General features: G+C 41.7%; 3 protein-coding genes, 1 long non-coding RNA gene and 1 pseudogene across 11 annotated transcripts; 3 read left to right on the top strand and 2 right to left on the bottom strand.

Annotated features, from left to right (window-relative positions):
- Nucleotides 1-8193: 8193 nt before the first annotated feature.
- Nucleotides 8194-43430, top strand: LOC124884726 (scavenger receptor cysteine-rich type 1 protein M130-like). The gene is made up of 6 exons (XM_047392773.1): nucleotides 8194-8266; nucleotides 10823-11032; nucleotides 11380-11682; nucleotides 25112-25411; nucleotides 27536-27541; nucleotides 43090-43430. Exons 1-6 carry the CDS (start codon nucleotides 8194-8196, stop codon nucleotides 43428-43430), a joined length of 1233 nt encoding a protein of 410 aa, XP_047248729.1.
- On the top strand, nucleotides 33532-42607 carry LOC124884201 (zinc finger protein OZF-like). The gene is made up of 2 exons (XM_047391973.1): nucleotides 33532-33749; nucleotides 40557-42607. Exons 1-2 carry the CDS (start codon nucleotides 33659-33661, stop codon nucleotides 41936-41938), a joined length of 1473 nt encoding a protein of 490 aa, XP_047247929.1. The 5' UTR covers nucleotides 33532-33658; the 3' UTR covers nucleotides 41939-42607.
- Nucleotides 43431-46284: 2854 nt separating the features above from the next.
- Nucleotides 46285-433287, bottom strand: si:cabz01090165.1 (uncharacterized protein LOC100333421 homolog). 8 transcript variants are annotated; one of them, XM_047391962.1, is made up of 17 exons: nucleotides 432044-433287; nucleotides 361263-361296; nucleotides 302371-302497; nucleotides 284300-284390; nucleotides 245031-245186; nucleotides 186651-186726; nucleotides 122730-122995; nucleotides 118996-119196; nucleotides 116342-116508; nucleotides 113026-113266; nucleotides 105026-105238; nucleotides 103562-103872; nucleotides 74385-74568; nucleotides 72855-73074; nucleotides 72514-72777; nucleotides 53498-53548; nucleotides 46285-47475 (listed from the first exon to the last, which is right to left on the bottom strand). In XM_047391962.1, exons 7-15 carry the CDS (start codon nucleotides 122979-122981, stop codon nucleotides 72665-72667), a joined length of 1902 nt encoding a protein of 633 aa, XP_047247918.1. In that variant the 5' UTR covers nucleotides 122982-122995; nucleotides 186651-186726; nucleotides 245031-245186; nucleotides 284300-284390; nucleotides 302371-302497; nucleotides 361263-361296; nucleotides 432044-433287; the 3' UTR covers nucleotides 46285-47475; nucleotides 53498-53548; nucleotides 72514-72664. The 8 variants fall into 8 exon arrangements, with proteins under 8 accessions (XP_047247918.1, XP_047247916.1, XP_047247919.1 ...); XM_047391960.1 differs by lacking the exon at nucleotides 284300-284390; XM_047391963.1 differs by lacking the exon at nucleotides 284300-284390 and having other exon boundaries at nucleotides 122730-122991.
- On the top strand, nucleotides 83689-84896 carry LOC124884202 (annotated as a pseudogene).
- Nucleotides 433288-447308: 14021 nt separating the features above from the next.
- LOC124884203 lies at nucleotides 447309-466217 on the bottom strand. The gene is made up of 6 exons (XR_007042396.1): nucleotides 466095-466217; nucleotides 464777-464857; nucleotides 464545-464679; nucleotides 448496-448616; nucleotides 448177-448408; nucleotides 447309-448104 (listed from the first exon to the last, which is right to left on the bottom strand). It is a non-coding gene; the product is annotated as an uncharacterized LOC124884203 (long non-coding RNA).
- Between the last annotated feature and the right edge of the window lie 1872 nt (nucleotides 466218-468089).

Raw genomic sequence — 468089 nt, 5'->3', positions numbered from 1 at the left:
CTGGATGCAATCTGCTGGGTTTCCTTAGATAGAAAAACTTTTTATCCAATTTGAATAAATAACTGAATCTGACTGAACTGTTCAATGGTTAGGATTAATTGGAATGTATGAACCTGACTGTTGTGAAGTGCCTTGAGACGACATATGTTGTGAATTGGCGCTATATAAACAAACTGAATTGAGTTGAATTGACTCTGTTTAAGAACATTAGCTGACAAACTCTTCACTGATGTAAATGTATGTGTGCTGCTCTTTGGGCTGCTTACCTGCTGGATGGTCTGGAGGAGCTGCAGCTTCTTTGTTCATCATTGCTATATCCATCCCCCCCATAAACCAGAAGAAGGGTGCAGACCCCCCGATCATTTTAACCTGGTAGTTTTAAGGGTTACAGCATGAGCCTTCAGTTAATCTCCTCATGAACAAAGTGATAATTGAATTTTAAGTGAAGAAAAAAGAAAGCTGTCACTGACTCAGGGCTGAGAGGACATGAAGCAGACAGAAGCACTGATCCAGGAAACAAAGAACACAGGTATGGTAACAATGGTCCCATTAGTGGTTTCTTTGAGCAGAAAAACAGAGTTAAACAGAGAAACATTGGGCCAGGAGGTCTATGTATGGAAAAAGATAAAAAGAAAATGCATAACTACCATGCAAATTTTCTTTTCTTTTGAGGAAACTGTTCAACAGCATTTTTGGAAATTCTGTCATTATCAAGTATAATTTATTTAAGCAAAAGACAGCAGGGGAGAATACAGCGGATGACAGCAATGCTGTAATCCAAACGGTAATGACTAAATTAAGTCATGACCCATTTATAAATATTTCTTTATTTGAGACTACTCATTATAAATGACAAGAACTAGTTCAAATTGGAGCTGTGAACTTAGTTCAGAATAGTTGAGAAATAGTTCTTCTTACATATGAACTGGCACAATACTGGGTAGGGGGTCCCCTGTTTCAAGATGGTGGTCACATTCATGCATCACTTAGTAGAAAGGAAGGCCACATCTATGTGTTCATGTCTATGTTGGTTTCTGAGGAGAACTTGCATTCAACTCACAGACAGAAAAACGATTTTATACAAATAAGGATAGAAAATATTTATTCTGAGCGTTTATAGGACATTTCATAGTGCTTTACATGACGAACAAGTAAAAATAAAACACCAAAAAGTACACTGCAGTGGCATAATGGCAGGAAAGGAAAGTTGGACTACAGACTGGGATGTTACCAGTCAAAGGCAACTCTGGACCAATGGGTTTTAACACTGATTTAAAAGAACTCAGGGATTCAGCATCTCTGCAGGTTTCTGGAAGTTTGTTCCAGATTCATGGAGCAGGAGAACTGAATGCTGGTTCTCCATGTTTGGTTCTGGTTCTGAGGAAGCAGAGTAAACTGTAACCAGAAGACCTGAGTGGTCTGGAAGGTTGATACAACAGCAATAAATCTTCAACGTATTTAGGTGCTAAACCATTGTAGTGCAATCCCAGTTATTTTATTATGTTTTTAATATTAAAACTAATTGAAAATGAAAATGAATCATTTGTAATTCATAACCAAAACCATCCACAACGTGTAGATATTAGAAGTACACTATGGGATTGTGATTATTTGGTTACTTATTAATAATTATAATTCATTAATTGTGATCCATAATTAATAATTATTAAGTAAAATCACAAGGAATGTTTGTATATTTAAACGTATTGTGGAATTAAGATGATTTAGACACTAGTAACTAGTATGACTGGAAGGAGATCGGTTCTCCTGAGTCTGGTGGAAACTGCCAACAGATCTTTGAGATGCTCTGAATGTGGCCACAGTTTAACAATCGTTCACATGACTGGTCATCCAAGGATGTCTTCAAGCTGTTCACATGATAAGAAATGTTTTCAGGAGAGATGACTGTGGACTCACTGAGGAAATGTGCTAACTGTGGTAAAAGTTTTCCAGAAAAGATTATCTAAATGTCCACATGAAGATCCACACAGGAGACATGGAGTTTGGTTGTGAAATTTAACCGAAAGTCAACTTTAAACGCACACACAGGAGAGAAAACTGATTAGATAAATATAAAACATTATAGTAAATTCATATCTGGGTTCTGATGAGGCCCGTTTATCAGATTAAAATAACCATTTTAAAATAACAACCTTTAAGCAGGTAGTAAACATGCTTTTCATTCAGCCCAGATTTCTGTATGAAAAGGTTTTTATTGGCTGTAGGCAGAAAATCATCATATTAACAGAAATAAAGGCTTAAAAGATCAGTCTGTGTGGAAATAATCTATATAATATATTTCACTTAGCGATGGAGTTACTGGAATAAATGGAAATGACTGTTTCCTGTTGGTTTCTAATGTTTTGGCTCAGACCCGATTTTACTCTGAAAGTAAAATATCTGAATGCTTTCTCCAAAACTAAATAATACACATGTTTTTCTCTAAAAACATCCTATATTTAATTACGTATGAGTGGCTCTGAGAACGGTTTGGGAAGTCTTACATTTTTCAATGGAAGTTCTGATCTTTTCTCACTAGTTGGCACACAGAATGTACTCTGGTCTAACTCTAGCTCTGTGGCAGACCAGCTGCTAGGTTTACTGGTCTCTAAATGAAACTATGTTTAATTAAATTCATTCTAGGATTCAGTTTTCTGTTCGACGGCAGTTTGTCATCTTAGGAAGATAAAACTATGGCGTCTTCAGTCGTCACAGATTCTGAAAATTTCCCTCAAACAGACTGATGTTAGAATGAGGACCCCTGAATGCATCAAACAGACCAGTAGGGGGCGCTAATTGAAGATATTCTCAGAATTGTATTTCTGTTTCACTCCCCCATAATATGAATGAGATGCAAGACTTGAAATTTAACCCACATATGAACATGGTTCTGATCGTGTTGACTGGTTTCTTTGTTCCACTCATGTTGAGAGTTTGGATCATTTATCTGAGCTTCTGAGTTTGTAGGTAGAAAATGTTAAAGTCAGTTTTTTAATCTAAAAGTATTATTTCTATCTTAACAGACAAAAAATGTTTGGCCTGGATTGAGCATTGACATAAACATTGAGAACTTGTGATAAATACATTTATTCTATTTGGAAATCATTTTATCCTGAGATGCCAATTCTCTAAATTAAGCCCCAACTAAACAATGTTATTTAATTGATCACTGACATTTATCAATTAAAGAGGATTTTTACTTTAATGCTCAACATCTAAATTGTTTGGGTTGTTTTAGTAAGGTCCTAAATATCTGCATGTTTCTCTCATTTGTATATTTTTGTTGTTTGTTTTGTTTTTTGCTTATTTTATTTATCACTGTTTGAATCTAGTTAGTTAATTTAGTTTATTTTATGCCGACTGTTGTTTTTATGTTTATGTTGGTATAGTATGAAAAGAAAATGGCTCCAACCTGTTGCTGTGTCCCAGCCTCTATTTCTCATTGGCTGCCAGCAACCTGTTTGCAGTTGGTTCGGTGATCAGACCCGACTGGGTCCAGATCCAGCTAGAACCTTTGCTACTCTTAGAGACTGTTTGCTTATAAATAATTTCTGCCTCAACAAAGAATGATGAACAGCTCTGGGGTTCTACAGTTGGTTCCTTAAATGTTTGTCGGCTCCATGAGGAGGACGGACCTTTTGAATTATTTTACATTTAAGTTTTACTTGCCTGCTTCTGGCCAGAGTTGTTGCTTTACAGCTGCATGATTCATTTACAGAAACTTCTAAACACTGATGAACACAAACTTATTTTTCATTTAATATCCTCCTGCAGGAATGTTTTAGATATTTGTTGTGTGCATCACGATTCATGTTTGTTTTAACACTAGAAATGTAGAGGAACACTTTGGTGTTTAAAGCTCTTTCTGATAAACTGCAGTCAACTAAAGCTAGAATCAGAGCTTTGGGGTATTTAATAATTAGAAATTGGATCCAGAGACGTAAAGTAAAACCGGAACTGTTGATGTCCACCTTCTCCAGTTCCTGTTGTACTGAAGTTTAAAAGGGTAAAGGTGTTAAAACCTGCAGGTCACAGCCTCTTCACCCTTCAAATGGTGCCAGGAAAGCCCCTGCTTCAAAGGTTCGGTAACTGATTTTGTTTCTACAGAAAGTTTGTGTCTCTTCACTGAGTGTTTTTTGTTATGGATGGATGTTGCAGTAGCAATAGGAAGAGGGTGATAATGTTTTTTTTATTTTCTGTTGTGTTTTTATTATATCTCAGCTCTCTGAGATAAGCTGTTTCCAGTTAAAGGTCAGAAGTTTAGATTTGCCAGGATAAGCCAGACTGATAATGTTGCTCAACCAGAAATGCAGATGAGCTTCGCTGAGCATGCTCATGCAAACACTGAGGCTAAAACATGGGTTTTTAGTGCTGTTTAGATGTTTCTCTCTGCCGGTATGACAGCCGTTCTTTCTACTCAGATGAGGAAAAATCAAAAATCAGATCTATAATCAGGAAAAGGTTTAGAAGTTTAGGAGCATTGATGCTGTGATAAAAACCTAGAAACCATTTATCTGATGTGTAAAGCAAGGCTGATGTGTTGTCATGTTAGGCAAGGCAATGTCATAGTGTTAATGGCCGACTTGACCCACATGCAGAAAAACACAACTAAACAGAGAAGCGTTTAGTAAGAAGTTTTATTTGCAGAACCAGGTACTGGAAACCGAGGATGCTGAGCGACTGCAAGAGAAAAGCGAACGCAGGTAAGACACCACCAAAGAAACCTTAACAATGTGCTCTATGTGAGAGCTTACGTCCGGTTGAGTTAGGTCCGCCAGGGAGAGAAGTTATGATCCTGGAGGGGCTGTGAGCAACACTGCAACGTTGGAGCAAGGTAGTCCTGAGAGGTTCGGAGGAGGGTGGACAGGGTTCGCCTGGAGCTATGAAGCAAACGTCTGATCCGGCAGCCAGCGGGTAGAAGAGCGAGAATCCAGAATCCATAAACTATTAGAAGTCTTCCAGAGATCTCTTAGGAACTAGGCTTTGGTATCCTGAGACAGATAAGACCATTAGTCAAGGGAATAAACAGAGTCTTCACAGAAGATCAAAAACTTCACAAAATCATGAAATTGGCCAGGCTGAATACCATGAGGAGGCAAAACACTCAGGTGTCGAAGTACTGGCTCGCCTCCTTCTTATAGTCCTCCAGCTGATGACACTCATGCGATACACCTGACCACCCAGAACTCAGCTCCTAACGCCCCTACTGGTGGAGAAGGGTTAGTAGCAGGCAAAAATAACCAGGATCTGACACCACCTTCCCCTCAAAGACCGCCTCCGGGCGGTCTAGACGAACTGGCCTGGGACGACCAGAAGTCCTGAATCAGTCTAGAGTCCAGGATGAAAGACCGGGGAACCCAGAGGCGATCCTCTGGACCGTAACCCTCCCAATCCACTAAGAACTGCCACCCCCTTCCTTGTCGACGGGAGGCCACGATCCGGCGGACCGAGTAGGCCGGGTGGCCTTGGAACTCCTGGGCGGGTGGAGGGGGCACGGCCGGAGGGCAGAGCATGCTGGACTGGACAGGCTTAATCTGAAACACAAGATGGACCCGGAAACTAGGGGGCAAATGTAGACGTACCGATGAAGGGTTAACCACAGAATCTATAACATATGGACCGATGAACCTGGGAGATAGCTTCCGGGACAGAGACTTGAGCGGAACAGTCCGTGTAGACAGCCACACCTGCTGACCCGGGCGATAGGTAGGAGCGGGGATCCGTTGCCTGTCGGCATAGCGTATGTTGGCTGCAGCGGACCGCTGAAGGGCCTTGGTGGTAGACGTCCAAATCCGTCTGCATCGCCGGGCGTGCTGTCGTACAGAGGTAACAGCGATCTCCTTCTCATCAGCAGGAAACAGGGGTGGTTGATACCCCAGCGAAACTTCAAACGGGGATAAACCGGTGGCAGTGGAGACATGTGAATTGTGTGAGTACTCAATCCAGGGCAGGTAGTCGCTCCAATCAGTAGGGCTGGAGGATGCTACGCAGCGTAGCGTTGCTTCCATCTCCTGATTAAGTCTCTCCACTTGGCCATTGGTATGCGGGTGATGACCGGAAGTTAGAGAGACGGTGGTCCCCAGCACTCCTCCACAAAACTCCTTCCACACCTGGGCGGTGAACTGGGGCCCACGGTCCGACAGCACGTCCTGGGGGATTCCATGCAAACGGAATACGTGCTTGACCATAAGCTTAGCAGTCTGGAAAGCGGAAGGCAGTCTCCTGAGAGGTACAAGATGGCAGGCTTTAGAAAATCTGTCCACAATAGTCATGATAGTAGTCATACCATGAGAGTTTGGAAGGCCAGTGACAAAATCCACGGCGATGTGGGACCAAGGTCGAGGAGGAACGTCCAACGGTTGCAGGAGGCCAGGGGGTGGCCGATTAGATGTCTTGTTACGAGCACAGGTTCTACAGGCTGAGACATAATCCCTAATGTCTCGGTGTAAAGTGGGCCACCAAAAGCGTCTAGACAGGGCAGCAATGGTCCAATTAGCTCCTGGGTGGACGGCGAACCTTGAAGCGTGGAACCAGGTAATGAGCCGGGACCGAACAGCGCTGGGAACATACATCCGGTTAGGTGGTCCAGTTCCTGGCCCCGGGTCAGCGAGGAGGGCCTGCCGCACGCTGTCCTCAATCTCCCAGGTAACGGCTCCAATAGTGCAGCTAGGAGGCAGGATAGGCGCAGCTAGCTTCTCAGTTTCATTAGTGGAGAACTGTCGTGACAGGGCATCTGGCTTTGTGTTTCTGGTGCCGGGTCTGTAAGAGATCAACAAATTAAAGCGAGAAAAGAATAATGACCAACGTGATTGTCTAGGGTTTAACCGTTTTGCTGATTGGATGTAAGACAAATTTCTATGGTCGGTCCAGACCAGCACTGGAAGTTCAGCGCCCTCCAACCAGTGCGCCACTCCTCCAGAGCGAGCTTAATAGCTAGGAGCTCTCTGTCACCCACATCATAGTTCCTTTCTGCCACAGATAAGCGGCGAGAGAAAAAGGCACATGGATGAAGCCTTGAGCCAAGGTCCTGGCGTTGGGAGAGCACCGCTCCCACCCCGGTGTCCAAAGCATCCACCTCCAGAATGAACTGTTTTGCTGAATCAGGGTGAACGAGCATTGGAGCATGGGTGAACTTGTCTTTTAAGGTGCTGAATGCGTTGTCACCTTAGAGGAAGTCAGGGCTGTGAGGGGGCTGGCCTTCTGGTTGTAATTCATAATACATTTTCTATCAAAATTGGCAAAGCCCAGAAACCGTTGTAATTCCTTCCGAGTGGTAGGGATAGGCCAGTCCTCCACCGCCTTGATCTTGCTGGGGTCAGCGCGAACCTGCCCACCCTCGAGGACGAAACCCAGAAAACTGATGGATGACTGGTGGAATTCGCACTTCTCGGCCTTCACAAACAGCTGATTTTCCAGGAGGCGCTGAAGGACTAAACGAACATGCCGGCGATGCTCTATAGGAGTCTTTGAATAAACCAAAATGTCATCAAGATAAACAAAAACGAATAGATTCAGGAAGTCCCTTAATACATCGTTTACAAGAACCTGGAACACGGCGGGTGCATTACATAGTCCAAACGGCATCACCAGGTACTCGTAGTGTCCGAGTGGAGTCTTAAAAGCCGTCTTCCACTCATCTCCCTGGCGGATTCGGACCAAGTGGTATGCGTTCCTAAGATCAAGTTTAGTAAAGATTGTGGCGCCATAAACTGGTTCGAAGGCCGATGAAAGAAGGGGTAAAGGGTACTTGTTCTTTATCGTGATGGCGTTTAATCCCCTATAATCTATACAGGGGCGGAGAGACCCATCTTTCTTGCCGACAAAGAAAAACCCAGCTCCCAATGGGGATGAAGACGGTCGGATTATTCCTGAGGCTAATGATTCGTTTATATAATTCTCCATTACCAACCTCTCCGGTCCAGAGATTTTATATAACCGGCTGGATGGTAATGGAGCTCCTGCCAGAAGGTCAATAGCGCAGTCATAAGGACGGTGCGCCAGGAGGGACAGAGCCCGAGACTTGCTAAACACTGATTTTAGATCATAATACTCACTTGGTACTCGAGTAAGATCGGGAAGTTCGACCTCCCTCTCCTTCTCAGGAGTACTAGTACTAGGGGGAACAGCTGAGTGGAGACAGGATGACAAGCACTGGGTGGACCATGATTCTACCCATAACTCCGCCCTGTTCAGATGCGGGTTGTGAAGCTGCAGCCAAGGAAATCCAAGCACAAGAGAGCTCTGTACTATGGGAAACACAAACAGGGTAATAAGCTCCCTATGGTTACCAGATAAGACTAATTCCAGGGGTAGAGTTCTATGGGTAATACTGTGGAGCGTCCAGCCATCTAAGGCCAAGACTTGACGTGGCACGGTTAATGGTTCAATCTTAATCTGGTGGAGATTTACCAGATCCTGATCGATTAGGCTCAGTTCACAACCCGAATCTAGTAGGGCGGAGAGAGTGAGGCTCTGTTGATTCAATACTAATGTGGCAGGTAATGTGAAACGTGAGGGCATGCTAAAGGGCCTTTGGTCCACCAGTCGCCCCGCTAGAACCGGCGGACCCAACCTTTTGGCCGAATAGGACAAGCCAAAACCAAATGCTCGGGGGATCCGCAGTAAAAACACTGCCCGGCCTCCCGCCGGCGACTCTGCTCATCATCAGACAACCGCGCCCGTCTGAGCTGCATGGGCTCGGACTCTACCTGGCCTGGAGTTTGTACCAGTTGGGTCGGTGTCTGGTGAGTGGTGGAAGACTGTGCTCTAGGCAAAAACCGCTCAGCGCGGGACCGCCTCCTTTCCCTTATACGGTTATCCAAGCGGAGGGCTAAATCAATATATTCATCTAGGTCCTCTGGTTCCTCCAATAGAACTAGTTCATCCTTTAAATTTTCATCCAGAGCCTGAAAAAACATTGATCTCAATGCACCGGAATTCCAGCCAGATGCAACCGCCAAAGTTCGAAAATCTATGGAAAAATCAGTAAGTGGACGGTTGCGCTGCTTAAGCGTGCATAACCTATGAGCCACCTCAGTCTGACCCATCTCTAAATCGAATATGGATCTGAAGTCCTTTAAGAATTCATCATAAGTGCAGCCAAAATGACTATAATTAGTGAATCTTGCCTCTGCCCATCGGAGTGCCCTACCAGATAGTAAACCCAGAATATAAGATAGGCAAAAATAACCAGGATCTGACCGGCAAGTTTATTTGTATAGCACATTTAAGAAAAAGAAAATTCAAAGTGCTTTATATGATGAATACATAAAACATACACTGGTGGCATAAAAAGGACGGCAAAGAAAAGTTGGAAGACAGACTGTGACTAAATGAAGTTTTAGGTCATAGTTTAAATAGAAGAATCTAAGCAACTCTAAACAAATGGGTTTTTAAACTGGATTTAAAACAACTCAGGGATTCAGCATCTCTGCAGTTTTCTGGAAGTTTATTCCAGATTAGTGGAGCAGAAGAACTGAGTGCTGCCTCTCCATGTTTGGTCCTGGTTCTAGGGATGCAAAGTAGACTGGAACCAGAAGACCTGCTTGGTCTGGAAGGTTGATAAAACAGCAATACATCTTTATTGTATTTTGGTGCTAAGCCTTCCAGTGACTTATAAACTAACAGAAGTAATTAAAATTATATTCTCTTAGGTCCAGGGAGCCAGTGGAAGAACTTTAGAACTGGGCTGATTTTCTGTACTTTTTAGGTTCTAGTGAGGACGTGCAGCAGCGTTCTGGATCAGCTGCAGTTGACTGATGGACTTTTTAGGCAGACCTGTGAAGAACCTGCAGTGATCAATCCCACTAAAGATAAACATGGATGAGTTTCTCCAGATCCTGCTGGACATTAGTCAATTAATCCTGGAAATGTTCTTCATGTCATAGAAGGCCGACCTAGTTATTGTGTTTATGTGGTTCTGAGTCCATTACAACACCCTGATCTGTGGTTTCTAGCTGTAGTAACTGAGGCTGTGTGCTGACTCCTGGTTGCTCACCCTTTGGGCCAGAAATAAGGACTTCAGTTTTGTTTTTATTCAGATGAAGAAAATTATGGCTCATCCAAAAATTGATTTGTTCTCTGCATCAAACCAACGCTTGAACAGGTTCATAGTCACCTGGTGACACTGTAATGTAGAGCTGATTGTCATCTGCGTAGTTATGGTAACTCATCTTGTTGTTTGTTATGATTTGAGCGTGGGGGAAGCATGTAGATATTGAATAGAAAAGGTCCCAGGATGGAAAAGTGATTTTTGTCAACTCTGATGTAAAGTTATCTGTTGACACAAAAAAGTCCCTGAACCTCAAGTAAAACTCAAACCAGCAAAGTGCTGTACCAGAAAGACCGATCCAGTTACCCTCCGACCACCATTAGCAGGGAAGGCGGGAGTTCGAACCGGCAAACCACCGGTTACCACCAGGTATTTTGGGTTTTCATGAGCTGTATGCCAAAATCATCCATATTAAGACAATAAAAGACCTGAAATTTTTCAGTTAGTGTGCAATGAATCTAAAATATATGAATGTTAAATTTTCATCATTACATTATAGAAAATAATGAACTTTATCACAATATGCTAATTTTTTGAGAAGGACCTGTATATTTAAATTAGGTACTGGTGCTAGTCAGTACTAAATTAGAAATGTGTAAAATGTTTATAATAACAGGAATAGATTTGATGCATTTATTGTGATAATGTCCTGCCTACCTGTCACATATTAAAAGTATTTGTTAACGTGCAGCCATACTCCATCAAGACCATCATTAATAGTTTAATGTGATGTTTGCTTTTTATAATCCATGTAAACATTATTTGGTCCAGTGCTCTGTGATGAGGTCAGACTGGTAGCAGGAAGTAGTCGCTGTGGAGGCAGACTGGAGGAGAAAGATCTGGGAGTCTGGAAACCTGTGATAGATGAGGAACTGAACTGGAACCTGACGTCAGCAGCTGAAGTGTGCAGACAGCTCCACTGTGGATCTGTGGTGTCGTTACGAAGAGCTGAGACATCCAATGTAGAGATTCTCTGTTCAGGTGATTTCATTAATTGCTTTCTTTGCTGGTTTAGTGAACAGGGAGAATATCCAGTAAACCAACACAAAGCACTTTATAGTAAAACTGAACTTAATCTGAGGGATTTAGGTCCAGAACTGTGGTAAGGTTATGGTTCTGGTTCTCATGTAGGTACAGTGTCAATGAGGTTGCGTCTCAGTTCAATTCATAGAAGCAGTTCACAACGGGTATACTCTTCAGACTCGTTCCTTAATAATTGTTTTAATAACTAGAATGATAATTTAATGCATAAATCATTTTAGAAACTTACAGGTAAATAAACTATGACTTCCCATAAATCAGCTGCATCTTCTCCTCTCTCTGTTCAGACTCTGTCAGACTGGTGAATGGGACCAGTCTGTGCTCAGGCAGACTGGCGGTGAGATCTGACCAGTTTAGCCAGTCGTGGTCCTCAGTGGCTGAAGATGGTTTTGACCTTCAGGATGCAGAGGTGGTCTGCAGGGAGCTTGACTGTGGGCCTCCATTAGTCCTCCAGGGGGCGCTCTTTGGAGAAACAGAGACTCCAACATGGAGCAGAGAGTTCCAGTGTGAAGGTGATGAGGCTGCTCTCTTTGACTGTGGCACCTCAGGTAGAAAATCTTCTGGCAGAGCTGTTGGACTCACCTGTTCAGGTAGAGTGAAATGACTGTAAGGGAGTTCAAAGTTTTATATATATTGAGAAAAACAGTTTTTACTTTAAAAAAAATAATTGATTTAAGTTAGTTTGATAAAAAGCCACTGCTTTTCCTCTGCCCAGAATCCGATGGCATCAGGTTGGTTGGAGGAGGCAGTCGATGTGCTGGCACGTTGCAGATTAAATACCAGGGGGAATGGAAACCAGTACATTGGGGTTATCAGACCCTGGTATTTGCAATGGACTGGTTGTGTAAACAGCTGGACTGTGGTTCTACTGTTTTATCCACAAAAAGAAAGTTGACATCTAAAGCAAACATGTGGAAATTTTTTGATTGTGATGGATCTTCTGCGACAGAATGTGTCCAGTGGATTGCATATTCCCATTACTCCACAGAGATAACCTGCTCAGGTAAAACCATTCATGATAAAATGATTTTCATATCTAATCTGTTTGATTATGTCAACAAACAGAACAAATAACCTCTCCGTTAATTTTTTTTTACAAGTTTTAAATCCATAATTTTCAGACTGTCCTTATTGGTTTAGCCCATTGTCCGTGCTCTCATTGTTGACCTTTAACTTCTGCTTCAGCAGATGAAACTGTGTTGTAAATTGTTTAAACCATTGCTGTGCAAACGTTTGTCATTTTGGTTAAGTTCAGTCATGCCAGCTCTACTCTTGCCCATTTTTGCCAGGTTAACTTTATGCATAACACAGCAAAACTGTGCAAATAGTTAATGGTTCACCCAGAACCAACTGACCTAACCAGAACTCTACCGCTCACCTAAGAACAAAGTCCTGCTCCAGTCTTACAGACAAACCGGAAAACTCACACTCAGGAGGTGACCAAAGGTAGGTCAGACTGGCAGGAGTCAAGTCAAAGTTTATTTATAGAGAAATCTAACAACAACCGAAGCCGACCAAAGTTCTGAACAAGTCAACAATTGAACTTAATTCAGTTCATTTATTTAGCGCCAATTCACAACACATATCGTCTCAAGACACTTCACAAAAAAAGTCAATTCAATCGAATCGTCCAGACAGATTCATAGACAGAGGTACATAGATTCCAACTGATTCTAATTATTAAACAGTGAAGTCAAATTCAGTTTACTATTCAAGCTGGTTAAAAGGTTTTCTAAGGAAACCCAGCAGATTGCATTGAGTCAGTAACTTGCAGTATTCACTCCTCCTGATGAGCATGTAGCAACAGTGGAGAGTCACTGGCATTGACTTTGCAGCAATCCCTCATACCAAGCATGAATGGAGTGACAGTGGAGGGGAAATCTTTAACAGGAAGACACCTTCTGCAGAACCAGAGCCTGGCTCGGTGTGAACAACAATGTAGGGCATGTTACTTTAGAAAAATAATTAGTTATAGTTACTAGTTACTTCTCCCAAAAAGTTACTCAGTTAGTAACTGAGTTACTCCACTATAAAAGTAACTAGTTAAAAGAGAAAGTAACTATTACGTTACATTTTAAAATTTAAATATGTCTACAAATTTAGATTTTATGTTTTAAAGTTTCACAGGCCAGTTGCATGAAGTGGAATTACATATACAAGTACTGACACTGAACTTTTAAGATTTACTTCACATGTCCGTTCTTTCCTTTTACCTCAAGGAGAATAAAGTTGTGTCTGTACTTCCACTTTGAAAACGCAATCTTTCCCTCCAGACCCGTCATTGTTTCAGCTTACATCTCCTAGTTTGCCTGAGCAGGGCTGCCGTGTGTGTTTGCGGTTTGTGTGTAAACTAAAAACTGCCTCTGATTGGCTTGCAATGAAAGGTTACTCTACCTTAGCCAATCATCATTACTTATGCAATTGTCTTGCCCCTCACTCCTCCCTTCACCAAAAAAAAAAAGCTTACCTCCTGTGTCTGTCCTGTAAGCCACGACAGATGACAAGAGCTTCAATGAGTAGCTTTCTTTAGCGTTGTTACGCTGAAAAAAGTAATTCTTTGATTACTCATTACTGAAAAAAGTAAATCCTTTTATTTTAGCGCCTTTATTCCCATGACTGGTGAACAGACATGTGCCACATCTAGCTGGGGGTTTGAGAAGACAATGCATGCAAACAAAAACAGAGATCCAGGAGTACTTTCTATGTGAAAGAGAAGTGAAAGGTTAAAGGCAGTAGTAGCTCCTATATTGGGTTCATCTAGGAGAGAAACACAGCTAAACAGATAAGCTCTGAGCCAGTTTTCAAGTCTAGAGGATGAAAGAGAGCACATACATTTTGCAATTGACAGGGAGAGGGAAATGAAAAGGAAAAAAAAAGAAGCAAGAAGGAGAGAGAGAGGGGGGGGGGGGGGGGGCTAAAAGGAAAAAGGGAAAGAAGGAGAAAAGAATAGAGAAGATAAAGAAGGATGAAGAAAATACAAGATACTGGAAGACTGCTTCTGCACCTGCAGAAACATGGGGGGTGCCTGGGGATGTAAGTGTGAGTGCGCGTGTTCATATAAGGTTTCTCCATTAAAAATATGCAATAGTGAGTGTGAGGAGCCACAGACCTGCCACCCTGGACCTGAGACTGATACGGAGGAGGTCTGAGCCTCAGACATCCAAAGGCCCCTCAGAGCACGGGAACCCTGGGAGGGACACCTCCAAGACCACCACAACCCCCTCAGAGAAGAACAGAGGAGAGTCCCAGGGGAACCACCCAGCAGCACAGTGCAGAAGCCCCAGAGAGCTGCAGTGACGAGCCCACTGGCCCCGCTGACAGCCGTCTATGCCGGAGCAGATCCAGCCATGGACCCAGAAACCCGACACCCCCAAGCAGAGGCCTAACAGAGCCAGGGGCCCAGGCCCCGGCAAGCAGCCACCAGGAATGAGCTGGCACACAACAAAACAACCAGCCTCGGACACAGAGAAACACAAATACACCAGCAGACAGACACCAGCCACTCGCTGAAAGTGTGGAGTGGAGGAAATAGCTGATCCAGGAGAGGGAGCAGCCCAAGACCCAACCTGACACAAAAACAGGCGCACACAGTCACAATCACACATTCCCACCCTCATCCGTACACATAAAAACACTTAGACCCACGCACCAAACGTAAAGACACACAACATTGGACATTGTACACTCCCCATACAGGGAAAATAAAATCAGCATCTCCATTCAGCTTGTCAGCAAAGGGAAGCATGAAGTGCTCTAGAATTTGTTGGTAGATGGTTTCCTTGACTGTGCACTTCAGAAAACCCAGTGGACCAGAACCAACAGATGACATGTAACTCCAAACCATCAACTGTGGAAACTTCACATTGGACTTCAAGCAACATGGATTCTCTGCCTTTCCACTCTTCCTCCAGACTCTGGAACCTTTATTTTCAAATAAAATGTAGAGCTCAGGTAAGATGCTTCTGACATTGTCTCTGGTTCAGGAGTGGCTTGACATGGGGAATGTGGCATTTGTTGCCCATGTCTTGTATTTGTCTTTGTGTGGTGGCTCTTGATGCACTGACTCCAGCCTCAGTCCACTCCTTGTGAAGCTCCCCCAAATCCTTCAATGGAACAACTATCTTCTTCAGCAATTAGCTTTGTTGCTTACCCTCCTTGTGGAGGGTGTCCATGACTGTTTTCTTGACATCTGTCCAGTCAGCAGTCTTCTCCATGATTGTGTAACCTATGACCCAGAGTGAGAGACCGTTTAAAGGCTCAGGAAACCTTTGCAGGTGTTTTGAGTTAATTAGCTGATCAGGGTGTACCACCACGAGTGTCCAATAATGAAAATGTTCATAGTATGCTAATTTTGCGAGACACTGAACTTTTCACAAACATCAAAATTAAAAGAAGCCGAGGCTTGGAATATGTCACTCTATGTGTAATGATTCTATATAATACTGTATATGAGTTCCACTTTGTGAGATGACTGATTAAACTCAGATGTTATTAAAAATGGCGAGACAGAACAGGGTTATGAGGAAATACTGATATTTCTTCATACTTAATGACATATGTTAGCATAAGGTCCTAATATAAGGACAAAAGAGGGTACTGCAGGTCTGCGGATGTTATGAGCAAAGGTATTTGAGTTTAAGATAACATTAAAGGCTACATTTAGGTTATCACTACATTTAGGTTATCACTTAGCATCAATATGATGTTAAAATCCCCCCACTATAATGACCATGTCAGTATTTAACACTAAATCAGATAACTAATCTAAAAATTGAGAATAAAGGCCTGGTGGAAGATACAAAACAACAAACAGAAGTGGTTTTAGTACTTTGCAATTTGGATGAGGAAAACTAAGGATTAAATATTCAAAATAGTTGAAGCTATTTATTGGTCTGGGACTAATTAATAAATCGGACTGAAAGATGGTTGCTACTCCTTTTTGCCCAGTATTCGAGGTATGTAAAAATTTAAATAATTAGGAGATGACTCATTTATAGTAACATAATCCTCTTGCTGCAGCCAGGTTTCTATGAGATAAAATAAATCAATCTGATTGTCACAAATCAGGTCATTAACTAACAAAGTCTTGGAAAAGAGAGATCTCATGTTCAGTAAGCCCCATTTAATTGTTTTAATTTTCTATTCAATCAAAGTTAAAGTTAAACTATGACTCTGTGTCCTGCTCTGGACCCTGGGTTGTCAGAGTTTTGGAGACCTAATAAATTTGGCCAGATTCCTAGAAAGAAGAGCTGTAATTATAATTGCTGTAATTATACAGTAATTATAAACGTAATCATGATGACAGTGTGGGTGGGGGGTGGAGGGTGGAGGGAGCAAATTGAATAATAATAAATATATTGATAAAAAAAATAAAGAACAATAAACAAATAGTCAACTGAATAACAAAAGAGCATAAAGTTTTTCATATTCTCATCAAATGTCAAACCAAGGTTCTTGACACATGAGAGGAAAAATCTGGAGCAAGGGCCCAGAAGCCCAGGGTCATCATAGGTGTAGCTGTGCCCGAACAAAATGATCCATTTTGTTATTATTAAGATGTAAAAACGTACTTGTCATCCAGGATTTAACCTTACTTATACAGTCAAATAGAGACTGATTGTAACCTTTGATGTTTGGTCTAAATGGTAGGTATATCTGGACATCCTCCATGTAGCAATGAGCCATATTATGTTCTTTTAAAAATGAGCCCCAGTGGCATAAATATAATAAAACAGCATTGGACCCAAAAAGGAACCTTGAGACACACCAGAAGAAAAGGGAGCTGTTGCTGAGGAGAAATTGGCTGACTGGACTGAGAAAGTCCGACCGGTTAGATAAGATTCAAACAATAAAAAGGTTTGCATGTGATCCCTACACACTGTTTTTAAACCTGACAGCAGAATCCTATTGTCAGCAGTATCAGACATAGTCTTCAGGTCAAAGAAAACAATAACTACAAATCTGCCAGTCAGCAAAAGATGATTAGCAACCTGCACATGGCCCTAACAGCTCTCTGATACATAGAAAGGCATTCGTGGAGAACTTCTTCAGAGATATGGAGCTTATCTTTTTTCCACTCTATCTTTTTTTTTCTGAAACAAATTTCCTTGACTGTATGTTTGGAATTATTGTCTTGGTGAAATGTTCACCTTTGTTGCATCTTCATCATCTGGGAAGATGGCAACACATTTTTATCAAGAATGTCTCAGTACATTTAACCATTTATTGCCATTCATTGCTTCAATTACATGAAGTCTGCTAGTGCTGTATGCTGAAAACCAGACCTTCACCATGATGTTCCTACCTCTAAATTTTCATCTGAACAGACTATATCCTCCTAGTATTTCACAAGCTTCAAACTATTAAACATGCTTCAACAACCCTTTTCCTTTCCTTTTCCAAACATGCATACAGACCATGACAGAAGTTTTCTATTGTGACAGCTGTATCTGCTAATTCCAGCTTTTTCTGAAGCTCTCCACAAGAGGACAACTCTTTTGATAAATCTTTTCACTCTGTGTTAAATCTTATGGCAGCACCTTTCATGGCAGATTTATGATGTATCGATGTTCTACTCAATTCCAGATTATAGCCTCAACATTGTCCACTTTCAATGAAGCTTCCATGACATTTTGCACCCCCTTTCATCAGGTGTTCAATAATTTCCCTCCTGTTATTTAATTTTATTACGCGTAACGTAATTTATGGACATCTATGGTTTGATTTATTTTTATGTGTGGCCTGGAGGGGTTTCTCCAGATTGTAAAGTGATTCCCTGATGGCTGCCGACACTGGGGAATTTATTATTGTCAAAGAACTTTCAGCAGCCTTTGGCACTGTTCATCACACCATCTTAAGGAAACATTTTTAGAGGGTTCTGATCTTACCTTTTAATACCACATCATGTCAAATTCTATTAATCTAATATATTTATATATATAGTCAGTCAGGCATTTTCTACCACTTATCCATAGTGGGTTGTGGGGAAGCTGGTGCCTATCTCCAGCAGGGGCGGGGTTCACCCTGGACAGGTCGCCAGTCCATCGCAGTGCAACACACAAACAACCATAAACACACTCATCCATACACCAATTTAGAGACATAGTCCCTCCAACTTGTCCTGGGCCGTCCCCTGGGCCTCCTCCCGGTGGGACGTGCCTGGAACACCTCCCGAGGAAGGCGTCCAGGAGGCATCCGGTATTGATGCCCGAGCCACCTCAACTGGCTCCTCTCGATGTGGAGGAGCAGCGGCTCTACTCCGAGCACCTCCCGGATGGCCGAGCTCCTCACCCTATCTCTAAGGGAGTGCCCGGCCACCCTACGGAGGAAGCTCATTTCAGCCGCTTGTATCCGGGATCTCGTTCTTTTGGTCATGACCCAAAGTTCATGGCCATAGGTGAGGGTAGGAACATAGACCGACCGGTAAATTGAGAGCTTTGCTTTTCGGCTCAGCTCTCTCTTCACCACAACGGACCGGCACAGCGCCCCCATTACTGCGGCAGCCGCACCGATCCGTCTGTCGATCTCCCGCTCCATTCTTCCCTCACTCATGAACAAGACCCCGAGATACTTGAACTCCTCCACTTGAGGCAGGAACTCCCCTCCAACCTGAAGAGGACAAGCCACCCTTTACCAGTCGAGAACCATGGCCTCGGACTTGGAGGAGGTGATCTTCATCCCAGCCGCTTCACACTCGGCTGCGAACCGCCATAGCACATGCTGTAGGTCTTGGCTAGAGGGGCCAGCAGGACCATGTCATCTGCAAAAAGAAGAGACGAAATCCACTGGTCCCCCAGGTTGAGGACCAGTGGATATATATATATATATATTTATATATATATATATATATATATATATATATATATATATATATTTATATATATATATATATATATATATATATATATATATATATATATATATATATATTTATATATATATATATATATATATATATATATATATATATCAGTGGTGATTGCTCCAAGACTGCAAGGGAAGCTCAGCTTCCCCTAAAATGTCAAAAAATAAGTGATCAAATATATACTGTTGTGTGTACATGTCATTGACTAAATGCGCTACAACGCACTCAACTTTTGTTCAGAATCAGCTTCTTATCTCTGGTAACGACGCGGCTTTCCTCTCACTCATTCCCGCAGCTTCACAGTGCTTTAAACAGTGAGTTCAATAGCGAAGCAAAAATGCTGGGTTTCGTCCCGCCCATCGGACGCTCAGCGTCTCTGGGGGTCTATGGGGCAGTGGGCTGGCCTCGGCTGGCCCGGACGCTGCAGCTTCTGCATGATGATTGGATGATCTGTCTGAGGCTGAATCCCTTCTTGATTGACAGCAAAAGGATCATTTCTGCAAAAGGATTCCCGACCAAGTATTGAGTGCATAACTGTACATGATTATTTGAAGGTTGACGTTTTTTGTATTAAAAACACTTTTCTTTTATTGGTCGGATGAAATATGCTAATTTTGTGAGATAGGAATTTTGGGTTTTCATGAGCTGTATGCCAAAATCATCCGTATTAAGACAATAAAAGACCTGAAATATTTCAGTTAGTGTGCAATGAATCTAAAATATATGAATGTTAAATTTTCATCATGACATTATGGAAAATAATTAACTTTATCACAATATGCTAATATTTTGAGAAGGACCTGTATATTTATATATATATTTAAATATTCAATAGTTATATATCAGCAGATAATACATTTTTATGTTTTTGATTATCAGCCCCCATCAAGTTTTACGTTTTTAAATGACTTTTTGAGTTGATTTTAAAAAACTGAATCCTGCAGAATATACCAAGATCATCTTTTAGTGATATGAAGACAGCTGAATGGAAAGTTTTAACTGCTCAGATTCTTTGTAAATAGACTATAAGAAGGATTGAATTATGAGCATTAATAAGAGTTAATGTAGCTTTGCTACACAAACTAAAGCCATATTCAGTAAAAATGTCAAATAATCCTCCTGTTCATTCTTTTCAGAGTCCGTCAGGCTGGTTAATGGGTCTAATCATTGCTCAGGCAGACTTGAAGTGAAGTCTAACCAGTCATGGTCCTCAGTGTGTGAAACTGACTTTGACCTGGAGGACGCAGAAGTGGTCTGCAGGGAGATTGGCTGTGGGCCTCCTTTAGTCCTCCAGGGGGCGCTCTGTGGAGTGGCGGAGACTCCAGTGTGGAGCAGAGAGTTTCACTGTGAGGGCAGTGAGTTAGCTCTGCTGGACTGTGGAGGCTCATGGCCAAGAAGAATGACTCACTGCTCACTTGGCAAAGCTGCCAAACTTACCTGTTCAGGTAGAACTGATGTTTTGTTTCACATTTGATATTTTACAGAAATCCTTTATAAATAGACTTCAAACACCTCTGTTTTTGCGCAAACTCTGATGATGTTAGACTGGTTGAAGGAGCCACTGGTTGCAGTGGTAACTTAGAGATTAAACATTATGGCCTCTGGGAACCTGCGATTGACAAAAAAGACTCTGACGGGACCATGTGGAAACCAGATATGATATGCCAAAAGCTGAACTGTGGCTCTCCTGTTTCAAGACAAATCACTTTGCAACAATTCAAAGAAACTGTACCGCTAACAAATATACCCTGCATCAAAAATTCACCTTTGTGGAAATGTTCGACAATGTCTGATCTTTCCATCACTCGGAAAGTGCAAATTACCTGCTCAGGTAACAGTGTTACTGACAGCTTTGTAAGTTTAATCAGAACCATCTGTGATTCGTCATTCTAAGCTTTTGTTTTGACTGTCTCTGTTTTGATGGACAGGTCTTCTCAACAATATGATCTTTTAATTTGTTGGTGGATCAGAATCAGAATCAGAATCAGAAAAGCTTTATTGCCAAGTAGGTTTTTGGACATACAAGGAATTTGTTTTGGCGTAGTCAGTGCAATACAATACAAATTAAACAGTATAAACATATCTACAATATAATATAAATATATGTGCACAGTTTTAAGTGAGTGAGAGTAAATATAGAGCAGTATAAGATGCAAGAGCAATACAACAGTGCAGGTGATCATTGTGCAAGTATGGCAGTGCAAGTAAAGCAGGAGTCCAAGCTGAGCGTTAATGTAACGCATAGAGTTACAAGTTACAAGTGTCCTGTCAGCAAAAAAAGGGGGGGTGTGGGGGAAAGGGAGAGTGTCAGGGTGGTTTCCGGGCTTTGTTAACCAGGCTGGTGGCAGATGGGAAAAAACTGTTCTTGTGGCGTGAGGTTTTGGTCCGGATGGACCGCAGCCTCCTGCCAGAGGGGAGAGTCTCAAAGAGTCTGTGACCGGGGTGGGAGGGATCAGCCAGAATCTTCCCTGCCCGCTTCAGGGTCCTGGAGGTGTACAGTTCCTGGAGCAACAGTAGACTGCAGCCAATCACCTTCTCAGCAGACCGAATGACACGCTGCAGCCTGCCCTTATCCTTGGCTGTAGCAGCGGCGTACCAGATGGTGATGGAGGAGGTGAGGATGGACTCAATGATGGCTGTGTAGAAGTGCACCATCATAGTCTTTGGCAGGTTGAATTTCTTCAGCTGCCGCAGGAAGAACATCCTCTGCTGGGCTGTTTTTATGTTGTGACTATGAGTCTGAATATATTATTTAATATTAATACTTTAATATTTTATCAAATAATATTTCGGTCTGTTAAGGGTTGTCCTGTGAATACCAGCCCAATAAGGTGGTGATAATAGGACAAAATCAAAAGGGTGAGCCAAGCTCTGACATTATTGAACAGCAAAGCTCTGCACACACATGGAATGAATTCACACAATTTCTTAAAATACAAGAATTTATTAACAAAAATAAGTCAACTCAAAGTCAAACATATTTCAATCAACAAACTCTTTACTATGCTAAAACAATCCAACTAAACTACCAAGCAGAATTAAAGGATTTGGGAAGACTAATGGGCAATGTACAATATAAACAAGTTGATTAAAGATGGCTAAGATGGCTGAGTTTTCAACACAAACAAAACCAAACTTCATAAAATTAAAAATGTTTAGATTATTTCATTCTAAATACTTCTATCTCTCTGCCCAAATCCCTAACCTCGTATGTGAACCGTGCTGAGGAGAAGTGTCCGGGTGACAACGAAGTTTGAAGAAACATCCACTTTGAATGAAGGTTAGCTTCAGCTAACCTCCGGAGCTGTTGGGGGTGTGGCTCGCTGTCCGCCGACCAAACTGCAAGTTACTGGTAACCATGGTGATGCGGTCCCGGTTGTCCTCCTTTCAGAAACTGCTTCACTCGGCTTGCTGGGAACTCTATGGAAACAGTTAGCTTCTGCAGATCTCAGAGAGAAAGTCAAGCAACGCTTGTACCTTAATTTACCCCTTTTTATAAATGAATACCCGATACACATACAGCAATTCATTCGTACTTAACTTTGTGCATATGATCGCGTGATCTTATGACACCCTTGGATCCGGTTTGAAGAGTTTATGTCTGTTTGCCTGCAAAGAGACATTAGCGCGCTGTCTCTCCTGCCAGCTCCGCAGCGGGGTCCAGATGGAAGAGATCGGTTCCTTTGGAAGGTGGGGGTTTTATACGGGCAGTGGCATCATGGGAAGTCTGCTGTTACACCCCCTTCCTAAGATGCTGGAAGTAATGCAATTTATTTTGAAAGTTCCAGAAAAGTCCGTACCGCATGTTGTAACCATGGCTGTGGTCCCAACAGTTAGTAATAATAAAGAACAAAACTTACAGCTATGCATGAGGGGATCAGGACACGTAACTGGGAAGGATGAAACAGAAGAAACTAGCCAGGAACAACGGAAACCAGATAGCTTAAATACAGAGGTGTGATTAGTGACATGGAAACAGGTTAGACTAATCGGGGGAATGCTGATCAGTTGAGGGAGGGAAGTCTAACAGGGTGCTCTGCAACATGCGCCTCCAGTGGCCCTCCATTCCTCGACGGGGTAGAGTTGTGTGGCAGTTGTTTGGAATACGTTGGAAAAAATTCAATTTTGAAAGTGTGGAAACTGTTCATTTTGTACATTGTACATTTTGTATGATCCCACTTGGAGTATGCTGTGTGAACCAATAGAACGGGTGAGTAAGCTTGGTGAGTTTTGGAGCATGTTGTTGGGACCTGAGCCATGGGGACAACATGAAGGGCCAGTAACAAAGTTTCTGGAACTTTCAAAATAAATCACATTAACCCACTTCCAGCACACCCAGGAACAGGAAATAACAGCGGACTTCCCGTCACATCACTGTCCGAATAAAAACTCCGCTTTTGCAACAAGCTGACCTCTTCCACGCAGGTCCCCAGCGGAACTGGACGGAGGGACATAGCGCGCTAATGTCTCTTTGCTGGCAAACAGACATAACTGTTCAAACTGGATCCAAGAGTGTCATACGATCATGTGATCATATGCACTATTCATTCATGAACGGAATTATTAAGGTACAAGCGTTGCTTGACTTTTCTCTCTGAGGTCTACAGAAGCAAACTGTGTTCCAGAGAGTTCCCTGCAGAGACCCTGTCTCTACAACGCCAAGTGGAACAGTTTTCCCGGTCTGAAGGAAGGACAACGGGACTGCATCACCGTGGTTGCAGCTGTAACGTGCAATTTGGCCGGCCGACAGAGCGAGCCGCCCCACCTCACAGCTACGGAGGTTAGCTGCAGTTAACCCTTTGTTCACTGTGGATGCTTTCTTCAACTTCGTCGCCCCGGACAAATGTTCCTCAGCACGGTTCACGTAAGAGGTTGTGTTTTGTGCAGAGAGAAGTAGTTTAGAATGAAATAATCTAAACATTTTTCATTTTATGACGTTTGGTTTTGTTTATGTTGAAAACTCAGCCATCTTAGTTCTAGCAGTTTATCTGCTCAGCATACATGCTCAGTTTGTGTTCTGTGTTTGTGTTTTTTTTTAAGTTAAGACAAACTTTATTTAAAGGGTGATTTTAAACACAGAAGATCGGACATAACGAGCCGTACACACTTATGCATTTTAACCCTTTTATTAGTGGTATTTTAAAGGTATGTGTTTGATTCTGATGATAAGAGTTAATAACTCCAATAATATCTCTGTGCTAGTAACAATCAACTTTGCTACATAGGCAACATTTTAGATGTTCTGACTCAGTCTGGTTTCTTCTGTGTAAGCAATAACTTGAGACTTGGTTTAACTTCAGTTAACCTCGCTGTCCAGACATTTGCTGCACATCTGAATCCAGAGACTGTGTTTTGTGTACAACCACAATTTGAAACTAACTTAACTTTGCAGTTAATTTTAGTATCTGACCTGATGTTTGATGCATGTATCCATTCAGGTACTTTAGTTTGTTTTATGTTTTGAAAGAACAGGATTTATTGCCAGATTAAATCCCAAATTTAATCTAATCCTGTGAGATCTCTGCTGGCTGGTTCTGGCACTTCATTGTTCTCAGCTGCAACTCATCCAGCTAATGAGCTCATGGCTTTTTAAGACAGCTGCTGACACAGTCTGTTGCTGGAACATAGTTTCTGTTATGTGGACTTCTGTCAGCCTGCCTGATCGCTTGTTGTCCTGCCTTCCTGTCGATCTGCCCATCTGTCTGCCTGCCTGTCGCCATATGGAACTCTTCTTCAGGAAATCTGCACTGTAAATATTTCCACCGCCAGAACACTCTCTCTCTGCTCGGATCCTTGGGGCTTCCTCATCCTCTGGCTTCTAACAACTCTAATCAAGGTCTACCTAAATTGGAACAATAAAACCTCATTTCAATCTAATTCTGTGCATCGAATCTGTGTCATCTTCTGATTTGGTTATATTTCGACATCCTGAGTAAATTAATGATAAATCCACCCTGCCATACAGGGGTGTGTGTCAAAAGCCAAATTGCAAGTATTACCCTTAGGAGGTGTAGCAATTTTCTTTTTCCCTTGCATTTTAAACATAATCCACCCTGCCATATAGGGGGGTGAAAAATTACTACAATCACAAAATTCCCTTAAAGAAAGGTTAAGAATAGTGTCTATTCTAGATGAGTCTAGATGCTCACATCTAGACTCCATCAGGTTGGTGGGAGAGGCCAGCCGATGTGCCGGGACACTGGAGATGCTAAATCGAGGACAGTGGAGACCAGTGACTGACAGGGATAATAATTGGAACAAGTACTTAGCTGCTAAAGTGTGTGGTGAACTGGACTGTGGTGCTGCTGTTTCAGCAAGAAAGTCAAAAGAACCTTCAGACAAACCATTCTGGTGGATCGTATCTTCCTGTTTGCAGTCAGCACGTGCATTAAGGGGCTGTTTGACTGAATATCATTTTGGGAGCAGTGATTTGAGCATTGAGTTAATCTGCTCAGGTAACACTGAACATTCATATTTAGTTGATTTGAAAAATGTTACTTCCAGAAGGTTTCAAACTCAATTCAATTCACTTCAGTTTATTTATATAGCACCAATTCACAACACAGGTTGTCTCAAAGCACTGTGCAATGTCAGTTCAATCCAATCATACAGATTTCAAGTCAGGTACATACATTCCAACTGACCCTAGTTATCAAACAATTCGGTCAAATTTTGTTTATTATTCAAATTGGTTAAAAGGTTTTCTAAGAAACCCAGCAGATTGCATCAAATCAGTGACTTGCAGCATTCACTCCTCCTGAATGTGCGTGTAGCGACCGTGGACAGTCGCTTTCATTGACTTTGCAGCAATCCCTTATCCCTCAAGCAGAACCAGGGTGAGTGTGAACGGCCATCTGCCACAACCTATTGGGGGTTTGAGAGAACAGAGTGCACACAAGACAGAACACAGAAGCACTGATACAGGAGTACTTTCTATGTGTCTGGGTCAAAATTTTAACACCTTTTACCTCTGTTCCTCCTGAGTGAGCCCAGGCCTCATGGGAGTTTTCTTTTTGCCTAGTGACAACAGATATGACAGGGTACCTGAACACATTTCTAATGCTGTAAACTGTTCTCCCTTGTGCAACGTCAATAAAGCAGATTGAGTCAAAATTATCGATTTCTTCTGTTGTTAAATACACATTTTTCCATTACAATTTGTAAGCAGTGGTGGGATTTCTTCCAAGGACATTGACAAAAGAGGGGTCTGATCAAACTGGGAAGTGCTTCCTTGCCTCAAACCTGATTACAGCTAAAAAGGGAAGGGGGACTTCTGACTCGGTGTTCAGACTCAGCACTGGAATCCTAAAAGAACCAATTTCTTTTTTTAAACCGTGAAATCCTCAGTCAGCATAATTTAATTATTATTATACTAGTTTGCATAACAGCTTGTTAAAATTAACAGAAATTTTTCCAAAGGCCTCAAATCAAAATTATGAAAGTTTAATAGGTTCTGCTAATCAGATTAAAGGCTTAAAATTATAACACAGAGCACAGCAGCACAGAGCACTGAAAGACTTTGATTCTTGGCCTAGACGTGGACAGGTTTTAAAGGTATATTCCATCATTACCCAAATGCGTAATGGGTCAGAATGTTCCCAAGGAGTTGCCTCCTCCCCAGGAAGAAACCTTTAATTTTAGGGTAAGATAATATGGACCAAAAAGCACAGAATGCGTTAATGAATGGGTTAAAATATTATGATTTTCCTGCAAGAGGTTTCTTTAGTCCTCCAATATTACAAGAAAGTTGTTAGGAAAAAGTGTTGGGAAGAAGTATGTGGGAAGACCAAGAAAAGTAAAGTTCGAAGGAAATGAGAGGTATGTGGACCAATGACTGACTGACAATATTTCTGCTTGTGCAAAATCTGAACCACGTACTAAAACTTTTTTTTTGCTGCACACATACACACACACATTAACATACACACTAGGATTTGAGCGCTCCCTCCATGTTTTGAGTCTGGACACCTGCCCTTCCCATGGCTTCACTTCACCAGAGACGCTTCTTCAGCATGGCCTGAAAGGGGAAGGTCCTGCCTGCCAGCTGCAGACGACTGTTTGACAGTTTTCACCAGAACAAAACTCAGAAGAATTCTAGCCAAAAGCCCGAAGCCACAGTTATGGGCAACAATCCATGCTGTTTGTCAGAGCCAGAAGAGCGTTACACTGGACTGATGTTCATAGCACAACTTATGCATGCAGAACATGAACAGGCTGTAGCAGAGTTCGCCCTCCCTCGTGGAGAAGTTAAAGTGGGTCTGCGGGAGAAGGGACCTGGATCTTTGGACTGATAAGCGACTGATCATGACAGTCTGAACCCGGAGCGGTCCAGAAACTGAGGTGGATAGCGTACAAACACACACACATTTGCATATATCATTTCTGTTTTCTGCAATGAAGAAGGCTTATTAACTGTGGCTGATGTGGTATTTCTACATTTTGCAATGAAGAAACATTTGCTTGACTTTGACAGACATAACAGGGGTTTAAATGTTATTCTTGCATTGAAAACATTCTCCTTCAAAAGCGTGATGGTTTAATTGTTTTAAAGAAGCAAGTTCTTGTTCTTGTCATGGTAGATTTGTGGTCAACTATTTTTGTTTTTAAAAGGCAGAGGGAATTTCGACACCTCCAAAACTCAGCGGTAACCATGTTAAGATCTGTGAACTAGTGATTGCCACCCCTAAATCCGATTAAATCTGTCCATTCCAGAAATAATACACTCTTAAGTCTGAATATATTAAGGATTTTTGATCAATTTTTAAATCTCTGCAGAAAGCTTGCATCAGGGTTTGAAGCAGTGGTCCTCAAACTGTGGTTTCTGGAAGCTTTATGCATGTGAGCCATAGATTGTGGCTCGGTAAAGAAAACTGAAATAAATCAAGAAAGGTATACCATTTAATTGAACAAGGATACATTAAAAATGCAAAATAAAATACTACACTTATTCACAGAACAGTCTAAGCCAAAAAAAAAAAAAAAGGGCTCTGGCTTTGAAATGTATAACTTATAAATGACTAATGCTGTGAGTTATAAACTTTAAATTGGGGCAATTTTAAAAATGTTCAAATAAGTATTAGATTTTTTAGTTTTTAAAGTTTAAAAGAATAATAAAAATTTACACTACCTAGGAGTCATAAACATAATTTAAAATTAGTACAAAAGTCGTCGTCTTCTTTCGCTTTATCCTCTCGATGTGGAGGAGCAGCGGCTCTACTCCAAGCTCCTCCCGGATGGCCGAGCTCCTCACCCTATCTCTAAGGGAGTGCCCGGCCACCCTACGGAGGAAGCTCATTTCAGCCGCTTGTATCCGGGATCTCGTTCTTTCGGTCGTGACCCAAATTCATGGCCATAGGTGAGGGTAGGAACGTAGACCGACCGGTAAATTGAGAGCTTCGCTTTTCGGCTCAGCTCTCTCTTCACCATAACGGACCGGCACAGTGCCCTCATTACTGTGGCAGCCGCACCGATCCGTCTGTCGATCTCCCGCTCCATTCTTCCCTCACTTATGAACAAGACCCTGAGATACTTGAACTCCTCCACTTGAGGCAGGAACTCCCCTCCAACCTGAAGAGGACAATCCACCCTTTTCCGGTCGAGAATCATGGCCTCGTACTTGGAAGAGCTGATCTTCATCCCAGCCGCTTCACACTCGGCTGCGAACCGCCCCAGTGCATGCTGTAGGTCTTGGCTAGAGGGGGCCAGCATGACCACGTCATCTGCAAAAAGAAGAGACGATCCCTTTTCGTCCTGTTCATAACTTTTATGGACAGGATTTCTAGGCCAAGGGCCGGAGGGGGTCTGGTTTGGGGACCAGTGGATTTCGACTCTTAGTGCAAAAGATAATTTAAAATTTCTAATATTTAAAATAATGGAACATTTATCGCTATGTAAATTATAAAAGAAGGGTCCTGAGAATAATCGTCTTCCCCAACTCTTAAAAACTTTAATAGCCCTGATTTAAAGTAAATTATGTTTGTTTCCTTTTTAAGCGCTACGCTGGCATAAAATCTAGTTCAAGTTAAGTTTTAACACTGCAGTGTTAGGATTATGAATCTGAGAATATTATTTAATATTTAATATTAATATTTTATCAAATAATATTTGGGTCTGTTAAGGGTTGTCCTGTGAATACCAGCCCAGTAAGGTGATGGTATTAGAACAAAATAGAAAGGTGTGAGACGAGCTCTGACATTATTGAACAGCATAAACTCTGCACATATATGGAATGAATTCACACAATTTCTTAAAATACAAGAATTTATTAACAAAAATAAGTCAACTCAAAGTCAAACATATTTCGATCAACAAACTCTTTACTTTGCTAAAACAATCCAACTAAACTACCAAGCAGAATTAAAGAATAATGAAGATTAATGGGCTATGTACAATATAAACAAGTTGATTAAAGATGGTTGATAATTATGACCAAAAGAGTGATGCAACATTACCATGCAATGTTTATGTTTGAGAACCAAGGATTATCTTGAAGAATCTGGAAATGAAGTTAAGTTAGTTTTGGAACCAACTTAGACAATAATCAGCAAACGTTTAGACAACCATTCACAATGCAAGATGAGATAAAATATTATTTTAATAAAATAATGTTTTAAATAATGATCTGCTGAATAAAACCAACCTTCTGGATGACTAATTCTCAACGGTGTCTCATTAGCTGCCTTTATTTATTAAAATAAAAATAAATATTATTAAGGGAATGGTAAAACATTTAAGGACGTATTTTGGAAAAGAAACAAATCTTTCTGGAGAAATGGGCTTAATGGTGTTTACTTAGTTATCAAATTTAGTAAAATGATGTTAGGGAAATATTATTTACTGGATGGAAAATGAAACTTTCTGGGTAAATATTATTTGGCAGCAAGCACATGTCCTTACTTGTTAGCAGTTAAAGCTAACAAAGAATGCTAATAGCTTAGCACCAGAATCAAACACAAACCTTTAAAATACCGTCAATAAAAGGGTTAAAATGCATAAGTGCGGGCAGCGCGTTATGGCCTTTAAATAAAGTTTGTCTTAACTTTAAAAACACACAAAGAACACAAAACTGAATATGTGTGCTGAGCAGATATTCTGCTAGCACCAAGATAGCTGAGTTCAACACAAACAAAACCAAACTTCATAAAATGAAAAACGTTTAGATCATTTCAATCTAAATCCTTCACTATTACTCTCTGCCCAAAACCTAGCCTCATGAACCATGCTGAGGAGTTGTCCGGGCGACGACGAAGTTTGAAGAAACGTCCACAGTCTTTAAACGGTTAGCTACAGCTAACCTCCTTAGCTGTGGGGGATGGCGACTGTTCTGTCGGCCAGCCAAACTGCACGTTACCGTAACCACGGTGATACGGCTCCTGTTGTCCTTCTCTCAGGCAGGGAAAACCGCTTCACTCGGCTTGTAGAGACAGCTTCTCTACTGGGACTCCTCTGGGACAGTTTGCTTCTGCAGGCCTCAGAGAGAAAGCAAGCAATGCTTATACCTTAATTTACCCCTTTTTATGAATGAATACCGGATTCTTTCAACAGTAATTCATCAGTACATCAGTACTTAACTTGTGCATATGATCGCGGGATCGTATGACACCTTGGATCCAGTTGAAGAGTTTATGTCTGTTTGCCAGCAAAGAGACATTAGTGCGCTGTCTCATTCTATCCCAAAGATTACCGGCGTGGAAGAGAAAGACTTGTGGGAAGGTGGGGGGTTTTATGCAGGCAGTGGCATCATGGGAAGTCCGCTGTTACCCCCAATTCCTAAGTTGTGCCAGACGTAGGTTAATGCAATTTATTTTGAAAGTTCCAGAAAAGTTTGTACCGGAGTTTTAATGTTGAAATCCATGGCTGTGGGTCCCAACAGCAGTTTTTATTTGTTTTAGTGTTTGGTTACGACATAAAAGGTCAACTCTGACTTAAAATAATTGTGTCTCTGTCTGTGATGTTTTGTCTTTGTTTTCTTGGAATGAATAAATGTTTATTCATCTGTTGCTTGACACAATAAATCACGTTTAGAATCATGTTTCCTAAGCTTAAAAAAACCCAGAGTTTTCAGGAGAGTTAAGAAGCAGCATGTTTTTGATGTAAATCGATGTTAACAATTCTGCAGTCTGAGATGCATAAAGATGGGTTGGAAGGAAAGGACCGTAGGATTGCCCACGGCCCACCTATAGACTGCCTATCAGAGATTGGTTCCAGCTGATTCTACCCTATTACCAGATTTGTGCGCGCCTCAACTTCCATAGAGACGCTCAGCTTTACCACCCTTGCCTTTCTAAGTTTAGCACTGTTTGAGATACAAAAGCGAATAAAAAACGGCTTACCATGATTACTGCACTTAATTCATGTTTATATAATAACTGAGTGGGGATAAAACATGAAATTTTGATTTCTGTATTATACCATTTAAGTTAAAACCTGCCTTTTCATTGTTGTACTTTGTATGCTTTGATAAAGATCTCCGACCGAAAGCTCACATTAAAAGGTAAAATCTCGTACAGAATAAGTGTGCGGAAATCCTCTGTTTGCCTTTGGACTATTTTTGGTTTCCAGCACCTTAACCAAAGCATATCCAGGTTGAGCAGTAGTTCTGCTGCAGCACCATTTAAGGTTAATGAAATAGTTTAAACTTCTTCAAATAATTAGTATTGTATAATATAGAATAATTGGAGCCGTATTTAATGGCACTTTATCCCAGTGAAATTAAACTAGCTGGAAGTTCAAAATATGCCAAAATTCAGAAATATTTTTTTATAAAGAACCTGAGTAATGATCTGTAAGTAGCGGGAAATATAATGAGGTTTAATTGTAAGGTTTATGCATTAAAACTGCATGACAAATACATGACTGTATAAAGGTAAGACATAAAAGAATATTTTTCCAGTGGAACCACTTTTGTAACTCTTAGTATGTCTGAGTTTTAGTGGACAATGTGCCAGGCGGAGCTGGCATTTTGGCACAATTTAGCCAAAACTCATAAAATGGAATCTGGTCAAATAAAAATTATGATTTTGTTTTTATATGATATAGCCTTTGGTCAACACATTTACCCTGTGTAGCATCAAAAAGTGTCATTTTGTACAGCATAAAAACAATAGTCTCCTACTGGTGGAATTTTCTTGAAAGAAATCTGTCTGTCTGTCCATCAGTCAGTGTCCGTCCACCCACAACAACACTGTTCTTTGCACCAAGAATTTAGGACTTTTTTCGATGGTACGGGTACTTTTTTGGGCTTCTATATGATTCTAAGAAAGGTGACCCTGATAGGTTGGTTTTTAAAAAGCCATCACAGTATTGCACAAGGCCAGTTTTTTCTAAGGTTATATGGCTACAGCTATGGTTCATTTTTAGTTTCATCAGACCACAGGAAATGCGTCTAAAGATGAAGGTCTTTTTTCCTACCCTGACAATATTCTCTTAGAAAGGCTGAAATATTCTGTAAGGATCAGGGGAACAGTACTAGGCTGGTTTAAATATTATTTGTCTGACAGATTCCAGTTTTTCCAATTTACTTATCCATAAATCCTGATGAGCCCAACCAGTTAGATAGACTACAAGCATGTCTTGAAGACATAAAAACTTGGATGACTTTAAATTTAACTTTAACCCTTGCAAACTGTAGCCTAGGCTTGGATGCTTCTATTGGATTAATAGTATTTTCATCCCTGAGTGATCTTTCAATCTTTTTTAGTACAGGTAGCTATTTGAAAATTGTACCACAGAATGAACTAGACTTCTGGAGATCCACAGTTCTCTTCCTTAGCTTATTTATTTTGGTTTCCCAATGATGTCACACAAAGTAACACAGTTTGTCCGAGGAGTGCCTCCATCTAACTCACATCAGAATCTTAGAAAGCAATGGCATTATTATCTAGCCTTCATCAAATTGTTTAAAGTCATAGTAATCTAAGTGCATGTAAACCTCTGATATTGAAAAGGGTAGTTCTTCTTAGTTCTCTCTTATTTTTTCTTGACATTTAGCATTTAAATTTAAAAACAATTTGAACAGCGAACCATTTAAACCACTGACTTCCCTGAAATTGTATATATATATATATATATATATACACAATTTATATATATATATATATATATATATATATATATATATATACACACAATTTATATATATATATATATATATATATATATACACAATTTATATATATATATATATATATATATATATATATATATATACACACAATTTATATATATATATATATATATATATATACACAATTTATATATATATATATATATATATATATATATACACACAATTTATATATATATATATATATATATATACACACAATTTATATATATATATATATATATATATATATATATATATATATATATGGACGGATGTCCCCTACCAATATGGCGGACGCATTGACTTTTAGCTGATGCCCCTTTGTAGGTGGAACTTCCGGGTCTTTCGGATGCCAGCATAATCCCCAGTGCGCAGACTCATGAATCTGTTCAGTGTAGCAGAGCTAGTGGACGCGTCGTCCTTCGTGTTTTCTTGGGTTTTTGTTGACGGAGCAGCAGCGGGAGAGTTAATAAAGCTGTAAGATAGAAACAGCAGCAGTTGATGAACTCTGGAAAGAAGAGAAACGGTTTGAAGCTCAGCAGGAACTGCTCAGTAACGGTTGAAGGAAAGTTTGGAGAGAGAAAAGCTACCAGAGATGTGGAGACAGCAGGTCAAACAGCGACTGGATGCAGCAGAGGAGCAGAGACACGAAATACTGGATGCTGCTTTCAGCCCCGAAGATTCCGGTTGGTATATTTTCATTTTCCATTATCAGCTGTGGTCTGGGATGGACTGGGAATACTGGTTTGACCTCTTAGAGGATTTCTGGCTCGAAAGGTCGGAGGTGTTGTGTCGAGTCGTGTTCCAGAGCTACTAGCTGCGGACAGGAAAGTAGACGTCGCCTGAGCGTCCGAGCAGCAGGTCAGCGTAGTCGCCATTTTGTGAGTGGCATTTCTGTTTAGACGAGAAAGCAAACGTCGCACTGGCTTCCCCGCCCCGCACTGCATATCAGCAGGCAGTGTTTCAGTTCGCTGGGCGCCTGACCACTGGGGGGTGCTGTTTGCCCGCGGTAATGCTGCCAGGCAGCTTGGCCTCATTGTTTAAACAAAAATAATAACATTTTTGATAACAACAATCAATATATATACAAGAAACTTCCACTAGCCATAGTGGCTGTAAGAAAAGCAAAGTGTTTAGTTTTTGATGTAAGAAAACAGCATTTTCTGGTCATTTTAACTGAAACAATTAACTGATGGTGCTGCATTACTAACAAGTTCTGATCCCTGCTTAATATCAGCAGACGCAAGATGAAAATTTACTGGAGGTGTTTAAAACTGTCTGTGTCGAGTCAAAACTGGCTGAAAATGAATAAATAACTGATAAAAGTTCAACACAATGGCGTCTCTGTGAAACCAGGTTCATCCAGTCTGCAGAAGCTCCTGTGGGTTAAAAATATCAGCGCCTCTAACATCAACACTAATCTATGAGTTAACGAAACACAGCTACAATATGGCTGTAGGGGTAAAAAGACGGTTAGTTGTCATGGTTACTAAATCTCGTGCTCTAGAGGGCGCTGTTGGTGGTGACATTTTCAAAACTGTGGTTAGAGATTAGCTGCATGATCACTAGTTTTAGTATTTTTCACATAAAAACGTAACATTTTTAGTATTTCTGTGTTGCTCTTCGAAGACGTTTACACCGAGTTTTATTCAAACATTTATCACCTTTTAAAAGTATAGAGGAAGAGCTTTAGATAGGATGGCTGGTTTCTTTTAGGCTACAGCGCGTGCTTGCCAAAGATTCAGGGTTAGGGTTGGTTGTCACACGTGACACTACTGAATAATAATGCTATCAGAAGATGCTGCATTAAAATGAGTCAATCAGAGGTTGCTGGTGAGGAAACAAAGCCATCGCTTCTTAAAGAATGTATCAGATATTGTTCTGATTTTAGTGAGGAGTAAAATCTGCTGGCAAGGCAAGTTTATCTGTATAGAACAGTTCAGTAACAAGACCATTCAAAATGCTTTGCAATACTACAACATAAGAAAAGAAAAACACATTGCATTGGCCTAATAAAGGCAGGTAAAGAAAAGTTGGACTGCAGACTATATTTAGTGTTTCGATTAACAGTTTAAATAGAACTACTGCTAGAAACCACAGATCAGAACCGAGGTCTGGCTGTAGTGATGGACCTGAACCTTCAGAGGCACATAAAGACAGTCACTGGGTTGGCCTTCTATCACCAGGAGAACGTTTCCAGGATTAACCCTCTGGGGTCCAGGGTATATATGGTTGTTTTTGATTTTACCTTTTATATTTTCCATTAAAAGCGGTTACTGTTGCCTTATGTGGTATCATTATTTTCAGGACAACCTCAGCTGTGTGAATTTACACCTTTCTTTTGTATTTGGACTTACTGTAATTGCATATTGGACCTTAAGTCACACAGAGATAGAAAATCCGAGTTAGAAGAAAGTTTATTTTTGCAGTGAAATCCACAAACATAAATAACTAATTGTTCTTATAATCTAGAAAATACATTGTAAATTTCTAAAACTCATGTACAAATATAGCAAATAACACAGTTATATAATATCATGTACAGGAAATCAAGGCAGCTTCTTATACATTTGTTTGCAACTATTTAAAACTCCGTACAAAACATCATGGGTCAAAACAAGATTCCAAAAATATACATTTGTACCAAGTAATTAATAGTGCTTGCAATTCCATTTATCATTGTTTGTACAACTATTTAGTTATTTACAAAAGGCTCATCGGGTCACAACAAGACACATTATTTGTGCCACTCTAAAAGACAGTTTCTGTCTATGGCGTGATTTTTGTGCCACCAGTTTGAGCGCGCAGTGACACTGATTTGAGGCACAAATCTAGCTGAAGGAACAATTATTCTAAGCGTGTGCGTATAAATCTCACACACGCTCGCTCATAGGTGCTCGGACACGCGCTCAACTCTGAAAAACTGCGCCCTCGCACGGCTCGTTCTGCTCGCGCTCAGCTCTGTCTCTCTGCTCGTTCGAGGCTCAGTATCTGTCATTTGTATGTAAATGAGCCACGCCACCAGCCAATCACAGACCGGCCCTTTTTTCATCCAATCAAAGCATGTCTTGCAAATAAGAGGCGGAAGTTTCAAAACGTAAAGCGTAATGAAAGACACAAGAGAAGAAGGTACATTTTCTAATTTTATAGCTTAAGAATATTTATTTCAGTATACGAATGTATGTCATTACTGTGATTACTTATTGTCATTTTTATTTTAGGCTATATTTTTACACGATCAACACTGACTTTTTTTTTCTTGTATTTGTGAGGGCAGTTGGCAAACAATTTTAAGGTGCAATACCACCACCTTCTAGATTGGAATATGGATCAGACGCTACAATGCCATTACGTTCTTTTCAAAATACCTATTCTTTTAAAGAAACTAGAAATGTTAACAATAATAATCTAATAATAATCTTAGTATCTAGTTTAACTGTACTTTTAACCTCAGTTTGACCTATTTTCACATTTAAATCCACAATGTTTTGTTTTGGGGGGTTATTTGGCAGCACTTTTAGCAAAACTGTCAATCAAGACTGACTCAACTATTTCAACTATAAGTCGAAACCCACCATCACTCCAGCTATGTCGTCTGCATCACGGGCACATGTACGTATTTTTTACATATATTTTTATAGCTTTTACAAATTAGTTTTTCTCCTCAGGTAATGTATTCTTTACTGAAGGCTGCTATTATTTTCTGGCCTTAAGTTGTTAATGTAACAACAGTTTGTCAAAGATCAATCATATGGAGGGACTTCTTGCAAGACTGCAATCAGCATTACGTCAACAGCCACTTAATTTAGATTATTTGGTATTTAGATTATTCTCCGCCTCTTATTTGAGCTGTGAGATTTATACGCACACGCTTAGAATAATTGTTCCTTCAGCTAGATCTGTGCCCTCAAATCAGTGTCACTGCGCGCTCAACCTGGTGGCACAAAAATCACGCCATATCTGTCCACCACTAAACGGAGGAGGACACCACAGATCTGGCTCTTCCATGGTGTGGGAGACCTTTTCTTCTCCAGGAGGCAGTGGCTGCATTTTAGTGTTTGGTGGCATTCAGAGCGGGATCTGTGGCTGAGGAAACGTGAAGCCCCACCCATTCCTCTGCTTGGATCTTCTCATCTTCCTCTTTATGCCCTCCTCTTTCTCCATTTCTAAAATGAATGATTGATCCACCTTTTTACAGAAATTAAACCAGGGGAAGCTAAAGCTAGGCAACTTCAAGAGTTCTGGATAGAGCATATTTACAGACGAAGAAGGGTTTTCATCTTAAATGCAAAATGTATATATTTTTTGTACAATTTTGGCCTGATTACTGCTCTGAGTGGGTTGTTCTATTAGTAAATGGCATGTTTCAGAGTCTGTTTACTCCAGTTAAGGATTATTCGATTACTAAATTACTTGGTGATTATTTCAGTAATTGTTTAATCTGATTAATTGTTTCAGCCCTAGAATAAAAAAAGTCCATCTCACAACTGCAGCTGAACCAGAACGCTGCTGCACGTCCTCACTAGAACCTAGAGAGTAGAGAACATCAGCCCAGTTCTAAAGTTCTTACACTGGCTCCCTGGACCTCAGAGAATAGACTTTAAATTATTTCTGTTAGTTTGTAAGTCACTGAATGGATTAGCACCAAAATACATTAAAGATCTATTGCTGTTGTATCAACCTTCCAGACCAAGCAGGTCTTCTGGTTCCAGTCTACTCTGCATCCCCAGAACCAAACATGGAGAAGCAGCACTCAGTTCTTCTGCCCACTAATCTGGAACAAACGTCCAGAAAACTGCAGAGAGGCTGAATCCCTGAGTTCTTTAAGGGTGTATTCACACCAGGAAAGTCCTTTGGTCCGCTTGTTTGGTCCGGACCAAAAGCGAACTTTATTTTTTTCATTTGGTGCGGTTTGTTTTCACATTGTACTTTTTGCAAGTGAACTATTACTTGTCAACAAAGCCACGCGGGTGACGATCATTGCTCCCATTGGACAGAAACGACGGGGGCGGGACAGAGTACAGACCCGGAAATGTAGGAAAACAGCTGTAGACGTGCTGCGTTATTAAAGCTGCAATATTATTGTGAGAGTGAAGAGCAGCTCATTCAACACAGACTTTGAGACGTTCTATTTATAATGTTGGAACCCCGTTGGAGAATGCGAGCTGAACGCAGACATTCTCTACGTGCAACAAGCCAGTAGCGTTGCTAAGCAACACACAGCTTATCAGGTATGATTACCTTACAACACACACCTTTGCTACCGGCTATGGTGGCTTTTTATGTCCAAAGAGACGTTCGCTTTTTGTAGTTGGTTCGGATCGGGGCCGGTTTGTATTCAGACCATAAGCGAACCGCACCAGAGTCCGTTTGGAAGCGGACCGAGACCACCTCAAAAAGTGGGTCTCGGTCCGGTTGTTTGGTCCGGACCAGGGTTCGCTTGAGTGTATTCACACCTGCACAAAAGGTCCAAGGGGGGAAACGAACTCTGGTCCGTTTAAAGCGGACCAAAAGTGGCAAGTGAGAATACACCCTAAAATCCAGGTTAAAAACTCATTAGTCTAGAGTTCCTTTGATCGTAACTAAAACTGAGTGTTGACTCTTCATCGCTCCTCCTTTGGTCCAAAAATAATGACTTCAGTTTAGTTTTTATTCATTGAAGAAAATTATGGCTCATCCACACATTGATTTGTTCTCTGCTTCTAGCCAACACTTGAAAAGGTTCAAGCATGTAGATATTGAATAGGAGGGTTCCCAGATTGGAACCTTGAGGAACCCCTCATGTGAACTCTGATGTAAAGTTACCTACTGGTAGAGTTCGTCACTGCCTCAGGTATTTATTTTGGTCGGCCAAATGTTGATCTTCAGACAGAAGATAGTTTTCTCAGTTTTGTGTGTGTAGCCCGCAGGAAGTGGTCATACCAGGAATGCTCACCTGGAAAACCACTTCATACTGGTCAGGAGGTGAGTGACCAGTGAGTAGCCAGCTTCTGTTCTGCTTTATCGTTCCTAATAGAGTTTGCTTTACTGATTGTTTCACTCAATATTCAAGGTTGCTACCTCTATGAGCCCGTTTCAACGTTTCAAAATAAAAGCTTGTTTTAAAACCTTTTCTGAATTATCCTTTTTTTTTTTTTTTGTCAATGAAACATCGGGACCCCATAGTGTCCCTGTTGTCACTGGTGAACCTGTTGTTTGGCAGGCCCGCTGATGTTTCCAGATGTTGGGTCTCTCTCTAACACTTCAGGTTTCTCATGCAGATTAAAGTGGATTAGTTCTCTCCTAAACCATGTAATACAGATGACATATAAATGTAATGTTTATAACAGATAACTCTGGTTTACCATCACATAATGAGCCGACCATGAAAACTGGTTTCATGCTTTAATCTTATTACTGGTCTGTGTTTATTAATCAGAAAATGGTCAGGGTCAGAGGTCATGTCCTTGGTTAATCTCACAGTTATGGTAGGTTTACTGCCTTGTGGGTGACTCTTTATTTTAAACAACATTAAAAGCTGACAGTTTATTAAATTCAAATAAATCCCAATAAACTTTCATTGTTTCTGTATTAAACTGTAATAACTTCTGAACTAACCATATAAATGGATACATTTTAGGTGTTCAACTGTTGTTTACTTGTAAACAATAAGCCAGGATCTTTAAAAAAGTGAAAAAATGCATAGTTCTGTTGGATCGGTGGTTCTGAGAAGCTGAGCTTTCACAGTCAAATTTAAAGAAAAAAAACGTGCAATTGATCAAAATGATTTTATCTTTGATTTTTGTCTCCAGATATTCAGAGGAATAACAATCATCAAATAATGTATTTTTAAATAAATATTAATTCAGCCTTTTCCACTTTGCAGGTATGCTCTTATTTTGTAATGTTTCCTGTCTGAGGTGCACTTTTAAAGGCTGAACCTGCGTGCTTGGGTCGGCCACGTTTCAAAGGTCCAGCTTGAGTAAAAAAAACACTGGAGAGCAGCTCATCCTGGCAGGTTGCTTTGACACAGCCGGTCCGAAGCGCCCGCTGCAGACGGCACCGTTCCTCGCCTGGGAGGAAGAGGCGAGCTGATTGGCTGCAGGCAGGATGTGCGGGGTTTGCCTGTCTGTGGTGTCTGCAGCTCGGGGCAGTGATCTATGAGCAACTAATACAGATTGTGAAAATAATTATTTTACTTTCTTTTAAAACTTTGTTTCCTTTCCTAGTCGGAGTTCAGAGATTAAGTCACTAGTTTGTTTAATTACAGTTAGTTTTATATCCTGCATTTAAATAAATGTTTCATTTTAGCTAAAGGTTCAACAAGAAGGTTGTTTATTTCACAGAAATTCTCTCATCTCTGATGTGCAATAAATACGTTGTTTTTCTAAAGTCAGTAGTTTATTATCCAAGTTATTCAAAATGTTGTGAACTATCCAAGATATGAGAACTTAAACTTTGATAACATGCTTCATTGTTTCCACTAATTCTAAGCTGTACCATCTTCCCTGCAGATGTTCAACTAATGCTGCTGGTTGAAGATGATACTCCTACAGAACAGAGTTCTGATGTGGACCAGCAGGATCCAGAGCTGGTTCTGGTAAAGGAGGAGCGGGGAGATCCCTGGATCAGTCTGGAGGAAGAGACGCTTAATGTGAAGGAGGAGACTGATGATGCGTCATTTCCATTAAATATAGTTATTGTCAAGTGTGAGGATGATGATGATGGTGATGGTGATGAGAAACCTTTGTTCTCACATCTTCATCAAGCAGAAGATGAAGATCTTCCAAGTAGCAGCAGCAGCTCAACTGAGAAGAAGAAAGCGGAAACTGACGAAGATGACTGTGAAGTAGCAGGATCCAGCAGAAGGCTGGATCGAAATGCTCGTGGAGACACTTTGAATTCTTCAGAGACTGAAGAAAGTGAGGATTATCATGAATCGAAGCTTCCTGACTCTGAGTTGAAACCCTTGTCAGATTCTGAGCCTGAAACTAAAGATGTTGACCGTGACTGGGCTCCTGGCTCCGGTGGAAACCTCGTTAAATCTTTCAGCTGCTCTGAGTGCGGCAATCAGTTTGCAAGCAAGCGTTCTCTTCAGAGACACATGACGTGTCATTCAATCATCAGATCCTTGAACTGTTCGGTCAACAATAAGTGTGTTAGGAAGCAGAAGAACGTAACTTCCCCAAGGAAAGACCCGAACACTCTGAAATATTTTAGCTGTGACTGTGGAAAAAGTTTTACCAGAAGAACAGATCTGAAGATTCACATGAGAATCCACACCGGAGAGAAGCCGTTTTGTTGTGACGTTTGTGGTCAAAGGTTCAACCAACAGGCCCATTTGAACCAGCACACCAGAATCCATACAGGAGACAAACCGTTTTGTTGTGATGTTTGTGGGAAAAGATTTAGTCAAAAGGCACATTTAAACCGACACACAACAAGCCACTCAGGAGAGAAACCCTTTGAGTGTAACGTTTGTGGCCAGAGATACAGCCAACAGGCAAATTTAAACAAACACAGGAGGAGCCACACTGGAGAGAAACCCTTCGGATGTGATCTATGTGGACAACGATTTAGCCACAAGGAGTCGCACAAAATCCACATGAGATTGCATTCAGGAGAAAAACCGTTTGGCTGTGAGGTTTGTGGACAAAGGTTTAGCCACAAGGAGTCCCATAAAATCCACATGAGAACACACACAGGAATGAAACCGTTTGCCTGCGAGGTATGTGGACAAAGGTTTGGCTACAAGTCAAATTTAAAAATCCACATGAGACTCCACACTGGAGAGAAACCATTTTCCTGTGATCTTTGTGGACAAAGGTTTATCCAGAAGGCAAATCTGGACAAACACATGAGAGTCCACATGGAAGGGAGAGGTGTTTTACTCTGAACATCAGGATGGCTCTTAAAAGACACAAGAGTTCAGTCTGCAAAGATTTGTTCTGAATTATTAGCATGGCAAGGAGCTATGATAATTCATGTTTAATGTCTGCAGGGTTCAGAGTTCATTTGTTCTTCAAACAATATTGACATGCATTTGTTCCTCTGAATGAAATGCCATAAAATCAATGTTCAGATTTATATTTTAGTTGTTTGTCCACAAATTTGCACCAAATTTAAGAGGTAATTTTCAATGTTTTGAGCACAGAGGTCTAAATTATTATAGCTCTAATAATAACCAGTTGATTTGGCATAAAAACACAGCTTGGTTTTGAAGTCAGTTTGTTCAGAGTAACAAGTTTGATGAATTTCCGGTTCCCTGAACTTCAAGTTTCTGATTTTTGTAAAGGAGATTAAACCAATAAAATGTTAGTTTCCTGTTTAGGGTTCGCAGTGAGAGAGGAGCCAGGTTTTTAGTTGCATTTGATTCTAAACTGGACTTTGTGTGAAAAACACTCAGATGTCTTTAAAGAAGACCAACAGGATGGAGACCGTTGCTGCACAACGTTTAAGGTTGGATGTGAAAGAAAGAATGAATGTAATGACCTCATTCTGTCTGCATAAACCCAAAGATTTCTAAGAAAAAACGAGCAGTTCTAATAAACCATAAATTACTGAACTCTGTTTGATTTTCTTCCTGGTGTTGATGTAGCTCATCTCCGTTGACACATTACAGACATGTTTCAGTCAATATTCTGACGGGTCACGTTTCAGAGATTTGTTTGGTTTTTCTATACAGTCATTTCTCATGTTTTAGTCTGAGGGCAGTAGCTCACTCCTTAATATGAGTCCAAATAAAAACCTTTAAGATTGTAACAGGCTGCATGGAAGGAATGTGGCAAATGAAGGGTTGGCAAGACTTTTCTTTTTATCTTTGTGCATTTGCTGTTAATGTCTTAGTTGCTTTAGCTTTCTTTCCTCTCTTCTTTGAGTCCGAGAGAATGGGTGTTTCCTGCTTGCCGGGGGTGCACACCCATCAGTAGATGCAGTCATGGGTATCTCGTTTGGCATTGTTCACACTGAAATATCTCTGGAGCACAGGATACATTTTTCTTCTTGGCGAGCAGATTTAACCTCACCTGAAGCCTTCAACGCCTTTTGTGGTTGAGCCACACATCTTCCTCTCTTTGTCCACTGACGGGGTCTCCACAGCCAGAAGACAGGGGTCTGAGCTCCCCATAGGCTCAGATTTCAGCATCATCTGCTCCATCAGACCTCAGTATGAAGGTGGTTCCTTCCAGCTCATCTTCAGCACCTCCAACTCAGCTCAGAACCACACCCTCCCAGCTGTTAACTACTCCGCCCTCTTCCTGTTCTCTGATGCTGGCCACGCCCACCGAGGAACCTACAGATGTGTTTACCACGTTTACGTTTTCTCCCATAACTTCTCTATCAGCCAGGTGCTCAGTCTCACTGTCTCAGGTAAACTCATAGAGACATGAGGAGAACGTCTGCTTTAGGTGGAGCAGCAGCTGTGTCTGTTTCTTTTATGGTCAGCAAGGAAATTGATTATATTTATATTAATTATCAGATTTACTGACAGTATAAAGACAAAACAGCAGATTTATGATTATTGTAAACTTCTAGTTTGATTCATCTGATGAAACCTGATCCTGAATCGGTTTCATTCAACTTCAGCTTCTCTGACTGCTTTGATCATCAGACTGGTTGTCTTCCTCTTGGATGTGATGGGATCAGCTTGTATCATGCATGATGTCTTCAGTTAGTAAGGTTCTTGCATCAAACTAAACTGTCATCTGTTTCCAGGCCAGGAGAAGCCACAGGTCAGGCCCAGAGAAAAACCATCATGTTCATGGTTCCAGAGCTGAAGGCCACTCAGTAGAGGGGACTGCAGCCTCCAGGAACCAGTAGAGCAGGATCTTCATTTCACATCTACATGAAGGAACAGAGACATGTTTCAGATGGTTTTAAACATCCACATGGATATCTGAGAGACTCTGATGCTGTTTACACCGAGACAGAAATGTGTTTAGGTGGTTAAAGCTGTAGGGAGGTTCTTATGGTTCACATTGATCATCAGGTCATAGAAAAATGTTCCTCAGTTTCTGATTTTAATGCGTGATTGTGGCCCCGATTGAAGGTTCTGTCTGCGTGATGATTTATAGATCTGTGAGCCAGCTGGACCCAAATTACTAAAGGCAAGCATTATTTAGAGTTAGTTCAAATGAAATATGAGACTTGGTACAGGGTCAGGATCTCTGTTAGAGCTGATTTCACAGACAGAAAATAGAAACACTGATGGTGCTTTAAAACTGGAGAAAATGAGCCTGTTCTCATCCACGCCGGTTTCATGTAAATAGTTTAATATTCATCATTGATGTTTGTGGTAGTTCTTCCAATATGGCGCCTTGGGTGAAGAGCTTGTTCTGTCGCCCGACCAACCAGACAAAGCCCAATCTGCCCCGAAAACATTTACCGTCTAGATGATCAGAAATATTAAGACTTAAAGGAAAACAAGACAACTCTGTTGGCCAACTCAAAGACAAAATCCAGTGTAAGATATGCCGAGGTGATTATTCTGCATTGGTCTGAACCCCTCAGCCACATCATCAGCAAGGGTGGCTACAGACTCTGGTTTCAGAGTGGACACATCATCAGCCACCTCCTCTACATGAAGACATCAAGTTGTGTGCCAAGAAAGAGCAAGAAATTAACTTCCTGATCCACCTAACCTGGATATACAGCAAGGACACCAGGATGTCACTCTGACTGTTTAAGTGGCCGAAAGATGTCCAAGAGAAAAAAGCTGGTCGCAGCTGAAAGGGGCTGAAGAACCAGAAGGGAACATTGTAGGAGTTTAAAACAAGCCTCCAGGAAGTCAGCTATGACCAGGTATCCACAAAGAAGAAGGCAGGTTCTAAATGCTAGCAGAGTGGTAAGAATAAAGTCTAAGGTATGAAATACTCAGATAATTAGTAGATACCAGGCTGCTGTAGTTGCGTAACCAACGGAGAGATAGAAGCGACCGATATCTAAACAGGGAAACTCCTTCACAGAGTATTTAACTCTAAATCCATCACCCTGACACTGCAAGCAAGGCTGACAACAGAGCATCAGAGCCACCATTAAGGATGAAACCACAAAGATCCAGGAGAACGTCAGGAAAGTGGTTCCCAATAATCAATCTATTAGTCAGCAGAAACCTGGAGTGAAGGAGGAAGGAACCATCTTGGAGAAACACGCCTCTGCATAACCAGTGGTTAGAGCACAGTGTGGACAGCATAAAGACATTAACCGTGGAGGCACAGGAACAGGTTCTTAGCACAAGAGCAATGGAGGTCAGGGTCTACCTCATCAGAGAGGCTCCAAGGTGCAGATTGTGCTAAGATGCTCCTGAAACAGTCTGACACATAAGCTGTTCATAAATCACAGTAAAGCTCCTCGTGTCCCACACACAGCTGAGCTTTAAAAGTGGACCAAAGGAGGTCTGGAGTGGAACCCAGAACCGACAGTAGAGCGCTGTGCATAAAACAGGTTTCAGGTGTCTCCTGTTCTGATTGGAGAAACAAACAGCTGGTGTGTGTGATCATGAGTGATTCTGAAGAAGGGCTGCACAGTGATGCAGTGGGTAGCACTGTTGCTTTGCAGCAAGAAGGTCCTGGGTTCAATTCCTGGCTGAGGTTCTTTTTGCATGGACTTTGCATGTTCTCCCCGTGCATACTCAGGTTCTCACTGGGTACTCCGGCTTCCACCCACAGTCCTAAGACATGGACGTTAGGTTAATTGGTCTCTCTTAATTGCTCTTAGGTGTGTGTGTGAATGAGTGTGTGCATGGTTGTTTGTGTGTTGCTCTGCGATGGACTGGTGACCTGTCCAGGGTGAACCCCACCTCCGACCCACTATGGAAGAAGCGGTATAGAAGATGACTGACTGATTCTGAAGAAAATACCTATGGCCGAAGTCCAGAGATTGGTTCTGTCGCGATGTACTTCAGCAGCACCTGTGTGTAAAACATGAAATGATGCACTGCACCACCCTGTCCAGCTGGTCGCATGTTGACCTCTACACCCTTGCTCCCTCGGTTCTTTCAGATAAACACACAGAGATGTCCTGAAGGTATCTGAATCACAGCCTGAAGGTGTGAGGAGGCGATGGTCCATAACGCCTGAATAAAATGCTTTTGACTGAGTACTTACCAGACATCAGGCAGGCAGCTCGACCGCGTGTTTTAAGCTGAAACAGATCACAATCAGCTGATTTATTCAGTAAAAAAAAATGTGTTGATTCTTTAAAAAAAATATATATATATATTTCATGCAAACCATCACAAAAAAATGATTGGAAATGAACTTTTCCAAGAAAAATACCTTTTTATTTTATTAGAAATCCACATATTTGTGTCTATGAAAGCATAAAATTCCCATTTCACATGTTGCTGTGTTTTCTCTCCATGTTGTGGTCGTTTGTTTCCTTATATTCAAAGTAAATTATGGGTATCAAACCATTGAAGACCGTTAGGTGTATGCCACATACAAACACAGACACTGTCAAACAGCAACGGGGGAGGAGGAGGAGGGCAGGGCGTTAGGAAGAGGAGGGGACAACATGAGATTTGCAGCCATCTTTTAAAACCACTCATACACCCAACCCGTCCCCCACCCCCAACTGAAACATCATTGGTCAGGTTCACCAGCATTTCAGGCATGTACAGTTTCACGTGTGCTTTGAGTGTGTCGCTGGTGCTCCTCAGGGCTCCATCTTCGGGACACAAAGTTCTCCATTTTGTTTACTCAAACACTGAGAGAACCAATCCACCATAGATGCAAACATACCAAATATTTCAACATTATCTTCCACATCCAGAAGAGTTTTATCAGTAATACTGTAGGATATTTGATTAGTTTGTTCCTAAAACAGAGGACTTAAAGAGAGGACAGAGAAATGAGATGAAAACATGTTTAAAGTGCCAGAGAAGTTCCTCTTTACTTCCAACTGCGTATTATTCTCGATGATTTGGCGACGAGACATTGACGGTGTGCTTGTTTCTCAGTCCAAGGCCTGACACGTACATTGTAAATACAGTAAGAGGTGTGCTTTAATAAGTCAGAGATTTTTCTTAATAATATCATAATGCATTATTGTAATCCTTTGGCATATGACTGTATAGTGAGGAGAAGAGAAGAGCAGTGCCACCAGCATCTGATGAGAACATCCTGGAAGAAAAAGGTTTTACTGACATCCACTAAAACCTTCCAGGAGCAGAACCTGCAGAGAATCCATTGGTCACATCCAGAGACTGAATCCAGCAGACGTCCTTCAGAGCACTGCCTGGTCAGTACTTCCATCAGAATCTTCTCTGATCCAAAGGACAGAACATTACCAGGATAAGATGCTGACATGTGTCCTACACATCTGTCTCAGCAGCGTCGCTGATTTCTGCACATCAGCAGGTTGGATCAGTTCCCTTCATCTGCCTACAGTGTCTTCACATTTCACCTGGAGGTGATGATGGAATCAGCAGAGCACCTGAAGGAGACAAGAGAAGAAGAAAGGGGTGTAGCTGATTAACTGATCAGTATCATCTGGACCTCTTTGGTCTCCTTATTTAGATGTTTTAAAGTTTTTTCTAAATCAATAAATGAAAATGAAATAAAAGAAAGAAGTTGCTTCAGTTAAAGGACTGATGTGAGTTTGCTCATTTCCTGCGTTCTCCATGAAACCTCCCGAGCTTTGCATAAGTATTCATACCCTTAAATGCCTCCCCATGTTGTCACATTACAAGCTGCAGGTCGTCTGGGGTTTGTCTCCACCAGCTTTTAACATCTACAGACTTTGGGTCTGGACTTTGACTAGGCCATTCTAACACCTGAATCTACAATGATCTAAACCATCCTGTTGTATCTCAGGCTGTATATTTAGGGTGATGGTCCTGCTGTAAGATGATCTAGTCTTTAATGGGTTTTTCTTCCAGGATTGTCCTGGATTGCTCCATTCATCTTCTCATCAACTCTGACCGGAATTCCCCACAGCATGATGCTGCCACTACCATGTCTAACTGTGGGAATAGTGTGTTTCGGGTGGTGTTCAGTGTAAGTCTTCCTTCATACATATTATTTTGCCTAAAGGCCAAATGCTTAATTTTGGTCTCATCAGATCACCTTCTTCCACGCTTGCTCAGCCTCCTACATGGTTTGTGTTGAACTGCAAACAGAACTTCTTCTGCTTTTATTTAGTCCACGACTAGTAGATCTCCTGTAAATAGATTCTCCCTCCTGAGCTGTGGATCTCTGCAGTTCCTCTAGAGTTACCATGTACCTCTTGGATTCTTCTCTGATTAATGCTCTCCTTGCTCAGCCTGTCTGTGTAGGTGGACATTCATGTCCTGGTAGGTCAGCAGCTGGTCCAACCTCTTTCCCTATACAGGTCCTTCTCAAAATATTAGCATATTGTGATAAAGTTCATTATTTTCCATAATGTCATGATGAAAATTTAACATTCATATATTTTAGATTCATTGCACACTAACTGAAATATTTCAGGTCTTTTATTGTCTTAATACGGATGATTTTGGCATACAGCTCATGAAAACCCAAAATTCCTATCTCACAAAATTAGCATATTTCATCCGACCAATAAAAGAAAAGTGTTTTTAATACAAAAAACGTCAACCTTCAAATAATCATGTACAGTTATGCACTCAATACTTGGTCGGGAATCCTTTGGCAGAAATGACTGCTTCAATGCGGCGTGGCATGGAGGCAATCAGCCTGTGGCACTGCTGAGGTCTTATGGAGGCCCAGGATGCTTCGATAGCGGCCTTTAGCTCATCCAGAGTGTTGGGTCTTGAGTCTCTCAACGTTCTCTTCACAATATCCCACAGATTCTCTATGTGGTTCAGGTCAGGAGAGTTGGCAGGCCAATTGAGCACAGTGATACCATGGTCAGTAAACCATTTACCAGTGGTTTTGGCACTGTGAGCAGGTGCCAGGTCGTGCTGAAAAATGAAATCTTCATCTCCATAAAGCTTTTCAGCAGATGGAAGCATGAAGTGCTCCAAAATCTCCTGATAGCTAGCTGCATTGACCCTGCCCTTGATAAAACACAGTGGACCAACACCAGCAGCTGACACGGCACCCCAGACCATCACTGACTGTGGGTACTTGACACTGGACTTCTGGCATTTTGGCATTTCCTTCTCCCCAGTCTTCCTCCAGACTCTGGCACCTTGATTTCCGAATGACATGCAGAATTTGCTTTCATCCGAAAAAAGTACTTTGGACCACTGAGCAACAGTCCAGTGCTGCTTCTCTGTAGCCCAGGTCAGGCGCTTCTGCCGCTGTTTCTGGTTCAAAAGTGGCTTGACCTGGGGAATGCGGCACCTGTAGCCCATTTCCTGCACACGCCTGTGCACGGTGGCTCTGGATGTTTCTACTCCAGACTCAGTCCACTGCTTCTGCAGGTCCCCCAAGGTCTGGAATCGGCCCTTCTCCACAATCTTCCTCAGGGTCCGGTCACCTCTTCTCGTTGTGCAGCGTTTTCTGCCACACTTTTTCCTTCCCACAGACTTCCCACTGAGGTGCCTTGATACAGCACTCTGGGAACAGCCTATTCGTTCAGAAATGTCTTTCTGTGTCTTACCCTCTTGCTTGAGGGTGTCAATAGTGGCCTTCTGGACAGCAGTCAGGTCGGCAGTCTTACCCATGATTGGGGTTTTGAGTAATGAACCAGGCTGGGAGTTTTAAAGGCCTCAGGAATCTTTTGCAGGTGTTTAGAGTTAACTCGTTGATTCAGATGATTAGGTTCATAGCTCGTTTAGAGACCCTTTTAATGATATGCTAATTTTGTGAGATAGGAATTTTCGGTTTTCATGAGCTGTATGCCACAATCATCCGTATTAAGACAATAAAAGACCTGAAATATTTCAGTTAGTGTGCAATAAATCTAAAATATATGAATGTTAAATTTTCATCATTACATTATAGAAAATAATGAACTTTATCACAATATGCTAATATTTTGAGAAGGACCTGTATATATATATCTACGTTGACAGTACCTGGAGATCTGCCTGATGTGTTCTCTGATGAGTCCACCTTTACTGTTTTCCCCACATCCGGGAGAGTTACGGTGTGGAGAAGCCCCAAAGAAGCGTACCACCCAGACTGTTGCATGCCCAGAGTGAAGCATGGGGGTGGATCAGTGATGGTTTGGGCTGCCATATCATGGCATTCCCTTGGCCCAATACTTGTGCTAGATGGGCGCGTCACTGCCAAGGACGACCGAACCATTCTTGAGGACCATGTGCATCCAATGGTTCAAAGTATCCTGAAGGCGGTGCCGTGTATCAGGATAACAATGCACCGATACACACAGCAAGACTGGTGAAAGATTGGTTTGATGAACATGAAAGTGAAGTTGAACATCTCCCATGGCCTGCACAGTCACCAGATCTAAATATTATTGAGCCACTTTGAGGTGTTTCTGAGGAGCGAGTCAGGAAACGTTTTCCTCCACCAGTGTCACGTAGTGACCTGGCCACTATCCTGCAAGAAAAATGGCTTAAAATCCCACTGACCACTGTGAAGGACTTGTATATGTCATTCCCAAGATGAATGGACGCTGTATTGGCCGCAAAAGGAGGCCCTACACCATACTAATAAATTATTGTCGTCTAAAACCAGGTGTTTCAGTTCCATTGTTCAACCCCTGTATATGTAAGTATATATATATATATATATATATATTCAAAAGGATTGAAATCAAATCTTATTGGACTCTTGTTGCATGTTGGGGCAGTTGGCCTCATTTGGAGACCCCTTTATTTGTGATGACATCCTCTCAGAACATCCTGGGTCATGGACAACACGGAGAAGAACAACCCTCAGCACATCCTGCTGTGCTACTGAATACAAATAACAAAAAGGCAAAAGGAGTCAGCGCAGTGCTGATGACTCAGTGGGTGTTCTGCTAGAGATTTCAGCCTTAAAATTTGTTTCATGCCAAAACGTTGCCTTGGAAACCAGCTGCTTGTTTTTCTAGAAACACGGTTCATAAAAAAGCAAAAAACATAGCAACCCTTTTTATGTTCTTCAAACAAAGCAGTCATGCTGCTATGGTGTGGAAGGATGAAGGTTTGCAGATGTTCTCTCTAAGTGCCAGCAGAGGGCGCACTGCAGACTGATTCATTTAAAATGAATTTACTCCAAGAGTAACAAAATCCACTAGAGCAGGTCAAATTCAGGTGAAATTTAAACGACCCAATCAGACCTTTCATATCATTGATGTAGGTTTTAGATCCCACAGTAAAGCATAATCCACTGACAGGCCTCCACCCTTTTTCAGGACGTTTTTAATTCCCATTGTCCAGTCTCTCAATTTTCCCCTTTATAAAATGAAACAGCGCCGCTCTGTGGTGTATCTGGGCTACAACACTTAAACGAGCTGGGTTAAAATTCTGTGAGAACAGGCCGAGTTGGACATAGAAACTGGAGGATTCATGCATCAGATGGGTCTGCTGACTTCACACTGCATGATGTTATTATTTTATCTAATAAATGTATTTATATTTATTTATAAATGTATATTTAAAATAATTTATTAGAGTCCATATACATCACTAAATCACATTAACTGTTAGAAATATGAATCATGAAGGGAAATAATCTGCAAAAACTATTTTACAAAACTAAAACATAATCTTTTAAGGCTGAAAAAAAAAAAAAAATACATCAGACCTAATGAGTGTTCTGCTTGATGTGGACCTATTAACTGAGCCAGAACATACTCTGACTCACTGCATCACTGCAGACTGTAGTAAGACAGATAACTTTATAATTACCACATAAGGCCCATGAAATCTTTTGTTGAAACAGAAATAAGATCTAAAGAAGGTCGAATTAACCAAAGAGAGACAGAGGACCAGTAGGAGAGCGAATCAGTTATTTAAATGAGAGTGATGCAGGAGGGCTGCCTGTTCCACAGAGGACGGACTGATTCAGGATTCTTATTGTCCCGTCTCAGTCAGATCATCCTTCAGTAACATATAAATAATAATTAACTTCATGGACTCTACAAGCTCTGAGGAGAGGCTCTGAAGTTTGGCACAGCTTTCCAAAGAGGTTCGACTTGCCAAGAAACTGGACTTTAAAGACCTCATAGATGATTTTACCACCAGGACGGTTTGGTGCTCAAATCTAATCATGTAACACCAGCAGGAACCTAAATATCAAACAGTCTGGACCAACCAGCATGCAGGATATGGAAGACCAAGAGCGTCGCACACCAAATAATAAGGCCACAAAATCCATCCATCCATCCATGGGTCCAAATAATCCTGTCATAATCTACTTTTACTTGTCACTTTATTTTTCTAAATGATAATATCTAAACATGCAGTAGTGTTTATTTTTTATTGATTTTAATTAATAATAATAATTAATAATAAATTGCACCCCATTAGCTTTATTTAAGGCCTTGCAGTTTATTTGACCTGCCCTGAGTACTGAGCTGAAAACCTAATTTAGGATGTGTTGATTATGCTTAATATGCCTGTTTTTGTTTGAATCTATCGCTGTATGTTGGTGCGGCTGTAAACGTTTACAGACAGAAAATGATCTCCAGAAACAACATCTGTCATTATTCACTCTTCTCAGTTTGACTCTTCTGGTTTATCAGAATTTATTTGTATTTATTCTGGTAAATAAAACAAATTCCCAAAAAATCTCAGAAATTTATGGTCTGAGATTTTCATTGTTTAGAGAAAATTATGTTTAATCACATCAAAAAGCACCACTGGAAGACATTTGAGTATTTTTGTATTAGAAACATGGGGCCTGTTTATTCTTTTAGACCTGAAGCTGAAGGTTGCTGGTCCTCGGAGGATAATGTTGGATGATGGGAGAGGACAAAGTGAAAACGAAAAGGAAGAAATAGATGAAAGATGAGTGGAAAACAAATAAAAAGGTGGAGGGGAGGAGAGAAAGAAGAAATTGTAGAATGGTAAAAGGACAAAGAAAAGGAGAAATGATGATGAGGAAAAACAGAGAACGGAGGGGAACGTACAACGAGACCAGAGGAGATGAAACCACAGCAGGTAGAGAACAGGAAGACCTGAGAGAAGAGAAAAAGAAAGGATTAAAGACAGAGGAGAGAAGTTTGAAGAGGGGAGATGAAGAGAAGGATGAGAAAAAGGATGGAGTCAAAATGTGTAAACAAGAGGAAGTGATGAGGAAGGGGGTGGGGGTGAGAGCAATCTGCATGCTGTGCTGGAACAACCTGTTATACAATGACCCATAAAGAGGAGTAATGCTGTTTACTGAGGCTGAACCATTTCTCCAGGTCCACTAAGAGCAGCTGCTTCTCCTCTCCGGTTCCTCCGTTCAGCCATCCTCCCTGGTAAAGTTCGTCTTCCACTCATTTTCCACCTCAAGATGTTCAGCTTCACTCTGTTGGTCCTTAGGCCCTCACTTGTCTCTGAATGTGTGTATCCAGGTGTGTGTGTGTATCCAGGTGTGTGTGTGTGTGCCCAGGTGTGTGCCTGATCTCTCACCTCTTCCTCCTCCTCTCTCTCCAGCGATGACACGCTGAGTGTGAATTAAATCTGAAAGACACACAAAACCAACAAAGAAGAAATATAAGTTAGGATCAGTTTCTCTCCATCAGTCCAGGAGATGAACGTTTGAACATGGAAGTAAAAATGGTCCATGTAGACGTCTCTCAGGTTTTCGATTGCTTGGATCTTTCTATGGATATTAAATCATCATCAGTGTTCAGCACTAAATGCTGTAACCTGTGACCCAAACATCCAATATGAAGAACATGTAGGACTAGTATGAAACCTCTGGACCTGGTCTTGAGGAAGACTAACCAGAAATTCCAGAGGCTTTATTTAAAATCTGGAAAACATCAGTCAGTCATTTTCTACCACTTCTTCCATAGTGGGTCACAGGGGAGCTGGTGCCTATCTCCAGCAGTCTATGGGCGAGAGGCAGGGTCACCCTGGACAGGTCACCAGTCCATTGCAGGGCAACACACAAACAACCAAGCACACACTCATTCATACACCTAAGGGCAATTTAGAGTGACCAATTAACCTAACAGGCATGTCTTTGGACTGTGGGAGGAAGCTGGAGTACCTGGTGAGAACCCACACATGCACAGTGAGAACATGCAAACTCCATGCAGAAAGTCCCCAGGCCGGGAATCGAACCCAGGATCTTCTTGCCACAAGGCAACAGTGCTACCAACTGTGCCACACACACACTGATCTGAAAAACATATTGAAACAAAAAGTGTGACCATCATAAAGAACCTTCAACAACCTCAGGTCACAGTTAGATCTGCAGTGAATGGGACCTCTTCTCCCAAACGGATTCCAGTTCTAATGTCAAACCAGTGCTTACTTCACAGCAGTTCTGTTCTGCTGAAGCAGTGGGTCTAGTGCTGAAGACATGGTGTCAGATTGGTGTCACTTATTTGCTGGACCAGAACAACAAGCTGCTCCCATCATAATTTGAACATCCTGAGTGAAACCAGTTTGAACCCATCATGTGCTGCAGGCTGGCTACTGAGCTGAACTTACAGTTTACTTCCTGATTTAGCTCAGGGTTTAGAAACCCTGCTGGGTTGGATGTGTGGCTCCTGTTTAGAAATGATGAAGAATGTTCATAAAGAGAAACTGTTTACAAATTACAGTGTCTAAATTGAAGACGTTTGCTTGCAGAGACGATGACAGTGTCACAGTTTATTGTTGTGAAGGACCAAAGTGGCAACAGGACATCGGCAGGCGGCTGGTGGTAAGTTCATTATACTTTCCATGCATTTGGTTTGGCTCGGTCCTTCAAAACTACGAAATCTGACTAAAGAACCAAACCAAAAGAAGGACCGGGCAACTCGTGCGGAGGTCATCACTCTTTGAGTACTTCCGATGCCAGGCGGAGGAAAACATGCTCTGGTCAAAGGACAAGGTGGAGGACTTCATAGCTGCCTATTTCAGGTATGGGAAGTGGCCCGCGACGTTACAGCACCTTTCAGTCACCTCAAAACAGGCCATCATCTTGCCACCAGGGATGCCGAAATGAGAAGTACCGCTTTATGCTTCAGTTCCCAAGGTTTCCAACAAGGGTGTCCAGGTGGATCCGCCTCAGGTTCCTGTTTCTGAGCTCCTCTGTGGGTCCCTAGCTGCAGGGACTGCTGAGTTCATCTCCTCTGCTCAGTGTCCGATGTTCCAGCCTCCAGAACTCTGTGCCTCTGCAGGACGACCTCTGTGTCATCCGCCTGAACTTTGGGTTTGGTTTTGTTGTAATCTCATGATCTGCACTTGTTTGTTTTGTTAATTGCACTCACCTGTTGTTCATGTAGTTCCTTTAACCTCAGTTGTATTTCTGTTTTCTGTCCCTTCATTGCTTTGTTCTTGGTTGCTCTGTCCCTGGTTGCCGTGTTTCCTTCATGTATTCATTTACCACCACGCGCCTGTTGCCCCTTTGGTCAATCGCAACCACAAAATGTGACAGACAGGGAAGTAGCTAAAACTGGGCCGATCCAGTGCAGTAACTCTGTGTAAAACACAGGGAGGCTTGACCTTGTGTGAGGCAATAATGCTGCTGTGTTAAATCTCTGGCGCTGGAGACCAGTTAGAGAGGAGCTCCAGCACCAGGCCTGACCCAACACCTTGATGGTTTTAGAGGAATAATGATCTCTAAACAAGAACTGCTGCTACTTTGGTGCTTTAAAGTCACTTCCTGGACCTTGAGTTAGAGCCCAGAGATGATGTTCTGGTACCAAGTAACTGATCCCTTTGTGTTGTCTGGTTTAGAGAAAACTGCAGGGAAGAATTTCCTGATGTCATCTTCCTGCGCAGCTGGAGGACACCAGAAAGAGGACGAATGAACGATTCAGATCAATTTATTGCAACCATACTTTATTAATCCCAAAGGGAAATTAAAGGTTAAATCTACCAAATTGAACAAGCACATCATTTATCAGTGAAAGATGTGAGTAAACGTGCACACACACGTCTGACTCACAGGACGATACATAAAACTGGGTTTACAATACTTCAGAAACCATTAGGAACATCCAATATTTGTTATTTGTTCCAAACAGCATAAAAAGTTTCATAATCTGAAACTGTGTTTTGGCTTTAAGGGATCTAGATGTGATCAAGTCTTAATAAATATGATATATTTCTTTATTTTAACATCAATTAGAAGCTATGAAGCTGACATATAAGGTGTCTTTAGTAGCTAACAGTTTCAGGGTCTAAATATTTCTTTAATGCTTGTCTTAAACCAGTCCATCAAACAGCCTTTATCAGCCAACCCAAAGCTAATTCCTTTATTACTTCAGAATAAAAGCCTCCAAAGTAGTCACAGGGTGTTGAACTGAAAGTCACAACCAGGACTCCTAATAACAGCTTTCTTCATGAGAGCCAATCAGCTGCTGACAGACTTTGTGAGGCAGATATTCCTCTGGTGTTGTTTTAAGACCTATTCTTCAGTGAAGAGCTGGGTCCTACGCGTCCTCTGAGGCCGGGCTCTTAACAGCTCAATCATCTACCCAGTCTGTCGGCACCTTCTGCAGGAACCTAATGATGAGTCCTTCAGTTAAATCAGGTGTGTTTCAGCTGGAGAACACCTAGAGCGAAAATAAAATCTGTGTAAATTCAAAATTTAACATTAATTCCAGTTAAAGCCAAGGTCATGAGGTGCAGCACTGTTGGGGTCAGAGGTCACCTGTCGATCTGAACACACAGCCTTGGTTGTGAAATGGCTGCTAACAACAATCAGCATGAAAAACATGTTAAACTCGTCTTTAACAAAAGAATGGATAAAGCAATCATCTTCTTATGTTTGACTCTCTCTCTCTTCTCTAAGCTTCAGCTTTTCTATTTGCCATTTTCTCTTCATCCTTCTCCAAATCCTCCTCTTTGTCCCTCCACCTCCTCCACCTCTTCCTGGTTCTGGAGTTAGTATTTTTCTCCTCCTCTGTATATCCCTCCATCTCATCTTGTCAATAACTGTCTCTGGAGCTCAGTGACTCATCTGGAGGTTTGGATGTTTCTTTCCATTTTTCTCTGCTGTTTGTTTTTTCTTCTCTTTTTCTCACAAACTAAATATAGTCCATCAGTAATCCTCCCTTCTGTTACTCTGAATGTTTTTCTCTCTGACTAATGAGAAACTCTCGGTGCGTCTGTCTGTCCATCTTCAGCCATCTTTGTTGTCTCCTTCTCACATTCAACCATGAAAGAGGAGATTAAATTACTATGTTTAACTTTAGTTGTGGCTTTTATAAGGCTTCTGGCAACACAATGGTGCAAGCCATTCCCAGCGGCAAAAAAATGATAGATTTGAGAAAAGAAGAGACCCTGAGCTTGGATTGGGCCGTCCTCCTTTCTGCATGCAGAAGCTGCAGTTAAAGCAAACATGACCAAAGGATTCTCTTCATCTTTTCAGGATTGGTCTCAAACAATCAGAAAAGCTCTAAATTAATCAGCACAAACAGCCTTTTTCACATTTATCTTAAATTGAAAGAAAACTTGATCTATACTGGTTATGCACATGTTTCCAGCAGGTGGCGACCACATTTTGGGGCTGATCTTCAAAAGGTTTGCATGTACAAAAACATGTGCAAACAGGGTTGCGTGTGCAAAGCTGATCTACAGTCCAGGTTCAAATGGAATTGCATGTGTGAAATGGGCGGGACTGCAGGCGCAAACGTTTTAGCGTGTTTGCCTTCATGAAATGCAAAACACAAGATAATGATATGCAAATATAATCCGTTGCCAACCACAACGGGATTTATCCAACCTGAAATGGATTACAGGTGCAGCTTCTGCATCCATATTCAGCACATTTGAAAGGCAGGTGCAAACGAGCACACAAAATTGTCTTGGTCATTATGGCGAGAAGGAGGCGTAGATACAGAGACAGACAACGGAGAGAGAGAACCTTCTGTGCACATGTCACCATATTTTGACTGTCAGAAATAAAAATTTTAGAAATATCATCTAACCAATCAATGCCAAGCAATGCCATTTTGGAGCTGCGGCATTATAGTGCGACACATGCGCATATTATACAGTTTGGCAACAATGAACTTACCTACAAACCTGTTGTGTCACCTCGATGCAAAACCAGCTGCAGCAAACAGAGACACCAGAGCTAGCACTAGGTACAACAGTCCTGGTACAGGTTCAGGGCCTCACTAAGTAAGTACATACATCTGACTGTTCATCTACTGTAAATGTCTGGTAATGATTCACTTGTCTACCAACAGCTATTTGAACAAATGAAATGATTATGTAAAATATGTATTTTTGAGAAGATGTGATCAATGGAGATTGATTAATTACAAATACATAATTAGAACTGTCACAGACCTGAACTACTCAGGCTGGATTGTCCTCCCAGTGGAGTCACTCCAAGCATTCAGCATGTTGAGTTGAGTCAGTCTTCATCAGTGCAAAGAGAGCATCTGCATCAAGTAATCTAGTAATCTAGACATTTGTGTGGTATTTCTGTAATATGTACTGCACAGTATCTGGTACATATGCATCTCTGAGCTGTGAGGCTCATGAGGATTTTTAGACATGTCCAAAATACATTTTCTGGCAGTCTGCCGTAGCTGGAGATCAGATGTATGAAGAGGAACATTCTTCGCATAATGGTGAATCTTCTAAAACCTTTGAAATGAAGGCAGTTAAGTAATATTAACAGGCTTTATTAATTAGAAAAGCTAAGACAAAAACTTTAAACTGATGTTTAATCGACATAATGGTTTAATAATATTGAAAACAAAAACAAAATGAGCTTTTTTTTTTAAATTAGACAAGTATTTCTAGGCAAAAACAGCTTCATGACATCTCCTGGAAGCAGAAACTAGACTACTGCATTCCTCAGGCCCACAAACTCAGGTTTGATTCTGACCCACTGGATTTTAAAGGTTCTGGAGGTATTTTATGTTCCCTGATTATCAGTTATTTCCATAGATTTTCAAATAAATTCAAGTCAGGTCAGTCGTTGGGCCATTCTAGCAGCTCTAACTGGCTTCTCTGAAACCAGCTGTGAGTTTTCATTGGCTCACATTCAGCATCATTTCATCCTGAGATGATTATCAAAAACATTCCTGTTTATTGTTCCTTCAGTCATATGAAGTCTACTAGAACCATATGCTGAAAACGTCCCATACCAAGATGTCCCCACCACCCAAATGGTTGGTTTGGTGTTTTAGGGTGATATTCTGGGCCATCTGGCCTCCAAAAATGACGTTTCTAGTGACGTCCAAATGGTTACATTTTGGTCTCATCAAGAAAACATTTTCCACCTAACAAGATTCTACGTCAGGGGGAACAACCTTAATCATGATGACTTAGTCAGAATCTAAAATAAAATGTGTAAAAAATGAAATGTTTTATTATTATAAGCCCCAAACATGCCTCTCCAGCTCATTCTGGGGGATACCAAGGTTCTTCCCAGGCCAGATGGGTCCCTGAACCATGTTCTGGGTCTCCTCCTAGTGGGACAAAGGGAGGTGCCCAGGGGGCTTCCCGACCCGATAAACCACCTCAGCTGAGTCCTTTCCATGTGGAGGAGCATCAGTTCTGCTCTGAGCTCATCACCAGATCTCTGCCACTCTGAGGAGGAAGCTGATTTCAGCCGCTGGTGAAATCAGAGATCCACATCTCGTGACCACAAGTGAGACTCAGAACATAGAGAGACCAGTAAACCATGGTCAATTTTTTCTTCACCTCAACAGATCAGAGCAACGCCAACATTAGAAAGACCCACTCTTTGTTTCCATCTCCTCTGGTTGAACTGCTCCCCTGAGACTGACCCTGATCCGTAAGGAGCTCTCCATCTTTTTCTGCTTTGGCTTCCCTCCAAATGTAATTTTTAATTATTTGAACTCTGAACTCTTTTCTTGTGCTTTATCTGGGCTATGAATAAAAACGAAACACTGAGATTTTAAACAGACTTTCCTTCTAAAGTAGAGTAGAGTCTTTATTCTTAAAGCAAACTCCTGCTCACTGCAGTCCAAGCAAAGGAATGTTAAATATTTTTATATTTTTAGCTAAAAAAAAGTTCCTCCTCCTCAGAAATCCGAGTTTTATTCTCTTTTCACACCTGTCTTTGTGCTCCGTGTCTCCCACTGTGAATATGAGCGTGTCGGTGCATGAATGTGAGAGACAGCATCCCTTTTCTTCTCCCTGGATACATGAGGATAAAAATAAAAGCTGGTGCACAGTGTCCAACCACCAGGTGTCACTGTGGCCCCATGTGTGGGAACCGCCTGCCCGCTGGGCATAGTGAGGGCCTTCACCAACAGCTCCGTCACCGCGCCGTCACGCTGCTCTGTGCCAGGCTCAGATGAATGATGCCTCGTGGCTTTACTGAGCTCCCTGTGATGATATCTGCCTCCTCAGTCCCCATCAGTAGTACTCTGTGAAGAGGGAGCGTGGACTCTACAGGAGACCAGCTGCTGTGTGGCGACTCAATTTAAGATGAATTATTTAATGTCTGATAAAAACATCAACAGTATGCTGTTTCAACATATATAACCCAAAATATGATGCTCTGAGGATAATTTGTACCAGCTGCTATACCCTCACTTCAATGGGTTTAACTGTAAATCTCCGTTTAAGTGAGTACACGTTTAGCACTCTCATTACGGATTCACTTTCATGCCTGGTGCTGCTTTAAATGATCATCATCAGTGTGAGCACCTGATGGAAAGACATCAGCAATGACCACAGGCCCTTTTTTACATGACATCAATCTATTGAAAACAGGATTGTCTTTCCGTTTCTGTTAAGACATCTACATGACAACGTTCTAATGTGATCTCTGATTGTGAACATTGAGTAAACATTGCCGACGACAATTATGCTATGAGGCTAACGAACTGCTGCTGCCCATCAATCTGCAAAGGGTTAGAAGGTCATTTCCAAATGAATTCAGGAAAAGGTCAGAGCGTGAAGTTTAGAGAAATGACCAAGCACCTAAGAGCTTCATCTCAGAATCTACAGGCCTCAGTTAACAGTTTAAAGGTTAAAGTTCATGACAGGACAGTTAGTAAAACACTGAACCAGTCTGGCAGAGATGGCAGCAGGACTTAGGTTAGCAAAGCTGCATTTGAATGCTGGACAAGACTTCTGGGACGATGACCTCTGGACAGATGAGACCAAAAAAGAGACGTTTGGTCATAATGCACCGAACCATGATGGAGAAAACCAAACAGAAAATTAGCACCGACACCTCGTACCAACTGTCCAGAAGATCTGGCATTTAGCAACAGCTGTTTAGACAGTTTTCTGTCTGAAAAGCAGATTCCTATTTGCACAACCCCAAACAAGGGGACAGCTGTGGTTTATCCTGGGTCCAGGCAAGGCTGTCTGCTGGCGTGTACCAAAGGCAGTAGTTTTGTAGCGAAATCACACAGAAGTGTGTAGTTCTTTAAGCTGACAAAAATAACAGTACAAAACTCTGGGGCTGCATGGTAAAGCACATGGAGAAGTCAGTTTCCCCTGGTGCTCATGATCAGGTGTTCACAGTGTCCTGAGTGAACATCTTGCATCTCCAGCAATACACACCTTCGTTTATAAATGTGGCTAGAAAGCAAAGAAGCCAAAAATGATCGTTAAAACAGCAACTATAAAGAACTAGTAAATCTTCACATGGCAGAAACTCATTGCATTTAAGCATCTAGTGCTTCAAGTACTTCAGAACTTGCTGATCTACTTTGGTGCTTACACAGAACCATGTCTCAGGTTTACAACCAAAAGGTAGAAAAATAAAAAATATTCTGTGAACAACAGCTGAGTTGGGCCAACTGGTTCCAGATGGGTCCAACCAAGGTTAAAAGCTTAACTGGGAACAGATTACATAAACTGCGCTGATGCAGTTTAACTGCGAACTAGGAGGCCATTTACTAATATTTAACTTTTCTTTTGAAATGCATTTTTGACACAGACATTCCAGCAGAATGATTATAAACTAGTCGATGATGAATTAGTTCAGTTTAAATCAGCTGATTCTTGGGGAGGATAACCCTGGACACTGACAGACTTCTTTCAGAAAGCTCAGCTAGGTCTGCCTCCTCTCTGGGCTTAATCCACCAAACAATCAGCAAAACGTCCAACTAGACGGAGTGAATTACAGGCAGAGATTTGTTGCTTTCATCAATGTAAGTAAAGGAAGCCTTCAAGCCCTGCATTGCTGCATTTGTAATGTAGAATGTAACTCTGACCAGCTTCACTGTTCCTAATGAAGAAAACAACCCCACACCATGATGCTGCTACCAACATGCAGTTAGTTACATGCTAGTTAGCATATGAAATGTTCATTTCTCTTTCTTTTAAAATTTGCTCACATCACTTGTAATGCTCCAGCTAAAGAGCCTCAGTCTGTGTTGCCACAGAACATCTCAAATACAAACAGCCTGAGTCCTTTGTGTGAATGCTCAAAATGGTGGGAAAGGACTAAGTGGCGGCTGCAAGGGGTGAAATGGGAGTGAGTCAAAGTGTCACTTTCCACTGATTGATCATTTATTCAGCTGCACACAAGCAACATCTCAAATACGGCAGAGATAAAGAGAAAATAAATTGATGCTGAAGGGCAGAGAATCCTCCGGAGCGCTGAAGGATTTCTTTACGTATATATGCTCCAAACTGCAATCTGGGAGTGACTCTGGAAGCAGAAATACCACCAGATAAAGAGAAAAACTGTAATGAAGAATAACAGACAAACAAAACAACCTTGAGCTTGGAAATCAAAGGAGCAGAGAAGAGAGAGGGAGGAAACAAAAGAGCTAATTAAAATCAAGCAAAGAACGCGAGGAACGGAGGAAAAGACACCCAAAAAGAGATAAAACATGTCTGTGGTGGGATGGCGAGGAAACTGGAGGTTCAGAAAGGAAATAATCAAGTTTAAATATTTGTTTTTCATGTCCAATAAAAGCCAAGCTCAGCTGCATTAAGATGTACTGTTTAAAAGGAAGTAAAACAGTCACCAAGATTAGCAGCAAACACATCTTTTCATGTAATAAAGCCAAAACACCCAAACTGAGAAGATAACTCCCTCAGAACTTCCGACCTGTTCTGGCACTGACATTTCCCGAGTGGGCAGATCTAAGTACACTCAGGAAGGATTGTGAGTGGAATGAGATCTGACCCGGTACTGGTCTTGTTTTGCAGTGTGAAGTTAAATCAGGGTTCAAGCTCGGCCAGAACATCCTGACCTGACATGTAAGCAGGAGTGCTATCTTCTGGATGTCCTCCCAGTTCTTTTTCTGCTGTGGAATACCAGACACCAGTTTGCTGGTGTTTATATTACTTTAACAATAGCCCGACTGGGCTGTGCACGGCCCAGTCGCTGTAGTGGTACAGCGGACGCCTCAAATGTGGAGGATTTATGTCCTCGAAATTGACTCCTGACATCAGGACCTTCACTGCATCTCTTCAGGCCTTCTCTCTCTCTCACCATTTCCTGGTCTGTTTGAAGCTGTGAAGAAGGTCCACCAGTGCCACAGAAGCTTTAAAAATACCCCCTCTACAGAACAAGCAGACCTGCTGATGTTAGAAGACTCAAAGCTGGGAACTGTTATCAATGCTCCAAATATCTCCAAACCAGACATCAAATGGCTGCTTAAGTCTGATCCACGGAGGCTCCGTGTGAGCCTAACAGAACCCAAACAATGCATTACCAAGACCTGTAACAGGATAGCTCTAAACTTTATTTTTCTGCATTTGGAAACATCACAAAAGGGAGCTGCAACAACATGGTGTCTACCATCAGTGGCAGATCCTAACAGTGAGATCTCCACAGGAAGCGCATGAAGACTTCATTAAAATCTACTGAGTCTCCATGAGGACGAAGTTCATCTAAGATCTCTGTTATATGAAGCTTGATGGGTGAATGTTTGCAGATGGTTATAAGCTGAAGCCCAGTAGATACAGTAACTTACAGAAGTATTCATATGACTTCAACTTTTTTTCATTGTAACCACAAACTGATGAAATTTATTGGGATTTTGTTAAATTCTGATCAGTGTGGAGTACCCCCTGAGTCAGAACGCTGTAGAACCACCAGCTACAGGTCCAGCTTCAGGTTTCTGGGGTCTGTCTACCAGGTTTGTATTTGTTAACTTTGTATTTGTTAACTCGAACAGGTTTTTCAAAGGTTTTTATCCATCCAATTGTCAGAAACATTTCAGGATTCCTGCACTTTTTTGTTTTCATTTTATTCTGTTCTCCTTTATGACCTCTAAGGTCAGCAGCTGCTCCTGGCCGTTCCAAACACAAGGTTCTAGCTCAGAGGTGATCGAGCTTTTGTGGTTCCAGCCCCTGAGTTAATGAACGGGTCACCACTATTTGTTAGACAGGCTCCTTCACTGCCTGCTTTTAGAACCTTTGTGAAGACTTTCCTCTTCTTCCTGCCATTGAACACAGCATGAGTTATTGTGCTGCCTGACATTGTTTTCTGTCTGTTTATTTCCTTATTTACTTTTTTTTTACCCTTTCTGTTCATGAACAACACTTTGAAGAACCATGTTTGGTTTTTAAATGTGCTTTAAAAATAAACTGGATTAGTTTGGATTTATCACAGGTGAAGAAAAATGCATTATTGTTCAATAAAAGGCTGCCAATAAGGTTTGTTCAGTATTTTATTTCTCTGAGGACTCTGTCAATATAAACTCCTCTAACAAATATAACATGATGCATTGCTTTTACATGAGCAGCAACACATTATGTGAGTCATTGACTGAAATGAGTCAAACGGTGAAGCATATCGACATCCTGCATTGATTTTAGCTCAGTGTTTACATGAAATCAGCTGGACCCTCGCTACCTTGTTACTGGACTCACAGCAGTTCCAAGTCCTTCTGCTACTGGATCTACGTACAGTCTTCGACACAGTAGATCCAAATTCCTTTAAATTGTTCATGAATTGAACACCTGGTTGGCCTCTCTGGTACCTAACTAGTTCATGTATCCATAAGGTTAACTATGGTGTCCCTCAGGGCTCTATTTTAGGCCCGGTTTTTTGTAATTTGTACATGCTGCCACTTGGTGGGGGCATCAAGAGGCAAAGAATAAGCTTCCACAGCTATGCTGATGACACTAAGCTATACACGTCTGTGTCTCCTGATGCACTTGACTGATGCACTTTTTAACTACATCTGAGATATAAAGACCTGGATGGCACAGAACGTTCTCCAGCTCAACCAGGACAAAGTGAAGTTTTTTTTATCATCATACAAGAGGCTCAGGGAGACAAATCACTTCAAAAATTAAAAACCTAAACTTTCTAAATCCTTCCAGACAAATCAGGAAACTGCAGTTCCTTTTGACTCTGATTTAACTTTTATTCCACGTATCAAATAAAATGTCAAAACAGGATTTTATGATTTAAAAAACATAGCCAGAGTTCACCCTCTTCTCTTTCTGGCCAAGAGTGAGACTCTAACGCATGACTTTATTTCTAGTCATTTAGATTTTTGCAGTGCCCTACTGTGTGGTCTCCCTCAGCTAAATACAGGTCCTTCTCAAAATATTAGCATATTGTGATAAAGTTCATTATTTTCCATAATGTCATGATGAAAATTTAACATTCATATATTTTAGATTCATTGCACACTAACTGAAATATTTCAGGTCTTTTATTGTCTTAATACGGATGATTTTGGCATACAGCTCATGAAAACCCAAAATTTCCTATCTCACAATAATTAGCATATCATTAAAGGGTCTCTAAACGAGCTATGAACCTAATCATCTGAATCAACGAGTTAACTCTAAACACCTGCAAAAGATTCCTGAGGCCTTTAAAACTCCCAGCCTGGTTCATCACTCAAAACCCCAATCATGGGTAAGACTGCCGACCTGACTGCTGTCCAGAAGGCCACTATTGACACCCTCAAGCAAGAGGGTAAGACACAGAAAGAAATTTCTGAACGAATAGGCTGTTCCCAGAGTGCTGTATCAAGGCACCTCAGTGGGAAGTCTGTGGGAAGGAAAAAGTGTGGCAGAAAATGCTGCACAACGAGAAGAGGTGACCGGACCCTGAGGAAGATTCTGGAGAAAGGCCAATTCCAGACCTTGGGGGACCTGCGGAAGCAGTGGACTGAGTCTGGAGTAGAAACATCCAGAGCCACTGTGCACAGGTGTGTGCAGGAAATGGGCTACAGGTGCCGCATTCCCCAGGTCAAGCCACTTTTGAACCAGAAACAGCGGCAGAAGCGCCTGACCTGGGCTACAGAGAAGCAGCACTGGACTGTTGCTCAGTGGTCCAAAGTACTTTTTTCGGATGAAAGCAAATTCTGCATGTCATTCAGAAATCAAGGTGCCAGAGTCTGGAGGAAGACTGGGGAGAAGGAAATGCCAAAATGCCAGAAGTCCAGTGTCAAGTACCCACAGTCAGTGATGGTCTGGGGTGCCGTGTCAGCTGCTGGTGTTGGTCCACTGTGTTTTATCAAGGGCAGGGTCAATGCAGCTAGCTATCAGGAGATTTTGGAGCACTTCATGCTTCCATCTGCTGAAAAGCTTTATGGAGATGAAGATTTCATTTTTCAGCACGACCTGGCACCTGCTCACAGTGCCAAAACCACTGGTAAATGGTTTACTGACCATGGTATCACTGTGCTCAATTGGCCTGCCAACTCTCCTGACCTGAACCCCATAGAGAATCTGTGGGATATTGTGAAGAGAACGTTGAGAGACTCAAGACCCAACACTCTGGATGAGCTAAAGGCCGCTATCGAAGCATCCTGGGCCTCCATAAGACCTCAGCAGTGCCACAGGCTGATTGCCTCCATGCCACGCCGCATTGAAGCAGTCATTTCTGCAAAAGGATTCCCGACCAAGTATTGAGTGCATAACTGTACATGATTATTTGAAGGTTGACGTTTTTTGTATTAAAAACAATTTTCTTTTATTGGTCGGATGAAATATGCTAATTTTGTGAGATAGGAATTTTGGGTTTTCATGAGCTGTATGCCAAAATCATCCGTATTAAGATAATAAAAGACCTGAAATATTTCAGTTAGTGTGCAATGAATCTAAAATATATGAATGTTAAATTTTCATCATGACATTATGGAAAATAATGAACTTTATCACAATATGCTAATATTTTGAGAAGGACCTGTATGTCCAGCCTGCAGCTGCTACAAAACTCTGCTGCTTGTGTGTTGACCAAGAGCTGGAAGCGGATCATATTACGCCTGTTTTAAAATTGCTACATATGTTTCAGGATCCGTTTTAAGATTATTTTAATGGGTTTTAAATGTCTTAATGGTTTTGGGCCTGCTTTTAACTTGTTAATCCCACCAGACCCTAAGGGCCTCCTATGCTCAGTTAATACATTTTACATGTTACAGTGCGCTGTTTTTTAGTATGTAGGATGCTTTATAACATTGAAATTACTGTTCACTGAGGAGGAACCTCTGCAGGTTCTGCAGCATTTTTCTGCAGCGCTCGCTGCAGGAAACAACTGCTCACTGTCTTGCATTTCAAATGGTAATGTGATAAGATGGAACTCAGCCATGGTCTGTTCCTGTCTTTAAAAGTCAGATTGAATATTAGATTTGAATTCATAGTCTAAAATTTGTTGAAGTTTTCAGCATATTGAGGTATTTTTAAGCAAATCCTTAAGGTGTTTTGTGATTGTCTTTCAGTCTTATGTTGATTTTCTATAAACCATGTTACTTTGTCTATGAATGGGGCTGCAGAAATAAACTGGCCTTGACGTTACAGCTATGTTTGCTTGAACCAACAACTTCCTGCAGTGGGAAGAGCAAAAAGTGCTGCAACCACAAGGCATTTTTCATTTTTTATTAATTTCTGAGCAGCGTTTCAGAAACATTAATCAATCAAAAATAAACTAGCGGTGGGATGAACAAAAACGAATGATGTAAAATAATAAGAGCATCTAGATCCAGATGCAGGTTACTGCAGGTAAAACTGTAGCTTTATGAGTCATTCTCTTCTAAATTATTCAACTACGTTGGGAAAAAGATGAAAATTGCTGTATTTTACAGAACCCGTTCTCTGATGTGTAGTTTTAAATGTTAAAGCTTTGCAGTAATAATTATCTAAAGTTTCCTCTTTGTTACAGTTTACTCGTACTTACCAGGACTGTTTAATCATTAAAGATGCTTCAAGATGGCGGCGGTGTGTTTCATTAGGATTTTATTTACAACCAGTTGGAAACGGAACCAAATATTCTGCCTAAGTTAAGTGATTCTGTCAGTCGCGTTGCCAGAAAGTTTTACATTTTACATTTTTGCCATCAGATTTAAAGTCCTAGTCAGAAGGAGCAAAGAACAGGCAATCCTTCACCCTTAGCTGATGCACCTGCTTACCTGCCTCCACCTGGCCGGGCGCACCGTCACAGAAGTTAGGACCAACGTGCTAGTCGCTGGTGAAGCTTAAAGACTGCCTTGTCTTCTCTACAGCAACTGCTCCAAGTGGTTCTAGACCTTTCCATTGCTCCTGGATCCTATCATCTCCTTCCTGGTTCCTGTGGTGGGGTCAGGTGTCTACTGCAACTCGGCATCTTGGGAGTCGGGGAATAGACTTTTTGAACACACGTCCCCTAGCCTGGTTTTCCCAGACAACTTCTCCCCTGGCTGCGGCTCCTGTGAGGACGGCTCTTATCCTTATCAAATCAAACACTCATTGTAAATTATTTCTTCTCTTCCAGTGGATTGGACTTCCTTTCTCCAACGGAGACTTGGTTGAGAGTTGGTGAGTTCTGCGGTTTTTCTGAACTCTTGCCCTCCGACTGCTCATTCTTCAACTCTCTAAGGCAGAGGTAGAGGAGGAGGAATATTTGCTGTTTTTAAGAATCACTTTCACTGCAAAAAACTAAAGGTACCGGTTCCCTCCTCCAGCTTTGAACTACTAAGTTTTAAACTGGGTCATTCCCAACCGGTACGGTGTGTAGTCAAGTCAAGTTTATTTATATAGCGCTTTTCAGCAACAAGGCATCAAGGCGCTGTATACACGGAAAAACATTACAATGATACAGAAAATCAAACAACAGAAGTACTTAAAAAAAATAAAGAGAATAGAATGATGGATAAGAAAACGAAAGGAAAATTGAACTGAAAACTTAACTAATAATGTTTAGATGGCCCAGTCAAAGGCCGCTCTAAACAAATAAGTTTTTAATCTTGATTTAAAGCAACTTAGGGTTTTGGCACTTTTACAGTTTTCTGGGAGTTTATTCCAGATTAGTGGAGCATAAGAACTAAAAGCTGCTTCTCCATGTTTGGTTCTGGTTCTGGTTCTGCAGAGTAGATTTGAGCCAGAAGACCTGAGAGGTCTGGGTGGTTGATACACTGACAACAAGTCTGTAATGTATTTTGGTGCCAAGCCATTCAGTGATTTATAGACTAACAGAAGTATTTTAAACTCTTTGCTCAGGATCTTTTAACTCTTATTCAGTCCTTTAACCTTGTAGTCCATAGCAGGTCCCACATCAGCAGGGCCAAACTCTGGATCTGGTTTTATCAGATGATTTATCTGTTTGTAATTTGGAAACTGGGGCTGCAGTGTTTTCTGATAACAAATTGTTTTTATTGGACATTTCTTTTGTAGGTGAGTTTGAAGGTCGCGTTCCAGCCAGGCATTGTCACATATTAATTTCTTCCACCGCTGCTCTCAGTTCTGCTTCCATAAATAAAATCTTTAGTGGCTCTGGGAACACCTTTGGTCTCACCACAGATAAGCTGATTTTGCAGTTTCAGGAAACCTGTACTGAGACCCTAAACACCGTGGCCCCATTAAAAACCAGGCTTCCCAACGTATTCGTCAGCCCTGGTTAAATGACTCCACCTGAGCAGTCAGTGTAGAAATGCAGAACGAACTTCCATGTTATTTTCTAAATGGGCCCCAGTATAGCATTCTGACTGCCTCTGCTGATATTTCCAATCATTTCCTTTGTCTCTTTGTGTATAAGGTTGAGTCCACCTTCTACACACGACCCGTCCATTTTTAGTCCCTGCTCGGCTGTCTTAAACCAGTTTGAGTCCATTTCATTCATGGGTCTTAAAGAGATGGTTGGTCAAATGAAACCCTAAGGTTCTGCTGCTGATGTCATCCCTGCATTAAACAATAGGGTTCTCCTTCCATTGCAACCACTGTCCTTGCTATTATAAATAGTAGTATTATTTCCAGTGTGGTCCATGATGTCTGTGAACATACTACTGTAATTCAGTTCAATTCAATTCAAAAATACTTTATTAATCCCAAAGGGAAATTAAATGTTGTTATAGCTCATATTATGAAGGTTTCCTCAAAGAGCCGTTGTAGATGCTGATGGCTGTGGGCAGGAAGGATCTCCTGTAGCGCTCCGTCTTACATCACATCTGAAGAAGCCTCTGACTGAAGACACTCTGTTGTTGTAGGACAGTCTCATGAAGAGGATGATCAGGGTTCTCCATAATGTTCTTCATTTTATGAAGAATCCATCTTTCCACAATGATCTCCAGAGTTTCCAGAGGAGTCCCCAGAACAGAACCAGCCTTCTTTATCAGCTTGTTGAGCTTTTTTAAGTCCCTGGTTCTGATGCTGCTTCCCCAGCAGATGATGCCAGAAGATAACACACTTTCCACAACAGACTTATAGAAGATATGCAGCATCTTGCTGCAAACACCAAAGGACCTAAGCTTCCTCAAGAAGTACAGTCTGCTCTGTCCCTTCTTGTAGATGGCTTCACAGTTGGCTCACAAACTGTGGTCTGTTTGTCAGGTAGTTTTTGATCCAGGAGATTGTTGAGGTCTCCACCTGAGTCTTCTGGAGTTTCTGACAAAGCAAATCAGGTTGGATTGTATTAAATGTTCTGGAGAAATCAAAGAACATGATCATCACAGTGCTGCTGGCTTTGTCCAGATGACAGTGGGTTTGTTGAAGAAGGTGTATGATGGCATCTTCAACTCCAACTGCACAGCGATAAGCAAACTGAAGGGGGTCCTGATGGTTTACTGTTTGCTTACTCAGGTGGGCCAACAGGAGTCTCTCTAGGACCTTCATGATGTGTGATGTCAGGGCAACAGGTCTATAGTCATTGAGGACTGATGGGTGAGTTTTCTTTGGTACCGGAACAAGACAGGAGGTCTTCCACAACACTGGAACCTTCTTCTGGGCCACGCTAAGGTTGAAGAGGTGCTGCAGAATCCCACAGAGCTGCTCTGAACAGGCCTTCAGGACTCTAGGGCTGACATGATCTGGACCTGCAGCCCTGTTCTGGTTCAGTCTCTCCAGTTGCATCCTTAAAATACTTTGTTTGGACAATCTGTAAAACCTTTGATAAAAAACTTGACCTTGAGCCGTCAGTTTCATCAAACTTCAGCCCACCCACACTGCTTCAGATGGCATGTATGTTTACATTCTCCCTACAGCATCTACAGGGGTCATACTTGACCGTGTGCAAACACATCCAGCTCGTTGACTCATCTACGGATTAACCAGGAGGTTAGGAGTCAATCCGGAGACAAACTGCTGCCCCCTGGAGGTTCTAAGCAGTAAAATCTTAGTCAGGGGAAAAGTCAGTTTCATCACTAACAGCCTGTTATGTTATGCAGTCAGTCGCAGCAGTTGTCGCTGACACTGAGCCTGGTTCCGTTGGAGGTTTCTTCCTGTTATCAAAGAGCCTATCCTCTCCACTGTCACCACATGCTTGTTCAGTGGAATGGGTTCTGCAAAGTCAATGATTTAATGCAATCCGCTAAATTTGATTGGATTATGTATAACTATGAAGGTGATAAACATAAAAATATAATCTCTAAATATCAGTCAGTGTGCTGAGGATCAGCCAATGACATGGCAGCAACTCATCAGCCAATCACATTGCAGCAACTCATCAGCCAATCACATGGCAGCAACTCAATACATTTAGGCATGTAGCCATAATGAAGACTTCTGCTGATGTTCAAACTGAGCATCACAATGAGAAGGAAACAGTGATTTAAGGGATCTGACATCGTTGCTGGTCCCAGTTCATACTGCAGAAATAACCACAGAGCTGTTGGAGAAGACCTCATGCTGAAGGTAGCCCAAATCCTTTCAAATTCCAACATTTTCCTCTGCATCAGTGGTACCTTCACACTTCTGCAGGTCAGCTGATGTTCAGCAATACCTTTACAGACTGAGTTTCTCTATCCAGTTTCAGGTCACATTCTGGGATTGTTCTCTAACGTTCTGCTGAATCTATGTTTCCAGCCTTGGTTTTTATGCATATTTGAGCCCAAACTCTCATGAACTCTGAAGCAGTTTGGGACAAGAAGATTTCTGATTCATCCTAACATTCTGCTAGAAGTTCCTTTTATATCCAGCTGTGACATCCTCACCTGTCAGCAATGGATCTGCTACCCTGCTGTCATATTTTTACTCCAGAAAACACTTTGGGCGAAGCTTTCCAAGTTTCCTGCCATCAGAAAAAACTGGGTTTCTTTTATTAATTTGATAGCAATACCTTCAAACAAATGACAAGTTTAGCTTTTTATAATATTTTAGAAAACCTCAGGATTTTGGATGTGGGTTTACTGTGTTCATGGATAACTCACCGAAGACAGGAGCTGCTCCTCAGAGGAAAGTCGGGTTTGACTCCAGGCACGAGCAAAAAAATGTAGAAAACACATAAAAATGAAAGAGAAGGAGGGAAGGAGATGGAGTGTTGGTTCTGGAGGTTGGTGGGGTTCGACAGTTTCTTCTGTGTTATTGGGAGATGGCGTCATCATCATGAGTGGGATTTAGGTCCACCACGGTGGTTCCTCTGAGAGAAGCTCCTCCCTCTGCTGATGATGATGGGTGACAGTTTGTATTAGCGCCTGGAAAAAATTAGAATGCACTCAGAAACCAGAAGAACTTCATTCACCATGTTTAATGACACCACAGTTTCAGTTACCTTGCCCCGCTGAGGAGGATGGAGGCAGAGCCAGGATGTTGGCTCCACCTCCTCCTCCACCTCCGTTGGTCTGGGAGCAGACGTTGGCTTGGCGTGCAGCAGCTTTCTGCTTGTAGTGGTTACTGTGGAGCTTGTACTTCATCAGGAGGATAAAGATGAAGACGAGCACAGAGGCCACGATGATCCCGCCGATGATAATGATCATGGTGCCGCCCAAGAACTGGAGGAGGAGTCAGAAAGAGTAGTTAGACCCAAAGGCAAAGGAATGTTGTTGTCTAAAAGCAACATGTGTGTTTTAGTTTAGATCCATGACAACATGAAGCCAAACTGGAAGAATGTTCCTTCATATAGGCATGAACATGTCTAGAAGACCAGGAGGTCTGCAACTAAAAATGCATCAGTGATGGAGAGCAGCTCTTAATACGAGAGGCTAAATTTGAACATCTCTAACGTACAGATTAGCGTATGAGGAGCTTCACAAGAGCACACTTTGAACTCTGAACCTAAGTGCTGCTCACTCTGGTTGGATTTTTAACAGCAGTAACAGCTGAAGCCGCTGCTGAAGACAGAAAACAGATGTGAGGACAGATGTTGTCTTCTGGTTGTCTGCTGTGTGTGGACCTGGTAAGACTCTCACATCTGTTATCGATACAATGCATAAACTAGATGCCATTCTGAGGAGGTAATCCAGCCTTTAATTCAGCTGAGGACCAAGGAACACATCTGCTAAAGAAAATAATCCCTGCCACCACAATGCTTCACTGTGGATGGTGTGTTCAGGGTGATGTGCAGTGTTGGTTTTTCACCACGGACAGCGTTTTGCACAAAGGGCCAGAAAGTTTAGTTTTGGTCTGTCAGTTTCAGTGGACCTCCATGTCTTCGTAGGTGTGCAGGTAGTCCATCCTCTCTCCATGTTCAGATGATGGATTGAACAGAGCTCTGTGAGAAGTTCAAAGTTTGGGATATTGTTGCAGAACCTAACCATGCTTTAAACTGAACCAGAACGTTCTCCCTGACCTGATTGCTGTGTTCCTTGGTCATCATGATGTTCTCTAATGTTCTCCAGAGGACCTCTGAGGCCAGAAACAGAACAGGTGCAGTGGGCCTCAAATTAAATGCAGCTGGATTCTGGCTAATAAACTGGTTGCACTGGATTTTAGAGAAAATGGGACTGAAATCCTATTTTCATCTGTAAAAGACATTTGAAGATGATGTTTTGTTTTCCTTTCACTTCACTATTATTTGTGAAGTAAAGTTGTGAAAGTTAAAATAAATCACTAACGCCGGCATTAGGACAGAGGTGTGAAAACTTACTGAAGGAAAAAAGATAAAAGGGAAAACAGACGAGAGACGTGAAAAATGACTGATCTGAATTATTTAGAGGAAGTTCATTTTTACTGCAGATACAGATAAAAAATGAACAGTTTAACTTGTAAATGTCACATTTGTCTGGAGCAAAGAGTTGATTGATCAAACAGGTTGCTCAATAATCAGGGGTCTGTGGGACCAGTAAAATAAACCCACACTGACCTGGTCCCGTATGGAGTGGCACCGTCCGTACTCCGAATCCGTGCTGAAGGACACACAGCCCACCAGCTTGGTGCCGGTCAGGGTGGTGATGCCGTCATCGTAGACGGCCAGAACGCAAAGCTCGTAGTCCCGCGACGACGCCAGGTCACTGAGCAGGAAGTACTTGTGATTGGCTGGGATCATCCTGAACGACGGGGAGACATAAACAAACATGTCTCAGATGATGTCTCCTTCGTCTGAATCCATCACAGAAAAGTTTAATCTGAACATTTTTCCTGCAGGAAAAAAACATCCTAAATAATAAATTATGTTAACAGTTTAAAGTCTCTTTATTAGGACCTCAAGGTTGAAGCTAAAAAACAATGTTCAAAACTTAATCTTCAGCAAACAAACTAAATAAAAGATTATCTTCTCACATACATTTGTTTTCAGTTTGGTTTGAATATTAAAATAAACGTACTGCTGTAAAATGGTCTAGTCCATCCATCTAATCAGCATTTTTACAGATCTGAGCTGAAACAGCAGCTTTGCTCCTTATGATGACTTCTACTCCATTATTCCAAAACCAGCTGACAATCAGCAGATTCTGACAAGAAGAGTTTTCCGATAATACAGAAGACTGAAGCTAAAGGAGAACATTGGAGCGGAGGGTTTGAACAGGAAGACAAGAAGACAGACAGAGCAAAAAAGGAGGATGTTGATCTCTCTGATGTCAAAGTCTGAGAGATGGAGGACGTAGAGGAGGCGAGCGAAGAGATAAAGAGGAAAACATAAAACCCAGACAAACAGAAGGAGATGTGGGACAGGAAATAATAAACAGAGAAACAATAAGACAAGACAAAGAAGAAGAAGTCAGCTGCTTTAATAAAGGCACATTTTCAGTTTTAATGAAGTGCTGTAACAGTCTGAGTTTGGACATTTTCTTTAGGCTCAGTGGGAACGAGCAGCAGGTTCTGTTTGTTGATGCATCAAACCTTCATTTAAAACCAAAAAACAACCTAAAGCCTGAAGGGTCCACAGAAACTGGACCGAACCAGACCAAGGAAGTGCTGTGAAAAGGTGAACGTTGTTTTTGTTACAACCCGCTGACTTTGGCCTAACATCATCCCTGTTTGAGCCTTTTGTCCGAGATGTTTCACAGAAACCGACAAGATCTCTCCATCTTTGAGGCAGCAGATGTCTTCCTTCTGAAACTGTGCAAAGTTTTGAGGCTGACGGAAACATTTTTTACAAACCTTGTAGCTTCACTGTTGTCTGGATCTTTCTTTCACACGTTTCTGGGGGGACCTGAAGTTCAGTTACAAACATTTAAGAAGTTTTTTATAGAAGACTTTTATAGAGAAAGGCATCATGTTTATGTAAAGCTCCAATAGCTTGTTATCAAGGTTATTATCTGGAGAGGTTCCCAAACCTAACCTCGTATGAACTGTGCTGAGGAAAAGCTGTCCGGGCGACGATGAAGTTTGAAGAGAGCTCTGTGAACAAAGGGTTAGCTTCCAGCTAACCTCCGTAGCTCTGGCTGGAAGACGGCTCGTTCTGTCTGCTGACCTTCTCTGCACGTTAACTGCCGTAATGCGGCTACTCGTTTGTCCTCCTCTCAGACAAGGAAAACCTCTTCACTTGGCTTGTAGAGACAGCGTCTCTGCAGGGACTTCTCTGGGACACCGTTTGCTTCTGCAGGCCTCAGAGAGAAAAAGTCAAGCCAGGCGTGTACCTTAATTTCCGTTTTATGAATGAATACCGGGTACACAAACAGTTATTCACTCATACTTAACTTGTGCATATGATTGCGTGATCTTATGACACTCGGATCCAGTTGAAGAGTTCTGTCTTTTTTGCCAGCAAAGAGACATCAGTGCGCTGGGCCTCCCCTATCCTGGTCCCGCAGAGGAGCAGTGGAAAGAGGTCGACTTGTTGGAGAAGGGTGCTCTTATTCAGACAGTGGCATCATTGGAAGTCTGCTGCTACCCCCCTTTCCTCAGTTGCTGGAAGTCAGTTAAATGCTATTTTTTTTTGAAAGTTCCAGAAAAGTGTGTATCGAAGTTTTAATGTTGTTTCCATGGCTGGGTCCCAACAGGGGAACCACCCAGCAGCCACAGTGCAGAAGCCCCAGGGAGCTACAATGACAAGCCCACAGGCCCCGCCAGCAGCCGTGTATGCCCCAGACCCTGGGGCACATCACCCCTCAAGCAGAGGCCTGACAGAGCCAGGTGGCCCAGGCCCCAGCAAGTAGTCATCAGGAGCGAGGTGGCATACACCAAAGCACCCAGCCCCGGACACAGAGAACAACCAACACACCAGCGGGCAGAGACACCAACCACCGGCAGGGAGTGTGGTGGGGAGAAAATTGGTCCCACATTTGATAGGGGACCTAAACTGATCCAGGAGAGGGAGCAGCCCAAGACCCAACCTGACACAAAAACAGGTGCACACAGTCACAATCACACATTCCCACCCTCATGCGTACACATAAAAACACACACATACACACCCAATGTAAAAACACACAACAATGGACGTCGTACACTCACTCACACTCCTCATACATGCTCTATACTCCCAGGTCCAGGTGCCGATACCCCAGAGGTGTAACCAACCCCCAGGCCCAGGAGCTGGTCCCCTTCATTCCGGAGAAGAGAAAGAGAGACAGCCCCAGCACCAGCCCAAACTAGTGCTGGCGCCACCCGAACCTGAACGGCCCCGGCCCAGGGTTAGACCCATATCCTAACCCACATAGCGACGGCAAGGCCCCCACGCAATGCCACCCCACCCTCCGCCCACAACAGAGCAGACACCACCGAGCACCGTACTTACTGTACAACTGACCCCACACCAAGATGAGACAAACTCAGTCCCCAGCCGGCGGCGCACAGACAGACGGTGTTTGGATCAGCTGATTCACCGCTAGAGGGGCCAGCAGTTAGTGGTTCCTAAAACATAGGGTTCAGAAGGTGAGGAAAGATGGAGGAGCTCAAAGGAACCGAATCCATTTAAGCATCTTGGGTTCCACCAAAAGCAAGACGTTTCATCACAAATAACTGAGCATGACACCATGGGAGTTTTGAACTGATCCATCATCTAACAGACCAAGATAACACATGAAACACACCCAGCTGCAGACAGCAACTGTTTCTGTGCCACAGGCGTAGTTTTACAACCGACCAACAGAGGACAGAAGAATTATTAAAATCTTAGCGTCACACACTGGACAGAACAAGCTTCAGGTTTAGCTCTCTCTCAAATTAATTTCTTTTAAAGATTCTTTTTGCCATTAGTGGGCTTCATTGAATAGTAATTTGACAGGAAAGAGGGCGTCGAGAGAACGGGAAGACATGCAGCAAATGGCCAGAGATCAGGAATTGAATCCAGGACAAACCGCGTCAAGGACTATAGGCTTTGGATAAGCCAGAGAACAATTAGTGTTTCAAGAAATATGGAACGTAGGAAGGGGAAAGGACGCACAAGTGAGGAAAACTGAAGTTACCAAATGGTGAGAAGGAGCATTAGAATTAACTATTGAGTGTTACTGTATGACATTGGGACTAACAGAAACATGTTCATGGTTTTTGTTATTCATATAAACGAAGGCCTCTACCATACATGTTACCTTTATGTTCTATGTTACTGTAATGACAGTCAAGCACTTTGTTCAACAGTTGACCTCTTTATACATTCCTCAGACTACATTAGCATGGAATGTACACTGGAACACTGACTGCACTGTTCAATGGTTAGGATTAATTAGAATGTATGTACCTGACTTTTGTGAAGTGCGTTGAGACGACGTGTTGTGAATTGGTGCTATATAAATAAAACTGAATTGAATTGAATACTTCAATGTGTAGTTTACAAAAGGGGCATTACACCTAAATATTTTATTTTCAACTTAAATACAAGTATTTTCTGTTGAATGTCGCAATAAAATGTTACAAGATGACAAAATCACAATTATTATTGCATACAGTACAATAACACGTCGCATTAAGTAATTTGTGGCAGGTTTGTTATTTTCAATTAAAAAAATGTTTACATATTATAATCTTCATCATTTGGTGAAAAGCATTTTAGCTCATCTATATGAGAGTAACACACATTAACCCACAGAAAACACAATAACTCATAAAACACCCGTTTTCATGTATAATTCAATCATTTTTTACAGTTTTTATTCTTGATTAGTTCAAAAGGCTACAGATGACACCTGATATGGATATGTTCATGTAATTTAGTAGCTAGAAACACTTAGATTAGATGGGTTAAAGTCTGTTCTGTCTCAGTGCTGCGGCTGTAGCATCACTCTGTTCTCAATTTAAAGTTTGATTAAGATAGTGTTAAATGAACATGGAGGACGGCAACTTTAACACAGAGTGACAAAGTAAGAGCATACCACCTTACTTTCAGACTTCTTATACAGAGCTGTGTCTAATCTATAATTCAGGTGTCAGGTGCTGCTGGAGAGTTCCCATTCAAACGGAGGTGAACAGAGACAGGATGGATAATAAAGTCAAACCTCTGGGAAGTGTGGGTCTGAGTGCATGAATGTGTGAGGATAGTAAAAATGGTCAGAGAGTAAAAAGAAACAGGTGGAGGTGTGACTGAGTGACAGCAGGCCAGGTCTCTGAGAGCTGCAGGACTGAAGCAGAGCTGAATGAGCACCTCAGGCTCTTCTCTCAGACAGATGTACAGACACTAATACTGACTCTGTCCTTCATGCTCTTCAGGGCCTCTTTCAGGCTTCAGTCTAGGACTGAGACTGGGTTCCTGCACCCTTATCATTTCCTGAATCACATTTCTGCATGACTTGTTAATCAAACACAATTAAAGTTATTTGCATGATGAATCAAGTTAAACCAGCAGTCGAAATTCACAACTTTATTTCTACTCAAGTTACTTCATGAAATGCTGCGATGCATTTGGACCTTTAAAAAATTTAAGTATTGTTTGGCTTCTTCTGTGGTTTTTAGGCCATTTGAACATCCTAGTAAAAATATTTATAGTAAATATAAAGACCGGACATACTTAGGTCAATATTATTATATATATTATTATAGCTTTATTTGGTGCAAGATGATGATGCTGCTGCAGTAAAACAGGAAATTATTCAAAGTTTTTACATATCTTTGCCAGGGCTGCGAGAGGATGTGCAGAAGTAGGTTTTCAGATACACAATATGGCTCCCTACTCAGAGCACCTTTGACTAGGGGGCGCCACAAGCACTCAGACACTCTGTGAACAAGGTTTCTGTTGTTGCTTACTTGCACGCCGAGTCAGTAGGACTGATAATATCTGCATGTTTGAGTAATATTATAGGCCTATGTTGCCAGAGGTCGGCACAATTCGGCTACAGTTACTGGAATGACTCCAGACTTTGTGATTCGGAAAGCTGAAGGAGGCTGGATTCACGGTTTGCTGCTTTCTGTCTGGGTCTGATGAGCATCAACTTGTTTCTGTCATTTAAGTAGACTAGAGCTCCTGAGTATTTGTGTTCTTAAACCCACAGCTATTCACAGGTTCTGGTTCTGCTCGAGGATTCTTCCTTTGAAAGGGTAGTTTCCCTTTCCACTGTCACCACCTGCTTGCTCAATGGAATCAGCAGGGTTTCCTTAGTAGGAAAGTTTTTTACTGTTTGACATAAAGAAATGGATCTCTCTGTATGATTGGACGGGACAGCCTCAGTTCCTGCAGTGTGAAACATATAAGGACAAGAAACAGATTAGAAGTTTGGTAGAACTGTAAAAAGGTTCTTTCAGAGTTCTTGTGTTGTCTGGAGACAGAGAGCGGATAGGACATCATGTCCAAATGTTTCTATGTTTTGGTCGGTTTGAGGTTTTGTTGACTTCTGAAGATGAAAGGAGAAACAGCTCAGGAATCTAGAAGTGAGAAGTTAAGCTGAATAAATTACATCTCATGCTGGGATAAAATAAGGAACCCAGAGAGAAAAATAGCTTCCAGCCTCTAAAGGTTCTTCTTTATATTAAAGCTTTATGCTTCATATTATTTCCTGAGCCTTTGGCACAGAACAAGTTAGAATCCAGAGTAATAAAATGCATCAAAGACCCAACATAACTGCAGTTAAACATGACAGAAGGACAGTGAGTTTCATTTAAAAGGTTTGAATAATGCAGCAGTCACTTTGTTCAGAGATACGATGGCTGCCCGTCAGAATTTCAAGAGAAAAACGAGCATCTCTGCGTCTTCTCATGGCAGGTTAGTGAATAATGCATCGGCCACAGTCTGAAAGAAATAGAGCCGTGTCGGATTTTTCACTGGGCCTGACACTAAATCTGAGGCATCATGGGAGTAAGATTTTACTCCAACCGCTCCACGTTCATCGCCTGTATGTGTAGGGCCTCCATCCATTTTATATTCCATTATTAATTCACTCAGCAGAGAATCAGAACCAGCCTTTGGACACAGAACTTTATAGGTTTAATTATCTTATGAGGTTCTGCTGCTGCAGGAGCAAAGACTTGACTGTGGCTGTCAGTTGGATCAGGTAGCTCAGCTGTTCCTGAATCAGCCCCAAAACCTCGACTTTCATCCGATTTATTCTGGTGGCTTCTACCAGTCTGACTCTGAGGAAGACCCTAAACAGGAAACGCTGGTTCTGGTTAACATTCCCTGATGTTTGTGGCATCAAAGCTCAAAATCTAACTGTAGCATGCACGTGCAGAAAAACCTTATCATAAAGTTGATTACTTTCAATGTTTTAATTTAAATTCAAACACTATTTTCTTTAACAGATACAAGAATAAATGTTCTGCAGGTTTCTGTGAGAACTTAGTTTGAATCCATCAGAAAATAAAGAAACAACAAAATGATCCTTATCAATGCACCTGGACCTAAGATGCTTAAGAGAACATGCTGTTGGTTCATACGTTTATGGACCGAAAACATTCTAACATCTTAGTTTTGATGTATTTATTGAAGCCTGAAATATTACAATTTTTCATCAGTTGATCACCAATCAGAGCTAAAGAGAGAAAACTGGCAGATCATGATCTTCACTGCATCCCTAGCTGTCCATGAGCAAAACAAGCAACCCCTTTTCTTTCTGCTCTCGGTGGAGGTGGACGCTTTTTCTCTGTCTCCCACCCTCTCCAATATCTGCCCTGCTTCAGCTCTGTGTCTTGTCTTTGGAGCCTCTTTTTGCAAATCTTCCAAATTCTTAGTTATGGATTTGATCAGCTGGTCTCTCAATGCAACTGATCAAATTTTCTCGAGGAGAAGACAGGGTGAAGGAGAGCCCAACTTGTCCGGACTGGAGGTTTTTCTCTGGATACACGATGGACTCCTGGCAGAAGTGGAGGATTGTGTGTCTGTCGATAATGTCAGTCGAGGATGTGGAAGATGTGTATATAATTGGATGTTTGATGTCAGGATTTCTGCTTTTTGGAGTCAGCGGTTACCTGGCACATCGAGAAATTCGGAGAATGTCAGCAGCTGTTCTGGCCATTGTAAGGCTGCCTGGCATGTGTGATGGGATCTTCAGGGTGATCAGCACTCAGACTGAGATGTTACGTGAGCTGAATCGCAGACTGGATGTGATCCTTAGGATCGCAGGCAGGTTGCGGTTCCTGGACTCAGGGGTGAAATGGGATAAATCTTGGAGAAAGCTGTTCGCTCGGATCTGGCGAAAGACCAGGAATTTGGCTGTTTGGATTCGCCTTTGAGAAGCACCAGCGAGACTCTCAAGGCTGACGGAAAATTAAGAATCAACCTAACCCAAATAATTACTGTTTTTTCTGAATCTGGCTTCCCTGCACAGCCTTGATGGCTGGCTATCTTCAACTTCTCCTGGAAGTTATGTAAACATGACGCTCTGCTCCCTCCCTTCCCTGAGGACATCTGTGGACCTGCTCAGAACTTTGTGGCCGGTTGATGAACACTCCAACGAACCATCAAGGACAATGGCCTCTGTGACAGTGCTTCATGACTTACTTGCACACACTCACTTACACACACACACATGCTCAAGATAAACATATGCACCCCTCACACCACCTTCACCGTTCCCAGCATGATGTTGTTTTGTCTACTTGTTGCTTCTTTGTTCTGAGGTTTTTTACAATCTCAAACTGTATCCTGTTAAGGATAAAGTGTGAAATATGATTTTTTTCCCTCTACTTACCTAATGTGGCCTCTTTTCTCATCTAACAAGGGCAGCGCCTGTGAGTGGGCAGCAAAGCCTCGGTGACCCGTCCCCCCTTGTCTTGTGTCATGATGTATGTTTGGATGGGTTGTACTGGAATTCTAATTTCCCCTCGGGGATCAATAAAGTATCTTTGAATTGAATTGAATTGAATTGAATTTACTGAGTGTCATGCTGCACTCCAGTACAGCAGTAACGTTGTTCTGCCAACCAGAGGGAAACAGAACCCAGCTGGTGCTGGAGATGCCAGGTAGAACTGGGGAGAACAAGCAGCAACAATCCAGAGAAAAATCACAGAAAGACCTTCAGAAATCCTGGGAAAATAATCATCAAGAAGTCTGTGTGTTAAAAGGAACATTTAAAGAACTAAAGGATGATCCAAAACCTTTGCACAGAACAATAATAGGAACCGGTGTGAAGGCCTCAAAATACAAAGATTTGGGCTCTTTGGCCAAAATGACCAGAAAGATGTTAGGAGGAGATAGAGTGAGACTTTCAAACCTAAAATCACCCTATCAGCTTTTAAACATGGTTGTGGTAGAATCATGCTCTGGGGATGTTTCACTGCAATTAACACTGCATCGCACAGAGTGGAAGGAATATTTAAGACGTGTAAGAACAGAGAAAGCTTTCTGACAGGACATTTTATACCTCGCTCAGAACTACGGTTCAGAACTCTGAACCACTTGTTGTTTCTCTGACGCCCACAACTGCCAGGTCCGAAAGACCCGAATGACATGATTTTGTTGTTGCATCTCTGAGAGACAGAATACATTTCTCGGATCTTGATAGTATTTACCGGCTTTATCCAACTTCACCTCAAATCAACACCTGGATGACTGAAACCAGGACACAGTTATATGCACCAGCAGGACCATTCTTCCAAACTAGATCCCAAACTGGCTCAGGACTGGATACAGCATGTTAGCATTAAGGTTCTGAGCTCCACCCTGTAGAAAACGAATGACCTGTGCTTAAAAGCCCGGTGCGTTTTAGGAAGCCGACCAGTTTAAATGAACTCAACCAGCTCAGCCAGGAAGAGTGTTCACATATCAGGCAGTGATGCCAGCAGCTTGATGATAGCAACAAACAGCATGATGTTGCTGCAACCTGCTACCAGACATCTCTCTAAATGTTACTGGGGAATCAGCCATGGACCTCGTGCTGAAGGTCGCTGACTATCACGTCCTCACTCCGTACGTATACCCGGAATCATGGCCCGAGGACGGCGCCCTGCGGCAGATCATCAGCCTCTTGGTGGTGACCAACCTCGGCGCTGCTGTCTTGTACCTTGGCCTGGGGGCATTTCCTAGAGAATCAAGTTAGGAGAGAAATTAAATATGCGATGAGCTCCCTGCCCTGGATCAGCATCCCCACAGTGGCCTTGTTTTTCGCTGAAGTCCAAGTATACAGCAAACTGTACGACAACGTCAGCGACTCGCCACTGGGTTGGTCAGGCCTCTTCCTGAGTATGATCTCCTTCCTGTTTTTCACTGATATGTGCATCTATTGGATTCAACGCTTCCTGCACCATAAGCTAATTTACAAGATGTTTCACAAACCACACCACATCTGGAAGATCCCCACCCCATTTGCCAGCCACGCCTTTCATCCAGTTGACGGCTTCCTGCAGGGCCTCCCGTACCACATCTACCCCTTCCTCTTCCCCCTTCACAAGGTCCTTTACTTGGCTCTCTATGTGTTCGTCAACATCTGGACCATCTCCATCCATGACAGCGACTATCGCGTTCCCAGTGGCCTGATTAGTGTCATCAACGGCTCAGCCCACCACACCGACCATCACCTCTTCTTCGACTACAACTACGGCCAGTACTTCACCCTGTGGGCCCAGCTGGGAGGCTCCTACAGGCACCCGTCGGCTCTGATGGGGAAGGGCCCCATGGATCTGATTCGGAAACTTCAAGTAGAGGGAAAGTTAGGAAAAGAGCAAGTGAATAGACATGATCAGAGAAGAGCCACGTGCAAAGAGGAATAACAGATTTCAGGTTAATCACTGGAACTCATCGATGCCTTTAAAGACATGATGTGTTAATCAGCTGCAAAACTGAGGGGAAATATTTTCAGTTCATTTTTGCCAAATCAGTCAATTCTTAGGGGGGAACACAGAGCTCTTTCTTCAGCAGTGGAGATGTGTGCAGTGAATGTTTTTAGACGCCACTGATTTAAAGGCATTATTTGTTGTTTTCATGGGCAGAATACTTGCTATCTCCTGGTCTTTTTAAAACTTTCTGTGAGTGGCCCTTAGCTTCTGGACAGCGTATCTCTATGTTTTTTGGACTCTTGTGAGGAGCGCCTGGTGATGGCTGCTTTATAGACTAATTACTTTCTTTCCACTCAGATTTTGGCTCCAAAGATCCTCAGTGGAACTTTCAGGAGTTTAGAAACACATCTGTAACCAATGTCATTAATTTGTTTGCACCAATAAGGTTCTGATGGTGTTGAGAGCCTTTTGCTGTAACAAACAAAGTGGTCCGTCTTGTTTGACACCTTGGTAATGGGAAACCTTTTTGTAGACCATCAGTTAAAACTAAATCAGACGATATTACTTTGCACTGACAGGAGGCAGGATTGTTTTCTAAATGCTGACGAATTTAAGCTGCTTTCTTGGCTTTCTGCCATTTTGGAGCCTCTCCTCGTGTATTCAAAACATGTTTCTGGTGTCATTCCACTTTATTAAACTAAATTAAATAATTTATGGACAAAAAATAAAGTTACTGGTGTATGTATAATTTTGACCCAGTGTGGGTCAGAGAAAATCCACCCTGAATTCAAATGTGTCTCTAACTGTGTGAAGATGTGACACTGACTGTCCACAGAGGGTGAAGAGGTGGCAGTTAGATGAGTGTTCAGTTCACAGAACCGGGTCAGACTTAAGTCAGTGCTGAATCTGAAGAACCTGAGAATGGACTTCCTCCATCTGAGTCAATGGAAGAAGATAATGGAGCTCACCAATGATCCAGTAATACCTGTTACCCCTGGAAACGTCTGACAATCAATACTGTTTCCCTCTCCTGAAAACCTGATCGTACATGAAGTTCACACATGCAGGATTTCCTACATGTAGGTCACAAGGTCAACGTGAAATCCTCTCTACAGGCCTTTTCCTTCACAGCCTCCCATCATCACAATATTACTGTGAAAAGACAAAACACAGCAAAGGAAAACAGGATCTGAGGTTAAAGAGCAGAGGAATGGAAAGAGGCGATGAGGACAACAAGAAGAGGCGTCCTTTGTTTGGATGAGGCGAGAGATGAGAGAGAAAAGGCCTCAAGCCTGCTCCCACACTCTCAATAAAACAAACAATACATGAGTTTGGTTTTACAGAGGAAACAAGTAAGTAAAAGCACTGAGAGAATAAAACACACATTATAAAAACATGGTGTTTACTCTCACTTCCTGATTATCTTTCAGCAAACAGATAAGAGCCAGAGAGATGGAGGAGCTGAGGTTTAGGGAGAAAACTAGACGGATGGATGAATGGATGGGTTGAAGGAAGGATAGATGGATGGATAAATGGATAGATGAACGGATGGATGGATGAATGGATAGATGGATGGATGGGTTGAAGGAAGGAAGGAAGGATAGATGGATGGATAAATGGATGGATGGATAGATGAATGGATGGATGGATGCAAACCACGATTAGGACTTCTTCTGGCTGTCTTCTTGCCACTCTTTCATTAAGACCAGATTTGTCGTGAGAATAGATTCTGGAAGGGGCGGTTCCTGGGTTCAGCCTGTGAGGCTGGGGTGGCCGTGTGGCTGGGTGGGGGGGCTCGGTACCCTGCAGCTCGCTCTGTGTCGATTGAATCTGGAATAAATTAAGTTAATCACGAAAAAGACACACAGAAGTCGCTAATTAGCTGACCTCTGAATGCAGCTGGTTCCACTAGGTATTATTTAGGGGTATTAAAGTAAATGAGGCTGAATATTCATGCACAATATTCTAGCATTTCTTGCAAAAAATTTAAATGTTTGTATTATTTTCCTTAAGCTTCACAATAATGCATTACTTGGTGTTAATCTTTTAAATAAAATCCTAATAAAACACAGTAAAGTTCTGGGTTTTGATGAGAGATTGGCTAAGAATGCTAATCTTGTCCACCTATCATTTAACCATATTAATCATTTTGATCACTTACAATCAATCATTTCCAATTCTGCGGAAATCACAAGGTCAGATTAGATATTAAATATATCCTAAATATTCTGGGTGTAACGTCCTTATAAGTTATCTGCAAAGATGCACCTTGAGAAGAAGTGCAAGCCATGTCCCCTTGCTGGTTTGAACATGAGGCGGCAGCAGAGCCTCTGCTTTATAAATACCCTGTGGGTTAAGTAAAAGTGCCGAAGGAAGATCTTTAACAAAGTTTGTCTTGGCGCAGAGACAGAAACAGCAACTTAACAAGACATCTGGGCGACCTCCAGCTGCTACTTTACATCAAACACCTGAGGAGTTCAGCTTTGTCTGTTTAGCTGCAAAGTTCACAGGAAGATGAGAATCTACTTAACTCAGCCAGTAAACCCAGTAGTTAATGCTGGATACCTGTTAACCTGCTTGATGTCTGATCCACACTATCTGTTTGTCCAAAGACACAGAGGGGCTGAACATGTGACCACATTAAATAAAATAATACAGTTAGTAAAGCTACACCTCAAATCCTTTAATCTTCATCTGTTCAAAGATGAGAAGTTTGATTCTGGTCCATCTGACAGTGATATTCTCCCAGAAAATAAAAGGTCTTTGAGCATTTAAAGCCAGACATGAAGACAGCTGACAGCCAGGAGTTAAGAGGACAGCCTGGATGGTTTGATCTCAGCCTAAAAGCCAGGCTGTCACCTTTTGTCCTGGATGTCTTCTGACCAGTGGGACAAAGTGACACATGGCTGACGGAAAAAAAAATGATGAGGAAGGATGGAGGACATGAAACCTGAAGAGGTTGAAAATGACATTACAGTGACTTTGTGAAAGCCTGGATGCTGACGGAGAGCTGGATGGGAGGACATGAGTAAAGAGTTGTAGGAGAGGAAAGCTGATGCCATCATCACCTCAGCAGAATATGATCAGCTGTCATTTCCTCTGCTGTTACTCTGTTTTCCTTCACTTCCTCCTATCTGTGTGTCATCTGAGTCAAAGAGCATCTTCTTCACAGCAGTGAAGTTCTGTCCATCTTCCATCACCCACCTTTCCTTCCCTTCTTTAATCTGTCGTCCAGGAGCAGCCAGGAGAGTAATTAGGGAGCTCGTGCAAACACATATATTCATATGAGCCCAGTATTAAAAGACTTTCATGCAGACACACACATCTACTTCTGCTGTGGGACAGAGTAGGAGAAGGAGCAGAAGAGAATATTAAAGGAGGAAGAATCAATAGCTTCATTTCCTGGTGCTGACAGAGGCTGAGCTTGCCCTACACCCATAATCCTGAGAGTGCACAAGTGTTTGTGCAAGAGAGTTGGGGAAAGTGGTAAAAGATAAAGCTGGGCAGGTTATTCTTGGCATGGGGCAGAGCTGGGGAGGAGGGAGAAATGGTAAAACACCGCTTCCTCTCCTTTCTCCCCTCGTAAACAGTCTGACCGACAGAAACAGCCAGAGACAAAGAAACTGAGGACGTCAATTCTCTTGATGCAAGCCCTGCAGGAGAAACTAAAAACCTAAAGAACATGTGAAAATCACCGATGAAATAATCAGGAATCAATCAGTCACTAAAATTTTATTTGTATAGCACTTTACAACAGTCACTACTAAGCCAAAGTGCTTTCCATTAGTGCAAGAATAAAAATACAAACTAAAATAAAGACAAACAAAAACAGGCAATTTACCAGCATTAGTAAATCATGCAAAACATAATAAAAGAAGTGTCAAAGGGCTGTTAGGTGCTAAAAGCAGTTCTAAACAAATGCATTTTTAACTTATTTTTAAACAAATAAATATCATTGATGTTCCGCAATTCAGAAAGTAAGGATTTCCACAGCTTTGGACCAGGTACAGCAAATGAACGGTCACCCCACTGTTTGGACTTTGACCTGAGGAAGACCTCAACTTTTATGTGTTGATTAAGCAACTTCTTTAATAAATTGCTTATGGTGTTCCACACGGTTGTGTGATGGGATCATTTGTTTTTGTCATGTGATTGCTCCTTTTCAGCCATTTAATCAGAAATAATTTCTCGGATCTGTAATAATCCACAGGTGTTGGGATCTCACTTGTTTTTGGTATTTTGTTTTTTTTATTATTGCTATTAAGGTCTTTCCATTAAGGTTAATTTATCCATTCTTTCTTATGTTCTGTGTGTTTTGGTTTAATTTTACTGGTTAGTAGATATTTTTGTCTTCCTTCTGTGGCTATGAGTCATCTCTCCTCAGCTCCAATATTTCTTCTTCTTATGATTATTCATTCATTCATCTTCTATACCACCTATTCCATAGTGGGTCACGGGGGAGCTGGTGCCTATCTCCAGCAGTCTATGGGCTTAATCTTATGATTATTACAAAATGATTATTATTACCTCCAACTCGTTGGCTTTGAACTTCATCTTTCTTATACAGCCACTCTGGTCTCCCAAACTGTCCATGGTGACAGCCAGTAGCAAAATTCATTGCACAGACAATTTTTGTAGATCGGCCACAACACGCCCAATTATTGCATGTGCAATTTTTCTTTTGCAGAAGTAATTCATATTCCATATTAGGAATCTCTGAAGATCAGGCCCTCTGTCTTAAAAACTCACAGCTTCCTTCAGTCTCTCAGCAACCATACTACATGTGCAATTTGGAGGTGTTTGTGCATCTTTCGTGGATTAATATCTTGCCTGAGGACATTTTAACATACTGCACGTTTGATTTTAGTGCCGATAAAGAAGCAATGCTTTAGTAAGTCAGAAACATGTGTTTCAATCAATCTGGCTTGTCTTGCAGTGGATGTTTTCTTTGTGACTGATTAAAATCATCCTAATTCATCTATACATTACAGTTGTGAAGGCCCATGGTCTGTCTGTCAGGAAAGTTGATTTCTCTCAGGAATGATGGTGAGATTTTACCTCCATGATATCAGCAGGATATCTTTATAGTCTGCCTCTCAGGTGCCGTTATACAAACTGTTAGGTCGGATATGACAGCAATGAATGTTTTTCCTTACAGTTTCTCACATGTAGCTGTCATCTTTTAGGTCCAACTACACTGGAGTCAGTATTTCAGTAGGACGCTGTGCTCTTCTGCTTCTGTCACTGAGCGAACTGTCACTTTTAATAGCTCACATCTAAGCAGCTCTGCCGCAAAACAGCAGAAGTGGATGAAAATATCAGCTGAGGGGTTCCAATTATTAAAAAAGTCCACAGAATTTAAGATATGGGAATGCAGAGTGAATGCGGGATAATTTAATCTGGGATGCATAATTTGGTTGCTTGAGCTGAGTGGGAAATAGAGATAAGCACACAGATGTTCAGTGAATTCATAGTTTTTATGCACTCATATGTCCTGCTGTTATAGTTGGCCAGCAGTAGGAGCTTTGGACAGGAACCTTCCCAGTCGGGATAAAAGATGAATAATTCCTGCTTTTGCTCCAAAACTCTTTGCTGTAAAACTTCCACCTGATGTCTGCTGCTCTGTTCACACAGTCGATGCATTTCAGCATTATGGGGCAGCTTCCAAACATGAATGTGGAGCAGGCTGGTGAAGAGCTGCAGGCATGCTCCTGTAACTGTCCTTGGAAATATGAAGGTTAACAAAGGTCTGGGCTCTTCCTGGAGAACTGGCTGCATTCAGATTTAATCAAAGTCTGGGTGAGTTTGAATCAGTGCTGCCAAACTTTGGTGAAGGAAGTGACTGGACCTAAAGCCAAACTCAGTAACTTCTGATGTGCTTTTATTCCCGCTGCAGTGCCTACTTTTTGGTCCACATTAAAACTGATGAAATGTTTCTGCTTAGCTGCCTGCTTTTCACAATAATGCACAGGCTGCTTCTGTATGCCTGTTCATAGATGTCATGAATGACACACAGGAGCCTCCTGAGGACATTACAGCTCTGCAGTCATTTGCTTATGCAAAGAAAATGTTTTTGAGGTGCAGGAAGCCTTGCTTGAGAAGTATTTTTAGGTTGTGTAAATTCAGAAAGTCCAGTCTGCTCTGCTTGCTCTGCTCAAAAATTAGCCAGACCATCTTTTTCGCCACATTTATTATTATTGGTATGTTATGTGTTAGATTTGAAAAAATAAAACATCCTTATCAACAGAGATTGAGTGGGGGGAAAAGTCAAGCTACTAACTACTACCAGAATGTCCTCTTAATTCCTTGGTTGTGTGTGCAATTCAGCACAGCTCATACTTCTGGGTTCATCAAGTTTTATTTTTCTACCAGAAGTGTCCAGGAAGCAGTTCGGTGATGCTAATTATACAAGCCAAGTCTGATTTGGATGAGTTGGATCAGGCTGAACGGAACGAATGAATCAGGCAGGTCATTGGACACAGGCACAGAAATAATCTTGTGGTCAGCATTAGTAAAACCTGAAACCCTGTTGTGTTCCATTGAGATATCACGATCATTACATCGGTGGTTTAAGGCTTGAAATCAACCAGACAGATGATTTTCAAAGAAAAATCCAAAATTTCATCTTTTACTTAAAGCTGTAACACACTTCTAGACACCATTTAAAAAAATGTATAAGGTAATTTTCCTCTTTAAATAATAAATATATAGAAACTCATTAAATACTTTCGAATCTCTTCTTTTTGCCACTGTTGAATCTGTTCTTGCTGAAAACAAGAAGCAGTTCTCTGCTGCATCCTCCTTGGTTCTATGTCCTGCTCTCCCTGTTCCCACCTGCAGGTTCATATTTAAATTTTACAAAGTCACCATGAACTCCAGGTCTTCTAGCTGACATTTGGTCCTGCTAAAATACCCTCCCTGACAGAAGAAACCAGCAGAGAACAAAGAGAACCAAGGAGCTTAAATACTGAGGAGTGAAGTGAGGAGGAGTGAATACACTCCAGGTATGTTTATTTAGAGCAATGCTATACAGCTGAGGGACAGTACAGAGCAGGAAGCAGAGGCAAGCAGACTAATTAACTCCAAGAACACAGAGGAAAATGAACCAAAACACCAAAGGAACCACAAATTGAGGGGAAAAGAACCAACACAAAAATAAACCAAAATACACAGACAACAGAACACAGAAAATAACTCATAAAATCAACACAAAGAAAGACCCTAAAAACAACCCAGAAATGATCTAAATATGGCAAGAGCCTAATGACAGTAATAAACAACCCAGAAATTATCTAAATATGGCAAGAGCCTAATGGCAATAATAAACAACCCAGAAATGATCTAAATATGGCAAGAGCCTAATGGCAATAATAAACAACCCAGAAATTATCTAAATATGGCAAGAGCCTAATGACAGTAATAAACAACCCAGAAATGATCTAAATATGGCAAGAGCCTAATGGCAATAATAAGACTCAAGACAATTGTAATCAAAACATAAACAGCAGTGGATCATGAGACTCAAGACAAAGTTGTCGTATTATATTAGAACTTCATTTCGAAATTGTTAATCATGTGTTCACTATTGTTTAATGTTGTCTGGATCATTTTAAAGCAGATCAATTTGATCTAAATTAAACCTTCTGATAAAAATGCTGGGTTTGTTCTTGAAGAATGCATTCTGGTTCCTGCTCTATGTTTTGCACAGGTTGAACCGTCTTTGCTCCTCTCAGTGATAAAGATTCCAGCCTCGCTTTGTTTTAGGGCTGCTCTCGGGTCTTTTCCAGCTCCACTGGAGGGGGTAAACACTGAGCTCAAGGCAACAACAGCAGCTGGTATAAAAGCAGAGGAGAACTCTGCTGCTTTACTTCAGAAACTTTGCTGAGTCCAGAAATCACAGCTCTGACCTTTAAAGCAGGAGGAGGCTTCACCTCTCTGCCTTCAGGCTCCCACAGAGGAGGGACGGTTCTGCACAGGCAGAACACAGAAAATACAACAAAATACATCTCACCTCTATAGTTTAGCAAAGTGAAACAGGAACATTTTATAAAATAAAGCACGACGACACATAACTAATCTACTACCATCTACATTTTAGGGACGTTTGATGAAATATGATCTACCTCCATATTCTGGTCAACAGATGTGTTTTAATGTGTTGGCTGATCTGTGTCCAACAAAACAGTTTAAATGTTTTAATTGATTAATTTTCTAATTTCATGTTTCTTTCATATTTAAGGTCAGCTCTGTGAGCCAATCAGATTGACTGAAGGGTGTGGTGTTTAAGTCTGGTTGTTCACATGTGGTTAAACAGGATTTTTCATAAACTGTTTACAACAAGACTTCATTACTGAAACCTTCTGGAAAATGCATCCAACATGAAGACTTTTATTATTATTATGCTCCTAAATAATTGTTAAATGAAACCGAAATAATTGCAGGAAGTGCTTAGCCATCAACACCTCTGCTCATCAGCCTCTTCTGGTCATGGTGGAAGTCAACCTGCGGCTAACTCTAAACCTCTAGGTGAGGACGTTGACCTAAAAAGCCAGGTTCACGAGGGTTTGATAGAACACTGAAACCACCATGAAGCTACTTTTGATGTGCATCAGTTCTCAGCATTAACACACATTCTGACCTGAAACTGAATAGATCTCTGGACTTTGTGGAGTAGTGGAGGAGTTGGTGGGTTCATTTCATCAAGAGAATGAACTGCTTGATGTGTGCGGACCATCAGGTCCAGGTGGGGGTTCATCCAGGTGGAAAAGACTAAACGTTTGCTTCTCTGTGTATTAAAACCTGCTCTGCACCATCATTGGCTGGCCAACCTGCCAATCACAATTAACAGCAGCCATTTAAAGCTTCAATATTCTGTGACTGTCCAGAGTTGCAAAACAGAGCAGAACTGAAATTTAGGAGGTCTGTGAGTGAGAGCAGTTGTGATGTTTTAGATGTTTTAAGGTGTTTAAGGAGAGCTTTGTGTGCGTGGAGCTAACTGTAAATACGTAACATTTAAAAGGTTCATATTATTTGTTGGATTTGTTGGAATTAGTAATAACTAAGCTGAGTGGTACTTAGCTGATTTATCATAGGATGTTGCATGTTTGCATGACAAATGTGGAAGGAGGTTAATGGTAATGTGTGCAAACATTTAAAATTTCCTTTATTTAAGATATGGAAGTTATGATTGATGTCTAGGATTTAGCTTACTACTTATTATTGGTGCAAAATAATTGCAATTGCTTCTTTCTAAGTAGATGAATGAAGTTTAATAAGTACTTTTTGCAGGGTTTACGTGACGGATATCCTAATTAGTGAACTTTCTTTAGCTGTGTGCTTTATAGCACCATGCACAAAGGAAAAGTAATGTGGACTAAACTAAGCAGAACTTAGTAAAACAAGTGAAACCTCATCTTTAACCGGATGCCTGCAGCCTCCAGCTAAGACTAACCAGCCTTTAGTGTAAACTATGTGAAGCCCCAGGATTCTACCTAAACTTTATAAAAAACCTGCTTTACCATTTCTCTCACCTGCTCAATCTGACAGGAACTGAGATTATGCCTGAAACATCCTGATTCAGAATCCCATACAGGTGTAGTGATACCACAGTACCAGAAATCCTTGGTGGGTACCTGTCGGGGTTTGACATTTTTGGACTTTGGTTGTGGTTTTGTGTTTTGCTTACTTTCAGCTTGATGTTTGATGTTTCTATTTTGGGTTTTGTAGTCATCTTATTTATATCTTTCTGTTTTCTGATAGTTCTGTTCTCTCTCCTGGCTCCTGATGTTTTGTAGTTCTTTCGCCCTGTGGTGATGTTTTCTTATTTATTACGTAGAATGGTTCTCTCTTTATTATTATTATTATTATTATTGTTGTTATTCTCTAGTTTAGTTCCTCTAGTTAATCTCTATTTCTTCCAGTCCGTCCAGATAGGTTAGCTTTAGTTATTGTTTACATTTGGTTTACAATTATTACAATTATTACCTGCCTTTGTTACCCTCTGTATATAAGTTGGTCTAGTTTCATTGTTCGTTGCAGGTTTGTTGCGTCAACTTCCTTAGTCACCTTCCCTGCGTCAAGTTCCCTTTGTTTTTCGTACTCTGTCAGACCTGGACTCCTGAACTCTCTGTTTCATCCTGCCTGCCTACCTGTGAATTTTGCCTTTGTTTGGATTTAAATAAATCATCGTTCTGCCTCGCCATGCCAACTCCTCGCCTGTCTCTGCACTTTGGTCCGCAACAACAACCCTCACATATGACAGTACAAACCAGCCTCAGAATGTGACAGTAGGAACCAGCCAAGAGGACCAAGCAGACAAATTTAAAGAACTAAAGAAGTGGGTGCAACAACAGGAGGAGGATTTAAGAAGAAGGTACGGAGAGGAAGGGGAGATAGTACCTTCACCGTTGTTGCTCCAAGAATTGGAGGAAGCCAAAGGACGCCGATCGACGCCAGTATCCCTAGACTTTATACCGGGCCAGGTTCGCTCCAGTTTGCCTCCAACTGTCTCAGCCACCTCAGCCACCTCCGCCTCCCCACGCCGTCGCCGTCATCGCCGCAAGCCCTCCTCGTCACCCACAGCCACAGCAGCTTCCCCCGAGCCATTCACACCAGCTGTAGCCTCGGTTGAGCTTCACGCGTCTGCACCGGGTTTGACTGAGTTCTCCGCTGGTTTTGGCTCCCGCCTAGAACAACGCCGTTGCAGAAGGGTAGTCCTTTCCAAGCAGATTTGGATGGGCGCCTCCTACTCCTCTACGGAGGGTCCGTCCGTCATGGCCTGCTTGCGGCTGTCTTCCCTGGAGTTGGTGAACAGTCACCCAGCGCCAGTGTTGCCAGGTGAGAAATGTAGGATTATCGTACTAGAGACATAAAATTATCGTATTTTGATGGAAATTATCGTACACTCGTCATAACCAAAATAACAAGACTGTTGATGTGTTGAATAGCGTCTAATAGGTACTCGCAGCTTTGTGGCGTCAGTACGGAATGGATTTATCAACATCTGCATCCCAACAGTGCCGGGCTCTGCTTCTGCTTCTTCTTCTTTTAATTTTTTCTTTTCCTCAATCATGGGCGGGCACAGTGGACTATTCAGCCAATCGTGGCCGTTGTTCTGAGGCCAATGCATCACGTCACTCGTAGGTCACATTTAGAAAAGCACGATTGGATGGAATTTTCAGCATCTGTTTCCGAATCCGGATACAGATGCCTTCAGGGTTCACAAAAAACCTCTGACAGACTTTGGCGATAGGCTGATGACAATTGATTACAACAACACATTCATGGAATGGTCAAATTATCGTACATTTGGCCTTTTTTAGGAATATTGATTGTACATCGTACAGAAAACAAAATTATCGTATGCATACAATAATTATCGTACACCTGGCAACACTGCCCAGCGCCCTCTGGTGGTCATCTGCCTTTAGTTAGGCCTCCAACTCCAGCATGGGTTCTGACAGGACTGGATATAATGCAGGCTGAGTGCATGAAGTTACGTTGCTGCAAGTTTGTGCTTCATTTAATGGACCACCTCTAATCCAGTTTCCAGAGTTTCCAGAGGGGTTCAAGAATGAACCGCCTCTATTGCCTATTCTAGAGTGGTTCGAGGACAAACCGCATATACTCCCTGTTCCAGAGGGGTTCGAGGACGAAGCGCCTCTACTCCCTATTCCTCAGTGGTCAGAGAGTGGACTGCCTCTGATTCTGGCTCCAGGGCTGACTGACTGCGTTTCTGGCCTAGCTGAATGTGTTTCTGGTCAGACTGATGTTTTGCCTATGGCGCCTGACTCACAGCCAGACTCCACGCCTGACTATGAGGTGCCTGACTCACAGCCAGACTCCGCGCCTGACTCCACACCTGACTCCGCACCTGACTCCAAGCCTCCGAGGTTCCACCGAGGTCGACTTCCAGACCTAGTTTCTGGAGGGTCCTCAATGCTTCTCGGCCCAGCTCCTGCTCCGAGGGTCCTCTACACAGCGCGGCCGACCTCCAGACCGTTGGCTTCTTCGTCGCTGGCTCCTTCTTTCCCTGCACACCTCCTGACCGTCAGCTTCTTCGCTGCTGGCTCCTTCGTTGCCAGCCTCCTGATCATTAGCTCCTTCGCCGCTGGGCCCTTCGTTGCCGGCCTCCTGATTGTCAGCTCCTTCATCAATGGCTTCTTCGTCGCCAGCCTTCGGATCGCCCGCCCTTGCTTTGCGGTTCTTCAAGACTCTGTTTTAGTTTGAGCTTTAAACTATGGACTCTAGTTTTTCCCCCTCATTAGATTAATTTTGTTTTTGGACTGTTTTTGGGTTTTGGACTCTTCTTCCAGTCCCTCCTGATAGGTTAGCTTTAGTTATTGTTTACATTTGGTTTACGATTATTCTAGTTCTTGCGGTCCCTGCTCGCAGTTAGGGTTTCTTTATGGTTTCTTCTGTTAATTCTTAGATTGCCAGTTTCTTAGATCTTAGGTTGTTTCTTCTGTTCTCTCCAGTTTCTCAGTTTCCTTTAGTTCATGGTTATTCCTGATTCTATGCTTCATTTGGTTATTTATCTTTGTCTATAGTTTTGCTTTGGTCTGTTCTCTGTATTTTTTATTAGTCCCTTCTCACATGCTTTAGTCATTGTATTAGTTTCACTTGTTCCTTCAGTCTCCCTGCTTCCATGTCACACCTGTTCCTAGTTCTTTTGATTACCTGCCTTTGTTACCCTCTGTATATAAGTTGGTCTAGTTTCATTGTTCGTTGCTGGTTTGTTGCGTCAACTTCCTTAGTCACCTTCCCTGCGTCAAGTTCCCTTTGTTTTTCGTACTCTGTCAAACTTGGACTCCTGAACTCTGTTTCATCCTGCCTGCCTACCTGTGAGTTTTGCCTTTGTTTGGATTTAAATAAATCATTGTTCTGCCTCGCCATGCCGACTCCTCGCCTGTCTCTGCACTTTGGTCCGCAACGACCCTCACATATGACAGTACCAAGTTCTCCTCATATTAGAACACTCCAATATTTCTTGTCAAAGGCAGGTCTGTTTTGGGACATGCTGTCCAACTGTTGTCAGCATGTGACCTTGTGTCCTGAGAGACAGACGAGCTCCTGACCGTCGTATGTTTTTCTACTGGTAAAAACCTCAACATGCAGACCTGGACTGTTTTATTCTAATCAAACATCGGATTCTCTTCAGTCAGGATCTGATCCAGTACTCACAATGACGGAGAATTTTTTTACCCATGTCAAACTACTTTAATTCAATGGTATAGGAAAACATGACACAATAAGAAACCACTGCTTCCACACCACCTTCCTACACATCTGACACTGCATGCACAAATTGATCACCAGATGACCCATGCTGCCACGGATTTATTTTGGCATGTCATAAAATTCCTCCACCTGAGCGCCGCTGCTCCTCCACGTCATATAAACCACACATTTGTATCACTGCAACAGAATCAATACAACGGTGACACAAATATCACAGCAATGAACCAATGAAGGCAATAGCTAATCTCACACTATATTGTGGAAACGCTGTACACACCTCAGCTTACAGGATGCTTGAACTGACTGCATCTCGCTTACGTTCTGGTTTATTTGGTTAATAATTATATGATCACTTAGGGGCACTTATGGATCACAAAAATTTATATCCAGATTGTCAGTTAAATTTGAGATAACACATTAAATATGATGATGACATTGTGAAAAATTAATGTATCCTGTCCTGACACAGCACAACTTTATGAATTCCACACCCTTGATCCCAACATGCACTATTAAGAGTTGGAAACGCCTATCTAGCAAAATGGGACAGCAGCTTTAGCGTTCTCTGCTATCTTTGTAAAATCTTATCTTATGATCTGGATTTATCAATAAAGCTAAGTTTGTCGGTTTAGAACTGCTGGTTCTGGTGGGAGCCTTTAGTGACTGTCCCACAGAGAAGCTGGATGATGGTTCCTTCTCTCTGATGTGGCAATGCACAGTGTGTTTGTGGTGCATCTGCTGGATCTCCTGCAGATGATCTTAGTGAGGATGAGTGTTTAGGTCATAGCAAAGAAGCTACATTCCTGAGGTCTCCTGGAAATCACACTTGGATTCAAATTTTGGTTGATCAGCTCCAAGAACAAAAATCATATCAAAAATGATTTGTGTAGCTCTTAGTTATGAAGGAGGAATCTACCTGTTCCTGCTCATCGCGGTAATGAGTCTGAACCAACCGGAGACAGCAGAGAGAGTCCGGACTGACACCTGGGTACCAGACTGTACAGGGGACAGAAGTGTGTCTGACTTGGTGAGTTTGGAGGTGGTTCATGTTCTCAGCAGCCTACTGGAAAAGGCCTGATGGTATTTTTTAGACACTGTGTCAGATTCTGGAAGAATCTGTGCTTTAAATCACAGTATGGTCTCCAATAACTGATAGATTACATTAATTAAAACGTAAAACATCCCCAACATGAAGGTGAACGGTCATGTTTATCCATCTGACTTCAGGATGCCGGGCTCAGTGAGTAAAATCCAGGCCGCTCCCCTCCCTCTGCTCATCTGCAACGATCCATTTCAGCTTCCCGAGAGGCCTCTCTTAGTCTGAGGGCTGCAAAGTGGCCACTGGCATTCCATCGGTCTGTGGTTAAAATGTGAAAAACGGCATCTGGACATGTTTCAAACTGTCATCTGTCAGCCCTGAAAATGCTCAGTAATAACACTCCATTATGCATTCTGGGTGTCGTTGCTTGGTGACAGAAGTGCCTAAATGGCTGGTGACACCATCCAATGGTCGCTCACAGACGTTCTGCACTTGAGCCACAAATGTCCCCTGAAAGCCACATCTGGTGGAACTCATCAAGCAGTTGGAAGACGAGGGACAACTCCAGCTGAAATATATATCTGAACTACATAATAGACCATTTTATGAAGTCCTCTCAGTCTTACTTAGATAGGAATATTGTGTAAGATAACCACTCAGATTAATCTTTAATGGAAACGTCAATGAGTGCTGCAGCAATTACACTTCACTCTGAACACTTTGCTTTATAAAAGAAGAGAATTACTGCTTTACATTTATCTTTATGTTCTCTCACCACTCTCATTAAAACTGATTTTATTTCCTTTATCTTCATTACTTCCAGCTCTGCAGTCCTGGTCATGCTCTCAGCAGCAGCTCGCTGACTTTTATAGCTGTTTTATCTGTGTTTGTGTTTTCCTGCTCTGCAGGATTCTCCAGCATCACAGTTAGTCTTCGTCCCACATGGAATAATACCTGCTTCCTGCAGGTATTCAGGGTGCATTTGGGTCCAATAAACAGATTAAACTCTAAATTATTTCTGCAAACTGGTTTCTCTAAATTGCTCTTTGGTGTAAGTGTGTGCATGCTCACCCCCACACCCACAGTGGGTGCAGTGACTCTAACCCTAGGTTTATATAACAGGAAAGTGTTAGTTTGCTTAATTTGCTTGTCCTGCACTTTCTTTAGCTGGTAATGTAACACCATTAGTGTCTTAGCTTAAAGTCAGAAAACTAAATGGACAACTAAAGATGACAGCGCCACAATCATTCACAAAAGCCTGTGATGGCTGTAGGAAGAAGGCGTGCAAAGAGTGCTTCAGCGCCCCCTGAAGGAGCTTTTATAAGCTTATTTAAATTAGGTTCTTTTTGTTGAACATCTATAGATTTTTAAAACATTTGCTCATGCAGTTTTTTTTTTTGCTCTGCTCTTGGTGGAGGATGCACACGTTTTCTCTCCCTCTTTCCTGCTTGTGCATCTGCTTTTGTCTGTGTTTTTCTCAGAGCCTCACTTTACATATCTTCTAAACTTGTAAATTATGGATTTGGTCAGCTGGTCTCTCAAGCTGGATACGGTTCTTCGTAGCCTGATAGCGGCTTTTGGACTCAGAGGTGAAAGCATTTAATCATGGAGAAGGTTGTTCTCAAGGACAATGGTGCTCTATCTGTGTTGATAATCTAATTGTTGCAAACACACTCACAGTTATATATTCGCACCCTCAGGATTCCACTGCACTCTTGCAAAATCTTTTCTTCTCGTGTGTCGCTTAGCCCTGCACCTAATTGCGTGATTTCATTACTTTTTCATAGATTTTTAATTTATCAGAAGGATTATCAGCGAAAACCAAATATTATTAGTAATTGAAAATTTGGACTATAGCTGCTCTTACACCAATGACCCAGCTTTCTTAATTAGACTGTTATTACTTAGTTCAACTTCAGTACCAGTAAAAGCAATATATTATTAGCACCTGAAAATGTGGATTAAAGCTGTTTTTGTACCAGTGACTCAGCTTCACTAGTTAGAATTCAGTGGAATGATGAGACTATCAATATTATCATCTTCTTTTAGCATAAGATGCTTTATTATTAAGAGTGGCTTGAAACCAATTTCTACCAGTAAACCTGGAAGGATTATTAACATTCTTTTATTTTTTTATTTTTTTGTGTGTTTGCTGTGTGATTGTATTGTAATTGTTTCTCCTCATGTACAGCACTTTGAATGTCTTGTTACTGAAAAGCGCTATATAAATAAACTTACCTTACCTTACCTTAACTTAACTTAACTTAACTTAACTTAACTTAACTTAACTTAACTTAACTTAACTTAACTTAACTTAACTTAACTTAACTTAACTTAACTTAACTTAACTTAACTTACCTTACCTTACCTTACCTTACCTTACCTTACCTTACCTTACCTAATGTGATACCAGTTTTGCAGCAGGTTGTCTCTTAAAAGAAAAAATGTAATTACTGTGGAGCAGTAATTTAGACCTATAAGAGTTCAGCTCTGGAACCTGGTATTAATTTTGTGTGAGCTGTACCCAGCCCTGCAGTAGTGAGTGCAGCACCTTCAGGTTGTCTGGAACCAGTATAACCAGGGACTGGTGCAGCTGTTGGCTGTGGGACTAAATGGTTATTGAAAAGTTTTCTGTTGCACAAAAGTCAGCTGTTAACTTAAACATACCTTATGTTCGTGTAGCCCCACTGAACAAACTCCCAGGTTTATATCTTTAAATCAATCTATTCTCATGCATATTTAGCATTTCTTACATATTTGTAAGAAAAATGTAAGAAAACATTTAACATTTAACATTTGCATGCTTCAGTCTCACAGGTTAAATATTCTTCACATCCTTCTGCAACTCGTCTTTAGTCTACCTGAAGTCATACGACCACTCAGAGAGCTTATACTGTTTCACCAAGCTGAACTCAAACGTTCAGACTCTGATGCGTAGGTCAGTAGGCAAATTGCCCAAGGGCTCACGGAGGTGTGGCAGGAATCAAACTAACAACTTTCTGCTTACATGACAGCAACACTTCCAACTGAGCGATGACAGGAAGAGCCTGTTTGGCTCATCCAAACAGGTGTTCTCAGAAAGATTTAATCATTTATGTCCTGATGTTAGGACGGTTGTCCTTATAAGAAACATGTCTGGACAGATTTAGATCAGCAACATGATGAGAGACACAAGCTGAAACAGACACTGATAAACAGTTTAGAAACAGCGGTTGATGCTGCGGTGACCTGCAGATCTCCAACATGGCTGCCATATGTAACACTAAGCACTTTTCTTGCTGCCCTTTCCTGATGAGAGGCAGAGATAAACCCTTAGCAACTAAAATAACCTTCTCAGTGCATCTGTTCACCAGGAAAACTCCTCAAACATACAGAGATGCACTTCTGAGGTGAATTAAATGTTCCATATCTAGAAACAAAGTCAGGTTTTCAGCTCTTTTCAGTCTGAGAAAATCCGGAGTCTTCGTCTGAGGAAGTACAGAAGGTGTTCAGAAATGAAACTCATTTCCATGGAGGGAAGTCAATGGTTCCTTCAAGATGCCACTTAAACAGGGAGTTAGAACGTAGCAGCTAATAGGAAGGTTGAACATGTTATGGTTTCTCTGTTTTCTCATGTGAAAGACTCCAGCATGATTTTCCATTGAAAGTAGTAGATTGGGAAACGCTGGCAGTGTTTTGGAAATCTCCCAGTTAAGGTGAAGGTCTGATGACTGTAAAGGGAGGAAACCAGTTACCATTTAATGTTAGTAATGCTACCAGTGCTGATCGCTAACATAAGAGGCTAAGGACATCTTGCCCAGCCACACTGCTGGGGAAGCTCATTTCAGCCGCTTGTATCTAGGATCTCGTTCTTTTGGTCACGACCCCCAGTTCATGGCCATAGGGGAGGGTAGGAACGTAGACCGCCTTTCGGCTCCGCTCTCTCTGCATCACAACAGACCAGGGCAGCGTTCGCATTACTGCAGCCGCCGCACCGATTTGTCTGTCCATTCTCCCCTCACTCGTGAACAAGACCCTGCGACACTTGAACTCCTCCACTTGAGGCAGGAACTCAGCTCCAACCCAAAGAGGGCAAGCCACCCTATTCCATTTAAGAACCATGGCCTTGGACATAAAGGAGCTGATCCCCATCCCCACCGCTTCGCACTCAGCTGCAAACCACCTCAATGCATGCTGTAGGTCTCAGCTAGAGGGGTCTGCAAGGTCCACACCATCTGCGAAAAGTAGAAGTGAAAACCAGACCCCCTCCAGTCTTTGGTTGCGTCTAGAAATCCTGTCGATGAAGGTTATAAACAAAGGGCAGTCCTGCCAGAGTCGAACAGGCACCGGGAACAGGTCCGAGAACTAAAGAAAGTATTCTTACTTTTTTTAAAAGAATTGGAATTACTTAAAATCAGAATCAGCATGAAGAGCTTTCCATAAATGTTGATGCTAAATGTCCGGTTGGAGCATCTATCCAGGTGAGTTTGAATGCTGAAATAATGGATGAATGAGATGCAAAGCACCAGTGAATAATAACTATGAATCAACCAAAACTCAAAAACTGCTTCAAGATGCTTCACTTTTCTCCTTAACAGCAACTTCAGATTTTTTTCAGATTCTAGTACATTGTGATCAAATCCAGACCATAGGCTTAGAGTAGAGGAAACATCAAGAACGTAATGAACACTCTCCAAAACATTCCTTATGATGCAAAGCTGAAAACAACTCCCCCCCACAGTATTAATACATGCTGTCAGCCTCACCTGTATATCAGGATATCGTCTGTGGAGCTGTTGTATTGGATCTGGTACATGCGAACCCCTGGTATGTGGTTCTGAGGAGGCCACCTGATGACAACAGAGCTGGAGGTCAGATCGGACACGCTGACCCTCTGCTGGTCGAACCTGGGCTGGACTCCACTGACGTTGGATTTGATGGATGTGGGGATGTCTGAGGGCCCTGGGTCGGGGTCCAGTTTGGGGTCAAAGTGTGGAGAAGGGTTGACCACTAATTCAACAGGAGCAGTGGCTTCACCAGCTGCATTTGATGCTATACAGGTAAACTTTCCAGAGTCCTTGAAAACACAGGAAAAAAAGGGAAACAATTAAACCATATCCCTCTCCAAACATACAGTAAACCCGAAGAAGAGCTTTTTCTAATGTGTTGTAATGTTTAAAATAGGTTTATTGCCTCTGATGCTTTTACTGCAACAGATGATGGCAGAAGATATTACACTCTCCACCACAAACTTATAGAAGATATGCAACAGGGGTCCCCAAATCCGGTCCTGGAAAGCTACATTCCTACAGCTTTTAGATGCATCTTTTCTCTTACACCTGAATCTGAGGTGTACAAAGAGAAGAGGAATGGTGAGAGTACAGTCCCCTGTGGTGCTCCTGTGCTGCTGACTACCTGGTTAGACTCACAACCCTTCAGTCTCACAAACTGTGGTCTGTTTGTCAGGTAGTCATTGATCCAGGAGATTGTTGAGGCCTCCACCTGAGTCTTCTGGAGTTTCTGACAAAGCAAATCAGGTTGAATTGTGTTAAATGTTCTGGAGAAATCAAAGAACATGATCCTCACAGTGCTGCTGGCTTTGTCCAGATGACAGTGGGTTTGTTGAAGCAGGTGTTTGATGGCATCTTCAACTCCAACTCCACAGCGATAAACAAACTGAAGGAGGTCCTGATGGTTTATTGTTTGCTTACTCAGGTGGGCCAACAGGAGTCTCTCTAGGACCTTCATGATGTGGAATGTTAACAGGTCTGTAGTCGTTGAGGACTGGTGGGTGAGTTTTCTTTGGTACCGGAACAAGACAGGAGGTCTTTCACAGCACTAGAACCTGGTCTTGGGCCACACTAAGGTATTTTCCTCATTCTTCTTTCTTTTCCATCGTCATGATGTCCCATCAACCCTCTGTGAGCCATTATCACCTGGACCACAGAAATCTAAATCCAGTCAAAGTTCATCCAACTGCCCAGATGTGTTGTTGCCATGCAGAGTGTGAAGGCACTGTGAAGCTGCACTTTTTCACCTTGGATATAATAAGTTCAGGTAAAATTTATTTGATTTAATCAGATCAGAATATTTAACCGTTTATATTCTGAAGAACAGCAACTCTTTGGTTCTGTGTGTGTTTGAATCAGCACAGGACAAAGAAAACCTGCAGAACAATTCAATAAGGCATCATCAAAGCACCGTCTGAGTTCACGCCTTGAAGTGTCTACCTTGACAGAGGCCTTCAGGATGTCGAGCGACCCGTTCTCGTAGCAGATGGTTCTGGAAGTGTTTCCTATCAGTTTTCCATCAGGGCTGACCCAGTGCGTGGACGGCTCGGGATCCCCAATGGATTTACAGCGGAGGCTGACCTCCTGACCCTCCATCACAAACATCTTAGAGGTGTGACGAGTTATCATGGGCGGCTCGCAGACGAACTCTTCCTGTTAGGAGACAAACAGAGAAAGTATTTTTATATGGGAAAACCTGCAGGATGAAGATGCTCGAGATTAAATGATTACATATAAAATAGGGAGGTTACGCTCACCAACGATGCGATTCATTCAACCCTGGGACTCGAATCTCTGTTTTTTACTACTTTGCTTGCTTCTAACCTTCTGCACACTGCATTTTCACCTTTTTCAATTTATTTTCCTTTTAAATTATTTTATGTTTATTACTTCAGATTACAAAAATATGGAAACAGAAAAGAAAGGTTGTTATAAGCATACAGAGCGCTCGCTCGTTGCTCAGTCTGCGTCATGTGACACGGCGGCAGACACCTGTGTGTGGCGCTGTGAGCGACCTGGCTGCAACACAGACACAGGCTGCATCCAGCAGGAGTGAGGAAGAGGATGGTCACGGTGCACTTCCTGCTTCTTAGTTAATATTTCCAGTTAAGTGTTGTTCATCATAGTGTGTCACCTTAATTATCATAATGGTGCAGTTGGTGATTTTTGTTTTTGCCAAACCAACTCAAGTTCACTTTTTTCTCTCCTATTTTGTAATATTTTGCTCTCTATTTTGTTTCTTTATTACAAACAGCACTAAAATGGTGTTAAAGCACACAGCACTTTTAGTAAAGAACTACACGGGGTTTTGATATTTATATTTTGATATTTTATTCTTAATTTTATAAAAATATATCCAAAAAGAAATATTTTTTTGCACGAACATCTTGTGGTTCTATTTTGCACCTTTTAAATAAAACTATTAATGCAGATGATTTTTGTGAATTTCATTCACAGATGACAGGTTTCCCAAAAGTAATATATTTAACACTGTATTAGGGATAAAATGGCTTCTTCTTCCAAATATGTAAATTTTCAAAAACAGTTCTTTTGAATGGTTCTTTGAAGTAAACAGATCCTGAAGATTCGGGTCCCTGCAAAGAGCCATCAGTCACATCACTACAGTTAATCACTACAGCAAATCATGTTTCTGTCAGACAAGACAGAAGTTGTCGTCTGTGGACCGGAGTCTTTAAAAAAGAAACTGCTTAGTCAATCACTTAACCTGGATGGCATTAAATTGACCTCCGATAATAAAGTAAAAAACCTTGTTATTTTTGACCAGGACATGTCATTTAAATCCCATATTAAACAGGTTTCTAGGATTTCCTTCTTTCATCTCCAGAACATTGCCAAAATTAGAAATATCCTGTCCAGGAGTGACGCTGAAAAACTAGTCCATGCATTTGTTACTTCAAGGCTGGACTATTGTAATTCTTTACTATCAGGATGTCCACAAAATGCAGTTAAAAACCTTCAGCTGATTCAAAATGCTGCAGTAAGAGTTCTGATGAAAATTAAAAAGAGAGATCATATTTCTCCTATTTTAGCTTCCCTTCATTGGCTCCCTGTTAAGTCCAGAATAGAATTTAAAATTCTCCTTCTCACATATAAAGCCCTTAATGATCTAGCTCCATCATACATCAGAGATCTGATTGGTCCATATGTTCCTAACAGAGCACTTTGTTCTCAGACTGCAGGTTTACTGGTGGTTCCTAGAGTCTCTAGAAGTAGAATGGGAGGCAGATCCTTTAGTTATCAGGCTCCTCTCCTGTGGAACCAGCTCCCAGTTTTAGTCCATGAGGCAGACACCCTGTCTACTTTTAAGGCTTAAAACTTTCCTTTTTGATAAAGCTTATAGTTAGAGTGGCTTAGGTTATCTTGAGCTATCTCTGTAGTTATGCTGCTATAGGCTTAGGCTGCTGGAGGACATAATGACCACTTTCACCCTCTTTGCTACATTCTCACACTACTCTCCAATTTTGCATTAGTTGCTGTTATTTCAGTTTTTAACTTTATATTCTCTCTCTTTTCTCTTCCTAGAAGCTACACCTGGCCTGACTCTGTGTCTACCTGTGACACCTTTCTGGAGAGGGGAATCGTCCGAGCTTCTGCTGGCAACAACTTAATGTTCACCTTCTACCGATGATCCACATGGCCCTGTCTTTTAGTGTTTAACCCTTTCTCTCTCCTAGACATGGTTACTGACTGAGCTTCTACTGTGACTAACTCTATGTGCTCTCTTTCAGACTCTAACCTTGAAAACTGGATCAAAGTTTATCTGTTCTTTCTTTCTAGGTGAAACGACTAAAGGAGCTACATCCATTAACATTTACTTTTCCTTCCCATAGAAAGTACTCCTGGATCAGTGCTTCTTTGTTCTCTTTGTGTCTCTGCTCTGTTCTCTCAAACCCCCAGTAGGTTGTGGCAGATGGCCGCTCACACTGAGCCTGGTTCTGGTTCTGCTGGAGGTTTCTTCCTGTTAAAAGGGAGTTTTTCCTCTCCACTGTCGCTACATGCATGCTCAGTATGAGGGATTGCTGCAAAGTCAACACCAGTGACTGTCCACTGTCTCTACATGCTCATCCAGGAGGAGTGAATGCTGCAAGTCACTGACTGGATGCAATCTGCTGGGTTTCCTTAGATAGAAAAACTTTTTATCCAATTTGAATAAATAACTGAATCTGACTGAACTGTTCAATGGTTACAATTAATTGGAATGTATGAACCTGACTGTTGTGAAGAACCTTGACACAACATGTGTTGTGAATTGGCGCTATATAAATAAACTGAATTGAATTGAATTAATGTCAGTGATGGTTTCTTCCAACAGGAGGCGCTAAACTGTTCACACTTGAGAATAAAACAATCTTTGACTTTTTCAGGCTTTGCATTATTTAAAACCACCCACTGGTTCTGAAGCCTGATTGAATCCAGCTCAAACTGTGGTGAAGCACCACCAGGAGGTCCAGCAGGGCTCAGCAAGGCTTACTCATCGTTCCTACCACTGAATGTCTCCAGACCTTTCTGCCTCCTTCTTAGATCTTGTTTCCAGCAGAGCTGATAGCTGACCTGGGGACAGTAGCTTGAAATAAATCTCTACTGGCTCTTAGTTGTGTCTTTGATCTTACTCCCAGAGGTCCCTGTGAAGCTCAGGACAAACAGCTGAGACTAGACCCTGAGGAGAGGATTCAGATAAGGAAACGTGGGGAAAACAAATCACTATTTTGTCAGGAAATCAAAGAAACTTTAAGCCAGATCAAATATTCTGAACATCCTCGTGGGACGTTTTAGGTGTTCTTTAAGGAAAAATGACCTTTCACTGATTTCAGAGAAAATAAATTGTCTGGTGGGAGGGCAGAAGAAGTGGGAGCTCACATGACCTCACAGTAGGAAGGTGGTTATTAAATGTGGGTAATAATGAGAACCAACACTTGAACACGTCTGTGGAGCAACCTTTTCAGGGCTAATCCTCTTATTGTACAGCGCCTCTCTGAGGAAGGTCTACATAAATTACCCCGAGTGAAGCTGAGGTTTGCAGTACACCATCTTCTTTAAGATAATACCAGATAATCCCATGTTTATCCCAGAAAGCAGCTCCATGTCTGCCTGTTGATCTCTGACAGCTCAGAGGGGTCAGCTTTGAGAGTCTGCAGATGAAGCAAAGTGCTCTTCACCACCTTCTGCAACAACTCTACCTAGTTGTTATCTCTGTGAGTCTCAGCACAGCTCTGACACAGCACATCAAAGCTAAACCAGCCTGGGGCTTGAATGAGTCCATAAGTGCTTAAGAACCACAGCCTGAAGACATCCCCAGAACTGTGTCGGAACAACATGCTAAACATCTCTCCCAGGAGAGGCTTCCTCACTGTCTGATGGATCCAGGTTCTTCTGGAGGATCAAACCTATGCAGAGTATCTCTGCATAGGTTAAGGATTGGATGCCAAGATTATATTGTTTCTTTAGAGCTATAGAAAAGATGATGTACAAAAATCAGTTACACAGGCCAGATTTAAGGTTCTTAACAAGTTCCTCTGGGTTGTTCATGTTTGAGAGTTCTCAGAGGGGTTTGGAAAACTCACAAAACATCTGCATGTGGTTTATTACCAGGGATCCTGGGTGGCAGCTGACACCATCATGGTGGTAGCGTTCTGCTGGTGCTCTGCTGCCATGGTGTGATGTTTCAGTATCTTCCTGATGCTGACGCATGTGAAGAGTGGTCCAGGTGGTGGCCTGGTTCAGTTATTAGTGCATAAAGTGGGATTTTCATGAGATGTTCCAGCTGACATATAGAGCATGCAAGGGAGGTACGTGGGAGCATCTCTAGAAAATATCTATTTACCACACCAAGGCCTTAAAAGCTTTCACACTGAAGGAGGTTCTGTTGGGTTTGTTGCAGTCCAGCCATCTTCTAACAGGGTTTGGAGAACCTTCATCCTGGAGTGAAAGTGTCTGTCTAAGATCCTGTCCTTCAAGGTACTGGAACAGCTTTGTTAGGAATGCCTAAACAAGGTTTCCCACTGAAGCAGTTCCCGTGCATAACCTTGACTGGTCCAAGAGCCAGCTCTAAACTGGTTCCATTAAGGTTCTGGTTTTTCATAGCCAGCTTGGACCCATGTCCTGAGAACTATACATACCATACCATCTATCTCAGCATATCTGCACACAGACCCTAAGATCCCCAGCATCATTTTTAGTGTCTATTATCTGTGAACGCCTCCCACTCCCAACCAGCAGATCTCTGCTTTCCCAACATGACCTCCAACATTAGGAGCCAGACCTGAGCAGGAAGTAGTCCCCAACACAAGGAAAATATATTTCCATATATATTTTGTGTCAGTATATGAATCTGATATTCCAGTCTTTAAAAGTTTATGCGGAATAATATATCTTTTCAGAATATTACAATAAATTGAATAATACATAAGGAATTTCTGCTTTTCATGTATTGTAAAATATGTGGAAATATATTTCAATATATCTTGTAATTTTATATTCAATGAAACACACTTCATAGTATGTTTTAATTAATGCTGTTATAAATATTATAAATATTCCCATTTAGATTATAACCACCCACTGGTTATCTATATATATATATATATATATATATTTATATAACTAATAATGCTTATTATCCGCATGTTAATCAGTGTGCAGCACTGCAGCTTTCACCACTTATCACAATGATTATCTGATCTGGACTCACGCTCGGTGCTGTCTCTGGTATCTGTGTAGCTGGGGAAGATCCTAAGAAAATGCTTGGACATACAGCAGATGTTTCTAACTTCATGATCTGTGAGTCTTGGTCAGTGAGATTCTGGGAGAGCTTTCTATAACAAACAGTCTAATTTGTCTATGAATAAAACAAGGCAGAAATACAGTACCTACTATGACTGCGGTGCAGTCTTGGCGCGTCGAGTCACTCCACACTTTAATCTGGGTTTATTCTCCTGTGACACCAACCATCTGCCTAACAGATATGTCTTTGCAAAATAAGGATGTATATTTATCCCCAGGGAGCTACAAGATAACTTTTCAGCAAGGCTCATTATGGCACAGAAAACTAGAGGCTGATAGAGACTGTAATTAGTTTTTATTGGGAGCACCTTTAAAGTCTTGGTCAAATGAAAGTACACTCTATTCAAATTATAGAGGCTTACAAATTCGATATGCACTACACTGCAAAAAGTAATGGGTCTCAGCACCAGGTTAATGAATTCTGGTGGTCTAATCACTTCCATGGCTGCAGATGTGGAGAAAGACAGACAAATAATTTTGGCAATATAGTGTATATCGAGTGGTTTTTGGGGTGTGCTTACGTTTTCCAAAAACTTTTCAGTTTTGTCTTTTTTTGTTTGGTAAGTGATGAGATGGTGGGGCTGCACGGTGAGCAGTTGTTAGCCCAGTTGCCCTCCAGCAAGAAGGTCCTGGGTTCAAATCCCGGCCTGGACTCTTTCTGCATACAGTGTGGATGCTCTCCCTGTGCATGCTTGGGATCTCTCAGGGTACTCCAACTTCCTCCCAATGTTTGGTTAATTGGTCTCTCTAAATATCCCTTAGGTATGAGTGTGTGCATGGCTGGTTGCCCTGTGTGTCCTGTGATGGACCGGAGACCCCGCCTCTGCCCAAAGACTGCTGGAGATAGGCACCAGCCCCCCCACGACCCTGCAAGGATGCACGGGTATAGATGATGAATGGATGATATGGTAGAATACACAGGTAAATGTTTGGTGTGCTTACTTTTCTTCTGCCTGATGGTACCACATGTTGGTGTAGCTCATGTTATGATGCACTGCAGAGTACAGGTCCTTCTCAAAATATTAGCATATTTTGATAAAGTTCATTATTTTCCATAATGTCATGATGAAAATTTAACATTCATATATTTTAGATTCATTGCACACTAACTGAAATATTTCAGGTCTTTTATTGTCTTAATACGGATGATTTTGGCATACAGCTCATGAAAACCCAAAATTCCTATCTCACAAAGTTAGCATATCATTAAAAGGGTCTCTAAACGAGCTATGAACCTAATCATCTGAATCAACGAGTTAACTCTAAACACCTGCAAAAGATTCCTGAGGCCTTTAAAACTCCCAGCCTGGTTCATCACTCAAAACCCCAATCATGGGTAAGACTGCCGACCTGACTGCTGTCCAGAAGGCCACTATTGACACCCTCAAGCAAGAGGGTAAGACACAGAAAGACATTTCTGAACGAATAGGCTGTTCCCAGAGTGCTGTATCAAGGCACCTCAGTGGGAAGTCTGTGGGAAGGAAAAAGTGTGGCAGAAAACGCTGCACAACGAGAAGAGGTGACCGGACCCTGAGGAAGATTGTGGAGAAGGGCCGATTCCAGACCTTGGGGGACCTGCAGAAGCAGTGGACTGAGTCTGGAGTAGAAACATCCAGAGCCACCGTGCACAGGCGTGTGCAGGAAATGGGCTAAAGGTGCTGCATTCCCCAGGTCAAGCCACTTTTGAACCAGAAACAGCGGCAGAAGCGCCTGACCTGGGCTACAGAGAAGCAGCACTGGACTGTTGCTCAGTGGTCCAAAGTACTTTTTTCGGATGAAAGCAAATTCTGCATGTCATTCGGAAATCAAGGTGCCAGAGTCTGGAGGAAGACTGGGGAGAAGGAAATGCCAAATGCCAGAAGTCCAGTGTCAAGTACCCACAGTCAGTGATGGTCTGGGGTGCCGTGTCAGCTGCTGGTGTTGGTCCACTGTGTTTTATCAAGGGCAGGGTCAATGCAGCTAGCTATCAGGAGATTTTGGAGCACTTCATGCTTCCATCTGCTGAAAAGCTTTATGGAGATGAAGATTTCATTTTTCAGCACGACCTGGCACCTGCTCACAAGTGCCAAAACCACTGGTAAATGGTTTACTGACCATGGTATCACTGTGCTCAATTGGCCTGCCAACTCTCCTGACCTGAACCCCATAGAGAATCTGTGGGATATTGTGAAGAGAACGTTGAGAGACTCAAGACCCAACACTCTGGATGAGCTAAAGGCCGCTATCGAAGTATCCTGGGCCTCCATAAGACCTCAGCAGTGCCACAGGCTGATTGCCTCCATGCCACGCCGCATTGAAGCAGTCATTTCTGCAAAAGGATTCCCGACCAAGTATTGAGTGCATAACTGTACATGATTATTTGAAGGTTGACGTTTTTTGTATTAAAAACACTTTTCTTTTATTGGTTGGATGAAATATGCTAATTTTGTGAGACAGGAATTTTGGGTTTTCATGAGCTGTATGCCACAATCATCCGTATTAAGACAATAAAAGACCTGAAATATTTCAGTTAGTGTGCAATGAATCTAAAATATATGAATGTTAAATTTCCATCATTACATTATGGAAAATAATGAACTTTATCACAATATGCTAATATTTTGAGAAGGACCTGTATTTTATTTTAAACTTAAACAAACCTCTCGTATGGTCCAAAAGTATTTTCCAGCCAGGTCCTTGGGTGAGGCGCAGGTCTCCAAGTCGTCCTCCCTGGTCACCCTTCGAAGCCACACCAGCTCACAGTTACAGTGGAGAGGGTTCCCCCCGAAACTCAACACCAGCGCTGTGAGAGGAGAACCCTTCATCTTTGCGTACACTGGGATCCGCAGGAACAACGGGTCTGGAGGTATTTTCTTCAGCTTGTTGGACGTCATGTCCAGTCTGATGAAAACAAAAACACAGATATCCTCACTAGCTTCCATATCCATACTGAAAGTAGGAGCCATGAAAACTTAAGAACCGGCTCCCAGAAATGTCCTGTAAGAACAGCCGAGATACCACGGGGGTGTGGTGGCCTAGTGGTTAGATCAGGAGGTTTGTGTTCCAGAGGGGACACAAGAGGCCAGGTTCATATCCCACAGATTACCACTCTGGCTCCCTGAGCAAGACCCTTAGCCCCAGAATGCTCCCCAGGCACCACACAATGGCAGCCCACTGCTCCCTATAAGGGATGGGTTAAATGCAGAGGACAAATTTCATTGTAATGTACATGTGCAATGACCAATAAAGATTATTATTATTATTATGAAACAGGAAAAGTAAAGTTGGGTTCAGAACTCCTAATCTTCAAAGTGGTTTCTGTGTTTTTTTGTCTTTTCTGAGGAAGAAAAAATGTCTTTGAAGTCAGGTTTCAGCGTTTAATTTCTTCAACCATCTCATTCGCCCCGTTTCAGAGAGCTGCTATAAATATGAGCCCAGGGGATGTAATTATTTGAAAAAAAGGAAACATTTCTTTAAAGTCAGTGACTTGGCAGGTCCAGACAGATAAGGTGCAGAAGAGGAAGAAGCAAAGGGTACGGAGGAGGGAAGGAAAGAACTGGTGACTCATTTCTCCCAAATCATATTTATGGTTTTTTGGCGCTGATGTTTTGTGCCGAAGGATGAAGTGGGAGGCGAGAGCAGATGGGTAATCAATCAATCAGGTGGGAGACCGTGTGAGAAGGTAAGAGAGAAGGAGGGAAGCAGAGGAAAGGAGAGGCCAAGGATCAAACGAGATAAAGAGAGGAGTGCAGTAAATGGTTCTCCTCAGTCAGACCTGAGTTCTTTTTATCTGCTCGGCTTTATCAAAACGGAGCTGAAAGAATCAGATTTCTGCTGCTGGCTTATTAATCTGAAATCTGGTTCCATAAATGTCTCTGAATGGAAAATTTCTGTGATGAAAAACCCTCAGTATCCTTTTCTGGCTGCACTTTAACTTCAATTTCAGTCACATGAAGGTGAATTTAGACTCTACAGCCTTTCCTGGACTGGAAAGCAGAAATATTGAGCGCTCATGTGGAGGATTTTTGGACTTCAAAAAATGAAGAAAGGAACAAAACAATTCACATTTAATAAGGTGAAAAATATGCTTGGTAAATAACTTGTTTCTAGCTCCCTTGTGATTAATGTTAAATGGACCTCATTCATCTGTTTCATCATTGTTTTTGGAGAACTTCTCATGCTGACGGGAGGAACATCACTGGTGCTGTTAAAAACAGACACAAAGAACACCTGAGAACTAAACTAGCAACTAAACAACAGCAATGATGAAATGATTCTCTGAAAGGATAGATTTACTGTAAAGCTATGTGTACAATTCAAACAAAATATTACACAATATTATTCACAAAATGATAATAATAATAACTGACCAAACATTTTCTGATTTCATCTACTCTTTGGGAAATCATTGAATGTTATTCAAATTTATTCATCAGACAAATTAAAATTTCAGTTTTATAAATGAACTCAGTCAACATTAGGAGGTCACTTACTAGAAGCATCTCACCAGCCGGAGGTGGGACTGGTCCCTTAGATCAGGACGCCACTCAGATCAATGTGTGTTTAACAAGTTGGTGAACTAATAACTCAGATTTAACTGGATTTGTCCTCGGAGAGAAAATCTGTGTAAACAGACTCTCACACAGAACAGGGTTAACCCTCACCCCCTAACCCTCACACTCACCCTCACCCCAACCCTAACCCTAACCCCTAACCCCTAACCCTAACCCGTTTTCAAATACACCACAGCACTGAAACTGGACTGGTTAAGGTTTTTGATGGCGTATGCCTAAACAGTAATGAATCAAAAGCTTCTCTCTTGGTTCTACTGGAACTAAGTGTAGCATTTGATTGTTTGGTTCTGTGCTAAAGTGGTCCAGATCTTGGGAATGCTTTTGCTTCCTCAGGGCTATATTTTCAGTCACCATTCCACATTCAATATGATCCTTCTAGCTCAGATTATTACTACAACATCTACATGTTTTGATTTCTGTGATAGCACATTCCCCCCCCCCCCCCCTTCAAGCAAGCAATGAGAGCCGAGTGCAGCAGCAACCATTAAATGTTATGTCATCAAACAGAACTGGACAACAGCAGTAAAAGTATTTCTCTCTGCTTTGGAGAGTAGACTTCACAGATGATTGGTACTACAGAGGTCCAACATTTAAAAACTAAAGACAGAAAATATGTGGTGGAATGAGACATCCTATCGAGATAAGAGGAAAACACCTGAAAGTGTGTTAGTGTTGCTATGGTAACATGCTTTCAATCCAGATGTGTGTGTGCCTATTTTAAAGTTAGACAAAAGTGAGTCTGTTGGTCTGTTTGGTAAAGGTTTGAACTAAAATCACAGCATCAATGAATCACTTAATGTTTATATATGTTTTTCATTAAATAAAGTTACATTTCTTTCCTGATCCCTGAGCTGCTAAAAATGTTTTTCATCATATTTTTTAGTTTGGCAGTCAGGAAGAAAACAAAGGTATGTAGAGTGGCCCGATAAAGCAATGTTTTTGAAGAGCATTGTGAAGTTAAAGCTTTGCAGACAGATTTATGACAGTGAGCCATGAAGATGCATCTGTTCAGTCGTTATAAATAAAACACTATGGGAGATACAGTTATTGTACATTTTCCACCGAAGTGCCATTAAATCACAGCAGAAGAAAGAAAAATGATCCAACATTAACAAATATCTTAGAAATGCAGGTCAGTGTAGCTGTTTAGATACATTTGATTTAAAATGATGCAAAAAAGAACCGGAACACCTCCTTTCTAACATCTTTATCTCCCCAACATAGCAAACTCAGTCCCCTGCATCTGAGCTACCTTGACAGACCAAAGTGCCTAACGACTAACGTTAGGTAGGTATCAGTGGACATGATCGTGACCAGAGTTTGTTAAAAGTTTGCATCATGTGACGAAATGAGATTTGATGACATGCAGCTTGCAGCTGAAGCTCTGCAAACTGAGACGTACCTGGCCAGTTTGTGCAGGTCAGAGAAGATTCCCTCAGGGACGCTCTCAATCAGGTTATGGTCCAGGCTCAAGGTATTGACGCTGACCAGTAGAGCGATGGTCTTCCAGGGGATGTCTACCAGGTTATTATAACTCAAATCCAGGTCCTCCAGAGTCTCCAGAAAGTCCTGCAGACAGGGCAGCATAACACACTGTGAACATCATGCACCTTTAACTAACAGAAGATTAACACAGTTTAGAACGTTAAAGAGCAGAGACACTGTATCTGTAGCTTTCCTAACATCAAATAGGTTCCAACAAACTGGACCATTCTAATGATCATGTCAAAATCTACCAAATGATGGTGGTGATGATGGTAATGAAGTTAAAATAAAATCAAAAATAAAAACTTCTCAGATGACTTCCAGGATTCCCAAGATGGTTGCAGAGCCGTTAGAAAGTATCTGCGCCTCGCACCTTTATTCCTGATTTTGCTTCTCAAAACAGGAATAATTTAGTGAGCTAAATGCTTCAGATCATCAAACTAATTTTAATATAGGACAAAGATACCATGACTGAATACAAAAAGCAACTTGAAACGTTTTATGATCCTTTAAAACACAGAAGAGCAAAAAATAACAGGATTAAAAACATAACTGTAATCCATTCCCAGATTCATATCTGATCTGGCATTCACTGGGCAAGCTGAAACCAGTTTCTGTGCAACCCTACTGTAGTTTATAAAAAATATTTTCACCTTTTGGGTTTAGTTGTTGAGGAGGGCTGATGAAACAAATTAAAATCTAATTTAAATTATGCAGGAAAATATGATGAGAAGAAGAAAATGACCCAGAAATAGGGAAAAGGTGAAGAAAAGAGAGGCAACGAGAAACACGCAGAGAAAATTTGTAAAACATAACAGAATTCAGAAGAGAAAAAAAAAACAAAAAACTGACTGAAACACTGAATATTTCTCTTGTGGTAAATGGGCCCATATTCTGGGTTCAGTGGAGAGATAATATGAGGAAAGGAGAAAAATGCTGAGAGCCTAAGAGGTGTTAAATTATCCTGATCAATGGTGTCCAATCAAAGCGCGTTGTTTTCTCTAATCGTCTCCATGTAATTCACATAATCACTGCACAGTAAACATCATGACGGAAAACAGAGGCTGCTTGTTGATCTGCCAACATGGACGTGTCAGGGCTGTAATTATTCTCATAATGCACACAATTAGAACACTCTTAGAATTTTATAATTCCTCCATTTTCATCACAATAACTGCCACTTCCTTGATTTTTGAACGTAATTATGAGCAACAAAAGAAAGTCTAAAAGCTGTGGAAGCGTGAATGAAGAGCAGAAAACAAGTCCTGACTGGCCTGATTTCCACCAGAGGCCTGATCATAAAAAGCCGCTGCTGTTAGAGCTGTTTTAATGATCGGTGTAACAGACAGGCAGCCGGAAGCACAAACAGGGACAGTTTTCCCTGGAATGCTGGCTGGATGGAACAGGATGCTGGATAAGCTGGAAAGAGAACCAGGTTTTACCTCTTAAGCCCCAAGATGTTTCATGAAGTTTGGGCTCGAAATAACATGCCTTTATTTGATTGAGTCAGAAATTAAATTGCTGTCGGTTGAGTAAATCCTGGGTGGATTGTGACAAAACTGGAATCTGTGAGATCTGTGCTTTTAGTAGACATGCTGGTTCTGTGTTTGACCTGTGTGGTGAACAGCAGAGACCCAGTTTTATGGTAAAAACGTGCCTCATTTTGCCATAGAGGTTTATCCTTTGTGCTTCAGGATTACAGTTAGAGACGCCACTAGGAGCCGGAGGTGAAGACCTGTTATCTCTGTGAGCGTCATGGGTGGATGGATGGACGGACAGACAGACAGACGGACGGACGGACGGTTCTGAATAACGACTGAAGGGAAATGACTGTGCAGCTGGTGGCAGATGAAGACTAAAGTTCATGCTTGAGTTTGATGACGTCTCATCATTAATTGAGTTTAGGTTCCTGTTTGTGTGGTGGAGGTCTGAGGGCTGGTCCAGAGGCCAGAACAAGTCCAAAAAGAACAGCTTGTATGAAAGCAGGAGGTGCGGTCTCTGCTTTTTCGGTTATTAAAGAGACATCAAGCTGGGCTGGCCGGTTGTGTTGGAACCAGAAAGCACTTGACCTGCAGCACCACTGCTACTTGGATCCGCTTTTAATGACTTTCAATAACTTGTTGGCAGAGTCTGTCTGACTGTAAAGTTGGAGGATTCATAACACTTGTTGGCAGAACTGAACTTCGGTGAGAATGAGAAAGTTTTGACTTTGTTGAGTGAGAGTTGCAAGTGGAGCTGGCAGCAGCAGCAGCGATTTCTAAGCGTTTTTATTGATAATCCTCACATCTATCTGCTCTTTATTTTTCAGACTGGCAAATCAGTGCTTGAATTGTCCTAACACAGACAATTTAAAGTGAAACATTATAATTTGGAACTAATGAAGGCCTGAGGGTAACTTCACACTTCTATTTATCTCACTTAAATATGCTCCAATTTCTCCATTTCTCATTAGAAAGGGAGAAATTGGACTTTGCTTCCTCACACTGAGCACCATTTGTTCTTGCAATCTGCAGTTCTTAGTATAGTAGGGGGCAGCGGAGGTGCCGGACCTCCTGCTGAGTGTGATTGTACCTGGAACGCCCCGACTGATATACTGTGCAGCTGGTTGTTGGCCAGAATCAGGTGCCTCAGGTTCACCAGGCCCTGGAAGTGCGAGTCGTCCAGGACGGTGAGGCGGTTGGCGTCCAGGTGGAGGGCGTGGAGGTCCTGCAGGTCAGCGAAGGTGTACGGCCTGATCTGACTGATGGTGTTACGGCTCAGGGTCAGGTGGATCTGGACATAAAGAAACACAAGATTTACCCAGAAGATCAATGTTATGCTGGAGATCAACAACATTAAGACTTTAGTTAGAATTCAACAGGAAACTTTATCCATGAAGCAACCCATTCTGGTCTGCAGCCTTCACCAGGTTCTTTAAAAGATGCAGATTTTTATCTGACCTTTAAGGAGAGTTTTTATTTGGGAAAAAAAAGCCAATCAGCAACTTTTGTCTGCTGTTACTAGGCAGAGTTTTTCTGCTTGGGGGTGTTGTGTTTCCTCCTCTGCCTTCCTTCAGCCTCGTCTTCCTTCAGCCTTAAACCGAATAGCAACATAAATTCGGTTTGATCGGCCAATCATCTGCAGTCCATGGGGCTTTGTCCTTACCAGCCCTGGATTCGTCAGCCATTTTCAGCAACTGGAAAGGATGAACTCAGCTCACAGGCTTGGATTCAACTTGGTTCAGGAGGTTCTGGTGCTTGATGATATATATGGACCAAGGAGGCTGCGTGGAACTGGACTGTTTAATTAAAGCTGCACCAAACACTGAAACACAGGAGGACATCTTCAGCTACCGACCACAGCGACACATTTGGACCATATGGAGAGATTATGGACATATTTAGTCAGATGGTACTGTTCAGTGAATTCAGCTTCAGCATTGATGGTGGCAAACAATATTTAATAACTTGACTACAATGTTGAATTTTCTGGTTCTTTTCTACAATTTCTGTACCATGAGCCCATGCAGGTAAGCAGATGGTTTTTAACCAAGAGGAGCAACAGAGGACAGGACAATGTCCCCCTACAAAGGATGAAATAATATTAAATAAATGTGCCTCATGAGGGCAGAAGGTTTGTTGATTAACCATGAAGGAGGTGATTTTACACCATGTTTCAGACCGGTGCTGTTTGGGTCAGCCCTTCACAGACAATAGAGTTCACAGAGAAAACTGTAGAGATAATTCATTTCAGTTCAATTCAGTTTATTTATATAACGACAATCAATGGAGAGGAAAACTCCCTTTTAATAGAAAGAAACCTTCAACAGAACCAGAACCAGGCTCAGTGTGAGCGGCGATTTTCCACGACCGACTGGGGGTTTGAGAGAACAGAGGAGAGACACACCAAGAACACAGAAACACTGATCCAGGAGTACTTTCTATAGGAAAGAAAAGTAAAACATTAAAGGCAGTAGTAAAAATCCAGGATACATATCCAGGTTTATGTTAAAATATCTCTTCCAGAATTACATATCGTTCGGTAAAATCTCTTCCATGCAACACATTTTTTCTATTAAATCGGGTTCATAAGAGTTTTCCTGCTGCTGCTCACGAAACGATTGTGAAGAAGCAGAAACATGTTAACACCAAGGAGAAGGTCAACCAGCTGCCACATGATGGTGGGACACCTGTTACTGCTGAAGATGAAACTAATGTCCCATGATTCCCTGAGAGAGAACAAACATCAGATCTGCTGCTGTGATCCTCCTGCAGAGGAAACATCTGATGGTGAGGAGGATTTTATTTCTGAGCTGAAGTTTCCAGACCTCCATTACTGTGGGCATCATTTGTGAATTCTGGGATCCGGGATCAGAGACCTTCAGTTGAAGGGTGGTCACAGAGATAAGAAGGAAGGATCCAGGTTCACATTATATAAGAAACACTTTTCCTTTGATTTAAGCGGAGACGCTGCAAACATTTTCACATAATCTTCTGAATTTCTGTTTTCTGTCTGTAAAATGATGAGTTAAATAAACAGGCTGTAAAGCTTTAATATGGCTGCATTAATGAAGTCATTTTTAATTTTTAATTTATTTATTTTTATTGGGAGCAACCAGAGCTCAGCAGAGATTTCTCTTTTTGCCCTGAAGTCATCCTTTGAATAAATGCTGATGACCTTCAACTTGACTGCCTGTACTGGATCACTGCAATAAACAGATTTGGTTCGGTCAAAGTGTAGATGTAAATGTAATAGACTGGACTCACAATGAGGTCCACCAGTCTGCTTCTCTTTCCCATAGAAAGTACTCCTGGCTCACTGCTGCTGAATGGTTTCTGTGTCTGTTCTACAGAGCAGTTCCAGTACCTAACCAGAACAGGTGTTAGAACCTCAGAGCCACATCACTGGATCAATATCCCTGTAAACATTTGATCCTCCGGCTGCTTTATTCTGAGGATCACAGTCATGATTTAACGCCATATCCCTGCAAACACAGGTCCTAATATCAACTCTTTCATTTATTAATTTATTAATAACAACGATTTGTTTTTTGAACGCTTTACAATCAGCTGATCTTGGATCTGCACCTGCATCTGCTGAAAAACAGGAGTTAAACATGAGATTTACAGCAGGACTTTTTGATGTTGCCTGACAACATTAAAATAAAAAGTTGTGAGTGGAGCCTAATTAACCTCTGTAACGGGGACATCCCAATAATCCGCAGGAACACAATAATATTTTGTTATTCTGGCAATTTTATTCACGTTGAAGCTCAGTGTTTTAACTTAGACAAATCAAAAACAAAACTAAAACAAAACTGTTTTGAATGGTTGCTGGTCTCCATGGGCCCGGCCCCAGCTTTTGGCTGTACTAAGCCCGGTTATGGTTCTGTTGCAGGTTTCTTTTTGTTAAAATTGTTCCTCTCCACTGTTGCCAGATGCTTACTGGGCATGCAGAAAAGTCAGCGACTCCAGCCAATCGTTAGGCTTAGATACAAAACCTTTTAGCAACTGGCTCTGTAAAACCAATTTGACCACACTGGATAACCAGGATTTAACTGGATCAGAATCATTCTTTATAACGGGATTTTATTAAACTGAATTTAAACCGACTGTGATTTTCCGTGTAAAACTTAAAAGTGTTTGTCTTTAGATGAAATTTGCTGTGGATAATAAGACCTGATTTGAATTATTAGCTTTTTTCAACGATGTGACACAACTGTGGTATCTGGGATTCATTACTGATGATCAATGGTGGATCTTCAGCAGAGGAAGATCTAAACCAAGCTGCGGTTCAACAAGACAGGAAGTCCGAGCTCAGTTTCCTGTGGTGGACTGTCAGTTTAAACTACAGTACTCCACCGCCACCATTTTGGTTTCTATTGAATGCTTAAGGTCACATTACTTATACTATGCCAATCTATAGAGCAGATCAAAAGGAACAAACTGGGTTATGTGTCGGGCCAACAAAAGGTTCTAATGATGGTTCTGGTGCTGTAGTTCTTTTCTATTTTGAACAAAGGCTGCCAATAAACAGTTTATACAGATGGGAGACGAGAACAGACGATTGTAAGTTTCGTCTGTAGCCAAAAGGTCTAATCCAATCACACAGACTGGATTTAAATGTAACTAACCAGGCCAAGCTTGTTAAGGTTCTGGTCAGTGCAGACCTGTGTTCAGCCCCATTTATCCCTGGTTAGCCAAAGGCTTGTTTTCAACCAGCACATAATTACTGACGGCAGAACAGGACAGGAACCAACCCCACAGAACAGTTGGACCAAACTGCTTCCACTGGTGCCTGAATGCAGACGTGTTCACAGAACTCACCAGGCTGGTCATGTTGGCAAAGTCCCGGTGCCTCAGTGTGGTGATGAAGTTGTCCATCAGCCTGAGCTCGGCCGTCTGCCGGTCGATGTTCGGTGGGACGAAGAGCAGGCCCGTCTTGGCGCAGAGCACCGTGTAGGATGGCAGCAGGTTTTGGCAGGTGCAACGCTTTGGACAGAGCATGTCAGAGAGGCAGGGAGGGAGGCAGGACAGGAGGACGAGAAGAGGGCAGAGCAGCGAGGAGAGGACATCCATGGCTGTCCGTCTACCTTTGAACAGAAATAAAGAAAAAAATCAGCAAAGAAATCAACACATGGTCAGAAAACACTAGATCCGGAACCGACCCAAAGTTTGCTTGATGATCAATTACAGTCAGGCTGACCCACACAAACTGTTCTTATACTCTTTAAATATTGTCCTCAAATACATCACTGTATATTTTTCATTATAAGAATGAATTACCAGATTTCATAAAGGGTTGAAAGATACCAATACTAGTTAGCCTGGTAGTTAGCACAGCTATCAGCAATTCCCACTGGTTTTCCAGGGTGGGGGTGGCTGGGGAGCAGTGTTGCCAGAGTGGGTGCATTTCCACCCAGTTGGGCGTTTTTGAACATGGTGGCCTGGAAAATATACCTTTGGGCGTGTTGCTCAACTCTGGGCTGCTTTTCACAGCATTTGGCAGATTCTTAGAAAGTTTTCCTTGAAATATTCTATCAAAATATTTGTCATTGTGTGGCGGAAAAAGAAAAACTCACACATTTCAAAAACATGTTCCCTTGCACTCAGATCATTAGTCCCTTTATTTTAAAATCATTGATCAGTGATTGGTTAATCAAGTGTCACTGTGAAGGCCTTTACTGTTGAGCTTTGACTTGGCGTTGAGAGACAGCGTCATGCTGAAGGGGGAAAATATAAAGAAATATCCAGAAAGGAACGGGATGCTGATCCGGAACTAAAAGCCTGGCTTGCCCCTGTCCCAGAGGATGACTCTAAAGCTTTTTATACAGAAATCTGAGCACAACATCATCATTTAAAAGAACACGGTGGCGTGTTACTGTTTGTTATGTGTGTTACAGTTTTAAGCTTTCACACGAGGCTCAAGTGAGGTTGAGGCTGGTCTTTATTGAGGTGGGCGGGTTTTACGTTGGGTTTGGGCTCCATATAATTAGGAGCTGGGATTTAAGCAGAGACTGCTCTCAAAGCTAGCCCTGCTAACTGGACAAATCATGCTAAGTGCTATTAAACACTGTTGGTGATGGGTTAAACTGAGTCTTTTCTACAGTATGTCTGTTTTTAATTTAACATCCAGTTTTACAGCAGGCTGAGCAGTGACTCCCACACATGGACAGACCTTTGCCCTTACTACCACATTTAGTGATGTTCACACTAACAGCTTTCTGCTGCTTTTCCATCTGTTGTCCAAATATTGGTGCCACCTGAACAATTTCACATTTTGTCACGATCAACAAAGATATTAACTAAATAATGTCTCTTGTCAGTTGCAGCAGATGTTTCTTCAATCATATCCGTTAAGGCCATAGATGCAGAATGATTTGTATAAAACTCAAACTGATTATTACATAAATATAGTATTTATTGATAAACTGAAGTAAAAACACTGGTCTGTAGTTAGAGAAAATACGTTTGTCACCATTTTTATAACACAGCATAACCTTTGCTCCTTTTAGATTTTCAGGAAATCCTCCAGTAGAAAAAAGAAACATGTATGTGAATGACTCAATCACAACATGAATTATAGATTTAACTAATCTCATATCTATGTCTAAAAAATCACTTGATCCCTTGTTTTAACAGGCTTTGACAGCAGACGATATTTCTTCTTTTTCTAATGTGGAAATAAAAGTGCTGTTAACATCCTCATCTTTACTACTTTTATAATCGACCTTTGTTTCAGGGATATTTGCTGCAAGGTTTGGGTCAACATTTACCAAGAACTCACTGAATTTATCTATAATTTGCTTTTTATCTGAACGTTTCAGAAAATAATTTAAAACAGTTACTCCTCCTTTATCATTTCTATCATGCTGTTTTATATTCCCCACTATCCCTTCATTATGTTTCTGTGTTTAGTATACTACAATAGTACTTCTTACATCCATACCTTTTTAAAGATTTTTTGTTTCCTTTATTTTTTTGTTTTTTTCAAAAGTAGGCAGACAGGAAGTGAGGTGAGAGAGGGGGAAGACATGCAGCACCGGCCTCCATGAATGGGTCGCACGCTCGACCAACTTTCATTTTCTTTCTACCTCACAGTTGTGCATCAGTTTGTTTTGATTTGTCACTTTAAATCTCAATGAAACACACAGAACGTATAGTAGTTTTGGGACAATATGAGAAAACGTCTTTACACTGTTAGAAAGTCATGTCACAATCAATTTATCTGTATATGTGGTTTCCTATAGTGTCAATGGTACTGTCACCAATCAACATCCACTAAAACCAATATTAGCAGTTAGTGTTAAGGTGGTGCATGAGTTGATTTCAGCTCATGAATGTATGTATCAGGGTGAAATGAGGACACCAGACCTGAATGATCTGCTTTAGAAATGAGGAGCAGCTTTTCATGCACCGCTGCTGCATTAGATTTCAAGAAGATATTCAGTCCTGCTCCGACTAACACACCTGGAGATATGACGACATTTTAATGCCTCCAGAAACTTTCCTACACCTCATCATTATTTATGATTTTCTATAAGAACTTTGCAGTCAAAAGGTTTCCCATGAAATGCTTCAGTCGACAGGCTGACAAAGAGAAGAAATGTGAGGTGAGGCAGAGTTTGCTGTTATTGTCTGCTGACTCAGACGTCCTACAAGTACCAATAAACAGGACCAATTAAACTTACTGCACTCTAAGGAGAGCACAAATTATGTATGTCGCACTTCATAAATTTCATTGATTTTTCCAGGCCTATAAATGTTGAACTTTCCCTGCAAACACAGTAAAGGAATATGCTGCCACTGATTTCCCTCCATTCGATTTCTGAGTTTGGCTCAGCAGGATCCAGAATAAATTCATACAAGGACAAAAAGAAAGCACACACACACATGAAGGAATGACATGTGCAAAGAAAATCACTCTAACGCTCTCTGAACAGTTCCTCATCGGCAAACGGCGAGCGACTGGAGGCAGGTCGATGGCAAATAACAGCAGGAAGAAACAAGCTCTTATTTACAGCGCTGAAACATTCAAACTGCTGCACAGAATACTGAGCAGGAAGTCAGCATGGATCCAACCAAGTGGCTCAGAAAGGCTCTAAGGCTACATCTGAGAGAGAGATAGAAGAAATGCAGCAGAAGGAGATCGTTTAGGTGGAAATGAGTGTGAGAACCCCCAACCCTGCAGAGAACAAGATGGGCCCGTGAGCATTCAGGAAATAATGAGGGGTGACTGGAATTCACTAAGTTGTCAATAAAACAAAAAAAATTAGACCTTTTTCTGAGGAGTTCAGCCAGAATAATTACTAGGTGGAGCTTGTAGTAAATCTGAAGTGCATTACATTCACATCTCACCCAACCACATTTAAGCCCTGAATGATCATCAGATTAGAACAAAAACAGGAAACTAGATCCTCCCAGCAGCCATGTTGGGGCATGGGTGTATTTTATCCGGATTTTGTTGTAACAAACCAACACAAGGCAGTTGATTGTGAAGTGGAGGAAAAATAACAGCTTGTTTTTAAATTGTTTCAAAACTAAAATACTAAAAAGTCGTTTGGGGTTCGTCTCCACCAGCTTTGAACATTTACAGGCTGAATCTTTGGCCCATCCTCCTTTTTAAAATAACTCAGACTCAGTCAGATTGGATGGAGAACATCTGTGAACATCCATCATGGTGGATGTGTGCAGTGCCAGTTTTGGTCTCCACTGATCAGATCATCTTCCTCCACATATTTGCTGTGTTTCCTTCATTTCTTGTGACAAGCTGCAAACAGGACTTCTTCTGGCTTTCTTCTTGGCACTCTTCCATAAAGGCCAGATTTATTCATGTCCTCCAACCTGAGCTGTGGATCTCTGCAGCTCCTCCAGAGTTACCATCGGCCTCTTGGCTGCTTCTTTGATAAATGCTTACCTTGCCAAGCCTTTCAGTTTAAGTGGACCTCCATGTCTTGGTAGGTCTGCAGTTGCCCCACCTCTCTCCATGTTTAGATGATGGATTGAACGGAACTCTGGGAGATGTTCAGACCTTGAGATATTATTGTAGAAGCGAACCCTGCTTTAACCTGAACCAGAACTTCCTCCCTAACCTGTCTGCTGGGTTAGGATTCCCCAATGGCAGAAAAATTAGAGATAATTTTATTCACATTTTTTAGTAATCGTCGCTGGTGACTTTAACAAAGGTAATCTCACCCACGAACTCCCCAAATACAGACAGTTTATAAAATGTCCGACCAGAGAGGACAACATTCTGGATCACTGTTACACCACCATCAGAGACGCCGTCCCACGTGCTGCACTGGGCCAATCCGACCACATCATGGTCCACCTGATTCCTGCATACAGGCAGAAACTTAAGCTCTGCAAACCTGTTGTGAGGACGTCAAGGAAGTGGAGCAGTGAGGCTGTGGAGAATCTCCAGGCGTGTTTAGGCTGTACAGACTGGGATGTGTTCAGGACTACTACCAACAGTCTGGACGAGTACATAGAGGCTGTGACTTCCTACATCAGCTTCTGTGAGGACAGCTGTGTACCATCATGCACCAGGGTGAGTTACAACAACGACAAACCCTGGTTCACAGCTAAACTCAGAAGGTTAAGACTGGATAAGGAAAAGGCCTTCAGGAGTGGGGACAAAGTGATATACAGAGAGGCTAAGTACAAGTTTGGCAAGGCAGTGAAAGAGGCCAAACGACTGTACTCTGAGAAGCTCCAAAACCAGTTCTCAGCCAACGACTCTGCGTCTGTCTGGAAAGGGCTCAAGCAAATCACCAACTACAAGCCGAAAGCCCCCCACTCCATCAACGACCGACGCCTCGCCAACGACCTGAACGAGTTCTACTGCCGCTTTGAAAGACAAAGGGACAGTCCTGCAACCATCTCCCACGACGCCCCCCAACAGCTGCAGCCACAATCCACCACCCCCACCTCCCCAACCTCAAGAGGGGCCTTGGCACCTCCAACCCCCACCCTGAAGTTCCCCCCCACCAGCCCCCTACCCACGCCGAGGACGGCTCTTTCCATCCAGGAGAGGGACGTCAACAAACTCTTCAGGAGACAGAACCCCCGGAAAGCTGCTGGTCCGGATTCTGTCTCACCAGCCAGCCTGAAGCACTGCGCTGATCAGCTGTCTCCAGTCTTCACAGACATTTTTAACACCTCACTGGAGACATGTCATGTGCCAGCCTGCTTCAAGTCCTCCACCATCGTCCCTGTTCCCAAGAAGCCAAGGACCACAGGGCTTAATGACTTCAGACCCGTCGCCCTGACCTCTGTGGTGATGAAGTCCTTTGAGCGCCTTGTGCTCTCACACCTAAAAGACATCACCAACCCCCTCCTGGACCCCCTGCAGTTTGCCTACAGAACCAACAGGTCTGTAGATGATGCAGTCAACCTAGCCCTTCACTTCATCCTCCAGCACCTGGACTCCACAGGAACCTATGCCAGGATCCTGTTTGTGGATTTCAGCTCTGCCTTCAACACCATCGTCCCAGTTCTGCTACAGGAGAAGCTCTCCCAGCTGAGTGTGCCCGACTCCACCTGCAGGTGGATCACTGACTTCCTGTCTGACAGGAAGCAGCGCGTGAGGCTGGGGAAGCACGTCTCTGACTCCCTGACCATCAGCACCGGTTCCCCCCAAGGCTGTGTTCTCTCTCCTCTGCTCTTCTCCCTGTACACAAACAGCTGCACCTCCAGTCACCAGTCTGTCAAGCTTCTGAAGTTTGCGGACGACACCACCCTGATCGGACTCATCTCTGATGGTGACGAGTCCGCATACAGATGGGAGGTGGACCATCTGTTGGACTGGTGCAGCCAGAACAACCTTGAGCTCAACGCTCTAAAGACAGTGGAGATGGTTGTGAACTTCAGGCAGAACCCAGCCCCACCTGCCCCCATCACCCTCTGTGACTCCACAATTGACACTGTGGAATCTTTCCGCTTCCTGGGAACCATCATCTCCCAGGATCTCAAGTGGGAGCCAAACATCAGCTCCCTCATCAAGAAAGCCCAGCAGAGGATGTTCTTCCTGCGGCAGCTGAAGAAATTCAACCTGCCAAAGACTATGATGGTGCACTTCTACACAGCCATCATTGAGTCCATCCTCACCTCCTCCATCACCATCTGGTACGCCGCTGCTACAGCCAAGGATAAGGGCAGGCTGCAGCGTGTCATTCGGTCTGCTGAGAAGGTGATTGGCTGCAGTCTACTGTCGCTCCAGGAACTGTACACCTCCAGGACCCTGAAGCGGGCCGGGAAGATTCTGGCTGATCCCTCCCACCCCGGTCACAGACTCTTTGAGACTCTCCCCTCTGGCAGGAGGCTGCGGTCCATCCGGACCAAAACCTCACGCCACAAGAACAGTTTTTTCCCATCTGCCACCAGCCTGGTTAACAAAGCCCGGAAACCACCCTGACACTCTCCCTTTCCCCCACACACCCCCTTTTTTTGCTGACAGGACACCTGTAACCTGTAACTCTATGCGTTACATTAACGCTCAGCTTGGACTCCTGCTTTACTTGCACACTGATCACCTGCACTGTTGTATTTCTCTTGCATCTTATACTGCTCTATATTTACTCTCACTCACTTAAAACTGTGCACTTATATTTATATTATATTGTAGATATGTTTATACTGTTTAATTTGTATTGTATTGCACCGACTACGCCAAAACAAATTCCTTGTATGTCCAAAAACGTACTTGGCAATAAAGCTTTTCTGATTCTGATTCTGATTCTGATTACTCTCTCTAACTTTCTAAGTTTACAAACACTAAGATTATTTGACTTTTTAACATTTGGTAAAAACAAATATTTTAAATATGGTTTAAAAGGTAATTCTACTAAATACTGAGAAAATATTTCCAAACCTCTGAGTTTGAAGAGAGTGAAAACAGACAGAAATGATTTTTTGTTTCATTATCCTGGAAGAGAAGCTGAATGAGGAGCGTTTAGTAAACAGAACTGATTTCAGTAATCTAACTGAGCTGAAACAGGGACAGTTTAGACTGATATAATATCAGTCTAAACATAAAATCGGTTCAGTGCGTTGTTGTATTTTGTTGTAAACAGGACAGTTATCCTGTAATTCCTGGTTCTTGGTGACGGTTGGTTTGGATCCATGCCTGGAAAATGTGAGAAATTCCAAGAAAAATGCTAATCAGTCCTCCATCAATTGTTTACAGCGCTATAAGCAAACAGCGTGCATTTCTCTCCATTAACACGCTGATTGCTGAGATGACTTTCTGACGGGTGTAGCTGCTGAATGCAGATGCAGAGAGATGCTGGCTGTCCAAGGAGCGCTGCTACCGCAAGAACAGATTTAATTTGTTCAGTCAGGTCAGCTCAGCATGAGAAAGATGCAAAGCAGCTCCTTCTCCAAGCACTTCTCCATCTCTGTTGCCCTCTCCTTTTTTAATCACTCGCTCCTTAAATAAAAGTGCTTCTCATTTCAATTGCATCACTCCTTTTCTCCATCCCTCCACTTATCTTTCTGCCTGTATCCTCCCATCATCCCTTCACCAACACCATTACTCGTCTCTCCCATCTGAACCTGCTGCCTTCATTCATTCACTTTCTGTTTACCATCTCTATCAGGTCACGTTTTCATCCATCTCTGCAGATCACTTCCATCTCCTTCTTGTTCTCCTCTCTGCTGACTCTCGTGTAAAGCACTTTGAATGGTCAGTATGACTGGAAAGGCGCTATATAAGTTCAGTTCATTAACGGCATGTCTTTACAGACATGCACATGTTTAGTGCATGCTTCCAAATAAACATCAGGGAATTACGGGAGCATCTTTGAATTTATAATATTTGTCCAGGATGTCTAAATGTGTCTAACGAGAAAACAAGGTCAAACAATATTCCTGTGAAGTTATTGTAAGCAGACTGTAATGACAACCAACATTAAAACTGAAGCTTCTCTGTTTTGCACGTTTGAATTATTTTTATGGTAGTTTTCAATCTGCAGAAACAAATTAATAAATTTTTTTGTACATATTCATGGTACACGAAGAAATTTAATGGATCAGGAGTGAGGAAGGTGGCAGTATGAGTCCTTTGTGACAGCAGATTCTAACACAGAGCCCTATGTTGCTACCTGATGAGTCTCATGCTGAGGGATAACCAGATGTAGAAGGTCAGTCAGTCATTTTCTACCACTTTGTGTGTTTTTATGTTTCTATTCTATAAGTATGTAATTGTAATTATGTAGCTGATTGTTTGTTTTATGCATTTATGTCTATAATGTTTTATACCGGGCTGGACGGGTAATCAGACATACCGGAGATTTGGCCTAAAGGTATAGAAATGGACCTGATGCTAATTCATTAAACTACATCATGTAATATAACCAACGGCTGAAATTACCCACATCATGTTCTAACATTACTTTATTCCCATTAGTGTATAAAACATGTCAGTCAGTCATTTTCTACCACTTATTCCATATTGGGTCGCGGGGAAGCTGGTGCCTATCTCCAGCAGTCTATGGGCGAGAGGCAGGGTACACCCTGGACAGGTCGCCAGTCCATCGCAGGGCAAAACACAAACAACCACGCACACACTCATTCATACATCTAAAACGGAGAAGGTGTGTGTCTGAAATGCTTAGAAAAAGGGGCTGTGGTCAGAGGTTCTAGAGGAATCCTATATTCAGCTTAGGATTTCTCCAGATTGATGCACACATCTGTTCTTCTTGACACGGACCTGGTTGATATAAGACCAGAGAAAGCAGAGTCCTTCCTGGACATTCGCACATAGGCAGGTGGTCCTAAATCCCAATAAACAACAGAAAAATTATTGGAGTCTGAAGAGCTGGGGTCTCTTTACAGGCCACCAAACCAAGAACCCTGTCCACTTCCTTGATGCATTTCTGGAGTGGATTATCATCACTGATCCTGGTTGTCCTGTTAATGGACAGGATTTCAAGGTGCAATCATTGACAGGAGGTTAGGCTCTTTGCAGACAATGTCTTCAATCAATGATGATCAGCATGAAGTGGAGCTGATTCCAGCCCAGAGGGAAGCGGCCGGGGGGTCATGGAAAAGTGGAATCAAGCCTTGGTGCCACAAGTGATGGAGAAGTATCTTGAAGAATTAAGCAGCTTCTAACCGGCTTGTCCTTTGATGTTCCAACCTTGAGCTCAGGTAAAAATGCTCATCATTAACCTGAAGTAACTATTATTGACCGATTCATTCATTCATCTTTTATACTGCTTATTCCATAGTGGGTCACAGGGGAGCTGGTGCCTATCTCCAGCAGTCTACAGGCAGGGTACATCCTGGACAGGTCGCCAGGCCAATGCAGGACAACACAGAGACAAACAACCATGCACACACACCTAAGGACAATATAGAGAGACCTATTAACCTAACAGTCATGTTTTTTGGACTGTGGGAGGAAGGCAGAGTACCCAGAAAGAACCCACGCATGCACAGGGAGAACATACAAACTCCATGCAGAAAGACCCCTGGCTGGGAGTCGAACCCAGGACCTTTTTGCTGCAAGGCAACAATGCTACCAACTGCACCACCATGCAGTCCTGTTAAAAATGATTGACCCAATCTCCACGTAATCTGGATGTCTGTGCACTAAAGACTGCTTCAGTACGTTATGGGTGTGACAATCTGCCTCAAACCTTCATGTCTTTCACAGGTGGAGGCAGCTATTACTGTTATGAAGAGGGGTTCTCCTTAGTGAGGACTCCAGGGCCAGGAAAGCACAGAGGGAAACACCATGGTAGAAGGAGGTCCATCCTAGGTTTCTGTAATAGTGGAGACCACCGCCTTCAATTAGAAATGTTTTTTATTTTAATCTGGTTAAATTGTTACATAAATGCTTTATTTACTGTGTGGACCAACACAGCAGACCAACTAGTCTCATCAGAGAAGTTCTGCAGAATAATTGGAGGAGACGAGAAGGTCTGAGCAGAAACATCAAAGAAGAAGAAAGATGAGAAAACATGATATAAGAAGGCCGAGAGGGCTGGTATTATGAGAAGGTTGAGGTTTCCTCCAGCCAGCTGCTGCACACACAGAGACATGGACAGACAGAAAGACAGAGACAAAGGGATGGCCACTGTTGAAACAGAACACAGTGAGAAACCAGCATAAAGGCTGACAAAGGGGTCTGTTGTCCCGGGCCCTGGATGGAGGAGGAGGCCCAGTCTGCAGGAACAGAGCGGCGCTGCCTGAGCTCACCTGAGAGACACAGTCAGGCTATGCAAAAATAGTCAGCCTGTACTCATAAATTAAAATATGTTGCGGTTTTGCATGTTAAATGAATTAAAGTTTAAGTCATTCATTCACAGTGTAAATCATTTAAACCGAACTGGGTTTAACCATGGACTGATTAAACCAAGGTCTTCTAATTCTACACATCGGTGTGATTTCATGGCAGGAATCAGCAGAAAAACTAAAAATAGTTACTATACCTCAAAAGCTCTTTTGTGTAGCACAGACATGATTTCTGTTGTCCAAACCAAGTCATTAGTGATGGTAAATAAACATGATTTCTTTTGGAACAGAGGAGGGAAACTCCCAGTTTTTACTTCGTTCAAAGAATAAAGACTAGGACTAGTTCTACAGACATCATTAAGATTAGTTATATCATGTTTGATCACATCACAGCTCTCAGCCTCTGGTTTTCATCTTATTCTGATTAAAACTCATCTTTCCTCAGTGCTGCAGGAACCTTGGTGCAGAGCTTCATGTGTCAGGGAGGTTTGTGTTCTTCTTGCAGACTGATCCTGATGTGTGTCCCAGCAGGAGCGAGAAGCTGAGCTCCACAGATCTGCTGCTCTCTGCTGCAGCTGCTGTTTGAATGATGTGTTTGAAATCAACAAGAACTGACAACCATGGCACCGAATGAGGATGATGCACAAGTTTAAGATGTCAGAGCTGGATTCATACGCGCTAAAACTCTCCACATGTATGAAAGCTGCTTCTGGTTTGTTCTCCTAAATGTTGTGGTTTCATTTTTTAATTTGGAAAAGCTCCAAAGCATTCAGTTAATCTAAATTAATCAATATTTTTCATAGAGATCTCATCTGAAAGACCTACACACAGTTCTGAAGAGGTTTTTAAATGTTGTACAAGAAAAGGTTTGGCCCGGGTCAGAACTCTGTAGAACTACCTTTGGCTGCAGGTCTTTTAGGGCTTGTCTCCACCAGCTTTGAACATCTACAGACTGAGACTTTGTCCATTCTTCTTTGTAAACCACCCTACCTCAGTCAGCCTGGATGGAGAACACCAGTTTTCAAGTCTTGCTACAGATTCTCAGTTAGAGTTAGGTCTGGACTTTGACTAGGCCATTCTAGCACATGAATCTGCTTTAATCTAAAGCATCCATTGGACTGTAAGCTCTGCTGAATCAAATATTATAATAATTGAAGTGAATATCTTCTTTCTGAAGGTAAATGAGAGCTTGGGTTGTTTGCTGAAAGCAGGACCATGGCCTTAGCTTTAAAATAAGCTTCACACAGAAGAACTTTGACATTATTCGTATTTTACACTCTTCTGCAGGTGTGATCTGAAGCTGTGAGATGATAACAGGCTTACTGCAGCTTTACAACTCCTCCTGTTGTAAAACAGATTCATAAAACTGTGTGCAGCTTTCTGTCTGCATGAATTTCCTCAGTGATGATTTCAAGATGCACATTTATGAAAACTGAACCAGTTTTAGATAAAATCCTCAGCAAACATCAATATTTTCTGCTGGTGTATTAAACCTCTGTGGTGAAAACAACATAAAAGCTGATTTGATCAGACTTTGTTGCGTCAGCTCACAGGTTTAATTTTTACAGTGTAGACAATGAAAAAGTTCTGAAGCAAAGCCTGAAAACCTCCATCAGACAGGATGTTTGTGGTTGGGGATTGGACCTTCTGGTTGTAGAACAATCTGCTGACCGGCCCAAACTACAGAAGGTACTGAGTACTGAAAGCACAAGCTGGGAGACGTTTAATAAGGTGAAGCAGATCTAGACATCGCTGGCAGTACTTCAGAAAACTGGACTCTCTGGTCCTAAAGTAGTTTTTGTTCTTTATTGTACAATATATAATTCATCTTGTACAATAAATCATATCCAGTCCAGACCATGGAGGATGAAGCACACATTAATCTCTGCTGCTGCCAGAACATCTGAGCACCATCGTCAACATGACTCTGAAGGAGATGTTCCTTCCAGCATTTACAGCAGTCCAGTTCATCCTGTAGAATTTAAGGCCTGGTCCAATCTTTCAGACCATCAGCTGCGTTCTGTTTCCCAGTTTCAGAAACAGAAACAGAAGCTGATAAATATTTATAAACAAATAATTGTATAAAACATATTTTGAAAGATGATAGAAACAACTTTAAAAAAGCTTAACATTAATCTTTAAAACTAAATAAAGTCTCAGTGTTTCCTTCCTGTTGACCGGTTGGTTTCTTAATAACTGAATTATTATTATGAGAGACTGCTCATACCTTTAGATTTTAATATTTAGTTTTTTACACAGAGTTTATCTCCAAACTCACTGTTCAATCATATGTTATTATCTTAATGACCTTTAGCCCTCCTGTTCGCTCTTTGCTTTTACATTTTCTGAAGAATTTCTGAAAACCTGTTTTTTTGCTCAACAACTACCAACATTGCATTATTTCTGGGATTATAAAGAGATTTCCTGTCAGAACCACGAGAGACTCTAGAGAAAACTGTGGTCCAACAAGACAATTTTAACTCCAAGTAATGAGACTGAGCCCTGGCAGCTCACAGAAGGAGGAACAATCATCAGCCTGTGCTGCATGATTTCATTTATGTATCTCTGTGAGAAATGTGCAGCTTTTATCATCATCAGTCACTGTCTGCTTTAGCAAAAACTCAATTCTTCTGTTGACTGGATCTGGAGGAAACTATCATTAATATTTAGATGTCGTCCATGTTGTGCTGCTTAGAAGCACACGAAGTCAATAGCTTTAAACGTTAACTGGAATCATCTTCATCCATCTGCAGAGAGAGGAAGGCCTCCATGTTTGAGTACCACTGCCGGTTCATACTGGAGCTGGAAGGCATCACTGCTGGAACGCCTGTCTAACAGGACATCAGGACCAGAATATATCACCATGCACACATCACCATACCACCACTTCCAGACATCTAAATAACTCCTAAAATAAACTGAGGCAATCTCTGAATGTCAATCTGGCTTTTTCTCTCACCATCAAACAGGACTTTATTCTGATCTCCATTCTACCAGTCCAAACCTAAAGTTCAAACTGAAATACCAGTTCCTTCTGTACCACAATGATGAATAAGGAGAAACACCTAAAAGCTCTGCCAGGATCATAGGAAGCTGGTTTAAAGCTCTGCATGTTGCTCCTGTCTCAGCAGGGCGATAATGATTTTATTTGTTAAATACAGAAAATCCTCCTGATTCTAATTTTGCAATTTTGGTAGTACTGTTGCCAGCAAAAAGGTCCTGGGTTCGACTCCCGGCCAGGGGTCTTTCTGCATGGAGTTTATACGTTCTCCCCGTGCATGCGTGGGTTCTCACCAGGTACTCTGGCTTCCTCCCACAGTCCAAAAACATGACTGTTAGGTTAATTGGTCTCTTTATATTGGCCTTAGGTGTATGAATGAGTGTGTGCATGGTTGTTTGTGTGTTGCCCTGCGATGGACTGGCTACCTGTCCAGGGTGTACCCCGCTTCTTGCCCGTAGACTGCTGAAGATAGACATTAGCTTCCCCGTGACCCACTATGGAAGAAGCGGTAGAAAATGACTGACTGACATTGTACTTTAAAAGGATCACAGCTGGTATCTGAGGAGAACCTAGGCCTCTCCATGCATTGATTTGATTCTGCATGAAAGACTAAATGCAGGAGAAAAGATCTATTTAGGTTTCCTTTGCACATTAAGTATTCCGCCCTGATGCTTTTAAGTCGGCATGGCTGTTAGGTACTACAACCACAAGACGGCAGTTCTGTGCTGGTTTTTCTGGGAAAGTTTCAGACAACTGTAAAGATGGTGACGGTGGTAGAAATCTTAACCAAGTTCTTCATCAGAAAGAGACATGAAAAGAGGAAATGCAGTACACCAAGGTGATCCATGAGGTCATTAAATACATCATGGCCATTAGATGGAGAAGTTCCACCATTTATCTCCATTTCTTCTCAAATACACAGGCGCCTCTGAAAATGGCATTAAAATATTACATAAAAATGTTATAAAACATTTCTTTGGCATATGATTCATTGTCCTATAACTCCCCGCTGTCAGTTTTACTGGACAGTAACTCTGTGACTTTTAATTAGTCATTGATCTGGACTTATAATGACAAGTATTTAGTCACCAACAAGGTCAAAATAATTCACTGAATATATCCAACCTACCAATAAATTAAGAAATATAGAAATGACTTGGATGAATCTTCTGCAAACCAGTTCTAGAAACAATTTCACATATTTTTACTATTGTATGCACAGTTATATCAACTATATGATGTCATTAAAATGAAGTTAAAACCTGATGTTATTTTTTTCAATAAAAAAGACTTGCCCAAACTCATTCTTTAATTACAACATTTTGTGATTATTTGTAAAATGTTGATGTCATAAATGCCAGTGGTCTAATTCAAAACACAGCACAGCTCAAGTCAAGGTTGTGCTGAAAGCCAACATGTAAAGTAGTTTTAATACCTTAAAATATCAGATTTGAAATATCTGACAGCCGATTCCTTTATGTTGTACATGTTTTTATCTCTATAGGTTTCTTGTTTGTCATCTTATGTCATACACTTAATAGTATTTTATGTCAATATTGATGAAAAAACCCAAACCATTGCTCGCCTCATCATCTCCTTCTTGCTTCCTTTAGCTGACTGAAGGTGAGCTATGCTGGGCCACACTGCCCCCCACCATTACTGGGTGGTATTGCTGTTGTTGCTGCAATCAGAAGCTCCCTGGTGGACTAAAATACACATGAAATGAATGCAGAAGACAGGTGGAAAGCTTCCTCCATATGCATCCGCTTCCTTAACGTTGAGCATAACTATGCCTTAAAAGGAAGTTCTGGGTCCGCCCCGAGGTAAGCTAACAGGAAGAAGGTAGGAGTCCAGGACGCCTTCTGACATGAAGGCTGAAATACTTTGGTCTTTAGATTACAGAGCACCTAACCTTATGTCTGGTTTATGCCTGATGTTTCTGGCGTCTTGTGACAGAAACAATGTGCTGGACTAGTCAGGTGGGGCCGTGTTCCGTCGTTTCAGCACATCCACAATTTGGTTTCCATCACTCAGCACAGGTGGTCTTCACCAAAGAGGAAGAGTGGCAAAAATGTTACACAAAGTGCCTGAAAGTATGGCTTAGGTTGAAGGTATGAATGCACTTCTTCTACACTCTCCTTTTGCCAACAATTGTTGAATACAGGCAGGTTTCCTCCACAATGAATGAGAACTGCAGTATAAAAGGCAACACACTCATGAAATGACCTAAGCCACGGTATACCTGAGTCTTTAGGCAGAGCCACAGTATCGAAGGACCTCAGTACTATAGCTGAAAGATGGACAACAGATGGACCAGTAGACCAAGAGCTACAGATTTAAGCAGAGCTCTTTTAGAACTGACATTGCCCTGATACGTTCACCCATTTACTGCTTCATCCACTCAGAAACAGGACCCCAAGAGATCTGCACTCCTACACTGGAGACTAAGACTCAGAAACAAATCACCAACACAACCTACACAACCTCTTCACAAAATCCAAACAAGAACTTTAGCTTTCAATCCATTTGCTGTTGAATGATAATATGTCACATTGAGTGACATATCATCATTGAGTGACTCTTTCCAAGGTCCAGGGGGTAACCTTGATACTGGACATTAACATGAATGTAGAGACCCAAATGGTCCCCCTTAAAAACTTAAGAAAGTTTAAAAAACTGAGATATGACTCATTCTTGAAAGCATGTAAAGCCATTAGATGTTTGGACGTTTGTTACACTAAAGATCCACCAGGACGCCTTGTGAGTAGAAAGTTCACACATGGATTACAGTGATGCACGTCTCAGCACTAGAATTCATATTCAAGCCAGAGCAGCCAGGATCAATCACCGTCCAGCTGCTGTGCTCACCGCGAACACAGCTCCTCCTCCCCCTCCTCCTCCTCTTCATCATCTTCAGCTACAGAGATCAAAGTCTAACAGAAACACGCTTCACTTTCATGAAAATTAAATCCAATCAGCCTTTCATCACACATTGCACTTGTCTGAGTCAATGATTCTTGGATTTTTCTTCTGCAGGAAGCTCATCCTGTTTGATCACAGTCAGTCAAACAGAGAGCGAGGAAGGTCCACAGTTTGGTTCAGACCCGGACCGAGCGGCTCCCATTAAAGCTCTACTTATAAATTTCACATTCCCAGGAAGGATGATTGAAGAGACGTTCTGTCACTATCTAACACTTTTACTCTCACAAAGGTAGACAACTCTTCAGGGCTCATCTCGAACCAGTAGAAAGTTTCATTTGCACTGAACAGGTCTGTTTACGTGGTTGCAACATAAAAAATCAGAAACTCTTAATTATTTTGACATCCTTCATTACACCTGATGACAACCAGAAAATCATTAGCAAATATTCATCCTGCCTGTGGCACAAGGTGCTGCAGGAATACCCTGTGGACCCTGAAACACAGCGCCATGATTTCATCTGTGAGCAGACTCACCATGTTGGGATCTCTGCTGTGAATCATTACATCTGAGGTGATTTGGTCACCCCTGATTAATTGATTCACAGTCAATACAACAAAACAAAGGAAACAGGCTCAGTAAATGTAGAAGTGTTGGTCTTTGTCTCCTTGGGTCTGCAACGGAGGGAGAGGAAAAAAGCAGTACACGTCTGTTTGGTCCTTCAAATATGGGCTCAGATCTAGGTGGAACCAGGATAGTTCGGCCCCAAATTATGTCTGCACATCTCAGAAACGACCATTTCAATTATAACACCCATGCTGCTTCCAAATGTTAACCTCTGATTTGTTCACAAGGTGGCAGCAGAGAACCATTCTACTCACAAATAGGATAAACTCGATAAGCTTGTTTAACAGAATTAACACAAATAAATGACTTATTGACAGAAAGAGTATCTTCACTTTTGATACTTGAACTATTCAGTTATGGTTAGCATTAGCATGCTAAGTTTGCAAACGTTTTCTTGATGCTAAAAACATAAAAATAAGACCTCCATTCTCTATATAACATAAACTAAAGGCAATAAAAATAACTGAAGTGTCCATGGGTGAGCATGTGAATAAAGTCAGGGGGTCATGGATAGAGTTGCTAACCGTCCCTTGAAAATCGGAATCGTCCCGTATATAGAATAAAAAGTACGCGTCCCGTATTGAGCTGAAACGGGACGCACGTAGTCCCGTATTATTAGGTGGATCAAAAATCTTCACTAAAATGTCAATAGAATTAATAAATTATGGGGTGCTTTATATTTAACATTACGGTAAATTCATTACCAGCCATATCCTGCTCTGTGACCAATGAGCTGACAGAATATTTCGGATCATCTCATTGGCCAGCAGGTACCGTTGCTAAGGGTAGATACAGGTGTTACGTCGATTCGCGTTTTCCCATCAGATACGGTTTCCCCAGCATCTCCTCCCCGCTTACGCGACAATAAAGGCCCGTGCTTGTTCAGCGCCCGTAAGCAGCGCTCCGTGCTTCCGCCGCAGGAGATCTACGGACACCGTAGATAGATAGATAGATAGATAGATAGATAGATAGATAGATAGATAGATAGATAGATAGATAGATAGATAGATAGATAGATAGATAGATAGATAGATAGATAGATAGATAGATAGATAGATAGATAGATAGATAGATAGATAGATAGATAGATAGATAGATAGATAGATAGATAGATAGATAGATAGATAGATAGATAGATAGATAGATAGATAGATAGATAGATAGATAGATAGATAGATAGATAGATAGATAGATAGATAGATAGATAGATAGATAGATAGATAGATAGGCGAAGTGTCAGTCCAGTGGAACAGCAGAGAGGTGGATGCAAGTTCTTCAGCAGCTGACATCCCCAACATCCAGGCTATTGTACCCTTTGACCTCAGCATCCCTTCTTCTAGTGGGTTTGTGGAAAAATATTTTCTCCATCATGAAAAATATGTGGACTGATTTGAGGACCAAATGTTCTACTGAATTAATGAGTTAAGTGAGCTAATTGTCAGTCTAATTAATGAAATGTCCTGCTCAGAGTTTTCCTCGGTAGTCCTGAAAAGCAAACAACTCCTTGCAGCAGCAAGAGCTCAAATGAAATATAAATGGAAAAAACAGGTTGTTTCTACATAATTCAGCACTGCAGTTTTTAGTTCACTAGTTCAATATTTTTTTTCACCACAACTGTACAGTCATGGCCTTTAAGGCACAAGTGTTTATGTTTACAACTTTTCTACAGACTTTTTGTTTGCACTAAATGCACTATTACAAAAATGTTTTGCATTATACTGTTATGCTTTTTTATATTGTTTTAAGTTAAGCAGGACCGAGGTCTTTTCAATGGTGGTTTATTTATTTTAGAAGGATATTTGCTTTTGTCTAGTAATTTTATTTTGCAAAAAGAATAAATTATTTTATAAATTGCTGAATAATTATTTTTCCATGGATATTTGTATCAGTCAAAAACATGCATCGAATTAAACTTGGGTTCGAGTCCAATGTTTCCAAAGTCATTTCACACAAAGAAAAAGGGTGAAAAAAATCACCAGGCCGCTAGAGGTGCAGACAGTGGGGTTGGACGGCACTACCAGGAGGTGTCCCTTATTTATTTATCAAGGAGTTGGCAACCCTAGTCATGGTGATCCGCAGATCCCTGTGGGCTAACTTCATGCTGCAGCTGCATTCAGCTAGCTCAGAGATGAGCGTATTGATTTCAGATGCTTCACTGTGTAACAGAAAAATCCATGTTATCATGCTGTTCATCTGATTACCTGCCCCAGCCTGTACTGTCAGTATCTTCTCAGTTCATTTTGAGCACATGTCCCTCCATCAACACTGCAGATGGAGTTCATTATGAAAAATAAATAGTTTATTTGTAGACCTGAGGGGAATCCAATAATTATAAATGTAACAGATGTATTTATTGGCTAGTTAGGGAACTTTTAAGTTTCAGCACAGAGAATTCAATCAAATTTCTTGTTCAAACGGTAAAAAATTTTGAGTCAGAACAACAAACTTGAGGAAAGTTCCTCCATTTGTCTCAGCAGAGAGAGGAAAACTAATTGTGCAGGATTTCAAATGATAGTGTGTCTTCTCAGTGGGCTTCAAGACCCCTCTGGTGACATTATCACAGCATTTGCATTTGTGTGCCCCCCTCTCCCCTCCCCCTAGGAACAGCTCATCTACTGAACAAACGGGAACATGATTATCACCGTCAGCCACCAGCTCAATCAGAGCAAGTTAAAGACAGCTAAGGTGATGACAGCTCACTGATGAAAATTAGAGATGACTCCACTGAGCCGCAGCAACTTTAGCTGATGCAGAACAAAATCTACTCACATTAATGGGTTTTCTTTATCTTTGACACATTGTAGGAGTTGGTTCTCTGTCTCAAGCCAGTCTTTAGCTGATGTGACAGTTCTAAACTGATACTCTTATGATTTTCTTCTTTCTTTATTCAGTGTCTAATGATAGCTGGGTAACAGCACTCACTCAGCAGCCCCCCACAGATAAGCAGGTACAGACGATGGATGGATGGAAGACTTAATAATAAAGAGTTCATTCTTGAAGCTAACTGGATCTGCAGCAGCCACCACACTGTGAATGTTGTATGTGGTGTTCAGGCAGTTTTATGCAGCACGATGTGTTTCCACTGAGAAAACGAGTCTTCTTTGCAAGATGAAATAAAACACTGAAATGAAATCTGACACCCAAAAGTCCCTGCAGAGCCACCTGGTGAGTCAGAATCAGATCTGGATGTGCTGGTTCCGATATGTTCTGTCCTATTTGTTGCCTAAACATCTGATGTCATTAAGGTTTCATTAGCTGCACTGGGACCAATAAATCCGTCTCAGTGACCGAACTGAAGGCCACTGAGATAGATTTATTGGTCAGATGAGATTCTGTCTGACCCCATTTATACATCGTTGCAATGCTGGATGTGTGTGTTTGATTATTCAGCCAAGCTGGTTGTTATTAACACGTCTAATTATTTTCCTGAATGTCAGTGATGTGCATAAGCTTGTGAATTAATAATCAGACTCCATCATGCTGTTTGTGAAATGATTTTGCATGTGAAATCAGAGTGCTGCTGCTGCTGTTTCTAGGTGATTGTGTGGAAAACATTATGGATATTTTTATATAAGTCAATCTGGAATAATTTTACATAATTCTTTAAACAACATATGACAACCCAAATGAAGCTGACATTTTAACCTCCAATCAGTTTACTCTGGAGAGCCTGTTTACTGCTGCTTCATGCTAATGTGACTGGATGGAAACAGGTAAGCATACAAAAACATTCAGACTGGTGCACACTGGAAACTGACATGTCACCCTTTTCTCATTAACCTAGAAGTGAAATCATTAAATTTGAAGATAATGAATGATGATGTAATTATCATTTATGGTAGAATATTTCTGCTGTATTTGTAGTTTAACTCTGTGTTTGTATGTGTTTATATCCTTAAATCAACCAGTCTAAAGTGTGACGGGCTTCTTATTTTGGTTGTAGAAAGAATAATTATATGCAAAGTTGTGCACTTGACATAATGAGGTGAAAAGTCCTGTTTTATTGTTAAAGTGTTTAGAGAAAATCAGAGAAAGGAAAAAAGGTCAACAATGTTTGCAATCATTGCAGCCCTGTGATAAATGGCTGATTTCACTGCTTTATTTGCCTCAGCCTCAGTTCTGACTGCCTAAACTGTTTGTTTTCACATCATTATGGTCAGAACAATAAAACTTGTTGAACTGAACAGAAATGTAGCAGATGGGCTTATTGAACTTTGAAACAGGCAAACAGAAGGGAATAACGGGTGAAAAAACCCTAACATGGTTCCACATGCACACCTGACAGAGATAAGCCTGGCTGCTCACGCACAAACACGCCGCTTATTGCTGTTTCCACAAACACAGGCCGCTGTTTGTTGTTGACAAGAGGATTACCATGTCAATAAGAAACAGCAGCGGCAGCAGAAAGGAGGAGAGAGGAGGAGGAGGCGACAGACGGGAGAAAGGGCAGACAAAGAGAAGAAGCAAAGAAAGATGAGGTCTGCTCTGATAACAGAGACAGTGTAGATGTCCAACAGAGTTACTTGGCTACATTGTTTGTTTGAGTCCGTCTGATTGGTTGCTGATGACAGATAAAATGCATCAACATGAACTGGGCTCAGTGTTGGTGGAGCTGCTGGGCTCCACAGACCAGCCTGAACAGCAGCAATGTCCCTCCACACAGCAGAAAGCTTGGAAAAGATGACTGGACTCTCTGCTCCAGCAGCAGGTTGCTCAGTTAAAGCTAAAGTCTAATATTGACTTTATTACTGCTGTGAACAGTGCTTTGGTCCTGTGGGAGTTTGAAGTGCTCAATAAATAAAGTCAGTGTTGTATAATTCAGATTCTTACTGACTATTTATATCCAATGTCTTTAAAATATGAAGTTCCTCTTCCAACAGCAACACCAATCTGGAATATACCTCAGAGCTCTTTAACACCATGGAGTTTTCTGTCTAAACTATAAACATTATTATTTAGTGTTTTTGCAAAGCAGCTGTTAATGTACTGAACCCTCACTGGTGTCAAACGTTTGAAGCAATCCCCCCAATTTCCTTCACCACCAGCAATAATTCCCCCGATTTACTTCACCAGCGACAATCCCCTTGATTTACTTCACCGCAGTAATCCCCCTGATTTACTTCATCAGCAATGGTTCCCCCGATTTACTTCACCAGCGACAATCCCCCTGATTTACTTCACTACAGTAATCCCCCTGATTTACTTCACCAGCAGCAATGCCACCGATTTACTTCACCAGCAGCAATTCCCCCGATTTACTTTACCAGCAGCAATTCCCCCAATTTACTTCACCAGCAGCAATCACCCTGATTTACTTCACCAGCTACAGTCACACTATTTTATTTCTTCAGCAGCAATCCCCCTGATTTATTTACTTAGCAGCAATCCCCCTCCCTGGTTTATTTTACTAGCAACAATCCTCCTGACTTAGTTTACTAGCAGCAGTCCCTCTGATTTATTTTACTAGCAGCAGTCCCTCTGATTTATTTTACTAGCAGTCCCCTGATTTATTTCACCAGCAGCAATCGCCCTCCCTGATTTATTTTACTAGCAGCAATCCCCCTGACTTAGTTTCCTAGCAGCAGTCCCTCTGATTTATTTTACTAGCAGTACCTCTGATTTATTTCACCAGCTACAGTCACGCTATTTTATTTATTCAGCAGCAATCCCCCTGATTTATTTACTTAGCAGCAATCTCCCTCCCTGGTTTATTTTACTAGCAGTACCCCTGATTTATTTCACCAGCAGCAATCTCCCTCCCTGATTTATTTTACGAGCAGCAATCCCCCTGACTTAGTTTACTAGCAGCAGTCCCTCTGATTTATTTTACTAGCAGTACCTCTGATTTATTTCACCAGCAGCAATCACGCTGATTTACTTCACCTGCAGCAGTCACCCTTATTTAAAGTACCAGCAGGAAATCCCCCCAAATTATTTTACAAGCTGCAATCCCCCCATTTACTTTATAGCACAAAGCTGAATATTGGCTTTTTGTGGTTTTACTCTTTAGACTGATCATGTGATAGGTTGGAAGACTGCCAGTATACCCCAATGCAGTACTAACACAAGTTGATTTCATATTATACGAGTTGACAGTAAAAAGGTTTGAAATAATTGTAATTCATATTAGTTCACAGAAGCCTAAACAACAATGTCAATACCGGAAACAAAATGGTTAAAAAGTTCATTCTCATGTTCCATTAATGTTTATTTTATCCAAGTCAATTGTGATCTGTACATCAGTAATCAGCTAGTAAACCTTTTCGGAAATCGATTGGTAGTGGCTCTATCCTCCACTCGGGGGCTTTTGGGCTCTCTTCTTTTTACATTAAACTACTGCATGAAAGAAGCAACTTAAAATTACTCATGATTCTTTCTCCCCTATTCTCAGGTAATGGTGATCAAAATATTATATACTTGTAACCTGTTCATTGTTGAGATGTTTTATATGTAACCTTTCATTGTTGTTGTGAGCTTTAGAGGGATATTACTATAGTTTTATGACATAGTGGTTTTATGTGTCAGTTGTGAACTAGATAATGGGTGTACCTGAAAATCACTATCAGAATCAGAATCAGAATAAGCTTTATTGCCAAGTTTGTACATACAAACAAGGAATTTGACTCCGGTACACTTTGCTCTTTGGTTTTGTTTTTGCATTACAGAATATACATATTTACAGTGTACAATATACACATATATAAGTAAAAAGGTGCATTTGCAACATCTGTATGCTGTTGTTTTGTTCTCTATTGAATGTTCAATAGAGAAACAGCCTGGGGGAAGAAACTGTGGTGGACACAGTGGTGTCATCTGCAAACTTCAGGACTTTCACGGACGAGTCCGCTGAGGTGCAGTCATTTGTGTAGAGGGAGAAGAGGAGTGGGGATAGAACACACCCCTGGGGGGCACCAGTACTTATTGATCTGCTGCGGAAGAAGATGCTCCCCAGTCTCACCTGCTGCTGTCGGTCCGTCAGGAAGCTTTTGATCCACTGACAGGTGGAGGCTGGGACGTTGAGCTGGGTGAGCTTCTGGTGGAGGATGTCTGGTATGATGGTGTTGAAGGCCGAGCTGAAGTCTACAAACAGGATCCTGGCGTACGTCCCTGGATGGTCGAGGTGTTGCAGGTTGAAGTGTAGACCTAAGTTAACAGCATCATGTGCCGACCTGTTTGCTCGGTAAGCAAATTGCAGGAGGTCCAGCAGGGGGCCTGTGATGTCTTTCAGGTGCTTCAACACCAGCCGCTCAAAGGACTTCATGACCACAGATGTCAGGGCTACAGGCCTGTAGTCATTTAATCCTAGGATGGTGGGTTTCTTGGGAACCGGGATGATGGTGGATCGTTTGAGGCAGGAGGGGACCTCACATTTCTCCAATGACTTGTTGAAGATCCTTGTGAAGATCGGAGCGAGTTGATTTGATCAGGCTTTCAGGCATAATGGGGAGACATTATCAGGTCCTCCTGCTTTCTTTGTTTTCATGCGCTGAAAGAGCCTGTTTACATCTTCCTCGCAGATCTTTAGTGCAGGTAGAGGATCTGAAGGTGGGGGGTTGGTTGTTTTACGGGTCAAATTTGTTCCTGAATGGGATGTGGAGGAGATGGTTTGAGGTGTGAATGTCTTCTTGTCATGTCTGCAGTAGAAGCCATTCAGACGGTTGGCCAGGAGACGACTCTGTTCAGGATGGGTGGAGGGGGGGGGGGGGCTCCTATAGGCAGTCAGGTTTCTTTCTCCAGTAATCTCAGGGGAGTAACAATCACACAAACTGGGCTCAGCATTGTGGGTCGAGATAGTTTCGAAGGAGCTGAAACAAGCAGAATTCACCTCACTATGAAGCACATTTTCAAACTAAACCAGGAACAGTTATGTTTCCTGTTATGATCACTGAACGAACAAAGAAAATACTTAATGATGAGTTTGCAAAATAAAACATGGCGTCACAGTTCTGGACATGGAAAGAGGAACCAGGCGTGACCAAACAAAGCTGGCAGGCAGCCTGAAAGGACTACACTACTGAGAAGATTGCATTTAAGTTTTCAGTGTTACAGAACCATATTGTGACGATCTTATGTGAAATACATTTATTGATTTTTATGTTTTAGTCTTTTTGGTGGTTTTAGTGTTTGTTTCCCCACTGTGGGACAATAAGAATATTTCCATTTCGGCCTAGAAACATGTCCCACATGAAGAAATAGTTTCGTTGGGCTCTGGTCAGCCTGTATTTATGAGAAGGCAGTAAGGTTGTGTATTTGTGCTCTGTGGCCGATACGATACGTATCGTGATACTCTGCCAATGATCTGATTTATTTCAGTACGCAGATGGAAAAAACAATATGAAACAATGCAATTCCCTTCTTCATCTTGAATTTTTCTAGAGTAAACAGAGTGATTCAGTTTGAGTCAATGTGACAACACAAATTAAAAAAGGGACACTATTCAGTTAAAAATGCCATAATTATTTATCTGAATTGAACAGCAACCTTTAAGGAACATGTCTAGTTCTACAGTACTTTATAAAACCTGAGCTGCTGATGTGATTAACGCTCAGCAAAGAGCAGGAAGAAGCATTTTCTATATTATGAAAAAAAAAAAAAGTTACTTTAGTTTCTTTATAACTTTGCATCAAATAACATCTTAAACCTTCAATGCTGATTCACACCAACACCAATAACCACTATGAAAGGTGACTGTAATGACAGTGAGGCATCTCAGCCATGCTGAAGCTCAGCTCTTCTTAGACATGGAGGTCATAAAAAACAATAAAATAAAAGTCAGTTAACAGAGGTACTGAAAGCTGCGTCCTCAGTAAGATTGAGGCTGGATCTCCTTAAAGAAGCCTGGAGCATCTTTAATGGCCTTTAAATGAGCACAGCTGTTAGAAAATACAATGAGCCCACTACTTTAGCAGCTTCTGGCCCGAGAAGAGTCTGAACCTGAGCCGGGTCTGTTGCAGGTGGACCTTCACTTTCACAGCATGTTGCTGTTTCAGGTGGGTAATAAGGTTAGGGGTGATATGTTACAGTCAGCTGTTTGTTTGCATGCATCTTGCAGGTGTGTGTCAGCATATCAATGCAAATCAGTTCATCTTAAGATATCTAGATGGCTGCAGGATAAAGTGCACATCTTTTTGTAAAGTTTCCACCTTCCTGAAACACTGGAAACATCTCCATCAACATTAGCCCTTAGCAGCACTCCCAGCTTGAGTGTGTGGGGAGTTTTTATGCAAATGTGACTGTGCACATGCATGTTCATATTTACTCAGATTGATCTCTGGGGTGAGTAGGAGGAAGCAGGGGAGCAACTGGAGAGAAAGGAGACGATGGAAGGAAGGTAGAGGAGATGAGATAAATCATAAAGAGGAGAAGAGGGGTGGAGACAAGAGACAAATATGAAAGGATGAGACTTCAGGGAAAAGAGAAGAAGAAGGCAGGAAGAAAGCTGACACCTTCACATCCTGTTCAGCACCAGATGATGCAGATAAGAAGGATTGGACCAGCCAGAGAACAAACTGTGAGACAAACTAAACATGGAGACATGGAATATCCCAGATAAGTACTGTGTCCCATTCATTTCTGCACTCACTGCCTGCATGTGGAGTCCACAGAAACAAACTGGTTTTATCAGAAAGAACTAAAGAAAACGTCTTTATGGAGCCTACAGGTTGTCCTCTGAAGGGGATTTAATTAATAGAATCAAAGACCTTCTGACCTGCTAACCCAGTGATTTTAATGCTATTTACTGCTGTTTAACAGGAAACAAAAAATAGATATAAAGATATAAAGTGAAACACAAACAGCTGTAACTGTGGAAAATATGGGATCTTCTCAGGATATCTGTCAATCAAAGATATAAACCTGAAACGACATAATCAGGATGTTTGTAATGATCATTAAAGGGTTTGTTCTGCTTATTTAATCTTCATGGTCACCAGAAATAACTCCAAAACAGCAGCTTTGGGAAGGTTTTTCACAGAGAACCCAATGTTCCCCAATTCTGGATCATCAGAAGCTTCCAGGACATATTACTCAGATGTAAATTAATTTCTGCTGCTTATATGGTTTCCTTAAACAGTAAGAAAAATGATGCTCACAGGGAGGTACCACAAGCTCCTGAAGGAGGTTCTACAAGCATCTAAAGAAGGTTCTATGAGGAACTGCTGGAGATTCTACAAGCTGCTAAAGGAGGTTCTAGAATCAGCTGAAGGAGGTTCTACAATCTGCTGAAGGCTGTTCTTTGAGCTGTTGAAGGAGGTTCTAAAAGCTGCTGTTTTATATAAAAGATTTTTGAACCTGATAAAGACCAGATCATTTTGAATCTCTCCTGAGCCATAACATTCTAGAACTGAAAGAGGGTGTACTTTCTTTTTTAATGGAGAGAAAACCAGAAGTAAACAGGAGGACTGCAGTTTCAAAGGCAAGACAAAAGGAGACAATGAGGACGACAGGTGGAGAGACAGGCACGTAGAGACGCTACAACTGCTGTTTTCCCATCATGCCTTGATGAGGAGCAGGAGGTCAGGGCCCGAGAGGATTCTCTTGCTCTTAACGGGCCAAGACTGCCAGGCTTAATCAGCCCAAACAACCGAACCGAGGTTCATGCAGGAGCCAAGGTCAGGACGGCTGCCGAGAAAATGAGCCCTGCAGGGCGACAAAGAGGATGAGCAGAACGCAGGCGGGTCTCAGAACGGGTCAGAGTGCAGCGAGCGCTGATAAATGGCTGTTCCTGCAGAGTGTCGGGATGTCACTCCGACATTGACTAGGACAGAATTCCAATCATTCCCACATTTCTCTCATTAGTTCCTGTTTCAGTTCTGACACTCCGAAGCTTCATCTGCTCATCTTCCTCAGCAGAGTGTTTAGAGACACATCAACATCTCAGGTTCTCTCTCTGGATTCCAGTTCTAATGTTTTCAGTAACAAACTGAAGGTTTAATGTTTTCATATTTTGGGGACACCAGAAATGGGAACAGGCATAAGGCATAACATTATGACCACTGACAGGTGAAATGAAGGACACTGATCGTTTCTTCATCATGCCACCTGTTAGTGGGTGGAACATCTCTGGCATAAAGGAAACAGCTTGTCCTCAGAGTGGATGTGTCAGAAGAAGGAAAGTGAGGATCTGGGGAAGTTTGACCACAAGGACTGAACTGTGATGTCCAGAAGACTTAGTCAGAACATTGTCAGAACAGCCTGTCTGTGGGCAGTTCCCATTCTGCAGGGCTGACTATCTATCATAGTGGTTCAAAACTTTGGCCAATGTGGTCCAATGCAACAGATGAGATACTGCAGCTCAAACTGCTGGTTCTGATAGAAAAGAGTTCATTGTTTGTTGGGTTCCAATGTTAACCCTTGTCCCCACCCACAAGTATCAAAAATGGGCACATGGACATTAGAACTGGACCACAGAGCAACAATCTGATTAATGACATGGATCCATATAATGGGTGTTTCCTGAACAACACATGGTACCTAATCGGTTTAGACTGCATGATGGCTTGGGCCATATTCTGCTGGGAAATCTTAGGTTCTATCTTACAAGTGGATTTTACGTTGAAATGTACCATCTACCCACGTATTTTTGCAGAGCATGTGGATCCTTTCATGGAACCAGGATTCCCTGATGGCTGCAGCCCCTTTCAGCAGTAAAATGCTCACTGCCCCACAGTAGAGCTGGTCCAGGAGTGGTTTAGGAAGCACATCAAACAAGTTTGAGATGTGGACTTGACTTTCATATTCCCCAGATCTCAGTCCAATTGAACCTCTGTGGGATGTGCTGGATAAACAAGTCCGATCCAAGAAAGCCCTGCCTTGCAGCTTCCAAGTCCTGAAGGATCTGCTTCTGACATCTTAGGGCCAAATACCACAGCATACCTTAGGGCTCTGGTGGGGTCCATGCCTCTGTAGGCGAAGATGGTTTTGGAAGCAAAAGGGGAACCATCACACTGTTAGGTAAGGGGTCATAGTGCCATGCTTCCTGTGTGAATGTTTTCATTAAAATTATTTAAAATAAGGACACATCTAAAATTAAAGACTTTTTTCATTGTAAAATTTCTTAGAAGATAAAAACATAAATGAGCAAATCTGAGTTCTGGACCGACTCTCACGCTGCCCACAGTTCTTTACAACTAAAATAAATAAAATGCATGGCAGAGATGCATTGAAATAGAAAACTGATACAATAACACAACAAAAACAACAGCGACTGAGGCTAATAAAATAACATTCAACATGAGCTGAAAGCAAGGCCTGGGATTTAAAATACTCCTTATTTAGAGGCAGACTTTTCCAGAATCTGGGACCAGCCACAGAGAAGGACTTGTCACAACAAGAAGTTTAGACCTTAGATAACATCAGTTCTGAACTGGACCTCATGGTTCATCCAGGAGCATGAATAAAAGGAGCTCAGACAGGTAAGACCGGTCTCTGTTATTTAGTAACTTACAATTAAAAAGTACAATTTTAAATTGGATTCTGAAAGTAACAGGATATCAGTGTAGAGGTCATAAGCTCCTTCTGTTACAGACCGGTTAGCAGACAAGCAGCTGCGTTTTGGACCAACTGGAGACTGATCCAATCCAAAGTACAGAGAGTTGCATTAGTCCAGTCTGCAAATAATTAACAGGACTGGAAGGGATAGCTTTACCAAAGCTGGACTGGACCACTGCACTCACTCACCTGCCTGCACAGTTTAAAGGAACATCTGTCTGACAGTAAGAGGATAAAGGGCCTGGAGCACTGGTGATATCTTTACTAACGAAGCTGCCAAAAATGTCAATTTCTGTTTTGTTTTCATTTAATGTAGAAAAGTAAGAACATCCACTGTTTATGAGTCTGTCCCTGCTTTTAAAGGCAAAAACAAATCAGCAAATCAGCAGTGAGACGAAATGTTACACTATGACTGATGTCTGAGATACCTGCACAGAGATCAGGATGAAATCAGGGGCTTCCTAATCTTTTCATTGTTTTAATCCACACAGAATAAATGCTAGTTTATAGTAGGAGTGTGGATAAAATATCTGCTCTTGTAATTTATTTGATTCAGTCAGATGATTTCTCTGCTGTTCTCATTATGTTTCTGTTTGCTGAGAAGGTTCTGCTGCAGTGGAATCACTCAGCCCAACCCACAGCAGATACCAAGTCCTTAATGGAGAAAACTTTGTTAGGGTTTTAAATTCAGACACGACAAAAGGAAACGCTTAAATAAAGAATCTAAATAAATACTTGAAGCTAACATCAGCTTCTTAGAAGGTTTTTACTGATTTATTATCTGAGCTCCACATGAGGGAGGGTTTCTGCTCAGCACATAGTTCAGAGGAACACGCTGAGAACATTTGTTTGTCCCAACAGAAACATAGACAGAGAGAACTCTTGATTTTAAAGACTTAAAACCTGCTCTGAAATATGTTGCTGCATGAAGATTTTCCACTTTAAACCATGTTCCTGTCAGAACAGGAAGCTGAACTAAAGTAGTCAGAAATAATCTGTTCTAACACGTCTTCCCTGATGGTCACATTTAGTCACGTTTCAGTGAGTCTGAGCTGCAGTTTTATGATGGATCACAGAACACAGGAGGTTGCTGGTACTGACCCAGTGATGGACTATGAACCGAGCTATGAACAGTAATGCTAAACAAAATGTTCTGACAGGAAACAGAGAAAGAAACAAATGATAAATTTTATCTAAATGAGTGGTTTAAACATTAATGTAACGTGAGCTAGCTTTGTTTTATTGAAGTTTCTCCTTCATCTCCTCTCACTGACCCACCCAAAAATGTCTGCAAAATCTTTATAAACCTGCTTGTCTCCCTTATCTCAGCTTATAATGCTAAAGCTCTGCTACTGCTGAGACGATAGCCACCATTAATTGTATAAGTACATTAAGGCCGTGTCCAAATTCAGGGGCTGCATCCTTCCAAAGCTGCATTTGTAGCCGATTACTTCACAGTGAGGCGACGAAGGCTGTTCAAATGCAAAGCCTCCTCTAAATGTGTCCTTCTTTTCCCCAGATTTTAAGGATGGGTTCAATGAACCTCTCATAGCCCACCGTATCCCATGATCCATACTGGTCTTTCGAAGGATGCAGCCCCAGAATTTGGACACAGCCTACGTGTGTGTGTGTGTGTGTTTGTGTGTTTGTGTGTGTGTTGCTGACTTTGTGTGGATTGTATTTTGTGAACATTTTTCCTGGTCAGTACTGGGAGAACTGATCAGCCTGTGGCCTATCAACCAACGATCACATCTGATTGGTTATTCTATCCAGAGCAATAACTTTGGACCAACATGTTGGCAGACAATTAAAGTCCTGATCTGCAGAAGCCTGGGACCATGAAATATATAATTACAGCATTTTTATTAATTGTATATTTTAAGAATTGTTTTTGTTTTTAACTAATTACTGACATACTTTAAATGTTTTTTACTCATGTCACAGTTGTAGCTCCATAGATGCTGAATGAAAATGAGACTTTAGGTAGAGAAGCTGAAGCTCCTGAGCATAAACAGACAGCATGTGGACTGAAGGAAGTCACACTGAACTGGACCTTTACCAGCGTTAAATGTTAAATAAACTGACCCTGGAACCGCAGCTGTACCTGACACCTCCCAGGTGGGTCACGCTGTGAGAGTGTGAAGTGCTGCTTTAAAGCCGGCCGGATGCTATTTTTTTTTTACACAAGCTGAGAAAGAGATTTTGTGGAGAAGAAATTGCGTTATGGCCTTAGAGAATATCACCGTTTGTCTCTCCACAGATTCCAGAGCATTTAAAACATAGAAACTGTGGCTCAAAGAATCTCATTTCTGTTGGTTCCAACCCACAGAGCTCACTGTCACTTTGTCTAAACTCTGTTTTACAGCCTGTACAGCTCACCGAAAAAACACAAATATACACAGCAGTTTATACTGCTACCGTTTATTTAATCCGAACACAAAGTGTCCCTGTGTTCACCAGCTCCTAACTGGTTGTGCGGCCACAAATGAACATCATTCAGAGAGTTTCTGCAAATACACATTCTGCACTAAAGCTCAGTAACAGATGATCTGCAGCATTCTGTGCAAAAATACAACAGAAAAGGCAAAGAAGGGAGATTACTAGTAGGTTCCTGTTTTATTTTGAAAAGCACAAGTTTATCTATCCATCCATCCATCCATCCATCCACAGTCAATAAGTAACATCAAGCTACTTTGAAAATGTTGGGATAAAACTGAGATATCAGAACCAAGAAAACCATGAATGTGAAGATATGTTAGTTACCGTATATTGATAATGTTTTAGTTTGGTTCTCCTACTGATATACACCAGCCTCACACACACACTAATTAAGTATGTTGACTGGAGCTCTAACAAGGAAAAATGGGAAAAAAAACAGCCAGGATAAACAGCTTTTCGTACAACATAAAATATTAATATATATCCATGATCTTTTATTTAACAATTTTTCCATTAGTATAGAGGAGAGGTTGTTGAGGCTGTAGCCAAAAGGTTTAGCTTCTTCTGCTTCATTTCACATGAAAATCTAAGCCCAGAACTTTTCATACCCCTGGTAGATTTAGATTTTAAACTATTTTCAATCAACCAAACAGTTTTTTAAATTAGAAAGGAACCCATCAGAAGATAATATAACTATTTACCAGTTTGGAAAAACAAAATGAATTAAGCCGTCCCCCTCCTTGAACCGCCACCTTAACGTGGTGGAGGGGTTTGAGTGCTCGAATGATCCTAGAGGCTATGTTGTCTGGGGCTTAAGCGCCCCTGGTAGGACATCGGCAGACGGATTGGTGCAGCTGCCACAGTAATGAGGGCACTGTGCCGGTCCGTTGTGGTGAAGAGAGAGCTGAGCTGAAAAGCGAAGCTCTCGATTTACCGGTCGGTCTACCTTCCTACCCTCACCTATGGCCATGAACTTTGGGTCATGACCGAAAGAAAGAGATCCCGGATACAAGCGGCTGAAATGAGCTTCCTCCGTAGGGTGGCCGGGCACTCCCTTAGAGATAGGGTGAGGAGCTTGGCCATCCGGGAGGGGCTCGGAGTAGAGCCGCTGCTCCTCCACATCGAGAGCAGCCAGTTGAGGTGGCTCGGGCATCTATACCGGATGCCTCGTGGAGCCTTCCTCGGGAGGTGTTCCAGGCACGTCCCACCGGGAGGAGGCCCAGGGGACGGCCCAGGACACGCTGGAGGGACTATGTCTCTCGGCTGGCCTAGGAACACCTTGGGCTCCCCCTGGAGGAGCTGGAGGAGGTGTCTGGAGAGAGGGACGTCTGGTTGTCTTTGCTCAACCCGGTCCCGGATGAAGCGGAAGATGACGATTAATTAACTGTTTTCATTTACTGTTAAATTAGAAATGTTAAATATGATTGAATCCTTTCTCAATAATCAATGTAAAACAGCAATCACACCTTTTTACCCTGCTAAATATTTAGTTGGGAGGACGTTTTACACCTGAACTTATTGCACAGGTAGCATCTAATCATGGAACCAGTCTGAATGACTAGCTCCTGAGTTTATACCCCTGTGGACATGGATGGGAACACCTGGTTTCAATGGTTTAGATGGATGACCAAATACTTCTGGCAACATAGTGTGTAGATATCAGGAATCCTGGGTTTGGAGCTTTAATTACAAATACAGATGGTGGGCCTGTTGGAGAGAAAGTCCAGGGCTGTTTTAATCCCAGTCCGTCCCTGGCCCGGGGTATGATTTTTTCTGGACTCAACTGTAGGTAAATCTGGTTTATTCCCTAATTTTGTCTTTTAACCTACTGAGGATAGAAACGAGTCTGTGTGGCTAAATGTGACATGTTTGTGTTATGGAGTGAAGCTGATTAATGTTAACTGTCCCTTTAAAATAAGTCTTCAGCTGGAAATTGGGTTTTTAGAGGTTCACTGTACAGGTATGGTCAAACATCTCAGTGTGACCTTTAAATGGACCTTCCAAGACTTCATGCAACAAGGAAAACTGTTCATTGAAACTTCTAATAAAGCAATATGTTCCTGCAGACCCCTGGCTGCTGTAGGAGGATCTCTTTAAAGATGAGTGTCACGAAGAACAAAGAGACCATCTGAGGACTCATTGTTTTATTGTGAAAGGCTGAATGTGCATGCTACTGATTACTAATGTACAGGGAAATATGTTCCTCTACATCAGTAATTTCAATCTGTAGTCCAATTATTCTTTACTTTTATTTATTCTGCCTCTGCTATGTTCTTTTTTTCTGTTATTTATGTTTCATCATGCGAACCTCTTTGAACTGTCTTGTTGCTGAAATGTTCTATGAGAACCCTGCCTTGCCTTACATACTCACCTAATCTAACAACATTAATGACCACACTACCTTTAAAATCGATCCCATAGAGACATTTTGCACAAATATCTACAACCCTCCAGGTTTTCTGTATTTTTTGGATAAATCTTCTCATCCCACTGAATAACAAGGGCCTGATGCAGTTTAATGGTGTTAAATAAAAGTTTGGAGTCCAGTGAAGCACAGATCTGTCCATCCATTAAACAGTAAATATTATTGTCCTATAAAGCTTTTCCAACATATTTCCAGTCATCCATCCTGCAGCCTGCATGGAACAAGAAGAGGACATATTTAGGGAAGGTAGGGAAAAAGGAAGAAAGAATAAACGAGCTGTTTGTGGATATGAAGGTGGGGATGTTTTGGTTGACCATTCATCAATGGTGTCCACCCTCATTGACCTTCAGCTCTGTTGGTCTCCTGTATTGTCATCATGGCCGCCACCCTGCTTTTTTGAGCGAACGTTTCCGTTCTCTCTGCAAAGGTTCAACCTCTCAGCTGCATTTCTGCTGCCCTCAGAGAACATTCAGGGATCCAACCGGAATTAATTATTTATGAAACATAACAAGAAATTAAAACTGCTGATCATGACCTCCACTGTAGACAACATGTGCACTACACCAGTTTTACTCAGAGAGTGTAAACAGTTAATTTAAAGCTGAAAAGGCTCATTAGAGGTCATACTCTCTGCAGAAGGACACAGTGCACAATAATTAAATTACTGACATTACAGCATGTTGTTCACCCAAAATAATTTAGTGAGATCTCTTTTGTGTTGTGGAATACCATAAGGATTTTCTCAGATTCTGGATGTAATACTAACTCTGAAAGCCTACATGATGGTCCTGGTAGTTTGTTTTCAAATGAACGTGTAAATGGACTGGTCCATGTCAGCAGCATCCAAGCAGAACGTTTCTTATGTGGATTGGTGTTCTGGCAGATGCTATTAGGTCCTGCTGAACATAATGGATGGTGACTGGTGAACGTCGTGTTTTAGTTGCTGCTGTGCTCTTTCTGTACGGTACCGTTCCTGTGACCCATCACAAACATGATGCTAAAACACCCGCGTGTCCACTCTAGAAGAACAGCTCAACTAGTAAAACATGGAGCTTGTAACTTGTTAATGTTTCAGAGCTCAGAGAATTCATTAACACTATCATAGTCCTTCAAGGTCAAAGGTTACAAGATTGATCATTAACATTAATTCCACAAATTTTCACAAAACAATTTCATAGTCAGAAACATGAAATAACAAATAATATTGTAGCGTTTGCCAAGGTGTCGTGTTTTAATCTTCACATGTCTACGTCTGCCTGCATCGCTGTTTATTCCCCCGTTGGTTCAACACTTCCCAATGTTTAAAAAAATAAACCAAAACTACTTCTGTCTGTACACAAGTAGTTACTGAAGTAAAGGTTAGTCCGTGTAAAATCCTCCAGAAATGGCAACAAATTAAAGCATTTAATTATTTAATGTTATTTAAATGCCTTTTCAGCCCAAGCTTCCTCTCTGTGTCTGGGGTTAAAACCTGACCAATTTTAGATCAATTTGTTTGGTGAACAAATTATTGGATATATTTATTGATCTGTTTCTGGCGAGGTTCATTTCAACTCCACCCCATAGTTTTTCTCTTATGTGTTGTGAAGTAGTTAAGCCACATATTTATTTCAGTTTGTCTAATTTCATGTTAATATAAGCATCTGGTCAGATTCCAGAGACACTGCAACCTGACAGACATGAATGAACACAAACTGCAATGCAAGAAGCTAAGAACCAGCTGCTGCACATAGTATCTTTATAAATGGCACAGCAGCTAATGCATTTTGTAGCAATGTTTCCTTGCTGGGGTGTGATTTGATTTGTGTGACTAATGTGTGCATGAATTCCTCCATTCTGCCTCTGAACTGGAGACTGATAGGAAATGTGAGGGAGGTCACGCTGGGAGTAATGATGCAAATCCATTTGAAAAAGCTATAAAGCTAAAGAAGAAGCAGAAACAGACAGAAGCCCTGGCTTGGTGTATGCTGTCATGATCAGGGTTACACACCTAAATGCCAGACCAGCGCCTAAATCCTGGACTAGACTCCTGGACTTCTCCTAATTCTGGAATGTTCTGTTCATTGAATTCATTAAAAGATGTGACTGCATCACTGCGATGTTCAGAGCTTCAAAGAGAAAACTGAAGAGCAGTTGTTCTGTGATTTCAAATTAAAATCAGGTTGGACTGAGGCTGAGGTATCAGTCGAGGTGAAGCTGCCATTCTTGAAACATGTTTCACAGCAGATAATGAGGTGAGCTCCAGTCTGTGAGGGAATTTCCTTAAGATGGGTCTTTAAGGTAATTTGAGTTGAGCAGCGAGACCTGAGAGAATTAGAGACTGAAGGCATCGTTGACATTTTGAAGTCAAAGGTTTGGATCTACTGAGATGGGTTGAAAAGGAGATGCACTGATGAAACCTCAGAAATATTTTATGAATTTAATGCAGAACAGAAAGGCTTAAGTCCTTCCTGAAAGAAGTCTCCACCTAAGACAGAAGATGTCTTAAATGGACGATATAGCCAAAGATAATAGTTGTGATCATTAACAGAATTGTCATATTCAAATAAAATAATGTCAGCTGTGTTTTTCTCTGAAATGAAATTCTTCCTAATGATTCAGATATTATCTAACCTAACATTCCCGGACATCCTGCTGCCTTTGGATCCGTTCCTGCTCCAACACACCTGATTAAGTTGGCTTCATTGCCTCCCAAGCATGACATCAGGTTAACAACATATTACTTTTAATTAATGAAGCAAATACATATCTGAGGTGTACAGGATACTGGCCCTTTAAATAGCATAAAGAGCTGTAGAGCAGTGAAATGAAATCATATGCTTATTAAAACTGGAAGTAAACTATAGGGACCAATGGTGCTTCCCTGAGGAACTTCACAATGATGTGGAGCTGCAGGTGAGGAGGTTTCATTTTTCAGGACTGAATAACTCTGAATAACTTACATCTATAACATTTGACCTAAACCACTTCAGAGATGAAACTTCAACTTGAAGCCACTGCTCAGTTGAAGCAGAATTTCAGGATGAATCCAAACAACTGCTAAGAATTCAAAGGTGTCATTTCAGCTATCATCTAATCATTACTGTCTCTAGGGAATGCATTAAAACAATGCATTAAAACAAGAACCTCGCAAACCTGGACTGGAACGTTAACCTGAGAAGATGTTCCCAGCTGGTTGGCTGAATGTCTGGTTAGTTTGTGACCTTAATAATGTGTTGGTTATTTGGTTAGCTGATTTGTTAGTTTGCACTAATTTAACACTTATTTCTACTGAAAACTGCAAGATTTCAGAGCTGAAACAGCTGTCTTATTTTCTCAGCAAAGTCAGGCCTTCTTTAAAAGGTTGGTTTGGTTCAGCTGACGGTGTTTTATCTCATCATACGAACATTTTCTGTTAATTTTTATTTGCTAAAGTCCAATAAAACAGACAATACACATTTAACATTGGCTTCTTTTTTAACTTGCTGCTATTAACTAGTTAGAACTTCCCAGAACCTGAGAACTTCCCAAAACTGAGAAAAATGCTAACTAACCCTTTAAGTGAGCTCTCATCTGCCTTTGGTAAAACCTGTTCAAGCACAACAGGAGTTTTGCTGGACTGACTGCTGAAGACAAGTCTGAAGAAGTTTGGACAAGAAGGTGGTCTAATTGTGGGTGTTATGTTAACCTGACTTTACATGCCTCTGGTGCTGTCAGCTGTCACCTTGAAGGTTAACAACAAAACTTTCTGTTTCTCTGAAATGTGTAGGTAAATATTCTAATAGACTGCTCAATGATGCAACATTACCCTTAGGTAGAGGAAGGTTTTAACCTTAAATACCAATAATGAGCTGAAAATGTGGCTGATTTTTAAAGAAAGTGTAACTTCATGCATGCTTCTGCAATGAGGGAACAATCTATGTTGTAGAGACAAGAAAATGCATGCAGATAGGTTCCTGTGTGGATCATACCTTGTGACTGTGTCTAGGCGACAGAAAGATTGCCTTTAGCCAAGCGGCTGAAAGCACCCAGACAGTCACATACCCGACAAGTACACTGCGGTCTTCAGGTCAAGACAACAAGGAGTGTGTGAGTGACATACTAAAAGAATCAACAGGACTCTCAGTGGTGTCCGTTTCAGAGACAGCTGAAGGACAGCTCTGGCTGACAAGGACAGGTCACAAGATCTCTTCTCTGTTTCCATCAAAGGTAACCACAAAGTTGTTTTGGTTGGTTCTTGTGTCACTGGCAAGACAAGGCAAGAACACTTCACAGTGCCCCATTAAACATGTGGTACAGAAAAGATTAAGGTACATACCCTGAAGGAACCTCTTCAATGTGAAACTGTTGGTCGGCTAGAACTCACTCAATCAATCAATCAATCAATCAATCAATTAGAAAGTCAGGATGTAATCAATGTTCGAGAAAACGGTTTTAATTATAAACACTTCCTGTTGGAAATGCCACGTGTGTTAATGTCGTTTGCTCTCGCTGCATCGTCCCCTCTGTCCATCTGTCCTTCTTCAACTATATGACTATCAGAGCTCAGCTAAGATCTGGTTTAGATGGTGGTGAGCTGCCTTGGTCTTCAGGATATTCAGAGGAGGCCCTGGGTGCATTCAGAAACAACAAAAACAACAACAACAATAATAATAATAATAATAATACTAATAATAATAATAAACATTAGCTTTTTTTTGCTGCTGTAATTTATGACAATGTGTAGTCTGTCTCTTTGAGCCAAGTTCCCATTCCCCAGACTTAACTCAATCTGGTTTTTGTGGAGACAGTCTGGGTGGTCTGCTTGGTGTTAATGAGCTGTCAGGTTTATCAGTATAGAAACATCAGTAGGAGGGCTTGGTGGTTGTGCGGTCAGTTCACCTCAGATCTGCTACAAACTAAGCGGTTAATGTAAGTTAAAACTGTGCCTATGGTAACCAGCTATAAGATACTTCTGTCAACTAGACATTATGGTTGTTTACCAGTGGTATATGACAGATTAGCATCTCCAGTTTAAAACCCTCTGGATTAAACTACCTTAGTTGATAGCAGCTAAAAGTAGTAGAAGAGTTTTTAGCTTTTGATTGCTAGTTACTGTTTTACGTGCACTAATCATTGAATTCAATTTCAATTCAATTCAATTCAGTTTATTTATATAGCGCCAATTCACAACACATGTTGTCTCAAGGCACTTCACAACAGTCAGGTACATACATTCCAATTAATCCTAATCATTGAACAGTGCAGTTGGAGTTAGCTTTTTATACAAATTGGATAAAAAGTTTTTCTATCTAAGGAAACCCAGCAGATTGCATCCAGTCAGTGACTTGCAACATTCACTCCTCCTGGATGAGCATGTAGAGACAGTGGACAGTCACTGGCGTTGACTTTGCAGCAATTCCTCATACTGAGCATGCATGTAGCGACAGTGGAGAGGAAAAACTCCCTTTTAACAGGAAGAAACCTCCAGCAGAACCAGGCTCAGTGTGAGCGCCATCTGCCACGACCGACTGGGGGTTTGAGAGAAAGAACAGAGACACAAAGAGAACAAAGAAGCACTGATCCAGAAGTACTTTCTATGGGAAGGAAAGTCAATGTTAATGGATGTAGCTCCTTTAGGCATCAACAGCCGTATTCTCACAATGTTAAGCACAAGACTGCATATCGTTAAATGGCTGTAAAACGACAGATTTACTACCCAGGTTAGGTGGTCGCCATGACATTGTCACTGCTTATTGGTTGCACAGCTCTCCAAGCCTGCCTATCATTGGTCCAACCACTTGTTTGGAGGGGTTTTAGATCCTGTAGCCTCATAGAGTAGTCCCCACAGTTAGGGACATTGTGGTAAATTGTTGGTGTAACCAGATGGGGATGGGCAACTTAGTAGTAAAACACCACACAAAACAGATAATATCTTGTGGCTCTAGTTTGTGGTTTTTATGAGGCTTTCCTGCCTCATTTATATCCTTCACAGACTAAACGACTGCAGATAAACACCTGACACAAGCATAAAATTCCTCACTCACACACTTGCAGCCAATCTCTCTGCTTGAAAGCTCTCTCTACTCTTATGGTCTACCATATTTCTCAACCCCCAGTCAGCTTGTTAAGCTGTTATTTTTAACAAGATCTTCTTGCCCTCTCGACCTCACGGGTTGAAGTGGACTCTGATAAGATGTAAAGGTTATTATTCCCAGGTAAAATTCAATTTGTTAGGGTTGAATGAATTCACAAAGGTGTTGGTTTTCCCTGATCACACAGATGCAGGGTGAGCACAGGGTCACAGTTTATCAATTTTATTGAACACCATGTAGAAAATTTATGTAAAACCAGAAAATAACTAACAAGTCTATTCCTGAACTGTAAACAAGAGCTTATCTGAGCTGGATGAAGACCTATTTCTATATGCAGATTAATCTGCCTGAATTTATTTAGCCTTATATGCAGAGAATATGAGCAGTTTTTTTTTTTTACAGTATTTAGTAAAAGGTGCTTTTTGTTCTTTTTAACAGATTCCTGCTGTTTTTTTCCCCTTGGCTTTCATTGTTGAATTTTTTTATTCACACTAAACCCACAGCAAATTTTTTATAGAAGCATCTGAGCATGAGGCAATTAAAACCCGACCAAAACCAGAAACCTTCACAGAAACAAAGGAGCCGACAATATCGTGGAAAATAATCTGAAGACAGAAACAACTACCTTCAAAGTTTAAATGCAGAAAAATAATAAAACATTGCTGAACATGAGTGTTTTGTGTAATAGGAGTGAAAATCCCCTGCCACTGAGTTGATTACAGTCTAGTGAAATGACTCATTAGACAGGAGTGAGGTGCCGCCTTACAATGTGCATTTTGTCAGGCGTGTTGTTTACTGCCATCATAAAGGTCTGATTGGGTTTTACAAAAGGAATGTAATCATATACCTGAGGGTCTGGAATCAAAGCACACCTGGAAGAAAAGGATGCCCCCCTCATACATTATATAAACTCTATTATACTCCATTCATCATTGTCCAGACCCATTGTGCTTTGTGCTGAGTTGTAATTGCTTTGTGCAGCAGGGAAGGAAGGCTTAATGAGGAGCGCAGCTAAAAAACTTTGTGAGGAAATATTGTGTGCTACTGTTGCATCATTGTTCCACAGTTTATGTGAGTAAGTAAGGTTAATTTCTATAGCACCATTTAGAGATAAAAATCACAAAGTGTTCCACAAGTTCTGTATAAATTATAAAACCTTATTAAACATGATTAAAAAGACAAAGGCAAAATTAAATGATGCAAATATTTAAAAACAAACCCAATAATAAGATCTTAAAAAATAATGTTTGAATAAATGCCTTCAGCTGCTTTTTAAAGGAGTTCAGAGTCTGAAGACAACTAGAAACAAAGAAAGCTCATTCCACATTCGAGATCCAATACAGTGGACAGAACCGAACTCTTGCAGACTAATATCTGCACATTGGGACTACCAGTAAATTCTCATTTGAGGACCTGAGGCTCCAGTTGGATTTTCTGGTTTTACCTATTCAGCAATTTGAAAGGGACTGGAGCATGCAGGACCTGACAGTAAAAGTCAGGTTCTAAAAATTTACTCTAAATGAACCAGTAATGAACAGCTAACCAGTAATGAACAGCTCACCAGTAATGAACAACCAACCAGTAATGAACAACCAACCAACCAACCAACCAGTAATGAACTGCTAACCAGTAATGAACAGCTAACCAGTAATGAACAACCAACGAGTAATGAACAGCTAACCAGTAATGAACAACCAACGAGTAATGAACAGCTAACCAGTAATGAACAGCTAACCAGTAATGAACAACCAACCAACCAGTAATGAACTGCTAACCAGTAATGAACAGCTAACCAGTAATGAACAACCAACGAGTAATGAACAGCTAACCAGTAATGAACAACCAACCAACCAACCAACCAACCAACCAACCAACCAACCAACCAACCAGTAATGAACTGCTAACCAGTAATGAACAGTTAACCAGTAATGAACAACCAACGTGTAATGAACTGCTAACCAGTAATGAACAGCTAACCAGTAATGAACAACCAACGAGTAATGAACAGCTAACCAGTAATGAACAACCAACCAGTAATGAACAGGTAATCAGTAATGAACAGCTAATCAGTAAAGAACAGCTAACCAGTAATGAACAACCAAAGAGTAATGAACTGCTAACCAGTAATGAACAGCTAACCAGTAATGAACAACCAACGAGTAATGAACAGCTAACCAGTAATGAACAACTAACGAGTAATGAACAGCTAACCAGTAATGAACAACCAACCAGTAATGAACAGGTAATCAGTAATGAACAGCTAATCAGTAAAGAACAGCTAACCAGTAATGAACAAACAACGAGTAATGAACAGCTAACCAGTAATGAACAACCAACCAGTAATGAACAGGTAATCAGTAATGAACAGCTAACCAGTAAAGAACAGCTAACCAGTAATGAACAGCTAACCAGTAATGAACAGCTAACCAGTAATGAACAACCAACGAGTAATGAACAGCTAACCAGTAATGAACAACCAACCAGTAATGAACAGGTAATCAGTAATGAACAGCTAACCAGTAAAGAACAGCTAACCAGTAATGAACAGCTAACTAGTAATGAACAGCTAACCAGTAATGAACAACCAACCTGTAATGAACAGCTAACCAGAAAAGAACAGCTAACCAGTAATGAACAGCTAACTAGTAATGAACTGGTAATCAGTAATGAACAGCTAACCAGTAATGAACAACCAACCAGTAATGAACAGCTAACCAGTAATGAACAACCAACCAGTAATGAACAGCTAACCAGTAATGAACAGCTAATCAGTAGTGAACAGGTAATCAGTGTTAAACAGGTAACCAGGAATGAACAGGTCATCAGTGTTAAACAGGTAACCAGGAAGGAACAGCTAACCAGTAATAAACAACCAACCAGTAATGAACAGCTAACCAGTAATGAACTGCTAACCAAGTCAAGTCAAGTCAAGTTTATTTATTTAGCACTTTTCAGCAACAAGGCACTCAAAGCGCTGTACATAAGGAAAAACATTACAATGATATAGAAAAAAACAAATCAGATAACACTAATAATCCTTGGGATTTTACTGGTAAGAGCTGGTTCTAATCCAGTCTTTCTAATAGAGGTAATTAGCTCATTAAGTCCTCTGTTGTAGGAATCCATCCTGTGCGAGAAGAAAAATGATAATATTAATCCTTGAGGTCGCTGGTATGAGGCTGTTGTGGTCCCATCATTCAAATAAGCTGGGTCACTGGTATAAAACAGTTTTAGACCAAACTTTTTAGTTACTCATAATGTTTGGCTCTCACTGGTATGATATAGTTGTAATACAATCCTTTTAAGAAATCTAAAATTATCTGGTCATTGGTGTAAAACATCTATAGTCCAAATTTTCAAATACTACTAATAATATTTGGCTTTTGCTGGTAATCCTTCTGAGAAATCTGAAAATCTATGAAAAGTAATGAAATCACACATTTAGGTAGATGAGAAAAGAGCAATAAGAATTAGGTAAGAAGAGGGAAAAAAGTCATATTTCACACTTTATCCTCAGCAGGATACAGTTTGAGATTGCAAAAAAAACCCTCAGCACAAAGAAGCAACATATATACAAAGCAACTTACCGGGAGCGGTGAAGGCGGTGTGAAGGGTGCATATGTTTATCTTGAGCATGTGTGTGTGTGTGCATGTGAGTGTGTGCAAAGTAGGTCTATGAAGCACTGTCAAAGAGGCCATTGTCCTTGATGGTACGATGAGAGGTTCATCAACCGGCCACACAGTTCTGAGCAGGTCCACAGATGTCCTCAGGGAAGGGACGGGGCAGAGGGAGCAGAGCGTCATGTTTACATAACTTCCAGGAGAAGTTGAAGATAGCCAGCCATCAAGGCCTTGCAGGGGAGCCAGATTCAGAAAAACAACAGTTATTTGGGTTAGACTGACTTAATTTTCCGTCAACCTTGAAAGTCTCACTGGTGCTTCTCAATGGCGAATCCAAACAGCCAAATTCCAGGTCTTTTCCGCCAGATCCGAGCGACCAACTTTCTCCAAGATTTATCCCATTTCACCCCTGAGTCCAGGAACCGCAACCTGCCTGCGATCCTGTGTAAGGATCACATCCAGTCTGCAATTCAGCTCACGTAACATCTCAGTCTGAGCGTTGATCGCTTTTCGTTTTTCAAATTTCTCGATATGCCAGGTAGCCGCCAACTCCAGAAAGCAGAAATCCTGTTATCAAACATCCAAATGTGTACACATCTTCGACATCCTCAACTGACAATATCAACAGTGTGTGTCTGTTGATATTGTCCTCCACTTCTGCCAGGAGTCCATTGTGTATCTGGAGAAAAATGTCCCGTCTGGATAAGAGGGTTCCCCTTCACCCTGTCTTCTCGTCGAGAAAATTTGATCAATTGCATTAAGAGACCAGCAGAACAAATTCATAACTCAGAATTTTGAAAGATATGCAAAAAGAGGCTCCAAAAAGAAAGCCAAGATACAGAGCTGAATCAGAGCAGATATGGGAGGGTGCGGGAGACAGAGAAAAGCGTCCTCCTCCGAGAGCAGAAAGAAAGAGTAAATAACCAGTAATGAACAGCTAACCAGTAATGAACAGCTAACTAGTAACGAGCAGCTAACCAGTAATAAACAGGTAATCAGTGATAAACAGGTAATCAGTGATAAATAGGTAACCAGTAATGAACAGGTTACCAGTAATAAACAGGTAACGAGTAATGAACACCTAACTAGTAACGAGCAGCTAACCAGTAATAAACAGGTAATCAGTGATAAACTGGTAACCAGTAATGAACAGCTAACCAGTAGCGAACAGCTAACCAGTGATGTACTGGCTAGTTAACTCTTTATTTCGTCGATTTTCATGACAACTAATGAGTTTCAGACTACAGAAACCATTTAGGTTGATATAGGGCCTGTTGAGTTTTAAGTGAGGTTACAACTTCTGTCTTTATGTACATGTTCTGAGTGGTCTATTGGGTCTTCATTAAACAAGCGTTTAGTCACAGAACAGAGCAGGGTGGAAAATTATGTGCTCTAATTGGGTCACTTATTGAATGTAAACCGAGAATACCTCAAACACCAGGGAAACGTACCAGGTGATGGGGATGAAGATGAAGATAGGATTTAAGCTCAGAGATGTTTAAAGTATCTGCATGTTTGTGTGTTTTATGAAGCCTGATAATTATCCAGTTCTTTAACTTTCTTAAGCACACACACCGCGTCGTCATTGTGTTTTCTGAGCTTTATTCAACCACTTTGTTCCAAAAGCAGCTCTAATGAGGCTTTAGGGATAAAAACTGGGTCAGTCAGTGGTAGCTGGTGAGCAGGCGGGTGAAAGAGAGGCCATGACAGGACCCAGTACTTTATGCCTTTTACTGCCTCAGCATAAACAGAGTTAACATTGAAGAGTTCAACAGTTTGATTCAAAGGAAGTAAACTCTGAAACATTTATCAGCCAAGCAGGCGGTCACTGTCACACATTAAGCTGCAGGCAACAGTATAGGAACCACCTGCTTCTATCAATGAACAAACAAAACTAACATCAACCTTTAAAAAGGCCAAATTAAACTCTTTGAGTTTACCTCCACAGGTAAAGCATCATGTGCAAAATAAGAGCAGCTGTGTATTTTTCGCCTCACAGGTTCTTTAGAGAACATTAGAGAACAACCAGCATCATGAAGAACAAGGAACCCAGCAGACAAGTCAGGGAGAGAGTTCTGGAGAGGTTTAAATCAGGCTGACCTCTAGGCTCAGACTGAACATCAGACAAGAAACAGACGGTGTGCAGACAAGGTGGGACAAACATTCACCCGCATTTAAAGTATGTACACACAGGGACTTTCAGGCTGAAGAGATGTACAAACGCAAGGATCTTAATCAGAATAGAACACACATTGGAGCTTTTAATAAGGTATGGATGAAGTAATTCATCAAACATATGAGCACACTGAGGCCTGTTATTACCACAGAAAGACTGCTGAGTCTGCAGCAGAGTAAACAGGAACACGTCAACGGTGTCAACATGCTCAGTAAGACGTTGAATCTCAGTCTGATCTCTGTGTTGTCTTTTCAACAACATATAAAAGCTAATGGTTAGATTTAAAACAAAGGCTGTAGGTCACATATGGGACTGGGTCACTGTATGTGGATGGTTCTGATCTGCATTCAGAAGATATGCATTAATTAGATTTGATTCAGGATTTGTCAGAATCTCCAGTCAGCTTTGCACCAAAAACAGATCGATCAGATTATTCGTTTTTATCAGCAGCAACTAAAGTGATTCTGAGGTGTTCTGATCCAATCCAAAGTGATAACTGAGGTAATATTTGAATGATCGGTATCAGAGTAGCTGATCAGACTCCTGATACCTGCTGTTGCTCTGCTCTCCAGCCACGCTGCTGGAACCTGTTGCTAACTTGTCTGCAGCCTGAGGTGATTTAAGAACAGGAAACAAAAGCAGTTCAGAGGCCAGCTGCACACTTCAGCACTTCCAGAAAACATACGTTCCTAACGGACAACAAAAAGAATAACAGGTGACCAACCTACTGCTCTGGATGTCCAGGCCTGTTGGAGCTGCTAGAGCCATGGTAATTCCCCATCAACACCACCCAGTAAATAAAAAGGTCCACCATTACCTTTCAGGTAAATTTTTTCCACTGCTTATGGCTAAGCTACAGATTGCTGGAGCTCAGATGTTTGCTTGATCTCATTGCTTAGCCTCACACTAGAGTCATCACTGATCAAGCAATTGCTGGGTGCAGTCCCAGATGTTTCCTTGATCTCCTACTGCTAAACTGACAACATTTGTGGACACAGTCTGAGATTAGGGAATACTGACTGCGTCCGCATATCCCTGATGCTACAGTCGAGCTAGCAGGCTGCACCATTTACCGCCACAACTGAACTGAATCCTCTGGTAACAGCATAGAATGAGGAATCTGTGTCTATGTGCCTGAGGACTGGTGCTTGGACAGCAGAGTAATAGACATCTACTGCTCACCGGACCTAGAGGCCATGACTGTCCAGTGCCGACCCTTCTACCTGTCAAGGGGGCTAACGGTAGCCACTGTGACCGCTGTTTACATACCTCTCGGTGCTAACGTTAGCACGGCCCCTGGCCAGCTCTAGCTCATGGCATCAAAACAACAGAGGGCTAATCCAGGCGGTGTGCACATCATCGCTGGGGACTTTAATATTGCACAACTCAAGACTGTTCTCCCAAATTCCACCGTCACGTCAAATGTTCAACCAGGGGACTTAAAACATGCACTTGTCTCCCCCACTTTGGACAATCAGATCATCTCTCTGCTCCACTTCCTAGAAGAGGACACACATGAAGGGAAACAAGACCAACCAGAAGTACCATCAAAGCCTGGCCTGAAGAAGGTTTTCTGTCGAGCTGAGCTCAGGAAACAACCTGACCCTGAATGTCCACAAAATTAAAGAACTGATCATGGACTTCAGGAAGATCAGACAGGGCCACGCCCCGACCTCATAAAGGAAGAACAGGTGGAAACTGTCACCACCTTCAGGTTTCTGGGTCATCTCCTTAAACTACTCCTGGACCAACAATATCAGAGTCAGGTAACGAAGGCGCAACAGCAGCTCCACTTCCTGTGTTCACTTTGAAACTGTTATTTATTATTACCTTCTCTGATAGCCTTGTAACATATGTACATATTTATATATATACCTCCTTGCACAAATTCACTCTTTTTTATATTTTATAGTATATTATATTATATTTATAGCATATTATATAGTATATATCTTCAGTTGTAAATATCATGCCTTCTACAGTGGATATTACACTTCATCTATCATATCTCTATTTTAAGAGAAAACCTTCTCAAATGCCTTGTCATTTTTTGTGATGTATGGTAGCCCAGTGCGCGTACCCTCAATTTCATTGTACCCCCAGTACAATGACAATAAAAACTATTCTATTCTATTCTATTCTATTCATTTTACCGTCTAGTTATGCTTCTGTATGAACAACATATTCCTTTGATTGTTTATATTGTTGTGTGGCTGAATGAATTCTCTCAGTAGTGACACCTGTTTTGGAGGGGGGGATTGCAGTGAATGCAGCAGGTCACAGATTATTATACACAGGTCAGATCTTCAAACAACTGCTGCAGACAGTCAGACAGTCATGCTGATGAACTGGGAAAGAACATTTCTTTCATATAAAGATGCATGATGCATCTTGTTAATGTGCACAGATCCAAAAAGTTCACGGTTCATTTTTTCCAAGTCAACATTAAAGATTAAAGTCAAGTCTCGAATGACAAAAATAATGAGAAATAATCATTTTATAATGAAATCTCAACATCTAGGTCACCTCTAACCCTGCATGGCTGTAGGTTAGGAATCCAAACCTGTTCTGTTTGTCCTCAGGCCTGAAATATTACATGAATTTTTAATCATTATCTTTTATTTTTTAAATGCTTAATCTTTCAATGATTTAACATTGAAATCACCATACAGAAAAATGCTAAATACTGCTTTATATTTTGAACACTGATCAAATGTAATATTTACCCTTTAGAAATATATAAAGACATTAATGCTCTATGAAATATAATAGTCACTCATCATTACAGAAGATAAAAACTGGTACTAAGACTCGAGTCTCAGTCCACAAGTCCATGTCAAATCTCCGACACACACAAAGACTCAAACCTGCACAGATCAAGAAATCCCATCAGTGCGACTGTGAGTCTGATGTTTCAGCAGGAACATAAAACCTTTAGCTCCTCTATGTGTTTTAGTGGTGCACCTGTATGTTTCAGAACTCCTTGAGGAAGCTCTTTGTTTAAGAATCTATTCATCTAGTGGGCCCAGAGGATAAGGAAATAAAAGGACAAACATTAGGTCAACAGCAGAAAACAAACCGAATAAGAGATTCCATATAAACCAGGTCCAAACTATGTGTTTGGGTCTATTTGAGGAATTGGGCTGAACTATGTGCAAAAAGTTAATTAACAACAGAAGGTCTGTTCCTGCTGTAACTGGTAAAACAAGATAGTTTTAACAGAGAAAGCAGGTGGCACAGAATCACAGTCTGTAAATATCAGTTGATACCCTTTTACAGACAAACCAGAACCATCAGAACTACAGGAGTGAGTGAGTTTCTGTGTAGTCCTGTGATGGACCTGTCCAGTACCCCGCCTCTCATTTTACTTCTTATTTATGTCAAATTGATTTAAACTGTAAAGAATTCAAAACTGTAAATAGGTGATTTAGCTTTAAACTTCTCTGGTCTGTTTTTAAAGCAGAATATTTTTGTTTTATTCATCTGAATTAATTCAATAACATTTCTGTTTATTTACTTTAATTGTTCTGTTTTAATTTATAGACTAAATGAAAATTACTTATATAATATTAAATATAAAAATGTAAGAAATAATCATATAACATCCGATAAAAACTTTTTAAAAGTATAAACACATAGAAGAGCAGGTCTTGTGTATATGACACCATGAAATAAACCTTTTAATCATAATGAATTAAAGGAGGACCTTAGCTACTTACAGGCTGCAGCTAAAACAAAAAGGAGGGAATATGAGGAGATGATTATTATATTTAGTATGTAAGCAGCAGGTTCAGTATTTGAGGGACAACCTTTTAACAAATTAGGCCAAATGTTACATTTGCTCCAACTATGACATTAAATCTCATTATGGCTTCATGTTGTTTTCCCAAAATAGATCTTCAGACCTTCTTGTGATTGAAGCTGCCATTGTTTGCTTACCTGCCAGTCCATCTGTCCACCTGAGGAAGTGCATCTTTATGCCACGCAGCAGGAGCAGAACCACTGAGTAAAGGTCAGCCTGGCTGGGAGCTGGGATGTCAGCCGGTGGCTGACAGGTGTCAGCAGCACGGAGACAAACAACCTTGTTTTGTTCTCAGCTCCAGAGAATTACAGATCCGGACTGTCCAACACAAAGGCCAAAGCAGCACAACGGATGAAAAAAAACCACTGAACCGCAATTTCTTTTGGATTTCTGAAACAAACACCTGCACAGGTCCGATTCTGTAAATGGGTCTAGAGTCAACAGACTGTTTGCCTTCCAAACAGGAAAACTGCTTCAGGACACCAATACCCCTTTACTACCAGCCCGGTTTGGAGCCTGTTCTGGTTCCCGAACGTGATTATGATCCAGTTTTTCCACTGAAAAAAAGAGCTCCCGGGGTAAGAGCTATGGTTCAACTCGGGCACCGCAGATTACTTGGTTTTTGTGCATGAACCACGAAGTCCGCCGTGGGTGGGTCAAAACTGGAGCCGATAGAAAGAAAAAGCATGGCAGCGTATTATCCTTTTCTCTATTAGTGTTTGGATGCTCTCTTTAGGATTAAAAGGAACATCTGTGAACACAGAAGAAACGCTTGCAGATCATCAAGCTCATCATCAAGGAAAGCGCATGCTGTTGATGAGGCATGCTTGGTTCCCAAAACTGGTGGAAACACGCATTGTTTCTCAACGATACACCAAAGTTCAAAGGCACCTGAACCAAACCGGTTCAAGAACGAGTTCTTTTGGTGCCTTGAGCACAACAGAGCTGCATGTGAAACCATTACGTTCAGGTGGGAACGTCCAGGTGGACGACAAACTGACAGCAAGCTGCCTGAAAACAGAAACTCCACAACACAAGAACCAGGAGAAGAAATCAGCAAACTAGAACAAGAACCATCAATAATACTGGTTCCCTGGACATATTTTATAATTTTATTTTTGCATAAATATGGCTGTGTTGATGCAAATGTCTTAACATTTGGCTGGTTATTTTTTTCTGGGGGTGAAATTATGTTTTATTAGGAGCACGTGGAGCAATCTGCCTCCATCCGGCATGTTTGTGCTACTTACTCATTTAAAAAGCAGTTTTCAAATAGAAATATAGATTATTATGGCAATATTTCAAAAGTAGTTTTTGTGTTTGAAGGACCAGGTGTAGCACAAAACGAAAGGCACACCAAAGACCTAACACCAAAACAGAAGGAAACAAGGCTCTAGTGGTCTGAAGAGAAGCACTATCATGCTGCAGAGGACTGGATGGGATTCAGGGTGAACCAGTGGCCAAGGAGAAAATGGAACATCTGAAGCACATTTCCACAGACAGTGATCTGAGGGTGAAACAGGTTCTTCCTGATGATGAAGCTATTTTTCAAGATGGTGGTGCATCTATTCACTAAGCGTTCAACCCAGAGACAAGCCCAGAGACATGAGCAGAAACCATTCCAGATCTCTTATAGTGGGAACTGGAAGGACTGGTGCATGACCAGCCTTTGTCCTGCAGAGATGATCTGTCTGTTGGAACATGACTGATGAAGTTTGTTGTCCTCTAATAATTCATGCTGTTATATATTTCAGGCCAAATTGTTCAGCTGGTCGTGTCATATCTGTAATGGTTCTATTTATCTGAAGATTGAACGTCCTCCTTCTCTGCTGATTTCTGATTTGTTGTAAAGACATGACAAAAGGAGGAAATCCTGAACTACCTGGAAAGAAGCAGCTGGAGAAGAGAAAACTGGCAGAAGGGGCTAAAGTCAAAAGGTCAGATTCAAACATTTTTGAATGTTGCAGGAGCCGTTTTATATTTAATACATTTTTTTATTAGATTCCCATTGATTCCCTCAGCACCACATTTCATCCCTGGACTGTTTGAAAACATGCTGGAGAGGATGTTCATGTGTGTTTGATTAATGAGCGTCCTTCAACAGAACCTGGGCCTTCAGGGATCCGTATGCAGCTAATTAACAAGCTGAACGATCATATTTACACAGAGCCAAAGAACAGCAGGACTCTACTGTGATTAAAACAGAATTTAACTAAATCTTGCAAACACAAGAGTCAACTTAATCTGATGAATGCAGCGAACATGGACTCGGTTCTGCTGTTTGCTGGGTTTAAGGAGGGCGGGCTCAGAATTTACCAGGAAGAGAGAAGTCTGTGATGAGCCTTGAACATCAAAGAGGTGGAATTACACAAGAGAGGCATTTAAAGCATGTTTCTGATTGAAAACTGAAGCAGAGCTGAGTTTTAATCAGAGACTAAAGGACTGATGGTGGAGCAGCAGCAGAGGATCCGGATCTGACAAATGATTTTTAGTGAGTGAATGAAAAGAAAAGGAGCAGATCGGCATATATTGACAAAAAGGAATATAAAGTAGAATAAAAAAAAAAAAAAAAAGAATTTTAAGTATTTATGTAGAACTAAAACAAACAGAACATTCAGCTCAAAAGAACCAGATTTTAGTGTGTTGACAAACAGCGTGATGATTTTACTGATTACAAAAAGCAGATTTAGACGACTGACGGATGGACGGGTCTTACAGAACAACCACAACAATCCGCTGCCTAAGAGCACATTAGTTTATCGGATTATTTATGTAACGGATTTCTTTTAAGAAGAAATGTATTTTCAGTGATGAAGACCTGCTTCAAATGGAAGTCCAAGTCACAGACAGATACGAATCAGTCATTTGTTACTGGTTGCTGAACTCAGCCTCTTAGATAAAAACACAGGACACTTTTCACCTCGAAATATTTAAACTTTTTGTTCTATCGCACCATGGTGCACCTCATAAAAAAGACTAACTGGGATAAATAACTGTCAGAAATGTATATTTGTTGGTTTTATTAGCACAGATTTATTTTAATCCATTTTTCAGTTTGCCGTTATTGTTAAAGCAAAGGCCTTTTTCTGTTTGTTGGTCGTTCTGTGTCATGATTGAGAAACAACAGATTGTCATTTTACAGAGGTCTCACTGACACATCAAACTGGCGCTGGTCTTTAAGACGTTCTCCAAACATCTTTGTTTAAGCTCATAGAGTGCTGCCGTAACAAAACAGGATTAAACAGCAATAATAATTGAGAAGCGGAAGAGACATAAGTAGAGGCGGTGCTCAGTGAGCTGTGGAAATGTGGACAGTTCAGCTGGATGCATCAGTCTAGGTGCTGATTCTGGCCTCCAGCAGCCAGCCTCTGACTCACTGAGTGAGAGTGGTTCTACTGACTGGGAGGAAAAGTTCCCTGTTAACCTGGGAGGAAGCCCAGAGGCAGGACAACTTGTTCTGATTCTGATTTACAAACACAGCAAACATGCATCATTCATGACCAAACCACCACAACCTCCAGGTTTCCTTCACCTCCTGCTTATCATCAACGAGAGGACGCTGGGAACAGAACCAAAGAACCAAATAAATAATCCAATAAAGAACTTAACAAAGAACCAAACAGAGAACCAAATTGTTGTGCAGTATGATAATTTAGTATTTAACCAAACAACTTTAGGTCTGTCTAGTATTGTGCTGGGAATACCAGCCCAATATGGCAGTGGTATTAGAACAATAGATGAAAGAGTGATTCGATCACTGGCATTACTGAACAGCAAAACTCTGCACACATATGGAATAAATTCACAACAACAGAGACAATTCAACTGCAAGTTAAACATGTTTGCATCAAAAACTCTTCACTAGGCTAAAATAATTCAACTAAAACTACAGAGCAAAATGAAAGAATAAAGTACACTAATGAACTATATACCAATAAATGAACAAGGGAACCAATAAAATGATGCAGTGATATGACAGTTCAATGTGTCTTTGGAATCTGTAAACGAGGTCAAAAAGTTTAAAACTAATTAGGGCAAATTATTGGTGTGTCTTGACTTATAAGGGAAGAGGAGAAAAATGGATGGAGGGAAGAATAAAGAGGAGGAAAAGAGCAGAAGAGTGCTGGGAAGATAGAGGAAGAGAGGAAAGAAGACAGATAATTCTTTATGACTTGATGGCTCTTTGAAAGAAGAGGAAGTGCCATTTCTTTGAGACATTACAAGCAGCATTTCCATTTCTACGTCCTTGTCAGCCAGACCAAGATGGCACAATGGTGCACTGTACCCTTTGCAAATCACCATTTTCTACTGGCAGTGGTGGGAGATTTACTGAGGTTGCGCATCCGCAAACGAAGAAACACAAAGAGTCTTTAACTGCCAGACTTAGTGTTCCCTCTGTCACAACATCCTTCAAAAAGGTAGAGCCTTCTCAAAGAGACTGCACAGCACCACTGACAAGGAAGCTTCCTGAGCCAAAGTTTTTATGTGCCAGGACCAAAGTAACATTTTGGCACCATGGCTTAATGTTTTTTAATCGTTTCTGCTGTTACACTAGATTTATATTGTTTAAATATGAATAAATATGTAAACTGTGACTGCCACTGAGTCTTCATTTCATTTTGATTAATGTAATTCTTCTGTTTCTCCAAGGTAGAAAATGCCCCAGATTTCATTTCAGAAATCTGGTCCCTTAAGTTACACATGTGCTTGAAATACAATTAATACAAATATTAAGGTGCATATAGGCACCAGCAGCGCATCTTCTGTGTTTAAACCACTCATTAAAATCAAGTTTGTCATATCTTTAAAATACAACACAGAAAAAAAGGTAAGACTCAAGGCTTAGGGGCCTGTTAGCATTAGCTTCACCAGGTGGCTGTTTTACCACCACAAAAAAAGCAAAATATGAAATGAACAACATCAAGATTGTTTCATCCTAAACTAATTTTCTGTGCCCAAACATCACCTCATACATGAACCATTCTGAAGATCAGGAGGCCCAAAGGGTGCTGAGTTGAGCATATAGGTGATTAGAGAACTGTTGCTGCTGCTCTCAGCAACTGCTGGGAGGTTGCTCCTGCTACCTGGACAAGAAGGTGTGGGTTTCTATGTTGTTCTCAGGCAGGGAGAGGAAATCGCTTCACTCGACGTGTTTAGGGACGACGTCTCATCTGGGATGATCTCTGGCTCAGATTCCTTTTCTGCAGAAGCTCAGAAAGAAAGATTTAAGACAGATTGTCTTAATGACCTTTTTTGCATGAGCGCTGTATTCAAGAACAGCAGGTCATTACTGAATTTTGTTGTCCTCCATTGGGGGGTACTCAATCGTAGTAAGCTTTGGATTCGAGTGTTCTTCAAAGTAGCTGAGTCAGATACCCGTCTGCGAATTTTAAAGACCTAGAACCCCCCAATGTGACAGTTGAAAATGAGGACGAGGCGTGGGTGGAGAGCTGTTTAGTTCTCCACCCACCAGGAGTCATTACTGGGAGTCCAGCTGTGACTCCTCTTTCCTGGGCTGGACTAAAAGCAGGTTAATGGGTTGAATTTAGAATTTCAGAGTTTTTAGCAGTCTCATTGTGTTCAGTTTACATCTCATCCCATGGCTGGAGCACAACACAAATAAAGAACCAATATAGGACCTGATATAGAAATAAATAAAGAACCAAAATATGAAACCAAATAAAGAACCACGTTAAGAACCTGATAAAGAACCAAGAAACGATATGTTCAAGTCAAAGTGCATAAGAAATATTCCACCCCCGCCAGTGAGAAAAGTAAAATAATAAATCTGTCCCCTTGCAATGAAGGAGCTGGATCATCTAGAAGCAGAACATCTGTACGTTACAGGCAGCCGCTGCAGCATCCAGCAGTGAGACTGAAGGTTAAACCCAGGAGATGGCAGTATATGACTTTTGTCAGAGTTTGATGATGCAGTGGTTCTGACCCAGAACATAATGGTGAAACTGGTGGTTGGGTTTTCAAGCATCACAACATCAGTGAAAGCAGGCAACATGGAGAGCATCACCATCCAGCAGGTTGTTTTCAGCTCTCCATAAGCACCGTCTAACATTTAGCATCAACATAATATCTCTGTCATTTCTGGGGCGGACCCCATGTGTGCTAATCGGTGACCCCTAGTGGAACCCCAACCCCAGCTTTGGTAACATCAGTGACTGAGGGTCTAACATTCAGTGTGAGAGATGTTCTTTAAATTCATGCTAAAGCTTTGACCAACCGAAACAGAGATGTTCTGATTCCACTGCATCTTATTTGGATTTTAAGGGTCAGAACATCACTGTGAAGAGGAAGGAAAATAAAACTTGGTTCTCAACAGCAAAGAGGAACAATAAAACAACAACCTCAGATGTTCTGCATGTTTTCTTTGAGCTGGAAACTTTAAAATCTGACTGCATCCTGTAAACAGCTTAAGTCATTCTTAGGCACATTTAAAGCCATCCAGAACTGAACTGAGCCCAGAAAGGGTGTTCTGTTGTGTAAAACAGAAACAGGAAAACAGACAGCAGCAATGAAAGAACAGAGCTGCTGTTACTGTGCTGCTTTGGACAACTTCAATCAACCTGAAGAAGAGAAGGAGATGCTGTGCTGAAGAGTCTGCCGGCTGGATGCAGTGTTTAACTGAGTGGTACTGAAGGTTTGGTCTGGTTTCAGAGCAGAAATATGAGAAACAGGTCCAGAAGAAGTCTTTGGGTTTCAATCTGACTTTTACCACTGATAAAAATCAGGACTGACTTCAGGCCTTCGCCTGTATCCATATGTTCACATGAAGGAGTGGAAATATCTCAGGGGTCTTAGAGAAATCTGGGCTGGGTCGGGCTGGGCCGGGAATGGGTCAAACTTCAAACAAAACGATATGAAAAAAATTAAGTATTTTCTCTTATAACTTTTGACATGAAATCTTAGTGTGGTTTATTGCATTCTTTTCAAGCATAAAACACATCTTCATGAAATTATAAAGTCTGCTGCAGGCGAGGTGACAACAGATACTTTAAATACATCCATCAATCAGGTAGATTTTATTATGCTGCAGCAGAATGTAAGCACCACTTCAGCTCTGGGGAGAATGACGATCAGGGTGTCTTTTTCCAACTAGCTCCACTAAACCACTCCTGCTCTAGATGAGCAGCACCAGAACGTGACAAGTTGCTGCTGAAAATCAAGCGCAACTTTAAGGGACTGCAGACCAGCTTAAAGCTAAACTGCACAGAGTGATGTTCCATCACAAACACACAGCATGAACTGAAAGCTTCACAGCTCCAGCTCGGTTCTGAAACTCTTGATGAATAAACTTTGTTCTGTGAAGACAGAGAAGCTCCTGGAAAAGCCGAGGTGTTGGTTCATGACTGTCCAGTGTCTGAATCTGATCAAGCTGAAGCTACCGAGCAACTTCCTCCACCTCCTGTGGTCCAGCTGAAGCTAACCTGACCCAGAAACAGTCACACAATCAGCAGAAAAGCTTTGTGTGACTCATTGGTTTCAGTTTTCATTGCTTTTAGCTGCTAACATCTGCTAGCATCTAACACTGCTACTTTATGAACACAGATTTAAACACATAGATGTTGCCTTCATTGCTCAGGTTATTGAAACAATGCATTAATGTAGCTGCCATCTTGGTAGGGGTGACCCCACACCCAAAGCATGGCAGTCTGTTTGTAGCTGAGGACTAGATAAATTCACATACAACCGTTCCACTGGACTTTCTGTCAGGCCGGAGAGTTCTGCTGCTGATTCCTCCAACCACTGACACCCAGGAGCTTCTATCTGAGCCATCAGTGATTCTTAAGGGGTTCAGGTGCACAGTTTAACCACAACAAAGCTGTTCTAAGCCTCCTGTCAGCTGTTTATCTCCTAGATATCACTTTGGTAAAGACAGAAACAGAAAAGCAACAAATTCTTTCTGTAAAAAAACGTTCTCAAATCTTAAATTCTGTTTGCTTTTTTCCCTTTTTTGCTCTAAAAGTGCAGCAGTGTTTCCTGATCAGAATGATGAACTGAAACTCTCCTTATGTTGAAGTTTGAATCTTTAATTTCACTGAAATATACTCTCCTGTATGAATATCAATGGCATATCATTACCATGGATACCACATATGCAGAGAAAAGGTTCTGATGCGATGCGAAGTTTCTGCACTTGGATCAGATCTGCTGAGGAACTTTGCCTCAGAGCCTGCAGGTATTTCAAAGTGCATCTTTATGAGTGATTCACTTTGAAGACACAGTGCTGAAGACCTTGATTTAGTTCAGAGCCAAGCCCAGCATACTGCAGGTCTGCTGTGAGCAGGGTCAGAACAAAGATAATTGAATTACTCGACTGGGCGGAACAATGGATCAATGAATAAATAGATAGATTTCAATGTTTTACGACAAAAAAATATGTCATGACTTCACCCCAACACAAACACGTAAAACGTTTGATGACAACAAACTAAATGTTTGCATCTTAATGTGACAAAAATCATAAATCACTGAGAACCACACAGAATTAGCACATGGATGTATTCATACATGTTCACATAACATACATGTAGAGAGCTTCGCAAAAGAATTCACACCCCTTTACCTGTAACACATTTTGTCCCATTCAACCACAAACAGAAGCGAGGCTATGTTGATTCTGGAGGAGCTGCCAAGACCCGCAGCTCAGGTGAAAGGATCTGTTCAAAAGTCAACTCTTAGTTGTGCACTCCACAAAACTGGTCTTTATGGAACAGTGGCGAAAAGAAAGAAGTCTACAACTGAACTTGCTCTAGATGCAAAACCTCATAAGTGGAGGAAAATTACCACCACACAGCATCCCTATGATGAAACACAGTGTGCTTTCTTCAGCAGGGACAGGGACGTCGGTCAGAGTTGATGGGAAGATGAAAGGAGCTAAATCCAGAACAATCCTGGAAGAAAACCTGTTCGACGCTAAGGAAGCCCTGAGACTGGGGTAGGGGTTCACCTTCCAGCAGGACAACCACCTTGAACATCCAGCCAGAGATACATTGGATGTTTTACATCAAAGCATTTTCATGGGTAGGAATGGCCTACTCAAAGTCCAGACTTAAATTCATCTGAGAATCTGTGGCAAGACTTGAAAACTGATGTTCTTCAACCAGTCTGACTGAACTTGAGATTTTCTTACAAAGAATAGCAGACAGAACCTTCGGTCAGTAGATATTCTAAGCTGGTCAAGACAAATCCCAAAAGACCTGCAGCCAAAGGTGGTTCTGCAGAAATGGGGGGCTTAATAGAGATGCACACCACACTGATCAGATTTTTAATTGTAAAACATTTTGAAAAACATGGATTATTTTCCACTTCACAGTGATGCATCACTTTGTGTTGGTCTGTCACATAAAATCCCCCCACAATACATTCAAGTATAAAAATTATTGCAAAGCTCTGCGGCCATTGTGACAATGAGAGGAAACCCCTCTCTAGCCAGCGCTGCACAGAATGAAACTGATTTTTAAATAGTATTTCTGCTTGACTTTCCCATCTATTTTCAGGTATTTTTCACTTCCTTCAAACTTTATTCCAGTCAGATTCTAGGTTTCCTCCTAACCAGCAAACATGCAGCACAGACATCCATACAAGCAACCCTCATCCATAATAAGGAAACATCATCTCCTGCAAACCAAAGATTCAGACTCAGCCTAGACCCAACTACAGAATATTTCCACAGCTCCTGAAACATAACCAGTTTCCACCTCATATAACAGGAAGTAGATGAATGGCAATGAACATAAAATAATCTTTTTCTCCTATCTTTTAAACTCCACATTTAATGATTACTCTGCATTTTTACAATCATGTTTGATTGCTGGTATAAAGTCAGTCTATAATGTCAGCGTTGAAGCAGTGAGACGATGTTGACTGATGTGCAAATAACCAGTGTTCCCTCATATCTTTATGTAGACAGAGGAGTCTTTGAGCAAACCTATCTCTATAATAGTCTCAGTGTTTTATTGTTCATCTAAGAGCACTGAAATCAGAATAAAGAATACGAGCTCTAAGAGTTTACACAAATTTATTGTCTCTACTGCATTTATTAAAACCTCCTTCATTCTCCTCCCACTCCTCTCTGTCTCTTTCATTTGTCCGTCCCCTGTGGTTTCTCCTCTGAGCTTCGGATCTTTGAGCGCCGGTTCCTGTTAGCAGCAAGCTAAAATCTGTCACCGACTGAGACGCTTTTGTTCAGCAACTCCTGCTCATCACTATTGTTCCTTATCTGCAACCAAAACCATGAAAAGCCCCAAAGCACAGAGGCCTCTTTAATGGGCTATGTGAAGTTGAGAATGGATTCAAAGTGATGAGGAGCTAATGACCAAATATGTGTCCCAGACAGAAAACTGAGACAAAAGGATTTATTCCTGGAGGGAACCTGTTTCTGTTCTCAGTCTGAGAGGCTAAAATGACAGAATGAAAAAAAAAAAACTGAATATAGGAGAATAAAATGTTTTTTCTCCAAAGTTAAATGCTGAAACTTTTCCAAACACATGAGCTCAGCGAATAAAATCACAAGAAAAAACTTTTTTCTGGCCTGTTAGCAGCTTTTAAACTAACCCAGGATTTTACGTTGTCTGATTAATCTGTAAACTGGCTTCCATTTTATGGCACATAATGCAGATATTATGATTAAAATTTCTTTAGTAGATTTAAATTGTGCCATCATTGTTTGCTTATGAACATGCACAGCAGACACTGCACATCTTATCCCTGAAGTTTGAACGGACGGATCACATCTTTGCATTATTCGTGTCTGGAAAGTTTTTTGTATAAATGGTATTTTTCTTCCACAAATGTCTTCATCCACACAAAACAAAGAAAATGACCCAAAACCCTGGGCAGTGCGGTGGCGCTGCAGAGCTGCGACAGGGGTGCAGCAGTGGTAGAACATGAGACCCATGTACGGAGGCTGCAGTCCTCAAAGCAGCTGTCACAGGTTCCAGTTCTGGCCCGTTGACCTTTGCTGCATGTCTTCCCCTCTCTCTCCATCCCATTTCTTGTTGGGCAACTAACACAAAGACGTGAAACCCTGCAGTAGCTATGTCAGGCCAGTGTGTGGCGCTGTAACACTGCATAAACACACCAAATTGAGAGAAGGACAGGAAGCTGTACTCATGTTGCTCCATCTCATGTAGCTAAGGTGAAGGGTTGGGTTTGCGACGGGTTTATTGCTGTTTATCCACATGCAAACTCAAGATTTTTCCCTCTGGAACCATTCTTCTAAAAATATCCCAACGAAACCTTTTTCAGACGGCTTCAGAAACCACATTTTCCTTGTAACTGATCCTTCCTTTGGTCAAATGTGTCAAAAGGAAATCAAATTGAACATGAAGTGTGAGATTACGCTGCTGCAATATAAGAAACATTTACTTGTTTTTACCGGGTGTGAAAATAAAAATGTCTACATACACACCTCAGCTTCTTACATGACCAACCAGATGCATCAAGATGAAGAAATGCGACCGCTTGATGTGGATCTGTTACACTTATTGCCAACTGGCCAACATTAACATTGGCCAGTGCTGCTTCAGGCCCAGACTTCAAGAAACCACGCTGGTGCTGTTTGTCAAGAACATCTCACACAGGGAGGCTACTCCAGGAACTTTCTTTAACTCTGCTGAAAGCCATTCAGTCAGCATTGAGGAAATTCAGATGTGCAGCTGACTGCACATTTGGAAACACTGACTAAATGTACTGCTTCCTCCTGAGGAGCAAAATCAGAACTTCTGCTGAAAGAAACACAAAATTGTTCACTAAGGCCCTGATCTTCAATAGGTGTGCAAAAAAATACGTGCAAACTGGTGCAAACTTTTTAGCATCTTTGCCTTCATTAATATGCAAAACATATGATAATGACCCAGATGTGCAATACATGGGAGGAGTATATGTAATGCAATTGATCAAACCTGAAACGGTTTGCGGGTTCAGTTTCTCCATCTATATTTAGCACGCTTGAAAGGCAGGTGCTAACTGGCTCCCAGAATCTTGTTCCATGTTATTTAACCAACAACACTGAACATGAACAGCCAACAGAGACCAAAAAACCATCATGGAGCCAAAAGGACAAATAATAAAAAATATCCTGTCCTCCCTGAGGAAGACTGATTATTTAATTATTTTTCTCCCTCTGTTTCTTTACGGGTCTGTACGAAGCACATTCCTGTTGTGTTGAATTATTAGTCATATCTCTTAATTCAAATCACTTCACAGAGAGAAGCTCTTCCACACCCTCTGTCTTTACAGAGGCGGGGATAAATACAGATGTTGTTTAGAGCTGTATTTAGATGTAAGTCTGCCAGTGTCTGTCAGCTTTTCTAGGTTTAATAACTGATGTTTCATGGTTTAAATGGAGCTTTTAGTAATTTAATGTTTGAAAATGTTTTGGCTGTTGTTTTGAAGCATTATGAGATATATTATTATTACTTATATTATTATAATTGTATTATTAAATTTTTTTGTATTATAATTATTACCTCCAACTCCAACTTCTGCTTCGATCTTCATCTTTCTTTTACAGCTGCTCTGCTCTCAAACACTCTACAGTGACGTTCATCTCCAAAGCAGCTGCTGAAATCAACTGCCCTCATGACTAGGAGGAAGCACCAGTTTTCTTGGTCTGCTTATATTGAGCTGGCAGACAGCTGGTCCTTGATTTACAGGAGTGGACCATCACACATCAGGTCCATAGAAGACACAAAGCCTCCAACAGGCAGGTAGGAGGACATCCACAGATCAGCGTTCATCAAGAACCTTGAATGTGTCCAGAGCCAAACAAATAGCTCCAGCGAAGCTTCATCCTTCAGATCCTGCAGGTTAAGTCCCACTTTAAGCCCATCCTGCATCAGTTCACCGCAGCTGGAGTTAAAAGGAACAACATGCCATTTATCCTTAACATCTGCTCCAACATCTTCCAGCTGTTTGAACATCCTGACACTGCATGTCTCTGATATACAGGGTTAATCTGCACATAATGCTGCACATGAAGGAAGAGCCAATATTTGTCTGGACAACAGGTCCATAGGCTCATATCAGCTCATTTGTTCATCTTGTCCCCAACAACAGGAAGCCACTGGAGCATCACCTGACCCAACATGCTCTGAACAACCTTCACCAAATATTAGTAGCATATTTCAGCACATAGACATCTTTCTAATGTGCTGACTGGTAGTAATAAACAGTTGGACTGTTTGCCAACAGGGCAACATATCCTGTTTATCCAGAAATTTTGCATTTATTTTTATTCCTCAGGGAAGTCAGCAAAGAGCAACAAATATTTAGGAGCCAAACAGATATGTTTATTGGTGCAGAAATCTAGAAATTAGCAGAGGTCTGTAAATAATATGGTCAACAACAGCATTAAAAGGCTCACTGAAACCCTACATATGATTAATATCCCTCTCTATTATTCTATATAGTTCTGTGTGACCTGCAATGTATGGGAGAACCGTTCATTTGATGCATATATAGAACAGACTGGATGCTCACACTGAAGCACCCATCAACTGCAGATCAGCATCTCCAATAAACATCTGCTCGACTGCAGAGATGCCAATACTCACGTTTAGGGATGCCACACTCGACCTGGTTTTTGTCTGTGAGCAGAAGCAACACAAAGTTCATCTCTGCTGGGTTTGATTTAGACAGACAACAGGTGGATGTCAGTGTAAGAACGTGTGGGTGTGTTAGACCTGTTAAAGATCCAGTTCAGTTCTGGAAGACTCCGTATTGCTCTCATGGAGCAAAAGCTGTTTGACTGCTGCTCATGAAATGAATGCTGAGGAGAAAACCTGAGCAGATCTGTGCAGCCCACGGCCAGCGTGGGCTGATTAATCCCACACCTTGGAAAGTTTCCTCAAGAGCAGCGTTTAAACAGCGCTGCAGCAAATATGCACAGAATACAAGGTCGTCAGTGGGAGACAAGAGCTGCGAAGAAGTCATCTTACCTGAAGGAAGTGTTCAGTATTTCTGCTTTAAGAAGAGCCAATCAGGAACGGCTGTGAAGTGGTGAATGGATGCAACCTGCAGACAGAGAGATGTTCTGGTCAGTGATCCTCTTACAAAAGAATCAGAAGAACTTGCAGTGATGACAAACACAAACTGCAGATGATTAAAAGCTCAAGGGGGTTCAGTCCAACATCTACATCCTCCAGACACCCGAACAGCACCAGAGTTCATTTTGTAACATCCAGCCATCAATTAGGTCCATTAACTCACAGCTGATATGATTCAGTCACACATTTAACACCTGGAGTCAGTGGACAGAATAAAGCTTAGAATCAAACATCTCTGAAAACCTTTCTCACAGTTTTTCAGAGGTTTTTCAGCAACACATCATATAAATGTATTTATGATGCAAGATGCCTAAATAATGTACCCTCAAACAAAACATGGTGTCATAAACTCAGTTTTAACCACGTTCCTCCACGTGCAAAGGTCCTGGGTTTGAATCCCAGCTGGGGGTCTCTCTGCATTGTGTTTACTGGTTCTAGCCATGCATGGGAGAGTTACTGCAGTCCAAACCATGAAGATGTCAATGAATTACTAGAACATATCAACAGGAGGCAGTAGAGGCTGTTAAACACAACAATTAAAAACTTTTAGGAAGAGACCAAACAAATAAAAATCACACAGGAAATGATGTCAACAGGAAGTCCTGGTGGAAGTATTGACAGTGAGGCCAGATGGGAGTAGCCATCCTCAACCCACCCCAGGATGACTGAAGCTGCAGCAGGAAGTTTATTTTGCTCTGTTGTTTCCATCAATCTTTTCTACTCCACAACTCAGGCTGCAACGACTAGCAGGTGTTACTGGTGACGCTGTTGATCTCATCAGTGTTGTTTTATACCGGCAGTACACTACAGGAAGCTGTGGGGGCAGTAATCATCTCTACTGTCTGCTCTGCTGCAGTATAAACATTAAATGTCTCATTGAGGTAAACATAATGGGAGCATCTCTGCATGGTCCATAGCCGTACACATCCTAACTCATCTCTAATGATAACAGAGCAGATATAGAAGGTCCAGCTGTGAGTGGGCTGGTTTTATCTTCAGAATCAGTGATGCTGGTGAAAGAAGGTTGAGCTCAGGGTCTTGGAGGGGTGGAGGACAGTTACACACCTCCAGTATGACTTATTATAATATAAATGAGACATGTCATACATTAACACTGTCTCCTCTAAAACCGCTCTAAGGTTAAACTTATAAACTCACAAGCTTCACAAAGAGTCTGTAAACAAACTCAAAGGCAGTTTGATTTGATTTAGTATTAAATACTAATTTCATCCATTTTTCTGCTGTAATCAGCAGCGTGCAGGAAATACGATGAAACATTTCACAATTGAGACTGCACTGATTTTAATCTAAAGTGATGTAAACATGGAGCAGTTCAGGTTGTGCTGCGACAGCAAGGCGCCTCCTGGATATCATCAGAGACCAGGTTCAGTCCTGACCAGAACGGTACGCACAGAACCACAGTGAGAAGGGCACACAGATGGTCTCTGATGGGCAACAGTTTCATTTCTATTTACAAAATTTACAAAATTAATGTTTCTACAACAATAATAAAACCCTGAACTATCACATATCCATGATTTTTTTTAGATAATTATACTAAAATAATGAACTAATCTGAAGTCTTTGTCCTTAGAAACAGATCAGAGAGCAGAGAGGTGGAGAGTTCAATCCTGCCTGCTCTAATTCAGGTCTACGTTTCCATTCCTGATAAACATTTGAAACAAATTCTAGATCTCAAAGATCTACCAAATCTAGGCCAAATGTCTATGAACCATTTTGATGTTTATTTGGGTGTATTATAGAAATGTTCTGGAAAGAATCTTTAATCACAGGAACCAGCGATAGATTTAAAGAGGCCATATGATGTTTTTAAATCCTGCCTTTTCACCCTTTAATCATCTAGTTGTGGTCTATATAAAGTGGAACCGCAATGTTTTGCTCTGAACTCCTTGTTCTGTGGCTCCACAGGCTCCTCTTTTACCTGCTCTGAGGTGCGTCTGAGAGCAACATGAATAATGCCATCTCTTTAAATGCTGCTGAGGAACTTCACACCCCGCCCCCCTCCAGGTCCAAGAGCGTTCCATGTCGACCTGTTCGGCCATTTTTGGAATTTGATAATTATCAAGTAGTGCAGAAACAAGACAAGCAAAAACAATGTTTATGTCATAATAATATTAAATCATGCAGTACGGTTCTGTCTTCCAGGAGCTAAAATCAGCACACAGCACTAACATCAGCAGAAGACCCGGTGCTACTGCTATCAGAACAAAAGACGTCATTTCAACACAGTAAATTCATGTCTAACATAAAGTTTGTTGTCATTTTAGCGTTATTTGCCGCTTACTTTGCTGCGTCTGTTGTTTCCATAGACAGAATGAACTGATCCCTAATCAGATGAAGTCCTTGTGGGAGAAACAGGAATTTCTCCACTGATGTGGGAACATTTCCATGAAAAATAGCATGTAACCAGACACTTTGAAGAGGTGCTGATGCTGGGGGACGGTGTCATGAATTGCGTGGGTTAATATACCCAACAACCGAACCAAACTTATCCTCTTTCAGCGTAGGCATACTGGAGCTGGACTACAAAACTGCAGCGAGAAATAACAGGGGCGGACGCGTGAAATTGATCAGTCGGAAGTCCATGACCACATTTAGCTGTTCTGCAGCAAATACTATGACTAACAGTTGGAAAAACGTAACAGATGATAGAAAAAACTGAACGGACTGAAAAATATACAAACCAAACAGAATATAAAGATTTCTACGCAGCACCTGGAGAGACTAAATTCAACTGTTCTGCATTCCAGACTCCAAGTACACAACAACATGTATTTAAGGGCTAAAAAATGGATGTAGCATATGTCCCTTTTAAATAATTATTAACTAATAAGAAAAATTATATTTATAATCACTCATTCATACACCTAAGTGAATGAGTGTGTGCATGGTTGTTTGTGTGTTGCCCTGTGATGGACTGGCGACCTGTCCAGGGTGTACCCCGCCTCTCGCCCATAGACTGCTGGAGATAGACACCAGCTCCCCCGTGACCCACTATGGAATAAGTGGTAGAAAATGACTGACTGATATTTATAATCAATTGGAAGATATCGGAAGCTCAAATATAACTTGATAATTAAAACGTTCACATTAGATCAGAAATAATAAAACTAAGATAAAAACATATTTACCCTGATCTGATTTCAGATGATAAAATAAAAAACATTCCAGTTTCATTATTGATGAATTTCTCATTAGTAAAACAAAAATGTCAGAGATGAAAATAGATATGAATACACCTTAAATATAAATAATACACAAGGCAGTTTATATAGAAATCATAAGTCAGATGCAGACTCATCATGAAGGGGGTTTAATGTATTGACTGCGTGTTATAGCACTTTAATAAAGGAAATATGTTGCATATTGAAGATTTAAGAAACTGTGTCAGTGTTCTGAACTCTGACATTTAGTTGAAACTGGGTTCTGCAGTGACACAAACTGAGATGGCAGTTCAATTCCCTTCAGGGCTGTCCATGACTCAAACGTAGGTCAGAGTTTAACAGAGGCAAGCTGACGTTGTGTGAATTCAACATGCACAAGGCTTGGTGCTGTCATTCAGACCGGTTCTAGAAAACAACCTGATATTACTGATGTCGCGAGACACGCTGAACAGGAACACACCAGAGAGGAGAACCTGACTGGTTTACAGCATCGACCCAACACCCCACTGCTGCCAGTCTGAATCAGAGCCAGTATGCACTGGTACATCAAAGCTTATGATCTAGTAAGATATGCCTGTTCAGGTTCTTTCCTAGTTACTGGGATCGAGTTAAAAAGGTTATGAAGCCACACACACCGGGTTTTGGGATGGTTCTGAGCTCTGCTCCAGTTTCTGCTACTGAGGTTATGTTAGAACATCTTCTGCATGGACTGGCTCATTTCCCTCCAAGCGGTTCTGTCGTCTCGGTCCCTGTTTGCACTGAAGTGGAAATATCTTCTGCATGATAAGGAATCAGGAGAGCTCCTCCTCCCACAGTGCTGCTTATTCACCTCCACGGCTGTACACAGAAACCAAATCAGCAACGTGAGCAGTCCAGCCTGGTGAGGACCTTTGGACCACAGAGGCCCATACGTCTGGGTAATGAGGCAGAGGTTCTGAGGCAGGCAGTGCGGCTCAGTGGGAAGGATGCTGCACCAGTCCTAACAAGATGAGAGATAAATGGAGGAGAAGGATGATCCGGGTCTCCTCTGTCACTTCATCTGAACATCTGAGGAGGAGCAAAGCTTTACTCCTTCATCCTGCTGCTGCTAACTGATGTTCAGAAGTTCTGGGTTTCAGTCTGTATGAAGATAGATCTCAGTTCCAGCGCAGGTGAACTTTAGCATATTTTAAAGAACTGAACACAGCAGATCCACCGATCCATTTATTATTCTGTTGAAACATGGAATTACTAAAGGAAATATTGATAAAATCCTATAAAGCAGTTTCTTTGAAGCTTTTATGACCTTTTATGACCTTCTCAGGTTGTCCATCCTTTTAATGATACCTTGACCAACAAAGGTCAGAACAAGGCGATCCACAAACCCTGATTGGGTTTTCTTACAGCAGCATCGTCTCACAATGAATCCTTCAGAAAACTAGAACTTCAGTTAACATCATTCTAGGAGATGATGTGTTCTGAGAGAAGGTTATAATCCAGGTCAGAGGTCTGCTTTTTCCTATCTTTCCAGCAGTCAGGATCAGTGGAAATCAATTTAAATCCATTCCAGCTACACATCTTCCCACAGCATAAAGCACCAGTACTCCCAGTCTGAGATTATTGCTGTATTGCTCTGATCTAACTGTTGTCAATCACATTCTGGACTCCGCTGTTGAGATCTCTGTTACCAGATTGCAGCTTCAGTCACCAGGAGTGGTGAAGTTCTGGTGAAACAAATGTTCAGGAACCTATACTGGGAATGGACCTTTACTGGCACTCCTCACATTTCCAAAAAAATGAATCTAACAAGAGTGTAACGGGTACTTTTAATTAGTAACCAATGATTTCCTACCTACATCTTTACCTTTTCTTTCACGTAGAAAGTACTCCTGGATCAGTGCTTCTTTGTTCTCTTTGTGTCTCTGCTCTGTTCTCTCAAACCCCCAGTCGGTCGTGGCAGATGGCCGCTCACACTGAGCCTGGTTCTGGTTCTGCTGGAGGTTTCTTCCTGTTAAAAGGGAGTTTTTCCTCTCCACTGTCGCTACATGCATGCTCAGTATGAGGGATTGCTGCAAAGTCAACGCCAGTGACTGTCCACTGTCTCTACATGCTCATCCAGGAGGAGTGAATGCTGCAAGTCACTGACTGGATGCAATCTGCTGGGTTTCCTTAGATAGAAAAACTTTTTATACAATTTGAATAAATAACTGAAACTGACAGCATTATTAGATGATTTGGATGTTCTCCCTGTGGTAAAAACTCAATGTGCTGTACTGAACTAAAACAGGTTAAATAATTATACTAATGAAATATAACAAAACCCAATAAAAGCAGAAAGAACCGGACCGTTTGTTTTCATGTTTATTTAGGGTCTATTTATGTTGCTTTCACATGATTTTTGTTGGGAATTGGTGGTAAATAATGCAGTGAAATGAACCAAGGTGTTTGTTTGACATTAATAAGCAACAACACAACCATTATGTGGAAGCCAGAAATAAACCAAGAGGCTAAAACACTGATCAGTTATCAGAGGAGGGATCATTGGAGCTGATGGTCTGTAGATCCAAGCGTGGAATGAAGGTTGATGCTTCCTTGAGGGGTTTGGCAGATTGGATAAATGGATGGTGAGACTGACAGATGAACACATAAAGCATGAATATAGTGACTGAATATTGGCAGATGATGGATAGACTGAAATAAAGAAAAAAGATATGCAGTCAATGTGATGAACGGATGAATAAATAATGGATGGATGAGAAATGCAGCTGATGATGTAAGACAGAAAAACAGGATCAAGAGATGGATGGAAATATACATTAAAATGATGGATATAAACTGAAAAAAGTAAACAGTGATGAGTGGATGAAGATGGATGATGGACCATCAGATGGAGAGATGGTGCAATAAAATTAATAAATAAAAAAATGGATGGGTAGAATCTGAAAGGGGAATGATGGATTAATGGATTATTGCATCCATTGGCAGAAACACTGATAGACAGACTGATAAATGAACGGATGGAGGAGGGATTAGATGGCTGGAGTAACACGGATGATAAATGACTGGAGAAACCTGTCTGATGCATTGAAGAGCTTCAGGGATTAATTAATGGGTGGAAATGATTGATGAGTAAACAGATCTAGTCAGTCTTTGGTTTAATTCTCCATGTTTAAAAAAATATCTCCTCCTGATGGTGGATTCAACTGCGTCTAATTAATAACCACCATCTATCAGCTTGATTAGGTCAGTAATCCTCCATGTTGTCAGCTGCACTGATTAACGCAGGACCACCCAACACAGCAGCAGCTGCAGCAGCTTCAACAGATTCACATGTGCTCTTCGCTGGAAGATGAAACCCAACACTTGATCTGCAGTTCTGAGGTGTACTAGGCAGACAGTGAGCACATGCCCCAGAATCAATGCAAGCTTTATTTGTTTCACAGAGTTAACCCCGTAGCCTCTAACATGACACCGAGTTGAAATAATCCAAGCTGGACTCCTTGATGCTATGATGCTGTGGGCTTTGGACCACATCCTGATGAATGAAGAAGGACTCTGTTTGTGTGGACGAGAAGAAGTTCTTTCAGACCTCAGCTGTTCAGCAGGAATCTAAACCAGAGTTTAAGACAGGTTTGGGTACCGGTTATCATGTGATTGTGACAGGTGACCCCAGTCTAACCCAAGTCCAAACAGTTCTGGCACTAAGATGTGCCCGTTTCTGAGCTGCCTCTGGCTGATCATAAACCACAAATGAAGCATTACAGGACTAATAAGCAGGTGTGACGTGAGGCTCCGTACCTGATCAGTACGGAGCAGCAAACCTATGATGAGTGTCGTGGACCTCCCACTCCAAGGAATGAAAAACATCTGCAGCATGTGACGCCTTACCAGGTTTACTTTCTACCAAAACCACTACGCAAGAAACTACCCTAGGCTGAAATGTGCTGGTCTGCTCCATCTCATACCTCAGCGCAACTAGTACACGTGTGTCAATGGCAAGCAATGGCTAGCAATGACATCATGACATATGATGAACAATTGTTATTGACTTCAAAGGCATTCTATAATGTTGACCATAATATTTTAATTATGTCTTTCAGATATTGGGTTTTCTCAGCAAGCAGTTAGTTGGTTTGCAAATTATCTTACCAACAGAACCCATTCTGTCCAGATAGAATGTTCTTTCTCTGATTTTTTACAGGTTTTAAAGGGTATCCCTCAAGGTTCGGTATTGGGTCCTTTGTTATTCACTGTTACATTCTCAGACAGGATTTTCCAAATTCAGTTTTTCATTTCTGTGCAGATGACGGCGTCGTATGCTGCACAGCACCCACTCCTACTAAAGCCTTCCAGTATCTGCAATCTGCCTTTGATTAAATACAGGAACAACTTTGTATTTGCAGCTTGTCATACATGCTCATACACTAAACGTATGATATGCTACTTAATAATTAATGGTTTTCACCACTTCAAGATCTGCTACATCAACACTTTCTGAAAAAGTTTTAACAAGAAATGGTGAAAAAATTTAGTTTATTTCTAGTTTTAAATAAGTAGGATTTTTAATCCTACTTGACTTTTCAGTATATTTGAACAAAACTGAAAGTTTTATTGGGATTTTAATACATTAACAAGTCTTGCTGTTCTTTTATTGTAAAACGGAAATCGGTGAAAATTACTTAGTGACTATGGCGATGTGCACTATATAAATGCGTCCGTTCACTGTCTGTAAATGCTCTATGGTGTGTATTAGAGATACATTACTAACTCCGCCCCCTCTATGATAAGTTAACTGGATGTCGCTGTGAGCCCGTTGTCTCAGTCATTTGAATTTATTTGTTTAGAAAACCATTTTAGGCATCACCCCATCATAGCGGTCTTGTCGTTTAACACTGAAAATTGTTGTTCTACATTTTGTTGTTCCAAAGGTTTGAACTAAAGTGAGAAAGAAATCATTGCGGTTTTCAGATCCCAATACCCGGAACCAACTACAAACTGATCCTTAACACAAAGCTCTAGTGACACTGAATGAGTTTAAAGCTCTCGTGGATGGATGGATGGATGGATGGATGGATGGATGTTGTATATTTATCATATCTTGCACTCTTTGGTCAAAATGGATGAGAAGGAGACTCTAAAAACATTATTTCCAGATCTTGCCTTTTTCTCCCAACTCTGTGCTTCCCCTCAGGCCCAGAGTCTGATCGTCATCCTCAACATCACACGTTCCTTCACGCCCCACATCAATGATGTCACTTGATCTGACTGTTTTCACCTTCATCTCCCCCTATTCCACTACCATCCTTGCTTACAGTCTGGTCACATCATGGATTGACTGTCATTCTCTTCTCCTTGGTTTCCCCAATAAGTTCCTTCACAGGCTACAGATTCAGACCTTGGCCGCTTGTCTCATCACCCAAACCCCTTCTTACAACCACATCACTCCTGTTCTGCTGCAGCTTCACTTGCTCCCAGTTAAATCTAACATCATCTTTAAAATGCGTCTACTCACTTTTAAAGACAATTATGATCTCACCCCTTCATATTTATCTGACCATCTACATGTCTACTTCCCCACCCGCTCCCTCGGATCAGCCTCCTCTTTTCTCCTCTCTGTCCCATTAGCCCGCCTCAACACCATGGGCTGCAGGGCCTTCAGTCGCTCTGCTCCTCAACTCTGGGACTCTCGGAAACATCACCTCTCTCTGTTCAAAACTGGTCTGAAATCTCTTTAGATTAGTCCATCGTTTCTAACTGATCCTGGTTTCTCTCTATCTCTAACGTATTGTTCTTCTATCTGAATGTTTCACTTTATTGCTTCTAAATAAAGTGCATTATTATTATTTAAAACATGAAATTTCAGTCTTAAATCTACGCAGCATGTCATCAGTTACCAAATTTACTTCCTAAAACTAAAATGTCGTATATAGTAATATATAGGGAAAAAAACAATAAATATCTGATACTCGACGACCCACCATCCTTCAGTTCATCATCTGCTCAAAGAGCTTTCACAGTCTTGGAGGACCAATGTCCTACCTACTTTAGATGTTTCCTGCTTTATCGCACCTGATTTAATTGAATGGTTCAGGCCTCTGCGGATCTTGATGACACACTGAGGAGGTACCTGACCCATTGCAGACAGGTGGAGGAAACTTTTAAAACTGGACTGGAACTGGACAGAATGTCTTTTACCATGTTGGTGCTAAAATCCCATTTTTTTCTGTCAACAACTAGTCTGTCGAGTGGTCTACCCTCATAGATGCAGGAAGCTAAAGAAGAGAGAACTTTGAAACACCTACCAGCATCCATATGAGTTCCTGAATAAAGAGCAAGGAAACTCAGGGAAATGGGAACGCTGAGAGGAGTGTTTACTTTTACAGAGGGTCAAAGTTCAGCAGTAAAATAATGAAGCTGAGATCTGAACTGATCTTCATGTTTTGATGAAAAGGGTGTTTCATGCAAATTTGTGTAAATTTCACTGAGTGTTTGTGTTGGCAGAGTCTGGAGGCTGGCAGATGGTCGGAGCTGCATTTCTCTCCCCTGTTGCTCCTTTATCTCCTCCTCCATCCTTCTCTTCCCCCACCCTCCTGCTCCACCTCTCAGGGCTCTCTGTCAGCATTAAGCCTGAGCAGAACATCTCCAGGCTGGGCACAGACCTTCACAACCTCTTCTCTGCCTGCAGCTGAACTCTCAGTGTGTTTTTGGATAAAAATCTGACACTTTGCTGGTATTTTCCCCTTCACTGGCTTTGTACATGGGTTGGAGGCTAATGGTGTCTTTTAAATAGTGAATATGCTTCAGAGCTCCGGCAGACGGCAACGTTTTCTAATATGCATGAGCTTCAGTTTCAAAAGGAATGATTTCTCACAGATTCCTGGTAGATTTGGGAGCAGGGCTATATCTACATGTTAGCTGAGGGGAGCTCAAGTGTTCCATTCAGTGGCATTCAGCTGTCTATAATAATGCTTTACTGATTAATGTTTATATCTCACCATCCAATTATTAAAAATAATTATAGATTTTACAGTTTCCAGCTGTTTTATTGTATGCAGACATTCAGCCATTTAGCTTTACGTGCACTAGAATGAGGTACATTGATTCTGACATGGGGACTGTGGGCATGGGATGAGGTTGCTCCTTCTGTAGGGAGTTATGGCCCGGGTGCAGAAACCAGGTGTGTCTCCTGAGAAGGAACCCTTTCATGTTGCACACTCGTCAGCAACCAGTTGGAACCTGGGGGTGAAACTGGTCCTACTGTGGCTCTGCAGCAGGATGGGGGTGAACGTGTGGTTTTGATGGTAATTTACTGGCTGAATGACTGATGATTCGCTCTGGGCCCTGAGGTGATAGACAGAACCATCTCCAGTTTGCAGGCTGCATGTCAAAGAGGCTTTTCTCATTAATATCAGGTTTCTGCTGTTCCTAGGTTTCAGATGGCTTCAGCCACTCTGTCTGTCTCTGTCCTTCATGTTTGTCTGTTTATTGGCTCCATTTCTTCAGCTGAACTTGGCATAAACGTTTAAAGACAAGTTTCTCACTTTATTGCTTCCTACTCTTCATATTCATATTTTCACCTGGTGTTATTTATCTTGTTTTAAAGTCCGAAAAAATTCATCAAATTCAGTTCTAGTCTAAAAAGAAGTTAAACATTAATGAGCAAAATGTAAATGGGGAGTCTGAGTGAAATAATTAGGCTATGTGACAAAGGGAGCACAGGAAAAGAAGCCGTGGAGCCGTCAGCCTCCATCAAACAAAGACACAACAAGAACAAGATGTCTCAGGGACAAGGACACTGAAGATGTCTTCCTCTCCTCAACTATAAATCTGAGGTCCACAGCGCAGGTCTACAGGTCAGGAAGTGAGAAGGAGGACAGAGAAAATATGACCATGAATCTCGGAAGAATATGTGGCTGTAAATCAGACAGTTCAACTCTGACCGGACGGGAAGAGGACGGTTCTGGAGTGGCAGCAATGGGTTTATGAAATAAATAAATTACTCTGTTACAAAACAGCTGATTTATTTTTACAGACAGGATTTAAAAAATAAAACATCATAACCAAACAGACACATCAAGTTGTCACTGTGGTTCCTTTTAAGCATGAGTATAAATGAAGGCAGAACCACTAATAAAAAGTTAATTATACTTTATACATCATATATAAATAATTTGTGTTTGAAGAAAGAATTCAGTTTCCATCATTGTTCTAGTAACTAAAAACTCTACTTTAAAAATCAGTTTATTTAATTCTGTCTTATAACAAACTTTGAGCCATAAAATAAAAAATATATTGTGTTTGATGACCAGCTTTTTATTTGTGGGTTTGATTCCAGCTTCTCCCTACCACATGTCGATGTGCCCCTGGGCAAGGCACTTAACCCTCAAGTTGCCAACTGATCGATGTATGAATGTGTGTGTTTGTTAGAGCAACTGTGTGAATGTGGGTCAAGCTTAAAGTGCTTTGTGGCTGCAGATGTTTTCTGACTTTCAGTGTCCAAAACATAAAGAACAATTAGATCATCATTGCTAATGATGAACAGAGCGGGTTGTTAGCTCCAGCAGTTCCAGACATGCAGTAACACCAGAGCAGCTTATGAAACCTGGTCCAGCAACCAAGGTCTGGCAGCCGGAACAAGTTTTAGCAAACTGAAGGTTAAGAATTCACCTACCAGCAAAAAAACACATAATGGAAATGTAGCAGAACCTTCTGCAGTACGGGTGCGATGGTACATTAAAATCCTGGTTCTGTTCGTTCAAATATGTGATTTTCTTCAAAGAGTGGCTAATGAAGAACTGACTGGAGATGTGGTTTGATTATTTTCAGTTAATTAAAGACTGTCAGGTGATTATAAAACACTGAAACCACCTGAAAATGGTCAAGGTCGTTGTTTAGGAAATTTCTGATATTTGAGAATAAATAATGTTTACATCAATTTGAAGTTGTTTTCATATACAGACAATCCAGTGTACGAGTTGTCCCTGAATGCACCTTAAAAGCTCAGGATGTCCCCTCTCCTCACAGGGAATCCAGCCCACATATCTGCAACATTTTAGGCTGTTTGAATGCTGCTACTGGCAGCAGGATTCGGATCTTAGCTCCTTCTTCTCAGCTACATGTTGTGTTTATTTTGGTTTGAAGTTGTGTCTGGTGAGTAATTAAGGTAAGTGTTGAGAAGTGCTGGTTCAGTCCTTCTTTCTGTCTCTATCGTCAATGTAGCTGAAGGAGAAACCGTAACTTTCTCTAAGTAACCAATTTTGCCGATGGCTGGGAGTCCACACTGTTTGTTTCAATATCGCATGTTAAAGTTACACAGCAGACCATATTTCAGTGAACTTACTTCTGCACAGAGACACTATGCATGTTTTCTGCTTTAAAACGCTGAATTCATTCGGTATGCCTGCATACCGAGCCAAAAGAGCTGTACCAAAGAGTTCTGGTGCGTATGCATGTACCGTTCCACCCCTGCTCTCCAAACTTTCATCATTACAGACTGGATCAATGCAAGAACGTCCATGAATATCAACATGCAACCCAGTTGGACCAGTTCAATTGGAGTACCACCATCACATGGTGCTCTGAAGACTGTGAATACCAACAAGAAATTCAATAATAGCAGGAACAGCTAGTTTGGTGTCAGAGACAAAATCGTTAAAAGGCTGTACCAAGAAAGCCAGAGTTGCACCTTTTAAGGAATTCAACATCAGTCCTGTTGTATGAACACCAGCACTATACCCCCCAGATTTTTATCAGGAGATGGCATCACTTCATCCTCCACATCCTGTTGCCCTGAAATATCTCCAACACAGACTCATGGACAAAAAGCAACTGGAAGCCAATCAACCTGGATGTGAAAAGTAAAACAGGGCTGGATGGACAAACCTTTTACCTGACAGTTTCTTAAGACAACCACAGAATCCACAGAAGATAAACCATCAGGAGGCGAAAGGTGATCTGGAAAATATTAGCGGAGATAGGAAGTCGAACTGACACAGGTGAAGAGGGAGTCCCAGAACCAAGTCCATTAGCAGTGTTTAGAGCTGACTGAGCAGCCTGCAGGTACAGCTACAACTATAGCAGAGATATTCCTCAATGAGTTTGATCTTATCAGCTTCAGTTTTATTTAAACTAACCTATTAAACCAAACAAGGTAAAACTCCTTTTTCCTAAATGAAAATGATCCCCCTCAATGCAACAACTCCTGCAGAACAGGCTTTCATTTTATACATAGAAGCCAAGAAATCAGTTCTGAGCTTGTTGGGCTGCTCCGTCTCAGGAGATGAGCATGTTGTAATAAATAGCGAGGACTGTGACAAACACCCCCACATTATTTGCATTGACTGCATTGCCGAAGGAGAAACATTATTAATAATTCCTGAAATAATAATAATAATCACAATAGCCACACTGTTTGTTTACTGCAGGCCTGTTGTGAATTACCAAGTTGTGTTATCAGCAGAAACTGATGAATATGAATGTGCTGGCCGGCTGTGTGGACAAAATGTGCTCTTCTAACTCATCTGCAATGTGCTTCAAATCAACACAGTACTTTAGTTTGCTCTGTTATTAGTATTATCTGGTTCGTTTACAGCCAAACGGCCCATGGTTCTTCTAGTTTTTCTAAAGAACAAGCCTTTTAAAGCAGGACGGTATGGTTGCAGATTGTCTGAAGGAGAAGGTTTGAACCTTTCTGGGTGGAGGAGCTGAGGGTGATTTCTTTAAGGTATCACAACATAACATAATGTTTCTCTTTCCTCTCCTGTTCAGTTTCAACGAGGTTGGAAAATATTGACCATTTCTGTTAATTATTCTTTTGCAGCTGGTTCTGGTTGATGTCAGACGTATCCATTGGTTCTGAACATCGGGCCACTCTGACATGTGGTATGATGAACTGGCTTCATGCAAAAGAACCTTAATCAAACTCTCCTAAGGGCTGGTAATGATGTGTAAGCTGTCTATGAGACCTTTTCTGCTCATCGAGACATTCACTCACAGTTTGGACTGACAGAAGCTCCAGAAACTCCCTCCATCACCTTTACTCCATCATTACACCAATTACACCTTCAGTGCAGACATTAGAGATGCACTGGAAACATTTAAGGTGAATCTGAAGGTTTTTATTCATTAGACGAGCATTGATTGGTTGTTTTCTGATCAGTGAATTCACCATTCCTTACTGTTAACAGTTCGCACTAACCACAACACTCTTTAGTGTGAATGTTGTTACTGAGAGAAGAGCGATTTGCAGTGTTGGGACCCACAGCCATGAGTTACAACAGGAAATGCGGTACTGACTTTTCTGGAACTTTCAAAATAAATTGCATTAACCTACTTCCGCCACAACTTAGGAATTGGGGGTAGCAGCGGACTTCCCATGATGCCACTGGCTGTATAAAAGCACCCCCCTTTCCAATGGTCCGATCTCTACCACCTGGGACTCCGCTGAGAGACTGGCCGGAGAGGAACAGCACGCTAAAGTCTCTTTGCTGGCAAAAAGACATAAACTCTTCAAACTGGATCCAAGGGTGTCATAAGATCATTGATCATATGCACTAAGATAAGTACAAACGAATCACTGTCTGTGTATCCGGTAGATTCATTCATGAAAGGGAATTAAGGTACACGCCTGACTTGACTTTCTCTCTGAGGCCTGCAGAAGCAAACTGTCCCAGAGGAGTCCCAGTAGAGAAGCTGTCTCTACAAGCGGTTTCCCCTGCCTGAGAAAAGGACAACAGGAGCCTCTTCACCGTGGTTACGGTAACGTGCAGTTTGGCAGGTCGACAGAACAGTCGCCATCCCCCACAGCTAAGGAGGTTAGCTGTAGCTAAATGTTTAAAGACTGTGGACGTCTCTTCAAACTTCGTCGTCGCCCGGACAACTCCTCAGCATGGTTCATGAGGTTAGGTTTTGGGCAGAGAGTAATAGTGAAGGATTTAGAATGAAATAATCTAAACGTTTTTCATTTTATGAAGTTTGGTTTTGTTTGGGTTGAACTTAGCTATCTTGGTGCTAGCAGAATATCTGCTCAGCACGTGCTCAGGTTGTGTTCTTTGTTTGTATGTTTTTAAAGTTAAGACAAACTTTACTTGAAGTGTGATTTTAAACAGAAGATTGATCATAACGCGCCATCCGCGCTTCTGGATTTTAACCCTTTTATTGACGGTATTTTTAAAGGTGTGTGTTTGATTCTGGTGCTAAGCTATCAGCCTCCTTTGTTAGCTTCAACTGCTAACAGGTAAGGACATGTGCTTGCTGCCAAATAATATTTACCCAGAAAGATTTGGCTCTTTTCCAAAATACGTCCCTTCCTTTAATAATATTTCTTTAAATATTATTTTAATAAATAAAGGCAGCTAATGAGACACCGTTGAGAATTAGTCATCCAGAAGGTTGGTTTTATTCAGCAGATCATTATTTAAAACATTATTTTATTAAAATAATATTTTATCTGATCTTGCATTGTGAATGGTTGTCTAAACGTTTGCTGATTATTGTCTAAGTTGGTTCCAAGACTAACTTAACTTCATTTCCAGATTCTTCAAGATAATCCTTGGTTCTCAAACATAAACATTGCATGGTAATGTTGCATCACTCTTTTGGTCATAATTATCAATCATCTTTAATCAACTTGTTTATATTGTACATAGTCCATTAGTCTTCATTATTCTTTAATTCTGTTTGGTAGTTTAGTTGGATTGTTTTAGCAAAGTAAAGAGTTTGTTTATTGAAATATGTTTGACTTTGAGTTGACTTATTTTTGTTAATAAATTCTTGTATTTTAAGAAATTGTGTGAATTCATTCCATATATGTGCAGAATTTATGCTGTTCAATAATGTCAGAGCTCATCTCCCACCTTTCTATTTTGTCCTAATACCATCGCCTTACTGGGCTGGTATTCACAAGACAACCCTTAACAGACCGAAATATTATTTGATAAAATATTAAAATATTAATATTAAATATTAAATAATATTATGAGATTCATAATCATAACAGCAGTATTAGTGAGGAGTAACTGGACGCGGTTGTGGCGTAGCGGGAGAGTATATGTCCCGTATATAGAGGCTTTAGCCCTCAATATAGCTGTCCCTGGCTTGAGGCCCAACCCCAGCGACCTGTGCTGCATTTCTTCCCCCTCTCTTCACCCCACTTCCTGTCTGCCAACTTTCAAATAACGAAATATAAAGACCATAAGTTACACAAACACAATCTCCAGTCACAACTGTTATTTGCCGGTAAGAGCTTTCTAAAATGGAACATTAGAAAATAGCCACGACATCTCTGATAGGTGCCTGCTAGCTCCTTGCAAATTAAACCAGTTCCACCACTGGACCAATCAGTGAGCGTATCTCTGGATTAGACTGAAGTGTTTTATACGGCAAGTACTATAATGGTTTAATTTTAAATAATAATTACAGATACAATAGAGGGTTAAAAATATGGTGCATTTAATCACACTGTGGACATTTGGAATACAACTGCATCATGATCTGGATGGTTGGATGAGCCAAATCATTCCAGTTTCCACTAAATCAAGGTAGAAATTGCTCTTCATCATCATAATTTAGAAATCAAAGAAACATCTGTTTGATTTGAAACACTTGCTTATTGTGTGAAATTTTGCCTTTTAATAAGAATACATTTTTTATTTTTTATTGCATTTATTATTTTGAATCCCTGCTGTAGAAATGTAACTTATTTGGGTTTGTGGAGGCTTTATATTTTAGAAAATATCCCCACAGTTGCTAGTCTCTGCCTTCAGTGAACTTGTACATCTCACAGAGTACCCATCAGACAGCTGCAGACACATCTGAACTCCATTTGTTACAGTTAAGTGGAAGGAGCTTCATTAGGAGCCTCTAGAGACGAGCTGAGTAGATTAGTTGGTAAGTCGTCCCTGTATTGATCCTGAAGAAGAGGTTGAAAAGATCTGCTGGAACACCTTTCTCTGGGAAAACTACAAGTTCCAGCAGTCATGTGACTTCCTGTTTAGACCTACAGCTAATGTTGGCATTTGGATGAAATCTGGACTATTTTGTACCTTGTTTGGATGTTTTAGAGATTAATTATTCAATTCAATTCAGTTTTATTCATATAGCACCAGTTCACAACACTCCTCCCCCTCATCATCTCCCTCCACATTCACCTCCTCTTCCTTATACCCCCCCCCCCCCATCACCTTCTTCCACCTACACCTCCTCCTCTACTCGTCATCTCCACCTCCACCTTCATCTCCTCATTATCCTCCACTGCCTAATGGGGTGAAACTTTTAAACATGTCCAAACTACCTGATGCAGACTGGCTGAGTGCCGGGGTTAGAAACTGTGTTGTGGTTGGATCAGAATCTGCTACAGCTGGACCTCAGAAGCTCACCAGAAACATCTGTTTGACCAAAGCACCAGAACCAGAAGAACCTTCATGGTGGCAATTTGTTTTAACATGTAATAAGCTTTATAAGAAGGGTCTTCTGTAGTCATTTAGTAAAATGGAGACCATTGAATCCCTGAACAGAACCAGCAGGATTCCGTTTAGGAAGATGATGAGGGGGAGGAGGAGGTGAAGGTGGAGGAAGACGATGAGAGGTAGGTGGAGGATGATAAGGAGGAGGAGGACAGAGTTCTGGCACTAACTTCCAGGGTTCAGGAAGTAGAAGGAACCTTTACAACAACAAAAACAAACTTTTAGGCAGGTTTTCTGTGGAATTTTTGAAATGTTTTAAAATAACAGCTGAGTTGTGAAAACAGGTAAAAAATGATTGTCAGCTTTTTAAATGAATGGTACTGAATGAGAACAAAATGATGAACAACGTTCTCATTTCTTCTCCATCTGCTGTTAACCAGGTTTGTTTAACCAGATGAAGCATCTGTAGTTTCTCTCTGTGGTGAAACCCAACGTCTACAAGCAATCAGCTGGTTTAAACAGACATGGAGAACACTGAGCTGGTGAAGGACCTAGAGAGATTCTTCTTCTGCTCCACTACTGATGACCTGAAAGCTGTGGATGCTCAGAAAAAGCCTCCTTAGAATAAATTAGGAGTCTCGGCACTGGTGGGAGCACACAGCAACTGAAAGTAATGTGAAAAATAAATTAGCCCTGAGAGGAGAGGTTAGAGGTGTACTAACATCCTCATCAATATTCATACAACATGGTGCACTTATTAATTCACTGGACTAACACAGCTTAACTGTTACTAAAGAGGAGCCTCAGGTTTTGACTGGTTCTTCCTCAGTGTGTGTGTGTGTGTGTGTGTGTGTTCTTGCAGCTGAGTGGGAACCAGTGTGGCCATTTTCCTGGTCCTCACTTTCCAAATTCTGTTCTTGGAACAGGGGTTATTTTCAGGACTAGGGTATGCACTGAGTTAAATTTAGGGTTAGGCACTATAAAGGATGAAATGAAGGAACTGAAAAGTCCTCATAAAGTTAGTAAAACACAGATGTGCGTGTGTGTGTTTGCAGTGTGAGTCTTCCATGAAAGCAAGGAGCAATAAAATAAAATCAAATAAAATAAAATGGACCAGACCGAGCTTCAGGCTTACAGTCACATCAGAACCTTTCTGATGTGACTGTAAAGTATTGTTTCTGTGTTTTAAAGCATTTCTACAGTAAATAAATAAAATTGTAGTATTTATGAGCCCTGCGTTGTCCCTGCGTTGTCAAAGTGTTCTCATATAAATATGTCATAGAGAGCTAATAAATATAAAATAACCACTAATATAATAACCAAATTTAAAATCACATAGTTTTGAATGTATGACTTTAAATAATAATAATAATTTTAAATTACTGAAACAGAGTCATCATCAACAAAAATTAATACATTTTTCTGAGGAGTTTTCCTGCTGTTTTGTTTATATTTTAGACAGAACATCTAAGCTTTGCTTCAACCCGGTGGACACCTGGCTGCTGCTTCCAGCACCGGAGCAAAGCCCCAGCTTCCCAGCATGCCGAGGGGAATGGAAGCAGGATGGCTGTACTTTGTTTTTGCAGTTCTCTTTGCTGCATGAGCCCAGATGGAAGCGAAGCCTAAATCAAATACCCACAATCCCCTGGGTGAGTGGCAGGGTCTGGCTCTGCTAGATTAAATGTGGTTGTGTTGTTAATCCAGCACTAACATCGGTGGAACGCAGGAAAAGAGTCCAATAACAATGGTTAAAGTAAAAAATTTGATATTTTTCTTCAATTTAACTGCATGCATAGAAAACAAAAAGATGAACCTAAAACCCCAAATTCCAACCCACAGACACACACATTGGTAGGTTCAAAGTAACAAAGACTTAAAACACATGCCGCAGCAGCAGGCAAAGCCACAACGTATACTTTAGATAAACACGTTTTCACAAAGACTTGGCCAGAGGAGCTGAGAATGAGAGAGGGTAGATAAAGGGAATGAGATGGAGAAAAATCGAAACAGTGCAACAAATTCAGATAAAGGCACACCAGAGGGGTTTGGAGACGGAGAAACAGAAAGAAAAGAAAGGAGAGCTAAACCAAGGCCGAAGAAAGCTGCTTTCACTGTATGAGAGAGGAAGAAGAGGACAAAGAGGAGGAGGGGAAGGAAAACTGAAGGTGTTCATTTCAGAAACAGAAAGAGAAACAAGGTGACAAAGAGAGAAGAGATATAGAAAGAATCGCCAGACAAAAGAACAAGGTCCTTTATTTTTTATCTGCTTTCCACTCCTGCAGCTGCTGAACCTTTCCTTCATTTATTCACCTTTTAATATATTTTCCTCATTTACTGCATCTTAAAATGAAGCCTTAAAACAGGAAACAACAACATGTTTTTCTGATCCAGTTTGCCAACAAGTATGGATGATTGATATCCAGCAACAGTAATGAACTGTCCCCTCTGGAACATTGCCAAAATTAGAAATATCCTGTCCAGGAGTGACGCTGAAAAACTATGTTCCTAACAGAGCACTTCGTTCTCAGACTGCAGGTTTACTGGTGGTTCCTAGAGTCTCTAGAAGTAGAATGGGAGGCAGATCCTTTAGTTATCAGGCTCCTCTCCTGTGGAACCAGCTCCCAGTTTTAGTCCGTGAGGCAGACACCCTGTCTACTTTTAAGGCTAGACTTAAAACTTTCCTTTTTGATAAAGCTTATAGTTAGAGTGGCTTAGGTTATCTCTGTAGTTATGCTGCTATAGGTTTAGGCTGCTGGAGGACATAATGATCACTTTCACTCTCTCTGCTACATTCTCATACTACTCTCCAATGTTGTCTTTCCTGTTATTGCTGCCTTTAACTTTGTGTTGTCGTTCTATAGATGATAAAGCTGACCCTGTCTTTCTCTGTTCTTTTGTGTCCCTGTTCTGTTGAGAACCAGGCTCACACTAAGCCAGGTTCTGGTTTTGCTGGAGATTTCTTCTTGTTAAAAGGGAGTTTTCCTCTCCACTGTCTCTACATGCTCATCCAGGAGGAGTGAAGGCATCAAGTCACTGACTCTATGCAATCTGCTGGGTTTCCTTAGATAGAAAAACTTTTAAACAATTTGAATAATAAACTGAATCTGACTGCACTGTTTGATAACCAGGATCAATTGGGATTGATGTAACTGACCTGGAATCTGTCAGTATGACTGAATTTCTGCAGATAAACAGAATAAGATTTTTTGTAACGTGCTTTGAGACAACATCTATTAGTGTTCTATAGATAAAACTGCATTGGAATTTAATTGAAACTTAGCAACAACCAAGTATAATCAGAGCATATCTACACATCATGGTTGCTGCTAAATCTGAACATTCATGTTGGACCTAACATGTTCATCATATACCCCTCAAAGTAGAACAAGCTCAATCAACTGGAGTTACAATGTAATTATAGCCTAGAAATGAGACCAGCTCAGTCTAGCCAGAATCCAACAGAAACAAGAAAGGCAGCACAGCACCGAAAGCATACTGAGACTGAGAGGCAATCAGGATGGATGTTGGTGAAATGGATGACAGTGTGTCATGGTCTTTTAAGTAAATGGAGATTTTCTTTGGCTGATAATTGTTCTTATTTTGTGAATATAAAAACTGAAAACCAATCAGAGGCTTTTAATAGAAAAGATGAGGATCGGTGTAGCTTTCCAGCATCAGTGACAGTTCAGTATAAGACTGGAGTTCTGAGTTCTGCTTCCAAGCAGACAGAGCTTTTCTAGGTGTTTAGGTTGTCTTGATCAAAAGTCCTCCAGACCTTCTGAATGTTTATTAAACCTCTATTCTCGGAATGCTTAAAGCAGAAAAAAGCTCCAGAACTCAAAGTAAGAACCCATGTCGGGTTGACGCATAACAGACGAGTTAGTAAAGAACTAAACCTGTTTTAAATTGGATCTACACTCACTGGCGACTTTATTAGGTATGACGAAGGCTGTCCCAATTCATGAATCCTCCCGAGACTCCTTCAAATACGGCCGACAAATGTGTCCTTCTTTTGCCCGATTTGAAGGATGGGTCGTGAGTATCCTTCGCAGTCCATCATTTCCCATGACTTTTTGCAGGTCGAAGCGGATTGGTCAAGCAGGGGCAGCCATGGCGGACAACAGCGGCAAAAGCTGTGATTAAATTGTGAATTCGTAGGATGCAGCCCCTGAATTGGGACATACCCATAGTCATGTTCAAGAAACCAGTGTGAGATGATTTGTGCTTTATGACATGGCGCGTTATCCTGCTGGAAGTAACCATCGGAAGATGGGTATGACTGTGGTCATAAAGGGATGGACTTGGTCAGCAACAATACTCAGGTAGGCTGTGGCGTTGACACGATGCTCAATTGGTACTAAGGGGCCCAAAGTGTGCCAAGAAAATATCCCCCACACCATTACACCACCACCACCAGCCTGGACCGTTGATACAAGGCAGGATGGATCCATGCTTTCATGTTATTGACGCCATATTCTGACCCTACCATTCGAATGTCGCAGCAGAAATTGAGACTCATCAGACCAGGCAACGTTTTTCCAATCTTCTATTGTCCAATTTTGGTGAGCCCGTGCAAATTGCAGCCTCAGTTTCCTGTTCTTAGCTGACAGGAGTGGCACCTGGTGTGGTCTTCTGCTGCTGTAGCCCATCCGCCTCAAGAGTTGATGTGTTGTGCGTTCAGAGATGCTCTTCTGTGTGCCTTGGTTGTAACGAGTGGTTATTTGAGTTACCGTTAACCTCTTTATTACCAGCAACTAGACACAAAGACTCTATTTATTCCCATCTGTTTAGCTGAATCCTGAAAAATCCCAAAGATACACGTTTAAAAGAAGGTTGTAGCTCCAACAAAGAGGTTCCATGGAGCTGTTAGCTGAACACAGTGCATGGTCAGTTGAAGAATGATGCATCTCCATGACCTTTGTTATGACATTTGGATATTGTTTATCTGCTGAAACCAGTTATTTTAATCCCAACTCTTCTTCTTTCTCCCTTATTATTCCCAGTTTTGACTCTTTACCAGCTGATCCAAGAATGAAGGCTATATGTGAAATGGGTGGGGTTGCTACATTACTTTTCTAGTGATTGTTGAATAATATTTATGTATAAATATTTTCAGCTTCATCATCCAGCTCTAATGACTGCTTCAACAAAGACTTATTCGCACCACCAACCTAACAGTGCCTCCTACTGACACAAGAATGATCTTTGCACCGAGGCAAAGAATTTAGTGTCAAAAAGAAAAAGCCAAGAAAAAATCACTTGATATTTATCGCCAAGTTTGGTTTAATTTGTTTCAAAAAAGCCCTTTAGACCAAATAACTTTATTCTTAATTAATTATTAAAATGTCTTTCTCACATCTGTCGTAAACTTAAAGGATCATTTACTGCTGATCATGTTTGATGATTTTATACCAATAATAAAATGTAGCTGCACCCAGAAAGTTCTGATAATATGAGCTGAAACAGTCCAGATTAGGTCCCTCTGCTGTGTATGTGTAATGTTTTTTCTGTCTGGTCCTATTTATTATTTCAAGCCAGTGAAAGAAAGGAAGAAACTGTTAAAATAATTACTAACATAATCCTGCAACCGAGCCCATAATTAACCCTGTCAGGTGCAGAAAGTCCCAATTCATGTGTGCAGGTAGTTTCATCGTGGGTCCATCCAATCCAATTAACCTTTATGCACCTGAACTGCATTATTGATTGGAGGGAGAATAATTAAGAAATAACTGAACGGTTACACTGAGTCTGACCTGAAGCTACAGTCCAAGTCAGAGATTATTAGCAGCCAGACTGCAAATGGGCCACCTGAATCCAAAACACCATCAAATAAACAGAACTCTGCAAACGGGCAACCAAGAACCTAAGTGTCACCCGTTTTTAAGGGTTAACCAACATTGTGTGTTACTGGACGGTGGGTGGAAGCTGGAGAACCTGAGAGAACCCACAAGAACATGGAAAGAACCTGAAAACTCTATGCAGAAAGGTCCTGGATGGGATCCAAATGCAGAACCTTCTCTCCTCAAGGCAACAGTGCTAATAACAGCGCCACCATGCTGCTTCCTTAGAATCTCACCCTTCAATTGAGATCTAATTACTACCATTTTCTTTCTGCTCTCATGTGTGGAAATGATCAACATTTGGTTAAGAATGTTAATTAATAGCCCTGCGATGGACTGGCGACCTGTCCAAGGTGTACCCCGGCTCTCGCCCATAGACTGCTGGAGATAGGCACCAGCTCCCCCGCGACCCACTATGAAATAAGCGGTAGAAAATGACTGACTGACTGACTGACTGTTAATTAATACTAATAATTAAGCCTTATGGGCTTGATTTAACTCATTTACAAAGTAAAAAAAAAAAAGTATGATAACGGAGACAAAAAAGGTCCAATAGAAATGAGAGGAAATGTGAAGGATTCCAGCCTCAGAAAATATTGTTCAGGTTTGACGTTGCTTCTTGATGGTATCTGTTGGTAAATGTTTGGCACATTTAGTCCAATCTGACGTTTGGAAACCAGAAGTTCTAGAGAAGACAGTGTACAATCATGTGATCCCTGCAGGTCCAGGAATCTGCTGAAGACATTCCTGAATTATTTCCAATTTTGGACATGAAGTCAACCAACAAAAGGAACCAGAGCAAAATGAAACAAAGCATTTCCATGTTGCTAATGAAAGCTACATAAATCACATCTCGCATGACAGTCTGCTGATGATGCGGTTGTTTTTATCTCAAATAGTTCAGTGGAGCTGCAGGATCGAAGGAAGAGAAACTCATGAAAGACGGAGACAAGAGATCAATAAGCTAACTGGATGGATTTCCAGCAGGATTGATGATGAGAAAAAGAAAAGGAGATGATAGCTGAAGAGTCAAAAATGGCAAAAACAGAAGGGAAAGCAGGAGAGGGATTGTGGTCTTCTCCACTCAGTATTTCAACAGATGGCCCCCTCTTACACCCACACCAACATTTTCTGTCTCACACACACGTACACACTCATGCTGTGCTTCCCAAATACAACAAACAGACATGTATGGGCTGGAAGTGGAGATAGATGGTCCCAGAGACGGTGTGTCTCAGTCAGTTTGAGTGGATTCATACTTTAATGTTCATGAAATTATCGTTGCATTTTATTTGCTTTCAAGTTTCATGAAAGTTAAAAACATTTTGATTAAATATATATACTTTTTGATCAGTCTGATTTATTGATCCAGTCAGGATGTGTCCAACTGTAAACCATTTCAGTGTCTGACCTTTCACCTGTTGTGGTTTAGATTTGTGTTAATTTCTCAGAGCAAAACAAAGGATTTGTGTATGTGTTGGCATATGGGCTATCAGCGGGGTCATATATAGAACATGGCTGACTGAACATGACAACATAAACATCCACTATCTGAGCACACATGGTTCTCTGGTACCAACAACACAAACCAGCCAGTCAGAAGCTCCTCTCGCTGAACACCTCAATTGCAGGTCTGAGACATATAAATGACCCCGGCGCTAAAGGTGGTCCCCTCCAAAACACACTGGAGGTAACACAGAAAGTGTTAATTGAATGTATGTACCTGACTTTTGTGAAATGCCTTGAGACAACATGTGTTGTGAATTGGCACTATATAAATAAACTGAATTGAATTGAATTGAAGTTATTACAGAGCCCAAATGGCTGGTCCATGTAGGGGCCCCTGACACTGGTTAGAGACTAAAAAGGTCCAGAACCTGGACGGGCCTTGCAGGGACCAGACGAGATAAAGAACGTAGTGGGCTCCTCAATAGGCATGACAGAACATGAAGGTTTTGAGCATAAATGAAAATGTACATCTCATAGAAGATATCCATGGTGGTAATGTTGTCAATGTTAAAATATCACACCAATATTTCATGTCAAAGTAATGTGGCTTCACCCAAATCCTGCCATGCTGTAGGTAATGTAGATCATTTGTTAATTCTTTAACAGAAAAGCTGCTCATTCGGAACTTATTTTGATAGGTTTAGATGAGCGCTACGGACAGAAGGTAAAATGTTGTACTTAAAACCAGACAAATATTGAAAAATGAGAGTTTATTGAGAAAAATGAGCCAATGAGTGGTGAAGAAGATGAGTTGGAACCGACGGAGGGACACTTGGCAGGTGGAGTAAAACACTTTGACACCTCATCACACATGGCCTCGAGTCTCTGGCTGCAGCTCCAGTATGTCTGAGGCTCAGTGATTCAACAGCTGTGTGCTTGTGTATGGAAATGTGCACCAGTGTGAGAGAGAACATGCATATATTTTTGCATGCATGTGTTCAAAGATGTGTTCCTGCAGGGAGAACAAACAGAATCAGATTTGACCATATTTTCCATCCTTAACTAACAGAAGACACAACTGAACCCTTTCCGTTGGATTTGATGGCGTTAACTACCTCCTACTACCGGCTGTAGATGTCCCAACCTTAGCCACTGACTACTAGAAATTAGCATTTTAAGAAAAAAATATTAATGTTAAGTCAAATTATTTCTAAATATTCCGCCTTCGTAGACGTCCACATCATGTGCAGACACTTTTCATCCAGCTGTAAGAAGACAATGTTAGCGTGGAAGATACTTAAACATTTAACATTACATCCTAAAAGGGGATATTTCATCATATTTTGGTGCCATAAACCAAATGTTAATGGTAAAAACAGAACTAAACCACACATGGCCTTTATACAACTTTTTACACCATACTAGTAATTTTTCATTGATGCGCTGAGATCCTCTGTATTCTTGCCTGTATATGGGACAAAATCTGCATGACAATAAGCAGGAGTCATTCTCAAACAGTGGGGTGCGCCCCCTGGGGGGTTGATGATGACATGCCGTGGGGGGGGGGGGACTCTGTCTCATTGGGGGGTGACACAATAAACAAAAGGGAAACGCAAACAGATCCAGGGAGGCTGTGCTGTCTGTAGAATGGACATATATATTACAGGAGCGAAGCTAGGCAGCATGTCTACCAGAAGAAAGACAGATGAGAACAAAGGCTGAGGAGACTTATGCTGGGTGTAGAGAGCGTTAAAGCTCTAGTTTGCCATTACTCTCAGGTAAATGAAATAAACAGGAGGGTATGAAATAATCCCAGGACATGTTCATTAGGGGTTTGAACAAACTCTCACGTCTGATTGATGGGTAAAGGAGAGCTACACATTTTTAACTCCAGAGAAACTTCTCCAGCTTCAGTTTTCCATTCGGTTCTTTTCCTCCACCAGTTTTTTCTTCACAGCTTCCACCTCCTCAGCCATAGGAGGTAGACCAGTTTCAAAGTGATACAGTGCTGTTCCATTAGGTCTCAAAGCTACTTCCTGTAAGAATTATGATTATTGATTAATTAATATTTGTCAAGAATTATAATTTAAAATCATAATTTGAAAAAAAATAAATACTTAACCAAAAAATCATTACTTACGAATTGAAATCAGAGATGTCCTCTGGTGTTGTAATTATGGCTCAAGGCCATTGATAATTACAATTATTAAATTCTCAGTAATAATTGATAACTATTACTAGATGTCACATTTTAATCAACCGCTTCACTGAAGGTGTGGGAACTTATTTTATTGACCTTATTTTGACAGACAAATCACTTTTGCTCAAAATAAACACAAACGCTTTCTCTTTATCTAGGTGAATATTTATTAAATCAACAGCACTGATACACCTTGCTATTCCGATTCAATAATCTTCACCTAATCAAACATGCAAAAGCTCTACACAAAAGGGGTAAAATAATTAACTAAACAAGATAAAACAGCATTGAGTGTGCATGAAAGTCAAACCAGCAGTTATGGCAAAAACAAGAGTAAATATGGTGCTGAACGGAGCTTTGGGAGTGGCCTCCACCAGGCTGCAGTCATAAAACCCCAAAAGTTGGAACTCAGTGAAACACAAAGGGTCATAAAACGTTTCGGCAGCAGCCAGTGGAAAAACACTAAGAGTGAAGACAATGGAATAGTGAGTATTCCACCATGAGGTTCTAGCAGTCCAACTTTAAGTCCACCTGAGTCTGTGCTCAGGTGTTCAAACACAGTGAGACACACAGCTTCAAAGCGCGGCAGCTTTCAGAGTTCAAAATAAACAGCAATCAAAGTTTCAATAAAACACGGCATGCACATACAACTTAGAACACATTGGACTGTAAATCCTACTCTATCCTGCCCAAGCTATTTCTAATAGAAATAAAAACAAAACGGGATTACTTGGTGTCGTCTTCTCTGGAGCAGGGGAAGAGGCGGGGAGTTTGTTACAAACTCAAACACGGCCGGCCTTCCTCATTTGGCTAAAGGGGAAAAATATGATGGACCGTCAGCAGTCGAGTGGAACAAAAACAAAGAGGAAAATTTTGTCTCCTTGGAAAACCTCTCTGGGTTTTTCTTGGGTTACGTGTTAAATCCACGGCTTCGATCGGTAAAGTAAAGTCTACTGGGCTTCTTATCTCAGAAAACGTTTCTCATGAGTTTTGGCCAGTGGGGAGGATTAATGAAAACCCACGTGTGAGTTTCTTCTCCAGAATGATGCGTGCCTCTGTTGCGTGGTAATTGCGTCTCGGTTTCCAGCGGAAAAAAAGCAAAGGTGGGTGTCTCCCGTGTCCTTATATAGCCCACTGTGACATCGGTGCTGCAACGCCACTTCCTATCAGCTGCAATTCCTGCTGGGAGTTGTGGTTGCAGACCATCCTGGGGTATATAGTAGCAGATGACACTGGGAGGTATGGTCCAACATTTCTCTCTGACATTAGTCCTAACTTCCTTCTCCTCCTCAGTCCTATCAGACTGATTTCCTCTCATCTGTTCAACATTTCTGTCATAATCTTGGTTTGTGGTCCTGTTTCTGTTCCTGTGTGAGCGTTCTTTTGGAACAGAAGATCTCTGCTGGGCACATGGTTGGTCTGTGGCAGAAAACACACCTTTTCTGAATCAACAGAACCTAAAACTGTATAAAACAGCCTGGTAATAAATTCATGAAACAATCAAAAAATCACTCAGAAGGAGGTAAAAAACATTTCAGATGGTGTCAAAGGTCATGGAGAAGACCATCACATCAGGATTTTCCTCATTGAACTTTAAAAAGTTCTCAGCCACCCAAACATGAAAACAGAGGGCTCAGAGAGTCCTTTCTCTTTAGCAGAACATATATCTGGTGATCAACTGTGTAACAATGAAAGGATATCCCATATTTTCTAAAAATAGAGCCAAGTGGAAGCAGGTATAAACAGGTATAGTATGAAGCGGAGGGGGCCTAAAACTGAACCCTGCAGGACCCCAAAGAAGACAGGAGCAGAGGAGGACATGGTCGCCAAGGCAGACACAGAACGTATGCTTGGCTAAGTAGGACCTAAACTGGTCTAGAGCTGTACCACCGATGCCACCCAAAGCTCCAAATGAGAAAGGAAGATTGAATGATCCACTGTGTGAAAAGCAGCTGATGAATCTAAAGGCATGAGGACAACACAGTCACCAGAGTCAGTTGGTAAAAATATATCGTCTAAACTTTATAAACGTTGATTCTGTACTATGTAAAGATTTAAAACCAGACTGTAAAACCTCTAAAATGGGTCAAGAGTGGGTCCTTAATGCTGGACAGCTGCATGTTTTAAATGTTCAGAGACCAATGCAGGAAGACAGAGAGAATGAGCAGAGAGGCTGGAATGATGAATGCTGAGTGACAGGAATCTGAATCGGAGCGAAGTTGGCTCCATCTCCTCCTCAGATCTAAAGCTGCTGCTGCTTTCTTAACAAATGAACACAGAGAGGGAGCTACAGCCGGGGAGACGTGGATAAAGTGATGAATTGTGACTGACAGAAGTGGTGGGGAGGGCATCAACAACACCACCGCTTCATGTTGCATCTTCACCTGCGGTAAACAAGGGAGAGCAGGGTGGAAACAGATGGCAGGCAGATAGATGAGGTGGGGGGTAGAGATGGACCGTAATCAGCGTCTCAACATATCAAGTCCTGCAGAGGATGCTCCTCTAGTGTCACAATAACAGCAGATGCTGAAATATACCACATGATAATATGATGACACAATGGCTGCCAGCTTCACTTATTTATGGCCAAAGGTGGGAAAATCTTCCTGTTAAAACAAAATATGTAATATTTGTTCAGTGAAATCAGGTTGTTCATCATAATCATTTCTGTCTAATTGTTTTGAATAGTTTTTGTTTTTTAACCATACATTTAATACCTTTTCATTTAAAACTGTTGTAAAATTGTTTAATCCAAGCAGGTCCTAAAGGCTCTCTCAAACTGTTTATTACCCTGTATTTATGGAGTCTATGAAGTATGTGTGCAGCTTCTGGTGCACCCTTGTTTTAAATAGTGTATGTATGTTGGGATAAACGGTGTAAAATCCAGTGTTCTGATGTCAGGACGGGCCATGTTTCTGTTGCTGTTTCATCACCAAGTTGTTTCAGTTCATTAATATGGAGATACAAGTCCAACAACCTGAACACACAATTATCAGCTGAACCGATCAGAATATGGGTCAGAGTGTGTCCAATGGAGCCAGACAGCATCCTGAGGCGACTGTATATTCAACAGTGCAGACAGAGCTTCTGCATAGTGTAACATAAGGTTCAGTTTGGTTACTATTGGGTCAAGACTGCAACATTTCAGTAGCACTTGTGTAGATTCTGTAGCAGTGGCGCATACATGCAGTTTATATGGCACTGAGCTGCACAATATAACAAATCACAAAATTGTCATTGCAGTATCAGTGTGTCTGATATATATTAATCACACAGCACTGCTTGCTTGCAATGTTTAGTTGGAAACTATATCCACATATGTGACCCATCGGATGGACTCTAACTCCCCTTAACGCCTACATCAGCTGTATATTCTAGTGGCTGAGATGGTACAACTCAGTGAGTGGTGGGGACATTGTACTGCTAGGCAAAGAAAGAAAAGTCAGCGATGTGTGCTTTAATTGTATCATTAGCAATAGTAGTGCAATGATATATTTTCCTGATATCATGCAGCCCTGATAAGGCATCTCAGAGCTGTATGTAAGGTTTTCAACATGTCCGTGTTGTACTGCGTGCGCTGCAGTGTCACATCTGGAGAAGGTCAATAATACAGCTTCATTTTCTTTAACATGCGTATCTTCCTAAACCATGACATGCAAAATAACCAAGTCTTCCAGCAGGACGCTTCATTCCCTAAGAAGCATGAAAAATCAAAACTACATCTTACAATGGCTAAAGCAGGCTAACATTAAGCTACTGGAAATGGTGTCCTAAAGCCTCAACCTTAACTCTATTAAAAATGTGTGAAATATGTTTATTTAAGTGTCTCTGGCAGGAAACCAACCAGTTTAACTGATCTTTAAAGCTCAATGACTATTAAAGCAAGGTGCTGTGTACGGAAAGCCAAGCAGGTCAGAAGGAAGGGAGAGTGGCCAAATAGTCTCAGCTGGATGAACCTGAAGGTCAGAGTTCATGTTCTGTCATTAAGCTGTAATTATTTGACCTTTTGTCAAATTCACTCATGTCTTCTCAGCTGTTCATGTCACCCACACATCTCACTGGTAACTGGGACATCTCTGGAAATGATGCTGATTATTTTCCAGCTGGTGATCACAGAATCAGAATCAGCTTTATTGCCAAGTTTGTACATACAAACAAGTAATTTTACTCCGGTACACTTTGCTCTTTTGTTCTGTTTTTGCATTACAGAATATACATATTTACAATGTACAATATACACATATCTAATAAAAAAGGTGCATTTGCAACATCTGTATGCTGTTGATTTGTACTCTATTGAATGTTCATCAGAGAAACAGCCTGGGGGAAGAAACTGTCTTTGTGGCGGCTGGTTTTAGTAAACAGTGCTCTGTAGCGCCACCTGAAGGTAAAGCTCTGAACAGTTTGTGTGCAGGGTGTGTGGGGTCTGCAGAGATTTTAGCAGCTCTTTTCCTGACCCTTGACCTGTATAAGTCCTGGATGGAGGGAAGGTCAGCCCTGATTATTCTCTCTGCAGTCCTGATTATTCGTTGCAGTCTGGACCTGTCCTGTTTTGAGGATGAGCCGAACCACACTGAGATGGATGAAGACAGGACAGACTGAATGATGGCAGTGTAGAAGATGACCAGGAGCTCCTGTGGAAGGTTGAACTTCTTGAGTTGCCTCAGGAAGTAGAGTCTCTGCTGGGCCTTCTTCTGAACAGTGTCTATGTGTGAAGACCATCTCAGGTCCTCAGAGATGGTGGTTCCTAAGAACCTGAAGTGGTCAACGGCCGATACAGTGTTGTTGAGGATGGTGAGGGGGGTGTATGGGGGTGGTGTTCTCCGAAAGTCCACCACCATTTCCACAGTCTTGAGTGGGTTGAGATCAAGGTAGTTCTGACTGCACCAGTGTACCAGCCGATCCACCTGCTGTCTGTATGCAGACTCATCACCGTCCTGGATCAGTCCAATCACAGTGGTGTCATCTGCAAACTTAAGGACATTCATGGACGAGTCCGATGAGGTGCAGTCATTTGTGTACAGAGAGAAGAGGAGTGGGGATAGAACACACCCCTGGGGGCCACCAGTACTTATTGATCTGGATCGGGAGAAGATGCTCCCCAGTCTCACCTGCTGCTGTCGGTCTGTCAGGAAGCTGTTGATCCACTGACAGGTGGAGGCTGGGACGTTGAGCTGGGTGAGCTTCTGGTGGAGGATGTCTGGTATGATGGTGTTGAAGGCCGAGCTGAAGTCTACAAACAGGATCCTGGTGTACGTCCCAGGGTGGTCGAGGTGTTGCAGGATGTAGTGGAGACCTAAGTTAACAGCATCATGTGCCAACCTGTTTGCTCGGTAAGCAAACTGCAGGGGGTCCAGCAGGGGGCCTGTGATGTCTTTCAGGTGCTTCAACACCAGCCGCTCAAAGGATTTCATGACCACAGACGTCAGGGCTACAGGCCTGTAGTCATTTAATCCTACGATGGTGGGTTTCTTGGGAACCGAGATGATGGTGGATCATTTGAGGCAGGAAGGGACCTCACATTTCTCCAGTGATTTGTTGAAGATCCTTGTGAAGATCGGAGCAAGTTGATTTTCACAGGCTTTCAGGCTTGATGGGGAGACGTTATCAGGTCCTCCAGCTTTCTTTGTTTTCATGCGCTGAAAGAGCTTATTTACATCTTCCTCGGAGATCTTTAGTGCAGGCAAAGGATCTGAAGGTAGGGGGTTGGTAGCTTTGTGGGAAGAACTTGTTCCTGAATGGGATGTGGAGGAGATGATTTGAGGCGTGAACGGCTTCTTGTCATGTCTGCAGTAGAAGCCATTCAGACGGTTGGCCAGGAGACGACTCTGTTCAGGAAGGGTGGGGGGGGGGGGGCTCCTATAGGCAGTCAGGTTTCTCAGACCAGTCCATTCAGCTGAAGTGTCACCAGTGGAAAGGATGTTCTTCAGCTTCTCACTGTAGCTTCTCTTAGCTGCTTTGATCTCTTTTGTAAGTTTGTTCCTGGCCTGCTTGTACCGTGCTCGATCTCCACTGCTGTGAGCTTCTTCCTTTTCCCTGCGCAGATTCCTGAGGTGTGGAGTAAACCATGGCTTGTTGTTCCCACAGGTGCAGAAGGTCTTGGTCTGCACACACATGTCCTCACAGAAACTGATGTATGATGTCACCACATCAGTTAGTTGGTTTAAGTCAGTGGCTGAAGTTTCAAAAACAGTCCAGTCTGTGCATTCAAAGCAGGCCTGTAGCGTCTGCTTTGATTCCTCAGTCCACTTCTTAACAGTGTGAACCTTGGGTTTGGAAGCTCTTAGTCTCTGTCTGTAGGTTGGGATGAGGTGGATTAGATAATGATCTGAAAAACCCAGAGCAGCCCTGGTAACAGCATGATATGAGTCCTTTAAAGCTGTGTAACAATGGTCCAGTGTGTTTTTGTCAAAACACACAAAATACAAAAACAAAGAGAGAGTGAAGCTCCGAGGCTGCCATTGTTGGCGCCTCCAGAGAGGAGGAGTTCATGCTAACGTCTGGCATGAAACTTTTTTTCATAAAAAATAACTGTTTCATGCAAAGGATTATGGTGTAACTATGTCTCATGAAGCAGTTCGTGTTGCTCATCTGTAATGCATGTGCACTGATAAAAATGGCCCATCAATGTCAACTTAATTTAAATAGCACTAACAGAAACACAGGTTGCTCCAACATGTTGCAAAACAGTAATTAAACAAACAAGAGCAATAAAATAATACTTTATACATAAAGTCGTTAAATACCTTAAAATGTTTTCGTTTACTGCTCAAGCGAAGCTCATCTAACAATGTCACAGTTGTTAGATGGAAATAAATAATTCAGTTTATTTTTGTTGCATTTAGGCAAAAATGATACTGAGTTTCAGAAAACATGCATGAACTATTGATCATTTTAAAATTCATGGTAACTTTAAGTCCAAACATAGGAGAAAACTGCGGTCAATGGGAAAAGATGTGATAACTGCAGAACCGCTTCTGTGTTGTGTTCAATGCCAACATGAACAACAGCTGTGGTTCAAACAAAGGAGCACCAGATAAATGACATGTTCACGTTCACCGATGACCTCCAACTAAACCAAACCAATCCTCACAGAGTGGTTTAACAACTGCAAGAACCTAATTTCTTCAGTCAGAAACACATATTTAACTGAGTCAACCACAGCTTCACAGAAATCCATCGATCCTTGAACCTCCCGCTCAGCAGGACAAGATAACCTGCTGCAAATACGACAGAAGGACTGAAGAACAGAAAATATCCCTTAGTTTATTCCTGCTGTGGGGTTTCCATGCAGATATTAAGATAGAAGCACAGCTCAACTGATCCTTTCCTCAGTGCCTGCATACATAACATCATTGCTCATTTTTATGCCATTTTTAATCATAGTTATTATTATTCCTCTTTGAATTACCTGTTAGTCCGATCTCTCTAATTTGGACATTTCTTCTTGACTCTCCAGACTGGGATCACTCTGACTGCTGTTTAGATACTGACTGCTCAGAACTTCCCTACATAGACGTTTCCTGGTGAGCACTCGCGTGTTGGTCAGAAAGTTGGTGGTTTAGTCATCTATTTTCCCTCAGGTCAAGGTTTTTACACCTAAAGGTTGTGTGTGTTTCTGTTTGTGGGCTGTAGAATAAAAACGGACAGATTATTTACGCACAGTTGATCATTTCCAGCTCTGGTATGACGTCCTATTGATGGAGGAAGTGAAGCCTGTGCAGTGAAGGCCCATTTGGGCATGCAGAGGAGCTTCAGGCAGAGACGTCATGTTTCACGCTGATGCTTTTCCATAACGTACTCTGACAGTGATGGACGCAGAATTAGTCTGAGCTACAGGTGCAGTCTGCTGTAGTCACTTTATCCAACAATCACACAAAGCAGAGGCAGGCTTTTACTTTTTTCTGCTCCTCTGATCAATCTGATAGATTGTTTGATTACATAATACAGTAAACATGGTTCTGTTTGGACCCGAACAGCTGAAATCTGTCAAGATTTTAGTGAAATTGCTCCTGTGGATTAAAGCCCAATATCAGGTTTATGGAGAACGCTGCATTTTCTTCGTCACATATCAGAATGAACCCATGATGAACATCAACATGAATGTGACTGATGACTCAATAACTGAGAGCCGGAGCTTTCACAGGTTTAATGTTTTAGTCCTAATGCTTGATTAGGGACTTCCTTCCATTTTATCTAGCTGGCTTTTTCCTAACTACAGCTCCTCTTTCTCCTCAGCCTTCCTTTGGATTTATCTCCTGCAGTAATGAAGTGAAAGCTGCTGTAGCAAGAGCAGTGTGAGGAATATCTGTCTGCAGCTCCTGGAGATGTGACACACCTGCACCCACACTCTTCACTTCCACCAATTTCTCACCATAGGAGAAAATGAGATCCAAGCAGACAGCCCAAAGTACATCAGTACATTCAGCCCAGTTCTGCGCAGACAGGGCTGAGCTCTGATTGGCCCCTGAGGAGTACACGCTGCCAAGGTTTGCCCAATTGCAGCAAGCTTTTACTTAGCTGGAGAAAACCCACATAGAACAGATCTGAGAAAAGCAAATCTGTATTTAATGATCATCAGAGACCATGTGCTTTTTATTTGTGATTCCTTCTGAGATGATAAGCTGTAATAAATCTGGCACTCCACTGGTTTCCTGCTCATGTGACATATTCAGGTTTTGAGATTCTCCACCAGCAGCTATGGACCAATTCTGAGAAAGTTGTTCAAGTCTGTGATGATTTACATGTTTAATAACATCCCCTCTGTGCCGACCTGCTGCTTCTGTTCAGCTCCACAGCACAGAGGACGGAGCAGAAGAAACTACTAAATTAAATTACTGTTAATGTTCTTTAAGTGATTTCCACACAGTCAGGTAAAACCTCCCATGTCACATAAATACGCTCACACTTGCTTTCTGTCTTTAATCTGTTTTAAACAGTGGAAACATAGTCACTAAAGCAGATAATTAGGAACAGTAAAAATAAAACTGATGGCCAACATGCTTCATTTCATTGATGCTGTAGTTGTATGTTTCACTCTTCTCCACATAATCTGCCCATGTTTGACCACACAGAGTTTAACTCAGGTGATGCTGCTCAGAAAACATTCTGAGGATGCCATCTGCTCGTACCTACAGCTACTTATCGGTAAAAAACAACAATTGTGTGCTCGTAAAGAGCAGCTGCAGTTGCCTCGGTGGTCTGGCTGTTGACTTGGCTGTTGTGTTCTCATTATCAGGTTTCAGTTGTTGCTTTCATTAAGTCCTAGATAGTCCTGTTTATGTCGTAGGAGAAGATATCTGTCCTACCTGAGTTTACTTCCAAGAAGTTCACCCACATTTCCTGCATAGATGATCTTTGTAGCAGGAGTGCTCACTCCTTCCTTCTTCAGTGTCACTAATACACACAGACACATCCGCTGGACATATTCCAGTTTAAATGTATTTCTGGTCAAGAAAACAGGTTTATAGATCTATATACTTATTATAGATTTATAATGAGCTATTTCTAGAAACTAATTAGATAGCAAGCGGTGAATTTGAAACTTCTGGTATTGTCTGCATTGAATAAATAATGCATGTCTGTGTGTCTGAATACATTTATATATTAAAGCCGCACTCTAGGTTTGAATGATGTGACCCTCTATTACTGTCTCACACAAGGAGACTGATGGAGCACACACTGCCTCGATTACACACAACCAAGAAGGATGAGAACAACAAGCAGCGGTCTGCAGTTGGCTGTAATTATTTGGACTGAGAAATAAAAACTGCTGCAAAATTTTCCTGATAGATTATAGTTCTGGACAGATAATGTTTTTATTGACCAATCACAGCGCTCCTGTCCCGTCGAAGCGTGTGATTAGTACAATAAAAACACGACCCAGGCTCTGAAACAAACATCAGCCTACAGAGGCTCAATGTCTCATTTTCCCTCAATATCTTCTGTTATGATGAGCTGTTCACTGAATAATCATTTATGTTTAAATACAAGTAGAAAAAAACAGGTAGTACATTTAAAAATATTTTTTAGATTATTATTCATAGCAGATTTTTAAGGTTTAAAGTTTGATGGTCAGTCAGTAGTGTCAGTAAGCTTTATGTTTTCTCATGGCGACACATAACACTAAGGTAATGTGTCAACAACTCATTGTTTTATTGTCTGCAGTTCATGTTGAACTTTAATGCAGCTGTTCTGTTCTGAATGGACCATCTTCATCTCCACTGTAAGTGCAGAACATCCAGGCTGCTTTATTTGCTATTACTGTGTACTAAAAGGTTGTTTATATTTTCAACATTGTAATTGTGTAAAAACTAAATACGTTCAGTGGTTCATGCATGCTCAGTATGAGGGATTGCTGCAAAGTCAACACCAGTGACTGTCCACTGTCTCTACATGCTCATCCAGGAGGAGTGAATGCTGCAAGTCACTGACTGGATGCAATCTGCTGGGTTTCCTTAGATAGAAAAACTTTTTATCCAATTTGAATAAAAAGCTAAATCCGACTGCACTGTTCAATTGTTAGGATTAATAGGAATGTATGAACCTGACTGTTGTGAAGTGCTTTGAGACAACATGTGTTGTGAATTGGCACTATATAAATAAAACTGAATTGAATTGAATTGAATTGGTCTAGCTCTCTAACTGACATCCTTTGCTTATATGCAGGTTTGAATATTTCAATACGTCCCTATGTTGAAAGGAGTCCTGCAGACAGAAATTCTGATCAAAATAAAATATTTAATACACATATGCATCATGCCGTGTTCTATGTTATAGTTTCTCTAGATTTGATTCAACAGTATGTCACAATATTCACTATGTTGTGGGGCATCATAGCACATTGAACTGTGTAAGCTGGGAGATATTCTTGCTGATATTTGCCCTAGAATCCAGTTATATGAGCACCTGCCTGTTTAGTGGTCTCTGCACGGTCCTGCACCGGGCCCATTATGGCACTGGACTCCGGTGATTAATGAAGATTTATCTGAGGGCTCAGATTTCTTTCCAATCAATCATAAAAAAGCAGCATTAGACACAGCCTCTCTAACGCTCACAGATACAGGCCCAATCATGGTGTCATTTCAACTACATTGCAGTAAAGGAGCAGCCTGACATAATGGTACTCAGCAAATACTCTCGTTCTTCAGTGTCTGTTTGGCAGCTGGCCTGTTGAGCTTTAATGAGATCTGAATACATGGAAGTCCATGAGATGTTGGCACAAAGAGAACAAGCTGAAAGCAAACTTCCTTTTTTGTTGACTGACCCAGGTTTCCAGTGGCGAGCCAGTAAGCCTCTGCCCAGCCAACGCAGTGTGAAATCCAGACGGTCTCTCTGTGCTGCTGCAGCACCAAATATCAATGTCTGCCTCTGTGCCAAAACTGTGGCTCAGACAGGCTCAGACTCACACCGACTCCCACAGTGATGGATGAATAACCAGAGAGAGGCTCTCTTAAAGGGCCACACCAACACCAGCTCTGCATCAACTGAACAGAACAAGTCAAAATGAAATGCACGACCCGCTAACTGAGATGATGTTAGTGTGTCTCAGTTAGGGGGGGATTTAACAGCTTCATCCATCCAAGCATCCATAGCTTCATTTTAACTGCTCATTTTCAGGATGCGTTGGTTAAAAAATAAAACGTCATCACATATCCACCACTGTTCCATCTTTATGAAATTTGACATTGCAAAATAAGCTTCTGAACTGTCTGACTAACTTGAATATATTTTCTCATACTTACAGTCGACACATTGCATAAATGCCCCAAATATTTGAGTTTTTTTATCCTGGTTGCCTCTGCTGGATAACCACATCCGAACATTGTTTGTATTGATGATGAAGGCAGAGGCAGAGTATGTAGGGCTGCTTAGTCCTTCAGATGGGAGATCTTCCTGGACCAGATGAAGAAATAGGAGTTGTAACTGCAGATCAACTCACAAATGTAATTTCTTTGTTTAAAATGTTTAAAATTAAAACATTGTAAAACGATGTTTTCCTTTTTGCATCAGTCAGTTCTCCTTATCAATAACACAGAAATAATGGACAGTTGAAACAGCCTCAACAATCCTGAAGATGTCTGATGTATTCCAGGGTTCTGCTCATGAGATGAGATGATCGCACGATGCTGGTTTATGGAAACATGATGAGATTGCCCAGGGCTGTTTTCATTCAGTCAAGCTTTCATTGGTCCATGGTTCATGCTTTATGCTGGGTGATTGAATCTCAAACTATATTCAGTGTCCAATCATCCAGCTCAGCTTTGATCAGATGAAACATTTATATCTATATATCGAGATGATCGAATCTTGTTCAGACTCATTCAATTTGGGAAATTTTTCTTTAGTTTAGCACCAACAGGGAAGTGTAAAGCAGATGCTAACTGTAGCAGTGGCTAACAGTTAGCCAGCTGTCAGTGCTTATAATTAGCTCCTATCATGTTACTGCAGCCATGGTTTGATTTACTGCATCCCAGCATTCAGGGATAAAATCATGGTTTCCATGGCTACAGGTCGATTAGCTGTATATCGCATGTAGCCGTTAGCATTTTGTCCAGATCTACTTTCAATGTGATACATGGAAAAATGCTCAGATGCTTTTTAGAAATTAGATTTATTTTATAATATTATTCTATTGTTATTTAAGGGAATTTTGTTTTAAAACCTATTTTCACTGATTGTGGTTTTTTGTCTAACTGTTAAAATGCAAGTTTATTACACTTGGAATATATTAGCCAATGGTTGTTGCGCTCCAAACAGCTTTTTACAATATTATTACACACACCCTGATATTGCGATGATGATAAATTTGTGACGTATCGTACAGCCTAATTCTGACCGCCAATTAGACCAGTTGATTTTGATTAAAACTGACAGAATATTAACCCTGATCAAACCAAAACCACTCAAAAAAGCATAATCCCCTGCTGCTGGCGGACATCAGCTTCATCAGAGACATCATTTCCTTTCAGCACAAATATAGAACATTTATCAGAGCATGTATGAATCGACCCAAAGGTACGAAACGACTTTATGGGGATAAAAAGTCCTGAAGCAACAAAACAAAACTGCAAATTTATGAAGACCAAGTTTATTTTCATTTTCTTGGAGATCGGGTCTGCATCGGTTCCAGGATCTAAATGTGTATTTCACCTTCATTCTACTTCCTGCACTGTTTAAAGGTGAATGATTAACGAGGTTCTGATACGTTTGGTAACAGAACTTGGAAACAGACACTTTATCCGGTCAAGTTTAGGGCGGCAGATGTTCAGGTCAAAGGTTGTGTTTCATAGACATCCCAAACTGAGAGTAAAATGCAAGGAAACGATGTATTTCCCAGAGAAGTGTTGGCCAGGTTCTACTATGTGCTTACACTAATAGAACCAGCCAGTAAAAACAGGATTCAGCATGAAACATTAAGGATTTTGCCTACGGGTCGATGAGGTGAGAACTGCAACTCTAACAAATTACCCATCAGTTTGTGTCCACCGTAGCATAATGTCCCAGAGCCCTGAAGACCCGCTGAGACACAACACAGAGCTGAGTGTGCATCCTCAGTTGTGGCTGAATACAGCAGCTCAGTGTTTCAGAGTCAGCAGCCCAGAGATTTCTTTCCCCTCAATACGCTCAGATCCAAATTGAAACATATAAACCCCAAATACCAGATCAAATCTTCATGAAAAAACTGTCCTGCCCCTGATCTGTCCTATCTCCAGTTCTGGTCAGAAGTCTTCATCCATCCTTATCATCATCAGAACTTTTATGGATTTATTTCAACAGCCGCTAATGCGCCGCTAACAGTCATGACAAACAACTTCAGGTTATTTTAAAAATAGGAAGTTTCCTCATCCAGGCATCCAGGTCAGAACTACATCCAGGCTCAAATATATGCATACAGCCCAGTGATATTCAGTTAAATGTCCTGTAGCCAGGTTCATGTTGACTACATGTCTTTGTAGCCCTCAATAAGCTTCTGGATCATTCCCGCTGGATATCTGAGCGCTCCATCTCACATAAATAGTTTACTGAAGCTGGTTGGATGAGGTCAGAGGTCAGACGCCCAAGGTTAGCCTAATTCATCCTTTTCATCGTGGTCCTCCTGGAACACCTGGTCTTTCAACTACCTGGTAGATCATCCCAGCTGAAGTTGAAGACCTTGAGTATAATTGATTTGCTGTGTTCAATGGCCCAGTACCACCAACAGTGGAACAGCCACATAGCATGATGCTGCCTCCACCATGCCTGACAGTTGGTGCAGTGTTCTCAGTTGTGAAAGCTTAACCTTGACTCCTCCAAACATTCATCTTGTCAACAAGCTCAACCTTTCTCCTGTCTGATGATACAAAGTTTCTCCTGAAAACAATCAGCTTGTCACTGTGGGCAGCTGCAGGTTTACGTTGAGTTTTAGGCATTAGTTTTGAAGCAGCAGCATTTTTATCTGGCTGCAGTCTCTACTTGCTGATACGTGATACTGTGTTCCAGTATCTTCTACTTTAGAACCTTTTTGGTTCTTCAGTTGTTCCTGAACATCCTGGCCAATCCCCATCTATCTAAGTGTCACAGTTTGGCTCAAACTTGGGCACTATTGGGTGTTGCAACAGCAACATGATCCCAAACATATTAGAAAGGCTTACATGAAGCTTTCACCAAAGCCTCAGTCTCAATACTATTATAAACCCTAAAAAGCAGGTCTTTGGGAGGAGACATACCGGTTGTGTCCAGTAGGTTGGTGAAATATTCTGGTAGAATGATGCTAGAAGGAAATCCACAGTAAACTTTAATTAAATTAAAATTCATTGCTGTTGTTGGTTATATAATCATCCCACCCTGGAGAAACAGCAGCTCAAACTAATCATCATTAGGAGCCAAAGTGAATGAGACCTTTCAGGACCTATTGCAGGATGTAGGACAATGTCACACCTCTAGTAGCTCTACTGCACATGCTCAGTAGGGTGTTCGCCTTTGCTTTAATAGAACGTACAGTCATACTTAGTGAATCAGAATCTGGGTTCTGATGAGGCCTGTTTATCAGATTAAGAGAACCTTTACAAAATAACAACCTTTAAGCAGGTTTTAAACATCCTTTTCATTCAGCCCACGTTTTTGTATGAAAATAATTTTTATTGGTGTGATTAATTAGGACTGAAACAATTATTCGGATTAATCGTGATTAATCTATTATTGAAATAATCGTCAACTAACTCAGTAATCGAATAACCATTAACTGGAGCATACAGACTCTAAAACATGCCATTTGCTGTAAGAACAACCCACTCAGAGCAGTAATTAGGCTAAAACTGTGCAAAAAATATATACATTTTGCATTTAAGTTGTAAAACCTTCTTTGTCTGTAAATATGCTCTATCCAGAACTCCTGAAGTGGCCTAGCTTTAGCTTCACCTGGTTGAAATTATGTAAAAAATGTCCTATTAAGCACCTCTTCCTATCCAATTATTAATCAATTAATCAAAAAATAGTCGACAGAAGAATCAATTAGCAAATTAATCGTCAGTTGCAGACCTAGATTTAACATTCTAATCTTAAATGCCACGTTTTCATTGGCAGAAAATCATCATAATTAATAGAAACAACGGCTTGAAAACATCAGTCTGTGTGGAATTAATCTATATAATGTGTTTCACTCAGTGATGGAGTTACTGGAATAAATGAACTTTTCAATAATATTCTCAATTATTAATTAGGTCTATCTGTCCTTATCAAGGAGACTTACAGTATCTCATCTCCTTGTTGCATCGGGTATCGTGTTCCTATACCACGTTTACAACAGCTGTCATTCACATCACGCCTCTAAGAGAAGATAATTTTCTTCATTTCTCTGAATAAAATCAAGAAGACTTTATTCCGAAGCACACATTTCATTTCTTTCCTGTTTTCATGCTGATGAATGTCTGAAACAAGGAACTAAAGGAGAAAATAAGATGCTTTTAGGAAGCAGGCCCTGCAGCATCATCAGGCTACAGAATCACTGAGCTCCAAGTCTGTTGAACACAAAACGCTAACATCACAAAGTTCTGCACTAAGATACCAAAATACAGTGGCTCTGCTAGCTGTAAATATTCATCTCTGCAAGGATAAACTCTGCAGTGTAAAAGTACACATTATGCAAAAATAAAGATAAAACCTTTGATTCTCCATGCACGCTTACTCTGTTCACATTCACAGAGAACTACAGACAGCAGCCACTGGTAAGAAATCATAGCTAACAAAGAGCTAACACAGCCCAAAGGGACACCAGGTTAAAACTTCAGCAAAGCAGAAATCATCGGCCAAACTCTATGTTCTGAGGCTCATCTGAGAAGGTGGAACCTTCTACAGATCATCACCAACCAGCATCAGTCGACATCCCTCCATGTTAGGTGCTCCATGATGCAGCACCTTGTTGCACCACACTAATAGTGCAACATTATGAGGACATCCACATCCACTGTACGTCCAGAAAGACACCTGCAGGCGTTCCTCAGAGGGACAAAAGCAACAGTTCAGGCTTGGTTTGCTGCTGCACAGTCAGGCCTCAGGACATATTTTCAGTGGGGATGAAGAGTGAAACACGGCACTGACATTCGAACGCTCAGAGGAGAACCAGAGGACAGGGTGGAGATTTTTCCCCATCACTGGTTATCTTCTGTAATTTGGAAGATTAAAGCTGAAATCCCACATTACAGCTAATTTCTCTGAGGCTTGCTCTCTGCACACAGATACACTGATGCTTAGTTGATTAAAACTTTGTGTTTGGGGAGTAAATTAGCTGAAGAGGTGGACACAAATCCAGCTTGAGCTGGTTTTGGTGGGAAAGACGATCTGCACTTTTAATCAGGTTGCTGCTTCGGAAGATCAACAGGCTGCAGAGACGACTACTGAGAAGAAAAACTGAAAGTATAAATACTGTCAATGTTAGGATTTGCGAAATAGGACCCCAGAATGCAGACGAGCAGGCAACGTGAAGGTAAGTGCAAAACGCTTTGATAAAAAACAAAAACTCACTCTCAGAAGAGGCAGGAACAAAACAATAAACGGACAGGCTTGACATGATCCACAAAACAAGACGTGAGCATGATTTGGCAACAAGACATGATTTGAGAAATGTTTCCGCAAAGAATAAACAGGACAGGTGTGTATATATGGAGTGTGACCAGGTGAAACAAGAAGACAGATTAACTAGGTGCAGGTGAACCGGATAACTTTAATTGACAGAAGAACAAAACGTGGCTGGAGCAAAACAGAGACTCTTGAACACAAACTAACAAAAACATGAAACAAAAGCAGATCCTAAAACCAAACTTGACAAAACACGAACAAGACGACAAAACTAAAGCATGACCAGAAAAACAAACAGAAACATGATTCAAAACTTCAATAGTGAAATAAAACCAACAAAACCCCAAAACACCCACAAATCATAACAGTCAATGACCTGAGCTCTATGATTGTTATAGAAGGTGATCTTTGACTGGTCAGGTAGCCTAAACTGGGAGCAGTATCCCCTCCATTCATTAAACCTGTTTCCATGGTGACAAGACATCCCTTGGTAGAGGTGACTCAACCATAATCTTTTCAGAAAAGATTGAAGATTATTTCAGAGGAGCAGATGGAGAACATCTCATATATTTGTTTGCCATCTGCGTTTGGCTCCTGATTCTATTTCCTACTGCTTCATGCTTCCAAAGTAAACAGGTACATCTCAAAAAATTATTATGTAGATTTATCACACATAGAGTGAAATATTTCAAGCCTTTATTTCATGTAATTGTGATGATTCTGCCTTCCCGGGAATGAAAACACAAAATTAAGTGCCTCAGAAAATTAAGTTTTGTGAAAGAAGTTAAATATTGGAGTCTCCTGGTGTCCCACCCTCATCAGCTCATTAACTCCAAACACACCTGCTGACTGCTGACTGGACAGATGTCCAGAAGACAGTCATGGACACCCTCCACAAGGAGGGAAGCCAGGAGGGAAGCCAAAAAAGGTAATTGCTAAAGAACCTGGTTGTTCACAGAGTGCTGCATCCATATATACCCATTGAAAGTTGAGTGAAAGGAAAAGGTGTGGTAGGAAAAGGAACACCAGCAACAGGGAAAGCTGCTGCTGCATTAATGTATTAATTCATGTAAAAGGAGCACCAACCATGTGATGAGTGCATAAAAATGAACATTTCAGAAGCCTGACGTTTCTGTTTAAAATATCCTTTTCATTGAGCTTTTGTCATATTGTAATTATCTGAGACCCAGAATTTTGTTAGTCCAAACACATGTATGCTAAATGATGAATCTACAATCAGTCTCAAAGACAGTGTAGATGGTCTACCTCCTCTGGCCCGGTCCAGACCTGGTATTAACATCAGTCCTGACTGGTCCAGATAAATGAAGAGGTTTCTGAAACCCGGCGGTTCACACATACCGTTAAAATCTGTACTGTTAAAGACCTACTGATGTTTCTGTAACATCACAGATTCATTGTTTGTCCTTATGTCATTATGTCCTTTTCTCCAACACATTTAGAATATGTTCTGGATTATATGTCCGGAATAAATTACTGAACACACAAACGCTTCCACCTTTCAGGCTGCTTTTATGAGCAGAGAGGAAACTGATTTACAGATTGTTGTTTGAAGTTCAGAGAAATATATATTTGGTTCAGGATCTCAGTGAGGTTTGCCGCACTGCGACCAGAAAACAGAGGCACAGAGAGTTTTAGTTTCAGCTGTCCAGTACATCATACAAACTGGTGGCAAGTTAAGCAGAAAAACCAGTGCAAGTGCAAACATCCAGCTTAATGTTCACCTAGCATTAGCATTAGTCACTCGGCAGCTAGTAGCTGGTGCAGGAGAGGACTGTAGCTTCTCTCTGCTTGTAGTATGGACAGACAAACGCCTCCTTGTGCAGTTTTAGTCCCGAGTAGAACTGCATTAAACTCTTGGTGCTTCATGGAAGTTAAATTATCTTCTGCTGTAGCTTCGCTGCCTGCAGCAACAATGCGTTCAATGAACAGTTTAAAAAGTCAGAGATTTTAACAGCAAGGTAACTCCAGATGGCTTCTGTGGCCAAAACTAACTATAGGCTACTAATAGTTTAATACTGTTATGCTATTCATTTAAACCAAGAGGAATTTCTTCTAGATGAGACGGGAAGAAACATGCTGCACATCCCCTGATCCTTAGTGTAATGTATGGGAAAACGCATTTCACAACGTTGCCAGGCACCTGAATAGTTCTAAAAGTTTTATTAACAAACAGGAAGCAGGATCTGGACACACATGTCAAGGGAATCCGGAGCTCTAAGCACAAGAGGATTAGGTGAGTGGCTGGATTGAACTGAGGAGCAGAATTAACTTTGAATGAAGCCACCAATCTTTTCAGAGAGCGATTGGTCCGGAATGAACTCCTGAATGAGGTGGACAGCCTAGGATGAAGTCCGACGTTACTTCTGAGTTTACGGAGTTTACTCCGGAGAGACTTGGAGGTTCAGGGAAAATCCGTGGTCTGGGCAGGGGTCATACACAAAAGATCAGAAAGCGTAACCAGGTTTGGAGGAGCAGACTTAACTCGTGGTCGGGGAGAGCAGGCGAAAGTCGAGATCTGTGAGTCAGATGACTGAACAAATCCATAGAGGGCGAGGACAGGAGACGTGAATCCAAAATCCAGAAGGGGGGACAAAATCCATGAGGCAGATGACTGAACAAGTCCAACAGGGGCTGAGGCAGGAGACGTGAGAACAAAAACCAGAAGCAGGATCGTAACGAGGCAGGCAAGAAGAGACATGAATGCTGGACAACTACTTGGCAAAAACCGTTCATAAATCTGGCACTGAAGCTGTGGGAGAGTGGACCTTAAGTACTGAAGAGAACAGGTGAGTGGCATGATGCTGATTAATGTTTTCTGGGACAGGCGGGGAGAAACAATGAGGAGATGATAAACTGTGACATGACTTAACTGGGGCAGGGATCAGATGTGATTCATGACAGTACCCCCCTCTTAAGGTCCGGCTCCAGACGGACCTCCAGGTAGAGTGGGGTGATCTCTATGGAACTTGGCAATTAAACCTTTGTCCAAAACATGACAGGCACCGGGTCAACCACCTTGGAGATGGGAAAGGGGCCGATGAACCGAGATGCCAGCTTTCTGCAGTCTACACGCAGAGTGAGATCCTTGGTGGACAGCCAAACTTTTTGTCCCTCCTGGTAGTTGGGTGCAAGGATCCTGTGACGGTTGGCTGCCTGGGTGTAGACTGCTGAGGACTTAAGGAGTTGGGCACGGGCCCTGTTCCAGACTCTATGGCTTGGTATGCTGATGGGACGATGGCAGCCTGATCTTGGGTGGCAAACACCGGTGGCTGGAATCCATACAGTACATAGAAGGGGGACAGACCAGTGGCATTGGAGGCGATGGAGCATGTTTAACTATGGGAAGGTGTTCTGCCCATTTCGTGCCGTCCTCTCCACACAGGATGCGCAGACGGGTCTCCATCTCCTGGTTGGCACGCTCCGTCTGTCAATCAGTCTGGGGGTGGAACCCTGAAGACAGACTCAGTTCAATGCCCAGGGTTTTTCAAAATTCGGCCAAAAACTTGGAGATGAACTGAGGACCACGGTCGGACACAATGTTTTTAGGTATCCCATGAAGCCTGAACACCTCTTGTAACATGATTGTGCTTAGTTCTTTAGCTGAGGGTAGCTTCTCCAAGGCTACTAAGTGAACCATTTTAGAAAATCTGTCTACTATGGTAAGAATGACAGACTTACCCCCAGACTGTGGCAGACCAGTGATGAAGTCCATAGCAATGTGGGACCAGGGATGTGAAAGTATGGGGAGCGGCCTCAGAAGACCTGCTTGCGGTCGGCGAGAGGGTTTGGCCAGAGAGCATTGGGTGCAGGACCCAACGAACTCTCTAATGTCCTTTTGCAAGGAACCACACCAGAAATGAGACTTAACTATTTCTGTAGTCTTTCCTATGCCCAGATGGCAAAACAGTGGAGACGCGTGGCAAAAGGAGAGTACCTTAGACACTAGATGATCAAGTACAAAGAGTCGGCCATCCGGGCATTAACTTGGTGGTGGATGATTCTGGTGGGCCTCTCTGACCTCCCTCTCGACCTGCGTGATGGCTAGACGAACCTTCTCCGGGAGGATGAATCCATCAGAACCACTAGTCTGTACCTTCTCGAAGATCTGGGAGAGAGAGTCCGGCTTGACATTCTTGGTCCCGGGTCTGTATGACAGGGAAAATTTGAAATGGCCTAAAAACAGAGCCCACCTGGCCTGACGAGGATTGAGTCTCTTAGCTGACCGTAGGTACTCCAAGTTCTTGTGGTCAGTCAGGACAATGAAAGGATGATTGGCCTCCTCCAAACAATGGCGCCACTCCTCCAGAGCCATCTTAACTGCTAGTAGCTCACGGTCTCCTACATCATAGTTGCGTTCTGCTGGGGAGAGAGACTTGGAATAAAAGGCACATGGGTGAACCTTGTTATCGTTAGCACGTTGACTGAGTACGGCGTAGGATGGCGTGAACATATTAAATGTGAGAGTCCAAGTCTTTTGAAAAAATGAGAATGTCATCAAGGTAAACAAATGCGTGAATGTTGATGAAATCTCTAAGGACATCATTGACCAGTGCCTGGAAGACTGCCGGGGCATTAGTCAGACCAAAGGGCATCACTAGGTACTCGTAGTGACCAGAAGAGACATGGCTCCTAGGATGAGGCTGCTGCTCTTAGCCTATGGGTTCTAATGTCAGAAGGTTTGGCCTTTACAGGGCAGGTAAAAACTTGGCCAGAAGCTCCACAATAAAAACAGAGACCCTCTTGACTCCTCCTCAGCCTCTCCTGTTGCGACAACCTGGATCTTCCAATCTGCATGGGTTCCTCCGTGGACATAGGGCTTGAAGGATATGGACTTTGTACAAGACCAGGAGACAGTTCTCTGGAAGGAAGACAAGTGGACAAGGTAGTAGTGTTCTGTCTCACCTCTCTTTGACGTTTGTGTAACCGTAAATTGATCCTAGTTGCTAGGTCCTCCAGCTCTCTGAGAGATGATGGAGGTTCTCAGGTTGCCAGTTCATCCTTTATATTCTCACTCAGTGCTTGCCAAAAGATATCTTGCAATGCCTCCTCATTCCACTTGCTATCTGCTGCCAGGGTGTGGAAATCAATAATCAGGTCTGTGACTTTGCGGTTGCTTTGTTTTAGTTTCAGAAGTCCTCGGGTTGCCTCTTTCTATGGGAGGAGAGGACTAAAAACTCGCATTAGTTCATGAGCAAAATACACATATTTATAACAAAAAAGGAGTGGCTGGATTGAACTGAGGAGCAGAATTAACTTTGAATGAAGCCACTAACCTTTTCAGAGAGCGCTTGGTCCGGAACGAACTCCTGAATGAGGTGGACAGCCTAGGATGAAGTCCGACGTAAACTTCCATGTTTACGGAGTTTACTCCAGAGAGACTTGGAGGTTCGGGGAAAATCCGTGGTCTGGGCAGGGGTCAGAAAGCGTAACCAGGTTAGGAGGAGCAGACTTAACTCGTGGTCGTGGAGAGCAGGCGAAGGTCGAGATCCGTGAGTCAGATGACTGAACGAATCCAAAATCCAGAGGGGGGGTCAACATCTGTGAGGCAGATGACTGAACAAGTCCAACAGGAGCTGCGGCAGGAGACGTGAGAACAAAAACCAGAAGCAGGATCGTAACGAGGCAGACAAGAAGAGACATGAATGTTGGACAACTACTTCGCAAAAAACGTTCATAAATCTGGCACTGAAGCTGTGGGAGAGTGGACCTTAAGTACTGAAGAGAACAGGTGAGTGGCATGACGCTGATAATGTTTTCTGGGACGGCCGGGGAGAAACAATGAGGAGATGATAAACTGTGACATGACTTGACTGGGGCAGGGATCAGACGTGATTCATGACATTTAGAAACACTTTATAGATGCATATATTTTATCCTAGAGATTTGGAGGTCATAACTTGGCTACCTAAGGGGAGTCGTGCCCAGTCCAGTGGGCCTCAGGACAAGTTCAGTTCAGACTTACAAACTAACATTAATGAAAGTGCCCATCAACAGCTTCGATGGTGGTCTCAGAGAAACCTTCCTAATCATCTTCTCTGTGTGTTCACACCTGGATTTAGCACTGGGCTTAAGGGCTTAGGAGGCTCGGGACAGATGTTAGCACCAGCTGTGAGCACTGTCTCTATGGTGTTGAGGAAACGGACTGGTTTTAATTGTTTTTATTCTTTTGCTTAGATCAGTCAGGGTGTCTCCACATTTTGCTTCTTCCGTGTTTCTGATTATTGGACCTTTTACCTTTCTCACATGTGTCTGACCTCGGAAGTTCATCGTCTCTTTATGTTTGTTCCCTGCATTGAATTGACAGCTTTAAGGTTGGGATATGGGGCGGTAATCTGCTGCACAACTACAGGGGTTGGACAATGAAACTGAAACACCTGGTTTTAGACCACAATAATTTATTAGTATGGTGTAGGGCCTCCTTTTGCGGCCAATACAGCATCAATTCATCTTGGGAATGACATATACAAGTCCTGCACAGTGGTCAGAGGGACTTTAAGCCATTCTTCTTGCAGGATAGAGGCCAGGTCACTACGTGATACTGGTGGAGGAAAACGTTACCTGACTCGCTCCTCCAAAACACCCCAAAGTGGCTCAATAATATTTAGATCTGGTGACTGTGCAGGCCATGGGAGATGTTCAACTTCACTTTCATGTTCATCAAACCAATCTTTCACCAGTTTTGCTGTGTGTGTTGGTACATTGTCATCCTGATACACGGCACCGCCTTCAGGATACAATGTTTGAACCATTGGATGCACATGGTCCTCAAGAATGGTTCGGTAGTCCTTTGCAGTGACGTGCCCATCTAGCACAAGTATTGGGCCAAGGGAATGCCATGATATGGCAGCCCAAACCATCACTCTGGGCATGCAACAGTCCGGGTGGTACGCTTCTATGGGGCTTCTCCACACCGTAACTCCCGGATGTGGGGAAAACAGTAAAGGTGGACTCATCAGAGAACAATACATGTTTCACATTGTCCACAGCACAAGATTAGCGACTCCTTGCACCATTGAAACTGACATTTGGCATTGGCATGAGTGACCAAAGGTTTGGCTATAGCAGCCCGGCCATGTATATCGACCCTGTGGAGCTCCCGACGGACAGTTCTGGTGGAAACAGGAGAGTTGAGGTGCATATTTAATTCTGCCATGATTTGGGCAGCCGTGGTTTTATGTTTTTTGGATACAATCCGGGTTAGAACCCGAACATCCCTTTCAGAGAGCTTCCTCTTGCGTCCACAGTTAATCCTGTTGGATGTGGTTCGTCCTTCTTGGTGGTATGCTGACATTACCCTGGATACCGTGGCTCTTGATACATCACAAAGACTTGCTGTCTTGGTCACAGATGCGCCAGCAAGACGTGCACCAACAATTTGTCCTCTTATGAACTCTGGTATGTCACCCATAATGTTGTGTGCATTTCAATATTTTGAGCAAAACTGTGCTCTTACCCTGCTAATTGAACCTTCACACTCTGCTCTTACTGGTGCAATGTGCAATCAATGAAGACTGGCCACCAGGCTGGTCCAATTTAGCCATGAAATCTCCCACACTAAAATGACAGGTGTTTCAGTTTCATTGTCCAACCCCTGTACAACACAGTTAAAATGAAGTTGGGACAGAAAACAATGATTTGTAAATTCTGTTCAACCTTCATAAAAATTAATCTTCAACAAAGACAAGCATCTAACTACAACGTTGCAAGGATCAAAAGAAAAATGAGTGAATATTGGCACAAAAAAAAACCCAATAAGGTTAATCAGTTTGAACATTAACATCCTGTCTTTGTATGCTGAACAGGATTAGCAGATTGTTGTTTTCTGATTTTCACACATTCATTTGTATTGGGGTTGTGTGACCTGGTGACCATAGTTTGGAACATGTCCAGCTCATAAATAAACTGGTTAGAGTGAACATATTTGCTCAGTGTGGTATTTAGCCTATAAATAAACCTTATTACAGCAGGAAGTGCAGCCATTCAGCAGATTAAAAGCAGCTATAGTGACGTTTTTATTAAATCACTTATCTCTCTTACACACAATCATCCACCCTGGAACCACATAACAAACTCATTCAGACTTCTTTGTTGCACTGCTGCCAATTCAATGATTAACGTCCAAAAAAATGCATTTGGCATGAGGACCGCTTTTTCCTTCTCTCACTGAAACACTGAGACATACAACATTAACACTCAGGAATCTCACCACGGCTGCTGTCAATTAATATTCTAAAAAGATCATTTTTAATAAAATGTTTGTAAAACTCTGAGTGGCAAGTTATTCAACAATTAAATCTGAAATAAAACCAACAAACAACGGAGCTAGCAACAAACAGCAACTAAATCTGCTGCTTTTAGCTACTGGGCCATCCTGGCAGGACAACCCAGAAAGCTCATATCTAATTAGAGAAGCCTGGTGCTTTATGAGATCGATGCTGCAGAAGGACAAAAAAAAAAAAGTTGGACAGAAATGAAGTAGAGATCTGATGGATTTCACAAACAGCCCATTTAGGCATCTAAAGACAACCAGCAGTAAGAAGAGAAGAGAGGAAAGAAGCAACTATCAGAGTAAGTTATCTGAGTCATATGTTTACAACTACCTACAAGTCGATAACGACGGAAACCTGCCGCCAGGGAGACTTAGTGCTTTCACCAGGGAGTGTTAATCCATCCTAGGATAGAAGAAGAACACCAACAGAGCTACACAAACTAGATCTGATCCTCAAAGGGCCCACAGCACAACAAAGCGCCTTATTCTGTCTCACATATTAGCAGCCTCTGTCTGTGAGCAAGGTTTGTGCAACACAGAAACCCTGATTAAGTGGACAGAGCATGCAAACTGCTGGTAGGCTTCACTGAATGCTGAGTTTCTGATAATTACAAGGTTTACACTCATTAATCACACTCAGACAGGATTGATGAATCAGGAACATCAGGAAGACAAGTGTTACCAATCCCTGCAGCCATGTTTCCAACCAGAGATCCCAGCTACAGTACTGATCTCACTACCTGCCACAGCTCACAACTCTAAACAGGTATTTTATCATAGCTCCTTGTGACAATTTATTCTACAAATCATGTTAGAAACACTGACCTCATTAGAAACAAGGCCTTTAGCTGATAAGTTAAAACCAAATCTATCCTCTGCACCGCAACCAGCAACCTGCACCCTTTCATCCTCTACACAGCAACCTGCAGCCTGTCTACCTCTGCAAATAGGAAGCTACTTTAATAGGCAGGAATGGGTGTAATTATCAGTGGCGGAGCTTAGTTGGTGTTTGCTGAAGAAGCACTATTAAAATTGACAAACTGTGGCTTTATTTCACAGCATAGGTTATAGATGAGGTATTCATATTATGCTCAGTCAGCAGAAAATGGGGTGAAGCTGTCGGATAATGACAAGTTCAAATGCAGCCAGGAACTTTAATTAATCCAATATTTCACCTGAAATGTGGTTTCATCTGGCCACAAAACATGTGTCCATTGTGTCCATGTAAAATGGAGTTATGTCTACAGACCCCTGTGCCTGTGCAGGTTACATAGATACCTGAAACTGTGAAACTGGTTCTCTACTGGAAACTAGAGTCCAACTGAGATAGACGACTGTTTTCCCGAATTCTGCTGAGTCAGGTGGTAATCTTTAGAGGCACCAATCAGGCTTTATCTAGCTGATAGGTCTGACCTGCTGGTTCTGATAGTGCACAAATCCAATTTTCTTATAAAAAGAGCCTGTGCTGCAGGTTCTTTGACAGAGGCAGTAGAGTTGAGTCCAACAGAAAATTAGACATTAAAAGAGAGCATAAAAGAGCAAGCTGCCAGGTGAAGTGTAATGGGAGTTCTTAGTTTTGATGCATTTAATGAATTGTGAATGAATAATGAATGGTGTTTGACCTGCAGATTTAGATTTCTGCAAATTGATTGAGTGATGCATCTCTTCTATGACATGATGCTTCTAATACACACCTGCCTGAGGGATCAAAGGTCAATCATTAGTTATTTCTGGTCAGATTTCCAGTTGAATTTCCTCCAACTCGAAATCTGACTACAACATTATTTTCTGTAGAAGCTTAAAGGTTTCAATTATTTTCTATCTTTGAGATACATTTTGTTTCAACCTTTCTGAACTGATGAAGCTTGGGACAAGGTGTTGAGCCACAGGCTTGAAAATAATGGTTTCTTAGTTAAAATCTGTTTCTACCATCACCTTTCAATAAAATGCTGTTCTTGTAGATTCTGCAAACTTTTCTGTATTTTGACATTTAATATTATTTCAGTTTTCTGCATGCCGTTGAATTTGGCTTCTTGAAAGCAAAAACAGAAGTAAGTGGGTGGTTATGTCATGCATTCACACTGCTGGTCCAGACCAGGGATCGGTCCAGGCATCAGTCCAGGGATCCTCCAGGGATCGGTCTAGGGATCATCCAGGGATCAGTCCAGCGATCGTCCAGGGATTGGTCCATGGATCATCCAGAAATCAGACCAGGGATCAGCCCAGGGAACAGTCCAGGGATCGGTCCAGGGATCGGTAAAAGTGAGAACACTCATACCTTCAGTTGGATTGGTTTGCTTCCGCACATAGATTTTTTAAGACCAAACAAAATTACGCAGTTCCAACGGACTGTTGCAGGGGCAGTGCTGCATTGATCGAAAGGAAAAAATGCACGAAAAGGATAATCCGTCTCATCGAGGTTCTGTTGCTACTTTGGTGTTCAAATGTAGTTGTCCGCCTGGACCCCTTCATTACTCCACCTAAACCCACGACTCATATTCAAACTCTTTTGTCTGTGGATTAGGTAAATTTGTTTTGCAGTCGTTCTAAACATTAATATAAACATCTCAACGCAACGAGAACCATTTGAAAAAATATAACAGTCTCATAAAGTGCTCCGAGCTCCACAAATCAAATCAAAGGAGGACACAGAAGAGGAGAGCAATATTTTAAAATAGGATCAATATGCAAGAAATGCAATCTTTATAAAAGCAATGGGTAAAACCTATAAAACCAATATAATGTAGACTTAATAAAACCCATAAAAAAAAACAAACACCATAACTAAACAATTTCAGGTTGTTTTTCTCGGTAGAAATAAAAGCAAAGCCGTGACCAGAAGATGAAACCTCTGAAGCGTTCTTCTCCCTGTGCCTCTCACTGCTGAATGACCATAAAAGAAACACAGCGCTAAACAAGGTGAACTCTAATAGGTCTGCGTGGTCCACTGCTCTGTTCTGCTCGGATCAATAGTTTTATAAGGCTACGCTGAGAGGGCAGCTGTGAGGCCGAGCAGCCTGTCAGCAGCCGGACGTGTCCTTATTCCGCCGGTTCAGTCCAGTGCTTCCAGTCAGCGCCGTCATGCATTTCCTGACCTTGAGTTTGCACTAAAAGGCCCAGAGAGGAACTCGGAACTTGAGCTGCACCACTGAACATCTCCAACAGATGCACCATGTTTGCTTTCAGAGGTGTTTTAGGCTGAAAGTCAGAAACTGCTGTTAGAGTCCGACCATGGCTAACATTTACAGTCCTGAGCAAGAGATCAGAAGCTGAGTTGGAGCTGCTTGGGAAGATGCTGTCATCGTTGAAAGACAACAGAAACATTTAAAAAGGGGTTCCTCTCAACTGTTGCCACATGCTTGCTGAGGAACATGGATTACTGCTAAATCAATGACTCAAAGCAACCACTAACTGACTGCTTTCCTTAGTTTGTAATGTTTGTAACTGGTTCTCCATGATTGATTGCACAGGAACCAGTTGGACTGATTTGAATTGGCGTGAATTAATACAGATTATAAATTCTAAACTGGACTGAATTCTGGTTCTTCTGCTTGTTAAACAGTTGGAAGCTCTGAGTTCAAAGTTTATCCCATCAACCTTATTTCTAAAGCACATTTAAGGTTGCTGTAAACAGATGATGCTGAGGCTTCGGACACAAACATTTAAAGTGACAGTACTGGTACAAGAACAAGCATCTGACATCTAGTGTCTATACATCTAGATATAGACACAAACATTTCATCATTCGACAAATAATGTATGATGAGCTCATGAGGTGGAAACACAACTGAAATTTACAAAGCTCTCACCTCTAGGATTAGAAACCTTTCATTGGTTCTAGAACCCTGTAGTTAATACCAGATACCTGCAGCTGGTACCAGATACCTGCAGCTAGGACCAGATACCTGCCTCTAGAGCCTCTAGAGAAATATGACCTTCCCGAACCCCCATCCATCTGCGCCACAGTCAGACACAACAACCCTCCCACCAGACCCCCTGACTGATCCCCACCCTTCACCCCATAGCATCCAAGTACCCCACAAAAATGCCAGAAAGAGGTGCACCACCCTCCCGTCACCAAGACCACCCAATCCCTCAACTGCAGTCTACCTGGTTTGTAATGGAAGAAAACAAGTTTACTACGAGTGTCTGTAGTGTCTGTAGTAAAACACTGTGATCACATATGAAGCAGCTTTCTGAGTTGGTGTTCTGCAGGAATCAACCAGGATGCATCGATGGTTGACCACATTAGTGTAAAATCAGGAGGCAGATTTCATGTAATAAGATTTGAATGTTAATCAAAGCAAAGAAGCAAACATGTAAAACCTTCTTTCTCTTGTTCATTGGAGTAGCCTCCACCCCGCAGCTGCTGCACCAGAAGCTTCTCTTGCTGTAACTCCACCCTCTGCCTGATTCATGTCCCAGCCTTCGCCCTCATTATTGGCGCTCTCATTCTGTGTCTGTACTTCTTATTAAATTGCTTGTGACCATTAGGCTCGCTCATCTCATTACTGGAATTGTGATTCAGACCTGGGCCTGCCATCTCTGGGAGCACTCTGTCTCATTAGGGCGCTGCTTCGACCGCAGCAGCACTAAATTAGTCGCAATAGAAAAACCTTCCATGACATGGAGCGATGAAAAATATACGGCTGTTTCCTGAGCATGCAGAAGGAGAGTGTGTAAAACTGATGAGAAGAGCACAGGCTGCTGGTGTGTGAGCTGTTTTCCCTCATGCAGGAGAAAGTAGTGAACAGGTGCATGCAGGTAGAGCTTGGCCTGTGTTAGTGAGTGTGTTATGAGATCTATAGCTACCTAATGAGCCTATTTGCTTATCGGAGTTTCTTCCAACAGTTCAGCTGCAGCAACAAACTGATGTGGCCATTAGGGCTACATTAGTTTCAGTCTGTGTCTCAAATATACACAGTAATTGCAAGCTAGTTTAGATGTTGTGAGTTTGTACAGGAGCGTATTGTTGATGAGGTCATTTTCAGGCCGTTGAAGCGCGTCTCAGACCTACAGTCTCAACAGTATTATATATTTTAAATCATGTTGATGCTCCTGGTTTCTCTTCCAATACTTTTTCCCAGGACAGAGCTTTACCTCTGCCATGGTTTGTTGAAAAAAAAACACGTTATTTTCACTTATTTCTCTGGATGCTTTAACCTTTAACTGCTCCACTTTGGCTGCATTCAAACCTGAGGTGGTTTGAGGCAAATCGACAACAATATCTAGAAGAGGTTAAACAAAGTTCAGATGGTTTGAAAGTGTGAGACGTCCAAACCTCTGAAAACAGCTCCAAACCCTCCACACAGGACCATGTCCTTTCTTCACTTTCATGGTTAATTACTGTGCTTCAGATTATTTGCTGAGTCATGATGTTGTACAGTAGCATGTCAGTAAAGTCTGGTTTTACATCAGAAGTGTGTGGGGCTGTCAGAGCCTTAAAAACGCACTAATACTACTGGAATATTTTCATATTTTTGTCTTATTTCAACCACAGACTTCTCTGTGTTTTTTTAGGATTTTGTCTGACGCACCAACACAAAGTGGTGCATAAATCTGATCTGCAAGTAAAATGAAACATGGTTTATCAAAACCTATGGGAAGCACTGAGACATCAGGTCTTACCCCTAACATAGTGCAGGTTTTCTGGTTTGGTACATCTAAAGGACCAACAGAATGACTTAAACAAGCCTAAAACGTGAAACCAAACAAAACAATGAGAAACTGTATCTGTAAAATATCTAGGTCTGGCTTCACCACAAGCTCAGATGTTCCAGACCAGGACACACAAAGATTGGTCCTACAGCTAATCGGTCACATATTTCATCCAAAACTCAGCCAGCGGAGTTGCTGATTGGACATTGCCTACCTTCAAGTCCTCTCACAGGTGACAGGTTTACGTGGATGTGTCTGTGGAGAACACAGCCCCGTAGTTTAGATCGGGGGACCCAGCAGATGCTGGATTAAAAGTCCTCAGAGTCCTCCATCTGAACAGTCAGCTGTCCAGCAAAGTCTTTCTTGTTCCCTGCAGAGAAATGGACAGAAGCACATTTGTTTAGAAGGAAAGGTTGCCTGGAATAAAATCACACACTTTCATGTGATGTGGGATGTGTCCAACATGATGCTCACCAGACCAACTTAAATGATAAATAAATGACATTGAGTCCATCATGATGGACAAGAGGGGCGGCAGGAGAACAGTCACACCACTTAATTTGGATAAAAGGGTAGATTTATATACAGTATGTATATATATATATATATATATATATACTGTATATAAACATAGGGCTTAGATGTGGTGAACAAACCTAACCCTAGCGCTCCACGGTCACGCCAGTGATAACACTTCTGAGTGTGAATGCTGTTACTGAGTGAAGAAGAAGCTGTTGTCGATATCAGTGAGGGGCTTACAAGTCAGAAAACACGTGGAGCGATAACAGGTCCAATATGCTGAGGTTGGCAGTTTATGCAGGCTGGGAGAGAACCAGACTTTCAGCAGATAACAGGAAGGTTCACAGAGATACAGCAACAATGTTTAACCCTTTTAACCATTTAACATCTCTGTGTGAGGGAATCCGCTGAATTTGGAAGTGTGGGGAACATTTTGGTGGTCTCTACAGAAGATAGACAGAGACAGTTTTATGACGCTAGCAGCGATAATCATGCTAATCCCTTATTTAATATGCTAAAGTCAGTTTAAAATGTTATGTCTTTAATTGGTGGAAATCAGTATCAGCAGGTCAAAGCTTTACAAAACGCAGACTGGAAATATGCCACAACATTATGATCTGTAATATTATTAAATGTTGTCATATTTGCAGCTGTCAGAACCAAGCACCCTGATTAATAATACATTTACATATTTCATACACACACCAATCCCATTAAATTCTATTAGACAGGCTCCTATCTCAGGCACCCTGATAAAAATCATCACACTGTAGAAAAAACTCGTGATGAGCTCATTCTGTTGTTTTACAGTCTAACTACCACCAGGCGGCACTCCTGTTGCAGCTACATGAAGGAACAGACAAAGGCAAACAATCGCAGTTATCTGGGTGGTTTATACTTTCAATTAATGACTGATTATAAAGACAACAACACAGAGAAGAAGTAGCTTTTATTAGTCAGAGTCCTGCAACTACACCCAGAGAGAGAAACAGTCTGGGGAAATAATGAAACTTCAGAGATTCAGAGAAAATGTATTATAGGACCAAATTCACAGAACGTTTTAGCTGAAAATCAAATATTTATGATACCGCTTCTATATAAAACTGTGGTTTTTAGGCATTAAAAGGAACATTTGTTACAGAGAAACCGGTTTTACCTTGGATTATAATGTCAATATAATATAATATAAAATATGTAAAGTTGTTTTCCTTCGGTTTCAGGATGTTTTCATGGGGCACCAGGAGAGAAGGAAACATTCCTACACATCTGCAGTCCTTTACAGAACGTTCTGTTTTGGACCTTTGATACCAGTTCCACTTTTATGTCAGGCAGAAAGATTTAGACATTAGCAAATAAGTAAAAATCAACTCACTCTTCATTTTTATGGAAACTGTTTCATTTCATCCAATAAGCTGCTAATGGTTCTCTATAATTAGCCATTTATCTTCCACTATCTTTAACTGCAACAGTGAGCAGAATGAGCATTTCCTGATTTCAGAGGCCAATGTTTCGCCCTCTAGTGGCATCTGATGCAGTTGTCATTAAGCTTAAAATCAGTTTGTTTTCGCAAGACTTCATGTCTAAATATTTTGAAACGTGTCTGATGGTGAAGGACTGAAGAACAAAGAGTTCTATCCTGGAAAACTCAAGGAACGAACTCTGTTTTCTCCTGGATCCTTCATTCAATTAGCCTCCATCTCTCTGTCAAAGTTCATCAGTCTTTTAATTACATCTCTCCTCTGTTGCCTCTTCTTTCTCTCAGTAAGGGTTTCCAGTGATCTTCATCCTCCGTTCTTCATCCCTAAAGAAAACCTCGCCATCCGTCTCCTCCAGACATGTCCAGCAGATGACTTTGGCCCACTTCCTAAAGTACGCTGCTTCAGTTAGAATCTATTGAGATGAAGTGAGGAGACTAAATAGGTGACTGCAGAAAAATGTCAGAGCTTCTAAGAAGGTTTTCTGCTTGGGGAATGTCAGCACTTCTGTACGAAATGATGCTGGCAGTTCTCTCCTCTCCTTAAATCAGCCCATCCTTACACCCACTCTGCCTCAGTCACTGTCCTCCTTTTACTCTTTTCCAAAGATGTTCTGGTTATTAAAGAGGGTTAAAGTGGGCCAGGAATCCGTCTGGGTACATTAACTTTGTACAAAGCATTGCAAAGGTAGTCATATCCATAGACTCTTCACATTTAAACATGTTATCACCACAAACTTTAGCGTATTTTATTAGGATTTAATGTGACAAACCAACACAAAGAACATAATTGTAAAGTGGAGGAAAATAATACCTGTTTTCATAATTTTTTACAAAGTAAAAATGTTACTGTAGATTTGTAACGGGCACTCTAAGTCAGTACTCTGTAGAACCACTTCAGGAGGATGAGAAGGGTCATGTGATCAGGACTAAAAGCAGAAACTGGTATGTGAGAGGTCAGCTGAAGCAAAAACTGACAAGATGGCCTCAAACGTTCTACCCAGCCATCTTTTAGTTAAACATTTCACCTTTTTCTCTGCAGAACAGCCCGCTTCCTAAGCCAACAACACATCAGAACCTTCTGTCAGAGCTTTAATCCAAACACATCTGAGAAATGAGCAGACCCAAGCTCTCCATTCCATCCTTTCTGTGGTTAAAAAGTTTGGAGATAAAAGAAAGAAGCACAGAATATCAACATGGACGTCATTCTTTAGTAAATTTAAAGGGATAAATTACAAACTTAATGACTGACTAAATCTCCTCCTGATTCTCCAGCAGAAACCAGCAAATTTTCAATTACTCAGAGCAAATCATGAAGCTTAGAGGCAGAGCTTCATTACTGACAAAGCAAACTCATTTCATTCTCAAAGCTGGAACCATTAAAGGGATAATAATGATCTCTTTGTTTAAGGAGGTGGAGCTGAGGGCGAAGAAACATTTTACAGGAAGCCTCAAGGTGAAAGGCAGCATGCAGAGGATCTGCAAGGAAACATCTTGGATTCAGGGAGGTGGGAAATTGAAGCAGAGCAAAACCACAACAGATCCAGTTAGAACAGATTTATTTTAGAGGTCTGAGTGAACTTTTAATTTGAAACCCATTTTTATGATAAAAAATGTTTTTCACAGTTCAGGTATGAGATTATCAGAAACACCGTGCTGTGTTTAGTTCCAGTCTTCATTTAGTTGATGTGAAGATACCTCTGACTGAGGTCTCAGCGTTAGGAAGCAGCTCCATCAGCTCTGAGACAGGTGAGAGGTCAACACTGCATGATCACAGCTCAGAGATAAACAGGTGAGTAATCTCCATCATCTCCTGCTGATCAGACACATCAGGCGTGTTGTACAGCTTCAAACATCCTCACCTGCATTTCCTGCAGGTAAATCCTCTGACCTTGACCTCTCCAGCAGATGTAATCGCTCCAAACAGGCAGTCCTGTCAGAGCAGAGAGCTTCAAACAAGCTGCAAAGCTACTCAGTTAAATCCAACCAACATGACCATGAAGGCCCTTCACTCCCAGCCTTTAATGACATTCTTTCAGGCTGATTAAAAGACTGATTTAAAATGACACTGAGAACCTCAGCTGCATGTTCTGCACACAGCTGAGGAACTTCGGCTGCTCCTGCCTTCAGTTAAATCTGATCACACAGCTCTCTCCACCTATGATGAAGTACCAACTACTCCAACCTCCGCCCTGCACCAACCTGATCCACTTCACTTCTCAACAGCTTCACATGAGATTCTCTCCAAATCCTCCCACCTCCTCTGATTAAACATCCCTCCAGCGGGGCAGATCTGCAGAGCTCGATGCAACCTGGCAGCCGCAGCAGGTGCAGCGTTCAACATCCTCGCCACCCTCTTCTCTCTGTATCACTGAAGCTTTGTGTCAGCCTCTTTAGCTACATGCAGGTAATCCATCTGATGTGTGGAAACAAGCCCTCACCAGTCTTTGAGAAGGAGATGTTTCATGGAACATGCTGGTATTTAAAGGTTAGAACCAAAAGGTTTAGTTTAGAGTAAATATAATATAAAATGATCCCCTTATGCATTCAGAAGAGATGATTTTATCGCAACAACTTAATGCTCACCCTCTACCAATGATCCGCAGCAAGAGTTCTGATGAAAATTAAAAAGAGAGATCATATTTCTCCTATTTTAGCTTCCCTTCATTGGCTCCCTGTTAAATCCAGAATATAATTTAAATTCTCCTCCTCACATATAAAGCCCTTAATGATCTAGCTCCATCATACATCAGAGATCTGATGGTTCCATATGTTCCTAACAGAGCACTTCGTTCTCAGACTGCAGGTTTACTGGTGGTTCCTAGAGTCTCTAGAAGTAGAATGGGAGGCAGATCCTTTAGTTATCAGGCTCCTCTCCTGTGGAACCAGCTCCCAGTTTTAGTCCGTGAGGCAGACACCCTGTCTACTTTTAAGACTAGGCTTAAAACTTTCCTTTTTGATAAAACTTATAGTTAGAGTGACTTAGTTTATCAGGGAGGGTGCCTTCCTCCCTCCCTGTTGGTTGGAGTAAGGGGGAGTCAGGTTTAGCCTAAACCGGCTCAGTTATGGTTGAGGTGCAAACACACCCTCCATTTCTGCTACCTGTATGACCTCCTTCTCTTTTCCAATGGTTATAATCAGTCTGAAAGAGAGAGGTATCTCAATCCTTGTGGTTTTTAGTATAACAATGACCATCAATGGGACCCTTTGTGGGGTGCCTTGAGACGACATTGTTGTAAATACACCACTTTCACCCTCTTCGCTACATTCTCAGACTACTCTCCAATTTTGCATTGTTTGCTGTTATTTCAGCTTTTAACTTTGTTCTCTCTTTTCTCTTCCTAGAAGCTACACCTGGCCTGACTCTGTGTCTACCTGTGACACCTTTCTGGAGAGGGGAATCGTCCGAGCTTCTGCTGGTAACAACTTATTGCTCACCCTCTACCGATGATCCACATGGCCCTGTCTTTTAGTGTTTAACCCTTTCTCTCTCCTAGACATGGCCATTGACTGAGCTTTTACTGTAACTAACTCTATGTGCTCTCTTTCAGACTCTAACCTTGAAAACTGGCTCAGAGTTTATCTATTCTTTCTTTCTAGGTGAAACGACTAAAGGAGCTACATCCATTAACATTTACTTTTCCTTCCCATAGAAAGTACTCCTGGATCAGTGCTTCTGTGTCTTTTTGTGTCTCTGCTCTGTTCTCTCAAACCCCCAGTCGGTCGTGGCAGATGGCCTCTCACACTGAGCCTGGTTCTGGTTCTGCTGGAGGTTTCTTCCTGTTAAAAGGGAGTTTTTCCTCTCCACTGTCGCTACATGCATGCTCAGTATGAGGGATTGCTGCAAAGTCAACGCCAGTGACTGTCCACTGTCTCTACATGCTCATCCAGGAGGAGTGAATGCTGCAAGTCACCGACTGGATGCAATCTGCTGGGTTTCCTTAGATAGAAAAACTTTTTATCCAATTTGAATAAATAACTGAATCTGACTGAACTGTTCAATGGTTACGATTAATTGGAATGTATGAACGTGACTGTTGTGAAGAACCTTGAGACGACATGTGTTGTGAATTGGCGCTATATAAATAAAACTGAATTGAATTGAATCTCTGCTGACAGTAAATGTTGGCTTAAAATTAATAAATCTGTTAGAGTTGAGCATGTTTAAATGATAAAAACAACAGTTTCAGCTGGATCAGTCTGAAACTGAAGAGTTAAAGACATATTTAGTGATGATGGTGATGATAGGACCCTTAATGGAAGAAAGAATATAGTGACTGGGACCTCATCAACCTCAGATGTCCACAGAGGAAGGTTTTGGTGGATAAAAGCTACATGTCAGACTCTGAAGGCAGCAGTCCTGTTTCTGATTTATGGGCTTTTCAGGTCCATGACCGTAGGATAAATTGAATTACTTCAGAACCACAGGAGAGCTTGGTGGTCTGCTTAGCTCTGGAAGCTGCTGACATATGACCTCTAATTCCCCGATCAGCTGAGCTGTCCATGTTTACAAGGAAACAGAGGAGTGGCTGAAACTCAAAGATCTGTGATAACCTTCTGTTGATCTGGTGAACGGAGTCCAGCAGCAGGTGCCCAGGAATCCTTCCAGATTCATTTCTGAAGGGAAGACCCAAAGTTCTGGTCGGACTGACCAAATTACTCCACGACGGAGCTCTTATTGAATGCAATATGCAGGTTACTGCTGAGCATTAACATAAAATATTTCTTTACTAAAAATATGTCTAATGATTTTTTTGACACGTCATTTTTTTTTACCCAACTTGATGATTTATTCTGCGTTGCAAAATGTTTGAACGCCTCTGGAGAACAAACACACTTCAACCAAAGTTCAAAAGATGTGTCTCCATGATGTTCTGGGAATGTTCTGGGACTAGTTTGGACTTTCCAGCCAGTGTCAGTCTGGGTCGGAGGTTAAAAGGTTTGGGAACACCTGTTCTGAGGCACTGATTGGACAGTTCTTCACGGAGGTATAAACATCCTGTTTGTCTCTTACAGTCTGAGCCCAACACATCAGAAACATCACTCAGACCTAAAATCTGTGGAAAAGATTTTTTAGCACACTCCCTGCTCAGACAAACACAGAAATCCAAAATCTTTTATGTGATCTGTTGCTTGCTTTGACACTTTGTCACTCCAGCTACACAGATGTAAAGATCAATAAACACTGAAAGGATATGAAGGATAGAAAGCCCATGCTGAGGGACTGGCAGCAGCTTCCCTTTGCTTGTTTTCCAGATTATCTAGGAGAACATACGTTTGTGTGCTTTTCCTGAACGTGTTCTGGTACACAGCTGATCCAAACCACTCACCACTTTGATTACAACCCATAATAAGCATTTGGCTACAGTTTTTGCTAATGGAATAACCCTTGGCAACATTACTGTTTGCTTGTGTCCATTCAGGAGGGCGTTTGTTTCTGTGTTTGTGACCTCATCATCTCACGGCCGCACCTTCATCCTGAAGCCTCTCCAACCTTTTCTCTCTCTGTCACCAATCAATTTTCACTGCTTTGGCCAGTGTGGAATCCATTTAGAGTCGCCTCGTCACACACACACTGCAGATGCTCTTACACATGTGTGTGTGTGTGTGTGTGTCCAAGCTTTTATGGTGACCTTGAACAAGAACCAGGAAGTCACGCTGCTGCTAACAGGCTGCAGCCGCTGCTAAAATGGGACACAGAAGGAATCAAGAATCTGTAAAACTAAGGATGCAGCTGATTGGTGTTTATTCTGCAAAAGGAGTCAATAATTTCCAGGGTGAAGTTAACTTTGGGAAGCAACTATTGGACCACACTCAAGGTGCAACAGCTTCCAAGATCTGCATCTTTGTCCTCATCTCTGAAACCTCAACACATTTAAAGATCATCATAGCTGATCTAATTTGAGGATACGATGACATATAAAATAAAAATAGGAGTCTAGCATAATCTCAGTGATGAACAGGGTTAGAGCTTCTATGAAATCAGCCAAACGTGCGCATGCTTCCATGTACTACAAGCTGCAGACATGTGTTTTCACAGGCCTTTATTTCTGCTGCTCTGTAGGTAAAATAGGAGGAGAAACCAGTTCCTTCTACATTTACTCAGCAGCTGCTTCACAATGTATCAAACAAAGCTGTTAACAAATCTACCTCAGCCTAACGAGATACAGAAGAAACATGTAGCACAAAAATCAAAGAACCACAATCCAAAAGACATTTGTGGACCCTTACACATTTCATAAATGCAACACTTTTTTCTTTTAGTTTCTGGATTGTATAAGGAGCTGCAAGAACAGATGCAGAGCTAAAATGCATGAATAGCATATGCACAAAATGTTTATTATTTATTAGTACTAGTATTAGGTTATATTAGACTATTGCTTAGTCCGCACCTTAATCTGGACGGCATTAAATTGGTAACAAAGTAAATAACTTTGGACTAGGACATTAAAATTCCATATTAAACATGTTTCTAGGATTCCAGTAATGGTGCTGAAAAACTAGTAAATGCATTTGTTACTTCAAGGCAGGACTATTGTAATTCCTATACTATTATAATACTATCAGGACCAAAATGCTGCAGCAAGAGTTCTGATGAAAATTAGAAAGAGAAATCATATTTCTCCTATTTTAGCTGCCCTTCATTGGCTCCTTGTTGAATCCAGAATAGAATTTAAAATTCTCCTCCTCACATATAAAGCCCTTAATGATCTAGCTCCTGTCATCATAGTTTGGTTTCTTGTTGGACCAATATGAGGGGACCTGAAGCTTCAGGTTTGAAGGTAAGATGAGCTCTTATTTTCCATGGCAGGACACAGACAGGGTAGCAAGCACGCAGCAGGAAACACACATACACATAACATAAGGAACCAGTGGGGAACAAAGGAAACAAACGGGCTTAAATAGAAAAACTGGACAGCAGGGGGAACCAATGACAAACATGGCAAGACAATCAGGGGAAAACACAGAACAGGTGTGGGTTTGGGGTCCAGGGAGACGAAAAAAAGAGACTAGACCAGGTAATATAACAAAACAACAAGCAGGTATAACAGCTCCATCATACATCAGAAATCTGATTGGTCCATATGTTCCTAACAGAGTGCTTTGTTCTGTTCTGACTGAACAGGTTCACTGGTGGTTCCTTGAGTCTAGAATCGGAGGCAGAACTTTTAGTTGTCAGGCTCCTCCTGGAGTCCGACTGAAGTCACAAAATGAAAAGACTTGAGAGTGGACTTAGACCTGTGCCCAAAAGACTTGAGACTTGACTTGGATTCATGGTCTGAGAGTCAAGTCATAGTACCAGTTTTTATCTCAGGTTATGAAGAGTGAAAGAAAGCTGGTAGGTGAGCTCCAGACTACAGCTACTGCATGTTTTACTGTGAAAGGATGAGCTTAGTATGAGGGACTTGACACGAGACAGTCTCTGATAAACAGGGCTACCATTCCCATCTTGGAGGATAAAGTTCAGTCCCTTAGAGTGGAGATATGGGATTACTGCTGATCTCCATAACGCTACACTGAGATTGCTGCCAATGAAGACAAGCCTTGCTTTTCCAGTGAGACAGAGGCAGCCCCACAGCATCACACTGCCTCTACCAAAAGCTGTCTGGCATTGGCAGGAAGAACCTGGCAGGTTTTTCATTAGAAGAACCTTAAACTCAACTCTGCTGCTGACATTCAAAGGGAAATAGACATTCCAACAGGATCAGATTAATGTCAAACTATTGTTACAATAAGGAATAAATTGTCTTTCTTTTCAAGCTAAGTTTAGTAAAAGCAACAAGTGGGCACAGCGCTGGTGGTGTAGGGGTTAGGGCGCAACCACATATAGAGGCTATTGTCCTCAAAGTGGCCCTCCCAGGTTCGAGTCCCGGACCCGGCGACCTTTGCCAAATGTCTCCCCCTCTCTTTGCTCCTCCTTCCTGTCTGCCTACTATCAAAAATAAAGGCCTCTAGTGCTGAAAAAATCCCTAAAAAAAAAAAAAAAGAAGCTACATATTCATTCAGCATGATAGTGGTTTTCAAATGTGATTAAAACTAAAATGAATAGAATAGTCTTTATTGTCCCTCATTTGGGAAATTCAGCTGCACCAGCAGCAAAGTGAAAGGTTTTGGGAAGCGTACGGATTTATAATAAGGTCAAAATATAATGCCAGAAAGTAAGGCTAAGAGACATTCAGTCAGTTATTAAAAATCCTCCCTGGATTAAATGAAAAGTGCAGCTGAGTAGAGGTAAAGGTAAAGAATCACTGGATGAATGAATGGGAGTAAAAGTGAATGAAAGAAAACGTAGCTGTGACACGATGTTAGGAAGAAAGGCTCTTCAGTTAAACATAATTAATGTGAGGATGATGAAGACGAGGATAATGATGAGGCTGCAGCTCCTCTCATGCCTTCTACCTCTTATCTCGTACACCCCCACCTCTCTTTCATCAGAGGGAAAACGGGTTTCTTCTCTACTTCCTTCTGGTTTCTCTCCATCATCACACAGGAACGTTACTCAGTCTCATCTCCATCTGCTGCTGTAGTTCTTCTTCTAGCTGTCCAGGCGACCAGTTTTAATGTCACACATTCAGTTTCAGCAGCTCATTCTGTTCTTTCAGACTTCTTCCGCTTTCTGTATGATTTATGTCTTTCTGAAGTTGCACAGCAAACATCCCAGTAATTCATGACAATTCCAGGAGTTGGGGAAAGGGACAGCCTGATCCGCCCCTGGACTGCGGTGTTCACCTACTAAGAACCGTGTTCAGGAAGCAGAGACCAGTGGAAACCAGCTGCAGCTGAACTTCAGGGTTATTGTCGCAGAGGTCACCAGTCAACTCATAACAACACAGATTTTAACTGATTCATAACTGCTGCACTGTGATGGACTAGTGACTGGTCCAGGGTGCATCTCGTCTCTCACCCAGTGACCACTGGAGAAAGGTATCACCTGCACCACTGTCACCAGTTTACCACTGTTCCTTTCCTGGACCACTTATATTAGATACCAATTTATTGGCAACTGGCACCCCACCAGCAGTTTTAGAAATTTTTCGACCCTGTCTTCTAGTCTTCACAGTTTGGTCCTAATTAAATCTCCTCAGATTCTGAAGCTATCCCATTTTCCTCCCTCTAATATATCAACTTTCAGGACAAATTGTTGCCTGACATATTACACTCACTGCCAAATGCCATGAGGAAGAGATAATCAGTGTTATTTAGTGGTCACAATGATGTGCCTGGTTAAGAAGAATAAAAAATATGTGAAGATTTGAACGTTTCCCTTGAATCAGGGCATGCTAAAACCCAAACCAGATGTTCTTCTTTGAGAGGAAATCTGCTGATAAACGTCTATGAAGGGTTTGGATCAACTCGTCCTCTGTTGTCGATAAAAATCTGTCTCTTCATTTATTCAGTACAACCACTTTGAGTAACTTCAGAAACAGTCATTTAAAGCCTCGTTGTTCTGTCTGCTGCTAAGCGAAATCAGAGCCGGCAGAGTTGTCTCCCTGGGAAGCAGGACACACAGGAAGCCATCTTAGAGTCACCAGACTGTCTGGCTGCTGGTCTCCCATGGCTTTGATTCCCAGTCAGAGGCACAAACCTTTTCCTTGCTTCAGTCACAAAATTGAATTTAACCATAATTCTCTTTCCATTCATCTGCAAACCTAATTTGATCTATTTGGTATGAAATATTAAATTGTAATCAGAGTGTATTTATTCCAAAACAACATGCAACTCACTGGGAAAGAAAATTAAAGCTGTTCAGGTTACGCTGCTAATCAGTTTAATCAGAAAATGTGTTTTCCAATCTGCAGAAGGTTGATATTAAACACACCATTAGCTTGTTTCCAGATCCCATTTGTTTCACTAGCTTTACAATGTTGCAATGATCCAGCTGTTCAATATCTGCATGTTCAGCAAAAGCTTGGTTAGAAAGGCAAACCTGCAGAAGAACAGACACTGAGGTAAACCCAGTTGGGTTGTATGATGAAAACAAACAGAACAAATGAGGTCAGGGATCAATTTTAACCTCAACCAATTTTGTATTGAGTGTATTAGTATGAAAGCTGCTGATGGCTTTTCATTTATAAAAGATGGTGTGTCCCTTTAAGGCTTCTGTCTGCTTATTGGACAGAGATGTGGTCAGTTTGAGTCCATGAGGAAGGCAACCCAATCACTTATTGATTTACTCATTCAAATAATTGGAAGTCAGAAGCAGTCCCTCACTAAATGATCATTAAGTGACAATGATAATTAACTCAGCCATCGCCATAGTTACATCCATTAATGTCTCTGTATCAGAGTGAGATTACAGAGAAATGAAGTGATGAAGGCAGAAAACAACAAAACATGCAGAATGGAAAAAAAGCGAGTGAAGAGAGCGACGGATGAAGAGAAGGAGGGAATATAGCTGCTGGTTGGATAATGACACCAGAAGAGCTCTCTGCAGGATGAGAGGCAGCAGGTCGAGGCACAAACACCTTCTGCTCAGAACTGTGAAGGACTTCCATTTATAGTCAAGTAGACCTCTCTCTTCCTCTTCCTCCATGGTTTCTTTCTACACTCTGATTTCCTCCATATTAAACCAGATTTCAGAGAAACTGGACGTGCTCAGTTTGCAATAAAACTGTTGTTCCACAGAACAAGTTGACTCATTTTATCATGCAACTTTATATCTGAGCCTTCTTCTCATCTTTTATATAGAAAATATCAAATATTGTACAGAAACAGCCTAATACCATACATAGAGCAGAAATATGAATTATCTGAAGGCTGTTGATAGAGATTACCAACAATCCAACCAAGAGGTAACAAATGCACAGACTGGGCCCTCGTTTAACCTCCAGCCACCCTGAAACCTAAACAATTTATCAGTAATCCAACTCATTCAATCAACAGCAACATGGGAAGTGTTGTGCACCAACATGTTAAAACAGATGGTGTGAACTTTCTGCTCAAGTTCACAAGCGTTGCTGTATTAAACATGATAAACTAAGCACCACTTTTCCTGATGTTGTTAGACTAAGCTGAATTTGGACTTAAATAAATCTGTGAGTAGAACTGTTAGCCTTTGGTGCTCGGAGGATTTCTTCTCTGTTCTACGAATTCAACAGAGTAACACATATTTCTGCTGCAAGTAGAGGAACTATCACTGATAATAACTTCACTGAGCATCCCTTTAAAATATTCTCAACTGTCCCTTTAATGCATCGTGCCCAGATTTATATTTAACAAGTTTTTTTGTGAACTGTTTCAACATAATCAGGGTTTTCTTAAAGAGGAGCTCAAACCATTAAAAGCTTGGTCTGAAGGCTTTGTGAACATAGGTGATTTGGACCGAGCCAACATGAATGGGACTGTATTAATTTTGTTCAAAGCTTAGCAGAACCACAGTGTTTTATTTCCAGGTTTTACTAAAGCCTCATAGGGGCAAAATGTGCTGGATAATACACTGTCTCCAAATTAAAAGAAGCAGAAAGTGATTTCTCACTAAGAAACTGCTGTGTGGGACAGAAGATAGTCCCACACTGAGGTTCTTCACAGTGTTGTCTTCTTCTGCTCATGGTATGACCGATCATTTTCCTTGTCATCTGTGTGTTTGGTGCCACCCTTTGAATGAGTGTTTCTGTCACTTTTAGGACACAGTCTTTGCAGTCACAAGAATCTGTGCTAAAAGCCTGGACACCTACGGAGAGTTCTAGTGGTCCCCACTGGGCTGGTACTGATGATGATATTCATGTCACACAGGCCTTGTAGGGAGCAGATTGAGAGGTACGAATCAGGCCTTAGTGGGTAAATTTGCTATACATATTTCACATCTATTTTTCTTCCTCACACCAAAACCAGAAAATGTGGGAATGGGAGCAGCTTCCTTGGAAATGAGGTCAAATTCAGTCATTCAGCTCTGCAGAGGTCTGGTAACGACTCAGGTGTGTTGGAGGACAGTCGCTCTGGAGGACGAGTTGGATCTCCTTTGGTTACACAATGATCATAAATATTAAAACATGGCAACATGATCTAAATGTTTTGAAAGACTGTTTCTTTTAAAAATGATTAATGAACAGAACTAGTTCATACAGCAATACTTCAGAGTTCACAATGGTTTTATGGTGAACTATGAACATGTATGAGTTATGTTTTAACCCGTAAGAACTGAACCTACTATAGAACTTGTAGAACCCTGAGAGGTGAGAAACAAGAACGTCTTACACTGTGATTAAGACTCTGAGAGAACATGTCTGATTGTTGTTTGTTGTGAACATGACAGCAACCAGGTGAAGATGCTGGTCCTGCAGCTCTTATCAGACATGAAACTACATCTCCACCGGTCGGGGGAGAAGATGACTCCTCTTAGTTTGCCAGGGTCTCAAATTTTCTCTGATATGTTGAGAAAGATGTATTTTATAGGCACACACTTCAGATTTCAACATTGTGTGAAAACTAAAAAACATAATTTGAGCCAACCGTGTATAAATGTTGAATTCATTCCACAAAGCAGAGTTAATACATTTACGGTGATTCAAAGCTTAAGTGTGCGGTTAAATGGAAATACTGTTCAGACGGTGATACTTTCTGCTTAACAAGTCACAAAACGAGGTCATTAGGCTCTTTTCAATGCATTTATTTTTTATTTTTCACTCCAACATGATGAATCCACTCCAGTGATTCAGGTGACAGCTGGGTAACGTGACATGGAGGTCTTACAGAGCAAAGAAAAATGAATGTTGTCCGTCATCGTATGTGTACGGTATGTGTGTGTGTGTATGTCAGCTCCTCAGAAACAGCAGTACAGTAATTACTTCTGGGAATGTGAAGGTCAGAAATGGTGCAACGTGTTGAAATTGATTTTTTTCATTATCACACTTCTAAAGATTAATTATGGAGGGAGACCACTGTTGTGTTTGAATGAAAACTTAACTCTGAGTGACTCTTAACTTCACAGAGGAACCCAGTATAAGCATGAATAAACTGAAACTGCTCTGTATTTATTTCACAAAGACAGGTACGATTTTCCTTCATGATAAAACTAAAGCACAACAGTTATTCATACTGATGTAGCTAAAATCATGTAAACAAATTTTTTAGTACAGGTATATCTAAAAAAAACTAGTAGAGTGGGAAAAGTTATACTTTCTGTCCCACATTTTCAGAAATATACAGATTCATCACACAGAGAGAAATATTTCAAGCCTTTATTTCTTGAAATGTTGTTGATTCTGGATGGCCGAGAATAAAAACCCCAAATTAAGTGTCTCAGAACATCAGAATATTATACCAGATCAAGTGATGATGATATTTGTTTATTTCTGTGCATTCAGTACTTGGTCTGGGCTCCTTTGTCATGAATTACTGCATCAGTGCAGTGTGGCAAGGAGGAGATCAGCATGTGGTTCTGCTGAAGTGTTCAGGAAGTCTAGGTTGTTTTGATAGCAGCCTTCAGGTCATCTTCATTGTTGGTTCTGGGGTCTCTCATCTTCCTCAGAAGAACTCCATAGATTCTCTATGGGGTTCTGGTCAGAGTAGTTTGCTGGCCAACCAGGCATAGTAACACCATGCTCATTTGACCAGTTTTTGGTACCTCTGACAGTGTGGGCCAGTACCAAGTACTGCCCGAAAATGAAATCAGCAACTCCATAAAGTGTGTCAGCAGAAGGAAGCATAAAGTGCTCTACAATGTCCTGGTAGATGGCTGTGTTGACTTCAGAATACCCAGTGGACCAGAACCAGTAGATGACATGGCAACCCAAATCATCACTGACTGTGGAAACTTCACTGGACTTCAATCAACATGGATTCTGATCCTCTCCACTTTTCCTCCAGACTCCAGGACCTTGATTTCAAAATTCAATGCAAACTTAACTTTGATCTGAAAATAGGACTTTGGACCACTGACCAACACTCGGGTTGGTCAGTATTTGCCCATGTCTAGTATTTGTCTGTATGTAGTGAATCTTGATGCTCTGACTCCTTGTGAAGCTCCTCAAAATACCTGAATGGATTTTGCTTGACAATCCTCTCAAGGCTGCAATTATCCCTACTGTTGGTGCATGTTTTTCTACCACACTTTTTTTCCTTTCACCCAATTTTCTATTAATCTACTTAGATACAGTACTCTGTGAACAACCATCTTCTTTAACAATGACCTTCTGTGGCTTCCCCTCCTTGATAAAACTTATAGTTAGAGTGGCTTGGTTTATCAGGGAGGGTGCCTTCCTCCCTCCCTGTTGGTTGGAGTAAGGGGGAGTCAGGTTTAGCCTAAACCGGCTCAGTTATGGTTGAGGTGCAAACACACCCTCCATTTCTGCTACCTGTATGACCCCTTCTCTTTCCCACTGTCGCTACATGCATGCTCAGTATGAGGGATTGCTGCAAAGTCAATGCCAGTGACTGTCCACTGTCTCTACATGCTCATCCAGGAGGAGTGAATGCTGCAAGTCTTTGACTTGATGCAATCTGCTGGGTTTCCAATTTGAATAAAAAGCTAACTCCAACTGCACTGTTCAATGATTAGGATTAATTGGAATGTATGTACCTGACTGTTGTGAAGTGCCTTGAGACAACATGTGTTGTGAATTGGCGCTATATAAATAAAACTGAATTGAATTGGATTGGATTGAATTGGAAGGTGTCCATAACTATCTTCTAGACATCTGTCCAGACAGCAGTCTCCCCCATGATTGTGTCTCCTACTGACCCAGACTCAGACCATCTAGAGGCTCAGGAAACCTTTGGAGGTGTTTGGAGTTAGGGTGGGGCACCATGAGTCTCCAATATTTAACTTTTTCATAATGTTCTAGTTTTCTATGATGCTGAGTTTTGGGTTTTCATTCTCTAGAAGCCAGAATCATCAGAATTCACAAATAAAGCCTTGAAATATTGACTCTATGTATGATGAATCTATATAATATATAAGTTTCACTTTCTGAAATGAGGGACTGAAAAAATTGAACTCTATCATAATATTCATTTTTTTTAGATGGACCTGTGTGAAATGAGTGTTGGACAGGAATTACTGTTGGTGGGCAGTGCTTCTGGTGTTGCTGCACCATGACCGGATGGCATTTCCAAATTCATTTTTCTTGGATGTGTGGGAAAAAATAAGAGCCTTCCTGGTGTGACTGTGGCTCAATATGAAGGGTAATGATTGGAAAGTTATACGTTCAATTCCAGCTTTCTCTCTTGCCACATGTCGATGTGCCCTTGAACAGTAACGGTGTATTAATGTGTGCATGTTTGTAGGAAAGGCTGGGTGAATATGGCTCCAGTAAAAAATACTTTGATTGGTCAGTATGAATAAAATAACTATATAAATGCAGTCTATTTACCTTTTGTTTTAGCCAGTTTATTGGCAGTGTGCAGCATGGGGTAAAGGAGAGTGAGAACAAGTTAATCTATGCTTTGTAAAGCATATTGTAACTGGTAATCCTTGCATCGTCTTCAACTGCTTGTTCTTGCAGGACGGAAGGGAGGCTGGTGCTCCTGCAGTCATTGGGTGAGAGGCGTGGTACTTTTAACGGGTCTCCAGTCCATCACATGGCAACACAGGACAAACACCCATGCACATACACATTCAAACCTAAAGACAACATTGAGAGACCAATTAACCTAACAGTCATGTTTTTTAGACTGTGATAGGAAGTTGGAGTACCTGGAGAGGACTGACACGTGCCCATGGAAAACACGCCGAGATTTAAACCCAGGACAGTGAGAAATTTCTGTTCTTGCAGATTAGACTTGTTGCCAGTTTGTTGTTTTTCATCTCCAGTCTGCATGATGAGCTTCGCTAATGAAAATATGAGTTCAGGCTAGCAGGAAGATTCCTAAATGCCCTGAATCCAACCTAACTGATCTCACCTTATGAAACTGATGGTGCAGTGTTCTGTATTGATCTGGTTTATTGATCCAACATCCTGTGAGAGGAACACATTTACATCAAAGCCTGGTTACTTTACAGACCCGTGTATCCACTGGTCAAAATGTCATTTATCTTGGAAATGTAACATAAGCTCCAGTGCTTCATTGCCTCTGTTTGATGGCTTCATACTTTATGCTGCAGAGGTTTACCGAGTAGAAAAACGATTTATCCATTGTGACTTTTTTTTCTGCTGAATGCACTCACCATGATGATGCAGGAGTAAAAGAATTAGACGTGGAAGCATCAGCAGTCCTCTGAGGATGGATGAGGCAGCAGGTGTGCCATTGTGTCAGTGGACAGCAGAGTGGACAGCAGAGTGCCTATACTTTACATTTGGAGTTCATTAAAAATGAATTGAGTAGGCCAACCCTCAGCACTTCTCCATGATTATATTGATTTCCAGAGTAGCTGCTTGAACTAACAACTGATGGCATTAACACTTATTAAATATTTATAACAACAATCACTTTACAAATTCTATAAGGTTCTTGGATGCCTATCAATGGACTCTTCATGTTTTACACATAAACTTACTGCACATAAATGGCATTTAGAGCATTTTTTTTCACAGTGAAACTGCATAAGACAGTGAAGACTTTGCTAAATTTTATAGAAACTAAAAGATCATATATTTACAACTATAAAGGATATAAATATGCAATTTAGAATTCTGTGAAATGTAACCAAGGTGTTATGGGCAGGAAAGCTCTTCAGTCATTAAAGAAGACATGTTTTCTTTAGTGACATCCAGTGTGTGGTCAAGCCCTTCATGGAGCCCCTACAATAAAATAATGACTGGGCCAAAAGGTAGCAGGAAATGTAAATGAATGCACCACTGAATCCAACAAAAACAATAAAAACATTAGATCATTAGATCAGATATAAATATATATATATTTTTTTAATCAACTATTTTTATTTAAACCCCCACCTAACCTAACTAGCCATCACATGGAGTACAACAATAGATCACAATATAAAATGTAATTTACAGCAACAAATAAGAAATCTAAAGTCAAGGTAAATTAATTCAAATGAAATACCATTATCATGCTAAATTAAAAGCGCAATTTAATCTACCTCACAGCGGCCATTTTGGAAATCGTCTCGTGAAATATTTGCTACAATCATGCATCATCATGTTGGTTAATATATTAAAATATAGGTATACTTTACTTTTACTCATCTGTTTATTTATGTATTTATATATGACTTTATCTTATTAAAAGAGCAATGAAAAATAAAAATATATATTTTTTATAATTTGTGCTTTTAGTTTAAGTCACATGAGCCAATCAACAGCTAAAGCAACAAACGGAAGCAGAAAATTCCTTGAAAAAAACAATTTGAAATCACCCAACTTTTAATAATTACCACAAAAATATGAAATAAATGACACAGATATCCATTCTAAAAACAATATTATGTTGTATGTGTTAACTAATTTAACTCTTACATGGCAACTCTACAGGGCTACGATGCGCTGTGTACGTCTCCTCCTCCTTGGCAGAATCTAGTTAAGGTGCTGCTCTCTGGCTTGTGAGAGCCTCACCATTTATTCAGGTGCCTACATGGAGTAGTGGACTACAAAAATGGTGGAGAGGAACATCTATTGACTCTCACCAGATGGCAACAAGCTGGATGTAAATTTGTGAGCTTCTTGGTGCTAGCATTAGCAGTTAGCAGTTTTAGCCAGCAAAGGAAAGCTTGTGGCCCTTTTAAGTCATACGTCCCGTTAGCTACCATTAATATAACTATTAATGTGCTATGAGCGCTGACAATGCTTTATGGCTGATCTGTGTTTAAACCAGTTATTGAAATAAAGTTTGTCATAACTTTAAAACACAACAGAGAACAAATAGACTAGCCTCAAGGCTTAGAGGCCTGTTAGCATTACAATCGAATGGTTTAGCTTTTAGCACTGCAAACAAAGAAAAACACCATGATATTAACAATTTTTATGTTGTTTTATCCTGCACTTATTTTCCCTGCCCAGACACTACATCTTACGTTAGGGCGAAAAGATGTCCCAGATTTTCAGGGACAGACCCTATTTCAGACGTCCCCAGCTAAAGCTGACCCCAGACATGTCCCCAATTTCAGCGTTTTGTGAATAATTGCGTGCAGACTGTTATTACGGTAACCGGAGGTAGAAAGAGCATGTAAGGATGTTGCGCACAACAACAGCTGTTACAGTAGCTGGTCACGCTACGTTACAGACAGATTAGAAGAAGAAGCACGCTGCCTTGAATTGGGCTGATCCTGGTCGTAATGAAGGTTTGGTTTGGAAACATTACTAGTGTTGTCAACGTTTGCTGTGGCCAGGTAAAAAAAATAAGGCTTGGATGCGTTTTGTTTTATTAAAGTTGAGGACCGAGATGCAAATAAACTAAGCTTTTATAAAGGAAAAGAACAACAAAAAGAGAGCGCAGGGAGTAGCTGCAACTGAGTGAAGGAGAGAGGGAGAAATCACTTTTTAAGCGCTGCCTGAATTAAGAAAGTGAAGCTACAGTATCAACAAGGATTCTTCCAAAGTCAGATGTTTTAGAGTTGATTGGCGACCTTTTGTTTATATTGTGTTATTAGTAGTTTTGTCAATTTATTATTGTGATATATGAACACAGACTTTCAGGCTGAGGGGTGTTTGTCCACTCAGTTTGGACATATGCAAGTTCTTCATAAAAAAACTGAAGCAGTCCGTAACTGGGAAACTGAATGAGGCAAGAACTGCATGAACTGAGAATGATGAGGAGGGAGAGAATTGCCTGGTTAAATATGCAATTCTTTTGTTGTATGAGCTTGTAGCTCCAAGTAAAAATAGTTGTGTTTCTTTTCTAAATATGACAATTTTGGCATTTCATCAACTGATAAACTGGTAAAGTATTTAAAGAGACGTTAATATTTATAAGATTATATAAGGATTACCCTAGCTTCTCATCTATAAGTAACCAACTTCGTGTGGATATACACTTTCCTGCTATAGGGTATATGCATGCATTTTTTCTCTTTTACCTAAGGGGGTCGCAGTGTTTCTGGTTAGATTAGCTGGTGGCACTACTGAACTACTTTTGGGGGGAACATGTAATTTATTGCTTATTTATGTATTTGTTAACATTATTCAATAACACTGGGAGATACAAGGACACTAAAATTACTAAAAGATTATACAGCAGCTTGTAGAAAGTGTTGTGAAAGGCTGAATGCAAAGTGTAGCCAACATCGTAAACAAATGTGTCATTGGACTAAGTCGATCTACAGCTGTAAACCTAATTGTAAAGGTAACTGTGTTCACACAGAAAATGCATGTAAATAAACGGTATTTATATAATTATAATAGTAACCACCCAATACTTGTCAGCATGCTGTGCTAATGCTACTACTGCTTCTTGTTTAGGCAGTATCTTATTGAAAAAAAAAAAACAAGTTAAACTATTATACCATTTAAAATTATCTTGTGTGAAATCTAATATTCTCATCGATGGATGCAAATCACTCAAAACCAACCTTGCAGCTGATTGTCATGTCCTCTATTTCCATACAGAGCTTTGCATTCTCAGCCAGGGGGTCTTCTACTTCACTCAGTGACAGGTCGAGTGCAGCAGGCTCCGCAGCGGAGCAGTAGTTGTGGTCCAAATATTCAATGTCCATGGTTAGGTCACTGTCATCAGGAGGGGGTTCTGGTCCATCTGTCCGGTCCCAAACACTGGAGCATGTGGTAGGTAGAGATAAGCTGTACCACCCGAACAGAACAAGCATGGCTCCTTTCTGAAAAAGTCTGCGTGAGCTTGGAGTTGAAGGCTCCTCTAGGTCTGCAGACGTGAAATGTCGGCTATACACTCGTGTAGCATCTGTAACTATAAAGCGGTCCCTCGTATACTCGTATCCATATACTCGTCATACTCTCCCCAGACACCTCCTCCAGCTGCTCCGGGGGGAGCCCAAGGCATTCCCAGGCCAGCCGAGAGACATAGTCCCTCCAGCGTGTCCTGGGCCATCCCATGGGCCTCCTTCCGGTGGGACGTGCCTGGAACACCTCCCGTGGAAGGCGTGCAGGAGGCATCAGGTATAGATGCCCGAGCCACCTCAACTAGCTCCTCATGATGTGGAGGAGCAACAGCTCTACTCCGAGCTCCTTCCGGATGGCCAAGCTCCTCACCCTATCTCTAAGGGAGTGCCCAGCCACCCTACGGAGGAAGCTCATTTCAGCTGCTTGTATCCGGGATTTCGTTATTTCAATTCAATTCAATTCAATTCAATTCAGTTTATTTATATAGCGCCAATTCACAACACATGTTGTCTCAAGGCACTTCACAACAGTCAGGTTCATACATTCCAATTAATCCTAACAATTGAACAGTGCAGTCGGAGTTAGCTTTTTATTCAAATTGGATAAAAAGTTTTTCTATCTAACGAAACCCAGCAGATTGCATTCAGTCAGTGACTTGCAGCATTCCCTCCTCCTGGATGAGCATGTAGAGACAGTGGACAGTCACTTGCGTTGACTTTGCAGCAATCCCTCATACTGAGCATTTCAGTCATGACTCACAGTTCATGACCATAGGTGAGGCTACGAACGTAGACCGATTGGTAAAACGAGAGCTCTGCTTTTCAGCTCAGCTCTCTCTTGACCACAACAGACCGGCACAGTGTCCCCATTACTGTGGTAGCCGCACCAATCTGTCTGTCGATCTCCCTCTGCATTCTCCCCTCACTCATAAACAATATACTTGAACTCTTCCACTTGAGGAAGGAACTTTTCTAGGCTTAAGGTTAGGCTTAAAACTTTCCTTAGGTTATCAGCTTCCCTTCATTGGCTCCCTGTTAAATCCAGAATAGAATTTAAAATTCTCCTCCTCACATATAAAGCCCTTAATGATCTAGCTCCATCATACATCAGAGATCTGATTGTTCCATATGTTCCTAACAGAGCACTTCGTTCTCAGACTGCAGGTTTATTGGTGGTTCCTAGAGTCTCTAGAAGTAGAATGGGAGGCAGATCCTTTAGTTATCCGGCTCCTCTCCTGTGGAACCAGCTCCAAGTTTTAGTACGTGAGGCAGACACCCTGTCTACTTTTAAGGCTAGGCTTAAAACTTTCCTTTTTGATAAAGCTTATAGTTAGAGTGGCTTAGTTTATCAGGGAGGGAGAATTCTTCCCTCCCTGTTGGTTGGAGTAAGGGGGAGTCAGGTTTAGCCTAAACCGGCTCAGTTATGGTTGAGGTGCAAACACACCCTCCATTTCTGCTACCTGTATGACCCCTTCTCTTTTCCAATGGTTATAATCAGTCTGACAGAGGGAGGTATACTAATCCTTGTGGGTTTTAGTATAACAATGACCATCAGTGGGACCCTTTGTGGGGTGCCTTGAGACAACATTGTTGTAAATAAGCGCCGTTTAACTAAATAATCTGAACTGAAACTATCTGTGTAGTTATGCTGCTATAGACTTAGGCTGCTGGAGGACATAACGACCACGTTCACCCTCTTCGCTACATTCTCACACTACTCTCCAATTTTGCATTATTTGCTGTTATTTCAGCTTTTAACTTTGTTCTCTCTTTTCTCTTCCTAGAAGCTACACCTGGCCTGGCTTTGTCTACCTGTGACACCTTTCTGGAGAGGGGAATCGTCGGAGCTTCAGCTGGCAACAACTTAATGCTCACCCTCTACTGATGATCCACATGGCCCTGTCTTTTAGTGTTTAACCCTTTCTCACTCCTAGAATTGACTGAGCTTAACTGTAACTAATTCTATGTGCTCTCTTTCAGACTCTAACCTTGAAAACTGGCTCAGAGTTTATCTGTTCTTTCTTTCTAGGTGAAACGACTAAAGGAGCTACATCCATTAACATTTACTTTTCCTTCCCATAGAAAGTACTCCTGGATCAGTGCTTCTTTGTTCTCTTTGTGTCTCTGCTCTGTTCTCTCAAACCTCCAGTCAGTCGTGGCAGATGGCCGCTCACACTGAGCCTGGTTCTGGTTGTGCTGGAGGTTTCTTCCTGTTAAAAGGGAGTTTTTCCTCTCCACTGTCGCTACATGCATGCTCAGTATGAGGGATTGCTGCAAAGTCAACGCCAGTGACTGTCCACTGTCTCTACATGCTCATCCAGGAGGAGTGAATGCTGCAAGTCACTGATTGGATGCAATCTGCTGGGTTTCCTTAGACAGAAAAAACTTTTTATCCAATTTGAATAAAAAGCTAACTCCGACTGCACTGTTCAATGGTTAGGATTAATTGGAATGTATGTACCTGACTGTTGTGAAGTGCCTTGAGACAACATGTGTTGTGAATTGGCGCTATATAAATAAAACTGAATTGAATTGAATTGAACTCCCCTCCAACCTGAAGAGGACAAGCCACCCTTTTCCAGTTGAGAACCATGGCCTCGGACTTGGAGGAGCTGATCTTCATTCCAGCTGCTTCAGACTAGGCTGCGAACCGCCACAGCGCATGCTGTAGGTCTTGGCTAGAGGGGGCCAGCAGGACCACGTCATCTGCAAAAAGAAGAGACGAAATTCCACTGGTCCCCAAACCAGACCCACTCCGGCTCTTGGCTGCACCTAGTGTTGGAATTATGATTATTGATTAATTAATATTTATCAAGAATTATAATTAAAAATCATAATTTGAGAAAATTAATTTCTTAACCAAAAATCCTCATTTATGAATGGAAATCAGAGATGTCCTCTGGTGTTGTAATTGTGGCTCAAAGCCCTTGATAATTACAATTATTAAATTCTCAGTAATAGTTGATAACTATTATTAGATGTCACTGTTTAATCAACCGTTTTTGCCAAAACGTGGGGAACTTTAACCCTATTTTGACTGACAAATCACTCTTGCACAAAATAAACACAAACGCCTTCTATTTATCTACGTGAATATTTATTAAATCAACTTTTGGCGGCAACTAATAAGCAGTGAAGTTGAAGACAAAGAAAATGGTGAATTTCACCATGAGGTTATTATAGCAGTTCAGTTTTACCGCACCTGAGCTTGATCTCAGGCGTTACAACAACACAGCAAAACACACACAGCTGGGAAGCACAGTGGTTTTCAGAAATCCAACAGCAGTGAAAGTTTCAATAAAATGTTGCATGCACATACAGTTTAGAACACATTTGACTATAAGTGGTGACTCTAAATTGCACTAAAACCTACTCTATCCTGCCCACGCTATTTCTAATAAAGAAATAAAAATTAAAGGATTAATTTCATTTGATGTTGTCTCTGAGCAGAGGGAGAGAGAAGGAGGGTGGGAAGAGTTCCACGCGTCCGTGGATACTCAGCAAAGCAGTCCGTTTTTCGTCCTTTGTGGCCTCCTTGGCAGAAAGGTGAAAAAATATGACGGACCGTCACTAGTCGACTTGAACAAAAAAAACAAGGAGGAATAATTGCATCTCCTTGAAAACTTTTTTTTTGGGTAGGTGTTAAACCCATGTCTTCGATCGGTAAAGTTGAAAACTTACAAGCCTTCTTATTCCTGTAAGCTTAATTTGTTTAGTTTTCTCATTGGCCAATGGGGAGAATGAATGAAAGTCTACGTGGGATTTATTCTCCAGAATGATGCTTCAGTTGCATGATAACCACGTCTCGGTTTCAGCTAAAAGCACCTCCTTGAAGGGGCCACCTTCCTATATAGTCTCCTGTGACGTCAGACTTGGGACGCCCCGTCATATCAGCCGCAGTCCCTGCTGGGATTTGTAGTAGTGGACTATACTGGGATACAAAATGGCCAAAAACGCCGGAAGGCCTGGTGGCATCCAGCAATGTGCAAATGGTCCAATATTCAACAAAACATGGTCCAACACTAGAAATCCTGTCCATAAAAGTTATTAACAGGACCGGTGACAAAAGGCAGCCCCGCCGGAGTTCAACATGCACTGGAAACGGGTCCGACTTGCCGGCAATGCAAAGCACCATGAGGGCGCAGACGAATGCCTTCTCCAGGTCCACAAAACACATGTGGACCGATTGGGCAAACTCCCATGAACCATCGAGTACCCTGCAGAGGGTGTAGAGCTGGTCCAGTATTCCACGGCCAGGATGAAAACCACACTGCTCCTCCTGAAGACGAGGTTCAACTATGGGCCGGACTCTCCTCTCCAATACCCTGGCGTAGGCCTTACCAGGGAGGCTGAGGATTGTGATCCACCTATAGTTGGAACACACCCAGACTTGAGGTACTCAGGGCTGATCTCATCCACCCCCAAAGCCCTGCCATTGTGGAGCTTTTTAACCACCTCAGTGAACCTCGGTTCAAGACACCCTCATGAGGACTACACAATCGAGGCACGTGATGTCGTCTGGTATGGCGCAGCTACCCTGGAGAAGGCCTGGGGTGCGGACTCGCCGGAGAGCGCCTGGTCGGGTTGCTGCTCGTGGGACATAGCCTGGCCGAGCCCGAACAAGAGATGCAAGGCCATCCCCAAGTGGGCCCACCCCCTGCAGGCAGAAGCCCTCTGAGCTTTAACCGGAAATACGTCACGCTGCTCCGTGCATAGAGCCTATTACACTTGATTTTTATTGTTTAATTAGGAATAAATATTGTAAAATAAATAAAAACATAACTGTACCAACGTTTTTATTATTTCTTGATAGCATTTTAATCTCTGAGCTAGAAATGTCCCCGGATTTGGTTTCAGAAATATGGTCACCTTATCTTGCGTGAACAGTCCTAATGAACAGGAGTGAAGAAGGTCTGAAAAGTGTTCAGTTGTGTGGCAAAGGCAAACAATGAAGAAGGCTCTCGGTAGCAGTTTAGGGGTATCTTATGCTCCCTGGACCAGCATGCAGAACATTGTGTGATGCTGCAGTTTCTATGCTGTCTCCTTTCAGGCAGGGAGGGGCAAAGCCGATTCACTCAATGTGACTAGAGACACCATCTCTTCTAGGAAATCCTCTGGGGTACCTCTGGTTTCCTTTTCTGCAAGAAAAGTTTAATGCAAGCTTGTCTTAAATACCCCCGTAATTTGCTGGGTACTTCAACATTATACAAATTTAACATTTGACCATTATTCGTTAGACGGGTAGACCAACATCAGATCGTAGCCAACTTTGGATCCAATGATTCTTTGAAGTAGAGTCTTACTCGCCAGTGAGTATAAAGCTGTGTATCATCAGCACACAAATGGTAGGAGAAGCTGAAGAACTCTATAATCTAAACTAAGAGGATTAGCAAATGACACAAAGTAATCCCTGTCCCAGTAATCCCAGTTTAGCACAAAACCAGACAATCCTGCCGATTTTTCTACCCAATCGGTTTGTCCTGATCAGCTGTGTCAAACGCAGCACTGAGATCCAGTAACACCAAGACAGAAGTTCTAGACCTATCACTGTTAAAATGTATTTTGTTCAGAACCTTCACCAATGCGGTCTCAGTGCTGTGGTCTAAAGCCTGACTGGAAACACATGTACGTTTTGCTTTTAATCATAAATGGGAGAATTTGTTCATAAACAGTTTTCAGGTTTTGTGGAAAATGACCTGATTGAAGGAAAATATTTACGATCTGCAATATCTCAGGAGCAACCCTGATAAAAACCTGGTGGGCAACAAATCAAGGAACCAAGTTGAGGAAGTTGAGTTTTAGGTGTGCACATCTGCAGCTAAGTCTGGTTCTGGTTCTGCTGGAGGTTGCTTCCTGATAGAATCAGAATCAGATTCAGAATAAGGGGGAGTTTTCCTCTCCACTGTCATTACATGCATGCTCAGTATGAGGGATTGCTGCAAAGTCAACGCCAGTGACTGTCCACTGTCTCTACATGCTCATCCAGGAGGAGTGAATGCTGCAAGTCACTGACTGGATGCAATCTGCTGGGTTTCCTTAGATAGAAAAACTTTTTAAACCAATTTCAACATTAACTGAACCTGGCTGCACTGTTTGATAACTAGGATCAACTGAATGATTGTACCTGAATGATTGGATTGAATTGATTTTTTTTTTCATTGTAAGGTTCCCTAAGATGACGTGTGTTGTAACTTGACGCTATAGAAATAAAATAAAGCGGGCTTAAACTGAACTGAATAGAGCATGAGGTACGAGCAGCACCAATAAAGGCCAGGAAAGAAGTGAAGGGCTGAAACAACAACGTTCAATAGAAAAGGCCAAAACATTTATTCACAGTCATTAAAAGGGACACATTTCATGCTTCATTAAAATTATGAAAGGCCATTTTGCTGGGAAACAATTTGGATGTGGTGCGCCTGAAGTGTCTCTGTGTCGTATTTTCATTTCTTTTGCTGCTGTTGATCCAAAGGCTGCACCCCCACACTGTTTCTTTTTTATGAAAACCCCCGGGCCTCGGCAGCAGAACATTCTTTATTTTTTGATGCGAAACCACAGAAAGGGGGAACTGAGTTCTTTATGCCCATTGGAAAAAACTGCAGAATCACACAACTGTTTGACTTATTCTGGCTGATTACACATCTGCTCAGGCTGAAGGCCGACTGCAGATTATGCATGCTCCCCAAACTCTGCCTCCTCTCATTTCCAGCTCTCCTTCAAGCCTCTTCCTCCTGTTTGGCTCCTCACAGTGATTAAGTATTTATTTCAGACTAAAACAAACTAAAAAATTCACCAAAACAAATTAAAATAAGAGAAAAAAACAAACCATTAATTTGCCTTAAGATAAATATTCCAAAGAAACAGGGAGAGGGAAAATTAACTGCCTGCAATCCTTCTTCGTGAAAGAAATCCAATTAAACAAAGATGGACAAAATGAGACATGAGCTAAACTATCTGCTTCTCCCCAATTTAACACTTTTTCACTTATAAAAATATACCCTAACTTCCTGTCTATTACTGCCCCACAGAAGCTCTAAAAGGCCCTGACCTCATACAACCAAGATGGCGGCAACGATGGCAGCCTCGGAGCTTCACCCTCTCTTTGTTTTTGTAGTTTGTGTGTTTTTATGTTTTTATGTTTTTCGAGCCACAATCCTGTGGTCTCATTCAGTAGAGAGGATCTTCTCAACATCAGAGAGTCCTCTCTTGGGATTTTTTCACCATCTTTCATCGATCCGAAGTTCACTGAGCTCCTGGCGAGTGGAGCTGCAGCACTCTACGGGATACTTCGCTGAAAGCGTCGGAGGGGAGACTGTGCTGGCGCGCTGGTAAAGCTCCGCAAAAGAGGACTACGAACACCACTGCCTTCAATCCATCTGGCAAATGTCCGCTCTCTAAACAACAAGATGGACGAGCTGCTTCTCCTCACCGGTAAAAACACGGACCTCCGCGAATCAGCGGTTCTCTGCTTCACCGAGACATGGCTGAGTGGAAACATCCCGGACCGCGCATTGCTGATGCCGGACTTCCAGCTGCTCAGAGCGGATCGCAGCGCGGAGCTATCGGGGAAGAGGCGAGGAGGCTGAATCTGCTTTTATATAAATGAAGGTTGGTGCAGAGACATAAAAGTGCTGGAGAAAACATGTAGTCCTGATCTGGAGTCATTTTCTATAATCTGTAAACCGTTTTATTCATCGAGAGTTTTCCTCGTTTATAATAATGGGATGTGGAGGAGATGATTTGAGGTGTGAATGGCTTCTTGTCATATCTGCAATAGAAGCCATTCAGACGGTTGGCCAGGAGACGACTCTGTTCAGGATGGGTGGAGGGGCTCTTGTAGGCTCATATTTTCCACCGCATGGCTGCACTTCTGCCGCGGAAAAACATCTTGCTGAGCTGATTACAGACGTGGAGAAAAAACACATGGACTCTTTCATCATAATACTGGGAGATTTTAACAGAGCAAACCTCTCCAATGAACTCCCCAAATACAGACAGCATATTAATTGTCCCACCAGAGACAAAAACACACTGGACCATTGTTACACAGCTTTAAAGGACTCATATCATGCTGGTACCAGGGCTGCTCTGGGTTTTTCGGATCATTATCTAATCCACCTCATCCCAACCTACAGACAGAGACTAAGAGCTTCCAAACCCAAGGTTCACACTGTTAAGAAGTGGACTGAGGAATCAAAGCAGATGCTACAGGTCTGCTTTGAATGAACAGACTGGACTGTTTTTGAAACTTCAGGCACTGACTTAAACCAACTAACTGATGTGGTGACATCATACATTAGTTTCTGTGAGGACATGTGTGTGCAGACCAAGACCTTCTGCACCTTTGGGAACAACAAGCCATGGTTTACTCCACACCTCAGGAATCTGCGCAGGGAAAAGGAAGAAGCTCACAGCAGTGGAGATTGGGCGCGGCACAGGCAGGCCAGGAACAGACTAACAAAGGAGATCAAAGCAGCCAAGAGAAGCTACAGTGAGAAGCTGAAGAACATCATTTCTACTGGTGACACTTCAGCTGTATGGACTGGTCTGAGAAACCTGACTGCCTATAGGAGCCCCTCCACCCATCCTGAACAGAGTCGTCTCCTGGCCAACCGTCTGAATGGCTTCTACTGCAGACATGACAAGAAGACATTCACACCTCAAATCATCTCCTCTACATCCCATCCAGGAACAAATTCCTCCCATAAAGCAACCAACCCCCCACCATCAGATCCTCTGCCTGCACTAAAGATCTCCGAGGAAGATGTAAATAAGCTCTTTCAGCGCATGAAAACAAAGAAAGCAGGAGGACCTGATAACGTCTCCCCATCATGCCTGAAAGCCTGTGCAAATCAACTTGCTCCGATCTTCACAAGGATCTTCAACAAATCACTGGAGAAATGTGAGGTCCCCTCCTGCCTCAAACGGTCCACCATCATCCCGGTTCCCAAGAAACCCACCATTCTAGGATTAAATGACTACAGGCCTGTAGCCCTGACGTCTCTGGTCATGAAATCCTTTGAGCGGCTGGTGTTGAAGCACCTGAAAGACATCACAGGCCCCCTGCTGGACCTCCTGCAATTTGCTTACCGAGCAAACAGATGTAGGTCTACACTACATCCTGCAACACCTCGACCACCCAGGGACGTACGCCAGGATCCTGTTTGTAGACTTCAGCTCGGCCTTCAACACCATCATACCAGACATCCTCCACCAGAAGCTCACCCAGCTCAACGTCCCAGCCTCCACCTGTCAGTGGATCAACAGCTTCCTGACAGACCGACAGCAGCAGGTGAGACTGTGGAGCATCTTCTCCCGAACCAGATCAATAAGTACTGGTGCCCCCCAGGGGTGTGTTCTATCCCCACTCCTCTTCTCCCTGTACACAAATGACTGCACCTCATCGGACTCGTCCATGAAACTCCTGAAGTTTGCAGACGACACCACTGTCATTGGACTGATCCAGGACGGTGATGAGTCTGCATACAGACAGCAGGTGGATCGGCTGGTACACTGGTGCAGTCAGAACTACCTTGAACTGAACCCACTCAAGACTGTGGAAATGGTGGTGGAATTTCGGAGAACACCACCCCCATACACCCCCCTCACCATCCTCAACAACACTGTATCGGCCGTGGACCACTTCAGGTTCTTAGGAACCACCATCTCTGAGGACCTGAGATGGTCTTCACACATAGACACTGTTCAGAAGAAGGTCCAGCAGAGACTGTACTTCCTGAGGCAACTCAAGAAGTTCAACCTTCCACAGGAGCTGCTGGTCATCTTCTACACTGCCATCATTCAGTCTGTCCTGTCTTCATCCATCTCAGTGTGGTTTGGCTCATCCACAAAACAGGACAGGTCCAGACTGCAACGAATAATCAGGAATGCAGAGAGAATAATCTGGGCTGACCTTCCCTCCATCCAGGACTTATACAGGTCCTTCTCAAAATATTAGCATATTGTGATAAAGTTAATTATTTTCCATGATGTCATGATGAAAATTTAACATTCATATATTTTAGATTCATTGCACACTATTTCATTGCACACTATTTCAGGTCTTTTATTGTCTTAATACGGATGATTTTGGCATACAGCTCATGAAAACCCAAAATTCCTATCTCAAATAATTAGCATATCATTAAAAGGGTCTCTAAACGAGCTATGAACCTAATCATCTGAATCAACGAGTTAACTCTAAACACCTGCAAAAGATTCCTGAGGCCTTTAAAACTCCCAGCCTGGTTCATCACTCAAAACCCCAATCATGGGTAAGACTGCCGACCTGACTGCTGTCCAGAAGGCCACTATTGACACCCTCAAGCAAGAGGGTAAGACACAGAAAGACATTTCTGAACGAATAGGCTGTTCCCAGAGTGCTGTATCAAGGCACCTCAGTGGGAAGTCTGTGGGAAGGAAAAAGTGTGGCAGAAAACGCTGCACAACGAGAAGAGGTGACCGGACCCTGAGGAAGATTGTGGAGAAGGGCCGATTCCAGACCTTGGGGTACCTGCGGAAGCAGTGGACTGAGTCTGGAGTAGAAACATCCAGAGCCACCGTGCACAGGCGTGTGCAGGAAATGGGCTACAGGTGCCGCATTCCCCAGGTCAAGCCACTTTTGAACCAGAAAAAGCGGCAGAAGCGCCTGACCTGGGCTACAGAGAAGCATCACTGGACTGTTGCTCAGTGGTCCAAAGTACTTTTTTCGGATGAAAGCAAATTCTGCATGTCATTCGGAAATCAAGGTGCCAGAGTCTGGAGGAAGACTGGGGAGAAGGAAATGCCAAAATGCCAGAAGTCCAGTGTCAAGTACCCACAGTCAGTGATGGTCTAGGGTGCCGTGTCAGCTGCTGGTGTTGGTCCACTGTGTTTTATCAAGGGCAGGGTCAATGCAGCTAGCTATCAGGAGATGTTGGAGCACTTCATGCTTCCATCTGCTGAAAAGCTTTATGGAGATGAAGATTTCATTTTTCAGCATGACTTGGCACCTGCTCACAGTGCCAAAACCACTGGTAAATGGTTTACTGACCATGGTATCACTGTGCTCAATTGGCCTGCCAACTCTCCTGACCTGAACCCCATAGAGAATCTGTGGGATATTGTGAAGAGAACGTTGAGAGACTCAAGACCCAACACTCTGGATGAGCTAAAGGCCACTATCGAAGCATCCTGGGTCTCCATAAGACCTCAGCAGTGCCACAGGCTGATTGCCTCCATGCCACGCCGCATTGAAGCAGTCATTTCTGCAAAAGGATTCCCGACCAAGTATTGAGTGCATAACTTTACATGATTATTTGAAGGTTGACGTTTTTTGTATTAAAAACACTTTTCTTTTATTGGTCGGATGAAATATGCTAATTTTGTGAGATAGGAATTTTGGGTTTTCATGAGCTGTATGCCACAATCATCCGTATTAAGACAATAAAATACCTGAAATATTTCAGTTAGTGTGCAATGAATCTAAAATATATGAATGTTACATTTTCATCATTACATTATAGAAAATAATTAACTTTATCACAATATGCTAATATTTTGAGAAGGACCTGTATATGTGTATATTGTACATTGTAAATATGTATATTCTGTAATACAAAAACAAAACAAAAGAGCAAAGTGTACAGGAGTAAAATTCCTTGTTTGTATGTACGAACTTGGCAATAAAGCTGATTCTGATTCCATGAACGTTTTAAGCTAAACCTCTATAGAGTACAGCATTGAAATATCCAAATTTAGTTGAAAACAGATTACTCATGAGGTCAGGGGCTCATTTATGTTGAAAAAGCCTCAATGAGGATTAATGTTTCAGTAAATCTATGGAAACAGAAAACATATGAAACATTCAGTAGATTTAAATATACAGTATGTTATAATTTCATAGAAATCTATATGCGGGTGAAGAATGAAGTCTTGGGTCAGAGATGAATGGTTTTATTGATTTAATGGTTTTTGAAGCTGCTTCGTTTGTTATTGTATTTTTTCTCATGAAATGTTCACATGTTTTGATTTAAGTGTAGATTTTTAGAAGCTGTTGCTTCTGTCTTCATCCTATTCAGACGGTCTCAAATGTATCTAATGAGTCCTTTAATGGACCGGTACCCCTGGTGTTCCCCACCTCTCATCCAATGACTGATGGAGGTAGGAACTGTTACCGCTCTTAGATCTTTTTCTCGTTTTAGGACTTCAGATTTATTTCAGCTCCAAAATAAATACATAAATATTTGTATGAATTGAATAATTTTGTTGCATGTTTGTGTTTTATCTGGTTTTATTTGCATGCTTTTCATTTGAAATGCAAGTCTTTCTCCTTTTACTTTACCCTGTTGGTTGTCCATGACTGACAAACACCTGGTGGCTTCAGTAACCAATGGGAGGTCAGCAGATTGGCATAAACCAATGGATGGTGGCAAGGAAAGACACTTAAGAAGTAAAAGAAAGACAAAAACTTACTGAAAAACAAAGAAAAATATATATTAACAAAACAAAAGCTGCTGCATAATATCGTCCCAGGATCACTGTTAGAAACCAGAGCTCCACTTCCTGCTTACCATTAGCCCTGCAGCCTAGCTAGCCGCTGTAAAAGTCTCGTTTAGGATGGCGAGTGAAAAATAAACAAGTGTCTGCATGAAACAAAGACTCATGTTTTTATCATGTTTGGCTCTGTGGCAGCCATTAGGCCGGTAATGACTACATAAAGTTTGTTTTCACTAATGCCTTCAGACATCGAGGTGGTAAATAATTTTTTCTGAACTCTTCAGCTGTTTTTGACCTGAGGAACTTGAACTCAGCACGCCTCATTGTGAACCCATTAAACAGCGTTCAGCTCCTTCCTGCAGAAAAGAGTCACACAGTGTTTCTTGACCAGGACACAATGTGGTCCTGGTCAAGCTCTTACACGCGTGTCACATGTTCAGCTGTACTTTATTCACATGCTTTCTCTAATCAGAGCACATATAAGTATAACAACTTTCTCCCATGTAGTCTTGAAGGCCACCTTCACCTCAGATTGAAACCAAAGACATCAGAACTCAGAACATGAAGAGATTTATCAGGATCTTGGTGAGATCTTCTGCAGCATAGTGCAGCGTGATGGAGTGTTGTCACTATGAGGTGCTCACAGAACCTGACATGATGTTTAAGGTTAGTCCAGTAAGAGCCTCGTCTGCTCTGGTGCTGAAATTTAGACGTTATTATTTTTAATTAATGATCGTTAGGGTGAGCAGGCTGGCTGCTCTCTGACAGATCGCTGCTGATGCTCTTGTTTATGGAAATTATCTGGAATATGACGTTGTAAAAGTAACAAAGTACATTTAGAGGAATAACTTTTTATGTTTACTGGAGTTAATTTCCAAAGAGACAGTTTTACTTGTCGTACAACAACCCATACCTAACACTAAATCAAATCTACATCTTGCCTTTCCTAAGCTGTTCCTGCAGGACCCACCAGGTTCATCCAGAGAGAAAACCAGTACACCAAAGTCCACTGGGATTAAATGTTAACGATGCTTCTCAATTATTTTTCTGCTAATGAGTTTTGTTTTTGTTTGATGAAGTCCAAAGGCAGCGCAGCCAGTTGCTGAAGTTAAACTTTTCATTTCCAAACACATTTGGCTCTGCTGATGTTAATTGATAATTGTACAGCTAATTAGGAGCTGCTGATGTTTACTTGTTAATTTTAAAAGTAATTTCATAACGTGGCTTTCAGCTGTTTATCCTAAAGGAAATGTTGGGCTGCTGATTGGCTTAGAAGAACAGACAAAGGTCAAAGTGTGATAAGAGAATAAAACACAGAGTGGGAACAAGAAACATGAGCACCAATAATGATAACCCACACAGCTGCATAGAAAGCCATCAACAGCTGCCTAAATCTGATGTATTATTAGAAATACCTCCTTTTAGCTGTGCTTGCATCTAAAATGCTTCTGATTTTAACATAATATGACTAACAGTACAAATGTTTTGGGTTTTAAAGACAGAAACAATGGAAGTATTTGTAGTTTAAAGGCAAATAGAGCATGATAATAATGTGGACAGATCCATCCATCCATCCATCCATCCATCCATCATCCATCCATCCATCCATCCATCCATCCAGATGTTGTTGAATTTAAGCTTCAACAGCTTCATTGGCTTCATTAATTATTCATAGCTCCTGCGTTTGATTTGCACATGTTTTGCATTAACTTTGCAGATACTCCAGCAACACACTTGTTTTTGTGTTTCCTCCATCAGTGTGAAACAGACTGATGAAGGGCTCTGAGGGGCAACAACCCCCAGTAGAAGTGAGGTTCATTTAATGTGCATAAAGGAGAATTATTGTAGTACTAAATACTGTCATTTACATTTAAGAGCAACAGAAGAACGACAAAAATAACCCTGATGCTATCTGTACCTGTAATGGGCTCTGTTGGAAAACAAACCTTATATGAGAAAATGTGAAGCAGTTCAATTTGTTGACCATCAATCACATTTCCCTCCTGGATAAAATTATTCAATTACACATAGAAACCACATGAAAAACATCCCCCACCTCTCTTCTGGGAATAAAAATGATACCTTCCACAAACTATAGAAATATTAAACAAAGAAAGGAAACCAGGTCAGAACCAAGGCTTATGGTCCACAGTCAACCCCAGACGATGTCTCCATAGAGGACAAGCAGTTTGTCCCTTGCTTTCTTCATGTTTAATATGTAGAAGCCTCCCAGACCGCTAATAACTCATCCAGACAGATTTATGACTTGAAGCGACACGAGGAAGCTCAACACACAGAGCTAATCTGATCTTTCCAGGAAAAATTCCTTTTTAACATCAAATATGAAAATATATGAACCCAAAAGCACAAAGAGTCTGAGACGGACATGAAGACCAGACATGCACTCGGGAAAGAGCCACTTCCACTGAAATCATGTAGTAATGTTGCTGTTGGTTGATTAATCATTCAGAACCTGTTTGCATGAAGCCAACACCTAAAGTTAAACTAATGATATAATAATGAATTTAAATATTTTTACATCTTCAAATTATTGAGAGTCGCTGATTTCAAAGTAATATTTTATATTCCACGTAGAGATTGATGTAAAGAAATGTCATTCCAGCAGAAGGTTGTTTGGAGGAATATTGGTTCATATCTGTCACATTTCTAAATTGGAATAAGAGCCAAAATTCATAGAAACGTGGTATAAAACATAGAAAACAATAAACTCTTAACATTAATTTGGGCTCTGTGGATTTTAATGACTAAATCTGAATAATTTGTGAAAATTTTTCACTAAAACTAAAAATAAACAGGCATGAAATGGTTTGAGTGCATAGATCCAAACTGGTTTGGTGTAAAATGGGTGAAGACAACTAAACTAGCTAACCTAACCTTCTTCCACAGAACAACACAAATATTGGCTGTAAATACACACATATATGTACATATTATTCCTTTTGTTTTTCATTTGATTTCCTCTAAACTTTATATATTTATACTAAATGTCTAGAAAGGGAAGTCAGATCCTTTGTGTTTGTGCACAAAATCTTGACCAATGAAGCTGGTTCTGATTCTGGTTCACAGGTTTGCTGTTTCTCCAACCTGACTGCAAACTGGACTTCTTCTGGCTTTCTTTTAACAATTGATTTCTTGAAGCTTCTCTTAAAAAAGGCAAAATGTATGGAGTTCATGGGAAATAGTTGTTCTGTGGACATATTCTCCCACCGGCGCTGTGGATCTCTGCAGCTCCTCCAGAGTTACCATGGTCTTCTAGGCTGCTTCTCTGATTAATGCTGTCCCACCCCAGCCTGTCACTTTAGGAGGACGTCCATGTCTTGGTAGCTCTGCAGTTGCTCCATCCTCTCTCCATGTTCTGATGATGGACTGAGCAGAACTCTAGGAGATGTTCAAAGCTTTGGTTGTTGTTTTAGAACCTAACCCTGCTTTAAACTGAATCAGAACTTTCTCCCTGACCTGTCTGCAATATCCCCTGGTCTTCATGATGCTGGTTGTTCTCTGATGTTCTCTAACAGAAATAGAACATCTGCTGCTAGACTCAGATTAAAGCACACAGCTGAGTGTCTAACTATGGAGGACCAATCCTGCCATAATTAAGAATATATACAGAAATGAATAAATGTTCAATAAATAAATAAGCATACAATTAAATCCACAAAAATGCAGTAAAAAATAAATGTAGGCGGTAATTCAATTATTCAATGAGACATAAATGTGTATATCTATTTTAATTAACTTCTTTATTTATTTACCTTTGTAAAATTACCTTATTTATTTATTATCCATTACAAATGTCAACTTTATTTATTAATGACTTATTTTTAAACTTATTTGCATTTTCTGCCTCATTACGATAATGAGGAGAGGCTGTGTCTTCAGGCGTCAACTTCTGCCTATAGTTGGCTTTAGCCTGCAGAGCTGGAATCTCCATGGCATTTTACCACCAAAAAACATAGTTTAGCAATGGCAAACTCGGCATGCCGACCTCTTACAGCGTTCTAATTCCTCCAGTCTGAACACTGTAGGAGCCTCAGAGAAACCAAACACTGAAGCTAAAGTAAAGACATCAGATTAAAAATAATCTCTCTCATCAAAAGGTTTCTAACCTACACAAATGGAGCCCGGGAAAGAAAAACATTTACTGGCAGACACCAACTCAGCAATGGCGAACTAAGACTGATGGAAAAGACCAAATAAGACCATGTCTGTGAGCCACACCAATGAAGACAAGACGAGATGTGAATAGAAGAGATTCTTCTTCCTGCAGAGCTGCTATTGATTGCTCCTTCTGGCCACATTAGAGGAGAAAACACCAACAACTCTGACCTATTTACAGCTGCTGTAATCACAACCAGACTCAGATCACACAAAGCCAGAATAAAGGTTCTGCATACATGCAGGATAATTAAACCGGAGAACCAAATAGAAGAAGTCCAAACAAACAAAATGCAAATGAGGTACATATTACTCTGCAACAAACAGCAAAAATTCTGCACATCTTTACCCATGCAGCATATTCATCTCATACTGGGCTCCGGTGATTCTGATTGGTTTAAAGTGTTTGTTCACTCCTTCATTAGACCTCACCTTCTTTCAGCTCATTCTTCGGTTGCTTCAGGTTCGATGCCACTGATTGCTTTGCTGCTGTCTGCAGGTACAGACCTCGGACGCACAGTTATCTGATCTTTCTCTCAACAGCAAGTGAAGCAACATTCAACCTCTAATCCTGTGTTGTCACATCGAGTCCTAAATGTCTTTGATTAAAACTGGATTGCATTTAGCCTGAACAGTGAATGTCTTGTTGCACTGAGCATTTTGGGTTGAAAGGGTCTCTGAAAAGCACGTTTCATATCTGAAAGCTGACACTGGACTAAAAGTGAAGGTTTAGTAAATGTCTAAGAACTCGATTTTAACATTTAACATGCAAATTTAGCTAAAATAAGCAAAAATAAAAACAGACTGCTGAATTTTATATTTATAAAACTCCTTAACTGACCACTGTGTTAAAGCAATAAAATATGTTATATATAAATTATTATAAAAAAACAAGTAAAATGAGAAAGTATTACACAGCAGAAACATAAAAACCCAGATAAAAGCAAAATAAATTCAACAAATTCTACCAGAGAAACAAGGACGACAATCTCTGTTTTATGTCTGACTGTTTCTTTTAGCTTAGCTTCCTTCAAGACAGAGGAAAGTCATGTTTATAGAAAAGCTAGTTAACAACCAGAGCACAGTTCTAGGGTCAGTCATTTTTAATGTGATTATAAGCTGAGTCCACATGAAAAACTGTCAGAGAACATACCATTTCTGCACACACGAGCTTCATCTGCCCAGAGCCGTGTGAGCTGATTTACTGGGCGTGTTGGAATGATGTCTACAGACAGACATGGTAGCTAGAACACATGATGGAAGAGAAACAGAAGAAAGCAGATGATACAATAGGAGAGGAGAAGGACTGAGATAAAGGAAACAACAGAGACAGAATCTAAAGATAAAACCCATCCTGTAACCTAATTAAATGAGGCTCAGATCAACAATAAGACAGTTTTATTCTCCATCTTTCCTTTGAGCTACAGAACTAAGCAAGATTAAATCTGACCTTTTGGTCGTAAACGGTGAGTCATTAGTGCAACAGAAAGAAAAGCATGAATCATCTGCTTAGCCACGACTTTCACCTCTACACTTTACTCCAAGAAATGAATCCTGGCTCTCTCTTAACACCAGGAGAAGAGAAGCAGCTAGTGCCACCAACACACCGCCTCTTCTTTAATGAGATGTTCTTCTTTCTAGAAGGAGTTTCAGATAAACAGAACGGTCCACACTAAACATCCAGCAGCTGCAACATGCTGCACATTTTCTTATACATGAAGCTTTTAGTAGAGAGGTCTCAGTGGGGGAAAAGCATCAAAGCAAGAGGAGAAAAACTGACCAACCTGGTCTTTATCACGGCGCACAGTCCGGTTCTGTGTTACCTTAACAAGCCGACTGCACAAACAAACCTCCATAATGAATGATCCATAATCTTTAGATATAATTTTAACACTGCAGCGGTCTCTGATAATCATCTGTCTGTCCCACATCAGAACCTTTACATGTGCAGGGCTGTGGTTAGCTGCACTGTTGGATCCAAAAACACATGATGTGTTCAGCTCTGGAACGGATTCATTTCCAGCACATCTCCACAGTGGCTGCAGTCGTTCCAGAAGGTTGTTATGATGTGGAGGATAACGTCTCAGAGTGGCAGCCTTCCTGAATGAGGACCTGGAGGAGGATCTGTGAACAGTAGCTGAGGTGATGCATCACTTTTACCTGTTTTATTTTCACAAGTGAAGAGCAAGAACAATCTAACATCCAGCTACCTCGAGGTGAAACTTCCTAACCTATCAGTGGGGGTGTCTGTATGTGGATCAGAGGGAATTCACAAAGTGAACCCTTTTTTATAATTAACATAGAAGTTGGTTGTTGTTTAATTATTGAACCCTCTAACAAAAAAAGTTCATATTAATATGACCTTCTGGTTCTCCATGTGATGCTCTTCCACCATGTTTTTTGGAGAGGTTTTCCCTTGTTTTAAGCACTTGGTTCTTGCCCTTTTTAACAGTAGTCTGTAATCAGGTGTAGTTCCTGCTAATTTCTAGAATGCCGTGGTGCAGCCCCTGTTAAAGAAACCTGCCATCGATCTGAATGTGTTTTTTAGGCCCATCACCAAGCTTCTCCCACTATCAAATATCTTGTTTATTCACAGTTAAATCCTTCCATGATGAATAAAACATGCTGGATGTGTTTTAGCATGGTTTTAAAACCCTTCACAACACGTAATCAGCCCTGCTGAGGGTTTATATTCACATTCTCCTGGCATTGGGCTCTGGTGACTCTGAGATCTTGTCCTGCTGGATCTAACCGCTGCTTTGGATACAATCGATCCCAGCATTTTATTGTCACCTTTACAGCATCGAGAAGGCATTGGTGGCACTGCTCTGAAGTGGCTTAGGTCCTATCTGGCAGAAGATTTTGAATCCTCTTTTGCTCCTTTGTCATATGGGGTCCCCCAGAGCTCAAGTTCATGGCCTTTGCTTTTCTCTTTGTTGCTCCTTTCCCTGGGGTCTATGTTCCTTTAAGATGAGGTGATGTCTGGTCCATCAAACCTCTTTTATCCTGTTTTCAGGATATTAAAGCTTGGATGGCCATACATTTCCTTAATTTTTATGAAAAAAGAGGTACTTGTCTTTGGACCTAGTGGACCCCTCCTGTTGATTTACACCCCCTGGCAATGTATGCTAAGTCCACAGGTACGAACCTTGGTTTCAACATGGACATTGAACTTAATAGTCAAACAAGGGCCACAGTTAAGTCTGGTTTTTACCATTTAAGCAAAGGTAAAATCTATTCTTTCAAGGCAACAGTTGGAAACAGTAATCCATGCCTTCATTTCATCGCAACTGGATTAATGTAATTTATTTCAGAGTTAGCCAGTTTTCACTTACATGCCTGCAGCTGGTTCAAAACGTTTAGAGTTATTTCTATTGTTGTGTGTTTAGCTTTGTTATTTTAATTGATGTTTTTTCTCATCCTATTTATCTCCAATCTTCAGCTCTTTGTTTCAGCTGGGGCTGCTGTCAAAGCGCTTTATCATTAAAGTTGATGAAGGCATTCATGACCAGGATGAGTGTGGATGAACTTCTGAACTACATGCTGCGACCTCTGGCTCCAGGTAAATCACACTGCAAACCAGGATTCAAATGTAAAGGTCTTCTTCCAGGTTTTCCCCCCAAGAACAAATAGAAATAAAAACATCTCTAAAATTTGGATTCACATTTTTATCTGGATGGTGGACATGCTTGTTCCTAGCACTGTGGAAAAATATGTTTCTAGAGGACAAACCTAGGTTGCTAGCACAGTGAGACGTAAAGTAAAGTAAAACAAATTTTGAATTTTTGTTTGCTTGACTGTTTATTCAGAAACAATCTGGGATTTTATACTTCCCAGCTTAAAAGACCACTGTGAACACACAGGAACCGTTAAGTTTCTGTCACATCTGCTGCAGCTAACTATTGCCTCCGAAATGGATTCTGGTTTCAACTCAAAGATGTACCAAGAATCTATGTGAAACAGAAAAACAAGGTGGGATTAGGACAAACATTAAGTAAGAAGGAGTGAAGGGCCGAGTGGTACAGAGCCCAGCTAGTAGAAAATAAGCTCTGGTTGCTAAAGGCTGTTATCCAGTACATTTGTTTACAATTACTTCATTCAGTCTTATTAGAAAATAAATGACAAAGGACCATAATCATTCTCAGCCTATTCATGTTAGATGTGTAGTCATAAAGGACAGAGTTTAGGAGCATGCTGCAAGTACCAGTACTGCTCCTGGAGAGCCCATGCTGCATGCATCGTTTAAAAATAATCAATTTAAATAATAATGAGGCCAAAAATGAACTCATATGCTACACAACTACAAAATGCTCATTTGATCTCACAATAATACCAAATATTTTTCAAGGACCCATACCAATCTGGGTCACCAGGCATCGGCTGCTCAGTCAGCTGCTGAGTCAACTGCTGAGTCAGCTTCTCCTACCTGGTTTTGTGTCTGCTGCATGTACCAGTGCAGCCCCTCATGAGTCCAGCAATCATCATTAATATCCTACCAGTCACTTCTGGTCTGCCTACAACATACCCCCCTGGCTGTAGCTCCCCTCAGTTCTGTCTTCAAGGCAGAAAGCCATTGTGCTGCCATGTTTACAACTGGGCTGTGGTCCTCCGGTTACACTGCTCTCTGCCTGCAACCTCAAGCAAGGCTACTTCCTTTTCTGTGTCATAGCTTTATTCTTTTTATTTTCAAAACCAGTGTAGAAACTATTTTACTAAGGTCAAAATCTCATTGTTTCCTCAAACATACTGAAAACATTAAAAGAGGTGCAAAGTGGTGAAATAAGCTGCAAAGCTATAAACTGTCACAAATATCTAATAAAAATTCAACAAAGTGAATACAGGCTGAAGATCTTCAGAGTTGCAATGCTTATGATCATTTACATTCTAAAATTAATTCTACTTGATTAAGCTGACTTACATCTGATGACTACTTCGTGTTTAGCATTTAAAATCTGTCGTCTTCCAAATCAACTGCAGTGCAGCTCATTAGCAGTCAGCACACTGTGGTGTGCAGAGCTGCTGATAATCAGTAATGTGAAAAGTATTATAAAAATAATGTAATGTACTGTAAGAATGAAACCACAAAACCAAAAACAGCACAGATTCCTGTTCTTTACTCTATACCTTCACAGCCAACCAAAACAAATTTGGACAAAATGACACAGTTCTACCAAATCAGCTACAAGAACTTAGAAGAAATTATACATCAACTAAGCTGCTCCTCCTGCTGTCTCCATGTGTTACCCACAGCTTTCTCTAAGAAAGGTTTGCCTGTCTTGGCATCTGATCCCTTCGATTCCATATCTACATGCTTGCCCCAGCTCAGATCATAACAAACTAGACAAGTTGCCATTACTATGCAGATGACACACAGCTCTACATTACAGTGTCATCAGGTGACTATGAACCTGTTCAAGCATTGGTTTGATGCAGAGAACAAATCAATGTTTGGATGAGCCATAATTTTCTTCAGTTGAATAAAAATAAAGCTGAAGTTATTATTTCTGGACTAAAGGAGGAGCGATCAAGAGTGAGCACATCTTCTGTTACAACAGCTAGAAACCACATATCAGGCCCAAAATCTGGGTGTAGTGATGAACTCAGACCAGAACCTTCAGAACCACATAAACACAATCACTAAGTCAGCCTTCTATCACCTGAAGGACTAATGTCCAGCAGGATCTGGAGAAACTCATCCATGCGTTGGTCTTTAGTCGAATTGATCACTGGAGGTTCTTCACAGGTTTGCCTAAAAAGTACATCAGACAGCCGCAGCTGATCCAGAACGCTGCTAGAACTTAGAAAATAGAGAACATCAGCCCAGTTCTAAAGTCCTTCCACTGGCTCCCTGTAGCTCAGAGAATAGACTTTAAATTACTTCTGGTAGTTTATAAATCACTCATTGGCTTAGCACCAAAATACATTAAAGATTTATTGCTGTTGGATCAACTTTCTTCTGGTTCCAGTCTACTCTACATCCCCAGGACCAGAACCAAACATGGAGAAGAAGCATTCAGTTCTTCTGCTTCACTAATCAGGAACAAAATTCCTGAAAACTGCAAAGATGCTGAATCCTTGAGTTCCTTTGATTTTTCTATTTAAACATAATTAATTTCAGTCTGTAGTCAAACTTTTCTTAACTTCCTTTTGCCATGCCATTGCTATGAACTATTTTCATCATGTAAAGCACTTAGTTGTCTTGTTGCTGCCTTATAAATAAACCTCTCAGGCCAAAGCTACCCTCTTCCAGCTGTTTCAGTGTCTGGAGATCTTCCAGAACCAGCCTTTATATGATGAATGTTCCTTTCTAGACTTTACCACTTTCTTTACTGGTAGATTTTAAGGACTCATTGTTTGTTATTCCAAAACCTCCCAAATAAATAGACAGTAGATGTCCATAGCTTTTACTAAATAGACAAGTTTGCCATAAGTAAGAAAACTAGTAAGTGGAAGAAAAAAGTGGAAAAATGGTTGTAATTCAATTCAATTCAATTCAAAGATACTTTATTGATCCTCGAGGGGAAATTAGAATTTCAGTACAACCCATCCAAACATACATCATGACACAGACAAGGGGAGACGGGTCACCGAGGCTTTGCTGCCAACTCACAGGCGCTGCCCTTGTTAGATGAGAAAAGAGGCCATTCATATGCTACATGTAAACCAACACTAACAAGCTATTTAGCCATTAATTGATAAACTGGAGCCTCAGGATGTGGAACTTAACTTTTAACTTATTATATTAATTTATATTTACATATATATTTTACTTGTGCATCTGTAAGGTGACACAGATTGACTATTACTATTCTGTATTTTCTCCACACCCCTTATCACTGGAATCAGACCGTCTATGAACTCGACTACCATTTCAACATTCCTGCATCGCAGCACATTGAGACAAACTCCTCCAGTGTGGAGGCAATTATGATGCTGCCAGGACCAGGCATCACCTTTCATCAGGGTAACAGCAGCACGACAGGATGTATGTTTGGGGAAAGGTCCACGCAAAATCTAAAATTTGTGGGTTTTTGTGATCACAGTTAGCTGGTCCCACTGAAACCCAGAACTGTGAGCTGCTGTTTCTCCATCTCAACGATGATGATGTTGGGAGTTTATCTTGGACAACCTGACAGGTACCTGAAACTTGAATACCTCACAGCTTTCATTGGCCTCCCAGCAAGCAGCACAGCAAAGCCTGGGTGCAACTTCAAGGAGTGGGCTCTTCTTCCCTGTCAAAAAAACGACTCCAGCGAGGTGTCCAGTGAGTACCGATTTCTATGCAGGATGCATGGCATTTATCTGAGTGAACAGATGGACCTGCTTAGTGAGATTCTGGCTAAATCCTGAGCAGCGACCCAATGTGATGCTTATGGAGCTGAGAGCAACATGATAGCTTACTTTGAGTGCTGACAGCTAGAGGTAGGCGTGTCCCTCCATCCGTCCTTTTGTCCATCTACACTCCTTGACATAATTAAATTGTATGCCTATTTGTACTGACGGTGTCTTCAGCTGTATGGATAGTCAGACTGAGAGCCTGATTGGCTCCGTGTTTTTGTGAAACACTTCTGCAGCTCTCTTATCTCTTGAAGCAGTTATTATCGCATAATTATTATTCATTATAGACTCTTTGATCGTGCAACTTGTCATTATCATTCACCCGGCAGAGAGATGGATAACGGAGAAAGAAGGAAGAAAGCAATAAAGGAATAACTTGAAAGATAAGAGATAGTCTGAAAGGATGGATAAACTGAGACTGTGAGGGACAGAAGAAAGAAAAGGCAGAACTTCTGAAACCTTAAAAGAAAGAGTGGTGCTGATAAGGAGGAAAAGAGCTCTGATTGACAGCGACAACATGCTCTGACTGCCTTAAAACAAGAGATAAAAGAGAGTTGTCAGAAAAAAGAAAGGATGAAAGGAAATCCAAGAAGGGAAAGAGAGGAAATACTGGAAAGTAAAGCAATTAGAGAGCTGACTGACTGAACATCTCCTGAGAATAATTCAAAGTACTCAGAGCAAATTAATAACATCCGACCATTTGTGTTTCTGAAAACACAAACATTTCAGCAAACGGCAAACAAATCCAGCAGGATTTACATAAATTTTATCACATCATATTTTTATCCACACAGTCACCAAGACGGCCAGTAACACCTTTGAAAACTACCTAAATTAACCCATGCTTATGGCTAATTGGCGTAGTTGCACCAGAGCTAGAAGCTCATTCTGCTACCGCAGAAATGCTCTATAAAGCAAACATGAGGCTGAAAACCCAAACAGAACCAGTCCAATAACAAGCTGCTTTAAATGCAGCCCAGTGTTGGGATCTGAGAACAGCACAGCCAAAAAAGACCAACTAGAGTTCAGGCAATGATGCTTTAGACAGAGTTTAACATTTTAACAGTCTAAAATATGTGGAACAAAACAAAAACCAGAAAACATTTCCACTAAAAGTCATGTTTCAAATTTAAATATCATGACCTTAAACAAAGGTTTCATAAAGGTCCTACAAATAATTAAAACTAGTCAACTACACCACCAAATTCCACATGTTTTATGTGATGGACCAACAGAAAGTAGTTCTCTTTAACATGCCTTGTCTTGGCATTTCAGGCAAACAATATGGAGGAGCTGGTTGCCTGCATGTGACATCACAATGTATCTCATATTTGTGAAGTGGAAGCTACAGGGTACATGATTTTCAACATATTTTACTAATAAATCTGAAAGTTCTGAAGAACTTTAAAGCAGGGTTAGGTTCTACAACAACACCCACTTCGCAAGGAGACCATTAATCAGAGAAGCAGCCAAGAGGTCCATGGTAACTTTGTAGGAGCTGCAAAGATCCACAGCTCAGGTGGTAGAATATGTCCACAGAACAACAAGTAGTCATGGACTGTACAAATCTGGCCGCTATGGAAGACTGTTGAGAAGAAGAGGAGGAGACACAGCAAAGATTTTGAAGAAGGTAATCTGATCAGAGGAGACTCAAACTGAAGAAGACTTGAGACTAGGGTGGAGGTTCATCTTCCAGCAGGACAATCACCCTAAACATACAGCCAGAGCTATAATGGATGGTTAAGATTAAAGCAGATAAATGTGTGAGAATGAATGGCCTAGTCAAAGTTTAGACCCAAATCCATCTAATAATCTGGGGCAAGAGTTGAAAACTGTTGTTCCCAGATGTTCTCCATTCAGTCTGACTGAGCTGAAAACCATGTCATTTTGAAACAAATGTGTTTTACGCTGTTAAAAAAGGCAAGCCCTGACATTCAACCTGTGGTAATTTTCCAGTTTTGACAGGAAACAAACGGCAGTGATAAAGGAGAAGTAAAAGAAAAGATACACTGAGGACTGGGACTGTGTCCACCGTCAGCTGCTGTAACTTAAAAAAGTGTTTAATCAGCGACATTTGATAAAGCTCACCTGTGGCGTTTGTCCACCACAATATTCTCCATAGGAGGGTTTACTTGCATGCACATGTTCTTTAAAGTTTGGTATAACTGCCGTAAAAATAGTAACGTTGGACCAAACTGCAGCCAAAGAAGCTGCAGACTCAAAGACTGCAAGGAAGTGTCACACACAGAAGGACAAATTAGAAATTCATCGTCCATGTGATTCATGTCTGCAGTCAATAACCAATGCAGGAATATGAATCACAGTAAAGAGACAGTTTTAGGGTTTTAGGACCATGATCTGCTCCCCAGAGAGTGAGTTCTACCCTGTAGGACTCCACAGTCTCCTGGTACAAGAACAATCCATCAGTTGAGGGTCATATATGCAGCCCTCCAAAAGAGTGTTGATGCTCTAAGCTCACAGCTTGAATTATGAGTTTAGATGATGAGTAGCAGCAGAGGATAGGGTTGGACCGTGTCCTACAGAAGACTGTGTGATCTGCAGAGCTACAAGGAGATGATCACAGCTGAATTACGTTTCCAATATAGTTTCATCAAGGCCGAATTAGTCAGATAGTTTTAACAACATTTTCACTTTCTGATGTTAGCTGTTTCTATTGATGCTAAATATGAAAAACATCCAGTTTAATAACTTAAATCAAATAAAATAAAATAAAGGTTCCCCAGGGCAGATGAATAACCAGGGGTCAGCTAAATATTGAATGGGGCCCAAAGCAGAATCTGGGATCCTGTCGTCCACCAATTAAAAAAAGCTCCAGGGATGAAATATTTTAAAGGAAAAAACTTGATTTAAATTATGGAGATATGCAACGTGGGTTATTTCTGTTGCAGTTATATTAATTGTTTCCAGACAGACTGAACAAAGTCAGCAGGTTTACATCAAATATAGAAAAATATGTGTGACTCTTGATGTTTATTTGTAAATAGCTGCACTGTTTATGAAAAGTGATCCCAGGTTAGACACAAGCAAGATAAATTGTGACCCAATCACCACTAAGATCTGATAACAGAAAACTTGTCAGTTGTTCTCAATTTCAAATGAATGTAAATGTATCAATTAATAGAGATGAATTAAGAATTCAGATTTATTTCAAATCTACTATCTGAAAAACAATGCAGTGAATTTTTTAAAGCTTCCTTCTTCAGATAAACCCAGTAAAAAACAATAAAAAGTGTGATATGTCTATTAAATGAAATTCCCACCAGACGTCAGTAATAACCCAATAATTCACATATACAAAAATGGTAAATGGCTTGCACTTGTATAGCGCTTTATCAAGTCCCAAGAGACCCCAAAGTGCTTCACAGTACATTCATTCATCCACCCATCCACACACTGACAGTGGTAAGCTACATTGTAGCCACAGCTGCCCTGGGGCGGACGGACAGAAGTGAAGCTGCCATACACAGGCGACACCGAGCCCTCTGACCACCATCAGCAGGCAAGGCAGGTGAAGTGTCTTGCACAAGGACACAATGCCCCATAGCAGAAGAAGAGTCCGTCATTTCAATAATAAGCACAAAAAAGAAGCTGCATGAAAACAGGAGGCCATGAAACTAGTTTGAATCTGTAATTTTAAAGAAAGCAGTCCTGCACCTTATCAGGTACTATCTGCTTCTTTAGTCCCAACTGATGGCTGAGAAAAAGATTTCTCCTCGCCAAGGTCTCACACAAAAACATCTGATGATGGGTAAAAGAGCTCTATCCAAACCTTCACAGAGATATTGTTGCAGGACTTCCTAATGGCATTGATTTTGGACAATTCCAGACCTTTTGAAGCTTCCAGTGGGCACTGCAGGGGCCATAATCTGGAAATAGATAAAACATCATAAACCAGCCATGACTTGGTTCTCCTCACAAGACTACTGACAGAGGAGTCCAATTAATAATTCAAAGACACATAGCAGTCACAGATAACCTGGAATCACCAGAAACAGTTATATAAACCACTATGACTTCGATTAGAACTTACTGCACAATACTCCACTAATGAAAAAATTGCCTGTTGAAGCTTGTTTGATGTTTGCTGAAGAACATTTGGACAAGTTAGTGAAATGCTGGGATAATGTGGTATGAAAAGCCTAATTCTTCAGATGTCACTGGAAACATCATGTTTGGAGCATGACCTGCACGCCACCTCAAACACTCCACCAACAGTGAAGCTTGGAGATGGAAACATCATGTATGAGACCATCTTTCAGCATATCACTGGCAGACTTCAAATAAATAAAAGAAGAATGAATGGAGGAACATCCTGAGACATTCTCAATGAGAATCTGCTGCCATCTACCTGGACGATGAAGATGAAACAGGGATGGCTTCTAAAACAATGATCCCAAACGCATAACTGAGGAAATTCCCAGCCAGTTCCAGAGAAACAAAATAAAGCTACCACAAAAGCCCAGTGTCGAAAGAACTTGTGTTTAGAAGACCCCCTGCAGAACCTTCAACATCTGAAGATGTGTGGAATGTGAAAAATGGGTCAGGAACCCACCTGAGCAATGCATGCCATTGTTTTCTCCATTCAGGAGACGTCTTGAAGCTGACATCAACAAAAAAATTATTTTCTGGACAACCAAATTAAGCAACATTCAACCAGTGCAGCCATTCCACATGATTTAAAGATTTGTGTGTTTTTATACATTTTTATGTGTGGATTGTTGAGTTGCTACCAGCTGGTGGCAAGACAGCCCAACCATGCTCTTGGGAGCCCTCTGCTGGCCAGTGGGTTCTAAGCAGAATCTTTATTAGCATAAGCCTTGGAACGACTCTGCACCTTATGTTACCTTCTACTGTCTGCTGATGTTAGCTTCCTGATGGGCTTATATGTGTTAACTTCAGATGGACTGAGTGTGAAAATAAATGAACATGCTGACAAAAAGTGCAGAATGAGAGATTCTTTCTTATTTATGCAGCAGGTATCAACCTATGCAGTGCTGCATTACCCCCATCAGCTGGAATGGAGTGCACGTTAGTTATTTAATTATGCATCCACTCATTTACAATTCATGTCAAATTGTTAATAGTCCTGAAATGAAACTGAGCCACCATGTTAAAGTTAAGATAAGTTATTTGACCTTTTCGGGTGGATGAGTCACAGGAAAGTTGAAGCTAAAATTAGACTGAAGAAAATAAATTAAAATCTCTCAGATGTTTTAACTTTGTCCTAAAATGCAGCATCAGCAGAGGTTCCCCCACCTCTTCATCTTCCTCATCCCTCTCTAATCAGATTACAAACATATAAGGAAACACACAACTCCCTGCGGGAGCTGCGACTCACGCTGCTCTACTTTCAGCAGAAATGTTGCACAGTTGGGTCTCCAGCAGCAGTGAGTCTGTGTGTTTGTGCATATTTTCACATGTAATGGGGGTCTGTATGCTTGCTAAGAGAAAGACTGCGGCGATAAAGACGCAGCGGTTAGGTGAAAGATGTGGGGAGTGCAGGATCTCCCATCATCCTTGTGTCTAATCTTCATCCACCCACACAAACACTCCGAATGTTCTCCTTCCTCTTCCTGCATTAAACACATCATAAGCAGCAGAGGCATCAGTTAGGAGACTGAAATAGGGTAAAAGCTAAATATTATGACCACTGATTATTGGTTCTAGTCAGGTATAAAATAAATGATGAGGTAGGACTTTATTTTCTCAGTTTCAGATAACCTGGTTAATTTGTCGTAGACTAAAAGAAGAAAAAGATCAGGTGGTTTGAACTATTGTTCATACATTTCCCCCATTCCTCCTCCTCCTGGGGCTGCAGGTATATTTAGCATCGAACATGCAACCTGAGAGACTCTCATTTTCCTTCAATCTAACAGCAGCCAGCACAGACGGTTGGCACAATATGGAGGTGTTAGCGCAGCACTCAACCTATGATTCTGAAAGACAATTCTCCCAGGAAATGAGTAATGAGTGCAGAGAACTTCCTGACTGAAGTAAGAAACGTGACGGAGCTGCTGGGTGTTGGAGAGAAACCTGGTCTGCCAGGTTTAAAGTGACAGGAACACGGCTGCAGCAGATGTTACTGAATATCTCTAACCCACAGTTTAATAACTAGCTATTTCCTAATAAAAACCTACAACCACAGTGGTGGACCTTGAAGATACCCTAGAAGGTTATTGGGTGTGATGAACACCATTTCAGCTGAAACCTCATTGAGGAAACATGCGTTTGTGTCAGAGCTGTTTAGCTGAAAGTGTGAAGTTTCTGGAAGTCATGAGAGGGACTGGGAAGTTTTGAGAAACCTATTTCTGAGGACCAATCCTATTTCTCCTGATGTCTTCCCTTCCTTTTTTGCCTGGACCCCAACAGATTCTTCTGCAGGGCAGAGAGAGAGAGAGTCTCACGGTGAGCATAATGCAGCACATTCTAACTGATCCCAGCAGGATAGACCTGTAGTATCTTCTAACCACAGAGTGATCCATCAACATTTCAGGCGATGAAGAAGTCTTTGTTTCCTGATTTGATTTTTCTGTTCCAGTGCAAACAACTACAAGAAGATGAGGATGGAGTACTGCTGGCTGAGGGGTCTGCTTCTTGGTGACCTGTTCTTTGATTATCTGCCAATGATCCAATCCATGAAAGCAGCAAATACAGATGAGATTTACAACTAAATGAGAAGAACTTCAACTTACACAACAAAAAGGTACTGTTAGCCTCAGGGCAGCGTGAACATCTGCCATGCAACACATGTGCTCCTCAGCTTTCAGTAACCTGGGAGTTAGCATAAAAATGTATTAATGACCATTGAAACTAGTATATGGAAGCTCTGAAAGGCTAGTGAGAAAAAAATATTTTTGAGAGGCTTATTTTTCTAAGTGTCCTTGTAATACTTTGCTCTGCCACTAGAGGCGCTAGAATAAAACCACCAGCCTTCACTAACAGCTGTGTTGTTCAAATGGATGGTTTCCAAGAAACAATGTCCCATTTTCTAAATGAGATTGTTGTAAAGTGAAAATAAAACACAGTAAAAGCACACAAATAGTGTGTTTGTTGTCCATGCTATGTTGTTATCATCCCAAGCTTGTATATTCATGTGCGATATAGAATTAACCACAGTATTGATCAAGTATATCTGTAGGACAAAGGACAATTGCCCACCATGACTGCCCTTTCTTGGGACCAAGACTATATCTTGCAAATGGGCTTAAAACTCGTTGTCAGTACATGCTTATCAAGCTGTCAAGCTAATAAATATGCTACCTCCTGATGGTAGAGACAGACAGAATCCTTCAAAATAAGCGTTGCAGCACAGGGGCATTTAGGGACATTAGATTATCATACACTACAATTCTTTCCATAAACATATACATCGAATAAGTAGTTTTTATATTCATCTACTATCTAATTATCAATCACAAAGTCTTATATCTCACAAGTACAAACTATAAACATCAAAAAGGTAGCGGTAAAATGACACTGCTTCCTGCTGAGATCCAGCCGTACTTTGCGGGTTGAGTAAGATTCAACTCCTGCTGTAGCCTGCTGACCTTTGTGTCACCAAAAACCACCGTAATGAATCGAAAACCAGGCTCATTTTTAAAGGACTGGTTCCATATATAGCATTGTAAGGTCAAGTTTCTCGCATAAAAACATCCCAAAACATCTTTTAAAGCTAAACCTTTTTTTTTTAAACAAAATATAACATTATGGACTCACCTTCACCCAGTTGGGTGCACCCCCTTTTGTGGCCAAAAGAGGTATTACAAAAATACACACCAACAAAAAAAACAAAAAACAAATGCACTTGCTGTTCAAGGCTTGAGACAAGGGAAAAAAAAGACTTAGAAAATAAATCAAGATTTTTATTCCACTTGTAAAAAAACTGTTAATTTTTTCCAAAGAGTTTTTTATTCAGCTGTTGTCACCAAAATATAAATCCATAAACAAACAAATACATATATAAATCATTAAAGGGTTCATATCTGAATTTTTGTCTGGTAATTTATCATGCACCTTTCAAATTGATTGTGAAGTTCTGATAAGCATGTACTGACAATAAGTTTTAAGGTCATTTGCAAGACACAGTCTTGGTACCAAGAAAGAGCAGTCATGGTGGGCGATTGTCCTTTGTCCTACAGATATACTTGATCAATACTGTGGTTAATTCTATATCGCACATGAATATACAAGCTTGGGATGATAACAACATAGCATGGCCAACAAGCACACTATTTGTGTGCTTTTACTGTGTTTTATTTCACTTTACAACAATCTCATTTAGAAAATGGGACATTGTTTCTTGGAAACCATCCATTTGAACAACACAGCTGTTAGTGAAGGCTGGTGGTTTTATTCTAGCGCCTCTAGTGGCAGAGCAAAGTATTACAAGGACAAACACTTAAAATAAGCCTCTAAAAATATTTTTTCTCACTTGCCTTTCAGGGCTTTGGTGATGAAATAAATTTCTCTCTTTATTTTATTATATTGGCTGCAATTTGCCTAATAGACAGTAGGAGGTGCTAATAATAAAAACAATACTGCTTTACAACAGTAATGGCAGCAGAGCAAGACCCCTACATGAGTTCTTTCACCAACTTCTTTTTTACACCAACGCCTTCATTGAGGTGGAATAAACTGTCTAACATGGATCCGCCCTGTTGGCACCTCAGCATCTCAGATCTCTTAGAATCCACGCCTCATTAGCTGCTTTGATGGAGTGTGAAAACTTAACATTGCATTATATGTGGACAGCATCTGTCTTACATGGAGGTGATGTTTGTCCTAGAAACCATCTGTGGGTCACGTTCCATTTAATTCCCCTTCAGTGTCTGGAAACACGCTCAAATTTCCCATTCACTAAAAGGTTTTCTTGTCAGTAGAAGTCTGTGAGGGGCATCATGAAAACTAAATAACAGGAAGGACGAGTTGTCATGTTTTCTTACTCTTTCAGTTCTTATTTCATGCCCCAACAAGCTACAGGAATCCAGCATAAGATCTCTTTTTATGCACATCTTTATTCCTTCCTCTGTGCGTGCTCCAGCTCTGACCCTTTCAATCTTCTTACAACTTCTTTTCTCCGGCTCTTTTACCCAGGATTCATGCTACTGTGAGGAAGAAGTCATGATAAGTTGACAAAATGACTTGTTTTAAAGATTTAATGAGGACGTTTTACTGTATAAAATGTCTGAACCTTAGTTAGGGATTATCAAGGGTCACTAAAGCCTTGCAAACGGAAAAGAGAAAATTAAACCGTTCCTATCCATCTATGATGTAACAAAGCCTCTTTATGGGTAGAAAAACAAGACCATTGTCACTAAACTAAGAAGATTAAACGTACATGTGTGGACATATCAAGAAGACATTATGTCTTAAACATCATGTAATTAAACATTTACTTAAGAAACCTTCTCTTGATAAAGATAACTTAATAAATTACAGACCTATATCCAATCGTCTGTTCTTGTGTAAATCCTTGAGAAAATAGTTGCTAATCAAATGTGTGAGCATTTACACAGCAATGACCTGTTTTCAGAGTTTCATTCAGGTTTCAGAGCTCATCATAGCACTGAAACAGCTCTGCTGAAAGTCACTAATGATATTCTTATGGCCTCAGATAATGGACTTGTGTCTGTTCTGGTTCTGTTAGATCTCAGTGATGCATTTGATCCAGTCGATCATAATATTCTCTTAAAAAGGCTGGAATATGCTGTAGGGATCAGGGAAACAATGCTAGGCTGGTTTAAATCTTATCTGTCTGACAGATTCCAGTTTGTTCATGTAAATGATAAATCATCTTTAAACTCCAGGGTTAATTGTGGAGTACCACAGGGTTCTGTACTTGGGTCAGTTCTCTTTACTATATATATGCTTCCAATAGGTCAAATGATCAGGCAGCATAGGATAAATTTTCACTGTTACGCTGATGATACTCAGCTTTATTCATCCATAAATCCTGATGAACTCAACCAGTTGGATAGACTACAAGCATGTCTTGAAGACATAAAAACCTGGATGACAAAATTTTTGCGTTCTAAATTCAGACAAGACAGAAGTTGTTGTCTTTACACCAGAACCTCTGAAAATAAACTGGTTAGTCAATTAATTAATGTGGACGGCATTAAATTGACCTCTGGTAATATTGTAAAAAAAAAAAAAAAAAAACTGGTGTTATCCTAGACCAGGACATGTCATTTAAATCCCATATTAAAAGGGTTTTAGGATTGCCTTTCCCCTCCGGAACATTGGCAAAATTAGAAATATCCTATCCAGGAGTGGCCCTGAAAAACTAGTCCATGCATATGATATTTCAAGGTTGGACTATTGTAATTCTTTACTATCAGGATGTCCACAAATGCAGTTAAAAGCATTGAGCTGATCCAAAGTGCAGCAGCAAGAGTTCTGAAGAAATTTTAAAAAATGAGATATTTCTCCTATTTTAGCTTCCCTTCATTGGCTCCCTGTTAAATCCAGAATAGAATTTAAAATTTTCCTTCTCACATATAAAGCCCTTAATGATCCATCATACATCAGAGATCTGAGTGATCCATGTATTTCTAACAGAGCACTCTGCCACTGTCGCTACATGCATGCTCAGTATGAGGGATTGCTGCAAAGTCAACGCCAGTGACTGTCCACTGTCTCTACATGCTCATCCAGGAGGAGTGAATGCTGCAAGTCACTGACTGGATGCAATCTGCTGGGTTTCCTTAGACAGAAAAACCTTTAACCAGTTTGAATAATAAACAGGATTTGACTGCATTGTTTTCTAATTAGGATCAGTTAATTGACTTTGTAAAGTGCCTTGAGATGACGTGTTGTGAATTGGCGCTATATACATAAACTGAATTTAATTGAATGTCCCACCTTAATTGTTTACCCTGTGCTTATTGCGATTAAACATGTGCAGCAGCAGAACATCTCCCCTGTCTAGGAGGTGATTAGAGATCAGAGAAGCTAGGTTTATGAACCTCCACCTCACTCAGGCTGAAACATCTAAAAACCAATCTTCTACTGATGTTTTTATTCAAACTCCATCTGAAAAACTCTGTAACGTCAAGTTTTTAAATTGCCCTGACCCAATGTCGTTTTAAGGTAAATTGGTAAATCTGAAAATATGCATAAAGTCAACTCTAACTTGAGGTGTTAACAATAAATCAGGCTTTCTGTATACAGTTAGAATATAAATGTATTCAGAGAAGTAATTTATATCTCCAAAATTTGTGCTTGGAAGAATTTTTCATCTCCAAGAATAACAGCAATTTAAATAACTTGCTGCCTCCTTCCTTCCCGCAGCTGCAACCCTTTCATTTTTCAGTCCACTTACTAACAGTAAGAAACAGCTGCTGTACATCTAGAGTCACATTCTAAATGAAGCCATAATGACAACAATCATTATTCTGTGTTTATTCACTGAAATAATAACCATTTATTTTATCTTCATAATGGTTGAAAAACAGCGTTAATTTCAATATTTCTATAATTCACTCCATCTTCTAGAGATTCTCCCTGAACCCGTCAGACCCTCAGTGGGGTCCTGACCCACACTCTGCCAACCACAGCTCAGGAGTGTACCACCTTAAACACCAACAGATGAGCGTTTCACCTTTAGGATCAATGCATTAATAGATGCTTCAGGTTCTGCTCCTCGTTCAGAACCCATAAAATCTGGATTCTGACCACAGAGCAGTTCTGCCAGTCACTCATCCGTTTCTCTTTCAGACAGACTCCCATGAGTCCAATGTGAATTATTTGTCTCAGACTCATTCCGTTGCTTCATTCATGCTCTCTGCTTTGGCTTGTTAGATCTACTGTAATTAATTTCCAGGGAGAATAATTGCATTACGATGATGATTAGATCTAACCTACCTGAGGTTATCTGGAAAGCAGGAAGTCAGCAGGAGGAGTCAGTCGGTTTACCATCAATTGAGATTCCTGTCACATCCCCGCTGCAGGGTTACAACAGGATGACGAGCTGACAAGGACACCTTCTCACCTGGGCAACAGAAAGTGGAGGAGGAGAGGAAGGTGTTGGGAAGTGCAGAGATGAGGAGGAGATAAAGAGAAATGTCAACATGTTGCATCATTAATTTATCAGCATTCATTACGAGTCTCTCCTGCTCTCTTTGTCCCTCACTACACCCCTTCTCAGACTTTCTGGGCTGCTCTGTTGAGCTTCACTGTAGATGAAGTTCCTCAACTAGACGAACAGAACACATGAAATCAGAACTAAGCATTTCAGTTTGGATTTCCTTACTTTTCATCTGAGCAGACTTAGTGACAAATGAAGGCAACAGTCAAAAGCACCTAAAACATGTTGCCACATAGAGCCTTAGTAAAGTATTTACACCCTTTCAACTCATTCATATTTGTCACATTTCAACCAGACAATTCTGTGGATTTTAATCGGCGTAATTGTGAAGTGGAGGTAAAAAGATGCATGGTTTGCATTTTATGTAGAGACACATCTGAATGGTGTGGTGTGCATTTGTCTTCAGCCCCCTTTACTCTAACATCCCTCAATAAAATCCCTTAAAAACAATTAATTGCCTTCAGAAGTCCTTTAATAAATAACTAGAGTCCATCTGTGTGTAATGTATTGCGGTTGTTCTGTTTCTGGCCTCAGAGGTTCTTTAGAGAACATTAGAGAACAAACAGCATCATGAAGACCGAGAAACACAGCAGACAGGTCAGGGAGAAGGTTCTGGTTCAGTTTAAAGAAGGCTTAGGTTCTACAACAATTTCCCAAGGTTTTAACATCTCTCAGAGCTCTGGTCAATCCATCATCCATCACAATGGGCACATTATCTAGATAATAGTCAACAGTTGAGCAACATTATTGCAATTGGTATGAAAGAGGTCTCCAGAAACATGTGCAGGTTCTGTTGCTGTTTAATGCAAACCTTGTAATGATGATGTTTAAACAGAGTCCAGCATGAAGAGTTCTAATCAGCCTGAAAACTGCATCAATGACTCAAATGTTCTGGATTTTTACTTATTCTTCAACTCTAATTCTTCCTGAATCTGTGTTTCACTATGACTGCATAATTATGTGATTATTTGAATCTGGACGCTTTATTCTCAGTATTGGAGTGAGTTAGCTTGAATTCATTTTAAATAGATTACACATAAACACATGAAGTTTAGTCTGGTTGAGAGCGTTTAGCTGACTTTTGTTGGGAATCTGAACTATATAAAAAAAACTTAATTATTGAGCTCAATTTCAAATTTGCTCATTTCTAAAATAATAATTGACCAAAAGCAGAGCAGGAAAAAAAAAACATTTTAGACACTGAACGTTCCCTAAACACTATGGTGCATAAATGTGGGCTGCAGCCCAGCAGATCTCACCGATGAGGGCTTCTGAGAAAGTCTTTTCTACAAAATACATAAAGCTATTAACCAAAGTGATACCTTTCCATGTAATTAAATCTTTAATCAAGTAAAATAAAAGTTTAGTTTTGACATTCCACAGTTTCACAGATCATTGTTTTAGTGGGTGGGGCTGAAAGGTCCACATTTTGTCTGCAGTTAAAATAACAACATTTCACCTCAAATATCTATGACACTTCACCAAATAAACAGGCCCCATTTATTTCAATTACAAAGTTGAATTCTGATCCAAATTCAACTCAGTACAGTCCAATTCTGTCCAACAGAACAAAATCTCATTATCTCAGTCCACCTATCTTAGAACAAGTGGTTAAAAAGCTATTTATGGAAGCTGTGTTGATTTTCTGACACTGAAGATGTATTATAACTGTAATTCATGTGTGATTCCAAGCAGGTAGTTTCATTAAATACAGCTAATTAAAATGACATATGTGTTTAAATTTTTTCAGCTTATTACTGAAACACAAACTGGAAATGAGAAACAAAACTGATTTAGCAGCTAATGCTAAATCAAAGCTCAGCTTTGAACAAAGCACCAGTAAAATGTACGATTCATGCCATTATGTCCGACATGAAAAACAGCAAGTTACTGTATTAGGTAGGAACCTGTGAGGTTTTCACTGTGTTACAGAGGAAGCAACAGGAATAGTTTGAGTTACAACCTATCAAGCTGTGTCACTGTTAGCACAAAACGTACAGAGCTGACTGGCTTTTATAAGGAGGGAATTACAGGGTGTGGAAATGGAGCAAATGTAAGGAGTTTGACTGTCAGCTACTCCAAAAATCAAGACCTCTGTGTGAATGTGGAGCTGCTGTGACTGGAGGAAAATGCAGCTTTTTGTGATCATCCTTCCCTCAATCAGAGAAGATTTTACAGTTTATATGCTTTGGCACATGCCTCTTTAATAACCTTTATCTGCACTAACATTTATCCTAATGGGAATCTTAGCTGTGGCCTGGGAGAGAAACCTTCTAATGGCTTCGGATCTCTGAGTAAATGGTTCCCCTATTTCTGATTTCCTAAACAAAGCCTTTAATAACCTGCTGACTCTTCATAATGCAGAAACCTCAGATGTTCCACCTTATAAAGCTCCTCCATGCTCAGCAGCATGAAAATTAACATTTACAGCTACATAATTAAACCTTTGATGGAACCGAGTTGTCAAATGAGAAATAATAAAAAACGTAATTATGATGTTGGATGGAGAGTCTACAGGCGCAAATAAATACGAGTTCACCAGCAGCTCGGATAAACTGTTGTTTCCTCATTATTAGTCTCATGTGATCCAACAAATAAAATCACAGAGATTATTAAAGGTTCTTCTGAAAATAACGCTCTCAGCCCCACCTGTAGTCCCATTAACATTCATATCCTCTCTCTGTTTCCTGTCTACAGAGAAGGTACACCTGGCCTGATGTTTCAGGTTAGAAACCTGACTGCAGGGGCCGATCAGCTGAGCTCTAGCTGCCAATACCTCCTTGTTCTCCTTCTATAAGTGATCCACGGGTCTCTTTCTTTAAGTTCCTCTCACCACACCTTATGTTGGTTTCACTTAGCTTAACGTGATTAAAGGTGAAAAGCTCCAGGGATGTGAATTCAGTCGTCTTCAGCCGACAAATGTGTCCTTCTTTTGCCCGATTTGAAGGATGGGTCATGAGAATCCTTCGCGGCCCATCATTTCTCATGATTCATTGCGGGTCGAAGCGGATGGTCAAGCAGGGGCAGCCATGGTGGACCACAGCGGCAAAAGCTGTGATTAAATTGTGAAAAATTACACTTTCTGTGACACAAATAAACTTCTACAATGTTTTTAGTGTGGGAATATAACTCTGTAGACTTGATATATCTGCTTGATTTATCAAGACATCGCTTAATTTGAAACGGGCTCTGATGTGTTCGGAGTTTTCCCCTCCAGCTGTAGTAACTGCTGGCTTGCCTCGCCAGCCTTCCTGGCGGTGAGGCTAGACTGTCCCAATCCGCAGCTGCTCACTTCTGGCCACCGTGGTTTTAGCGGTCAACGAAGGACCCAGCCCACATTGACTGGGTCTTTCGAAGGATCGAATACTCTCTCACAGTGGTTCTGTATGTAAAGTTCTGGTCAGAACGGAACTTGGTCTCTGATGATCTCCAGGAAGTGCCTTGCTGTCAAAGCACAACCTGAACAGGTTCAAGTTAAACCACATGCCCTGTTTCCACGACAATGGTCAGCTGAAAACGGGATCCTAGTAACATGTCTACATGACAATGTTTTACTTACAATCTCTGTTCACATGGCAACAGCAGAACTGTTAAAATCATGTAATCCCCTTCCATGCCACTAGTTGGCAGTATGTTCTTCGAAACAACAAAATGCGCAAACACTCCTGCTTACAAAACGGGAGAAAATAAGTGTTTTGTTGGAGAACCGTTGTTAGATTCATAAGAGTCAGCAGCAGAAAGTACCCTGCAATCCGCCATTGTTATTATTGAGACTTCTTCTGTGGTTTTAAACTGGTCTGCAGGCATTATATTGTATGCGTGCACATTTATTTCTACTGATTTCAGTCATACCACACATGAGCCAGGGGCTTTCCTGATAAGAAAGATTCATTTTCAAACCATAACACTCTGGATCCCCTTGTCAAACTGTCATTTTCCAAGAAAACATGCAGTGTTGTTGTGTAAAGGAACAGTAAAAACACAACCAAACCAATACGTTTTTACCAGAAAACATTGTCTTATAAACAGGGCCTAAAATGCATGTTTCTTGGACCAGTTTTACAGCAAAGAGTTGTGTTTGGTCCAAACTTAGACTACATATGTAGGTCGAAATTACTGCTATGAATAGATTTATGACTTGTCTCAATTAGGTCCACATAAAGCTTCTACATTGAATTCAGGTTGATTGTTCACTGGGTTTGGGAAGTCTCTGTATTTTGTCTTCTTCGTAGATATAAATCAGGAAAGGCCAGGAATTTGTTGTTGAGCTCTGTCGCATCACAGCAAGAAGGTTTTAAATAAATTAAACAATGAAAGTGAAAGATGGAAGCAAAACAGCTGTTTGCTTGAATCATTTATAAATAAACAGGAAAAGTTGACCATGTCAACTGTCTCCAAAAAACAACTGAGCAGAAGGAGAGAAACTAAATAGCCAAACAACGTGAAGGCTGGCAGTCAGCCTGAAGGTGGGAAACTGGACTCTCTTAGTTCACTATCAGGTTTATTTAAAAAAAAAAAAAAAAAAAGGATCATAAACAGATAAAGTCTTCACACTAAGAAAACTGCAGATTTGCAGAATTCCCAATTGACTGAAAACTATTTCATTCAGTCACCATCTGCGATGGACAGTGCATGCTGGGAAACATGATTAGCTCATAACTGCTTGATTTCCTGTAGATCCTCTTAGGCACACACAGGTGCACTCTGCATACACATGCAAGCACATGTGCACATGGAAGCATCTTCAGAGAGCAGGCACAAACAGTTCTGATCATTGTGGAGTCAGGAAACCCAGGAGTAGACATGATCATAAATTCCACTCTGGCATTTCATCCATCTAGACACATGGACCTTCACGAAGATGCTGCTGCAGAAAGTTCATGGTTTCTGATCTCTAGGGAAGCGGCTCAGATAGCTCAGGGTGCTCAGTCCTCTGCAGCTGCATCAGCTGTAAAAGTGAAATTCTGCAAATATTGAGGCTTAACACTGATCCATGATGGATCTGACATATACAACCAGTGAGCCTGTGTTAATCTGGTGACTAATCGGGTAATCCACTGACCATTTCCACAGGCTAAAGGTTCATTCTCAGTGCTCTGTTGGGTTCTTTGGCTAATGAAAAACTGAGGAGATTAATAAAATTAATCCTGTCACAGTTTGATATGACTCACTGGAATCACAATATGATAGTAGAAGCACAAAAATAAACTCTGCAGACAAAAGATGCTAAAAGAGATTCAATATCTGCTAACAGAAGGAACAAAACAAGACATTCTTCTTCCTTTAGTTGCCCCTTTAAGGGCATCTCTTCTCTGCCATCCTCCTCTGTCACACAAACCCTCTGACATCATATGCTTCCATCTACTTGTCCATTGTATTTAAAATACTCCCAAAGCAATTTCTAATAAAGTTTATATATATATATATATGTGTGTCAAGCGGAGCATTATAGCAAAAGCCATAATGCTCAATATGTTAAAAAACAAATCTGTTGGGCTTCTTCTTGACACTCAGACAACAGATCTGGGTGCTGCTCTACTGGAACAGGACACATTAAAAACAAAAAAACGAACTTCTCAAATACTGTCTGATAGACCTCATTAAGCTGGCTTATAGTAGTTGTAAGTCGTTTTTCATCATTAGAGCCAATCTACAGAGATTTAAGCTCTTGACTGGAGTTTTTCAGCTTCAGGTTCTTTTACAGTAAAATATTTAATAATCACAATCTATGTTAAAGCAATATGTACAGGTCCTTCTCAAAATATTAGCATATTGTGATAAAGTTCATTATTTTCCATAATGTCATGATGAAAATTTAACATTCATATATTTTAGATTCATTGCACACTAACTGAAATATTTCAGGACTTTTATTGTCTTAATACGGATGATTTTGGCATACAGCTCATGAAAACCCAAAATTCCTATCTCACAAAATTAGCATATCATTAAAAGGGTCTCTAAACGAGCTATGAACCTAATCATCTGAATCAACGAGTTAACTCTAAACACCTGCAAAAGATTCCTGAGGCCTTTAAAACTCCCAGCCTGGTTCATCACTCAAAACACCAATCATGGGTAAGACTGCCGACCTGACTGCTGTCCAGAAGGCCACTATTGACACCCTCAAGCAAGAGGGTAAGACACAGAAAGAAATTTCTGAACGAATAGGCTGTTCCCAGAGTGCTGTATCAAGGCACCTCACTGGGAAGTCTGTGGGAAGGAAAAAGTGTGGCAGAAAATGCTGCACAACTAGAAGAGGTGACCGGACCCTGAGGAAGATTGTGGAGAAGGGCCGATTCCAGACCTTGGGGGACCTGCGGAAGCAGTGGACTGAGTCTGGAGTAGAAACATCCAGAGCCACCGTGCACAGGCGTGTGCAGGAAATGGGCTACAGGTGCCGCGTTCCCCAGGTCAAGCCACTCTTGAACCAGAAACAGCGGCAAAAGCGCCTGACCTGGGCCACAGAGAAGCAGCACTGGACTGTTGCTCAGTGGTCCAAAGTACTTTTTTCGGATGAAAGCAAATTCTGCATGTCATTCGGAAATCAAGGTGCCAGAGTCTGGAGGAAGACTGGGGACAAGGAAATGCCAAAATGCCAGAAGTCCAGTGTCAAGTACCCACAGTCAGTGATGGTCTGGGGTGCCGTGTCTGCTGCTGGTGTTGGTCCATTGTGTTTTATCAAGGGCAGGGTCAATGCAGCTAGCTATCAGGAGATTTTGGAGCACTTCATGCTTCCATCTGCTGAAAAGCTTTATGGAGATGAAGATTTCATTTTTCAGCACGACCTGGCACCTGCTCACAGTGCCAAAACCACTGGTAAATGGTTTACTGACCATGGTATCACTGTGCTCAATTGGCCTGCCAACTCTCCTGACCAGAACCCCATAGAGAATCTGTGGGATATTGTGAAGAGAACGTTGAGAGACTCAAGACCCAACACTCTGGATGAGCTAAAGGCCGCTATCGAAGCATCCTGGGCCTCCATAAGACCTCAGCAGTGCCACAGGCTGATTGCCTCCATGCCACGCCGCATTGAAGCAGTCATTTCTGCAAAAGGATTCCCGACCAAGTATTGAGTGCATAACTGTACATGATTATTTGAAGGTTGACGTTTTTTGTCTTAAAAACACTTTTCTTTTATTGGTCGGATGAAATATGCTAATTTTGTGAGATAGGAATTTTGGGTTTTCATGAGCTGTATGCCACAATCATCCGTATTAAGACAATAAAAGACCTGAAATATTTCAGTTAGTGTGCAATGAATCTAAAATATATGAATGTAAAATTTTCATCATGACATTATGGAAAATAATGAACTTTATCACAATATGCTAATATTTTGAGAAGGACCTGTAGTTAACCAGTTGCATTCTGAAATGTAGCCTCTAGATGGCCACAAGCATTCAGAGATGGTACATGCTGCAGTCACAAAACCCGATACTGTGCATACCCCAATATTCATGAGCGCAACAGCGGAATAAATGAAACATTTCTGTGGAAAAATAACTGCAAGTTTTTAGATTTGGAGTACAGGTTAGAAAAAACGGGACCACCGAATGAATTTGACCCAACCAACGTAGTGAAGATGATCATACATATATACTCTTCCCCACATCCGTTCATCCTTCATGACTCTTGTTCCTTTAGCTTTCTCCTGTCCTTGTTTCTCTCTGTAAGCCATAAATCCTTCGTCAGCCTGAAGTCAGCCGTCAGACTTGACTGATGACCAAGCGTTTGATACTGTCAGGGTTTGATTGCTACTGTCTTGTTATCTGTCACACTGTCGAAGAGGAACTCAATCTCAGTTTCAGCTGCAAAACTGTTTCCTACGGCAACGCCCCAAAAAAGCAAACACAGCAATGCCTTTGTTGGCGCACTCAGGTGGAGAAGCTGCTGTTTGTCAGCATCGGCCGGTGTCCAGGAGTGTGTGAGAACATGTCAGTAGGACAGTGTGTGTGTGTGCTGGTTTATATATGTGTTTAACACAGTGTGTCTGTGGAAGCAGCCATGGCATTTATCACCATCTATGACAAGGCGTTTGCTCAGATAAATGTTCCTGTAGATCTGAGGACTATGGTCTATGTACGGCTTCAGGCTGAACCCAGAATTGCTCCTCAAGCTCAAACTCCTCATCAGTCAGTCACCTGTGTCCATGTGTGACAAGTTGAACCCCTCCTGACCAACAACAAGGCTAAACTGGTTCACAGCATGGGGACTAGGACACACCAAAGGGTCATATCAGCCAGAGGAACCATGCCAGGTCCATCCATCCTGGTCCCACCAATCAAATCTAACATGAACCACACGGTTGGTTATCTTTAGAAGATTTTAAACACATTTTTTGACCTTCGGTCCTGAATTCCTCCCATCATTTTGTCAACATTTGTCATTAATATCTATCAGGTTGAAGTTATGATGACATTTTAAAACCAGAGAATCAAAAGGTCAACTTTACTTTCTGGTCATAATTTAACACCATGACTCATTGCAGCATCTCAACACAGACAGAAAACTGCATCATTCAAATGATTTTATACATTTATTTAAAGCTCCAGAACTGCTCCAGAATAAATAAGGAGACATCTGCCCTCAGCAGCATCATCATGTTTTCTGATTATCATCTAGAACTGATTCTTCATGCTTCCTCCTTCCTTTCCTCCACATTTCCTCCCTGATGTACTTTGTTTCTCTCACCTCTTCTGCTTTTCTTCTCTCCACCATCCTCTTTCTTTATCTTTGACCTTCATCTATCTGATCCTTCTTGTTTCCTATCTCCTTATATCTGTATTCTTCACAGATTGTGTCTCCCCTTGGTCTTCTGACCCTCACATCTCCGCCTTCCTCTGTCTGCCCCCTGTGAGTAAGAACAGATAGGTCTGAACCTAGAGGAGACTAGGTTTGATCAGATTGTCACTTATTTCGTAGGTGTTCACACCCTGTGAACTGTATTGAGATTTTAGGGTGTCAAACCAACATGAACAAGTGAATAATTGTAAATTGGAAGTAAAATGATAAATGGGTTCCGACATTTCTTGCAAAGAAAAAAACCTGAAAATGTTTGGTGTGGATTTTTGTGCAACCCTCTTTACTCTGATCCCCTTAAATAAAGTCCAGGGCCACTAAATTCCCTAATCGGTCCAGCTGTGTGTAATGTCATCAGTCTAACTGCCTTATAGGTTCTTTGGAGTACATCAGAGAACAAACAGCATCATGAAGACCAAGAAACACAGCAGACAGCTCAGGGAGAACGACATGAAGATGTTTAAAGCACGTTTAGGTTCTACAACAACACCCCAAGCTTTGGACATCTCCCAGAGCGCTGTTCAATCCATTATCTAAACATGGAGAGAGGATGGAGCAACTGCAGACCTATCAAGACTTGGATGTCCACCTAAGCTGAAGGTAGAGGTTCACCTTCTAGTTGGACAACCACCTTCAACATACAACCAGAGAAAAAATGGATGGTTTAGATTGAAATAGATTCATGTGTTTGTCTAGTCAAAGTCCAGAGCTAAATCTAACCAATTTGTGGCAAGACATTAAAACCGGACTGAGCTCGAAATGTTTTACAAAGAAAGGACAAAACCTTCAGCTTGTAGATGTTCAAAGCTGGTGGAGAGAATCCCCAAAAGACCTGCAGCCAGCGATGGTTCTGCAGAGTTCTGACTCAGGGGAGCTGAATACAGATGCCCAGCACACTTTTCAGATTCTGTTTGTAAAAACGTTACAACCATGAATCCTTTCCTTCTACTTCAGTTATAAAATCTATTAAACCTTGATGTTCATTTAGTGGAACGTTTCTGAAGTTTGTACCAAGTTAAAAATGACTTCATGCTGAAAACGTGAATCAAGAACTTTCTGAAATGTGTCATATAGTAGCAGGAAAATACAATAATGTGTCAGTGTAGGGACCCTGTGTTGACCTACTGAGCATGCCCAGAATACACTTCTCAGTCCTCATATTTAAATGAAGACAACAGGTGCCTGTGGACATGTGTAGACAGCCTATTAGGATGATTTGGTCTGCAAGAAGTCAATGTCATGTTTTCTGAAATAAGGTGCTCCCTTCTCTGTTATACAGATTACCATTTTATATTTACTCCTGTGGAATATCAGACCAATGAGTGTGTGTGCTGCGCTGTAAATAATGGGGGCTTCCAGCAGAAATAGCAGCTGCAGAAACAAAAATAGCTGCAGGTAAAAATAAGAAAACCAGAAGACATAAAGCTCAGTCAACGACGTGGAGACGCTGGGACAGACAGATGGAGGTGGAGGTGTACAGCGAGGTGGCTCCTCTTTATTGTTCTGCTTTGTATTCAAATTGGCGCTGCAGGCTTTTGGAAACATCTGCACAGTGTTCCTGTTAGTGTGGTGCAGCGAGTGCAGTGCCGCGCCACAAACGCCTCATTATATCGGTGATTTGGGGGAAAATTCATGGCTGCTTGAGGCAACTCAGTGCACTGTCAGACCGCAGGCCGAGTCTGACAACTAACCCGGAGGATGTTTGTTAGCTTTGTTCCACCTTCACAGAGAGGAAGAGGAGGACAGCTTCCAGCTCTGGACTCTTACATCAGGCCATTTAACCAAAATACACATTAAAATAACCCAATAAACATGCTTTAAGAAAGTGGTTCTCATCTAGCCCATCCCAGTGTTACAGTTAAACAGCGGGTTCTTCTCCTTCCAGAACAATCTATCAGGATATAAAACACATTATGATGAAAGAACTTCATGACTAGCTCCAGATTGTGGCCACAAGTCTGTAGTGAAGGTCTGCTGGGAATGTCTGGTGGACCCATTGAGCAGGGTCAAATTCAACTCCCACCTCCCGGAAAGCTTTTCCCAGATTCCAAAAGAGGCTGGGGACATGGAATCCGAGTGTGCCGTGTTTTCTGTCTCTATTGTCAATGCGGCCACCTGTAGCTTTGGCCGTAAGGTCTGCAGTGCCTGTTGTAGTATCAGTCCCTGAACAGGATCAAGGTGATTTTGGCAAACCGTCCTTCACCTCAGGAGGTGGAAGCTGTGTTTCGTCAACATCTTTTACAGTGAGGGTGGGGGGTGGCCAACCTTGACGGGGGACATTATCAGATGGTGGAAGGATAACTTTGAGGATCTCCTGAATCCCGCTGTTACGGCTTCTGCAGTTAAAGTAAAGGCTGTGGAACACTGGACTAGCTCTATACCCTCTACAGGGTGCTTGAGGGTTCTTGGGAGTTTGCCCAACCACTCCACTTGTGGATTTCAACGTGTAGCCCTTTGGGCGGTACTCCAGTATTACAGAGTCCGGTGCCCTTTTTTAGGGGCTATCCTTTCTCAGTACAAACAGGGCAGGAGTCTGGTTTAAATTGCTGGCATTAAGTCGGACCTGTTCCCTGTACATGATGGACTCCAGCAGCACTGCCCCAGAAGAGATCACACCCTCCACAACAGACTTCTAGAAGATATGCTGCCCTCAAACCTGATCTCGGATAAGCGGAAGATAACAAGTACCATGAATACGGGTTCTCAGAAGAACAAAGATACAGTGACAGAGAAATAAGGGTTAAATAACACTGTGAGACCCACAAACGGCTGTTAGCCAACCTGTTCCTGAAAACACAAAACAGGAGATTGTTTGTACTTTAACAAACTTAGACAAATACTATGCAAATCAGGACTGAATTATTCTCCAAGTTAAATATGCTTTATAACTCCTTGTGGTTTTTAAAACCTTTATTTGAGAAAACAAAACATGGGGATTCTTAGTCTTCCTTAAAATATAGCTAAGTTCTTGTCTTCTCATGAACCCACAACTGCACTTTGTTACATCTTGAATGAGCTGGTTGCATTGTTACTCTTCAAATGAAAAAAAAAACCTTGAGCAAAACTTGAGATTTGTTGCTGCTCAGCTGAGATCATCTTCATGAAAGACCAAGTCAGGTATGAACAGGTCCAGCTCTGCTGCAGACAAACACATTTTTACTTCAGGTGAGTGACAACAACAGAACCTGCTTCAGTAGCACAATAAACCAGCACAGGTAACCAGTCTATCTGCTTCTGTATAGAAAAAGATAAAGACTTCTCAAAACCCTTGGTGGTTTTCTGTGACCTTTGACACACTTATACTTTTTAGTATTTTTTAGAGTTTAAAGCTTAAATAAAAGAACTATGCAGAAAGTGCCCAGACATTGCAAGAAAGCCTCCAGTCCTTTTCAGAAGGGCTGACTGATTAGGTGCATGTGAAGATAAACTTGTGATTGCCTTCCTGTGTGTGTTGCTTGTCTGTAGCGTGTTTCTGCTGTCAGAGGAAACAGCAACATGTTTAAATGTAGTGACAGAATCCGTGAGATGCTCCGGAAACAAACAGAAGCTACTCCCACTGTACTTGTCTTCATGTTGACGGCTGACTTTCAGCATTCTGATGAGGAAACCTGAACATCTACTACTAACTGCCTTTCCAAATGTCTGGTGAAATAAGAAAGTACAGCAGCCATTAGTCTCCAATTCTCCAGCAACATATTCCTGTCTTCAGCTTTCCTCCTCCTGGAGTTAACCTGTCATGCAGTCAGTCACAGAAGCTCCTAAAATCTTCTCTCTGCAGCTTTATGATCCAGGCTGCTGTGCTCCTGATGCAGTTCTGTGCATGTAGTAGTACTTGTGTTTGTGGGTTTAGGTTTTTTAAAGGTGCTTCTGGTTGTTTCATCTCCCACCTTGTTCTGTTTTGGTTTCATTAAGGAAGATTTCAGTTTGGGGCTGCAGGAAAGTCTAAACATAAAATCTGGGGGGAATATACAGAAGTATTTTTCTTTTTTGGTCCAGGAGGTGAAAAATATGACGATGTGTAAACAGCTTCCATTCATCTCTCCTGGGTTAAAGCAGCACATTCTGTGTTGAGTACATCTATTTTCCTACTGCAAATAAAACCTAGTAAGACCAGGGACGCATTTACATCATAAAACATTAAAAGATCATGACCTTCCATAAGATCAGTTTTGCAGTCTAAAGTCAGTCAGAACCAAACTGGATTTCACCTTAAAACAAAACCCATCAGTAAACAATGTCACTGGGTCATGCAAACAGCACCATGAATATTTCCTGTTTTTATTAAATGAATCCAAACTTTATTTAAAAATCTCATCTCATCTTATGAACTCAATCATTAAGCAATGTTAAAGATTGGAGTTGTTTAAAGATGGCCTATGTTTTTGTTGGACCCGGTCTGAACCGCTGGCTGTTAGCTGGAGAACTAATCTGTGTGAAATTAAAGCCAGGATGTTAACGGACTTATCTACTGCTTCGAAAGGCTGTCTGAATAATCAATATTTCCAAAACACAATACAGAGAAAATGGAATCTTTAAATATCATTTGTGTAAAAATCAGCACCAACCGATCCGTTTCCCAAGCAGATACACAGACTTTCAGTACCTCCCTACAGAGGCTCACCTGAACAATCAAGGCTGAAAACGAAGAACTGCTGCTGGGAGTTTGAAACTCTGCTGACATGGCAAGAACATCCACAGAAGATCCTTCTGGAACATCTTTAGCGGAAAGTGTTGTTTGGAGGCAGATGAACAGGAAACAGAACCAGAGCAGGACTGCTACCAAGTACAATGGTATGAACTACATTCTTTTTTCTACACATTAAAAAATACCTTTAGAATAGAAAATAATTATCCTTCATTTATCACTCAGTGTAGCTGCAGCAAAGAGAGAAGCACACAGAAGATAATAATAGGAAGGTTCATACTGTACTTCCATAAAGACTATTAAGAATTCTTCTAAGTGGGATCTTATCTACTGTTCTGAAGGAAAGAAAAGCGACTTTTAATAATCTAGAGTTGTTTTCTAAATGTGTGCTGAACTACCTTGAGTTACCTTCCACTTATTGGTTTTGTACTAATTAAGACAATAAAAGTATTGTCATACTGTAACTGTTAAAATGTTCAACTCTTTATTAGAGAAATACTTCATCAAAGGCTGCCATGGTGGTAAAAAAAAAGATATCTAGTTTGTAATTTCTATAAAGCCTGTTTGAGCTCTCATATAATCAGTGTCACTGTGTAATCAGTACCACAGAAACAATCAGAAACAGATGTTCCTGTTGCTCCGGTAAAGTTCCTCGAGGCTTACAGTAAATCATCAGTTCAGGCTTGAATCATTGAATCAGTCATCAGTTTAAACAGGAATGAAAAATGGGAATGAAACAGGAAACTGGACACACAAATGGTCCAATGAAGCGTTTGTCTGAATCCATCCTAGGTCCAGTGCCGGTAAGGTCAGCTGATCAGGGAACAAGAGGAGGTCTGGTTTCGATTAGAAAACTCAGACAGTTCTGGTCCATGTGAATACTAACATGAAGAACCGCCACCCTTTTTCAGAATCACAAAGACTGACTGATTTAAGCTCGCAACCAATTGACCCATATTATTGTTTTCCTCATGGGTTCTGGTAGCCTACATGTGTAGAGCTTCCATCGAAAATAAGCACTTGATGGGCAGTGCTGAGAGGGAGGAGGACCGGCCTCAGTGAAAGGAGGAGCACTGTGGTGAATCCTGAACAGGTGAAGAACTGCGAGGGAAGAAATGTTCTGTTTCCAGCCCAAATTCCTGGGCTGAGCCTTGACTTTCCATCCAGACCAAGGTTCCTTGATCTTCATGATGCTGTTTGTTGACCAATGTTCTCTATTAAGCCTCTGAGGCCTTCAACGAGCAGCTCTGTTCTCTACATAAGTGCTGTTTTTTACACAGAACTTTCATGTTGATGAAGATATACGACTTATTCTGTGATGTTCTAGGATCACATTTATTTGTATCTCCAGCTAAACCCGCTTACTGGAGATGTTTTGGCAGAGATGAATAGAAATGCACACCGCACCTTTCAGATCATGTTCATTAAAGATTTTAGAAACACATGTTTCATTTACTTACATAAAGTCCACTGGGTTCTGTGTCTGGAATGAAGTTCAGGAGCTTTAATGCTTTTGTGAAGCTCAGGAGCTCTGAAGGTTTTGCAGATCGATGACCTTCCTCATGCAGCTTCTTTTATTTTTTTGCCAGTGCTTATCCCATGTCCATGTTGTATATGAAAATTAGTTCCCTATCCTCTTACTTGTTGAAATGAAAGTTAAATGTAGTAAAAATGAAAAATCGTCTTCTCTCAAAGCTATCCTGTCATCAACGTGTCTGTTATCATGTCCTCAAGCCAGGCAGCTAATTATGTCAAAGATTGTTAGCCGTCACGCCACTGTGTGTGTGTGTGTGTGTGTGTGTGTGTGTGCGGCGAGTGTGTGTGTGTGTGCAAATGTGTGTGTGTGTGTGACTAATGACTTCTGGATACACTGAGCTGCAGTTATGGAGGTTTCTGGAGGAGTGAAATTACGTGTTTTTTTATTGTATATTTAGTAAAATTGTTGAAACATCTTGGCTGAAGGTGGAAATTCTGGGAATCAAACCTCACATTCAAATTCAATTCAATTCAATTCAATTCAAAAATACTTTATTAATCCCAAAGGGAAATTAAATGTTGTAACTCATATTATGAAGGTTTCCTCAAAGAGCCGTTGTAGATGCTGATGGCTGTGGGCAGGAAGGATCTCCTGTAGTGCTCCGTCTTACAGCAGATCTGAAGAAGCCTCTGACTGAAGACACTCTGTTGTTGTAGGACAGTCTCATGAAGAGGATGCTCAGGGTTCTCCATAATGTTCTTCGTTTTATGAACAATCTGTCTTTCCACAATGATCTCCAGAGGTTCCAGAGGAGTCCCCAGAACAGAACCAGCCTTCTTTATCAGCTTGTTGAGCTTTTTTAAGTCCCTGGTTCTGATGCTGCTTCCCCAGCAGATGATGGCAGAAGAGATCACACTCTCCACAACAGACTTATAGAAGATATGCAGCATCTTGCTGCAAACACCAAAGGACCCAAGCTTCCTCAAGAAGTACAGTCTGCTCTGTCCCTTCTTGTAGATGGCTTCACAGTTGCATCTCCACTCTAGTCTGTTGTCCAGGTGAACACCGAGGTATTTATACTCCTCCACCACCTCTACTTCTTCTCCCATGATAGAAATAGTTTTTGACTTATTCCTGTTTCTCTTAAAATCTACAATCATCTCCTTTGTTTTAGTCACGTTCAAAATGAGATGATTGTTTCCACACCATGCCACAAAGTGGTCCACCACCTTCCTGTACTCAGCTTCTTGTCCATCTCCGATCCACCCCACGACTGCAGAATCATCCGAGTATTTCTGCAGATGACAGGAGTTTGTCTGGTCCTGGAAGTCTGAGGTGTACAGAGTGAAAAGGAATGGTGAGAGTACCGTCCCCTGTGGTGCTCCTGTGCTGCTGACTACCTGGTTAGACTCATAACCCTTCAGTCTCACAAACTGTGGTCTGTTTGTCAGGTAGTCTTTGATCCAGGAGATTGTTGAGGCCTCCATCTGAGTCTTCTGGAGTTTCTGACAAAGCAAATCAGGTTGGATTGTATTAAATGTTCTGGAGAAATCAAAGAACATGATCCTCACAGTGCTGCTTTCTTTGTCCAGATGACAGTGGGTTTGTTGAAGCAGGTGTATGATGGCATCTTCAACTCCACAGAGATAAGCAAACTGAAGGGGCTCCTGATGGTTTACTGTTTGCTTACTCAGGTGGGCCAACAGGAGTCTCTCTAGGACCTTCATGATGTGAGATGTCAGGGCAATAGGTCTATAGTGATTGAGGACTGATGGGTGAGTTTTCTTTGGTACCGGAACAAGACAGGAGGTCTTCCACAGCACCAGAAACTTCTTCTGGGCCAGGCTAAGGTTGAAGAGGTGCTGCAGAATCCCACAGAGCTGCTCTGAACAGGCCTTCAGGACTCTAGGGCTGACATGATCTGGACCTGCAGCCTTGTTCCAATTCACTATTTAACCGTGTATTTCTTTTTTTTGCTCATCACTGCATATATTTTTACTGATTTATTGTTAGACTCAGCTTTGTATGTTATACATAGCTTTCTTTTTACTTAACTATTAGGCTTCTTAACTGGGACCTGAGTCTGAATTTTGTACCTTAACATGTAAATGTGAGCTAGTATCACAATAATAAAAATCCTTGAATCTTTGAATCCTTATTCCGGGTCAGTCTCTCCAGATGCCTGTTCTCCTGACTTCTTGAGACACACAGGTGGAAGGGGGGGAGGCAAATGGAGCATCAGCATCTTCTGATTTGGTTGAAGGCAAACATGTAGAAACAGAAGGGTCTATGGCTGAGATGGAAGATAACACATTTGAGGTGGGGCAGGAAAGCTGCGGGTCAAAGGAGGGTGGGATGTCTGTTTGGCTGTGAGCAGGAGAGGATGCTAAACTGAACCTATTGGAGAATATGTTTAGTTCATTGGTTCTGTCCAGACTTCCATCAGTCTGGTCGTCCTTCTGCTTGAAGCCTGTGATCTTCTTCCTTCCTGACCACACATCTCTGATATTGTTTGCTGGTGCTCATCCAACTTGCTTCCCAATGATCACATATTGCCCATCATAATTGATGATCTTTCTTTGTCTTCTCTTTGCTCCTGCTCTCTATCCACGGTGCCTCTTTTTTAACTCATCAGGGATTTAGGGTTGTAGTTGAAGTATTCTTTGAGCTTTTGAGATGTTAATCAGCTGCTTTTGGTTGTAAAAAACACCTTGGTGATGAATCATAACAAATAAAGAAAAGTAAAAATGTCTCAGCAAAAATCCTTCAAGCTCCACAGCATCCGATACCAGACAGGATAATCATCTAAAAATGATCAATTTGTATCCACTACAAGAGGAATTTGAGTTCTTAAAAAGAATTAATCAGAATGAAAAGAAACAGAACTACTCCAACCTGCTGCCACCTTGAGCTGCGCAATTCTAGAATAAAATAAAGCCAGTCAGATCGAAGCTTTCAACCTCATCTCTGACATTTAATGGACTTATTTAAACCAATTTGCTTGAGTAGTCTTAATGATTTAAAAAATACAATTTGCAGTTAGAGACTGATCTGAATAGTTAACAGAGATGGCAGCAGGTAATGCAGTTAAACAAAATCCCCACAGAGGTTCTAATTAAAAAAGTCCCATTTCTACATGTAGACCGTTAAACTCTGAGATGAAACTGTTTTTTTTTTTTTTCCAATTGATTCCCATTACAAGGTTAGAAGGTGACATTGATCCAATAACCGATGAACCTGTCAACCCGTTCCTCTTTGGTTGGAGCTGCAATCGGACATTGTCTTCACTCCGACTCCGTCTGACTCCTTGATTGATCTTCAAAGGAGTCGGACGCTGATTTTCTCTCTGCAGCCACTAAACCCCGTGTCTGCCTGAAGATTTGGTTAACTCAAGCATCAACTTGTCAACAATCAGAGATTTCCATGACTTTTAAAGAATGCTTGTATATATTCAGAAAATGAATAAGTTAATAAGTAATTTCCAGATGATTTAACTGTAAAATCACAGTAGTACAGAAATCATCTGGTTTTAGAAAGGTCTTTCAAAACAAAACACAGGTTTGAAGCCAAACCTGATTTTGCAGAACTCTCAGGACCTCTGTGGGTCAGCCCCCTCTACAGGAACATGTGTTTATAAGCATTCACCCTGAATGGGTCAGAACAGGCTGGTTTACTCTTCCAGAGTGAAAGCAGCCTCTATGTCTCCACACACAGAGTTGGGTAAATTCAGCCACACTGGACGGGTTTCTGCATGTACGGTCATTCCCCAGCAGCTCAATAGGATTAAAGTTCAGACTTTGACTAGGCCAGTTCAAGACGTTCATTGTTTTGAGCCATTCAGAGGTGGAGACAGGTGGAGACAGGTGAACACATGCGGTAAACATGTCATCCGCACCAATTAACACAAGGCCTTTTCATACTAAACCATGAAGGGCGGAGTTTCATGGATGTCTGCACTTCTTTATCTGATATATGGAAACTCCTAGGACACACTGTATGCTGCCCCCAAGGGTGTTGAAGTAGCTTACCTAAGGCACGGTGGGGTTCTAGCCTATGAGTAGGTCCAACTTGGTCAGCCCTGCTTCAAGTTAATGACAACTACACCACACATGTGTTTGCAGGTTTCCCCCACCCTTCACCCAGGACTCCAACAAAACCATCACCTGCACGTTCATGAATGGTAAAAACCCTTTATGCCTTTCCTACATCACGAGAGACAACGGAGACCCACTGCATTCTGAGGGGGCCTAATGCAATTCTGCTCTACCATTCTCTATTCTTTCTCTTCAGCTGTTTTCTGAATAAACCATCACATTACTGCCCCCTAAATGTTCTTCTGAATACTGCAGATCTCTGAGTGAAACGCTGTAGGTCAACTGAGCTGTAATACTTGTGTGAATACCAGCGTATTGGTCCACAAGGGTCAAGTAGCTCACATTCACAGACACGCAGAGGCCCAAGGCAGGCAGCTGAAAGCCTTGCCTGGGCCCGGACAACTGACCCAGCAGTGCCCCCTGTAAGCCGCCACCTGTCAAGGTCCTACCACATCCTTAAAGCCCTCAACAATGTTCGGCAAAGATCTTCCACAGTCAATCCCCTTTTTACATTGGACCTGGGTATCCTCCTGTGTGTGAAGTCATTTCAGTGCTAAAACGCATTTGAAATTCTGTGATTTCAGAGCAAGAAGACTTTGACAAATAATGAACAATCCTAAGCATCCATGCATCAGCCACAGGAAAGCAGGCGCACATTTCAAACAGGCAAGAGGTGGGAGTAGGGTACTTCCTGGAGAGGTGATCGATCCGTCAGGCTCAGCCAGGACATATATGTCCAAGAAACCTCTAATGCATGTCTTTGGACTCCAAGGAAGCAAATCCTAACTCCATACTGACTGAGCTGAGATGGTGGACATGGTACACTTCACAACACATAAAAGCCATCATTGTGGCACTGTGTTGCCAGGTTCTGCTACTAAGATAAAATACATGAGCTTTAGCCAAAAATAACAGCACCTAAACTTGGCACCAGTCAGGGAGAAAAATCACAACGAAGGCAACGTTTATCAGGACCGTAGATCACAAAGGAAACTGCTGGTCTCACTGTAAATATCTCCTATTAATATCTTAGGAGACAGAGCATTTTTCTCCATACAGCCGAAACTAAATACTAAACCCAGCCAATTAAGAATCTGCTGAACTCAGAGTAAAAAGGTTCTGAATGCATATTGTCTTTCTGCAGCATTAAACAATGTTTGAAGGCCCATTTATTCAAAATGTCACTGATTTTCTAATCAAGAGAGGGTTGTTCTCAGCTGACTTAGCAGGTTTATATGTGTGATGTTTGGAGGTTGGATATAATTCCTGAGCAAAGATAACGTTGTCACATATTTCCCCTTCTTTCCAGTATCGATACATTTAAAGGTTGTTTTTCCAACCTCATTGTTTTTCCTCCATGGAATTGTTTCAGTGTCTTGACCTTGAAATTGACCTTAGAGTATAAACTGAATGTATATTTGTGCAAATATAAACTGTAAAACGTAGCCAACCCGGTGCTGAGACAGGTTGAAGCTCAGTTTCTTGTTTGAAGTCTCTGCTTCAGTGCATATTCAGATCCATGGACATGTTAATTATGTCTCTATTGAATGCTGCTTCATCACATACTGTTTTAATAATGCGTTGTCAGCTGGTTAAATGACTGCGTGAATGGTAGACCTATTCAGGAGGGTCGACCTGTAGCAGAGCGAGGGGTCCCCAAGAGATGAACTCCTTGATTAAATTCAGATTTATTTCTGTGCTGCTGAAAAACTGAATCCAGCCTGAATATCTGCTGCCTCCTTGTTTGTTAGCAGGGCTGCAGAACCTAAAATCATGGCTACGCTGGGAACCCAGGAGGGTTTCACCCAAACTCCAACCCCCTGAGAGAGTACACTAAGAGGAATTATTGTAGAGCGGTGTAGGAAATAAACCATAATAAACCAAACTGAGAACCAGAGGTTTATGCCTTCTCATCACACAGATGATTCATTTATGTTAACCTACCTTAGTACAGGGTCGAACATATTACCAGAACTAGTTCTAAACTCACTTCATCCTGGTTTATATGTTTTGGTCATTAGGGAGTTAACCATCACCATAATCCCCTGTCATAAAATCCACATTAGACTTACCACATTGGCCGACTAAATGTTTTCATCATGTACATTAAAATCATCTCTGTTGTCCTGAGCTGCAGGATGGTCAGAGAGGAGTTGGAAGCTGCAAACATTTCATAAATAGAAACTAAAACACCTAATTCTGGGTTTTCAGAACTCATAAAATAGAATAGGAAATTCATCATTGTAAACATATTTTGCTTTAAACAATATATGCAGAGAGAAGCCAGCATGGTCTCTCCTCTTTTGAGCCCCCTGCGGGTCAGGTGACAACCGGGTCCAGCCGAAGACGTTCTCACACCATGAGGCAACAGCTGAATGTGCTGCAGACTCCCGCAACCTCTGTGTGGAGGCTGCAATGTTCTACTCTGTCTGCTGAGAAGCTTGATTAAAAGATGTACAACAAGAGAAACAGGGCCAATATATTTCTGAATATTTAATAGAAAAACTGACGGAAACTGCACAGCACATTACCTCCACAGTAGTCAGAAAACAAAATGGAAAATAAAATTGGAATAAAGTTCATAGGAAAAATGATGCAGACAAAAAGGCAAAAATATGAAGAAACATTACAGCATAACTGAAGTCCCCAAAATCCTGAAAACTATCCTGATGATGAATATTTTAGTGAGTGGAACTAAACGGGGAAGCAGTGATTGGTGATTGGAGGAGCAGCTGCTGCTGGCCCCCCACAGTTATTAATAATATAACTCAGCAACCTGTTTTATATGTAGATTAAATTAATCAGACTTATGTCTGCATATTTACGAGAAGGAAGCACTGGTGTGAACATTGCCCGTTTTACTTTGGACTCTTTTTACCAGTTTGGTTTCTGATTTAACATTTTTGCAAATTTATAAATTAGTCAGCTGAGACGAAGATTTCCAGAGGATGTAAATAATTTATGACAAATCCTGCCAGGACACACCCTTAGCTACCCTTCCCAGTTTGCACCAGTACGCACTGGTCAGGGACTGCTGGCATGCTGGGTGGGAGAAGTTCTGTTCAGAGTGTGACGCAGGGATTGCAGAACAAAATTAAAACGGGTCGAGCTGAGGTTCCTCGTTGAGATGTATTTCTCCACCAGCTGTGCCTCTACACAACCCTCTATGGCCCATGGAGCCTTCAAGTCATTTACTGACAGAACCCCAAACTGAATCAGTTCTGATTTATATCATTAGATGTTTTATTCAGAACCATCTAAACAACAGCATGGACCTGTTTTCTAATCAATTTCTTTTGTACATTTTTGATTAAATGATCAAATGTTAAGAAATCTCCAGTTACTTTTATATTGGCAACAACGTAATAAAACAAGATCTATGGTCTCCAACATCTCTGTGAGAACTGGACTTTGGTGTTTTATGGACCATCAATAACCTGAACAAGCTCAGAAAGATCAAGGGACGGTGCAGAACAGCTTCATAAGCTTGGTCACTTTCTGGAAGCATATTGCACAGGTCCAGATGATCCTGTAATCCTAGAAGTCTGAGCTGAGCAAAGGCAGATAATCTGCTGCAGCCTTAACAGGATTGTCCAGGTGAAAATTTTTCCAAAAACAACAGAGCGGGTAGGACAACCAGAGGCAGGTGAGGACAAAACAGGAGCAGGAACGCTAAGCATAGCTTGACCAGGAGAGAGGATCCAGTTAGCTGAATCAGCGACTCCCATCACAGAACCACTCACCAGAACCAACTCCAGGAATCTGGAACGGTACAGGAGCAGCAGATAAGGAGCTTCATGTTTACGACTCCACAAAGGTTTCATTGCTGGCTTTTCTCATCTCCACCATCTGAACGATGGGGCGGTTTCTGGTGTGGTCAGCTGACCAAGGCGCCATTTCATGGGCCTGGTGGGAGCGGCTGGATTCTCTCGTCTCCCTTTCTGGACCGCGGATCCATATGATCACCTAACACTATTAGCTCAGTGATTGCTCCAAAACAAAGCACATTTCATTCATTATATTGTGAATATGGCAAATAGTTCCCAGCTTATTTTGTGAAATCACTGAAAAGAGAATAGAAAAATGAATCTGCACACGAAAGAAGGCCTCAGTGGTTTTGACTCATGCTGGGGGGTTGGTGGTGATAAGTTGTTTCTGATTAAACACATGGAAGATGGACAAGACAAGGTGAAAGCCATCAGGTGCCCAGGTTAGTAGGAAGAGACAAGAGAAGGAGAAACGAGCTACAGATGAAGGTATGCAGCAGTGTCAACTCTTGGAGCATGAAATGTGTTATGTAGCTATAGCCTGTTAGATAGGTTCACTATAAATTAGTAACATTAGACACTAACTGTTGTGGAGCTGCTTAGGATGACGTTTTCAGCAGAAATATTACTGATTTGAAGTATGTTTCTGTCCTAGCTGTTAGCTCTTAGCTGGTATGACTTCACGTTACTTGGGAAAGTTATGTACGCCCGCTGCAAATACTCATACTGCATGAGGCTACTTCTTTATAGCCTATTATTAAATAACCAGGGCTACTTTCATTACTGTAACTAAGTACAGTTAAGTACAATATAAGCTGAACATTTACTTTTACTTCAGTATGTTTAACATATTTTACATTTAAAATCTCACCTGTTACTGAGTAAAAATAAAAACTGATTCCTTTGTATCAAGGAAGGAAAGAAGGGTTCATATTTAGGTGGACGTGTTGACTTTAAGCTGTATTTGCCTGTTTGAACATTAATAGTGTTGCTTCACATACATCATACTGCTAAAAGAATTGGGTCACAGCACCAGATCAATGAATTCTGGTGGTCCAATCACTTCCATGGCTGCAGGTGTGGAGAACTTTGATCGGCAGGCCCAGAGTCCTGACCTCAACCTTCCTGAACACCTTTAGGATAAATTAGAGCAGAGGCTGCAGTTCTGATTTTCTCCTCAAACTATGAACACACTCCTGAACCTTGGAAGATTAGTTCAACTTGACCTTCTTCTGACTGTTGAAACTGGGAAATCAGCAGTTAGACAGAGCCTTGTCTGTGGCAGCATCCAGACTGTGGGACAGTCTACCTTTGTCTTTCCTCTCAGTCCTCCAAGTCAGATCAGTTTAGGTCCAAACTGAAAACCATAGCTCTTCTCCCTGGTCTTCAAAACTCGCTGAAATAAGATTAGAATGATGAATTTTATTGATCCTAGAATTGGGAAATTATTTTATTGTAACTGAAATGGATTATATGTTCATTTGTTAAGTTTACTGTTAGTTTTATTGATATTATATTGTTAATTTTAATATTAATTTAATTCTATTTCCTATTTTTATTTTATACCTTTGATTACAGCAACTATTGTGCAACACTTTGTCAGCTGAGGTTGTCTTAAATGTGCTATATAAACTGCTCAACAAAAAAAAAGGCAACACTTGAACAACACAATATAACTTCAAGTGAATCAAACTCCTGTGAAATCAAACTGTCCTCTTAGGAAGCAACACTGATTGACAATTAATTTCACATCTTGTTGTCCAAATGGAAAAGACAACAGGGGGAAATCTTTGGTGATTAGCAAGACACTCAATAAAGGAGTGGTTCTGCAGGTGGGGACCACAGACCACTTCTCAGTATCTATGCTTTCTGGCTGATGTTTTGGTCACTTTTGAATGTTGGTGGTGCTTTCACACTCGTGGTACCATGAGACGGACTCTACAACCCACACAAGTGGCTCAGGTAGTGCAGCTCATCCAGGATGGCACATCAATGCAAGCTGTGGCAAGAAGGTTTGCTGTGTCTGTCAGCGTAGTGTCCAGAACCTGGAGGCTACCAGGAGACAGGCCAGTACACCAGGAGACGTGGAGGAGGCCGTAGGAGGGCAACAACCCAGCAGCAGGACGTCTATCTCCACCTTTGTACAAGGAGGAACAGGAGGAGCACTGCCAGAGTCCTGCAAAATGACCTCCAGCAGACCACAAATGTGCATGTGTCTGAACAAACGGTTAGAAACCGACTCCATGAGGATGGTATGAGGGCCCGACATCCATAAATGAGGGTTGTGCTCACAGCCCAACACCGTGCAGGACGCTTGGCATTTGCCAGAAAACACCAGGATTGGCCAATTTGCCACTGGCAAATTGGCCAATCCTGGCCAATGCTCTTCACAGATGAAAGCAGGTTCACACTGAGCACATGTGACAGACGTGACAGAGTCTGGAGACACCATGGAGAGCAATCTGCTGCCTGCAACATCCTTCAGCATGACCAGTTTGGCAGTGGGTCAATAATGGTGTGGGGTGGCATTTCTTTCCATGTGCTCACCAGAGGTAGCCTGACTGCCATTAGGTACCGAGATGAGATCCTCAGACCCCTTGTGAGACCATATGCTGGTGCGGTTGGCCCTGGGTTCCTCCTGATGCAGGACAATGCTAGACCTCATGTGGCTGGAGTGTGTCAGCAGTTCCTGCAAGATGAAGACATTGAAGCTATGGACTGGCCCGCCCGTTCCCCAGACCTGAATCTGATTGAGCACATCTGGGACATCATGTCTCGCTCCATCCACCAACGTCACGTGGTGGATGCTTTAGTCCAGGTCTGGGAGGAGATCCCTCAGGAGACCATCTGCCGTCTCATCAGGAGCATGTCCAGGCGTTGTAGGGAGGTCATACAGACACGTGGAGGTCACACACAATACTGAGCCTCATTTTGACTTGTTTTAAGGACATTACATCAAAGTTGGATCAGCCTGTAGTGTGTTTTTACACTTTAATTTTGTGTGTGACTCCAAATCCAGGCCTCCATTGGTTAATAAATTTGATTTCCATTGATGATTTTTGTGTGATTTTATTGTCAGCACATTCAACTTTGTACAGAACAAAGTATTCAATGAGAATATTTCATTCATTCAGATCTAGGATGTGTTATTTGAGTGTTCCCTTTATTTATTTGAGCAGTGTAATTTAAATTGATGTACATAGTGGGGGCACTGGAGGGGTTGCTCGACTAGGGCTCCAGACATGATCCATGCCAAGGTTTAGATGGTTCTGTTTAGTCTGAGACAAACGACAGAAGCTGTTAAAGGATGACTCTTACTTTGTCCAGTCACAACAGTTTCTGCAGGGCTCCTGAACATATGTCTGACGATGTAAAACTGTTCTCCCGTGTCAAGGTTATAATAAAGCTGGCTGGGCGAAAATCATTGATCTCTTTCTTTGGTAAATACAAATCTTGCCATAACAATGTTCACCTAAACTGACAGGCTGGGCAAGGAGAGCATTAATCAGAAGCGCTGCAAGAGGCCCGAGGGTAACTCTGGACGAGCTATTTCAGCTATTTCACAAGATCTCCACAAACCTGGTCTTTATTGAACAGTGGAAAGAAGAAACCCAAATGTTTAAAGAAAGCCAGAAGAAGTCCTGTATGACGTTTGTACCAAACCATAAAGAAGACACAGCAAACATGTGGAAGAAGGAGCTCTGATCAGAGGAAACTGAAATTAAACTTTCTGGTCTGCCAAACTCTATGAGTGGAGGAACACTGCACATCACCCTGAACACACGATCCCTACTGTCAAACAAGGTGGTGGCACCATCATGCTGTGGGGATGCTTTTCCTCGTCAGGGATAGGGAAGCTGGTCAGAGTTGATGGGGGCTGCAGAAGAATGGAGACCGGTTGTAGTGTGAAGCGGTCCTCAGAGTTGATGAAGCTCCGTAGAGATCAATTACCATTTAAAGCAAACAGAAACACTGCTGAGGTTTTCAACCACTCCTCATACTGGTGAGATGCCTGACCTACTCATGTTTTGTTTTTTATTCTATTCCTGCTGGAGACCTGGCCTCCTGTGGTGCAGCAGAATGTGCTGTAGTACTATGAGTACTATCCAGCATGTGTGCTGAAGTTCTGTTTCTGTGATTTCCTGCCAGGCTCTTCAGTACGCCTCCAAATGTCCACAACGCCTCCACCGTGTTTATCAGACTCCCGACACCACGTCAGGAGTTCAACGTCTGAAGCTCTGCTCGCCTCCTCTTCTCTCCTCCATCCTGGCGTTTTCCATTTCGTCGTGATGACAACACCAACACAGCAGAGCGTGACATGAAGAGGAAAACCCTTCTAAGCCATTAGAGATAGACGCCGTCAGGATGGAGTGCTTACAGTGAGCTGGCCTCGTTCCGCTCTCCACATTCAGCTGCCTTCCTGTCGTTTTCCCTCTCATCCCTTCGTCCTGTCCAACACTTCATGTTCTTCTCTCCCGGCTCTGCTGTCTGCCTCCGACTGCAATTTACTATTAGTCATCTCAGTCTTCGTTTACATCAGAGCGCTCACTGCTATTGGCCATTTTCCCTGCTCTCTCTTCCAGAAACACGCCCTCCATCAACTGCACTTCAGTGTCAGGTGTTTTCTGTGTCATTGCATCACATTGTGTGAAATATCTCAGAACACCATCTGCTACAGTGGATAATAGGTGTACAATATTGAATAACTACACCTTTTGGACTCGTGTGTGGATAAAAGATTTCACCAACACACGAGGAATGACTTTGGGCTGCATGCTGTTCATTAGTAGATGTTGCTGCATTTAAGGCTTTACGTACAAACTTTATGGCTGCAGCAGTAACATTGCCCCCAGCCTTCTATTAATATTTGGTATTTAATGAATAAACTGGCAGAATTTAAATTGGCTTTTGTTAAAGAGAGGTTGTTCAGTACAGGGAGCAGTTTCAGCTCATTTCCCAGATTTCAGCGTGGCACAAACAAGCTTTTAAAGAAGAAAGTTTTGTAAATTAACAAAAATGTCCCAAAAATTACATTTTATTACAAGTTTAATTTATTTATCCAACATATGTTGGTTTCACCATTTATTAAGACCCTGGAATAAAAAAACAATGTTCACCCTGGCTGGTTTCGAAGGATTTAAAATGGACAGTAGCAGCAGGTGCTGGTAGTGACATGCATTAATTACCTCGTCATCATCGTCACCACCTTTATTAAGCCAGATGTTTGGCAGTGTGCTGATCTGGAGCGTCCAGGTGTGTGTTAACACAATGCCAGGATGGGAAGACAAATGGCAATGACCTCAGAGCAGCAACTGTTGGTGCTCATCAACCTGGGAAGGGTTATCAGGTCATCTCCAAACTATCTAAAGTCCCTCATTCTGCAGAGAGGAAGATTATTCTGAACTGGAAAACATCTCAGGCAGCTGCTAATCTTCCCAGGAGTGAACGTCCCACCAGATTCAGCCCAAGGTCCAGGGTGAAGGTCAGAGAAATGATCTCCATCTCAGACTCTACATTGCTCCGTTAGAAGGTTAAAGGTTACACTACAATGGTTAAAAGTTATCTGATCTTATAGTTAATGTGAGAATGTTAGAAGGAGGCCGGGTCTAAAAGAAAGTCACTCCGGATATTAAGGCAATTCATCACACACACGCCTGCTGCTTTCTGCATGTTGGGCGCAAGCTCTGGGACGTGTTACCTGGACAGGTGTTAACTGTATGGATGCACAAACATGGCTCAAGGCTCAGAGGGAATATCTCTGCATAATGGAGCTCTTACCCAGCCACATGAGCTCATCCTGTCTCCCCGTCCTGCTCGTCTTCTCAGGAGCACAATGATAAAATAACACAGCATGCCATAGGTCAGCACCACCGCTACTGTTAACAGAGCAGAAATAATCGATACAGGTTGTGAATATTTTCCTCTCATCTCAGATGTTGAAACAAACATCGATCTGACCTCAACATCAGGTCTCTGAGCAGGAGGAGCAACAGGAAGGCAGCAGGAAAACACCCAGGAATGCCAACGAGTGGAAGTCCTTTAACACCTGCGGTCCAGCACCACAGTGTGTTGCTCAAATTCAGAGGTTTGAATCTGCTGCATCATTCAGCAGATCATCCATCCATCCATGATGTGAAGAAATGAAATCTCCCGTGTTATGCTGGAGTCTTTTATCTCCATCGTTAGTTTGCATGCTCCTGTTGTTCTGGTTTCTTCATCCCAGCTTTGGTTCCAGTCCAGTATCAGAGATCAGAAAGGGTGGTGGCTCTCTGCAGCGGTCAGTAGGCGTGAGGTGAGGCTGGAACATTTAGATGGTACCTTATCTAAATGTCAGCATTTCCTCAAGACCCCTGATCAGAACCTTGGTGTTTGTTTAATCTGGGTATGGAGGCAGGACTACGCCGTGTTTAAGCATACAGAAGATCAGAGAGGTGTAAAGAACGTCTGTATGGGACATAATGGACCTGCACAAAGTAAAGGTCAGGTTCCACACCTTCATTGCTCCGTGCCCATCCCAGTAATAAGGACAGAAGCCTTTTGACTCTGATAATGACTGAAGTTCACATTCATGCATTAATATGCAGACTTCTGCTGAGAACCACTATGCATTAGAAGATGATCCTGTTCTGGAAAGCAGCAGTTTGGGTTTTATGTCTGCTCACTAACATTTGACTGACCGACATTAAAAGCTGCTGTCATTCCTGACAGAGAGACACAAACAAGTAATGAAAATGGATGATTTCAACTAAATAAAACATATTATGTGGGAATCAGTTCCCATCAAATTTTGAGCTTGGAGCTGAAGCTTGATTTCTCTCTCAGCTCCTGTCTTCTCAAATCAGAACCAGAACGAAAGCAAATAAATTTACAAACAACAAATCCGACCTGAAACTGCAGCATTTTCCTCCAGGATTAGAAATATCGGGATGGTTTGATTTACGCAGAACGTGGAAGATAATTTAGATAATTTAGATTTTCACTTCACAAATGCTGCAGATTTCTTGAAACCACCAAACAGTTTGTGCAATTACAGCAAATCAGCGAATGTCTCCAGGGAGAAGACATTATGCATGCTTCACTGATGAGGTTTAAACAGAGACAGAACTACTGCTCTGGTACAGAGGACAGACATTACTCTGTAGAAACTTTCTAATTATTTAAAACCCCCAGTTTGGTTCACAGTGTCTGCAGCTGATTGATGTGACTCCTCATAACATGAGGTATCAGAACGTCTTCATCCACCTGTTTCAGTTCTGTGCTGCTCTTCCCAGAGACAAAGACCTTATTTTTAGCCGAGCAACAAACAGGCTCACAATCTGCTCAGTCACACTAGATGGTGAGCACACACTCCTTTGCGCAGCTGTATGAACACCAAAGAGAGACAAAGATGTTCCTTTGTGCTTCAGAACGACTTAGACACACGAAGGAGCATGCACGCTGATGTTTGCTACGACACACCGAGGATCTGAATCATTTAACAGACACACTGATGACTGTTGAGCCTCTGCTTCATATTTCAGGCTTTAAAGCAGAAATGATGGTTGAGAAAAATGAAAACATAGCAAACTTTCACAGCGTCCTTTCAGCCAGGGGCCTCCTGTAAAGATTGGCGACTCTTGGACATTAAATGGGGTAGCCAGGAGTATTTATTGGTAGTTAATGTCTCCCTTTGAGCAGACACCATTCAGATCTTTCTTCAGTCTCAGAGAAGTCAGGATGAGAAACCACATTTATTGATAATACGAATTTGCCTCAAGACTAAAACTTCTTCCCACATAAAACATCATAAACCTGAAAAAGGTGATGGCTTTGTTTTTTAATCCACAAACAAATGGATAAAAGCCAATACGTCCATAAATGAAGTTGTGTGTAATAAAATGGGTGGAAAGGGGGGATATGTGCTGAAAATATGAAGATAAGGAGCTGCAGAAAGTAGCTGAAATTCATCAGAAAACAATCCTGGTCTCGATCAGCGCAAATTAATCAGCTCCCCACCAATCTATCACAGCATTTCATCCTTTCTGACGTTATTGCTGTGTTTATCTCCGTGACCTCTTCAGGATCCTTCTAGGTACTCTGATGTACTCCCACTATCCAAAAACCTACAGCTTAGGTCAGCTGGCCACTGTGTGTGTGTACGGTGTTGGTGTGTGATGGACGGGGAACCTGGCCTGGGTGTATCTGCGTATTAACTGCTGGAGAAGAGTCCACACCCCTCCTTGAACCACCACCTTAACGTGGTGGAGGGGTTTGAGTGCTCAAATGATCCTAGAGGCTATGTTGTCTGGGGCCTAAATGCCCCTGGTAGGGTCTCCCATGGCATACAGGCTCTAGGTGACGGGTCAGACAAAGAGTGGTTCAAGAATCCCTCATGAGGACCAAAATATCGAGGCACGTGACGTCGCCCGGTACGGCGGAGCCGGGGTCCCACCCTGGAGCCAGGCCTGGGGTCGGGACTCGTCGGAGAGCGCCTGGTGGCCGGGTTGCTCCTCGCGGGACCCGGCCGGGCCAAGCCCGAACGAGAGATGCGAGACCATCCCCTAGTGGGCCCACCACCTGCAGGGGGAACCGTGAGGGACCGGTGCAAAGAGGATTGGGTGGCGGACAAAGGTGGAGACCTCAGCAGCCCAATCCCCGGATGCTTAGGCTGGCTCTAGGGACGTGGAATGTAACCTCGCTGGGGGGGAAGGAGCCTGAGCTTGTGCGGGAGGTCGAGAGATATCGACTAGAAATAGTCGGGCTCGCCTCCACGCACAGCGTGGGCTCTGGAACCCATCTCCATGAGAGGGGTTGGACTCTCTTCTCCTCTGGAGTGGCCCACGGGGAGAGGCGGCGGGCTGGGGTGGGTTTGCTTGTTGCCCCCCAGCTCAGCCGTCTCGTGTTGGGGTTTACCCCAGTGGATGAGAGGGTTGTATACCTGCGCCTTCGGGTTGGGGAGAGGTCTCTGACTATCATTTCAGCCTACGGGCCGAGTGGTAGTGCAGAGTACCCGGCCTTCTTGGCGTCCCTGTCGGGGTGCTGGATAGTGTCACTCTCGGGGCCTCCATTATTCTGCTGGGGGACTTCAACGCCCACGTGGGGAACGACAGTGACACCTGGAGAGGCGTGATCGGGAGGAATGGCCTCCCCGATCTGAATCCGAGTGGTGTTTTGTTATTGGACTTCTGTGCTTGTCACGGATTGTCCATAATGAACACCATGTTCAAACCCTAGGCAGGAGGTCAATGATCGACTTTGTTGTCGTATCATCAGACCTTCGGCCACATGTTTTGGACACTCGGGTGAAAAGAGGGGCTGAGCTGTCCACTGATCACCAGCTGGTGGTGAGTTGGATCCGCTTGGGGAGGAGAAAGCCGGACAGACTTGGCAGGCCCAAGCGCATATTGAGGGTCTGCTGGGAACGCCTGGCGGAGCCCTCGGCCAGGGATGTATTAAACTCCCACCTCCGGGAGAGCTTCGACCAGATCCCGGGGGATGTTGGAGACATAGAGTCCGAGTGGACCATGTTCTCCGCATCTATTGTCGATGCTGCTGCCCGTAGCTGCGGCCGTAAGGTCTGCGGTGCCTGTCGCGGCGGCAATCCCAGAACCCGGTGGTGGACACCAGCAGTAAGGGATGCTGTCAAGCTGAAGAAGGAGTCCTATCGGCTGTGGTTGGCTTGTGGGACTCCTGAGGCGGCTGACGGGTACCGTGAGGCCCGGGCTGTGGCAAAGGCAAAAACCCGGGCCTGGGAAGAGTTCGGTGAGGCCATGGAGAAGGACTACCGGTTGGCCTCGAAGCGATTCTGGCAAACCGTCCGGTGCCTCAGGAGGGGGAAGCAGTGCTTCGCCAACACTGTTTATAGTGGGGGCAGGAGACTGCTGACCTCGACTGAGGACATTATCGGGCGGTGGAAGGAGTACTTCGAGGATCTCCTCAATCCTGCCATTATGCATTCCGTGGTGGAAACAGAGGCTGGGGACTCGGGGTTGGACTCTTTCATCACCCAAGCTGAAGTCACCAAGGTGGTTAAAAAGCTCCGCGGTGGCAGGGCTTCGGGGTTGGATGAGATCTGCCCTGAGTACCTCAAGTCTCTGGATGTTGTTGGGCTGTCATGGTTGACACACCTCTTCAACATTGCGTGGCGGTTGGGGACAGTGCCTCTGGACTGGCAGACTGGGGTGGTGGTCCCCCTTCATAAGTGTGTTCCAACTACAGGGGGATCACACTCCTCAGCCTCCCTGGTAAGGCCTACACCAGGGTATTGGAGAGGAGAGTCCGACCGATAGTCGAACCTCGGCTTCAGGAGGAGCAGTGTGGTTTGTGTGTCTGGAGCTGAGCCAAAAAGCAAAGCTCTCAATTTACCGGTCGGTTTATGTTCCTACCCTCACCTATGGCCATGAACTTTGGGTCATGACCGAAAGAACGAGATCCCGAATACAAGCGGCTGAAATGAGCTTCCTCCGTAGGGTGGCCGAGCACTCCCTTAGAGATAGGGTGAGGAGTTCGGCCATCCGGGAGGGGCTCGGAGTAGAGCCGCTGCTTCTCCACATCGAGAGGAGCCAGTTGAGGTGGCTCGGGCATCTATACCGGATGCCTCCTGGACGCCTTCCTCGGGAGGTGTTCCAGGCACGTCCCACCGGGAGGAGGCCGAGGGGACGGCCCAGGACACGCTGGAGGGACTATGTCTCTCGGCTGGTCTGGGAACGCCTTGGGCTCCCCCTGGAGGAGCTGGAGGAGGTGTCTGGAGAGAGGGACGTCTGGGCGTCTCTGCTGAGTGTGCTGCCCCTGCGACCTGGTCCCGGATAAGCGGAGGACGACGAGTACGAGTACGACGAGTACGAGAAGAGTCCACATTTAACCCAATTATAATTTGTTCAGTAAAGGAGGTTTAAAATTAGACGTTTGACACTTTCTGACCCAATGTCTGGTTTGAAATTCATTTAAAGTTATGATGAAACATTTCGGGATGGCAGCAAAAACAGCAGAAAACTGACTTTGACCCAAACCTGAAGCTCTAACTGCTGTCAGGTTTAAAAGCTGAATATTCCTGCATTGTTTCAGGTGGACCCCCTCTAACATGACTGTTAAAAGTGATGAAGAACGGGAAAATCAGGGACAGGTGACAATTTACGATTTACGACGTGGGAAAACCAGGCAGGATTATAAATAAAATCTAACCTTCAGGTTTTCTAGCTGAAGAAAAGACAAAACAGCTTCTGGGAGAAGATATAAAAAGTTCAGCAAGAGTTCTGATGCAGGAGATCTGGGAAATGAGCAGCTAAACAAACACATTTTATTTCTAACAATATTCTTGCTCCCTTTTCAGAAAAGTGAAGATAATTTCTTCCCTGTGCAGATTCTGTTTAACCTGAGTGCTCCTGTCTGGTGATCACAGGACATTCAACTAAAGGCAACCACAGTTAGAAGCTCACAGATGACACCATGTCAAAGGGAATAATGATGGAGAGCATGCAGTTTTTATTCCTCCATCTGAGGAGAAGAGAGGCTTTCTCCAAGCCAGGAGCCACAGCTTGGGTTGGCTTCATTAAAAGTCTAATAGCAGCTATCAGCTCCACAGGATCAGGAGTCTTTAACCTTTTCCAAGCTTGGATTTCCCCAAGCTCCATTCAGCTTCATTAAAACACACTAGGTTACTTCTTCACAGCTCAATGCCAACCAAACAAGAAGGTCAAACCACCAACCAGCTCATTAACCAGCTGACATTTGAGAAAAATTTAATATTTCCCCCCTCCAATACAAAGACTCATTAAAACACATCAGTCCAATGGAAGACCAGAACATCTGTAACATCAGTGAAGACATCATTATCCACCTTGGAGAAGTCAATAAACTCATAATTTAGATAACTTCTAAAATTCATTCAAGTCACAGTTTAAATCTGTTCAACTTGAATTTAAAGCAGATGTTCACACTAAATATCACTTTATTGGTATAAAATGTTTGTAAATGTCAACATTTTCTTCTGCTCTGGTAAGAACTTTATTCTCTGTTAGTATTTTCTGTATTTTTTCAGACAAATCCTTTTATTTTTGGAGGAGTGATACATCTCCAGTGCTTTCAGCTGTTTTCCATCACTGATGTTGACCCAGAAGGTCCCATCTGAGGGAACGCTATGATTTGACAGGATGTAAATATAGCATGCATGCATTAGCTGAACTTTCTGCATGTTTAAAGTTATGAATCATTTAAAAAGCTTTTCTAATGTCATCTATTAACCTTTACTGGAGGACAACAAGCGTAGGTTTGGATAGGACGCTTCCATTTGTTGCAGAACTTCAAAGCCCTTTTTAAACCTGCTCATATAAATGGGACATAGGTTTTAACGGATGGCGTACAGCTGAATGCAACCTAGTTGAGTCATGTGACATTAACTTCGATTAATAAATATTCAGGTTCAAACAACTCAAACAAACTACCTGAGTTTAACGTTTGGAGCCTGCTGCCTGATCTCTGAGGAGGAAAACATCTCAGAACATAAACCCCGGGTTCTGCTGGGGGCACTTGATGATTCTGCTTCGTTTCAACTTTAGTTTTTCAACAGATTCAACCTGGTTGAAGGTTTGTTTCTGTGGAAAAAAACCTGCTGATAATTAACATGATTTGGGTTATAATCAATAATAAGAATCTCACAGCCTTTACTAACTTCTTTGAATATTATTCTAGCGTCTATGTGTTGCCCTGTGATGGACTGTGGACCAGGGGACCCATCCAGGGTTCATATAATGCACCCCCCCATCCCACAACCCTGGGGTAGATTTAGACAATGGATGGATAAGTGGTGACATCACTGTCTGTCTGTTATCTATGACTGTTAAATTGAAACAAAAGGTGTATAAAGACATTTCCATGTATCATAGTCCTTAGACAGAATAGGTTGGTACCGGTACCAGATTGCAGAGAAGGCCGGAGATGTGCTTCGACCAGTAGAAGCTCAAGAATTAGTCCCTAAACGGTAAATTTACATCTGTGATGTGTTTCATTCTAATTTTGGACATCATGAAAATAGATAAGTTTAAAAAAAATGTCAATCAGTGCATCGACTTTGCATTGTTTCTGTTTAACTGTATATAAAAGGTCAAAACATCTTATCGTTCTGCTGATCCCTGGGCTGCAGGGACACCAGCGTTAGCTCCAACTAACAGACAGGATCCCTCTGAAGGCGTCTGTCTTGAGGCGTTGCTGTGTATGATAGGTTGGTCTCCTTCAAACTGCTGATGAGGATGCTCCAGGAAGAGGACCCCAGGCCGTGTCTCCTGGAAGTAGACTGACCTCTGTTTTCCATCTGGACATCAACTTCCTGTCTCCTAGTGTGAGCTGAACTCATGATGAACAATATAAGAGATGAAAATATGTCAGTCCATTATTTCTATAACCTGCAGACACCACAGCGTCCTGCCAGTGGGACGAGTCTGAAACATCTCCATTGTCCATAAGGCATCATTACCAGATGATGCCTTTAAATTACACGTTCCAAACCATGTAATTTAGTGTTTACAGCTTCCTGTGAACTGCCCCATGAAATGAGAATGAAATATCAATTATGAATTTAAAACGTTCAGATGTTCGCTGCTGTCTCATTCAGGAAAGATTATTGTATTCATCTCTAAAGCGTCTCCATATAATCTCAATATAACCGTATTACCTGAAGGGCTCTCAGTGCTGTGCTGGTGGTTCTGTTAATAACTCCTGAACTCCATCAGATGCAGTGGAGTTCATCTAATCACAGAACTGCTCAGCTGCTTCGTCCTGCAGCCAAACAGCCAGAACATTTCAATCAGCGGATGTAACATGGTTAAACACAAAAACAAATTAAGAAACAAAAATATTAGAAAGTAAATAGAAATACACAAAGAACCAAGAAGTTAAAGTTAAATATTCTCAACATCTTTATCTAAGGCTGTAAGACTGTTTCATAATTATTTTTATACAGTTTGAGTTTTTTTTTGGTTCTATGTCAAACAGAGAGGACAACTGGCTGTTAGCCTCTACAGATGCTTGTAACTCTGACCCTGAAGAGCTATCATAGTTTTTGAACCAGTCTGAACCACATCTGATTGTCTCTGTTTCTAATGCAGCTAGACAGGAACTTCCTGCATTGTACAGAGAGTCTTTTACCCTCGCTGGAAAACCGATGAAACCTCCGTTCTCTCTGGGAAAACACAGCAATGGGGCATTTTTGGCATTAGGCAAATTTTTTATATAGTGGAAAGAAAACAGGGATTCTCTGTTTTCCCAGAAATATTGATACAATCTGTTCTTGTTCTCATGAACCTGATATTGTGTCTCGTCTCCTGAGCTGGAGGCACAACCACACCACATGATTGACAGTTTTAGAAAGACATTGACAAACCAGAAACAGATCTGAATTTTGCTTTTATTAAATAACTGATGCTGTGATGATTACAAATCTAACAGAACTGTCCAACTGTTAGATGGCTTCTTTTTCCTCTGAAATGGCAGTCCAAGGTCTCCCAGGCTGGATGGGTTCTGGTCCACTGAGACCATCTGTCTTCTGTCACATTGTTACTGGTGGGTCACCTTCCATGCTCAGTAATCAACCCAACAATGGGCTGTGAGACCCGGCATCCACTCAGCTGTGCAGCCGAGACGTCAGTCAATAACGTGATGAATTATTTTTGTCATGCAGTCGTACATCATCTGATTTCTCACTTTGCTGTCTCTATGAGAAGGCCCCTCATTACCACCACTGATGTTTAGAGAAGCAAAAGCAGTTCATACAGCAGGTCCCTCACCTGCTGCCCTGTTCTCCGTCTCACAACGTCAACCAATGAGGTGTGAATGAGAGATGAAGCTGAGCATAGCGGTGAGGCAGACTGACATGGGCCTAAACAAGTTTGAAAGATGCACAATGAATGATGTCCCAGAAAAAACCAGGAAGAGCCAATGATCTGGTTCTGATGCTGAGGAGAAAAGCCCCAGGCATTTATCTGCCACGAGTCTGTCTCTAAATCACAACAAAGTCTCATTCGCTCTCCTTCAAACGATGTCACAACCTCCATCTGAGCCACTTTGCTCTGGTCATCTCTTCTCCTGGCAGAGAGCCGTGACCGTCTGATACCAGGATGTGACTTCTCCCTCTGGGCTGGACTTTGAAGCTCTGCAGAAGTTTTATCAAACACACTCAGGACACTAAATCAACACTGGATCTACAGGTATTCCTCCACCTCAAACCTTTTCCCAAAATGTCTCAGAGATTTAATATATGACAAAGTTCTGTGTGATAGGAGGAAAATTATACAAGATTTAAACACTTCTTCCAAATTTCCAACTGCAGGTCTTTTGGGGTTTGTCTCCACCAGCTTCGAACACCTAATGACAGAAGTTTCTTCTTCATGTTCAATTGGGTGGAGTTATCTGAGAACATCAGTTTTCAAGTTTTTTCACAGATTCTAAGTTCAATTTATGTCTGGACTTTGACTAGACCATTCTAACCTATGAATCTGCTTTGATCTAAACCATCCATTGTATCTCTGGGTGTATGTTCAGGGTGGTTGTCCTTCTGGAAGGTGAACCTTCACCCCAGTCTCAGGTTTAGCAGCATCCATCAGGTTTTCTTCAAGGATTGTCCAGGATTTAGCTTCATCCATCTTCCCATCCACTCTGACTAGCTTACCTGCCCCCATTAAAGAACCCCCCCCCACCACCTCAAATGTGGGAAGGGTGTGTTTGGAGTGGTGTGCAGTGCTAGTTTTCCTCCACACATTATCTGTAATGTCAGTTTAGGTATAGTCACCTCTTAAATTCTTCCGCCTGAGCTGTGGATCTCTGCAGCTCCTCCAGACATACCATGGACCTCTTGGCTGCTTCTCTGATTACTGCTCTCCTTGTCCAGCCTGTCGGTCTAGGTGGACCTCCATGTCTTGGTAGGTTGATATTTGGTCCATTCTCTCTCCAGGTTTGGATGAAGGATTGAACAGAGCTCTGAGAGATCTTCAAAGCTTGGGATGTTGTTGTAGAAGCTAACCCTGATTTAAACCACTACAGAACTTTCTCTCTGACCTGTCTGCTGTGTTCCCTGGTCTTCATGACTCTCGATGTTCTTTAATGTTCTCTGGAGAACCTACAAACAACAGTGAGGCCAGCTAACAGCTACAGTTACACCCAGCTGGACTCTGGTTACTGCCTATGTAGGCAGTTAGCTGAACTGGATTTTTATTTAGAGGTATCAGGCTGGGTCGGGATAATAGAAATGCACAGAAAGACTGTGAAGAAGCTAAAGCGTTGTGAATAATTTTGCAAGGCATTGTAATGAGCTTACGTAGTCTAATTATAATCAATATTCCACCAATAAGCAATAAATTGCTCATTTAGTGAATTTCTTTCCAGATTATAGAATTTCTGTTTTATATCCAAGGAGAAAGAGACAAATGTGGGAACTTCTAGGACGTTCCCTGTTTGAGATCTGCTGTTTCACGTTTCTCTGCATCAATCTGCTCAGGGTGGAACAGCAGCAGCAGTGTCCTTGAGCTGCTTGCACACATGCAGAGTTACAGTCCTGCTGGTGTATGAGCAGACCGCTGTACAATAAAAATAACAACTGAGACACTTCTCACTTTCCCCCTGAGTGACATGAAAATATAACCAAAATCAAGGCACAGATGCAATCTTTACCCTGTTTTATTGCAGCAGGGCAGCAGGTCGTTCAGACAGGGACCGAACACAGATTACATTTCAGGCCCAGTTTCAGCATTTTAAGTCTTTGGTTTCATATAGATTACTGAACAAAGATGTGATGAAAATATTTTTTGTATGACATCTTTGGCAGTTTTAATCAGATTTCTTTTATCGGATTTAACAACATTCCAATGAAAGATGTTGGAAACCATCAACCCTAAAAGGCTGTGTTCACACTGCACGCAAATGTGACCCATATCCGACTTTTTCATGCCAGTCAGAACGGCCCAATTCCAATCATTTCCCATCCAGGAAAAAGATGGGAATTGAGCATAAAGACCTTCAGTGTGAACGTAGCCTTAGATGTGCTGGTGAAAGGAGAAGAATGGTCCATTAGTCTATTTAGTGGATCCAAAGTCTAACTTATGTTCTTGAAAACAGTGAAGCAGGATAACACTGAGCAAAGCAGCATTAGGATCCATTACAGAAAGGAAAGCAACATTCTTTCAGTTCGTTTCCCACAGTGGTATGGCTGAATTTAAACCAGACTAAGCTCTCAGCGTTCTCTGAAATATGCAGCTGACTGACATTTACTGCTAATGTCAGCTCAAGTAAAAAAGTAAAGGAGCTCCCAGAGAAGCAGAGAACTGGATGCTGACTCCGACTCTTCCTCGTTCCTCTCGGCTCCTTTAGCTTTGACTAATTTGGTTGTTAAATATGAAACCAGACAGTTGTTTGTCTATTAGCGCCACTAATCACACAGAACCACCCGTGTCAATAAAACTCATTAAATGAAAAGAGCGCTGCGTTAACGGGGCCCTGCCCTGCTCATCAGCACAGCCAGGTTCAATTCATCACAGCTGCATTCATGATACATCATCATCATTATCTTATTAAAGCAGGACACATGGCTGTATGGAATGATCTCGGTTTCATTTAGCCGTCTAGATAGCCGTCACGTATAATTATTACATTTTACTTATGTTAATGTTACTTACAAAAACTACTTATTTTTATTTTGATCAGAAATCAGAAGCTTACTACAGGAGGTCGAGTTTTTATTGGTGTTCAGCTCCAACAGGGTAAGACAAGAACAACAAGCCAAAATACCAGAAAGGTTCATGTTTTTGCAACCGAAAATACTTCCAAACACAACCCAGGAAAGAGATTGTTAGGGCTCTTTCAGCCAGCTGACTGGTCACATGCAGCAACCACGGTGGGAGGAGCTACTCAGAGGAGATACTGTTCTCTGAGGCACTTTACTAACATCTAACTAAAAGCTCTTTAAACTACAGGAACTGGATGATGGGATGGTGAAGAGGTTTGAAAACCTTCATAGCAGAAAATTGTCACTTTGTCAATCTATAAATTATAAGCAGGTATGAACAGGAGATGCATAAACATCCATAAAAATCACCTGGAAACGCTCACTGTCTTTATCTAAGGACTTTAACAACATTTTATAATAATAAAAGAAATGCTATAACAATCCAGTGTATGAGTTGTACTTGAATGCGCCATAGAAGCTTCTCTCTAGTCAGAAGTTTTCTTCTCCGGCCAGTACCAGGCTGTGATTCCATGTCTGCTGTGAAGAACCTTTCTCCATCATCGCTGTAGCTGAATGTTCCCCAACAGCAGATGTTTCTGGTACCTGTGGGTCCTTTCTGCTTTGTTTTGGTACCACTCTTTGAGGTTGTGATGCAGAACGTAGAACCGTGCACATAAACGTTCAGCATCCATTGCCGCCCCACTCTGCGTCACATTCACCCATTCAATCCAGGTCCAGTTGGCTAGTCCAAGCTCAGTGTGTTCGCCGAGGAGATCTGGGCATGTTCTGGGAGAAGCTGTGACCCAGAGACCAACAGCTAGTTGAGCTCCAGCAGTTGTTATCATAGAGTAGCTGCCAATAGCAGACCTGGAGCTCCGTGCAGCCAGGACCTCCAGATGGTTGGGTTACCCCAGACCTGCTGGGTGACGTCTCCCTCAGATGTTCATCAAAACCTGTCTGTGATTCCAACACATCCCTTAGAAAATAGGGCAGCAGGCAGCTCCATAATTAAAAACGTGGTTGGAGGAAGACCAACGAACAAACAGATGTCAAGATCATTCTGGGGGTGATGAGATCACATCTCACCAAAACCTCCTGGCTGAAGATAACCACTTATTCCAGCTTGAAGCCAGTAAAATCCATGACTCTCACCCTAACCCGGTTCTGACCAGTGGTCCATGGTAAGCTGCTGGAGGTCTACATGGTGTCTGGGCTGTAGAGATCAGGAATGTTTTGGGGCTCTGACCTGGACAGAATGAGGTGAGATTTTAGGACCAGTTTATAATCGGACTGAGTTGAACTTTACATAATCTGAGTTTATCTGAGTTGAATTAATTTGGACCAAATTATGTTTCATGTAACTGGACCAAACAAACTGGACCTTCATGTCGTGTAAAATACCTTCAGAAGTTGTTTGCAGGGACATTGAAACATTGAACAGAATTTTAATTTAAACTAAAGTTTATTGAGAAACCTGGAAGTGAGACAAAGTTGGCGCTGTTTGTTTGAGCTTTTTAAGTCTCCCACGTGTTTGTGATTAATGTTGTTCCTTTGACCTCCTCATTGATTTTCTCTGGATGTGAGTCCTGCTCAAACAAAGTGACTCAGATGGTATTTCTGCAAAGATGTTTCTGACATTTTAAAGACAACTTTAAATTATTGTTCCTATCAAGAACTCTATGGATTTGAAATGCATTTTCATTTTTTTATTCAACACTTTCAAGTAAAGCATGATAATCTGTGCAGATATAACAGAGCAGGATAAAAACAGCTTTGACTGGCTAATTGGACTAATGCAGTATGTGCCAGCTGAACTGTGGTGAGGTGTGTGTGTGTGTGTGTGTTATTGTCAGATATCAGCATGTTGATGCCAGATGTGTCACTTAGTGTTTTAAAGCCTATTAACAGTGTCATATATGATCATGTGCAGCTGAACAGACAGTGAAGCTGACAGCATGGAGCTTCCAGCTGCGGATACTAAGCTGGAGCTTCAGATGTGGCAGAGCTGATCCGTAGAAGGAGGCCGCCTCTTCCTTAGCTTCAGCATTTTCTCTCCAGGTAGTTGCTGAACCATTGGGATCTGACAGGGAAAATGCACTCTGGGGTTCATCAAGAAGAACACTGATTCAGTCGGTTCGTCCAAAACGGCTGAATGGTGAGTTGATTTTTGTAAATGGAAAAAACAGGAAAGTCCTTCCTCCTAGACAGACAGTGAGGGCTTCCTTTTCCTGCAAAGAGTTTTTGATCAGTTTTAAAATGTAACCAAAGAAACATTTAATTTCTCAAAGAAGTCAAATCTGAAAGAACCCAACAACCCAAATTACAATTAATTGTAGATTACATAGAATATTACGGTCGTCTTGTAAGCCTAAGTAAGAGGCTGAAATGACTCTATTTGTAGCCTAAACTATATTTGGTAACAAATGAAATATATCATTTTATCATTACCTCAGTCCTGTGTTTCAGTCACTAATAATGTGGAGATCAATTTAGAAAAAAGCAACTAAATATAATAAAAGTCACCAACTCGAGGTAAAAACGTATCTTCGTTAGCCATATCGTCTATTAAGTAAAAGAACTCACAGAAAATGTCCAGAACAACAAACCTAATTACCAAAATAGGGCTCTCAAAGATATTACATAAACTTTATCCAAACTCAGCTTCTGATGATTCTCACTGCTTAGTTTACATCTGTTCTTAACATTACTCACAAACTGACCATGCCCCTAGAGGCGAGTTCAAAATCCGCATCACCTTCCTGCCTTCAGAACATTATCATACATTCAGTAGCGTAGTCACAAAATCCAAAATAAAGGTAAATAAACCAGATAATGTGTGCCATGGTTACATTCAAAATCATCCAAACACTCTGGGGAGAGGGAGGGTGTTGTCCCAGCGGTGCCACTGATTCTGGACTAAAATGACCTGTTGCTTATGAGTTCACCTGAGCTAAATTTCTAGAAACGGGACTCAGTGCATCATTGTGCTCTACTTTCTATCCCTGGTTGTGGATATCCTGTTCATCCTGGTCATCTGCGTGCAGCTGCTGGTCATCCTTCCCTTCCTGTTGGCAGACAGACACACTACCTCCTCTGAACCTGACTGCTCTTATGTCTAGGCAAAACACTCGGTATGAACAGTTTGTTCCTATAGTTAGAACAGAACCGGGTAAGAGAGCATTAAAAGATGCTGCCCCCACAGCCTGGAAGACTCAGTCCATATTGATGGAGCTAATGACACTTGTTGAGCGGGGTTAGTGATGTTTTACTAATACATTTTATTATTTTCTGCCTTTAAAACTGTATGAATGTGACTGTAGGAATTTCGTTGTTACTTGGTGAGGCTCCCTTGCTGGGTCCCTCTTGGAAAAGACATTTTAAATCTAAATGAGGTTTTATCTGGATAAATAGAGGTTTATTATACCACTATGTCAACCTAAGGTAACTCACTTTATCTGAAATAAATCACTGGTGTCGCTCTATTGGTTCTCTTCTCACCTCTGGAGCATTTTATTGGCTGTTACATTTTAAAGTGGTAGCAAATCAATTGACCCTTTCTTGATTGATACATTTCTCTGGAAAATATGGCTTTAAAGTTTATGTCATCTTCCCTGACTGTTTCCTGGCTCAAATTTCTTCATAAAGGCTTTCTGAGTTGCCAACCTTTCACTACAAATAAACAATGTCCCTCTTACATCACTACGTACTGGGACGCGCATGAAGGCAGCATGATATTAGCATGTCCAGTAAGCTCTGCTCAGTAAAGGAGGAGAACGTGTCCATCAGAGCAAAACAACAAAAAAGGTTTGTTCTTTAATTTATAAGTTCACAATAGAGCTGAGATTAGTGTGTTGCCTTCCTTTCACTGCCTTCTGTTGTGTCTGAGACAAAGAGACACTGCATTTGATGGACAGTTAAAACTCCAACCAGAAACATGTTTACCATCAAAAATGCGCTCTGTTTCATCCTGATTGGAAATACTCCAGTTCTGCTTTCCTGGACTTTTTGGACAAACATTTTTTCACATCCATGAGCTCTAGAAACCACAGTATGTCCTCAGTGTGGATGAACTTTGAGTTCATTTCCAAAGAAACTTTAAAACTAATAAAAAACTAATTTGTAATTTGAAACATTCAGCAATTTGATATTAATCAGGTTCTGGTCATCTGTACGACCGAGTGTGGAAGAAAGTTACGGAGACTGTATTCTGCCACCTCTTTTTCAGCGTTATATCTGCGTGTGTGTGTGTGTGTGTGTGTGTGTGTGTGTGTGTGTGTGTGTGTGTATGTGTGTGTGTGTGTGTGTGTGTGTGTGTGTGTGTGTGTAGGTGAGTATTACAAGGCTGTGTAAATGGCATCAGAGATGAAAATGATGAGAACGACCATCAGCAGCAACAAGAGCAACATTATCACTGAGGTCCAATCTTAACCTCCACTCAGTGTCTGATTAAGTAAAGCTTCAGGTGCATCACCAGCTAGGTGTGCAGATCCTTTCTGGGCAGGATGGCACTGGGTGACGCCTCGGTCATGTGACCGCGGTGGAATATGTAAAAATGCAACGTCTCTGAGAATCTGCAGGAATTCCTCTGCAGATGATCCACAATGAAATGCTTTTACTATCCCTCATCCTGAAGCAGCTGGTCACAGAATATGGACTAATTTAATGATCTGCGTCAGCTTTTACAAATGAAAAGATCCTGCAACAGGTTTTCCTCCTGAATATATGGCAATCATCTTAACAAGAGACAATCAGAGCGAGAAGCCATCCCGGCACGGGCAAACGTTGAATGATTCATCAGGATTAATGGTACAGAACAGTTGCAGAACACTGTGAAAAGTTTAAGTAAGAAAATATCAGATGGTGAAAGCAACAATTAAATGTGACATTTAACAAATGTTAGCAGCTGAGTAAAAGGAAGCATTAGTTCAGTAAAAGCCCAGCACAGACAGTACAGGTGAGGCTAAACTCTAAACTCAAAGTTCATTTTGATCTCACCTACTGGATCTTGTACCGCTGCAGTTCTGCCACACTGACGGTCACTCAGCAGATCCTCAGACTGCTGAAGGACTCAGTAGGTCTCTGCATTAGGACTGGCTAATTATGCTAATCTTTATCTTTATCTGGAAACCAAACATTGGCAAAAGAACTGTGATGTGTGGTGTTAATTTCTGATGATGTTTGCATACTAAAAACACTGACGATGTGGTGAGGACTGTTCCTTCGGTCATTTAAACTATTAGTTCAATGAAAACAACAATAAATATCGAGACTGAAATCAGTTAACTGCTAAAGGGAGGATGGTATAACAGCACAGCTGAATCAATGGGTGCAGTGAAGGAGCCAATTGGATCATGTAACAAACACCAGCTGTGTCTGGTCAGGGGTCGATGCTCTAAGGTATCCAGGGATCCCTTTAAAACCTGTTCTTCTCAGAAACGTCAATGGTGTGTGCTAGGTACATTATTTATGTTTCCCATGCTAGGCTAAACTGTTTACATCAAGACACGCTGCTATGCAACGCACCATCTTCGAGGCTACCTTAATGCTCACCCTCTACCGATGATCCACATAGCCCTGTCTTTTAGTGTTTAACCCTTTCTCTCTCCTAGACATGGCTACTGACTGAGCTTCTACTGTAACTAACTCTATGTGCTCTCTTTCAGACTCTAACCTTGAAAACTGGCTCAGAGTTGATCTGTTCTTTCTTTCTAGGTGAAACGACTAAAGGAGCTACATCCATTAACATTTACTTTTCCTTCCATAGAAAGTACTCCTGGATCAGTGCTTCTTTGTTCTCTTTGTGTCTCTGCTCTGTTCTCTCAAACCCCCAGTCGGTCGTGGCAGATGGTCGCTCACACTGAGCCTGGTTCTGCTAGAGGTTTCTTCCTGTTAAAAGGGAGTTTTTCCTCTCCACTGTCGCTACATGCATGCTCAGTATGAGGGATTGCTGCAAAGTCAACACCAGTCACTGTCCACTGTCTCTACATGCTCATCCAGGAGGAGTGAATGCTGCAAGTCACTGACTGGATGCAATCTGCTGGGTTTCCTTAGATAGAAAAACTTTTTATCCAATTTGAATAAATAACTGAATCTGACTGAACTGTTCAATGGTTACAATTAATAGAAATGTATGAACCTGACTGTTGTGAAGAGCCTTGAGACAACATGTGTTGTGAATTGGCGCTATATAAATAAAACTGAATTGAATTGAATTCATGCGCCACCTCCGATGTACATCGCCGTTTAGTCTTATTTTTTGTGTTTGTGAGGTTCTGACTTTATACAGTGGGATATGTATTCACACTATCTTACCAAAAGTACTGGGTCCCAGCACCAGATCAATGAATTCTGGTGGTCCAATTACTTCCATAGCTGCAGGTTTGGAGAAGAAGGTGTGTTTCCCTTCATTGCAATAAATATCACAAACATTTTAACTCCACACTGCTCAACCCTATTCTGCAGAACCTCATTTTGCTTTAAATTCATTCACAGATAACAGATTAGGAAACCCAGAACACTCATGGAACTGGTGCTGGAACAGACACCAGTGATGTCACTGGTTTGGGATGTGAAAAGATAACAGTTTAGAGGAAAATTGTCAGAGCACACAAAAACTGTCAGTTAAAACACTGACAATTTATTTAAACAAAGCAATGAAACACCCATTCTGATTTCCCTTATTTGTATTTATATTCAAAACACGCATTTTACCTGACTGGTCCAACAAACATAAACTTATTTAAAATCAAAGTTTTCAGCCTGAGTCTCAGATCAGCAGCAACATTAAACAAAAATAAGAAGAACATCTCTTGTTTCTGCGGTGAATTCCTAGAAATGATCATGAAAAACTGCAGCTATTATCCTACTTTAAGAAACTTAAACGTATTTCTGACATTTTTCACACCAGCCTTACTGGAAACTGTCTTCATAGTCTCATCACTTCATTGCAAATCTTTCATTTGTTTCATTGGCATTGGAAAACAGAATGGCAATCACCTTCCTACATGTTAAACACGGCAATAATTTTATCAACAACTAAACTGAGCTGCTATGGACGCTCACGCACCACTGTGCATCACTGCTACAGAACCCACAAATCTGTGACCCAAAACATCTGCAAAATGACAGAAATGAGCCAACAATAACATCACTTAATGTCCCTCTGGTAACATGTTTTGCTGGAGCTGACAGTTCCTGACCTATTATCTGATTAATTTGATGGTGATGTTACAGAAAAAACAAGGTATCCAGTCACGATGCAGCAGAACACTGTGACTTCCACCCACTTACCCTAGTATACATGCACTGTTCAGAATGGGAGCACATCGGAAGACACACAGATACTCTAAAAGATATTACAGATGTTAAAGTTCTACATAATCCTCTTCAATTAATGAGTGTTCTTCTTTATTTAATTACACCAACACGGAAAGACAGGCAGCCTGCTGCTATGGCATGTCTTTACCAGTGACATGCTAATTATAGTGTGAGTTTCTACCAACAACTGAAAATCTATAAATACATTTAAGCACTAACATATGACCTATGTTTTAGAAAATTCTATGTCATAGTATGACATCCTTGGACTTGGTTTGTGTTTTTGTATTAACTGTTCTTAGGTCTATGGTTTCCTTTATTGTTAATTAGTTCCACCTGTCCCTTATGCCTCCATGTCTCCTTGCCACACCTGTTCTTAGTTCCTGTGATTACCTGCCTTTGTTTTCTCCTTGTATATCAGTTGGTCTGTGATCTTTGTTCCCTGCTGGTTCCTCCGTCACTATTCCTCGTTCACTACCCTTGTTTATGCTCAGTTTTGTTACGTTACAGAACTATGTACACATGTAAATTTTTGGCTCGACTCATGTTTGTACTTGTTGGATTATGTTACGTTTTGGAGACCTTTAATTAAAGAAAAGTCTTCCTCTCATCATGCGGCTGCCAAGCTCTTATCTGCACTTTGGTCCGATCCAAACCCAGAACGTGATATTCTATATCATGGCAATTTGTATTGCTGTTTTATATCTCAACCCTTTGAAAATCATATTACCGTCAACAAAGGCAGTATTAGAGCCTTATATTTGGGTCATTTCTAGATGTACTTTCAGGTTTTTCTAACTGTTGAGCTACTCCAGAAGCATTTCATTAACTGATTATTTAACTGTTTAATTTCCACAATAACTTTCAAATATGTTAAATCTATGATCCCTGTGTTATGTATGAGGATCATGGTGAAAGAGGTTCACTTTTTTTCTGTCTCACCTCCACTGCTTCCAGCTTAGTTTTCTATCTTAGGACATTAACTGAGGGCTGAAGCTTCAAGCCCTAAAACTATCAGGTTGCACTGAGGGATTTTTCTTCCTGATTTTGTTTGTTTATGAGCAGGAGATGGAGCAGAGATGTTTGCAGAGAAGCTGCAGCTTCTAACTCCTTTCTGACTATCCTGCAGCTCAGTAACTAAAAGGACAACACAGATGATTTTAATTTGGATGATTAAAACAGAATCGGGATTTTTTTTGGAAAGAGGAACATGGTGAATAATACAACCTGAATTTATTTTGATTTTATGGTTGGAAAAATGTGAAAAGTGCTCACTCAGTTTTTTTCATTCAGGAGGAGTGAATGGTGCAAGTCACTGACTCAATGAAATCTGCTGGGTTTCCTTTGATTGGAAAACTTTGTAACCAGTTTGAATAAACTGAATTTGACTGAATTGTAGGATCAATTGTAATTCATGAGCCCGACTAACTTGTAAAGTGCCTTGAGACGGCCTACATTGTGAATTGGTGATATATAAATAAACTGAATTAAATGTACATTTATTATGATAAATGTATATTATGTATATTATGTATATGTATATTATTATTTAATTATGTGAAATGAATGGTGGTGAACCATAAACTTTGAACATAGTTCAGCCAGGTTAAAGTGAATCTGAGTTTATGTTAAGGATTAACTATGACAACGCTGCTGGTCCCATTCAGTGTCCTTCTTACAGACGTCTCTGCATTCTGAAAAGCTGATACAGTCATTCTTATTCATCAATGCTCTGCTCTGTAAGGCATTACGACTGTAAGCCAAGTGCTAAACAAATTGAACAGATTTATAAGCAGAAATACACACAATTTGCTGCATATTTCCAATAAGTACAAACTTAATAGAGCTTTGCAATTACAACAGCTGCAGACAACCGTCATTACAGCCTTTGTACTGTGGTATTTTTGCACAATGCAAAATAATACCAATGATGAATAAGTTATCTTTGAGCTAAATTTAGGTGTCAGTTTTTATTCATTTTTAATAAACAGCTGTCAAGCAGATTTATCAAAGTTTAAACTGTTGTCTTTGCAGAGAAAAACTGCTCAAACTCTCCACAATCTGCTCGAAGACAGACCCTTTGTGAATCCAGTCCTCCCTGCTGCAACAGTGGCCGCTCGGCCTGTCCCTTTTTGTGTCCAACAATAAATGGCCCAAGCACACCGTTGTCCCGGGTCCCTGCTGTTGCCATGGTAGTTAATAAGACCCATTAAGATCAGAGGCACAAGGGGATTGTTGACTCACCAAGAGAGGTGAGAGGAGCCCAGAGGAATGCAGTTAGAGGCTGAGGAAGGGAACCTCCACATACCTGCTGTTATGCTGCACCACTCCACAGCAGCCTGAGGACCTCTGATCACAGCTGAATTAAAAGGAGAATGTGTTACTTTCGTGTCTGTCTGTGGAACTAAAGTCCAAAATGTTCAGACAAGCCAACGAGCCGCAGTGTTTCTGTTTGGCCTTTTGTGTGGAAGCTGGAGGCAAACGGCGTGCAGGGAGGTGAACTGGGTAATGGGTGTTCACTGAAGGCAAAAAGCTCACCTCTAATGACACAGACGGACATCACAATTACTATAATCACTGGTAGATTCAGTCCAGTATTCATTTTTATACAATGTTTATTATAATTTGCAGAAATGAATTTGAACCACTTTAATTTAATTATATTCAGACTTCAATTATTGGCTTTATGTGCACTTTCTCTAAGGCAGCAGGGTCATCCATTAGACAGCCTGTTTCTTAAGCTTTTTATTTGCTGCTGAAGCCCATTCCCTGAGAGCATGCATAATATTACATCTGCAATAAATTCTTTCAATTATCACATTATAACATATTTCACACAACAAATAAAAAGAAAATAATATGCAGTAAACCAGCCCCTAGAACTCTGCAGGCCAATCACTCACAGCCATAAAAACCCTGTCCTGTTATTTTAAAAATGCATAAAAGAAATATTTTCTGATTTTATTTCAACCATAACATTATACCTTTTAAAAGCATAATCAGATGCTGTCCATAAGGCCACTATTATCACAGGAAAATCTAAAAGCACACATATCTTTCAAAGAGGGGCTTGAAAAGGTTTAGGTTTTGTCAAATTCTGCTTGGAAAAAATCCCAAAGGTTAGTTTGGCTTCCTATGAACCCAGAGACAAGCTATGACCAAGTTTCATTTAATTTTAACATGTCAGTTGGTATCAGAGTAACCCAACCCCATCCAGCGCTCCACCAGGGGGCGATAGTAGGTAAGTTTAGCAATGTTTTACAGGCAGTTACTAGAGCATCCGACAGTCAGTGAAAGTGAAGCTCTCCAGGCTCAGACGACCCCTACTAGATGAATTAGTCAACACTAGGAGGACTAAGTCTGCAGACAGCTGGGTGGTCACATCATGCAGGAACCCAAACAGAGCATGCCGATGAGTGACAATAAAATTCCTCTGATAACTTCAAACCTTACAAGAAAGTAAACTTTATGAAAAGCTTTGGAGCTCCTGGTGGAGATCTAAACTACTGTAGAGAAGGACAAACTTCATAACCACATGGGCCTGCATCCATCATTCGACATTAGTTCTCCGAGCAGCCTAGATAAGGAAATCACTGAATGTACTTGCACAAGTGGAGGTTTTGGGTGCTGACACTGTAACAAACCAGTCTGTGTGTATAACAGCAGATCTATCTGGAAAGGAGACCCGTTTGGTTCCAAGTTTGGATTAAAAAACATTCCTAAGTTTAAAACATAAAAGAGATGCATATAGAAATCAAATATAAGGAAACTGATATGCTAGCTGCATATTTAAGTAAAGTTAATATTTAAATTAACTGAATATTTAAGTAAAATTTTTATTTCGTCTGAACTGGTTCATGTTGGTAAATTTGGGTGAGAATCTCCAAGCCATGTACTCTTTCGGGCTCTTCTGCTCCTACCGACTAATCAGTCTTATTCAGCTGCCCTCACAACCTCCACACCCTAACATACAGGTTGGTAGGCAACATAAGGACACATAAGATGGTGCCCACAACCTTCTGATTAGAAGACACGTCCCACTGGTCCACCAGTCCATTCAGGTCTATTTTAAATGGGTGACCTTTCACGACCCCACAATGATCATGATTATGCTGCATAAATGACTGGAAGTTTGTTAGAATGTAGTAACTGAGTGACTGGTTGTTGAATGCCTACCGTCTGTTGCTGCCTTGTTTTTACAGTAGAGAACTAAGAGGCTGTTTATTTCTGGAGCTCTGCCGAGATTAGCATTAAATATTAAATATGAACTTCTCTGTCTTCTCATCATCCTGATGATTAATGGAGTGCTGCCTAACTGAAGGCATGAATATCACTTCAATCATCTTCTTTGCTGGGTGATGTTAGCATCCTTTCTGTCTCCACCATACTGAGGACCTCAACTCTGCTTTAAAAACATCAGGGATGAAGAACCTTCTCCTGTTGCCTTAGAGGGAATTTAAACTTTGCAAACTGTATCTACTCATCATTTTAATACAAATACATTTCTTGACACAAGGTTGGAGACAAAGACTCGCTAAATAGTTGAAAGTGGAACTAAACTCCATCTAAAAGCCTGACTCCGCCCCCAGACAAACTTTTAAAAATGCTGCCAAAGTGGGCGGTGCCAATAGTCACGGGGGCATGGTCAAGTGTGGGGATGAGCAGAGGGGGTTAAATGGGGGTGTGGTCAGAAGGATGAGGGAACGTGGCAGCCATCTTAAGTTGACATATTGAAACGTGAAGAGTAAGCAGAGCAACGCTGGTAGATTCACCACTGATCTTTAGAGGTGGAGGATTTTTCACGATCCTCATCACCAGAGGTCAAGGGAGGCTTTACGGAGCCCAGCGGGCCTGAGCCTTATCAGGTGGAGCTGCTGGCTCAAGGCGCTGACTCAGCAATGCCCGGGTCTTGGGGTTTAGTTACTCTTTAATGTTACTTTGTCCATTTTTCATTGGATGAAACACTTTGAAACGCTATCTACCATCAAATCACAAATTTCCTGGATGGAAAATCTCTGCATGGAAACACAGGCTTAGAGGCTCATTTCTGATGCTGATGGATTTCTGTTGTTTTCCACCTCTGTTCCTCTTTGTTCTGTTTCCATTTAACTTTTAGCTGAAGAAGTTAATGACTGAAAGCAAAGAAAAAACGAGCTGCAGTCGTTTTAGGAGAATGTCTCACCTACTTGAAATATTTTATTGTTCTTAAAGCCGACATCATTTGCATTATTCAAAATTCCTCATTCTGATGCTCACTTTGAACTTCAGCCTTCATCCTGTTTACTTTCCTAAATGCATTGAGTTGCACACAGACAGTTGAGCCCATGTGATGTGACATGATACACTAAAATATGATCCAGCTGCTGCAGAGCCATCCCAGGAAAATCCTGACCATGTGGGGTTTCGATGCAGCACCACTCCAGGTCTGAACGTGGCCTGGGGCTTGCATATGTCTTACATTATTGACATAAAAACTGTCAAATAAACGGACAACTCAACAGAAAATGCTGTGACAGCTTTGGTTAAACATGGTGAAACTGAAATCAGTGTGAAAGGACCAATGAAACGGAAACAGACAGAACAAAGGTGGAGAGAAGTGGAACAGAGCGGCCAATGGGACTCTGGGATTCTCTGTTGCAAAAGGAAGACTGAAGGAAGCTGTCGAGATAACTGGTAACAGAGTGGAGCTGAAGGGCTTGTCAGTACTTCTCTCAGCCCACTGATGATCTGAGAACATTCACAATTACAGACCTAAAAGCTATGATACAAAGTACTGAGTCAGCTCTGTTACAAGAAGTCCAGACTTTAAAGTGAGCTGCTTGGTGCAGCAGAAGTGCTTCAAATCCCAACACACTTGTCTGTCGCCACTTCGTCCATACTCATCCGAGTTCTGGTTCAGCTGGAAACTTGGGTTAACCATCATAAGAGGCATATTAAGTCCAGATGATGAAGTCAAAAGATACATTTAGTTTTACACTAACCTCAAAAAGAATCATATTTAAAAGCTTTAGTTGCATTCTGATTAAACCAGAGGAAAAAGAAGAAATTTCAACGTCTTAAATATAAAAAGAATGAAATCATCTCATTTGGTTGCTCTTCTCGTGATATCTTGAACATCTGTCCATCATTAGTTATTTTTTCACTTTTTAAAACCAAAAGTTGAATATTCAAAATGGCAGTTTCTCTGTCTAAGATGAAAGCGAGTAGAGTAGATGAATCTGCAGAGCAGCTGGTGTTCCTGAACATGAACTGGTTCAGTTTGAGGAAACATCAAAAGCCACACAACAAACCTGAGAGACAAGCATGATTCCACTGGAGTCCAGAAAAACGAGCAGTTCTGGGACAACTTTCCTGGAACCTTATCAACTTTCTGATGAAGGCAGACAATTTAGGATATAACGTTTTAAGACAAGAATCTATAGGTGGAGATCAGGCTTTCTGATAACGCTGTTGAGGGGACATTTGCCATGTTGTCAGCTCACCAGCATGTCCTCCTACTCTGATAGAAGAAGAAGGATGATCAGAGGTTTCCTGAAATAAATCTGATCTCTCGCCTGGTCAACACTGTGCAGCCTGGTGGTTGGGGACCTCCAGTCAGTCCTCAAATAAAAACTGAAATGTTGGTCGATGATGTTCTGTGAACTAATACAATAGTAAGATGATGGCGTCATCGGGTGGTGTTTCAGTCTGCGTCTCTTTTGGTCCATCTGTTGGTCGATGATGTTCTGTGAACTAATACAATAGTAAGATGATGGCGTCATCAGGTGGTGTTTCAGTCTGCGTCTCTTTTGGTCCATCTGTTGGTCGATGATGTTCTGTGAACTAATACAATAGTAAGATGATGGCGTCATCGGGTGGTGTTTCAGTCTGCGTCTCTTTTGGTCCATCTGTTGGTCGATGATGTTCTGTGAACTAATACAATAGTAAGATGATGGCGTCATCGGGTGGTGTTTCAGTCTGCGTCTCTTTTGGTCCATCTGTTGGTCGATGATGTTCTGTGAACTAATACAATAGTAAGATGATGGCGTCATCAGGTGGTGTTTCAGTCTGCGTCTCTTTTGGTCCATCTGTTGGTCGATGATGTTCTGTGAACTAATACAATAGTAAGATGATGGCGTCATCGGGTGGTGTTTCAGTCTGCGTCTCTTTTGGTCCATCTGTTGGTCGATGATGTTCTGTGAACTAATACAATAGTAAGATGATGGCGTCATCAGGTGGTGTTTCAGTCTGCGTCTCTTTTGGTCCATCTGTTGGTCGAGAACTTTAGATAAAAACTTCGGCGGTCAGCAGTCTGCTTTTATTCACTGCAACATGCAAAGCTACTTTTATTAAACCCTGAGTTCCTGAGACCACTCTGTACTCTTCATTCACTTCTTTCTACTCTGTACTACTGAGAGTGGCTCGAACTAAGCGAATGCATCCAAAGCTCCCTAACAGTGGATTGGTCGGCTTTGTTTTTTGCAGCTTGTGGCTTTAAATCCATTTGGGTTTGGTTTTGGTTCTGGCTCACTGTCTCTGCCCTGCTTAAAGCCTGTTTAAAGCTGTACAACCGTAAAGAGCTGTACAGGGAAATGAACTTGACCCAAATATGCTTCTGGACAGTTTTCACTGATTATTTCCTTTCTTCTTTCCTGAAGACCCTGAGACAGCAGGGGACCTGTCCTCCCTGTCCTCTGCATTTCAGACACTCTGTGCAGCAGAGCTCCAGTGGTTGGTCGAAACATGTTTCATCTTTCAGAGAGTTTGTTTCAGTGAACTTACAGAGACAATAATCAGATGAGACACTGGGTTTCTAACCCAGAGTTCTGATGAATGAAACAATAAAATCATCACATAGTTTCAAGGCACTCACTGAAAGGATGTCCTATTAGAAAATTCAAAAATATATAAAATAACATTCACTAGAGGATCGATATATTTAATATGCAAGAAGAAATCAAGGACAGGCAATAAAACAATATTCTAACATTCTGAGAGCCATTTTAGGTTTTCATTCTTTGTGAGCCATAATCATCAGCATTACCAGATATAAAGCTTGGAACATTTCACTCTGTGTGTGATAGATCTATATAACCAGGGGCCAAAATCCCATTTCATCTGTGATAGTAGTTATACCATTGTTCTTCATTACTCCATATTGCACCTGTTTTCAGGTTTTCTATGTTCAACCAACAAAGTGAACAATGGTGTTAGGTGGAGGGTGGCAGTGGTCCACCTTTATGATGACAACCTGAACATCAGAGTCATGTGATGAATACTAGTCTAGAAATAATTAAAACTCTGACCTCAAACATAAATTAAATATTAATTAGGTTTATATCTGACATTAACTTCCTAATAGACATTTTGGAAGAATCTGTCCTCTTTGTTCCCTCTTCTCCCTCATATTTTCCTCTCAGTCCTCAGTGATCTCTCTTCTTCTCCTCCTCGCTCTCCTCCCTCCACTCTGTCCTCTTCCTCACGTCTTCTTGTGTCCTGCTCTGTCGCCTGTCCCTGCAGCTATACTACATACTGGTTTAATCACCCATCAGAGCCTAGGCTCTCAGCTCAACTGATTTTGGACAAATGTCCGTTTTCATGTTCCAACCTTGTCCTCATTGAACAGCTGCTGTGATAAATGACTTCCTGGCTTTCACACGTTGGAGCAGTTTCCTCATCAGGTCATCAGGTCGCTCCCGAGAGGAGCTGCCGAGCCCCACCCGTCAGAAAACAGCATGACCCCCCCCCCCATCGGCATGATCATGATCTTTCAATAATTAAGAAAGACACATCGCCACACACCTTGGATGTTAGGAAGCTTGCTCCCTGAAACCTGCAGCTGCCCACATGGACTAGCCAAATATCTTCTGAAGAAGAGTTTTATGGTTTATTAAGCTGTAAGGGGGAATACAGGTGAAGACAAATGTTGAGCACGATGGTGGTAGCATCATGCTTTGGGACAGTTTCACTGCCAGTGTATAACACAAATTGACTGAAATAATAAAGAAGGTGGATTCTTGGACTTCACTTCAAATGAACAGTTAGCTGGTTAAAACCTAGAGCTGGTTGGTGTTGGAACATCTCAAACAAGAATCTAATCTGGTTCTGAAGTGAACAAAGCTGGCTGACATTAAGCTTCTGGATTGGTCTCCCAAAGCTCAGAACTCAAGCTTTGTTGAAAACCTGCGTTACTAAATCAGGGTTAAACCAGCAAACCAAGAAATGTAAATGATCTCCAGCAGTTCTGCTTGGACCACAACTAACCGGACGGTCTGGGTCAACAGATTAGAAGAGACCGGTTCCACAGAATCTGTTCAGTAATGAGCTGCATGTAGGAGTGGTGGTCTAAACCCCTCAATGCCTAAATTTAAACTGTTTAACACTTTTTTTTATGAAGATTTTCAAGTTGAATTATATCAAAAGAGACAGAGACAATGCTAATAACCAAACAGTAATAAATGACATGAAATAAAAAATAGAAACAAACAATAGTCACAATAATGACAAAGGCAAATGCAACATGGAATAATTATAATAAATGCATAAGTTAACGAGAGCAGGGGCTAAAGACACATCAGTGTCTTGAGAGTACGTCAGTAAGGTGGTTGAATAAAGACAGCATCATTGGCCATTCATATGTTCCAACACTGGATTCTTGGAAAACGTCAGATTATTACCAGAAAGTTCATATCTTGGCGTTTCCACGTGTAGGATGCTTATGAGTTCCTTCAGCAAGGTCTCAAACCTGGGAGCTAAATCAGACTTCCGGAGTTTTAGGAATCATCTCTTAGTAATCATCACACTAAGTGTTAGAGCTGTGTGTATGCTACCATCCAGGTGTTTAAGCATCCCAACAAAGTAGTTCCAGGATCAGGTGCTACAATGATTTTAAAGACAGATGAGAAATCAAAAGTTATGTAATTTTGGGCCAGAAAAGATGTGCAAGAGTGCCTTCTGCTGCCTTCCATTTATTACACAACAAAGAGAGACAAATTGAATTTTGGAGTAGATAGAAAAACTTTTTATCCAATTTGAATAAAAACCTAACTCTGACTACACTGTTCAATTGTTAGGATTAATAGAAATGTATGAACCTGACTGTTGTGAAGTGCTTTGAGACAACATGTGTTGTGAATTGGCGCTATATAAATAAAACTGAATTGAATTGAATTGAATTACTCTATGAACTACCTTATATTGAATCAACTGAAGCCTAGTGTTGATAGAGCAAGACTTGATGTTCATTCATATTTCATCCCATGTTTCATCCTCAATCTTAGCCTCACCTTCCCAGGCGCGTTTTATTTTATTCCTAGATGAGTCTAGAGCACCTGAAAGGAAGCCGACCAGCATCGAGATCAAATATTTTTCTTCACGGGGACCCAAGAGAGATTTTATTAATGCATTATTTTTAGACAGTAATTTACACGACTTTATAGACTGACAGAAAATTTAAACAGTTCAACATTTCCACAGTAAAGAGCTGAGGCCACCCTCCACTGTAATCAACATCACAGTTTAACCTGCATCACTATTGGTGCAGCTTAGATCCCAGATAAGCCAGAATAAACAGCAGCTTGAGAGACAGGTTTCAGTCTCACCAGATGTTCTGTGGTGGCTCTGATTCACTCTCCGGGTTTATTAGAGAGCAAAGATTGTATTATGCTTTACTCATAACACATATGTCTCCACATGCAGAGCCATCTATGTAGGACCAGTCTATACAGTTCTATACAGTGGTCTCTACTGACCACGTTCAACCAGGCAAAGCTTCAGAACTACATCTCAGTCCTAACATCCAGGAGGTTCTGGTTCTGAGACAGATGGCTGCAAGAAAGCCCAGATTCTTCTGCTAACTAGTTACTGCAGTTAGATTAGTCCATCTCAGATTTCACTTACCTAGTTGTCAGGTGAGATCAGTCCTTCCTGACACCTGCAACCAGAACAGAGTTGAGATTGTGGTTAATTATGTGCAAAAATCATGAGGTAACAGTGTTGTAAGAGCGCTGGAGGTTCCGGTCCAGCTCATTCATCTTCATCTTCACGTCTTACGGATCAAATCCGCACTTTTTTTCTTTTACAGCATGTTTTAAAAAGCGATGAACTGCAGGTTTGACTGGGGCAAATCTGAAAAATCACCAAGAGCAAACCTCAGTCCAAACCTGCACCTGAAAACACCTGAAACCGAGGAGAAAAACTGCAAACGGAAGGAGTTCACAATGTAAATAATCTGATAAAATGTTCCAGTGCTGAACTGAGAGGTGGTCCTGCATGTTGTGAAGAAACAATAAAACCCATCTAGTTTTCCACCTAGAGCCACAGAACCTTCTGTTGTGTTCTGAGGTTCTGTTCATCTGGATTTATCTTCCCATTCATTCAAACAGATGTCTTAATATTCCATCTTGTTATTGTCAGGGTTTGGACATTTTAGTTCTAGTTCTTCCTCCTGTTAACTCAGCTTTAGTTATTATTTACATCTTGGTTGGTATTTAAGTCCTCTCATCCTCTGTTTCATTTCCCTGTTTGGTTCAGTCAGTGTTTGTTTACTTTTCCTTATTGTTTCTATTTTGTTACGTCCTTAGATCTTAGGTTGTTGTGTTCCCTCCAGTTTCTCAGTTTCCTTTAGTTCATGTTTTTCTTGATTCTATGTTTTATTTATCTTGGTCTATTGTTTTGCTTAGGTCTGTGTCTCGTTATTATTTATTAGTCCCTTCGCCCGTGTTTTAGTCTATGCATTAGTTTCACCTGTTCCTTCAGCCTCCCTGCCTCCTTGTCACACCTGTTCCTAGTTCCTTTGATTACCTGCCCTCTGTTACCCTCTGTATATTAGTTAGTCTAGTTTCTTTGTTTTTTGATGGTTTGTCATTTGTCTCTTCGTCTCCCTTGGTGTTACCTTCGCTACGTCTAGCTACTTTGTTTAGTACCTTGTTCTGACCTGGACGCCTAGATGTTTTTGTCGCATCCTGCTTGCCTGCTTTGAGTTTTGCATAAGTCTGGATTGAAATAAATCATCGTTCTGCTCACCATGTCGTCTCCTCGCCTGCATCTGCACTTTGGTCTGCAACAAAAACCTCCACATTTGACAGTTATGATTTGTGGGTGTTTTTGGGTTTTGTTGGTCTGTTTCACAGTTAAGGTTTTCAATCATGTTTCTGTTTATTATTTTCCTGGTCATGCTTTAGTTTTTGTCTTCTAGTCCATGTGTTGTCAAGTTAAGTTTTTGGATCTGGTTATGCTTTCGTTTCATGTTTTTCTAGTTATGTTTCTATTAGTTTGTATTCTTGAATTCCTGTTTTGCTCCAGTCACATTTGTTCTCTCTTGTCAATTAAGTTTATTCGGTTCACCTGCACCTAGTTAATCTGTCTTGCTTCACCTGGTTCAAACTCCATATATACACACCTGTTCTGTTTATTCCTTGCGGAAACATTTTCTAATCATGCTCAAGTCTTGTTTACTGGATCATGCTCAAGTCTAGTTTTTTTTTGGATCATGCCAAGCCTGTCTTGCCTGCCCGTTTATTGTTTTGTTCCTGCCTCTTCTATGAGTGAGTTTTCTGTTAATTATATCCTTTTGCACTTACCGTCATGCTGCCTGCTAGTCTGCATTCTGGGTTCCTCCGTTGCTCAAAGCCTAACACATCTCTAATTTATAATCGGGATAATCCGTCATATTCAACATGAGTTGTGGATTTATCTCATTTTAGAAACACACCTAGAATAAAGTTATGTCTTTAACAGAACAGATAATAGGAATACAAGTAAAGGAAAATAAAAGTTTAATTGTTCCACTCAGACAAATCAAATTGCATATCTCTCCCGAGTCTCTTGAATCGTTTCATTGCAGCAGTTATGCAGAAGCAGGCTAGAGAAGGGCAACAAGATGAAGAAGAAGTCTTGAGTCAGATTTGATGTTGCACGAACATCTCTGAACCCACTGAGTCATCACAACACCAGCGCTCATTTCATCCTTCAGCATTTGTAGCCAAACTGCAATCTCTTCCCCATAAAGAGATGCAGGAACGGAGCGATTCAGAGGCAAATGGATGCATTCGGAAGAGGAAGAGGTGTCTGACAAATGGATGTCAGCCCGGAGAAGGAGTAAACACGGCCTGAAACAGCAGAATAAATTACACAGATGGGTTTTCTTCCATCTGCATGTCTGTTTCTGATAGATGACTAATAAACATGGAGAGGAGGAGGCATGAGAGATGGAGTGTGATTATAAGAGACAGAGGAAGAGGCTGGGAGAAAGAGCAATGCAAATGATGTTCAAAAATAGATCTGCTGCAGAGCTCCTCGTTCTTTCTTCTGTCCACTTTCTCTTGCCATCCTCTCCTACCCTCCTTTCTTCTTTATTTGTCCTCTCTCTCTCTCGCAACTTTCCTTCCAACTCTGTGTCTTTGTCTTCATTTGCTGAACGCATTTCAAAGGAGATCTCATCAGACAGTGGAGATTATCAAAAGCGCTCTCAGGCTGCCTGTCTCTCAGTGAAAATGGTCTACTCCAGCTTTGAAAGCAAGCCAGATACTTTGATCTTAAGATAGCAGCACTAACATCTCAAAGTGTGTGTATGAGAGCTTAACAGTTTGAGTAAAATCCTCACAAGTAACAATGTCAATAAGAGAAGAAGACATCTTGGGATCTGGATTCAAATGAAGTTAAGTGAAGGTAAGAAGGAGATGTTGGCGTGATCAGGCTGGGATAGACATGCTGTGGAGTTAATGGAAATGTTCCTCTGATCTGCAGAACCTGAAGGCTGCAACTGTCTCAGGTCGTTGCAGTAAGTCAACCTTATCTGTAGCCGAGCCCGCAGAACTCCCCGCTGACCCGGGAAAAGCAGTCCAATGTTTCACCGTCACTTTAATCAGTAATGAAGGGAAACACAAGCAGCACTTAATGCTCTAATGACCGTCCTCAGCGCATCTTCATCACCTCATAACAGCACGATTACATTCCATTAACATGGAGCTGCTTCCACAACAACATGGACCTCTAAAGAGTCACAATCTCACCCAAGATTTATTGGGTCCTTCAGTAAAAATCATACAGGAAATGTTAGCGAGATATCCACTAAAAAAAGCCCGGCTCTGTTCTGACATGCTCTGAATAGTTAACTGCTACAGAATCCAGAACCACGAAAGAACCTCAGTTATCTTCATGATCCTTGTGAGATGCACTGAGACAGCGGGGTAAGCTGAGGATGAAGCCTTTCCACTGCAGAGGAACATGCTTCTCCTTCCACTGGAGGAAGGCACAATGCACACACTGTTACTGTAAACTGGGTTCAAGTCGGTTCCTGAAAGACCAGAGGAGCTGCAGCTTGTATCTGCCAGGCTGTCAAGCAGAATCTGGAGCAAACCCATTCCCTGACGGGAAGGAGGAGAAAGGATCTGGGTTCACAACATCTGAGAGGTTCCTGTGGTTCTGCAGCTTCTGCTTCCAGGTGAGGGATGGACACGTCCTGGCCTGGCCTGTCCTGACCTGTCCTGGCCTGGCCAGGACAGGTCAGGACAGGACTTCCTCACTCGTCTCTGTCACCAGACAGGTTCTGTGTACCAACAGGCCATCAAACTGAACCAGTAACTATTAGCCAGTAATATGATGAGAATCAGTTAAATAACATGTGATCCTTGTTCATCACTTCTTAACGAGAAGCTTTGACTTCTTGTTCTAAATCCAGAGGTTGAACAGCTTGAAGCACTGTGTCGATGTACCTCATTACTCACGACTGCTCCTCTGCAGTTCCCTGCAGCTTTGTGAAGGTTGTCAGGTCCGGGTCCGCACATGCAACTTCACAGCACCGCCTGGGTCCCGTTGGGGAGAAGTAACTGGTGATGGCTGTATGAATGGATTCAGACCCTCTGCATGAACACGTTCTGACTGAACACAGACAAAATGAGGCTGCAGAGATGAAGGCAGGAAACAGAGTTTGATGCTAAGAGATCAGCGGTCCAGATGCTGGATGGAGGAGAAGGTTAATGGTCCATTATTGTCCTGATTTCCATTTGATTTTCAAAAAGGTGATATATGAGCTAATGGATGGGGGGGGGGTTATGCTGATGGTTGGATTTTTGTTTCAAGTTTAAGTAAAGAAGCAGATAAGTGCTGATGCATGAATGTATTAAAACTAAAGGACTTTATATATTCTCCACACACACAGACACAGACACACACACACACACACACACACACACACACACAAACACACACACACACAAACACACACATACACACACACACTCAAACACACACTCTTGTTTTGCTATATGTAGTGAGGACCATGTGTTGACTCCCATTGACTTCCATTGATTTTCAGTCATTTTCAACTTTTTCTATGCCCTAACCCTGACAATAACCGTAAACCTAACTATTACCAGTGCATGCCTAACCCTAACCTTAACCTAAAGTCAATTCACACCTTAGTCCTAAACCTAACCGTTAGCAAAATAGGTCGTGAGGATCAGCAAAATGTCCTCACTTTGGTACAAACGGTCCTCAATTTGATGGTGAAATCGGGAAAATGGTTCTCACTGTGATGCCAAGACAGGAACACACACACACACACACACACACACACAAAAAGATTTTTTCCCTTTTAAACTGAATAAATGCCAATCACTGATGGTACCTCACTGATGTAAAATAAAATGAACACCCTTTCAAGACTACCCACATGGTCAGGTGATGGTCATGTGATGGACACAGAGTCAGGTGAGGTGAAACCAGAGTTTGTTGGGTTGTGTTGCTTACACTGAGGCTTGGATTTCCAAAGAGACCAGATTGTCTGGCAGTTCCATCAGTTTTTACCAGATGCCTTTAGAAACACTACAAACATCTGATCTGACTTCCATCCCAGAGCTCAGAGGTGAGAAACAGAGCAGGAAGCTGTCAGAGCTTCTGCAAGAGAAACCTCCACTAAAACCTCCCAAAATCTCCAGAATCCTGAAGAGAAAAAGCCTCAGAAACAAAGAGATTTCCAGCAGACCTCAGAGGGAAGCTTGTGGCCATGAAAGGGAGATTTTGTTAAAGGATTTAGGTTGTTTAAATCTCCCCTCATGAGGTCTGAAACGAACTTCAGCCAGGATTTAACTGGTCAGGAAATCAGATGCTGAATAATGAGCTCACAACCAATCAAAGCTTTGAGAAACAGAAAGAGAAGGATAGAGGTGCGTGAATGCCCTCGTCCTGACACCATCATGCAGATCCATCTCAATTCATCAGGAAACCTTACTGAGGAAAATGTGAGCAAATCTGATTCTTCTGGACCTAAAACAGAAACTGACTGAATAACATCATCTGATACCAGTGACAATGCTGATATATCGTGCATCCCTAGTTGTTGCCGTCTATTTTTGTTTGTTAGTTGTTGCTCTGTCCGGAAGGCTGCAGGAAACAACATGGTAGGCCCGGTTGCCCTGCAGAGTCAGAAAAGATTTGCTCTAAAAGGAGGAAGAATGAATGAGAACGAGAAACCTCCAAACACACTGGATCCATACAACAACATCTCCCTCACCAACCACAGCCATACCAAGGATCCCACCACCATGCCAGGCCGGCAGACCACTCACCATCCCAGTCAACAAATAATAAAGATCAGGCTCATCCAGCAACTAGACAGTGCCAGTGACAAATGGAGAAAAAAATTTGAGTCACTCATTCACTCTGAAACTGTTTTACACACAATAATAAGACATTTTTCTGTAAAAACTGGCAAAAACTTAGTTTCTGATGCTCTACTGAATCTGAGAGAAAAACCGCACTGAAATGTTTTTTTGTCCATACATGTATCCATTCCCTGGATGATGTTGGTTACTACCTGGACAGGACACACAGAGTTTCCACAGAGACACACAGGGCAAACACACACTCACACCTATACACTGGGGCTAGTTTCTGGTCAACGAAACATTCATGCTTCACATGGTAGGAGGGAAATGTGCAACAGAAAGGGTTGAACCCAGGACTTCCCTGCTGTGAGAATCCAGTAAAACATTTCAAAATCAAACTCTAAATCCCAACACTGGACAGAGTGACATGTTGGTTAATGGTCATAAAACCTGGGAACCAATTAACCTCCTGGTGGCTACTCTGTAAGGTCTGCTGAAAACAAGGAAAAGATTCCCACATGAATAAAAATTCTATTTCATCCATTTTCTACAAATGCTGATGAATTTTTAACTGAGCTGAAAGCTTGTGAGTATACATTCATCCCACGCAGGCACACAACACAGCGCTCCCGTTCTCCATCCGTCCTGGCCCTTTTGTCTCTCCCAGCTTATTGCTTCTGCTTATCTGCTCCCTCTCTGCACGTAGCACCCTCCCACTCATTCCCTGTGACACGACAAGTCCACCGCAGGATGTCCTGTCCCAACTCCATGACAGTCCACTGACACACACAAAGAGCTGCAGAACTCCCGAAGCGGACGTCCAGTCTGTTCAACTGAGCATGATGTGTGTGTGTGTGTGTGTGAGTGTGTGTGTGTGTCAGATCATGGTAAGCGGTGTGTGTGGCTGTTGCCCCCTGTGTGTGAGTGTGCTGGTGTGTGTACGGTTCAGGCTAAGTGTGTTTCGGAAGCACTCATGCATTCATGAATCCACATGTGATTGTTTTCTGTGCTGAATGCGGCCATCTCTTCATCATGAATCATTCAGGAGTCTTCTCTTTTTGTCCAGCCACGTCTCCATCCCCTCAGCGCAATCGCTTCTTTCGTCAACATATATATATATCTCACTCATGCACCTGTGTGCCACGGAGCCTCTATTGTTTTAAGCCTGAACATAAAACACACATGCATTGTGTGCAGAACAGATTAGAAAGCGGGAGGAAGTTGGGGCCAGATCAGATGGAGAGCAGAGGGTGGTGATCTGAAGGAGAAGCTCAATTTTAACAACAAACAAACAAACGAAGAAACAAACACAAAGGCTGGCTGAAAAGAGTCAAGCGACATAACGACGACCCTTCTTCGCTCTGTTAGCACGTTTTCATGAGGAAAATATCCTTTTAGAGCCAGAACCCCAAAAGATTTTAAAGTGCGACATGTGATCAAGTCCTAGTCAACATGTCTACGCTCTTCTGAAGCAGAGGAGTAATTTTAAAAAGGTATTTTTTGACACAAATAGAGTCTTTTAGGTTCCCGACCTCCAAAACATAAACCTCTATTGCTCTTCTCCACAGAATCAGAACCTTGATGCAGTGGAGAAGTTTCAGAACCCGTGTAACCCTGGGGGTTTGCTGTTCCTGGCTTCAGCTCGTCGGCGGGCCCACCGCCTGCTGGGAGAGGAGTTGAGTTTGGGTCCAGCATGAGCGGGACTATAGCCAAGGGTATCAAGGCATTCTAATTCTGGCCAGACTTGTGGGTTGTTGTGTCCTTACCGACTTGATATGACTCACCTCCATGCAAGACTGGGACTCTGGAACCCAACTGCAGATGGACTGGACTGTCTCCTACTCTGGATGGACTGTCCTATCAGAAATCAGACTTCTTGACTGAATAAAAAGAAATCCAAATCTACCAGGGGTATGAATACTTTGGGCTTAACTATACATTACTGTAGTGCAGTTAAACCCTGATGAGTGAGGCAGAGACTGATGTGGAGAAAAGAGAGATGTGCAATTACACCATGGCTCTAAAGTATAAGGGATTGTGGTGACACAGCCGATGGGAGAAATGTTCTGGTGCACAACAGTTCAGACCAAAGTAACGTTGCTGGTCAGAAGGGCAGCAGAGCCAGAATGTTTTGTTTTTTTTTAGACTTGAAGGCTGCAGATACCCGGTTCTGTGTTCTGTTTGACCACTCACTGATCTTCAGGAGCTCCTGACTATGTTCTAAGCAACATTATTCACTGTTTTCCTTATGTTTCTTGATTTTTGATGCAGAAATAATTCATGACTATTATGAGTTACAAGCCTGGACACAACTGAAAAAGAAAAGCTGCCCTTTAATATGTCCTCACATTTCTGAAGGTAAAACAAACAGAAAATGCATGAAAAACTGGCCTTTTTTGCTGCTGTTGAATGAAATTTGATAAAAACAAAAATGGAATCAGAAACAATTTAAAAGAGGTCACTGACTCTGTTGACCTGATCTCCCCAGGCAGCTCCCTTCATGGCTTTGGGGCTTTGACTGTCACCACTAGTTTTCAGCTGCACTTTGGGAACAGATAAAGTCTTCTGCCTGAAGAACACATAGCCATGTTCAGGCATGTTCCTGTCAGGTCACATATGCAGCATGGGGGAAAAGGCCACAAGAGGCCTGAAAAGTCAACTGCAGCAACTTAAAAATCAATTGCACTTAAAAGAGAATGACAGTTTGGGTGACAGAAGTTCTGGATTTCTTCACAAAGACTGAACTCTAACAGCAAAAGCAGCTGATCCAAAAGGTTTATATAGAGGAGCTCCTGGTCCACCACAGGTATGGTGTTCTGGCTGGAATCATTGCCTGCTGGAGACCTTGCTTTGCTGCTATAAACTAATGGAGCTTTGCTAGCTGAATGGAAGGTGTGGTTGCAGTGATGTTTGTCGGTTAGCTCTGAGGCATGAATATTTCTAAGTTTCTCTTTTAAGTCTCCAGGTTTAGGGGATTTGGGACAGTTTGGGCTGCATAATTTCCTGCCTGCACTGCTGCTCTGTACCAATGCAGAAGGTCTGTCCTAAATTCCAAGCTGTATTCATCTATGATTGTTAGTAAGGAGGAAGAAGACGCGTTACCCACCAGATTCTTCATCAATGCAAATTTACACTGTCTTATAAAGTAATCACACCCACAGAGCTCAGTGTTTAGAGGGTTTTGCTGATAGGTCAACACAAACTAGTGCATAGTTGTTCAGTAGAAGGAACATTATGCATTATTATTGTTTACACATATGAAATCTGATCAGTGTGATGTGCATATATACAGGTCCTTCTCAAAAAATGAGCATATTGTGATAAAGTTCATTATTTTCCATAATGTCATGATGAAAATTTTACATTCATATATTTTAGATTCATTGCACACTAACTGAAATATTTCAGGTCTTTTATTGTCTTAATACGGATGATTGTGGCATACAGCTCATGAAAACCCAAAATTCCTATCTCACAAAATTAGCATATCATTAAAAGGGTCTCTAAACGAGCTATGAACCTAATCATCTGAATCAACAAGTTAACTCTAAACACCTGCAAAAGATTCCTGAGGCCTTTAAAACTCCCAGCCTGGTTCATCACTCAAAACCCCAATCATGGGTAAGACTGCCGACCTGACTGCTGTCCAGAAGGCCACTATTGACACCCTCAAGCAAGAGGGTAAGACACAGAAATAAATTTCTGAACGAATAGGCTGTTCCCAGAGTGCTGTATCAAGGCACCTCAGTGGGAAGTCTGTGGGAAGGAAAAAGTGTGGCAGAAAACGCTGCACAACGAGAAGAGGTGACCGGACCCTGAGGAAAATTGTGGAGAAGGGCCTATTCCAGACCTTGGGGGACCTGCGGAACCAGTGGACTGAGTCTGGAGTAGAAACATCCAGAGCCACCGTGCACAGGCGTGTGCAGGAAATGGGCTACAGGTGCCGCATTCCCCAGGTCAAGCCACTTTTGAACCAGAAACAGCAGCAGAAGCGCCTGACCTGGGCTACAGAGAAGCAGCACTGGACTGTTGCTCAGTGGTCCAAAGTACTTTTTTCGGATGAAAGCAAATTCTGCATGTCATTCAGAAATCAAGGTGCCAGAGTCTGGAGGAAGACTGGGGAGAAGGAAATGCCAAAATGCCAGAAGTCCAGTGTCAAGTACCCACAGTCAGTGATGGTCTGGGGTGCCGTGTCAGCTGCTGGTGTTGGTCCACTGTGTTTTATCAAGGGCAGGGTCAATGCAGCTAGCTATCAGGAGATTTTGGAGCACTTCATGCTTCCATCTGCTGAAAAGCTTTATGGAGATGAAGATTTCATTTTTCAGCAGGACCTGGCACCTGCTCACAGTGCCAAAACCACTGGTAAATGGTTTACTGACCATGGTATCACTGTGCTCAATTGGCCTGCCAACTCTCCTGACCTGAACCCCATAGAGAATCTGTGGGATATTGTGAAGAGAACGTTGAGAGACTCAAGACCCAACACTCTGGATGAGCTAAAGGCCGCTATCGAAGCATCCTGGGCCTCCATAAGACCTCAGCAGTGCCACAGGCTGATTGCCTCCATGCCACGCCGCATTGAAGCAGTCATTTCTGCCAAAGGATTCCCAACCAAGTATTGAGTGCATAACTGTACATGATTATTTGAAGGTTGACGTTTTTTGTATTAAAAACACTTTTCTTTTATTGGTCGGATGAAATATGCTAATTTTGTGAGATAGGAATTTTGGGTTTTCATGAGCTGTATGCCAAAATCATCCGTATTAAGACAATAAAAGACCTGAAATATTTCAGTTAGTGTGCAATGAATCTAAAATATATGAATGTTAAATTTTCATCATTACATTATAGAAAATAATGAACTTCATCACAATATGCTAATTTTTTGAGAAGGACCTGTATTGAGCCCCACTGAGTCAGAACTCTGTAGAACCACCTCTGGCTGCAAGTCTTTTAGAGTTCATCTCCACCAGCTTTGAACGTCTACAGACTGAAGGTTTTCTCCATTCTTCTTAATAAAGCATCTCAAACTCAGTTAGACTGGATGGAAAACATCTGTGAACATCAGTTTTCAAATGTTGCCAGAAATTCTCAGTTGGATTTAGATATGGACTTTAAATGGGCCATGTATGCTTTGATCTAAACCATCCAGTGTATCTCTGGCCGTATGTTCAGGGTGGTTGTCCTGCTGGAAGGTGAACCTCCACCCCAGTTTCAGGTCTTCTGCAGCATCTAGCACATTTTCTTCCAGGATTGTCCTAGATTTAGCTCCATCCCTCTTCCATCATTTCTGACCAGCTTCCCTGTCCCCACAGCATGATGCTGCCACCACCCTATTTTACTGTGTCGATGGTGTGTTCATGGGGATGTGCAGTGATAGTTTTCCTCCACACACAAAGTTTATAAGATTAGTTTTGGTCTCTTCTGAGCAGAGAACATTCTTCCACATGTTTGCTGCGTTTCCTTTGTGGTTAATATTAATCTTGTGGACAGATTCTACCGCCTGAGCTGTGGATCTTTGCAGCTCCTCCAGAGTTACCATGGTCATCTTGGCAGTTCTCTGATTATTGCTCTCCATGTCCATCCTGTCAGTTTAGGTGGACCTCCATGTCTTGGTAGGTCTGCAGGTGGTCTATTCTCTCTTTATGGTCAGATGATGGATTGAACAGAGCTCTGTGAGATGTTCAAAGTTTGTTGTAGAACCTTTAAACTTCTCGAGACCTTCCTCCTTGACCTGTCTGCTGGTTTCTTTGGTCTCCATGATGCTGGTTGTTCTCTAATGTTCTCTAGAGACCCTCTGAGGCCAGAAACAGAACAGCTGCAGATATATTGACCAGACACGGGCGCCTCAGAGAGGAACCAAAACACCTGGTATTAATAATTAATTAAGAATTCTGTATTGTGTATATGTATTATTTTTATTCTAACTTTTATCACTTTTATTAATGTTCATTCTGGTCATATTTGTGTGCTGAGTATCTAAATACACTGTTGTGTGTTTGTGGTTTCTGTGTGTACTACATTTTTGGGAATTGTCATACATACATATATTTGAGGATTGGCGGCCTGTCCAGGATGTACCCCGCCTCCCGCCCATAGACTGCTGGAGATAGACACCAGCTCCCTGCGACCCACTATGGATGAAGTGGTATAGAAAATGACTGACTGACTGACATATATTTGACCTTGACCTTGCCAGACATTCAGAATGCTTTGTAGCCCATCTTTTAACCTAATGTTGCATACAGTGTTCCACCTCTGCTCTATCCTGATGAGCAGATAAGGCCCAGATAAAGTTTCCTTTTCTACCTGTGAACTAATCAAAGCTTGTACCTCTGCGTCTCTACTGACCCACCTTCTGTCTCTGAGCAGAACAAAGTCCTGAGAGAAGAGAGTTTCTGAACATAAAGTGTTGAAGTGGAGGCAGAAAAATGGATCGCTGCTCTAAGCGAACAGCCACACCACCATCTTCCTCCCGTGAAATTAGTTACAATGACGATGAGATGATTTCACTCTTCTTGCATATTTGCACGAAGCAAACCAAACAGCGAACTAGCTGATTACCAGAAACTAACTAGTCTTTGACCATTCTTCTGCATGTTTTCTCTGTTCTCTACATAGGCATATTTACTTCTGTTTGCAAACATCGTGAATGAAAACATATTTCTAATGAACTGTTTACAGCTGCCTTCCTCCAGCTCCGCGTGGCTAATTACCACAGCTAATAACAAGCATGTGGCTAATTAAAATACCTGTTACACATGGCTGCCATTCTCTGCAGCCTGATGGGAGAACAAGGTCACGACACAGGACTGTTGTCTCCATCAAGGGTTCTGTCTCAGTGGGTCCGTAACTATCAGCCAGTCTGCTGCAAAACGAGGGAATAATTACAAAAAAAATATAATATTAAAGTTTCAGTTTGAACATTAAACATTTTGTCTTTGTAATGGATTCAGTTCATTCATTCTATTCATTTTGGTTGAACAAGACTTTTAAATCTCTGTATTCTGTTTTTATCTACATTTTACACAACGTTCCGACTTCATTGGATCTGATTTTGTACCTGATTCTGGATCATTGGATGGATTTAGTTGGTAGCTGTGTGAAATATATACAGTACCGTAGTCCTTTAGGGTATTTTACAATATAAAACTGGTCGTTCCAGCAGGAAATACTTCAATCTGGCTTTGATTCATATAGCAGAACCCGGCTAGAATCTTGGTGCTGAAGGACTGAAATACAGTTAGTTTAGTGCCTGTGGTTTGTTCCAGACCAGCGTTATATTAAAAGAAGAAGAGCTAATCAGGACTGCAGCTTCTCCTTGTATTAGCTTATCATTGTTTCTTGTGTTTGTCGCTGGCTGGCAGGACGACTGCATTTAAGGCACCCGAGGCCCAACATGACTGACTTGGCCTGAATGCATCTCAGCTGGAGCAACTTAAATCCTCCTGCTTACTGCAGGATCTGGATGCTCTTATTAACACATCCTCTCCCCGCTCCAACCTCACCAGGATCCCTAAGCAACAGCTGCACCCCAACACAGTCGGATCTCCCTATTCTTCCTGCTTCTCTGTGAAAATGATCACATGACACAATGAGCCCGAAGGCAAAAACAATAGAACCAACAGTCTGTTTCTGCGGGCCAAACCTTCCTGGTTGAGATTTTCCTAATTCAGTTCTCTATTGTTCAGATTAAATATGTAAAACTTTGAGTCATCGAGAGACAGAAACAGAAACAATGACAGTGACAGAGACGGAGAGACAAAGACAAAAACAAATATCTCGATTTTATTTTATCACAAAGAATTTAAACTAAGGAGGATTTAAATCCACCTGCTGCTCAAATATCTAAAGATGATTAAATTGGTGAACATGTTTGTTTAAAATGATCCTGACTGGATTCTATCAATGAGGTCAAATCAATAACTGCTGTGATGATGGTGTTAATCCGTTAATACTTCCAATTAGTCTTGAATGATTCATTAAAGGTTCTGATCTAAATTATTTCTTCTGCAGGCTCTGATGACAGCACATGCCATGCAGCACCTAATACAACCTGAACTTAATACAACTGGATACCAGACAAGCGTCATGCTCTGTGGTCTTGTCTCCAGTTCAAAGGTCTCTGCACTGTTCGCACCTTCTCTGACAGCCTGCTTGGACATTGGTTCTGACACTCTGGTTTAAAAAGTGGCCAACTAACCTAACATGCCTGATTTTAAACTGTGGCAGGAAGCTGGAGAACCCAGAGGCAACCTACTCATGCATTAGGAGAACATGCCATCTCCACACAGACTGGCTCCAGCTGGGACTGGAACCCAGGGCCTTCTTGCTCTGAACACCGGCTCTTCAGGACAGATTGGAGAAAATCCACAATATCTCACTTCAAAAAATGCATTTAGCTTATGAGTGTATGAAGACACCTGGCCTGAGCTGTAGCTGTGAAACAAGATCATGACCACCAACCATAAAAACATCAATTTAGCTGCTCTTCTTTCTGCTGGACCTTTTTTCATGTGAACTGAGAAGAACTTCTTCCAGGGAGGAAACCAGCGAACGCCCTGACCGATGGAAACCAAAGCAGCAACGGGCTGACAGCTGGTGTGAAATGTGCTCTTCTGGTTTGCAATATGATACTTTTATCCTCCACAACAGCAGATCTGGTCACAGTTGGAGCGCGTTACAATCATCCACAGCGTGCTGACAGGATTACCATATTCACTGCTCTGCTCTGCCAGTTACGCCACGGCTCTTTGCAGCACTAGACAAGATCAAACTCTGTGGTAATACTAACAGAGGATATCAAACGTGTGATTTGTAGCTGGTGCCAAATGTTCACTTTGATGTGAAGCAGAGCTTGTTTGGATCACAATGGAGCAGAGAGAAGAAGCAGAGAGACTAAAGGAAGGTTTTATGTCAGGTTGCTTAGTATTCATTCTATACTGTGGATCAAGAAAACAGAAAAATTATCAGCAAATCGAAGAGAGCAAGAAAGACGACAGATAACAGAAAGGAGTCCAAGAGAGGAAAACCAACCAACAAAGAGATTATTATATTTTAAAACAGAAACTATTCCTACATTTAATTTTCCACATTTTACCTCATTAAACTTCGATGAATTTTCATAGGATTTTATGTCTGAGTGGAAGGAAACTGATATAATCCCTGTACACTGATACCCCTAAATAAAATCCTGTCCTTGCCTTCTGCAGACCTGGGATCAGTAACCAGAGTCCATCTGTGTGTGATTTAGTCTGAGTCTTACTGTAGCTTTAACAACTCTGGAGGAGCTGCCGAGATCCACAGCCTAGGTGGGAGAATCTGTCCACAGGAAAACGATCAGTCGTGGACTCCACAAATCTGATCTTTATGGAAGAGTGTCAGAAAGAAATCCAGAAACCAAAAACCATGTAGGAGACTCAGCAAACATAGGAGAAGGTGGAGGCAAGAACCGAACGTTTTTTTGCCAACACTATGGAGCAGAATAGAATAGAATAGAATAGAATAGAATAGAATAGAATAGAATAGAATAGAATAGAATAATCCTTTATTGCACCTCAGTCTATAAATCAAAGTGTCTCCACAGCAGAGTAGCAGGCTAACAGAAGAACACATAAACATAATAACTAATAATAAATAATAATAATAGATTGTAGAGAAAGTCCGTGAAACAATGATTCTGAGAGCTAAATATACAGGTCCTTCTCAAAATATTAGCATATTGTGATAAAGTTCATTATTTTCCATAATGTAATGATGAAAATTTAACATTCATATATTTTAGATTCATTGCACACTAACTGAAATATTTCAGTTCTTTTATTGTCTTAATACTGATGATTTTAGCATACAGCTCATGAAAACCCAAAATTCCTATCTCACAAAATTAGCATATTTCATCCGACCAATAAAAGAAAAGTGTTTTTAATACAAAAAACGTCAACCTTCAAATAATCATGTACAGTTATGCACTCAATACTTGGTCGGGAATCCTTTGGCAGAAATGACTGCTTCAATGCGGCGTGGCATGGAGGCAATCAGCCTGTGGCACTGCTGAGGTCTTATGGAGGCCCAGGATGCTTCGATAGCGGCCTTTAGCTCATCCAGAGTGTTTGGTCTTGAGTCTCTCAACGTTCTCTTCACAATATCCCACAGATTCTCTATGGGGTTCAGGTCAGGAGAGTTGGCAGGCCAATTGAGCACAGTGATACCATGGTCAGTAAACCATTTACCAGTGGTTTTGGCACTGTGAGCAGGTGCTAGGTCGTGCTGAAAAATGAAATCTTCATCTCCATAAAGCTTTTCAGCAGATGGAAGCATGAAGTGCTCCAAAATCTCATGATAGCTAGCTGCATTGACCCTGCCCTTGATAAAACACAGTGGACCAACACCAGCAGCTGACACGGCACCCCAGACCATCACTGACTGTGGGTACTTGACACTGGACTTCTGGCATTTTGGCATTTCCTTGTCCCCAGTCTTCCTCCAGACTCTGGCACCTTGATTTCCGAATAACATGCAGAATTTGCTTTCATCCGAAAAAAGTACTTTGGACCACTGAGCAACAGTCCAGTGCTGCTTCTCTGTAGCCCAGGTCAGGCGCTTCTGCCGCTGTTTCTGGTTCAAAAGTGGCTTGACCTGGGGAATGCGGCACCTGTAGCCCATTTCCTTCACACGCCTGTGCACGGTGGCTCTGGATGTTTCTACTCCAGACTCAGTCCACTGCTTCCGCAGGTCCCCCAAGGTCTGGAATCGGCCCTTCTCCACAATCTTCCTCAGGGTCCGGTCACCTCTTCTCGTTGTGCAGCGTTTTCTGCCACACTTTTTCCTTCCCACAGACTTCCCACTGAGGTGCCTTGATACGGCACTCTGGGAACAGCCTATTCGTTCAAAAATTTCTTTCTGTGTCTTACCCTCTTGCTTGAGGGTGTCAATAGTGGCCTTCTGGACAGCAGTCAGGTCGGCAGTCTTACCCATGATTGGGGTTTTGAGTGATGAACCAGGCTGGGAGTTTTAAAGGCCTCAGGAATCTTTTGCAGGTGTTTAGAGTTAACTCGTTGATTCAGATGATTAGGTTCATAGCTCGTTTAGAGACCCTTTTAATGATATGCTAATTTTGTGAGATAGGAATTTTGGGTTTTCATGAGCTGTATGCCAAAATCATCTGTATTAAGACAATAAAAGACCTGAAATATTTCAGTTAGTGTGCAATGAATCTAAAATATATGAATGTTAAATTTTCATCATGACATTATGGAAAATAATGAACTTTATCAAAATATGCTAATATTTTGAGAAGGACCTGTAAATGCATGCCACACTATTCAGATTTTTATTAGTAAAAAAAACTGCATGATTTTACTTCTTCTTCACTGCGGAGCTCTGCTTGCTGCTGATTGGCCTCATAAAGATGGCCATGTTATGGTCACACACGGCTCCAAGTTGCATTAGAAGCAAGACATTCACATAATAAACACATGAACAATTTAATTAATGCTGCATAATGAGAACAAACAGCAACCTATCCTTAGGTTAGATGGTAAAATCTTAAATAGTGTTGGTGTAATGGGTTTCAGATCTAACTCTGGTGCAGACTGAGGACAGAAGAAGATTAGCCAGAGGCACAATACCACACAGCTCCATTCAGCCTCTCAGCCCTGTGGGTAAACTGAGCCGTCTCACACATAGCAGATCCAACCCCCAACCACCAAAATACAAACACACAAAGAGCTCTTTATCCGTCTCACTGAGCCACATTATTGGTCTTTTGTGCTGCTGCCACCTCCTCTGTCATATTCTCCCTTTAATTCTGTGGCTTTTGACTCTGGATCCTTCTTCTTTTTTTACCTCAGGGTTTTGGATCTGCAACATTCTGTCTGCTGACTCTACCTCTATAGAGACAGACATGACTTGATTTAATAATCATACAGTTGTCTTTGTTTCCCAGGAGTTAATCTGCTAATCTACAGTTTAATTCATGGTAGACAGGTTGCTCATATTACTGGTTAACCTTCTTTATTTCAGAACCAGATTTATTTGCCAAGTTTGTGACACAAACAAGGATTTTGACTTTGGTTCAACTTTTCTCTCCATGAAGACATTTGAAATATAAATATAAAAAGGTGGAAAATAAAAAAATATATATTTTTACAGTGTTTTTTCTAAAGAAGATGTCGAACCTAACCTTCCACAGGAGCTGCTGGTCATCTTCTCTACTGCCATCATTCAGTCTGTTCTGTCTTCATCCATCTCAGTGTGGTTTGGTTCGTCCACCAAAGAGGACAGGTCCAGACTGTAACAACCAATCAGGTCTGCAAAGAGAATCATCAGGGCTGACCTTCCCTCCATCCAGGACTTATACAGGTCAAGGGTCAGGAAAAGCTAACATCTCTGCAGACCCCACACACCTTGCACACAAACTGTTTAGACTTTTACCTTCAGGTGGCGCTACAGAGCACTGTTAGCGGAAACCAGCCTCCACAGAGACAGGCTGTCTCTCTGATGGACACCATGAACACCTCACAGCCTGAGTAGCCAGCTACTCTGCTGGAAGGAGCATATTTGGACCATCACAGCCTGCCTTCCATCTTTTAAATACATTAAAATAAAACACACACATGTACGTCATGCTCCTTGACCTTATTGAAGAGTTTTTCCACACCGTGGTCATTGTTTGGACTGATGTTGATTTATGATTTGAGCGATGGAAGGTGAAGCATGATCCCTTAGCCAATAAAGTTGATTCTGGTTCTGAAATGTTACAGGAGAAAAAGAGTGGTCTGTTGGCATAAAGGGGGTAGGGGTGAGCAACTCCCCACTGAATAAATGTTCTTCAGTTCAAGGTTGGATTATTCTCCATTTGTCAGTGTGAGAATCTGCTGCTGCAATAAAACCAGATTTATTTTGAAGGTTTTCATGTATCTTTGCTTAGAGAACCAGTTATGGGGTAAGAACGCTGTCAAAAACAATGTGTATGTAAAGATGGAAACGTGTGCATATTAGTCAATAGTTGTGCATAAGTAAAATCCAAAAGAGGTATTGTATATTTTCTCTATAAGACTACAAAATAAAATGTTACAGCTTCAAGAAATAACAGGGAGGAGGGAGGAGATGTGAAAAATGGCAGAAAGTCACCCCATGCTGAGAGGAACCTGGAGAGAGAAGGTGAATGAGGGGTGAGGAGGGTTAAAGAGAAAATGAGAGCAGGGCCATTAGTGATGAAGAGGCAGGAATGGCACTGCTCCCTCTCATTAAACATGAGTGACTCATCCACCTGATTCACAAGATATGACTCAGCGCTCACTTTTCATCCAGTCATTAAGTCATTTCACTCTTCAAATACCAGCTTGGCTTGTTTGGAAAGGATCATCCGAGGACCGAAGGGAGGAGAAGACAGGATGGACAAAGACGAGGAAGATCAGATGAAGGGAAAACATGAAGAAAACGGGTGTGGAGGAGGGGCAGGGCAGGGCGGGGCGGGGCGACCACACTGCCAGTACTTATCATATTTAGCAATATTTTTCTTTCATGCAGCTGGAACAGAATCTGGCTGCAACCCAAGTCCCTGGAACCACCAACAGCACCATAGAAAGCCAGTGCTGGTTTTCCATTCAGTACTGGTTGATTTCAACTCTTTATTGGTTTTTATGGTACTCCTGGCAGCAGGGCTGAGCGATATGGACCTAAAACCCTATCACAATATTTATGTTCTAACTTCTTTGTTGGTGACTTTGTGGCTGAGCCTGGAAGTCACCGCAGGCAGAACCACAAACATCTTCCCATTTTAGCCCGGCTCCTTTGGGATACCAGCTACAGGGTAATCAACACACAGCGGCTGCATTTAATCAGCTTTTCTAATTTACCGATGCACTCGTGGAACAAACAGTGCAGAATGGAGTAAAAGTCTAAATTCCAACTAATTTTTTCTCGCGTTTTCAAACGTCATGAATTGAAATTTTCCATCCAAATTTGTATCATGATAAGAAAATGTTGACGATAAACATTAAGATAAAAGGCCACCCCTACCTGTCAGGATGTTTCACACCAATACGTTTCATATTAAGCCCTGATGTGAAACAAACACAAGCTATAGATGCTTCCAGATGTTCCTCTGAATTTCCTGCTCCTACTTTGTGGAACAGCTTGAGTTCACATATGAGAGCTGCTTAGATGTGAGACGATGCTTCTAGTGATTCCCATTCAGTTTAATATCAGATGATATTTTAATATAATAATATTTATTTCATGCAGTATTTCATTGCATTTAACGAAACAGTTGACATTGTTCTGTTTGTTCCAATACGCTCATTCATTTTTCTTGGTTCTGTTTAATCACTGTTCTGCAGAACTTTTGTGCAACTTTATCTAAATAATGAGATCATGAACTATCTAACAAAGTTAGGTTGCTACTGACCGCTTGTTGCCTCCCTGTTACATTGTTCTCCTTCCATCTTAGGCGCCAGGTATCTGAGCTCTTCTATTCTTGTAGTTCTTGGAGGATCTTTGCCTCCTTCCTGTCCTCTCAGCCCTAAGCTGGGTGTAAATACTTGTTCTGATTCTAATGGAGGTTTCTTCCTGTTATAAGGTCCCAGGTGCCACTACTTGAAATGAGCTTCTTCTTTGGAGGAGCCCATGTCCTTCCATCATCCAGGAGGAGCTCAGAGAAGAGCTGCTGCTCCTCGAAAGGATGACTTCCTTTGGAGGTTTTCTGGGAGGAGACTCTTGGGCAGCCCCGGAACAATGGGAGCTCAGGTTGCTCCCTGATCTACCACACAGCTTTTAATCATCTAAATCTCCATAGTTTGGGGTAAGTGAGAGGAGCAAACACAACACCAGCATGTGTTATTGTGGACGGGGTGGGGGCTCGGGTTTAACCTGAAGAATTCAAAGGTTCAGATTGTTAAGTTCTGCTGATCAAAAGCTTTCATGAAAACTAGTGAAGCAGCTGCACTAGTTTGGGCAGGCAGCGGTTCCAGAGCTCTGAGACATAATGTTGCCTTGCTGCATCTCTGATCCTCCCACAGCTGTTGTGAAGGACCTTCACTAAGCTGGCAGTAAGTAAGTGCAATGTTTTAAAAGGATTACAGTTGCAGAGGGAGTTGATCATGTAAGTTGGTCCTCAGCCACGTAGAGCTCTTTGTGCAGAAGGGCAGAGCTCAGGATGAATCCATCCTGCCTGGACATCAGATGTTTCCTCAGCATCCATCCTGTAGGAAGGCAACCAGAAAGCAGAGGAACAGCAACGCCCCCGCCTGTTTTTATACAAGCTACTATTGTCCTCACACCAGCTGAGGGAGGAAGTGTTTCCATCCCAGAGCATCGATTTTAACTGGAACACAGAGAAGAACTGAGATAAGGGGGTGGGATAAGAGGGAAGGAGAACAACAGGGTGATGCTGCAGCAGCAGAGTGTGGAGAATCCACAAAATGGAGACAGTGGAGGATACACCACTCATCTCTCCTCTTCCTGTTAAAGGCCTCTTTCACTGCAGTCTGCTGGGTTAATTCACATCAAAGTCGCTCTGTGTGTGGAGAGAATGGGAGGCGAAGGCCATGCAGATGCTAATGGCCAAGCCTGAGCGAGAGATGGAGAAGACACACCCAGCTAATCCATGTCTGCATGCTACACCTGCTCAGCTCCACCAAGCTGAAGACATCCTGCTGCACACACCCAGAACCAATGCTGTCCAGCTATCACACAGAAACATCACAGCGTGTTTCACACTGACCACCGATGAACATCCGTCTCCACCACATTAAAAGCCTGACAGCAGAAGCCACAGAAACAAGCATGACCAGATAACAAAGTGGTAAATAAATCACAGCAGAGCTTTTAAGATTCGGGCCAAGCCACATTTGCCAGAACAGATTGGATTAGCAGCAAGATACTGAGCTACAGAGGCTGAAGGTTTGTTTAACGATTGTTAGAACAAACAGCTCGGAGCTGAGAGGAAAGTGCATCTAAATGGAGATGATGGTGCAACTCTGCATGGACTGAAATTCCGACCAAGCAGAGCCGTTAAACGTATTCACACCCTAAAAACATGTTGCCATCTAGCCCTGTTCCAACCCCAGAGCAACACTAAGTCGTCCAGAAATGTGACGTGGAAGGAAACGTGCATGAATGTCTAAATGAACACGGAGACAAGAAGGACCACCTGCAGACCTACCAAGGTATGAATGTCCACTTAAACTGACAGGCTGGACATGGAGAGCATTAATCAGAGAACTGCCAAGGTGACCATGGTAACTCTGGAGGAGCTGCAAAGATCCACAGCTCAGGTGGCAGAATCTACTGAGAGATGCATCATGAATCACCCAGAAAGTGGAACATGACTCCTCCATGTTGGAGGAGACCAAAGCTGATCTAAGATGCAGATGTTTTAGTGAAGAAGAAATAAATCTGAAATCATTCTCTTTAGGACATGATGTTTCCTCTGGGCTGGTCTTGCTTGGTTCGGTTCTGAATATTCTGAACTGGTTCCTGTTCTCTATTTGGTGGATATTGTCTGACTTTCAGATGTTTGTTCTGGTTGACCTCAGGTTGTGTTTGTGGAGCTTTTGTTATTGTCCTCCTCCGGCTGGGCCGGGCCTCTGTGTGCCGACTGAGGTGTTGTTGGGTTGTCAGATCGCTCTGCTTGCTGGCAGATTATTGATCTTTGCTCGGGTTTTGTGGCGCTGCTCCACCTCGCTGTGGGATTAGCAGCTGTTGGTAAATGGATAAACTGGTTTACCTGATTTGGCATCGCGGTACTTTCTATCCATCAGTCAATCAGTGAATGTTTCCCAGCACCTGCTGGTTGTTCACTTTTCCCTTTTCTACCACATCTTAGCATGTTTTGGATTGTCAAGCTGAAAACACTCCCTTTGTGTGAACCCACAGAACAAGCTGGGAAATTATATTTGAGTCTTTGTTGTTGTTGGGAAGCTGCTGAATCTCTGCTTTCACAGCTCAGAACCCAGAGCTCAGAAAACAGACCCACCACCATTAGCAAGACAAACAACGCTGCTGCCTCCCTGCCGCTTCATGCACCATATTATCTGGATATTAGATGGTTAATTGTTTATAGCATAATGCAAATCAGAACGGATACACTTTATAAATGTCTATATTTCTCTGATTAAACAGCACAGAGCAGCTGACTGTTGTTTTTAGAAATATGAAGTTTATCTGCAGATATCAACATGGTTTGAGTCTCCAAGCTGTAAATCCAACAGCGGAGGAGATGATTCTGAGTTAAAACCCAACTTTTCAACATGATTTACATTTCAGTAGCGGATACTGTATGCAGTGAAACTGTTATATATTAACATAAAAATTATATTTCATGAATCTTCAAGGTTCTGGAAACTGAAATGAAATGATCTGGACTTCAGCAGCTTCTACAGTTCTTCTAACTAACGACAGGGTCCACACTGTCATCATTTACTGAACCTATATAAATTCATGATGAATAAACCACAACGATGTGGAAGGACATCAGCAATAACCTTAGAGAAGCAATGGTTGCCACCCACCAGGCAGGAAGGGTTATCTGACCTTCACCAAACTACCTTCAGTCCATTCATATAAGAAGTAAAAAGGGTTTTTGCAAAGTGGGAAACATGTAGGACAGCAGCCAAGGGTCATTTGATTTTAATTTACTGTAAAATTATGATTTTATTATGATTTTCCTACATTAAAAGGTCAAAGAGTATGTTGGCAAACTTAAAACTTACACAAGACTGTTTCTGAAACTGAAATAAATTAAATTTAATAAAAAAAATAGCTATATCACTCAGATAAAGTCCACTGTTGCTCTGTAAGAAATATAAAAATCATGAAAGTAATAAGTTTAACTTCATGATGTATGTGAACATTATTCGTATTAGTTATAAAAAAATTACTGAACACACAAAACTTCCAGCGTTCTGGCTGTTTTCATGAGCAGAGAGGAAACGGGCCGGTATTCTTTACATTTACAGAACAATGTTTGATGCTCAGAGAGGTTTACACTTGGTTCAGTCTCTCAGTGAGAAGATCTGAGGTTGGCTGGTGGATTGGTGCAAAACATCTCACCTCTATGCCAGACTGCATGGTCTGCACTCTTTAACACAGGAACAGCTACATGGAGCAGAATATTTATTGGATACATTTTGCAAACCATTACAAAAAGTTCAACTGCAGAATAAACCTTGCAGAGCTGTTGCTGAGGTTTGGCTTTCAAACGTTTCTCCAAGACAGCAAGAAATGATGATTAAAAAGTGAAAAATGAAACAATAATAAGACATAATTGTGTGAGTTTTTCCATGTGTGCCTTTGCACAACATGGAGGAAATGATCTGACATGATGTTTCTGCAGAGGCAGAACCCCAGAGGAATCCTATAACAATGAGCCGCCTCTGAGGACAGGTGAGGGTTTCTGAATGTGCTGGTCCTACAGACTCCACCTTCTGTACGTCACTCTGTAAGCGTCTCTGTTTTTGTGCCTACATGAGCGATCACCTTTGACCCGATCAGGATTATCTGGTGAGTCATGGCCACGGTTACTAACAACATGAGCTGCTGTGTGAACGAACACAGACGAACAGCAGGAACCAAGTGATTTCTTCACCTAAATAAATAGTTTAATTATTCAAAGTCGTGAACAGATGCTGTTCAGAAGTGTGCTTCGTTTCACACACACACACACACACACACACACACACACACACACACACACATGTTCACTAAATCCCTGCATGAATGCAATTAAAAACCAATGTCCAACAGTGAGTCTGAGATGTACTTTGAAAGAGCAGAAAAACATATCATCAAGGGGTTCCAAAACGATCAGTAAAGTTTCAGCAAAAACTGGTTATCTATTGAATTTTTCCAAAGCAGGTTCTTAAATTCTTGGTAAATGATTAAGCTCTAAGTAACACAATTTGTGTTTTATATGAAAAACAAAGAATAACGTGTCAAACATTTCTGACCATATTAGGTTGTGAAGAATTAGAAAGTGCTGACCCACTGCCACGGCAGAAAAATGGTGGACCACTCTGTGAGGCGTATTCAATGCAGTGTAGTTCTGTGGTCCTGCTAAGATGCAGCACTTTTTCCTGTAGCTTCCTACATGATCTCATTACGAAGGGAAGAAATGCCTCCTGGTATAAATGAATAGCATGACAGTATTAAACTATTAGTATAGTTAGGTTTCCTGTTTGTGAATAAAATGGCCTTTGAAGCCATCTGCAGTTATCTCAGTGATAATGACTTTTTTGGTCTTTCACTGAAACACTGTAAAGCACCAAGGATCTAATGCAGCTCTACTCTGGACAACCAGAACAGTCATCCTCTCCAGCAGCAATAAAAACATATATACTGACCTCTCCCTCTGTGTCACTCTTTGTAGTCACTGCATTTTAGTAGAAATTAGATTTTTTTCATGCTCTTCATGGATGTATTTTATTGTCTGAACGCAGCATAATTAATCAAAAGGCAATGAAGGAAAGGAAAAAATGGTCTGGACTGAAGGTGTGGTTCCAGAGCAACGATGTTTAGCAATGTTTTCTTGGACCTCATCTAGATGTTTCATAAGACCACAGATATTCTCTGGGTTTAGATTCTAAATATTGGGCCTGTGTAGCAACAATCATCAGAGAGGTCCACTGTCCTCTATGCCCTCCACTGGCCAGACATAAGAGATCATTATGCGCTGCATTCACTTGCAGTCGGACATCTCATATTTAGTCATTTAAACAATAGTTCATAGGTTATATAGTTCTTCTGTTATGATTTGGGGTTTTTTGGTTTCCGGTTTTTTCCTTATATGTTTTTCACAGCTCAAGTTTTGAATCATGCTTTTGTTTATTATTTTTCTGGTCATGTTTTAGTCTTGTTCATGTTTTGTCAAGTTTGGTTTTGTTTGTATATTAGAGTTTCTGTTTTTGCGGCAGCCACGTTTTGTTCTGTCTGTCAATTAAGTTTATTCGGTTCACCTGCTCAAAGTTAATCTGTCTCCTTGCTCCACATGGTTTTCACTCCATATATACACACCTGTTCAGTTAGCCGTCGCAGAAACATTCTCAAACCAAGTCTTGTTTTTTTGATCATGCCATGCCTGTCTTGCCTGCCTGTTTGTTTTGTTCCTGCCTCCTGCCTCCTGTTGAGAGTGAGTTTTTGTTATTAAACCTTTTTTCACTTACCATCACGCTGCCTGCTCGTCTGCATTCTGGGGTCCTATATCTCGCAAGTCATAACATCTTCATTTCACAGTGACATTAAATATGTTCAGGACTTGTTATAGGAGCCAGTTGTTGTAGCAACAAACGTTCCTAATTAATAAATGTAATCAAATTAAATGTTAGATGTTTCTGAAAGTTTCAGGGTGAAATTACGTTGCTGCAATAAAATATGATGAATTATTAACACATCTTTACCAGAGGTGTCACTAAATATGAATAAAACTGCATCACTACTCAAACACTGGTTTTGTTACCAATATAAAAATACAAAATTAAGATTTTGTGTAGAGATAAAAGCCCAGCTAACAAGTGAGAGGCATTGTTAGGACATAATGTAATTGCTGACAATCATCAGCACATGAAGGTCACCAGCTGACCTCAGTTGAACCTCAAACTGAACACCTTTACATCAAAAACATACCTGTAAAATGGCTCTTGAATGACTGAACCAGCTGATGAAACCTTCATCTGATGATCCAACAGTGTTTGAACTCACCAAACATCCTGTATGTTTATTTGCCTCTTATGAATTCAGATTTTGCTGTTTTATTATGATGGATTCAGCATTAAATTAAGGATGTTCCACGTCTGGAGGTCAAACCCTGACAACTAAACATAGAACTTATCTGCTCAAATGTATAGATTTTTGCTGCTCGTCTGTCCAAGTCTGTAAAGACAAACAACAGATAAGGCTCATTTGTTCTGGCAGCCTGAAACCATGGAGAGGCACCGGGTTCCTGCAGAGCAACAAAGGTCAAGCAGAAAAGGCTAAGAGGGATCTGGACCAAGCCTCACAAAAGAAGGCTAAACTACTCAAAGGGGAAAGAAACTGAATCATCCTTTAAAAACGGTAATTTTCAATCATTTCGTCCTTTCCACATCTACTATGTTGGAGGCCAACAATCTCAACAAAATCAGCATTCAAAAAACTCACAGAGATAAAAGAAAACATTAAAAATCAGCTTAAAAGCCTGAATAAAAAGTTTTCAGTTCAGCTGCAGATAGAAGACCTTGTAGGAGCTGGTTCCAGAGTCAAGGTGCAGCTGCTGGAAAAGCTCCGTCACCCCAACGTCTCTACTTTGTCCGCAGAACCGTGAGTAAATTACCTGACAAGAACCTAGTGCCAACAGAAAAGCTCAATAACCGATAAATAAGGGGCGACAAGGCTGATAAGACCTTTAAAAACCAAGTTTAAAACCTTTTCTGAAACAGACAGGAAGCCAATGTAGTGAAGATAAAACAGGCATTATGTCTTCTCAATTAGGAGTGTGAGTTAGTAGCTGAGCCGCTGGGCTCTAAGGGACGACTGGCCGACACCGGCATGAGGCACCGCTCCTCATGCCAGATTCTGGAACTGATTAAAACATGAACAGCCTTCTCCAGGTCACAGAGGTTTAAAAAGACTTGACCTTATTTAGAAGGTAAAAGTCATTAAAGCCAGACAGGACAACAGAGGTGATTTGTTTGTCAAATTTTAAATGCTTATTGAATACGACCCCCAGGTTTTTGACCCAGTCACTGAATTTAGCAGTCAGAATTCCAGAATCAGTAGCAGCTTGGTCGACAAATAAAATTCATTGTGTTTGTTGTTCATTTAGAATCAAAACGTTTGATTGCAGATATGCAGCCAAAGAGAGAACATCCTGGCCTTAATGGCAGATAAATCTGAAAATCAAATGCATAGCAATGGAATTTGACATTCTGCCAATAAGGTGAGTTATGACTGATCCAAGTGGCAACATACACAAGGAAAAGAGCAGGGGGGCTAAAATAAAACCTTGTGGCACCCCACGGGAAAGAGGAGCAGTAGAGGAGGAGAGGCCATTAAACATGACGGAAAAGGTTCTGTCAGTCAGGTAAGCGGTGAACCACTTTAGAACTGGACTACAAATACCACCATAGCCATGTAACCGAGACAGGAGGACAGGGTGGTCCACAGTATCGAAAGTCGCTTTAAGGTCCAGGAGCACTGGAGACACAGTTCACTTAACTGACTGAACAATGTAATAAAACTGTAGTAAAGCAGAGTCAGTACCATGTCCGGCTCTTAATCCAGATGGGTTCTACCTTACTGAAGCAGAATTTTATTCTAAAAAATACTTGAATTTGCAAAAAATGTTTTTTATCTAAAACTATGGAGAGAAAGTTCAGATTGGAAATTCAATTCAATTCAATTCAAAGATACTTTATTGATCCCCGAGGGGAAATTAGAATTCCAGTACAACCCATCCAAACATACATCATGACACAAGACAAGGAAGACGGGTCACTGAGGCTTTGCTGCCCACTCACAGGCGCTGCCCTTGTTAGATGAGAAAAGAGGCCACATTAGGAAAGTAGAGGGAAAAAATCATATTTCACACTTTATTCTTAACAGGATACAGTTTGAGATTGTAAAAAACCTCAGAACAAAGAAGCAACAAGTTGACAAAACAACATCATGCCGGGAACGTTGAAGGTGGTGTGGGGGATGCATATGTTTATCTTGAGCATGTGTGTGTGTGTGTAAGTGAGTGTGTGCAAGTAAGTCCATGAAGCACTGTCACAGAGGCCATTGTCCTTGATGGTTCGTTGGAATGTTCATCAACCGGCCACAAAGTTCTGAGCAGGTCCACAGATGTCCTCAGGGAAGGGAGGGGGCAGAGGAAGCAGAGCGTCATGTTTACATAACTTCCAGGAGAGGTTGAAGATAACCAGCCATCAAGGCCGTGCAGGGAAGCCAGATTTAGAAAAACAATAATTATTTGGGTTAGGCTGACTCTTAATTTTCCGTCAGCCTTGAGAGTCTCGCTGGTGCTTCTCAAAGGCAAATCCAAACAGCCAAATTCCTGGTCTTTCGCCAGATCCGAGCGAACAACTTTCTCCAAGATTTGTCCCATTTCATCCCTGAGTCCAGGAACCGCAACCTGCCTGCGATCCTGTGTAAGGATCACATCCAGTCTGCAATTCAGCTCACGTAACATCTCAGTCTGAGTGCTGATCGCCCTGAAGATTCCATCACACATGCCAGGCAGCCTTACAATAACCAGAACAGCTGCTGACATTCTCCGAATTTCTCGATATGCCAGGTAACCGCTGACTCCAAAAAGCAGAAATCCTGATATCAAACATCCAATTATATACACATCTTCCACATCCTCGACTGACATTATCGACAGACACACAATCCTCCACTTCTGCCAGGAGTCCATCGTGTATCCAGAGAAAAATGTCCTGTCCGGGCAAGTGGGCTCTCCCGACCCCAGTCTTCTCGTCGAGAAAATTTGACCAATTGCATTGAGAGACCAGCTGACCAAATCCATATTTTGGAAGAATATGGAAGATATGCAAAAAGAGGCTCCAAAAAAGACAAGACACAGAGCTGAAGGAGGGCAGATATGGGAGGGCTGCGAGAGACAGAGAAAAGCGTCCTCCTCCACCGAGAGCAGAAAAAAAGAGATGGGTCTAAAGAGATGGGAAATGGGTCTAAAGCATGAGAAGACCGAAGGATCAAGGCGTTTTAAGAAGGTGACGGACCACTGCAGAAGAAAAGTTCCTAAACTAAATCATGTGGGTTTTCCTAAAATGAACAGGGTCAGTAGAGTCCAGGATTCCACAGCAGGTGAAGACAGGAGAGGACGTCGATGATGTATCCAGACCTACAGAGGAGTAAAATCAACTGAAAACACACCTTTTGAGTGTTTGACCAACAAGAGGAAATGAAAAATGAGACACTGTCCCTCAGAATGCTGCAGAGATGCAGATCAAGTCGTACTGCTGTAATGTAGAAGCTGTAATCCCTGATGCTGCTGTTACTGAACATGTCATTAAAACTCTGCAGCCACATTCTCATTTCCTACTTCTCCGCTTCATTTTCAACCTGACTCAGGATTCACTGTCTGCCCCAAGGATTAGATCGGATTAATATTGTTTATTTCTTCTCGTGCTTATTGGGTTTGATTTGGTCCCCCGCCTGTGTCTAGCTATACTGGACAGACTGGTCATGTTTTAACCATCACTGAATGTGATGTTCTACAGTGACACAGTGACTGCAGTAAGACTTAGTTTAGTTTAGTTAGTGATGTCAGACTTTAGCATCAGTGTAAATATGCAGCTGTTAGCTCTGCTGCTAAATGACATCCATAGTCCTACAGCCAGTGGTACAACAGGAACAGTACTTCCACATTATTTTCCAGTTGGACACATCATGCAAACATAAACAGGAATCCAATCCAGTGTGTAACGAGCTAAAATTTCCCCCAGGAACAGGCGGATAATGTATGAGAACATGACTGGTTGGTTTTTAACCAACATCAGAGGTTTTTTACAATTTAAATAAATATTCTTCAGTGTATTGAATTATTCTACAGTAACTGATGCCCCATCTGACTAAACATGGTCCTGCCTCTTGCTCAGTGACGGTCTCCCCTTGTTGGGAATGGTGATGCTTCCAGAGTAGTTACTGTTGAATGGGAGCAAAAAAATCTAAACTACTTATTTTTATTTGAAATAATTTCAGTAAACAATGAATTTTTTTAGCAAACTATGATGCATTAAAGATATGAAGAGTAGCAGCATTCCTCTGGCTTCTAGTTCAGTAAAAAAAAGCAGTCAACGTGAACGTCCGCTCTGACCTCCACACACACATTTGTGTTCACCAGAAACACTCAGATCCATTCAGATCTACGCAGAGTTTAGAAGAAAATCCATGGAAAGCGGTCATCAGGATTATCTGTTATTCTGACGCATCCAAATGCAGCAAAAACAACTGTTTGTTTGTACAGGTGAGAGCAGAGCCTGAGAGAGTATTAGGACTGACTTTAGCTTCTTCTGGCAGCAGTACCTGAAAGACTTCTTCAGGCCAGAAGGCTGCAACATGCTTGTTCTCTATGTGAGAACCTGTAGTTGATTAAAAGTATTCTTCTGCTTCGGACCTTTAACTAAACCATATAAAATCAAGGCTCAGGTTTAAAGCAGGAAAACCGACCAAGGAGACTCCCCACAAGGAGCTGTGAGCTGTCAGTCAGCTGTGTACGGTAGGATCTTCCTCCTGTTTCATAAGTTTGAAAAGACATCAACAAAAAAGTCCTAAATGTCATTCATATCAACATTTTAAACATGAAAAGTGCTGCTTTAGGTAAAGGCAGGGAATATTTCACTTCTTCTATTCTGTGTTTAAAATGGGACTTTTTCAACACATTGTTCAGTGTCAGCCGGGACCTGAAAGCTGTTGAAGCCCAGTTAAATAACTGGCTGTGACTTTAGCTGTTGCAGGATGGATTTCAGTGTTTTGTTATTTAGGTGCTTCATTGAACACAGACACACAGCTTCAGCCTGCACAGCATGAACAGACTTGAGCCGAGAGCTAAAGACCCTGACGAGGCAGGAAACCAAACTGGGAAAGCCAGATGAGAGATGCAGGTGAAAGTTCAAAAAGCAGAAAAAAAAACAGAAGGTTTCAGGGTGAAAAATGGCTGCTGGTGCTGCATTCAAAGCACTGAAGAAGAGGAGAGGACATGAGAGGAAGAAGAGATGAAAACTAAAGTCAGGTTGGAGAAAAACAACCACACTGAGGGTGCAGAGATGGAGACCAAGCTGGTAAGATGGGAGCACATCATAATCCTAACGTCTCATTAGCCTCCTGTACTCTATATACCCCGTGACACAAGCTGACAGATTTTCAGCTGAGAAACATCTAAAATATCTCTAATGTTGCCCTAGCTTACAGTAAAACCCTAAATGATTCAGATCCTGTCAGATTTATACTTCCTCCTTCCTTATTCATTCCACCAGGAGGTTTGTTTCCGACTGGGAAGCGGGCAGGCGGTTTTCCAAAAATATCAAAAGAACGCAGGAGAATCATCAAAAAGAATAATTTGGTCCGCATGCCTCCTTACCATCACCCTAATTTTTATCTCATTCCACAGATTCTCCATCAGACCTCTCTAAAACATGAATCTACTTCCAGTCAGAAGATGGCTGTCATATCTTTACCGAACACAACCTCATAGTTGCTCCTGTCTTCAGGTGTGCAGCTCATGGCTGATCCTGATTGGTCAATAAATCTTGAGCCTCATTAGAGAACCTTCTCCACCTTCATGCATGAGACTTCACCCCCAGACCAAACTGTAACTCATGTCTTACCACTGTGTTGCCATCTGCAGCTTCTTCCATGCTGTGCCTGAAAACCATCTGGTACATGAAGACCAAACCTGCTAAATCACATCACTAACATATAATGTATTTTTAATTTAATCTGTACTTCCAGCTGGTAAAAACAGAAATGTGCCCATCATCTCGCTGTGTGGTGGTGTTCCTGCCTGGCTCCTGCATCCTAACTGTAATCAGAAGCATTAAACACCCATTCTGACCTTGGCTTGGACCTGAACACATCCTCCATTCTCCACCACAAACACAGCAGCAGCTCACACCATCCTGGAATAATCAGAGCCTCTGGCTGCAGGTCATTTTCCACTACTTCCACTACAACCAGGTCTGAATGAACCTCATCAGATTATCTACTCAGGCTGGAGAAAGACCAGCCACACAGGTAAACATGTCCAAATATGAAAACAAGACAAAGACAGTCAGTGAGTACAGGGCTCCTGCCTGCTTTCACTCTTCTCCAGGTTCCTGACTATCATCTTTTCTTCTGTTTCCATATTCTCCTTAAATTATTTTGGTCTTTCCACCGTCTCAGTCCCCTGTTCCATTATGGCGTCCATTTATCAACTTCATCCCAGGATCCAATTTTCTCTGTGTTCCTTCACCTTCTGCTCTGTTTTTCCCACCGCAGCCAGTGTAATTCCTGTATTTCATATCATCTTCAGGATTCCCAGGTGTCAATCACTCCCACTCAGCTGATTAAACATTCATCCCCAAAGACTCCAGAAAAGGAATCTCATCTCTCTGATCGGATTGTGTCTGCTGTTCAATAAGCACCGACCTACTTACTGTGTGTTTTTATCATAGAGTACAGAACAAGATGGAACAAGAACCACATGCAGGTTCTAATGATCTGGTGATGTGTGTTTCTCTGCTGATGCAGAGCAACGATGGAGCCTGAAGGAAGGTCCCTGGAGAATATGATACACATGTTCATGTCAACTAGGAGATCACCCAAAGGTTTGTTCCTGTTACTAATTCAGTTTGAAACGTGAATCTCATGTATTGTTTAAGTTCCACGCTGTGTGATAAATTAAACCTGTGAAACCCAAAGGGGTTTGGACCAATTTCCGCCTGACATTACATAACTTAAATAAGCCAAATATAACTCTACAGTTATAAAGACTAAATGCTAACGTTTGGTACCTGTATAAAGGTAAGACATTAAAGAATATTTTTCTAGTGGAGCCACTGTTGCAACTGTTACTATGTCTGATTAATTTGAGAATAAACAAATACAAAAATTGAATTTTTTGAGCCTCGCCAAACGTTTTTCACTAAAAAAACATTGCAAAACACCATGAAAATCTTTTTGAAGTCCTAGGAGAAGCCCCAGGTCGTATTCATCAACATCTTGACTATAACTGCAGCACATTTGGACTGAATCAGTTGAAGCATTTATGTTCCACAATAGTTTTAGTGGCCAATGTGCCAGGCGGAGCTGGGATTTCGGCACAATTTAATCGAAACTGTGCCAAACTTTTATGTCACCTCATAAAAAGGAATCTGGTCAAATGAAAAAGATGATTTCCATTGTAGGACTCCTTCTGCATATGACATAGCATTTGGTCATGACATTTGACCTGTATATCATCAAAATGTGCCATCATGCACGGCATAAAATAAATATAATGAAAAGAAATAGAACTGAATTTTGTCTTTTAGCTCCAGCTGGGGGAATTTTATTAAAAAAAAGAATAATCCATGATAAATTATGTAAACCAATGTGCAAAAAAATATACTATGAAACAAATATGCTTATAAATGCTCAAGATTGTTGACAGCTGCACCACCCAGACTCCCCCTTTCACACACCCTTGTCCACATTGCTCATTGTGCTTATTTTAATTCCTCTAAATGTTTTTACATGTTGTGGAAGTCAGATTCTCTGTTTGTGACACAGACTTGGTCAATAAAGATGATAGTGACTCTGATTCTGAATCAACCTGAGAAAAAACAAGCCTTGAATCAGTCCCACACAAACATGCAGCATCTTTGTTCTGGTCCAGAACTTCTGGAGCAGGGGGGATGATTGTAGTTCACAGATTTCCTACACAACAGTGAATACACGCATAAAGTAAAAAATGTTGAAATTGCAAACATAAATGTGCTGAAAATGAGAAGAAAAAATGTAACTTCCTCACGAAGCAGCCAGCCCCCTCCTTCCTGAGCCTAATCTTCATCATCATCATCCTCATCCTATTCAATGTAGGTGTCTGTCTGAAGAATGTTCAATTTTCATGTCACTGGTCCACTAAACGACATCCAAAAGTTCCAAACTGGTAAATATCCTCTTCGGTGACACCGGAGGAGGTACTAGAAAGACGAGTTATGCCTGGTTAGAAAGGTGAATGTCTCTACTTTGTAATGATGTCGGACATGGGAGTGGGGGTGCTGCAAAATGAAAGGTGCTTTCTGCACTGTTTTATTCACAGTCAACCATATCTAAGGGACCTTTAAATGTCATCGCGTGTGTTTAAGTTGCTGTAAAACTAAAAGTATTTGTGCAAAACTCATTGGGAGAAATGTTTTGTGAACATCGACAAAGGGAAAAACTGGCGGCGTTTGACCTAGTTTTAGGGTGAAAATGGGAGTTGCTTTTTTCATACCGGTACCGGGATGGTCTGGCTTAATTAAACCATTTATTCGCACTCATTCTAATTCTGGCGTCCAGTGAATGAAAACCCAGAATTCAGGTTCTCAGAAAATGTGAATATTTCTTCAGCCCAAAAAATTATTTACAATACAGGAATATCTGTTATGGTCAACATAGTGATGGGGAAGGCTGCTGATCCAGGACATGGACTACAGCTGTCACATTCCAGGTGTTCAGCCACTCCTGAACTAGAGACAACATCAGAACCGTCTCACCTGTGCTGAGGAGGAAAAAGAAATGGACTGTCACTCATTGGTTCAAAGTCCTCTTTTCAGATCAAAGTAAAGTTTACATTTCTTTTGGAAAGGTCCCAGAGTCTGGAGGAAGTCAGTGATGGTAAATGGCCTGAACTTGTATAGCCCTTTATCAAGTCCCCAGAGACCTGGAGCAGATTGACAATGAGGCTGCCATACAGACGCCGCCATCAGGGCCATCTGACCACCGAAAGCAGGCAAGGATGGTGAGGCGTCTTGCCCAAGGAACAACAACGGACACAGTAGGGGTTTGAACTGGCAACCCACCCATTACAGGACAAACAGGAAAACCCTTTTAACAGGAAGAAACCTCCAGCAGAACCAGAACAGGCTCAGTGTGAGCGGCCATCTGCCACGACCGACTGGGGCTCAGAGAGAACAGAGCAGAGACACAAAGAAAACACAGAAGCACTGATCCAGGAGTACTTTCTATGATGTTAAAGGCAGCAGTAGCTCCTTTAGTGGCTTCATCTAGGGGAGAAACACAGCCAAGCAGATAAGCTCTGAGGCAGGAGGAACATCTTTGTGAGGAAAAACAGAGCACATAGCAGAGCTAGTTGAAGAAATAGTTCCTCCAGTTGTCTAAGAAAGAGAGAGAGGTGTATCATCCAGAGAAGGAGAACATGAAGTTGTTGGCAGCAATAGCTTAATGGATGCCCCCCTCCAGGAAAGTGTCACAGCCAAACAGAAGCAAGGCCAAGTGTAGCTTCTGTAGACAGGAAGACAAATGTATGGGCTGTTGTCCAGAGGAAGATGAGAGATACCAGAACCAACAATGCAGACGAGCTAAAGGTCACTACTAAAGCAAACTGGGCTTTTTGACCCAGAAGCTGACTGCTTCCATGCCACGCTGCATTGATGCAGTAATTCATGCAAAAGACCAAATATTGGTCTGGGCAGAACATTAATTTTTCAGTATGATCACATTTCTATAATGAATAATTTTGTTGCTATGATGTTATGTTCTAGTATTCTAGGAAACTTTCATCTGATGTAAGCCAGAATGATCTATATTAAATAATTACTGAAATACATGCTTTAATCGTATACCTTGTACATAATGTAACACATGAGTTTTACCTTTTGAAATGAAATAGTGAAACAAACGTCCTTCTGTCTGATCTCCTAATGCATCTCCACTGGTGCTGAAGGAGAATGATCTAAAATCAACTAGTAAACAAAGTGACAGAAAATCCATTTCTGATGTCTACAAAATGATTGTCCTCCTCCTCTCCCAGGCACTCATTCCAGCATCCATCCTGGTATTAAACTGTAAACGTGTCAGAAGCCGTTTGGTAGATGTTGCCTATTTTCCTGTCAGTCAGCACAATGCCGTCATCACAGTACAGATTCATGCTGCTTCTCTGAGCTTTGAAGAAATCACCTAAGCGATTCATCACTATTTGGCTATTATTTTTACAGCTAGGTTAAGTGAATGAAAAACCTACTTTATAAAAGTATATTTTATCTGATTTATGGACACAAACAGCAAAAGATAATGGACATTTGAGTGCCTTGTTGCTGTAAAGCGCTATATAAATAAACTTGGCTTGACTTGCTGCAGAGAGTTAGCAGCCATGTCAGAGTTCAGGCTGATGTTCCGCTCGGTACCATTAGATGACACAGGAAACCCACCCAGGTCTGTAGTTTTATAACTGGTAGTTAAATTCAGACAAGACAGAAGTTGTTGTCTTTAGACCAGAACCTCTGCTAAACAAACTGCTGAGTCAGTCACTTAAGTTAAATTGGCCTCCAGTGACAGTGCTTCATGGACTTACTCGCACACACTCACTTGCACACACACATGCTCAGGATAAACATATGCATCCCTCACACCACCTTCACCGTTCCCAGCATGATGTTGTTTTGTCAACTTGTTGCTTCTTTGTTCTGAGGTTTTTTAATCTCAAACTGTATCCTGCTAAGGATAAAGTGTGAAATATGATTTTTTTCCCTCTACTTACCTAATGTGGCCTCTTTTCTCATCTAACAAGGGCAGCGCCTGTGAGTGGGCAGCAAAGCCTCAGTGACCCGTCCCCCCTTGTCTTGTGTCATGATGTATGTTTGAATGGGTTGTACTGAAATTCTAATTTCCCCTCGGGGATCAATAAAGTATCTTTGAATTGAATTGTATTGTATTGTAATAAAGTAAAGAATCTTGGTGTTAACTTTGACTAGGACATGTCATTAAATTCCCATATTAAACAGGTTTCTAGGATTTCCTTCTTTCACCTCCAGAATATTCCCTAAATTGGAAATATCCTGTCCAGGAGTGACACTGAAAAATGAGTCCATACATTTGTTCCTTCAAGGCTGGACTATTGTAATTCTTTACTAGCAGGATGTCCACAACATGGCTGCTCACACCTTGCCTGGTTTTGGTCCTGCTGGAGGTTTCTTCCTGTTGAAGGGGAGGTTTCCTCTACACTGTCTCTACATGCTCATCCAGGAGGAGTGAATGCTGCAAGTCACTGACTGGATGCAATCTGCTGGGTTTCCTTAGATAGAAAAACTTTTTTAACCAATTTGAGTAATAAACTGAATCTGACTGAATTGTTTGATAATTAGTATCCGTTTGGATGTAACTGACTGATTTCATTAAGCTGACTGCATGTTTCTGTATAAAATCTCAGTCTGTTTGTTTGATAAAACGCCCTGAGACAAGTTTTGTGTGAATTGAATTAAACTAAATTCACTTTAATTTAATTAAACTGAATTGAACTGAATTGAATTAAACTGAATTAATTTACACAGTGAAAACAGCTAGGCTAACTGGTCTCTAAATTGTCCTCAGGTCTGAGCATGCCCATGGTTGTTTGACCTGTGTCAGAGAAAATGTTGAACAATGATTAAACTCTGAAGCTGAAATAGCCTGATCAAATGAAGCGTTACATTATTTTCTTAATGGGTTTCTTTCTTTGCATATTTCAAAATGAAGGATTTTAATTCAATCATGTGTTTTCCCCATCGATGTGCATGTTGAATAAAGGTCCTCTGGACAAGTTTCCAAACTGGGAGGAAGATTTCGCCCCCTCTGTCGAAGGAAAATTAGCCCCGATGCTTCCATCTCAGGGCTGCACGGTGGCACAGTTGGTAGCACTGTTGCCTTGTCGCAAGAAGGTCCTGGGTTCGATTCCCAGCCTGGGGTCTTTCTGCATGGAGTTTGCATGTTCTCCCTGTGCATGAGTGGGTTCTCACTGGCTTCCTCCCACAATCCAAAGACATGCCTGTTAGGTTAATTGGTAACTCTAAATTGCCCTTAGGTGTGAATGAGTGTGTGCATGGTTGTTTGTGTGTTGCCCTGCGATAGACTGGCGACCTGTCCAGGGTGTACCCTGCCTCTCGCCCGTAGACTGCTGGACCCACTATGGAATAAGTGGTAGAAAAAATGAAATGCTTCCATCTCGAAGGCATTAGCAGAACAGAGTGAAGACATCAGGACGTAGCTCAGCCCAGGTAGATGAACATGACCAGCAGCCAAAGGGGAAAAGGGTGGAATTGATCCACTAACTTGGCAAACAACCCAGCTGATGTATATTAGGGATGTCAGTGTGCAGCTAACAGTTAGGATATTTTACTAACACCCAGCTGACGGATGTTTGTTTGTCTGCAGAGGAATAAAAGCTGGTATTGATCAGGCTGATGGATGAGCACTCATACTTTCCCAGCACTGAAAACCTGTTGCTGAGAGCTAAAAAGCCTCTATAACCTAATTGAAGGATATAAACATTTGCTTACTTTGCAACAATCTCAATTAAAAGTAAATATTTTATCAGCAGGAGATTTAAAAGGTTTTCGCTGCAAAATGTCCATTAAGCTCAGAACTGTCTGAAGCCTCGGGGACATCATGGTGTCTCTCATTTAACATTACAAAAGAACATCCTACCTATAGTTGAATATGGTGATGACCGCATCATGCTGGGCAGTTACCATTCTTCAGATAAAACAACTTCTACCAGCTAGTTCAACCAGCTCTAAATCCCAGTAAGTTTTGACCAAAAACCTTCAGTTGTCTGCTATAAAGCAGGAGGAGAAAGCTGCTTTTATTAGTAGACATGCAAATTAGCAAGTGATTAACTCCAGGATAGAAACAAGACGTTTTGGGATGATGAGTCAGAATCCAGAACAAAATCTGACAGAAAACCTGTGGGGCCACCTGATGAGGGCTGTGGAGTAGAGACGTCCTCTGAACCTGGACAGCAGATGTCCTGACAGTCAGGGAGATCTGGACAGCTTGAATCAAAAGATACTTCAACAAAGTATGTTTTTAAATATATTTTTCTACTTAAAGGTTCATTTTTCTCCACGATAAATATCACAATTAAGGTGGAAATATTTTTCCAATAAAATAAAATGCTCCCAATAATGGGGTGTGTAGATGTTTTATATCATTTGTAATTACTGTGCTGATATTTGAATCTACATTCATGATGCCTGTCTAAGTCAGGAACTGAAAACTAGCTCGTTGGCTAACTCTGCTACATTTGAATATGTCATAATATCCCTCTTATAGAAACAGACTGACACGAAGGAGGAGGAAGGAGGAATCTGAGCTGAACATAGTTCAGACGTCCAGGTTTCATCCTGAGCAGACGTTAGCTTCTGTCTGGAAACCCACTGCTCATCCAACTACAGGTAACATACTGACTACTAATAACTACTAAATACTACTCTAAAAGGCCATATCTGCAGTATGTCTCTAATGTTCTGAACTGATTCACTGACAAACTCTTTTTTCCACCATGATGCCAACAACGCTTCATGGGATGCATTTAATTCATGTAGAAGATGATTAATTTCATATTATAATTATGTGAACAGAAAAAAACTGCATAGAAAGTATTTTTTTTTTCTATATAGCCATTAATATTTCACATAAACAGCTGTGACTGTCTTGCTGCAGGGCAGCAGTGCTACTAGCTGCTGCTCCACGCAGCTGAGGGAGAAGATATCAGGACAGTTTTCAATTCACTCAATTTACTGAAAATAAAAATACGTAAAACTGCGACAGCTACTAGAATGATCCTGATAAATGGAGGGAAGGGTTGTTAGCAACGCTTTAACTCGCCCACCAGTCACCTTCATGGGACATCAAACACTTGTCACCTGGACCTCCTTGCCATGAATCCAGTAGATGTTTCTAGCAGATCTGGAGGAAATAAATCACTGTAAACACACACCATGTCCACGTGGGGGACAGAAGACTCAGAGAGAACAGGAAGCTACCGGAGCTCAACTTCCTGTTTGAGATGTGAACAAACATCACTGGTTTATCTTTTACTCCACTGTCAGAGATGGAGTGAAGGCAACACAGAAAAAGGCGATGGAAGGTTTCATCGACCGGAGCAAAGTAGGCAGAGGAGGGGTGAAGAAGATCAAGAGTGAGTGGGTGTAAACAGAACATCTTTATGTTTACCGGAGAGTATGCAGCTCAGGCTTCATGATGTGCAGGCGGTCCTTTGTGTAGTGTGTGTGTGTGTGTATACGTCTCACTCCTTAAGCCAGCTGTGAGGGCGCTGCTATAATCTCTAAGTATTATAGAACATTTTTATTATTCAGTTAAATAACTGTTCAGTCATTAAACTGATCTGATCTGGAAAACATCAATGTGGATCCTCATTAAATGAAACTTGAGCCTGACGCTCCCATTACCTCCTGCATGTCTCTCATCCCAACAAAAAAAAAAATGTAATAAATAAATAAAAAATAAATTCTCAGAGATGTCTTACATTCAAAATGTTTACTTAATGAACCGAACATGTACAACAAAAGAGAAAAATAAGGAAAAGCGACTTATCCACATGTTGTTAGTTAAACAAAAAGGAGGGAGGGAGGTCAAAAAACTGTTAGGCTTCACTCCCCATCTTTTCCGTCTTCCACCTCGACCTTCCTTCTTTCCCCTAAGCACCACCCACATCATCTGACCAAATTAAGCATCTTACCAGCCTCATAACTAACTAACACCCTGCATAACACATAGTTTAGGCTCCTACAATCAACATTTAAATTTAAACTCATGATCTTGGTTTGAAAAGCTGAATTGGTTCCATGAAAACACTTTTCCAAATCCTTTATTCTAAAAAAGCAGCATTTTGGAGAAAAGTTTCCAACACTTTACAGAAAATCTTTATCCACTTATTGAGCGGACTGAATAAAATGAATTAAAGCCTTGTGGACTTAATCTAATAAGATTAGCAGAGCATTTCTAATCCACAAACAGCCAGGACCTCTAAGCTGTGGAAACCCTCCTCATTGATGCAGCCTTTTCCTGCAACTATATCATCTAAATCATCATCAGAGTTCATCTGCATAGTAATGTCCCCAATATTAAGAGTTATTTTCCCTTTAAACTCTGGTCTGAACTCCCTGTAATCGAGTTAAAGTGACACTAGATCTATTGTTAATAGAAGTTTTACGAGCGAAGCCTCATTGCAGAAAGCAAGTCTGCATCTAACAGCAGCTCTCCGCCAATGACTGTAATGACAATGTTGTCTCTAATCACATGAGCACCACTCTAGCTGATACTCCCACCAACCTCTCCTGCCATCAGAAACAGCATTAGCATTTTTATGATGCTGCTTTCTGCACAAATGTCATCATCAGGGGCTTGTTCCTCCATCAGGACGAAGCTTTGAGCACCAGATGAATGCATCGTGTTTGGGTTTGTTGACATCATCTCTAAAGTGATGAAGTCCATTGGCTTGTATCAGTAAACACAAGGTCACATGGTCAACCTGTGGGTATCCTTCATGCATCCATGTGGTCTGTATGCATCCTCATCAGAACTACCAGTGAAAATTGCTGTACCAGTGTGGGAAAGTACAAACAGAACCAGGCCTCCTGCTACTGGAGGGAACATTCATACAACCCATATCAATGCTCCTTTCTTTCCTCCAACCAGGGAATCATCATTAATCATCTACTTCACAAAGTCCTACAGAGAAGCTTCAGCAGAGGAAGTGGCCCAGTCAGATTCAGCAGGAAGTGTTCTGTTCTTTCATGGAAGTCGAGCAGATGGGGATTCAGCCGAGAGAATTTATCCAGCGTGATGAAAGCTTACATAAGCGTTCAATCTTGGTTAAATGGATGGCACAATATTGCTCCGAAGGAGTTTGTGATGTCAGCAGCTCATCCTGTTGGTCTTCTGTCTGTTCTTCTGGAAAATAATACACTTTGATGAAGAAATTATGATGAGAAGAGGAAGACTCCAGAAACAGAAATTATACACACACACACATATATATATACAGGTCCTTCTCAAAAAATTAGCATATTGTGATGAAGTTCATTATTTTCCATAATGTCATGATGAAAATTTAACATTCATATATTTTAGATTCATTGCACACTAACTGAAATATTTCAGGTCTTTTATTGTCTTAATACGGATGATTTTGGCATACAGCTCATGAAAACCCAAAATTCCTATCTCACAAAATTAGCATATCATTAAAAGGGTCTCTAAACGAGCTATGAACCTAATCATCTGAATCAACGAGTTAACTCTAAACACCTGCAAAAGATTCCTGAGGCCTTTAAAACTCCCAGCCTGGTTCATCACTCAAAACCCCAATCATGGGTAAGACTGCCGACCTGACTGCTGTCCAGAAGGCCACTATTGACACCCTCAAGCAAGAGGGTAAGACACAGAAAGACATTTCTGAACGAATAGGCTGTTCCCAGAGTGCTGTATCAAGGCACCTCAGTGGGAAGTCTGTGGGAAGGAAAAAGTGTGGCAGAAAACGCTGCACAACGAGAAGAGGTGACCAGACCCTGAGGAAGATTGTGGAGAAGGGCCGATTCCAGACCTTGGGGGACCTGCGGAAGCAGTGGACTGAGTCTGGAGTAGAAACATCCAGAGCCACCGTGCACAGGCGTGTGCAGGAAATGGGCTACAGGTGCCGCAATCCCCAGACCTGGGCTACAGAGAAGCAGCACTGGACTGTTGCTCAGTGGTCCAAAGTACTTTTTTCGGATGAAAGCAAATTCTGCATGTCATTCGGAAATCAAGGTGCCAGAGTCTGGAGGAAGACTGGGGAGAAGGAAATGCCAAAATGCCAGACGTCCAGTGTCAAGTACCCACAGTCAGTGATGGTCTGGGGTGCCGTGTCAGCTGCTGGTGTTGGTCCACTGTGTTTTATCAAGGGCAGGGTCAATGCAGCTAGCTATCAGGAGATTTTGGAGCACTTCATGCTTCCATCTGCTGAAAAGCTTTATGGAGATGAAGATTTCATTTTTCAGCACGACCTGGCACCTGCTCACAGTGCCAAAACCACTGGTAAATGGTTTACTGACCATGGTATCACTGTGCTCAATTGGCCTGCCAACTCTCCTGACCTGAACCCCATAGAGAATCTGTGGGATATTGTGAAGAGAACGTTGAGAGACTCAAGACCCAACACTCTGGATGAGCTAAAGGCCGCTATCGAAGCATCCTGGGCCTCCATAAGACCTCAGCAGTGCTACAGGCTGATTGCCTCCATGCCACGCCGCATTGAAGCAGTCATTTCTGCAAAATGATTCCCGACCAAGTATTGAGTGCATAACTGTACATGATTATTTGAAGGTTGACGTTTTTTGTATTAAAAACACTTTTCTTTTATTGGTCGGATGAAATATGCTAATTTTGTGAGATAGGAATTTTGGGTTTTCATGAGCTGTATGCCAAAATCATCCGTATTAAGACAATAAAAGACCTGAAATATTTCAGTTAGTGTGCAATGAATCTAAAATATATGAATGTTAAATTTTCATCATGACATTATGGAAAATAATGAACTTCATCACAATATGCTAATTTTTTGAGAAGGACCTGTATATATATATAGTCAGTCAGTCATTTTCTACCGCTTATTCCATAGTGGGTCACAGGGGAGCTGGTGCGTATCTCCAGCAGTCTATGGGCGAGAGGCGGGGTACACCCTGGACAGGTCGCCAGTCCATCACAGGGCAACACACAAACAACCACGCACTCATTCATACACCTAAGAGCAATTTAGAGAGACCAATTAACCTAACAGGCATGTCTTTGGACTGTGGGAGGAAGCCAGAGTACCCGGTGAGAACCCACGCATGCACGGGGAGAACATGCAAACTCCATGCAGAAAGACCCCCGGCCGGGAATCAAACCCAGGACCTCCTTGCTGCAAGGCAACAGTGCTACCAACTGCGCCACCGTGCAGCCCTATATATATATATAGGGCCCTATATGTATATATATATATGTATATATATATACATATATATATATACTAGTTTTAGGGCCTCGCCATAAAGCATAAAGAGGTGATGACTGTGATGACCTATGACCTGGTAGGGACTCGAATGCATTCTACACTAGAGTCTAAATTAATAAATCATCAGTGTGGTAATGGCCACACATTAATTTTTCCATCATATGCATGTTGGATAACTGAGGTCCATAATGTTCTGCATGAAGGTATAAAGAAAGAGTTTAGTTCTGGAGTCTCATTTCTAAATGTGGCATGGAGAATGTGTGGCCCCTCTGGCGAACTCTGATCCATTATTACACTCGTTTTGGAGACTGGGGAAACAGGCTGGCAGATGGAGAGGTGGGAAACTAAAGCCTCACTGCATCATAATTCCTCTGAGACCTTCAGTTTTACTCCATAACTCTGATCATAGATGAACGTCATCATACGCATTCAGAACTAGAGTCTTATTTACGCTGGCGCCGGAGAGGCAAAACTATACAAAAGGACTAGGGGGTGCACCAATTGCAGTTTTCTGGCCGATCACCGATTAACAATCTTTAAAAAGCTTGAAACCAATTTTTTTTGTTAACTGACATTATCAGATGTTGTAAGGTCATAATACACCTCTAAAGTATCAATATTTTATATTACTATTAGTAGTAGTTTATTTTTATTTAAAAACATTGAATAATATCTGTGAAACAATACAAACTTGTTTTAACTGCACGAGGCAGTGTTCTCAAATATAAATGAAATGTTTGGAGCACTGGAGTTCCTTTAGTCTTTCATTTTTCACATTTAAAAAAATGGTTAGACAAGTAGATAAGATCAGTGGATAAGATCGGCTTGAAATCAAAGTCCACACAACATCTCATCAGTTTTCTCCCCATCACATACCTCCACAGATTAACACAGAAACTGTGACGAGGTCTGAGGCAATAACACTAACTGCTGTAAGCATTTAATACCGTGGAGGATCTATGTGCTGAACTGGGCCCAGTATTGAAGAGATCCATCCAGCGGAACCACACCATCCCTGTTCAGTTAAAGGTGTTAACCACTCTGGGGTTCCTGGCAACTGGCTCTAACCAGCACCAATTAGAAGACAGCTTTGTATTTAACATCATCAACAGTTAATGAACTCTCTTTCTGAAGCCACTTTTAGGACCAACATGATTGTGAGCGTGTAGAGGGCAGAACATCAGAGGAACCTTGTAGAGAACATTGAGGAGCAGCTGTCATTTAGAAAGGGGGAACTGCTTGCTGGTGTGCGGGTGCATGGTTTTATGAGGCTGGATTTTCTTTGGCATACGCCATATTTAGCTTTAGGTTGTATGAACACTTTTAGTATAGATCCTACGTAATGTTTTATCAATGAGACCCCTGGTCTCCTGTGATCAGAGCATCTTCTTCCATGTGTTTGCTGTATCTCCTACAATGCTTCTGACAAACGGCCACCAGGACTTCTTCAGGTTTTCTTCTTGTCACTTTTGCATTAAATGTCTGATTATTGGGGTTCACGACCATTTTAATCCTAGAAGACGTGGAAATCCTGTTACCTCCATCTCTTGCATCATAAGGATAATCATAAGACTTTGTTCTGGTCGATAACACAACATCCCGGTAAAGCTACTTTCAGTTTGTGGTTTGACAAAGATGGAAACGTTTGGGAGTGTGAATACTTTTCCAAGGCTCTGGAACAAAGAAATAATCCATTTAAAACGCCTTTAATCACATTGGGATACATGGGAACCCTTTGAGTTGATGTCTACAATGTTTAATGATGCTTCATGCATCATTGAACATTAAATATTTGACTAACGTATTTGGAGGATTAGAACAACGGGATTTATTCACCTGAACTAATAATATAATTCATGATTTCCTGAAATCTTTGCTTCCAAACAGTATTTCTGCTCTCATCTTCTTCTCATCTCAAGCTAATCTGTCCATGTTGTTCTCCACCTCTTCCTTAGCACCTTCTTTTTTTCCGCTGCGTTTTGTCTTCTCCTTTATCCGACTCTTTCCCGCTCACATCAGTGGTCCACCTCAGTTTAATGCCTTTAATATCTCCTCTCTCACCCTGACCTCTTTGTCACCTCCCATTCCATCTCTTCATTGGTTTTTGTCTCCCTCGTCTCTCAACGTGACCTCAGGTGCACCATCAATGTATCACTTCTGCATCCATTGTACCTTCCTCTCATCACCACCTCTCAGCCCTCATGACGGTCATTACAGCAGAGGTTAAAGATCTCATTGCTGCTGCAGATGTCCTCATCACATGTTTGGTTATAATCTTCATGCTTGAAGTTGTGCGATGGTATTTGCTGCAGGCAGCATGTGACCCCTGGCTTTGTGTGGCTCTAATCTGTGTTGGTAATGGCTCCCTTTCTCTGCCTTTGTTTGCGTTAATCCTTGCTGGGCTCTGCTGTGTTTTTGCTGATGGACTCGTAATCTCTCATCCATCGTGGTGTGGGTAAAAATGGCTAGCCTCTTTAGGTTCATGGACTCCACCAAGCTGTCTGATCATTCTGGTAGGAGGGAGTAATGAGGTCAGAGCTGACCCCTTCAGAATGCTGGTGCATATCTCCAAGAACTGCTCATCTGTGCGTATGTCTGATGTCTCAGGTCTGCCGGGGACCCATCAGGTTAAACTGAAGGTTTGGAAGAACTACAGAGATCCACAGCTCAGGTGGGACAATCTAAGAGCAGACTGTAACTGAACCTAAAAACCACTCTGTGTGGAGGAAAACTAACACTGCACATCCTGAACATACCATAACACACTGAAACATGGTGGTGGCACCATCATGCTGTTGGGATGCTATTGTTCAGAGGAACAGGGATGCTGGTCAGAGATGTTGGGAAGATGCATGGAGCTACTTTTTCATCGTGTTTTGTGCTTACTGTGACCAAGATTGATAAGAAATCTGGGAAAAGAAGGTTTGGCTGCAGGAAGAAATGAGCAACAAACATGTGGCTATCCAAAAAGCAGTGAAGCCTCCTGAGACCTTTCTGAGAGCACCCTGTGGTTCCTTCCTGAAGGAGACGACATTGTTTTAAATAAGCGCTACATAAATAAATAAACTGAACTGAAACTATCTCTGTAGTTATGCTGCTATAGGCTTAGGCTGCTGGAGGACATAATGACCACTTTCACCCTCTTTGCTACATTCTCACACTACTCTCCAATTTTGCATTATTTGCTGTGATTTCAGCTTTTAACTTTGTTCTCTCTTTTCTCTTCCTAGAAGCTACACCTGGCCTGACTCTGTGTCTACCTGTGACACCTTTCTGGAGAGGAGCATCGTCCGAGCTTCTGCTGGCAACAACTTAAGGCTCACCTTCTACAGATGATCCACGTGGCCCTGTCTTTCAGTGTTTAACCCTTTCTCTCTCCTAGACATGGCGATTGACTGAGCTTCTACTGTGACTAATTATATGTGCTCTCTTTCAGACTCTAACCTTGAAAACTGGCTCAGAGTTTATCTGTTCTTTCTTTCTAGATGAAACGACTAAAGGAGCTACATCCATTAACATTTACTTTTCCTTCCCATAGAAAGTACTCCTGGCTCAGTGCTTCTTTGTTCTCTTTGTGTCTCTGCTCTGTTCTCTCAAACCCCCAGTCGGTCGTGGCAGATGGCCGCTCACACTGAGCCTGGTTCTGGTTCTGCTGGAGGTTTCTTCCTGTTAAAAGGGAGTTTTTCCTCTCCACTGTCGCTACATGCATGCTCAGTATGAGGGATTGCTGCAAAGTCAACGCCAGTGACTGTCCACTGTCTCTACATGCTCATCCAGGAGTCCAGGAGGAGGGAATGCTGCAAGTCACTGACTGGATGCAATCTGCTGGGTTTCCTTAGATAGAAAAACGTTCTATCCAATTTGAATAAATAACTGAATCTGACTGCACTGTTCAATGGTTAGGATTAATTGGAATGTTTGTACCTGACTTTTGTGAGACAACAAGTGTGGTGAATTGGCGCTATATAAATAAACTGAATTGAATTGATTTGGTTCTGTCTGCAGATGCTAATGAAGCAGAACTGCCAAGAAATGCTGTTTGCTTCTCACTGAGGTTGAAATGTGGATGTGATGTTACCTTCAGGTGCTAATGGATCATCCTGTTTAATATTTTCAGAGGAAAGAAAACAATTTCTATAAAAAAGAAATCTTTATGCTTTAACTTGACTCAAACCACAAGAGTTTCATCACATCTCCAACAAAGGTGCTGACCATGGTTGGTCTTTGAACCCACAACTTAATTTAACTTGGAAGACAAACCCCCTGAAATGTTATCATAACAAAATACATTAAAACAGAATTAGCTCTCTCCTGGTAAACAGATCATTTTCCCAAAGCTTGGAATAAATGTGTGCAGAACGCCGGAGGAATCCTTCAGCCTTCCGAGGGCAGACAGAGGAGAAGCTGAGGAAGATGAGAAAAGATCCAACAATCAATATCTGACTTCTAATTCCACAGCTCTTGTTTTTAATGGCTGGGCGGGGTTACACAGCCAAACAGCTCACTCATCCAGAACCTTCTGTCCAAAAGCAAATGCAGCTCTACAAAATCAACCATATTCTGTCTCCTGAAGGGAGCCCAGCATGACAAGAAGACTTTCAAATATTTCATTCATACGCCTGGCCTTCGTATTTTCCCCTGCCAACTTGGTTTAGTTTTTAAATGAACATGGGAGGAAGATGATCCTGGTTTCAGTTCTACTATTAATGCAACTTCAACAACTTCAGCTCTTTTCTTCTGGCTTCTGGAAGAGGAATCAACAACTCATTGATGACAGTTTTTGTAAGAACATGAAGACCTCCATGTTCTTCTACTGATGGACTCCAAGATCCACAAGGCTCCTCCTGCAACAAAACAACTCCCATGCATGATGCTGCCACCACCGCACCTCAGTTAGGAAGGCTTCCAAACCTCGCCTAGTTTCAGATGGTCATTATGTCAAACAATTTCATCAGATCAGAAGATCTCTTCAAATACGAAGATCTTTGTCCCCGAGTGAATTTACTTTTAATTATACGTTTGGAGTACCTTTCAGCCCATGCTGCTACTGTGGATAATCACTCTTTCTTACCTGCTTCAGCCACCAGTGTTGCTGCATTCTGAATCTGCTGAAGTTCTGATGTTGCTTCAGGAAACATTTATTACTTCTGAACAACATCAAGGTATTATATTTTGAAGCTAAGGCTGTGCAGGCAGAGCATTTTCCTTCATCATCATCACAAATGATGACTATAACTTAGATGATGTGAAGATGTTCAGGTGGTATGAGTAAATGTCTCACCCTCAAGCAAGAGGAGTTTTACTGTAACTGAGGGGTTTCAGGTGGTCAGTGACGCACAGAAAGGTGAGTCATTAAAGTTTAAAGGCTCCATTAAGACAAATGTCATAAGAACTCTGGATGGTCCTCTTCAACAGAGCTTCAGAAAGACACACAAAGCTACAGTGTCATGCAAATATTAGCCTTGATTTTAAGGAGCAGTGAATTTATGGATCTTCACACTTCAGGGCAGATCTGTAATTTGCCTGCCTGTGTGACTAAATCAACCTTAAACAGCAGTTAAATGCCTCCGATTCTCCCCGTTGAAAAAGCATAATGACACCTAATATAGCAGGGAATTCATATAGCATTTAATGGGTGTCCACATCAGTAGCATGCTGCACTTTCTTCACTGAATACGTTTTGTGAATGCTTCCAGTGGGAAATTAATCTTCTGCTTGCTGAGCTGCAGCCCTCTGAGAACAAAGCTTCCAGTTTCACCTGCTGGCTACAGAAAACCAAGGACTCAGAAAATTATGATTTTGAAGATTTTTAATAAAACAAAACAGACAAAAACTTCCATATTGCTAAGATGTACAACTCTGGAAAGTCGAACAGATATCCAAACCCACGAATGATGCATCCATCCTGTTATGTCAGAAGGAAGACATTCCAGCCCCCTGGATGCAATCAGACCAGGCACATGCTAGTCAGAGACAAGGACCACCTACATCCAGAGGACCATGCACATTTTAGTTTAATGATTCCCATTAGGGGCTACAAGATTAAATGAGTAGTAGAATATACTATATAAGGCACTCCGCACCAAAGCAGTGCGGGACTGGCTGGTAATGACACACAGGAGATTAGAACCTGCCAAGTTGTTTTCTATGAGAAGCACAAAATGACAAGGAGGGATTTAAGTGTCAAATGATCCAACAATGGGTCTGAGTGGTCTGGGTGGTCTGGGTGGTCTGGTGGTCTGAGTGGTCCGAGTTGTCTGGTGGTCTGGTTGGTCTGGGTGGTCTGATGGTCTGAGTGGTCCGAGTGGTCTGGTTGGTCTGGTGGTCTGGTTGGTCTGGTGGTCTGGTTGGTCTGGGTGGTCTGAGTGGTCTGGTGGTCTGGTTGGTCTGGGTGGTCTGAGTGGTCTGGGTGGTCTGGTGGTCTGAGTGGTCCGAGTGGTCTGGTTGGTCTGGTGGTCTGGTTGGTCTGGGTGGTCTGGTGGTCTGAGTGGTCTGGGTGGTCTGGTGGTTTGAGTGGTCCGAGTGGTCTGGTTGGTCTGGTGGTCTGAGTGGTCTGGGTGGTCTGAGTGGTCTGAGTGGTCCGAGTGGTCTGGTGGTGTGGGTGGTCTGGTGGTGTGGGTGGTCTGGTGGTCTGGTGGTCTGGGTGGTCTATGGAAAGCCAAACAGTCATATTTCAAATTTTTCAGCAAAATCCTTCCAAGTCATTTCTTTTTCATTTCAAGCAAGAGAACTGCTCTTCTGTTTAGGTAAAACTTTGTTTGTTTTAAACCTAAAATACTTTTAAATAACAACTAGATTAATTTATTAATATAAATGAAAATATATAGTGTGACCAGATACTTTTAGGTGTGTTTGTGGTTTTTAACAGAGTCAAAGAGAAGCAGAAGAAATCTGCAGCAAAGCGCCCGGGCTAGAATATGAGCTTCATTACAACAGTTATTTTCAGCCCAGCTTGTGTGCTGCTCTGTTGCTGCCTGCAGGAACACAGTCAGCAGAACTCTGCAAAAAGGTGGAGTCTGACAGCTGAAGCATAACTTCATGCTGAAAGACTAAAGGCAGAGACGCTCAAAGAGAACTGGTGCACAATGGAGACAATGGCCCTAATGGACGTATCCTTCAGAATGTGGGCTGAGAAGATCATGTGGGCCTGGGGGAAAGGTGTAAGAAAACCCACACAGTCACTTTGTTCAGTCTAAGGTGGATCTAAGGTACATCTCAAAAAATTTGAATATTGTGTAAAAGTGCAATTTTTTGCCAGTCGTCTCAGAAAGTGAAACTCATATTATGTAGAATCATTATACATAGAGTTAAATATTTCAAGACTTTGTTTCTTGTCATTTTGATGATTATGGCTTTCAGGTAAAGAAAACCCAATATTCAGTGTCCCAGAAAATGTTCATTACTGGACACTAATGGTGTAACAGCCTAAACAGCAAATTAACTCAAAACACTTGCAAAGGTTTCCTGAGCCTTTAAACGGTCTCTCACTCTGGGTCATAGGTTACACAATCATGGAGAAGACTGTTTTCTGGACATCTGTCCAGAAGACAGTCATCGAGACCCTTCACAGGGAGGGGAAGACACGAAAGGTCATTGCTGAAGAAGCTGGTTGTTCACAGAGTTCTGTATTCAAGAATATTAACAGAAATTGAGTGGAAGGAAGAAGTGTGATAGGAAAAGATACAACAGGGAGAACCGCAGCGTTGAGAGGATTTTTAAGCGAAATCCATTGAAGGATTTGGGGGAGCTTCACAAGGAGTGGACTGAGACTGGAGTCGGTGCATGAAGAGCCACCACACAGAGACGAATACAAGACATGGGCTACAAATGTCACATTCCTCATGTGAAGACACTCCTGAACCAGAGACAATGTCAGAGGCGTCTTACCTGGGCTAAGGAGAAAAGGAACTGAACTATTGCTGAGTGGTCCAAAGTCCTGTTTTCAGATGAAAGTAAAGTTTCCATTTTATTTGGAAATCAAGGTTCCAGAGTCTGGAGGAAGAGTGGAGAGGCACAGAATTCATGTTGCTTGAAGTCCAATGTGAAGTTTCAACAGTCAGTGATTGTTTGGGGTACCATGTCATCTGTTGGTTCTGGTCCACTGGGTTTTCTGAAGTCCACAGTCAAGGAAACCATCTACCAACAAATTCTTCACGCTTCCCTTTGCTGAGAAGATGTATGGAGATGCTGATTTTATTTTCCAACAGGACTTGGTACTGGCCAACACTGCCAAAGGTACCAAAAGCTGGTTCAATGATCATGGTGTTCTGCTTTTGAATGACCAGCAAACTCCCCTGACTGAACCCCATAGAAGATCTATGGACTGTTGTCAAGAGGAAGATGAGAGACACCAGAACCAACAATGAAGATGACATGAAGGCAGCTATCAAAGCAGTTACGCAGTGCCACAGGCTGAGACCCCTCTATGCCACGGCGCATTGATGCAGTAATTCATGCAAGAGGAGGTCCAATCAAGTATTAACCGCACAGAAATGGATAGAATAGATAGAATTTGTGATTGAAAAATTTTTTTTTGGATTGGTCTAATGTGATATTCTACTTTTATGACACACTGAATTTTGGGTTTTATTTACCTGTAAGCCATAATCATCAAAATATAAGAAATAAAAGCTTGACATTTTTTATTCTAAGTGGAATGGATCTCTATAAAATAAACATTTCACTTTCTAAAATGACTGGCAAAAAATACTCCATTTTACATATTCTAATTTTTGAGATGTACCTGTACATGTGATGCAGTTTAAGGACTATCTTCAAATTTCATTGTAACACTTTCTACCATACCTTGAAAGTATCCTGTGCAAGGTGTGAATGTGTAGATGGAGGCAGACACAGCATCAGCATACCAAAAACAGCTCATCAGCGAACCAACAGCCATCCTGCAGTGGAAAAGCAACATTCAAATGCAGCTCCATTACAGGCCTGAGAGTGCAGCCATCTATCCTGAAGCACTTTGGAAAAGCAGTCATTTAGGCCAAATGGATTTTCAAATTCCACTTAGCACCAAGGAAAAGTCCTTTACAGCGACTCAGTTTTAGAAGAAATTACGCTTCCTTCATAAAAGCTGGATTTTCTGACAGCCGTTTTGACTGTAATTTGAATTTTAATATCCATTTTTCCAAACATCCGTGAAATTAAACAGAAAAAAAAAGTCAGGCTTTAAATCCCAGTTTAAAAGCTTCTATATGAAACGCTCAGCCTGAGGAGCCTGGATGGAAGCCTATCTTCTAATAAATGATTAAACAGATTTTAACAAGCATTTCCCAAAGGAAACGCACATTTAGCAGGACACTTATGCACTGACCAGGAATAACATTATGGCCACCTGCTTCATAGGCTGTTAGTCCCAGTTTTGATGCCAAAGCAGCCCAGACCAGTCAAGGCATGAACTCCGCCAAAGCCCTGAAGGTGTGCTGTGGTATTTCGCACCAGGATGTTAGCAACAAAGGTCCAGGGTTCGAATCCCAGCCTGGGCTCTTTCTGCATGGAGTTTGCATGTTGTCCTCGTGCATGCATGGTTCCTCTCTGGGTACTCCGGCTTCCTTCCACAGTAACATGACTGCCAGGTTAAGTGGCATGGTGGTGTCCCCGCCTCTCGCCTAATGACTGCTGGAGACCACCCGCCCCGATGAGTGGGTGTGGACAACGGATGGAAGATTGTGAGCACAAGGAAGCTTCATCCACAGACTTTTAATAATTTATCAGGCAGTTTAGAATAAAATTAGACTTTAATGTGTTTGTATTTAAGGCAGCAGTCTGCGTCCTGTGATCCCGTCATTTGCTTGCTTTCTATGTGCTTCCCTGACTCTTCATCATAGAGAAAAACGGGGAAAGAAAAGGAAGGGCTCTCCTAAATATTTCCATTCTCTAAGTCCGGAGCTTTCTGAGCAATCACTGCTGTCAGTGTGTGACGGATTAGCTCTTATCTCACCATTACCATTTAATGACCCGGCCTAACACAGACACTCACCCATGAAGCTCATTATATCAAACATGACATTCAGAGCATGCAGTGTGTGTGTGTACATGTGTATCTGTGTGAGTGGCACGTTGAATGGTCTTCTTCTGGTTCATGATGGAGTTCACTGGGATGTGCTTTTCTAGATTGTAGGAAACTCTGATTAACTGGTTTCCTTGAAATGAAAAAAGAATGATCACCAGCTGCACAGCTGTGTGTGTGTGTGTGTGTGTGTGTGTGTGTGTTCTTGTACTTGTTGCTGAGTGAGAACCATTTTTCGTATTTTTATCGCAAAGTGAGGACATTTTGACAAAGTGAGGACATTTTTCTGTTCCTCACTTTTTCAAATTCTGTTCTTGGGACAGGGGTTAGGTTTAGGACTAGGGTATAAATTGAGTTATTGTTAGGGTTAGGGTTAGTGTTAGGGTCAGGGTTAGGCACTAAAAATCAAGGAAAATGAATGGAAGTCAATGGAAGTAACCGAAAAGTCCTCATAAAGATAGTAAAACACGGATGTGTGTGTGTGTGTGTCAAACAAGCAATGTTCACACAAACACACAGACATAAACAGACATAAACCCACTAATCTTCCACAGTTAATTAACAGCAAACAGAGCAAAGAGAGAAAATCTTCATGTTTATATGAAAAATTAACAGATGAAGGAACCACATGCATCCCGTCTCTCACACAACACCACCCAACGGTTTGGACCTATTTTTATCTCTCTGCTGACACCACCTTGTCCCACTGTTCACACTAAGACGAGCCCTGTAATTGCCTCCATCTCTCTTCTCTCTCTGCCTTTTGCTGTGTGTCTCTTATTGTTCTGCCCTCCTCTCCCTCGCCGTTGCTCTAATATCACTCCCTCCATACTTTGTTGTAACCCCGGCGAATTGCGCGTGCAGCTCTAAAGCTGAGCTTCTATTTTCTGGCACAGCGGAAGGCCTGAATTGAGTCACATCTTGTTTGCACCGAGGCCAAACACTGAGGGGATTTGGGATGATGTGTATAAACTAGGAAGAAGAGGAGGAGATGGAACTACAAGAGTCTCTGAAAGGAAGACGGAGAAGCTTAAAAAGAGGAGGAATTTCAGGTCCCACATCAGATCTGGTATTTAACACCTGCTGCAGTGGTGAAGAGATGAGGGAGGAACACATTCTGTGTGAAACACTGAGAAGAACAGCTGCTGTGTGAAGAGCATCAGACCAGGGTTTAGCTACCACAGAGAGGCTGCTCCACATTTCACCAGAAGTACCAGTTTACAGCAGCAGGTGGCAGAGTTACATTTATTTACAGGGAATTAAACGGAAACCTCTTTACCGATGATAGCATGATGGATTCCTTGCTATCATCATGCTTACATAGATACGCACTGAGAAATCAGTTCATGACCCAGAATTCAGCTGGACCAGCCTGGAAGGGAGACCGGGTATTCAGATATTCACTATCTTTTTCCAAGCAGTAAGAGATGCTCTGACCCAGAGTGGACTTCAGCAGATACCAGAAAGACGCTCTGAACCAGAGTGGACTTCAGCAGATACCAGAAAGACGCTCTGAACCAAAGCGGACTTCAGCAGATACCAGAAAGACGCTCTGAACCAGAGTGGACTTCAGCAGATACCAGAAAGCTGCTCTGAACCAGAGTGGACTTCAGCAGATACCAGAAAGATGCTCTGAACCAGAGTGGACTTCAGCAGATACCAGAAAGCTGCTCTGAACCAGAGCGGACTTCAGCAGATACCAGAAAGACGCTCTGAACCAAAGCGGACTTCAGTAGATACCAGAAAGCTGCTCTGAACCAGAGCGGACTTCAGTAGATACCAGAAAGCTGCTCTGAACCAAAGCGGACTTCAGCAGATACCAGAAAGCTGCTCTGAACCAGAGTGGACTTCAGCAGATACCAGAAAGACGCTCTGAACCAAAGCGGACTTCAGCAGATACCAGAAAGACGCTCTGAACCAGAGTGGACTTCAGCAGATACCAGAAAGCTGCTCTGAACCAGAGTGGACTTCAGCAGATACCAGAAAGCTGCTCTGAACCAGAGTGGACTTCAGCAGATACCAGAAAGCTGCTCTGAACCAGAGTGGACTTCAGCAGATACCAGAAAGACGCTCTGAACCAAAGCGGACTTCAGCAGATACCAGAAAGCTGCTCTGAACCAGAGTGGACTCCAGCAGATACCAGAAAGCTGCTCTGAACCAAAGCGGACTTCAGCAGATACCAGAAAGACGCTCTGAACCAAAGCGGACTTCAGGAGATACCAGAAAGCTGCTCTGAACCAGAGCGGACTTCAGTAGATACCAGAAAGCTGCTCTGAACCAAAGCGGACTTCAGTAGATACCAGAAAGCTGCTCTGAACCAAAGCGGACTTCAGTAGATACCAGAAAGACGCTCTGAACCAAAGCGGACTTCAGCAGATACCAGAAAGACGCTCTGAACCAAAGCGGACTTCAGTAGATACCAGAAAGCTGCTCTGAACCAGAGCGGACTTCAGTAGATACCAGAAAGCTGCTCTGAACCAAAGCGGACTTCAGCAGATACCAGAAAGACGCTCTGAACCAAAGCGGACTTCAGTAGATACCAGAAAGCTGCTCTGAACCAGAGCGGACTTCAGTAGATACCAGAAAGACGCTCTGAACCAAAGCGGACTTCAGCAGATACCAGAAAGACGCTCTGAACCAAAGCGGACTTCAGTAGATACCAGAAAGCTGCTCTGAACCAGAGTGGACTTCAGCAGATACCAGAAAGACGCTCTGAACCAAAGCGGACTTCAGTAGATACCAGAAAGCTGCTCTGAACCAAAGCGGACTTCAGTAGATACCAGAAAGCTGCTCTGAACCAGAGTGGACTTCAGCAGATACCAGAAAGACGCTCTGAACCAAAGCGGACTTCAGTAGATACCAGAAAGCTGCTCTGAACCAGAGTGGACTTCAGCAGATACCAGAAAGACGCTCTGAACCAAAGCGGACTTCAGTAGATACCAGAAAGCTGCTCTGAACCAAAGCGGACTTCAGTAGATACCAGAAAGCTGCTCTGAACCAGAGTGGACTTCAGCAGATACCAGAAAGACGCTCTGAACCAGAGTGGACTTCAGCAGATACCAGAAAGACGCTCTGAACCAAAGCGGACTTCAGTAGATACCAGAAAGCTGCTCTGAACCAGAGTGGACTTCAGCAGATACCAGAAAGCTGCTCTGAACCAGAGTGGACTTCAGCAGATACCAGAAAGCTGCTCTGACCCGGAGCGGTGTTGGGGCCATCCATATTGGTCGCACATTTTGACACACGCAGCTCAACAGACGTCGCAGCTCTGACGTCACTGGGAGCATAAACCGGCTGAGATGCAGAGTTTTATGAATCTTTGTTCGAGATTTGGGGCAATCAGCTGGTTGTGGCTAAAGGGGCGTGGCCCCACCGTTTATCAGCTGATCGCTGCAATCGAGACATCAACACCAGGAGGATCTCTTTCCATTTAACCCAAATTACACAGTTTGTCCATAAAACTACTAGTTTGATCTTCATAGACACTAAATGCATATATATTTTTCTTTTATTATCATTGTTAGGTAGTCATTTTTATTCCCTTTGTGTAGAATAGTGCTTGTTAGTTAGGTGATGGTTTTGGACGAGAATAATAGTATATCAATATTATTTGGCTTCAATAAATCTTCATATATATAATTAAGAGAAGCGTTTGTGTTTATTTCGTGCAAGAGTTATTTATCTGTCAAAACAAGGTCAAAGTTCCCCCACCTTCGGTGAACTGGTTGAATAAACTGACAGTTTGTGGTTTGGTTAATAATTTGTAATTATTAAAGAGCTTTGAGCCCATAATCACAACACCAGAGGACATCTCTGATTTCTATTTGTAAGTGATGATTTATGGTTAAGAAATTAATTTTTTTCAAATCATGATTTAAATTATAATTCTTGATGAATATTAATTAATCAATAATCATAATCCTTACAGCGGACTTCAGCAGATACCAGAAAGGTGCTCTGAACCAGAGCAGACTTCAGGAGACACCAGAGAGACACTCTGACCCGGACCCAGCTTCAACAGATAACGGGAAGGCCGATCTGTTCCAGAACCTGTTGGATCTGAAAAGCTGTCTGTCTTGATGACATCTCAGAGTTAAGGGAGGAGATGAACAAACCTAATTTCATCAGAGTCATGTAGTCATAAACTGACTAATGAGACATAAAGAAAAAGAGGCAATAAATGAGGAACAAGTTTAAGGCTTTAAACACAAACCTGTCAGCAGATAATATAGAAGTAAAATAAGAGGCACATTAATCGAAATGTAATTTACTAATTTAACATTCTGGTAGAAAACGCTTTAGATTTGCCTGAATGAGGTCAGGGCTGGTAGTTATTGAGTTATTATGGTAGTTATTAATGCAAACAGTTCCGTTGAAATCCTTGAAACAGGGCTGCTCCGCGATAGAGTCCGGTTCTGTTTGATTTTCATCACAGCAACATGGCCATCAAGAGGTCCGTAGACACGAGTTTAAATGTATGACCCTGAAGAGTTGCTCATGTCAGATGTGTTGTTTGAACCATATTTCATATTTCTATGCATAATAAACCTCAATCTTCTCTGGTTTCCAACCATTTAAACAATGACATCTACCAGCAAGGCTTTGAAGTTGGTTGCCGAACATCAGTCCAGAAGTAAGTCTGTGTAGCTTCGTCTCAGACAGAGCTGGCATCAGCTTGATGATAGCAGCGACTTCATCTCCAGACCTTCCTCCTGCATGTGAGTAACTACAGGGCCTCAGGAGCAGCTAATTAAGAAGCAGCCAAGAATCTTCATGCAGACAAACTACTGGATGCTAAACTAAAATGTTCTTGGTGGTCATGAAGCTAATTGGAGGAAATAAATTCTCCTGACATGAGATCACTGCTGTGCAGCTGAAGATGTCCCATGGCTCACTGGAGCCCACTTTAACTCACAACGTTCTGCTATTTTAATGCTAGAATATCCATCCACTTTCCTGACCAATAGTACAGCTAACTGCCATCCGTTCATAAACATCCTTCTGCAGGTCTGATAGGGATTGTAGTTTATTATGCGTCACACCTGTGAGGATGCTGCATGGAACCCACAGTAATCCTAAACTCAGTCTTGGAGCCAGAATCTGGACACATGGAGACCTCCAGGACCATCCCAAGTTAAGAGATGGAGGAAAAAACAACACACACACCAGGCTTACATCAGGACCTGGAGTTCTCTGCAGTGATCTGACTGAGGAAGCCTGTAAACCTTGATGTCCCAGGATCAGAATACTTCATCAATATTCTTTGTAAGTGTTGTTTTTGACTGAATTTGCCTGATTAATCTTAAATTATCTCATCCTTTATTCTCCTGTTCCTATGAGGTGTTACTCCACCAACACATTTCTCCTAAATCCTGCTGCTCCATCCATCAGCGAGCTGTCACCTCTGACCTTCAGCTTAGGGAGGAGGACGGAATGAACCAGGAATACGTCACAGAACCACACAACAATGAGCAGGACGAGAGAAAAGGCAGAGACAGTTAGAATGACAGGAGAGTGGAGGCAAACTGAGAAAGATGTGATCAGTGATGCTGAGATCAGGACACTGGCGGCCATCTTGTTTTCTCTGAAGTGGAGCTCGCCATGTGACGTCCCCCTGCTGGGTTTCTGCTGCTCTGTGACACTAATATCTGATTATGCGTTACATTAACGCTCAGCTTGGACTCCTGCTTTACTTGCACAATGATCACCTGCACTGTTGTATTGCTCTTGCATCTTATACTGCTCTATATTTACTCTCACTCACTTAAAACTGTGCACATATATTTATATTATATTGTAGATATGTTTATACTGTTTAATTTGTATTGTATTGCACCGACTACGCCAGAACAAATTCCTTGTATGTCCAAAAACGTACTTGGCAATAAAGCTTTTCTGATTCTGATTCTGATTCAAACCTGACAGAGTCTGTTCCTTCTGTATCTTCTGGTTGTCACTTGAGAAAACTTATTCTGATGGAGAAGCAGAGGAAACATGATCATCTTGAACAATGTGAGCTGCTTGGATGCGACTGAATCAGGTAGGTTCATCGTTGCTTCATAGATAAATGGGTTTCAATTCAATTAAACTCAAGAATATAAAGCCTGGTACTTAGAGGTGATTCCCCCTTAAAAATATGCATATATATATTATATATATATATATATATATATATATATATATATATATATATATATTATATATATATATATATATATATATATATATATATATATATATTATATATATATATATATATATATATATATATATATATATATATATATATATATTTATATATATTTATATATATATATATATATATATATATATATAAATAAATCCATCTGGATGTCAGGTCTTCTATCATCTCCATACAAGGAAGACCATTAAGGACAAATCAGGAAAGCAGATTAGAATACCTAACTTTGGCAGCTGATGAACACTTAACCTTTCTTTGCAGAAGACAGAAGATCCAATAAAATGTTCTGCATGTAAGACAGGAACCATTTTTAGGGGTGGTGGTTGCTCCCCTGACCCCTTCTTTGTGCTGCCGCTGACTGGTTTAACACAGTGAGCAAAGAAGAAGCTCATGTGGTTGGAGATGATGGAGAAACAGCTTCAGAAAGCTTTTCTTTCTGTCTCTCGGCAGCTTAGAAACTTTCCTCTGCTTCAGGTTTGTCACAGCTGCCCAATCATTTCTGGATTTTTCCATATGCGCTCAGAGGAAGAACATATTTCTGGAGAACAGAAGCTGTGATGTGAGAAGAGCGTTCAGCTCACAGCTGGTTGTGTTTGCTTTAACACTGTTAGTTTCTCACTGCAGCCTTCAGTGAGTCTCTGTAAATATAAATATGACTCTAGCATAACTGATCATTTACATCAATCATTTTAAAGCAGCTTTTATTGAGTTTAAGCAGAGAGCTGCCACTGGCATTTTAAACAATCATTTTAATGCAGCAGCCAACAGGCGCTTGAGTCATTTCAGTCGATTTCAGCAAATCAGTGCAGGCGGGTTCTCTGAGGGCTTCTATCTAGCCCTACCCGAGCAGTTCAAATGGCCTCTGTGTTCTCCAACAAATACCACACTCTGCAGCTCCACTAAGCTCTGGAAGTCTCTGGAGGATTTGGCCCAATCAGTTTTCCCAACAATGAAGAGCAGGATCTGGATTCTGTTTCCTGGGGTAGAACTGCAGGTCTAATGTTTGTTGGAAAAGCTTCAAACTCAAAATCTTTAGAGGAAAAAATGTGCAAAAATAAACTTGAGACAAATCACGACTAGGAGAATTAATTAGCACATCATCACAGTATTTGTGAGCTGTGAGTGAGACTTTGAGGAAATTACAGACTGGGTGAAAAACATAGGAGCCAGATCCAACACGGGTTCTGAGTCCAACATTACAGTGAAGCTTTTCTTTCTACCTTGGCTTCAGTTTGAAATGCAGACTGCAGCCTGGTTCTGTCCAGACAGGAGTACTGGAAAACATGCATTACTGTAGGAACTGGACTTTTTAAGAACATGCAGCATTCACAAAGATGTATTATATAAGGGGGTCTATATTAACGGGTCAGTCTGTAGTGTTGAGTACTAGTTCTCCTACCTGGAGTAGAAACATGTCATACTAGGGTGCTGTGTAGCTGCTGGACGCTAACAGCTGACTTTAGAGTAAAATATCTCAAACATAGTCCAAACATAAAACACTATATTATTAACAGTCTATCATTTCACAGCAGACCCTGTTACTGTTGCTGCTGCTTGTTGAACAGAACATTTGTGTTCTGTGTCCAGCTACGTCCTGCGACCCAGAAAACAGGAAACTTGGGTCAGATGTGCAGCAGCGCTGAACATGGTCTGTTTCAGATCTTCCAAAAAATGTTCCTAACATCAGCTGATGAAGCAGATTGATACAGCGCACTTCTGACTAGCTGTTAGCTTCCACCACCCTGAGGATGTACTTACTTTCTACCAAGCTCACAGTAAAGCTTTCTACGACAGGTAAAGATATTATTACCAATAACAACTTCATAGAACCTGACTTCAAAGAATCCAGTAGAACCCTTGAAGCTCTCAGTATGAGACCTTTACTGACATCACTGTTACTTTTTGGGGGAGCAGCTGAAGTCGCTGATGATTTTACCCAGGTTGGTGACTGGCCAATAAGAAACCAAGAAATCTGATCTTCCTTTCTGGTCAGTGAACGTACCTCGCCTATATGCTAACAGGTCACCCTGAGAGCGACACTCAGGCTGAAGGTTGGTAACCAGCGTAGAAGGCAGAGTTTCCAGTTTTCAGCAGCACTGAGCTGAAGATTAAACCAGACGAAGGAAAACACCACAAGAAGCTTTCAAAAAGGAGGTTTTTCAGGGGTTTATTCAGACTGAAACAACAGAAAGTCAGAGGTTCTTGAGACCTGTTTCAGGAAGACTGCATTCCCCTCTTCAAGCAGGAACAGATGATGACGGAAGGTTAGAAGATGAGAATGCATGCCTGGCTCATTCCCATAAACACTTAATTCAGCAGAAAGGACGGACCTTCGTGTAAAGCTCTGATGTAATGATGTCAAAACAAAAAATGAACTCTGATACATGAACTCTGAGACAAAAACTCTGAACTCAGAGACATGAACTCCAAACTCTGACAAATAAACTGTGAACTCTGAGACATAAACTCTGAACTCCGAGATGTAAACTCTGAACTCTGAAATGTGAACTTGGACATAACTTGTGAACTCTGAGACATGAACTCTGAGATATGAACTCTGAACTCCTAGACATGAACTCTGAACTCCGAGACATGAACTCTGAGACACGAACTCAATGACATGAACTCTGAGACACAAACTCTGAACTCCGAGATGTGAACTCAGAAACATGAACTGTGAACTCAGAGACATGAACTCTGAACTCCGAGACATGAACTCTGAGACATGAACTCTGAACTCCGAGATGTAAACTCTGAACTATGAAATATGAACTCGGACATAACCTTTGAACTCAGAGACATGAACTCTGAACTCCGAGATGTGAACTCTGAACTCCTAGACATGAACTCTGAACTCCGAGACATGAACTCTGAGACACGAACTCAATGACATGAACTCTGAGACACGAACTCTGAACTCCGAGACATGAACTCCGAGACATGAACTCTGAGACATGAACTCTGACTCTGAGACATGAACTCTGAACTCTGAGACAAGAACTCCAAACTCCGAGATATGAACTCTGATAATTTACAACAATGCCTCGAAGATTTTTGGTAAGAACAGCATTAAAAATCAAAACCTGTAAACTCTTAGATACGAACTTTGAACTCTGAGACATGAACACTTAACTCTGAGATATGAACTTTTAGACATGAACTCTGAACTCTGAGATGTGAACTCGGAACTGTGAGACATAAACTCTGAACTCTGAGACATGACCTCTGACTCTGAGACATGAACTCTGACTCTGACTCTGAGACATGAACTACAAGACATGAACTCCGAGATATGAACTCAGAGACATGAACTCTGAACTCTGAGACAAGAACTCCAAACTCCGAGATATGAACTCTGATAATTTACAACAATGCCTCGAAGATTTTTGGTAAGAACAGCATTAAAAATAAAAACCTGTAAAGTCTTAGATACGAACTCTGAACTCTGAGACATGAACTCTGAGACATGAACTCTGAGACATGAACTCTGAGACATGAACTCCGAGACATGAACTCTGAACTCCAAGAAATGAACTCCGAACTCTGAGACATGAGCTCTGAACTCCAAGACATGAACTTTGAACTCCGAGATATGAACTCTGAGACATGAACTCGATGACATGAACTCTGAGACACGAACTCTGAACTCCGAGATGTGAACTCAGAAACATGAACTGTGAACTCAGAGACATGAACTCTGAACTCTGAGATGTAAACTCTGAACTATGAAATATGAACTCGGACATAACCTTTGAACTCTGAGACATGAACTCCGAGACATGAACTCCGAGAGATGAACTCCGAGAGATGAACTCCGAGAGATGAACTCTGAGAGATGAACTCTGAGAGATGAACTCTGAACTCTGAGACATGAACTCTGAGATATGAACTCTGAACTCCTAGACATGAACTCTGAACTCTGAGACATGAACTCTGAGACACGAACTCAATGACATAAACTCTGAGACACGAACTCTGAACTCCGAGATGTGAACTCAGAAACATGAACTGTGAACTCAGAGACATGAACTCTGAACTCCGAGACATGAACTCTGAGACATGAACTCTGAACTCCGAGATGTAAACTCTGAACTATGAAATATGAACTCGGACATAACCTTTGAACTCTGAGACATGAACTCCGAAACATGAACTCCGAGACATGAACTCTGAGAGATGAACTCTGAACTCTGAGACATGCACTCCGAGACATGAACTCCGAGACATGAACTGTGAACTTCGAGACATGAACTCCAAGTCATGAACTCTGAGAGATGAACTCTGAACTCTGAGACATGAACTCTGAGACGTGAACTCTGAACTGTGAGACAAGAACTCCAAACTCCGAGATATGAACTCTGATAATTTACAACAATGCCTCGAAGATTTTTGGTAAGAACAGCATTAAAAATCAAAACCTGTAAACTCTTAGATACGAACTTTGAACTCTGAGACATGAACACTTAACTCTGAGATATGAACTTTGAGACATGAACTCTGAACTCTGAGATGTGAACTCGGAACTGTGAGACATAAACTCTGAACTCTGAGACAAGAACTCTGAACTCTGACTCTGAGACATGAACTACGAGACATAAACTCTGAGATATGAACTCTGAGACATGACCTCTGACTCTGAGACATGAACTCTGACTCTGACTCTGAGACATGAACTACAAGACATGAACTCCGAGATATGAACTCAGAGACATGAACTCTGAACTCTGAGACAAGAACTCCAAACTCCGAGATATGAACTCTGATAATTTACAACAATGCCTCGAAGATTTTTGGTAAGAACAGCATTAAAAATAAAAACCTGTAAAGTCTTAGATACGAACTCTGAACTCTGAGACATGAACTCTGTGACATGAACTCCGAGACATGAACTGTGAACTCTGAGATATGAACTCCGAGACATGAACTGTGAGACATGAACTCTGAGACATGAACTCTGTGACATGAACTCCGAGACATGAACTGTGAACTCTGAGATATAAACTCTGAGACATGAACTCTGAGACATGAACTCTGAGTCATGAACTCCGAGACATGAACTCTGAGACATGAACTCTGAGTCATGAACTCCGAGACATGAACTCTGAGTCATGAACTCCGAGACATGAACTCTGAGTCATGAACTCCGAGACATGAACTCTGAACTCCAAGAAATGAACTCCAAACTCCGAGACATGAACTGTGAACTCTGAGATATGAACTCTGAGACATGAACTCCGAGACATGAACTCTGAGTCATGAACTCCGAGACATGAACTCTGAACTCCAAGAAATGAACTCCAAACTCCGAGACATGAACTGTGAACTCTGAGATATGAACTCTGACTCTGAAACATGAACTCTGTGACATGAACTCCGAGACATGAACTGTGAGACATGAACTCTGAGACATGAACTCTGAGTCATGAACTCCGAGACATGAACTCTGAACTCCAAGAAATGAACTCCAAACTCCGAGACATGAACTCCGAACTCCGAGACATGAGCTCTGAACTCCAAGACATGAACTTTGAACTCCGAGATATTAACTCTGATAATTTACAGCAATGCCTCGAAGATTTTTGGTAAGAACAGCATTAAAAATAAAGACCTGTAAACGTTTTGCCCAGTTGAGAAGATGCAAGCAACCCCAGCTAAAGTATTATTTCTGACATGTACCCCCCCCCATCGCCCCACTTCAAGCTTGGCTTCATCTCACTTGTGTCTAATAAGTGAAAGCTAAATATTGGAGGTGGGACAGGCCGACCACAAACAGCTCAGTGTGTCAGGAGATATTTCTCTACGGTATGGTGATTGAACCTGCTGTTTCTGCTCCTGCTGTGTTGGTGCAACACCTCTGAATGGATAAAAAGCACTAAACACCACATGTGCTTCTGAAGCAAGTGAGAGTAAAGAGGAAATGAGATTCACAGATGAGGAAGAGCTTCTGGGTGTTGCAGAGTGAAGCCATCACAGCGTTAACTTCAATGTGATGTTTGAGGTATAAACCTGCAGCTGCAGCACCATTATAAGACCGGGAAAGAAAGAAAAACTACTTAGTGAGGTCAGGCAAAGCAAGTGGGAGGCCCGGTTGGATGGACAGATGGATGAGGACACAGATGGGTGAGTACTGTAGATGAAGGATTGGGGATATAACTCCAGGCTGGGAGATTAAAAAGCAGATTAATTCTTCTTAGAGGCAGGATGCAGAATTTCTACTACAATATAAATCGGAACATTTCTGACGGCCTCTTGGTTTTCAGCCAGTGGCTCCTTGTTATCTCAGCATTTCTCAGTTGCTGCTTGAATCTCAGCTTCAGAAAACCAAACTGGCCTAGATTAGAATTGAAAACTAAAAGCTGCATGAGACACAGGCCAAATGATATGAACATTTCCTGTTTCACGATTTAAATCTATAGGCAGATGAGAAATTAATCACAGACTTACAGCTGATCTGTTTTTACATTATTTCCTTGCAAACATATACCCACTTATGCTTGGTGAATAATTTAACTCATAATCACTGAAAATAAAAATATAGATGATTGAAATATATGCCGAGATGCATTACTCATGAAACATATTCAGCATATTTCCAGGTCCAATTATTTAAAAATACTTCAGAGAGAGACCAACACAAAGAGCTGCAGAACCGTCGAAATGAAAAACTGATTAAAAACAGATCTAATTAGAGTGTGATACATTTACTGCAGAACAAAAGCATCATCACAGCATGATACTGCCACCGCCGAGCTATACACAGGGGTGATGCAAAGTGTTCCTGCATGCAGGGCAAAAGTTTCTGTGATGGTCTCCTCTGACCAGATCACCTTCTACATTTTTGTTGTGTCTCCTTGTGACAAACTGCAAGCAGAACTTCTTCTGGCTTTCTTCTCACCACTCCTACCTTGAGGCCAGAGTTGTGGAGCACATGACTGATAGTTGTCCTGTGGAAAGATCATCCAACCTGAGCTATGGATCTCTGCAGCTCCTCCAGAGGTACCATAGACCTCTTGGCTGCTTCTCTGATTAATGCTCTCCTTGTCCAGCCTGTCGGTCTAGGTGGACATCCATGCTTTGGTAGGTCTGCAGTTGGTCCATCCTCTCTCCATGTTCAAATGATGGATTGAACAGAGCTCTGTGAGATGTTCAGAGCTTGGGATATTGTTTTAGAACCTAACCCTGCTTTAAACTTCTCCACAACTTCCTCCCTAACCTGTCTGCTGGGGTCTTTGGTCTTCTTGATGCTGGTTTGTTCTCTAATGTTCTCTACAAAGTCAACAGGCCAGATATGGAGCATATTTTTGTTGTGAAGCACTTGTTTTGGTCTGACTAGGTCCCAGCTTGTTTCATCGGACTGCCTGTTGACCCCTGACATGGACTCATGACCCATCCTGCCTCATCCTGTCATCTCTCACCTTATCTCTCCTTAACAATGCTTTGCAGAATAACTTTTACCTGCTCAGCCAGAACTCTGCAGATTCTTTCAAATGTTACCCTGAATTCAGGCTCCACACCAGGGTTAATCAGTTCACCTTATTCTAATATTAACTAGAACAAAATATTCAGCACAGGACATGTGAGTAGAAACACACTTAGCAGAAAATAGTCCACGGTCCGTGTGCCGGGAAGACAACATTCCTTCAATAAGGATATATTGATTTCTGCATCCATAGAAGAAGAATTAGATAAATACTGTATATTAGATGACTTCCTGCTGAGAGTCTTTGTTCAAACAACCAAACAGAGACGTTACTTCAGTTAATGCCTTTGTCTGGGAAACTCATTTCCTAAAACAACATTTAATACAAATTAATTTAGTAATCAAATAATCAAACACCGGAGTATACAGACTCTGAAACATGCCATTTGCTGAAAGAACAACCCACTCAGAGTGGTAATTAGGCCCAAACTGTCCAAAAATATATACTTTTTACATTTAAGATGAAAATCATTTAAATGGGACCATGAATAACGTGTAGAAATAAACATATTTTCCATATTTATCCAGACTTGGAAAGCACTTAAATTGAATACTTTTCTAACTTTTAGATTTATATAGGAACTTTGTTTTTGTCTCAAGCATCTTAGACTTTATCTTCCCCACAGGTTACATTCCTAATCTGAACTAAATGATCAATTTTGTTCATCTCTAAGTGAAAATTCAAGTCTGTCTAAATCAATCCAACTTTATATGTTAGTCTCTTTATAGTCAGCTACAGCTCTTTTGGGGTTCATCTCCACCAGCTTTGAACATCTTCAGACTCAAGTTTCTGCTCATTCTCCTGTGAAAACATCCCAAGCTCAGTCATATTGGATCGAGAACATCTGTGAACATCAGTTTTCAAGTCTTGCCACAGATTCACAGATTTAGGTCTGGACTTTGACTAGGCCATTCTAAGACATGAATCTGCTTTGATCCACACCATTGCATTGTATCTCAGGCTGTATGTTTAGGGTGGTTGTTCTGCTGGAAGGTGAAACTCCACCCAGCCTCAGGTTCTCTGCAGCTTCTAAGAGGGTTTTTCCAGGGTTGTCCTGGATTTAAATCCATCTATTTTCCCATCAACTCTGAGCACTCTGTTCACATTTCTTAAGCAGCTGTATCTCATATTGTTTCTGTGAGGACATGTTGGACATCTGTCCACCAAGCAACACGAACACCTGCTGAAGAGCCTGAAGATTGTGTGGACACATGGTGAGAGAAGACCTGACAGATTGAAGCTGGTTAGTGATTGGCTGGCTGAAACCTGCTGACTCTGAGCTGTCCTTGGTGCTGATGCTTTGGGTCATTCAAAATATGACCGAGCTCACTGCTGCATGAGCTGAAATGACATCAGAACCCAGCATTGGAGTCCATTTCTCCACATCTGATATTGAGCAGCCCATCTGCTGACCAGAACCACCCTGAAAACCACCAGCAGCTTCTCTAATGTCTGCAGAGATATTTTTGGAGCAGTCCTTTAGATTTTATTGTGACATGGAAGCTCTCAAGCTTCTTGGATCTTCACAGGCTGCTGTTATTAAACTGCCTTCACGACCTCTGTGCTGTTTTCCTTTATGTCCTAAATTAGAACCTGATCCAGCCTTTTAAAAAGGTGATGGGGCTACAGTTTATTTCTGTTTGCTTCTGGTTCCACTTACAAGTTGTTTGCAAACTAGATTCCTAATTACAAGCTGTACAATATTAGGAAAACATACAATTACCACATTATTGTTGAATATTGTGGAAAATAAGACGGTGGTTATGATTAAGTCACATCTTCCTCCCCCCTTCTCGTTGTTTTGCCCCACTCTCCCTGAGGTTTGGCATCTCAGCCACTAAATCCTGCATCAGATGTGGGCAGTTAAGGTCCATCCAAGTGATCAGTTGTTTACTGGCATGCAGAGTGTGTATGAGTCACAGTTAAAACATAATATTGCATCAAAGCAGTTGTTTTTTATTGCAGATTGCTCACAGTTATAATGATGTGTGTGATGAGGATTGATCCAATATATTATGCAGCTCCAATTAATAATGACTGACAGAGGAGATGTGGCTTTCCAAACAAAGCCACACACATTTGGAGGTATGTATGCAGAATTTATTTCTGGGTTTATTTCCAAAAGTCATCAGACTTGTCTGTTTTGTATTCTCATCCTCCAATGCATGTCTATTTCTCAACAATTCTTTGTCATTTCTGCTGGAAGTTCCTCTGGTCTGCTGTTCTGCATCCTTCATTAAGTTATTTCTCCTCCTACTTGTCCTCTGTTGAACCTCTAGCATTCCTCCTCTCCTCTGCTCCACTGTTCTCATCTTCTGGCCTCCTGCATTATAGATGCGGCTGTAACGCCAGTCAGCTCAGCGGACGGCATGATGAGGCAGCTGGAGAAACAGACAGAGAGACAGATGCAGAGAGAAAGCTCCCTGCCTGAAATTGCTTCTGACGCTGCGGTCTGCCACTCGCTTGTGAACGGACCATCTGTGCATGCGCACACGCACTCTGCACGGACACGGTCCCCCACGACCACCACACTTCCACCACCGCCACTACCTGCACCTTGCTCAACCAATCAGAACGCAGAAGAAAAGTGCCGAGAAATGTCAGTTAAGCCCCAAACCGCAATGAATTGTTGGCATCTGCAGAAGAGGAGCCATGTGCACCATGAGAGCGAGCACAGGCGCAGAAAAGCACAGTCACACACTGAGAGGTTATGGCACAGCCTAATCAGATTACAACGATGATTCATTTCCTGGAAACTAAGAATAAAACTCCTGTTGGCACCGATGCTGGCCTGGGGTCCACAGCTCGGTCCCAGCGAGCATCCTCCGCCATCACACACACACAGCATTATTAACAGCCGATCATTCAGCCTTACCGTCAATTATCTCGAGCTCCTCTCCTCTTGTCTCCCCTCTCTCCCAAATATCTCCCTCCTCTTCTTGTTGGATGAACTAATGGGTGTTAAATCACAACGAGGAGCCCCCGGGAGGCGTCAAAGCTCAGCAGCGTATCCTAACTCCCGACCCCCTCTCCCCAAGCACAGAGGAGAGGAGATATCTTGCCTGTTTTCTGGGGATGGAAAAGCAGGAGCGTGTGCGCGTTTGTGAGAAGCTGGAACAGCGTGCACGAATAAAAGAGGAAACCCGGAGATCAGGTGCAGGTGCTGTGACCATGCGAAGCCAATGAAGGCATTCCCACCTCCAGAAATCCAAGGAGAAAGAATGCGTGGAAAATTCCAATAAGCGTCCCGTTCTCCCCAATTAGCGCCACTCCAGTAGAGCCCGGTCCATCGGCGTGAGCCCTCCTTCACTCGGAAAGAGTCCCCAGGGGCAGATCCACAGCCAGATGAGGCAAAAAAAAAAAAAAAAGTGGAGCCGGGGGGCTAAACAGCTCTAATCCTGATAAGGTCCATGTCAAGTGCCCGCACAAATCCGTGCGCAAAGCCCAACAGACGTCAATAAGCAGCCGCCGGTAGAAAGGGTGTCCTTGAGCCAGAAACGCTCTTTTTCCTCAGGTGTCCTTTCTGAGGCTCTGCTCCGTGCATAAACCGCAGTTTTTCCCCACTGATATGACCCGTTTGACAAGGAAACGCAGCAGATTCAGAACCTCCCGGTTAATGCGTGCGGCCGCAGGACCGGATGCTTGCTGTTATTCCTGCTCCACAGGGACGGAAAGAGGTAAAATCCTCCTCCGGAATGGCGGTAAAACCGGTTCGGGCGGTGTCCAGCTCCCTCCCCTGTTATCTGCACCACAGATTTAATTATTCACACAGTTACTGTTAATCCACAGCAATGCAATAAAATGCACAACCGAGGGAAATGAAGCTAGCTGCTGCAGCACAAGCCCAACTTTCACGGCGCTGACAGAAATCTAGTGTCGGGTTGGTGGAGACACGCAGGACCGCTGCGCATTGTCACAGACCGGGATAATCCTGCTCCAAGCGCCGAGGTGTCACATTCCCGGACAGATTCCCATCATTCATGTAGAAAAATCCAACCTTCTTCCCACAGGGTTCTTTTTCCACAGACATTCAAAGTTTGAAATTCAGCCACGTAATCCTGCGCGTTCTTTCCGCCGGATGGAGGCGGCTGTGGGCGCAGGAGGACGAGCGAGGGCGTCGGAGGAAAGAAGACACACCCATTTTATCCATCCATCTGTACCTCTATGTGAGGAGGGAGATTCATCACCTCCATGAAAGATGCAGAGAAACCTGCAGTCTAACAGACTGCACCGCTGTACAAATAAATGCTTAATAATGATAAACAGGCTCTTGGACTTGGACTTGGACTTGAACTATACACATACACAACTGAGGGGGAAGAGAAGGATGGTTGGCCACATTTTTGAAGCATGGTGCGCATTTTTATTCAACATCTATGACATTTTCCCCTTCTTCTCTGTAAAACTGTTTAGGCTCTGTGAGACTGGAAGAAGGAAATTCATTAATATCAGCTTTCCACAAACTTTCGGCTGAAATTAGGACTGGATTTTTACTAGGCCATTCAAGCACATGAATCTGCTTTGATCTAAACTATGGCACTGTAGCTTTGGAAGGTGAACCAGCACCCCAGTCTCAGGTCTTCTGACCAATAAAATAAAATGTTTTTAATACAAAAAACGTCAACCTTCAAATAATCATGTACAGTTATGCACTCAATACTTGGTCAGGAATCCTTTGGCAGAAATGACTGCTTCAATGCGGCGTGGCATGGAGGCAATCAGCCTGTGGCACTGCTGAGGTCTTATGGAGGCCCAGGATGCTTCGATAGCGGCCTTTAGCTCATCCAGAGTGTTGGGTCTTGAGTCTCTCAACGTTCTCTTCACAATATCCCACAGATTCTCTATGGGGTTCAGGTCAGGAGAGTTGGCAGGCCAATTGAGCACAGTGATACCATGGTCAGTAAACCATTTACCAGTGGTTTTGGCACTGTGAGCAGGTGCCAGGTCGTGCTGAAAAATGAAATCTTCATCTCCATAAAGCTTTTCAGCAGATGGAAGCATGAAGTGCTCCAAAATCTCCTGATAGCTAGCTGCATTCACCCTGCCCTTGATAAAACACAGTGGACCAACACCAGCAGCTGACACGGCACCCCAGACCATCACTGACTGTGGGTACTTGACACTGGACTTCTGGCATTTTGGCATTTCCTTCTCCCCAGTCTTCCTCCAGACTCTGGCACCTTGATTTCCGAATGACATGCAGAATTTGCTTTCATCCGAAAAAAGTACTTTGGACCACTGAGCAACAGTCCAGTGCTGCTTCTCTGTAGCCCAGGTCAGACGCTTCTGCCGCTGTTTCTGGTTCAAAAGTGGCTTGACCTGGGGAATGCGGCACCTGTAGCCCATTTCCTGCACACGCCTGTGCACGGTGGCTCTGGATGTTTCTACTCCAGACTCAGTCCACTGCTTCCGCAGGTCCCCCAAGGTCTGGAATCGGCCCTTCTCCACAATCTTCCTCAGGGTCCGGTCACCTCTTCTCGTTGTGCAGCGTTTTCTGCCACACTTTTTCCTTCCCACAGACTTCCCACTGAGGTGCCTTGATACAGCACTCTGGGAACAGCCTATTTGTTCGTAAATTTCTTTCTGTGTCTTACCCTCTTGCTTGAGGGTGTCAATAGTGGCCTTCTGGACAGCAGTCAGGTCGGCAGTCTTACCCATGATTGGGGTTTTGAGTGATGAACCAGGCTGGGAGTTTTAAAGGCCTCAGGAATCTTTTGCAGGTGTTTAGAGTTAACTCGTTGATTCAGATGATTAGGTTCATAGCTCGTTTAGAGACCCTTTTAATGATATGCTAATTTTGTGAGATAGGAATTTTGGGTTTTCATGAGCTGTATGCCAAAATCATCCGTATTAAGACAATAAAAGACCTGAAATATTTCAGTTAGTGTGCAATGAATCTAAAATATATGAATGTTAAATTTTCATCATGACATTATGGAAAATAATGAACTTTATCACAATATGCTAATATTTTGAGAAGGACCTGTATATAAATGACGTAAAACACAGAAGCTAACAAATTAACAGTTAAAACAAATAAAAAACAAAGGAATGTAAACAGTAGACAGTAGAAGCCTACCTAAATAAACTACCCATTGAGAAATGAAGGTCTTCATCTGCTTTTTAATGCCATTAACAGTGTCTACTCGGTGTTAGTGTTAAGGTTAGAGATTTAGGTTTCTCTCAAACCTCCAACACATGAAGACACCATGATTATTAGCCATATACCTTTCCTCCAGAAGGCATTTAGCTGCTCCAGGTGGGCAGGGCCCCCGGTACTGGGAGCAGCAGCAGCAGCACCACAAGCAAGATCAATCCAAACACAAGCCATACATCAACCAACACATGCATGTTGTATATCCACTTAACGGGGCAAGGCTCATCCAAATGATAGAAACATGTTCTACCTTCACTAGACCCAATTCCAACACTAAGCAGATAACTGAAAATAATTTGAAAGGTGCTAAAGACGCACCAGGAAACACACACAGCACTGATCCAAACTACACCAGCAACCTTTCACCTTAAGGCCCAGAATCTGCTCTTTCCAGCATTTTTATTGTAACGAAATAGCAGGAGAGCCTGGAATGGACCACTGGGACAATGGCACCGGCAGAACATATCTGGAGTATTCAAAGATCTCCAGCATGTGGCCCAGTCCAACAAATATGCCGAAACCATGACGACTCCGAAAGAGCTAGTTATAAGTTGTTTTGTGTATTTATTGTTGTGATATGTGAACACAGACTTTCTGGCTGAGGCATGTTTGTCCACTCAGTTTGGACATATGAAAGTTCCTCACAAAAAAACAAAGCAGTCATAACAGAGAAACTGAATGAGGCAATAACTGCATGAACTGAGAATGATGAGGAGGGAGAGAATCACCTGGTTAAATATGCATTTCTTCTGTTGCATTAGCTTGTAGCTCCAAGTAAAAATAGTTGCTTTCTTTGCTAGATATAAAAATGTTGGCGTTTGATCAACTAAGGAAACGGGTCAAATAATTATAGAAATTAAAGAAACTATATAACTTATAAATATAAATATTCATAAGCTTATATTGGGATTACCCTAGTTCCTCATCTAAAAATCATCAACCTCCAAAGGGTATCCGAAACACAAATCTTATTTTATTTGTTAAATTTTGATTTTTCAGTATGTACTAATGTTTTTGGAGGGGATTGTGATTATATTATGCCTCTGTTTTCGAACAGTAAAAGACTGATAGAAGAGCAGAGAGGAGGAAAGCAGAAAGACAAAGAAAAAGTGAAAGGGCAAAGGAAAATGGGAAGGGTTAAAGAGAGAGGAGGAAAATAGACTGATAGAAGAGTAAAGCTAAAAGGAGGGAAAGAAAGAGTGTTAGACAGAAAAAGGAGGAGAGGAAAGAAGAAAGACATTATTACTGCTATTACTTTAGTCATTTTATCACTCGTTGGAAATGCTAACAACAGTGTGGATAGACACCTTCCTGCTATTACAGTTGATTTTGATTGTTTAATTATGAATACATATTTTAAATTAATGTAACTGTACCAGTGTTTTCATTATATCTTGAAAAAATTTAATTATTGTAATCTCGGAGCTGCAAATGTCCCCGGATTTTGTTTCAGAAATCTGATCACCTTATATAAATCCAATAATCAGAAGGATATGTAATCAATTCTGTTATTGGACTTTGTGTTAAATAATGGATTTATTTGCTAAAGTTGTAAATAAAGTATGCCAAACTGTTTGAATAGTTTCAGAGCACACAGCTGTTTACACAGGCATGTCTGGTTTCTGTTTATATTGTCTTTTTATATTATTGTATTTATTTATTTATTTCAGATCCCTTCTCCTAATGTGATTTTACAGTGATTGTATTGATTATGATGAGGATGATGATCAACCACCTTCATCTAGACGGCTTCCTCCAGTCAGTCCCAAGCAGGGCCACCTTCATCTGCACCTCCTGCAGCCTCATCCAGACTTTGTCTCTTTCTACTTGTGTTCATTAGGAGTCAAATATTATTTCGTCTGTATGATTTGTTTCCTTTGAATGGGTAAATATATGTTTGAGGTCTCTTCTAAAAGAATCTGTAAACAAGTTATTAAGTGGAATGACTTTCTATGGTGAGATATACGTGGGGAAAACGGCCTGAGAAATTTCAAATGGCACCAAAATAGCTAATTTAGAAGGTTCACCTGGACTTTGATTTCTAAAATTATATGCTTCACATTTTTGCATGAATTTTGGAGCAGCTCATGGGCAGATCCTGTACTATGGTTTGCTAGATGTTTTGGGTTGCAGCTACATACTTTCAGAGGGATTTCCAAATCACAAACTGAATTTTGTTAGGCAAAAATCATTTTCTTCTAATTTTCTGCTGCGTTCCATGTTCATTTCTCTGACTCAGTAACACAAGAGCTGATTTTTAGGCCTCTGGAGTATTCTCTGGTCTTACCTTTGTTTTGGTACCAGAATGATTCAAATAACCTTGTAGTTTCTGAAAAATATCCAATTCATTTTGGGCATGTCATTTTCCAGGGGATTTCTCAGAAAGAGGCCTAGGGTTTAAGAGGTTAACTGCTTATTCAAACCTTCAGCAGTGTCTAGGCAGCGTTAGGAGCTAGTGTTATGGTTAGAGACTTTGTCTTCTCTCAGAAGCATGAAGACACTACAATATTCAGCCATCAACCTTTCCTCCAGAAGGCATTTGGCTGCTCCAAGTGGACAGATTTCAGTTCAGTTTGAAGTTATTGATTGTAGATCAGGAGCTACTTTATTGGTTAAGCCCCTACCAATGCCCAGTGATCTAAAACCTGTAAAACACAAACCAAAACCAATTTTAATGGATAAAGCAGCCTTACTTGTCAACCTTGTTAAAATGTATGGGTCCCTGTCAGGAAAACAACTACTTTACAGCAGCTGCATGTATCATTTTGAGTCTGATTGGATTAATCAATCCATAATAAATTCAGACTTGACCCCCCTCATTGCAGTTTCGTGTTGTAGGAAGTTGAAAAGTAACAGTTGAGGTAAATCGAAATGGAGTCCACATTTAGAGGACATTCCTGCTGATGAGTGAACATTTTTCAGTCAAACTGTATGCTGCAGGTTTACTTCCACAATCAGTATTTATCATCATCGTGACCTTCACAGTGGAGGTCCTGGGAGACAGAGTGTGGATTCTGACTAAAAATGCAGAGGTACTTTTAGCTCTAACCAGCTAACATCTGTGTCAGGTCCTGTTTACGGAGAGTGACACACAGAAGTGACAGACTAAAAATGAAAGTGTTAAAGCAAGGAGGTGGTGATGGAAAGCTGGGCTTGGTGGCTGCTTTTAACCGCTGTGCTTGTGAATTAGAATCAGCAACACTTGGAGAGCTCCACACGTGGGATGAATGCTTAATTATGCCGCTCTGTGTTAGAGGAAACGTGCTTTGCATCTTCTCAGCAAACACCAATATTGATGCCCCAAGGGAGTGATAGATGATATGGCAGTGAGATACAAATGAAAAGGCATGATGGAGCATTTGGGCCTTTGTGTTAAGAAGGACATTAGATCTAGGAACCTCTACACACATTCACTGGAAATGTATTAAGAAATTCATTTAGGAAACCTCAGCATGGCGTAAAGAGTTCTAACGGGTCCACAAGAGCAGGTTTCAGAGGCGTCTGTGTGATTTCATACAGAAGACGTGCTGTTGGACTGCAAGTGCTCTCTTATGGTGGGGTTGGGGTTAACCTCCATGTGATCTGCCCACCCTCCAGTCATTTATTACTCAATACTCTAAACTGTTCTCACAATCAGAACTTATTCATCTGATTCTCCCCACAATCATTATTTTATTTAACTGTTTCAATTCTTATTTTAAATTGGAACTGATCATTACTTGGTTGTAAGTATTCGTTGTTCTCTTTGTTTTATGGTATTGTATTTTATGTGACTGGAATTGGTGATGGTCAAGGGACTAAAGATGGAAATTAGCCATGGCTAAACTCTTGAATATTTACATACTAATGTTCATTAATATGTTCTGACTCTCTCTAAACAAAGAATCAGAATGGTGAGGGTATCTTGGCTGTAGATGTCAGTAATATTTACTTCAAACCATCCAAAGGTCCCTTTAGCCTTTCAGCTTTGATTTTTTTACTCAACAAAGCAAAGTTTAATCTCTGATCTACATGCAGACATGTGCAAATGCATAGATTAACATAACAGATTGCAGATGCATTTTCTTTTTGATATAGTGGGACAGGCTGAGCAATGGGCAACCTCCTACACACACACACACACACACACAGAAATCCTTTTAGACCTATCTTGCCTGACCAGCTTTAATCTCAGAAACTATTTTCAGCTGTAATACATTTCCTGAAATGACATATTGTAAACTGAGCAACACATGGATGACCTGCTGTGTTTCGCAGTAGTTCACAGGATTCCTTCATTCTTTAGGAGTACAGGGTCACAATTAGAAGCCACTTATGCGGTTCTGGTCAGGCAACAACAGGTGCTGCTGCAGCAAAGATGAGCTCCATCTGCAGGAATCTCATCAGCTAGAGCATCCCATCAAAAACAGTAATCAGGCTGGGTGCCTGGGAGGCACACATTGAAATGGTAAAATCAAGAGCTGCTAAAAGAAAATGGCCTCATTTTCTTTCAAACAGTTAAATCAGTCAGCAACAACAAACACATACAAAAACAAAACCTTCAGGGATAGATTTCTTAACATTATTGCATCTAAGAATCCATTCCTAGACATTGTTGACCCAGTGTTGTATAAACAAGGGACCGGGCCTGCTGCTGTTTACATAGTAGCCTATAGGTGGCATACTAGGACTCAACTGGTAGGAATGACAAGCCTGTCAGCAATAGTCTTCTGTGTTAAATGTTTAACTTTCTGTTAGAAGTCAATTTGTGTCCTTTATACCTGAACCTGTGAACACAGAGGAACTATTAATCTTTGTTTATAACACAATACTTACCAAGGCATTTGCTAAAGTTTGAAGAGAGAGATCTGGGGAACATATGGCAGGACTGTCAAATGAACACAGACAAGGAGCCATTGTAGGTAAGCGGAGGTGTCTTAGTGCCTATTTGTCCCAGTAATGCATCTAACTAAAGTATTTAAACCAGTTGGAAGCAAAAAGTTGATTAAGAAGTGCCTAACGTGTTTAAGGCCAACAGTCGAAAGCGATTACATGAGCTGAGATGACATTTCTTCATACATTTCACTGAAACCGTATGAGTATAAACATGCACTTAGAGTGCAGATGTATTCCCAGGTAAATATTCCCCATGGGTCAAACACTCAGGAGCAGATTTTATTAAGCAGGAAAATTAGCAATCTGTTTATAAATATTGTTGACTTCTGGTAATCAAGGGACCTGATACCACTTCTACTCACATAATAGAAGACATATAGCATAAGACTTGTGGCTGGACAGAAGTCTAGACGAGTATAGTATAGTAAAGTAATATATATATAAATAAATAAAACAACTGAATTAATGGACACGCCCACAAGGAGGGAAAGCCACAGAAGGTCATTGCTAAAGAAGCCGATTCAAAGAATATTGTAATCAAGCATATTCATAGAAGGTTGAGTGGAAGAAAAAAGTGTGATAGGAGATGATGCACCAGCAACAGGGATAACTGCAGCCTTGAGAGGATTATCATGCAAAAAAAAAAAAAAAGACAAGCATCTTACCTGGGCTGAGGTGAAACAGAACCAGACTGTTGCTCAGTGGGCCAGTCTTCTCTTTTCAGGCATTTTATTTCAAATTGAAGGTCCCAGAGTCTGGAGGAAGAGTGGAGAGAAACAGAATCTACATTGCTTGAAGTCCAGTGAAGTTTTCATAGTCAGTGATGATTTGGGGTGCCATGTTATCTGCTGGTTCTGGTCCACTGCGTTTTCTGAAGTCCATAGTCAATGCAGTCATCTACCAGGATATTTTAGAGCATTTGATGCTTTCTTCAGCTGACCAGCTTTATGGAAATGCTGATTTCATTTTCCAGCCGCACTCGGTACTGGCCCACACTGCCAATGGTACCAAAAGCTGGTCCAATAACCTTGGTGTTACTGTGCTCGATAGACAAGCAAACTGGATTGACCATAACCTTATAGATAATCTATAGATTTCTATGGGCTGTTGTCAAGAGAAAGATGAGAGACACCAAACCAACAACGCAGATTACCTGAAGGCAGCTATTAAAGCAACCTGGGCTTCCTGAACACCTCAGCAGAAGCACAGGCTAATCTCCTCCATGCTAGGCCGCATTGATGCAGTAATTCATTCAAAAGGAGCACAGACCAAGTACTGATTGCACAGAAATGAACATGCTTTTCAGAAACCTAATATTCCTGTTTAAAATATAATTTCCATTGATCTGATGTAATATTCTCATGTTCTGAGAATCTAAATTTTGTGTTTTTGTTCTGTTAGCTAGAACTGTTTCCCTCTGTATGGAATGAATCTATAATGAGTTTCACTTTGTGAAATAAGTCAAATATTTTTAACTTTTTGACAATTTTCAGATTTTTTTTGATGTACCTGTATGAAAGATAATAGAAGCCTTATTAGCAGACAGAACTGACTGAGTGAGGATCTGCCCCCTCTGACCTTCACAGGCTGGGCTGCAGAACCGTTGGCCAAACAGAGTTTACAGATTACCATAAAACAAGTGCACTACAACTTTATTTTGCTAAGGTTGATTGTAGTGTTTTTATTTTTGGGGGCGACCAGGAGGTCGCCAGCGGCGAAGAAACCGGTGTTCTGGAGGCCTGCAGCGACGTAGCCAGCGAAGAAGCCGATGATCCGGAGGCCAGCGGCGGAGAAGCCAGCAACGAAGAAGCTGAAGGTCAGGAGTTCGGCGACGTGGCCAGAGGAACCCAAGAAGTGAGGTCTTCAGATGTCTACGGCGAGGATGCAAGCTGCCTGGAGGCCGGCAGCAGAGATGCCCGGGAAGCCCACGAAGCGAGGAGTCAGGCGGTCTGTGACGTGGCGAGATCCTCAGAGGCTTGAACCTGGCGTCCGGTTTGGACCCAGGCAGAAACCCTGAAGACTTGAACCTGGCGTCCGGTTTGGACCCAGGCAGAAACCCTGAAGACTTGAACCTGGCGTCCGGCGTGGACCCAGGCTTAGAGTCGTCAGGTGCATTGTCAGGCTCTGGTGTGTCAGGTGCATTGTCAGGCTCTGGTGTGTCAGGTGCATTGTCAGGCTCTGGTGTGTCAGGTGCATTGTCAGGCTCTGGTGTGTCAGGTGCATTGTCAGGCTCTGGTGTGTCAGGCAAAGAGTCAGGCTCTGGTGTGTCAGGCAAAGAGTCAGGCTCTGGTGTGTCAGGCAAAGAGTCAGGCTCTGGTGTGTCTAGCTGTGGCATGTCTGATTCTGGGTCAGGCTCTGGTGTGTCTGGCCCTGAGTCAGTTGTGGTGTCAGACTGCCCAGGAGCACAGTCAGTGGGTCCTAGAGCCAAGATCAGAGGCGGTCCGTCCTCAGACCCCTCAGGAAACTCAGGAACTAGGATGAGAGGCGGTCCGTCCTCAGACCCCTCAGGAAACTCAGGAACGAGGATCTGAGGCTCTGTAGACCCGGCTGCATGCTGTGAGTCCAGAGGCTTGGCTGCACGCTGTGACTCATGAAGCTTGACGGCAGACGGCTGTGGCTCATAATCCTTGGAGCTCTGTGCTGCTCTAACGGCCACAAGAAGAGGGTCGAAAGGACCTCCAGCAGAAAGAGGAGCTGGAGCGTCGAGCCATCCCTCCGCAATGAATTCGGCCTGTAGAACAGAGTGCACCAGATTCAGATCCTCTGGATGATCCATTAGATGGAGCACAAAATCACAGCAACGTCCCTTCATGAAATCCTTTTTCATTTTCTCCAGCCTGGCTTGAACCCAATTCCGGGCTGGAGGCTGCACCGGCGACTGGTGACCTGCAGAGGGCGCTGGGTGACCACCCACCAACTCTGGGGAAAGCAGCTGCAAGGAGGCCATGGCGGACCTCCGTAGAAGGGTTGGAGGCGCCCATCTGAACCTCCCCAATGGCGACTGTTCCGCAGCGACGACGTAGTCCAGGGCGGGAGCCGAAACCAGCGGGGAATTCGGCCACAGTAGGTGCTGCTGCAGACGAGGATGACTCCGGCAAAGCAGTTGTGAGCAGGTTGAGCTCAGCCGGAGCTGCTGCAGCTGGGGTGGAGCGCTTGCGGCGAGGGCGACGTTGCCTGGAGGAGGAACAAGCTGGAGAGGTATGATTCCGATCCGGTAATAGATCCATGGGGACCCGGTCAGATACACCGAGACACTCCATCTCCTCCAGCAACAAAGGCGAAGGTAAAATCTCAACCCCCTCTCCATACATAGCTTGTAACGTCTCCTCTTGCTGCTTTATCCACACACTAAGTTCTTTAGCTCTGTCTACTTGGTCCTGTTTTTGGCTGGTTCCTAATATCACGTTCTTGGTTTGGATCGGACCAAAGTGCAGATAAGAGCTTGGCAGCCGCATGATGAGAGGAAGACTTTTCTTTAATTAAAGGTCTCCAAAACGTAACATAATCCAACAAGTACAAACATGAGTCGAGCCAAAAACTTACATGTGTACATAGTTCTGTAACATAGCAAAACTGAGCATAAACAAGGGTAGTGAACGAGGAATAGTGACGGAGGAACCAGCGGGGAACAAAGAACACAGACCAACTGATATACAAGGAGAAAACAAAGGCAGGTAATCACAGGAACTAAGAACAGGTGTGGCAAGGAGAACAAATTAACAATAAAGGAAACCATAGACCTAAGAACGGTTAATACAAAAACACAAACCAAGTCCAAGGATGTCATACCATGACAATGATGAGCTCTGAAACCTGACTGAAACTCTTCAAACAGATCATTGCTGTGGAAATGCTCACACATTTGATTACTATTTTCTCAAGACATGTAGATAAGAATGGAAGATTAGATATAGGTCTGTAATGTATAAAGTCATCTTTATCCACAGCATAAACAGCATTGTTGAGGATGGTGAGGGGAGGTTGTGTGGGGGGTGTTCTCCGGAAGGCCACTGTCATCTCCACAGTCTTGAGCGAGTTTAGCTCCAGGTGGTTCTGACCGCATCAGTGGACCACCTAACCTACCTCCGGTCTCTATGCAGACTCATCACTGTCCTGGATCAGTACAATAATGATAGTGTCATCTGCAAACTTCAGAAGTCACTGGAAGTTAGTGATCCAATGCAAGGTGGAGGCTGGTACTGTGACCTGGGTGAGCTTCTGGTGCAAGATGTCTGGGTTGATGGTGTTGAAGGAAGAGCTGAAGTCCACAAACAGGATCCTGGTGTATGTCCCTCATCATACACCAGGATCATCATCTGCAGACCTGTTTGCCAGGTAGGCAAACAGCAGGAGGCCTGTGGTGTCCTTCAGGTGCTTCAGAACCAGTCGCTCAAAGTATTTCATGACCACAGACGTCAGGGCGACAGCCCTGTAGTCATTTAACCCCATGATGGTGCATTTATTGGGGAGCAGGGCACCTCCAGAGACTTGTAGAAGATCTGAGTGAAGATGGGAGCCACTTCGTCAGTGCAGGCTCTCAGACATGAGGGGGAAACATCCTGATGCTTTCCTGCTCTTCTAATGCTGAAAAAGTTCATTTACATCTTCCTCAGAGATCTTGAATCCAGGCAGGATGTGTCAGGGAAGGAGGGTGGTTGGTGCATCGGGGGTTTTTGTGTCATAGTTAGATGTGGATGAGTTGGAGGGAGGTGTGAACGGCTGCTTTTCAAACCTGTAGTAAAAGTTGTTAAGGTCGTCTGCCAGAGGAGGATTCAGAGTGGTTGATGGGTTTCTGTAGTTGGTGAAGATGTTGGGTCATTTGTTGAGAAACCGTTTTTTTAGCTTCTCTGAGCTGCCCTGATGCCCTTGGTCAGTTGTTTCCTGGCCTGCTTATATAGGGCCCGGTCTCGAAAGCTGTAAGCTGCCTCTTTGTTCCTTCCTGGGATGCTAAATGGACTATGGGCCTGATCTTCAAAGATCGCAAATAGCAGGTGCTAATTTGCGTGTACCGTATTTTCCGCACTATAAGGCGCACTTAAAAACCTTTAATTTTTTCAAAAAATGACAGTGCGCCTTGTAATCCAGAGCGCCTTATATATGGATCAATTGGTTAATTGGTTGATCCATACTGGTTGTACACGGCGCTCTGTCAAAATGTTTCAGTACGACTGGTAAACTACAAAGCCGCACCACTTGCAGCATTACGGCTACCGTAGTCAGGGGTGTCGCCGAAGTAATAGCGGTAAACACCTGTACTGTGCTTACTCCTAGTCCAACACCACTTGTGTGTGTATAACGTTTGAATGTACTGTTGCAGGAATTGCCTGAACTATATGTGATTAGAAGCACAGTGTGTGGGGTGTATGTTTCGTGTGTGTGTATGGAAGATGTTGACAGTACTCCTCCGGACAGAGGTGGCGCTGTGTGCTGCCGTAGCTGAGAATCAAGAGTGAAGGAGTGACGTCGGTATTATTGTGTGTGTGGGGTGGGTAGAGACGGCGACCGGAGCAGCGGTGTATGAGTCTGTAAGCCCTGTGTTTTTACGTGCTGCAAAGTCATTAAAAAGAACCCCGAATCTCGTCAACAACTCAGTGTTTTGATGCTGTTTCTTCATGCTCAACTCAGCAACGTATGAGTGAGGGAGTTAACCCCGAGGAAACTAGTAACTTCGGCCCTGGAGAAAGCGTCTCCCCTGTGTCATCAGACTACGGTCAGGGGACAGAAACAGGAAAGGTTAACAGTACTAACGTTTGATTTAGTGCATCAAACTGTTTCTTTTACGTGTTTACTGAATCAGGGAAAAGTTCCCTTTCACGTTTTAACTAACGTTTGATTTCAACTTCATAGACTCCAATGCATTCCTAACGTGCGGTTGGCTCTATTCAATAGAATTCTATGTAGAGGAGACCTTACCATGAGAGTGAATGGAGTTATCAGAACGCTGGTTTGTAGTGTATTAATAAAGTTTGACAGACTGACTTATCTGTTGACATTCTCTTTAGCACAGCTCCATCTAGTGGATGTATAACGCAACCCCAGTCAAACGTTTGACTGCAGTAGCTTCTATTCTATGCGCCTTATAATCCGGTGCGCCCTATATATGAAAAAAGTTCTAAAATAGGCCATTCATTGAAGGTGCGCCTTATAATCCGGTGCGCCTTATAGTGCGGAAAATACGGTACTATAAATAAATTGCGCAGGTGCAGACCGCCCTATTTAAATTGGAAGATTGTGTGTGGTACTGGCTGGAACAAGAGGAAAAGCAAACAGATCCTCTGCTGTGTTTCTAGACATATCAGAGATTGTTATGCTGCATCATTACAAATGATCAAGTAGTTGATTTTTTCCTTCTGTTCCATTCGCCCCTTGCTTTTCTGAACTGTTGCAGTTAGTTAACGTTTGTTGAGCTACTCACAGCAGGTTTGTCATCTGCCCTGACGAGATTATTTCTCTTATCTTGCTCAACGTAACGCGCAACAAATCGTCCAATCAAGAAGAGTTCGGAGTTTATCATAAACAGTCACAATATTAAATCTGAAGGTAATATTAGCAAAATAAGATTGTTATGACAATCTGTACGTTATAGCTTTGCTAATTTTAAAACATAGCGTCACATAACTGTCCTGCAAAAAAGTTAAAACATGTACTTAAAAATGAATTTCCAATGATTTTACTAAATACGTTTTGTTTGTTTTGCCAATATTTTAGCGATATACGTCTTTTGATTGTTTAAATGGTTTTTTGGTGACAGAATAATTTTTTACTGCATAAACAAAACCCTCCCCTGGCATATGTTCACATTTAAACAAGGTAATCAAACTGATCCAGCTCCGATTGCTCTACAATGACATAACATTGCTGTCAATAATGCATTGTGTTTTTAGTGACAAGGTTAAAGCATACACCGTCTTTGTCACCACATGGAAAAGCAGCCTTAAAATTGTCATAGTTTTTAAGGCCGACTTGACCCACATGCAGATACTGTAACATTCAAAACGGAGAAACGTTTCAACAATTTATTTATAATTCAGGAATGTACGTGGAGCATGGGAACCAGGCAGGCCGTCAGACTGAAAGGGTGTCACAGTGGGGTTTTGGGGTGGACTGAGGCTGCAGCATTTTCATCATGATCTTCAGCTTTATTCACAAGTCATGAGCAAAGAAAACAAAGCAGAACTCACCGCAGGTGCAAAGCATGAGTACAATCGAAACTTACTGCAGGAACGTAGCAAACACTGAGCAAAATCAGGTAATGTGATTGGAGGAACCAGCAAAGGGCAAAGAAACAAAACCAACTAATATACTGAGGGAGAACAAAGGCAGGTAATCAAAGGAACTAAGAACAGGTGAGACAAGGAGGCAGAGGGAGCAGGTGAACCTAATAGAACTAAATAAGGAAAAGGACTAATCACAAGATATTGAGCAGACGTAAAAGAAACTATAAACCAATACTGAAAGAACAAACTGTGAATGAGGCAGAGGAAGCGAGGACAAAAATAAAAGTAAACAATAACAAAAGCTAACCTATAGAAGGAGGGACTGGAAAATTAAAATAAAGGGAACCAAACTGGGAGGACTAGGAAACAAAGACTGAATACAGTATAACTAAAGAGTAACAGAAAAAGAAACTAATAAGCAGACGAGTGTAAGGGGGAGAACAAAAACCTAACCACAAATAAAAACACAAAGATACCAGATGGGGAACTAACTAAAGAACCCAAGAAAAACAGAGCACAGTAATAATCAGAATAATCATAATGGCAACAATGACAACAAAGAAAACCATACTAAGTCATAAGAAAAACAACAAGAACTAAAAAGGAGCTATGAACAAGGGGTGGAGAAACACAACCAAACACTCAAAATAACACAAAGCCACCACAGAGTCCAAAAGGTGACACATCCTGACAAAGGGGAAAACAACAAGGTGAGTTCAGATTGTGGAACTAAACAACTGATTAGACAGTTGGGCTTACTATTCGGGTGGGGCGATCCACCAGGGGGAGAGGGTTGCGAGTCTGGGAACAGTGAAGCCGTGCTGAATCCGTTGGGGCTTTTCAGGTGATCCTGGAGGGACCGTTGGAGGGTGGGCAGGGTTCGCTTCACCAGACAGCTGAATCTCCAGGGCCAGCCGGGGAATGATCCAGAGTCCAGACTGTGGTCTAAGGTATTCTTCAAAAATCTCCAACGAGGAGCGAGGCTGGGTGCCTAAGACAAGGTAAAACAAGCTGTTAGTCAGGATATCTTTCAAAACAATTCTTCAAGGTTTCAAAGTAGATGGCCAGGTAGTACTACCACGGAGGGCAAAAACACTCAGGCGAAGAAGTGCTGGCGAGCCGCCCTCATATAGTCCTCCGAACTGATGAGGCAATGATGTGCACCTGTCACACCCTCGGTCCTCCAGCTCCCGCGGCCCCTAGTGGTGGAAAATGTTAGCAGCAGGCAAGGTGACAAGCAGACTGACAAATATAGTGATTTTTCACCTGTTAAGAAATGATTTTAGCATCCAGTTTGCAAATGAAGGATTTAATCTGCCTTATAATGTCTTTACTTCTTTCCTATTAATTAAATTATCAACATCAAATCTTTGCATGATGTGCGTGCTGGATCAGTTATGTGCGCATTTTCCCATGATCAGGTTTGTGCGCGTTCAGCAGATGATCACTGACAGCGATGTTACGCTGGAATGATGTTGAATAAAGTATTGCAAGGAGTTTTACCACAGGACAAATATCATTGCTTCTGTTTGTGATTGGCTACAAATCAGAGCTTAGAAAATCATACATAGAATCCTCTATTCTCATCTATTTTTAATATTTTTATTTTTGACGACCCAAATCTGTTGACACATGCACAGAAGATTCTCTCTCTCTGTCATCTGTCATTCTGTCTATGCCTCCTTCAGGCCACAGTGACAGCAGACATTTTTGCGTCCCAGTTAACACCTGCATATCAAACTTGCTAAATCAACATGCAAAAATTGCACCGCAAACTGTTACCACCTCATTTGTAGATCAGCTTTGCTGACGCAAAGAGGTTTGCGTACGGTTTTGTGCACGCAAACCTTTTGTAGATCAGGCCCTGTGTTTGTTACAACATTTTCAGCATTTAACACAAAGCAAGGCGGTGCAGTTGGTAGCACTGTTGCCTTGCAGGAAGAAGGTCTTGGGTTTGATTCCCGGCCTGGGGTCTTTCTGCATGGAGTTTGCATGTTCTCCCTGTGCATGCGTGGGTTCTCACCGGGTACTCCGGCTTCCTCCAACAGTCCAAAGACATGCCTGGTAGGTTAATTGGTAACTCTAAATTGCTCTTAGGTGTATGAATGAGTGTGTGCTTGGTTGTTTGTGTGTTGCCCTGCGATGGACTGGCAACCTGTCCAGGGAGTACCCTGCCCAGAGATAGGCACCAGCTCCCCCGTGACCCACTATGGAATAAGCAGTAGAAAATGACTGACTGACTAACACAAAGCAAGCTAAGAAATCTGAAAAAAGATCTGCAAAGTTAGTATGAGGGCCTGGTGGACAAACAGAAGTGGTTTTAGGGCCTTGCAATGTGGATGAGAAAAAGTACAAATTATATATTCAAAACTGTAGCTAATAAGTAGACTGGGATTCATCAATTAATATGATTCAATAAAAAATGTTTGCTACCCCTCCTCCTCGATCTGAAGTGAATGGTTTAGTACTGAGCAGATATTTAGTGTCTGCTCTGTGGAACCTTAATAAAATGAATCTTCTTAATATTATACTTGAAGCCACTCCCTTCCTGCCCAGCATGGTACAGAAAGATGCACAGTTTTACGTAAAATTCAACAAATATTTATCTGATACTGTAGTATGGCCCATTTGATCACCGGAGTAAGCCAGGCCGCCACAGATTTCATGGACATCTGAGACATGAATGTCATAACTCTGAGACACCATAGATAGCTGAACAGCAACAACAACAAAACAAAAGCAAGTCCTCAAAAACCCCAAAGAGCTTCACCCTACAATCAGTCCCCACCCATTCACACACTTATAGTGGTAGGCCACATTGTAGGCACAGCTGCCCTGGGGCAGACTGACAGGAGTGATGCTGCCATACAATCGGTGCCACTGGGCCCTCGGACCACAAACAGCAAGCAAGGAGGGTGAAGTGTCTTGCCCAAGAGTGGGGGTTCAAACCGGCAACCCACAGGTTACAGGACAAACCCCTACCCCGATCGCCCCATCGGTTGACTATGATTCAATTCAATTCAATTCAATTCAGTTTTATCTATATAGCACCAATTTACAACACATGTCATCTCAAGGTTCTTCACAAAGCGATAGGAATGGTGTAGGGTTGTTGGAGAAGTTAGATTAAACTACTGAGTGTTAGAGTTTAGACATTTTAGAATGGGGTATGTGTAGGGTAGTAAGTAAAATAATAAACCGATAAAGTTTATCCATGTAGAGCCCACTGGTGCCCAATTTTATACTAAAAACCACAAGCAACTATGATGCAATTGAATTGACTTTAGAAAATGCTTTGAGATGATGAGTTGTGAATTGGAATTGAATTGAATTGAATTGATTTGGTTCCTGCAGACATGAAAGCACCTTTTAGAGGATTGTTTGGGTTGGGGAAGCAGTAATTATGCCTGAGCACAGATTTGCACCACTCTCAACACTCTGCTTAAGATGTAGAGGAGATTTCTGAGAACAGTGACTGTCATGTTACAATGATTTATTACTCAGGTCATATTCTGAGAATGTCCACAATAACTTGAAGTCATTCACCCAGGTGCAACATTAACCCACGTTGACTAAATTGGTGGTTCTCAACCCTGGCCCCAAGGCCCACTGTCCTTCATAATTTAGATGTGTCTCTGCTCCAGCACATCTGATCCCGAAAATTGCATCAGCACCTCAGCAGGACCTTAAATGCAGCAGAAACCTGTTCATTCTCCATCCATGTAAGTCAGATGTGTGACACCAGGGGAATGTGCAGGACAGTGGGCCCCGAAGACCAGGGCTGAGAAACCCTGAGCTAAATGATTTATTTAAAACATTTAGACCAATGTAGTATAAAAAAGGGATGAGGGCTAAAACACACCAAGTCTCAGGGCTTTTCTTCTTTCAGGTCCTCACATGACAGCAGAGTACAACTGTCTTTGTGGGTAACAGGGCGAGGATGATGTGATTCAGGTCGAGCTGCTGGTCTCAAAATTTAAGAGCTGCTTCATTTAAGAGCCGGAGTTCATGAAAATCTTATTTAAGCAACTCATGAATTATGGAAACGTATAACTATTATGCATGCACAGAAGAGCACAGACAAGTATAGTGGTTAGGGAACATTGGGTGCAAGCTGAAGAGAAAAATAATCAACACGCATTCAGGCTGTTGGACAGGAGCAGAGTGGTGTCAGGATCTGGGTTTGTGTTTTTGTGCTTGCTACATGTGCTCATTCTCAGGTGGTTCTGGAACTCTCAGGTGTGCTGGATGACAGGTGCAACTTATTCCACTGGTTACCAGGAGGAGTATTTAAGCAGGAGGCTGCCAGCACTTTGATGTGAGAGTGTTTTGCCACAGAGGTTTTGAAAGCCTAAGCTTTGGATCTATGTGTGAGTTTTCTGGACTACGTTTCTGAAAGTTAGTCTAGATGATCAAGCTTGTCTTCGTTCTGAGGATTCCTATCCTGTGATCTACCTTCGTTTGGATTCGCATCAAGCTGGCAGCTTCCTGTCCTCTTAGTCTCCTGAGCCAAGCCACAAGCGTACCCTGTCCACCCTCCAACGTAAATCACCGCACATCGAACTTGTTTACGGTAACCTGAGCTCCACAGAACAGCACCAAGTGAACTCTCTACGGATCTACCTGCTTAAGACCTGGATCCTGAATCACATTCCCCCTGGCGACCTGACCATCATAACTCAATAAGCTGATCTCAGAATCAAAATAACTATTTGTTCTTAGTTTCGTTTTTCCCTCCGTTATCCGTACTCATCCATTCTCTTCACTTCTCTCCTTACAGTGAGATATTTCCTCCGTTCCGTTCCTGACTGTATCTTCAATAAACAATCTTTATTTTACTTCCTCCTCCTGAGTGTTCTCTGTATGTGGGTCAGAACTATTTCGAACAGAATGACTAGTGGAAGCTCATGAGTTTGTCTCTAAAAATGCTTCAACTTTGCAACAAAAACATATCTGGTTGGCACCAGGAATGCTTGTTCTCGCTGAGCTCTGTGGTTCATTATTTCATTCCTGTCTTTTTCAGTCCTAGAAAACAAACTAATGAAGCGGAGGAGAAAAACGGCTTTCCGGATTACTCTGGACGGGTTCTGATGGTTCCTGACAGCAGATCCTAATTTTGTATGAAGCCACCAGCAGTGATACACTCCTGTCATCTCAGGATTCAAGCATGCATGAACAGAAAAGGGACCAGATGTTTCAAATCTGGACTTGTGACTGCTTGGCAACACATCTGCAGCCCTGCACGGCTTACATAACTCAGTGGGTCACAAACGGTTCCTGGATCTTTACTTGCCGACCTGCGAGTAATTAACCAGAGCTGAGATGGACTGTATGTGTGAGAAAATGTTCGTTATATCATGTTTTGTAATAAGAACAGCAATCTGTTCATGGCACATTTTGGCCCTGCTTAGCTGTGATTGGACCCTGATCGGTTCCAAGAAAGCCAGTACCAGGCCGAAAAAGCCAGGAATGGAAAAGGTTGCAAATGGCGGAGTGGAGCCGGCCAGAGTTGATCCCATGGAAATGGACCATGGGATCCCGTGGACCAAACCCTGAGACTATAGGGTCCAGGCTCATGGGAATAATCAAACTCCTCCTCCAGTGAGTGTCCAGGATTTTAGGAGAACTAGGAAACAGAGTTAATTTTGACAGCAAATTGTTATTTAGTTTTAGTCTTAGTCTTTTGACTAAAATGTCATTTAATTTTAGTCATTAGTTGTTTTGGTCTAGTGTTACTTGACTAATAATTATATATGAATTTATTCAACTAAAATAAATGTTAAGCACTTATTCATCAACTCCCTTGAATTATTTCCCCAAAATGAATCATATTTTTAATCAGTTATGATTATGTCATAATGTGTGAATATTAAGGTGTGAATATGAAATAAACACAAAGATATTTTTCAAACATCTTCTTTTTTTTTGTGACAACAAAATAATGAAACCAGTTGGCCTGAAAATATATGCATAGTTCATTACTAGCTGTGTATTGTCATCTGAAGTCTTCTGCAGTTTCAAACTGAATGGAAGAAAAACAATAGACGTTTTTCCTTGTATCATTTTATTTTTAATCTCTTATTTGATATCTTTAAACATTCTGCTGCAGAGATAATTTAATTTTTCCACAAAGTGAGATCAGTTCTGATTGGATGTAAGCTCTCGTTTTGATTTGTTGACAAACTCATTTTGTCATTGTTTTTATCCTTGTCATGTACTTCTTTAGTTATCGTTGTGTTTTCGTCATGAAATAAAGGTCAACACAGTTAACATGGCTAGGAAGAACGCCAGGGCACACCCAGAAACTACAGGAGGCTCTAAATGATCCCTTCTGGTCTGGAAACACGTTCAAATACCACAGAACAAGCTGGAGAGTGTCACCAGTGCGGAGAATGTCAGGATTTTCCCGCCACAAAACCTCACTGGAAAAATGGATGGATGGATAAGTTTGTCACAAATGCTGTTAAAAGCCATTCATAGAAAATCATATAGAAAATTTCAAGCCTTTCTGTGAAGCAAGATCATATCCACCATTTAGCCTGCTTATATAGCAGTGGTAGCTTTACTAACAGCAGTCTTCACCTGTGTGAGGTTTGAGGGATTAGGTCTTTCCTACACAACATAATCTGGACTCCAGATGCTCAACACCAGGTCTACACGATGTATTCATAAAAAATCTGGCAGATTTTGCTATTCTTTATGTTTAGAAAGCCAGAATTTATAGAATTTTAAACTCATGAAATATTTTACAGGATGTTAACAACATATAATCCTCAGGGGACTGAGACCTTCTGGCATGCTTCTTAAATCTATGTAAGTGACAGGAGATGAAGCATGCTGGAGTCATCAGTCCAGCTTGTTCAGGAGTTGGACGTTCCTTAACCAGATCCGTTAATGTTTCATTAACATTTGGAGCGGTCTCATCTATAAAGGCACAATTCTAATTGTTTTTCAGCATCGTTAATTTTCACTAAGCACTGCTCTCATTTTAAGTCTGACCTCTTTTTGTAATGAAGCAAAGCTCTGCAGTATAACACATCTGTGACTTTCACGAACCAGCAGGTAGTCGTTTTCAGGAAACATGCACTGGTCCAATGTGTCTGCTCTGAGGAGTGAGATGTGGCACACACAATTTCATGCAACATGCGCCTCATCCTATACATACAATCTCAGATGCTACCTGCTTCAAGAATAACACACCTGAATTTATTAAGCTGCAAATCTGCAACTCTGTCGGAATGAAGGAAAGAGCAAATCTTCCCTTTCATCATTTGAACTTTTGCTTTTATTTATCAATTACTGTTTAGTTGTACTGAAATGCTGCTGCTCATCTCAGTTGTATTTATCTACTCTACTTGCTTTCTGCCTTTTCCCATTCTTTTAATTTCCAGGTATTAAAATTCCACAGCTATTATTTTTTATTTTCTAAATAAAAATGGAGCTTCCTCTGATAACCATCACCAACCACTCTGTGTTTTCTGTAACAGTGACTGGATAATCCAGATGAAGTTACATGGAGTGTGTTCGTCCTTCAATCCACTGACAGCAGACTAACAGGGAGGGTTGCATTGACACCAATGATAACCACTGGATAGATTCAGGAGGACCATGTGAAACTGACATACACAGAACCCTGCTTTTAAAAGAATGCCTATGTTTTCTATGATGGTGATGGTTGAAGAAGTTTCTTTTCTTGTAGATTCAGGAGCGACACACTCTGAGCCAAAACTGAGTGGTCGCTATGTTCATTCTGTCTCTGCTTCAGGTGAAACAGTTAGGGAAAGTTTTTCTGTTCCTCTAAAGTGTTGCACTCTGCAGGGAGTGCAGTGAAAACATTCTTTTTTGGTGTCTCCTTTGTGTCCTTTAAATTTGATGTGTAGAGATTTGATGTGCAGATTGAATATTGCTATTACTTCAAACCCTGATGGACTGACAGTTCACACTCAGAAAGACTTTGACTATGACTACACTGCAGTACATTGGGCTCCAAATCAACCCTTATATGCATGAGTGGAAGCTTCCAGTTGGTCCTGCACCTCAACATTTTGTCACATTGGCAGTAAATGCTGACACCTGGCAGTGATATAATGGCTGCAGATGATCTGCATTGTACTTCACATGTATCTGATGGACCTGATTTTGACTATGAGGACAGTTGGTACAAAATTACAAATGAGAGAGTGTACCTCTCTGACATGTACTGGAATGATCACACAGCAGCTTTATCTGTGACTTTAACCTCTGAACAGCTGCATTTCTTTCAAGTTTCTGGTTCGGCGCCGCATGTATCATTGGCCAAATCTGAAAATATGGAATGGAAGGATGTGAGGTATTTTGTTAGGTGTTGTCTCCTTGCCAAAGATTGGAATAATAAACATTATTAATATTAATTATTAATTATTAATAAATATTATTATAAATATTGGTATACAAATGGGTTTTCAGTGGTAGTTGAAAATTATTGTAAAAGATGTTTGATCTGTGCTTCTCACAACCCCTCCAGGGTTCCTGCACAATCACAAGCAGCATATTCGCCTCCACAGTTCCCATTTCAACATTTGATGATGGATTTCATTGATTTGACACCTGCTGCAGGGAAGAAATATTGTTTGGTGGTCATGGACATGTCTTCTAAATATTTCTAAATAATAAGCGTTTCCAACAAAGCACAGCAGTGCTGTTGCGAAATCTTTGTTGACAGAGATTCTTCCCCGTTGGGGGGTCCCAGAGGTGATTTCCAGTGATAACGGGACACATTTTGTTAACAAAGCTTTGCAGGAAATTAGTAAGCTTCTAGGTTTCCAGTTAAAGACACATTGTGCTTACCACCCACAATCAGGTGGAGCAGTAGAACGAGAAAATGGAACAATAAAGAATAAGTTGGCTAAATGTTGTGAAGAAACAGGTTTGTCCTGGCCAAAAGCTCTCCCTCTGGTTCTTATGTATATGCGGATGAGAAATAGATCCAGAGCTAATTTGAGTCCTTTTGAAATCCTTTTTGGGATACCTGCAAATACAGGGGGAAGACCGAGTACTAACCTAAGTACATTAACAACTGCTCATTTTGAACAATCCATGTTGGAATATTGTAAGGTTCTGTCACGTTCTCTCTCTCTCTGCCTTATCCCCAGTAGCTGACAGACCCCTGCACCAGTTCCAGCCAGGACAGTGGGTGCTGATTAGAGACACCAGGAGACGTCACTGGAGAGGCAAACGGTGGAGAGGTCCGTTTCAAATTCTGCTGGTGACTCACACTGCCGTGAAGGTCCAGGGATGGGACACCTGGATCCATGCTACACACTGCAAGGTGTTCACCGGAACAACACCTGAGCAGCATCCTGGTTCAGAACCACCTGCCTAGAGGAGCTTCCAACGACCACCCACCTGTACCAGCTTGGTAACAGGGCAGCTTGAAGCGCAGAAGCCACTCAGGAGAGGCAGCAGGATTTTTAAATTTTGTTTATGATTTGTTTTCTCTGGAAAAAAGGAAAAAAGATCTGTTTGCTTTCAGTACCAGAAGAAAGGTCACGATGCAGCTATATGGAAGATGGTCTGTTCTGATGCTAATGATTGGTATTGCAAGTATTTTTATTACTCTTGTGTTCATTTGGGAAAAGGTACAGCAAGACAATTTGTGACTAATCTGAGTAATTAAACCAATAATACTCCTCAGCGGATTTGAAGAGAGATTAATCACTTTTCTGACTACCATGATCATACTGATAATATCTGGTGGCAACTGATGCATCAAACTGTGAGGAAGATAAGAAATGAGTTGCTATGTTTGTTGTTTGATTCCACGTGTTATTAATAATCAACCATTTCTGGTACCAGTTCCTATTGATACTGCTTATACTCTAGCTACTTTCTTTCCTGATAACCGGCTGGTTGAGGTTATTTTTCCTTGGGTGAGGAATTATTTTGTAAGGCAAAGCAGAAATGTTGGTAAAATCTCTAGTGAGACTAATTTAACGTGTGCTTCTGCAGGAACTCTTTATAGATTTCGGGGTAATAGAAATCCAATTAAAGATCCAGATATTTGTTTTGCACAGGAGGAAAACGCACCTTATTTCCTTGGAAAGAGAGAGGGTTGCAAAACTACTATACCTGTTTCATGTGCTTTAACCAACAGAAATAAATCTGAGCCATGTCCTATCAGAATTGATCCTTATACCATTTCAGGATCTTCGGTCCCAGATCCCTTTGTGTTAACTCTTAATCTTACAGCCTTACCGAATGGAAGTAAATTGTATGACCAGGCAGGTAAATTAACCAGGGTTCTTGTTACTTTTCCTAGTAGAGATGGGTACTTGTGTCCAAAGAACATGGTTTGGATGTGTGGAAATAGATCATATCTAGTACAAGTACAAGTTTGGCAAGGCAGTGAAAGAGGCCAAACGACTGTACTCTGAGAAGCTCCAAAACCAGTTCTCAGCCAACGACTCTGCGTCTGTCTGGAAAGGGCTCAAGCAAATCACCAACTACAAGCCGAAAGCCCCCCACTCCATCAACGACCGACGCCTCGCCAACGACCTGAACGAGTTCTACTGCCGCTTTGAAAGACAAAGGGACAGTCCTGCAACCATCTCCCACGACGCCCCCCAACAGCTGCAGCCACAATCCACCACCCCCATCTCTCCAACCTCAAGAGGGGCCTTGGCACCTCCAACCCCCACCCTGAAGTTCCCCCCCACCAGCCCCCTACCCACGCCGAGGACGGCTCTTTCCATCCAGGAGAGGGACGTAAACAAACTCTTCAGGAGACAGAACCCCCGGAAAGCTGCTGGTCCGGATTCTGTCTCACCAGCCAGCCTGAAGCACTGCGCTGATCAGCTGTCTCCAGTCTTCACAGACATTTTTAACACCTCACTGGAGACATGTCATGTGCCAGCCTGCTTCAAGTCCTCCACCATCGTCCCTGTTCCCAAGAAGCCAAGGACCACAGGGCTTAATGACTTCAGACCCGTCGCCCTGACCTCTGTGGTGATGAAGTCCTTTGAGCGCCTTGTGCTCTCACACCTAAAAGACATCACCGACCCCCTCCTTGACCCCCTGCAGTTTGCCTACAGAGCCAACAGGTCTGTAGATGATGCAGTCAACCTAGCCCTTCACTTCATCCTCCGGCACCTGGACTCCACAGGAACCTACGCCAGGATCCTGTTTGTGGATTTCAGCTCTGCCTTCAACACCATCGTCCCAGTTCTGCTACAGGAGAAGCTCTCCCAGCTGAGTGTGCCCGACTCCACCTGCAGGTGGATCACTGACTTCCTGTCTGACAGGAAGCAGCGCGTGAGGCTGGGGAAGCACGTCTCTGACTCCCTGACCATCAGCACCGGTTCCCCCCAAGGCTGTGTTCTCTCTCCTCTGCTCTTCTCCTTGTACACCAACAGCTGCACCTCCAGTCACCAGTCTGTCAAGCTTCTGAAGTTTGCGGACGACACCACCCTGATCGGACTCATCTCTGATGGTGATGAGTCTGCGTACAGATGGGAGGTGGACCATCTGTTGGACTGGTGCAGCCAGAACAACCTTGAGCTCAACGCTCTAAAGACAGTGGAGATGGTTGTGAACTTCAGGCAGAACCCAGCCCCACCTGCCCCCATCACCCTCTGTGACTCCACAATTGACACTGTGGAATCTTTCAGCTTCCTGGGAACCATCATCTCCCAGGATCTCAAGTGGGAGCCAAACATCAGCTCCCTCATCAAGAAAGCCCAGCAGAGGATGTTCTTCCTGCGGCAGCTGAAGAAATTCAACCTGCCAAAGACTATGATGGTGCACTTCTACACAGCCATCATTGAGTCCATCCTCACCTCCTCCATCACCATCTGGTACGCCGCTGCTACAGCCAAGGATAAGGGCAGGCTGCAGCGTGTCATTCGGTCTGCTGAGAAGGTGATTGGCTGCAGTCTACTGTCGCTCCAGGAACTGTACACCTCCAGGACCCTGAAGCGGGCAGGGAAGATTCTGGCTGATCCCTCCCACCCTGGTCACAGACTCTTTGAGACTCTCCCCTCTGGCAGGAGGCTGCGGTCCATCCGGACCAAAACCTCACGCCACAAGAACAGTTTTTTCCCATCTGCCACCAGCCTGGTTAACAAAGCCCGGAAACCACACTGACACTGTCCCTTTCCCCCACACCCCCCCTTTTTTTGCTGACAGGACACCTGTAACTTGTAACTCTATGTGTTACATTAACGCTCAGCTTGGACTCCTGCTTTACTTGCACAATGATCACCTGCACTGTTGTATTGCTCTTGCATCTTATACTGCTCTATATTTACTCTCACTCACTTAAAACTGTGCACATATATTTATATTATATTGTAGATATGTTTATACTGTTTAATTTGTACTGTATTGCACCGACTACGCCAAAACAAATTCCTTGTATGTCCAAAAACGTACTTGGCAATAAAGCTTTTCTGATTCTGATTCTGATTCTCTGATATCTGTATCTGCCTGCTAATTGGTCTGGAGTATGTTATTTACCTCATTTACTACCTACAGTCACTACTTATGATTCAATCACCCCATTATTAGAAAGGAAGACAATGCTCAAATGGTAAAAGAGAGCTAGGATTCCACATTGGAAAGGGATTTTGGGTACATTTATTCCTAGTTATGGTGCTGCTAACGCAGCCCATAGGATTAATGAGTTGTCAGTTGAGTTAGAAAATCTTACTCCTTTAAGTGAGGAAAGTTGCACTGTTCTGACCAAGGAGCAGCAGGCTATTAGAACGATGAGTTTGCAAAATAGAATGTTTTTGGATTGAGAGCGTTGGTGTTTGTCATTTAATTGGAGAACAATGTTGCACTTTTATTTCTGATGTGTCTAACAACATGACAAGTATCCATGATAAATTACAGGAGTTGCTGACGACTCAACAGAAAGAAAATATGGGTTCCTCTTGGAATCCTTGGTCCTGGTTCATTACTGGTGGTTGGACATCCCGGTTAATAAAGATTGGAGTAATTCTTTTATTTTTATTTTTTATTTTGATGTTTCTTTCATGTTGCATTATTCCAATGGTTAAAGGAATGCTAATGAGACTGATTAATGTGTCCATGCTGAAAGTTGATATGGATGTAGACTTAATTTCTGTTTGTAATGACTATGGTGATTCTGCATTTGAGATAACAGACGCTATGGATAAGGATGGATTTTATATTGCCTAAGATGCTATAATGATGCAATAACTCTAAACTGTTTGGGGAGTTAATACTGAAGTTCAGCATTCTAGTGGTATAAATAGAGATTTGGAGATTTATTCTTTTAAAGGGTTGTTATCCTTATTATTTCAGCCTTTGTTTTGCTAGTAATTTGAGAACATTAGATCTTAGGGAAAGACCATGGAAATAACATGTATTTGTTGTATATTCTTTTCTTAGTTTTACTTTGATTATAATCTTGGGTGATGGTTTTGTAGAATTTTTCTTTAGTTATGTGATTATCTTGTAATCAGAAGAAAGGAGTGTTGTGGAAAATTATTTTAATGCTCTGACCTTCTTTTTACCCCTCTCACCTATGACCTCTGTGTTTGGTAACTTAGAGGAGATGGACTCTAAATTCATTATCAGGAGTTTGTGGTCAACACTCCCTGAAGTGTTGTATCTCAAGGGATGGTAGATGGGTGCCCTCATAAATAACTTTGTTACCTCTGAACCGGGGAGGGGTCTAGGGGCTATATATCCAAACTCTTTTAAGTTGAGATAACACCCACATACTGGTATAAATACTGTCTGTAAGTTCTGTACGGGGCTCTGCTTCGCTGATTCGCTCAGTGACAAGGTCTGCAAACGCTGTATGCCTTTGAATAAACTTATAAAGACAAAGTCCGGTCTTTCTCTTGTTAATAAGTTGTCTTCTCTCCCACTTTGATTAGAAAATCCACAACAGTAGAAAGCCGTGGAGCAGAACTGTGATCGCAGGAAACGTTCTAGCAGCAACCTTGCAAAAATAGCTTCCAGCTCCAGTGCATCCATCCTGCAGCTTTACACACGGTGTCTCCGTGGTATTTAAATGTTTACAGCAGTCAGTGTTATTGCTTCACATCTTGTCACAGTTTCTGTGTTAATCTGTGGTCCACATCACCATGGTGATCATCGGGGAGAGGAATGTGATGGGGAGAAAACTCTGATGAGATGTGTGGACTTTTATTTAATATTTAAGCTGGTGTATAGGCCTTTTTTATTTATGTGAAAGGTCCTAATGTATAGTTATGGCTCAGCAATGCAAGCATAAATAATACTGTGGTTTTGAATGAGACCCCTGAGCTTTTTCTGGGGTCAGGGGTCTCATGCAGACCAGAAAAGAAAAGGTTGCCATGGAGGAGTAGTCCTACAGTGAATGACTGCTGAGTAAAACAAAGCTTCAGGTTCACATTGATAAAGAAAGCCTTCACATCAGTTATGTTGCCTCCTTTCCTAAAGCTGCTAGCTATGTACCAGGTAAGCACTGCCAAAGAAACTCCAGAATAAGGGAATCACCTTTATGAAAGTAAGCATGAAGTTAAGGCATATTAGTAAATACTGAACATAAAACTTCGATTCAACATTACACTGAAAGAATAAATATTTAGGGGCAAACTTTTCTTGTAAGAATCATACTTACAGACAGTGCTTTGGCCAAGGTTAGAAGAACTGACAGCCTTCACTCAGAAGCTACCACTAACCAGGGTACAGGAACAAAGGGAATGTACTTCCTGTCACCTGATTAAAAAAAATGCCTCAAATAGGAAGTGGAAGAATGTCCTGGTAGAAACTGTCAAAGGGGACAGAACATCTATAGTCTGGAGATAAACAGACCGAGGCAGTTTTATTTCTTCTGATATTATCAACAAAAACACAAATAATGACTTTATTTCCTATTATTGACAGGCAGACCTGTTTCAGACCTGTTTCTGAGTTTAACAAACTAAATTATGGGTCTTTGATGGAACCACTTCACAACGTAAAATCCACAACTTGGTGCCTTGATTTGTTGCCCACCAGGTTTTTATCAGGGTTGCTCCTGAAAAATTGCAAATAGTAAATATTTCCCTTCAATCAGGTCATTTTTCACAGGACCTGAAAATTGTAGAGATCAAACCTCTTTTAGAGAAACCAAATCTAGATTGATCAATAAGAAATAATTACAGGCCCATTTCCAATCTGACAGTTCTGGCAAAGGCCATTGAGAAACAGTTAATGAACAAATATTCTCATTTATGATAAAGAAAAATCTCTTTATGTGTTTCCAGTCAGGTTTTAGACCAAAGCACTGAGACTGCATTGATGAAGGTTCTAAACAAAATACATGTTAGCAGTCAGAGGTCTAGAACTTCTGTCTTGGTGTTACTGGATCTCAGTGCTGTGTTTGACTCAGCTGATCAGCACAAACCGATTGGGTGGGTGGGATTGTCTGGTTCCGTGCTAAACTGGGATTACTGGGACAGGGATTACTTTGTGTAATTATAAATCTGGGTGAACAGAAATGAATTGTTGGACTCCACAAGAGTCCATTACTTGGCCCTTTTATTTAACATCTATATGACTCTCTTAGCCCAGATTCTAGAGTTCTACAGCGTCTCCTACCACATGTATGCTGATGATACACACAGGTCAGAATGATATAAGTTATATTAAAATGATCTATCATAAAGCCTATAAAATAAAATGTCCATGAAAAATTAAAGCACTTTGACCATTCCTAATCTTGTAGCACTGTTTTAAAAGGTCTCTATCATTAAACAGCTGTTAGAAGGAGCTTATTTCTATGGGTTTGGTATTTCAATAATCCATGAATGTTTAACAACTCTGGAAGGTGACAGAGCTGTCAGTCCTAAAAGCAAAGGGAATCTGCTTAGATCATCATTATGGGTTAAAATATCCATATCTGGCACCGGTGCATCGTATTACAGAAAAAAAGATGATATCACTGAGAAATGTTGAGCCCATCCTTTATATGCAACCCAGATGCACATCCATGACTTTCATGAAATGTTCATGAACCACCTCTAGAGAGTGGTTAAAATCAACAGAGATGTTGGTCCAACATTGCAACCTTGACTTAAAACAACCATGTGCATGTCTAAAACAGGTTCATTCTCTAAAAAAGGAAACCTTCATGGCAGTCATGCCTCCTTTTTTGGTTTCTATGAGTTTCCTGAAAATAAACAGACACATCCAGATGTTTGTCTACTAATATAAGCAGTAACTACAAATCAACATGGGGTTAGGGACATGAACAATTAAAGGGACCAAAATATTCCTGAACTCCTGGAACAGGAGGCAGTTTAAATATAACAGACATCATGAAGAGTTACACCACAATTACAGCCTGGTGCTCATTTCAAAATGATAAAGCTCCACCAGACCTTTTTTGCAGTGAAAGTTTGATGGAACTGATTCTGCATCCCTAAATGTTTCTGGACCTTCTTTCTTACACTCATTTATCTCTTTCAAACGGTTTCCAGGGTTGCTGGTTTGCTGTAAAACTGTCCAAATGTTGGTTACACTTTGACCTCTTTAGGTTTCGTTAGATTTGATTCATATTAATTACTTCTTGTCATGACACCATCCTGCAGCTTCTGCCTCAGACTCTTTTCCCTTTAACTCCTTATCTCGATCAGCCTTCCTCATCTTCTCTCCCTCCACCTTCTCCTTTTACTTCTTCATCGTACCTTCCTCTTTTCATTCAGGTTCTGAGCTGAAATTGGAGCTAAGTAGCGGAGAGGGGGAGTAGGAAGCCTAAATCCCTTTCTGAAGCTTCTCTATCTCCTTCTGAATAGTCTGTCGATAAGGAAAGTGAGGAGGAGAAGGACAGGTCATTATGTCCGACGGGAGAAACTCTTCTAATCTAGCCACTGTTACACTATCTTCTTCCACCATTTTGCCATAATGGTTCTCCCTATCTACCATGATTTGTGTTTTTTGATTAGTCTCTGATTCTCCAACAGGGCAGCAGGATGTGATATGAACAGTCATTGAAACTGTTTCAGTTTGGAGGCCATGTAGATTTTTGTGTCAGTAGTATCAGTTCTGTCAGCTTTGGAGGCAGAACCTTGCTGTGCACAGACACAGGAACTGCTACGGGAAATGTTCTCCAGATGTTTCATGTGATGAATTATCAACAAAACATTTTACCTTTAATTTCAGGATCTTCTCTTTTATACGTCCGTCCGTCTGTTTTCAGCCACTCACTGGGGAGGCCTTCCCAGTCCAGAATGGATTTATTGCCAGTTCTGGCTCTACCCCAGGTTTCCTTCCAGTGCCAAGTGCCTGAAACACCCCAAAAGAAAGATACCCAAGAGGCATCCTAAACAAATGCCAGAACTACCTTAATGAATACTTTAAGACCTAGGAAGTACAACCTTACCTCAAACCTTTCCTGGATTATGGATCTTCTGTATCATGCATCCGGGCTCCAGGTGTTTCAGTCATGATCCACACCTCATAACTAAAAGACACGTTTGGAATTCAGTAAATCCGGAGCTCCACCTTTCAGATTAACCCATTTTTCAACACAAAATACTGGTGCCATGCCCTGTTCACTGCATGTAAAGCCCTCATCTATGTATCTCCTGCTCCATCCTACCAGTGGGATCCAGAGGGAGTCTCCTTTCTCAGTTTGGTCTTCCAGATTAAGAGAAGCTGACTCTTATCCTGACTCAGCTGTAAACAGCTCCAGTGCCTACCTAAGGTCATGGCTTGAAATCTGCAACAAGGCTGGGTGAAATAACGATACATTCAGTATTTCTTGAGATGTCTGAATTTGCCAACATTGAATAGTAACCTTTAGCTGTCTTCATCTAATTTGTTTTCTTTTCTCCAAACGCTTCTGCCGGCATCATTCACTCGCCCTCCCTCTTCCTGTCTGGAAGCCTGCTAAGTGTTTAAGGTGAGCGGAAACATCATGGTGGCTTCAGAACAATTCAAACAGCCTGCAGGAGATACTGCATATTCAGTCAGATATGTTAAAATAAGAAACCTGCTTTAATTGTGCTGTTAACCATTGTGCTGAGTCATCCTGGATGACAGAGAGAGTTCAGCTCATTACCATCAAATTGGCTCAGGCTTTCTGAAAGTTCCTTTCTGGTTGATAATGTCTGAAACTCAGCAGGCTGCTCCACCCTGAGGCTTCATACCGAGCATGTTGTCCACCAGGAGCAGACAAACAGGTTTGCTCTTCGGGTTTATAAAGAGGACATTATTAACAGACAGAATCATTAATACCATTAATAATTATCATTAATATCATTGTGACTCAGATGACTCTGATTCCCTTAAAAGTTGATTGTTTCATGAATTTCCTGAAGTTTGTGTTTCCCTTAGGTATTGGATGTATTTTGCATGAACCTTCTTCAGACTAAGCTTCTGTTTTTTTTATTGACCACCCAAACTGCAGCCTAACCTTTGTTTTTGAGCTGGACTGGTTACCATCAGATTCTGGGGTTACAGGTCACTGCTGCGTTATTGGGTTTAACAGCAATACAGTGATTCAATTGTTTCTTAATTTGACCTTCTCAATGAGAAAGGTTGTCTCATTTACAAGAGAGACCTTTTGGAAGAAAAAAAAAACACAGTAACAATACAAATAATTAAAACATTCAACTCAAATTAAAGAAGAAAATAAAATATGACCTTAAAACAAGAACATGTTTCATAAGAAGATTTCTAGATTTCTCTTAAAATACCTTTAGATTGTCCCAGATGAACCAACATGGATTCAGATACTGCTGTGGAGTTTTCCAAGTTGACGGCTCAGTAAGAAAAGGCACAAAGCAGTTGACACGTTGTCCTCTCCCAGAGTGAAGCAGCCAATCTACCTGCAGAAGCTGCAGGATGTAAGGCCACTACATCACAGAGGAGAGAGACATATACATTCTCCATGCAAAATTTAGATGCCCACTTATGTAGTTAGGGGCAAAAGTCGCCATGTGTTTCTTAAATGCAGATGTTGCATTTAAGAAACACATGGAAATGATGTGGGCCCATCCTCTGTGGGGAAAAGAGCAGAGGTAAGGTACCTGGACATGCTACCACTGGGCATCTTTGAGTTGCAAGAGGGAATGTTCTGACTGTTGTTTGTGCTTATGCACATGTACTTGGTACCAGGCCACCTTGGGCCAAAGGTGGATGATCGATTTTGTAATTGTATCATCAGACCTGCTGCGTGACTCTTGGTCGCTCGGCTGAATTTAGGGACAGAGCTCAGACAAGGTCAAGGGATCACCACTCGGTGGTAAGCTGAATCCACTGGTGGGAGAAGGTGCCAGACAGACATGGGAAACCCAAGCAAGTAGTGAGGGTGAACTGAGATGTCTGTTAAAAGATCTTCAACACATGCCTCAGGGAGACTTTCTTTCATCTTCTGAGAGAAGATTAGGACATGGAATGTAAATAGGCCATGTTCAGGACTTCTACAGCAGATGAAGCTACCAGGAGCTAGGGCCTGAAGGTCATTGGTACCTGTCACCCCAGCACCATATGACCTGATGGTGGAAATCTACAGTAATGAAAGATGTCAGGCTGAAGAAGGAAGCCTTTAGGGCTTGATTGGCTCTGTAGACTTCTGAAACAACTGGAAGGTATCATATGTCCAGGACGGCATTTCTTGCGGTTGCAGAAGAAAAAACTTGAGTGTGGGTGTCAAAGGGTGGGGATTAGATGAACGACCATCACTGTGGGATGATCATGATGAAATCTTTTAATAAGTAATTTATAGAAAAGCAAGAGAAAAACAGGACAAGGAACACAGCAGAGTAAAAGGCACAACTATGGGGAGAGTCACAGGAAATATGGGCATGGAAATGTGGAGTTTAATGGGAGGATCCAGCAGAGAACAATGACAACAGGTGAGCCTAAATACTGACGGATGAGTGGAGAAATGACATGCAAACAAAAGGAGCAATCAGAGATTTGGAGCAACTGTGTTAGAAGGAATGTAGGGAAGCTGAGGGGGAGAGACTAATTAACACAGATAGAGCTGATCAGAGATGCAAAGAAACACTAAATCAAGGGAAAAAGACAAATAATAACCTAAGGGAAATAAACTGGAATACACAGGAAACAGAACACCGGAATAACCCACAAATCTAAAAGCACAAAGGAAGAACTAATATGCCTACAACCTAGAGACTATAATGAACAAAGGGAAATTAACAGGATACAGCATAATCTACAGAATAAACAGCAACATGATGAGAACATGAGCACAAGTCAAATGCGAAACCTAACACTATCAAGGCCTGAGACAGAGAACCCAATTTCAGCCAAATACAAAGTGAAAAGTTAAAAGGTTTATTCAGAAACTCAGGATCAGAAAGCAGGAGAGCAGCAGTCAGCTTCCAGGAACGACTGAGAACAGAGAGACTAGTTAGTGGCTGAATAAAACTCAGGACTTCCAAAGAGTTAGATAAAGCCACTTTAAAACCTTCTCAGTCTGGGAATGAGGTGCAGAATCCAGAAGAGGATGTGATCCACACAGTTAATGAGGAAGAATCCAACAGACTGATTCAAATCCTCAGGGTAATCAGCAGAAGCTGTGACAGGAACACAGAGAGCAGCGATTGTCCTCTTGACAATAATTCCAGGCGGACTAGAGAGCCAGGTGGGCTCAGGCTGAATAAACTAGTGGCTTGGCTGAGGCGTAAATCCAGGGTTACAAACAGAGTTTTAAAAAATCTGGC

Source organism: Girardinichthys multiradiatus, chromosome 18 (genome assembly GCF_021462225.1).
Source record: "Girardinichthys multiradiatus isolate DD_20200921_A chromosome 18, DD_fGirMul_XY1, whole genome shotgun sequence".
NCBI classification, from domain to species: domain Eukaryota; kingdom Metazoa; phylum Chordata; class Actinopteri; order Cyprinodontiformes; family Goodeidae; genus Girardinichthys; species Girardinichthys multiradiatus.
This window is presented reverse-complemented; position numbering and strand designations above follow the sequence as displayed.

Bases quoted from the DNA above. Each gene is read 5' to 3' on its own strand.
- LOC124884726 (XM_047392773.1), top strand. From the start codon at position 8,194: ATGCGGGTTGTGAAGCTGCAGCCAAGGAAATCCAAGCACAAGAGAGCT. The intron at 11,033-11,379 runs GTGATTTCATTA...CTCTCTGTTCAG, and splicing joins TGTAGAGATTCTCTGTTCAG to ACTCTGTCAGACTGGTGAAT. The intron at 11,683-25,111 runs GTAGAGTGAAAT...GCTCACATCTAG, and splicing joins TGTTGGACTCACCTGTTCAG to ACTCCATCAGGTTGGTGGGA.
- si:cabz01090165.1 (XM_047391962.1), bottom strand. From the start codon at position 122,981: ATGGATGTCCTCTCCTCGCTGCTCTGCCCTCTTCTCGTCCTCCTGTCC. The intron at 103,873-105,025 runs GTAGACACTTCA...TGTGTTTTCAAG, and splicing joins TCCTGAAGGCCTCTGTCAAG to GACTCTGGAAAGTTTACCTG. The intron at 73,075-74,384 runs GTCAGTGTGGGT...CTCCTCCTCCAG, and splicing joins GCCACTCCATACGGGACCAG to TTCTTGGGCGGCACCATGAT.
- LOC124884201 (XM_047391973.1), top strand. From the start codon at position 33,659: ATGTGGAGACAGCAGGTCAAACAGCGACTGGATGCAGCAGAGGAGCAG. The intron at 33,750-40,556 runs GTTGGTATATTT...TCTTCCCTGCAG, and splicing joins TTTCAGCCCCGAAGATTCCG to ATGTTCAACTAATGCTGCTG.